Genomic DNA, 576,716 nt, shown 5'->3' with positions numbered 1-576,716 from the left:
CCCTGAATTCTCCTGCAAAGATGCCTCCCCGCAGAAGGATGTCTTGGCCATCAGATGCCAATCTTGCCCACTGTGTCCACAAGACATCTAGTTGTTCCACACCCTTCCCTAGACATGAGAATCCGTGATGTACAGAAACCAGCACTTTAAAAGACTTGAGAGGAGGATTTATTTTGTTTTGTTTTGTTTTGAAGAGACCTGATTCACTGGTTTGGAAAGCTGAGGATATCAGGTTTGAACTTCAAAATCTCAAAAAGGGAAATTACTTTGAATGACAGTAATAGACAAGAATTCAAGACATACAGTATAACAATAAATGGCACAAGAAGAGCAAGACAGAGCAGAAGTAGAATTTTAAAACCTCTTTCTTTTTTATTTTATTTTAATTGGAGGCTAATTATTTTACAATATTATATTTGTTGGTTTTGCCATACATTGACATGAATCCGCCCTGGGTGTACATGTGTTCCCCTTCTTGAACCCACATCCCACCTCCCTCCTCCCCTTATCCTCCCTCTGGGTCATCCCCGCATACCAGCCCTGAGCATCCTATAACATGCATCGACCCTGAACTGGCGATTCATTTCACATATGATAATATACATGTTTCAATGCCATTCTCCCAAACCATCCCACCCTCACCCTCTCCCACAGAGTCCCAAAGACTGTTCTATACATCTGTGTCTCTTTTGCTGTCTCGTATACAGGGTTATCATTTGCATCTTTCTAAATTCCATATATATGCGTTAGTATATTGTATTGGCGTTTTTCTTTCTGGCTTACTTCACTCTGTATAATAGGCTCTAGTTTCATCCACCTCATTAGAACTGGTTCAAATGCATTCTTTTTAATGGCTGAGTAATATTCCATTGTGTATATGTACCAAAGCTTTCTTATCCATTCGTCTGCGGATGGACACCTAGGTTGCTTCCATGTTCTGGCTATTATAAACAGTGCAGCGATGAACACTGGGGTACACGTGCTCTCTTGGTTTGCTCTCGCCCGTTCGCCGGGCCCGTCCTCTTCAGCTGGACCTTTCTGGCTCACTGTTTAGGATACTTTTAGTTGCTTTTAAACAGCATAAAATTGGATTGTGCTTCTTGATGTAATTCCATTTATATGAGTTAATCCCATTTGTTTGTTGACGTGATAGAAGAGTTTTATATCTGTCATATTATTCTGTTCCCTGAATATATGATTTCAAAACATTTCCCTGTGAAGTCTACTTGTTTCCCTGGGGGAGGGGGAGGGGTGAGGAAAACAGAGGAGAAGAGGCGGTGGGGAGGGGAGGGAAAGAGCAGAGGCCTCAGGAGCAGCTCTGGTCTTTAGCAAGGTTTGTAAAAGCAAAGATTGCTCTTGGCCCATCTTTTTACAATTGTTTGTTTACAGTCTTCGTCGCTGCGTGTGGGCTTTCTCTAGTTGTGGCGGCCGGGCGCTGTGGCGCACACGCTTCTCACTGCGGCGGCTTCTCTCGTTGACGAGCGCGTGCTCAAGACACTCAAGCTCAAGCGCGGGCTTCAGGAGTTGCAGCCCGTGGGCTTCGCGGTTGTGGCGCGTGGGCTTAGTTGCCCCGAGGCGTGTGGGAGCTTCCAGCGCCAGCAGACGGATTCTTAGCCCTCTACTGACTTTCTTTGCATCGTCATATAACCCCCTTGATTGTCTGCTTTTTAAATAGTACTGAGCAATCATAAAATTAGCATGTCTTTTCTTTCCTTCCTTCTCCATTTCCTCTACTCCTGGCTTAACTCAATCAGTTCAGTTCAGTCACTCAGTCGTGTCCGACTCTCCGCGACCCCATGAATCACAGCACGCCAGGCCTCCCTGTCCATCACCAACTCCCGGAGTTCACTCAAACTCATGTCCACAGAGTCGGTGATGCCATCCAGCCATCTCATTCTCTGCCGTCCCCTTCTCCTCCGGCCCCCAGTCCCTCCCAGCATCAGACTCTTTTCCAGTGAACATTATCTATTAGTTTATATTTGGACTCTTAAAAATATTTATGTGTCTACTCTTTGATTCTTTAGCTTTAAATTCTTTCCTTTGTAGATGCAGCAATTGTGAAGTTCCTGCCATCTTTACCTCTTTTCCATCCAAATTTTTGTTAGTTGTGCTTTTTTTAAATTGCACATGACCTTTATTTAGATTCCGTGTTGTTACTCTAATCCCCTCATTATTAACATCTTCACTCTTAGATCTAAACTCAATATAATCAATGTTTACGGTGAGACTTCAGGCCAAAATTACCATACTTGACTCTCAGTTGGTCCAAATTCATTTTCTGTGTTTTCTCCCCAAGAAGGGCTCATGGGAACAATAATTTCTGGGTTCTTGCATGTTCAAACACTTGGCTATAAAGTTTATAATTGTTGAGCTGCTTCGATAATAGAAACTTTTTGGTTTACACTTCCCTTAAATACCTTCTAAACGTTGTTCTTTTGTCTACTAATGGGAAATGCTGCTTTGGTGAAATCTGAGTTCAGTCTCTTTTTTCTCTTTCTCTTTGTAAGTGACTTGATTTCTTTATACTTCACTGCCCAAAGGATACTTTCTTTAAGTCCAGTAACTTGAGTAAATGTGTCTCATGGGGTGACTGTCCTGAATCAGGTTGCTCTAGTAACTAGCGTGAACATTCAATAAGTACATTTAAGTCTTTTTAAAAAAATATGTATTTATTTGATTGTGCTGGATCTTAGCTGTGGCGTGCAGGATCTTTGATCTTCATTGTGGCATTTGGGAACCTTAGTTGCTCCGAGGCATGTGGGATCTATTTCTCTGACCAGGGATTGAACCTGGGCCCCCTGCATTGGGAGCCCGGAGTCTTTGCCACTGGACCACCATGGAAGTCCCAAGTCTTGTTTTATTTTAGGAAATGATTTGAATTGTATTTTAAAATACTTGCTGCACTGCATTGTTCTGACTGCTTCAGGGAACGCCAGTTGGGTGTATGCTGGTTTTCCTCCGAATCCCTGCCATTCCTGTCATTCCCTCTCAGTCCTTTCGGTTAGTTTGCATCTCACGCTTCTGTCCTTTGCTTCTGTCCTTACGGTGTTTCTGACTCTGATCCCCTTTCCTCCTTCAGTTTTGTCTTCATTTGTGCGATGGCTTCATTTTTTTCCTGCTTCTTTCCTGAGTCTTCTAACTTATCCCCTCCCGTTGTCTTGTCACTTTTTATTTGAGTTCCTGCTTTTGTGCTTTGTGGTTTTCCTTCAGAGAGAAAATTGTTCTGCTGAGGTTTTTTGGTTCTGTTTTGCTTCTGATTCATGGTGAAATGTTTGATCATGATTTGATGGCTTCCGGGCTGCGTTTTTCTGGTGCATGTTTTTCTGTTGACATGATTTGTTGCTCTCTATGTCTCATGTTTTATCAAAACTATTCTGTTTCCTTTTTTGTTATACGTAGAGCATATGGGTTGAACTTTCCTAGATACAGCTCTTTTGTGAGAGGTTCTAACCAAGGGTGGGGCAAGAACAGCCTTCTAGATTTCTTAATCCCAAAGGATCCCCCTTTTTCTATTCACAGAGATGCATTGCTTCCTGAAAACATTGTGTGACTAGAGGGTTCTGCTTCCTCAGCTTCTCTGAATGAAACCTGGTCCATGAGCTGCTACCCATCCTAGGACCTCCAGTCCTTCACCAGCCGTGCAGACGGGCAGGTGAGCACCTCACCTCAGGGAGTGTAATTCTGCTTGCACTTTCTAAGCCGCACTGTCACGGGCCCCTCGGTCCTCCTGCACCTCTTCCTGTGAGGTTTCTGCTCTTGGCAGTCCCTACGTATGCTTTAGAGTCTACAGTTTGTTTATCTACCTCTAAGCTTCAGGGCAAATGAAGCTCCTTGAAGTTGTGTTTGATTTCCATAAGGAGAAGGAAGCACCACCACTATGCTTGTTTCCAAATCTGATAATTTGCGGCCGTCAATGCTAAGTTTCCATACTCTCCAAGGCATTTAGCCAGGTAAGCTTGAGGTGTGATGAGGGTCGGGTCTTAGTCCATCACTTCACTTTCCATCTCTGGCTCCTGCACCCCTGTTCTGGCAGGTAATGTGGTGATGTACATTAGTGGGGAGGAGGGTCAGTGGGGACAACCAGGAGTGCCAGGAGCTGTAGCAAAGTATGGAACACACGTGTAATCTAAAAGCCTTCAATATCAACTGGGGATACACACACACACAGAACATGCAGGCAGGCTTTGGTGTACCACATTGTCTGGACCATCTCAAGGATCCTGCTGTGCTCTCCGGCATTAAGAATCCCCACCATGACTGCACACTGCCTTAGTGGCTTCTCTAACCCCCACCAAACTCAAGGTCATCCTTCCTGCTGACTTCATATGGTCACGATGAGTTTGTAGAGAGAATTTGTTCGCACCCACCCTGACACCTCACGTTTGGCTCTGCTCCAGTCCCATCTTTTTGCCTGCAGCAGGCACCTTCCTATCATGTAAGGCCTTAACCCAGATGCTCTATGCAGGCTGGTGCTGTCCTGGGTGCACACACCACCCTAGTGGCTCTGATTGATTCCAGCATCAGAGTGTGACCACCTGACCTCCCAGTCCCCAGGGCCACATGCAAAGGATGGGCCAGCCCCGCGCTGGGTGAGAAGGCTGGATGAGCTGCCGGAAGGGAACAGGGATGCTGACATTACAGCAGGCTGGGCCCAAAGGGGAGCTGAGGACAGGCCTGGGAGGGGAGGCCATACCCCCACATGTCACCTGGGGCCCTGCGTGGGGATTTCCGGGCTGTATGCAGCTCCAGCAGCCCTGGAACAAAGTTGGAATGTTTGGAGAGCTGCCTCGGCAGGACTAGGGGCCAAGTTTTTGCTCTGGACACTGACCAGCCATAAACAGGCTGCCATGAAACAGATCAAGAATCTTTTCCAATTAGGACAGTTGTGTGGCTTTGAAAAAAAATTTTTTTCCTCCTGAAGTAAGAAAGAGAACAAAATGCAAAAATCTGTTCTTTTCTTCCCAAAGTCTTTAAGTAGCAAATAAGCAAGGTGTCAGGACTGGGAAAGCCTTCTGTCTAGGCTCTGAGTAAATGAACTTGCCTTTTGGTAAAGAGCTTGAGTTAAAATTAAACAGATACATATGCACCACTTGCAATAGAATGATCCTGTGTGCAACGCCTTAAAAAGAAATCTGAGCATTTTTCCGAGCAGGGCAAGCACAGAGAAGCAGACAACAGCCCCTCCTCCAGAAATCTGTAAACAGCCCTCTCCTTCCACAATGGAGAAAGTTTCTCCAAGCGCCCACCAAATGTCCTTCTGGTCTGACAGCAGATGGCACAGGCCTATCTCTGGGTGCTTCTGGACAAAGCCACTTGGGTGTTCCTAGTGACAAAGTCAGTTTGTTGTTCAGTCACTAAGTCGTGTCCGACTCTTTGAGACCGTATGGACTGCAGCACGCCAGGTTTCCCTGTCCTTCACCATCTCCTGGAGTTCACTCAAACTCATGTCCTTTGAGTCGGTGAGGCCATCCAACCATCTCATCCTCTGTTGCCCCCTTCTCCTCCTGCCTTCAATCTTCCCCGGCCTCTGGGTCTTTTCCAATGAGTCGGCTCTAGGACTCAGTCAGGTATCTAGGACTGCTGCACCTACCCCAGGTCCCATCCCCAGTGGAGTCTTCAAGATGTGCAGAAACATATGAATCATCTGTGTTGGCCCATTTTAATGTAGATTTGAATCCAGTTTCAAATTCCAAGACCTGGAATGGTGCCTGGCTCATGGTTCACACTTGACTGACATCTGTGCACAGATGAATCTCATGCCTTGCTGCTGCGTCCATTCTTCTAACTTCTTTTACTTTCCTCTTTCCAGCTGTAATTGACTCTGAAAACCTGATCCTAGGAAGGTCATCTTTTTCCATATGGTCACAGCAGAAAACCATCCAGCAACCTCAGGGAGGGCTCATGGGAGCTCTTGGAGAACACTCCAGCGCTTCTCGCTATAGAAGGCGCCGTGTCAGGCCAACTCTAGGGACACTGGCAGATACTAGAAACCGCCTGAGCCATGCAGACTCGGGAAGATAAATCACGTTGGGGGTGAACTCCTCACTGAGGGCAAGCTGTCTAGAAGTTCGGTGGCAGGAAATTGTCTGTCCCTGACCCTGGCTGAGGCACAGAGAGTGGACACCCTGTGGAGTGTGCTTTTGCTTTCACACACTCACCAGTGTATGACCCCCACATTCTTACCCATTGCTTCTCTGAGTAGACAGACCGCTTGAACTTCCCTGTAGGGTTTGGACTGACCGGGCCCAGGGACGGGAGGGGCCTGCACCGTCACGCCAGCGCCACTGGCACAGAGCACAGCCTCCTTGTCCCCAGGCCGTGCCGCGGAACTGGATTTCCCCTGAAACAGCAACACAGGCCCAGAGAAGCCGACCACTCCAAGACCATCTTCTTGACACACAGACCCCAGTTCTGGGTGCATTCTGCTTGTCTCTCCTCCCCCAGCCTGGAAGCTTCGCCCTCTGGGTGTCTGGCATTTTCACTGGTAGAAACGCCTATCAGGAGTCATAAGGGCTGGCTATCTGCCCTCCCTGCTCCTGCCTCCCAGAAGCAGCGTGTGTGTGTGTGTGTGTGTGTGTGTATGTGTGTGCTCAGTTGTATCTGACTCTTTCTGACCCTATGGGGCTATAGCCCATCGGGCTCCTCTGTCCATGGGATTCTCCAGGCAAGAATACTGGAGTGGGTTGCCATGCCCTCCTCCTCCAGGGGATTTTCTAGACCCCAGGATCAAACCGTAATCTCCTGCATTGCAGGCAGATTCTTTACCACTGAGCCACTGGGGAAGCCCTCGTTGGAAGCCCTGTTTAGCTCATTTATGCTTTTCCTTCTGTTTGCTCAGCAGTTATTCCTCCCTCCCCAGGCACCACCCCCATCATTCCGTGCTACTCCTGCAGATGTGACCCACAGGCTGGATCTCAGCTAACACCTTGGGTCAACAATGTGAAGCCCGCAAGCCTGGGGAAGTGATTCCCAGCTGGTGGTGGGAAAGCCAGAGGTGCCTTGCCACTGCCTGAGCCTCTCTAGAATCTGTGCGGCTCCCTGGGAAGCAGTGTTAACTCTTGTTCCTGGAGTGCTGCGTGGGAGCTGGGTGAGATGCTGGGAGGTGATAGAAAATATATATTTGTCTCTGCCCCCGGCTCCTGGCACGGAGCACCTAAAATTCTTGTTATTTCCTAAGTGGTAAGAACACTAAGAGCATCTTTTGTTCTAACGAGGCAACTCTGAGTGGGCTCCTGGAAGGGGGCTGGAGAGACCAAGCCATGATTAGAAACTTGGAATTTTCAGCCCCGCTTCATCCTCCAGAGAGAGGAAGGGGTGGACATGGAGTTTATGATCCATCATGCCCACGTGAGGAAGCTTCCATAAAGTCCCAAGAGAAGGGGGTTCAGAAAGCTTCCAGGAGGGTGAAAGCATCCCCACTAGGAGGGTGACCCACTGTCCCCCAAACCTGGCCCCAGGTGTCTCTTCATCTGGCTCTTCACCCGTGACCTTTATCATACTCCAGCTGGCAGAGAATCCGCCTGCAGTGCAGGAGGCCCCGGTTAGATTCCTGGGTCGGGAAGATCCCCTGGAGAAGGGATAGGCTACCCTCTCCAGTATTCTGGGCCTTTCCTAGTGGCTCAGCTGGAATCTGCCTGCAATGCGGGAAACCTGAGTTTGATCACTGGGACAGGAGAATTCCATGGACTGCATAGTCTATGGGGTCGCAAAGAGTCAGACACGACAGAACGACTTTCACTTTCCCCTCTATCTATCAGGCAAGAATACCGAAGTGGGTTGCCATTTCCACCTCCGATCTTCCCGACCCAGAGATCGAACTGCGTTTCCCACATCTCCTGCATTGCAGGTGGATTCTTTACCACCGAGCCACTGGAGAAGCCCCCTTTAATAGATGGGTAAACATAAATAGGGGCTTCCACGGTGGCTTATCCACCTGCCAATGCAGAAGACCCAGATTTGATCCTTGGGTCAGGAAGATCCCCTGGAGAAGGGAATGGCAACCCAGTCCAGTCTTCTTGCCTGGGGAATCCCGTGCACAGAGAAGCCTGGCGGGGCTACGGTCCCTGGGGTCACAAAGACTCCGATGCAACTAAGTGACTGAACAATAACAACAAAGCATAAATAGGCATTTCCCTGAATTCAGTGAGTGGCTCCAGCAAATTAATTGACCCTGAGCAGGAGATCATGGGGATTTCTGGTTTGTAGCCAAACTGGGCAGAAATTGTGGGGAACCTGGGGACCTTCAACTTGTAACTGGCATCTGAAGTGGGTGGGAGCAGTCTCTGGGGTGCTGAGCCCATACCTGTGGGATCTGACACTGTCTCTGGGTAGACAGTGTCAGGATTAAGTTAAATAGTACGACCCCCAGCTGCTGTCACAGAGAACCAACGTCTCCAGTGCAGGGAAGCCCCCCAACTCAGAAGTGTCGTGGATGTCTTGTGTGAGCAGTAAAGACTTGCAGAAAGAGAAACACAGAAACGTGGGAAACTGGGGTTTTCCCTGCAAAGGAGATTGAGATTTTTCCCATCTAGACACAGGTGCGATTTGCCTGATACATCCATTTCAGAGATCTGCTAGGAATGTCCAGGGGACCTGATTAATTTTGACCAGGTTTGCTATTTCAGTTCCATTAAATATACTACCTTGAAATATAGTTTTCTTAATGAGGAATCCACAGAAGTGATTTTTAATGGATTTTAGTGCAATTCAAGCATGTTATCAAGGCAGGAGCTGCGAGTCACAGAAACTGAGGGCTATTTCTGACGCAGTTATTTCTCTTGTTAAAACCTTCCTCTGTCCCCATAGGGAGACCATTCAAACATTGCTATGACAGGGACACGGGTATCCAGGATGGCTCTTTTAGACTCTTATAACCCAGGCCCCTTCTGCTGAGTGTGTGAATCTCACCCTGTTCCCCTCCCACCCTCAAATCCTGAAAGGTACCCAGCTACAAATCACTATACGTTTGCCTATTCCCTTTGTTCAAAAACCCCACTGTTGAACTCTACTTTGGGTAGTTTACACTGCAAGGACTAATCTCTTTTAGAAGTGACTTTATAATACTGTTTCTGGAATGTTGAATATGCTTTTCTCACATCACCCTACATGGCTCCTTCTGTGTCCCTGACTGGGGTGAAATCTGTGGGTAGACCCCCCCCACACACACACCGCCACCTCCCCTGAGGTCCCCAGCCTTTTTGGCACTTGGGATTGGTTTTGTGGAAGACAAGTTTTCCATGGACCAAGCTGGGGTGATGGTTTTGAGACAATTCAAGCACATTACATTTATCATGCACTTTATTTCTGATCTAATGCTGTGGCTGATCTGACAGGAGGTACCAGTCCACAACCCGGCGGTTGGGAAACCCCTGGCAAAGCGTCATTGATTAACTGTTGCTCACAGCTAAACTATCCATGCCTTTTACTGACTGATGCTGTGATGTCTAGGGCCTCTCGCTGACCCTGGATGGACTGCCCCTCTGAGGATGGCTAATTCCTAGAGACAGTACAATGACTTACCTGCATGCACACATTTCCGATGCAAATCAACCAATGCAGAGCGCACATCCTCACCACTGTCTTTATGGGGCTCCTACATTTTGGCCACTGCCCTCAGCACCCCAGGGCTAGGTGCCAGGGGTGTAGGGAACACCCCTGATGCCCCAGAGCCCTCTGAAATTATTCAGATGAGCAAATCCTAATTTGCTTCTTCAGGTGTTCCTTCCATGAAAACTGCCATAAAGGCTTTTGCCCACATGCCCCCTCTCCTGACTGATCCTGATGTTTCCTTGTGCGCTCCCACCGTGGTGTGGTGTGCCTCCTTCCCTTGGGATCTGTGAGTATAAAATATTGTCTTTTCTGTGGCAGTCATCTCCCCATCTGATGGCCTCACCATACCTGAATCACAGTAAATATTTTAAATCAACAGTTTTCAGATCAGTAAGGCAGTTCTTTTGACTCAGTAGGCATTTGCAGGGACTTCCCAGGTAGCGCTACTGCTGCTGCTGCTGCTAAGTCACTTCAGTCGTGTCCGACTCTGTGTGACCCCATAGACGGAAGCCCACCAGGCTCCCCCGTCCCTGGGATTCTCCAGGCAAGAACACTGGAGTGGGTTGCCATTTCCTTCTCCAATGTGTGAAAGTGAAAAGTGAAAGTGAAGTCACTCAGTCGTGTCCGACCCTTAGCGACCCCACGGACTGCAGCCTACCAGGCTCCTCCATCCATGGGATTTTCTAGGCAATAGTACTGGAGTGGCTTGCCATTGCCTTCTCCGGGTAGCGCTAGTGGTGAAAAATCTGCCTGCAATGCAGGAGACATGGGAGATGTGGGTTCGATCCCTGGGTCAGAAGGAGCCCTGTAGGAGGGCATGGCAACCCACTGCAGTATTCTTGCCTGGAGAATCCTATGGACAGAAGAGCCTGGCGGGCCATAGTCCCTGGGGTCACAAAGGGTCAGACAGGACAGCACACACAGCACAGTGCAGGCATCTGCGGCGAGTCATAGGTCCAGTAGGCAGCTCTGCTGATCTTGATGGCACTGCCCTGTTTGTTGGGGGATTAGCTGCCTTCTGGCTGTAAACATCCTTCTAGAACAAACATGGCTGAGTCAGCTGGCCTCTCCATCCTGTGGTCTGCTTCCCTCCAGTGGGCCAGCTTGGGCCAGGTCACAGGGCTGGGGCGGGGAACCCAGGGAATAGAAGTGGGCATGACCTCTTCAGGCCTTAGCTGGGAACTGGGGGTGGGCGGAACACAGCATTTTCCCTGCATCCTCTTGGCCAAAGCAAGTCATGAAGTAGCCTAGATTCCAGGGGGTCAGAAATAAACTCAGCCTTCTGATGAAGGGGCCAGAATATCACCTTGAAAATGGTGTGGACACAGGGAACTGTGGAGATGTTTCCCAGTCAATCCTCATTCTTCTACTCAAAAGAGCAAATTGTGTAAAACACAATTTTCCCCACAGACTTAAATGAAAGTATTTACATTTTGAATTTCAAAAGAAAAAAAGAAGAGGTGGCCTGCGTGTAAACACTGCTTCACTGGTCCAGTAGAATCAGAATTAAGATGGTATTTCATCATCTCGGTGGAATCACATAAACATGAATGCTCGGGACAAAATATGGGAATCACTTGGAACACTTGTTAAAATACAGAACATCTAAATGAAGCTCAAGATGAGGCTGAGAAGTCTGTATGCTAATGAGTCCCCGTATGCTAATGAGGGGACTCCAGGCAGGTTATCCTAAATACATGGGTAAAATGCTGGTGTCAGAAAAAATGTGTGTGTGTGTGTATGTGTGTGTGTAGCATCTCCAGCTTACCTAAAGGGAAGTAAGGTTTTAAGGCCTAGACTTGTTTAGTGACCTGTCCAAGTTCACTTAGAAGATTAGGTATAGAGGCAGGATTAGTACCCAAGGCTCTCGGTCCTTGACTTACAAGGTGTGGTTAGAGGGGCACAGAGCACCCCCATTTCCCTTAAAAACATTTCCCCTTGAGTCTTGCCCCAGCCGTCCATGGTTTCCTTTTTCAACATGAACAGGATTATTCCCACCCACTTCCAAACCTTGCAGGGAGTCTAGAATGACTCGGGTACTGACAAGGTAGGGGAACAGGGAAGGAGAACATATTAAACCCTAACCCTAAAAGTCCTGCACCTTAGCTTGAATTGATGCATTGTATTAGTTGCTAGCCACCAGCTTAGTCCTGGGGGAGTCTTGTTCACCCCTTGAAAGCACGCAGTGAAAAGAGAACAGTTGGACTTCCCTGGCAGTCCAGTAGTTAAGGCAAGGGGCAGCAGTCCAGTAGTTAAGGCAAGGAGTGTGGGTTTGATCCCTGGCTGGGGACCTAAGCTCTCATGTGCCCCGTGGCCAAAAATTACCAAAAAACGTAAAACAGAAGCAATGTAACAAATTCGGTCAAGACTTTAAAAGTGGTTCACATCAAAAACATCTCAAAGAAGAGAGAGAGAGCAGGTGGGAGGAAGTAGGACATCCTGTGATCGCCTGTGTGTCTTCGCAGCTGATCCTCGTGCTCCCCTGACGACAGGGCCAGCATGTGCCCGTTTAACAGGTGGAGAAATGAGGATGCACAGAGGCCTAACCACACTTCCGATGGAGACTGGATCCTGCCTCTACTGCCCTTCTCCTGGACAATGATGATTCGACAAAGAGAACTCTGCAGAGGGCTTTGACTTGGTAGGGATCCACAGGACACTAGAACAGGTACTGATGGTTTCCCCTGGAAGGAAAGTGAACAATCAGCAGACTTTTAAGATAAATGAAGTCTTTAAGCTTGGTGTGGAAAATGATATGCGAGACGTACCCCCACCTGGGAATTTGTGATAACACAGTCCTGACCTCACTGCCCTTAGATGCAGCACGATGTTGTCAGGAAGACAAAAATGCAGCCCTGGGCCCCGCCTGCTCGGAACCTTAAGTGACTATGTCTAATCACTCTTCAAACTGATGAAGAAAACAGTCCCCATCAGTTTGGCATTGGCCTCATCTTTGGGTTGTTCCCCTGGGGCTCTGTGGACATTTCAGATGGTTCAGGTTCTCGAAGAGGATATGTGTGCATGCTAAATTATTACCTCCTGATAGATGATGGATAGATAGATGATCAATAGAGACAATAGATGGTAGATGGATAGATAGAAATAATAGATGATAGATCAATAGATGATAGGTAAGTAGGAAGAAAGATAGATGGTTATAGAGAGATTAATCTTAAGAAATTGGCTCATGCCGTTGTGGGGCTGACAAATCCAAAATCTGCAGGGCAGCCTGGCTGGAGACCAAGGAGGAGCTGATGTTGCAGTTCGAGTCTGAAGGCCATCAGCTGGCAGAGTTCCCTATTCCCCTGGGTACTTCCATATTTTTTCTATTAAGACCTTGAACTGATTGGATGATGTCCACCCCCTTAGAGGGTAACCTGCTGTACTCATACTCTCCTAGTGAAAGTCGTTCAACTGTGTCCAACTCTTTATGACCCCATGGACTATACAGTCCATGGAATTCTCCAGGCCAGAATACTGGAGTGGATTGCCTTTCCCTTCTCCAGGGCATCTTCTTGACCCAGGAACTGAACCCGGGTCTCCTACATTGCTGGTGGATTCTTTACCAGCTGAGCCACCAGGGAAGCCCATACTCTCCTAATATTAATCCCCTCTAGAAATACCTTCACAGCAACATCTAAACAGGTGTTTGCCCCAGATCTGGGACACATGAGATGAACTCTCACAGCTGGACAAGGAGTATCCAGAGATGAGGGCAAGGCTCTGTGTTCAGAAACTGGCTAGGCGCTGAACTGGATGTAGTGGGAGGAAAACAGGACCGAGGTGCAGCCCCGGCAGCTCCTGCTTCTGAGACTCAGCAGGTTCAGGGTCAAGAGCTGGTGTGACCTGCCTGGGAGCAAGCTGGCTCCTTCCGTCTGTGTTTGAGCAGGCTGGGCTCTTGCTGAAGGTCTGAGATGGCAGGACTCTGACAGCAGACATGTTATTCCCTTACCCCGACCCCTGCTTATGCACACTGCACACCCCAGCCTCCTAAAGATACAGGCGGGAGTGAACACACACCAACTCCCAAAGAGACCTATGGAGGGCCCCAGAGTGACAGGGGCCCTGGATTGCTCTGGAAGGCCTCTCCCTGATGGCTGTGCATCTGGCCAACCTGACCCCTTGGAGCCACAGTCCTAGGAGAGCGATAGAAGGACCAGGCAAGTCCAACGGGGATGATGTCCAGCAGTGTGAAACCAGGGAGATGTTAGAGCATCAGATACAGCAGGAAAGCCCCTCTGTGTACTTTCTAATGAACTTTTGCTTCAGTGACCAGAACGGGAGGGGAAACCCTGGAGGAGGGTAGGGGTGAGGTGGTGCTGCCAGCAAGTCAGGGGAGATGGAGGGAGGGGACGAGGGAGAGCTGCAGAGGAGGCTGGGAGAGAGGGTGGTGACCCTCGGCAACAGAGTTCTGGTTCTGGCCTCTAGACAAACGAGGGAGAACGAGCTGGGGGCACGACCAGACCCTGGGGCCAACACGGCAACTCTGGACATCATTATTCCGATCTTCCTGGTGAAAGCTGGATATTTTTAGCCTTGGTTATCTGAATAACTGACTTGAATAGCTCTGACTGGAGGCAGAATTTGATTGGAAAAGGAGAGCAATGTTAAGACCCGGAGAAGGAATTCTGGAAACAGGGCTGGCCTGAGGCAAAACCAGAACTTGGCACCTTGTCCGTGCCCTTCCCTAGACCCTCGTCTGCAGGCGACCTTCCCGTGCTGCATCCCACCCTCCCCTCTCAAGGACCTCTGTGGGCAGGGCTTGCTCACCTGCCATTCTGCCTGACCTGCACCAGGATCACCTGCAAGGTGATAATGATGCCATCAGGCACTGTGTTCCAGCCATGTGCTCCTAACACACAGCACATCATTGAGGAAGAAGTCCCATCTAAGTCACACCTCCAGGCCTCAAGCAGGGCTGATAGAAACCCAGCCTGCAGGGTGGCCTTCCTAGTCCCAAGAATTGATGGCCAGGAATCTGTTTTGATGGGTTGGCTTATTTGGAGAGGAAGGGGAGTGGGGGAGGGGAGCAGGAGAAAAATAGAGCCCGAAGAAACAAAGGCACCCTTGGCTGTTTGAGGATCTTGCCTTTAGCCTGATCCTATACCAACATCTCCCACACCTCCCAGATCTTCAAGAGATCATCACTGGGTCTCCTGGCTCTAACCCAGCATCACTATTGAGAAATAGAGTATCCATCAGATTGCAGTCACTCCCTCTGGTGAGCCCAAGGGAATTCAGGATGTGAAAAAACACAAGATACTGGCCCCAGATAGCTGAGATACATATAAAAGGAATGATTTCAGTGAGCCCAGACTCTTGCATCTTCCCACACAAAGAAAAGCACTAAATTCCTTAACTTGATGTATCTGTTTTCCTTTAATTAACAATAATCTCTCGATATTCAGACCACCTGCCCTTTGTTGTAAAACTTCTATATAACTTGGCTCCTCGGAGCAGTTATTTTAGGGTCACTTGAGATGCTGTTCCCTGGGCTTGAAGTCCTAAAAATTCCCACCAAATAAAACATAACTCTTAACTTTGAGGTTGTAGTTATTTTTTAATAATCGACACTACCATCCCACGAGGGTAAATTCCCCCTAACATTTTTCTCTTTCCAGTAGTCATGTACGGATGTGAGAACTGGACCATAAAGAAGGCTGAGGGCCGAAGAATTGATGCTTTCAAACTATGGTGCTGGAGACGACTCTTGAGAGTCCCTTGAACAGCAAGGAGATCAAACCAGTCCATCCTAAAGGAAATCAGTCCTGAATATTCATTGGAAGGACTGATGCTGAAGCTGAAGCTCCAATACTTTGGCCACCTGATGATGCAAAGAATCAATTCAATTCAGTGGAAAAGATCCTGATGCCGGGAAAGATTGAGGGCAGGAGGAGAAGGGGGCGACAGAGGATGAGATAGTTGGATGGCATCACGGATTCAGTGGACACAAGTTTGAGCAAACTCTGGGAGATAGTGAAGGACAGGGAAGCCTGGCATGCTACTGTCCATGGGGTCGCAAAGTGTCGGACACGACCGAGCAACTCAACAACAAAAAATGTTTTGGTAGAATAAACCTGCTGGCCAGCTGCGGATCAGTGTTACAGAAGGACACTTCACCCTACACAGGAGTTAGATTCTTAAAAACCAATATCTGTATGTGTTCTTGTACTCTTGTTGAATTAATATTATAATTTATTGAAAGATCAGAAGAAAAAAAATGAGAATGGGAAGCCCAAACGCATGCTGGCAAGGGTGTCTCCCAAGGCACCTGTTAAACTCAAAGCATTTAACAAATAAATAAGCCAATCAGAATGGATTCCTGGCCATAAGTTCTTGGGACTGGAAAGGCCACCCTGTAGGCTGGGTTTCTATCAGCCCTGCTGAGGGCCCTGCGGTGTGACTTACATGCTAGCTCCTTTCCTTTTTCAAAAATATGTACATATATGTTTACTTGGCTGCATCTGCTCTTAGTTGTGGGGTGCAGACTCTCCAGTTGTGCCTCATGGGCTTAGTTGCTCTCTGGAATGTGGGATCTTAGTCCCCTGACCAGGGGTCAAACCCATGTCCCCTTCATTGCAAGGTGGATTCTTAACTGCTGGACCACCAAGGAAGTCCTTACATGCTAGATTTTTGACCACTGTCAAAACAGCGGCCTGTCTTCCTCTGCCCAAGTCTGTTGATTAAAAGTAGAAAAACCAGGATTTTCAGAATCCATGAAAGTAGAATGAGCAAGAATTTTAAGTGGCAGAAGATGTGTGTGATTGCAGGGGAGACAAAGATCTATCTCCAGGACCATATCCTGTCCCCTGCAGTCCAGGGAGTGGGCTGTTCCCATGGTAACTGGATGGTTCATTGAGATATTAACTCAGTATTGTTACTAGCAGTGCCAGTGGAGTTTCTTTCTCCCCTTTGCCAGGGCTCTGAGTTTTAGAGATCAGTGACACCTGATCTCAGTGTCAAAGGAGAGAAGGATCCAGCCTTTGATTTCTAAGTCCTACGGGATCCTTTATCTGAAAGGGGAAAGTTTCCGATAAAGGTACAGCTCAATCTTGGGGGGTTGGGATTAGGTAAGCAGTTTGTTGAAGGGAGTGGTCCACGTGTGTTTGAGACCTGAGCCCGAAATAGTCAGAGTGGGATGAATGGGAAGGATGGCTTCTTGGAGGGCTGGGGAGGCTGAACTGTAGGGTCTTTTACCAAAGTGTGGTCCATGATCAGCAATGAGCATCACCTGAAACTCATTAGAAATGCACTATCAGGGGCCTCCCCAGCCCCACTGAATCACGACTTATTTAACACAATGGCCACATGTCTCGGTACACATTAGAGTGTAAGAACTGCTCTAGTTACACTGCCTGGGGCTTCAGCAGCAATGCCAAGACAGACTCAGTGCCAAGGAAGAGAGTGGGACTGCATGAGCCGAATGCTCCCCTCTGTCCTTGAACTGGATACAGGACAGCAGCAGTCAGAAGCCTTCCTCCGGTCTTCTGGACTGTGCAAGCACCAGTCTCCTCACCACCCTAGGGTGGACATTCTCCAAAACATGACTGAGATGGAATTTCCCACCAACTCTGAAGTGAGTTAGTGAATTTACAAAGTAACATCTGATGCATCTTCCACCTGAGTGCTGTGGAGTCAGTGTATACCCTTCATGTGGTTAAATCGATTTCCTGGCAAGGCATGTGTGAAACACCTACTCTGTACTATCAACACATTCAATAGATTTTAATTCTTTTTGTTGAAAATTCACTGGAGTGAAAAAGTGTTAGTTGCTCAGTTATGTCCAACTCTTCGAGACCCAATGAACTGTAGCCCACAGGCTCCTCTGTCCATGAAATTCTCCAGGCAGGAATACTGAAGTGGGTAGCCATTCCCTCTTCTCCAGAGGATCTTCCTAATGCAGGGATCAAACCCAGGTCTCCTGCATTGCAGGCAGATTCTTGACCATTTCAGCCACCAGGGATCTTTGAAAATTCACTAAACATATACATAATTCATTTTGCTGCATAACAATCTCAAGATCTTGGTGGTTTGTAACAGAGATTCCTTTCCTTACTCAGGGGCCTCAGGCTCACTGACTCTGCTGGGATCCGCTGGGCTTGACTCCGAGGCACATGTAGAGTTCAAGTCCACTCTGAGTGTTACCATGTAGCAGAACCAACAGCCACAGACACACAAGGCGCATTCTTCTTATTGCCGATGGCATAAGTCAAACATCCAGGCAAAACCATAGTGCATCTCATAGTGTCTCCAAAAACCTAATGCAGCTTACATGTTATTGGATAAATCAAGTCAGATGGCCATGCCCAGGTGGGTGAGAAAGCCTGTTTCACGCACTCTGCTGAGAAGCAGTGCAATCCTGTAGCAAAAGAAGAGAGGAGAGAAATGGGAACAGAAATCCCATCTCACAAAATACATGGGCCCATTTCCAGCCTTGGCCAACCTACTGCACCCAAGCAAGACTGTCTGGAATGCTGAAGGCTCTGTTGGCCAAGGACCAAGAATGTGGGCAGGAAAAGAGAGAAGCCTGCTTTCTTTGTAGAACGCTGAAGCTGTCATTTTAAATATGCCCTGCTCATTTCTTATTAACCTGATCTGAAGGCAAAAAAAAGCCAGTTAACTTCAGGATTAATTGGTGCAGTTTTGGTTAGTCAAGGTTTCCCTAGCTTTGTTTTTAATATTCAATAATCGTGAGTTTTAAAGAAAATTTAGTATTAATATATGTTGAGAACATGCTTTCTTCTAGAAAGTATCAACTCAACAATATAATAATAACAGCAAGAATGATGCCAGAATTTAATGAATGTTTACTATGTGCTAGACCTATTAAATCCTCAACCAACCCTATCACTTATTATCCTCACTTTACAAGTGAGGAAACTGAGTCTTAATTACTAATTAAGTCATTTTCTCAGGGTCAGACAACCAGCCAGAAGCATAAAAAAACTTTGAAATGAAAATCTCTTAGCCTCACTGTTCTTTTCTGTGAAAATAGAACCTCCGCCTTGATATTATTAGCTATAAAGATAAAACCTATAACAGCCAGGAATATTGTAGGCTTTCTAGAAATGATGTTACTTTGAAAGAACACAGCTTCTTGATCTGAAACAGGGAGGAAATTCCTGCACCATTCCTCGTTGTAGGAAACAAGCTTAACTATTCTGATCATCAAGTCCCTAGAAGGAATGACAACAGATAATCAAATTATTAATTTCTTCCAGACTTCTCTCCAAAATGCTAAATGAGGACTTGAAAGCAGTATTAAGGCAGGGTGGAAGGGTTCCCAAGAGAGAAGAACTGAGCTTTTATCTCTATTCTGGTAGGAGGAGGAGGTTCAAGATGAGGGAGGAAGAACCAAAAGAAGTGGTTTAACTTACATCAGTCTTTTCCCAAAAGCCAGCTAGTGGGAGCTCTCCCAGGCTGGAGACTGGGGACCTGGCAGCAGCAAAAAGCCCACATGCCAGAGAAATCAGCCATCACCCTATATTTGGTATCTAGCTAAAGATGCCATTCCTGCTGCAAATCTATTTATAGTTCCGTAAGACATTTGAAGCGACTGAACTGAACTGAACTGAAGACATTTGAATCCAAAGACCATAAGAGAATGTTATTAGCAAGTTGAGAAGTCATAAGAAGGAACTTAACATGCCTCTTTGTGAAGTGTGTTTAAAGAAGAATCGAACATAGACTCCACAAACATTGAAGGGATAATAAAGAAATATTTTCAACAAGTTCACATACAGAAGTTCAACAACTTGGATGAAATGCACCAACTCCTTGAAAACCAGGAATTATCTAAACTCAACCAAGATGAAATAGACAACCCAAATGGTTCTATAACTATCAAATCAATTAAATGTATAGTTAAAAACCTCCCACAACAAAATCTCCAGGCCAAATCGCTGGCAAATTCTACCAAACATATAAGAAATAGCATTAAATATGCACAATCTATTCCAGGGCATAGAAGAGGAAGGAAATGTTTTAACTAGTTTTATGAAGCTGGTTTTATCAAAACCAAAGACAATACAAAAATTGAAAGTATAGACCGATATATCTCATAAATTTAGGTACAGAAATATTCAACAGAAGATTAGCAAATTGAATTCAGGACTTTATTAAAGGGGCCAAATTAGGAAGAGGGCATGGCTTGGGCACGGCAGAACAAGAGGGTCTTTTGGGTGATGGAATTATTCTATATCCAGATTGTGGTGAAGGTCATATAGACCCAAAGATTTGTTTAAATTTGTGGACCTGAACAGACAGAAAAAAGTCTATTTTGATGTATCTTAACTTTTAAACACAGTTTAAAAGTCATATTTCTTGGGGGGATAGATTTTTTAGGAAAAAATACCCATTGTGATAGACATGGTTATCATCCCCTGGTGTCCATTCTCCCTGTCTTCTTTATAATAACGGGTTGTCTCTGTGAGTGTTTGAAGGGCAGACGGCTGCCCAGCCAGAGCCTGGTTTCCGCTTCCCTTGCAGCTGGCTGCAGCCCTGGGTTTTGGCTAGTGAGGTATGAGAGTACCTCCTTGAGAAAAGGTGAGCGCAGCCTCCGTATCTTCCCTGTCTTCTCCTGGAGGTGGTGCTGGTGAGTTCCTCGCAACCACAGGATGAGGCCAAGAGGAACCCGCGCCTTAGGTCAAAGGACAGCCGCCTGTTGACGAGGCAGCCATCCTGGGCCAGCTGGAAGCCCGAATGACCTCACTGAGTGGAGTCCAACCTTCTGCGCTGAACTGGTCACATGCAATAAAATGAAACTTTGAACTTGTGTAGACTAATGCGTTTTACAGTCTGTCAGAGCAGCTTCATCCTTCCCATAATTAATTCATATGTTCACTGTTGGAAAATTTCAAGGGTAAAGCAGAAATCATGCAGAGTCCTGGGCATGGGAGACAGGATATGTGGAGAGAATTCCTTGTCAGCCCTTAGACTGAAGTAACCCTCCCAGGAAACCCCTCTGTCTAGAGACGCCACCCCTGAGACACTGCTCTTCAATGCCAGAGTGAAACAAAATTTGCAGCCAAACCCTGCTGAGGATTGTTCCTGCGGAGCCCCCAGTAAGAGGAATCTGTATGACAGAATAGTTTAGAGCTTGGTCTTTGGAACTGGAAAGCAGTGGGTTCAAGTCCTAGCCCCACTTCTCACTGTCTGGGTGAGGCTTGGGCAGGCATCTTAACTTCTCAGAGTTTCAGTTTCCTCTGCCCTGAAACAGGACTAAACAACAGCACCTTCACCGGGCGTTGTTATGAGAATTAAATGTGATGATAGACAGGAAGGGCCTGGCACATCATCAGTGCCTACTGTGTGCAAGACAGATTTCTATGTGCTGGGGTGCAGAATGACACAGAAAAGATCCTTGCAACCCTGGAGCTTATTTTCCAGTGGGGGCAACAGACACTAACCAAAATTTTAAAATAACGATAGATCTGATGACATTAAGATGGATGAAGAGAGACGCTGTTAGTAATAAACAGCTCTGACATGCATGGGGCTGTTCAAATTCAATTTCCTCCCTTGGTTCTGCAGGTCATGCAGAAAGCTGGGCAGGCCGGGGGGGCAGTGAGGACACTCGGGGACTCGTGCAGGAGAGCCTGTGCAGTGCGCAAGCCTGTGAGCTGTGCCAGGCGCCCTGCTTCAGGTGGCGTATCCGCCATCACCCAGTGTGGACGAAGCCTGCACCCACCAGAGCCCGGCACTGCCAGGGCAGGTGGATAAACCTGGAATTCTGAGGACAGGGCAGGAGACAGAAGTCTCTCGGGAGCACAAGTGGTCCCCTTTGGGGAGCTCTGCAAACAGTTACCTTTTCCAACCTAATGGAGGGCAGGCTGTTTTCACTGAGATGGATTTCTCTATTCATAAGAACTGAAAAGTAGTTTTCAACCCTATGGTTCATCAGAATCATGTCTAGATCTTTAAAAAGCAACAGCACTCAAGCCCTCACATTTTCAGAAAGTCTGCTCTGGTGCAGCTCCAGGATGAAGACTGGGTGCTCTTGCAATGTCCCTAAGTGATTAGATGTGACCTCAAGTTTGGGAGCCACCTACTCTAGACCCAGTTTTCATCCTTAGACCAATCACAGACCACCTCTTGCCCAGAGAGGGATGGTCCAGTTGCTGTGCTGTCCTGTCTCTCTCCTTGCTGCCGTTTAGACAAGAGTGGTCACAATAGAGAAAGAACTAGGAGCATTTCCAAGGGAGAAGCGAACTTCTTCCCAGCAGTGGGGACCCTTCAGTCCTTCTACCCCTGTAGCCTGGAAGGCTCTCTCCATCTGTCCATGGTCTCTCCAAGGTCCAACCAAACAGCAGACTGTCTGCTTCCAAACCTCCCCTCTGGTGACACACAGAGCCTCTGCCTCATTGAAATCTGGCCCCTTTCTGTAGTAACTGGGTTTTTTTACAGTTTATAAAGAATCATTGCGTATGTTGCATTATTCAATTCTCTCAACCACCTATGAGACAAATGTAGCCACTCTACAAAGGGAAAAGCCACAAATTTAGGATATTAAATGATTTGCAAAGACCCTTAACCTGTAACTGGCAGGTCTGGAGCCCAGGTCTCCTTGCTCCAGAGTGCTCTCAATTTCTACCCTACCTGGAAAATCCCTTTAAGCAGCATCCTACCACTTAACGCCTTAATTTCTATGGCTGTCAAGGCTGTTAGCTTAACCTTCCCAAGTACTTGATCATAAAATTTACATTTTGTTTCCTCCTATGTTATCCATTGTGATAGAATGGTTCATTCATGATAGTACCAGTTCAAATGAATTTATTAAACCTACATTGTTCACCTAATGCCTAACTGAAAATGGTTGTTACTTACCAAAAGAAAGAGAAAAATTCATTTTCTTGGAAAGGTTGACTGCACAAAGTAAGACACACTTGTCTAGCTTTAGTTCTAAGTTCTAGATTTTGAGGGGACTTCCTTGGTGGCTCAGTAGTAAAGAACCCACCTGCAAAGCAGGAAACATATGCCAAAGACAGCAGGTTCAATCCCTGGGTTGGGAAGATCTCTTGGAGAAGGAAATGGCAACCCATTCCAGAATTCTTGCCTGGGAAACCCCATGGACAGAGGAGCTTGGCGGGTTCAGTCCGTGGGGTTGCAAAAGAGTGGGACGTGACTTAGTGAGTCAACGACAACAATAACAACTAGATTTGAGAACTAACAGAAACATGGGCCACGCTGAACTGTCTTCCCGACTAGTTTACTGTGAGCATAGGAGGCTCAGGGTTATGAGGATTTGGGTACTGTTGTATCTTTAACAAGGCCCTTCATAGAGTCATACATTTCCTTACATAAGATTTATTTAGTATAGGTGCCGAAAGGTCTCAAGATAGCAGTAATTCACTTTTTCTGGAAGGTCATTGGCCTCATCACTTTCATATTACCTTTTTTTAATGAAAATTATGAATGGTTAATTGAAGGTAGAGTCATCTGGAAGCAACATTCAAGTGATTTGCACATTGAGTAAAAATCATTACCTTCGCCTCATCCTCAAGATGAATTTTTTTTTAATTCGTCACTTAAAAGTACATTGATAGAAATGATCAGAACACACATTTTTAAGCAATTGCTAATTTCATCCAAATCCCAAGGATACCAGCACAAAAGGCTTGATGAAGGGCATTTCCTGTTGTCCTCTCATGTAGGTTGGATTTCTTCTTTCACAGCTGCTGCTGCTGCTGCTAAGTCGCTTCAGTCGTGTCCGACTCTGTGTGACCCCATAGACGGCAGCCCACCACGCTCCGCCATCCCTGGGATTCTCCAGGCAAGAACACTGGAGTGGATTGCCATTTCCTTTTCCAATGCATGAAAGTGAAAAGTGAAAGTGAAGTCGCGCAGTTGTGTCCGACTCTTTGCGACCCCATGGACTGCAGCCCATCAGGCTCCTCCATCCATGGGATTTCCCAGGCAAGAGTACAGGAGTGGGTTGCCATTGCCTTCTCCACAGTCAGGTTAAACAGCTCTGTTGTGTGGTGGGAGCTGGTTGGCTGCCAGCTGTAGCACTGTATAGCCCGGAGATGTTTCTAATAAGATGAGAGTCGGGGGTGGGGTGGGGGCTGTCTCTGGGAGAGATGGGAAGATGTACTACAAAAAGGAGGAGGATTTGACCCTCCAGGGAGAAAGTTCACGATTGAGAAATAGCTACATTCCCAGTTAAATTTCCCACAGGGGATCCATGCAGCCAAGCAGAATACAGACCTTCCCTCTCCATGGACGGAGCTGAAGCTGAGTGTGATGACACCACATTGGACCCTGTAGTTCCCAGAGTCCTCCAGGCTCTTTCCGTCTCTGTAGGCTCACACAGTACCTCCTCCTCGCCCCGATGGGAATAGTAGTGGATTAGACACTGAAGAAGAAAAGATACATGAACCTGAAGATGAATGCATAGCAACATAAACTATCCAAAATGTCTAAAAGTGAACAAAAAATCAGTGACTTCTGGGACAAATCACGAAGTCTAGCATACATGCAATTATAATCCCCAAAAAGAAGGAAAGAGGAAAGAGGGAAAATTTTATGAAGAAATAATATTTTCAAATTTTATTAAAACTATAAATCCAGAAATCCATGAATAGCTACAAACTTGAAGGAGGATAAACGCTAAGAAAACCATACCAAATCACACCACAATCAAATTCCTGAATCCTTGTCATAAAGAGGTCATTTTAAAAGAATTCAGACAAAGAAGACATCTTAAATACACACGAAAAGTAAGAGTGACTAGATTTTTAGGAAGAAATTGAAAAAAACAGAAGAGAATGGAGCAAAACATTTAACATAATAAAATGAAATGATCACCCTAGAATTATATGCCCAGTAAACATTTTTTAAATGAGGAAAAAAGACTTTTCAGATGAAAGCTCTCCTTTATCAGCAGACTTGTATCATGAGAAATGGTAAATATAGTTCTTCAAGTGAAGGAAAATGATATTTAATGGAAACTTGTATCTATGCAAGGAAGTAAGCAACATAAATTTTAAATATTTAAAATATGGGTAAAAAATATTTTTCTGGGTAAGTAAAAAAATTTATTTTTCATTTAAAAAAAAAAACTCCTTAAAAGATAACTGGCTGTTTGAAGTAAAAATAATAAGAATATATTGTGGGGTTTATAATATAGAAGTAAAATACATAACAATAGCCCAAGAGATGGGAGGGGAAAATGGAAGTATATTTGTAATGTTCTCATATGTAAGAAATATCCTTTAAAAGTAGGCCTTTATTGTTAAAGATGCATATGATAAACTCTAAAACACATATACACACACACCCAGAACAAAAGATATTGCTAATAAATGAATGGTAGAGAGAAAAAAAAAGAATAATAAAGAATATTCTATATAAAATAAGGAGGAAGAGAGAAAAAAAGAAAGAGGTGGAAAATATTATTTAAAATAGAAAGCAGAGGCTTCCCTGGTGGTCCAGTGGTTAAGAATCCAGCTTGCAATGCAAGGGACCCGATGCAATCCCAGGTCTGGGAAGATCCCGCATGGCACAGGACAACTAAGTCCATGTACCACAACTAGGAGCCTGCGTGCTTGGAGCCTGTGCTCTGCAGCAGGAGAAGCCCTGCCGTGACAGGCCTACGTGCCATAACTAGAGAGCAGCCCACACACGGCAAGGAGATCAGTAATTTTTTTAAAAGAGCCCAAAATAGAAAGCAATATGATAAACCCAACCATATCAGTAATTACATTAGCTATAAATGGCCTAAACCTACGCTGTCTGATATATTAAACACTAGCTTCGTGGGGCTCTTTAATTAAAATTTTGATAAAATCAACAACTTATTTCTTCAGTCACACTATCAATATTTTAAGTGCTTAATAGCCACTGAGCTAGCATAGCATATTGGACATACCATTTATAACATATGCATGATCACAAAACTCTATTAGAAAAGACTGGTCTAAATACTCCAATTAGAAGCAAAGATAAGAGATTGAATTAAAAAACCCAGCCATCTTCCAGAAGAAAACACACACACACACACACACACACACACACAAACATGTATATAGGAGGAAGAGGTGGGTCAGAAATTAAAGGATAGAAAAATTTTTACCATGTAGACACTGGCCATAAGAAAGCTGGAGTGGTTCTGTTAATGTCAGACAGAGCAGTTTCCTGAACCAGGCACATTAACCAAGGATAAGGAGGAATGTTTCAAAATGATGGATCATTTTACTTTTATAATACTAGAGAGGACTTAACCATGCTAAAGATGTTTGTACCCCATAACAGAGATTCAAAACCCAGGAAACACTGTAGTGGACGTGCCCTCCTACATGAAAAAACATGAAAAATGAAACAAAATACGTGAAACAATGGCTTTCAAGCATTAGACATCAGGCAACAGAGGATAGGGGTCCCTGGAGGACAGGAAATGAGTGAAGTGTTCCCCGAATGGAGGAGGCCAGTCCAGACAGATGGACGTGGCTGGAGACCACGGACAGGCGCTAGAGGAAAGAGCACAGGACGCAGAGAGGCTCTGATCCCCACAGTTAGTAAGCAGCGCACTGACCTGTGACAATGTTTAAGCTTGGAGAAGGAACCGCCTGAAAGGAGGAGCGGGAACATTACCTGGAGCTGATACAAGATCAGGAACAGCATCTGTTCCCCAGACAGGAAAACTCATAACAGAGAGGGCTTTGGACACAATACTCAAAGGGTCTTGCCCGCACAGTGGGCAAAAACCAACCCTACCTGGATTTCACAGGGCTATAGGTGTATTGAAACATCAGATTTTACACTTGACATATGCACAATTTACTTCATGTAATTATAGTTCAAAAAAGTTATTTTCAAAAAAGGATTCATATGAGTGATCTTATGCCAGTCAACCCAACAATATGAATAAAATGAGAAAATTCCTTGAAAAACATCAAATACTAAAACTGTATCAAAAAAGAAACAACTGAAGAATTAAATATGTATCTATGAAATTGAATTCATAATGAAAACATTCTCACAAAGAAAATTGTTGTCATAGATGCCTTGCCTGGCAAATTTTCTGTAACATTTAAGGAAGAAATATACCAATCCTATTCAAATTCTTTCAGAAATTAGAGAAGGGAACACTTTCCAACTTATTTCATGGAGGCAGCATTATCTTACAGGAAAAGAAAATTACAGGCAAACATCATTCATGAACATCAATTTAAAAAATCCTTAAACAATTTTAGAAAATCAATTCCAACTATATAAAAATAACACATCATGACCCACTGGGTTTTATCCCAGGAATGCAAGTTTCACTTAACATTAGAAAATTCATCAGTGTAACTCACCATAAGAGCAAACTTAAAAATAAGGAAAAACCTATAGGTTCAGGAAAATCATTTGACAAAATTTAAAACCCAGTTATGAAAGAACTCTCAGAAAGCTAGGGATAGGAGAGAATGTTTTAAACATAATAAAAGGCATCTATGAGAAGCTTATAACTAACATAAGAGCAGTGATGAATAAACCTATGCTGCCCTCCAAAGTCCAGGAACAAGGCAGTGCGTCCAAGTTCAATGCGTTCATCCAACATCATACTGGAGGTCAAAGCCAGTGTAGTAAGGCAAAGAAAAAAAGATATAAATGGCCCACAGATTGGAAAGGAAGTTTAACTGTCATTATTTGGAGACACTGTACTTGTATACGAAGAATATCTTTAGAATCTTCAAAAAAGACATTAGAACTGAATGAGCTTAGCAAAATCACTGGATAAAATTCACAATTAGTAAACAAAATTAATTGTATTTCCATATACTAGCAACAATGAGAAATTGAAGTTTAAAAATAATGCTATTTATCAGTTCAGTTCAGTTCAGTTCAGTCGCTCAGTCGTGTCTGACTCTTTGCGACCCCATGAATCACAGCACACCAGGCCTCCCTGTCCGTCACCAACTCCCAGAGTTCACTCAAACTCATGTCCATCGAGCTGGTGATGCCATCCAGCCATCTCATTCTCGGTCGTCCCCTTCTCCTCCCGCCCCCGATCCCTCCCAGCATCAGAGTCTTTTCCAGTGAGTCAGTACCACCAAAAATCAGAAGTAGTTAGGAATATATTTACATGAAATATTTTAAAGAAATATCCACTGTACACCATAAAGCACTGCTAAAACAAATTAAAGAACACCTAAATAGATGGATTGGAGAAAGAAATGGCAACTCACTCTTAATATTCTTGGCTGGACACACCCCATGGAGCCTGGCATGCTGCAGTCCATGGGGTCGCAGAGTTTGACATGACTTAGCGACTGAACAACAACAAATAAATGTATAGTTACAGCACTTTCATGGGAAGAAAGACTCATTAAGGTGGCGATTCTCTTCAAATCGATCTTACAGACGTAATACAATCCCTAATTCTCAACAGACTTCTTTTTGTAAAATTATGTAATTCTGAAACTTATATAGAAATGCAAAGAATCTAAATTATCCTGAGAATTTTGAGAAGCCAATAACAAGGTTAGAGTACTTAAAGTACCTGATTTAAAGACTTATTATAAAATTTACAATTATCAAAATTTACATTGTGGCATCAATGTAAGAACAGATACATTGACCAATAGGGCCAGAAAAGCATAATAAAGGGGCCAAGGTTATTTAATAGGAAAAAGTCTTTTAATGTGTGGTCTAGAACAACCGGATTTTCATAATGAGGGAAAAAATGAAGTTCAACCTCTTCCTCCCAGCACAAACAAACAAGATCATAATAAAACTCAAAATGGATCACAGACCTAAATGTAAAATCTGTGATTATAAATCTTTTGGAAGAAAAGACTGGAGAATATCTTACTGACTTGAGAGTAGAAAATAGTTTCTTAGAAAAGACACTGAAAGCAATAACCATAAAAAGGAAAATTGAGACCCTACATCAAAAATTGAGACATTTACATCAAAATGTAAAATTTCACCTCAAAAGTTAACTCTAAGAAAATGAATAGGCAAACTGAAGATTGTGATAAAAATGTGAACAGAAACTCTGTCAAAGGACTTATCTCCTGAGTAGATAAACTCCCATAACGCAGAAAAAGAATTCAATTTTAAAGAGTGGGAAGAGTGGGAACAAAAGATTTGGAACACACATTTTTTTAAAAGATGTACAAGTGGCAGATAAGCTCATGAAAAGATGGTCACCATATTAGAAATCAGGGAAATATAAATTAAAAACACAATGATATAGCAGTTCATACCCATTCAAAAAGCTAAAATTAAAAAGATTGATTTTGGCAAGCATTGGCAAGGATTTAGAATGTGGCAGACAGATTAACAGAAGTCCTGTTATCATAACAGGGTCCTGGTGCACACAAGAAGAAATCAGTCCTGAATATTCTTTGGAAGGACTGATGCTGAAGCTGAAACTCCAATAATTTGGCCACCTGATGCGAAGAACTGACTCATTGGAAAAGACCCTGATGCTGGGAAAGATTGAGGGCAGGAATAGAAGGGGACGACAGAGGATGAGATGGTTGGATGACATCACTGACTCGATGGACATGAGTTTGAGTAGGCTCTGAGGGTTGATGATGGACAGGGAAGCCTGGTATGCTGCAGTCCATGGGGTCACAAAGAGTCGGACATGACTGAGCAACTGAACTGAACTGGACTGCAGCATGCCAGGCTTCCCTGTTCATCACCAACTCCTGGAGCTTACTCAAACTCATGTCCATCGAGTCAGTGATGCCATCCAACCATTTCATCCTCTGTCGTCCACTTCTCTTGCCTTCAGTCTTTCAAATGAGCATCAGGGGCTTTTCAAATGAGTCAGGTCTTCGTATCAGGTGGCCAAAGTGTTGGAGTTTCAGCTTCAGCATCAGTCCTTCCAATGAATATTCAGGACTGAGCTTTAGGATGGACTGGTTGGATCTCCTTGCAGTCCAAGGGACTCTCAAGAGTCTTCTCCAACACCACAGTTCAAAAGAATCCATTCTTTGGTGCTCAGCTTTCTTTATAGTCCAACTCTCACATCCATACATGACTACTGGAAAAACTATAGCTTTGACTAGATGGGCCTTTGTTTGCAAAGTAATGTCTCTGTTTTTTAATATGCTGTCTAGGCTGGTAATAGCTTTTCTTCCAAGGAGCAAGTGTCTTTTAATTTCATGGCTACAGTCACCATCTGCAGGGATTTTGGAGCCCCCAAAATAAAGTCTCTCACTATTTCCATTGTTTCTCCATCTATTTGCCATGAAGTGATGGGACCGGATGCCATGATTTTAGTTTTCTGAATGTTGAGTTTTAAGCCAACTTTTTCACTCTCTTCTTTCACTTTCATCCAGAGGCTTTTTTGTTCTTCTTCGCTTTCTGTCATAAGGGTGGTGTCATCTGCATATCTGAGATATTTCTCCCAGCAATCTTGATTCCAGCTTGTACTTCTCATGATTTACTCTGCATATAAGTTAAATAAGCAGGGTGACAATATATAGCCTTGACATACTCCTTTTCCAATTGGAACCAGTCTGTTGTTCCATGTCCAGTTCTAACTTGCTTCCTGACCTACATACAGATTTCTCAGGAGGCAGGTAAGGTGGTCTGGTATTTCCATCTCTTTCAGAATTTTCCACAGTTTATTGTGATTCATGCAGTCAAAGGCTTTGGCATAGTCATTAAAGCAGAAGTAGATGTTTTTCTGGAACTCTCTTGCTTTTTCAATGATCCAGAAGATGTTGGTAATTTGATCTCTGGTTTCTCTGCCTTCTCTAAATATAGCTTGAACATCTGAAAATTCATGGTTCATGTACTGATGAAGCCTGGTTTCATCAATTTTGAGCATTACTTTGCTAGCATGTGAGATGAGTGCAATTGTGTGGTGGTTGGAACATTCTTTAGCATTGCCTTTCTTTGGGATTGGAATGAAAACTGACCTTTTCCAGTCCTGAGGCCACTGCTGAGTTTTCCAAATTTGCTGGCATATTGAATGCAGCACTTTCACAGCATCATCTTTAGGATCAACTGGAATTCCATCACCTCCACTAGCTTTGTTCATAGTGATACTCCCTAAAGCCCACTTGACTTCACATTGCAAGATGTCTGGCTCTAGGTGAGTGATCACACCATCATGGTTATCTGGGTCATGAAGATCTTTTTTGTACAGTTCTTCTGTATATTCTTGCCACCTCTTCTTAATATCTTCTGCTTCTGTTAGGTCCATACCACTTCTGTCCTTTATTGAGCCCATCTTTGCATGAAATGTTCCCTTGGTATCTCTGATTTTCTTGAAGAGATCTCTAATCTTTCGCATTCTATTGTTTTCTTCTATTTCTTTGCATTGATCACTGAGAAAGTCTTCCTTATCTCTCCTTGCTATTCTTCGGAACTCTGCATTCAGATGGGTACATCTTTCCTTTTCTCCTTTGCCTTTCCCATCTTTTCTTTTCTCAGCTATTTGTAAAATCTCCTTGAACAACCATTTTGCCTTTTTGCATTTCTTTTTCTCGGGGATGGTCTTGATCACTGCCTCTTATACAGTGTCACAAACCTCTGTCCATAGTTCTTCAAGTACCCAGTCCATCAGATCTAATCCCTTGAATCTATGTGTCGCTTCCACTGTATAATCGTAAGGGATTTGATTTAGGTCATATCTCAATAGTCTAGTGGTTTTCCCTACTTTCTTCAACTTAAGTCTCAATTTGGCAATAAGGAGTTTATGAGTCACAGTCAGCTTCCGGTCTTGTTTTTGCTGACTGTATAGAGCTACTCCATCTTTGGCTGCAAAGAATATAATCAATCTGATTTTGATATTGGCCATCTCATGATGTCCATGTGTAGAGTCTTCTCTTGTGTTGTTGGAAGAGGGCATTTGCTATGACCAGTGCATTCTCTTGGCAAAACTCTGTTAGCCTTTGACCTGCTTCATTTTGTACTCCAAGGCCAAATTTGCCTGTTACTCCAGGTATCTGTTGACTTCCTGCTTTGGCATTCCAGTCCCCTATATGAAAAGGACATCTTGTTTGGGTGTTAGTTTAGAAGATCTTGTAGGACTTCATAGAACTTCAGCTTCTTCAGCATTACTGGTCCGGGCATAGGCTTGGATTACCATGATATTGAATGGTTTACCTTGGAAATGAACAGAGATCATTCTGTCATTTTTGAGATTGCATCTAAGTACTGCATTTCAGACTTTTGTTGACCATGATGGCTACTCCATCTCTTCTAAGGGATTCCTGCCCACAGTAGTAGATATAGTGGTCATCTGAGTTACATTCACCCATTCCAGTCCATTTTAGTTCACTGTTCCTAGAATGTCGACGTTCACTCTTGCCATCTCCTGTTTGACCACTGCTGCAGTCCGTGGGGTCACAAAAGAGTTGAATACAACTGAGTGACTGAACTGAACTGGGACAGACTTAAAGATGGTCCCCAATGACCCCTGTTTCCTGGTGTTTAGGCCCTTAGGTATTCCCCTCACTTTAAGTATAGGTGAAATCTAATGAAATGGAGCAGGACCCTATGGGCCTTGCCAGCCCCCTTGTCCTCAGCCTGTGTTTTGTCTGTGGAAAAACTTTAGCCAGAGAATAAGTTTAATCAGAGAAGTGAGAAAGAAAATAGAGAAAAACAGTTAAAGGAGACCAAATAATAATAATGTAGTCATTAAGCACAGTCAAGGACCTTTAGTTCCTTCTCAAGGGCTATAGATAATATTCTCAGCCATATCCTGAGAGCTGTCTCATAAATACTGAAACCCCCACCAGGTGGAAGAAGTTAACTACAGGATGACCACAGTAATCATGGCACAAGCTGCCACAGTTCTGACAATTGGCCTCAAGGAAATGGAAACAAACCGATCTGGAACTGAAGATTAACTGTACCTAAAACAATCAAGATGCTGCCCAGACCACTGGAGACCAACTTCAAGATGACTGTCAGAGCTGACTGTGCTGTTTCTCCATGTAGCCACCTCCCTCTGTCTTTAAAAGCTCTTGCCCACTGTCAGTAGGTGCAGTTTTCCTTTGGACAGGTGTCTGCCTTCCCCTCATCTCCCAGTTGCCAGCATCCAAAATAAAGCAAAATTTCCTTTCCACCAAACTGGTGAAACAGCATAGCTGATGGGGGTTAACTCTTGTGCTTATGTTACATAAAATTGTACTTCCATCTTGGTGACCACCACTTTTGCTGGATTTGATAAAGGAAGCCTACATGGGAAGATGCCCGTGGGGCAAAGGTCTTGAGCTTAGACACTAGCCACCATCCAACAGAAAGCTAAAGTCTCACCTCTGCCCTCCACCAACCCAACCCCACAAGGGAAATGAATCCTGCCAACAACCACATAAGCTCGAAAGTAGACCCTTCCCCAGTCAAGCCTCAGATGAGCCCCAGCCCCTGGTTTCACCTTAACCATGAAAAACCCTGAAACAAAGCACGCAGCTCAACAGTGTTGAAAGTCTCGACCTGCACTGTGTGATAATAAATGTTTTGTTTTAAGCCTTTGAGGTTATAGTAACTTCTGAGGCAGCAATGGATGGAACAAATGGATCCACCCTACATTCTGCTGGGAATGTAAAATGGCATCACCAAGGGTGGAAAACAGTTCGGCAGTTTCTTGTATACCTGCACTTACTTGAAGACCCAGCAATTGCACTCTAGGTATCAAGAAAAATTTTTGATGAACAGCCCACACAGGCAGGCTTATTAAGAGGGTACAGAAAATAAACCCATTCACGTTTCCCTATCAGCCCATGCTTTGCTGGGAAATCCACATGAGGCAAAATAAAGCAAATCTAACTGCTTTTCCACCCCCAGAACCCCTATCACTCCCCTTGGCCAAGTCAGTGAGTGGAGTTTTCCAGGCATTCCGGCAGGTATTTAAGCAGGTATGGCAGATTCACCCAAAGACCCTAACGTTATAGATGCATGGAGAGGCAAGAACTGACAGTCTAATACTTTGTTTCCAATACGATGTGAACATTCAAAATTAGCTTAGATATCAATCCCTCCTGTGTTTACTAATGAAACACTTCAATAAGATTCGCATCTCTGTTCTTTTCTTCTGATCCCTGAGCAGTGACTCCACATGGCTGGTCTGACCCCTTTCCCATTCCAGGGTGGATGGTTATTCATCTTTCTCTCAGAGACACTGCCACATTTTATTCTTTGATGTTTCTAGAGCATAGCAAGGAATAGAAAGCTGCTTTGGGGTGCTGCAGGTCAGTGCGGCCCAGCCTGGGAGCAAAGGACAGTTCAGTGAGGTTGTGCAGACTGGGGTGGGGTGGGGTGGGAAACAAACACTCAGGGCCCAGGAGAGGGTCCCTTGAGGTGCACCTTAGCCACTGGAAACTGAAAAGCCCCTCCTGGGACTCCCGGAGACCCAACAGGCAGATGGCAAAGCAGTTGTCAAGATCAAAGTCGTGTGGAACTCGGCAATCTCTTTCTCATCTGGCCCTCGTGTTTGCCGGGCACCCTTCTGGCCCAGGCGGGGTGCCCATGCTGCGGAGATGGTGCAGGACACACAGCAGGCCAGCCCTCCAGAAGCCTAACACTGGGGCTTCAGTTCAGGCCTGGCCTGCCCCATCCGGTCCAATCTGACTGTACCGACACCAGCCACTTTCTTCTTGGTCACGACCGCCCTGACCCAGACCCACGGGCCTCTGAAGCTGGCTGTTCTGTTTCCTGAGCCCCAACGTGGCTGTTCCACAGATAGCCCAGAACTAAGAGGTGTCCCAGGACGCAGGACGTTCAGTGCTAACAGCAGAGCATCCCCCTCCAGCCAGGCTGGAGACAGTCACCCTACTTCAGGACGAAAGCTGACCTCGCAGGGAAGGAAAGGAGAAGTGGAGAGGCTCAGAGCAGCTCCTCACCTGCACCACATGGGAGACCCATGTGCCCCACACAGCCACACTTCCCTGTACTGCCTGTGTTCACGCACAGATGTGTGGTGTGGGATTTCCCAGATGAAACAGGCCTCGGTGATGCCTGTAGCCTGACCACACAGTGAACAGTGAAACAAAGCACGCAGCTCAACAGGACCCAGCACACAATGGGGCCTGTGGCCTGACCCCTCCCCCCCTACCAGTTCTACCCTCATCAATACCCGAACCCCCCCCTCCACCTACAATTCTGCTCCAGAGTCTGCCAGGTCATTCCGGACCTCTAGATTTTGTTTAGATGGCTTCCTCCAGCTTCCCTGCCAGCTCCTCACAGACACCCACCCCTTCGTTCCTGTCCCCACCGTGACCTTCACCCCTGCATCTGTTACGGTGCCCCCTGCCCCAGGATGCACTAGGGGCAGTGGCTAAGAGCACGGAGTGTGGGACTCAGACCCATTTGGGAAACTCTGAGTTTCCCATAGTGCTTCTTTCCAGAGGGCAAGTGGGCAAAGTAGGCTCTTCAAGCCTCAGTTTACTCATTTGGAAAAGGGGAACAACAGTGTCTATCTAACAAAGTAAGACCGTATGTCTTTTTAGGAAGTGACACAGGTAAAGACTCAACTGACATCGGCATGCTAGTCTGATACACGCATTTGTTTATGGGCCTTTATCCGCTGGTCCTTATATCCTGAGGGCCTGGCAGTGAGATGCTTATTGAATGAACAGGCTGAAAAGACGAGTGTGTGACTTCTTCAGGGCTTTCCCTGTGGCTCAGCAGTAAAGAATCCACCTGCAATGCAGGAGTCACAGGAGATACAGGTTTGATCCCTGGGCTGGGAAGACCCCCTGGAGGAGGGCATGGCAACCCACTCCAGTACTCTTGCCTGGGAAATCCCATGAACAGAGGAGCCTGGGGTGCTACAGTCCATGGGGTCACCGAGTCAGACACGACTGTGCGACTTGGCACACGAGACTTAGACACACACACACACGACTTCTTCTAGAACTGGCTCCCGAGAGCACACGCTTGATGACCTTAGGAGGCTGCAGGAGTGACCAGTTTTGCCTTCTCAGCGCAGAGGGTGAGTGACCAGGACACGCTCAGGCTGTCTGCACTGAGGAGTGGAAGGCAATTCGGCACATGCAGAACAAAAAGTTTTCCAAAGTTCAGCAGTTGCATTTCCAGGAATTTTTGCTCAGGGAATCATCAGAGTTAGACAAACGTGTCCACACAGGTTGTTAAAATCGCTGTTAATGAGAGCGAGGATTATAAATAGCCTAACTAGTCACAGTGACTAGTGGTTAAATCAATTAAACATGATGCATGGCCCTGCAGCTGAGGGACTGGAACCTCAGGTCCTGAAGCCAGACTGACTAGGCTCTATCCTGCTCCTGCCACCAACCGGCTGTGCAACCCGTGTAAGTACTTAACGTCTCTGCGCCTCTAAGCCTCAGGGGAAAGTGGAATGCATTATGCTTTTGTTGTGGGTTAGCTACTTTCATTGTTTTCCTACCATTGAAAGTCATATTGTAGGAGGTTAAGGACATGAGACATTTTTCACAAGTATACTAGCAATTTTTCTGCAACAGGATACAACTGTGAATATTTAGCACAAGCCTCATTTAAATTCTAAAATGTTGCTTTTAGCACTAGAGGAATAGGTGTGATCACCTACGAGGGTTATCTTTGAACAGTAGAGTTACAAGGGACTTTTCTTTAGGTGTTTTTCTGTGTTTTTCATTTTCTGTGATGAACAGCATCTGGCCACACTCCTGCTGGAATGGTAAGGTGGGCAGCACCGTCACGGCGGGGGATTCTGAACGGGGTCCAGGTGAGCCCTACTCACGTGTGGAGTGAAACAAGGGGTAGAGGCAGGCCCCCAAAGCCCCTCTGGCCCCCAGCTCCTCTGAAGGACTTGGTTCCTACACAGAGACATGCCAGCTGCTTGAAGAGAGGCATCGTAGAGAGAAAACTCGGGGGGAAAGAAAGTTATCTTTAATTAAATGACATGAAAGTCAGTGTCCACATGAAGGCCCTTTCTGACTGCTGTTAGCCCAACCTGGATGCCGGGGACCAGCCTCCCGTCCTCAACTGAGGAAGTTTATGGTTGAAACGTTTCAGGAAGCATTCTCGTCAGATGACACCGACCCCTGGTTTATCTCAAGGTTGCATGTGTGTGTGCCCAGTTGCTAAGTTATGTCTAACTCTTTGTGACCCCATGAGCTCCTCTGTCCATGGGATTTCCCAGGCAGGAATACTGGAGTAGGTTGCCCTTCCCTTCTCCAGGGATTCTCAATCCTGACCAGGGATTGAACCCACACGTCCTGCACTGGCAGGCAGATTCTTTTACCTCCAGTGCCACCTGGCAAGTCCCATCTCAAGGTGAGTTCATGGTCTTTTTTTCTTACTCAAGAGGCAATTCTTCTGCTTCTGGGTTGATTCACAGTGAGTGGTGTTTGATTGTGCTCTGGGAATGTTGTGTGTTTTGTTTGGAGACTTGTTCATAGTTACATCTTGTATTTCAGTAGGCAGACACCCGTTTGCATTTAGCAAGGGCTCCTGGACTACTTGTAAGGGCTGTGCTTCCAATGATGGATTTTTCTGAGGTGTTATTTTGATGTTTGATTTAGCAGGTGCGTGCTGGGGCTGCCCAGGGGGTGAAGTACCTCTGGGTAAAGGATGGAGTCTTAGGCCTGTGGGGACAAAGAGGCTTCCTGGGCCAGGCTGCTTGTTGTGGTGGGATCCCCCTTGCCTGGGATCCCCAGAGGTCCCTTCATTTCTCCATGGGCAAGGGGAGTGCCAGGCCTGGTGGGGGCAAATACCAAGGAGAGGAACTGGAGATGAAGGAGTGATTCCCAGGAGGATGCTGCAGGCAGACATGTGGGCAGCCTGCAGGTGTGAGGTTTGCTGCTGCTTCCTGCTGAGGACCACTTGCCTAGAAGTGTAGGGAATGGACCTCGGAGATGGCAGCTTCTGAAGATGCTGTCAGTGGAGAGAGTTGGCAGGAGCTCCCTGGGGTCACTTGGGACTCTGGAGGCCAAGTCTCAGATGGGCCCTGAGCCAAGGGTGCTTGAGTATATGTCAGATGATCACTCCCCAGTGGGAGGAGCAGTCCTGAGTCTGAGAGTGGAGGGAGACACCTCTAGCTACTGGGGAGGCAGGAGTAAGGGAGCCTGGGATACCAGGCACATCACACGGCCCACTCCTGAGAAAGTCCAAGGGCACCTTTTCTGTGCTGTGCCTCCCAGTGTCCCAGGCAGTCGGGGTAGGGGGGCAGTTATCATCATTTTGTAGCCAAGGAAAGCTCACCTCAACCAGTTAAGTGGCCTGCCCTCATCCAAACCAGTGAGTTCATCCCTCCCCCCACAGATGACCTCTCAGACATCAACCAGGGACCTGACGTTTCCATGAAGGTTCAGAAGAAGATGGGAGCGTCCTGCGCTGGGCTCTCAGCTCTCCTGGGTCCTTCAGATATTATCCACTAACACTTAGCTAAAGAATCAAAAATGGGTATCGCTTTCCCCAGTGAGAGAGCTACAAGACCCACAGCATCCCAGTTTTCAAGTCCTTGGGATCAACTAATGAGGTGCAATGCCCTGTTTTGCATTCATGGCCCAAACTCCAGGTCTCATTAAGGGCCAAAGAGGGAACTTTGATTTTGGGGAAGAACTACGTACACCTAGCTTGTAAGCAACTTTGACGGTCCTTTGCAATGTCAAGTCAGCCTTGCAGATACTTGTGGGATGATTACATTATTCCAATGTGGGTAGACTTGCTTAGCAATCTCATCGTATTTGCTTTTATTTTTTATTTATCCAGAAGCTGCCCAGGGGGGAGAAATTTTCTCTACTGACCCTAGGGGTTTCTCTAGAGAGCATTCAAGAGTCTCTTTTATTCAAAGGTTGTCCATTGATTTTTAAAACAAAACAAAATAAAAAACAAAACTGAGCTTGTTAACATTCCATAAGCCCCAGTCACCAATCTAAGAGTAAAGAGTAACCTCCCTTTAGCCTTCTTCTGATTTTATGAATTTTTCTATTTTTGCTATGTCCTGTGAAACATGCTGGAGTTTTAACAAGACACAATTTCCAGTGGATAATATTGGTGTGAAGTTAAGCTTCATGTTTATTTGTATTTTCTCTTTGTTTTTCAAATATTTCTCATAGCACCATATGGGCTACCTTTATCACCTATTCTATCCATTGTCTCTGACTGATTTCTAATTCACAATCAACAAGCTCTGCAAAAAAAAAGCATTGTCAAGTTATAAAGGTTGATCTTTTCAAGTCTAATTTAGTTAAGTATCATCCTTTCCAATTTTCTCAGATGTTCTCATCTAGGAATTATAAGAAAGGACTAAATGGAGTACAGTTTTATATTTTTAGAGTATAAACATGTGCTTCATAATCAAACAATAAAGATGCTTTTGACTGCAGTAATAAACTGTAAATGATGTAAGCAATAAACAACATTTACACTCTCATATCATAGGAGCCCCAAGGTAGGGTAGCTCCACATTGGCTAATCCAGCCACTCAACAACATCAGAGCCATCCCCACTCTTTGCCCTCCTCAGGCTCCCCATTGCCGTCATAACAGAACTGACTTGTTCTCAAGATGACTACACCCAGTAGAAGAAAATATTAACTCTTCCTATGAATGAGGAACCCCCCCCCAAATATCCCAAGCATATGTTCTTTGATATCACATCAGCCAAAATTCGTCTCCAAGCTTAAATCCACCCGTGGCAAGAGGAGTGGGACAAGCCAATGAGCTTGAGGATGACCCTGGTCTCCTAAAGCTGAAACATTATCTGGGCTAAACCAGAAGGAAAAAGAATGGATGTGAGTGAACATTCAGAAGGGACTGCTACTCACAACTTGTTTCATTTCATCCCCACAACAATCTTCAGTCCAGTTCAGTTCAGTTCAGTCGCTCAGTCGTGTCCGACTCTCCGCGACCCCATGAATCACAGCACGCCACAACAATCTTATGGGGTAACAATTGTTATCCTTAATTTTAGAGATGGGAAACAGAAGCCTAGGAATATCAAATCATTTACCTGATTAGCCATGCATAGAATATAATGGAGCAGGAATTAACAAAGCACGTCCCCAATGAATTCAAACTCAGCTGAAACCATTTCACAACTTAGAGGTTGTAATGATTCTCTTTTCTTGACCATTAAGAAAAAGGCACTCAACAGATAAAAAGCTGATGGCATAAAACCAAGAGAATTTTAGAACTGAGAAGGGTCTTTCACATTCCACTTCCTACTGTATTCATCTGGGTGGTTTTGAGCTTCCACTCGGTATGAAACATCATGCTGGGAGCAGCTAGATAGACTGAGATGAGCAGTAAGACATGGCCTCTGCCCCCAGGGCTCACAGACTACTAGCAAGACTGAGAAAGGTACACAAATAACTGTACCATATGACAGAATAGGGTAAGTGCCAAGACAAAGTTCAGTTCAGTTCAGTCGCTCAGTAGTGTCCGACTCTCCGCGACCCCATGAATCACAGCACGCCAGGCCTCCCTGTCCATCACCAACTCCCGGAGTTCACTCAAACTCATGTCCACAGAGTCGGTGATGCCATCCAGCCATCTCATTCTTGGTCGTCCCCTTCTCCTCCCACCCCCAACCTTTCCCAGCATCAGAGTCTTTTCCAGTGAGTCAACTTGTCGCATGAGGTGGCCAAAGTATTGCAGTTTCAGCTTTAGCATCAGTCCTTCCAATGAACACCCAGGATCGATCTCCCTTAGAATGGACTGGTTGGATCTCCTTGTGGTACAAGGGACTCTCAAGAGTCTTCTCCAACACCACAGTTCAAAAGCATCAATTCTTCGGCGATCAGCTTTCTTCACAGTCCAACTCTCACATCCATACATGACCACGGGAAAAACCATAGCCTTGACTAGACTGACCTTTGTTGGCAAAGTAATGTCTCTGCTTTTTAATATATTACCCAAAGGCAATAGGGGACTATTTAAAAATATATATATTACCATAAAATGTGTCATGGGAAAGAGAGGATCTGGCAAGGTTCCTTGGAGACAACATTTCAACAAGCAAAAATAAATGGAAGGGAAGCAGCTGGATCCCAGGATGGGAGCCCCATGCAGGAGCAGTAAACTCCAGGTCATGTGGACAAAACATCAGGAAGTGAAATTTCACTGGAGGACAGGAAACAAATGATCTTGGAAAGTAAAGCTTGATCTTGAAGAGCTTATTTTTAGTGTATGGACTTGGGGTGGGGCATGAAGGTTTTTGATCAGATGTGGGAAGATCAAAATTGCCTTCTATAAAGATTAACCTGGAAATATATGGAAAAATTAACCTGATATATGGAATATATGGAAATATAGTAAGATGTCCTGTATATCTGTTGGGATACTTGGTCTGCAAGCAATGGGAAACCCAACTCAACAGAGTTTGATCAACAAGGAAATTTATTATCTTGTTTAAAAGATGCCTGGAAAGTTGGTTGGTTATTTCAGCATCAGCTTTCTGTCCCACTGCTCCCCTACTCTCAGGATGTGAGGGTTGTACTCAGCATAGCTCATATGAAAAAGAGGCTGCTGCGGTTTCCAAGTCACTCAGTCATAATCAAGAGCATCCAGAGGGAGAAGAGACAATCCCTTCCTGCCATCCTTCTCAGGAAGGAGGGAATCACGCCCAGAAATCTTCCCCTTTCATCTTATTGGCCAGAGTTGAGTCACATGTCCTGGTCTAAACCAATCACTGATAAGGAAAATGGCCATGTTAGGATTCAGCCAATCACTGAACATCCTGAAGAATTGGGGAGATGAGGCTCCCAAGTCAAATAAGAAATCTGCAAATATGAAGAGAGGAATGGATGCTGGGGAGACAATGACTAGGGCCTACCACGTGTTCCATAAGGAAGGAATACTGAAGCGAAAAGGCCAGCTGGAATCTGAAGCAAAAAGACCATTCCAGCTAAGAAATAATCACCACTTCAACAGGTTGCGTGGGGAACGGCTCTCTTTCTTGTGTAACATAGGATCCCTCGTTTCATCATATTTTCTGCTAGATTATCTTTAGTGATGGAGAACTCTCAGCCCCCTGGAACTACCACATTCCATTGGTTAAAAGTCACTGGTGTAGGGCAGAAACCCTCATTCTTTATTCACAGAAATCGTTTCCAAACCAAGATTTCCCCATATTGTATTTATGCAGTTGAGATGTTTTTAAAAAATCTTTAATATTCTTTAATTTTGTTACGATAAAATGGTTGGTTCCAGTGCAATAATCCAGCCTGACCTTCCAACAATTGTTGGTTAACTCTCTGTGGTATGCAAGTATTGTTCTAAGCGTTAAGAGTAGACAGGTAATAAGGAGCTCACAGCCTTTTGGAAAGTGGACACACAGGCGAGGAATTATAAACCTAGTGTGACAACGCTGTACCATGAAGTGGGTTGTGCAAAGTGTGATTGTGATGATGACCAATAATTTATGGAGAATGCTGTGGTAGACTTAAGAGTGATGAAAGAGCATCATGGCCCCCTGACCCCACCTCCCAGTCCTTAAATTCCCTTTGGAATTGGATTGCATCAGTGACTGTGACCACAGTGTCCCAAGTTAAAGCAGACATAACTGCCAGTGGCTGATTTGATCACGAGTTGACTCACTGGAAAAGACTCTGATGCTGGGAAAGGTTGGGGGCAGGAGGAGAAGGGGACGACAGAGAATGAGATGGCTGGATGGCATCACCGACTCTGTGGACATGAGTTTGAGTGAACTCCGGGAGTTGGTGATGGACAGGGAGGCCTGGCGTGCTGTGATTCATGGGGTCGCGGAGAGTTGGACACGACTGAGCTACTGAACTGAACTGAGACGTGGGCTGGGCTAGAGTCAGGCCCAGACTGATGAAATGACACTGAGCAACTTAATTGTCACTTTACTCGGTGTGGAGCAGACACCACTCAGCACAAGTGGCTATTTCAACCTGGAGAAGAAACCGGTGGGTTGGGGGGGGTGCGCGGTGCTAAGATGCGGATAAGATCAGGGGTTTCTGGAGGGCCAGGTGAACCTGGAAGAGTGGTTTTCAAAAGCTTGTTTTTCAAAGAAATAGTATTTCAAGTGGTCAACCTCAAAACCTGTCCCAAGTCTCTGCTTTCTGGCTAAGTGTTTGTGTTTTATTGAGTGTGTGTATGGGTGCAAACCTGTGCATTTTCCGAGCAACAAGGAGACTCATCGCTGTGCAGCATCCCATTCAGTGTGTTATTGTTGATGTGGGTTTAATCATCTGACCTCTCCATTCATTCCCAGGAGGAATGAGTGGCTGGGTGAGCATCTTGTCAAACAAGTGTCAGAAAAATGGTAACACAGACCCAGCAAACCAGGTTTTGTTGTCATTGGTGTTTGTTTGTTTGCATGGCTGAAATAATTGGCCGCTTCCTGAGTAAATGACTCATTGTCTTGGCAATAGACTCAACCTCAGAAGGCTCCAAGGGGCTGTGGGAGCTTGGTTCCTCTCTCATTTTTAGGACAGAATGATGGCAATGTGCAGCCAACGGGTTAAAAGAAAGTTAAGGAGTCAGGACGGGGTGGAAACATATGATGCTCAGAGTAAGTGGTCAAAGGAGCCCTCCTGACAGAGATCAAAGATTGATATTTTTTTGTCAAAATGTTTATAGTTTTTTATCAGTTTTAGGAGTACCACAAAGTTATTTGGCTATACATATATGTGTGTGTGTACATTCTTTTTTTATTCTTTTCCATTATGGTTTATTATACTCATATTGTGATTAGTATTAATCATATTGAATATGATTTTCTGTAGTGGCGATGGTTTAGTCACTAATTCATGTCTAACTTTTGTGACCCCATGGACTATAGCCTGCCAGGTTCCTTTCTCCATGGGATTTCCCAGGCAAGAATACTGGAGTGAGTTGCCATTTCCTTCTCCAGGGGTTCTTCTCAACCCAGGGATCAAACCCAGGTGTCCCACTCCTCTGTTGCAGGTGGATTCTTTTACTGACTGAGCACCCAGGCAAGCACGATTTCTTGTGCTGGACAGTACATCCTTGTTTATTTTATATATGGTAGTGTGCATCTAAAAGGAAATGGCAACCCACTCCAGTGTTCTTGCCTAGAGAATTCCAGGGACAGGGGAGCCTGGTGGGCTGCCATCTATGGGGCCACACATAGTCAGACACGACTGAAGCAACTTAGCAGCAGCAGCAGCAGCAGTGCATCTGTAATCACATATTCCCAATTTACCCCTCTCCCTCTACCTTTCCTCTTTGGTAACCATAAGTTTGTTTTCCATATCTGTGAGTCTATTTCTGTTTTGTAAATAAGTTCATTTGAGCTGTTTTTTAGACTCCACATGTAAGTGATCAGAAAGATTTTTTTAAACAGTGACTTTCATTTCTTTTCCCCCCAAAACTTACATGAAACACATTTTATATAATAATCCAGAGCCACATACAGAGAAAGAAATAGGAAAGTTCCATAAAACAGTACCGACTTTACTGTGAGCCCTAGTGACTTCCGTTCTATTTCACTCAGAGACATGAGGTAATGGCTCACTCACAGATTGGTACTCATGACTTGAAGAATACAGATTTTAAATCTCAAAATTAGAGTTCCCTGATACCAAGCCCTGCGCCGTGAGTTGTAGAAAATGTGGCCCACACGTTGCTGTCCTAGGTCAGCACCCTAGAACAGCAGGCTTTTACCCGTGTCTGTGTTCATCAGAAGACACAGGTAGAAATGGCCACATAGGAATGCCTCCCTTGTGGGGAGACACGAATAGATGTGATATTTCTCTGAAGGAGACCGGAGTTAGATTTGCAATGCTCAAGATTTAAATATTTCTAAAATAAGAAACAAAGTTCAAAATCCATATATAGCTTGAGTAAAACTATTTTCTCAAATCTTTTAAAAAACTCTATTCTTCCTTGTATATGTCAAGAAAAGTGGCTGATTGCATATGAAAGGTCAGGTGGAATTATATAGTAATGCAAACTGGATTCTAGTCATTGGAAAAAATACACGCTGTGTCTTTATTTTCTTCTATACAAACAAGGGGCTTCCCAGGTGGCACTAGTGGTAAAGAGGAGACTCAAGAGACATGGGTTCAATCCCTGGGTGGGGAAGATCCCCTGGAGGCGTGCCTGGCAGCTCAACTCCAGTATTCTTACCTGGAGAATTCCATGGACAGAGAAGCCTGGCGGGCTACAGTGCGTAGGCTCACCAAGAATCAGACATGACCGAAGTGACTTAGCACACATACAACCAAGAGATTTATTTTACGACTAGGCAAGGGGGCTTCATGGAACAAGGCAGAGTCTCAAAATGTTGGCTTTGAATTGATAAAGCCTTTTATTGATGCTGTACAAGGTTAGTTCCTGTGCTCTAAAGAGCATGGAACTTGATGCCTAAAGATTGGTTGAAGGTTGGGGTTCATATCCTAACTCTACCATTTATTAACTTTGTTAGAGGTTAGCTTTCCCGCCAAGCAGGAACTGAAACCGGCTTTAAGCACAACAATTTCTGTGAAAAGTGAGACAGGTCATGGAAGGAAACCAATGTAAGGTGGGTTTTTTTTTTTCTTTCCTATTCTTTTTAATGGGCTTCCCTGGTGGCTCAGAGGTTAAAGCTTCTGCCTCCAATGCAGGAGACCCAGGTTCTATCCCTGGGTCGGGAAGCTCCCCTGGAGAAGGAAACGGTAACCCACTCCAGTATTCTTGCCTGGAGAATCCCATGGATGGAGAAGCCTGGTAGGCTACAGTCCACGGGGTCGCATAGAGTCGGACACGACTGAGCGACGGAACAGAACAGAACATTCTTTTTAATAATTAAATTTATTTGTTTTTAGTTGAAGGATAATTGCTTTACAATACTGTGTTGGTTTCTGCCATACATCAACATGAATCAGCCACAGGTATACCTCTGTGCCCTCCTCCTGAACCGCCTCCCACCTCTCACCCCATCCCACGCCCCAGGTTGTCTCAGAGCCCCCGTCTGCCTTCCCTGAGCCACGCAGCACATTGCCGTTGGCTGTCTCTTCTGCATACGGTCGTGTATATGCTTCGATGCTACTCTCCATCCATCTCACCCTCTCCTTCCTCCCCCGTCACCGTGTCCATACGTCTGTTCTTCAGTCTTATTTTTTTATTGTAGTAAAATATACATGACATAAAATTGACCCTTTCTGAGCGTACAGTCGGTGGTCATGAGTACATTCACATTGTCGCGCAAACGTTACCTCTACTCATTTCCACATGCTTCTTTGTTCCAAACGGAAACTCTACGTCCATAAACAATCGCCTCCCACCCCCTCCGTCCTCGTCCCCATAGCAACCACTATTCTACGTTTGGTCTCTATAATGTTTAAAGTTGCATTTATTTGTCTGGCTGCACCGAGTCTTCCCTGCGGTGCTGGGATCTCTGTTGTGTCATTCAGGATCTCTTGATGCCGCACGTGGACTCTGTGGTTGCAGCACGCAAGCTGGTAGTTGTGGCGCACGGACGTAGTTGCTCCGAAGCACTTTAGTTCCTGGATGGTCAGAGACTTTAGTTCCCTGACCACGGATTGCACTCAAGTCCTCTGCATTGCAAGGCAGATTCTTTCCCACTGGACTGCCAGGAAAGTCGCTTGTCTCTATAATTTTAACTAAACTAGGTTCCTCATGTAAGTGGAATCATAAGGTATTCATCATTTTTTGTGTGATTTATTTCACCTTTAGCGTGACGTCTGCAGGGTTCTTCCTGGTTGTAACAGGGGTCAGAATTTCCTTCCTTTTAAAGGCTGGACTCTTGAGAGTTCCTTGGACTGCAAGAAGATCCAACCAGTCCATTCTAAAGGAGATCAATCCTGGGTGTTCATTGGAAGGACTGATGCTAAAGCTGAAACTGCAATACTTTGGCCACCTCATGCGACGAGTTGACTCACTGGAAAAGACTCTGATGCTGGGAGGGATTGGGGGCAGGAGGAGAAGGGGACGACCGAGAATGAGATGGCTGGATGGCATCACCGACTCGATGGACATGAGTTTGAGTGAACTCTGGGAGTTGGTGATGGACAGGGAGGCCTGGCGTGCTGTGATTCATGGGGTCGCGGAGAGTCGGACACGACTGAGCGACTGAACTGAACTGAATTGAATATTCCATTGTATGAATAGGCAACATTTTGTCCTCCATTCATCCATCAAAGGATGTTTGTGTTGCTTCCCTGTTTTAGCTGGAACAACGCTGTTGTGAATAGAGGTATGCAGTGTCTGTGCGAGTCTCTGCTTTCACTCCTTTCGGGAAACTTCCCATACCGGGCATTGCTGGACCGTGTGGTTAGTTTTGTGTTTAGCTGTTTGAGGCACTGCCATATTGTTGTCAGTGGCCTCTGCACCATCTTATCCCCACCAACAGAACACAAGTAATCGTTCCCCTACATCCTTGCCAACACTTATTATTTTATGGGTTTTTGGATCAATACGAGGTATTTTAATAAGCAGTTACCACCGTGGCCACCAGGGGCACAGTCCTTCTGGGGTTTCTGGGAGGTACCTTGGAACTGTCCCCACCAGGGGACAAGGAAACTGGCATATTTCTCTACCAAATCCTATCTTTTGGTTGAGGCTGATCTGCCATGGCCCTCAGGTGGAGAGCTGTAGTTTCCTGCAGGAGAAACACAAGTGATGCTGGGAATATGAGAGGGCACAGACAGACGATGTTTCTTGCAGCCTCATTTCAGGTCACTGACTTCCTTAGACCCTGCTGCTAAGTCGCATCAGTTGTGTCCGACTCTGTGCGACCCCATAGACGGCAGCCGACCAGGCTCCCCTGTCCCTGGGATTCTCCAGGCAAGAACACTAGAGTGGGTTGCCATTTCCTTCTCCAATGTGTGAAAGTGAAAGTGAAGTCGCTCAGTCGTGTCCGACTAGTAGCGACCCCATGGACTGCAGCCCACCAGGCTTCTCTGTCCATGGGATTTTCTAGGCAAGAGTACTGGAGTGGCTTGCCATTGCCTTAGACCCTAGGCTCACTCATTTGTAGACCAGGAGTGAAATCACCACTTTAGTATCATGTATCATGAGATAGTCATAAGAACGTGTGTGGGAGCTTTGTAAACTGGAGAGTTCTTTCCACGTGGGAAGCGATCTACTTCCTAGGAGGCCTGCTGTGGGGGTTGATAAATTTCTGAGACTTGCCAGTAACTACAGGGAAACCACAGATGGTCCCCTTGAATTTGCAAGGGAACTGCAAGCACCGTGGCTTTCCCTGGGCCAACTATTCAGTGCAGTGTCCCTGTGCTGGCTTGTGGCCTGAGTAGTTAAAGCTAGTTTTTCTGTTAAGAAAGGGTGGCAAATACAACATATTATAATTCAAGTCCCATCCTGGGACTTGGCATAATTATAAAGAGATCTTCCTTTTAGTCTTGAGTATCTAGGTTGGAACAGCAGAGTCTGTGGTCCTCCTACTCATACATCATCAGCAGGTCATCTTATTAACAAACTCCGAGTTGCTACGTGTCTCTAAAACACACACATCAGTGCTTATATAGCAATTTATTCATGCATTCATTCATTCAAATTACATTTTGAGTGTCTGCTATGAGGCAGGCATTTGGCACATGGGGTATATGGGAAGGCCATTGGGGGAGGTGAGAGCTAGGCTGAGCCATGAGTGAGGAGGAGGAGGAGGAAGCCACGCAAAGAGCTGGGGGGAGGGACATCCTGGGCAAAGGGAATTGTGAGTGCAAAGGCCCTGAAATGAAAGTGCAGAGAGGTCACTGTGGCCAGAACACAGTGACTGAGGGAACAGTGGCCAGAAATGAGGTCAGAGAGTGACCAGGGGCCAGATGAACCCTGAAGCCCATATCAAAAGGTTTAGCTTTGTTTTCTTTTTTTTATATAGTAGATTTACTATGCTGTATTAATTTCTGTACAGCAGAGTGATTCAGTTATACATATACATACCTTCTTTTTCTAAATACTCTTTTCCATTCTGGTTTATTACAGGATATTGAAGATATCCTGTGCTATACAGTAGGACCTTATTGTCTATCCATCCTGTATATAATAGTTTGCATCTGCTGATCCCAGTAGTTTGAACCCATCCCTCCTCCACCCCCCCCCCCTTGGCAACCACCAGTCTGTTCTCTGTATCTGTGATTCTGTTTCACACATATGTTCATCTGTGACATATTTTAGATTCCGTATGTACGTGACATCATACGGCATTAGTCTTTCTCTGACTTACTTCACTTAGTATGATCATCTCTAGCTGCGAAGGAGAATTGCTGGAGAGCTGCACACAGGGTCTCTGTCTGCTGAATGGAGCGTTGACCCACAGGGTTGAGAAGGGCCGCTGAGAGACCGCCATGGCAGTCCCAGCGCCAGGACATGCACCAGGACGGTAGTGCTGCTCCTTCTCTTTAGTTCAGATGCTCAAGATTTTATGAGCTCAAAAAAAAAAAAGATTTTATGAGCTCAAATACTTGCTTTTCATCTTTCCAGCCCCACCTCCAAAGTAAAGGCCACAGAAGTTAGATTCAGATGTTAGTCTGAGTCTCTATGTAACTCAGAAGTGTCAGGGAGGGTCAGGGAAAAATCTAATAGAAGTTGCTCTTACAGGGCATCAAAAAGCAGAGTGTCTGCGTCCCCAAGAGCTGTGGAATATCCTGGATGTCATCAATCTTGGCTTCAGACATCTGACACTGATTCCCATGGGCCCTTTTTCTAATAAAAGATGAAACGTTGTCTGAATAACAGTACAGTGAGGTGGACTCCTTGTTAGTTGGACTTCTGTACTGGAGAGTGTTGATTTATGCCTCTGGGAAGTCTTGGTGGGGGGGGCGGGGGATTGCTGCTGGTTCATCCTGGTCAATGTTCTCTGCGAGGACTTGAAAAGTTTGGATGGTGTGGATGTTTGTTTAACCTTTCTGTAGGCATCTTGGGCCAGGAAAGCTGAGTTATGGTTGGAAGACAGACTCCCCATTCAGAGAGTCCCCCATTCAGGAAGTTCACATCCTTCGTGCCACTCTGTCCCTCCATCTTTTAGTGCATATCCAACAAAACATGCCTAAGAATCAACCAGTGCATGTGTGCTGAGTCACTCAGTCATGTGCAGCTCTTTGGGACCCCGTGGACTGCAGCCCATGAGGTTCCTCTGTCCTTGGAATTTTCCAGGCCAGAGCACTGGAGTGGGTTAAGAGTATAGTTTTAAATGAGGGCATCTAGATTCCACTCCTATCATGTCTAGGGAGGACAGAGATGAGTGATTTTCACAAGCGCCAATAGGATTCTAAGGTATGGTCTGGGGTCCACAGTCTCCTCACTACCTTTGAGTTGCTTGGGGGCAGAGATGATCTTTTCCTTCGGCACATAATCCACACAGTAGGTGAGCATTCTGCTTGGCAATGAATATCCTAATGTTCCCTTCATCCTGAGAAGACTGAGGCCCTCTGCCTAGCTTCTCCCAGCTTCCTTTCCTTCTGCCTCCAAAGGCATCATAACCTCACAGAAGACACCCATGTCATTCCCTCTTATTTCAGACGAGTGTGGACTTTAGAAGCACACAGGCCTGGGATCAAATCTAAACTCTATTATTGATTGTCCAGGTCAACATTTCTTAAATCACAGCATACACCAATCAGCGGGAGAGCTTGTTGGAACAGATTCTGATACAGTAGGACTGGAGTGAAGCCCTGAGCTCTGTGTGTCTAACCAGCTCCAGGGTGATACTGATGCTTCTGGTCCAGGGCCACACTCCCAAAGTCTCAGGACTGTGATTGACCTTGCTCAAGTACCTTCAGCTCTCAGAGCCCACTCCTTCCATTGGAGAAAAACAGAAAATCATGTTGGTCAAGATTGCATTGACTCCGAGTAACAGGAAGAAAACAGAGGAAACAATACATGGGTTTATTTTTCTCACTTAAAAAGCAGTCCAGGGATAAAGAGGCTGGACCAGGGCTACTGCTAGGATAACCAGATTCCTTCCCACTTCCTGCTTCACCAGTGCATGAAATTTGAGCCTCCAGACTCTGAGACGGTGGGCAAAGGGCAAAGGCCATGTGCCAGCTGTGACTCTTTTTAAAAAATCAGAATAAGTAATAACTTACCCTGAGCCCTTCACCAGATGGCACACTGCTGAGCTGTGGGCCAGGGTCACTCCGTGTGTGGCACGATGAGTATCCTGCCGGGTGCATTGCAGAGCTGAGCACGGTTGGAGGTTTTTAGTAGGGAAGCAGGGAGGAGTAATGTCGGGTGGCCTATAGCTGAGTTCGAAGCAAGTTTATATTTTGTGCCATTGTAATGGGGTTTGTTGTTGTTCAGTCACTAAGTCCTGTCCAACTCTTTGAGACCCCATGGACTGCAGCACACCAGGTTTCCCTGTCCTTCAACATCTGGAGTTTGCTCAAACTCATGTCCATTGAGTCAGTGATGCCATCTAACCGTCTCATCCTCTATTGTCCCCTTCTCCTCCCACCCTCAACCTTTCCCAGCATCAGGGTCTTTTCAAATGAGTCAGCTCTTGGCATCAGGTGGCCAAAGTATTGGAGCTTTAGCTTCAGTCCTTCCAATGAATATTCAGGGTTGATTTCCTTTAGGATTGACTGGTTTGATCTCCTTATGGTGGGGATTAATAGGCCCAGCCTAGCACCTACTTCCCTTCCTTTCTCTCCTGTGGTCTCCAGTGCATCTCCTCCAGGAATTGCTGAACCAGGATTGCTTCTCTTTGATGTCCTGAAAAAGCTAACATGTTGGCTTTTTCCCTTCGGCTTTCCCAATTTAGCCATCTCTCCTAGACTGAAAAACCCTCTCTCCCTGGCTTCCCCTTCTCTCTCCCCACTGTCTTACACATTTTCCCATCCATTACCTTGACAACCATCTGCACTTAATGGGCTTAATTGCCCATCCCTCCCCTAAAACTGCATTCTCAAAAATCAGAACTATCAACCTACCAATGGATTCCAACAGTCTCTGCTCACTGTTCATCCCGTGAGCTTCCTGGCAGTATTGTGACATCACAGCACACACCTCCTCCCTGATATACCAGCCTCTTGTCTCTGAGGCACTCTGCTCTCTGGTTCCCTGCCTTCTTCTGGAGATGCTTCTTTTTCCTTCTCTTGTTCTTTCTCTCCTTTTCCTTGGAAATAGGCATTTCCCAGCATCTCTTCTAGACGCTGTTACCCTACATGCTCGCTCATTTCATTTCATTCATTCCCCAGAGTCTAGAGCAGAGGTCAGCAAGCTGCAGCCCACTGGACAGATTTCACCCTCCTCTCCTTTCCCCCCAACTCCCACTCAACTGAAGCTTTTTAAAATAAAGCTTTATTGGGACATGGCCATGCCCACATTATTTGCACAATCTGCCTTTGCACAACAATGGCAGAGCTGCTACAGCTATGCTATGGTCCGTAAGCCTGAAATATTCACTATTGCCCTTTAAAGAACCTTGCCAACCTGTGCTCTAGACTCTTAAGAATGTCCAGACACACTTTGCTCCCTAGTGTTCACTCATGCACTCGTGCTGGGCATCAACAGGATCTCCTCCAGCATCATTAATCCAAGTCCAAACTGTCTTTCTCCTCAGACCTGTTTCTGCTCTGGTTTTCATCAATTTCCATCAGTTACCTCACCCATGATCAGTCTGTCATGAAACTGAACCTTTGTGGCCAATTTGTGGCATCAGGACCACAGGGCTGTGAAGGGCCTCCAAGTTCAGACTTTCAGTAGTATCCATCCATCATGGACGCTGAACATTAAATGGTTTTGCATTTCTTTTTTTTTTCTTTTTTTTTTTTATTGGAGGCTAATTACTTACAATATTATATTGGTTGGTTTTGCCATACATTGACATGAATCCACCCCGGGTGTACATGTGTTCCCCTTCTTGAACCCCCATCCCACCTCCCTTCCCTTATCCTCCCTCTGGGTCATCCCCGTGCACCAGCCCCGAGCATCCTGTATCATGCGTCGAACCTGGTGATTCATTTCACATATGATAATATACATGTTTCAATGCCATTCTCCCAAATCATCCCACCCTCACCCTCTCCCACAGAGTCCCAAAGACTGTTCTATATACCTGTGTCTCTTTTGCTGTCTCATATACAGGGTTATTAAAAATTAGTCCTTCTTCCCTTAAAATCTGTTTCTAAATTACAGTGCTGACATACTCATCTTCATAACAATAGAGGAGGCAAAATTCCATAAATGTGATACTTATTTCTCTCCATTGACCTAGAGAGCAGTCATTCCTAACTTCTAATTATTTGATTAACTGTAAGACTGAATTATCTGTTACTGAAGAAAATATAAGGACCAACATTCAACAATACCACAGTCAAGTTCATTCTATAATTTACTTTTCTATTTCCCCCAAACAATAACCTTCTTCATGTATTACTTCTCAAGTTATTGGAACCAAATATTAATTATTTGGCCTATTAAGTTCTGCTAAAGTATCCAGTGAACACACCAAGATCACTGGCAATGGTGGGCTTCCCTTGTAAAAGTTCTTTGAACTTTGCTGGCTTTTTAGCCAAAAGGATTAGGAAGACTTTAAAAGCATCAATGAAGACAAAGAGTGACAGTTGCTGGCCCTTTGATTTGTCCTTTCATCTGTCAGATCCAGGATCTGTTATTTGTCAGGCACAGGCATGCATGTGCTGGGTGCTGGAGATGCCCTCCCGAGCAGACTTACAAGGGCTTGATGAGTGCTGCTCTCTTTGTAAAATCAAATCCATGGGGCCACAGAGCAAGCGATTCATCATATTTATAGAATAAACGAATGTAGGAATGACAGTCCCTGGATATGACTTGCCATCAATTACACAAAGAAGGAAGTGACCATTTGGTGCCTGTTACATGAAAAGTGTGGTGAAATTTCCGCAGTCTGCAGTACAGACTGCATAAAATCCTGAGCCCTGTCGGAGACTGATGGCAAGTTGAGAAATGGGTTGCAATGATTGGATTTCCACATACAGGGACTGTGTCATCCTCTGTTATATGTTGGAAACAGTCTGCAGCTCCAATGAGCTTTTGTTTGTATTTGAATGATTGTAGTTTCAAAGCATTTTAAAATGTGCCACATTTGTATATGCTCCTTGTTGCTGTTGTGTGTGCCTGCTTACTCATATCCAACTCTCTGCAACCCCATGGACTGTAGCTCACCAGGCGCCTCTGTCCATGGAATTTTCCAAGCAAGAAATACTGGAGTGGGTTTTCATTTCCTTTTCCAGATCTTCCTGACCCAGGGATCTAACTCATGTCTCCTGTACTGGCAGATAGATTCTTTACCACTTGTGCCACCAGGGAAGCTAGTAGGTATAAAATAAATGGTTAATGAAAACATTAATTATATTATTATATTTTGTTCCAGTCACTCTGTATAGAACAGAGAACTCAATGCTCTGTGGTGACCTACATGAGAAGGAAGTTCAAGGGAAAAGGGATGCATGGATATGTATGGCTAATTCACTTTGCTGTACAGCAGAAACTAACATAAGATTGTAAAGCAACTATACTCAAATCAAAACAATTTAGAAGTAAATAAAAAATCATTTAAATAATATATACCATATCTGTATTCCACTCCATAAAGCTGTGGGATATGTGTTTTCAGGGACTTCCCAGGTAGCACTAGTGGTAAAGAACCTACCTGCCAATGCAGGAGTCATAAAAGATGCAAGTTCGATCCCTGGGTTGGGAAGATCCCCTTGAAGAGGGACTGGCCACCCACTCCAGTATTCTTGCCTGGAGAACCCCTGGAGAGAGGAACCTGGTAGGCTACGGTCCATGGGGTCGCTAAGAGTCAGTTACGACTGAAGCAACTTGACATGTGTTTTCATCCCTGTTTGGCAGCTAAAGAAAGTAAGTGTCTGACAGTTTCAATGGGTGGCCCAGGCACAAACAGTGAGTATTGGGTCAGGTACTGGGGCCTAAGCTGCCTGCCTCTGTGTCTATAAACCTTGTCACCTGAATTTTCCAAAGAGTCACAGAGCTCCTGAGTGAGCAGGGAGCCACTACCTCATCTTGTGCCCAAGCTACTTGCCAGACGCATTGGCACTTTCTCTCTCACTTTATTTTTTTGAAGTGTGCATTTTTGTTGTTGTTGTTGCTGTTTGGTTGGTTTTAAATATTTATTTTTATTTGTATGACTGCATCAGGCCTTAGTTGCCTCACGTGGGATATTTAATTGCAGCATGTAAACTTTTAGTTTCCTCATGTGGGATCTTAGTTCCCTGACCAGGGATTGACCCTGGGCCCCCTGTATTAGGAGCATGGAGTCTTAGCCACTGGACCACCAAGGAAGTCCCTCTTTCTTACTTTTAAAGTTGGAAGTAAAGTTTGAAAAGGAGACCTGTGGTGCCATAGCAAAGCACTTCCTCATGGCTAGTTGGTAAGAGTGAAACGGAAATAATATAACAGTTAAGTAGTGAACAAAGCTCCCACACTGGGTCCCTTTTGGAGGAAGAGCATCCAAAGGGGCTGGCGTTTGGGCCCCAGGACATCCCTAGCCACAGAGCAATGGGCAGGGGTCTTTCAGCTCCAGTGTCAGGCCACAGACCCTTGGGACAACGCAGGCAGCTCCTGCAGCAAGCCAGCCCCAGGCAAGGCGGGAGGCCAGCAATCTCACACCTGGCTTCCACTCCGTCACCTCTGAGGTGGTCCATTCTTGGCCAAATTCACTCTATACTGTCCTAGAGTCCAGTCTCTGGGTTCCCTGCAAGGAAAATCAGAGGACCCTTCCCCACAAAGCTCAGCGAGGACCCTGGGGCCCTGCCCAACTGACTCAGCCATAACCACCCAAGGTTGGACATTCTTGAGTCAGCTGCCCAGCCAGCCTTTTAAACTAAAAGTGACTGACCCTCACATACGCTGAGAAGATTTCCTTAAAATGGAAAACAACTTCATCAAAGAGAAATACCCAGACAGGACTTCTCTGGTGGTCCAGCAGTTAAAACGCTACGCTTCCAATATAGGGGGTGTGGGTTCAATCCCTGATGAGGGAACTAAGATCCCACAGGCCACAAGGCATGGTACAAAAAAAAAAAAATTAAACAAAAAAATAGAAATGGTTAAACAAATTGACATGGTTAAGATGATAGATTCTACACTGTGAAAAAAGCTTTATTTATTTTTAATATAAATTTATTTATTTTAATTGCAGGCCAATTACAATATTGTGGTGGTTTTTGCCATACATTGACATGAATCCACCATAGGTATACATGTGTTCCCCATCCTGAACCCCCCTCCCACCTTCCTCCCCATCCCATCCATCAGGGTCATCCCAGTGCACCAGCCCCGAGCATCCTGTATCATGCATTGAACCTGGACTGGCAATCTGTTTCACAAATGATAATATACATGGTTCAATGCCATTCTTCCAAATCATCCCACCCTCGCCCTGTCCCACAGAGTCCAAAAGACTGTTCTATACATCTGTGTCTCTTTTGCTGTCTTGTGTACAGGGTCATTGTTACCATCTTTCTACGTTCCATATATATGCGTTAGTGTACCATATTGGTGTTTTTCTTTCTGGCTTACTCCACTCTGTATAATAGGCTCCAGTTTCATCCACCTCATTAGAACTGATTCAAATGTATTCTTTTTAATGGCTGAGTAATACTCCATTGTGTATATGTACCACAGCTTTCTTATCCATTCGTCTGCAGATGGACATCTAGGTTGCTTCCATGTCCTGGCTATTGTAAACAGTGCTGCGATGAACATTGGGGTACATATATCTCTTTCAATTCTGGTTTCCTCGGTGTGTATGCCCAGCAGTGGGATTCTGGGTCGTATGGCAGTTCTATTTCCAGTTTTTTAAGGAATCTCCACACTGTTCTCCATAGTGGCTGTACTAGTTTGCATTCCCACCAACAGTGTGAGAGGGTTCCCTTTTCTCCACACCCTCTCCAGCACTTATTGCTTTGGATAGCAGCCATTCTGACTGGCGTGAGATGGTAACTCATTGTGGTTTTGATTTGTATTTCTCTGATAATGAGTGATGTTGAGCATCTTTTCATGTGTTTGTTAGCCATCTTTATGTCTTCTCTGGAGAAATGTCTGTTTAGTTCTTTGGCCCATTTTTTGATTGGGTCATTTATTTTTCTGGAATTGAGCTGCAGGAGTTGCTTGTATATTTTTGAGATTAATTCTTTGTCAGTTGCTTCTTTACATTGTGAAAAAATTTTTAAAAAGATAAATAACAAGGAACTGGGTCTTTACGTCTCAGCCTCCCCTGGAAGAGACTGAGCAAGTAGTAAGGATCTTCTCCTTGTGGCCAGGCTCTTAGCAGCCACGTGGACCTGGCTCTTGGGTCTTCCACACATACAAATAAGAAGTCTGCTCGATGAGCTGGTCACTTAGATGAGCCTTTTCCTCTGTGTGGTTTCAATTTAAAACACAGATCAAGCCATCTTTGCAAAGTGTTCTCTGGTATTTACCTCTTCCCATTCACTTAATTAATTTGCAGTTGTCCTCAAAGTTGATGATGGGGAGAGTTTCTAAGAACTGCGATTCTTCTAAGAAAATGAGCTCACTGGCTTATTTGATTTGCCAAAATCAGCAAGGGAGCATTTTCTCTATGCTTTCTCAAGATTTATTTGGGGCTGCTAATTTATTCTCTGTTAAATTGGGCATCTCTAACCTGAGAAAGTTGTTAGAAATGAATAGAAGAGAGGGGCGTGTGACCATCCTGTGTGAACAAAGTTCACTTGAATTGATGGAAACTTTTCACAAGGTTTCCCCAGGATTTTAGGATTAACAGTGAACAAGGAATGGAGACGGAGCGTGAGATGGAACTTCTCCCAGCAGAGTGGTTTTCTCATCTTCTTGGACAGGCAATCAGCAAGCTCATTCCACCTTAGTGCACCCCGCCAGGTAGACACATGGTCAAGCCCACTAATTCACACTTAGGCAGAAAAGGAGGAGGAGGAAAGTTCTGGTTGAATCAATGCCACCCATCCTGTCAATAGTTCATAAGAAGAGCAACACTGTTGGATCAGGTCCCCTCCATGGTGGGAAGGGGTTAAGAACAGGAGCTTGGGAGCCAGACTTTCAGGGTTCAAATCCCAGCCCCAGTTTCTCAAAAAACTAAAAATATAACTACCGTATGACCCAGCAATTCCTCTCCTGGGTATATATCAGAAAAGAAAGAAAGAAAAAAAAAAGAAACACTAATTTGAAAAGACCCATGTGCCCCAATGTGCATAGCTGCATTATTTATAATTGCCAAGATATGGAAGCAACCTAAGTGTCCATTGACAGGTGAACGGATAAAGAAGATGTGGTGCATTCACACACACACACACATACACACAATGGAATACTACTTAGCTGTGGATGGGTTTGGAGGATATGCTAAGTGAGATAAGTCAGATAGACAAAGAAAAATGCTGTATGAAATCCCCTATATGTGGAATCCAAACAAATGCAACAAATGAGTGAAAAGCATGGGGAATATAGCCAATATTTTGTAATCATCATAAATGGAAATTAACCTTTAGAAAGGGCTTCCCAGGTGGTGCAGTAAATAATCCACCTGTCGATGCAAGAGATGATATGTTTGATCCCTGGGTCAGGAGAAATCCCATGGACAGAGGAGCCTGGCGGGCTACAGTCCACAGGGTCGCAAAAGAGTTGGACGTAACTTAGCAACTAAAACAACAGCAACAAGAAATTACCTAAAAAGAAAGAATAGCAAACTCTGTGATAGGAAAGGAATGGTTAGAAGTAGTTAGAGATGCTCTTGGCTTTCTTTACAGTGTTGGTGTGGCTGCTCTGCCCAGAGTTCTAGGTCAACTGTCTGTCTGCCCCATGTCTACAGCCTAGCCTGAAGAGTGCTTCAGGGAGAGGAGAGAATGACACCCCCCAGAGGAAGGGGAAGGAAGAAGTCGTGCTTGAGTAGGGATGTGAGGCATGCCTGGACCTAAGAGGTGGAGAACAGGAGGGAGTGTGCTCCTGGTCCAGAAAGGAGCCGTACTGAGGATGGGAGGAGGCTGGGAGAGAAAGTGTCTCCAGTGGGCAGGAGATGGACACATGGCCGAGAGCTAAAGAAGGAAGGTCTCTGGAGACCCCCAAGGCATGCTGAGGAGGTCAGATTTTATCCTGGTGTGAAAGAAGCCAACAACAGTTCTTATAAGAGCATCAGCTCTGCTTTTTGAAAGCTCATCTTGGCTTCCGAGTAGATGACACATCGGAAGGGCAGAGGAGTGGAGAGACAGAAATGAGTGAAACTTGCTGGAAGGCAGACGCAACAGCCTGGGAGAGAGAACGTGGCTCCTCCATCATGATCAGGAGACATTAGAAAAATTCATTCTTCTTATTCAGGCATCCATCTGTCATCTGAAAGATGATAGTTTGGGCTGTCAAAGGGTGGTACTCAATTCTATTACTCAAAGGGAACATCGCTCCTGTGATAAAAAGGTTTGAGGGCGGAAGCTGTAATGAGAGTTTAACAAGCTGAAAGAGATGCCCTTTGACAAATCTCTGCATCCTATTTCACCGAATACATTTTAAAATTCTGCTGTTAAAATAAGTTTCAATTCTGTGATGAAAGAAATGTTTTCATCACCGCTTTGATGGAAAGACTCATCTTAGAGGCAGGGAGATACTAGAAAAATGGATGAAGGGGTCTTGGTGTCTCTAATGAGGGGAGGCTGGCATGAATTTTTGTAGTGAATTTCCAGTGATTCTGGAAGACTATAGCCTGGACTGTTCCTAGTGAGTGGCTTCTTTTCTTTTCTGTTTAATTATTATTTACTTTTGGCTGCGCTGGGTCTTCGTGGCTGCTCAGGCCTTTTCTAGCTGCGGTGCATGGTGTGCATTGTGGCGGCATCTCTTACTGCGGAGCGCAAGCTCTAGAGCACGTGCAGTAGCTGTGGCATGCGGGCTTAGCCGCTGTGCAGCATGAACGATCTTCCCAGACCAGGGATCAAACCTTGAATTGGCAGGCGGATTCTTTTTTTATGTTGAATTATTTTTAACTGGACGATAATGGCTTTACAGTGCTGTGTTGGTTTCTGCCAAACATCAACGTGAACCACCATGGGTAGACATGTGCCTCCCTCGTGAGTCCCCCTCCCCTTCCCACCCCTCTAGGCTGTCACAGAGCACCTGATCTGAGCGCCCTGATTCATAAAGCAGGTTCCCACTGGCTGTCTATTTTGCATACGGTAGTGTGCATGTTTCCATGCTGCTCTTCCAACTCGTCCCTCCCTGCCCTTCCTGGCTGTGTCCACGGGTCTCTTCCCTGTGTCTGTGTCTCTGTTGCCCGTGGGTAGATTCTTAACCACTGGACCACCAGGTAAGTCCTGCTTCATTTCTTAAGGCCTCTGTTTTTCTAAATGCTACCTAGATCATGGACTCTACCACAAATATTAAGCATTGTAAGAGTTAATAAAATTCCACTGGTCAAAAACGGAGTGTTGGGGCCAATAAATAAAAGACCTTGGCAGACATGACCATCTTTTAGGAAAGTCTGGCTTCCACAGACACTGTCAATTCACTGAAGGGCCCATATGGAAATTAATGGAATCACTCTAACTGCAGTTAAACACAAAAATAGAATTCCAAGTGCTTTGAGAGGGAGGAAGTCAACTGTCAGAAAAATACTGCTGAATAACTAGACTCATTCTTTCCAGGAGAAGTGGTGGACATTGGGAACCAAGCATTAAGAACTATGATTTTCTTTTAAGAATCCCTCTAAGGGAAAGGATTGTCCATCATATCCACGTTTTGCTTTGTTCTGGTCAGACACCAAGAACCATCTGAATGGCCTCAAGATATGGTGAAGGTATAAAAAATATTTTAATACTGTCTAACATTTTAAAGCCCTTACCCTGTTCTGGAAACTGTGATAAGCCCCTCCGGCATCATTTAAGTCTCACAATAACCCTGTGAAGTTGACAATAGTATTCTCCCCACAAGGCAGAGATTGAAGTCCTGAGAAGTTAAGGGGCTTGCCTGAGGCTACACAGCTCCCATGAGCTCAGTAGTTGTAGCACGTAGGATCTTTGTTCCCTGACTGTGAATCGAACCCACACCCCCTGCATTGGAAGTCGAATTCTTAACCCCTGGACCACCAGGGAAGTCCCCTGCCTAAGTTTTTACTCCAGTTTCCTCCTGCGTCTGACCCGGGTTCTGGCCTCACGATGAAGTGAAAGTGAGCGAAAGTGTTAGTTGTTCGGTTGTGTCTGACTCTTTGAGACCCCAAGGACTGTAGCCCACCAGGCTTCTCAGCCCATGGGATTTCCCAGGCAAGAATACTGGAGTCAGTTGCCATTTCCTTCTCCACGGGATCGTCCCAACCCAGGGGCTGAACCTGGCTTTCCTGCATGGCAGTAGATGCTGGAGGCTGTCTGTTGAATCACAAATTCAGCCGTTCTGGTCCTTGAGATAAAATAACCACAGTAACAAGCTATGGTGGCTGATCTCTAACTTCTCGGGTATGATGTGGTGAGCAGCCCAAGCCAGGCCTTGGGAGCATCACTGAAGAAGGTTCTCACTGGGTGTCTGCTCTGGGTGGGGCTCTCGCCCTGCAAACCTAACGCCCCGCGTCCTGTGGCTGGTGGTGCTCAAGGCCGTCACTCATGCTGTCCCAGGCTGTACTGGCCCAGGCTGGCTCTTCCCTGAGCTGGGGTGTGCCAGTGAAGTTCGTCTAAGCCTCAGCTGCTTTCCCCACAGACTAGGCTGAGGGTCTTCACCCGCCCTCGCCGTCATATGGGGCTACTGAAAGATGACATGAGGCATCAGGGGTGGCAGCCTGGAGAGCAGAAAGCAGACAACAAGCCTGAAATGCTGTTGTGATTCATGGCTGCAAGACTGCCTTTGGACTTCCCTGGTGGTCCGGTGGTTAAGAATCCACCTGCCAGTGCAGGAGACACAGGTTCAGCCCCTGGTACGGGAAGATATCACATGCCGTGGGGCAGCTAAGCCCGTGTGCCACAACTATCGAGCCCGTGCTCTGGAGCCCGGGAACCACAGCTACTGGGCCTACGTGCTGTAACTGCTGAAGCCCGAGCGCCCTAGAATCTGGGCTCCACAGCAAGAGAAGCCACTGCAGTGAGAAGCCCATGCACTGCAACTAGAGAGTAACCCCAGCTTACCACCGCTAGACAAAGCCCACGCACAGCAAAGAGCACCCAGCCCAGCCAAAAGTTTTATATAATTTAAAAAAAAGACTTGGCCTTCCGCTTAATGGCCAGTCTTGCTCAGTTCCGGTTTGAACTGCGTATTATGGTGACTACAGAACAGACTCCTGTGTGTGGAACCCCTCCTGTGTACCAGGCACCTTGATGATCTCATTTCACCAGCACAACAGCTCTACAGCCTGGGGGTTCCTATGCTGGTCTCCATTTATCTAAGGAGGAGACTCAGATGCAGAGACTTTGTGTCATTTGCTGCTGGTCCCAGAGCTGTAAAAGCGCTGTGGGGCAGTGACTTCAGAGCCCACACTGAGCCACTGGGATCTGGACTCTGAGAAGCAGCAGCTGCCTTAGGACTGGGAGCAGAGGGGCATGTTTAACCCACTGGACACATCAGTGCTCAGACAAGCCCGAGGCATTCTGCCCTGGGTGTGTGCTTGAGAGGAAACCTCCCTGGCAGGAGTGGTTCTCCAAATACCACACAGACGAGCAAGGACCCCTGGATTTGGAAAAGCAGATTTCTCTTTGTTTATATTAATAAGTGAAGTGTTAGTCGCTTAGTCATGTCCGACTTTTGCGACCACATGGACTATAGCCTGCCAGGCTCCTCTGTCCATGTGATTCTCCAGGTGACAATATTGGAGTGGGTTGCCATTTCCTCCTCCATGGGATCTTCCTGATCCAGGGATTGAACTTGGGTCTCCCCCATTGCAGGCAGTTTCTTTACCATCTGAGCCACCACAGAACCCCAGGGTTGGGTGTGAACAGTGACCCCCCCACTTAGAAGCACATATACCAAGCCTGCTTGGCTGGCACAATCTTGTCCAAATTGTCTAAAAAACAATTTTGTTTGTGATACCTTAGATGTTTGGTTTTGCTTTCAAGCTGGGTACAGTTGATGGCACAAGTTACTTTATAGCTCTCACAGGTAAATGCCATGTTCTCAGTAATGAAAGGTAATCTGTTGTCATAGCCATCCTGCAAGGCTTCTCCCTAGGTGCTGGGTCCCTTCTTCCTGCCTGAATCTGTTAATTTCTAGAATGTTCCTCCTTGGCTTCAAAGAAGAAAGGAAGAAAAAAACAAGTTGATATTTTGCCGAATTTGAATAGCAACCAGTAAAGAAGGTCAAGTTTTAAAAGAAGCAGCATGGGAGGGGACTGTAATTAAATTCGCTCTGGGCTGGGTACGGATGATTCATCCCACACAACATACTGGAAAGCACGTGACCGAAGGTATTTTTCTAAATAACCTCAAGTGCTAGTCAAGTTATTCTTTAAATTGCACGCCAGCAACATCTCCAAACTGGTATTTCGCTTGGCAGGCGCTGAGCCTCTGCCATAGCCCAGATTTTCCTGCAGTCAGAACCCAGCCTTGTTTTGACAGTTGTTTCTGCTGCCTTCCACTTCTGCCTGGAAGGATGGCACAGCTCACAGGTCTGGGTAGGGAGGTGTGCGGTGGACTCCACACGGGCAGAGCACCTCTGCTGGTCCAAGGAGCTGCCCAGTGCCCTCAGATGGGCAGGATGAGGCTTAGGTCTTTTCTGAATGATGGCACTGCTGAAATTCCTCTCTGGGGAAGATTCTATGGAGCACAGACAGCCCACTTGGTAAAGACTCCACCTGCCATTGCAGAAGAACTGGGCTCACACAAGAGACCTGGGCTCAATCCCTGGGTTGGAAAGAGCCCCTGGAGTAGGAAATGGTCAACATGTTCCGGTATTCTTGCCTAGGAAATCCCATGGAGAGAGGAGCCTGGAGGGCTATAGTCCATGTGGTCGCAGAGAGTCAGACACGACTGAGCACACATAGGCACACAGGAAGGTTCCACTGAAACAGGAGCCCCCAGGCAAGAGTGCGCCCAAAACCTCCTCCACTAGAGGTGTCCCCCCCCACCACACCACTCCTACCATTCTGAGCTCACTCGGGTTAGTACACAGCGAGACAGTTCCAGGTGGGTCCTGGCCCTAGAGCCTGACCCGAGCCGAGCCCACCAGAATCCTTTCTTTTTTCCAAAAATTGAAGTGTAGTTGATTTACAACATCGTGTCAGTTTCTGGTATACAATAAAATGATTCAGTTATACATCTATATAACTATTCCTTTTCATGTTCTTTTCCATTACGGTTTATTAATAGGATATTGAATGTAGTGCCCCGTGCTATACAGTAGGACCTTGTTGTTTGTCTGTTTTATATAGAGTAGTTTGTATCTGCTAATTCCAAACCCCTGATCTATCCTTCCCCATCCTTTTCCCTTTGGTAACCATAAGTTTGTTTTTTATGTCTGGGAGTCTGTTTCTGTTTTGTAAGTAAGTTCACTTGTGTCATATTTTAGAATCCACGTGTAAGTGATACCATCTGGTATTTGTCTTTTTTTGTCTGGCTTCACTTGGTATGATAGTCTCTGGGTCTGGTCCATGTTCTGTAAATGGCCTTATTTCCTTCTTTTTTATGGCTGAGTGAAGAAGCACAAGGTGGAATCAAGATTGCTGGGAGAAATATCAATAGCCTCAGATATGCAGATGACACCACCCTTATGGCAGAAAGGGAAGAGGAACTAAAAAAACCTCTTGATGAAAGTGAAAGAGGAGAGTGAAAAGGTTGGCTTGAAGCTCAACTTTCAGAAAACAAAAATCATGGCATCTGGTCCCATCACTTCATGGGAAATAGATGGGGAAACAGTGGAAACAGTGTCAGACTTTATTTTCTGGGGCTCCAAAATCACTGATTGCAGCCATGAAATTAAAAGACGCTTACTCCTTGGAAGGAAAGTTATGACCAACCTAGATAGTATATTAAAAAGCAGAGAATTACTTTGCCAACAAAGGTCCGTCTAGTCAAGGCTATGGTTTTTCCCGTGGTCATGTATGGATGTGAGAGTTGGACTGTGAAGAAAGCTGAGTGCCAAAGAATTGATGCTTTTGAATTGTGGTGCTGGAGAAGACTTGAGAGTCCCTTGGACTGCAAGGAGATCCAACCAGTCCATTCTAAAGGAGATGGATCCTGGGTGTTCATTGGAAGGACCGATGCTAAAGCTGAAACTCCAATACTCTGGCCACCTCATGCGACGAGTTGACTCACTGGAAAAGACTCTGATGCTGGGAGGGATTGGGGGCAGGAGGAGAAGGGGATGACAGAGAATGAGATGGCTGGATGGCATCACCGACTCGATGGACATGAGTTTGAGTGAACTCCGGGAGTTGGTGATGGATGGGGAGGCCTGGCGCGCTGTGATTCATGGGGTCGCAAAGAGTCGGACATGACTGAGCGACTGAACTGAACTGAACTGAACATTCCATTGTATATACATATCGCATCTTGTTTATCCATTCATCTGTCAGTAGACATTTAGGTTGCTTCCATGTCTTGACTATTTTAAGTAGTGCTGCAATGAACATTGGGGTTAAAGTATCTTTTTGAAGTTCTTCCAGATATTACCGAGGAGTGGAATTGCTGGATCATATGACAGCTCTGTTTTTAGATTTTGGAGGAAAGTCCATACTGTTCTCCATAGTGGCTGCACCAATCTGCTTTCTCACCAACAGTGTGGGAGGGTTCCCTTTTCTCTACACCCTCTCCAACTTTTGTTATTTATACTTTTTAATATTGGCTATCTTCAGAGTCCTTTCACAATCAGACTTTATCTCGGCCACAAAAGTAGGGAAAGCTGATCTCAAAAAGAGAGGGAGAATTGATGGAATATGCAGAGAGGAGCAAGACTAAAGCAGGAGTTTGGACGGTGTCTTGGGTACCAATCCCTATTTCCCCCGAGACTCAACTCTCCTGAAATCTTCCAGGGCAGCAGAATATCCTTAACATTAATTTCCCTTTCCCTTAGGCTAGTCCAGGGGGAGCTTCTGTCACTTGCAACAGAATGACCCCTCATCACGTCTGGAGACTTTCCTGTACTCATGGCCTCGCTGCGAGGTAGAAACTCTATAGCTACATCTGGTCTGCCTGGACGGTCACCTTGTTGACAGGTGCACTCACTTTAAGCAAACTTGGTGTGTTAAAATGTGCATGCATGCACGCATGCTAAGTCATTGAGTTGTGTCCAACTCTTTGAGACCCTATGGACTGTAGCCCACCAGTCTCCTGTGTCCATTGGATTCTTCAGGCAAGAATACTGGAGTGGGTTACCATGGCCTCCTCCAGGGGATCTTCCCGACCCAGGGATTGAACCTGTGTCTCTTATGTCTCTTGAATTGGCAGGCAGATTCTTTACCACTAGCACCACCTGGGAAGCCCTCAAATGTACATAATCAAATCCAAAAATTTAATGGTTAAGTATTCCTACCCACAAAAGAATTGTACATTCTTCAAAAAGGAATTTACTGGAAGGGATTGTTTCAATTACCTACTGCATTAAAAACATTCTTTTGGAACCAAACTATCTTTTAAAGAAATTAGTAAAACAAATTTTGATGTACCACCTAGGGCTGTATTATGAAATACCATAGACTTTTCAGATTTCCCTGGTGGCTCAGGCAGTAAAGAATCTGCCTGCAGTTCAGGAGACCCAGGTTCAATCCCTGGGTCAGGAAGATCCCCTGAAGAAGGGAATGGCAAGCCACTCCAGTATTCTTGCCTGGGAAATCCCATGGACAGAGGAGCCTGGTGGGCTACAGTCCATAGGGTCACAAAGAGTCGGACAAAAGTGAGTGACTTTCACTTCATTATAGACTAGGTTTTCTTTTTTTTTTTTCTTGCATTTTATTTATTTATTTTAATTTAATTTTATTTTTTTGGAGGCTAATTACTTTACAATATTATATTGGTTTTGCCATACATTGACATGAATCCGCCCTGGGTGTACATGTGTTCAGCTTCTTGAACCCCCCTCCCACCTCCCTCCTGCTGCTGCTGCTAAGTCACTTCAGTCGTGTCCAACTCTGTGAGACCCCATAGATGGCAGCCCACCAGGCTCTCCCGTCCCTGGGATTCTCCAGGCAAGAATACTGGAGTGGGTTGCCATTTCCTTCTCCCTCCTAGGTTTTCTTAAATGATAGAAATTTATTGTCTCACAGTTCTGGAGGCTAGAAATCCAAGGTGAAGGTATTGGCAGAGCTGGTTCTTTCCAAGGGCCAAGAGGGAAGTGTCTCATCCAGGCCTCTTGTTAATGGGGGTCTTTGTGACTGTCTCTGTTCCCTTTCTTTAAGGACATCAGTCATTTTGGATTAGGACCCACCCTCATGACCTCACTTTAACTTGATGGTCAATGTGAAGACCATGTTTCACAGTCTGAGTTACTAGGAGGTAGGACGCCAGTGTATCTTTTAGGGAGAGATGCAGTTCACCCCATTACCCCACACAATGGAATATTATGCAGTCAGGACAAAGAAGGGGGTGTGTCTGCATGTGCTGCGACAACACATACTATGTGAAAAAGCCAATCTTTATGTATTTGTTTTATCGAAGTATAGTTGATTTACAATGCTGTATTAATTTCTGCTATATAGCACAGTAATTCAGTTATATATATATATATATATACACATACATACACTATATAAATATATATATTTTCATATTCTTTTCCATTACGTGATACTGAATATAGTTCCCTGTGCTATAGAGCAGGACCTTTTTTTAATCTGAGAGGTCATTAGGCTTAGAAGAAGAAGTAGGACCTTCTTGTTTATCCATTCTATATATAATAGTTTGCATCTGCTAATTCCAGACTCCCATTGCATCCCTTCCCCACTCCCCTCCCCCCTGGCAACCACAGATCTGTTCTTTATGCCTTTGACTCTCTTTGGGTCTCACAGATAAGTTTGCCTGTGCCATGTTTTAGATTCCACATATTAGCAGTATCATATAATACTTGTCTTTCTTTGACTGACTGACCTTACTCAGTATGACAATATCTAGTTCCATCCAGGTTGCTGCAAATGGTATTATTTTCTTCTATTTATGGCTGAATAATATCCCATTGTCTATATGTGCCACATCTTCTTTATCCATTTTCATCTATTGATGGACATTTGGGTTGTTTCCATGTCCTGGGTATTGTAAATAGTGCTGCAATGAAAACTGGGGTGCATGTATCTTTCTGAATTAAAAGTTTGTCTGGGTATATGCGCAGGAGTTGGACTGCTGGGTCATATGGTAACTCTCTTTTTAGTATTTTGAGGAACCTCTATACTGTTTTCCATAGTGGGTGCACCAACTTAACATTCCCACCAACAGCATAGGCAGGTTCCCTTTCCTCCACACCTTCTCCAGTGTTTGTTATTTGTAGTATGTTGCACACTTTGACCCCTCTGTAAAATATGTACATGTGAGTGTGCACACTGATACTGACACATGTAAGTGTAGTTCTTTAATTTCCAGAAGGAATCGAGACAAGTTCACAATAGTTATCTTGTTCGAGAGAGACCTGAGAAAGAAAGGGAAGACTGACTTTTGTATTTTATTGACTTTCCATTTGTACACTGTCTGAATTGCATGTATAGATACACATACATATCTGCTTGTATAAACGTATATATATATATATATATATATATATATATATATATATATGGGCTTCTCTGGTGGTTCAGAGTGTAAAGAATCTGCCTGAAATGCAAGATAGCCAGGTTCAATCCTTGGGTTGGGAAGATCCCCTCGAGAAGGGAATGGCTACCCACTCTAGGATTCTTGCCTGGAGAATTCGGTGGACAGAGAAGCCTGACCAGCTACAGTTCATGGGGTTGCAAAGAGTCGGACATGACTGAGTGACTAAGGCTGACATACATGTGTATATAAAGAGACTTCTTTTCTTTCTTACGCGTTTCTGTATTAACAATGTAAGCTATGTATTGTCATTTTTAAAAAAATTAATTTATTTTAATTGGAGGCTACTTTACAATATTGTAGTGGTTTTTGCTGTACATTGACATGAATCAGCCATGGGTGTACATGTGTTCCCCATCCTGAACCCCCCTCCCACCTCCCTCCCCTTAAATACGTGAGTTGATTTTTCCTCAGAAATAGGTTTTATATGTCAAGCATAACCTACACTCTGTGTATGTGTCTGTAGTGGTAAGCTCTTAAAAGCTTATATTTGTTCTTGTCCTCATACGTGGAACTTAGCAAGAGTGGCCAGGAAATTAGGTCCTTTCTGGTGTTCTGGAGACAGTAATAGGGAGGATGATGGCAAAGGAAATCAAGCTTGATCCTGATTGGAGGCTGGATAGAACTGCTTCTTTGGACAATGAAATAAAGGCTTTTTTGTTAAATACCAGAGATTCATCAGGCAAAGCCTTGGAATTGCCACAGGCTCTTACTCTATTCTGATGCCTGTGGTGTTTTTGAAGCTCCAAGAGAAATTTCCTTGGAAGGAATGAGAAGGCTGGGATGCAGTGCATCATTTTTTTTTTTTTTTTAAAGACCTCTTTTTAGGCCGGTTCTTTCTCAATCCTAGTTCCAAGGGGAAAGTAGACCGGGTATTAAAAAGCAGAGACATCACTTTGCCGACAAAGGTCCATATAATCAAAGCTATGGTTTTTCCACTAGTCATGTATGGATGTGAGAGTTGGACCAGAAAGAAGGCTGAGTGCCAGAAAATTGATGCTTTTGAACTCTAGTGCTAGAGAAGACTCTTGAGAGTCCTGTGGACAGCAAGGGGATCAAACCATTCAATCCTAAAGAAAATCAACCCTGATTATTCATTGGAAGGACTGATGCTGAAAGTAAAGCTCCAATATTTGGCTACCTGATGCAGAGAGCCAACTCATTAGAAAAGACCCTGATGCTGGGATAGATGGAGGGCCAGAGGAAAAGAGGGCATCAGAGGATGAGATGGTTAGATGGCATCATCAATTCAATGGGCATGAGTCTGAGCAAACTTCAGGAGATAGTGAAGGACAGGAAAGTCTGGTGTGCTGCAGTCCATGGAGCTGCAAAGACCAAGATACCACTGAGCACCTGCAGCAGCAGCAGCAGCAAAGTTCACAAAAGCACAGCCCCTTGCAGAGGATGCATAGTCGTGAGACACGTGAACTAACTCACATGATTAGACAAGTGAATGCACTTTGCATCTTTGAAAGTTCACAGTTTGAAGCCATATGTAGGAGACTTACAGTAAATAGACCCAAGATTTCAAAAAAGCATCGTTTGCTTCAGCCTGCAAGTTGAAAATAGTTTAATTCACAGAAGCAAGTGGGAAAGAAAGAGGTCACAGAAATGAAGGGTTGCACAAAATAGCATCTGAAAAGGGCTGGCTTTCATTTACCTTTTACTTGAGGTGGTCATTCTGGTGGCAATGTGCCTTTTATAAATGAAAGTTCACAGTTCTAATGGGTGAGAGTTGTAAATCACATAGGCTCTCGTCAGACATCCAAATCTGTGTTATTTCCATAGCTAATGCCATTTTTACAATCGTCCACCTCATTTCTGTTAAGTAGGTGCATGTACTTTCTTCTGCTGTCAGTACCAGCCACAGGAGGAAAGGCTAGAGACACTAAATAAGTTTTGAAAGCGTCTTGGACATTTTTAGGGGACAGGCAGTTTTAATTTTTTAAGTTGTGTGAGACAGCCTGCAGGGCTGGGTGCCTGGCTTGCGTTGAGATCACTCTCTGCATGGAAAAGAGTTCTGTCCTCAGCCTGGCAGTGTCTGCCCGGACAACGCTGACGGACAATGTGTTATTGCAAAAGGTAACCCGAGTAAACTTAGTGCCCATGTCTCTGAACGTGAGAACAACATGCCAGTCAGGGAGGGAGCCTTAGTCTGTAACCTTCTATCTGTCATGACCCTGAAGCCACGTATGAAAAGACGAGATGACTCTGGGTTTGGGGACAAAGATGTCTATTCACTCGGAATAGAGAAGAAATAATGACTTCCTCTAGGAAAACTTAATGGGTCTTCCCAGTTGAAAACTGGACAAAATTCTGCTGACCGTTAGGAATTTAGTATTAAAAATGGTCTTGCCACTAACCATCAGAACAGAAAATTACCATATGGAAAAGTTATCAACGTGTCCTTTTTGGAAGCAGGAAATCACTGCAGTATGTTCAAGCATCAAAAAAAAAAAAAATCCATTAAACATGTTTCTGGGCATTTTTCCTCACACTGGCGGTGGAAATAGCATTCCCATTAATGGCAGAGTGAATATTCATGTTCTCAGAAGGGCCAGCACGCTGACTGCTTGCAACGGAAGGGTATAAATTCAGCTCAAGATCCGGGGCCCGGCTCTCACACCCATGCAGGCCCCGTCCTATGGGTTCAGGCGCTCAGATGGAAGCTTTCTTTCTTTATTCCAGAAGCCCTAGTGGGTAGCCCAGGCCCCACGCATGAAGGGGCTGGATAACTATAATTTCCCAGCAGTGTCTGTAACCTTCTCCCAGATCTGACTGTCAGGGAGTGGGAGGAGCAGGCAGCAAGCGGTGGGGGTGCAAGTCAGGATTTAAATCAGGCTTCATGTCTTGGAATCGGTCTTATTTTCTTTCTATGGTTCCAGGGCTTGACAGGTCTTTTCCCTTTATCTTGTTAACAATTGTAGGGAAAGGATCAAGGTGTGATACTTAATAACTGCTTCCTGGGGCATCTGTCAGGAGAGAGAGGCTCACTGGGATGAGAGGCTGGGGTGGCGGGTAGTGAAGGTACACGCCAGCCTGCGCAGACGGTGTCGGCTCCCGGTCCCCTTGGGCGACACAGACAGTGTCGCGGTGGCCGTGGTCGGCGCAGAAGGTGCGGGATGGGCCGAGTGGGCCCGCGTCCCTCCACCCAGGGGTCCTGCATGAGCCCGGATCCTGGCTTTCAGATCACCCACCCATCGTCAGGAGGGCCCAGCGGTAAGTGGCTGGCAGGTGGGTGTCCTGGGGTTTCCGGGTGAATGTAACCTTGACGGTCAGTGGTTGCCAGGGGACTGGCGCTCTGCTCCTCCTGGGTCTTGCGTTGTTCCCCTTTTAGGTTCTATTCTAGTGAAAACATGCAGAATTCTTTCCCTCCACAGGGTGATAAACGCAGCTGGGAGAGAGGACTGCTGGGAAAAATCTGGGGAACAGAGACAGAAGGGGGCCAGAGAGGGATTCTGGAAAAGTCCTCCAGCCAGTGGCTCAGAACAGACCGCAGAAAATTGACATCTGACGTCAAAGTCCTGCCCCAAGAGCCAGCATCCCAATTCTGGGTACCAGCTGGGCATGCTCTGCTCAGAGCTGAGAACAAGGCCTGGGCTGCAATTCAGCCCCAAACACCTAGGACGTCGAGGGTGTGTTTGGGTCGCATGCAAGCCTGGGATGCTTGGCCCCAGGCAAGGGGCAGAATGCAAAATGATGCTTTCCAGCGGCTTGAGGGACAATAATAGCTCTTGTTTAATGAGGACAGAGTTTCAGTTTGAGAAGATGAAAAAAGTTCTGGAGATGAATGGTGGTGCTGGTGGCAGCTGTACATCTTGAATGTAGTTAATGCCATTTAAAGATGACTAAAATGGTATATTTTATGTTATGCATATTTTGCCATGATAATAACATATATAGGGCTTCCCTGGTAGCTCAGTGGTAAAGAACCCGCCTGCCAATGCAGGAGACGTGGGTTCGATCCCTGGGTCAAGAAGATCCTCTGGAGGAGGAAATGGCGACCCACTCCAGTATTCTTGCCTGGGAAATCCCATGGAGAAAGGAGCCTGGCGGGCTATAGTCCGTGGGGTCACAAAGAGTCCAATGCAACTTAGCAACTGAACAGCAACAATAACAATGCATATCTATATATAATATATTTATATGTATGAACTGCCTGAAACGCTTTGCATTTGCATTAGGGTGACCAGCGATAGTCTTTAGAGAATTTGTTACAATATTGCTTCTGTTTTGTGTTTTGTTTTTTTGGCTGGGGAGGCATGTGGGATCTTACTTAGTTCCCTGATAGGGATCGAACTTGCATCCGCTGCATTGGAAGGTGATGTCTTAACTACTGAGCCTCCAGGGAAGTCCTGGGAAGAGGTCTTTCAGCTGGGTCACTGACCCCCAATTTGTCCTCCTTCCCAGCTAAGGAGGAGTCGAAGGATGTAGAAAGCCTTTGGCCTGACAACCAGCCAATGGACCTCTCTTGCCCACCCTGTCCCTTTTACAGACTGGGAGAAGTTAAGTAACTGGCCCACTGATCCTGATACTAAATGGTGACATGGTAATAATGGGACCTAAAGCCATGCTGGTTTGCTTCTACAGCACTTGATCTTGCCACAGGCTCTATTTGGCCCCTCTGGCAAAATATATCACCTCTCCTGAATTCTCTTGCAAGAGAACTCTCTTGCCATCATCTCCCCAAGAGCATCCTGAGTTCAAGTGCATTTAGACTGAATCAGTATCCCGTGTGACTACAGGCCTGAGTCATGCAGTGCCTGACCTGCACAGCTGAATGCTGGAGTCCTTGTTAACACTTTTAAGTTACTTCAGAAAGATAATTCAGGGACTTACCTAATGGTCCAGTGGTTAAGACTCTGCATTTCCACTGCAGGGGGCACAGGTTTAATCCCTGGTCAAGGAACTAAGATCCCACAGGACACATAGCCAAAAAAAAAAAAAAAAACCCAAAAGAAAGGAAATCTAGTAGTTAACCAATATGTTACCAGGATTCCTTTACAGCGGAAAACAGGGCCTGCCTTCAATGGGACACTGCAAGACCCCAGTGCCTGCTGTTAGATCTGACATGAAACCCCCAAGTGACCTCCCCTGCCCCTTTGCTCTACCCCACCTCCACTCGCTTCTCTTTCGCTCAATAACAAATGCAGGACTTAAGCGGTGCCTCGGGGATTCCTCAGTTCATTCATTTGATTTCAATACCATTTCCAAAAAGTGCTCCATCTGCCCCGCCCCAAATCCTAGCTTTAGAGAATCTGAACCAGCACAGCCCTGATCACACCTGGTGAACTGCTGGTGACCTGGGAGGAACCAGATATGGAGGGGCCATCGTCAACCCCAGCTCCTCTAAAAAGGAAAATGAACCTCCCTCGAGACAAGTCAGGGGAGAGATACCCTGTGGAGGTTCTCAGCCTGGGGAGGGGTCGTGTGGGCTGATGCCACCAAGCCTCCCAGTCCCCCGGGCTTCAGAAGAAGAGAGAAAGACGGTGGATGAGCCGCTGACAGGTGGAGGAGTGGTGGTGGTGGTGGTGGTGCTGTCCCCCAGGGAGTCAGGGACCAGAACTCCGGGGGGCTGGGTGCCTGAGTCACACCCAGCTCCTGATGCCTCCAGATCTACTGCACAAACGGGGGGTAAACCGGGCAGTCACTGCTCCATTCCCAGTCTCATTTTCTTGCCAACAAAAGGAGAAATGCCCATTGCAGGAAGAATATTCAGTGAGAATGTCATCACACCTGGCATGTAGCGAGAATTCAGGGATTCTTTTTAATTAAAAAAAAAGTATTTATTTATTGCTCCGCTGGGTCTTTGTTGCTGCCACGGGGCTTTTTCTAGTGGCAAGCAGACTTCTCTTGTTGCGGAGCTGAGGCTCTAGCATTCCAGCTCAGGAGTTGTGGCCCACGGGCTTAGTTGTTCCGTGGCATCTTCCCTGACCAGGGACTGAACCCATGTCCTCTGCATTGGCAGGTAGACGCTTAACCAATGGACCACCAGAGAAATCCATCAGGGATTCTTAAAAGGGTCTCTAGGTCTCCTCCACACGACCAATAACCACATGTATAGTGTTCAAGGCCCTGCACTAACCCCTGGGACCCCTAGGAGAGAAAGTCACCCATGACTCCTCTGACCCTGAGATGCTGCAACAGGTCATTGAACCTAAACAAACTCTAAGATCCTCAGCTCGGTGTCTAGGATTTAAAATATGAACTCTGATCCACTCGGAAACCCCTGAGAGTGTGCTGGGATTTTTTTTTCCCCTCTTCTTCCAACAGGGTATTAATTTTTACATGAAACATCCTTTCTGTCAGTTCGGGAAAGATACAACAGTCCCTACTTTAAAATATATGTATATATATATAGAAGAAGTTGTTGAAATAAAATGTTTCACTCTCAGACACAGTACAGCTTACATCCCAAAACACATAAGGTTTAATTTAAGATGAGACATTTAAGTACGAGGTGCGGCAGGAAAGTCTGTGAATTCTGCATCTTTGGGATGCCATCCTTTCCCTGCCAAAGCTAAGACCCAGAACATTTTTTTGCCAAAGGCAAACAGGGGTGTGTAAGGCTAGAGTCACCCACCTGGGAGCCATCGGCGGACAGTGGATGAGGAGCCAGGAGAGAGCCGTGAGGCTGTGTGGTTGGCTACAGGGTAGACTGGAGGCTCGGGAAGCAGAGCTGTTTTGGTTCGTTCATCCAAAATAACCTTATAACAACTGGAAGATACTAGGTTATAAAAACTGAATATAGGCATTACCTGGTGGGCCAGTGGTTAAGACTCTGTGCTGCCAATGCAGGCAATGTGGGTTCAATCCCTGGTCAGGGAACTAAGATCCCATATGTTGTACAGTGCAGCCAAATAAATAAAAATTAAAAAATAAAATATGCTGTATGCAGTTTTTTAAAAAATGATTGTAATAGTACATTCAGTTAGGGGCTTCCCTGGTGACTCAGTGGAGGGAGGAGATGCAATTCAGGAGATGCAAGAGACACAGGTTTGATCCCTGGTCCGGGAAGATCCCATGTGCTGTGGAGTAACTAAGCCGGTGTGCCACAGCTATTTGGCCTGTGAGCTGCAACTACTGAGCCCATGTGTCACAACTGCTAAAGCCCGCACATCGAGAGCAGCCACTGCAATGAGAAGCCCACACACTGCAACAAGAGCAGCCCCAGCTTGCCTCAGCTAGTGAAAAGCCTGCACAGCAACAAAGAGCCAGCACAGCCAATAAATAAATAAATTACAAATTAAACATTAAAGAATAATACATTCAGTTATATATAGTACTATATATAATAAATACATCAAATATATAAAATATAAATATATAATAAAAATATATACATATATAAAATGCATATATACCATATGTAAGAAATATTTATCAGTTCAGTCACTCAGTCATGTCTGACTCTTTGCGATCCCATGAACTGCAGCACGCCAGCCCTCCCTGTCCATCACCAACTCCCGGAGTCCACCCAAACCCATGTCCATCGAGTCGGTGACGCCATCTAACCATCTCATCCTCTGTCACCCCCTTCTCCTCCCGCCCCCAATCTTTCCCAGCATCAGGGTGTTTTCCAATGAGTCAGCTCTTCGCATCAGGTGGCCAAAGTATTGGAGTTTCAGCTTTAATATCAGTCCTTCCAATGAACACCCAGGACTGATCTCCCTTAGGATGGACTGGTTGTATCTCCTTGCAGTCCAACGGACTCTCAAGAGTCTTCTCCAGCACCACAGTTTAAAAGCATCAATTCTTCAGCACTCAGCTTTCTTCACAGTCCAAATCTCACAACTCTCACATCCATACATGACCACTGGAAAAACCATAGCCTTGACTGAATGGACCTTTGTTGACAAAGTACTGTCTCTGCTTTTTAATATGCTGTCTAGGTTGGTCATAACTTTCCTTCCAAGGAGTAAGCGTCTTTTAGTTTCATGGCTGCAATCACCATCTTCAGTGATTTTGGAGCCCAGAAAAATAAAGTCAGCCACTCTTTCCACTGTTTCCCCATCTATTTCCTATGAAGTGATGGGACCGGATGCCATGATCTTAGTTTTCTGAATGCTGAGCTTTAATCCAACTTTTTCACTCTCCTCTTTCACTTTCATCAAGAGGCTCTTTAGTTCTTCACTTTCTACCATAGGGGTGGTGTCATCTGCATATCTGAGGCTATTGATATTTCTCCCGGCAATCTTGATTCCAGCTTCTGCTTCCTCCAGCCCAGCATTTCTCATGATATACTCTGCATATAAGTTAAATAAGCAGGGTGACAATATGCAGCCTTGACGTACTCCTTTTCCTATTTGGAACCAGTCTGTTGTTCCATGTCCAGTTCTAATTGTTGCTTCCTGACTGCTTGTAAATGTCACTATAATTTTTCTACGTACTTGATGATACCAGTGACGAAGAAGGCCTCTGGGGTGACTTTTTGGTAGCATCTGAACAAGACTTTGGTTGGAGAGAAGGAATTTCAGCAGAGCAGGGAGAGAAAGGCAAAAACAGAATTTGATGCGGGAATAGCACAAGTCATAAACAGGGTGGAGTGCAGTGTAGGGAGTGACGGAAAATAGACCAGGGAGCTAGGCTGTGATCAGGTTAATGTGGGTGGGTTCTGAGCATGCCAAGGAGTGTGGATTGGGTTTGGCAGCCATGGGAAAGCACTGAAATTGAAGCCAGGTGGTTGTAGAGTCAGAACCACCCGACTCGACTCTACATGATAGCACCTGCAGGGCTTCTCAGGATCTCTGTGTGGCGGGAAGTCTCGGGCAGTCCTGAGCCACAGGGCCCTTGTGGGGGCAGTCAGGGGGCTCAGCCCAGTGGCTGATTACCAAGGCGCACAGACATATTTTAGTACGTCCACCCTGGTCTGGGCTTCCCTGGTGGCTCAGTGATAAAGAATCTGCCTGCCAAAATGATGTGGATTCCACCCCTGGGTCGGAAAGACCCCCTGAAGAAAGAAATGGCAACCCACTCTAGTATTCTTGCCTGGGAAGTCTCATGGACAGAGGAGTCTGTCGGGCCACAGTCCATGGGATTGCACAGAGTCAGACACGACTTAGTGACTGCATACAGAGGCACCACTGGTCTAGATGTCCCCGTGTCCACTGGCCTAAGACCAGAAGGCTCTCTAAACCCTCACCCTGGGCCATATGTGTCAATTTCCCCAAGATGAACTGCTTTATTAATTAACGGGTTTCTCTCCAGGCCATTGGGTTTCAAGTTCTTTCGTCCACGTCTCTTGCAAAATCTCCTGCATGAAGTTCAGGGCAGAGTTTTGAAGCCCTTCCTTAGGTCATGACTAGGTTCCTTTTCTTCCACGACTCATGTTCTGTAGTTACTTGTGGCCGTCAGAATAGTTAGAACGCAGGTGAGCCCTCCTACATAGGGCTGATCCACAGAAGAGGGACAGCAGGCACGGGAAGATGAGAAGAGAGAAGGAGACACTGGGAACGCGCATCGTAAGGCTCAGTCACGGAAGGTCACGAGCGGGTGAGAGAGGAAGCGTCTCAAGACAGACTGCAACTTTCACCTCAGGTGAGCGGAAGAAGAGTCCTGTCACTTATAGGACTAGGGCAGCTGGGAGGATGATCTGGGGTGGGGAGAAAGGGGAAAAGGAAGAATCAGGTGGGTTCGAGGCAAGTTAAGTGGGAGACGTCCACATGGAAATATCGGCGGGCAGTTGGCAATGTGGGTGGAGGGTTGTCAGAACCTGAGAGAAAGATTTGAAAGGCTTTGAAATAAGAACCACAGAACTGGATTCTCCCGAGAAAGAAGGAAAAGAGCATGAGAGGACCTTGGAGGCCTTGCTCACTTCTGGGGTCACAGGAAGACGTGTAGGAAGAGGGAATGGGGAGGGGTGTGGTGGGGAGAAGGCAAGATGCTGAATGGATGGATGAGGCTCGAAGAAGGAAGAACTAGGCATAGATACTTAATGGGTTCTTTTTCTTTTAGTAATTTTACCCAGACATAGCTCACATACGGTACAATTAACCCACTTATTGTGTACAATTCAGTGGGTTTTAGTGTATTCACAGAATTATATAGTCATCACCACCATCAATTTTAGAACATTTCATCACCCTGAAAAGCCTGTACTCTTTATCCATGATATCTTAAACTCAAATGCCTGCTACAGAAGGCAAGTATATCTGCTTTCCATTTCTAGAGATTTGCCAGTTTTGGAGTTTCATATACATGGAATTCGGTTATTAGTCATTAGTGACTGCCTTCTTTCACTAAGCATAATGTTTTCAAAGTTCAACCAAGTCATAGCATGCGTCGGTACATCATTTATTCTTCAGTTCAGTCGCTCAGTCGTGTCTGACTCTTTGCGATCCCATGAATCACAGCACGCCAGGCCTCCCTGTCCATCACCAACTCCCGGAGTTCACTCAAACGCATGTCCATAGAGTTGGTGATTCTTATTCCTTGCCAAATAATATTCCGTTGCATAGACAGAACACGTTTTGTGTAGCCATTCATTAGTTCATGGACATTTGGGTTGCTTCCTGTTTTGAGCCATGGGGTATAATCCTCATATGAACATCCATGTACAAGGTTTTGTGTACACATCTGTTTTCATTTTCCTTGTGTATATACTTAGGAGTGGGATTGCTGGATCAAATGGTAACTCTATGTTTAACTTTGTAAGGAAATGCCAATCTGTTTTCTTAAGAGACTGCAGCATTTTACATTCCCACTAGCTGTCCAATTTCTCCACATTCTCACCAGCACCTGTTCTCTTCATTTTTTGTTTTACTGTAAAAATCACAGGCTTATAAAATGAACTTATGGTTGCCAGGGGGATGGGAAAGTTAGGGATTTTGGAATGGTCATATACACACTGCTATATTTAGAATGGATAACCAACAAGGACCTGCTGTATAGCACATGGACCTGTGCTCAATGTTATGTGGCAGCCTGGATGGGAGGGGAGTTTGGGGGAGAATGGATGCATTTATATGTGTGGCTGAGTCCTATCATATCACAACATTGTTAATTGGCTATACTGCAATATAAAATTAAAAGTTCAAAAGCAAAAATAATAATAATAGCCAGCCTGGTGAGTATGAAATAGTATTTCCTGTGGCTTTAATTTACATTTCTCAAATGACTCAGGATGTGGATCATCTTTTCATTGCTTACCGGCCATGTGTGTATCTTCTTTGAAGAAAAATCTATTCAGATTCTTTGACTGGTTTTTACAATTGAGTTATTTGCCTTCTAAGAGTTTTTTTTTGTTGTTTTAACAATGTATTCCAGATATAAGTCCCTTATCAGATGTATGACTAGCAAATATTTTCTCCCATTCTTCGGATTGTCCTTTTACTTTCTTGATAACATCATCACACGTTTTTACTTTTGATGAAGTCCAACTTGTCTGTTTCCCCTGCCTTTAGTTGCTGGTACTTTTGGTGTCATAGCTAAGAATCCTTGGATAAATCCAAGGTCATGAAGATTTACCCCTATGTTTTCTTCTGAGAGTTTTATAATTTTAACTCTTACGTTTATATATTTGATTCATTTCAAGCTAATGTTTTATATATAGTGTGAGGTAGGGGTCCAGCTTCATTCTTTAGTGTATTGATTCCATTGTCCCAGAATGATTTGTTACAAAAGACTATTCTTTCCCCACTGATCTGTCTTGGCGTCTTTGTTGAAATCAACCAAACTTGATTATGAGGGTTTATCTCTAAGCTCTCAGTTCTTTTTCCTTAATGTTTTATACTTGCTATTCATGCACTGTCTTCATCAGTTCAGTTCAGTTCAGTTCAGTCACTCAGTCGTGTCTGACTCCTTGCGACCCCATGAATCACAGCACGCCAGGCCTCCCTGTCCATCACCAACTCCTGGAGTTCACTCAAACTCTTGTCCATCGAGTCGGTGATGCCATCCAGCCATCTCATTCTCTGTCGTCACCGTCTCCTCCCGCCCCCAATCCCTCCCAGCATCAGAGTCTTTTCCAGTGAGTCAACTCGTTGCATGAGGTGGCCAAAGTATTGGAGTTTCAGCTTTAGCATCAAATTTAGAGTACAAATGTCTATTTCTTGACTGGCTGGCTCAGGTTAGTATCTTAGACCTTAGACCTCCAGCTCCCTTTGAGTTCAAACAATGCCTACAGATGCCACCTTGCACAGCATAAGCACAGCTTACTGTGTTAATAGCCATCCCCCTCTTGGGTAAAAGGCATATTAACTTAATGGTCCTCCCTGCCAGTTTTTCTTTCTCTAAAGACCACAATCAAGCCAACTGGCTCTCAACACAACCTGAAGTCACCAGGTATTGGCTCAGCTCTATGCTTCAGATTTGGCCAGGCTGGACTCTGATGAAGCGCCAAATGAGAACAAAGTTAAAGATGAGATGTAATGTTTTAAAGCAGTTCATTTCCATGGAGCAGGGGGAGGGGGAGGTAGAGAGTGAGAAAGAAGAGATGACCAGAAGACACTGAGAGAAAACGACGGAATGAACAAACAGGAAAATGGGGAGAAATCTTGAGGAAGGGGCTTATTCTCATCAGTCACCTGCGTGAATGTGCCCAAGGCCAGCAGAAGTGCAGGGTAGTCAAAGCGTCGGCATGGGCAGCGGAGGCCCCCATTGCATTCCTGCCCTGCTCCCTGCCAGCAGCAGTACCCGTGCAATAATGTAACCCCTCCCGGCCCTGTTCTATCATCTGTCAAAGGGGATAATAAGAAAACCACCCTCAAAGGGTATCTTTGCTCAGTCGCTCAGTCGTGTCCGACTCTTTGCAACCCCATGGACTGTAGCATGCCAGGCTCCTCTGTGCATGGCATTTCCCAGGCAAGAATGCTGGAGTGGGTTGCCATTTCCTCCCCCAGGGGATCTTCCTGACCCAGGGATTGAACCTGGGTCTCCTGCACTGCAGGCAGATGCTTTACCTGCTGAGTCATCAGGAAAGCCTCAAAGAGTGGCTATAAAGATTAAACAAATGAATGCCTGCCTGCTCTTAACCCAGGGACTGGCACAAGAAGAACAATAAAATGAGCTCATGTCATATGACAGTGGAACAGTCTCCTACCTGTGGCATCACTAACTGTCTAAATCGGTAGTTTTTAGATACATTAAAATCTCCTGAAAGGCTTTTTAAGCCATGTTGCTGGAGCCCATGACCAGGGTTTCTGATTCAGCAGATCTGGGTGGAGAATTTGTATTTCTAACAAGTTTGGAGAAGGCAATGGCAAGCCACTCCAGTACTCTTGCCTAGAAAATCCCATGGATGGAGGAGCCTGGTAGGTTGAAGTCCATGGGGTCGCTAAGGTCGGACACAACTGAGCGACTTCACTTTCACTTTTCACTTTCACACATTGAAGGAAATGGCAACCCACTCCAGTGTTCTTGCCTGGAGAATCCCAGGGACGGGGGAGCCTGGTGGGCTGCCGTCTATCGGGGTCACACAGAGTCGGACATGACTAAAGTGACTTAGCAGCAACAAGTTCCCGGATGAAGCTGATGCGGTTGGCCCAAGGAACACATTTTGAGAACCAGTGGTCTGAATTTCAGGGCCCAGAAAACAAGATGCTACCCACTGGCCTCTTAAATTTGCAAGTGAAAAGTCTTTAAAGAAAAGCCCTAGTACTCAGTCAATCCCAGACATAAGGCACTTTTCCCCATCAGAACCTCCATAATAATCATAAAAAGGAAAAGTATCTTTAATGATGTGTGTGTGTTTGCATGTGTATGTATGTGTGCTCAGTTGTGTCCAACTTTCGGTGACCCCATGAACTGTCACCCGCCAGGCTCCTTTGTCCATCGGATTTCCGAGGCAAGAATATGGGAGTGGGTTGCCATTTCCTATTCCAGGGAATCTTTCTGACCCAGGGATCAAACCTGTGTATGTTTCATTTCCCGCACTGGCAGGTGGATTTTTACCACTAGTGCCACCTGGGAAGATCTTGATGCTGGGAAAGATTGAGGGCAGGAGAAGAAGGGGGCGACAGAGGAAGAGATGGTTGGATGGCATCACCAACTCAACTGACATGAATTTGAGCAAACTCCTGGAGATAGCAGAGGACAGGGGAGCCTGGCATGTTGCAGTCTATGGGGTCACAAAGAGTTGGACACGACTTAGTGACTAAACAACGGCAACAACAATAGCTTTAGTTAGAAATTTCTGGAATGCAAAAATACAGTCAAGCCCCATTGCCACGATAAAAGCATCTATAATTTCAGGGCAAACCCTCCTTTGCCTTGAAAGGAAGAAATCCAGAGAGACAAGCGATAGCACATTTCAAAAACATCAGATGAGGTTATCTTTATTCAAGAATCATGTTCACTGTCAATGCAAGTGTTAGACCAAAGCCATTGAGAAAAGCTTCTTTCTCACCAAAACCTTGTAACAAAGCATACTGAGAAAATAATGCTTGTCCATACAGGAAATGCATCTCTTCTGCCTACTTGGGAGGGATTATAAATAGATCCTTGGAGAACATTTTTCTATCATTAGCTTTTCACTTCAAGTGAACTCTGTGTAATGAATTTCGGATCACTAAATGTTCTTCCTGGGCAAAGTACGTGGTAGATTATGATTATACATCTGTTAGTAGAAACTTAACTATTCGAACAGCATTGCGCCCAAGTCAGAGAATCTTAAAAAGAGACAGAAATGGAAATCGGTCTGAGAAATGAGCTGAAAATGCCCATTTTGAACAGACACATGTAAATACATTAAGGGGGCTTCCCTCATGGCTCAGCGGTAAAGAGTCTGCCTGTCAATGCAGGAGACGCAGGTTTGATCACTGGATTGGGAAGATTCCCTGGGGAAAGAAATGGCAACCCACTCCAGTTTTCTTGCCTGGGAGATCCCATCAACAGAGGAGCCTGGTGGGCTACAGTCCATGGGGTCGCAAAAGTGTTGAATACGACTTAGCAACTAAACAATAAATACATTAAATGACCCCTTCTTGTTTGTTGTTGTTCAGTAGCTAAGTCCTGTCCAGCTCTTTGTGACCCCGTAGACAGCAGCACACCAGGCTCCCCTGTCCTTCACTGTCTCCTGGAGCCCGCTTAAACTCATATCCATTGAGTCAGTGATGCCATCCTACCATCTTGTCCTCTGTCTCCCACTTCTTCTCCTGCCCTCAATCTTTCCCAGCATCAAGGTCTTTTCCAATGAGTCGGCTCTTTGCATCAGGTGGCCAAAAAAAGGATAGTTGCTTCAGCTCTAGCATCAGTCCTTCCAATGAATATTCAGGGTTGATTTCCTTTAGGATTGACTGGTTTGATCTCTTAGTGGAGTTCAACGGGACATGAGCTGAGAACAGAGAAAGACAGTGCCCGCTTGTGTATCAACACAGCTGTCTTTCTGCCCTGTCTAAAGGGTGTTTCCCACACAGGTTGGAGAAGTGCATGTCTCAACAGTGGGCCAGTCCCTTCAGAAGTGATTCCTTCTACCCTGTATGTGCTTTAGCTCTGACTCTACTGTTGCTTCTGAAATCCACTCGGCTAATTGCAGGAGCTGAGAAACACCCCCCATTCCTTCTGGCTCATTTACAGCCCACCCACATTTGCATCCCTGGCGCCTGCCTTCCTGCAGCTCCTGACACCCTGTACACAAAAGACTTTCCCCCCATTCACTCTTCTGTGTGCTTTGAAGCCATGTTCCTTTCCCCGTCTTCCACAGGCTAACTGCTTTGTACAGACCATGAAAGGTGTGTACTATGTGTGTGGTGCTCAGTCGTGTCCAGCTCTTTGCAACCCCATGGACTGTAGCCCACCAGGCCCCTCTTGTCCATGAAGTTTTTCAGGCAAAAAGACTGGAACGGGTTGTCATTTTTCTCCTCGAGGGGATCTTCCCAACCCAGGTCTCCTGCATTGGCAGGTGCATTCTTTACCACTCGCACCACCTGGGTTGTTTAAAAACTTCCTGGGAGCAAATCTGAGCTGAGCATCTCCCCTAACCCCACCCTCCCCCCCAAAAAAAATCGAGTTCCAACGAGAAAGGCTACATCCCCGGCCACTGACGTAACCAGAAGAATGACCAGATGTAACAGTTGAGCAAGGCCTCCACCTTGGGCTGGCCCACCCTGGTCCCCCTCTCGTGGGCCAAGTGAGGGAACCTTGACTGTCAGTCAAACTCACTTTCACAGGACGAATCTGCTTTCATTCCCAAGCTGCATCACCTAGAGCTGCTTCAAAAACCACATATGTTGACCAAAGGACACTCCCATCCAGGCCGCCACCAAACAGTGCCTGCCCTCGGTGAGACCCCGAGGCGCCAATAACACTACATATCGGCCCAGTGAGCTTCTTTCTGTCTGTGACTTATCAGGACCAAGTGTCGCTCTTTTGCCAACCCCAAGCCTCCACCCTGGATTTCTATTTCAAGTGCTTGGAAGAGAGCTGATTCAAGAGTGGAGTAAAGATATATTAATAGCTGATGTATTAGAGGAGTAAAAGGGAAAATGGAGACAAGAAATGCGCCTCCACTAAGCAGTACATGCCTGCTCTGGCACCAGTTCATCACCCAGCAAGATCTCACGGGGAGTGAATGAGGCCACAGATAGCCCTGTGTTGGCATCTCACACAGCTAGGTCTGGTGGGAGGCAGGACCGCGGGAGCAGCAGTCTTCAAGCAAGGATCAAACCCTGCTCTGCCGTGTGTCTGCCAACACCCTGAAGGTACCTTGAGCGGAAGTCAGATTTCTTCTCTGTTGCTAGGAAATCCTAAATCACTTTTTTATAGGGCCTTCTGAAATGAGGTCACGTAAATACCTGGCATATGTTAGATAAATGTTACCTGTTATTACGGCAAGCACTGTTGACTAAAATGTCAGCTTATTTTTTCAAGTCTCTTATTGAATTTATTACAATATGGCTTCTGTTTCTTGGTGTTTTGGTTTTTTGTTGGCCCTGACCGGGGATCAAGCCCACACATCCTACATTGGAAGGTGAAGTCTTAACCACTGGACTGCCAGGAAAGTCCCTAAAATACCAGTTTAAAAACTTCTTATCCAGACAACGTAATATTATTCTGTGCTGAAAAGAAAAGAGCTTTATGAAAAGACATGGAGAAAACTTGAATTCATTTTAAGAAGAAGCCAATAGGAAAAGCTAGGTACTGTGTGATTCCAATGATATGACATTCTGGAAAAGGCAAAGTTATGGAGGCAGTAAAAAGATTAGTGGTTACCAGGGTTTAGTGAGGATAGAGGGATAAGCAGGTGGAACACAGGATCTTCAGGGCAGTGAAAATACTCTGTTTGATGCTACAGTGGCAAAGGCCCGTCATTATACATTTATCGAAAGCCACCGAAGTATAACCCCAATAGTCCACCCTAACGTGAACTCTAAGTATCAGTTGCTCAGTCGTGTCCGACTCTGTGTGACGTCACGGACTGTAGCCCACTAGGCTCCTCTGTGCATGGGATTTCCCAGGCAAGAATATTGGCGTGGCTTGCCATTTCCTCCTCCAGGGGATCTGCTCAACCCAGGGATCAAAAACCTGGGTCTTTCTCATTGCAGGCAGATTCTTAACCATCTGAGCCACCAGAGACACCCTGTAAACTATAAATCTGGTGTTAACAATGTGTCAGTGGAGGTTCCTGGATTGGAACAGATGTACCACTCTGGTGGGCATTGTTGATTGGGGGCTGGGGGAGGGGACTGGAGACTATAAGAGAACTTAGTACTTTCAGATCAATTTTGCTGATAATCTAAAACTTCTCTAAAATGAATTTGAGCAAACTCCAGGAGATAGTGAAGGACAGGAGAGCCTGGTATGCCGCAGTCCATGGGGTTGCAAAGAGTTGGACACGACTTAGTGACTGAACAACAATAAAACTGCTCTAAAATTAAAGACTATTAAAAAAAAAAAAAGATCCTCTTAGAAGAGAAATTGGACCTAAAATCAAACTTTTGGGCTTCCCAGGTGGCATTAGTGGTAAAGAACCCGCCTGCCAGTGCAGGAGACAGAAGAGACTCGGGTTTCATCCTAGGTTGGGAAGATCCCCAGGAGGAAGGCATGGCAACCCACTCTAGTATTCTTGCCTAGAGAATCCAACGGACAGAAGAGTCTAGCAGGCTACAGTCCATAGGGCCACAAAGAGTCAGACATGACTGAAACGACTTAGCACACATGCAAAATCAAAATTTGAGACTATGTATGTGAAGGGACTTCTTGGAGTGCTTAACTATAAGGAAAGATTATTTTCAAGTGCCCATATTATCAACAGTCTTCCCATCTCTTTTTCCGGAGGATGTGTGTGTGTGGTGTTTGCATGCACTCACACACACCATTTCCTCCTGTGGTCCTTGGAAGCACTGCAGTCAGCTAACAGGGATTAGCTGAGGCTTTGAGGCTTTGTCACCTCCAGACTCCACCAGCCCAGATCTCTCCCTGGGCCCTCCATGCCAGCTGTGTAAGGAAATCTTACTTCATTCTTTGGTTTGCCAACCACATGATCTAACAGGCAGCAATGCCAAGTCCAGTCCTCACTCTCCCAGGCAAGTTGTACAAGGCCTGGATTCTTTCCTGGGAGCATCCTCAGGTTGAGCCTACTGCAGTGACTGAATCCCACCCAGCACTTTGCTCTCACTATGAAGCTTCTGCAGAAATAAGGCGTTCACCGTGGCATTTCAAATGCAGGTGGTCATTCTTGAATCCTTCTTCTCTGGGTGCTCATCAGCCCTGGCCTTTGAGTATTTGATTTCCAGTTATGGACTCTGAGGTCTCTTCTTCATCCTCATTCTGACCCAACTTCCCCTTCTGCCTCACTTGCACTTCTTCCCTAGCATATTATTCTACTCAGTGATGCATAGAATTGTGTTTTCTTTTTTTTAATTTTAAGTGAAAACTGCTACTCAGAGATGAAAATCCATAAAGCAGCTTCTGGGCATTCATTAAAAGAATTTTTTAAGGCCCCTCTATCTTATAATTAGTCCCCCAAAATGTAATGATATCATCTAGCATGGAACACTGTACTTGGTGTTTCTCCTGAAGTGTGAGTTTAATTTACTGACTTTACCTGTCTAGGGGGTGGTGCTTCTGGTAAAGAACCCCCCTGCCAATGTGGGAGACACTGGAGACATGGATTCAAGCCCTGGGTTGGGAAGATCCCCTGCAGAAGGGAATGGCAACCCACTCCAATATTCTTGCCTGAAGAATCCCAAGGACATAGGAGCCTGGCATAGGGTCGCAAAGAGTCAGACACGACTGAACACACATGCACAGCTGCATACATGTCTACTATCCGTCCCAGATTGGAGCTAGTACTGTAACCCTTGTAATCATAAACATGTCCTCACCCATGTGTAGCACCATATACAGATACTTCTACTGTATATATTTTGAGAATTTAATCAGCTAAATATTCTTAATCAGGATATGTCACAACTTCTGTGAGAGAAAAGAATATGATTAGACTGCAAAAACTTCAGCTAGTTTCTCTGCTACCTTTAAAGACAGATATAACCAACTAGAATGAATCATTTCCTCTCCCTCCCACCCATAAATGACCATTCTTTAAAAACTAGCTGGGGTTCCTGGATCTATCACTGCAACATTCATTCATTTAATAAAGCCACTTTAAAGTTCTTTTAAAGGACGAACCATCTGAGACTTGAGAATGTCCCCAAATTGGCAATGTAGTTTTGCAATAGTTTCTTTTGCTCCAGGCTGTACATTTTGAATAATGCGCAGATTATGATCCAACGTGACTTTGTTATCTGGTTGATGAAAAATCCGAGCAGCAATGTTACTTCTTCCAGGAAGCCCATCCTTATTCCCTCTCTTGAACGCACGTCACTAGGTCTTTTGGCCTCCTCTCTATCCCTGACTCCACATTGTAAACCCTTCTTGTACAGACATAAACAGCTGTCAAGTTTCCTTCCATTGCTCACAGGACAGGCCCAGCCTGATTCATGACAAGCCTTCAACAAATGCCAGTTAAAGGAACTGAACTGCCAAGTGCAGAGAATGAACAGGAGGAAAACTTCCCTCTTCGACTCTGCTCGGGTCCTGACTGCGTTCTCTGCTGCAGATCCACTCCCCTTTATGCTCAGACAGGTAGAATTAACACTAGCAGACAGGATGGCATCTGGAGTAAGTACAGTGACACACACAACATCTCCATGATCAGAAGGCAGGAGTCACACATTTAATGGGATATCCTACCAGGCAACAGGTGAAAACAGACCCTAGCAAAAATACCTGCTGCACTGTGGGGCAGTTGCACCTGCTGTATTATTTCTGTAGACCATTTGTTTTCTAAAAGATCATTTAAAGATTGTTCAGCTGGTTCCCAAAAGGGAGAAGGAGGAGCGAGCTGAAATCTCTTTCAAAGCAAGAAAGGAAGGGAGGTGACTTTAAATTCTGCATTAAATCCGGTTAAGAGCACATAACTTTATCCTTTAGTAGGTATTAGTCATAGCCTCACTCTAAGGGCAGGGTGAAACCTACTTGCCCGAAGGAAAGGGAGGGGGTTGAAAAACAAAGCAACATAAAGTTTTCAAGTGTTCTCCTTTTGGAAAGGGAGGGACTTCAAAACCACACTGTGCCAAATGCCTCCTCCTCCTTCTTGAAAAGCCCTTCAAGCCTAAGAATAACAGCTTCTCAGGATGCGCAAAGCTCCTGAGGGCTGATTATTTTTCAGGAGGAGAATTAGACAAAAATAATGCAAGTGGGAAATAAAGAGAATGACCTACTTTACAGGGGGGAAAAGGGAGGTCTGTGTGAACGTTTTGATCTAATTGACAGTGCCGAGTTGCATGCCCAAATAAGGCGCTGTGGGTCGGGTCTGCGCTGGAGAGGGTTTGTCTTGAGCTCGGAGAAAATAAAGCCAGGGACCTGGAACCGAGTTGGGGGCCCGTCTGGTGTTTTGAGAGGCCTGAGAAGATAGTGTGATGGGACAGGACTGGTGGGGGCACTTTCCTCTAATTGTACAAAGGACTCAGGGACATCCGAAAAAGGCAGCTGGGCGCCGAGCGCTGCGCCAGGCAACATGCTTCTGTGATGTCCCGGGGGTGACCTCGCGGGGATGGGAAACCTATCGCCTTTCTGGGGCTTCTTCCCTGGCGCCTAGGATGGACAGGGGTTTGTTAGTCTAGAGGAGCCGGGACACCGTTCCGGGCCCCAGCAGGGCGCGTGCTCTCTCTTTCCCACCCGACTCTGTCTCGGAGCCCCGCAGAGTGAAACAGCAGCTTCGGGCTCCCGGGGCTGTTTAAGCGCACGTGTCTGTGTTCGCTGTTTGCGGGAGCCTTGCTGAATGCCTCCTTGTTTTCTCGCGCGCCGCTCCAGCTTCTTCTTCTTTTTTCTTTTGGATTCTCGCCTGTCTCCTCCCACAGAAGGAAAAAAAAAAGGTCACGTATGTTTGGAAAAATATGTAGGTCAGTGGAACATTTCCTGCACTGGTGCAAAGGAGAGGAGGGCAGCGGGGGAGGGGAGGGAGCCGCAGCTTGGAGCTCCGGGTGCGCGCTCCTGGCCGCGGCCCCCAAGTCCTTATAGGAGGGGCTCCTATCCATCCTTGACCCATTTTCCGGACCGGCTACGTTCGCCTCGGAAGAAACAGTGATCGTTCCTCCCCAGCAGACGCCGCGGTCCTCTGCGCTCGCCGGCGTCTCCCCGATCCCGGCCCGCAGCTCTCCGGGAAAGCGCAGTGGTCGGCGCGCCGGGCTGCCCCACGAGGACGGCGTGCTGGGGGCCGCGGTGGCGCGCAGCCCCCCAACGCACCGGACAGAGGGGTGGCAGCGCGCAGGGGAGGGCGATTCCCCGCCACCCCCACTGAAGCTTGAACGGGACCTCCACTGGCCTCTCCTTCGGACAGTTCCCCTCTAAGCACACCCCGTCCCCGCCCCGCACCCTCGGCCGGACCGTGCCGCGCGTCCCCGGCGGCAGCCCTGCGACGGAGGCCTTGGGGCGCGGGTGTCTCCGCCGCTCAGGGAAGCTGGGGGTGGGTGGGAGGGGGGTCCAAGGGTCCATCTGCTCGTAGGGAACGCGGGGTGCGGGTCCCGGGCTGGGTCGCGGCCAGGAGAGACCCGGCCGGCGGCGGCCGCGGGAGCGCAGGGAAGGAGGAGGAGGACCGCGAGGAGGCGGGAGGAGGGCGGGGGAGGAGGAAGAGGCGGCGGCGGCGGCGGCTCCTCTCCCCGCCGGCTCTGCGTGCGGAAGAGTTTGCCGCGCGAGCAGCCGGCCTCCCGCAGGAGCCTAGGGACGCGCGGCGGCGGCGTAGCTCTGAGACCCGCAGCCGCGGCGGCGGCGGCAGCAGCGAGAGCAGCGCCTCCCGCCGCCGCCCGGGAGGAGCTCGCCGCGCCCGCTCGCCGCCTCGGCTCCCAGCGGCGGCGGGAGGCGCGTCTCCCGGGCCCAGCCCGCGCCCGGCCCCGCGGGGCCGCCCCGGCCCGCTCCGAGGTAAGGGCCGAGCCCCGGGACGCGGGGCCCCGGGCTGGGAGGGCGCGCGCGCAGGTTCGTGGGACTTGATCACCTGCCTGCCGGCGCGGTGGACGCACGGAGCGGGGACAGACGCCCCGGCCCGGGACTGCGCCGCGCGGGGGGCCTGGGGCGCAGGGCGGTTGGGTCCCCACCCCCAGCCCCTGGTCCTGCGGCAGGGACATCGCGTCCTGCGGGATCGCAGCGGCGGCCGGGCGGGTAGTCTCCGTGTGAGTCTCGCCAGTAGGAGGCAGAGGATGAGACACCCCGATTCGGGGTGCCCAGAGAGTACCGTCGGGGTGGGTGGAGGCCGTGCTCGGGTAGCAGCCTCGAAGGTCGCCTAGAGGTTTCCCTGAGCCCCATCGCGCGCTCTCCAGAGCGTGGGGCGCCGGGGACCCCCGGAAAGGGTGGCATGCGCGCCCCGGGCCCACGATCTCAACGGGTCCCTAGATCGGAATTGGTTCCGGGCCGTAATGGGTGCCGAGCCTGCCCCGTGGACACGCGTAGCCCGGCCCTGGTCGCCGCCTTGCTCCCCAGGTTGGATGCCAGCGCGTTGTTTTGTTGGGAGGTTGCTCCCTCCCCTAGGAGGAAGGAGGCTTACCTTTGACCTTTCCAGAGATCCGCGCGGGGCGGGTAACCTGGGGGTAGGGCCGTGTACCAAGAGGCCAAATTAAAAACCAGCCCCTCTTCTCTATCTGCCACTCCTTAACTGCTTAAGGTAAGAAAGTTTGTTTTCAGCCCCGTGATTCATAAATAATTAGTAACCAGCTCTGTTGAGTAAGCAACATGGAAACCTTAAAAATACACACGCACTTCCCAGAAAGTCTAAAAGCTTCCAAGGTTGTATCCGGGAGGCTTTAGTTCGCAAAGTTGAAAGCCCCTGGGTTCAACAGGTGTTCAGAAGGGGTCTGGAAAGAGAGAGCTCGGTGAGTTTGGTCTATAGTGCCTACTCCTTTGATTCATTATATTGATTGGCCTTTTTCTTTACGGCAAAATATGGAGTAGTTATTAACTTAATTAGCAGAGACGAACTGGTCATAATTGATCATTTAGAACCGGAACCATTTTTTTCCATAATAGGAGGGTTTTCCCCGTTTGGACTTTGCAGTTAATTAGTTCTAAGGCAGTTCCTGGCAGGGTTCAGCTCTGTCCATCCCTCTGTCTAGGAGACACAAACTAACTCAGTCCCTGATGAGTGAATTGACCAACTCATTATGAGGTGCATTAAAAACACAGCAAATTTTAATTGTTCTTCCTTGGGAGGTGCAAGTTCAAAATTCAAGGGCAAGTTGTAACTCTGGCTTTCTGTCCAGAAGATTTCTTAAAGTAGAAGTTTGCCAAAAAATAACCCCCAAATGTATTTTTAAATAACTCTGCAATAAATATGATGTTTAAAATAGCTATTCAGGCTTGGATCACTATTTTGCAAAAGCAAAAGATCTGATTGCACAGCTAAAGCAGGACCGGTAGAAGTATTGGCATTTCTCAGCAGTCTACTTAAAGATTTAGTTAAAAATAAAGGCTTTCAATAATCGTCTTCGAGCTCACAGAGAGATGTGAGGTGTGGCTTAGAGGGATTGTAAGTATGCTGCCTTTAGCCATTTTCTCCTTGGAAATCGATGCATATATTTATTTGCTGATCTGTCCCACTGCAGCAGGTGTAAAATCAGTTTGATTCTCACTGCTCCCCATAGTGACTCCCATGGAGGCCAGAGAAGGGAATATATTCTAGAGGAAATATGTTACTAATAAAATGTTACCTCCCAAAGAGTTAAATATGCCCAGAAAAGAACCAAGTGAGGCTTCACAAATTAGCATGTTGAAAAAAAAAAAATTCCCTGATTGGAGAAGTGAGTGTTCAGATGGGGGCTCAAGAATTCATCTTTCTGTAGAAAATCACAATTGTTTTTAAGCTCATTTGATTCTTGTTAAGAGTTTGGGCCCGTTTTACTGTTTCTGGCTATGTAATAATGAAAATGATAAATAAAATAATAAAAATAGTTTAAAATGACACATATCGTCTGTTATATGTCATGATGAAGTTGAATTCACCTTATTTTTTGGAACAGTCTTTCTTAACTCTTGCTAATCTTTATAGCTGGCTGTTAGTACTGCTACTAGTTTTTAGGTTACACATTCAAAATTAGTGATTTCTTTCAGATTAAAATAACAGTGCATGCATATGCTCTTTATATCTTTATATGGTCCTCCATATGCCTATATATGGTCATTTTTCAGAAGTTTGGCTTTTGAACCTTAAGCTTCTAGAGGGCTAAGTCCTTTTTCTTTATTTTTAAAACAAACATATATTTTATCCTTTCCATGAAAAGTCAGTTTTTCCATGGTGATCCAAGCACTGACTGTCCCATGCTGATCTTAGGCACAGAGTGGCATTTCTTTCCCAAGAGAGGTCAGATTGTGAGGTGTTGAAAATAGCCCAGTAACACCGTATTCTTGGCTTTCTTATGGCCATGGTCTAACTGGCTGCATCAAAGAAGCATCTGATGGAATTTTGCATCTACGTAGTGGCAATGATACACATTACTTGCTTACAGAAATGTTTGACTAGCACGTTCCTGATCTTTACTCTATGTGTAGCAAAGATAGACCACATTCATATTCCATCCAGCATCTCATCCCTAGGAGGCCTTGTTCATCACTGATGCTCAGTAATAAGTAGGTGTAGGAAACACGCTGACTTGTGGATGACAGTTATCCAAAGGGTAGAAATTGCTGAATGCTAATGGGGTACTTAACTCTGAGTAATTCTAGTTTAAATCTGAAGATGATTAATAGCACCTTAGAGCACTAAATAAACACTTATTAAATGTGAACATATGTTTAAAGGGGGAATGTTTTTAATGCAGTCTTTAAGGCACTCTTGTTTCTCGCTGAATTCTTTGAGATTGGGGACCACTTGGCATTGTAAGCAATCTCTTAGGGGAAGTTCCCCCAGAGATCACCTGAATTTCTGTGGGTCTTAAGACAATGTGTGGTTTTCCATAAGATGATTCAGAATAGAAACGAGAGTTTAATCTTCTATGTTGATATGAAACAAAGCAAAACAAAAATGTATTAAAAAAGAGAAGGCTGCAGAAGATGGTATGTCAAACTTTATAGTGTAGAATAGCACTGATTGTCTGGGGACCTTTTGAAGGGCAGGTGCTGACTCAGCAGGTCTAGGTTGGAACCTGAGAGCCTGCATTTCTTAAAAGCTCCCATGTGCTCCCGAGACTATGACACTCTAGAAGGTTCTGGAATGTTCTCAATCCAATTCATCCTGTGTAGCGTCTACTGCATTGGAAGACCAGGTGATAGAAAAAGAAAGAACATGGGTCCTCCCTGCCCTCAAGGAACCAACACAGTGAGGAACAGAGAGTCTTTCTAGACTGCACTGAGGCTCTGGGACACTCCTCTTCAGTGTGGTGGCAGCCTGAGAGGGGCCCAGGAAAGAGGTTTTTTTCTGGTAGGGCTCCTACACTGGCCACCCTTGACCTCTAGTTTTCTTTGAATGAGAAGGTCTGGGACTCGCCAGGAAATAAAATGCAGATACTGAAATCAGACAGATCTGGGGTAGCCTTCCTGCTCAGCTACCGTGTGACTTGGGGCAACTTTTTTTTTTACCCTTCCTGAGCCTCAGGGTCCTGGTTAGAAGAATAGTGGATTAATGCTCACCTCATCAAGGTAGGTAGGGTGACCAATGAAGGAGACACATCAGAGATAACAGAAAAGTGTATGTTAGTCACTCAGTCATGTCTGACTCTCTGTGACCCCCTGGACTGCAGCCTGCCAGATCCTCCGTCCGTGGGATTCTCCAGGCAAGGATACTGCAGTGGGTTGCGGGGTTGCTTTTATTACTGCTGATGGGAGAGGAGAGGCTTGCTAGGCATCGAGGAAGAAGAGGTTCCTAAAAATATTTTTGCACGTAGTTCACCAATTAGAGATTCCATTTGGTTAATCAGCAAACCCAGGGCTGGCAGGAGAGAACCCAGCCTGGGGCTGGAGGGCAGGCAGCCGTGCAAGGTAATGGATGCAAAATGGGGTGATGAGGAGCACCCACTTCTTCAGTCCTCTGCAGGACCCTGGCTTCTGGTGAGCCCTGATGGTACCCTTCTAGCAATGTATTTACCCGAGGCTATTCCTGGTACTCACCCTGTAGGTTCTGTTGATCAAGACCGACTGGTGTTGGTGGTAACCAGGCACACCTTAACAATATGTTTCGGAGGGAAGGGCGTTGGTGTGTCCCTTGCTGGGCCCTTTTAAGGGTCAGAGCCGTCCATCAGTTTAGTGGGAGTTCCCTGAAGGCAGTGCAGGGTAAGTGGGAATTCAGCACCCAGCACTTTATACTTCATGCTCTGAGGTGATTACTTCCTCCAGACTTTTGGGGAAGGCAGATGTTCCAAGGTAGAAGTCTCCTTCACTCTGATTTTAGGGGAAGTCATCTGGATTTCCCAGTTGTCACGAATAGTAAAGAACCTGCCTGCCAGTACAAGAGATGTAAGAGGCGCAGGTTCAATCCCTGGGTCAGGAAGATCCCCTGGAGGAGGAAATGGCAACCCATTCCAGTATTCTTAGAGCCTGGAGAATCCCATGGACAGAGGAGCCTGGAGAGCTACAGTCCGTGGGGTTGTGAAGAGTTGGACGTGACCGAAGTGACTTAGCATGCAAAAATGGGTGGCCCTCAAAATACCTCCACCGCTGTTGCTCTCATGCCTATGTTTGTGAGTTCTGCTTATTATTTACAAAGGAGCCTTCTCTGCTCCCATTCCCACTCCATGCTCCACCAAAATAAACCTTGAAAACCAAGTGCAAGGGAACGGCAACGGGCTTGTGACCCTGTGATGTATGTGAGGGAAGGACTAGTGATGGAACCCGAGGCCATGAAGGCGGTATGATGAAGGGGAAGTGTCAGGGAATACTTCAGATGGAAACCAGAGCGGAGGCGGGACCAGAGAGTAGGAGGACGGACCCAGGGTTCCATCTCTGTGGGTGTTGATGCTTTGCTGAAACCATGGAGGATTATGTCCCAGGTCACTGAAAATCGTCTGGGCTTCCCTAAAGGAAAGCAGGTGACTGAACCCAGCTGAGTGATCCTTCCAACCTCTTCTGAACCAAAACCCACACCAGGCACTCTCATGAGGAATCTCTGTACCCTGTGAAAGTCATAATATTGAGAACTGGAGAACACCATAAATGTTATTCTTTTTCTGTTTTAAAAGTATACTTACTTTTTGGCAAATATAGAAAAGATTGAAGAAAATGGAGATTACCCACAATCTCAAGGTGTATTACCCTTCAGTCTTTTTTCTATGCTTTAAAATGTTTTTTTTTAATGTTAAAAAAAATAATATAATCTTATAAAATTTTCACACAATCCAGAACCACTTCTAATAAAAAGATCCTCTTCATCCTCTGGCCCTACTAATGGTGTTCAGTCACCAAGTTATGTCCAACTCTTCTTGACCCCATGGACTGCAGCACGCAGGGCTTCCTTGTCCCTCACTATCTCCTGGAGTTTGCCCAAGTTCCTGTCCATTGAGTCAGTGATGCCATCCAATCATCTCACCCTCTGTCACCCTCTTCTCCTTCTGCCTTCAATCTTTCCCAGAATCAGGGTCTTTTCCAGTGAGTCAGCTGTTTGTATCAGGTGGCCGAAGTATTGGAGCTTCAGTTTCAGCATCAGTCTTTCATGAGTATTGAGGGTTGATTTCCTTTAAGACTAACTGGTTTGATCTCCTTGCTTTTCAAGGGACTCTCAGGAGTCCTTTCTCCAGCACCACAGGTCCAAAGCATCAGTTCTTCCACACTCTGCCTTCTTTATTGTCCAGCATTTTTTCTGCCTGGTAGAAACTTGATTTAGCTCAGGGGTCCACTCTCCTCCATGTGTCTCAGGGGTAAATCCTGATTGGCTGAGAAACTGCTGGTGGGCCTGCAGTCTCACCAGTGATTGGCTTAGGGTGAGCAGGTGGCCCTCCTGATCAATCAAACATGAGGGTAACTTAGTGGGCAGCTTTCCTGACTCTTAAAAAGAGATGTAGGAGGAACCAGCCACTTTTTTTTCTTTTGGACACAATGCCTGTAAGTGGGGCAGCTGTCAGCCAACAGAACGGGCTGGGCCAGGTCCCAGCTGACCTGCCAAAGAATGCAAAGGTGAAGAATGGGGCCTCCACAGTGCCCCTGACCTTCTGAATTACCTAAGAGGAAGCTCTGATTTGGGACCTTCCTAACCTCTTAAAGGAGGTCAAGTTGGATTCTTTTTGTTAGTTGTAACCAAAAGCATCCTAACTGACCCATCCCTCAGCTCTCCACCCTATTGGAGAGTTGATTGTTGTTAACCATGCGGGTGTAATCTGCTTGTCATTTTCACTGCATTGAGACATTACTTTGCCAACCAAGGTCCGTCTAGTCAAGGCTATGGTTTTTCCCGTGGTCATGTATGGATGTGAGAGTTGGACTGTGAAGAAAGCTGATCGCCGAAGAATTGATGCTTTTGAACTGTGGTGCTGGAGAAGACTCTTGAGAGTCCCTTGGACTGCAAGGAGATCCAACCAGTCCATTCTAAAGGAGATCAATCCTGGGTGTTCATTGGAAGGACTTATGCTAAAGCTGAAACTCCAATACTTTGGCCACGTCATGCGACGAGTTGACTCACTGGAAAAGAGTCTGATGCTGGGGGGGTGGGTTGGGGGTAGGAGGAGAAGGGGACAACAGAGAATGAGATGGCTGGATGGCATCACCAACTCGATGGAAATGAGTCTGGGTGAACTCCGGGAGTTGGTGATGGACAGGGAGGCCTGGCATGCTGTGTTTCATGGTGTTGCAGAGAGTCGGACACGACTGAGTGACTGAACTGAACTGAACTGAACATGTAGGTACATTTTCTTTTTAAACCAACAGAATTCATTTTGCACATTTTATTTAGTGATTTGTATGTGTGTGTGGCATGAAATTTGGGGGTGTCATTTTTTTATATCTACTTTATTCTTTTTAAAGGTTACATAATAACGCTCAGAGGTATGGCTGACACATAATTGATTTAACCCATTCCCTATTGTTAAACATTTATCGTTCTTTATTTCTTATTGTTCAGTTGCTCAGTCATTTCTGACTCTTCTTGATCCCAAGGACTTCAGCATGCCAGGCTTCCCTGTCCTTCACTAGCTCCCAGTTTGCTCAAACTCATATCCATTGAGTCAGTGATGCCATCCAACCATCTTGTCCTCTGTCGTCCCCTTCTTCTCCTGCCCTCAATCTTTCCCAGCATCAGGGTTTTTTCCAATGAGTCAGCTCTTTGCATCAGGTGGCCAAAGTATTGGAGCTTCAGCTCAACATCAGTCCTTCCAATAAATATTCAGGGTTGATTTCTTTAGGATTGACTGGTTGGATCTCCTTGCAGTCCAAGGGACTCTCAAGAGTCTTCTCCAGCACCATAGTTTGAAAGCATCAATTCTTCAGTGTTCAACCTTCATTATTGTTCAACTCTCACATCCGTGCATGAATACTGGAAAAACCATAGCTTTGACTGTACAGACCTTTGTCCGCAAAGTAATATCTCTGCTTTTTAATATGCTGTCTATGTTTGTCATAGCTTCTTTTCCAAGGAACAGGCATCTTGTTTTAATTTCATGGCCACAGTCACTATCTGCAGTGATTTTTGAGCCCAAGAAAATAAAGTTTCTCACTGTTTCCATTGTTTCTCCATCTTTTTGCCATGAAGTGATGGGACCAGATGCCATGATCTTCGTTTTTTGAGTGTTGGGTTTTAAGCCAGCTTTTCACTCTCCTTTTTCACCTTCATTGAGAGGCTCTTTAGTTCTTCTTCACTTTCTGCCATAAGGGTGGTGTCCTCTGCATATCTGAGGTTATTGATATTTCTCCCAGCAATCCTGATTCCAGCTGTCAATATAGAGCCTTGTTGTACTTTCAAAATTTTGAACCAGTCTGTTGTTCCATCTCCAGTTCTAACTGTTGCTTCTTGACATGCATACAGGTTTCTCAGGAGGCAGGTAAGATGGTCTGATATTCCCATCTCTCTAAGAATTTTCCACAGTTTGTTGTGATCCACACAGCCAAAAGCTTTAGTGTAGTCAATGAAGCAGAAGTAGATGTTTTCATGGAATTCTCTTGCTTTTTCTATGATCCAACGGATGTTGGCAATTTGATCTTTGGTTCCTCTGCCTTTTCTAAATCCAGTTTGTACATCTGGAGGTTCACGGTTCATGTATTGCTGAAGCCTGGCTTGAAGAATTTTGAGCATTGTTTTGCTAGCTTGTAAAATGAGTGCAATTGTGCAGTAGTTTGAGCATTCTTTGGCATTACCTTTCTTTGGGATTGGAATGAAAACTGACCTTTTCCAGTCCTGTGGCCACTGCTGAGTTTTCCAAATTTGCTGGTATACTGAGTGCAGCACTTTCTCAGCATCATCTTTCAGGATTTGAAATAGCTCAGCTGGAATTCCATCTCCTCCACTAACTTTGTTTGTAGTGATGGTTTCTAAGGCCCACTTGACTTCACATTCCAGGATGTCTGGCTCTAGGAGGGTGATCACACTATCACGGTTATCTGGGTCATTAAGATCTTTTTTAAGAAGCTTTGTTGTTTCTAGGACCCACAGAGTTTTTAACTCTGATAGGCATTTGTTCACTGAATAAACAGTAGTCATTTAAACAAAGGTTTCATGCATTGCATGAAGCATAGCTGACATATGAGTTTTCTGTATGAAATTTTCCAGTTCTGTAAGAGAAGAGAGGAAAGCAAATGGGATGGATGAAACTCATAAGACCTGCTAGTCCCATTTTTTCACCTAATGCAGAGAAGAAAATCTGATGTTTCAAGGAAGTTCCCAGGGACAGGGTGATTCCATTTCAAGTCTGGTGCCTAATCATCAGTCCTCCAGTGGGCCTACAGGTCTTTGGAGGTAGTGTCACTAATAGCCCATTTCAGTGAAATTCAGATCTGTCTTTAACTAGAAAATCCCGTTACTTTTTCAATTTCAGACGTGGTAGCTTCGGTTTTCCTCTTATTTCATTCTGCAAGGTTAAGGCCTACTTAGAAATAAGCAACATGATCAGTGTGTTCATGTCACAGTGTGAGCAGTCAGCCTGCCTGTTGTCAGTGCAGGGGGAGGGTCAGACATTGCTGAGCCACCCGAGAAATTTCTGTGAGGAGGTGTGTTGGAGTGAGACAGGGAAGAATCCATCAGGCTCCTGTGTTGATCCAACAAATCGTGTATCTGTCGCATCAACATCTCCATTTGTGTGTGTGTGTGTGTGCGTCTGACTCTTTGCAACCCCATGGACTGCAGCCCATCAGGCTCCTCTGTCCATGGAGTTTTTCGGGCAAGAATACTGAAATGTTTTACCATTTCTTATTCCAGGGGATCTTCCAAACCCAGGGATCAAACCTGAGTCTCTCTGTCTCCTGCTTTGGCAGGCAGGTTCCTTACCACTAGTGCCACCTGGGAAGCCCGCCGTCTACAAAAGGCATGACCTCTGAGGGAAGGGTTGGAGTGGGGAATAGATTGGGAGTTTGGGATTGATATATACACACTGCTGTATTTAAAATAGGTAATCAACCAGGACCTATATTGCACAGGAAACTCTGCTTCAGTTCAGTTCAGTTGCTCAATCATGTCCAACTCTTGTGACCCCATGGACTGCAGCACGCCAGGCTTCCCTGTCCATCACCAACTCCCAGAGCCTACTCAAACTCATGTCCATCGTGTTGGTGATACCACCCAACCATTTCATCCTCTGTCGTCCCCTTCTCCTCCCGCCTTCAATCTTTCCCAGCATCAGGATCTTTTCTATGAGTCGGTTCTTTGCATCATTTGGCTGAAGTATTGGAATTTCAGCTTCAGCATCAGTCCTTCCAATGAATATTCAGTATTGATTTCCTTTAGGATTGACTGGTTGGATCTCCTTGCAGTCCAAGGGACTCTCAAGAGTCTTCTCCAACACCACAGTTCGAAAGCATCAATTCTTTGGCGCTCAGCTTTCTTTATAGTCCAACTCTCACATCCATACATGACCACTGGAAAAACCATAGCTTTGACTAGACAGACCTTTGTTGCTAAAGTAATGTCTCTGCTTTTTAATATGCTGTCAAGGTTGGTCATAGCTTTTCTTCCAAGGAGCAAGCATCTTTTAATTTCATGGCTGAAGTACTCTGCTTAATGCTCTGTAATAACTGAAATGGGAAAAGAAAAAGAATAGATCCATGTATACGGATAACTGAATCACTGTTGTTGTATGCCTGAAACTAACACAGTTGTTAATCAACTGTGCCCCAATATGAAATTTTTTAAAAAGGAAGCTGTGAAAAATAAAAGAGAATTCCTCAAAAAAAAAAAAAAAAAAGGATGGAATTAACAAATTAAAAGACATGGCCCCTGGTGTCATCATCATTAACTACATAAGATACCTGTTTCCCTGGAGATCATGTTTGAATAAAACTATAAAGAGAATGTAAAACCCCCAGTGTTGGTGTGTGTTTGTGGCGAGGCTGGAGTGTTGCCGAGAATGAGTTGTTGGGTAACTCTGGACTGTCAGTTCCTCCAAAGCAGAGATTACTCTTGACCTTGCCAATGTTTTCTTCATGGTCAGGCAGGATTTTATTTCTGTGGTCTCTCCTTGCTTCCCTTTTGCAGGGATTGTCAGAGAGACAAACCCATTCACAGCAAATTTGCATGGCAGTTTTGTAGAGGTTTTACGATCTCTATGCTAGAGAAATTTCTCCTAGTTCCAAACTTGTGGAGCCCTTGGCTGATAAAAATCTCTGGGATTTATGGCTCAAGACAAACTGATGTCACATGGAGTGAGAGAGCTTCCAATTTTTCAGCCACTTCTAGGTCTTCCCCGTGGCGTGTCCACTCTGGCCTGTGGCTCTTAGCTCTCAACGCTGAGAGGGCGAGGTGGCTCTGCTGTGTGGTCCCAGGATCCTGGAAGCACTTGTCAGCCCTCCACTCCCTCTTGGAGAATTTCTTGCTCACTCCCAAACACCAGGCTTACCAACAGAGGGTGGCAGCTTGGGAAAAAACCTCCACCCTCTGACTGTCGCTTGCCTTCACTTTGATTGGATCTGGGGAGGCTCCACTTCTGGAGATAGTGCCCAGGGGAATCACGAGACCCCTCAACTTTAGAGTTAAATGAAGGTGGTGGCCTTGATGAGCACAGACCCCTCCCCTGCACCCCACGGCCTGGTCCTGCCTTCTCCACTAGCTCAGGTCCACTGTTTCACCTTCGTGGCCGTCATTCACCCCTCGGCATGCTGACTCTTGGTTCCCAGAGCCCCGAGCCCTTCACTTGCTCTCGGGTGACTAACAGGATTCTTCCAGGCAGAGCTGCAGCCTTCACTCTCTAACAGTTTGGTTAGCACCCAGTGGTCAAATCCCCGCCCTGGTCCACATGCGTGAGTGTTATTTTCATGACTGAGCCTGAGCTCTGACTGGTGTGTGAGCCCCCTCCTCGCCACACCACCCGCAGGGCCAGCAGATAGGCAATCAGGAGGCTCAGTGGGAGAAACAAGAGAAGACTGTTGACGTGGGTCCCTGGCTGCTAAATACAGCAGATGTGGTCGGCTCAGTGGTGCTCAAGGAAATGCAGCAGCGCCCGGCCTCCTGCACAGGGGCCCCTGGCAGCTTGGGTCCTCTTCCCACCTGTGGGCAGCAACTCATTCATCTTCATCCCAGGTGTCAAGGTGCCTCCCTGGGAGGTGTTTGAGGCTGGATCTGCCCTGGAAGGTCCTCCTCCTCCTTGGCCAGGGACTCCATCCCTCGTGCTCTGAGAGCAGATACCCACGTCTGGACAGCAAGATGTCCACCCCATTTGTGCCCATGTAGGAGGACCTGTGGCCGCTGGTTCATGTGGAGTTACGGGGTGGGGGTGGTCTGTTTGGTCCACTCATCTCCCTGGGCCTCAACTGCAAAGGCCTGGGGATTTGTGGGGGCTTCCCTGGTAGCTCAGCTGGTAAAGAATCCACCTGCAATGCAGGAGACCCCAATTCCTGGGTTGGGAAGATCTCTTGGAGAAGGGACGGGCTACCCACTCCAGTATTCTTGGACTTCTCCAGCGGCTCAGATGATAAAGAATCCGCCTGCAATGCAGAAGACCGGGTTTCAGTCTCTAGGTTGGGAAGATCCCCTGGAGGAGGGCATGGGAGCCCACCCCAGTATTCTTGCCTGGAGAATCCTCATGGACAGAGGAGCCTGGTGGGCTACAGTCTGTGGGGTCGCGAAGAGTCCAACATGGCTGAGCAACTAAGCACACTACATTTTACAAAGAAAAATAGTTCTTTTTGTGATCCTAGTTTCTCTGAAGCTGTGCTGAGTTTGCACCAGTCAGCTGTTCAGAGTGGTCCGCCACCTAACCTCTGCTTTTGTGGACCAAACCCCTGGTTTCCATGGGTACCATGTGTCTGTGTTCTTGTCTTTTTGTTACGCAGCAGAGTCTGACCTACCGGGTCGTGGGGCATCTGCGTTAGGATGAACGCACTTGAGGCTGTGTTTGTGTTTTCTAACAGCTCAGGTTGGCAGCTCTTATCTATGTGTTGTGGTCTGTTTATATGAGACACCTGTGAAAGCTGGAAACCTTTTCCTCCCACGTGGCAGCGCTGACCTATGACCCAATTTTAGATCACAGCGTGGGAGTGGTCATCGCTGTGTGGGCCAGCAGCATTTCTTTTTCTTCTTTATTCATGTATTAGTCAGTTCAGTTGCTCAGTCGTGTCTGACTCTTTGCGACCCCATGAACTGAAGCACGCCAGGCCTCCCTGTCCATCACCAACTCCCGGAGTTCACCCAAACCCATGTCCATCGAGTCGGTGATACCATCCAACCAGCTCATCCTCTGTCGTCCCCTTCTCCTCCTGCCCTCAATCTTCCCCAGCATCAGGGTCCTTTCAAATGAGTCAGCTCTCTGCATCAGGTGGCCAAAGTATTGGAGTTTCAGCCTCAGCATCAGTCCTTCCAATGAACACCCAGGACTGTTCTCCTTTAGGATGGACCAGCTGGATCTCCTTGCAGTCCAAGGGACTCTCAAGAGTCTTCTCCAGCACCACAGTTCAAAAGCATCAATTCTTCGGCAATCAGCTTTCTTCACAGTCCAACTCTCACATCCATACATGACCATGGGAAAAACCATAGCCTTGACTAGACGGACCTTGGTTGGCAAAGTAATGTCTTTGGTTTTTAATATGCTGTCTAGGTTGGTCATAACTTTCCTTCCAAGGAGTAAGCATCTTTTAATTTCATGGCTTTTTATTTTATGTAGTCACCATGTGCAGTGATTTTGGAGCCCAGAAAAATAAAGTCAGCCACTGTTTCCCCATCTATTTCCCATGAAATAATGGGACCAGATGTCATGATCTTCGTTTTCTGAATGTTGAGCTTTAAGCCAACTTCTTCACTCTCCTCTTTCACTTTCATCAAGAGGCTCTTTAGTTCTTCTTCACTTTCTGCCATAAGGGTGGTGTCATCTGCATATCTCAGGTTATTGATATTTCTCCCAGCAATCTTGATTCCAGCTTGTGCTTCTTCCAGCCTAGCGTTCCTCATGATGTACTCTGCATATAAGTTAAATAAGCAGGGTGACAATATACAGCCCTGACGTACTCCTTTTCCTATTTGGAACCAGTCTGTTGTTCCATGTCCAGTTCTAACTGTTGCTTCCTGACCTGCATATAGGTTTCTCAGGAGGCAGGTCAGGTGGTCTGGTATTCCCATCTCTTTCAGAATGTTCCACAGTTTATTGTGAACCACACAGTCAAAGGCTTTGGCATAGTCAATGAAGCAGAAATATATGTTTTTCTGGAACTCTCTTGCTTTTTCCATAATCCAGCGGATGTTGGCAATTTGATCTCTGATGCCTCTGCCTTTTCTAAAACCAGCTTGAACATCTGGAAGTTCATGGTTCACATATTGCTGAAGCCTGGCTTGGAGAATTTTAAGCATCACTTTACTAGCGTGTGAGATGAGTGCAATTGTATAGTTGATGTATAATGTCATGTGAGTTTCTGGTGTATAACAGAGTGATTGGGATATACGTTGTACAAATTCTTGCTCTCATTCTTTTCCTTTATGGTATATCACAGGATACTGAATAGAGTTCCGTGTGCTAGATCTTAGGATTCGGTTGTTTATCTGCTATGTACAGTAGTTTGTATCTGCTAATCCCAAACTTCCACTCCACCCCTCCCTACCCGCCATGATGGGTCGAGGAGTGTGTTCTGTCTGTGAGTCTGTTTCAGTTTCATCGATAAGTTGATCTGTGTCCTATTTTAGATCCCATATGTGAGTGATATCATGTGATGTTTGTCTTTCTCTGTGTGACTTACTTTGCTTGATATGATCATTTCTAGGCCCATCCATGTTGCTGCCAGTGACATTTTTCATTCTTTTTTATGGTGAGTCAGCGTCATTTGACACTGACTTCGTGAGGACAGTTTGTGGCCAGTAGCAGAACGTCTTGACACCCTGACACAGTCACGGTGGCCAGCTGACCCAGCCAAGCCACATATACTCCAGAGCCCCATCTTTTCATCTTAACAGGGAGGCATTGGTACTGAAGGCTCAGGGAAGAGAAAGGATCTGCCTGCCAAACAGGAGACGCAGGTTCGATCCCTGGGTCGAGAAGACCCCCTGGAGGAGGAAATGGCAACCCACTCCAGCATTCTTGCCTGGAGAATCCATGGACAGAGGAGCCAGGTGGGCTACAGTCCATGGAATTGCAAAGAGTTGGGCATGACTTAGCAACTAAACAACAACATTGATACTGAACGGGGAGAACCAGGAGAAGAGAATGTTTATGAACGAGTTCCATCACAATGAAAAGTTTTAGTGCTGTTCTTATTCCTCTGCTGTGACCAGCTTGTCATTCAAGCTTCCCCACTTCCAGCTGGGTACATGCCAGCCTCAAGGTGATTGCCTTTTGAATGAAGTACTTAGTTTGTTGTTTCCACCCCCACCCCCCCCACCCCCACACACAAAAGGTACATGCTAGCAATTAAAAACACAATATAGGCCAGTGTTCTCTTGAAAGCTAACATCATGGGGAAAAGTGAAATCCTTCAACTATAGACGCCAGACAGTTAGGATGTCTTGGCAGTTGCTTGGCATTGCAGTTTGCTTTGGAAAGCTTTTGCCATTTATAAGAACAAAGTAGCCTAATAACCTTTGGTGTTCGAAAATTCAAACTAAATCAAATAGGCTCTGTGTATTCCCATGAAATCTAAGATTTTATGGGATGTGTGGGACATTTCACCATGATAAATGTGATGTGCTTTTTCTTGTGACCTTTAGTTTTCTTTTTTTTAAATGTAATTTCATGCAATTTTATTTATGTTTTAAATTGGCATGTAATTGCTTTACAATGTTGTGTTAATTTCTGCTGTACTACATTGACCATCAGCTACACATACATACATATATATATCCCTCCCTAAAGAGGGTTGACCAGGGGAATTGGGGCTCAGTTCTGATCACCCTGGAAGGATCCTGTTACTTTCTTCCCATGGCAGAATTTGTTATAGACGAAGGAGTGGTAGTGGGTTTAGCCACCAAGTCATGTCTGACTCTTTGAGATCCCATGGACTATAACCCACCAGAGTTCTTTGTTTATGGGACTCCCCAGGCAAGAATACCAGAGTGGGTTGCCATTCCCTTCTCCAGAGGATCTTTCCGAACCAGAGATCGAAGCCATGTGTCCTGTGGCTCTTGCACTGCAGGCAGGTTATTTACCGCTGAACCACCAGGGAAGCCCTAACAGACTGAGATGAGCCTCAAAGCTTATCGTCCAGCACAAGGTAGCTCACCTTTTTCCATAGGAAATTAGAGGTTCTGAAAGCAAATGGGCCTCTCCCTGCTCCCAGAGCCCGGGTCCCGCAGCCTGGCAGACCTGCTGACCCTTCCAGAAGTTTCCATACTTCCCTTTCTCCCTGAGACCTGAGGCTGTTGCTTCTCAGCTGAAATCCAGGCAGTCGCAAGGATGAGGCTTTCCCTAGCCTTGGCTGGCAGACGCTGCCCAGAAGTCCTGGGAGCGGGGAGGCCTGCAGCCCGCACGGCCACCCACATCCCAGATCCGCCTTATCTCTCTGGGCGCCACGCAATCTGCTCGTGACAGTCAATAAGGGTGTCAGAGTCCCAGGCTGCCGGGAACAGGGAGGGGCAGGCAGCGGCAGGGCACAGACCGTCACTTTCACTTCTGGAACCTACGCTGTCTGGTAGCTGCTGACATCCGACTTCCTTCCAGATAAAAGCACAGGGCTCACTCAGGATGCAGGACGAAATGCCTCTTTATTTGAACGACTTCCCAAAGGGGTTCTCGTGGCTGGGTGGCGGGGGGCCATGGGTGTTGACCGTAGTACCTTCTCACCTGAGAGTCTTTTCCCCTTTAACTTTGGCACCTGCGCCACCTGGGCCTTTGTTTATCATGCGTGCTCAGTCACTTAGTCATGCCCAACTGTTCGCGGCTCCATTGACTGTACCTGCCAGGCTCCTCTGTCCGTGGGATTTTCCAGCAAGAATACTGGAGTGGGTTGCCATTTCTTCCTGACCCAGGGATGGAACCCATGTCTCCTGCGTCTCCTGCAGTGACAGATGGATTCTTCACTGCCAAGCCATCTGAGAAGTGCCCTCCTCATCTAAGGGCTAATCCCCTCTGTTCACAGACCTTGGCTTCTCAAAACACAGTCCTCTATCTTCTCACTTCGTACCCCAACCTTTCCTCTACAGACTTTCTTCTTGTCGTAGCCCTCTCCAGCTCGATGGTCCCGAGACTTTATGGGTTAGAACCTCGAATCCCAGATCTGATATCTCAGAGAACATCGGGTGCCTCTGAAGTCACGTGTACCGTCACGGTGGGAAAAGGAACACTGTGAACCACATCCATCAGAGAAGGTCGCACAGGCTGGGTGGAAAAAGCACGTGACAAAAGGCAGTCTGATTCCATGTTAGTTAAAACACGGGAGAATGAAAGGAATGAACTTTCTGTCAAATAGATGCACGGCGTGTGGGTGATGGTGGTGGGTGAACACAGTGCTTACAAGTCAGGGGGTTAGTGTGTGGGCTGTGCTTAGTTGCTCAGTCACGTCCAGCTCTTTGTGACCCTGTGGACTGTAGCCCGCCAGGCTTCTCTGTCCATGGGGATTCTCCAGGAAAGAATACTGGAGTGGGTTGCCATGCCCTCCTCCATGGGATCTTCCCAACCCAGGGATTGAACCCAGGTCTCCTGCATTGCAGGCAGATTCTTCACTGCCTGAGCCACCAGGGAAGCCCAAGAATACCGGAATGGGTAGCCTATCCTTTCTCCAGGGGATTTTCCCAACCCAGGGATAGATCCAGGCTGATTCTTTATCAGCTGAGCTACCCGAGAAGCCCAGTGTGTGGGCTGCCTGCGTTTAAATCCAGCTCTTCTGACCAGCTAAGAGCAACTTAGGAAAGTGGCTGAAACCCAGACCCTCCCTTTCTTCCTGTGACCCATAGGGATATGGTCGTGCCTACTTCTTGCTGTTATCCTGACGCTTAGCTGAGAGGCTGAAGTGGTACCTACTCCTTGCTGTTGTTCTGAGGCTTAGCTGAGATGCTATAAGCAGAGGCCCTTGAGTTGTGCTGGCTCACAGGAAGCAAGCCATGCCATTTATTGTCATTTTTCCATTCTCTGCAGTGACGTGTGTACTGGGGCCAATTAGACCCATGAAAATGTTAGGAAAAGTTTCAAAAGTTTGGAGAAAGCAAGAAAGCATCATCTCCACCTGCATGGCTGGGATTGGCATAGGGCTGTGTAGGGGACAGGCTCAATCAGTGACTGGTGACTAGGTCAATAGTCAGACTGACCCTGCAGAACACCACCTAAACGCATGCACATGTACACACACACACACACACACACACACACTAGGTCAATAGTCAGACTGACCCTGCAGAACACCACCTAAACGCATGCACATGTACATACAAACACACACACACACACACACACACACACACACACACAGGATTAAGCCCGCAGGTGCCAGGAAAACTTGTGTGTGGTCTCCCTGGGTATTTACATGCCCAAAGAGATGGGAAATATCTCAGGGTCATAAAAGCCCAGACACAGGAGACTCTCAGACTCCTGGAGATATTTACATTCCTGTAGGTCAAGGTAAGAACCCAAAGTCCTTTCCCTCCCATCTCAAGGGAACAAAGATTTCTTTGCCTCCTTCCTAGAGGCAGAGGGACGCTCACATAAGTAGACAGAATCCTTGTTTCCCCTCCCACATCTCTGGGGTATCATCTGCATGTGCAGGAAGTTCCCACTGGCTCTCATCACCGTGCCCTGGAATTTGGGTCTGGGGGTGGACGCTGCAGGATGGACACTCTGGTTGTCGGTCTGTGTCTATCAGGAGAGTGCCTCTTCCTGGCCCTGGCTGCCTCGTGTTCATGTATATAAAGCACAGAACTGGGAGTGGGCAACATCTTAGACCTTGTACAGTTTGACAGGCAGGCCCGTATAAATGGGTGCTTTGCAGGCCCAGAGAACCCCGAGTCCCTGTCTGTAGGATGTGACTGAGGACCGAGGGAGCTGGCTCAGCACACAGGGTACAGGTGGCTCCGGGTGGCCTCACCGGTGTTCTTTCTTTTACCAGAGAGACCCAGACAGCAGTAAATAGCCAAGTTTTACCAATCATAGCTGAATTCTTTAACAGTGAATTACAGGCCTAATGAAATGACTCTGCCCCAAGCTGTTCATGAAAGGAGTGAAAAAATGCTGGCATGTCCTCAGGTTTCCATTTTTGATCCGCCTCATCTGGGAATTTAATACGTTTTCTGATCAAAGTCCAAAGTCTCTGCTTTGCTTCAGCTTTAATCTTTGGTTATAAAGACACACATGCACACACACACACGCACACACCCCAGGTTACAGCCAAGCTGATTTCATTTGGAGGGTTGGAGTGGTGGATAGGGAATGCATATCTAGATAAAGAAGTAATCACTGACTTCACGATGGGAAGGTGTTTGGACAGTGCAGGTAAATGCTAACAATGTTTTCAATGTGAAGTATCTGGTAGGTTTGAGATTGTTTTATTCTATATACTGCATTTTATTCATTGTTGATATGGCCCGGAGCCATGTTTTCTGTTAATGCTTATGTCAAGAAAAAGAAGGAAAATAATTCAAAAGGTTTTCAAACTCCGGTATTAACTTCTTTTAATTAAAGAAAAAAAAATGTTTGTTTCCCTTGAGGAAGACGGTGACATTTATAAAAAGGAGTCTAAAGGATCCCTTTACAAAGGAAAATGGATGGACTTATGAAGGACTCCTGTGTGGCTGACCTTGGCTCTCAGAACTTCCTTTATCATCAGTGAGTTGTTTGGACCAGTGGGAAGACAGAGCCTTGAGAAGCTTCTCCAGAACTAAACAGGTCCAACTTCAGTGTCCTACCTTTCCCAGAGGGAGACAGAAGTGGATGGTTCAGGAGGTTAGATACCCGCCAGAAGAAGAAAGAGAAAGTGGCCTGCCTGACCTGGCACGGCCAGGGACGGCCTTGACATTCAGATAGAAGGTCACGTCAGCTTCCCCATCTGCAACCACAGAGCCTTGCCAGCTAATCTTTCCTTTTGTTGTTGTTTACTCCCTAAGGCATTTCCCACTCTTTTGCCACCCCATGGACTGTCGCCCGCCAGGCTCCTCTGTCCTTGGAATTCTCCAGGCAAGAACACTGGAGTGGGTTGCTGTTTCCTTCTCCAGGGGATCTTCCCGACCCTGGAACTGAACCCACGTCTTCTGCGTTGACAGACGTATTCTTTACCACTGAACCACAGGGGAAGCCCCAATTTTTCCTTTAGTTCTGACCTGATTACTGTATGGTTTGTGTCCTTAGGTCCACAGTCGATAAGGTAGTTTAACTACTCAGCTCACCCAGCATTTACAGGTTACCACTCTGCCAGGTTAGGGGGTGCCCTGGGGGTGGGCCCCCACAGGGCTGGGTGGAGAGGCTTGGTACTCAGAGGAGCCGAGGGTGCTTGGAGACTCAGAGCAGCAGGCATTTTTGTTGTTGTTGTGGTTTGGTTTTTAATGTTTCTCATGTTGTGTTGGCTTCTGCCATACAGCAAGGCAAATCAGCCCTCGCAAGCCTCCCTCCCCCAACCCCAGGGCGTCATGGAGCCCCCGGACTGGACTCCCTGTGTTACAGAGTTCCGCAGCAACTTCTCTCCAGCATCCACTTTACACATGGTAGCGCCTATATGTTGATGCTACTCTCTCCACGTGTCCCACCTGTCCCTCCCCGACAGGTCCACGAGTCCCTTCGCTACGTCTGCGTCTCCATTCCTTCCCTGAAGATAGGTTCATCAGCACCATTTTTCTAGATTCCACAGATATGTGTTAATATACAGTATTTGCCTTTCTCCCTCTGACTGACTTCAGTCTGTGTAACAGGCTCTAGGTTTGTCTGCCTCAGTTCAAGCGACTCAGATCCATTCCTTTTATGGCTGAGAAAGATTCCATTGTGTATGTGGACCACAGCCTCTTTATCCGTTCACCTCTGGATGAAGGTCTAGGTTGCTCCCATGTCTTGGCTGTTGTAAACAGTGCTGCAGTGAACATTGGGGTACTGGTGTCTTTTTCAGTTATGGTTTTCGCAGAGTGTATGCCTTGTGATGGGGTTTCTGGGTCATATGGTAGATTTATTCCTGGTTTTTAAAGGAACCTCCATACTGTTCTCCATAATGATCAATTTGCATTCCCACCATCAATGCAAGAGGGTTCCCTTTTCTCCACTCCCTCTCTAGCATTTACTGTTTGTAAACATTTTGATGAGGGCCATCCTGACTGGTGTTAGGTGATACCTCATTGTAGCTTTGATTTGCATTTCTCTAATAATAGTGACTTTGTGCATCTTTTCATGTGTTTATTGGACAACATGTCTTCTTTGGAGAAATGTCTGTTTCAGTCTTCTGCCCCTTTTTTGATTGGGCTGTTTGTTTTCCTGATATTGAGCTGAATGAGGAGCAGCAAGTAGTTTGATCTTCTCCTTAAACATATTTCATACTTGGAACACCAGTTTTCTGAGAATTAGAAGCAATAGGTGTGCACAAACCCTCCTGAAAAGCTCACCTTTCCTTGCTCGCTTGGTTCCAGTGGGGCGGAGGAGCTGATGCTTCTGCGTCCTGTTCTGCATGATTCCTGTTGGTTTTATAGGTAAAAGATGTTGGGTATCATGCGGATGCACTCAGGCCCCAAGGCCCATTTTGAAACAGATCTGTAATATCTTTCCTTTTCATTTGGCTCTCATGCCTGATGAGTACAGAGGAACTTCGAGTTGCTCCAATTCTGGATGAATGAGGACTCACCACTGCTGCATCGCAGGAAAGTTACATGCACGATTGGAAAGTAAGGAACGACTGTCTTGTGACTGTGTATGGTTCTCTAGTTGCACTGTTTTCCAGGGCAGTGGCTCACCCTTTCATGGAAATGTGTTCATCGACCTTATGCCACTTTGATTGGAGAGGCAAGGATGGGCTTGCTGTTCATTGGGCAGGGCCAGCCCCATTCTGGCTTTTGTTGGTAGTGACTGGCTGTCTTCATCATCCAAGGATGCCTCTGAGAATAAAAGATTCACTTATGTGTCATTTCAGCCTTGCTCTCGGTCCTGACATGGCAGAGGTTTCTTTGAGCAGGAATGGAGTATTTTAGATAGCTCTGGAATTTCTTTAGCAATTTCCTCCTTCTTTAGTCAATTTCTTGCCACTCCTGGAATGCCATGCAATTTGATGCCATGACCTCCCTGCTCTGGGTGCTTTATCTGGATTAAAAAAGATGGATTTACCCCAAGTGGCTTAGCAGAGTCCATGCCAGGCTTCAGTGCCACTGCTCCATGCTGGCAGGCTGTGTGGGGTCCTCTAAGGGGGCTCCCCCGTGCAAGGTTTTTTGTTTATATATTTGATGTAATTTTGCTCTGGCATTTATGGAAAACTCCTAGGTGGTGACATCGTGGATAGCCAAAGACAATCCTGGGATCTTTGACTTTTCTAGAATTTAAGAAAAACGGTTTTCAGGCTATTATAACATCGTTTTATATCAAATGTGCCTAAAGTATGCAAGTTTATAAAGAAACTCTAAAAATATTATGTAAGGTTTTGAAAGACATCTGCAGGTTTTGAAGAGGGGATGGTTTTAAAAGGCATCTGTTCCCTTGCCTTTGTGTGTGTTTGCACTTTTAATTAAATGACATCCTTTGAGTGTAGGAGTTAAGTCAAAGCTGTCAAGATTTTTTTCTTTCCTAATAACAACTCTTGTGCCATTGACTACCAAGAATAACAATAAGCCTTTTATTAAGTTGAAAAAGAGTATTTATTTTTATCACAAAAGAACAACAATTGTTCATGTCTTTAAGTTATTTAAAGTATTTTTGTGACTTCTGAGAATAAGTATTTGGAAGTTCAGCCACACAAAAAGAAAATGCTTTAAATAAACAGGTTCTCTACCTGAAATATTTTGGTTGGTGGATCATGGCTTTTCAATAATAATAGTTAGCTATTTAGGGAGGACTAGTCAATGACGTTCATTGTTGGATATGCTTTAAAAATATTAACTCCTTTATTTCTTATTTTGCCCTCACTTTATAGTTTGTACACTTAGGACCAGAAAGCTTCAGCAAGGTGTCTGAGGTCATGCCTGAGGTCACACAGCCATGATTTTGACCTCAGCCATCCCAGATGGTGCTAGTGATAAACAATCCTCCTGCCAATGCAGGAGATGCAAGAGACATGGGTTCGATCCCAGGGGCAGGAAGATCCCCTGGAATGGCAAATCGCTCTAGTATTCCTGCCTAAAAAGTTCCATGGACAGGGGAGCCTAACGGCCTGCAGTCGGTGGGGTCACAGAGTTGGACATGAGTGAGTGACGGAGTCAGACGTCTGTCGTCACCCTGTGTTGACCCTAGAAGGTTCCACCTGCACTCTATAAAGGCATTTAGTTTCTCTCTGTTTTTTCCCCAAAACATAAATTTGGAGAGGTAAAGAAACATTTACCATTCATGTGTTTAGCTCAGAAACCTTCAAGCTTTTGAAGTCTAAGAAATAATGATCATTAGATCTTTATTTGAAATTTGGCCGAACTGTCACAGATATAGTTGCTGCTGCTTTTTGCTATTTCTAGACCTAAATCTGAGAAAAGACAAATGAAAAAAAAGGGAGGGTGACAGTAATAAAAATAATTGAGGATCATCTTATCTTGGAATTCTTTTTTAAAATGAATTTCTGGCACACTTAATATTTTTTTATTGTGGCAAAATACTTAATACTACTGAACTGTGCACTTAAAAAAGGTTACACTGCCACAAAGACCTGCCCTATAGCACAGGGTACTCTCCTCAATGTTATGTGGCAGCCTGGATGGGAGAGGAGTTTGGGGGAAAATGGATACATGTGTACATATGGCTGAGTCCCTTTGCCATCCCCCTGAAACTGTTATATTGTTAATTGGCAATAACAATACAAAATAAAAAGGGTTTTTAAAAAAGAAAGGAACACAATTTATAAATGTGAATACAGTGACCAGAATTAATTCTGCACTATTACTTGCATTAAGTAAACAGACATTAATTTTCTCCATCTTTTAAACATTCAAATGTCTCACAAAAAATGGTTGAGATGGTCAACTTTATGTTATATGTTTTTATCGCAATAAATAAATATGTTTAAAGATTTATTTTAATCCAGCAAGCTCATGGATGACTCCTCAGTAAGGTGTGATGTCTGTAGGTCTCACAGGTTAAGTTGGCTGGTGTGAGTTTCCTCAGTGTGATACTGTTCTGCCTTGACCACACAAGGAATGAGAAAGCCTTAGTAGGATATGAAGACCTTTAGAAAAAAGCCAACAATAGTGTAGAAATGCCTTCTTTTGGAGCAAGAAGTGGCTGATTTAGTAGCTTCAAGAACCACTTCATTTCCTGCTGTGTTTGGGGAGTTACAAGTGCAGATAAAGACATTGGGAAGAAGCGTCCTCCTGTGCCCAGAGAAGGAAAACAAAGCCTTACTGGAGAAGGGGACCCCAGGCCCGAGTTTTAAATTTTGATGATCTAGCCTCTTTCAGCAGTGGATGTCTTTGAGGACTTTCCTCCCCCAAGAAGGAGGCACAAGCTCAGGGAGGAAGACTGTCTAGCCATGATGCCTCCAGTGGGCCCAGGAGATTCAGCTGGGCTTGCGTTCTTGCAAGGATTGTTGTCAATTTTGTAAGAGTCTAGTTAGTAAGTCCCATGGGTCCTCAGTGGTCAGTGCCCACCCTATTTTTTCATAAGCCCTGGTTTTTCGTAGGGTGTAGTTTTTCAGGGTCACAGAGATCATATTGTAGAAGAAACATCTGCATCTTACTTGGGAGGGAACTGCCATGAAAAGTTCTTAAAGGAAAAGGTCAAGATCTGAATCAGAGCTTGAGTCATTGCCATTCTGGGCTCCAAGGAAACTCAACAGATGGTGAAAAGAGAATTTCCAGAGCCTTAAATTCCCCCCTCCCCAGCTTGGCAAAGGGCTAAAGCAGGTCACCTTAACATGGCCATCTCCATATCTACAGCGTATGCTATTTTTAAAAACATCCTGGAGAATGATCGGCATACACATGTGCCATCAGGGGTTGAAAAGTGATCTTTTGCTTAAATTCATGGGTGAGAGAGTTACTTGTCTAATCGGAGGTCACAGAACTGGAGACACCTAAGGAGAGTTTATTCTACTCAGTGAGCATGTAGATTAGAGCTGGGAATTACTTTAGTTTAACATTCATGCTGTCAAGAAAGGTGCTCCTTTGTCCAATAAGACTTTCTCTAGTTGATTTTTTAAAACATTTCAAAAATATTTATTTATGTATTTATTTGGCTATATTGGGTCTTAAAGTTGCAGCACTGGGGATCCTTGTTACATCATTCTGGATCTTTGTGGGTTTAGTTGCCCTGAGGCATGTGGGATCTTAGTTCCTGGATCAGGAATCAAACCTGTGTCCCCTGCACGGGAAGGCGGATCCTAAACCACTCGACTACCAGAGAAGTCCCTCTGCTTAACTTTAGGCTGGCTATTAGGAAAAGAAAAAAAATTCCGTTGGGGAAAAGCTCATTGTTGTTTGTCCCAAATCGCCGGGCTGGGCACATGGCCAGCATACAGGGCCAGCCTTTCCCAAGGTTGTCAGGAATATGAGTTTCCTGTACATTTTAATCTAAGTGTAACCTGAGTCTTGAGACCTATTGGGAGAGGAACATAGGCAGCTTCCTTCCCCATCAGCTGTTACATGATACATCTTTTCTAGGTGGATTCTTCTCGAAGCATTTCTTCTAGACCAATGGGGTGTATCAGCTGAACATTAGGTCTCCTTTCTCTGGTTTGGAGGGTAGTTGGGTATTTTGGTTTTATGTAGCTGAGCATGTCGACAAAAGTAATTAAGAGACCATAAATAGCGTCTTTAGATAAACTGTCACCTCCTGCTTAACTGTAACCACCAATAAGTTCTGGAAAGGACGGGGTGATGGCAGCAAGTCAGTGGGGGTAACACAGCTGTAAGCAGAGACCAGCTGTGAATTCCAGCCCCATCCCCTATTGTGTTGTGCTTAGTCGCTCAGTCGTGTCCGACGCTTTGTGTCCCCATGGACTGTGGCCCGCCAGGCTCCTCTGTCCATGGGGTTCTCTAGGCAAGAATACTGGAGTGGGTTGCCATTCCCTTCTCCAGGGGATCTTCTCCACCAGGGATCAAAGCAGGATCTCCCCCATTCCAGGTAGATTCTTTACCATCTCAGCCATATGCTGCAGGAATTTGAGCAGCACATTTTATGTCTCTGGGCATCAGTTTCCTCATAGGGACTGAACTACAGGTAGATGATCCTGAGGGTCTCTTCAGCTTTAAAAATCTCTGTCATTCAAACCACAAGATTCTTAGAAAGTGATAAGCATGACTTTGTAATATGTAATATAACAGACTATCTTTAAGAAACAGGATTAGGTATCAGAATGCATTTTCAAGTCACATGTAGAAAGAAATCAAAATAGTTAAATGGTTAACTTTGCTTTCAAGCAAGGTTGCAGAAGTCTTTGGGTACCGGGAGTTTTCTCAAGGCTAAAAAGAAAAGTGAAAGTGCAAGTCACTCAGTCATGTGCAACTCTTTTGGAATTCTCCAGGCCAGAATACTGGAGTGGGTAGCCTTTCCCTTATCCAGGGGATCTTCCCAACCCAGGGATTGAACCCAGGCCTCCCACACTGCAGGCAGATTCTTTACCAGCTGAGCCACAAGGGAAGCCCAGGAATACTACCCCTTCTCCAGCAGATCTTCCCGACCCAGGAATCGAACTGGGGTCTCCTGTATTGCAGGCAGATTCTTTACCAGCTGAGCTATCAGGGAAGTCCAAGTTCAGGACAAAAAGGTTTTGAAAACCAGGAGAGAGGTGGCGAGATGGAGAGCACACAGGGTTCCGCCTGCTTCGGAGGCCCCACTGCTTAGGGTACAAGGAGGATGTCAGCTTTAAATTCTGTCTTTCAAAATCTGTGACCACGCTCTCCCTCACCTCCACAGAATGATCTGCCCCTCCCTCAGTGTCTCTTGATGCCTCTCTTAGCTTCCATCGGATGTTTAAAGTTTCCTTCTTTCTTTTTGGCTGTGCTGGGTCTTTGTCGTTGCACAGGCTTTTTCTAGTCGCAGTGCATGGGGTTCTAATTGTGGTGGCTTCTCGTGCTGCGGCCCCCGGGCTCTAGAGTGCAGGCTCAGTAGTTTTGGCACATGGACTTAGCTGTTCCTTGGCATGTGGAATCTTCCTGGGCCAGGGATCAAACCCATGTCTCCTGCACTGGCAGGCAGATTCTTATCCACTGTGCCACTAGGGAAGTCTTTAGCCTCCATCTAACTTTTACTAACAGTCATTAGACATTTTGGAAAACAAAATTCAACATGATCTCCTCCCTTTACCCTAAATAGCCAACTTCAATTCCAAGTAAACAGTGACACTTTTTAGAAAAGCAGGTGAAAAATAGAAAAAGGAACCCTTACAAAGCTCTGAGGGTAAAGAATTTCTAAGCTGAGAAGAGCAAAAAGAAATCGTAAAAGAAAATATTGACAGATTTGACTTGAACTCCTGTGCTTCATTAAAAAGTAATAAAAATGTGAAGATGGATACATCTGGAAAAGATATTTGCAGTAAAGAATGAAATCTTCAGTATAAGGAAAACCTGAGGAAGAGATTTTAAAGCTAACCTTCTAATCCAAAATTTTTCCAATTCTGGCCCAAGAAATACTTGCATCAGCACTAATTAAAAATGTAGATTCCCATCGTCTGCCAAATGCTTCCATCAATTTCCAGTGCACTAAGGGGGTTCATTGCCCTGCAAAAATGGAGGCACAGAAGAGGAATGGTTAACAGGAAAATGGTCCCTTGAGAACTGAGGAAGTGCAAAGTGACATGATAAGACCATTTTCCTCAATCAAGTTATGAGAAAGTGCTAAAAGATAATCCCCAGGGAGGTGAGAAGGGTGTCACTTATGAGGTGGATGCAAGGAAGGCCACCTGTAGGAGGAGTCGAGAGAAACGGACATCTTCACACCTTGAGCCCTTCTAGAACTTCTCCTAAGGGAGTAAGCTCAACTGAAGAAAAGCCGCGCTCACCACAGTGTGGTCGTGGTAGCAAGAAGTTGGAAACCGAAGTGTCTGGAAAGTTGGGTGTGGTTCAGTCAACCCTGAGAAACCACTGGGTGGAATAAGACGCAGCTAATACCAGGATTATCTCCGGGGATGACGGAGTAACATGGGAAACCGCAGATCATGTTACGTGAGAAGAGAACTCTACCAAGTGATGGCCACGGTGTGATCTCAAGTCTGTAAAATGTGCCCAGGCTTAGGGAAAGAAATGCCTGATGTTCATAGTGGTTATCATGGGTCGTGAATCCATGGAAGAGTTGATTTTTATTTTCTACTTTCCTGGGGCCTCCGGGTTTTTGAATGGGTATTCTTATTCATAGGGGAGGAGGTGGGAACACCCTCAAAACTGACCCTCAGTGAAGAAGAGTGAAGAAGTGATGGCCTGCTGCTTGCAAGTCAGTGGAGGAGGCAGTTTAGGGGTCTTGCATTATCTTGGCGGGGCGGGGAGGGGGGTGGTCCCTGTGTTATGGACCAGGGTTCTTCCCCAGTCAATAGAAACTGACAAGTGGGCAGACAAGAAATTCAGGCAAGACTTACTATCTGGGGCCTCTGCTGCAACAAGGAGAGCAAGAATAAAACAACAGGTTCCCTTGCTTGCTCTCTCCCTGGGGGTGGGGGGCGAACTGTTTCTTATATGGGGTGAGACTGGGGGTGTGTCCAGAGGTCAGGCCGGAGGACTGGCTTAGGTGGTTTGCCCACCCCTTAGGTGTTATTGTGTGCAGGGGGCATGCCCAGTACCCTGCTTTTGCTCCAGGCTCTTCAAAATTGGCAGTTGGGTTTTTGGTCTCTGTATCTTTTGCCCAGAGTTTGTCCCAACTGCAGTTACTTTTAGTCCCATACAGTTTTTTGGTCTTTTGTTGCCCATGGATAGGTGTGTCCAGGTGCAAGCATTGCAGCTCTGCAGCCCTTCTGGTTTTTGAGTGAGTAATCTTATTTATGTTGGGGTTTCCCTGGTGGCTCAGATGGTAAAGAATCTGCCTGCAATGCGGGAGACCTGGGTTTGCTCCCTGGGTCGGGAAGATCCCCTAGAGAAGGGAATGGCAACCTACTCTAGTATTCTTGTCTGGAGAATCCCATGGACAGAGGAGCGATGTCCATGAGGTCGCAAAGAGTCGGACACAACTCTTTGAGCAACTAACACTTCACTTCTTCACAATCTTATTTATAGGGGAAGAGGTGGGAACACCCTCAAAAATTACCCTAGGTGAAGAAAAATAAGGATGTGATGAGCTGCTGCCAGCAGGCCAGTGGAGACACCAGTTCTCTGGAATGATCTCAGGTGTCCCTTCACAGCAGCTGAACCAGGGAGACACAGTTGTGCTCCCACTTTGAAGATGAGAAAGTGGGACTAAGGCAGGGTAGTTAACTTGCCTTGGGCTCCTTAGCAAAAAAGAGTTTTGTGGACCCCCTCCCCTCCATCCCCGACCCCAACCAATGGGAAGGGATCCTCTGGCCGTTTGGAGGCAAGAATTTTTCCCATGGGTCTCTACCCGCCAGTGTCAGAACAGAACCTAACTGGACAGATCTTTGCAACTTCAGAGATCTCAGGGCAGCACATGGTAGCCCATCAGACCCACAACCCTGTCATTAAGTTGTGGAGTAGGTAAGTGGAAACCTGTGAGGGAACATAGCGAGGAGGACATTCAGACCCGCAAATTACAGATGCCATGGGGAGACCGGGGGCCTACTCTTCACTTCTGAAGGAGGATGATGTGCAGAACAGCAAGAGCATCCATTTATGTTCTGTTCTCTTCAGAAGCCTCCTGGTTAGTTAGCGCTAGTTCCTGGCATAGGAGTTCAGTGATGCAGAAACAGTAATGGCTCATAGGAATTTCACTCGTGACTTTTGCATATCCCTTAAAACATTAAGCACATTGAAGCATTCATTAGCTCATGGAACTTCCTACAAGGAACAGGAGTAATCTGAACTGTGAATTTTAATTACCTGTCTTAAAAACATCTTCTGCCGTGTCGGGCAGAGAGAAGAGACCCCCATCTATACCTCCCGTGGGATTTGAATGATCCAGTACCTGAAGGCAAGGCCCTCAGCTTTCTCTGAAACTTGCTCGGGAAAAGATAAAAACTAATCTGGAGGGAACGTGAATAACTACTTAGCTTAATGATGGTTTCTACCAGAATTCATTGTAGCAAAACTCGCATAGGGTGTCAGCTTCAATTTACATTTAATAGAATTCTCTCAGTAAATCATCCTTTACCATGGGGTCAAGGCCAGGCTGGGCTTCATACCCACAGTCCCCCAAGAGGCTGTTCACCAGGGACCTACATGGCAGGTCATCACTTCCTGGTGACCGGACTTGCTGTTATGCTGGGCATATCTGTGCAGATCCCATGCACACGTGGAGGAAAGGTTGTCATCTTTGTGTTTATAACCTTTGGCCTGGAGCAGTCTCCTTTTGTGCTTGGCTGATTCGAAAAGGCCAGTGCTTCAGAATAGGCTATTCACACTGTTCATGAGCAGGCCAGTGGAGTGCTGTAGTGGAAAGGAAACCAGGATACCCTGCTGCTTCTCGGGGTGGGAGGCGCGAAAAGGGAAAGGAAGGGAGACGCAGACACTGGAGTCTGGCCGCTGGGCCCTCTTTGGCCTGGGATGCGGTCTTGGAGCTCGCCGTGGCCCGTGGCGCGAGAATGTGGCACTGGGCCAGAGCTGTGGCTTGGCCTGGATCATGACTGCCTATTGAGAGTGGCTGAAACACCACTCAGATTATGTGGAGCAACTGAGAGCAAGTACTGGAAGGATGTGAGATAGATGCAGAATTCACATAAGAAGGATCCCCAAATCAGGGCTGCACGGCTTGCTTGCACCCCCATCCTAGACAGGCTCTCCCTGGGATGCGGAGAACCCTCAGGTCACACCCGGGCAGCCCCAGGGGAGAGAGAAAGCCCTTCTCTCTGGGTCCTGGGTACCAGTCCCAGAGAAGGATTCTGATTGGCCTGGCCTGGTCACGTGCCCGTCTCTTGGCCCACGGCAGTGGCATGAATTTTGATTGGAAAGCCAGGGCCAGGGGCTCAGCCTGGGGGTCAGGGGTTAGGCACTATGAACTAAGCCTCATCAGGACCACGTGGCCTGGGACTTCCTTGGTGGTCCAGTGGTAAAGAATTTACCTTCAAACGCAGGGAACATGGGTTTGAACCCTGGGAAGCTAAGATCCCACATGCTGCTGGGCAGCTAAGCCCATGTGCTACCGCTTAAGAAGCCCCCAAACCCCAGTGAAGACCCAGCACAGCCAATAAATAAATAAAATTGTTAAAAAAAAAAAACTCACATGTTGGATTGGCAGAGGCTTGAACAGACCTAGAGACTGTCATACAGAATGAAAAAGTCAGGAAGAGAAAACTACCTATTAATGCTTACATGTTGAATCTAGAAAAGTGGTACATGAGCTTAGGCGCTCAGGTGTCCACCTCTTTGCAACCCCATGGACTGTAGCCCACCAGGCTCCTCTGTCATGGGGATTCTCCAAGCAAGGATACTGGAGTGGGTTCCCATTCCCTACCCCAGGGGTACAGATGAACCTATTTGCAAAGCAGAAATAGAAACACAGATGTAGAGAATAAACTTATGGATGCCGAGGGGAAAAGGTGAGACGGGAGGAATTGGGAGATTGGGGTTGACACATACACACTGCTGTGTGTAAAACAGATGACTAATGAGAACTTCCTGTAAAGGACAGGGACCTCTAGTCAATGCTCTATGGTGACCTAAATGGAAAGGTAATCCAAAAAAGTGTGGATCTATGTATACATACAGCTGATGCACTTTGTTGTACAATGGAAACTAACACAACATTTTAAGGTAATTATACACCAATAAAAATTAATTTAAAAAAAACCCACATGGCAGGAACCCCAAGGAAGTAAGAAGCCAGAGTGACTGAACCCCCATAAAGGGGCAGACCCCAACCTCACGCCCTCAAGCGATGCTCAGTTTGTCCGTCTGTCCTCCTGGACCTGTGCTGACAGTATGTGGCCATCAGCTGCCTTCGTCTCTTGAGCCCCTAGAACGTGGTGAGTCCGGACTATGTGCTGAGACTGTAAATTGCATCCTGGCTGACAAGGATTCAACAGGACGAAAAGTGTATAGCTTTAAAAAAAATTATTAAAAAACTGGAAATAGAACTGCCATACAACCCAGCAATCCCAATGCTGGGCATACACAGCAAGGAAACCAGAATTGAAAAAGACACGTGTACCCCAATGTTCATCGCAGCACTGTTTACAATAGCCAGGACATGGAAGCAACCTAGATGTCCATCTGCAGACGAATGGATAAGAAAGCCTTGGTACATATACACAATGGAGTATTACTCAGCCATTAAAAAGAATGCATTTGAATCAGTTCTAATGAGGTGGATGAAACTGGAGCCTATTATACAGAGTGAAGTAAGCCAGAAAGAAAAACACCAATACAGTATATTAATGCATATATATAGACTTTAGAAAGATGGTAACGATGACCCTGTATACGAGACAGCAAAAGAAACACAGATGTATAGAACAGTCTTTTGGACTCTGGGGGACAGGGCGAGGGTGGGATGATTTGGGAGAATGGCATTGAAACGTGTATTATTATATGTGAAATGAATCGCCAGTCCAGGTTCGATGCATGAGACAGGGTGCTCGGGGCTGGTGCGCTGGGATGACCAAGAGGGATGGGATGGGGAGGGAGGTGGGAGGGGGGTTCAGGATGGGAACACATGTACACCCATGGTGGATTCATGTCAATGTATGGCAAAACCACTACAATAGTGTAAAGTAATTAGCCTCCAATTAAAAGTAATAAACAAAATAAAATGAAAACCCCCCAAAATAAAAGAAAATTTAAAAATATAAATTAATAAATTAAAAAAAATTTTACATTTTGAAATGATAATATTTTATATGTTGGCTTAAACAGTGAATATGATCAAAATGACCTCTCTCATTTTCCTTTTCCCGAAGTGAAGCATAGGTGATGTACAGTGTTATATAAGCTGCAGGTGTGCAGCACAGAGGTTCAGAATGTTGAAGGTTCATACTCCATTTGTGGTTCTTATGGAATACTGGCTCTGGTCCCCGAGTTGTACAGTAGATCCTTGTAGCTTGTTTTGCACGTGAGTAACAGGAGATCAATCCTGGGTGTTCATTGGAGGGACTGATGCTGAAGCTGAAACTCCAATACTGTGGCCACCTCATGCGAGTTGACTCACTGGAAAAGAGTCTGATGCTGGGAGGGATTGGGGGCAGGAGGAGACGGGGACGACAGAGAATGAGATGGCTGGATGGCATCACCGACTCGAGGGACATGAGTTTGAGTGAACTCCGGGAGTTGGTGATGGACAGGGAGGCCTGGCGTGCTGTGATTCATGGGGTCGCAAAGAGTCGGACACGACTGAGCGACTGAACTGAGCTGAACTGAACTTGTGCCTCTTATCCCCCAGCCCTTTATTGCCCCGCCGCTCCCCGCTCCCCGCTGGCGACCGCTGGTTTGCTCTCCGTATCTGCGAGCCTGCTTCTTCTTTGTTATACTCACTACTGTGCTGTCCTTGTTTGACTTTTCAAATGTGGCGACTGGCGATGGTAAATGATGTAGGTGGCTCATGCCATATTCCTCTTGATGGCACTGTTGCAGACTGTTGTTCTTATGTGTCTTGAAGGGGGGTTCACGTGACAGAATAGCAGTTAATCCTTAAACTCACCACCCACTGGTACTTTTATTTTCCTTGAAAGTATCTCTTGAAACTTCAGTGTGTGCTGCCTGTTTGAATGTTTGGGGGTTTTAGTGAGTAAGTCACTGTTTACCCTTCATGATTTGCGGACAGCAGTCTCCCAAATTGTTGAGTCTGTCTCCCCAAGGTCCAGATTATGGAGGGAGCTGGGGCCTCATTGGATTCAAGCGAGCAACTGTGACTGACAGATGTCACTTGTGTACAGAATCTCATTCTTGGATCCCGTCAGCGAAGGCGCGCGTCTCCATTTAGACCACCAGTATTCTGGGGGTTCCCTGGCAGTCCAGTAGTTAAGACTCTGAGCTTCCACTGCAGGGACACAGGTTTAATCCCCGGATGGGGAACTGAGATCCCACCAAAAAATAGACAGACAAACAACAACAACAACAGCGAAACACCAGCATTCTGAGTCGCTTTCTTTTTGCTGATAGGATTCTTTTAGCCTCCTTTGTTGAGTCACCTCTGTAATTTAGTCTGTAATCTCTGCATTTAGCCTATAATCCAGACGTAAGAAGATGTTTCAGAGTTTAATCACAGTGGAAGCTCTCTGTCTGCTTGTAGGTCTCACTCTTACCTTCCTCTGTCCATGCGTCCTTCCATCCTTCCACCCATCCACTTCATTCACAAGTGGTCACACCCCAGCTGCTGCTCAGGCACTGGGCGGCCTTCTGGGAATACGATAGTGAGCCAGCCAGGACATTCCCCGCCTCTGTTTTCCTTTACATCTGGTGAATCAGTGACTTGAAGCTGATTTTCCCCAAACCCTTTGCAGAAAAAATGCAGTGTCTCTGATAACTCAACTGGAACAGAGAAGGTGAGGATAAGGAGAGGGCTCTGGGCTGTGTGCAGGCTCCATCGATAAGTTGTGTCCGACTCTTTTGCAACCCCATGGACTGTAGCCCGCCAGGCTCCTCTGTCCATGGGATTTCCCAGGCAAGAATAGTGGAGTGGGTTGTCATTTCCCCCTCCAGGGGAGCTTCCTGCCCTAGGGATGGAATTTGAGTCTCTTGCATCTCCTGCATTGGCAGCCAGGTTCTTTAACACTGTTCCTACCTGGGAAGCCCTCTCCAAGCATATTTTACTTATTATACCTTCCTGTGATACATTTTGATTAGATGGATTAGAGTTAAGATCCCTACTTAATTAAGCAAGATTAAGGAGCTTTCCTGAAATTGACATACTGAGAGAAATAGATCCTCAAACAAAACAAAACAAACAAAAAGTGGGTCCAGGTCTGTCTGGGCTCTTTGGAATGTTTTCTCAAGACAGGCAGTAGAGTTCAGATAATTCTCCCTCTGATATGTGACTAACAAATAAAAATCAGGCAAGACGTAAGTTAGGATATCTTTTAAGTGACACACATTTATTTGGCTTGCTATTACTCATCCTTCTACTCCTGGATTAAGCACATAGTTAATTTGCTCAGGTGATGAGAAGTGATTCATTAAGCTGGTACCCACTTTGGGAGCAAAAGTTCCGGGTGCTGTGTTCTCTGTCTGCCTTTCCCACGAACCCAGGTCAGCTATACAGACCCAATCACAGGGCACCCTTTCACCTACTGGTGGAGGAACATCCTTTGATAAGCATGTCAATATATCCCATTTAGACTCATTTAGACATCACTTTGCTGACAAAGGTCCGTCTAGTCAAAGCTATGGTTTTTCCAGTAGCTATTATACAGATATGAGAGTTGGACCATAAAGAAGGCTGAGTGCAGAAGAATTGATGCTTTTGAAAGGTGGTGCTGGAGAAGACTCCTGAGAGTCCCTTGGACAGCAAGGAGATCAAACCAATCAATCCTAAAGGAAATCAACCCTGAATACTTTTTGGAAGGACTAATGCTGAAGCTGAAGCTCCAGCACTTTGGCCACGTGATGTGAAGAGCCAACTCATTGGAAAAGACCCTGATGCTGGGAAAGAGTGAAGGCAGGAGGAGAAGGGGGTGACAGAGGATGAGATGGTTGGATGGCATCACCGACTCAATGGACATGGGTGTAAGCACACTCTGGGAGATGGTAATGGACAGGGAAGCCTGGTGTGCTGCAGTCCATAGGTTAGAGAGTCGGACATGACTTAGCAACTGAACAACAACAACCCATGTTTGCAGTTTTGGACAAGAGGTGGGGATTAAGTTATGGGGAGGTGGCTTATTTGCTCTCTTTTGCTACCTCTCAAAGCTTTGGCTGCAACTGACAGTACTTCTCACCATCAAAGCTGCAGGTCACTGGCCTCAACTTCTGTCTTCCAGGGTCCAGGGTGCTGTCCACATTCAAAACCTTCAACCTAGAGAAAGTGAGATATGGAGAAAGAACGTGATCTTCCGGGCTACCAAGTGGTGGTGGTCTTTGAACTTGAACTTGGATCTCTTGCCTTTCTGTTTATTAAATACTGCCTGTCTCCATTTTGTTCTCCTCTTTAGACTTCTTTTAAATACAGAGAAAAGCCTCCTATTTCCAAAATATGCTTTTGCATGTATTAATTAATTTCCTCTCTGAGCAAAGAAACTGTGGTCACACTAAGGTTTAACTGTGTAGGTAGCTGTTTCTGGTTCTCTCTGTTCTCCCTTCGTTTGCGGGGAAGGCTGATCTGATGGGGTAGCTGAATGGAAGAGAGAGGCTCCAGAATCAAGGAGTCATTCTAGAGAAGGTGGTGGGAACCCCGGGATGCACATAAAAATTAATTACAGAAAATACATCATTAACATCAGCTCTCACAGGAGGCCCCGGGGGACTCTTATGTAAAATTAATTAGTCTTTACTTATTTTTAAGCCATCTTCTCTGTACTATGAAGAGTCCTAATTACTGATATCGTGAATGCGTGCTGAGTCACTTCAGTCGTGTCTGACTCTCTGCGATCCCATGGACGGTAACCTGCCAGGCTCCTCTGTCTATGGATTTCCCAGGCTAGAATACTGGAGTGGCTTGCCCTGCCCTCCTCCAGGGGCATCTTCCAGACTCAGGGATCAAACCTGCGTCTCTTATGTCTCCTGCATTGTCGGGTGGATTCTTTACCGCTGAGCAGCCTGGGAGTGGTAGGAGTTGGCGGTCTTCTCGGATGAGGAACTTTTCTTCTCCCTTTTCACTCATTCATTCATTCCTTTGAATCAGTAAGATTTCAGGGATTCCTGTTTTACTCAGTAAATCAGGTTTTTTTTTTTTAATGTAGCATTGACTTTTATATGTGCTGTTTATACATTTTTTAAATTTATTTTTTATTGGAGGATAATAGCTTTACAATGTTGCATTGGTTTCTGCTGTTCAACAAAATGAATCAACCATAAGTATATATATATATCCCCTCCCTCCTGACCTTCCCTCCCACCCACCCCCCATCCTAGCCCTCTAGGTTGTCACAGAGCACTGGGTCACAGTTATTTTTATAAAAATTTATTTATGTATCTGGCCGCACTGGGTGTTAGCCCTGGCACTTGAGATCTTCACTGCAGCACTCAGATTTCTGGTTACAGCTTGTGGACGCTTAGTTGTGGCATGTGGGATCTAGCTTCCTGACCAGGGATTGAACTTGGGCCCCCTCTGCCTTGGGCGTGCAGAGTCTTAGTCACTGGACCACCAAGGAAGTTCCAATAAATTACAATTTGGCTGTTCAGATTGCCCCAGGTTTGATCCAGAACCTCTGGAATGGTTTTGCACGTGTCCCCATCGACCTTGAGTGCGTCTTACCTTTTGGCAGGGTAAGCTGTTGCAGGCCCACCTCGTCCTTTCTCTGCTGCCTTTAAGCCAAGAGCATCCCACTGAAGGGCCCTGAGCTGCAGATTGGCCTAATCCGATGGGCGTTTTAAAAATATTACTGTGAGGACATGGAAGCAACCTAGATGTCCATCTGCAGACGAATGGATAAGAAAGCTTTGGTACATATACACAATGGAGTATTACTCAGGCATTAAAAAGAATACTTTTGAATCAGTTCTAATGAGGTGGATGAAACTGGAGCCTATTATACAGAGTGAAGTAAGCCAGAAAGAAAAACACCAATACAGTATACTAACGCATATATATGGAATTTAGAAAGATGATAACGATAACCCTGTATACGAGACAGCAAAAGAGACACAGGTGTATAGAACAGTCTTTTGGACTCTGTGGGAGAGGGCGAGGGTGGGATGATTTGGGAGAATGGCATTGAAACCTGTATATTATCATATGTGAAACGAATCACCAGTCCAGGTTCAATGCATTAGACAGGATGCTCTGGGCTGGTGCACTGGGATGATCCAGAGGGATGGGATGGGGAGGGAGGTGGGAGAGGGATTCAAGATGAGGAACACATGTACAACCGGGGCGGATTCATGTCAATGTATGGCAAAACCAACTAATATAATATTGTAAAGTAATTAGCCTCCAATAAAAAAAAACTGAATTGGTTAAATAAATCCTGTTATAGATTTTTCCCTAATAATTACAAAAATACCTATGAAGAGAAATAAAGAAACCCTTACCGGTACTATAAAAAAAAAATAAATAAAAGTAAAAATATTACTGTGGCGGCCTTTGAGGGCTGCTGTGAAGGGACAGAAAAGAGAATCGGGGCGGCCCTGGGGAAGACTGACTGTCGCTCAGTCCGGGGGCTCCGGCAAGATCATGACAGTACAGGTGGAAAATGCAGACGGGTGGAAGGAAGATTATAAAGCTAGAACTGACAGCTGATGGTGGGGCATGGGGAGTGACCCAGGGGGAGGATCGAGGTACCCTTTCCTGGAGTAGGAAAGATGGGGGAGTTCCCTGGCAGTTCAGGGGTTAAGATTTTGCCTTCCAATGCAGTGGGTGCGGGTTCCATCCTTGCTTAGGGAGCCAAGATCCCAGGTTGCCTTGGGGCCAAAAATACCCAAAACATAAAACAGAAGCAATGTTGTAACAAGTTCAACAGAGAAAGAAAGGAAGGGAGGAAGAAAGAAGTAAGGAGGGCAGGGAGGGAAGGAAGCAGGGGAGGAGCCGCCTTGAGCCAGGAAAATCACGCACAAGTTCCTGTTTGGGTCTGGGAACCAGGGGAGGAGGTAACTGCGCAAGGGAGCCTGGGACTCAGAGGCTTGGGCTGGAACTGTGGACCCAAGACTCAGGAATTTTGGCCACATGTCTGAGGGCCTCATGGGTAGGCTTTGAATCTGGGCTTTCTGGTTGCCTCGGCGTCTCCCTCAGGCTTCAATCTGCCTCTTTCTCTCTGCAGCTCTGGGCAAGCGCTTGGCATTTTCACAACATGGTTCAAAGCCCAGATGCCTGTTTTCTGAACTGGCCTTTGATCCATTTATCAAAAAAGAGGAGTATAAACAGATTTCCTCCCCTGAAGTTACTGGTGACAACCTGACCTCAAGAGACCAGGGAAGGCATGCACAGTAGTTGTCACATTTTGTGTGTTAAGGGTTCTATACTGAACTATATATGTATTATGGGGGAAAAAAAGAATGATGTTTGTCTATACACATATGCATACATATAGAAAGGGAAAAAAGTGGACAGGTTTTATTTTCTTGGGCTCCAAAATCGCTGTGGATGGTGACTGCAGCCACAAAATTAAAAGACGCTTGCTCCTTGGAAGAAAAGCTACGACAATCCTATACAGTGTATTAAAAAGTAGAAACATTACTTTGTTGACAAAGGTCCATATAGTCAAAGCTATGGTTTTTTCCGGTGGTCGTGTATGGATGTGAGAGTTGAACCGTAAAGAAAGCCGAGTACCAAAGAATTGATGCTTTCAAATTGTGGTGCTGGAGAAGACTCTTGAGAGTCCCCTGGACAGCATGGAGATCAAACCAGTCAATCCTAAAGGCAATCAACCCTGAATATTCATTGGAAGGACTGATGCTAAAGCCGAAGCTCCAGTACTTCAGCCACCTGATGCAAAGAGCTGACTCATTGAAAAAGACCCTGATGCTGGGAAGGATTGAAGGCAAAAGAACAGGAAATAAATTTAAAAACTAAAAAGAAGAACGGGGTGGCAGAGGATGAGATGATTAGATAACATCCCTGACTCAATGGACATGAATTTGAGCAAACTTCAGGAGATAGTAGAGGACAGAAGAGCCAGGCATGCTGCCGTCCATGGGGTTGCAGAGTTGGACACAACTTAGTGGCTGAACAGCAACAACAAATGTGAATATATGCAGCACCTAAAATGACTGCTGTCAAAAAACACGTTTTCTTAAAATTAAGCTTGACGAGGGATTACTGAAAAGCAGAATGTAGATAAAGAATCCCTAAGAAGAAGACTGTAATCATGACTTTACTACCACCCATCAGCTGGAAGCAGGCTGCCTGCCAACCACGGGAGGCCAGTGTCAGAACTGCCACTTCATAGATGCTTAACTCACACACACATGGTGGTTTTGTCACCCAAGACTTGCTTTTCAGACCACAAGACAGGGAGCTGGCTTTTCATGCACTAAGTTCAGTCATCCCAGTGGAGACAGATGCTGTTTGTTTTGGCATTTTTGCTAATGTTTATGGAGTCATTTTTGTCTCTAAATCAGAAACAGCTTGTTTGACTGATGTTTGTGGGGCTGCTTTTAAGCTTGACTTTTGTCTGAAAAGTGAAATTGAGAACGTTCAGCTCCTCTTAAGTTAAATTTTACTTTAAAAATCAAGGACTGGCATTAACTGCAGCCTAGCAAGCTGACAGCCTGGCTGGAAGGCTATGGCCGGTGCTGTGGCCAGACAGTGGTCCGTGGAGAATGCATAGTGGTGGAGGGCGTCCTGGGGATGCAACCCATGGCCCAGTGATCAACTGTTCCAACATTGCCTTATCGTGGCCCTCCTGGATCCTTGGGAGACTAGGATGGAGGGCTTCCTATTTTGCTCAGATATTTCACATTTTCCACAGGCATCCTTTTTTCCCTAGTGGCTCAATCAGTAACAAATCTGCCTGCATTGCAGGAGACCCGGCTTCAATCCCTGGGCTGGGAAGATCTGCTGGAGGAGGGCATGGCAAACCACTCCAGTATTCTTGCCTGGAGAATCCCCATGGACAGGGGAACCTGGCAGGCTACAGTCCATGGAGTCACAAAGAGTCAAACACAGCTGAGCAACTAATACTTTCTTTCACGTCGTTCTTTTTTCAGCAAGTCGCAGAGTCACTGCTTCTGTGCATGACACTTCAACAGTGTGTAGGGTCTGGTTTCTAAGTACATCAGTTTGACTGGAAGATCTGTGGGGAAAGCTGCAGGCAGTGCCTCATTTACCCTTCTTGACAGCCTCCCTTTACAGGAGTCACTGTGTACAGATCCAATTTTGTCCCTGCACCACCCAAGAAAAGGCTGCTGTCTGGGCCCCACATGACTTTCTCCTAATGCTGCCTGCTAGCAGCATTCAGTTCAGTTCAGTTCAGTCGCTCAGTCGTGTCCGACTCTTTGCGACCCCATGAATCACAGCACGCCAGGCCTCCCTGTCCATCACCAACTCCCGGAGTTCACTCAAACGCATGTCCATCGAGTCGGTGATGCCATCCAGCCATCTCATTCTCTGTCGTCCCCGTCTCCTCCCGCCCCCAATCCTTCCCAGCATCAGAGTCTTTTCCAGTGAGTCAACTCGTCGCACGAGGTGGCCAAAGTACTGGAGTTTCAGCTTTAGCATCAGTCCTTCCAGTGAACACCCTGGATTGATCTCCTTTAGAATGGACTGGTTGGATCTCCTTGCAGTCCAAGGGACTCTCAAGAGTATTCTCCAACACCACAGTTCAAAAGCATCAATTCTTCGGCGATCAGCTTTCCTCACAGCCCAACTCTCACATCCATACATGACCACGGGAAAAACCATAGCCTTGACTAGATGAACCTTTGTTGGCAAAGTAATGTCTCTGCTTTGTAATATGCTGTCTAGGTTGGTCATAACTTTCCTTCCAAGGAGTAAGCGTCTTTTCTTTTGCTGGCTGCAATCAGCATCTGCAGTGATTTTGGAGCCCCCAAAAATAAAGTCTGACACTGTTTCCACTGTTTTCCCATCTATTTCCCATGAAGTGATGGGACCAGATGCCATGATCTTCGTTTTCTGAATGTTGAGCTTCAAGCCGACCTTTTCACTCTCCTCTTTCACTTTCATCAGGAGGCTTTTGAGTTCCTCTTCCCTTTCTGCCATAAGGGTGGTGTCATCTGCATATCTGAGGTTATTGATATTTCTCCCAGCAATCTTGATTCCAGCTTGTGCTTCTTCCAGCCCAGCGTTCCTCATGATGTACTCTGCATATAAGTTAAATAAGCCGGGTGACAATATACAACCTTGACTTACTCCTTTTCCTATTTGAAACTAGTCTGTTGTTCCATGTCCAGTTCTGACTGTTGCTTCCTGACCTGCATACAGGTTTCTCAAGAGGCAGGTCAGGTGGTCTGGTATTTCCATCTCTTTCAGAATTTTCCACAGTTTATTGTGATCCACACAGTCAAAGGCTTTGGCATAGTCAATGAAGCAGAAATAGATGTTTTTCTGGAACTCTCTTGCTTTCTCCATGATCCAGCGGATGTTGGCAATTTGATCTCTGGTGCCTCTGCCTTTTCTAAAACCAGCTTGAACATCTGGGAGTTCACGGTTCACATATTGCTGAAGCCTGGCTTGGAGAATTTTGAGCATGGCTTTACTAGCGTGTGAGATGAGTGCAATTGTGCAGTAGTTTGAGCATTCTTTGGCATTGCCTTTCTTTGGGATTGGAATGAAGACTGACCTTTTCCAGTCCTGTGGCCACTGCTGAGTTCTCCAAATTTGCTGGCATATTGAGTGCAGCACTTTCACAGCATCATCTTTCAGGATTTGAAATAGCTCAACTGGAATTCCATCACCTCCACTAGCTTTGTTCATAGTGATGCTTTCTTAGGCCCACTTGACTTCACATTCCAAGATGTCTGGCTCTAGGTCAGTGATCACATTATCATGATTATCTTGGTCATGAATATCTTTTTTGTACAGTTCTTCTGTGTATTCTTGCCACCTCTTCTTAATATCTTCTGCTTCTGTTAGGTCTATACCATTTCTGTCCTTTATCGAGCCCATCTTTGCAGGAAATGTTCCCTTGGAATCTCTAATTTTCTTGAAGAGATCTCTTGTTTTTCCTATTGTGTTGTTTTCCTCTATTTCTTTGCATTGATCACTGAGGAAGGCTTTCTTATCTCTCCTTGCTCTTCTTTGGAACTCTGCATTCAGATGCTTATATCTTTCCTTTTCTCCTTTGCTTTTCACTTCTCTTCTTTTCACAGCTATATGTAAGGCCTCCTCAGACAGCCATTTTGCTTTTTGCATTTCTTTTCCGTGGGGATGGTCTTGGTCCCTGTCTCCTGTACAATGTCACGAACCTCCGTCCAGAGTTCATCAGGCACTCTATCTATCAGATCTAGTCCCTGAAATCTATTCCTCACTTCCACTGTATTAGTAACTAGTAACAGCTGCTTGTCGAGTTGTCAGTGAGATGGTATTATCAGATCATGGTGGGGGTGGGGATAAGCTGGGCCTTGGGATGGGGTGGCGTCCTGTCTATCAAGGAAGAAGCTGTATAACACTCACTTCTCTAGCTGGGACATTGGCTCATTCAGAGCACGTCTGGTTGTCCTGATGCCTCTGAAAGCATACTCTGAAATAGGACACACACACACCCCCAAAACAAGAGTGGGGAGCAGGAGGGACTCGTTTGTAGCTCATAGACACTTAGCACAAAGAACACAGTCATGTGACTTTGCTAGTCAGCCACACTGGTCTTATTCACGCAGGAAGCAACCACCACTGACTGGTTGGTTGATAGGTTGGTTGGTGGGTGAGTTGGTTGATTGCTGGGTGGGTTAGTTGGTGGGTGGGTTGGTTGATAACTGGGTGGGTTGGTTGATGGCTGAGTGGCTTGATGGCTGGGTTGGTTGGTGGGTGGGTTGGTTGATGGCTAGGTTGGTGGGTTTGTAGGTTTGTTGGTGGGTTGGTTTGATGAAAACCCCATGTGTTTACCCACAAGCCCCTTCCTGGGTTTCTCATTGTGTCTCAGAGGGAGAGACTCTGGCATGTAGAAAGAGTTCACATAGCTGTGAGCTCTAATAGCTTTTGCTAATACCGGGAGGGTGGTAACAGCTCACCCTCCTGGTTTTGGTGCTTCCCGGGTGGCACAGTTGGTAAAGAACCCGCCTCCCAATGCAGGAGACTCAGGAGATATAGGTTTAATCCCTGGGTTAGGAAGATCCCCAGAGGAGGAAATAGCAACCCACTCCAGTATTCTTGCCTGAAAAATTCCAAGGACAGAGGAGCCTGGTGGGCTACAGTTCACAGGGTTGCAAAGAGTCAGACACAACTGAAGCAACAGCATGTACGCAAGTATCTAATTCTTACAGAGCTCCCTAGATTTCGCTTTGTAGTGTCATCATTGCTGGCGTCTCTCTCTCAGACTTCACCCTTCCTGAAGGCACACCCTGGACCTAAAGCACATCTTAGTTTGTCGCACTCCCTGATCTAAACTGAACACAACACAGCAGTGAGGAACTGCCTGAAATGAATGACTGAAAATGTTTCTGCTACATTGACTAGTCTTGTTGTGAAAATGCTTTGCTGAGATGTTGTCAAGAAGGGATGTGTATTGCATTTGAAATATCAGAAGCTAGATGCTTTTAGTGGGAATTTGGTTCTTATATTATTATGACTTAGCATCATATTTCTTTGGAAGTTATAAATAATTCAGGGTACATATGGAATACCTTTTATCTTTTCTGGCTTGTTGATTTGTGGGTAGTTATTATGCCTAATAAAATATGGAAAGAGGAACAAGAGCTTATCTGAATGTCAACTCAACGTTTTGTGGTTGTTGTTTGAGTGATTATCAAGTTACCTTAAATCCTAGAGCCAGTAGCCCATCAAGATAACTTATCAGGGGTATATCTGAATTGCTCATAAATCTCCTTGATATTTCCCAAAATATCATGATATAGTAAGATTCTCTGCTTCCTAGGAAGATATAAATAAAGCCTGTACAGCATCTGATGGTGATGAGTTGAGAATTATGTTTCCATATGACCAGCCAACAACTTCCTGGAATAAATAATTCCATGAGAACCCTGCTTTAGAACACAGGTGTGAAGTGTCTGGCTTTAAAATTACGGAGCCATGTCTGAGACAGAAGGAAAATGACATTGAAAAATGGTTGCTGAGCCGTTTATATTGCTCGTTCATCTGCATAGTCAAAAACGGTAGCACAGCACGGCCTTACGTTGTAAAGAGATGGCTATTTCAGGTAACTGTCAGGGCTTGTAACCAGGATTTAGTGAAAATATAGAGTAGCAGTTCTCAGATTTATGGATCTTGGGTTCCCGTTACATTCTTAAAACCTAGTGAGCATCCCAGAGTTTTTGTTTATGTGACTTGTATCCATGAATATTTACCATCTTGGAAATTAAAACTGAGAAAAATTTTAAATAATTTTTAATTCAGTTAAAAATAGCAGTGATAAATGTATTGCATTATAACATAAGAATAAGGTAATTACGTTTCACAAAATGATATAATTGAGTAAGAAGAGTGATAGTGTTTGAGCTTTTGCAAATCTTTTTATTGTCCAACTTACTGGAAGGAGGTATCAGCTGTTAATATTGTTTGAGAGAGTCCATGGCACACTCTTAAGAAGATGATATTGAAAAAGACAATTAATGTCTTTGTATTATTATAAAATAGCTTTGACTCTGTTGTTCAGTAGTCGGTAAGTTGTGTCTGAATCTTTGCAACCCCATGGCCTGCAGCTCACCAGGCTCCCCTGTCCTTCACTATCTCCTGGAATTTGCTCAGACTCTTGTTCATTGAGTCAGTGATACCATCCAACCATCTCATCCTTTGTTATCCTCTTCTCCTTCTGCCCTCTATCTTTCCCAGCATTAGGGTCTTTTCCAATGAGTTGACTCTTGGCATCAGATGGCCAGAGGATTGGAGCTTCAACTTCAGCATCAGTCCTTCCAGGGAATATTCAGGGTTGATTTCCTTTAGGATTGACTGCTTTGATCTTCTTGCTGTCCAAGGGACTCTCAAGAGTCTTCTCCAGTGCCACAATTCAAAAGCATCAATTCTTTGGTGCTCAGCCTTCTGTATGATCCAACTCTCACATCGTCACAACGTCATCCATACATGACAACTGGAAAAACTGTAGCTTTGACTATAATGACCTTTGTCAGCAAAGTAATGTCTCTGCTTTTTAATATGCTGTTTAGGTTTGTCATGAAAGGGTTTGACTCTGTGGACCCCTTGAAAAGATCATGAGCACCCAAGGGGTCATTGGTCTCCTCTTCGAAAACTGCTAATAGAGAGTAATTAGTTGAACCAGGATACACACACACACGAACCCTGAACTCACTATAAAGTCTGTTCTTTTTGCTAAGGTGTTGGCAGTCCCTGAGAGGAGCTGTGCTGTGCTGTCTGCCCAAGCTGGTGGGATCTTTTGGATGCTTTCAAACTCCCCTCTGTCCTGGGGACAGTCTGGTCCCTTGTCTTCTTGGGGTGGTGTGAAGTTTCTACTGACCTGCTCTTGTCCTCTGGGCAGCTCACATGATTCACCTGGTTCCCCAACCAGGGGTCACTGACCTGTTCTACTTTGTATGACATTTCTGCTTGGCTCGGGTAACCTGGTCACACATCACCACTGTGACACCAGTTACAGTCAGAAGGGGAACTCTCAAACGGATGAACCTTAGTCAAAACTCCAACTCGTAGACCCTATCTCAGAGAAGAATTTAGAAAGGAGGCCATTCCAGGGTCTTGGTGCTGTTGACTGATACTTCAACCAGTGTGCTCAAAGTCGTGCTTCTGCTTGACTCAGCCGACCAAGGGCTGTCTGTCCAGGAAGGGCCACTGGCATTTGGGGGAATAAAGAATCTCCTGTTTGGACCAAGACTTTGTTAGTTTTGAAATGCCAGACGTGGAGCTGGAGAGGAGGACCTTGAGCTGCCTCCAGCTAGAATTGTTGGCCTTCCCAAGTGCTTGCTTAGACTCTGGGCCTGATAACTGCTTATTCCTGCTTCTTCACTGACTTTGACTCCAGCTCCAGCCCCAGCCTTACTCCCCAGTGTTCCGCCTACACCCCCATCCACGGTCACACTCAGTTCCTTACCTCATGAATGGACCATTTCTTTCCTCATTTCCTGCTGTCTAAACATACACTTAGCTGGAAGCAAGCTCTGCCATCATTTGAGGCTAGAATTTTGGACCTGGAGTGAGCAGCATAACAAAGGAGTTGAGGCCAGAAAGGATGCAAGAGAACAGTTGGTCAGAGCAAAGTATTCTTGTCCATCATCTGCTTTTCTCCTTGGATGCTCCAGTTTGTCAAGAGTAGGCCACTCATGAGTCACTTGTTTACTGTGTGATTTCATTCCCCTCCCTGGGAGAAAAACACTAGGCAAGTAGAGCTGAGTTCATTTTCCCTGTACCCAGCCTATTTTCTGCTTTGCCCAGCAAAACTTACCCCCATTCACAGGTCCCAGATTTTTCCATCAAGGAATCTCTTTGTCCAGCAGTCTCAGACTTAACTTGGCACACTGAGATGAACACAGATGCTGTGTGCTTTCTTTTTGAAAATCACGTCTGAACCTACAGGCAGAATGACTAGGCTACTCTCTTGCCAAATAGAACATACACCACAAAATGTTCAGGATTATCACAGTGCCCCGAGGAAAGGCAAGAGGACACCTGGTAGTACGCTATCATTTTTGTTCACATCTGTCCCCGTCGTTTGGGCTTCTCAGGAGGCTCAGTGGTAAAAGAATCTGACTGCCAGTGCAGGAGCCATAGGAGGCTTGGGTTCAATCCTTGGGTTGGGAAGATCCCCTGGAGGAGGAAATGGCAACCCACTCCAGTATTCTTGCCTGAGAAATCCCATGGACAGAGGAGCCTGGCGGGCTATAGGCCATGGGGTCACAAAGAGTCAGACCCCACTGAGCAACTAAGCACAAGCATCCCATCATTCAAACATATGAACAGAGTGCCATAATGTGCCAGATATTGATACACTGGTAAAGAAAACAAAGATTCTTGCTCCCATGCTATTTACATTCTAGACAGCAACAAGTCATCATCCCTCCAGAATTCTGGATGAAATATATCTTTCCTCTAGGTTCTCAGTCATCATTTTGGTTCTTGTAGCTTGATACTGTTTCTTGTTTGCTTTGAGGGAACTGAGTATGAGTGATGAAAACAGTGCTTGTTCTCTTGGTAACATCAGATTTACAGATTTAGTCATTTTTTAACTAGTGTGGTATCGAGTCACCCTACAATGAGTTGTATTTGAAATGGTTGCTCCAAATCTTCTGTTGAAAGTAAAAGTGTTAGTCGTTCAGTCATGTCCAAGTCTTTGCCACCCCATGGACTGTAGCCTGCAAGGCTCCTCTGTCCATGGGATTCTCCAGGCAAGAATACTGACAGGAGTGGGTTGCCATTCCCTTCTCCAGGGGATCTTCCTGACCCAGGGATCGAACCCAGGTCTCCTGCATTGTAGCAGATTCTTTATCATCTGAGCCACCAGCGAAGCCCAGAATCTTCTGCTGGGAACACTGCAATGCTCCTATATCTGAAATCATTTTGATATAAAACATCTGACTTTGCTGGTTATAGTTTCTACAAGTGGCCTTTTTCCTTGCACACTTTGTGAGTTTCGACTGTGAAATGTTTTTGAAGCTTGAGTTAAAGTTACTTTCCTCGGAAGAGGATTTGTGTTTGTTGTACTCAGCACATGAGTCCTGTCAACCCAAAACTACTTGAAATTCTCTCCTAGGGCTTTTCAAACCACACAGGGCCTGAAATCTGTTTGAAGGCCATCTTCTGGTTATGACTGTTCGGGGGAGATTATTTTTCTCCTTGGCGCTGAAAAAGGAAGCCTTCTTGTCCATTCGGTGTAATCCCTCTTGTTCCCATCCACGCTAATGAGAGCCCTCCTTTGAGATCAAGCTTCACGTAAGGGTCTCCAAGTGGGTCCCAACACGGACAGGGTGTGTGGCTGTCCTTCTGTCTCGACCTGCACAGCATCGTATCAGCGCTCCACGTCACCGGGTTCGCCTCCTGGGAGGACCTAGCTTCAGCCTCATTTACTCCCAGGACCCCTGCCTCCACTGTGTGTTTGGTCTGCACAGACTCCTGTTGTCTTATCGGTTCAGTGATAATTCTGGTATTTTCTTTAATCCTTCTTTTATCCTTCATTGTAGTTGACTTTAGCGGAGGGTAGCCCAAGGTGTCTGGGCGTGGAACGTATACAGTTAATCAGCGCTCCGTGAAGGCCGAGGGTTGCCGTCTGGTCTGTCGCAGACGCTGCATCCACTGTCCAGCTGCTCGACCCAAGGGTGATGTGGACAGGCCCCATCGTTTCCCACTTCGCCTCACCCGGGCTGGAGACATGCTCTCTGCTTCACCAGGGAAACTGCCAATTCTTATGCAGCAATCACAACCTTCAAAGATAAAAAGAAAGTAAGACATCAGTTTTCTGCAAGCTTTCTCGCAGTCCTGTGGTGTGGTCAAAGCAGAGAATGCCCAGAACCACAGGCTGGCTCCTAACCTAGAATTTTAGTTGCTCTAATACCAGGTTCCAGGCCATGGCCCCAGGGAGCGGGGGGTGGAGTGGATGTGCCCTTGTGACTGTGTGGGGTGCCTTCTGCTGGATAATTTGTCTATTAAAATTGTTGCTATTGAAACTGAGTATGGAATCCTGGACATGTTGGCAGGTTGAAAAGAATTATTTTCATCATTTGTAGAATCCAAAACTTAAGCATCTGTGTCAGATACATGGAATATTTTTTAAATTTATTTATTTTAATTGGAGGATAATTGCAATATTGTGATGGTTTTTGCCATCCATCAACATGAATCGGCCATGGATATACATGTGTCCCCTCCACCTGAACCCCTCCCCACCGTATTCCTCCAGCTTGTCACAGGGCACTGGCTTTGGTGCCCTGTGTCATACATCAAACTCACTGGCTCTCTGTTTCACATGTGGTAATGTATATGTTTCAGTGCTCTTCTCTCAAGTCATCCCACCCACTCCTTCTCCCTGAGTCCAAAAGTCTCTTCTTTATGTCTGCCTGCATGGGAATATTATGCAACCATGAAAAGGAGAGAAATTCTGACAGATGAACCATGAAGACATTGTGCTGAGTGAGAGAAGCCAGACACAGCAGGACAGTATTGCACAATCCCACTTCTGTGAGGTTCCTAAGTTTCTCAGATTCACAGAGACAGAAGATGCAATGGTGACTGCCCGTGGCTGATGGGGGGAAGGGTGGAGAATTCGCCTTTAATGGCTACAGAGTTTCAGCCACTGAAGTATGCACTTGAAGGTTAAGATGGTAAGTTTTATGCTATGTATGCGTGCATGCGTCCTCAGTCACTTCAGCTGTATCTGACCTGACTCGTTGCAACCCTGCGGACTGTAGCCTACCAGACTCCTCTGTCCATGGGGATTCTCCAGGCAACAATGCTGGAGTGGGCTGCCATGCCCTCCTCCAGGGGTTCTTCTCAACCCAAGGATCAAACCCACATCTCCTGTGCCTCCTATACTGCAGGCAGATTCTTTATCTGCTGAGCCACCAGGGAAGCCCCATGTTATGTACATTTTACCACAATTGGAAAGAAAGCTTGAGATCACACACCCTCGACATTGGGGGGATCATGCAGGTGTGGTTGCAAAACCTCATTATATGGGTTCTCAGAAGGGTGACCAGGGGTAGCCCCTTTCTCGAGGCTGGACAGACTCGGACCTGTGGGACCCCTCGAAGTGTCTACACTTGTTGAGACTTGGAAGTGTGGGCAGGGCTGTGTTCTGCTGGCTTTGTAGACCGGGGGTCACTTGGTTTGGCATTTTTAACAAAGATTTAAAGCTTAGGGAATTTGCCAGTTGGCTTGGTCTTAAGGCCCCACTGAAGCAGCGTGTACTTTTTTTTTTACTTAAATACAGAACAATAGCAGACGGCACAAAAGCTCTCCCAGGGCTGTTTTTCCCTTGAAGTAACACAAAGGAAGACGGATGCAGGAAAAAACACCCACATGGAATCAAATACCGCAGAAAACACATTTCACACCGCATGATGTTACCACAGAAGGAAATGGAGACGGGTTAAAACCATGTGAAGTGCAGAAAGTTCAGGAGTGAGGGCGCTCGAGCTATTTTTAGCATCAATGATGCTATAAATCCTGTTTTCCAGTGACACTCTGGTGAATCGAATTATTTGCCTTTCTCTGCATTTGCTTTACTGATTGTTGTGTGTGACAGAATCAGAGTGGGCCTGGCTGAGGGATGCTGACCCCTGGGGGAGAGGCCTCCTTTGGGGTCAGCTGGGTGTCACCAGTCCACTGATGTCATCTGGGTATCTGGAGCCACAGGTGTGCTTTTCAGCATTTCACCAGGGCAACTGGGTCAATGGAAGTTTTTGAAGCAAAAGATCCCCTGGAGGAAGGAATGGCAACCCACTCCAGTATTCTTGCCTGGAGAATCCCATGGACAGAGGAGCCTGGCGGGCTACAGTCACGGACTTGCAAAGAGTCAGACATGACTGACAGGACTGAGCATGCACGCACATGGCTGGCACCATTTTTGCCAGACCAGAATGTGCTGCCTAGAGAAGTGTGTGGTCCCAGGCTGGCCACTAGGGGTATGTCTGCTGCTCTGGACTCTTGGTCAGTGGGGGTCTCTGCTTCCCTCCCTTCTGCTGAGTCCTCGGGGCACATGGAATCAGGTATTGGCCTGGCCTCTTCCTTCCAAACCTGGCTCCCTAACGAGGCTCAGAATCTCTCTAGCTAGGTCCACTGCCAAGGGAGATCTTGGAATCACAGCTTTCATCAGTGATAATGAATGAAGAGCTTAACTGGGAAGACGATGGGTGGTGGCTGGGGCAGGAGTGGTTGGGAGTGGAGGGTGGTTACGAGCGCCCTCGTGCTCCTGGCACAGCTCAGGTCTCAGCCCTGACACCCATCTCCTTGGCCGCCTCACCTGCTTGGAAGTGTGTTAGTCACTTCAGTTGTGTCCAACTCTTGGCAACACCATGGGATGTAGCCTGCCAGGCTCTGTTCGTGGGATTCTCCAGGCAAGAATACTGGAGTGGGTTGCCATTTCCTTCTCCAGGAGATCTTCCAGACCCAGGGCTCAAACCCAGGTCTCCTGCATTGCAGGCAGATTCTTTACCACCTGGAACACACGGCCAAACAGGTCCCAGGGCCACTTGCTGAACTCCGGCAGGCAGAGATCTCAGCATCGGAAGAGGCGGTCACCTGCTCAGGGAACAAGTGCTGCAAAGGTGGGCAGGGGGGTCCAGTGACCAGAGAAGCTGATAGCGGAATAAAGAGGCTTGGTGTTCCAGGGACGCTTGACTTTGTACTCAGTCACCAGCCAGGAGCCTGCTCCCAGAATATCCCTTGTTGCGATCACCTTGACGACCCTGGGCCACCAGGTAGAGGTCACAGGTATGTTCACCTCGTTCCTCGGAGGTCCACGGGAAGGTGTGCAATCACTGTGGAAATTGGCTCCATACAAAATGGATAAAACAAGAGAACTTTCTGGACCAGTTTGGCTCTGAGGGTTGTTCTACACAGCTGAGCTTCGTAAGGGCTGGCCTGCAAAAACCTACAGCCTCCCTGGCCCTGGGGGGGCCCTGCAGCCCCGAGCCTTCCCAGCTTCTCACCATTTCACACGAAGCCACGTCTCCTGACGCTTCTACACCCTGTGACCCTTGCCCCAGCCTTCAGTGGTGACTATGTCATGAGGCTTGGTTCAGCATCTTCCTAACATGTCTTAGGGAGTACCTTCAATTTACTTAAATTCAACTTTATCTTCAGTAGATAGACCCTCCTGATTTTGCTCCATGAACCACCATGGAAGAACCTTAGGATAATACCAGGGACCAAAGAAAACGGATTTATTAAATGTGGCTGAAAGCCAGAGAAATGTGAAAATTCTTACAGCCAGGAGACTTCAGAATTTGTCAGTTAACTGGTGGTAGACCTAAGCCCAGAAACGCTGTGCATTGAGGGCCCTCTGGACTCCTACACAGATTGCAAAATGTGGTGATGATTCAGAGTTACCTGGCGTCCATGGAAGGTTCTCTGGCAGCAGCTGAGATGGGCAGCCCCAGAGGACCGTCTCCAGGAATGAGTTGAGTTCAAGTGGCTGTGCAGGGGTCAGTGGCCAATGGACTTCAGACGCTAAGGAAGGCTGAGCAGGAGGAAGACAGACTCTAGAGGACTGTCCCAGGAGCTCAGCTAGGAGATGGGAGCAAGAGAGGCAGTTTTCCTGATATTTATGCCTGCTCAAGTGTTCTGCAGGCCGAGAGGAGGTGAGGTCACCTATGACAAAATGGGCATGCTTTGAAAACAGCTGAGAACCCAGAAAACTAGTAGCTCATCTTTCCAACTTTGGGTGAAAACAAGAGAAATATCCACAGCCACCAGCTACTAAAAAAAAAGCTACCTGTAAAAGTGTAAAAAGAAGAAAGGAACAGATTTGGCTGCTTTGTTTCTTCTTTAACAATCACGTGGCTTTAACCATCATCTGAAATGTGCATTAGGTTCCTTCAGTGATCCACCAACAGTGTTAAGGTAACTGCCTTGCTTTGTTTGCCAGAAGTCTTTGCTAATATCGTTGGTGTTGATTTTTGTTGATCCTCGTAAGTGATCCTCTGTAAGTGTTTACTTGTTTGAAATTTTTCTGAGTTCAAATGATGTAACCTGGGTTTTAAATGCTCACCACTGATTTTATTTTTTTTTTAAAGGAAGGGATTGTGAATTATTTAGAGGAAAAATGCCCTCTAAACCTTTTTGTGGAAGTCAATAGGAAATATCTCTGGGGCACATATGGGTAGAGAGGAATAATTTGCTTCTTTGATGATATTGAAATGTTCACAATGTTGTGGATCATGTTTAAATGAAGTTAAGTGAATCTCAGCTCAATTTAAAACATAATAGTCTGATCTGAGGGCTGTCATTCTATGTAACTCTTGAACACATAGAATTAATGAGTAGAAGCCCCGGGGCTTGGAGGGGGTAGGTATTTGTGGCTTAACAGGAAAAATTTTCTAGAGGCTGCCAAAGAGAGTAGTGCGTCCTGTTTCCATGGAGACGGACAGCACTGGCTGGGATACTGTGGGTGGCATTCAGGCTCCAGAGCAGAGGTTCTCCCCAGTAGTGGTTCTGGGTGCATGGGAATCACCCATTGAGAGGAGGGAGTGGTAGAGTCAGGCAGGGCCCACCCTGAGGGGGCAATTAATGTTAATACCATCGGTCTGAGGCACTGCCTGGGGTTCCAGACCAAGGAGCCCCAGTGTCTGCCTGCTTTTGGTAGAAGCGGGTAACACTTAGCATCCCTCCTACCACTCGTGCCCAGCAATCTTCATACACCTGCAGCTTCATACCATGGGGCGCTGCTTAGAAATATGGAACCTCAACCTCACCCAGACCCACCTGCTCAGAATTGCACTTTAACAAGATTTCAGGTGATGTGGGTGTCCATGGGCATCTGAGAAGCACTGCCATAGACCTTGATTTATAAAGCATTTTGGACTGCTTTTTCTTGTTTTTGATTTATTTTAATTAATTTATTTTTGAGCCAAGCTGTGGGTCATGTGAGATCTTGGTTCCCTGACCAGGGATCGAACCTGTGCCCCCTGCAGTAGAAGCTTGGAGTCTTAACCACTGAACCACCAGGGAAGTCCCTGCTTTTTTATCATTTTATCTTGTGAAGGTGGCACTCATGGTAAAGAACCTACCTGCCAGTGCAACAGACATAAGAGACGTGGGTTCAATCCCCTGGAGGAGGGCATAGCAACCCACTCCAGTATTCTTGCCTGAAGAATCCTTTGCGACCCCATGAACTGTAGCTCCCGAGGCTCCTCTGCCCGTGGGATTTCCCAGGTAAGAAGACTGGAGTATTCTAGGGTTAGGAGAGGGTTGCCATTTCCTCCTCCAGGGGATCTTTGGAACTCGGGGATCAAACCCACTCCTCCTGCTTGGCAGGCAGATTACTTACCATTGAGCCCGCAGGGAAGCCCCTTGCTATTTTACCTCTTCAATATTATTAATACATTTCAGACAGACCGGTTAATTTTGTTCAATCCTAGTCCAGACCGAGGCCCACTGGGTCCAGATACAGTCCTCAGTGACGGGGTTGATGCCACACCAGTGGCACACTCGGTCACAGGTGGCACAAATGGGCTCCCAGGGTCAGACTGGGTTCTTGGCCTAGTCCTTGCCGCTGACAGCATCGGCATCTGACAGACCAGAAGGCAGATCTCTGAACTACGTCTGACTCACCAGCAGAGAGCCACAGACCTGAACTTCAGGCACCCCGCTGTCCCAGAGTCTTAAGGATTTGTATGCACAGTTAAAAGCAGAGCAGACTAATGTTTTTGGCATTGTGCTTTGTACCATTTATTAAATAAAAATTATTTAGAAGAAAAATTTTAAAAAGAAAAAAAAAAGCAGAGCAGACTAGCACGGATTGCCCTGATGATCACCATAGCACAGGCATGGGCAGAGAATGCTCTGTTGTAGCCAGGCTCTCCCCATCCCATCTCCTTGTCACCTGTCTGGACACCTGGGCAGGTAATTCACATGCAGAAGGGCACATGGGCAAAATTACTATCCTCAAGTAATCAGAAGACCACATTTTTTCCCTGTGTTTTTTATTTTTTCTATTGCAGTATAACTGATTAACAGTATTATGATAGTTTCAGGTAAACGGTGAAGGGACCCAGCCATACATAGACATGTATCCGTTCTCCCACAAACTCCCCTCCCATGCTGGCTGCCGCACAACATTGACCAGAGTTCCACGTGCTCTCCAGGAGGACCTTATGAAGACCACATTTTTAAAAGTTGAGCTATAATTGACTTTAAATGTTGATCACTTCAGTTTGTTGTTGTTTGGTCCCTAAGTCATATCTGACTCTTTGCGACCCCATGGACTGCAGCACGCCAGGCTTCACTGTCCTTCACCGTATCCCAGAGCGTGCTCAGACTCCTGTCCATTGAGTCAATGATGCCAGCCAACCATCTCATCCTCTGTCACCCCCTTCTCCTTTTACCCTCACTCTTTCCCAGCATCAGAGTCTTTTCCAGTGAGTCAGCTCTTCGCATCAGGTGGCCAAAGTATTGGAGCTTCAGCTTCAGCATGAGTCCTTCCAATGAATATTCAGGGTTGATTTCCTTTAGGATTGACTGGTTTGATCTCCTTGTAGTCCAGTTTTATTTACACCCATACACACTTTTTTATATTTTCCATTATGGTTTATCACAGAGTATTGAATAGAGTCCCCTGTGCTGTACAGCAGGACCTTGTTGTTCATCCATGTTATACATAACAGTTGGCATCTGCTCATCTTGAGCTCCCAATCTGTCCCTCCCCTATCCCCACTGCCCCCTTGGCAGCCACAAGTCTGTTCTGTGTCTGTGAGTCTCTTTCTGTTTCATAGATAAGTTTGTCTGTGTCATCTTTCAGATTACACATAGCAGTGGTTATTTGTCTTTGACTTAGCGTGACCTCTGGGGCCATCTGTGTTGCTGCATATGGCATTATTTCACTCTCTTTATGGCTGAATAATATTCCACTTTGTGTGTGTGTGTAGGGGCGTGGAAGGGTGGCCAAAAAGTTCATTCAAGAAAACCCGCGTCATCTGTAGACACCACATCTCCTTTATTCATCTCTCAGTGGATATTTAGGTTGTTTCCATGGAGAAGACCACATTTTGTACAGTAGTTTATTACAAAGTTATTTCTTATTCCGCCAAAGGAAGAAACCACAGTTGGAAAGAACAGCAGGAGATTGCCTGAGGTCATCCAGCCTGTCAGTGACAGAGCTGACCCCAGAGTCCACAGAATCCTCTTGGTTCCACGTCCCCACTGATTGAGGCCCTCCCACACAGAGCAGTCTTCCTGTGTGGGCCTGGAGGGTGGCACGCAGCCCTCAGCATTTTGTGGTTTGTGGGAGGCGGAGGGGCAGCCCCTGGTTCCATGGGAATACTCCCCCGACTCCAGACTCCTCTCTGCTCATCCTCCCCCCTCTCCAGGTCCCCCTAAAACAGGCAGGCACTTGAGAGAGCTTGACCCTGGTTCTGGATTCCAAACCAGCTCTGGCTACAGTCCCACAGGGCATCTTTCAGGATGCTTGCTTTTGAGTAAAGAGAAGTCGCTCAGTTGTGTCCAACTCTTTGTGACCCCCCCAGGGCTGTAGCCCATCATGTTCCTCCGTCCATGGGATTTTCCAGGCAAGAGTACTGGAGTGGGTTGCCATTTCTTTCTCCAGGGGATCTTCCTGACCCAGGGATCGAACCCAGGTCTCCCACATTGCAAGCAGACACTTTACCATCTGAGCCACCAGGGAAGCTTTTGAGTAAAACCATATTTTTCAGGTTTCCTTGGTGGCTCAGTGGTAAAGAATCCACCTTCCAATGCAGGAGACTCAAGAGACACAAGTTCGATCCCTGGGTCAGGAAGATTCCCTGGAGTAGGAAATGGAAACCTGCTCCAATATTCTTGCCTGGAGAATGCCACGGACAGAGGAGCCCGGCAGGCTACAGTCCATGTGTTACCAAACGGTGTGTGTGGGTCAGCTGCTCGCTGCCTAAAAGCCAGTTAACAGGCCAGGTTGGTGGAAAGGAAGTTTGCTTTATTTTCAGATGCTGACAACTGGAGGGGAGGGGTAGCAGACGTCTGTCCAAAGGCCAACTTCTCCCCACTGCTGGCAACCAGTCAGGCAGAAGATTTTATAGACAGAGGGTTGGGGTGGGGGACTACATGCAGAAACAGCACAGTCGGCTCTGACAGTCATCTCCAAATTGGTCATCAGTGGTTTGACCAGTGTCATCTTGGTTGTTTTAAGGACAGTTAATCTTCAGTTCCAGTCCATTTGTTCCCATTTCTTTGAGGTCATTTCTCCGAATTGTGGCAGCTTGTGTCATGGGTACAGTTTGGTCATCATGTAGTTAACTTCTCCCGCCTGGGGTTTCAATCTCTGAAAGATAGCTCACAGCATATGGCTGAGAATATTATCTATAGCCCTTGAGAAGGAACTGAAGCCCTTGAGAAGTCAAGGAATTCCTTGATTGTCTTAATGACTACATTATGATGATTTGGTCTCCTTTTACTGTTTTTCTTGATATATTCTCATTTCTCTGATTAAACTTATTATTCGACTAAAGTTTTCCACAGACAAAAAGCAGGCTGGGAACATGGGGGTGGGGGCATGGTGGATTCCACCCTAGGTGGATTCCCTAGGGTCCTGCTCCATTTCACACGGGGTTGCAAAGAGTTGGGCTCAACTGAGCACGCTCGCGCACACACGACATTTTTCAGTATTTTAAAGTTTCCATGAGTCTCTTCTTCCCGGATTCAGTTCCTTTCTCTCTAAATCCTTGTCATGCTCTCGCTTTCTCCCTGTGGGCATATGAGGGCACTTAGGAGCTTATCAGAAAGCAGACAGTACCTCGGGAAGACAGAACATTCCTTCATTGTCTTGGTTGCATCTGTTCTCTGCAGCCAAGATAAGAGACGACAGAAAGAGGAAAGCAGGTGCTTTGTACAGCTCATCAGAATCCTACCTCTGATATGGACGTGTTCTCCCTGCCCCTGGGATTCTTGGTCTCACCGCGCTGCCGATCCTACAGTGGTGCCGCCTTACCGTGTTGCCGTGCAACAGTTACGAGCACGTGGATGCATGCACACACACACACACACTCAGCCACACATTGTTAAAATCATGCACACACACACACTCAGCCACACATTGTTAAAATCATGCACACACACACACACAACCACAAATTGTTAAAAATCATGCACACACACACACACAACCACAAATTGTTAAAATCATGCACACACACACACAATCACACGTTGTTAAACACACACACAGTCACACGTTGTTAAAATCATAGATGAGAAGGGCTTTGTTGTTGTTGATTTAATTTTTCATGGCCTCAAAATGTTAGCATGTGCAGGGCTAGGAACAGACTACTCAGAGTGAGCTGCCCTGTCATTCTGACATAGACATGAGCTTGACTTCTACTCTGGAACACGACAGAGTAAACAGTTGAAATCACGTGAAAGAAGAAAAAATTTTGAATTTGAGTAATTCAGTGAGTATAGGTAAAAAAAAAAAAAAGAGACAGTATTTCTAGAAGAAACAGTTAAGAAAGATTTTTTTTATAGTTGTATATATTAATACTTATATTTGTTGTTCAGTCACTCAGTCGTGCCTGACTCTTTGGGACCATGGACTGCAGTTCACCAGGCTCCTCTGTCCTCCTCTATCTCCTGGAAAGAAAAACTGTTGGTCACTCAGTCCTGTCCAACACTGCAATCCCATGGACTGTAGCCTGCCAGGCTTCTCTGTCCATGGAATTCTTCCAGCAAGAATACTGGAGTGGGTAGCCATTCCTTTCTCCGGGGGATCTTCCCAACCCAGAAACTGAACCCAGGTCTTCCTCGGAGTTTGCTCAAATTCATGTCCATTGAGTCATGTGATGCTCATGACTGAAAGAAAGAAAGCAGGAAGAGATTACTATAAATATGCACTGCTTCTCCCTCTGAGAACAATGAGATAGCTTTTTAATATTGTCATGTAAACTAGACCGTCTCCTTTTGTTTCATTTGTTGGTTGGTTTCCTTTTCTCTCAAACAAGCTTGTGAAAATGAAACGTATTTCTGTTTGTGTTTATAACATTCCCAAATCGGACTATGGCCTTGGAATAATGATTTTGTTCTGTTCTAAAGAATCTGATAGCTTTCTTTTCATGGACTCAAGAATTTAGCATATTCTAAGGACTGAAGACTGCATGACCCGGGTAAAGATAAGAATGTAACGCCAGCATGGAAAAAGAATTTGAAAACGTTTGTACATATATATGTGTATGCATAACTGAATCACTTGGCCACACACCTGAAACTAATGCAACACTGCAAATCAACCGTACTTCAATACAAAATAAAAATTTTAAAAAAACAGTGCCTCTACAAAAAAAAAGAACATAATACCAGTAAATATACTAAATTGCTTAGTTAAGTAATCAAGTAATTGGAACATGCTTTGCGATAAAGCTGCATTGATTAATAAATGCATGGACTAACAGGTCAACTGATTCAAAGAGCATTTCACTCTCCCCTTTGCTAAATCTGGCTGAACATATAAAATAAATTATTTAAAAATTTTTAAAAGTATCCAAGCTTTCTCCCATTTTACCCAGGATTTCAAAGTTTAGAAGTCGTTAGTTGTGGCCTCATGGAAACCAGGTGTGTGATAGTCTGTTAAGGAGACTAAGGGGTGGTGATGAGCTTTGCTTTGCAGAAGGGTCCGGAAGAAAGGGTGGGACTCGTGCTCCTCAAGCAAGTGGGCCTCAAGCCACTCACACACGTAAAGTATGATTCAGTTCACAGAAATGTTGTTTATCACCTGCTCTTTGGGGAAAATACTGTTATGTAAGCTGATATCCCTGTATGGGAACCTTTCAGATTGCAAGGGATGTTTGAAAGGGCTTGCCTTGCAGGTTCCCTGGGAGCTGGTAAATATGTTTGGAATTTGAAAATGAAGCTAATTGACGTCCGTAGTTAGCATCTGTTACTGAGGTGAGGGCCAGCACCTTTTGAAGGCTTCCTGGATTGCTCTAACAGTCCCAACCATCGGAGCTAACCTGCCTTGCCTTTTTACTCCAAAGCTCCCCATCAAGGTGTTTGACAGGTATTATGTCCTTAAATCTCGGCTGCCCTGCGAAGGTGAGAGATGGAGCAGAGAGAGCCTCAGTAACTTGCCTGAGGTCACTCGGCGAGTTAAACCATAGTCACATTTTGAATGCGTCGGATCTTCACTGTCGGTTGGGGGACGGGGAAGGGGGGCCAGGGCACAGCATATGTGCTGACCAAGCATGTGAGCAAAGACTTGAGGGTCAGGCGGAGGAGGAGGGACTGTGTCGAGGCCCACTGACGCTCTGACCTCTGCCTCCCCGTTCTCGAGAAAGCTTTTCAGAGAAGGCCATGGCTGAAAGAGTCTGGGCGAGCATTCCCGAAGTCGTGGGTTTTTAGATATGAACGTATCTCCAGATATTCTTGACAAAACCTTCTGATGCCCCTGTTACAGAAATGAAACATGGGGGAAACAGCGCCCAGCATCTTACACATCTGCGTTTACAGACCTGGTCACCACGGGCCACAAGGCCACTGCTCTGCTGGGAGACTGCCCAGGCTGACTTGGGCCTGCTCCTGCTCCAGGGGCACCAGTGAGCTTTTTCCGGGGGTGAGCTAGGTGCCCTGTCCTTCCTGGGAACCTGGGGAGCAGGATCTGACCCCCTGCCCGGGGACCCCAGCATCAGCCTCCAGGACCTGGGAGTAGGTTAGATCACCCAGGCCTCGGGGGAGCCTCCCTCCCACTGTCAGATGCTTCATCCAACTTCTGAGCCCGAGAGGCCGAAGGGTGGCCTTTCCGTCGGTGCAGCTGCAGCCTCACTGAACACAGGCGTCGTAGGGACACTGCGGGGCCTGCCCTCCGGCCTGGGATTCGGGGCCCGCTGATCTTGGCACCACTGACTCAAGTCCATCCTTACCCCTGGTGAGTGCCCAGTAATTACCAGTAGTGAAGGGTGGAGGGAGCCTGCTCCATGGATGGCTTGCAGCATTCGTGTGCATTGTCAAGAGGGCATGCTTTGTCAGAGTGCAGGGTGGTGTCTGTTAGGGCTGTCCAGGGGAAAAGCATAGGATGAGACAGTCATGATCGATTAAGCTGATGTGGAAAATGAGAAATGGAGCTTTTGTTGTCGTTCAGTCGCTCAGTTGTGTCTGACTCTTTGTGACCCTGTGGACTGCAGCACACCAGGCTCCCCTATCCTTCACCACCTCCTAGAGTTTGCTCAGACTCATGACCATGGAGTTAATGATGCCATCCAACCATCTCATCCTCTGTCGTCCCCTTCTCCTCCTGCCCTCGATCTTCCCCAGCATCAGGGTCTTTTCCAACGAGTCAGCTCTTCGCATCAGATGGCCAAAGTATTGGAGCTTCAGCATCAGTCCTTCCAGTGAATATTCAGGGTTGATTTCCTTTAGAAGTGAATAGTTTGTGCATCCCCTGAACTTTCCATCACTAACTCATGTACCAGGTACCCAGCACGATGCCTCCCAAAAGATGTTCTGGGACGGCTATCTCTCACCCCTGAGACCCAGCTGAGCGTCCTGAGGAGAGGTCGTGTCTTGCCTTCTCCCTGACCCCCTGAAACCTCCACCCGGGCTTCAGAGATGTGACAGAAGCAGCTTATTCCACCATGGTTTTGTCTTTGAAGGCAGGGAAGTCAGGGTATACACTGTTCTCTTCCTGCAGTTTTTTTTTTTTTCAAGAACCATTTTCTCTACACTTTCTTTGAGTTTTCCTCACTCCCTGGGTCTCTGTCTGTCCCTAAAGGCTGTCTGAGCCCCCTGGCAGTGCCCAGAGCCTCCAAGGGAGGGGACTGCCTGGACGGAGGAGTGCTGGGGAGGCACTGCCCCCTCTCGCTGCGGCCCTGCCTTCGTGTCACTGGTTCGTCACTGGGGAAGAACCGTGTTGCTGAGCTGACCTACTTTTCCTGTTTGCCTACAGCAGGCTAAGCCTGTTTAGCACTGTCCAGAGGGGCCAGGCGGAGCAAGGAGCTTTCTGAGTCGTACAGATGGCAATCTTCGAAGGAACGTGATTTAATCTGGTTGTCCCGTTTTCCGTTAGTCTAAAGAGTTAGGACCCGAGGCCTGAGGTGACCTAGGGCCGGAACCCGAACACAGGGCCGCCCAGCTCTGGAGAATCCCACGGACAGAGGAGCTGGGCAGGCTGCAGTCCGTGGGGTCGCAAAGAGTTTGACATGACTGAGCAACTAAAACTTTCACTTTCAAATTTTATTGTATTGCAGTAGAGTTATTTTAATGTGTTTGATGTGTTTAACTTCTGCTGCACAGTGAAGATATTCAGTTATACATATATAGACATTCTTGTTCATATTTTCCATTATGGTTTATCACAGGACATTGAATAGAGTTCTCCGTGCTGTACAGAGGGACCTTGTTCTGTGTGTCATAGTTCACGTCTGCTAATCCCAACCTCCTGGTCCACCCCTCCCTCATCCCTCTCCCCAGCAACCACAAGTCTCTTCTCTATGTCTGAATTTACCTGTGCTGTATTTTAGATTGTGCATGTAGGTGATATCATGTGATATTTGTCTTTCTCTTTCTGACTTCACTTAGCATGTTAATCTCTAGGTCCATCCATGTTGCTGCAGATGGCATTATTTCATTCTTCTTGATGACTGAGTCATTCCGTTGTGTGTTTATATATATATATATATATGTCTATATCACATCTTCTTTATCCATTCATCTGTTAATGGACATTTAGGTGGTTTCCATGCTTCGGCTACTATAAATATGTGAACATACGGAGTCATGTATCTTTTCAAATTATAATTTTCTCTGGATATATACCTAGGAGTAGGATTGCTGGATCATATGGTAGCTCTATTTTTAGTGTTTTCAGGAACCTCCATACGGTTTTCCATAGTGACTGCATGAATTTACATTCCCACCAACAGTGTAGGAGGGTTCCCTTTTCTCAGCGCCCTCTCCAGCATTTGTTACTTGTAGACTTTTTAATGATGGCCTGTCACAATTTTATTCTTAGCTGCATGTCACTGCATTACTGCTTGTGGGCACAGGATGGTATCTCTTAGGGTCATCCAGGGAGGAAACGTAGAATGAGATAGTCACAATCGAATAAGCAGACATGGGAAAACCAGAAGCTTAGCTTTACCTGTGTTTATGTCACTAACTCGTGTGTCAGGTACCCAGCACTTGTTGTTCAGTCATGTCCAACTCTTTGCAATCCCATGAACTGTAGCACTTCAGGCTTCCCTGCCCTTTGCTCCTGGAGTTTGCTCAAATTCATGTCCCTTGTGTTGACGATGCCATCCAACCATCTCATCCTCTGTCACCCCCTTTTCCTTTTGCCTTCAACCTTTCCCAGCACCAGGGTCTACTCCAGTGAGTCAGCTCTTCACATTAGCTGGCCAAAGTATTGGAGCTTCAGCTTCAGCATCAGTCCTTCCAGTGAATATTCAGGATTGACTGGTTTGACTTTAGGATTGACTGGTTTGATCTCCTTGCTGTCCAAGAGACTCTCAAGAGTCTTCTCTGGCACCACACTTTGAAAGCATCAGTTCTTTGGTGCTCAGTCTTCTTTATGGTCCAACTCTCACATCTGTACATGATTACTGGAGAAACTATAACTTTGACTAGATGGACCTTTGTCAGCAAAGTGATGTCTCTGCTTTTTAATATGCTATCCAGGTTTGTTATAGCTTTTCTTCCAAGGAGCAAGTATCTTTTAATATGCCTCCCAAAAGATGTTCTGGGCCTGTGCTTTCTCATCCCAGAGCCCTGGCTGAGTGTCCTGAGGAGGGGTCATGTCTTGCCTTCACCCTGACACCCTGAAGCTTCCATGTGGGGCTTCAGAGCTCAGGCAGGAGGGGTGTTGGGCCGGTGGGTGAATTGTGCATCGCTTGGTGTCACGTCCGGAGATTGCTGTCCAGGGATGGATGTGAGTAAGGATGGAGGTCCTCTAACTTAGCATTAACTTAAACCGTGAATAGCCAAAAGTATAAAACTGGACCTTTCCAATCCTGCCCAGTTGACAGTTAAACGTGTGAAAACCAGACATTTCTGGTGCTCTGCTTGCTTGGTGAATAGGACTGAGTCATGGCCCGTAGCTGTCCTTCTGCCCACGGCAGGGTCTTCTCAGCAGAGATTCTTCAAGTCCCCCCTCTGGGGTAAGGGAGGAGAGGTGGTTTGCTGGGGTTTCCTGCCTGGTGTACTGTTTGCGTCTGTTCTGGACCTCATCTTCCCTTCATATCCAGAGGGCAGGCCTTTCTTTAGACTTTGTGCAAAGGATCTGCGAGTGTTAAGGAGAAATGCCAGCTTCTGGGACATTCAGGGGCTACCTGCGACCCACCCGTCCCACAAACCCTGGCGTACATTTCACGGCAGTGGCCAGGGTTGGAGAGACAGGGTACATAGTCTTGCTGGGGAGCCCCAGGGAGACTCAGGCCATCGCTGTGCTTTACCGTGGGGACATTTGGAGGGCAGCATCCAGCACAAGAGGGGACAACACGGTTCCTGTTGTCCTCTAACCAAAGCTTGTGGCGCATTAAAACATGACCGTGGCCACAGGGCCTTCCTGTGATGTAGCCTTCACCTCACGAGCCCAGCTGTTCACTAGAGGGTGGTACCGCCTCCCTCATCAGAGGCTGCTCCCTGCTGAGTGGGACCAGGGCCCTGGGGACAACATGTCAAGAGCAACATGACCCACAGCAGACACACCGTCAAGCTCAAGGTATCCACCTGTTTTTTGTTTTTTTTTCAGCACAGACAGGTCTGGGCATCAGTCACCATGACCAGTTTCCCAACCATGAGCTTCAGATCAACCCAGACTCTCACATCAGGTGGGGAGGGGAGTCCAGGTGGTGTGGATGGACCTTCCTGCCCCCATCCTAGGGGAAAACCCCGCCCCAGGCAGCACCTGCTTCCCCCGGGGAACCGGGCTCAGCTGAGTTGTCCATCGGGAACCGACAGAGGAAGCGTGGGATGACCTAACTTCACAGGGTACCTGTGAAATGAACACAGAAAGTCACGGTGGAGTTGGGAGCGGCAGCGGAGTGTTCTGTGGGGCCCCTGGGCTCGGAGCAGAGGTGGTGGGCTGGAGCACCCTGCCTTTGCTGGGAAGGCAGTGCTCTCTGTTTAAACCATAAAGAAAAGAAGTGATTGCAATGATGGGAGAAAAGGGAAGACGATGCACAATAAGGCTACTTGGTGCCAACCAGGTGTGCGGCAGCCGGTAAGTTTCCTGCAGCTCTAAAGATGCTGGCCTCATCCCAAGGTCGCATGGCTCACTGTGCCTTAGAAAGGGGGCAGTTCACCTTTGTCACCCAGCCCGCTCTCTGCTAAGTGCAGGTGAGCCGCCCTGGTGTGTTCTTAGGAGAACAGTGAGGGCTCATCCCCCATTGACAGATGAGGTCATCACTCCCAGGTTCCATCTGGACCACTGTGCTGAGTGAAGGAAAGAGGCCAGAGGACACACAAACCTAGATCTCATTAGCTCCAAACTAATTTTTCCTGCCTCATTGGAAGGACTGATGCTGAGACTCCAGTCCTTTGGCCACCTGATGCAGAGCTGACTCATTGGAAAAGCCCCTGATGCTGGGAAAGATTGAGGGCAGGAGAAGGGGACGACAGAGGATGAGATGGCTGGATGGCATCACCGACTCAATGGACATGAGTTTGAACAGGCTCCAGGAGATGGTGAAGGACAGGGAAGCCTGGCGAGCTGCAGTCCACAGGGTCGCAGAGTCATACAGGACTGAGCAACTGAACAGCAGCAACAGCTACAGAAGCATCCTATCCCTTTTTAAACATTACTTATTTGAAGCCCTGATATCAAATCACAAACTCTGCAGCCTGGGTGTTCAAAGCAAATTTGACTTCTCATTTCAGGACATATTTTTCTTGTGCTCTCTTGGCAAACTTGAGCCTGTTAGGATGAGTGCTTCCAGGCGCAAAGGAGCGTGAGGACCAACTGTTTGGTGGACAGGGGTGCCGGGCTGTAGCAGCGTTTTGTGGATTCATTTCCGTTTGTCTGTGGCAGCTCCTGACAGAGGCTTTCACTGACTCAGTTCCGAGCATGACTTACAAATCTCCTTTCCCTCTTGGTGACTTTTATAGGCATCTGTTGTCCACATCCTGACCCCACGCCGTCACCCATCAGATACTCTCGTGAAGTCTGATTTACACTGTGCAGTCTGAACTCTTTAGAAAGGAGCTCCTGAAAGGAATCGTCAGTGATGAGAACATAAATCCCAAAGGTTGCAAGAGTCACATGTCATGTTAGGATGACCCTTTGATCCAGGTTTAGCAGTGCTTTCTCTTTCGGAAAGTCTTTGCTAACTGAACGACGTCATTGCACATTTGCTTAATGACAAAGTTTCTAACTTTCTCCTTCCATTCCTTCATTGTTTATGTCACTGTTGCCCTGAATAATGAATCATCAGACCCTTGGAGAAAGGAAAACGTGAAGGGAGCATCGTGATCTTAATAGGCAGATAAATCCTCAGCCTTGATCTTAGAGAGGCTTGGGAGTTCATCCTCATAGGGTCATGGGACCTCACTGAATGGGGGCTCTCCTTCATTTTTCCTAGGAGTCCAGCTCTGTGAGGCCCTGGCCAGCTGACCAGGAAGGGTGGGGAGAGCTTTGGTGAAGGGTAGACCCATCCACCTCAACTTTCCCAAGTTGCAGAATGTGAGGAATGGTGCCAAGAATGGCCCCACTTGACAAGAGTTGGGGTTGCAAGAGTGGGTGGCTCTAGGTTGGCACCATCCATTTCCTTTAAAAGAACTATTTTTTCCCCCAGTGAATGAATCATTGCAACCAAAACAACATGGCCTGGAGAGGAAGAATTAAAATGTAGAAATTATTTCCTAGCCTCCGCCAAAGGACAAAGGAAGACAAGTCCGCACCGCAGTTCATCAGCGACTGTTTTTCAGAGCCTTTTTATTTCTTAAATATAATGAGGAAAAATCATTGCTGAGCTCCCACATGGAAGATGCAGATGTTAATCCAAGACGACACAAGGTCCTCTTTCCAGGCACTGGCTGGGAGGGCAGAAGGCGCGCATGCTCTTGACAATAAATAATCCCCAGCCAACCGGGGAGATGTCTTTGGGCTTCCACTTGCTGTTGTTTGCAGTAGTTTTTCTTTTTTAATAAATTTTATTTTATTATTGGAGTATAATTGCTTTCTAGTACTGTGTTAGTTTCTGTTGTATAACAAAGTAAATTTGCAGTATTTTTTATTTTTAATAACCAAAAGCCACCATGTTTGGTTGGTACAGTGAGGAGGAATATTCAGATTTTCCAGCTACCTCGGGCCTGTAATTCAAACCATTTGTCCAACAATTTAAAAACATCATGATTTTAGTTTTAGAAAAAACATGGGCCTTGCAATGCAGTAGGCTTAGGGTAGCCATTTCAGGGAGGAAAAGGCAATGGCAAGCCACTCCAATACTCTTGCCTAGAAAATCCCATGGATGGAGGAGCCTGGTAGGCTGCAGTCCCTGGGGTCGCTAAGGGTCGGACACGACTGAGCGACTTCACTTTCACTTTTCACTTTCACACATTGGAGAAGGAAATGGCAGCCCGCTCCGGTGTTCTTGCCTGGAGAATCCCAGGGACAGGGGAGCCTGGTGGGCTTCCGTCTATGGGGTCACACAGAGTCGGACACGACTAAAGTGACTTAGCAGCTTAGCAGCAGCAGCCATTTCAGGGGGAATTCACCATGATGCAGAATGACCCACTGGGCCTCTCCAGGCTGGCTGTACAAAGAGTTCAAATTTAAAAGATACGGAAGAGAAAGTCTGAGCACTGATTCTAGGAATTCTGTCTCATCCCCAGCTTGTTACAAATAGTTTCATTGGGACACAGCTGCACCTGCTCACTGACACAGCTTTGCACTTTCACACTATGATACAGCAGAGATTAGATGAAAAGTGAAAGTGTTAGTCACTCAGTCGTGTCCGACTCTTTGTGACTCCATGGACTATAGCCCGCCAGCCTCCTCTGTCCATGGAATTCTCCAGGCAAGAGTGCTGGAGTGGGTCGCCATTCCCTTCTCCAGGGGATCTTCCTGACCCAGGGACTGAACCCAGGTCCCCCACATGTAGCAGGCAGATTCTTTACCGTTTGAGCCATCAGGGAAGCCTGGCATCTAAAATACTCAGCAGGTAGCTCTTTTACAGAAAACCCTTGCATCAGGGGAATGACATACCTTACCATGTTGGATGTTCACAGCCTTCTCTGGAGCCCCAGGAGTGAGCTGCCAGTCCCCAGGGGGCCCTGTCCCCTGTGTGATGCATTAATCCCATCTCCCCGCTGACACACTGTGGGACTCAGGGCAGGTAGGGCTTGAGAAAACAGCAGCACAGCCGCTTGCTGGTCCCTGTTCAAAGGCCAGAGTTGTGATCCACAGTGTAGTAGCTGTCTGTGAGAATGAACCCTTGGGAGGCGGAGATTTCACCAAGGTAATGGCCATGTCATCTGCAGACCTCATTTGTGTTGTTCTGTTCAGTTAAAGTCACTAGATAGTCATCGAGGGCATCCTTGGTCACATCCCCCTGTTTCTTTCACTCTCTCTTCCCTCTGCCTCTCCTCCTCAGAGGACCTAAGGTTCTATTGAATTGCCACTGGATGCTTCAGGCAGCACCGCTGTGTATGTGTCTGTCTGTCTTCCATGAGTGCACACAGAGAGGTTTTGACACTGACGAGTAGGCAGGCACAGTAACCCCACTCTGCCCAAAGACCCATGACAGGCTTAAGCACCAGTTTCTACGGCTGGCCTTCTAACTCATGGTCATGGATGATACTGTGTTTAACTGTAGCTGGAATCTGTGCTGTTCTGTTTGTGCCAGGGACAAATGAGTCAGGGACTCCACAGCCCTGCTTGCTGGCAGCCAGGTGGTCTCTGGAGGGGGGTGGGGTAGGAGCGCGTATCTGGTTCTCTGGCTGGAAAAGCTTCCTTCCCCCCATACGACACTTCCTTCCCTGATCAGGAGCGCCCCGCTCTGAAACCTGAGGTCGGTGTGACCCCCTTCACTCTATGGTGGTCTTCTCATTGTGCAGAGTGTGTCATTAAGGCAGACAAGGAGAAAGATGAGCTGGAGGGGCTCAGGAATGTAGAGGTCAGGGTGCTCGCCTGGGGCAGATGTGGGTGGACAGGACTCGCCTGATGCTTCTGTGCTGTGGGGACACACTGGCCCTCCTTGTTCACGGGCATCTCTCCTTTACGTCTCACACATTTTCTACCTGGTGGCCTCCCGTTAGAATGAGGGAAACAGACTCATGAAGTTGCAGGGATTTGCTTAAGGTCATGGAACAAGTGAGTCTGAACTAAAATTGAAGTCGGTCTGACTCTGTGGTCAGAGGCCCACACGTTCTTAGCAGGCGATGGGTCAACTCAAGGATACACAACCCAGGGCAGGCTCTGTCCCCAGAGCCGGGGTCCCTGGGCGGTTTGGCCTTCCTGATTCCTTTAGGAGTGGAGACTGTGACTCATTCCACCCACAGAGCTGCGTGGAGATGAGACGAGGGCTTTCCAGAAGCTGGTGGTCGAGGGTTGGTAGGGGAGCCATTGGCTTCTCTTGAAGGTGCTGGTTAAAGCAAATTTTCTCTTTTGTCAACAGCTTGTACCTTCAGACGTACCTTGTAAGCGCTGGTACCCTGGGTTGACCGTGATCACTGAGGGGCTTATGGGAGTTAGTATTAGTCGGGATTGAGAATTCAGACAGGGTCTGGTCCCGGCGGTGTCCCTCCTCTCCTCCCCTGTGCCTGACTCCCTCTCTCCTCTTCTTCATTCCTCAGGGAGGTCTTGAGCACCTGATGTGGTAAGGAGCTGGGCTGGGCGTCATGGCCTGGGTAATGGGTGAAGGCGCTTTGTACCGAGTCCTTGCCATCCAAGTGGGGAACCAGGTGTTGAGTGCCTGCTGTGGACCAGGCTTGTGCTGGCGCCTTCATACCTGCCAACATAATTAAGCTCTTTAAGAGTCACAGCCGGGGACTTCCATGGTGGTCCAGTGATTAAGACTTTGGCTTCCAGTGTAAGCGGGGTGAGTTTGATACCTGGTTGGGGAGCAAGATCTCACATGCCTTCCAGACAGAACATACAACAGAAGCAGTGGTGTAACAAATTCAGTGAAGACTTTAAAGATGATCCTCATCACAGCCTGGATTGGAGGGGAGTTTGGGGGAGAATGTTATTGTTCAGACGCTCAGTCATGTCTGACTCTTGGTGACCTCATGGCCTGCAGCATGCCAGGCTTCCCTGTCCTTCACTATCTCCTGGATTTGCTCAAACTCTTATCCATTGAGTCAGTGATGCCATCCCATCATCTCGTCCTCTGCACCTCCTTCTCCTCCAGGCCTCAATCTTTTCCAGTATCAGGGTCTTTTCCAGTGAGTCAGCTCTTCACATGGGGGAAAATGGATACATACGGCTGAGTACCTTCGCTATTCATCTGAAACTATCACAACATTGTTAATCAGCTATCAGTTCAGTACAGTTCAGTAGCTCAGTCATGTCCGATTCTTTGCGACCCCATGAATCACAGCACGCCAGGCCTCCCTGTCCATCACCAACTCCCGGAGTTCACTCAAACTCATGTCCATCGAGTCAGTGATGCCATCCAGCCATCTCATCCTCTGTCGTCCCCGTCTCCTCCCACCCCCAATCCCTTCTAGCATCAGACTCTTTTCCAGTGAGTCAACTCGTCGCATGAGGTGGCCAAAGTATTGGAGTTTCAGCTTTAGCATCAGTCCTTCCAATGAACACCCAGGGTAGATCTCCTTTAGAATGGACTGGTTGCATCTCCTTGCAGTCCAAGGGACTCTCAAGAGTCTTCTCCAGCACCACAGTTCAAAAGCATCAATTCTTTGGCAATCAGCTTTCTTCACAGTCCAACTCTCACATCCATACATGACCATGGGAAAAACCATAGTCTTGACTAGACGGACCTTTGTTGGCAAAGTAATGTCTCTGCTTTTTAATATGTCATCCAGGTTGGTCATAACTTTCCTTCCAAGGTGTAAGCATCTTTTAATCTCATGGCTGCAGTCAGCATTTTGGAGCCCCCCAAAATAAAGTCTGACACTTTTTCCACTGTTTCCCCATCTATTTGCCATGAAGTGATGGGACCAGATGACATGAGCTTCGTTTTCTGAATGTTGAGCTTCAAGCCAACCTTTTCACTCTCCTCTTTCACTTTCATCAAGAGGACTTTGAGTTCCTCTTCACTTTCTGCCATAAGGGTGGTGTCATCTGCATATCTGAGGTTATTGCTATTTCTCCCGGCAATCTTGATTCCAGTTGTGCTTCTTCCAGCCCAGCGTTCCTCATGATGTACTCTGCATTTAAGTTAAATAAGCACCTCAATACAAAAAAAATTTTTTTAATATTTGTCCTCATCAAAAAAAAAAAAATCTAAAAAAAATGTCACAGCTGTAGGTAGACAAGCCAGTCGTCTGATCCAAACCCCCAGTGCCTTCCTGTGTCACTCAGAGGAGAGGCCAGCTCCAGCCAGTCTCCCTGGGTGTCTCTCCATTCTAACCCCACCCATCACACTGCCCTCTTGGCTTAAACGAGCAGCAACAGGCCTTCTGTTTACTCACTTGATGTGCTTGTGGCTTGCCCCCTCCGTCCTGTCTGCCCACCCCCCCCACCTAAGTGCCAGGGAGCCAGGACTCCCAGGGAGTATCTATTGAATCGTAGAACGTCGCAGTGGGTGTCATCTGCCTGCTTCGGTAAAGACACTTCAGTGCGTCTGCACAGAGAGATGCTCCGCTCATGAACCTCAGCATGTTATGGATCAGTTTTCCAAAAATTGATCTTTAGAGTCAACACAGTCCCAATAAGCATCACATCAGCCATTTTTTATAGAAATTGACAGTGTTGATTCTGAAACTTCCATGGAAACGCAAAGAACTAAAATAATGAGGAATCTTGAAGAAGAAGAACAAAGTTGGAAACTCTTCATACAGTTGAGAACGTTGTTCTTCTTTTCAAGATTCCTCATTATTTTAGTTAAGCAGCTGTCACCCCTTTAACGTCTCTGTTGTTCCTTTAACCTGATCTCATGGGTTCCCATTCTTCCCCTTGCCCTCTTCCCTGTGCGCTTTAGGCTTCTCTAGCTCCTCCACGTTATAAAGTGAAAGAGTGACTCAAATACAAGAGGGGAGGGGTCCACATGTTTCCCACAACAGTCGACAGGGGAAGCAACCCAGTATCCATGGACAGAGGATGGGCAAATAGAAGGTGGTCTATGCATACAGTGGAGTATGAGTCAGTCTCAGAAAGGAAGGGGCTTCTGCCACACGCCAAGACACGATGGGCCTGGAGAGTGTTATGATAAGTGCAATCAACCCATTGCCAAAGGACAAATCCTGTATAATTCTACCTATACAAAGGCCTCAAGGAAGTGTGTGTGATTAGTTGCTCAGTCATGTCTGACTCTTTGTGACTCCATAGACTGTAGCCCACCAGGCTCCTCTGTCCATGGAATTCTCCAGGCAAGAATACTGGAGTGGGTTGCCACTTCCTCCTCCAGGGAATCTTCCCAACTCAGGGATCAAACTCATGTCTCTTGCATCTCCCGTTTCGGTAGGTAGATTCTTTACCACTGAGCCACCTGGGAATGAAGGCCCTAGAGTTGTCAAAATTGAAGACAGAAAGTAGCATGGTGGTTATCAGGGGCTGAAGGAGGGGAAATGGGGATTCAGTATTTAATGGGAATAGATTTTCAGTTTTACAAGATAAAAAGCTCCAGAGGTGGATGGTGGTGGTAGCTGTATGACAGGATGAATGTATTTACGGCCTATGAATTGCACACTTTGAAACGATCGTTTTACGTTATGTGTACTTTACCCCAATGGGGCTTCTTACTGTGCACTTTGCTTTTCAGGTTATTTTATATTGCAGCGTGGTTGCTTTAATTTTATATTGCAGTGTGGCTGCTTTACAGTGTTGTCCTAGTTTTAGTTGTGCAGCAAAGTGAATCAGTTACACTTACACGAACATCCAGTTATTTTCAGATTCTTTCCCCATGTTGGTTGTTACAGAATGTTGAGTAGAGTTCCCTGTGATGTACATAAAGTCCTTATTGATTATCTATTTTATATATAGTTGTGTGTATGTTAATCCCAGCCTCCTAATTTCATCCCTCTCCTCCCCCACCTTTCCCCTTTCAGTTCAGTTCAGTCGCTCAGTCGTGTCCGACTCTCCGCGACCCCATGAATCACAGCACGCCAGACCTCCCTGTCCATCACCAAATCCCGGAGTTCATGCAAACTCATGTCCATCGAGTCGGTGATGCCATCCAGCCATCTCATTCTCTGTCGTCCCCATCTCCTCCCACCCCCAATCCCTCCCAGCATCAGAGTCTTTTCCAGTGAGTCAACTCGTTGCATGAGGTGGCCAAAGTATTGGAGTTTCAGCTTTAGCATCAGTCCTTCCAAAGAACACCCAGGACTGATTTCCTTTAGAATGGACTGGTTGGATCTCCTTGCAGTCCAAGGGACTTATGTGTTTTCAAAATGTGTGAGTCTGTTTTATAAATAAGTTAATTTGTATCATTATTTGAGATTCCACATATAAGTGATACCATGTGATATTTGTCTTTGACTTATTTTGCTTAGTATGATAATCTTAGGTCCATCCATGTCATTGCAAATGGTATTGTTTCATTCTTTTTTGTGACCGAGTAATATTCCATTTTATTTATGTACAACATCTTCTTTATCCATTCCTCTGTTGACGGACATGAGGAAGGCATAGAAGACAGCACAAAACAGGATGTCAGCACGGAGTTTATTGGGCAGGTTCTTCCAGGGAACTTGGCTCAGGTGTGTACTGTTCCCCCAGGTGCAGCGGAGCCCCTTGACTTAAGGGTCAAGTGCCAGGTATCAGGCAAGGAAATGGGAGGGGCAGGAAAGAAGAGGAAGTGGGTGTAGAGCATCAGGGCTTTGTGGATTCAGGAAGTGTTTAAGGACACACAGAGAGAAATCAGAGCTGCCAAGGTTGGTACAGAATACCTATTAATCATTTGTAGAAGCTTCGTGTATGACGAAGCAACCTCAGTACTCCAGGCAGGATTTCAGATCCTCAGCAAAGCAGACTGAAGCCCACACCCTCCTGTGAATGTGCTCTGTCCAGGGGCACCTGGGAAAGGGCAAGACTTTTACCCTTTCCCTGTGGCTGGAGCCTAACTCACGCCCCCGGCACACAGACAGCCACCCCTTTCCTTGAAGCACAGACCTGGGTAGCACATCATTAAATGAATGGACTGCATTTTCCATGTCTCAAAGCTTTGAACAGTTTCCATGTGGGAAACATTAAGCAGATGCCTGTTTGCAGATGTGCTAAGCCCACTTTAATTATGATACAAGCCTCGACTGCCAAATGGCGTGTCTCACAAATCTATCACTGAAATATGCTTGCCGAACGGGGCTTGTGTGTGAACAGGGATGTGGCTGCACAATTCCTTTTCCTCTTTGGCTCAGATTGGTGTCTGGGCTCACAGCAGATGAACACCACACAACGAAATTATCTCAGAGCAAAGATTGATCTGTTCCCATGAAGAATTGTTACCTGAGGTTATCATTTTTATATATGGTCCTATTGGATTTGCTCGTGTTTGGTTTAGAATTTTTATAGCCATGTTCATGAATGAGCTTGGCCTCTAATCATTCTTTCTTTTAATGTTCTTGTCACCGCCAGTGGGAAGCTACTGTTTAACACAGGGAGCCCAGCTCAGTGCTCTGGCAATGTGGAGGGGCAGGATCGGGGCTGGGGCAGGGGAAGTGGGGGCGGGGCAGGGGAAGTGGGGTCGGAGCAGAGGGAAGGTCAAGAAGGAGGGCACATGTGCATACGTATAGCTGATATAGACCCGGGTTTGATCCCTGTGTTGGGAAGATCCCCTGGAGAGGGGAATGGCAACCCACTCCAGTATTCTTGTCTGGAGAATCCCATGGAGAGAGGAACCTGGCAGGCTACGGTCCATGGGGTCAAAAAGAGTCAGACACGACTGAGCAACTAACAGGTTTTTTTTGTACATGTTGTTATCCAGCAGAAACCAACACAACACTGTAAAGCAAGTATCTCCCAATTAAAAATAAAGGGATCTGAGCTTACAGACATGATGTTGGATTGGAGGAAGTAGCGTGTAGATAACTTTATTGTTAAAAAAAATTTCACACTGTCTTTTTCATGAAATGAGTTATTTTCATTTAAAAAATTATGATCTAGAACTTGGAATTTCAAGAGTAAACATTAGTGCATTCTCAAAGTGTCGATTCTGGAGTCCTGACGTCAGACCTTCTGCTTGGAGACCAGAAGCACATGGACCATGGTGACTCAGTTTCCATGTGGTCCCCGCCCGTGTCTCCATCACACTCTGCCTCATGTTCCTGCCTCCAGTTCACCTAACTGGCCTCGGGACATCCTGAGAGTCTTTCTGCATGGAGGGCTGGCTAGAGGGGGAGCCCCTGAGATAGAAGGGACACTGGGGGGCGTGTGAAGGAAAGGGAACCAGGAGTGTGGCTCCAAGGCTCACAGGCTTGCGTGGAAGAGAGGACGCCCGGTCAGTGAGCCTGAGAAGCTTCTAGTGAGCGCCCTGGGAGAGGGAAGGCCCAGGTGGTGAGGCAGCCTCTGATGCTCTGGGGCTGCCAGCATGCTCCTGGATTGTTACTGTTCACATCTGTGTGCCTTAAAAAAAAAAAAAAAGCATCAATATCTTACAGTTTTCTGAGTACAGGTCTTTTGCCTCCTTAGATTTATTCCTAACTATTTTATTCTTTTTATTGCAGTGGTAAATGGAATTATTTCCTTAATTTCTCTTTCTGATCTTTCATTGTTAGTGTATAGGAATGCAAGAGATTTCTGTGTATTAATTTTATATCCTGCAACTTTACCAAATTCATTGATTAGTACCAGAAGTTTTCTGGTGGCATCTTGAGGATTTTCTATGTATAGTATCATGTCATCTGCAGACATTGACAGTTTTATTTCTTCTTTTTCAATCTGGATTCCTTTTATTTCTTTTTCTTCCCTGCCGAGGCTGGGACTTCCACCATTATGTTGAATAACCATGGCAAGAATGGACATCCTTGTCTTGTTCCTGACCTTAAAGGAAACGCTTTCACCACACTGGCATACCGATTGAATTAAGTCAGAAAGAACAAAACAAATGTCATATATTAACGTATATGGTATGGAATTTAGAAAAATGGTGCAGATGAACCTATTTGCACAGCAGAAATAGAGACACAGATATAGGGGTCAAACATGTGGACACCAAGGGGGACGGGTGTCTTGGATGAATTGGGAGATTGGAATTGACACATATACACTATTGATGCTGTGTATAAAATGAGACCTACTGTACAGCACAGAGAACTCTACTTGATGCTCTGTAGTGACGTACTTGGGAAGTAAATCCCCAAAAGGAGGGGATATATGTGTATGTATATGATTCACTTTGCCATACAGCAGGAACTAAGAAAACATTATAAAACAATTATACTCCAATAAAATTTTTTTTGAAAGGACAGCAATTATACTTATTTGGGGCCCCAATTCCTCCAGGCTGCCTAAGAGGAGTTTGTATATTTGACGGAATAGATAAATAAATGCTCTCCTTTAGAATGTCATGGGCAGCTTTCAGGTTTAAGTCTTGAAATAAACAGATGCTGCTTTGAGCTGGGTCCAGAAAACAGTTCCCAAAGTGTGATCTAGGGAACTAGGGGGTTCCAGGAGGTCAGGACGATTTTTGTAATGTTGGCATATCATCTGCCTATTCACTCACTTTTCTTTTTATTATTTTTGTTTGTTTTGATGTGGACCATTTTTAAAGTCTTTATAGAATTTGTTACAATGTTGCTTCTGTTTTATGTTTTGGCTTTTTGGCTGCAAGGCATGTGGGATCTAGTTCCTTGAAAAGGGATGGAACCTGTGCCCCCCGCATGGAAGGCGAAGCCTTAATCACTGGACCACCAGGGAAGTCCCTATGGTGGACTTTTCCAGCAACTCCTTAACATCTGTCAGATACATCTCTCTGATGCCTAATAGACAGCATTCTTGCATCTTTAAGATTTCTCAGTTTTCACCCACATAGACAAGAGCTCTTCAGAGTCCTCAGTCATTTTTAAGCATGCAAATGGTTGCTGGAACCAGAAAGTTTGAGAAGCTATGGATTAAAGCATGTGGTTTCAGTTCAGTTCAGTTGCTCAGTCATGTCCAACTCTCCGCGACCCCATGAATCACAGCACGCCAGGCCTCCCTGTCCATCACCAACTCCCGGAGTTCTCTCAAACTCATGTCCACAGAGTCAGTGATGCCATCCAGCCATCTCATTCTATGTCATCCCCTTCTCCTCCCACCCCCAACCTTTCCCAGAATCAGAGTCTTTTCTGGACTGTGAAGAAAGCTGATCACCGAAGAATTGATGCTTTTGAACTGTGGTGTTAGAGAAGACTCTTGAGAGTCCCTTGTATTGCAAGGAGATCCAACCAGTCCATTCTAAAGGAGATCAATCCTGGGTGTTCATTGGAAGGACTGATGCTAAAGCATGTGGTTTAGATCAGCCCAAAATGATGCTTAGTAGTAAAGAATCTGCCTGCCAGTGCAGGAGACCCAGGATGGATCCCTGGGTGGGAAAGAGCCCCTGGAGAAGGAAATGGCAACCCACTGCAGCATTCTTGCCTGGAGAATCCCATGGACAAAGGAGCCTGGCAGGCTACATTCCATGGGGTAGCAGAGTCAGACATGACTTAGGGACCAAACAAAAATAACAATAATGATGGCAACCAGAAAGACCTGTGAGAAAGGTTGAGAATCAGACAGGCATCATCTGTTCTTTTTTTTTTATTTTGCAGGAAAAACTGCAGAGACAATCTAATGGATGAAGATGAGAAAGACAGAGCAAAGAGGTAAGAGACATTTAAACCTTGCTTGTTCTCACTCTGCAGAGAAAGGCACAGTCAGAGATGGAAGACACACGCTCCATGAAATACTGCATGCTCTGCCCCCAGAATTCATACCAGTTACCCCAGTTCTGTTCCTTACCCTGAAGTTACTCATTGTCTAGGACTTGCCAAATTGTTTGTAGTTTTCACATGTTCATGTACTGACCCTGTTAACCCAGCCCTCTTTTAAAAGGCTTCTGGTTACTGCGTTTCCAGGATGAACACTTCTTGGCCAGGCAGTGTGACTGGAGCCAGGCCAGCCTGGGTTCAAATCCTACTTCTGCTGTTGGGAAGCGGTTGGCCCTGGACAATAATGGGCATAATCAGCAGTTCACACTGGACATGGAATGACCATCCCCACTGGGATGTGCTCTTCCATGTATGTTGTCTCAGCTTCCTCGTTAGCCAGGATCATGGCCACTTGACACTGGTTTTGGGTTGACCAGAAACCCCGGCTTGGTTGCTGGCATGTCAGTGCTGTTATAACTGTGTCCATGCTTGTCCCTTCAGTGGACATTCATTGAATCCCTCCTGTATATGAGGAGTCATAAAGTGGATATTTTGAAGGTACAGCCCAGTCGGATGTTATCAATTTCGTAAAATCAGCCCAAGTTGACAGTTACTGCACCAGGCTCTGGGGAAAGAGAGATGAACAATAGGTGTCTTGCCCATGAAGGGTCCCAGGTGATGGTAGCGATGGGTAGGTGACCACAAATCATTAGCCTGCACAGACATGAAATGTCCTGTCTCAGGATGGTCTTTGCTCATGCCCAGTGGACAAGCCTCCCTCCTCCAGGCTCTTTCCTCTTTGTTCCTCCTGCCACTGCCCGGCTGGCAGGTCCCTCCCCAAGCCCCTGAAGCCCTCTCCTCTTTTTTAAATATTTATTTATTTTTGGCTGCACTGGGTCTCTGTTGCTGTGTGGGATTTTCTCTGGTTGCGGTGGGAGGGCTTCTCACTGTGGCCACTTCTCTTGTGTGGCGTGGGCTTTAGGGCACTCAGACTTCAGCAGTTGTGGTTCCCAGGCTCCAGAACACAGGCTCAGTGGTTGTGACCCACGAGCTTAGTTGCTCCCTGGCATGAGGAATCTTTCCAGATTAGGGATCCAACTCGTGTCTTTTGCATTGTCAGGCAGATTCTTTATCACTGAGCCACCAGGGAAGCCCCCCAACAACCTCTAACAAACCCGCAGAGCTGAAGGGTCTGTCCGCCTCCCCTCACAGAGCCCGCCACCCAACTGTCACCTACAAAATCCTCCACTTGTAAATGACAGAGCTCTCAGAGGTCACTCAGTTCAGCAGCCCCAGGGGAGTCTATCCTTCCATCTTGCCTGGTGGCGGGGCGGCCTTGAGAACCACAAACCCCCAGGCACTCAGCCCTCTGAGACCCAAATCACAGGGAATGTTTGTACTGTTTGTTCATTTCCCAAAGATTTCCTTAAAAAAAATCAGGGAGCAGGGAAATGGCCTGAAGTGTAGACAAACTCAGATTGGTGTGCAGTGAGGGTTGTTGGAGTTGAAGGAACAGCACTGGGGGCTCAGCATATTCTAAATCTCTGCTTTTCCATTCGTTTGAAAGTTGTTCTATAATAACTATTTATTTTTTAAATTATTTTCCTGTGTATTTTTTTAAATTATAGTTGCTTTACAGTGCTGTCCTAGTTTCCAGTATACAGCAAAGTGATTCAGCCATAGGTATACATATATCCCCTCTTCCTTGGATTTCCTTCCCATTTAGTCACCACAGAGCAGAGTTCCCTATGTTATACAGCAGGTTCTCATTAGTCATCCATTTCGTACATAGTATCAATACTGTCTGTATGCCAATTTCAATCTCCCAATTCATCCCACCCTGCCTTCTTCCCTTGGTATCTATATGTTTGTTCTCTCTGTGTGTAATAACAATTTAAACATTGGAACTCCATTTAGGAGGGAGGTGGGAGGGAGGTTCAGGAGGGGGAACTCATGTACACCCGGGGCGGATTCATGTCAATGTATGGCAAAACCAACCAATATAATATTGTAAAATAATTAGCCTCCAATAAAAAATTAAAAATAAATAAATAAACCTAAGGAACTCCTCGGATTAGTCTAACAGGCCCTTCACTTGGCACTGGGCACCATGGCTATCTTAGGCCACCACCTACATGGGTTGTAAAATCCATATGGGTCCCAAACAACATGTAAATAAATAGAGCAGACCAGTCTAGAGTAGAGTCCTGGCACCCTGTCTCATGGGCAGGCTTCCAGCTCTCCACTCTGGGGCATCTTGCCTCTTGGTGGACTCCCAGGATGCTGTGAACAGAGAGCAGAGACCCAAGCCACATGCCTGGCTGACCCTGACCCGTCTGCTGGATTCCAACAAGCCCCTTCACCCAATAAGCTTCCACTTTCTCTGACGCAACATTTCTCAGATGCGGGTTATCATTTCTGTCCTGCCCTCCTCTCACGTTATTTTAGGATCAGCCGCAAAATACACCAAGAAGCTCTTCTTATTTTTTTTAGAAGTATTACTTGCTATGTGTGCTAACTTGCTTCAGTCGTGTCCGACTCTTTGCAACCCTATGGACTGGAGCCCACCAGTCTCCTCTGTCCATGGGGATTCTCCAGGCAAGAACACTGGAGCAGGTGGCCATGCCTTCCCCCAGGGGATCTTCCTGACCAGGGATCAAACCCACGTCTCATGTCTCCTGTATCGTCAGATGGGTTCTTTACCACTAGCGCCATGTGGGAAGCCTCACCTGTATGTGAAGAGGAAGAAGATTTCACAATAGCACATTTACAAGCTATTCCCATCCGCAATAATGACAAGGTCAGCAGTGCTGGCCAGCGTTCACTGGGCGTGTCCTGTGTGCCCTGTTCACTTCCGGGTGCTCAGCACCAGGCTAAGAACGTTCCTATGCATTATCTCATATCACCTCCTCCACATCCCTTTGAGGTGTGCATCCCTATTATTACCATTTTACAGATGAGGAAACGAAGGCCCAATAAGGTTAAGCAACTTTTTAGATACCCTAAAGCTGTAATAAGTAGCAGAAGTTAAATACAGCCTTCCTAAATGCCAGATTCTGTTCTTTTGTTTGTTTGTTTTTGTTTTTTATTTATTTTTTTTTAATTTATTTTATTGGAGGCAAATTACCTTACATTAATATATTGGTTGGTTTTGCCATACATTGACATGAATCTGCCCCGGGTGTACATGTGTTCCCTTTCTTGAACCCCCCTCCCACCTCCCTCTTCCCCATATCCTCCCTCCATGTCATCCCCGTGCACCAGCCCCAAGCATCCTGTATCATGCGTCAAACCTGGACTGGTCACTTATGATAATATACATGCTACAATGCCGTTCTCCCCAATCATCCCACCTTCACCCTCTCCCACAGAGTCCCAAAGACTGTTCTATATGCCTATGTCTCTTTTGCAGTCTCGTATACAGGGTTCAGGTTACCATCTTTCTAAATTTCATATATATGCATTAGTATACTGCATTGATGTTTTTCTTTCTGGCTTACTTCACTCTGTATAATTGGCTCCAATTTCATCCACCTCATTAAAACTGATTCAAATGCATTCTTTTTGATGGCTGAAAAATACTCCATTGTGTGGAGAGGGTGTGGAGAAAAGGGAACCCTCTTACACTGTTGGTGGGAATGCAAACTAGTACAGCCACGATGGAGAACAGTGTGGAGATTCCTCAAAAAACTGGAAATAGAACTGCCATATGATCCAGCGATCGCACTCCTGGGCATAGACACCGAGGAAACCAGAATTGAAAGAGACACATGTACTCCAATGTTCATTGCAGCACTGTTTATAATAGCCAGGACATGGAAGCAACCTAGATGTCCATCTGCAGACGAGTGGATAAGAAAGCTGTGGTACATAGACTCTGTTCTTACTCCCCAGACCACACACACATCTCATCACACGGTAACAAATTCACTCTCTCTGGCAGGTCCAGTCTGTGTCCTAATGTGACTTGCAGTCCACAGGAGTTTGGCTTTGGCCAGCATTCTTTCTTGGCTGCCACGGATCTTAGCTGTGGCTCTCAGGATCTCTGGCTGTGGCATGTGAACTCTTAGTTACGGCATGTGGGACCTTGTTCCCCGACCAGGGACTGAACCTGGGCCCCCTGCATTGGGAGCACAGTCTTAGCCACTGGACCACCAGCAAAGTCCCACCATTATCATCTTTCATGTCACCCCCGGACCCCCAGTTTCTGCCCTGTCTCTCTACCACATGGCTTACCTCGCAATCCGGAAGAGGTATACGTGCAGGATGGCATCACCGACTCGATGGACATGAGCTTGAGCAAGCTCTGGGAGCTGGTGATGGACAGGGAGGCCTGGTGTGCTGCAGTACGTGGGGTCAAAAAGAGTTGGACACAACTGAGCAGCTCAACTGAACATGTCTTTGTATGGCTGAGTCCCTTCGCTGTTCACCTGAAACTGTCACAGCATTGTTAATCGGATATACCCCAAGACAAAATAAAAAGTTTACAAAAAGAAAATAATGCATATTTAGGGTGTGCCATCCTCAGAGATCATCTGACGTAATCAGAGACATTTCAATAAAATTGTGGCTAAAACTCTTAGAAATAAACCCAATCGTATGCAGTTTCCATTTGTTCCCATCCCCATTTGCTTTGAGCCATGGTCACCCACTTCCCTAAATTGCCTATTCAGAAACCTCCCAGCACAGACACTGGGAAGCAAAGCTGCTGGTCCTCACCCTGCTCTCATCCTCAGGTTGGGAAATGGGTTTAGACTGTTTGGGAATACCCCGTTCTCTTTGCCAGAATAGCAGCAATAATACAGTATTCTGCATAATACCTGGGGGCGGGGAGAGGACAATATAAACACAATCCTAAAACTGTGTCACTTCCAAAACCTCTAGCTGTGGGGTTTTTTAGCTGCAACATGGGAAGCCCTTCTCTAATCCCACCTGGAGGTCTGATAGGAATTGTTTGCACTCCTGATATTTTTGATGAGATTAGTAGAAGTGTTGAGCTTCAGATCAGAACTCTCGTTGTCTCCAGAAAACATGAGCTATATTTGGCATGGTTTTCAAAGCTTTCAAATGAATTAATGGTTCATTTGGATTGTTTGATCGAGTATTCTAAACCAGGACACGGATCCACTTTTTTCTTTAAATTGCCATGTAAATCCAGTGAGGACTAATTGCATGCCCTATTGTGTATACAGAACGATGTGCTATTTTCTTTAGTGGAAGATGTAAAAACATGGTCCTTGTGCTCAAAACAGAAACAGTTTGGTTGAGAGACATTTGGATCCCTGGATAATGAGACACGGTTTACCATTTTGTGTTCCAGTCTTAAACACATCTTTTTAAGTCTGATGTGACACAATTTTGTGTGTGCAGTGTGGCAGGAAGTACACAGGCTTAGAATCAGACAATCCCAGCTTTGATTCTTACCACCTTTACTTTCTGCCTTTAGATGAGCTATTATACTAAGCCTGTCTTAGCCTCAATTTCCTACTCTGAAAAATGGGGGTGTAAATGGCAGTATAGTCAAAACAAAGGTTTTTCCAGTAGTCATGAACGGTTGTGAGAGTTGGACTATAAAGAAAGGTGAGCACCAAAGAATTGATGCTTTTGAGCTGGGGTGCTGGAGAAGACTCTTGAGAGTCCCTTCAACTGCAAGGAGATCAAATCAGTCAATCCTAAAGGAAATCAACCCTGAATATTCATTGGTAGGACTGATGCTGAAGCTCCAATACTTTGGCCACCTGACTTGAAGAGGTGACTCATAGGAAAAGACCCTGATACTGGGAAAGACTGAAGGCAAAAGGAGAAGGGGGCGGCAGAGGATGAGATGGTTGGATGGCATCACCAACTCAATGGACGTGAATTTGGGCAAACTCCTGAAGATAGTGAAGGACAGGAAAGCCTGTTGTGCTGCAGTCCATGGAGTTGCACGGAGTGGGACACGACTTAGTGACTGAACAATAATAGCCATACCCTCCTCCTAGGGTTTTTGGAGGAACTATTAGTATATGGAGCTCAGTGGAAGCCCCTAGCACAGTGCAGCGTACACAGTGCTGATAAGAAAAGTTGACACAGGACACACACTATGTGTCTGCAGTATTTTACTTCAGTTCAGTTCAGTCGCTCAGCCGTGTCTGACTCTTTGCGACCCCATGAATCAGCACAGCAGGTCTCACCAACTCCCAGAGTTCACTCAAACTCATGTCCATCGAGTTGGTGATGCCATCCAGCCATCTCATTCTCTGTCGTCCCCTTCCCCTCCCGCCCCAATCCCTCCAGCATCAGAGTCTTTTCCAGTGAGTCAGCTCTTTGCATGAGGTGGCCAAAGTATTGGAGTTTCAGCTTTAGCATCAGTCCTTCCAATGAACACCTAGGACTGATATCCTTTAGAATGGACTGGTTGGATCTCCTTGCAGTCCAAGGGACTCTCAAGAGTCTTCTCCAGCACCACAGTTCAAAAGCATCAATTCTTCGGCACTCAGCTTTCTTCACAGTCCAACTCTCATTTTACTTGATTAACTCTAAACCTTGACAGGTTATTTTTAGCTCCATGGTGGCTCAGATGGTGAAGAATCAGCCTGCAATGCAGGAGACCTGGGCTCAATCCCTGGGTAGGGAAGATCTCCTGGAGGAGGGCATGGCAACCCACTCTAGTGTTCTTGCCTGGAGGATCCCATGGACAGAGGAGCATGGCGGGCTACAGTCCATGGAATCATCAAGATTCAGGCACGATTGAGTGACTAACATACACATTACATTGGAGAAGCCCAAGACTGAGCGGGCAGACAGGGGCGGGCAGGGATTCACATTTAGGCATCAGTTTCTAAAGTCTGGACTCCTGGCAACTTCTTATCACATGACTTGCCCACGTGCCCAAGGCATAGGGACAGAAAGAGCGGGTAGGAACCATCACTTTCCAAAGAAAACAAGTTTCTATCACTTGGCAGTATCATAAAATACAGCCCGCTGCATTTCTTTTTATTTTATTTGCTTATTTTTGGCTATGCCAGGTATTTGTTGCTGTATGTGGGCTTTCTCCAGTTGTGGCGAATGGGGGCAGCTCTCTGACTGCGGTGCAGTCTCCTCGTGGCAGTGACTTCTCTAGTTGTGGAGCAGGGCTGTAGAGTGCAGGTTCGCAGTGGCAGTGCACAGGCCCACCTGCCCCACGGCATGTGGGATCTTCCAGGAGAAGGGAGCGAACCAGTGTCCCCTGCACTGGCAGGGGGACTCCCAACCACTGGACTACCAGGGAGGCCCTCACTCCATTTCTTGATGGAACTGAATGCTAAGAAGAAAGGTTTTAATGTGAGCCTCTTCCTTTAAGCCAATATTAAATGGTCAATTCATTGGCGTTAATTAAGATTACATTATTGCCCATCAGTGAAGGCCCAGTTCCATAGCCTCATGCATTCTTAGGCAGGGAGGGATGAGGGGTGATGAGGTTAGAATTGTGCTGCCCCTTGCAGGACATTTGGTCCTGTCCAGAATGTTCAAGAGATGCTTGGTCTAGAAGATGCTTGGTCCTCAGATGGCCAATAAACACATGAAAAGATGCTCAACATCGCTAATTATTAGAGAAATGTAAATCAGAACTACAATGAGGTACCACCTCACACCAGTCAGAATGGCAAGCAGCTCCTGCAGCTCAATTCCAGAAAAATAAACGACCCAATCAAAAAATGGGCCAAAGAACTAAACAGACATTTCTCCAAAGAAGACATACAGATGGCTAACAAACACATGAAAAAATGCTCAACATCCCTCATAATCAGAGAAATGCAAATCAAAACCGCAATGAGATACCATTTCACACCAGTCAGAATGGCTGCTATCCAAAAGTCTACATGCAATAAATGCTGGAGAGGGTGTGGAGAGAAGAGAACCCTCTTACACTGTTGGTGGGAATGCAAGCTAGTACAGCCACTATGGAGAACAGTGTGGAGATTCCTCAAAAAACTGGAAATAGAACTGCCATATGATCTAGCAATCGCACTCCTGGGCATACACACCGAGGAAACCAGAATTGAAAGAGACACATGTACTCCAATGTTCGTTGCAGCACTGTTTATAATAGTGAGGACATGGAAGCAACCTAGATGTTCATCTGCAGACGAGTGGATAAGAAAGCTTTGGTACATATACACAATGGAGTATTACTCAGCCATTAAAAAGAATGCATTTGAACCAGTTCTAATGAGGTGGATGAAACTAGAGCCTATTATACAGAGTGAAGTAAGCCAGAAAGAAAAAGACCAATACAATATACTAACGCATATATATGGAATTTAGAAAGATGCAAATGATAACCCTGTATACGAGACAGCAAAAGAGACACAGATGTATAGAACAGTCTTTGGGACTCTGTGGGAGAGGGTGAGGGTGGGATGGTTTGGGAGAATGGCATTGAAACATGTATGTTGTCATATGTGAAACGAATCGCCAGTTCAGGGTCGATGCATGTTACAGGATGCTCGGGACTGGTATGCGGGGATGACCCAGAGGGAGGATAAGGGGAGGAGAGAGGTGGGAGGGGGGTTCGGGAGGGGGAACTCATGTACACCCAGGGCGGATTCATGTCAATGTATGGCAAAACCAACCAATATAATATTGTAAAATAATTAGCCTCCAATAAAAATAAAAATTAAAAAGCAAATAAATAAAAATAAAAAATCTGCAAACAATAAAAATTTTTAAAACTACAAACAATAGATTCTGGAGAGGATGTGGAGAAAAGGGAACCCTCTTGTCCTGTTGTTGGGAATGTAATTGATACAGGCACTGTGGAGACGAGTATGGAGATTCCTTAAAAAGCTAGAAATAAAACTACCATATGACCCAGCAATCTCACTACTGGGCATATACCCTGGGGAAATCATAACTGAAAAATACACATGTACCACAGTGTTCATAGCAGCACTATTTGCAGTAGCTAGAACGTGAAAGCAACTTAGATTGTCCATCGACAGAGGAATGGATAAAGAAGATGTGGTACATACACACAATGGAATATTACTCAGCCATAAAGAAGAACAGGTTTGAGTCAGTTTTAGTGAGGTGGATGAACCTAGAGCCTGTTATACAGAGTGAAGTAAGCCAGAGAAAAACAAATATAGTATCTTAACACATATCTAAAGTTCTATGAAGACCTACGAGACCTTCTAGAAATAACACCCAAAAAAGATGTCCTTTTCATTATAGGGGACTGGAATGCAAAAGTAGGACGTCAAGAAACACCTGGAGTAACAGGCAAATTTGGCCTTGGAGCACGCAATGAAGCAGGGCAAAGGCTAATAGAGTTCTGCCAAGAGAACACACTGGTCGTAGCAAACACCCTCTTCCAACAGCACAAGAGAAGACTCTACACATGGACATCACCAGATGGTCAACACTGAAATCAGACTGAGTATATGCTTTGCAGTCAAAGATGGAGAAGCTCTATACATTCAGCAAAAACAAGACCAGGAGCTGACTGTGGCTCAGATCATGAACTCCTTATTGCCAAATTCAGACTTAAATTGAAGAAAGTGGGGAAAACCACTAGACCATTCAGGTATGACCTAAATAAAATCCTTTATGATTATACAGTAGAAGTGAGAAATATATTTAAGGGACTAGATCTGATAGAGTGCCTAATGAACTATGGACGGAGGTTCATGACGTTGTACAGGAGACAGGGATCAAGACCATCCCCTTGGAAAAGAAATGCAAAAAAGCAAACTGGCTGTCTAAGGAGGCCTTACAAATAGCTATGAAAAGAAGAGAAGGGAAAAGCAAAGGAGGAAAAGAAACATGTAATGTTTCAGAGTTCCAAAGAATAGCAAGGAGAGATAAGAAAGCCTTCCTCAGTGATCAATGCAAAGAAATAGAGGAAAACAATAGAATGGGAAAGACTAGAAATTTCTTCACGAAAATTAGAAATACCAAGGGAACATTTCATGCAAAGATGGGCTCAATAAAGGACAGAAATGGTATGGACCTAACAGAAGCAGAAGATATTAGGAAGAGGTGGCAAGAATACACAGAAGAGCTATACAAAAAAGATCTTCATGACCCAGATAATCATGATGGTGTGATCACTCACCTAGAGTTTGACATCCTGGGATGTGAAGTCAGTGGGCCTTAGGAAGCCTCACTACGAACAAAGCTAGTGGAGGTGATGGAATTCCAGTTGAGCTATTTCAAATCCTAAAAGATGATGCTGTGAAAGTGCTGCACTCAATACGCCAGCAAATTTGGAAACTCAGCAGTGGCCATGGGACTGGAAAAGGTCAGTTTTCATTCCAACCCCAAAGAAAGGCAATGCCAAAGAATGCTCAAACTACCACACAATTGCACTCATCTTACATGCTAGTAAAGTAATGCTCAAAATTCCCCAAGCCAGGCTCCAACAGTATGTGAACTGTGAACTTCCAGATGTTCAAACTTGTTTTAGAAAAGGCAGAAGAACCAAAGATCAAATTACCAACATCCTCTGGATCATCGAAAAGCAAGAGAGTTCCAGAAAAACATCTATTTCTGCTTTATTGACTATGCCAAAGCTTTTGACTGTGTGGATCACAATAAACTATGGAAAATTCTTCAAGAGATGGGAATACCAGACCACCTGACCTGCCTCTTGAGAAATCTGTATGCAGGTCAAGAAGCACCAGTTAGAAGTGGACATGGAATAACAGACTGGCTCCAAATAGGAAAAGGAGTACCTCAAGGCTGTATATTGTCACCCTGCTTATTTAACTTATATGCAGAGTACATCATGAGAAATGCTGGGCTGGAGGAAACACAAGCTGGAATCAAGATTGCTGGGAGAAATATCAATAGCCTCAGATATGTAGATGACATCACCCTTATGGCAGAAAGTGAAGAACTAAAGAGCCTCTTGATGAAAGTGAAAGAGAAGAGGGAAAAAGTTGGCTTAAAGCTCAACATTCAGAAAACTAAGATCATGACATCTGGTCCCATCACTTCATGGCAAATAAATGGGGACACAATGGAAACAGTGACAGACTTTATTTTTTTAGGCTCCAAAATCCCTGCAGATGGTGACTGCAGCCATGAAATTAAAAGATGCTTACTCCTTGGAAGGATAGTTATGACCAACCTAGACGGCATATTAAAAAGCAGGGACATTAATTTACCAACCAAGGTCCGTCTAGTCAAGGCTATGGTTTTTCCAGTAGTCATGTATGGATGTGAGAGTTGGACTGTGAAGAAAGCTGAGCGCCAAAGAATTGATACTTTTGAACTGTGGTGTTGGAGAAGACTCTTGATAGTCCCTTGGACTGCAAGGAGATCCAACCAGTCCATTCTAAAGGAGATCAGTCCTGGGTGTTCATTGGAAGGACTGATGCTAAAGCTGAAACTCCAATACTTTGGCCACATGATGCGAAGAACTGATTCATTTGAAAAGTCCTTGATGCTGGAAAAGATTGAAGGCAGGAGCAGAAGGGGACGACAGAGGATGAGATGGTTGGATGGCATCACCGACTCAATGGACATGAGTTTGGGTAAATTCCAGGAGTTGGTGACGGACATGGAGGCCTGGCATGCTGTAGTCCATGGTGTCGCAAAGAGTCGGACACGACTGAGCGACTGAACTGAACTGGTGGAATCTTTGAAAATGATATTGATGAACCTGTTTGCAGGGAAGGATTGGAGATGCAAAAACAGAGGGGAAGCTTGTGAACACAATGAGGGAAGGAGGGCAAACTGAGAAAGTAGCACTGATATGTGTCTACTCCCATGTGTAAACAGACAGCTGGTGAGAAGTTGCTGCATCGCACAGGGAGCCCAGCCTGGCGCTCTGTGATGACCCAGGGGGATGGGGGAGGGGAGGCGTGTGAGGGAGGGGTGTGTGTGTAATTACAGCTGATTTGCATCGTTGTACAGCAGAAACCATCCTGACGTTGTAAAGCAGTTTTCCTCCAATTAAAAAAGATTTTTGGTTCTATCCAAAACACCCATGAACACATTTAACCCATGCCAAATGGTTTTGGACAGGACTAAGACATCAAGGATATGCTGGCATGACCAGACGTCTCCCTGGACATTTTGAACAGACCAAATGTCTGCTAACTATGTTAGTTGTTGTTTTTTTTTTTTAATTGAAGTATAGTTGATTTACAATGTTATGTTTGTTGCAGGTATACAGCTAAGTGATTCAGTTATGTGTATATGTTTTTTTCAGTTATAAATCTGTCTTTTTCAGATGCTTGACTTATAAGTTATTGCGAGATATTAAGTATAGTTCTCTGTGCTATGCAGTAGGTCCGTGTTGTTTATCTATTTTATATTTAGTGTGTATATATATCAATCCCCAAATCCTCCTTTATCCCTCTCTCCCTTTCCCCTTTGGTAACTGTAGGTTTGTTTTTGAGAGTCTGTTTCTGTCTTGTAAATAAATCCATTTGTCTCATGTTTTGAGATTCCACATGTAAGGGATATCGTATGATATTTGTTGTTCTCTGGCTTACTTCACTTAGTATCATAACTTCTAGGTCCATCCATGGTGCTGCAAGGGGCATTCTTTCATTCTTTCTGTGGCCTTTTGTTAATAAGGATTAAGAGTGTCAGGCTAGAGTAGCTAGTTCTCACTACAGAGTGAGTGCTGGTTCTGAAACACAGGCTAGACCATTTTATTATTCTTTGGCTCTAATCCATAGTCTCAACACCAATGAAATGGTACAGGCAAGAGAGAGGAGTTAAAAACAGTAAATAAGAGGCCTTTCTGGGCAGTTTTGCAGTAGCAGTCTTCTCAGAAGGAAAAGCTTCAGTCTTGGGAAGCTGATTGTTACTTTCTGTCCCCCTGGGGGCGTTGGTTGATGTGGACCAATGGCATAACCATTCCATCACCATCGAATCATGATTGGCTAACTAAGTTCCTGAGCAAGTGGAGGGTACAGAAAGGGATACAGAGCCTAACCCTGCCCTCTACCAGCTTTTCAGCAGGTTGGGAGCATCCTTGAAACACATGCACAGGGGGGAAAGAAAACATCCCCAAGAGGTCTGTGTTGGGCAGAGCTGGGATGATGATCAGAATTTGTGAGCTCTGCTTTCTCAGCCAAGTGCCCGTTCGTGGAGAGATAGCTTGGTTACTAGGAAAGACTGACCTTGTTGTTTCACTTCTCTGGATGTAAGTTCTGTGCATCTTACAGGAAGGGCAGGCCATCACCATAAAGGCTGTAGTGAACTCAGATGTTCTGCTCTCTGCACACTTGCTAGTGCCCCTGGGTGCAGGCTTGGTGCGGAGTGGAAAAGCCTGGCCCCAGGCAGTGTACACTGCCATTCCCAATTGGAGCCTGTCCATCATGCTTTCCTTTCATAGGCTCTTGACTGCATGTTCTGTACACCATCGTAAGCCCACACACGGGGAAATGGCAGTAGAAAACATAGTGAGCCTTCCTTTCTGTCTGTTTCATTTGGTGATGAAGGCAGCAGCAGGCATTGTAAGAACACTGCAGCATCAGGACACACAATTCATTTCTATTAGCCTGGAGTTTCCAGATGAGTGACTCTGTGTTCAAAACAAAGGGGAGAGTAGCAGTGTGCTTGTGGGCAGAATGCTAATTCTTACTGTGGCCCAGTAAACAGAGACGGGAAAGGTGCCTCCCTCCATTTGGGGCTCTTGGCTTTCACCCTATTGGGGTCCCTTGGTTGGCCAAGAAGAATTGTCAGAAGGAGAAATGTGTTCGCGGTAGACCTAGAAACTTGGGACCATCAAAGCTCAGAGATCCAGAACCTTTCTGGGGGCATTGGAGACAAAGGGCAATTTCCTAAACTCCTTTTCAATCATTTGAATACATTTTTTAAAGTTTTTATGTTATGTTGGAGCAAAAGAGTCAGACATAACTTAGTGACTAAACATAACAAAAAATAGTTGATTAAAAATGTTGTGTTAGTTTCAGGTGTATTCCAAATTTGCTGGCATATTGAGTGCAGCACTTTCACAGCATCATCTTTTAGGATTTGAAATAGCTCAGCTGAAATTCCACCATCTCCACTAACTTTGTTTATTGTAATGTTTCCTAAATCCCACTTGACTTCACACTCCAGGATAGCTGGCTCTCGATGAGTGAGCCCACGATTGTGGTTATTTGGATCATTTAAGACCTTTTTTTTGTATAGTTCTTCTGTGTATCCTTGCCACCTCTTCTTAATCTCCTCTGCTTCTGTTAGGTCCTTGCCATTTCTGTCTTTTATTGTGCCCATCTTTGCATGAAATTTTCTCTTGGTATCCCTAATTTTCTTGAAAAGTTCTAGTCTTTCCCATTCTATTGTTTTCTCTGTTTCTTTGCATTGTTCACTTAAGAAAGCTTTCTTATCTCTCCTTGCTGTTCTTTGGAATTCTGCATTCAGATGCGTATATGTTTCCTTTTCTTCTTTGCCTTTTGCTTTTCTTCTTTTCTCAGCCATTTGTAAGGCCTCCCCAGACAACCACTTTGCCTTGTTGCATTTCTTTTTCTTTGGGATGGTTTTAGTCACCACCTCCTGTGCAGTGTTATGAACCTCTGTCCGTAGTTCTTTAGGCACTCTGTCTACCAGACCTAATCCCTTGAAGGGATTAGATGAGGTGACAAATAGTTGTCACCTCCACTGTATAATCATAAGGGATTTGATTTAGGTCATACCTGAATGTTCTAGTGGTTTTCCCTACTTTCTTCAATTTAAGCCTGAATTTTGCAATAAGGAGTTTGTGATAAGAAACACGGTCAGCTTCAGGTCTTGTTTTTGCTGACTCTATAGAGCTTTTCCATCTTTAGCTACAAAGAATATAATCAATCTGATTTCGCTATTGACCATCTGGTGATATCCATGTGTAGAGTCATCTCTTGTGTTGTTGGAAGAGAGTGTTTGCTAATGACTAGGATAGTGAAGTGATTATATATGTGTGTATCTATTCTTTTGCAAGTTCTTTCCCATTTAGGTTATTACAGAATATTTAGCAGAGTTTCCTGTGCTAAAAAATAAGTCTTTGTTTGTTATCTCTTTTTTAATGAATTTTTATTGAAATATAGTTGATTTACAATAGTCTGTTAGTTTCTACTGTACAGTAAAGTGAATCAGTTATACATATACACATATCCACTCTTTTTTAGATTCTTTTTCCATACAGGTCATTACAGAGTTCTGAGTGGACTTCCCTGTGCTATGCAGTAGGTTCTTATTAATTATCTACTTTATATATAGTAGTGTGTATGTGTCAACCCCAATCTCCCAATGTATCGCTCCCCAGCTTTTCCCCTGGTAAACATAAAGGTTATCTATTTTGAATATAGCGGTGTGCACATTGCAGCCCCACACACCCAGTCTGTTTTTTTCATTTTTATTTTTGGTTGTGCTTGGCCTCTGTTATGCTGTCGGGCTTTCCACTGTGGCGCCTTTTCTTATTGTGGAGCACAGGCTCCAGAGTGCGGGCTTCAGCAGTTGAGGTACGCGGGCTTCATTGCTCCAAGACATGTGGAATCTTCCCGGAACAGTGGTCGAATCCATGTCCCCTGCATTGGCGGGCAGATTCCTATTGAGTGGACCACCAGGGAAGTCCCCTCAATCTATTTTAAATTGAAAAGCATGCTCAGAAGTTCACTATCTTGAAAATGCAGCCCTTTTCTCAGACAAACATTCTTGTTAGAGTTTCGGTGACAAGTCCCTAAGGATTGTGCTCCTGTGAAATCCTCCCCTCAGGAAACCGTTAAGTCAGAATCACTAGGAAATGAAGCCAGCTTCCGCTTTAAGCCCCAACATTTCCTGATAACTCTGGTTAACAGTCAACATGTCCCTGATACATCTCGAGAGGAGAGAACAGGCTCAGTGGGGGCTGCACCGTAGGCAGCAGACGGAGTGCAGAGATTTCTCTAAGAGATGAGGGTGACACCAGCCTGACCCGTCTTGATCCCTGTGGGGTGACTTCTCTGCTACATTTGCTGTCTCTTTTTGTTGCTGTGCCCTGCTCTTTGCAACCCCGTGAACTGCAGCATGCCAGGCTTCCCTGTCCTTCACTGTTGCCCACAGTTTGCTCAAGCTCATGTCCATTGAGTCGCTGATGTCGTCCAACCATCTCAGAAAATACAATCTGTCACTGTTTCCACTTTAAAAAGAAAAATAATGTTTAGCAACACCCCACAGCATGTGGGACCATATTTCCCCAACCAGGGATCAAACCCACACCCCCTGCATTGAAAGGCAGAGTTTTAACCACTGGACCACTGGGAAAAGTCCCTTGATGTTCTGTTCTTAGACAGAATTGCTGAAGGCTCCTGGACCTGGCAGTGCTCCCAAACCCTGCTGTCTTGGTGTACAGGGATGCTGGTGGTTATGGAGATGAGGAGACATGACCCAGGCCTTACATGAATCTTGCTTTAACGCCAGAGTTTCCCAAAACTTGTTCTAGGAAACACTAGTCCCAGGAAGTGCCTTTGAAAACACATTGGAGCTGCACTATTTACTGCTTCTCCCTTTTGAAAAGTTTCAGAGCTTCTTAGCACATGGAAGGTGCTACGGTTGCAATTAGCACATGAGCAAACAAAAATCTGTTTCATTTTATGTCAGGCTGCATTGGAAAAAAAAGTTATCTGGAAAAAACAAACAAAAAATAATAACAACAAAACAAACTTCGCTGGCTACTCTTGCCTCTTTCTCCAAATAATTCTTTATAATTTTCCATGGAAGACCCTTAGCCCAATACTGTCTTATGCAGTAGGTATGTCCATTTTATCCTCGTAATTTGGGGTATGTTTTCTTGTGCATAAACAACACCAAAACAACAATTGAAAAATACTGAAATGTTTAAAGAAATAATCAAAGATAATTTATAATCATACCACTTAGCGGTATAGATACTGTTAATATTTTGACCTATTTCCCATCACGTTTTTTCTATATTTCCATCAATTTTTAAAAAATTTTATTGAAGCATAGTTGATTTATGTTGTGTTAATTTCTGCTGTAGAGCAAAGTATCTCAGTTATACATATTTTTTTTTTCATATTCTTCTCCTTTATGGTTTATCACACGATTTTGAGTAGAGTTCCCTGTGCTATAGAGTAGAACCTAGTTATTTATCCATCCTATTGATAATAGTTTGCATCTGTTAACCCCAGACTCCCAAGCCCTTCCTCATTCCCTCTTGGTGGCCACAAGTCTGTTCTCTATGTTTGTGAATCATTTCTGTATCATAGATATGTTCCTTTGAGTCATATTTTAGATTCCACATGTAAGTGATATATGGTATTTATCTCTCTCCTTACGACTTTACTTCGCTTAGTATAATGATCTCTAGGCCCATCTATGTTGCTCCAAATGGCATTACTTCATTTTTTATGACTGAGTAGTATTTCATCTGTGTGTGTGTGTGTGTGTGTGTGTGTGTGTGTGTGTGTATTTATGTATATGCACACCACATCTTCTTTATCCGTTTGTCTGTGGATGAACATTTAGGTAGTTTCCATGTTTCGGCTATTGTAAAGAGTGCTGCTATGAACATTGGGATGCATGCCTCATTTCAGATTATGCTGTTTTCCATAATGGCTGAACCAATTTACATGACAGGAATATTCTTATAAGAATATAAGAATGTGGCTGATCAGACTCTGATTTATTTCGTGGAAGTTCACATGCATGGACAGGACTCTTCTTCGTGTGGAGGACACTTCAGATCGACGCTACTTCTGGACGTTGCACATCACAGTGGCCTCTCTGGACATTGACAGTGAGCCCATATTTGGCATATTTCAGTTCTACGTGAAATTTGAGTTCCTTCCACAACCATGCTCTCTGCTTCAAGGGCTACAAAGGAAGTCGAAGACCTAATCTGGAAACCTTCTCAGACAAGTTTCTTCTGCTTGCTTTATAACACTTAGTTTTGGGAGTCCTCGTCTAAACTCTGCATCAGTTTCTCTTTTCAGCCTCATCCTATAATGTGGAACCAGTTAGCCCAGATGAGAAATGCCAGAATTCCCACCTGGAAGGAACTAGAGCATCAGTGAGCCCATATTTTAAGCGTTAACTATCTGGATATCCCCAGAATTTACAAGATTAACACAAAGGCATAATTTGCTTATAGCTATCCAGGCTGGGTGGGGCTTGGCAGGAAATGCTTGTCCCTGTTCCTTGTGATCTCAGCTAGAGTCATTCAAAGATGATGGTCAGAGACTTTCCTGATGGTCCAGTGGCTAAGATTCTGTGCCCCCGATGCAGGGAGCCTAGGTTCGATCCCTGGCCTGGGAACTAGATCCCCAACTAAGAGTTGCCATATTGCAACTAAAGATCGCACGTGCTGCAGCTAAGACTGAGAATAGCTACGTGGACAGGTGGACAAGCAGATAGACAGAGAGAGAGATGGATGATGGACAGAACCATCTGAAGATGTACTTGCTCATGGCTGGTGTGGATGTTAGCTGTCAGCTGGGACAGTGGTTTTCTACGTGGAGGTGGAGGTGTGGCCTTCTCGTGACATGTGATTGGGTTTGAGGATGAGCATTATAAGAAAAAGCTGGGGGAGAAGAGGGAGCCATGTGTCCCCTTAGTACCTGGTCATGGAAGTCAGGTAGAGTTACTTTTGCCACCTTCAGCCCACTAGATACAAGTTGCTGAAGTCGGCCAGCCGTTCTCAAGGGAGGGGAATTAGAACTCATCTTTTCATGGGGTAAGTTATAAAGAATTTTGAATTATCTGGTTTATAATGACTATCAATTCTATTTGATATTCTTTAATAACCTATATGGGAAAAGAATCAGAAAAAGAATGGATATATGTATATGTATAATTGGTTCACTTTACTGTACACCTGAAACTAATACAATATTGTAAATCAAATATGTGTTGTTTGGTCGCTAAGTCATGTCTGACTATGACTCCATGGACTGCAGCACACCAGTCTCCCCTGTCCTTCAGTGTCTCCCGGAGTTTGCTCAAACCCATGTCCATCGAGTTGGTGATGCCATCCAACCATCTCATCCTCTGTCGTCCCCTTCTCCTCTTGCCCTCAATCTTTCCCAGCACCAGGGTCTTTTCCATTCAGTCAGCTCTTTCCATCGGGTGGCCAAAGTATTGGAGCTTCAGCTTTAGCATCAGCCCTTCCAATGTTTATTTGGAGTTTATTTCCTTTAGGAGTGACTGGTTTGATTTCCCTGCAGGCCAAGGAACACTCTAGAGTCTTTTCCAGCACTACAACTCAAAAACATCAATTCTTTGATGCTCAGCCTTCTTTATGGTCCAGCTCTCACATCCATACATGACTTCTGAAAAAACAATAGCTTTGACTATACAGACCTTCATCTGCAAAGTGATGTCTCTGCTTTTTAATATGCTGTCTAAGTTTGTCATAGCTTTTCTTCCAAGGAGCAAACATCTTTTCATTTCATGGCTGCAGTCATCATCTGCAGTGATATTGGAGCCCAAGAAAATAAAGTCTGTTACCATTTCCATTTTTCTGCATCTATTTGCCTTGAACTATAGGAACTGGATGCCATGATCTTAGTTTTTTCAATGTTGAGTTTTAAGTAGCTTTTTCACTCTCCTTTTTCAACATCATCAAGAGGCTTTTTAGTTCCTCTTCACTTTCTGCCTCTAGGGTGGTGTCATCTGCATCTCTGAGGTTATTGATATTTCTCTGAGTAATCTTAATTCCAGCTTGTGATTCATCTAGTTCAGCATTTTGCATGATGTACTCTGCATAGAAGTTAAATAAGCATGGTGACAATATACAGCCTTGATGTACTCCTTTCCCAGTTTTGGACCAGTTCATTCAATATTGTTGAACCAGTCCATTGTTCCATGTCTGGTTCCAGCTGTTGCTTCTTGACATGCATACAGGTTTCACAGGAGGCAGGTAAGGTGGTCTGGTATTCCCATCTCTTTAAAAATTTTCCATAGTTTGTTGTGATCCATACCGTCAGAGGCTTTAGCATAGCCAATGAAGCAGAAGTAGATTTTTTTTTAAATTCTCTTGCTTTTTATATGATCCAACAGATGTTGGCAAATTGATCTCTGATTCTTCTGCCTTTTCTAAATCTAGCTTGTATATCTGGAAGTTTTCAGTTCATATACTGTTAAAGACTAGCTTAAAGAATTTTGAGCATGACCTTGCCAGCTTGCATGTGAAATGAGTGTAGTTGTGCAGTAGTTTGAGCATTCTTTGGCACTGCCCTTCTTTGAGATTGGAATGAAAACTGATCTTCTCCAGTTCTGTGGCCACTGCTGAGTTTTCCAAATTTGCTGGCATACTGAATGCAGCACTTTCACAGCATCGTCTTCTAGGAATTGAAATAGCTCAGCTGGAATTCCATCACCTCCATTGACTTTGTTGGCCCAGTTGACTTCACACTCCAGGATTTCTGGCTCTAGGTGAGTGATCACACCATCGTGGTTATCTGGGTCTTTAAGATATTTTTTGTATAGCTCTTCTGTGTATTCTTGCCACCTCTTCTTAATATCTTCTGCTTCTGTTAGATCCATACCATTTCTGTCCTTTATTGAACCCATCTTTGCATGAAATGTTCCCTTGGTATCTCTAATTTTCTTGAAGAAATCTCTAGTCTTGCCCTTTCTATTGTTTTCCTCTATTTCTCTTATCTCTCCTTGCTAGTGTTTGGAACTCTCCATTCAGATGGGTGTGTCTTTCCCCTTTGTCATAAACCTTTAATTTTTTATTGGAATATGATTGCTTTATAATATTGTGTTGGTCTCTGCTGTACAACAGAGAGGGTCAGCTATAAATATATATGTATCCCCTCTCTCTTGACTTTCCTCCCACCCTACCCCTACCAGCTCTTCCATCTAGGTCATCACAAAACACTGAGTTCAGTTCCCTGTGCTAATGGCAGCTTCGCACTAGCTATATATTTTATGCATGGTAGTATGTATATGTTGGTGCTGATCTCCCAATTTGTCCCATTCTCCCCTCACCCTGCTGTGTTCACGTGTCCATTCTCTGTACGTTTTTAATGTTTGGTCTTCCTAGAGTGATATCTTCATGCCCAGGGAAGGAGGGCCTGCCTAATTTACCTGCCATCCTCCTTATCCCCCCAAGAACTACCCGGAAATACGTTTGCTTAAGAGTCTATTTTGGCTATTGTCCAGCTTGACCCTATGTACTTTCCTGCAAAAGGGCCTGTTTTATTTACAGACCCTGCCCTCAGGCTTTCAGAATCTGTATCCCCACCTTTGGGTTCCTATGGGTCTCTTAAATACTCATTTAAAAAGTGTGGGAAAATAATGAAATACTGCCATTGCAGCAACATAGACGCACCTAGAGATTGTCAAACCGAGGGAAGTAAGTCAGACAGAGAAAGAGTAAATCACAGCGCACACCTCATATATGAAATCCAAAGCAGGGACACAAGTGAACTTATTTTCAAAACAGGGACAGATTCACAGGCGTGGAAAGCAAACTTACGGTCACTAAAGAAGACAGGCAGGGAGGGATAAATTAGGAGGTTGGGGTTAACACACACACACTACTGTTTATAATGTGGGTTCGCTTGTTGGTTTGGGAAGATCCCCTGGAGGAGGAAATGGCAACCCACTCCAGTATGCTCGCCTGGAGAATCCCATGGACAGAGGCGCCTGGCGGGGTACAGTCCATGGATCCTACAGAGTCAGACGCCACTGAAGCAACTTAGCGCACACGCACATGCAAAGGTTAACCTAAACCTTACTTGTTATAAAAATAACTCAAAATGGATCATAAGTCTAAATGTAAAATGTGTAAAACTCTAAGAAGAAAACACAGGAGAAAATCTTCTTGGCCTGACACTAGGCAAAGGGTTCTTAGATCTGCCACCAAAACACAATCCATAAAACAACTGCCACAATATTGTAAAGTAATTAATCCCCAATTAAAATAAATAATTTAAAAAATAAAAATAAACCAAAAAGAAAATGGATAACTTGGGTTTCATCAAAATTAAAAAAATTTTGCTCTGTGAAGACACTATTAAGAGACCCAAAAGGCGAGCTGGCAAAATATTGACAAACCATGTGTCTGACAAAGGACTTGTATCCAAATACACAAATACACTGCCTTACATCAACAGTAAGGAAACAAACAACTCATTTTAAAAATGGTGAAAGACACGAATGGATGCTTCACCAAAGAGGATACACAGATGGTGGAAAAGTACATGAAAAGATGTTCAACATCATTGGCCATTAGAAAAATGCGAATGAAAGCCCAATGAGGATTCTCTACTGCTGAGTCACCTGGGAAGCCCTGCACATCTCTTTGACGAGCTAAAATAAAATGTACCGACAATACCTACTCCCCTTGAGGATGTTGGAACATCTGAATCACTCCTACATCACTTGCAAGAGGTAAAATGGTGCTGCTGCCCTGGAAAACAGTCTGGTGGTATCTTAGAAAGTTAAACATCTGCGTGATCCAGCCATCCTTCTCCCAAGTTACGTACTACAGAGAGCTGACATCTTACATTCACACAAAAACCTGCACACAAATGGGCACAGCTGCTGTGTTTATCATGAAGGAAAATGGGAAACAATCCAAATTGCCTTAAGCAGGTGAATGGATAAGCCAGCTGTGTTATTGATACACCCATGCAATAGAAAGCTACTCAGCAGTGAGAAGGAGAAGGTATTGGTAGGTGCAGCAACTTGGATGAACTGGGTAGAAGCCAGCTCAAGAGGTTACCTGCTGTCTAATTATGTTTATACGACATTCCTGAAAAGAGAATGCAGTGATGGAGAACAGAACAGGGGCTTCCAGGGGTTACAGACATGGAGAGGGTGAAGGAATTTTGGAGGGAATGGTTGAAGGGGGTGGGAGAGGGCAAGTGCTCCACAGCATCAGCGCCCGAGCAGACCTTCTCCCCCACTTCCTAGTCATGAGCTTCGGCAGTTACTCATCCTCTGGGTACCTCAACTTCACCTGTGAAAGGGGAATGATAGCAGATCATTGTGAGGATTAAAGGCATTAACACATGTAAAGCCCTTAAAATAGTGCTAATACATATAGTAAGTGCCCAGACAGTATTAGCAATGTCAACTGGGGCTCACTGAGCACTGCATTCAAAATCAAAGGTGGAGGCTTGTATCAAGGTGTGTTTATTTATTTATTTTTTTTCAGTAAACCATTTTATCAATTAATCTTTTATTTTTTATTTCACATGAAAAGTACATGAAAAAAAGAGCCTCTTAATGTTGAACTCTAATTACAATGTTTTATTGTGATTCTTTCCAAAGTAGAGACCTCAATTTTTACACAATCATTAAATACAATAACTTAACACTTTCGAGGCTCATTTAAACATTTCCCATACAGTTTTACATATATCAATACTATTAATACTATATAACAGTCTATGAAAGCAATAGCAATACATGAAAATTTACTTATCCAGTTCCCAATTACTGAGCTCTTTTAAAAATTCAAATGAATGCACTCACTAGAAATATCTTTATACAAATAGCCTTTTTTTCCTTTAAAATATTTTCCTGGGCATATGCTACTCAGAGTGAATTAGATCTATCAAAAGACAGACTGGTTATAGGGTTCTTATTATATTTTTCTAAATAGTTCTTCAAAAGACTAATATAATAATGCTACTGGAATGAGGATACATGCAATTAAAATTTCTTTGCATGAACTACGTCAAAGTTGCTTAGTTTGCATCTTTAATATTAGGAAATCTGAATACCATTCTAAGAATTGACTTCTATTTGTTATCTTCTTGTTTGAACTTAATTCTTTCATAAATTTGCCTAGTAATCCTTATGGATTTGCATTTACCTTTTAAAAATAGAGTATTTTATCCTCTTATAATGCAGGTAGGTTTTACCCCATCTCTTGGGATGCAAGAATCCCTTTTTCCTCCTAAGTTAAAAAGGCATATCTTTGCTTGCTTATTAGCCTAAATTATCATAATTTTGTCAAATTATATAAATCATCCATCCATCCATGTTAAGTGGAAGTGCAGCACATTTACATACTAACTTCACCCTATTGCCAGTTCTTTGGACATAATTTCATTTACATTAAACCTCACAATAATTTTGAAAACATTATTTCTACTTTATAGATGATGAAATGAAAAGTAGGCATGATTTTCCCGTGATTCTACAATTATAAGTAGTAAAGTGAGGACTACAATTTTGGTTTTCAGATTTCCTATTTACTTTCCTTCCATTATACTAGGATGTAGTTCCTTCAATCTGCTTCTATATAAGCATCTTTCTTAATTTATCCCAACATAGTTGTGTAACTTTCTTCAGATGGCTTGCATATACTAATACCCAAACACTTTAAATGGTAGCTTATCATTGTTGGAATCTAGAAATAAGATTAATTTTTAAACGTTATATATCCTGCAATTTTCTGAATTAGTCTTTTATGTTTATGATACTACAGGTTTCACTAGTTTAAAAGCCATATTAATAAAAAATATTTGTGCTTTCCTTATCTTTCTCATTTACATATGCTTATTAAGGATTTATTACAATGATGAGTTTTCTTCAACTATATATAAAAAATAGTGCCAAGATTATTTAATCTCTTTGTTGAATTGTTTCTTATTTTTCCCTAACAGCAATGATATAAGTTCTTGGTTTTAGTAATTACTTATCACAATGAGAAACCAACAAAGTCATTAACAGAGATAAATAAATATTTTATTAATATTTTTAAAGTTACCTGTAATTAATACTTTGAATTTTTACTACTTTGTTCTGTTGATATTGATTTAATGGTTATTTTGTTGAACACTAACTGCATAATTCTGAGTGAAAGTAAATAACTATTTTTCATTTGCTAATATTTTGCATTTGTTCAGATGAGGCCCTTTTCAAAATGTTTTCCTCCTAGTACTGAGGCGATGTTAACTTCAAAATGCAAGTGTTAGTATATCATCTTTCTGGTACATAGATACTATTTACTCTTTGAACATTTGAAAAAGTTCACCAATAAGCCCATAAGAGTAAAATGGGTTTGTCAGAAAATTAAACTATGTTGGGACTTCCCTAGTGATCCAAGTGAAGATTTTCCTTCCAATGCAGGGGGTGTGAGTTCAATTTCTGGTTGGGGAGCTAAGATCCCATTCATATGCCTCACAGCCAAAAAACCAAAAAATAAAAAGGAAGCAATATTGTAACAAGATCTGTAAAGCTTTCAGAAAATCGTCCACATCAAAAAATAAATCTTAAAAAAAAATAAATCTAATATTTTCCTGTTTCTATTACTGTGGTTCTAACATCTTTTGCAACATCTCACTGATATTCTCAAATTCTTATGAATAAAAATATTCCTCATAATGAAATTAAAATATTTTCAATAGGTCTGGATTACCTTCACTTCCATTTAATTTAACATCTCAAATTCTTTTACATTTTAATAACTAATTTTTAGGTCTTTTTCAGACATTTCAGTTGTTTTGATAAGTATAAGCATAGAAGCCAACCAATAACAGATTTGCTAGATTCAAAATATATATATTAATATCAATTCATGACTTCTCTACTTCAGTAAGTTGAAATTTACTTAAATTGTTCTTGTTTCATTTTCCTCACATACAGAAAAGCAAGGTGTGTTTAACATATACACACATACCCCTTCCCGTCCTCCCAAACCACCTCCCTGTCTTTTCTCTCTCTTAAATTCAATAAAAAGAAGACAAACAACTCAACTGAAAAGTGGGTGGAAGATTTGAACAGACACTTCGAAAAGAAGATATATGAAAGAGCATTAAACACATGAAAATACGTTGAACATCACTCATCATCAGACAACTGCCAGTCAACACCACAGTGAGCAGCGGTGCCTAGATACAGAGAACAGGCTTACGGACAGGGAGGAAGAGAGCGTGTGACAAACGGAGGAGGACGCAAGCACACACTGCCGTGTATGAACAGGGCCGATGGGAATCTGCTGTGTGACTCAGGGAGCTCAACGCAGGACTCTGTAACAGCCTCGAGGAAGGTGGAGCGCTGGGAAAGGGAGGGGGGTTCCAGAGGGAGGGGACATATGTGTACCTATGGCTAATTCATGTTGATGTATGGCAGAAACCAAACCAATATTGTAAATCAATTATCCTTCAACTAAAAATAAATAAAAGAACAACCACAATGAGATAATGCTACATGGTTAAAGTGAAGAAGGATTGGCAATGCTAAGTGCTGGCATGGATGTGGAGCAATAGAACTCTCATACATTGTAGGTAGAGATGCAGAAATAGGAGAGCCACTTTGTATAACTGTATAGTAGTGTCTTACAATGTTACACATACACTCAGCATGTGAAAGTAGCTCAGTCATGTCTGACTCTTTGCAACCCATTGACTGTAGCCTACTAGGCTCCTCTGTCCATGGAATTCTCCAAGCAAGAATACTGGAGTGGGTAGCTGTTCCCTTCTCCAGGGAATCTTCCCGACCCAGGAATTGAATCAGGGTCTCCTGCATTGCAGGCAGATCCCTTACCAGCTGAGCTACCAGAGAAGCCCTACACTTACCATCAGTTCAGTTCAGTTCAGTCGCTCAGTCGTGACCGACTCTTTGCAACTCCATGAATCGCAGCACACCAGGCCTCCCTGTCCATCACCAACTCCCAGAGTTCACTCAAACTCATGTGCATCAAGTCGGTGATGCCATCCAGCCAACTCATTCTCTGTCGTCCCCGTCTCCTCCTGCCCCCAATCCCTCCCAGCATCAGAGTCTTTTCCAGTGAGTCAACTCTTCGCATGAGGTGGCCAAAGTATTGGAGTTTCAGCTTAGCATCAGTCCTTCCAATGAACATCCAGGACTGATCTCCTTTAGGATGGACTGGTTGGATCTCCTTGCAGTCCAAGGGACTCTCAAGAGTCTTCTCTAACACCACAGTTCAAAAGCATCAATTCTTCGGCGATCAGCTTTCTTCACAGTCCAACTCTCACATCCATACATGACCACGGGAAAAACCATAGCCTTGACTAGATAGACCTTTGTTGACAAAGTAATGTCTCTGCTTTTTGATATGCTATCTAGCTTGGTCATAACTTTCCTTCCAAGGAGCAAGCATCTTTCAATTTCATGCTGCAGTCACCATCTGCAGTGATTTTGGAGCCCCGGAAAATAAAGTCTGTCACTGTTCTCCTATCTATTTGCCATGAAGTGATGGGACCGGATGCCATGATCTTAGTTTTCTGAATGTTGAGCTTTAAGCCAACTTTTTCACTGTCCTCTTTCACTTTCATCAAGAGGCTTTTTAATTCCTCTTCACTTTCTGCCATTTCCGTTTCCGTTCAGTCACTCAGTCGTGTCCGACTCTTTGCGACCCCATGGACTGTAGCCTACCAGGCTTCTCCATCCATGGGATTCTCCAGGCAAGAATACTGGAGTGGGTTACCATTTCCTTCTCCAGGGGATCTTCCCGACCCAGGGATCGAACCCAGGTCTCCTACATTGGAGGCAGACGCTTTAATCTCTGAGCCACCAGGGAAGCTGCCATAGGACTCAGCAATTTCATACCTGGGTATTTACCCAAGAGAAATGTATGCCTATGTCTACACAGAGACAGGGAGATGGATGTTCAGAGCAGTATTATCTTTTTGTTTAATTTTTATGTGATTTTTAAAGATTACTTTCCACTTAGAGTTATTTCAAAGTATTGGCTATATTTCCCATGTTGTACAATCAGAGCTGCATTATTTTATTAATTAATTAATGGCTGTGCTCAGTCTTCATTGCTTCACGCGGGCCTTCTCTAGTTGTGGTGAGTGGGAGCTAGTCTTCATTGTGGCGTGCAGGCTTCTCATTGCAGTGTCTTCTCTTGTGGAACAGGGCTCAGAACTCAGGCTCAGCAGCTGTGGTGCATGGGCTTAGTTGTCCTGAGGCATTTGGGATCTAATGAAATCAGGGATTGAACAGGTGTTCCCTGCATTGATGGGTGGATTTTTAACCAGTGGACTGCCAGGGAAGCCCCCAGCATTATTCTTAGTACCCCCAAACTGAAAGCAATCCAACGAACTACAAATCAGCAGTCAAAAGGAATGAAGTATTAATATATACAATAACATGGATGAATCGCCAAAACTTTATGCTGAAGTCAACTACATTGTTCTGATTGCATTTGTATGAAATCCTAGAAAAAGGCAAAACTACAGTGACAGCAGACCAGTGGTTTCCCAGGGCTGTGATCCGGGGAGATGAACAACAAAGATGCAGGAGAAGACTTTTTAGGATGGAGGAACTATTTTACAGCTGAATTTTTGTGGTGGTTATGGTGGCTCAGATGGTAAAGAATCTGCCTGCAATGCAGGAGACTTGGGTTCAATCCCTGGTTTGGGAAGATCCCCTGGAGAAGGGAATGGCAACCCACTGCAGTATTCTTGTCTGGAAAATTCCATGGGCACAGGAGCCTGGCGGGCTACAGTCAATGGAGTCACAAAGTCAGACACGAGTAATACTTTTACTTCTCACTTTCAGGCAATTACTAAGATTCATCAAACCACACACATAATATGGATGAGTTTCACTGAACATAAATAATGCCTCAAAGGACAAAACAAACCCTAAGCCTGCTTGGTTAAGCGTCTTTCAACCTGTTTTCCTGATGCCTTATGCCTGGTGGTCTCAGGGCTTGCCGAAACAGGCCTCCTTTATCAGAAATAAGGTCATTTAAGGCTTTTTTTTCCTTCTTGGCTCAGTGCTACAGATCCAACTGACACTGACCGATTTCCAGTGGGCACCATCGTGTGTCCCAGGCGGAGGCTGACGGAAACAAGCTTGTGTTCCTGTCACTAATGATATAAGCCTTCATCATGGGCTCTGCCAGGCTGTGTTCATTGTCATTACACCCATTGAAGAAGAGAACAGAGTTATAATGAGCCGGGTGTTATCTGCTCACCAATAATTTATAATGGGCAAACTAGGACAGGAATAGAGCTTTTTCTGGCTAAGGAGGTTGCATGTCGCTCTTCAAATCTAGGCTGAAAATTTATTTGTAATGCATAGACAGTCCCTCAGAAAGTTAAAGGGCTCCTTTGTTCCCTCTCCTGTGTTTGAACACTATGCGTTTCAGCCTGGGCTAGCACGAAGGCCCCTCGGCATCTTACTGCACCTGCAGTCAGCCTGTGATTGGGAAAGAGCGTTCCTGGGGATGGTGACTCGGCTAGAAATGAGGCCTTTGTAGAAACGCCTAGAGGATTTCAGGCCCTCCCAAAACTCTAAGGAGAGACAGGAAGGAGGAAAAGGTCAGGAACAGGAAGAGACCCTTAGGTAAGTGTAGCAACCTGCGCTTTAGGTGAACTTTGAAGAACTGCCTTAGGTGCTATCAGGAAACATCCCAAACTGAGATGAAATCAGCAAAAGGTGATGTATAAATGGGTGTGTTGAAATCAAGACAGGTCGAGGGACTTCCCTGGTGGCCCAGTGGTTAAGAGCCAGTGCAGGGTGCAGGGGACATGGGTTTGATCCCTGGTCTGGGGATATCTCACGTGCCAGGGAGCGACTAAGCTCGTGCACCACAGGTGCTGAGCCCATAGGCCACAGCTACTGAAGCCCGAATGCCTAAAGCCTGTACTCTGAAACAAGAGAAGCCTTGGCGGTGAGAAGCCTGTGCACACAGCTGAAGAGTAGTCCCAACTCGCCACAACTAGAGAAAGCCCACACGCAGCAGCAAAGACCCAGAACAGCCAAAACCTTTAAGAGTAAAAAGGCCAGGTCGTGTCTAATTGGGTAGCAAGAAGCAGAATGTTTATGACCATCACAGTGTCCCGGGAAAGGGTATTTGGGGTGTGTGTCTAGGTTTCCAAGCTCTCTTGGGGGATCCCGAATCTGTGTGGATGCTGACACCTGTGAATATTGGTACCTACCCCAAGGCAGGTGAATCCCTCTTAAGGGGAACCCACTGAGTTGTCACAAGCCACCAGCACCCTCTAAATCACTGCAGGTGGTGACTGTAGCCACAGAATTAAAAGATGCTATCTCCTTAAAAGAAAAGCTATGACAAACCTAAACAGCATATCGAAAAGCAGAGACATCATTTTGCTTGACAAAGGTCGGTATAGTCAAAGCTATGATTTTTCCAGTAGTCATGTATGGATGTGACAGTTGGACCATAAAGAAGTCTGAGAGCCGAAGAACTGATGCTTTTGAACTGTGGTGTTGGAGAGGACTCTTGAGAGTCCCTTGGGCTGCAAGGAGATCAAACCAGCCAATCCTAAAGGAAATCAACCCTGAATATTCATTGGAAGGACTGATGCTGAAGCTCCAATATTTTGGCCACCTGATGCGAAGAGCTGACTCATTGGAAGAGACCCTGATGGTGGGAAAGAGTGAGGGTAAGAGGAGAAGGGGGCAGCAGAGGATGAGATGGCTGGATGGCATCACTGACTCAACAGATATGAGTTTGAGCAAACTCTGGGAGATAGTGATGAACAGGGAAGTCTGGCATGCTGCAGTCCATGGGGTCACAAAGAGTCGGGCACGACTGAGCAACTGAACAACAACAGCCAGCATCCTGTCCTGACCACACATTGGCCAGTGACCTCCTGGTCGGTGACTAGCTGCCCCAGCACCTTGATCCTGGGCCCCAGGGTGCCTGGACCAGAAAGTAGACTGAGTTTGATGGGCCCTGCAGCTGTGGTCCCTGTTCTCTCACTAAACTGACTTTCTGGAACAAATCCATCTGGGCTGGATGTGGGAGGGGTGAGTCTGCCTTCCCAGTCCTGGATCAACTTTAAGTAAGCTGGCCGTGGAGGAGGGGCTTGACCTGCGGAGCTGAGAACTGGCCCCCGGCCTGTGATATGCTAAGGATCAAGGCCTCTGGGACAGCCCTGCTTCCCAGGCTGGTACAGGTGGTTAGGGCGGGGGTGGTGGCGGGGGGTCTTTATTTAATAGAGCAGCCCCTGCAGCCATGGTTTCCTCTCCAAGTTCCTGGGACCCTTTGGTCCTCAGAGCCTCAGTGGGAAGACCCCTCAAACTGAGTGACTCCGCACTGAATACTTCTGTAGTTGTGTGGTGTAGTATGTCATTTTTTTTTAATATACTCTATTTTTAGAACAGTTTTAAGTTCCCAGAAGGATGGGTGGAAGGACACATGCCCTCTTTTGCCATATGCCCTCTGACTGTGTATATGCGTAGCCTCCCCTATTATCAACAGCCCCCAACAAGGGTGGTCCATTTGCTGCAACTGATGATGCTGCATTGACAGGTCATTATCCCCCCAAAGACTATAGTCTACTGTCGGGTTCACTCTTGGGATCATACCGTCTATGGGTTTGGGCAAATGCATGCCCCATCATGATGTCATACAGAGCAGTTTCCCATTCCTAAAATTCTCTGGACTCCATGTTTTCATCCCTCCCCCCTCAACCCCTGGCCTACTGATCTTTTCACTATTGCCATAGTTTTGCCTTTTGCAGAATGTCATAGCATTGGACTCTTGAGTATGGAGACTTTTTAGATTGGCTCTTTCACTTTGTAATGTGCATTGAAGTTCCCACCATGTCATTTTTTAAATTAATTAATGTATTTATCACTTTTGGCTGTGTTGGGTCTTTGTTGCTGTGCACGGGCTTTCTCTAGTTGCAGCACGCAGGAGCTGTTCTTCCCAGGTTTCTCCTTGCAGTGGTTTCTCTTGCTGCAGAGCACAGGCTCTAGAGCATATGGGCTTCGGGAGTTGTGGCTGCCGGGCTCTAGAGCACGGGCTCAACAGCTGTGGCTCGCAGGCTTAGTTGCTCTGCAGCACTTGGGATCTTCCTGGATCAGGGACCAAATCCACGTCCCCTGCGTTGACAAGTGGACTCTCGTCTACTGTGCCACCAGGGGAGTCCCACTGTGTCATTTTAAAAAGGGTTCAGATACATTTAGTGTGGCTTGGCAGTCATGTGCAATCCCTGTCACGTTGGCTCTGGACCGTGTGTGGCTTGTGGATGGTTTTGCGGGGGTGTGCCTGGACTCCCCAGCAGGATGATGAGCTCTGGGGCAGGGGACAGGGTTTGTGCTCTGTTGGTACTGGCTCTCTACTGAATGCTTGGGGTGCCTGCCTATCCTTTGTGATCTTGGTACCAGAAGCTGGGTGCTCTGGGTTAGAAGGAACCTGGTTTGGGCTTGAGAATGGGCTGTTAAAGCAAACGCTTCAGGGCTATTTATATTGATGAAGAGTATGTCGTTCATTTCTGGAGTCAGAGCAGCTGAGCTCTGACTGTGGAGTCCATCTGTAAGATTTTGCATCTGAGCTTCCCAGGTGGCTCAGTGGGAAAGAATCCACCTGCCAATGCAGAAGACAGTTTGATCCTGAGTCAGGAAGATCCCCTGGAGGAGGAAATGGCAACCCACTCCAGTATTCTTGCCAGGAGAATCCCATGGACAAAGGAGCTTGGCAGGCTACAGCCCATGGGATCACAAAGAGTCGGACACAACTGAGCAGCTGACTGACTGACTGACAGGCCTCACTAACGCTGTCTGTGTCCAGGAGTCTAGCATAACGTTTTCTCCGTCCCCATCACCCAGCTCGGAAATGTGACAAATATTCCTTTCCCTGAAAAATTTCTACCTTTGTTTTTGTTTTTTTAATTAGAACCATGATTTGAATATTTGTTTTCACTTATGTGGCAGCACCAGCTCTTAGTTGTGGCTCTTTGATCTTGCTTGCAGCATTCAAACTCTTGGTTGCATCATGTGGGATCTAGTTCCCTGACCAGGGACGGATCCTGGGCCCCTGCATTAAGAGCACAGTCTTAGCCACTGGACCACCAGGGAAGTCCCTCCTTGAAAAGTTTTGATCAGATAATCTCAGCAGAATACCCTCTGACCTAAAGTACCTCCATCCTATAAGAAAACCTTCTGAAAGTGGACTGTTCCAGTAACCTGTGCCTTTCATGCAATGTTGAAGACCTGAGTTCCATCCTTGGCTCGGGAAGATCCCCTGGAGTAGAAGATGGCAACTCACTCCAGCTTTCTTGACTGGGAAATCTCATGGACAGAGGAGCTTGGGGGGCTACAGTTCATGGGGTCACAAAGAGTCAGACACGAGTGAGAGACTAACACTTTCACTTTTTGTGTTGACAGAGCTTCCCGAAACAAGTCTGAGAAGAAGCGTCGGGACCAGTTCAATGTCCTTATCAAAGAGCTCAGCTCCATGCTGCCTGGCAACACACGGAAGATGGACAAGACCACCGTGCTGGAGAAGGTCATTGGGTTCTTGCAGAAACACAATGGTAACCATTACCCTCTTTCCGTCTTTATTTCTCTTCCTGCCATTTCCACTTGACGACTTTATCAAGTTGGCTTCCCTGGTGATTCAGACAGTAAAGAATCTGCCTGCAGTGCAAGGGGCCAGGGTTCAATCCCTGGGTTGGGAAGATCCGATGGAGAAGAGAATGGCTACCCACTCCAGTATTCTAGCCTGGAGAATTCCTTGGATAGAGGAGCCTGGTGGGCTACAGTCCATGAGGTCGTAAAGAGTCAGACAGGACCAAGCGACTAATGCTTTCACTTTTCTCTCACTTTCATCAAGTTTGTCCTCCTGCTTGGGTCTCCCCAGCAAACCTGACCTCCTTGGCCATAGGTTTCCTCTTTCCAACACACTCCATCCTCCAGAAAATCCCCATCTCCAGCAGATTTGGGGCAGGACACGCCCCTCCCAAATTGCTTTCTCAGCCAGAGGGGCAGACTCACAGGTAGCACCCAGTCCAAGCAGGGCAGCACCAACTATGGGAGCATCTTGATTAAAAATGTCTAGAGCAGTCCTTCTTATTCAGCCCTGCAGGCATCATGCCCAGGTATTAATTTCCCATTGACTTCAACTGTACTGATGTCTCCATTCATTTCCACCACCACCCCTAAAGTCTTTGGCCTTCTCAGCAACACCATGGGAAAAAGTAATCAAAAATAATTAACTGACCTAAAGATGTCACAGTTGCACTCATCTCACACGCTAGTAAAGTCATGCTCAAAATTCTCCAAGCCAGGCTTTAGCAATATGTGAACCATGAACTTCCAGATGTTCAAGCAGGTTTTAAAAAAGGCAGAGGCACCAGAGATCAAATTGCCAACATCTGCTGGATCATGGAGAAAGCAAGAGAGTTCCAGAAAAACATCTATTTCTGCTTCATTGACTATGCCAAAGCCTTTGACTGTGTGGATCACAATAAACTGTGGAACATTCTGAAAGAGATGGGAATACCAGACCACCTGACCTGCCTCTTGAGAAACCTGTATACAGGTCAGGAAGCAACAGTCAGAACTGGACATGGAACAACAGACTGGTTCCAAATAGGAAAAGGAGTACGTCAAGGTTGTATATTGTCACCCAGCTTATTTAACTTATATGCAGAGTACATCATGAGGAACGCTGGGCTGGAAGAATCACAAGCTGGAATCAAGATTGCCAGGAGAAATATCAATAACCTCAGATATGCAGATGACACAACCCTTATGGCAGAAAGTGAAGAGGAACTCAAAAGCCTCTTGATGAAAGTGAAAGAGGAGAGTGAAAAAGTTGGCTTGAAGCTCAACATTCAGAAAACAAAGATCATGGCATCTGGTCCCATCACTTCATGGGAAATAGATGGGGAAACAGTGGAAGCAGTGTCAGACTTTATTTTTTTGGGCTCCAAAATCACTGCAGATGCTAATTGCAGCCATGAAATTAAAAGACACTTACTCCTTGGAAGGAAAGTTATGACCAACCTAGATAGCATATTAAAAAGCAGAGACATTACTTTGCCAACAAAGGTCCATCTAGTCAGTCAGTTCAGTTCAGTTCAGTCGCTCAGTCATGTCCAACTCTTTGCGACCCCATGAATCACAGCACGCCAGGCCTCCCTGTCCATCACCAACTCCCGGAGTTCACTCAAACTCATGTCCATCGAGCTGGTGATGCCATCCAGCCATCTCATTCTCTGTCATCCCTGTCTCCTCCCGCCCCCAATCCCTCCCAGCATCAGAGTCTTTTCCAGTGAGTCAGCTCTTCACATGAGATGGCCAAAGTATTGGAGTTTCAGCTTTAGCATCAGTCCCTCCAATGAACACCCAGGATTGATCTCCTCTAGAATGGACTGGTTGGATCTCCTTGCAGTCCAAGGGACTCTCAAGAGTCTTCTCCAGCACATCTAGTCAAGACTATGCTTTTTCCAGTGGTCACGTATGGATTTGAGAGTTGGACTGTGAAGAAAGCTGAGCGCCGAAGAATTGATGCTTTTGAACTGTGGTGCTGGAGAAGACTCTTGAGAGTCCCTTGGACTGCAAGGAGATCCAACCAGTCCATTCTAAAGGAGATCAGTCCTGGGTGCTCATTGGAAGGACTGATGCTAAAGCTGAAACTGCAATACTTTGGCCACCTCATGCGACAAGTTGACTCACTGGAAAAGAGTCTGATGCTGGGAGGGATTGGGGGCGGGAGGAGAAGGGGACGACCGAGAATGAGATGGCTGGATGGCATCACCAACTTGATGGACATGAGTTTGAGTGAACTCCGGGAGTTGGTGATGGACAGGGAGGCCTGGCGTGCTGTGATTCATGGGGTCACAAAGAGTCGGACAAGACTGAGCAACTGAACTGAACTGAAAGATGTCAAATCTGTTTTTTCAATGAGATGTAACTCACATAGCATAAACTTTGCTACTTTAAAGTTTATAGCTCTGTGGGTTTTAGTACAATCTTTTCATGAGGTTGTGCAAGCATCAACACTATCTCAAGGTATTGTCCCCCAAAGAAACCCTGTGGGGATTCCCAGGTGGTGCTAGTGGTAAAGAATCTGCCTGCCAATGCAGGAGATGCATGCAGGTTTGATCCCTAAATCGGGAAGATTCCCTGGAGAAGGAAATGACAACCTACTCTAGTACTCTTGCCTGGAAAGTCTCATGGATAGAGGAGCCTGGCAGGCTCCATGATGTTGCAAGGGTGAGACATGACTTAGCAACTAAACCCACCCCATACACATGGAATCATACAATATGTTGATTCTTTTGTTTCTAGTTTTTTTCACTTAACATACATATGTTAACAACTACCTGTGTTTCAATGATTTCATTTTATGGCCAAATAATATTCTATTGTATGGATATACCATTTCATTTATCTGTTTATCTTTTGACAGACATTTGGGCACTTTCATTTTGGGGCTGTTAAATAATGCTGCTGTGTACATTCCTGTACTTTTTTTGAGTGGATATATATTTTCAGTTCTCTCGGTATGTATGTAGGAGTGGAACTGCTGGGTCGAATGGTAACTCGGCATTTACATTTTAGGGAAACTGCCAAGATTTCCATAGCAGTTGCACCACTTTACATTCCCAACAGCAATGTATGAAGGTTCCAGTTCCTCCACATCCTCACCAGTACTTGTTGACAGTTGTGTGTGTGTGTTTGTGTGTATATGTTTATTGTAGCCTTCCTAGTTGGTAACAAGTGATATCTCATTGTGGTTTTGGTTTGCATTTCCCTAATACCTAATGATGTTGAGCTTTTCATGGACTTAGTGGCAGTTTGTATCATCGTCCTTTGAGGATGTCTGTTCAAATCCTTTGCCCATTTTTAATCAGGTTATTTATGTTTTTGCTGTTGAGTTGTAAGAGTTCTTCATGCATTCTGGATACTAGACCCTTATCAAATACGTAATTTGCAAATATAATCCTCATTCTGTGAGTTGTCTTTTCACTTTCTTTTTTAAATATTTATTTATTGCTGTTTTTTGCTGCACCGGGTCTCTGTTGCTGTGTGTGGACTTTCTCCAGCAGTGGAGCGTGGGGGCTGCTCGAGTTGTGGTGTGTGGGCTTCTCACTGTGGTGACTTCTCTCGTTGTCTCTCCTGGAGCACAGCGCTCCAGGGTGCACAGCTTCAGTAGTTGCTGTGCGTGAGCTCAGTAGTTGGCGACCTGCAGGCTTCAGAGCAGAGGCTCAATAGCTGTGGCCCCTGGGCTTAGTTGTTCCATGGCTTTTGGGGTCTTCTTGGACCAGGGATCAAACCTATGTCCCCTGCATCAGCAGGCAGATTCTTAAGCACTGGACCACCAGGGGAGCCAGACTTTTATAATTTTAAGCTACAATTTAAGCATTTAGATATAAGCCATAAATTAAACATTTAGATAGTTGGCCCATTTTGAGTTACTCTTGTATATAGAAAAAGGGAGGGAGTCAGAATTTATCCTTTGACCTAAGATTATCTAGTTAGCAGTCCACTTAAAAAAAAAAAGCTTTGATACTTTATAAAGGGATAACACACATACAGAAAATACACAGTCATGACTGTGTGGTTGAATCAGTCATCACAGGGTGAATGCAGCCAGGAAACCAACCCCCAGGCCACGAAATGAAAGCTTCCCCAGTAGACGCCCCTCCTGTTTAACTCTGCTTTCCCCACAGATAATCTCTGACTGCTTTCTTTCTATCTTCCTTCCTTCCTGTCTTCCTGTTTCTTTCTTTCTTCACTGGTTTGATGCTGCAGATGGGCTTTCTCTGCTTGCAGTGAGTGGGGGTTACTCTTCGTTGCTGTGTGCAGGCTTCTCATTGCAGTGGATTCTCTCGGCTCTAGGCACACAGGCTTCAGTAGGTGCGGTTCTTGGGCTCAGTACTGTGGTGCACCGGCGTAGTTGCCCCGCCGCATGTAGGATCTTAGTTCCTGGAGCAGGGATTGAACCCATGTCCACTGCATTGGCAAGGCAGATCCTTAACCAGTGGACCACCAGGGAAGTCCCCTCTGACTGACTTCTAATACCAGAGATGGGTTTTTTCCTGTTGGAGCCTTATTCAGATGAAATCGTATATTATGAACATCCTGTTTGTGTGATGAAGCCGTGCGCTTCCAGCTTGATGGCTAGTTCTTCTTCCTTGGTACCTAGTATCCCATTCTATGAATTTACAGTTTGAATCCATCCTTGAACTTACATCTTTCTCAAACTACCCTCTCTTCATTTTACCCTTTTACCTCTTCGTCCTCCCAGGTGGTGCTAGTGGTAAAGAGCCCACCTGCCGACGCAGGAGATTTAAGAGACGTGAGTTTGATCCCTGGGTCGAGAAGATCCCCTGGAGGAGGTCAGCATAGCCCACTCCAGTATTCTCGCCTGGAGAATCCCATGGACAGACTTTCAGAGTTGGACATGACTAGAGCAGCTGAGCACACACGCAAACCCTTTTAACTCCTAGCATTGCCCACCGTGCACTAGCACTTGCCTATGGGTGGTACCGAAAATTTAGGAACAGTTGGGAGGATTCAGGAACTACTAACAAGCAGGAAGAGCTGGATTCTTTTTTTTTTCTTAATCATGACACCAAGCAACCAAGCATATTAAAGTCAGAAATGTCAGATTATTGAGGAGATAATTACAGTTCTTCTGTGCTTGCCATGAGGCTTCTCCTTCACTGAACATTTTCCTAGACAAGATGATTTCATGGGAGAGGGCACAGCTGGAACACTAGAAAGTTTCATTATACTTGCTATTCTTTTATTATTTCTGTCATAATTGTGTATACCTATTACAAATGTGACAGTAATGATATAGCCTCCTTTTTCATCCCCCCCCCAAAGCTGCCCAGGGGAGAGTAAAGAACATGTTAATTGCTTTTGTTAAAAGTTGGGGGAGAACAATCAAGCCGGGATTGGAATAAAGTATTGCAGCAGCATTTGATTTCCGCTAATAGTTTAAGCAGAATGGTTATGTGTCCTAAATGATGATTTAGTTAAATGAAAGAGCAGGTTGGTTTGATTACCAAGATATTTTGTGCAAATTACTCAAACCAGGTCAGTGTCACTGAGAAATAGGACAGCCGGGATCAAGTTCATCCGTGTGACATTTATGCTGGGCTCTGCCCACTGTGGAATTACAGAACTGTCAAATCTGGAAGCTGGAGAGGATGGGTCAGCAGAAATTCAGCCTGCTACCACCTGGAGCTCCTGTGTCCACCTCACCTTTTTCATAAAACTGAGCCCTACCCTACACGACCCACTGAAATGCAACCAGAATCATCCCAAGATCTCCCTCATCCTTATTCCTTACACAAAAGAAAATAGAAAATCCATGATAGATTTTATGAAGAGGTATAGTGCCTGGACCAAAATTTGGATTAAAGCAAAAAACAAAAAACAAGTAATAACTTTACTTATAATCCAAATGGTTGTGAACTCTGCAGGCATCTTCAAAGGAGAGTAATCTGCATTCATTTGGGGCTCACCCGGAGCCAGGCAGTTGTTTAAGGCCTCCACAGAGTAACTCGTGAAAGTGTCAGTCACTCAGTCGTGTCCAACTCTTTGCAACCCTACGGACTGTAGTCCGCCAGGCTCCTCTGTCCATAGAGTTCTCCAGACAAGAGTACTGGAGTAGGTAGCCATCCCCTTCTCCAGGGCGTCTTCCTGATTCAGGAATTGAGCCCTGGTCTCCTGCATTGCAGGCAGATTCTTTACCTAATCTGAGCCACCAGGAAAGCCCCATAGAGTAATTCACCAGGGTATAACTCACACGAGCCTCATAATGGCCCTTTGAGTTTGTACCATTTCACAGATGAGGCAACTGAAGCATAAAGACATTAGGTCATTAACATTAGACGCCAAGAATGCACAGAATCTAAACCAGGCTGTTCTGTCTCCAGAGCCTAAGCTTTTAACATTAAACCATACTGCTTCTCTACGACAGGTAATGTATGGGACTCTTTTAGATACAGACATCATAGCCACATTATAGCGGTTCATTAGTGTGGCCATTTATGTTTTTAATTTGCTTATTCATTCATGTTTTGGTCACACTGGGTCTTTGTTGCCCTGCGTGGCCCTTCTCCAGTGGCAGTGTGTGGGGCTGTGCTCTGCTGTGGTGTGTGTGGGCTTCTCACACCAGTGGCTTCTCTTGTTGCAGGACACAGGCCAGGGCACTTGAGCTTCACAGGCTTAGTTGCTCCATGTGGGATTTTCCCAGACCAGGGGGGATTGAAGCTCTGTCCCCTGCATTGGCAGAAGGATTCTTAACCACTAGACCCCCAGGGAAGCCCCAGTGTGGCCATTAAGACTGTTAGTTCTCACCCCTGGTGGTCCCTTAGAATCACCCAAGAAGCTTTTAAATATATATGTAACTGGGTCACACCTCACAGACTAACACATCAGAATGTCTAGGGATGGAGCCCAGGTTGTGAGCTGGGGCCAGTTTGTACCTGCTTGCAAAAGATGATTGTTAAATTTTTAAGAGTTTTGCAAGCCAGCTGACATCATGTTGGCAGCATGAAACCAGCGAGGGTCTGAGTATTTATACCCTAGAAATAGGCCAACACAACTGATTTGGGGATGGAGAGCCTTCTACCAGATCACCCCTGGGTCAGGCCTAAACATCCATGTTTTTAAAGATGCCCGGGTGAAGTCAGCATGCAGTCTAGGTTAAGACCTGTGGATTTATACATTTTTTAAATTTATTTTTGACTCTGCTGCGTCTTCGTTGCTGCACAAGGGTTTCCTCTAGTTGGGAGTGGGGGCTACTCTTCATTGCAGTGTGTGGGCCTCTCATTGCAGTGGCTTCTCTTGTTGCAGGCACAGGCTCTAGGGCACGTGGGCTCAGTAGTTGATATGGTGGTGGTGGTTTAGTCGCTAAGTCGTGTCCAACTCTTGCGACCCCATGGACAGTAGCCCGCCAGGCTCCTCTGTCCATGAGATTCTCCAGGCAAGAATACTGGAGTGGATTGCCATTTCCTTCTCCAGTAGTTGATATGCATAGGCTTAATTGCTCCATGGCATGTGAGATCTTCCTGGATCAGGGATTGAACCCGTGTCTCCTGCATTGTCAGGCAGACTTGTAACCCCTGGGCCACCAGGGAGGCCCAGAACTGTGGATTTTGGTGTGCTTTCTGCCTTCATCCTGAAGGGAGACCACGTGATACTTTAGCTATGCAGGTAGTCATTAAAATAACTTAGCTCTTTCATCAATAATCTGCCGAGCATCCCTGTTTTCTCAGTTTGGGAGATAAACCTTGATCCTGGAATGCATACTTCTGGAAGTAATTCCAAATCAAAATGAGAATCTGACCGTGTTTCTCCATAGGGAAATGTGTCATCAGTATCTGTTACAGGGGCATACTTAGTCACTAAGTCATGTCCAACTCTTTGTGACCTCATGGACTTTAGCCCACCAGACTCCTCTGTCCATGGGATTTCCAGGCAAGAAGACTGGAGTGGGTTGCCAGAGGTATTACAGAAGAGAAGCCTCTAAATTATGTCAGTTGTAGGGCATAGTGAGTAGCCTTATTCATGGCCATCTAACTGTCACTTCCACAGGATCAGGCTGACTTGTGTGCTTTCCTCTTCCTGTGTGAGTCTCAGCTGGTTCGACATCATCTTCTCCCAGTATCAAATCCCAGTCCTCACCCTTGCCCTTCCAGATGTCTGCCTTAGAAGGTGGGGGTGGGGTAGAGAGGACAACAGAGCAAGGAGACATGTCCCTCTTGGGTAGGGTAATAATTACCCCACCAGCCTACTTTCTGCCCCATGTTCTAGATTCTTCCTTGACCATATATAGCCCAATATTGTCCTGCTGGTTCCTGTGGAGCACGAGCTATTGGGAGGCAGGTGTTCTAGGGCATAAGTACAACCTTAACTATGGTAGGCTTTGGGGGGTTCCACTGTTAATTGCAACACTTCCCTAAAAAATTGCTCCTATATGGCTGTATTTCCCTTGCTATTTAGAAGCCACTTGGACCATATTGCTCTGCTCATCCTGCCAAGTCACCTACAGCTTGTGATGTTGGTCCCATGAAATGCCAGTGGAGATTCGATTCAGTTCAGTCAGTTCAGTCATTCAGTCATATCCAACTCTTTGTAACCCAATGGACTGCAGCACACCAGGCTTCCTTGTCCATCACCAACTCTCAGAGCTTACTCACACTCATGTCCATCGCATTGGTGATGCCATCCGACCATCTCATCCTCTGTCGTCCCTGTTCTCCTTTTTATTTTTTAAATTTATTTCCTCTTCTCCACTTGCCTTCAATCTTTCCCAGCATCAAGGTCTTTTTAAATGAATCAGTTCTTTGCATCAGGTGGTCAAAGTATTGGAGTTTCAGCTTCAGCATCAGTCCTTCCAATGAATATTTGGGAACGATTTCCTTTAGGATGGACTGGTTGGATCTCCTTGCAGTCCAGGGGACTCTCAAGAGTCTTCTCCAGCACCACAATTCAAAAGCATCAATTCTGTGGTGCTCAGCTTTCTTTATGTTCCAACTCTCACATCCAAACCTAGCTTTGACTAATCAGATCTTTGTTGGCAATGTCTCTGCTTTTTATTTATTTTATTTTATTTTTTTATTTTAGGAACTCATATTTTTTTTTAAGGAATTTTTTCTTTTTTTTTATTTTACAATATTATATTGGTTGGTTTTGCCATACATTGACATGAATCTGCCCCGGGTGTACATGTGTTCCCCTTCCTATACCCTCCTCCCACCTCCCTCCTCCCCTTATCCTCCCTCTGGGTCATCCCCGTGCACCAGCCCTGAGCATCCTGTATCATGCATCGAACCTGGACTGGTGATTCGTTTCACATATGATAATATACATGTTTCAATGCCATTCTCCCAAATCATCCCACCCTCATCCTCTCCCACAGAGTCCCAAAGACTGTTCTATACACCTGTGTCTCTTATGCTGTCTCGTATACAGGGTTATCATTTCCATCTTTCTAAATTCCATATATATGCGTTAGTGTATTGTATTGCTGTTTTTCTTTCTGGTTTACTTCACTCTGTATAATAGGCTCCAGTTTCATCCACCTCATTAGAACTGATTCAAATGCAAACTGATTCTTTTTAATGGCTGAGTAGTACTCCATTGTGTATATGTACCAAAGCTTTCTTATCCATTCGTCTGCAGATGGACATCTAGGTTGCTTCCATGTCCTCGCTATTATAAACAGTGCTGCAATGAACATTGGAGTACATGTGTCTCTTTCAATTCTGGTTTCCTCGGTGTGTATGCCTGGAAGTGTGATTGCTGAATCATATGACAGTTCTATTTCCAATTTTTTGAGGAATCTCCACACTGTTCTCCATTGTGGCTGTACTAGTTTGCATTCCCACCAACAGTGTAAGAGGGTTCCCTTCTCTCCACACCCTCTCCAGCATTTATTGCATGTAGACTTTTGGACAGCAGCCATTCTGACTGGTGTGAAACGGTACCTCATTGTGCTTTTAATTTGCATTTCTCTGATTATGAGGGATGTTGAGCATCTTTTCATGTGTTTGTTAGCCATCTGTATGTCTTCTTTGGAGAAATGTCTGTTTAGTTCTTTGGCCCACTTTTTGATTGGGTCGTTTATTTTTCTGGAATTGAGCTGCAGGAGTTGCTTGTATGTTTTGGAGATTAATCCTTTATCAGTTGCTTCATTTGCTATTATTTTCCCCCATTCTGAAGGCTGTCTTTTCACCTTGCTTATAGTTTCCTTTGCTGTGCAGAAGCTTTTGATTTTAATTAGGTCCCATTTGTTTATTTTTGCTTTTATTTCCAATATTCTGGGAGGTGGTTCTTGGAGGATCCTGCTGTGATTTATGTCGGAGAGTGTTTTGCCTACGTTCTCTAGGAGTTTTATAGTTTCCGGTCTTACATTTAGCTCTCTAATCCATTTTGAGTTTATTTTGATGTATGGTGTTAGGAAGTGTTCTAGTTTCATTCTTTTACAAGTGGCTGACCAGTTTTCCCAGCACCACTTGTTAAAGAGACTGTCTTTTCTCCATTTTATATTCTTGCCTCCTTTGTCAAAGATAAGGTGTCAATAGGTGTGTGGATTTATCTCTGGGCTTTCTATTTTGTTCCATTGATCTATATTTCTGTCTTTATGCCAGTACTATACTGTCTTGATGACTGTGGCTTTGTAGTAGAGCCTGAAGTCCGGCAGGTTGATTCCCCCAGTTCCATTCTTCCTCAAGATTACTTTGGCTATTCGAGGTTTTTTGTATTTCCATACAAATGTGAGATTATTTGTTCTAGCTCTGTGAAAAATGTCGTTGGTAGCTTGATAGGGATTGCATTGAATGTATAAATTACTTTGGGTAGTATACTCATTTTCACAATATTTATTCTTCCAATCCATGAACACGGTATATTTCTCCATCTATTAGTGTCCTCTTTGATTACTTTCACCAGTGTTTTATAGTTTTCTATGTACAGGTCTTTTGTTTCTTTAGGTAGATATATTCCTAAGTATTTAATTCTTTTCGTTGCAACAGTGAATGGAATGGTTTCCTTAATTTCTCTTTCTATTTTCTCATTATTAGTGTATAGGAATGCAAGGGATTTCTGTGTGTTGATTTTATATCCTGCAACTTTACTGTATTCATTGATTAGCTCTAGTAGTTTTCTGGTAGAGTCTTTAGGGTTTTCTGTGTAGAGGATCATGTCATCAACGAACAGTGAAAGTTTTACTTCTTCTTTTCCAATTTGTATTCCTTTTATGTCTTTTTCTGCTCTGATTGCTGTGGCCAAAACTTCCAGAACTATGTTGAATAGTAGTGGTGAGAGTGGGCACCCTTGTCTTGTTCCTGACTTTAGGGGAAATGCTTTCAGTTTTTCACCGTTGAGGATAATGCTTACTGTGGGTTTGTCATATATAGCTTTTATTATGTTGAGGTATGTCCCTTCTATTCCCACTTTCTGGAGGGTTTTTATCATAAATGGATGTTGAATTTTGTCGAAGGCTTTCTCTGCATCTATTGAGATAATCATATGATTTTTATTTTTCAGTTTGTTAATGTGGTGTATTACGTTGATTGATTTGTGGATATTGAAGAATCCTTGCATTCCTGGGATAAAGCCCACTTGGTCATGATGTATGATCTTCTTAATATGTTGTTGGATTCTGATTGCTAGAATTTTGTTAAGGATTTTTGCATCTATGTTCATCAGTGATATTGGCCTATAGTTTTCTTTTTTTGTGGGGTCTTTACCAGGTTTTGGGATTAGGGTGATGGTGGCCTCATAGAATGAGTTTGGAAGTTTCCCTTCTTCAGCAATTTTCTGGAAGAGTTTGAGTAGAATAGGTGTTAGCTCTTCTCCAAATTTTTGGTAGAATTCGGCTGTGAAGCCGTCTGGACCTGGGCTTTTGTTTGCTGGAAGATTCTTGATTACAGCCTCTAGTTCCATGCTTGTGATGGGTCTGTTCAGATTTTCTATTTCTTCCTGGTTCAGTTTTGGAAAGTTGTACTTTTCTAGGAATTTGTCCATTTCTTCCAGGTTATTCATTTTATTGCCATATAATTGCTGATAGTATTCTCTAATAATCCTTTGTATTCGGTTATGATCTCTCCATTTTCATTTCTAATTTTATTGATTTGGTTCTTCTCCCTTTGTTTCTTGATGAGTCTGGCTAGTGGTTTGTCAATTTTATTTACCTTCTCAAAGAACCAGCTTTTGGCTTTGTTGATTTTTGCTATGGTCTCTTTTGTTTCTTTTGCATTTATTTCTGCCCTAATTTTTAAGATTTCTTCATTTCTTCCTTTTCTAGTTTCTTTAGGTGTAGAGTTAGGTTATTTAGTTGGCTTTTTTCTTGTTTCTTGAGGTGTGCCTGTACTGCTATTAACCTTCCCCTTAGCACTGCTTTTCGGAGAAGGCAATGGCAAGCCACTCCAGTACTATTGCCTAGAAAATCCCATGGATGGAGGAGCCTGGTAGGCTGCAGTCCGTGGGGTCGCTAAGGGTCGGACACGACTGAGCGACTTCACTTTCACTTTTCACTTTCCACTTCCACACATTGGAGAAGGAAATGGCAACCCACTCCAGTGTTCTTGCCTGGAGAATCCCAGGGACGGGGGAGCCTGGTGGGCTTCCGTCTATGGGGTCACACAGAGTCGGACACGACTGAAGTGACTTAGCAGCAGCTAGCACTGCTTTTACAGTGTCCCAGAAGTTTTGGGTTGTTGTGTTTTCATTTTCATTCATTTCTATGCGTATTTTGATTTTCTTTTTATTTCTTCTATGATTTGTTCGTTATTCAGCAGCGTGTTGTTCAGCCTCCATATGTTGGCATTTTTAATAGTTTTTCTCCTGTAATTGAGATATAATCTTACTGCATTGTGGTCAGAAAAGATGCTTGGAATGATTTCAGTTTTTTTGAATTTACCAAGGCTAGATTTATAGCCCAGGATGTGATCTATCCTGGAAAATGTTCCATGTGTGCTTGAGAAAAAGGTGAAATTCATTGTTTTGGGGTGAAATGTCTTATAGAGATCTATTAGGTCTAACTGTTCTATTGTATCATTTAAAGTTTGTGTTTCCTTGTTAATTTTCTGTTTAGTTGATCTATCCATAGGTGTGAGTGGGGTATTAAAGTCTCCCACTATTATTGCATTATTGTTAATTTCCCCTTTCATACTTGTTAGTAATTGTCTTACATATTGCAGTGCTCCTATGTTGGGTGCATAAATATTTATAATTGTTATATCTTCATCTTGGATTGATCCTTTGATCATTATGTAGTTTCCTTCTTTGTCTCTTTTCACAGCCTTTGTTTTAAAGTCTATTTTATCTGATATGAGTATTGCTACTCCTGCTTTCTTTTGGTCTCTATTTGCATGGAATATCTTTTTCCAGCCCTTCACTTTCAGTCTGTATGTGTTCCTCATTTTGAGGTGGGTCTCTTGTAGACAACATATATGGGGGTCTTGTTTTTGTATCCATTCAGCCAGTCTTTGTCTTTTGGTTGGGGCATTCAACCCATTTATGTTTAAGATAATTATTAATAAGTATGATCCCGTTGCCATTTACTTTGTCGTTTTGGGTTTGAGTTTATACACCCTTTCTGTGTTTCCTGTCTAGAGAAGATCCTTTAGCATTTGTTGGAGAGCTGGTTTGGTGATGCTGAATTCTCTCAGCTTTTGCTTGTCTGTAAAGCTTTTGATTTCTCCTTCATATTTAAATGAGATCCTTGCTGGGTACAGTAATCTGGGCTGTAGGGTATTTTCTTTCATCACTTTAAGTATGTCTTGCCATTCCCTCCTGGCCTGAAGAGTTTCTGTTGAAAGATCAGCTGTTATCCTTATGGGAATCCCCTTGTGTGTTATTTGTTGCTTTTCCCTTGCTGCTTTTAATATTTGTTCTTTGTGTTTGATCTTTGTTAATTTCTAAAGGAGATCAATCCTGGGTGTTCATTGGAAGGACTGATGCTAAAGCTGAAACTCCAATACTTTGGCCACCTCATGCAACGAGTTGACTCACTGGAAAAGACTCTGATGCTGGGAGGGATTGGGGGCGGGAGGAGAAGGGGACGACAGAGAATGAGATGGCTGGATGGCATCACCGACTCAATGGACATGAGTTTGAGTGAACTCTGGGAGTTGGTGATGGACAGGGAGGCCTGGCATGCTGTGATTCATGGGGTCGCAAAGAGTCGGACATGACTGAGCGACTGAACTGAACTGAACTGAATTTGATTAATATGTGTCTTGGATTATTTCGCCTTGGGTTTATCCTGTGAGGGACTCTCTGGGTTTCTTGGACTTGGGTGATTATTTCCTCCCCCATTTTAGGGAATTTTTCAACTATTATCTCAAGTATTCTCTCATGGTCTTTCTTTTTGCCTTCTTCTTCTGGAACTCCTATGATTCGAATGTTGTGGCATTTAACATTGTCCCAGAGGTCTCTAATACTGTCCTCATTTCTTTTCATTCGTTTTTCTTTTTTCCCCTCTGTTTCTTTTTTTTTTTTTTCAAAAACAATTTTAGGAATCTTTACTTAAAAACAACCTTATCTTAAAATGGAGTAACTTTGGTTTTATGAGCAGTAAGCAAAGTACAGAAGCAAAAATGCATTACAGGAACATTAAGTTCTACATTAGGTCACAGCGTCTAATCTGAAATCACACCCATAATATCACTTTTCAGGATATCTGGGAAATAGTTATTTCCCAGGATGTCTGAACCATATCTACTCTATTTTGGCTTTTAATTGTAAAAAAAAAAATTTTTTTTTAATATCCAAAGCAGATGTCACCATTAATGACGTCAGTGTTTTTCTAGGTATGAGAAGATGCAAGAATTGGAACTCATAAAACCTTTTTCTGAAAAGATCTAACTATCTGAAGGCCTGTTCTGCCAGTTTTTGTTTTTTTTTTCAGAGCACAGAGTGCCTCACTCCTGATTTTCACCCTGAACTTCTTTCAGGGGGTGTTGAAGGTCAGCAGCTTGCAATGGTCATGATGTAATCTTTGTAGAGGCAGCTGGCAAGTACCAACTTCCAGTCAGCAGGGTCCCTTCATAGCCACATATCTGACCATGTGACACCATTTCATGGCCATTGTGTCCCGCGGTGCTGGGAAGGCTCATTCCCAGGTCTAGGGAAGTGATGGGCCACTCAGTGTGCTAAAATTGGACCAGGCCTTGCAAGTAGCAAAAGTCTCTGGACCACTGTCTTACTAGCCTCCTGGTCCAGGAAAATATTTCCTCTTGTTGCTTTTTCCCATACCCAGAGTCACATTATTACAATTATTGATCTCATATGGAACTGTCAGTTCAGCATTATATCACAGGCTCAGTGAAACAAGTGACGTAGAAAATAATATAGCCATAGCTAGCAGTTATTTCTTCTAGCTCGCTTATCCTGTCTTCTGCCTCCATTATTCTACTGTTTGTTCCCTCCAGAGTGTTTCTGATCTCATCTATTGCATTATTCATTTTATATTGACTCTTTTTTATTTCCTCGAAATCCTTATTAAACCTTTCTTGCATCTTCTCAATCATTTTCTCCAGGTTATTTATCTGTAACTCCATTTTGCTTTCAAGATTTTGAATCATTTTCATCATCAAAATTCGAAATTCTTTATCAGGTAGATTCCCTATATCTTCCTCTTTTGTTTGTGTTGGTGGGCATTTATCCTGTTCCTTGCTGGGTATTTCTCTGCCTCTTCATCTTGCTTATATTGCTGTGCTTGGGGTGACCTTTCCCTTTTCTGGCCGTTTGTGGAGTTCTCTTTATTATGTAGTTTCCTCGTTGTGTGTGGGGTTGGACGTGTGACTTGTCAAGGTTCCCTGGTTAGGGAAGCTTGTGTCGGTGTTCTGGTGGGTGGAGCTGGATTTCTTCTCTCTGGAGTGCAATGAAGTGTCCAGTAATGAGTTATGAGATGTCAGTGGGTTTGGAGTGGCTTTGGGAAGCCTGTATATTGAAGCTCAGGGCTATTCTCCTGTGTTGCTGGAGAATTTGCGTGGTATGTCTTGCTCTGGAACTTGTTGACCCTTGGGTGGTGCTTGGTTTTAGTGTAGGTATGGAGGCGTTTGATGAGCTCCTATCGATTAATGTTCCCTGGAGTCAGGAGTTCTCTGGTGTTCTCAGGATTTGGGCTTAAACCTCTTGCCTCTGGTTTTTGGTCTGATTCTTGGAGTAGTCTCTAGACTTCTCTGTCACTTCCAAGGTGGTTCCCTCTGTTTTAGCTTCTGTTTGTTGGTCTCTTCAGTGTCTAATTTCCTCCCTGACACTAGGGGGCGATGGTGGACACTTTTTAAGGCTCACTTGTTCTGTCCTGTTCTGGGCAGGGAGGAACGCTGCAGACAAATATCTCTGGCGTGTGTGCGGAGTGCTCGCAGCGTCTCGGCCACACTGGGTTTGCCCCCGCTCATAGCATGTGTGCTGCCCCAGTCTACACTGCACAGGCTCTAGGTTGCTCTGCTGGGAACTGTCTGAGGCCGGCACTGGGTTGTATGCACTTCCCAGGTCTGAGTGGCTCAGGTTCAGGTACTCAGGTACTCCTCAAAGGCGCAGACGTGGTTGGGCCTGCGTTTTGTGCCTTCCCCGGTCTGAGCAGCTCAGGTGACCAGGTGTTTGGTGAGCGCGGTCGCTGAGACTTATCGCCTCTCCGGTCCCTCCCACTCGGTTTTCTGTGTGTACAGCTGGCACACCTTCTTAGGCGGATGTTGACCGGTCAGAAACCCATGAAGTCTTGGTTGGCAACGAAGCCTGCCTGCAGTTTGGTATCGGATGCCTCTCTGGGGCCGCGGTTGCCCCCTGCCGGCTTGGCTGCCCTCCCCTGCCGGTCTCGGCGGGGGATGGGCCGTCCGCAGTCAGCTAGCTCTGCTCAGTCCTTTGTTCTGTGAGCAGGGCTGGCGGAGTCTTAGGTTAAGGCTTTTTGCCTTTTAGCGGGGTAGCTACCCCACAGTCTGCTCTGCTATCTCCAGTCAGCTCCCCCAGACTGCCCTCTCTCTAAGCAGTTCAGCCGGCTCCTCCTTACCCAGCCCCCACTTGCTGATGGCGGATGTGGGTGTCTACACTGTTTCTCCGCTGGGAGTTACCGTTTGGCAGGTAATCTGTGGGTTTTAATTATTTCTTTCTTTTTCCTCCCGGTTATGTGGCCCTCTGAGGTTCCAAGGCTCACCACAGACTCGCCAGTGAGAGTGTTTCCTGGTATTTGGAAACCTCTCTTTTTTAAGCCTTCCTTCCCGGGATGGAGCTCTGTCCCTACCTCTTTTGTCTCTCTTTTTATCTTTTATGTTTTTTCCTACCTCCTTTCAAAGACAATGGGCTGCTTTTCTGGGTGCCTGATGTCCTCTGATTGCATTCAGAAGTTGTTTTTTGGAATTTACTCAGTGTTCAAATGTTCTTTTGATGAATTTGTGGGGGAGATAGTGGTCTCACTGTCCTATTCCTCTGCCATCTTGCTCCCTCCTCTCTCTGCTTTTTAATATGTCATCTAGGTTGATCATAGCTTTTCTTCCAAGCAGCAAGCATCTTTTAATTTCATGGTTGCAGTCACCATCTGCACTGATTTTGCACTAAATTCTGCCACTGTTTCCCCACCTATTTGCCATGAAGTGATGGGACCAAATGCCATCATCTTAGTTTTCTGAATGTTGGTTGAGCTTTAAGCCAACTTTTTCACTCTCCTCTTTCAGTTTCATCAAGAGGCTGTTTAGTTCCTCTTCACTTTCTGCCATAAGGGTGGTGTCATCTGCATATCTGAGGTTATTGATATTTCTCCCGGCAATCTTGATTCCTGCTTCATCCAGCCTGGCATTTCTCATCATGTTCTCTGCATATAAGTTAAATAAGCAAGGTGACAATATACAGCCTTGACGTACTCCTTTCCCTATTTGGAACAAGTCTGTTGTTCCACGTCCAGTTCTAACTGTAGCTTCTTGACCTGCATACAGATTTCTCAGGAGGCAGGTCAGGTGGTCTGGTGCTCCCATCTCTTTAAGGATTTTCTGCAGTTTATTGTGATCCACACAATCAAAGGCTTTGGTGTAGTCAATAAATCTGAGATAGATGTTTTTCTGGAACTCTCTTGCTTTTTCAATGATCCATCAGATGTTGGCAATTTGATCTCTGGTTCCTCCGCCTTTTCTAAATCTAGCTTGAACATCTGGAAGTTCATGGTTCACATACTGTTGAAGCCTGGCTTGGAGAATTTTGAATATGACTTTGCTAGAGTGTGAGATGAGTGCAATTTGCGGTAGTTTGAGCATTCTTTGGCATTGCCTTTCTTTGGGACTGGGATGAAAACTGACCTTTTCCAGTCCTGTGGCCACTGCTGAGTTTTCCAAATTTGCTGGCATATTGAGTGCAGTACCTTCACAGCAGCATCTTTTAGGACTTGAAATAGCTCAACTGGAATTCCATCCCCTCTACTAGCTTTGTTCATAGTGATGCTTCCTAAGGCCCACTTGACTTCGCATTCTAGGATGTCTGGGTCTAAGTGAGTGATCACACCATCATGATTATCTGGGCCATGAAGATCTTTTTTGTACAGTTCTTCTGTGTATTCTTGCCACCTCTTCTTAATATCTTCTGCTTCTGTTAGGTCCATACCATTTCTGTCCTTTATCGAGCCCATCTTTGCATGAAATGTTCCCTTGGTATCTCTAATTTTCTTGAAGAGATCTCTAGTCTTTCCCATTCTATTGTGAAATTGGTCCCCCCGTCCCATTCCTCCACCATCTCAGAGAAAAATCAGTGATTTGATTATAACACTGAATTCTTGGGATTTCCCTGGCAGCCCAGTGGTTAAGACTTTGCCTTCTAATGCAGGAGGTACAGGTTTAATCCCTGGTCAGGGAGCTAGAATCCCTGGAAACTACCTAAGTGTTCATCGACAGATGAATGAATAAAGATTATGTGGTACATATACACAGCAGATGATTACATAGGCGTAAAAAAGAATGAACTAATGCCATTTGTAGCAATATGAGGGCTTCCCAGGTGGTGCTAGTGGTAAAGAACCCACCTGCCAATGCAGGAAATGTAGGAGATGTGGGTTCGAGCCCTGGGTCGGGAAGATCCCTTGGAGGAGGGCATGGCAGCCCACTCTAGTATTCTTGCCTGGAGAATACCATAGACAGAGGAGCCTGGCAGGTACAGTCCATAAGGCTGCAAAGAGTCGGACAGTATTGAAGCGAGTTAGCACACAGCGATATGTATAGACTTGGAGGGCATTATGCAAAGTGAAATAATTCAGATGGAGAAAGACAAATACTGTATGATATCACTTACATAGAGAGTCTAAAAAAGTACAACCAACTGGTGAATATAACCAGAAAGAAGCAGGCTCACAGGTATAGAGAACTAACTCGTGGTTACCAGTGATGGGGGCAGACAGTCAAGGGGTGGAGGCGTGAGAGGGACAAACTGTCGGGCGTGGGATAAGCTCAAGGATGTGCTATATGATGTGTGGAATATAACCAAGGTTTTACATTAACTGCAAGTGGAAAGTAACTTTTAAAAACTGTATAAAAATTAGGGACTTCCCTGGTGGTCCAGTGGTTAAGACGTTAGCTTCCAATGCAGTGGGTGTGGGGCCATCCCTGGTCGGGGAGCTAAGATCCTACACGCCTTGTAGTAAAAAAAACAAAACATAAAACAGAAGTAGTAACATAACAAATTCAGTAAAGACTTTAAAAATGGTCCACATTAAAGGAAAAACTTTAAAAATTATATAAAAATTAAAAAATAAAGCATGAGCATTGCAGGTTAGTCAGTGAACCAAAAAGAAAAAAAAGGTGAAATGCTCTGAAATTTTACAGTTCTTCTAGGAAAGAAACTTGATTGGTGTTTTCCCAAACTTGACAAAAATGCTAAGAATTTACACAAAATTGCCAAGTTGTGAAGCAGAAAGAAATTCTTCTAAAACATGAATAGGAAAAAAAACAATTTCAATCAACTATTTTAAAGGGAAAAAAAGCACAAAAGGGCAAGAAAACTAGAGTGTTTACAGAGTCCTGTGTAGACCAGTGACTATTAGATTTACAAATACGAATAACGTCTTGCGAACAAGGTAGTTACTTGAAACGGGCAAAGTACAGTTTAACCCCAGAAAGTTTTAGGAAAAGTAAATTCTGGCCTTCAAAACAACTAAGCAGCATGTTTTTGAATAACAAATTTTACTTCAGTAACTGGAAATGCTGAAACATACATTGCAATCTGCACAAACGCAGTAGGTTAGGAACTTCGTGCCCTAAGATGTTTCTGGGATTTTTAAAATCCCAGCTCACTGAAGTATTTTGTTTTGCCTTGACCATGAAGAAACAGCTTAAGGACATGCCCCTCCACCCCTGTCCTTGTTCCTGTTGCCTTGATAACCAGAGTGGGTTGCCCTTTCCTTCTCTAGGGGATCTTCTCCAGTCAGGGATGGAACCCCCGTCTCCTGCACTGCAGGTGGATTCTTTACCAACTGAGCCACCAGGAAAACCCAGGTGGCAACTACCTGACTCCAGCCGCTGATGATGGGCTTTGTCATGTAGAAATTCAAGGGCAAGGTGCCATGTGCTAATCGCAGGCACTACACCCAGTGCAGAGGGTGGGGTTCTCTCTTCCCAGAGACCTCATTAAAGGTCAAAAGGAGAAAACATCAAGAGTCCATTATCTCCACTGTACCCCATCTTTGGAGATCAGAGTAGCATATGTCCTTATTTTATTAAACTTTTATTTAAGCTTCTTTTATTAAACTACACATTTATACGAAATTGCATAGAAATAACATGTGTGTCATTTCTTAATTCCAGTTTCTAGGTGTCTTTTCATCTAAAAGTTTGAGGTTTTTTTGTTTGTTTGTTTGTTTTTAGAAGTCTCAACGCAAACGGAAGTCTGTGACATTCAGCCGGACTGGAAGCCTTCGTTCCTCAGTAATGAAGAGTTCACCCAGCTGATGTTAGAGGTGAGATGCATGTTTCAATTAGCTTGATGGGTTGCGGATTAAAATGTAGCTGCTTGTTCCAGATAAGACCCTGTGCCCGAAGTAAACAACTGTTCTTGACCCTGAAAGGAAGGCTAGGAACAGACAGACTCTTGAAAAAAATCTGCCTGCTGTGGTGTGTGTTTTGGCTACCAAGTTGGGCAGGAAAAGCCAGAATCCCCAAACTCAGTGCGAATGTGTCCTGTTGCCATGGTGACTACAGGGCAGACCCGCTCCAGCCTCCCACCCAGAGGACACAGCGGGAGAGCCAGGCAGGGAAGGAGCCAGCAGTAGGGACAGCGAGGGTATTTATGTAGAATATATATATGCATATGCCTGTATGCTATTGTGTCTGACCCTTTGCGACCCCATGGACTGTAGCCCACCAAGCTCCTCTGTTCATGGAATTCTCCAGGCAAGAATACTGGAGTGGGTAGCCCTTCTCTTTTCCAGGAGGTCTTCCCGACCCAGGGATCGAACCCTGGTCTGCCTCATTGCAGGCAGATTCTTTGCCCTCTGAGCCACCAGGGAAGCCCAATGCAACAATTATATATTCTTGGTAGGACACATTTTTAAAGCAAAAGTCTTCTTTTAAAATTATGCCTTTAACTTGAGGTCCTGTTTCATCAACATGGTGTATGGTATCAACCATGCATGGCCATGTCCCACCCCCCGAGTCCCCAGAGTGTGCTCTCTCTGTGCGGAGAAGCTCACATTTCTTCCTCTGAAAAGTTATGTGCCTGCGCCCATCTGCTGGGCTGGATTGGAGGAAGTCTGGCTGATCTGAGTGCCTGGCCTGCCTCATGTGTTTCTAGGGGTGAGACTTCTCAGGGCAGATGAGGATGTGCTGTGTGCTAAGTCATTTCAGTCGTGTCCGACTCTTGCGACCCCATGGACTGTAGCCCAACAGGCTCCTCTGTCCATGGGGATTCTCCAGGCAAGAATACTGGAGTGGGTTGCCCAGCCCTCCTCTAGGGGATCTTCCTGACCCAGGGATCAAACCCACGTATCTTGTGTCTCCTGCATTAGCAGGCGAGTTCTTTACCACTGAGTCACTGGGGAAGCCCAGATAAGGATAAGTCACTGCAAAACCATCCAGCTGGTTCTGACTTCTAAACTAGGGATAAGACTGGGAGTGTTCAGATACCGTGGTGGACATAGAGAAAGCCCAAGAGGTGGTGTGTCTGAGCCCTTGAAGTAGAAGCAGAAGCCTGGGGTGGATGGATTCAGTCAAAAGAAGTCAGATGCTGGCTGTGTCACTGGTTCCAGGCAGGGTATTAGAAGGTGACTCTTTGGGCTCCAGCTTTCTAGATCTCGTCTTATGTGCCTATATAAGACTGATATAAACTTTAATTTACATAGATTAACTGCAGAAAACAGAAAGTTACTCGAGTAAGAAAATGCCAGAATGAAGCTGTCTAAATATTATGAAATATAAACGCATTAATGAACATTTGCATGAAATGAAAGATACTTAAATCTGCATGTGAACTATATTTAAAGAAAATACAGAACTTTCTCCAGAAGCAATGCATTTTAAGTATGTTAAATTTGGAGCAGCTTGTGATATACAAGGTTGAATTATTGTATCATTATGCTATTTCACAGAAATCGCTTTATCTCCTAATTCTTAGGGAAAAGTAATTAAAACATATAACCCTATAGCACATAACACTCTTTAGAAGCCTGTGGCACATTCTACCCTCCCCGCCCCCAAGAGAGTTTCAAGGTATCAAAGGTGTTTGAGGAAATAAGATTTTTATAACGTTAAAAATGTAGTTTCTTGTAGTAGTCTCATGGTGGCCTGTATTTCAGTGGAGCCTGTATTTCAGTTGTAACTTCTTTTGCATTTCTGATTTTATTGCCTTGGACCCTGTCCCTTTTTCACTTGATGTATCTGGCTGAAGGTTTATAGGTTTTGTTTATCTGTTCAAAGAACCGGCTTTTAGTTTCATTGATCTTTTCTATTGTTTCCTTAGTCTCTATTTTGTTTATTTCTGCTCTGGCCTTTATGATTGCTTTCCTTCTATCAGCTTTGGGGCTATTTTGTTCTGTCTCTAGTTGCTTTAGGTGTAAGATGGTTGTTCAGTCGCTCAGTCATGTCCGACTCTTTGTGACCCCATGAACTGCAGGGAAGCAGGACGCTTCCCTGTACTTCACCGTATCCTGGAGTTTGCTTAAACTCCTGTCCAGTGAGATGTAAGGTTAAGTTGTTTATTTGAGATTTTTATTGTTTCTGGAGGTAACCTCATATCTCTATGAACTTCCCTCTTCAAACTGCTTTTGATGAGTCCCATAGGTTTTTAGATTGTTAGGTCTTCATTTTCATTTGTCTTTAGGTATTTTTTATTGCCTGTTTGATTTCTTCAATGATCCACTGGCTGTTTAGTAGCAAATTGTTTAGTTTCCCTGTATTTGTGTTTTTTGCAGGGTTGTTTTTTGTTTTTGTTTTTTTTTGTAGTTGATTTCTGATCTCATAGCGTTGTGGTTAGAAAAGATGTTTGATAGGATTTCAGTTTTCTTAAATTTGCCGAAGTTCACTTTGTAGCCCAGCGTGTGGTCAGTCCTGGAGAATGTTCCATGTGGCCCTGAAACAAAATTGTACTCTGCTGCTTTTGGATGGAGTACTCTATAATCACCAGTTATGTCCCCTAGTCTAATGTGTCATTTAAGGCTCATACTTCCTTATTGCTTTTCCACGTGGGTGATCTGCCTGTTGATGTCAGTGAAGTGTTAAGGTCCCCCACTATTGTTGTATTACTGTCAATTTCTCCTTTTCTGTCTGTTAACGTTTGCCTTATATATTGAGGTGCTCCTGTATTGGGTGCATATATGTTTACAATTGTGGTATCTTCTTGGACTGATCCCTTGGTTATTATATAGTGTCCTTCCTTTTCTCTTATAACAGTCTTTATTTTGAAGTTGAAAATTGGGGCTGAACTGAGATTTAGAAGGCTGAAATTTCTGGAAAAAGAAGAGTTTAGATTTGTATGGATATGCATTATGCACTTTCCTCTGCTCCTAGTGTAGACTCTTTGAAGCCGGTCTAAAGGAAACCATGCTGCAAAAGTGAATTGGACCCCAAATTAAGCCTGTACAACAAGCAGGCGTTCTGGGTAAATTGCATCTTTGAGGCATCTGGAAGACCCTCCAACCAGAACTTTAGATTTGTCTCTGACTGTGTTAGGCTCCTCCTCCACCCTTTTGCTCCTCAGGAGACGCGGACCGGGTGATGGGTGACAGGAACCTCCTGTGCCTTCCCTGCAATGGTCCCCATGGGGTGAGGCTCTCATTTTCCAGAGAGCAGCTTCTCCATGGTGTGCGTCCCATCCCAGCTGCACATCCCCCTCCTTTGTTCACAGCCACTCCAGGGAGCACGAGGAATCCAGATGCCATGTCTTCATAACTAGGCGTTTCCCTTTTCAAATGAAGATGAAACCCAGGACAGAGCCCATCAGACCCCAGGGAATGGCACTGCTGGTGTCATCTGAGTGTGAATCCCCGCTTCCTTCCTCTTCTCCCAAAAGGCCCCAAAGCAGACTCCAGGAGGACTCATCCCGTTGTGGGATTAGAAAGAACGAAAGCGACTTGGTTGCAGCTAGCCAAGCTGGTTGAGTGAACGCTGCCCAAGATGGTGGCCCCAAGCGTTAGAACAAGTAAATTCAAAGGAAGGGACACTCTCGTTGACAGACAGTTATGAAATATATGATGTTTCTGAATTTTGTTCAGAAAAGCTACAGCCATCTTTTCTCTTAGCCCGGAGGTTGTCCCAGAGAAGACAAGAAGCACTGTGTCAGAACCAGAGGTTGGCAGAGAGGGGTCGTCTCGTTTCCCTCTGGTGTGTGGCTGGTGTGAAACCCGGGCCATTATGGAATCTCGGGTGTCCACTGAGGCTCCTGCCAGAGTCCCCGTTTCAACAAGAGGGGCACGCCGCTTTTTAATCACATCCTGTTGAGTCACTCTCAAATGCTGCCAGTGGGACTTCTGAAACCATCACCAGTGTTCTTAACGCAGTGACCCAGCGTTCTTAACGCAGTGACTCAGCGTAATCCTCATGCGTTTGATGGAAAATGCCAATGGGCTGATGAGCGTTATCTTCCATCCATAAATACCTCCTGCTTTTTAACACCCACTTGCTTTATAAATTCAAGAGGGCATGGGCTCACTGTGCAAGAAGAGAATTTAGACTGCTCCTGCTTTTCCCAGTATTTCAATCTGCTGTTTCCAAAACGGTCCACTGACGTCATCCACAATGCCTCTACCTCTTAGAAAAATTCAACTCCAGGAGTGCTGCTAATATGATTTCTTTTAATTTAGAAAAAGTACTTACATGGAAAAGAAATAAAGGTCACCAGAATATTGTGGCTTCCCAGGTGGCTCAGCAGGTAAATAATCCTCCTGCCGATGCTGGAGTCGCAGGTGATTCAACTTCAATTCTGAGTCAGGAAGATCCTCTGGAGGAGGGCATGGCAGCCCACTCCAGTATTCTTGCCTGGAGAATCCCATGGACAGAGGAGCCTGGCAGGCCACAGTCCATGGGGTCGCAAAAGAGGCAGACACGACTGAGCGACTGAACAAAGGCAGGATGTGCTTTGGTGTTCACCATGACTGGTAAATCTGGTCCCAGATTTCTCCATCTCAGCACAATTAGCGTTTTGGACCTGATCACTCCTTGTGGTAGGGACATAGTGTGGGTTGTAGATGTGATATTTCAAAGCATCCTTGGCCTCTACCCACTAGATGCCAACAGTGCCCACCCCAGAAGCGACAGCGAGAAAGACCTCTAGACATTGCCAGATGTCCCCAGTGGGGCAGAGTCGCCCCCAGTTGAAAACCACAGATATAATCGAGGAAAATGGAGTCCACTTAAGAAATGTGCTTTAATAGATGTTTCAGTCTTAAACCCTGCAGTGTGTGCTGTGTGCTGAGTCACTTCAGTCATGTTTGACTCTGTGAAACCCTATGGACTATAGGCCACCGGGCTCCTCTGTCCATGGGATTCTCCAGGAAAGAATACTGGAGTGGGTTGCCATTTCCTCCTCCAGAGGATTCTTCCCAACCCTGCAGAACCTAAGTGTTAAATAGCCAGTGACCCTAGTAGTCATTTTCCAGTGAAAAGAACTCTCTCCCACGTGGTATGTGCTGATGGTGGTACCCTTCTCCGCACACTTCTGGACTGCTTCTGGTTCCCGCTGCCAGGCACTTAGCTGCACCCTCCTACCCTGAAAGAATCCATGCCCTCTTGGCTGCACAGAAGATCAGTAACCCCCTGGGAAGATCGAGCTGAGGGTGTACAAAATGTTTCCAGGACTTTCTAAACACATACTTCACTTTGGGAATTTTTTTCCCCCAAAGTAGCAAAATCCACACATTTGTGCTTGGTGCTATTTCAACAGTACAGTCAGTGAGGCAGCAGTGAGAGTTTACAGCGACCGCCTGCCTGAGCGCCTTACGTCCTCGAATACTTGTTTTGGGGGAGGAAGCTTTTGTTTTTCATCTCTTCCCTTTCCGTGGCAGGCCAGTATTGTGAGTTGCCCGGATGACCCCATTCTCTGCTGGACAGAGTCTGAATTTTAGAAATCACCTTTCTGTGTGACTTGTAAAAGCATTGTGAGCACCTGATTCAGTTCAGTTCAGTTCAGTCGCTCAGTCGTGTCCGACTCTTTGTGACCCCATGAATCACAGCACACCAGGCCTCCCTGTCCATCACCAACTCCCAGAGTTCACTCAAACTCATGTCCATCGAGTCGGTGATGCCATCCAGCCATCTCATTCTCTGTCGTCCCCGTCTCCTCCCACCTCCAATCCTTCCCAGCATCAGTCTTTTCCAGTGAGTCAACTCATCGCATGAGGTGGCCAAAGTATTGGAGTTTCAGCTTTAGCATCAGTCCTTCCAATGAACACCCAAGATTGATCTCCTTTAGAATGGACTGGTTGGATCTCCTTGTAGTCCAAGGGACTCTCAAGAGTCTTCTCTGATTAGGAACACGAAAACCAAACAGCCGGTGGATCTGTAAGAAAACGCAGAGGGCCTCTGTCTGTTCTCTGACAGGCTCTGAGGGCAGTGCACCTAACCCATAGCAGGCACTCGGTCAAAACTTCTAAACAAATGAATTTTCCAGACACGCTAAGAGACAGTTGGCCTTCCGTGTCTGTGGGTTTTACACCCACCGTTGGCTGAATCCCAGAATGCAGGGCCCGTGGATACAGGGGCGACCCTGGGGGACTTGAGCATCTGTGGGACTTGGTGTCTGCAGGAGTCCTGGGGCCAGTCCCCCATAGACACTGAGGGATGGCTGTTCTCGTGGACCTAGTCAAGTAACCCATCCTTTCCCCATCAGCCCTTACTTTTCACTTTGGTGGATCAATGTGAATGTTCTTTATAAAGGGTTCCTTCAGAAGGTCTTTCTATCGCAATGGACCAGCAGGCACACTTTCTGTTTTTAATGCCTCTGTGAGCTTGTGTGTGTGTGAGTCGCTCAGTCATTCTGACTGCTTTTCAACTCCATGGACTATAGCCCACTTGGCTCCTCTGTCCATGGAATTCTCCAAGCAAGAATACTGGAGCCGATTGCCATTCTCTTCTCTAGGGGATCTTCCCTATCCAAGGATCGAACCCATGTCTCTGTGTCTCCTGAGATGGCAGGCAGATTCTTTGCCACTGGCACCACCATGGGAGAAGCCTATGAGCTCCTGTATCTTTTAGTAAATATTTACCACTGAATTCAAAGTGGTATTGGGGATGGAGAACAGGGATCGTGAACTCTTCACTGACAGCTTTTAATGGCAATTGCGATATTTCTGATTCAAGCCAAATGCACACTTATCAGTAAATGTACTCAGGTAATTTCCACCGCTGAATTTATTTCATGATGCCGTAGGTCCCATTTTCCACTAAGCCCTTTCGTGCTTTGCAACCATTTCGCCTGGGTTAGACAAGTTCTATGTAAGAAACCGACTTGTGTGCAAGACAAAAAAAAAGTGCCGTGAGGTTAGTTGTGGAGATATTCAGAGTTATGAAACGGAGTCATTGTTGTAACCCGGGGTCCTTGGCTTCAGTGATCCCCTCCTGCATAAAAGCATGACGGGAGAGTGTTCACCTGTTGCGTTTTTCACAGGCCCTGGATGGCTTCATCATTGCCGTGACGACAGATGGCAGCATCCTCTATGTCTCTGACAGCATCACGCCTCTCCTCGGGCACTTACCGGTGAGTTTCTGCCCAGACGGCCTTTGCCAGTATGTGTGATCCTCTTTCCCATTCGGGTCTCAGAGTTGGGGCGCTGCGGGTCTGCAGGGTCTGCGTGTGAGGAGGGTCTAGGAGTCCCGACCGGGCCAAGGCCTAGCTCCAGGTGCTTCCAGACAGAGGGCAGGGGCAGGACTCTGTTGTCCCGGGATGCATAAGACCTGAAACAGGGGCCATGGTGCGTCGCCACCCTCCACTGTCCCGGAAGCCGCCCGGAAGCCACGCACCCACGGCACAGCTGTCAGAGCTCAGCGCCTCTGTGGAGGCTGACGGACACCTGCAGAGGAAGACAGGGTGCCCCGGGAGCAGGTGCAGGCGTGTGCACCTGGTGGCTGGAGACAGGACGGGGTTCGGGGATCCCTGGAGATGTGCCTGGGATGCAGTAGGTATAACGCTTGCTGGTGGCGAGGGTTCAGTGACAGGGATGACCGTGGGGGTGGTGTGACTGCAATACTCTTCGAAGATGTTGGACCAGGAGGACCTTGGAGGCAAGGAGGATCTGGGCGGAAGGGCAAGCTCTGCAGTCCAGGGAGCCACCTGGAGCATGGAGTGGGGCGGTGCCAAGGGCACTCCCTTCCCTCTCCCTCCTCTCTCTCCCCCTCCCTCCTTCACTCCCTCCCGTCTTCCTCCCTTCTTCCCTCATACTCCCCGCCTATCCTCCTGAGCCTCTCTGGCTCTCTGGGACCCACATCGGGATGCTGTGACTCACAGAGCAGCACTCGACTGCTGGAGGGCCCCTGGGGGGAAGGTGTCTGGCCAGCCTTCCGCCTCCCACCACGCCAGCGTTTATTCCCACAGAGTCTGACCTGGAAGCATGCTGTACCAGGAGCATCCTTTGTGACTAACAGGGATAAAATATCCTCTCTTCTGTCTCCTCCCAACAAGCCCCACCAAGCCGCTCAGCCCCCATCACCCCTGTTCACACACACAGCGGTTATATGACTAGGGCACTGATGGGGAGGGTAGCAGCCTGCCCTGGGTTCCTGGCCATGGGAAATCATAGGCTGGGATGATACTGGAGGACCATGGTGGCTGCTCCTTAGCTGTGCCTGCCTGGGAGCACCATGGCCTTGCTCTGTGGGCAGCTCGCTCCCCTGGGTGTTGAGCCCAGCTTCGCTAACGGCCAGGACCCCACATCTTCCTGGGTCATACTTTTACTCAGAAGCCACTCCCGCCTCTGCTGATGACACTGGGTGGAGACCAAAACCACTGTCCATGATTTTCCTTTGCAGGTCATCGCGTGTGGTGGCCCAGCATTTTTCACTTTGCAAGGCAGATGCCTTTGCATTACTCCAAATCCGTCTGACATTGTGGTTCAGCCCATGTCCAGAGTGTGTGAGGCTGGGGGTTGTCTCCCTCGAGAGCCCTTGGAAGAGGCTGGTTCTCACTCAGCCCTCAGGAGTCGGGAATGCATTTTCATCTTGGTTTTTGGGTCAGGCTGGAGTAGTGATGTGTGTGTGTGTGTGTGTGTGTGTGCACGCATGCCCACGTGTCAGGCTGGAGTAGTGATGTGTGTGTGTGTGTGTGTGTGTGTGTGTCTGTGTGCACGCATGCCCACGTGTGCATGCTCAGTCATTTCTGATTCTTTGCAACCCAGAACTGTAGCCCACCAGGCTTCTCTGTCCGTGGGAGGCTTCTCTGTCCGTGGGATTCTCCAGGCGAGAATATTGGAGTGGGTTTCCATTCCCTTCCCCAGGGGATCTTCTCAAACCCACGTTTCCTTATTGCAGGTGGATTCTTTACTGTCTGAGCCACCAGGGAAGGAGTGATGAGACCCGATGAAATCTGCATGGTTTCTTTGGGCGGATCTGAGGAGATGGGGTGCTTCTTCGGAGGGAGTTGGGCTTTGTCTTGAGTGGACAGGATTGAGCAGCGAGAGGCACTGATAGAAAGTAAGGCACGTCGCCTCCAGAGTGGCCTGGGGTTGTGCCCAGAGCCGTTTGGTGAAACAGGGTTTGCACTGTTCTGCTTTCTGCTCTTGGTAATATCTGATGCCTGAGTTGCCATGTGTGTCAGAGGGGACTTAGTTAATTGGGAATTCTTCTGATTTGACATTATGCAGCAATTTAGAGTCATCTTTATGAATTATTTTCTTTTTTAAAAAAGGGTAGAGTTAATATTTTATTGTCACTTATCAGATGGCAGTTAGGTATATAATCTTCATGCTTGATCTTTCCTTTATGTAAAAAAAAATTGCAAGTTTTAAACAGTCAATGGCTAGTCATATCTTCAGAAAATATGATTAGATTAATTCATGAATGGTGGCTTCAAGTTTTCCCTTGTAACTCCAGAAAATTCACCCACCTTCTGTCCCTTTTTAAATAACTGGAAGGTTGGCGTGCATTTGGCTTCACACTGTGAAGTAGTGTCCTGATGGCCATTCACATCTGCTTTGAGGAACAGCACATTGGAACACTTTTCAGCGAGAGGATGAGAGAAAGGCTTGATCATTTTGCAAGTCCCACTGTGGTGTTGGAAAAGACTGTTGAGAGTCCCTTGGACTGCAAGGATATCAAACCAGTCAATCCTAAAGGAGATCAGTCCTAACTATTCATTGGAAGGACTGATGATATAGCTGAAACTCCAATACTTTGGCCATCTGATGCAAAGAGCTGACTCACTGGAAAAGACCCTGATGCTGGGAAGGATTGAAGACAGGAGGAGAAGGGGACGACAGAGGATGAGATGGATGGATGGCATCACTGACTCAATGGACTTGAGTTTGAGCAAACTCCAGGAGACAGTGAAGGAAAGGGAAACCTGGCGTGCTGCAGTCCGTGGGGTCGCAAAGAGTTGGACACGACTGAGCGACTGAACAGCAACAATAATGCTGGTTTGTATGTGAAAGCCCTGGCCAGAAGTGCAAGGTCAAAGTGGACTATGGGGTCAAGTTTCTGGGGCAGGGGTCACAGCAGGGTGAAGAGGTCACAGAGAAGGAAGGCAGAGCGCCTGACTCATGATACCTTGAGATGCAGTGCTTTCAAAGAAGCATCCCTTGGCTCTCCTTCTCCACCACCTTCCAGGAGAGTCCACCTGGTTCAAGTCACCTTATCTAGGTGGCTGCAGGTCAGGGTGGACCTGGGAGGGTGCCCTGACTAGGAGAGGGCCCAGCAAGGAGGTGTGGCTGCACATCAGACTTGATCCCAGGTGAAAAGGGTCCAGGTCACTGTTAGACTTGTTTGACTTTTCTGAGCCTTTTGATCTGTATTTATCATGCATGCAGAAGAATGTGTAAGACATATATTATGGTTTTAAACTAATGATGAGGCGAGCGTCAGCACACATGTAGCAGTCACCAGGGGTGAGACAGACAGCACAGCCAGGCCCGCAGAAGTTCGTCTCTGCTCCTTTCCTGACACATCGTCCGCCACGTCGAGGTGGCCATTTCCAGACCATCCTGTCCCTGTTCCTCTCTGCAGTTCTGCCAACTTGTTTTTTAACCATTTATTTTTGGGTCTTTATTGGGGCACATGGGCTTATTGTCGTGGCTTCTCTTGCTGCAGAGCACAGGCGATAGGTGCACAGGCAATAGGTACACTGGCTCAGCAGTTGCGGCACTCGGACTAGAGCATGTGCTCAGTAGTTGCAGCATGCAGGCTTAGTTCCTTCACGGCATGGGAGACCTTCCCAGTCAGGGATGAAACCCATGTCCCCTGCACTGGCAGGCAAGCTCTTAGTTACTAGACCACCAGGGAAGACTGTTGGACCAACTTTTCTGTTAGCCCATCATTAACCACTGTAATTGAGTATGGCCTTTGGTTTATCTCTATGGAGACAGAGCCGTGGAAAGTGCTCTCTGGTGACCTCTCCTCACGCTCAGCTCTGCTGTGACATTTGTCCATCTCACACCGTCCAGAGTGGCCAGCATTGGTTTGTCGTCCTTGCTGTAGGCACCTGCAACAATCCCTGCCTCCAGGCCAATGTGGAACTCTGAGAGACAGCGTCTGTGGATGTCTGTCTGTGTTTCCTAATGGACATTTGTGAGCATCCCTCAAAGAGCTGACCATGTGTACGATCGCTGGATCGTGGGGTAGCAACCGGTCACCATTACTGGGTGACGCCCAGTTGTCTCCATGGTGACGGCACCACTTCACCCTCCATCAGCAGGGGGTAGAGAATTCCTGCTGCTCCTTGACACCATAACTTGATATTGACAGAATTGTCAGTTTCTGTCGGTCTAGCATGTGAAGAAATCTTGAAATTTTGCTTTTCTCCCAATGGCTGGTGTGACTGTCTTCACGTACTTTGTCAGCCGTTGACTTTCCTTTCTTGTGACAACCTCGTTCAAGTCTTTGCTCTTTTCCTACTAGATGGTCTGGGTCTTCTGTGCAGTAATTTGTAAGCACTCTCTCTGTGTTCTGCTTGCTAGTCCTCGGTCGGGTGCTGTTTTATTAATAATTGCCTCCTGGTCACTCTGCCCTAAGGTGACAGTGATGGCCAGACACACAGCACCCAACGCTGGACATGTGAGATTGACAGTGGATCAACCACGCGCTCACAGTCCCAGGGAGGAGTGTGCTCCGTGCCACGCAGGCGCGCGTCGGGGCTGCACGGGGGAGCAGAGCAGGTGTGGTTTGGTAGTCACAAGAGGGTGAGATGCCCCTCAGGTCCCACAACGGATGTGACTGACTGGCAGGGCACTGAAGCCCACTTCCAGGATGAGCAGTAACCGGCCCGGGGGCCCCCAGTAAGGAGGTTTGTTTAGTTCAGGGGACCTGATTAGTGGCAAGAAGGATCTGTCAGTTGGGGTGGTGAGACAGGTTCAGGAGCCCAGTCAAGGCCCTCTCGTTAGATGACAAGGCCACATGTCACTCTGAACCTGCATCCCAGGCGCACACCACAGGTCTGTGCGTTGCAAATACTGCTCTCACTTGAGGCTTGCCTTGCCCTCTCTTTGCAGTCTTTTCATGAAGAGGGAGTGTCTTTAGAGTTGGTCCTTTTTATACCTGAATTCATCCTTCACTTCTCCTGGGTGGAAGCTGTTTTCTGTACTGTCTTCGGAGAGTTTTCCTGTTTGGCAGTTGTCAGTTGGATTCTGAATCTTGTTGTTCAATCGCTCTGTCGTGTCCAACTCTTTGTGACCCCATGGACTGTAGCACACCAGGCTTCCCTGTCCATCACCATCTCCCAGAGTTTGCTCAAATTCTTGTACATTGAGTCGGTGATGCCATCCAACCATCTCATCCTCTGCTGTCCCCTTCTCCTGCCTTCAATCTTTCCCAGCATCAGGGTCTTTTCCAATGAGTCAGCCCTTCGCATCAGGTGGCCAGAGTACTGGAGCTTCAGCTTCAGCATCAGTCCTTCCAATGAATATTCAGGCATGACTTCCTTTAGGATGGACTGGTTTGATCTTCTTGCAGTCCAAGGGACTCTAAAGAGTCTTCTCCAACACCACAGTTCAGAAGCATCAATTCTTTGGTGATTCTGAATCTAAACTGAATCAAATAAGATCACACATGCATCCCATCTGGAGAAGGAAATGGCAACCCACTTCAGTATTCTTGCCTGGGAAATCCCTCGGACAAAGGAGCCTGGCAGACTACAGGCCATGGGGTCACAAAGAGTCAGACATGATGAGCGACTGAGCACGCATGCCTCCCACGCCATGGTCCTCCTGGAGACCGAGCCCCTGGCTGCTTTCTGAGGCCAGTCCTGCCTCTGCTCAACATGAGGCTTCTTTTTCACCAAAACCTCCTTATCACTATGGCTGACACAGACCTCCAGTCAGAACCGCTGGGGCCCCTTGGGCACATCCTGAGCGGGGTGTCCACACAGCCCGCTTCCAGCCCAGCTGGCCGATCTGTGCACTTCATGCTCAGTTAACTTTGCTGGTGCAACTGTTGACTCAGAGACAGAGGACTGTGCTTTCTGTCTGGTCAGATCCTCCGCAGGCTCTCATGGGGTCTAGGAGACAACGTAGGGGAAATGCTGTTGGGAATTAGTGGCAGGCAGTTTAAGTGAAGCCCAGAAAAGGGCAGGATTCTTTTCTTATTGTTGTGTTTTGTTTTTCAATTTGTTTTAATTGGGGTATAATTGCTTTCCCTGGTGGCCCATGGGTAAAGAATCCACCTGCCAATGCAGGAGAAAGGCAGGTTCAATCCCTGGGTGGGGAAGATCCCCTGGAGAAGGAAATGGCAACCCACTCCAGTATTCTTGCCTGGAGAATCCCATGGACAGAGGAGCCTGGCGGGCTATAGTCCATGGGATTGCAAGGAGGTGGACATGACTTGACAACTAAACAACAACAGCAGTTCTTTCTCTACAATGTGTGATAGTTTCTTCTGTATAATGAAATGAATCAGCTATGTGTATACACACATCCCTCCCTCTGGAGCCTCCCCACACCCCATCCCCCATCCACCCCTCCAGGCCATCACAGAGCACCAGGCTGGGCAGCTTCCCATTAGCTATCTATTTTACACATTTCTGTTTTGTCGCTCAGTCGTGTCCAGCTCTTTGCAACCCCACAGACTGTAGCACACCAGTCTTCTTGTCCTTCATGATCCCCCAGGAGTTTGCTCACACTCGTGTCCGTTGAGTCGATGATGCCATCCCACCATCTCGTCCTCTGCTTCCCCTTCTCCTCCTACACTCAGTCTTTCCCAGCAGCAGGGTCTCTTCCGGTGAGTCGGCTCTTCGCTTCAGGTGGCCCCAGGCCTGGCGCTTCAGCGTCAGCCCTTGCAGTGAATGTGCAGGGTGGGTTTCACACGCGGTAGGGTGCATACGTCAGTGCTGCTCGCTCAGTTGTCCCCCTCCCTTCCCCCACTGTGTCCGCATGTCCACTCTCTACATCTGTATTTCCGTTCCTGAAGGGCAGATGGTTGATAAGGGAGCCAAGGGCACAGCAGCATGTTGGCATCAAGAACCTTCCATCGGTAACACGTAAATGACGTTCCAGATAATGTGATTCAGCTGTGGGATGGCACCGCCCCTCCCTCATCTCTGGAATGGACACAGTTTTAATAAACAGAGCTCACTCCACGCATTCAAGGGACGGTACAATTGCAGGAATTAATTTACTCTCCTGTGAGCACTGGTGTTTAAATTCTCAAATTATCATTGTTTGTGTTGGTTTCCAGCACACGGAAATTGCATAATAGGAATAGAACAGCAAAGACCCAGAAAGAGCTCGCTCTGTGCTGAGTGTGTTCTGAGTCCTCCTCGTCTGTCCACTCTTCATCATCACAACCCCTCCTCCCACAGCTTACCTCTCCCTCCTGCCTCCAGCTTTCATCTTTGTCCTGTGCACAGCCTGCATCCTGAGGCGCCCCCACAGCCCTCTGACCTGCCAGTCACCCCCACAGGAGCCACACGGCCAGGCAGCCCCCCGCCTGGCACCCTGCCACCCCACCATCAGGGGTGTGGGCTTCCTACCGGCCCTCCAAGAAGAGACCATGTGGGGACGTAGTCATTGTTTTCAAGGATCCAGGATGTCTTTCAGAAGAAAGAGTACTGTCATCTGTGAGCGTGAGTCATGTTCCAAAAAACTAAAGGGAGTGGGCTGAAAATAGAATCCAGAACATCAGAAGGGACTTGGAGAAAGCCAGACTGAGATGGGGATGGCACAGTGAGTACTGTGGTTGCAGAGAGATGAAAACAGGAGCCTCCATGTGGGGAGCCCGGGAGACCCCAGAGTCCCTCCCTCCACCCCTGCCCTTCAGTGGCTACCAGGCGTGTCCTCCAGCCCTGGAGCCCTGGCTGCAGGAAGGGAGGGACTTGCCTGCTTTGCTGTGCTGCTGGAATAAAGGAGCAGAACTCGGCATCCTGAGTCGGTGGTGGGCGGGTGGACAATGACGTTGTCAACTGAGGGACTCAGCCCCTTCCTCAGAGTCTCCCCTTCCCTGGACCTGTTACAACCACCTGGCTTCTGTGTCCCCTCCCTCCTCCAGCAACTGGAGGGTCTGAAATAAAAGCAAAGTCCTACCCACCTTTGTCCATGTCCCCCAGTGGATGCCCTGGCACACGGGCTCAGCCCTGACTCCCCCAGCGATGCTAAGGCCAGACCCCACTGCCCTTTCCCTTCCCTCTCCCTACTCTCCTCTCCCTTACTGGGCCATCAAGGCCCCCATCCCCACTTCTCTTTAGGCCTGGACCCCTGCCTGGGGCACCCAGACAGCCTGGTGGACACCATCTTGTCCCCAGACACCCCCTCTACCATGAAGATCACTCCCTCTGGGAACTGTCCTGGTAGATCCCCTACCCATCCTTATGGACTCTGCAGCCCGTGCTCAGCATCCTCTGGCACCTTGTTTTTATTTCTGTCACAGTGCTAGCCACATGGTTCTTTCAGTTCATCACCTTGCCTTTCTTGAAGGCCAAGCACCATCCAATGTCAGGGGTGCAGGTGAGGCAGGCAGAGAACCCAGGTCGTCACTTGAAAGAAGGAGAAAACTTAGGGTTGTATCCTGCGTGATTAACAAACCACCATCCTGCCTGGTACCTGCCGTGTGCCCTTGTACCAGCAGCGGACTCGAATCCGCTCCTCTCACCTCACAAGCCTCTTCATTTTTCAGTGGAGCAAACTGCAGCTTGGAGGGCAGAGCTGTGCTCACATCCCATCTCAGGGGCTCCCATCTGCCTCTCCCTCCGCCCCCTAGGCCTTACCACCTGGTCAAAGGTGTGCCAACAAAGGTTGTTATAGTCAAAACTATGGTTTTTCCAGTAGTCGTGTACAGATGTGAGAGTTGGACCATAAAGAAAACTGAATGCCAAAGAATTGATGTTTTTGAACTGTGCTGCTGGAGAAGACTCTTGAGAGTTACTTGGACAGCAAGGAGATCCAACCAGTCAGTCCTAAAGGAGATCAACCCTGAATATTCATTGCTGGGATTGATGCTGAAGCCAAAGCTCCAATACCACCTGATGTGAAGAGCCGACTCATTGGAAAAGAGCCTGATGCTGGGAAAGACTGAGGGCAGGAGGAGAAGGGGACAACAGAGGATGAGATGGTTGGATGGCATCACTGACCCAGTGGACATGAGTTTGAGCAAGCTCTGGGAATTGGCAATGGACAGGGAGTCTTGGCGTGCTGCAGTCCGTGGGTTCGCAGAGTCGGACATGACTGACCGACTGAAAAACAAAGACGTGCCTTCCCCGGCAGGTGCAGATGACACAGAAACAGTGACCAGAGCACCAAGGGTGAGCCGCGGGTCCTGTTGAGAGTGCGGGGCTGTCGCGGGCGCTTTCTCAGGGGAGATGACGTCAAAGCCGGAACCGAAGGATGCGCGCGAGTTCCTGAGCACCAGGACAGTGTGTGGAATGTTCCAGCCTGAGGGAGCAGCCTACGGGGAGTCCCAGAGGACGAGCACAGCTGGCAACCTGGAGAAGGGACAGTTTGCGGGGCTGGAGAAGGTCTAGGGACGGAGGGTGTGCTGAGTGGAGCCTGACGAGTGAATCAAGGTATTTGGGCTTGTCCCAGGAGCGGTCGGACGGTCAGCAGCTTACGAAAGGATTTAAGTGAGTTGGTGACTTGATCTGATACAAGGCTGCTGGCAGAGTACAAATTGGGCAGAAGACAAAAGTTGATGTGGGAAGGCCAGTCTGGCCATTCACCAGAGATGATGGTCTGGATGAGGGTGGAGGCCATAGAGAAAGAAAGGCATGGATCTGACAGAAACTTTATTAACTTTTTATTTTGTATTGGTATAGCCAATTAACAATGTTGTGATAGTTTCAGGTGGAAAGCCAAGGGGCTCAGGCATACATATACATGGATCCATTCTCCCCCAAACTGCCCTCCCATCCAGGCTGCCACATGACGTTGAGCAGAGTTCCCTGTGCTGTACAGAGTAGGTCCTTGCTGATTATCCATTTAAAATATAGCCGTGTGTATCTGTTCTTCCCAAACTCCCTAACTATCCCTTCCCCACCTCCTCTGGCAACTGTAAGTTCATCCTCTAAACCTGTGAGCCTCTCTCTGTTTTGTAGGTAACTTCATTGTGTCATTTCATTTAAGATCCCTCCTATAAGGGATATCAGACGGTATTTCTCCTCTGTCTGACTTACTTCACTCACTATGACACTCTCTTGGATCTGAGAGCATTTGAGGGAGGAAAACCTCACAGCATTTGGACATTGGATGTGAAAATGATTGGGAGAGGTCAAAGATGCCAGCTGGGTGTCGGGTGTGGGCCGGTGACTGCCTAGCAACACCGCACGTGGGGAGAGAAAACACGGGGAGGAGGAGGATATGGCACGGGGGACGTGTGTGGGTCTGGGGTCCCCACGGGTGTCTGGGAGGCAGTTGGAAGGTTAAGCCAGGACTTCCAAGAGCGAGTTGCCTGCCTGTGCACAGTCCGTGCTTGACGCTGTGGGCGGGGATGAGTTTAGGGAGGGATGGAGGCGCATCTGTCTCCTCTCTCCCGCCGTGGTCTCCCACCTGTACTGGACACACGCTGTGCTGTGCTCAGTCACCTCAGTCGTGTCCGACTCTGCGACCCCATGGATTGTAGCCCGCCAGGCTTCTCTGTCCGTGAGATTCTCCAGGCAAGAATACTGGAGTGGACTGCCAGGCCCTCCTCCAGGGGATCTTCCCAACCCAGGGATCGAAACTGAGCCTCTTAAATCCCTGCATTGATTGGCAGGCAGAGTCTTTACCACTAGCCACTATAAATTTAAATCACCCCCTGTGCTCTGACCACATGGCGTTATTTTAATTTCAATTAGAATAATTAAATACAATTAAAAATTCTGTCTTCGGGGGAATTCCTTGGTGGTCCAGTAGTTAGGACTTAGTACTTTCATTGCCAGAGCCCCAGTTCAATCCCTGATTGGGAAACTAAGCTCCCAAGGGGTGGCTACAAAATATATATATATGTACATATGTATATATGTCTTCAGTCACACTAGCCCCATTTCAAGTGCTCAGAAGCCATGTGGCTCGTGGCTTCCCTGGTGGCCAGGGCAGGTTGCAGACCACTTCTATCACCTTAGACCACTCTAGTGGGCAGCACTGGGTCCAGGCTCTATTGGATTTGTGTCCACGGGTGCGCAGGTCCTCAGAAGAAAAAGTACAATTCCTTAGATTAGCTACCTTTGAGAAGTCAACAGGCAGCTGTTTGCTGGCCTGAAGGTCAGAGGAGGAACGCTGCACTCTTCAAGGTGCGTCACAGGAGTGGTTGGCCTCATGCTGGGGCTCCACGTCAGCCACATGGCCCCAGCGAGAACTTGGGAGTCTCGGCACACGAGGCTCCTCTTCATGTTTGTCTGGCCAAAGTCTGAATTCTTTCTTGGGCCCATGGGCAATAGCGTATTTGCATCTGAATGACTAAACCCTTCTCGATGACAATTCACTACCACAGAGTCTCCCCAGAGAGTCAGATCTGGAGCTTCTCATTTCAGAAGTCAGTTATGAGTTGTCAAGAAGGTTCAGTTTCTGCTCTTGTTTTTGTTTTCCATCTTCGTGGAGTGTGTACCTTTGTTCTTTTCTTTTCCAGTCGGATGTCATGGATCAGAATTTGTTAAATTTCCTTCCAGAGCAAGAACACTCGGAAGTCTATAAAATGCTCTCTTCCCACATGCCTGTGACGGACGGCCCTTCCCCAGAATACTTAAAATGTAAGTTTAACTTCACTGGTTTTATGAGAGAGAAAAATAAGGATCTTATATTAGAAAAGAAGGTTAAGAGTCTACAGCCATACCACCCTTAAGGCACCCGATCTAGTCTGATCTCAGAAGCTAAGCCGGGTTGGACCTGGTTAGCACTTGGATGGGAGAAAGGAAGTCAGAATGAATTAAGAAGGGAGGACTAATTTTAAAAATAATTTTCCTTGTGACTCAGAACATATCCAAGATCCTTAGAGGTATATTTTAAGTTTACAGCTAAAACCGGAGTTTGGAATATGTAAAATGTTGAACTTTTATGTGGAAATTTTGAAAAGCACAGAGCTTTAGAATAACAACTTTGTTTTGCATGTGATAACAAGAGATTACCTTTTTTTCATTTGAGAGTCTTTTAGTAATAAAGGATACAAAAATCACTGAATAATCTGTTTATTTTGGAGGACGCTAGAAAACTAGATTTGTATGATACTAAGTAACCAACTAAAACCTGAATAATTAGGTCAAAACTCTCTTCAGAGGCCGTCATCTGATTATTTTTATACATTTGCAGATTTTGCGGAATTTTAAAGCTTTTATCAAAATCAGCAACTCGGATAGAAAGCTGGCCTGGTCACTTAATGAAGCGCGTTCTTTGATGATGATAGCAACAATGCCTTATACTTATTCAAGCCTTAGTTCCTTTTCCATGAATAATTTGTCCTGTTGTACATCTGATTTTCCTTCAAAGCAAAGTGGAAAGATTAAATTAAAGAGAGCAGCTCTATATGAGCAGCTTTATTTTAACATACCATACGAAAACGACCAGAACTAATCAATGCCGACAGAACCAACCGCAGACATCTGTGCTTAAATTAAGACTAATTGGCTCCGAGTACGGGATGCAAACTATCTATAAACTATGGAGCGGAAAAAACTATGTTGCCAAGGTTATGAAACCATGTCCAAAAGTCAGCTATAAGGAGACAACTAGCCCGGCCATGTGTTGACCAAACCCTGTGAGTTTCCCAAGATGCCGCTTGTTTAGTCTAGAATCATTGGCTAATGCTTTTATTCCCTTTCTCTCCTTTTTTCCCTTTAACGGCCCAGCTGACAACGATTTAGAGTTTTATTGCCATCTTCTCAGAGGCAGCTTGAACCCAAAGGAATTTCCAACTTATGAATACATAAAATTTGTAGGAAATTTTCGCTCTTACAACAATGGTAAGCATTCATTGTCATATAGTTGTGTGGCTGTGTTGGCTTTTCTCATGCGCCGTGGGGAGAAGCAGGGAGATGTGCCTTCCACATTTGCATGTGGATTTCTGTGTTCCAAAGATGTGCTTTTGTTGCTCGTAAACGGGTATCGCCCATTCGGGAAGAACACACCCCCACACCTGTTTATGCCAGCGCACTAAGTGCCGCCAAAAGGCACATTATTCATTTATTTATTTTCAGGCTAATGGAATAGTTCTGTGCTGCGAGAAACAAACAGCAGTTAATAAAGAACAGGCTCAGCCTACACACAGCCAAACAGGGCTTCACTGGGACACGAGGATGTGTAACCTTGGCGTCTGCATTTTTATCCTCCTTTATACGGAAGTGCCTAGAGCCTGTTTTCATAGCTTCAGTCCCTGGGCCTTCAGGGCTTCCCTGGTGGCTCAGAGTGTAAAGAATCTGCCTGCAAAGTGGGAGACCATGTTCGATCTCTGGGTTGGAAACATCCCCTGGAAAAGGGAATGGCTATACACCCTAGTGTTCTTGCCTGGGAAATCCTATGGACAGAGGAGCCCTGGCGGGCTACAGTCTGTGGGGTCACAAAGAGTCAGACATGACTGAGTGACTAACTTTTCATAGGGGCCTCGTGTTCAATCTGGACATGGTCCTTTTATAAGGAGCCGCCCACCTCCATTAGATGAATTATCAAACCACATAAGCCAAGCAGTAAAATGATGCTTTCTGGAATTACCCAGATAACTCATTGTGTCCAAACTCTCAATTAGACTTAAACCCTCTGTTTTACTTTTGACCCCAAAATGAGAACACAGGCCTGATGCCAGAGATTCAGAAACACAAGCCCCAGCACACAGCCCCCATTGAGGAGACCGGCTCAGGGTGGCCAGTCCTCAAAACCCGACACAAAACACCTAAATCTGAAAGCTCTAGCATTTCATAAAACAGCAAAGATGGGGGGAAGAAACAGAAAGCAGTGTTGATAGAAAGTGGTGAAAAGTGAAGAGGGAAGGAGAAAGCACATGGAAACAAATACAGAAAGACGAGGGGCAATGGGAAAGAGGGGTGGGCAGGTGGGTGACAGGGGGCTGATGGAGACGAGGGGCGATGGGAAGGAGGGGTGGGCAGCTGGGTGACAGGAGACTGATGGAGACCCCCTGACTTGTGCCACTTCGCTTGCTGTTGGCTCTGACCCATGGTCAAGTCCATCACCCCCATCGAATTAGTCCCAGAGTTTCCAATAGAAGCAGCCAGAGTTATGACCCTGAGTCTTAATGCTGGGCTCACCAGGATGTCTCCTCCAGCCTCAGAAGATCCCTGTTATATGTTATTTGCATAAACATACAGGATTTGCTTAAAAGGCTGCAACAATTTGCTGAACAGCATAATCCTTCAGGCCCAGCATTCAGGGCTGATTCCTGGATGATGGGCTCCGTTGCCAATTTGGGGCCCTTCTGAGAAGCTCCCCCATTCCTAGGGCTCGGGGTGTTTGAGCAGTTGGAAGTGATAGCAGGTCGGCCTTCCCCAGTGTGTGTGTGTGTGTGTGTGTGTGTGTTAATTGCTCAGTCGTGTCTGGCTCTTTGCGGTACTATGGAGGGTAGCTGTCCAGCCTCCTTTGTCCATGGGATTCTCCAGGCAAGAATACTGCAGTGGGTTGCCATTCCCTTCTCCGGGGGATCTTCCTGACCCAGGGATCGAACCCAGGTCTCCTTAATTGCAGATGAGTTCTTTACCATCTGAACCACCAGGGAAACTCCAGGGAACCCTTAAATCTGGGCAAATCAGGGTGATGCCAAGGCTTGCCCACTCATCTGACTCATCTGAGAGGCTTTCCTGAATCACATGGGATACAAGTGTAATGAACCACACAACTAAGTAAAGAAACTGACCCAAGAGGTGCCCCATGACAAAGTCAATTTGGTGCCAGCCTGGTGCCAGTGGTTCCCTGCTTGTTACCATGCAGATTCCCTGGGTGTCGCTGGAAGATTCTAGTTCAGGAGACCTGAGGGTGGGGCTGGGACTGAGCAGAAGGAAAAGAGCCTTGGGGTTCTGATACAAAGGGACTTTGACTTTGAGAAATTGTCCCATTGTGATCCTAAAGTCCATTGTTTGCGTGGGAATTTTTAAAATTTATTTATTTTTATTGAAGGATAGTTGCTTTACAATATTGATTTGATTTCTACCATACATCAGCATGAATTAGCCATAGGTGTACATGTGTCCCCTCCCTCTTGAACCTCCCTCCCACCTGCCACCTTTTGCCACCCCTCTAGGTTGTTACACAGCCCTAGTTTCACTTTCCTGAGTCACACAATAAATTTCCATTGGCTCTCTCTTTTACATTGGATAGTGTATACGCTTCTATGCTGCTTTCTCCAGAGGAACCTGTCTGGCTACAGTTCGTGGGGTCTTAAAGGGTTGGACACGACTGAAGCAACTTAACACGTGCTTCCATGCTGCTTTCTCCATTCATCTCACCCTCTCCTTCCTCCCCTAACCCTTGTCCATAAGTCTATTCTCTATGTGTACATCTCCATTGCTTCCCTGCAGAGGAATTTTAATGACACTCCTCTTGCTTACGGAACTCTTCCAGGCAACTCTGTCCTTGAATTAATATAAGTGTTGGCTTGGATGTTGCTTAAAATGTGTGCAGTGGCCATAATGCCACCTGCTGGAGTAGCAGCTTATCCCCATTGGCTACGTGCAAGGAAGGGCCCCCAGAGTGCCAAAACTATGGAAATTATGGGATGCTGCTCCCATGTGTCTCCATGACAACAGCGGACATGCTGAATGAAAGGTACCAGGTTGTGATTGGCTGGTGAGCAGTGTTATCCTGTGAATTTACATTTCCACGACTCTCATTAAGATGCTGCTGAACACTGCATTGAAGCTTCCTGTCATTTATCACATTTTAGAGGGTTTCAGGGAAGTAGCCTGGCTTCATTGAGAATACCTGGACTTTTCATTTTTTTAACCAACAAGGTTTTATTTTCAAGTTGGGACAATGTTTTTTGCCTGAAACAATGTGTGGAAATCATGTGTGATTTTTTTTTAAACTGTTACTGCTAAAAACACACAGCATGAAAAGTGGAAAATTTTAAACCAAGAATCTAAAACCAGCGTGTCTTTCCAGAGCCTGCTAAACAAACCAAAGTTAGGGGGTCTTTCTTGAAAAAAGAGTCTCCAAATGTAATTGTGGAAAAGCTGAAGTCTAATTCTCACTCAGATTAAAATAGCAAAATATGTCAGATGAGTGAATTTCTGAGATGGAACCCTATGCGATCACCAGCATCCAGCCATTTTTTATCTCTCAAGTAAGGCTTAATGTAAGAAATCACTCAAATTTGGTTCTGTGGGTTTACTTCTCAATAAACATGAAATAATGGAATAATAAAAACAGCTCCCCTTAGAAAGGTTTCCGTAGCACCAGGTCCTCGGCTCAGCCCTGACACTGATCATCTCGTTGAATCCTGGCAGCAGTCTCTTGAGATTGTCCTAATGGCATTATCCTATCTTTTTTTTAATTGAAGAATAGTTGATTCACAGTGTTATATTAGTTTCAGATGTACAGCACAGTGATTCAGTGATACATATATTATGTATGTAGACATCCCAGGTGGTGCTAGTGGCAAAAAAAATCCTCCTGCCAATGCAGGAGGTACAAGAGATGCAGATTGGGTCACTGGATCAGAAAGGTCCCCTGGAGGAGGAAATGGCAACCCACTCCAGTATTCTTGCCTGGGAAATCCCATGGACAGAAAAGCCCGGTGGGCCATGGGGTTGCACAGAGTCAAACACAGCTGAGGGACTGAGCACATATATATATGTACATACATGTATGAAATATGTATGTGTATATATATATGGATGTTAAAAGTGAAAGTGTTAGTCGCTCAGTTGTGTCCAACTCTTTGGAATCCCATGGACTGGAGCTCACCAGGCTCCTCTGTCCATGGAATTCTCCAGGCAAGAATACCAGAATGGGTAGCTATTCCCTTCTGCAGGGTATCTTCCCAACCCAGGGGTTGAACCCAGGTCTCTTAACATTTCAGGAAGATTCTTTACCATCTGAGTCACCAGGGAATCCCTATATATGAATATATACATATATATATATATTCTTTTTCATATTCTTTTCCATTATGGATTATTACAAAATACTGAGTATTATTTTTTGTCCTATACAGTAGGTCCTCGTTGGTTATCTCTTTTATATGCAATACTGTGTATATGTTAATCTCAAACTCCTGATTTAGTCCTCCCCACCACCAGGTTTCCCCTTTGGTAACTGTAAGTTTGTTTTCTAAGTCAGTGAGTCTGTTTCTGTTTTGTAAATAAATTCATTTGTATCTTTTTCTTTTTGGATTCCACAGATGAGTGATTTCATTTGATATTTGTCTTTGACTTAGTTCACTTAGTATGATAATCTCTAGGTCCATCAATGTTGCTGCAAATGGCATTATTTCATTCTTTTTACGGCTGAGCAGTTTTTTTTTTTTTTTTTTGGCTGTGCTGGGTTTACATTGCTCCACAGGTTTTTTTCTAGTTGCAGCAAGTGGGGGCCACTCTCTAGTTGGGATACACAGGCTTCTCATTGCAGTGGCTTCTCTTTGTTGCGAAGCATGGGCTCTAGGGCAGACAGGCTTCAGTAAATGTGGCATGTAGGCTCAGTAATTGCAGCTCCCAGGCTCTAGAGTGCAGGCTCAATTGTTGTGGCACACGGGCTTAGTTGCTTCATGTCGTGTGGGATCTTCTCGGATCAGGGATTGAACCTTTGTTTCCTGCATTGGCAGGCAGATTCTTCACCACTTAGCCACCAGGGAAGCCTGGAGTGTATGTACCTTTTCAAATTATAGTTTTCTCCAGATATATGGCATCATTCCGTCTTAACAGAGGAGGAAATTGATACATAAAAGAGTTACGTCTCAAGCGCACAGCTGGGACATGCGGGATCCACATTCAGAGCAAATCTAACCCGGAACTCATATTCTTACCCTCAGTGCTTTGCTGCTCCCTACAAATCCAGCTGGAAATGGCACATTTAAATGCAAACACAGGCCTCTCCCTGGCATCTAGCATCCTGGAGGTCCACAGTGTTTGCTCCTGTGCACAGCAGGTGTCCTGGATGTTTAGGTACCAGGATGTTTAAGAGTGCCTTAGACTTAAGTCAAAAACAGACTCACAGATGTGGAAAGGACTGTGAAGATGGAATAGGTTTATACTCACAGATGCCTAGACCAGCTCCAGGGCAGGCCAGGAGGAGAGCGGGTTGATGAAATGTGGGTGAGGGCCTCTATCGTGGTTTCTGTGGAAAAGAGCAGGCGAGGCAGAGCTTGGGCTTGGCTGGTTTGAATAATTTCAGCAGGCTTTGGGGTGTAAGGGCTTCCCTGGTGGCTCAGCAGTGAAGAGTCTGCCAGCCAGTTCAGGAGATTAGGGTTCGATCCCCGGGTTGGGAATCTCCCCTGCAGAAGGAAATGACAACCCACTCTAGTATTCTTGCCTGGGAAATTCTATGGACAGAGGAGCCTGGTGGGCTATAGTCCTTGGGCGTCACAGAAGAGCTGGACACGACTGAGCAACTGAACAACAACTTGGGGTTAAGGGCTGTCCCCATTGCCTGGTCCCGGTGTGGTCTGGGCAGGTGGAGAGCGGCTCAGAATGTGAGTGTGAGATGGAGGTGTCTGGGGTGTGTGAGCACTAGACGGGTTGGTTTGCATCTGAAAAGTACTCCAGAAGCAAGTGGCTTACTATCTCTAGGAGTGTCTGACCCTGACAGGAGCAGTCCCTCTAGCTCAGCCAGGCCCCAAAATTCAAAACATCAAATACAGAAACATAATTATTACACAGGCCACCCCACACAACTTCCCCAAGGTCCCAGGCAGGCACTGGCTAAGAGCAATATGTAAAGGGTAGAAGAGATGACATCAGTTAATATCAGTTTTATTTTAATCGGATACCTGCTCATACTTTGAGGAACTATTAATATATAGGAAACCCGACTTGGGTCCATTACCATGGAAAGTCCTATTATTTCTGTAGGGCTGACTAATTTGAGGAGCATTGTCTGATTCTTATATACATATTTAATTTTGGCTGCACTGGGTCTTCACTGATGTGGGCGGGTTTTCTCTGTTTGCGATGAGCAGGGGTTACTTTTCGCTGCAGTGCCTGGGTTTCTCGTTGCAGTGGCTTCTCTTATTGCAGAGCACAGGTTCTAGAGCCCTGGCCCAGTAGTTGTGGCCCAAAGGCTCAGCTGTCCCAAGGGATGTGAGATCTTCCTGGACCAGGGATTGAACCTGTATCCCCTGCATTGACAGGCAGATCACCAACCTCTGAACCAGCAGGAAGTCCCTGGTGAATTATTTTTTGATGCCTGGAAAGAGGAAATACTGAATTTACTCACCTGTGGACTCATCACCACCCTTCCTGGGCCCACACAGTCCATACCTCGCACATATATATGAGGCACACATATAGAGGCAAGTTGACACGGACTGAGGCTCCAAGTCCTCGGCCCTGGACACACAGGTGGTGGGGGAAGAGCCAGGATTTAGGCCAAAGACTTCTGACTCCAGGGGAGCTGAGGACAGAGTCCTCCTTGACGGAGCCCAGAGTTCCCTCCAGAGATGGAGGGAGGCTTCCTGGAAGTCTCTTGCCACTTCTTTGGCCTTAAACCCAAAGTGAAGTTGAAATCCGCTTTCCTGTGTGCTGGGTGAAGTAGAGTGTGTACCTTGCGGTGCCCTGTGAGCTGTCTATACGGGCAGGCCTCCTGGGTAGTGCTCCATTCACTCCCCATTGAGCCCCCTTCCCACCTGGGCTCTCCAGGTGTTGGGAGGCCAGTGGCCCCCTTCCTGACATCCTTCTCAGGTCCCTCACTTGCCCCCCCACCCCACTCTGAGGACTGTCCCTGACACCCTCTCCCAGCCTAGAGCTTGTCTCACCAACCGTCTGATGGAACCTAGGCTGACAGGTGCTGACTGCTTCCCCAGGCTTGTATCCACAGGAAGCCTCGGGCCTTAAGCAAAAGGCCCCCAGTGACATGTGTGGAGTGCAGGGCAGGGGAGAGAGGCTGGCACCGAGCCAGAGAGGACACCTGCACGTCATGCTGATGACAACGCCGTCTGCTTACCCGCTCAGGTCCTCTGGCTCTGTGACCCTGGGGGGCTGGAAGAGGGGCAGATGGAACACCTTGGCCCTCGTTGACAAGCTTGAACCCTCTGGCTGGACGTTTCCAGGTTCACCCATCCATTATGCTGCATTTCCCCCACCCCCACCCATGGACACACATGTACCAACTGTTGCCTAAATGTGCTGTGTGCTAAGTCACTCGTGTCCAGCTCTTTTGCGACCCCATGGACTGTAGCCAGTCAGGCTTCTCTGTCCATGGGATTTCCCAGGCAAGTATACTGGAGTGGGTTGCCATTCCCTTCTCCAGGGGATCTTCCCAACCCAGGGATGGAACCCACATCTCTAACGTCTCTTTCATTGGCAGGCAGGTGTGTTTTTTTTTTTTTTCTTTTTACCACTAGAGCCACCTGAGAAGCCCTGATACTTGAGCAAAATGGCATGTCTTTGGTCACTCCTTGGAACTCCATCATTTGCCACAGATGTTCTAGGGGACAGAGGGCAGACAGGACTTCCCCTCTTTAACCTAGATTTTTAATCACTGTGAAGACCGCTATGTCAGGAAATGAGACGAGAAAGTATCAGTCACTTTCTTTGAATTATTTCACTTTGGGCCAGTTTCTATCCTACTCCGTGAAAAGCTTCCAGAAGGAATCTGAGCTGGGCAGTAGAACCGCTTGTCTCATCCTGTCCCTGTGAAAAGTCCACTCTGTGACCCTGGTCGTGTGGCTTGGAGCCCCAGGGTGAACTGTTGGTCAGAGCAGCCTCCGGGCCACCTCTGCTCTGCCCACTGTTTCCAGATAGAGTTGAAACAAAATCACTTCATCTGGGGCTATGTTTGTCCGGTCACAGATTTTTTTTTTAATGCTTTCAAATAAATACCTGCCTCACCCCTAACCAAGTCCTGCTGCCCAGGCCTACACACTGATTGGGGAGGAACTGCCTGGGTGAGTTTCAAAGGTGCAGGAACAGTCTTTGCTGGAAGGGGTCCTAAGAGGCAGGTCCCAGTTCCTGAAAGAACTTGATGCCAGGAAGTAGGCTGTCTTCCCTGGGAGCCCAGCCTCCACCCCCAGATTTGGATCTCACTGTGCTTCAGACTGAAATCCAGAAAGCAGTGTTTCAGAAGTGGCTGGTGCAGCTCCAAATAGGTCATCCTCAGCAAACATTCCACTCTGGGTTTTCCACAAACCACATGGCAGAGGGTGCAAGTTTCCCTGCCCTCATTTCACCTACTCCCCTCTAACCATGGGGCTTCCCGGGTGGCGCTAATGATAAAAAACTTGCCTGCCAAAACAGAAAACAGATGCAGGTTCGATCCGTGGGTTGGGAAGATCCCCTGGAAAAGGGCATGGCAACCTACTCCAGTGTTCTTTGCCTGGAGAATCCCATTGACAGAGGAGCCTGGTGAGCTACAGTCCATGGAGTTGCAAAGAATTGGACATGATTGAAGCAACTTGTCAGGCACTCTCACCGCACAAACAGATTTGAAACGCTGGCAGCAGTGAATGCTTTCCAGCTTTCGACACTTGATGCAAGTCAGTGATGTGGGGTTTCTGTAGGCTGCCTCCTTTTCTGCCTTTGGGGTTTGGGGATTTTTGTTTATTTGTTTTTTGGTTTTTCTCCTGCTGCTGCTGTCGCTTCAGTCGTGTCTGACTCTGTGCGACCCCATAGACGGCAGCCCACCAGACTCCCCCGTCCCTGGGATTCTCCAGGAAAGAACACTGGAGTGGGTTGCCATTTCCTTCTCCTGAGCTGAACTAATTGAGACATCTCAGTGAAGGCAACCAGCCACCTGCCCGCCAGTCCTCACTGGTAGTGGGGACGTGCATTTCACACTAAAGCACAGCTTCCTGGAGGGAAGTCTGATCTCCCTGTCCAAGGCCCCCAAGAGTAAGAAACAGTATCCCTTCCACCCGCACAGGGATGTACAGCATCCTTCTCTGGAAAGATCAGCGCTGCCAGATTAGATTGCAAAGGAATCAAGTTCACAATCAAGAACAAATTGTTACCCAAGGGCATCGTCCTGTGTGAGCATATAATAAAATGCAGTGGTAAGGAATGGTCAGAACCATTATCAGCCCCATCTCTCCGCTTATTTCAGCCCTGGCAGCAGGGAACTTTGTACGGTTGTGCAATAATTGTGATTAAAACACACACAAGATATGCACTTGGAGGATGAGACGAGGGCCTGTTCACTTCCCCAAGCACCCAATGATCAGGCCAACCATCTGGGGGAGATCTTGTTTGTACCCTCACAAGTTTCTGACCCTGAAAAATATTCATTTTAATTGATGAATACCAGAAGAGAGGAGAAACTCAATTAAGACTTGTATTTGCCCATTAGGGTGATTTTTTTTTTTTTTTTCAGTCCAGCACATTGCAGACCCCTGGCTCCCTCATGTGGCTCTCAGTCTTTCTCTGGTATCATTTTTCCACATGCCAGACAGAACTGGCAGAAGAAAAAGAAGAAACCACGCATTACCCCCAGCAAGTTGGATGGTGGTCCAGGCTAAAAACCACACAGCATTCTTTTGCTGCTGCTCTGAGAGCCCAGTTAACTTTTCACAACACATCATGGGAAGGATGCTGTGAAGAGAGAAAGAGAGTCTGGAAAGAGCAAGTAATTAACAGAAGATGATTTCTCATGAAAGTGCAGAAAAGAATTTTCCCTCCACATTTTAACACTCCAGCCCAAATGTTGTGGATGTTCATCACAAATGAAACTTAGGGACCTCATTGTTCCTTTAACAAACCTCCTCATTGACTGTTTCACGTCTTCCCAGACACCTACCAGCTTTTTTCTTCGTTTGTTCCAAGAAGTGCAGGGGAAAATATTTGTCACTCTGCTTGTGTACTTGTGGGCTTCTCTGGTGGGACAGTGGTAAAGAATCCACCTGCTGATGCAGGAGACACACGTTCGATCCCTGGGTTGGGAAGATCTCCTGGAGAAGGAAATGGAAACCCACTCCAGTATTCTTGCCTGGAAAATTCCATGAACAGAGGAGCCTGGTGGGCTATATTCCATGGGGCTGCAAAGAGTCGGACACGACTGAGCAACTACGCACACATGTTTATGTGCTATTGGGCTTCCCAGATGGCTCAGACGGTAAAGAATCCACCTGCAGTGTGGAAGACCCAGGTTCATTCGCTGGGTTGGGAAGATCCTCTGGAGAAGGCAATGGCAACCCACTCCAGTATTCTGGCCTGGAGAAACCCATGGGCAGAGGAGCCTAGAGGGCTACAGTCCATGGGGTTGCTAAGAGTCAGACACGAGTGAGCAGCTAACACTTGTGGACTATTACTGTGTTTTCCTACAGCTGCTGCAACCAAGTTATCATCGGCAGGCCATCTCTGCTCCAAATTCTCCACCGTGTGGTCCTGATGGCCGAACCGATGCTGAGGAGACAAGTTCCTCTTCCTCTCTTTCTTAGTTGGCTGACCACCCCTGTCACCCACTTCCTCCATCCTGCCCTTCGGAAGCAAGTTCTTGTCCCCCCCTGAGGTCTCCCTGCCCCCACAGCATGCTTATCTCCTTGTCACGACTGATTTGGGGGGCTCACCTCTGTCACCAGGCAGACTGGGAAGACAACCCCAGATGCCACGACATCATCATTTTTTTTAATTTTTTTATTATTAACTGGAGGATAATTGCTTTACAGAATTGTGTTGGTTTCTGTCATGCATCAACATGAATCACCATAGGTACACATATGTCCCCTCCCTCTTGAACCTCCCTCCCATTTCCCTTCCCATCCCGCCACTCTAGGTTGACAGAGCACCGGGCTTGAGCTCCCTGCGTCATTCAGCAAATCCCCACCGGCTGTCTGTTTTACGTATGGTAGTGTGTGTGTTTGAATGCTCCTCTCTCAGTTTGTCCCTTCCTCTCCTTCCCCGCTGTGTCCACAAGTCTGCTCTCTAGTCTGCATCTCCACTGCTGCCCTGCGGATAGGCTCCTCTTTCTAGACTCCATGTATATGCACTGATATTGTCCTCCATTGAGCCTTGGCGTTCTCTTGGTTTTGGAATACTGAGAATTTGAGCCCAAGGAAAAATTATTTCAGGATCTCTGAAATCAGAGACTTCAGTGCTGAACGATCCGTGAGCAAAGAAGGGACTTGATAACCCCTCGATCCTTTCAACATCCTGCATCTGCCCAAGCATGAGGCCTATGACAGGTGCTTGGCTGTTTTCCACAGAGCCGTGATGTCTGTGTGTGCTGGTTTGCAGCTGTTTCTCACCCAGGCATCCTTCTGACCAGTGTTAATGCCTCAGAGGTCAGTGAGCCAGCCTGAACACCCTGGAACCAGAACAGTGTCCGTGGGCCAGCCTCCCACAGCCCACGGGCCACCGCCAGCATCAGGCTGGGCTGCGGAAGGGATGCCAACCAGGAGTCTCAAGGTCTGCTCATCGGTTGCTGGTTAGGATATCTTCCCAGCCTGGACTTTAAGCTGTGGTGCAGTGTGAGGTAGAAGATCATCTCGAGAGAGTCATTGAGTAAACACGTGTGGGCAAGACTCCTGCTCAGAGCTGGAGACAGAACCAGCACCACCCAACCCCCACCACTGCCCCAGTTCCCACTGTGGGGAAAGCTAACTCTTCAGCTTTGGGTTTTTGATTAAGATCACTTTTTTTTTTTAATACTCTAAGAGTTATTTATTCACTATACACAGAACATGTTGTTGTTTTGTTGCTAAGTTGTATCCGATTCTCTGTGACCCCATGAGCTGTAGCCCGCCAGGCTCCTCTGTCCATGGGATTCTCCAGGCAAGAATACTGGAGTGGGTTGCCATTTCCTCCTCCAGGGGATCTTCCCAACCCAGGAATCAAACCCACATCTCCTGACTGGCAGATGGATTCTTTACCACAGAGCCAGCAAGGAAGCCCATACACAGAACATGTCCCCTATAAAATGTACAGAAAATCACTAAAAAATATAATTTGGTGAACATGTTCTCAATTAGAGAATATACTGACAATCAGTTGGGAATAATTGTTTGCCTCAAAATAATCTAGTTGTAGCACCCAGAGTCTCATTTACATTTGATGCAGAGTTCAGAGGGGCTTTCCTCCTCGCTCAGTTGGTAAAGAATCTGTCTGAAATGCAGGAGACCTGGGTTCGATTCCTGGGTGGGGAAGATCCCCTGGAGAAGGAAATGGCCACCGACTCCAGTATTCTTGCCTAAAGAATCCCATGGACAGGGGAGTCTGGCAGGCTACAATCCATGGGGTCGCAAGAATCAGACATGACTTGGTGACTAAACCACCAAACCACCACCACCAAAGTTCAGTACTGATTTTGGGGAGTATTTCCTAATCTATCATATGAGGAGGCAGAGTTCACAGTTAAATATGACTCTAGTATATTATGCAGGAGACCCGGGTTCAATCCCTGGGTCAGGAAGATCTTCTGCGGAAGGGAATGGCAATCCATCCCAGTACTCTTGCCTGGAGCATTCCATGGACAGAGCAGCCTGGTGGGCTACAGTTCGTGGGATCACAGAGAGTCAGACACGACTGACCAACTAACACTACTACCTCTAGTATGTTACAGTCTGTTACACAGTGATTACAATAAATCAGTTTGTTACAGATGAAAACAAATCATTCTTTGATTATTTGTGTTAATGGGATGCAAAGAAATACTGAATAATTTTAAATGGCAAATAACCACAAAATGACTTATCTTTGGTAGTGTGTTGGGTTTTATTATTACACAGTATATAAATGGGGTAAGATATTTTTGTGAATAATACATCTCAAACAAAACAATGAGAATGAGGCCACCTTGTAATGATTCACAGGATTGTACTCAGACCACTTTTGAGTAACTCTGGGATGTGGAGCAGGAATTCATCACTTTTGTGTCTCGTCGGTTAGTGCTGTGTGTCTGTTGGTGGCAGGGAAAGGAGAAGTCTGGAAAGGGTCAGAAATCTGCTAAGATAGGACTGCATTCCTTGAGTGGTTAATCCTTCTGAGAGGCTCTCGAAGCCAATTTTAATTAGATCTATTTTCTCCTATGACTGAAGTTGAAACAACTAATTAAGTCCTTAATTAATGTTTTTCAACCACCTTGGGAAGTGCCAGAGAAGTTACTCTAAGTGTTCCCTGTTACTCAGAGGTCCCTGGGCACAGCCTCCTCTTGTTGACTCTAGAATATGCGAGAAAGCTCATGCTGGGAGTGCAAGTCATTTCAGAGGCAACCGACAGAAGCTGACAGTATCTTCTTGCCCCTGGTTTCTCCCAAGGTTTTCTCCTGCCCTCTGTTACAACTTTCAGTCTTCGTTTATTTTCACTTTTGCTCACGACTTCATCTGCTTAAGGCTCCTGGGGGTGGAAACTTGTTTAGAAAAGGAGTTTGTTCAGTTTCAAGCCCCTCTGTAAAATATCCAACTTATCAAGTGCAGACTCTGAGCAATCATGAGATGTCCCTCCTGGGGTGCATTTTCTTCTTTAAAACCTTCAAAGTGATAAAAGGACTGATAAAAACCAGGCAGTCAGGCCAATGGCAAGGGCTGCAAAACATGCACTTATTTTCCACGATCCGAGGCTTATCCCTTGAAGAAGTTATCGGGGGCTGGTGTTCACTACCCCATCCTCCTCACAGTAAACCACTCAGGGAGGTGTTTACTGGCATGAATTTAGCAATCGAAAAGGTCACTCAAACTAGTTTGTGGTTTGTGTGTGTGCGGGCTGTTGTCTGACTCTGCCACCCCATGGACTGTAGCCCGCCAGGCTCCTCTGTCCATGGAATTCTCCAGGCGAGAATACTGGAGTGGGTTGCCATTTCCTACTCCAGGGGATCTTCCCCACCCAGGGATCAAGCTATGTCTCCTGGCCCAGGTAGGCAGATTCTTATCACTGTGCCACTGGGAAGACCAGGTCATGGTATAGTGACAGATTCAAGAGGTTTTCTCTTAAATTCTTGGGATGTCCTCGGATGTTCGTTTGGAAAGTCTTGCTATTCTGAAAGAGAAGGGAGGATTTTATTAGGTTTTTATCTTACAGGCAATGTCTGTAGATTCAGGCAGAGTGGATCTTTCACATCTGGGAAATTTTTAAATGTCTTTTTTTAATGACGCAGATGCTCACATCTGCAGACCCTTCCCTTGTGTGGACTTGTTTTCCTTTCCCTTGGTGACTTCCTTGGCCCACCCGACAAATTAATCTGCAGTGATCTAAGCCAGAGACCGACAGATGTAAATTCTCTCGGGCCCACTCTGTTTTGTTTTCCTCACTTTATATTCATGTTTGGAAACATTTATTAGTATTTATGTGAAGGCATTCAGAGACTGTGTTTGGTAAAATGAGTGTGTTCCTGTTGGTGGGTAGCAGACCACTATAGATAGAAGACCCAGTATAGATGGATTCACTTAGAAACCTGTAAACATAGAAAACAAAAAATTACTGGAAAGCCAAAGAGAGTCTTACAGATTTCATTTCAGAAAACAGTTTTCTGATGCTTTTTATGTTCTCAAATTGGAAAACCTAGCTATGTCTTAATCTAAAAGCTCAGAAATATGCAGGATGTAATCAACTACATTTTAAAAAGAAAGAGGTAATGTAGATTATCTAGAATAGTAATCCTCAACCCTGGCTGCATGTTAGTAAATTGGGAGAGATTTTTTTGTTTTTTTAAAGAAACAATTTAGGGACTTTCCCTGTCCATGGTTAAGATTTGACCTTCCAGTGCAGAGGTGCAGGTTTGGGGAATTAATCCCTGGTTGGGGAACTAATATTCCACGTGCCTCTTGACCCCCCCCCCAAAAAAAAATCAAAACATAAAACTGAATCAATATTGTAACAAATTCAATAAAGACTTTAAGAAAATAAAGAAAAAATTTTATTTTTTTACTGACGTTTTAAGACCCAATTTTATTTTATTTTTAAAAAAATTTTGGCTGCATGGCATGTGGGATCTTATGCGTGGCATGTGGGATCTTATGCGTGGCATGCGGGATCTTAGTTCCTGATCAAACCCATGACCCCTGCATTGAAAGTGTGGGATCCTAACCACTGGACCCCCAGGAAAGTCTCTGGGGAGGCTTTATAAAGTGTTGCTGCCTAGGCTTCACCCTGAATTTCTGAAGTAGCTGATCTGGGCTGGGGGCAATAACGTATCTGGTTCTGGGGAATCTGGAGAGAATTCCGTGTACCTGATAGGTTGACATTTCTCCTATTGAACTCTTTTTCCCACCCAGCAAATGCCACTGAAAATAGCAAGAAGTTTTCTCTGGAAGGTAAAGCCATTTTTCACAGTCACCCTGAAGAGAGGTGTACCACTCCTAGGGAAACGGCTACTGATGCCAAGTGGTGCCTCCCCCGGGCCACTGGGGGTCTGCCCTCAGCAGCGTGGTGGGCGGGAGTCCAGAACAGCCCCCTCTCGGCCCTGCTTGAACCTGGACTTTAAGTCCTAAGACCTTGTTGGAGGCCCTGCTGCACCATTTCAACTCTGAGTGAGCTCAGTTAATATACACAAGCCTCCTAGACCTTCGGTTCCTCATTTATAGGATAAGGAAAGCCAGCCTTCCCGGCCTGTGAGAACACACAAGACACAGTGAATGGGTTTTGTCACCTGGACAGTGAGTTCTGTTGTGGATACTGTGTAAATGGCAGGGTCACTGTGAATCCTGAGCTATCTCCTCAGTCAAATCCTGCATCAGCCTGGGCTCTGAGGCAGTTCAGGGCACAATCTCTTGAATCCCAGGTAGGCCAATCCAGGGTCAAGACCCACTAGTTCCCCTGTGGTAGTAGTAGTATTAGTTACTTAGTCATGTCCAGCTCTTTGTGACTGTATGGATTATAGCTCATGCTCAACCAGGCTCCTCTGTCCATGGGATTCTCCAGGCAAGAATACTGGAGTGGGTAGCCATTCCCTTCTCCAGGGGATCTTCTCAACCCAGGGATCGAACCTGGGTGTCCTGCACTGCAGGCAGATTCTTTACCATCTGAGACACAATACTTCCCCTGAGCCTGTCAGTATCATAACACCATCTAACCATGCAGCTCACCCTTAAGACTTGAGCTGATGTGCGCGTCCAGACCCTCCTACATTGTGGGGCTGTCTGCACGTCTGGCAGAGGATTTTTTCCCAGCACAGTAACCTCCATGGCTGCAGGATTAATGGCAGTGGGAGGCAGAATTGTGTGTTGTTGTTTAGTCACTATGTCATGTCTGACTCTCTGTGACTCCATGGACAGTAGCCCTCCAGGCTCCTCTGTCCATGGGATTCTCCAGGCAAGAATACTGGAGTGGGTTGCCATTTCCTCCTCCAGGGGATCTTCCTGATCCAAGGATCAAACCCACATCTCCTGCACTGGCAGGTGGATTCTTTACCACTGAGCCACCCGGGAAGCCCTAGTTGTGCGTTGCTGACTCAAATTCCAGCTCTGTCTGGCCTTGTGCCCACTGCTTCCCAGTCTGAGCCTCAGGTTCCCATACAGTGGGGATAAGAATAGCACTTGATATCCCCAAGTTGCTGTGAGAACGAAACAGCTGATGGGCCTGAGGCCGCTTGGTGGTGCCCGGCGGGGCTGACCCCACACCAGCTAGGGCTGACCTGTGTCTCCTCCCCTCCACCAGTGCCCAGCCCCTCTTGTAATGGCTTTGATGGCGCCCTTTCAAGGCCCTGCCGAGTGCCCTTGGGGAAGGAGGTCTACTTCATCGCCACCGTTCGCCTGGCCACACCACAGTTCTTAAAGGCAAGTACCCAGAGAGAATTTATCTTGCGGAACACGCACCCCCAAGTCACCCTGTGTGGCAGGCTATTCCTTGTCTTTCTGGGAAAGAAGATTTCAATGAGCTCATCAGCGACTCTGAAAATATTCAGTGTCTGATTTCTGTACAGCAACAGCCCCACAAACTCTTTCCCCAAGTTTTGGTCTCCTAAAAATACCAGAGTGGGTAGCCATTCCTTTCTCCAGGGGATCTTCCTGACCCTGAGCTCAAATCCGGGTCTCCTGCATTGCAGGCACAGTCTTTACCTGGAAAGCCCCTCTTTAGGACTTCATGGACTGTACCCAGCCAGGCTCCTTTGTTTATGGGATTCTCCAGGAAAGAATACTGGAGTGGGTAGCCATGCCCTCCCCGAGGGGATTTTGTCTGAAGGCACTGAATCACTGGGGCAGAGATGGGTCTTCCAGAACTCTATGAACCTTCCCACTCTTCACATCTACGTTGACACCAGTCAGCGCAGGCAGAGGTAAAACCTGTCAGACAGAGCTCCGGACTCCCATCTGTAATTTCTTTCCCTTGGATGGGGTGAATGTTGAGTTAAGTTACTCATCCAAATTCAGATGAAAAGCCATTTTCCATGTGTTTACCACATGTCTAGATGATAGGAAGGGAGGGGTATGACATTTTGGCTCTCAGAACTTTTTCCCCAGCTCGTGAAATAAATTTAGCAGCTGCTAATACCGAAATTAGCTGCTGATGAGTTTTGGTCCAACACAACCTGGAAACTTGCTCTAAGTGCTTTTAACTTCTGTTGCCGACCATGCGTTCTTGACACAACCAGGGGTGAGGGGTGAGAATCTGGCACCCCAAGTCATATTTTTCCTCCCTTTCAATACAGGAAATGTGCATCGTTGACGAACCTTTAGAGGAATTCACTTCAAGGCATAGCTTGGAATGGAAATTTTTATTTCTGGATCACAGGTTTGTGAAAAGAAAAACACATTTGGGTTGGGTGCTTTTTCAAGCACTTATTTCCAGGAGCCAGGCTCTCCTTGGGGGACAGAATTCAGACCTGGTCCTCCCTTGTGGTGGAGAAAGTGCTTGCTGGCCAAAGGGCTGGGATCTCCCTCCACTGCATTTGTCCCATCTGTGGATATGTCCTGGGTTTGGTTCAGAGCGTCTCAGGAGAGCCACACACCCCTGCTGGAGACGTCTTTGGGACACCCCTGCCTGCCCCACCCCCACCCCACTTGGGACCCTTGCCAGCTCCCATTAGGCAAGGCAAGATGTGAAGGAAACTCTCATTTTATTTCCTTCAACACCCTTTCGTCCCGTTAGACCAATCTTCTTTCTTTCTTGTGTTACATTTTTTCACAGTTGAAGAACTAACAATCTCCCCTTCCCACCCTTTGATTTTTTTTTATGACATTTTAGAATTGGGCTGACTCCATGCAGAGCTGTTTTTAATTATTCAGCAGTAATAACATTTATGATCACTGGGGCCAGTTTAGGTCGAAGGAACCAAGTGTCTAATGCCAAAAAATGTGAACACTCTGGAAAACACCGCTTCTCCGGTTTTGACCATTGCCGCAGGGTTTTTTCTGTGCCTGTTCTTGAGAAATGAGGCCCCTGGGTTGATCATGAAACACGCAAACTGCCCCTGCCCGTTGGCCACTACAGGAAGCCCGCAGGGCTGATGAAGACCCCCCTACCAACTGTCCTTGCAGAGCTCCTCCTATCATAGGATACCTGCCTTTTGAAGTCCTGGGAACCTCGGGCTATGACTACTACCACGTGGACGATCTGGAGCTCCTAGCTCGGTGCCACCAGCACTGTAAGTGTGTCCCTGCCAGCCACCAGCCCCCTCCCACAGACCTGCATTGTCCCCGCAGCCGCGGCAGCGAGCTTCGGAGGCTCCGCAATTCGGCTTATCACTTGGTTTCTTCTGAGGCCAAGAGTTTTAACTTCTCTGAGATGATCAAGTTGTGGTCCTTATTGGAAGTCCTTGTCGAGATTCCCCTGTGTTTCGTTTGCACCTGGAATTGACTTTGATCTGTGTGCTTCCTCCCCCAGCCCCTTGCCAGCTCCCCTCAGCTATGCAAACTATTTGATCTTCTTTTTTTTTTTTTTGCTTTTTAAGTAGTCGGATAGCTATTATTTTATTCATTTATTTTGGGGCTTTCTCTAGTTATGGCAAGCGGGGGCTACTCTCTAGTTGTGGTACTTGGACTTCTCATTTCGGTGGCTTCTCTGGATGCAGAACACAGCCTCTTGGGCACACGGGCTTCAGTAGTTGCAGCACAGGCTTCAGTAGTTGCAGCTCATGGAGCTTAATTGCCCCGTGGCCTGTGGAATCTTCCCAGACTAGGGATCAAACCCATGTCCCCTGCATTGGCAGGTAGATTCTTAACCACTGGACCACCAGGGAAGACCCACAAATATTATTTTATTGGCAGATTCAGTGCCTCCTTTTGTCACTTTGGTCTCCTGGTTAGGCTTTCTCTTGACCGCTAGCATGTAAAGAGGAGCTAAAGTCCAGGCACTGAGACAGTGCACCCCAGCTGCTCCTCTTTCCTGGACCTGTGGCCCAGCTTTCTGCCCTGCCCAGGCCTAACCCAGCAGCATCTGTGTGTACCGGGTACCCCCAAGGAAGCCACAACTTAACCATAGGAGCCCTGAGCGGTGGTCTACAGTGGAAGCCCCTGTGGCTGATCCTCTGTATAGAGCCATGTAGACCAAGGATGCTCAGCTGACTGGCAGCCAGAACATCCGTCCAGAGGCTGCTGGCTGTCAGGTCTGTTTTCGGTCCAGTTCTCCCAGCATCTGGATGGTCTCTCCCACAACTCCAAAGACAGCTCCAGCTGCACCAGGATGTTGAGCCCCAGAAAAACCAGGGCTTTTTTTTTTTTTTTAATGCACACTTCTCCAACAGATTTATTTCTTTAAAGGAATATATTTTGAAGAGAAAAAACATGGGACAGAGAGGTATGGAATAGAAAATAAATACAAATGTAAGATGTTTTGCTAATTGCTTAATAACCACAAACTAGTACAGAGAACGCCCTGTGCAAAACACAATGAAGGTTCAAAGATGGAGGTGTTCCCTGAGGCAAGGCTGAAGACCGCAGTCTCTGGTATTTGGGATTTAGGCTGCAGTCCTTGTTTTTGGATGGATCACTGGCTGTGTGGCACAGTCCATGCTTTTAACCAGATTTGAACAGGAGAATGGCCACTTGGCCCAGGTAGGAGTAGATGAAGTGTTAGGTTTCATGTGTCACGTAACTACCTCAGTCCCTCCCCACGATGCAGTGCCAGGTGGGGTTGTGCTTCTTGCCAGGCTCCTTCCTGATATGGGTTGCAAGGTCCTTCTCTATATTATATTTCTCCAATGCCTGAGTAGCACACTCCACCAAGTCCTGTTGCATCTCCTCCGACATATCGGCATTCTTGATCATAGACTTTTGGTCACACGTGGTTACCAAGGAGCAGGGGCTGACCAACTGCAATGGTCTCCTAGGGGAGGGGCTCTCAATGCTCATGCCCACATAGAGAGGTGGTCACTACCAAAGCCATGGCACATCTCGGAAACCAGGGCTGCTTCTTTTTTTTTTTAATTTATTTTTTTACTTTACAATATTGTATTGGTTTTGCCATACATTGACATGAATCTGCCATTGGTGTACATGTGTTCCCCATCCTGAACCTCCCTCCCACCTCCCTCCCCATCCCATCCCTCTGGGTCATCCCAGTGCACCAGCCTGGAGCACCCTGTCTCATACATCGAATCTGGACTGGCGATTCATTTCACATGTGATAATTTAATTTACATGTTTCAATGCCATTCCCCCATATCATCCCGCCCTTGCCCTCTCCCAGAGTCCAAAAAACTGTTCTTTTTTTTTTTTTTGAGCAACTGAACAACAAATTTTAGTATGCATAAATTACCCAGGAACCTTGTTAAAATTCAGACTAATTTAGCTGAAGTTCAGAAATCCAAGCACTGTGTTTCTAACCAGCCCCCCAGTGATAAGCTGCCAGTTAGGGGTTACACTTTGAGTAGCAAACTATTAGAGAATAAACATTTTCTCATGTCTTTGCAATGTTCCTTACTAAATTTTTTAAAAGCCAAAAACTCCACAGCACTTTTGTACCATTTCATTGCTAAACCAGACCTTAGTTAGCCATTTAGGACTTCTATCATGGAAAACTTTTTGCGTCTGTTGATAAATTCTGGGGTGGCATTACTGAATCAAAGCTAAACTAGCTGTCTTTTTCTTGCCCTATATATTTTTTTACATCTTTTTTTTATTGGAGGCTAATTACTTTACAATATTATATTGGTTGGTTTTGACAAAAGACTGTTCTATACCTCTGAGTCTCTTTTGCTGTCTCTCATACAGGGTTATCGTTACTATCTTTCTAAATTCCATATATATGCATTAGTATACTGTATTGGTATTTTTCTTTCTGGCTTACTTCACTCTGTATAATAGGCTCCAGTTTCATCCACCTCATTAGAACTGATTCAAATGTATTCTTTTTAATTGCTGAGTAATATTCCATTGTGTATATGTACCACAGTTTTCTTATGCATTCGTCTGCTGATGGACATCTAGGTTGCTTCCATGTCCTGGCTATTATAAACAGCGTTGCAATGAACATTGGGGTACACGTGTCTCTTTCAATTCTGGTTTCCTCAGTATGTATGCCCAGTAGTGGGATTGCTGGGTCGTATGGCAATTTTATTTCCAGTTTTTTAAGGAATCTCCAAAGTGTTCTCCATAGTGGCTGTACTAGTTTGCATTTCCACCAACAGTTTAAGAGGATTCCCTTTTCTCCACACCTTCTCCAGCATTTATTGCTTGTAGACTTTTGGATAGCAGCCATTCTGACTGGCGTGAAATGGTACCTCATTGTGGTTTTGATTTGCATTTCTTTGATAATGAGTGATGTTGAGCATCTTTTCATGTGTTTGTTAGCCATCTGTATGTCTTCTTTGGAGAAATGTCTGTTTAGTTCTTTGGCCCACTTTTTGATTGGGTCGTTTATTTTTCTGGAATTGAGCTGCAGGAGTTGCTTGTATATTTTGGAGATTAATTCTTTGTCGGTTTCTTTGTTTGCTATTATTTTCTCCCGTTCTGAAGGCTGTCTTTTCACCTTGCTTATAGTTTCCTTTGTTGTGCAGAAGCTTTTAATTTTAATTAGGTCCCATTTGTTTATTTTTGCTTTTATTTCCAATGTTCTGGAGGTGGGTCATAGAGGATCCTGCTGTGATTTATGTTGGAGAGTGTTTTGCCTATGTTTTCTTCTACAAGTTTTATAGTTTCTGGTCTTAGATTTAGACCTTTAATCCATTTTGAGTTTATTTTTGTGTATTATTGTTAGAAAGTGATCTAGTTTCGTTCTTTTACAAGTGGTTGACCAGTTTTCCCAGCACCACTTGTTAAAGAGATTGTCTTTTCTCCATTGTGTATTCTTGCCTCCTTTGTCAGAGATAAGGTGTCCATAGGTGCATAGATTTATCTCTGGGCTTTCTATTTTGCTCCATTGATCTATATTTCTGTCTTTGTGGCAGTACCATACTGTCTTGATGACTGTGGCTCTGTTGTAGAGACTAAAGTCCGGCAGGTTGATTCCTCCAGTTTCATTCTTCTTTCTTAAGATTGCTCTGGCTATTCGAGGTTTCTTGTATTTCCATACAAATTGTGAAATTATTTGTTCTGCTGCTGCTACTGCTAAGTCACTTCAGTCGTGTCCGACTCTGTGTGATCCCATAGACGGAAGCCCACCAGGCTCCCCCGTCCCTGGGATTCTCCAGGCAAGAACACTGGAGTGGGTTGCCATTTCCTTCTCCTCTCTGAAAAATACCATTGGTAGCTTGATAGGGAGTGCATTGAATCTATTGATTGCTTTGGGTAGTATACTCATTTTCACTATATCGATGCTTCTGATCCATGAACATGGTATGTTTCTCCATCTATTTGTGTCCTCTTTGATTTCTTTCACCAGTGTTTTATCATTTTCTATATACAGGTCTTTTGTTTCTTTAGGTAGATATATTCCTAAGCATTTTATTCTTTTCATTGCAATGGTGAATGGAATTGTTTCCTTAATTAAACTCCCAGTTGAAGAATCTGCCCAGATTTAAGGCTCTCTTAAGCTTTTGAGCATTTGAGGGTGCAGGAGGATCATCCCTCCATTGTTTCAGAATTCATGACCATTTCCTGTGATCTTCTTTTTAAATTTGTTTCTCAGTTGGAGGGAGATTGCTTTACAATGTTGTTGTGTTGATTTCTGCTGTACAGCAACTCGAGTCAGCCATAATTATACACATGTCTACTCCTTCTCAAGCCTCCCTCCCCACCCCCATCCCTCTCCTCTGGGTCATCACAGAGCACTGAGCTGGACTCCATGTGCTACGTAGCAACTTCCCATCTGCTATCTACGTTATACATGGTGGCTGATGGTCACTTAAGAGCCATCACTACTGGGGAAATGACCACAGTGTGGCACTGTCATTTTGAAAGCTGGTGTTGTTAAAAGTGACTGTGGGAGGAAAGGGTCCTTGTGTCTTAACGCTGGTTATACGCCGACTCCGTCTTCCACTCACAGTGATGCAGTTTGGCAAAGGGAAGTCGTGCTGCTACAGGTTTCTGACCAAAGGCCAGCAGTGGATTTGGCTCCAGACCCACTACTACATCACCTACCACCAGTGGAACTCCAAGCCCGAGTTCATCGTGTGCACACACTCGGTGGTCAGGTGCGGGCCAGGGGCTAGGAGGGTGGGTGGGCAAGGGGATGGGAGGGTGGGCATCCTCAGGGGTCTCCAGCAGGTGGCTTGAAGCCCCAGCATCCTCCAGGGGTCCCCAGTTCTGAGGAGTGAGCCCGGGCCTGAGTTCTGCAGCAGGACTCTGCTTGCAGTGAGCAGACTAATCCCCAGAAGCCAGCTCCTTCCTAGTCCATACCCAGCCCTGGCCTCCCAGGGCTGAGACTTCCTCCCAGGGCCCCGCCCGGCCCCTCTGACAGCCTCACTGAACTCTTCCAGGCAGCCAGGATGTTTCTCCGTAAATTACTGCTTCAGTGACCTACTTACATATTTTCCCTCATCTCCATCCGGCCCCCAGCCTTCCCTTGTCGCTGGTAGGAAAAGAAAATTAAAATTTTGCCTCTGAATAACTCAGAGACATAATCCCTCCCCCAACCCCAACCCCCATTTTTGAATGCTTCAAAAACTACCGGTGGCAACCAAGGCAGGGTGGTACAAGAGCCAGGCTGCTGATAGAGGGTTCCTGGTAGTTCCCTGACCTCCAGGAGAGGTCACCTGCCCCATCTCCATGTGGGTGGCAGGGCTTCCAAGGGAGGAAGCAGATCCTGTGTTTCCTAGACACTGCCTGTGTAGGGTCACAGTTCCCAAAGGTAAAGGGGAAATGCCATTTGGGTTTTTTTCCCCAAGTACAAAAATTTTAAGAGTGTAAATTAGTTTTAAGCTGGTCTAGAGGACAGCTTTTGAGGACAGCAATGGAAAGGTTAGAAGGATCACATTATATATAGATATCAATACAGAACAGACAGATGATAGATAACAGATAGATGCTAGATCGAGAGATACATATACATACCTATTGTTATGTGCATGTACATAAGAAACGGGTGATTGCCAGCAGATAATGGGCAGTTAGGTAAATGGATAGATGATAGATAGATGGATAGATAGATAGTTGATTGATAGACAATAGATGGTTGGTTGATAGATAGATAATAGATGGATGGATAGATACTATCCATATACACATACTTATCTATTGGATCAGGCAAAACATTCAATTTGTTTTTTCCTTAAGATCTCTAGAAAACCTGAACGAGCTTTTTGGCCAAGCCAGTACACGCGCACACTCACACACACACTCACACACACATAAATCCCTCCTCTTTAGTAAGTGAGTAAAGAGGAAGGATAAGAAATGCAGGTATTTCTTGGCCAGTGACCCTGATCATCATGTACATGCCCACCGCCAGGGACCTGACCCTGACTTCCCAGCCCACCCCTGGTCACGTCAGCAGCCAGTGTTTTCTGATTCCATGTCCAGCCTCCACCCCTCCCACCCCACTGCCTGGAGCTTGGCCAGGGTGTCCTTTTGTCCCCAGGTAAGACTGAACATCGTCAACACCTTGCTCCTCAGAGTTTGATTGCTGGTTCATCTTCTCAGATCCCAGAATGAGGTTCTCAGAGAAAGTAGGGAGCAACCAAGAGAGAAATGAGGTCACAGGTGTCCCTGAGGCCCAGGAGCCACCACTGCTCCCCCAAGCCCCATACCCACCCCACAGCTCTATAGTCGGTGCAAAAGCCACAGCTGGGTCACTCAGCCATCACCACTCTGAGTTGATTTCCCCATGCCATTCAAAAAATGGGTCCATAGACTAATTGGCCAACTCGGTCTGGCTCGTTCTAGGTTTGGTCGAAAGAAAACTTCTGGAAGTTTCATAGTCTGTAATTGTAGTCTGTAATTACTAAAAAAAAAAAAAAAACGTTTATGTATCACTTCCTCCTGTGCATAGTCCAAACTGAGTAGGTCTCCAGAAAGTCTTCTAATTATTTGAAGGCTGAGGCTCATCCTATTAATGAAAATAGGTTTCTAAAGACAATTGCGTGTGGGGGTTTCTTGGTGGGATGGGTCAAGATCAGTGAAAAGAGAAAGGAGCAACAACAGCAAAAGAAAGTGTAGGCAACAACAACATCCTGGAGAGGAAAATGTTCTTTTTTATGTGTTTAAAAATTTTTATGATTGTTTTTTTCTTTGGCTGTGCCCCACAGCTTGTGGGGTCCATTCCCTTCTCCAGGGGATCATCCCAACCCAAGGGTCGAACTCATGTCTCCCACATTGCAGGCAGATTCTCTACCATCGGAGCCACCAGGGAAGCTCCTTAGTTCCCTAAAGTGAAATCGCTTAGTTGTGTCTGACTCTTTGTGACCCCATGGACTGTAGCCTATCAGGCTTATCCATCCATGGGATTTTCCAGGCAAGAGTATGGAGTGGGTTGCCACTGCCTTCTCCAGGAGATCCTCCCTCCCAACCTGGGTCTCCCGCATTGTAGACAGATGCTTTACCATCTGAGCCACCAGGGAAGTTCCCTGACCAGGGATCAAACCTGGGCCCCCTGAAGTGGAATCACGGAGTCCCAGCCCCTGGATCACCAGGGAAGTCCCAGAAAGGAACTCACTCTGAACGTCACAGTAGAAGTGACTCCTGTGGAATGTAGGCCCAGAAAGAAACCCCATCCCCAAACAAGTAACTGGGCCAGCCTTGCTAGTGGCTGCCCTGGGAGAGGGTGTCACACAGCCCTCTTTGCTGGTGTCATCCTGGGACGTCCCCCCTCCAGCTGTGGTCTCTTGATTTCCTGAGCAGTTACGCCGAGGTCCGGGTGGAGAGGAGGCAGGAATTGGCGGTGGAGGACCCGCTGCTGGAGACCGTCCACCCTTTGGCACTGAAGGTAATCTGATCCCCAGCAAAGGAGGAAGGCAAAGTTTGGCTGAGTAGATTCTTTCATGAGTTGTGATCATAAAAATAGTAATACCTGAAGCAGCAGATCATGTTTTTTGAGCTCTTGCTGTGTTCCCAGTACTGTTCAATGTGATTTGGGGGGTATTTGCTTACTTGCCCCTCACTGAGGTTCCTGCGAGGTGGGCACTGTCACTGTCCTTCGGGTGAGACTGAGCACACTGTGGATGCAGGTAACGTATCTGAGGTCACAGAGACTGGGACTCACAGAGCTGCGCGAGAAAACAGCCTCTCGACTCAAAGCGGGCTTTGCTGGATGACCGTCCAGCCTTGAAAGAATGACTGTGTAGGCAACCCTCGGAGATACTGCAGGTTCCAGACCACCACAGTAAAGTGAATATCGCCACAAAGCAAATCACATTACCTTTTTTTGGTTTCCTAGTGTTCTGCCTGGAGAATCCCAGGGACGGGGGAGCCTGGTGGGCTGCCGTCTATGGGGTCGCACAGAGTCGGACGCGACTGAAGCCACTTAGCAGCAGCAGTGGATAGAAAAGATATGTTGACCCTGTTCTGTGGTCTGTTAAGTGTGCAAGTGAAAGTGTTAGTTCCTCAGTCGTGTCTGACTCTTTGCGACCCCATGGGCTATAGCCCACCAGGCTCCTCTGTCCATGGAATTTTCCAGGCAAGAATACTGCAGTGGGTGGCCATTCCCTCCTCCGGGGGATCATCCCAACCCAGGGATCAAACCCAGGTCTCCCACATTGCAGGCAGATTCTTTATTGTCTGAGCCACCAGGGAAGCCCAGGTTTTTGTTTTTTTTTTTTATGGCATACCTTAATTTTAAAAAACTTTATTGCCAAAAAATGGTAAGCAGCATCTAACAAGACAGGATTGCCATAAATCTTCAATTTGTAAAAAATCACACTCTCCAAGAAGTGTGATAAAATGAAACACACTAAAAAAAGGTCTGCCTGTAGGTAAGTCCACTTTGCATCTCCCCCACAGATGAAAAGCGGGGGGTTATTCCATCATCCCATCGAGGTGGGACACGGTCTGTGCATCCTGTCCTCCCCTTAGCCTTAGTGCTGTGCCTGCCCTCTAAAAGAGCACCCCACAAGCTCATTGCCCCTCACACAGCCTCTATGGTATCGCTGGCAGGGTGTGCTTGCCGCTTCTGTGTCTAGGGGTCTGAGCTGACATCCTTGTTGGAGCCACCTTGGCATCAGGGAGCCCTGAGAGGAATGGGGAGGTGTTTCTCTTCACAAAGCCCAGACCTCTTTCCTCTCCAGCCTGAGTCCCTGGCACTCTCTGGCCAGGCAGCCCTCATCGCTGACAACTCGACAGAAACTCACAAGCAGACCAGAATCCTGTTTCTTAAAGGTCATTCTTCAAGCAGACACATGTTGGGAGGAAAAAAGAGAGAAAGCAAGAAAGGGAATGATGTATTTCATCAAAGCTAAGAAGCCATCGTTTATAAGATCTATCTCTATCTCCACTAGGAAAGAGAGAAAACTGCCAATCTGTGAAGTCAGGATTTCTTATTGTGAGTTGAAGGACATATCCCAATTTCATTTTATGTCAAAACGTGGGAGGGAAGTTCATCTTAGAATTGATGAAACACAGTTCAAGTTCCAGCCTGCCCATGACCTAGAATCTAGAGTCTCTGGCTAGAAATTGACACAACAGCAGTGGTCAGTTTTTCTTTTCTATGCACTGGGAAACAAACAAAAAAATTAATGTGATTTGCTTTATTGTAATACTCGTTTTACTGCAGTCAGTGGACCATAGACACATCTCTGGTCCATTAAGAACTGAGTTAGGAAGAGGAAGTGGATAATGTTTTCCATATCCCATAGGATTTAAGACTTTGTATTTTTGTTATCTTTCTGTAATGATGTTGTTTTTAAATGCCATGTACTCACTGAGTGATATAAACGCATTGTAAATTTCAGTTTTCTAATAAAAAAAATTTTTTAAAAAAAAGGAAGAGGAAGAGATCCCCTTTGGAGACCAGAATGCATTTGCATCTTTGCTGAGCCGCTCCCACTGGCAGGCTAAGTGCTGCTGCGTTGTGCGGTGATTCCTCACCTGCCCTGTGGTACGACACCTCTGTCATTGTTCATGGACGTGTTTATTACCCAGCTCTGTCACATGAATGCATCATATGTCATGTCCAAGGCTGGAATTAAGCTGTTCATAGACAGGTGTTCGACACACCATACATCACAGCTGAAGATCAGGCACACACTGTGTCATCCAGTCGGAAATTCATTATTGAGGTTTCAGATCTTTGGGGAATATTAGAGTCCAGTGAAACTTCTCATCAACAGGCACTTATGTATAAACACACAGAAGACTCTTGAGAGTCCCTTGGACATCAAGGAAATCAAACCAGTCAATCCTAAAGGAAATGAACCCTGAATATTCATTGGAAGGACTGATGCTGAAGCTCCAATACTTTGGCCACCTGATGCGAAGAGCTGATTCATTGGAAAAGACCCTGATGCTGGGGAAGATTGAAGGCAGGAGGAGAAGGGATCGGGAGAGGATGAGATGGTTGGATGGCATCATCAACTCAATGGACCTGAGTTGGAGAAAACTCCAAAAGATGGTGCAGGACAGGGAGGCCTGGCATACTGCTGTCTGCGGGGTCACAAAGAGTTGGACATCACTGAGCAACTGAACAACACACACACAAATACAGTCTCAGGCTGTCAGATTCAGAAGTCCCTTTCAAGTCACAGCTCCAGGACCGTGCTTTTCAAACTCTCAGCGGTAATGGACCGTTTGGATTTTTAATTTCAAATCTGTCACTGACGGATGCTCTATAAAGTGCAGATTCCCCTGCTTGTGTGTGATGTACGGCAAATGGCTAGAAAGGTTTCTCAGCTCTTCCTCTCACTCCCTGCACTTGCTTGTCTGCTGACCAGGCACACACAGTTCGCCTGGGACCCCACTCTAAAAGGTGTGATTTGGGGAGCACTCTTCTTGTCTGGTCACGTAAGACCCAGTTACACAGGTCGTAAGAGCTGGACTGTAAAGAAGGCAGAGCACCAAAGAATTGATGTCTTCGAACTGTGGGGCTGGAGAGGACTCTTGAGAGTCCCTTTGACAGCAAGGAGATCAAATCAGTCAATCTTAAGGAAATCAGCCCTGAATAATCATTGGAAGACCTGATGCTGAAGCTAAACTCCAGGATTTTGGTCACCCAATGCAAAGAACCGACTCATTGGAAAAGACCATGATGCTAGGAAAGACTGAGGGCAGAAGGAGAAGAGGGTGTCAGAGGATGCAATGGCTGGATGGCATCACTGATGCAATGGACATGAACTTGGGAAAACCCCAGGAGATGGTGAGGGTCAGGGAAGCCTGGTGTGTACAGTCCATGGGGTCACAAAGAGTTGGACATGACTAGGCGACTGAACAACAACTTCTTGCCTAGAGAATCCCATGGACAGAGGAGCCTGGTGGGCTACAGTCTATTGGGTCACAAAGAGTCAGACACAGCTGAAGCAACTTAGCTGGCACGCATGCTGTGACCAAGCAGTAGGGTCTGAAAACATACACTGAGCCCAGCAAACCCAGACACACCCTGCGATTCTGTTTTGCACAAAGGCCTTTATGGCTGGTAGCAATCATTTCAGGCCTGTTTGGGCACACTCAGGGTCCACCCTCACTGGGGGCCCAACACAGAGGACAGAACTGTCATGTAGACTCAGACACAGGGATTTAAGATCTGAGACCAGGGACACCAGCCTGTCCAGGCAGCCCAGGAATCCCACCATCCTTCTGAGAATAGGAAGGAGCCCGGCTCAGGAGAGTAATCATTACGTTCCTTCTTTAGCTTAAAAATCACTAGAGTCATCTTCTTAGGCTTATGACCCAGGTGGCTCAGTAGTAAAGAACCCACCTGCCAGTGCAGGAGATGTGGGTTCGATCCCTGGGTCGGGAAGATCCCCTGGAGAAGGGTAGGGCAACCCATTCCAGTATTCTTGCCTGGAGAATCCCATGGACAGAGGCACCTGGCGGGCTCCAATCCATGGGGTTGCAAAGAGTCGAACACGACTGGGTGACTGAGCACACATGCGTGTGTGACACCTGAGCCAATGCAGGACGGAAAAGTGGTTCCTCAGGGTTGGAAAGTCGCAGCTGCTTTCTCTTCATGCCATGCTTTTGAGGCAGAGGCACCCTGAGGACCCAGCAACAGTTAGGATCCAGGGGTCAAGAATTGGAGACCTTTGCCCCTTGGCCTCAGGTGCCTTGAGGCTGCAGAGGAAGAGTAGTGGGGAGACGGTGTCCAACAGTCCAAAGGCCTTTGTCTGATTGGAGTATTTTTTTTAATATTTGTTTATTTGGCTGCATCAGGTCTTGGTTGTAGTACCTTCGTTGTGGAATCTTTATTGCATACTTCTCTAGTTGCAGAGCTCAGGCTTCTCACTCTAGTTAGGGTGCACAGGCTTAGCTGCCCCAAAGTATGTGGGACCTTAATTCTCCAAGCAGAGATGGAACCCACATCCCCTGCATTGGAAGGCAGATTCTCAACCACTGGACCACCAGGAAAGTCCCAGAGTATTTTTCTTTTTTTAGATTTTTTTTTAATGTGGACCATTTTTGAAGTCTTTATTGAATTTGTTACAGTATTGTTTCTATTTTATGTTTTCGTTTTTTGACTGGGAGGCATGTGGTATTCTAGCTGGTGAGGCGTGTGAGCAGGGATTGAACCTGCGCCCCTGCATTGCATTGGAGGGTGAAGTCCTAACTGGATCTGCAGGGAAGTCCCTCATTGGAGTATGAATAACCCAGTCCCACCAGTAATTTCTAGAATCTGCCTCTCCACCCCTCTTCTGGGCAAGCCAAGATTCTGGGCATGAGGTGACAATTTTAAGGAAAAACAAAATGCCAAGTCAATTATGAAAATCTAAAATATCAAAATAGAAGGCAAGAAAATGTAATAAATACTGCTTACAGGCTGAAAAAAAACCTGAAACTCAGTTGCTCAGTCATGTCCTACTCTTCACAGCCCCATGGACTGTAGCCCACCAGGCTCCTCTGTCCATGGGATTCTCCAGGCAAGAGTACTGGAGTGGGTTGCCATGCCCTCTTCCAGGGGATCTTCCCAACCCAGGGTTTAAACCCATGTCTTCTGCATTGCAGGCAGATTCTTTGCCGTCTGAGCCACCAGGGAAGCTACCAGGCCCTCAGAGATGCTAGATTATATATTTGTATAAATAGTCCACCTGAATGTGTTTGGAATTCTCTCCAAGCAGTTATATTATTTCTCTCAGTACCCTTCAAGCTTTCCTGTGTATTTAGAGGACAACTAAAGTAAAATAGTTCATGGCCATGGTCTTGATGCTGAAACATGGACTGTGTGTGAGTGTGTGTGTGTTTCAGGACAAGGGCTCCAGCCTGGAACCTCAGCAGCACTTTAATGCTCTTGACATGGGCACCTCAGGCCTTAACACCAGTCACTCACCATCGGCCTCCTCAAGAAGTTCCCACAAATCCTCACGCACAGCCATGTCAGAGCCCACCTGTAAGTATGACTCTGCAGAGGGCAGGGCAGTTGGGAGTATACACAGAGTCCCACGAGGGACCCCACACTCACGGAGAAGCAGGGCAGTCCGTGGCATGAAGCTAATGTTGCCATCTGGGCCCCACTCCTTGCTTTCTTTCCCTCTCGCTTCCTCCCCTACCCCGCTCCATGCTCTGGTTCCTCCGCTGCCCCATGAAGCCGACATTCAGCAGGCGTCATGCAGACCTGGTGAGCTGTGTGATCAGGCAAGCGGCTGAACCACGTGGTGCACCTAAAGCTTGTGGGTGCTCTGCTGTCATCCCCCGGTACCCCAGGCGAGGCTGGAAGCTGGCAGAACTTCTGGGCCTCTCGGAACCACCCCCACTCCTGCTAGGTTTCCTTCATCAGATTCCAAACAGGCCCATGTTCCGTGAACACTGTGGTCACCCTCCCCCTCTTTTTAAAATGTTTATCTATTTATTTGTTTCTGGCTGCGCTGGGTCTTCATTGCTGTGTGCAGGCTTTCTCTAGTTGCGGCCAGCGGAAACTCCTCTCCAGTTGCGCTGTGCGGGCTTCTCATTGTGGTGGCTTCTCTTGTTGCAGAACACGGGCTCTAGGGCTCGTGGGCTTCAGTAGCTGCAGCACGTGAGCCCAGTGGTTGTGGCGCATGGGCATAGTGAAATCATCCCAGACCAGGGATGGAACTCGTGTCCCCTGCCTTGGCAAGTGGATTCTTAACCACTGGACCACCAGGGAAGTTCTCTCTCCCTCTTTTGATAAGAGAGATGTTAAGTGTGTGCAAGTCTGTGAGGTGCCATGTTTTCTTGCAGCCACTCCAAGCAAGCTGAGGACAGAGGCCAGCACCCCGGCTTTGCCCAGATCGGCCCAAGAGCTCCCAGTGCCAGGACTCAGCCAGGCAGCTACGATGCTGGTATGTGTGTCACCCCAAACTTTCCCCCTAGACTGCGCTACAGCACTGCAGGGGCCTGCCAGGCCATGGGACTGCGGGCGGCATCTTCCTAGAGAACGCGCTGTACTTAGAGATTGTGGGTGGCGGGCGGGGGTGGGAAGCTAAGTAGCTTAATTGGCAACTAATTTGAAACACTCTAATCCCAAAATTAACATGGATGTATATCTACAGCATGCAAAATCCAAAGGAGTTTTAAAGCTTGAAACTTCAAACCTGGGGGGTCCAATCCGCAGAGCCTCTGGGGGTACATGATCAGGACCCTCACGTTTTGGACCCCCATTCCCAGTGAAAATGTCTGAGAAGCTTGATGTCAACAAAATTGTCCCTTGGCATATATTGGGTTGGCCAAAAGTTTGTTTGGGTTTTTCTATTCCATCTTATGCAAAAGCCAAATGAACTTATTGGTCAACCCAGAATCAGGAAGCATCCTTCAGATATACCAGACCTCTCCAGGACTCATTGGAAAAGACCCTGATGCTGGGAAAGATTGAGGGCAAGAGGAGAAGTGGATGACAGAGGATGAGATGGTTGGATGGCATCACCGACTCAATGGGCATGAGTTTGAGCAAACTCCCAGAGATGGTGAAGGACAGGGAAGCCAGGTGTGCTGCAGTCCAGGAGTCCTAAAGAGTCAGACATGACTGAGTGACTGACTAACAGCAACAGCTCCAGGATGTCAGGGAACGTGGCCTCTTAGAAAGCACACTGGCTGGATGCAGAGTCACTGGTGTACCTGCCATGCTCCGGTGATCCAGCACAAGCTGCCACCCACACCAAACTCAGTGGCGTAAAGCTACCAGGATTTTCCATGTTCATGGATTCTGAGTCAGGAATTCAGAAAGGGCACAGTGGGGGTGACTCCTCTCTGCTGCCTGGTGCTGAAGGTCTCCCCATTCAGGGCTTGGAAGTGCTTCCCCGGCTGAAGGTGGGCTCAGCCAAGAGCATCTTCTGTTGACCTGCATGGCCATCTCCATGTCATCCTCCCAGCAAGGCTCCTGGTTCCAAGAGGAAGACTCTGGGGAGGGACCTCCCATGAGAGGCAGACACAAGCCACATGGCTTTCCGTGCCCTCCCCTTCAAGTCCCAATACATTACCTCCACCATCCCTCTCAGTCAGAGCAGTCACAAGCTCACCCATGGAGTGGGACACAGACCTTGCTCTTTAGGGGGAAAGTGTCCCCAAATTTAGGGGCCACATTCAGATAGTTGCCAAGTACCTTCTTCCCATCCCTGACTGAAATTTTGGAGATGGGAGTGAAGTCACTGGGCTTTCCCGGTGGCTTAGCAGTAAAGTATCCCCCTTCAATGCAGGAGTCAGGAGACCCAAGTTCGATCCCTGGGTCAGGAAGATCCCCTGGAAGAGGGCATAGCAAGCCACTCCAGTATTTTTGCCTGGGAAATCCCATGGACAGAGGAGCCTGGTCGGCTACAGCCCGTGGGGTCACAGAGAGTCAGACACAGTTGAGCAACTGAGCATGCATAAGGAGCCAAAAAACATGAGACTTTACCCTCTGAGCTCCTAGTCCTTGGAAACCTCCTCTTTTCTTGAATACCTCTAAACCTTTCTTCATGGGCTTCCCAGGTGGTCAGTGGTAAAGAACCCACCTGCCAATGCAGGAGACACAGGTTCAGTCCCTGGACTGGGAAGATCCCCTGGAAGAGGGAATGGCTACCCACCCAAGGGTTCTTGCCTGTTAAATCCCATGGACAGAGGAGCCTGACTGACTACAGTCCATGGAATCACAGAAAAGAAACAACTTAGCAACTGAACAACAAATCCTTCTTCTGAAGTGCTCCTCAAATTTTCCACTTGTTCAGGAATACTGAAAATATAGTATGCATAGTGAAGCAAAAAGACTGGGACTCATGCCACCTGCTTCAAATATCACTCAGTTCATCCATTTACTAGCTGTGTGACCCAGTGCTCTTGCCTGGAAAATCCCATGGACGGAGGAGCCTGGTAGGCTGCAGTCCATGGGGTCGCTAAGGGTCGGACACGGCTGAGCGACTTCACTTTCACTTTTCACTTTCACACATTGGAGAAGGAAATGGCAGCCCACTCCAGTGTTCTTGCCTGGAGAATCCCAGTGACAGGGGACCCTGGTGGGCTTCTGTCTATGGGGTCACACAGAGTCGGACACGACTGAAGTGACGCAGCAGCAGCAGCAGCTGTGTGACTCTCAGTAAGTTAACTAACCTGTGTCTAGGTTTGGGAATAATCATAATACCTTCTAGCTTGAGAATTGAATGAACTAACACATCAAAGGCACCTGGCAAGAGTACCAGGTGGTGGCTGCTGCTGCTGCTGCTAAGTCACTTTAGTCGTGTCCGACTCTGTGTGACCCCATAGACGGAAGCCCACCAGGCTCCCCCGTCCAGGTGGTGGCAGAGACTCTATAAATGGGCCACAGCTAGAAATAGTAATAGATAAGGAAGCTGAAACTCAGAGAGGTGGACAGAAGAGCTTTTGAACTCAGGTCATCCAGTTCCAAGCCTGGCTTTCTAGCCACTGTACCAAACTGCTCTTCTGACAGCTTGGGGTGGCAGGGTTCCTCCACCCACTTGAGCAACGGAACAAAATTGGGAGAATCGGAACCAGCCCCTAGGACTCTCATTCAAAACAAGGTCTCCTGCTGCTCTGCCGCCAGTGCTGTCCTGGGGACAACTTGCCATTGGAGCTGCTTTTCATAGCCCCCAGGGCCTGGGCCAGTGATGGAATAGCTTCAGAAGAATCTTTGTACTTTTAAAAATTCTCGAGAGCTTCATAAAGCTGAGGGTTGCGTTTCTCATTTCTACACATTGTTTCCCACCAATTCTAGTCCCCCCACAACCCCCTGCCCACAAGGTCTGGGATTCAGCTAACCTCGCAGGACTCTCTCCACCAGATTCCAGCAGTGTCAGTTGAAAATGCAGCCACAAACACTGCCTGGGCAAGGCAGTGATAGAAAGCGTGCCGGTGCATCTGTCCATGTTAGTGTGAGTGTTGAGTGGAAAGGCCACGCAGAGCCAGCACTGGTTATGAGTTCATGATCTTTCTGCTGGACAACACTGCTGAGAAAGTATCAATTTAGGGAAAGACCAACCAAATCCACCAAGAATGGAGCCTAGAACAGGAGGGGAGGGAGGGCGGGGTGGCAATGCCCAGCTCTGGCTGGTGGTAATGATTCTGCAGAGTGCACCATGGTGGGAATGTTGGGCCTGAGTGGTCCCAGGACCCCCCCACCCATCACCAGCTGTGTGTCAGCTCTGACTCCATTCCCTGCAAGGGTAATAGCCTGTGACCCCAGCTTTTCAGGGGAACATATACCTTCCAGAAGTGAGCAATCCACTCCAGGGCAGAAGGGCCTCCTTGAAGCCAGAGAGCCCAGCTGGCTGAGAGACAGCTCCCCATCCCTTCTGTAATAGCCCAGAAGCTTATATGTATCAAAGTAACCCTCCCTCTCTCCCCCAGGCCCCCCTGCCAGCTCCGACGTCCTGTGACCTCACACAGCAGCTCCTGCCTCAGACCATCTTGCAGAGCCTACCTGCCCCCGTGTCACAGGTGAGTCTGGGACTCAGGGCAGGGGAGACCCAGGGAGGCACTTCCTTGAGAGAGGATGCTGAAATCCACTGGAGGGTGTGGGTACACTGGTGCCAACGTACAGGCTCCAAACCAAGGCCCCCAGAATGAGACTCTCTCTCCCCACGTGCAGGCGGGGCGTGTTGAGTTGTGGACCCTCCCTGCTCCCCCTGCCCTCTCCCTGCTGTCCCCATCTCCATCCATCCTCCCATTGATCTTCCCCAGCATCTCTCTCTCTCAATCCTGTCAACAGTCTTACTTCATCCCTCAGCCACTTTTCTGTGTTCCTCTCATTTTTCATGACTCCTGATTGGCCACAATATTTCAGAGAAGGTCTGAGTTAGGACAAATGTCAGAGGAAGACTCTACAAGGATTTAAAAGCTCTGAGTCCAGTACTATAAATACCACATTAAAAAAAAAAATAAAGGACCAGGGCTTTTCAGAGTAATTCCTGCTTTGGTTCAACAACATTTAGTGAGTTACTATTTGGGTCAGTCAGGGAGCGAGTGTGAAGGAGGCAAGGATGCTTGTAACAGGGCCCTCGCTTTTGGACTCAGAGTTGAAGGAAGAGATGCTCATATGAACAGAGAAGCCACCACACAGTGTGTGTTTTTATATAACCAGTTTTATACATATATATATATTCTGCCTGTGGAACTCCAAGAACAGTTGAGCTGACTGGTCAGACCTCAGATTTCAATTATTTTATGGGATATTGAATTTTTCCCCGTCCCTGGCCACAAGGGGGTCCTAGGGGCAGTCTATCAACATTTGCCCCTGGCCATACTCTTGCCAAAATGTAGAGTCTGTCTTGCTGCCAGTCTGGCACCACTGATGAAAATCTTTTCAGAACATATGCCTGTCCCATTAACAGCGACCTCATCTGTTTTCCTGGAATAAGAAAGACACATGCTAGCATGGGCCCCTTGCTAGAGTTAGACTTAAGTAAGGATATAAAACCAACCCATCCAGAATTGACTAACATGATCTCTATTCATCCTCATTAGGAAAAAAAGAATTATTTTTTTATCTTCAAATTCCCAAGGCACATTTGCTGGGAAGTAACCTCATGCGACAAGTTGACTCACTGGAAAAGACTCTTATGCTGGGAAAGGTTGGGGGCGGGAGGAGAAGGGGACGACAGAGAATGAGATGGCTGGATGGCATCACCGCCTCGATGGACATGAGTTTGAGTGTACTCCGGGAGTTGGTGATGGACAGGGAGGCCTGGCGTGCTGTGATTCATGGGGTCGCAGAGAGTCAGACACGACTGAGCGACTGAACTGAACTGAACTTCTTTTATCCAGAGGCCCTTGAAATGAGAATTCCTTCAACTTGCAGGTCTTCCATAGGAAAGAATGTCTTTGTTTTATAATAAGTCATGGTGTGATGAAGGCCCTTTTGGAATTCTAATTTTTCATATATTGGACCTCATTTTAATTAACACTAACAGTTCTTAGTCTCTTAGGCATATTATACTTAATAGCTGTATTCTTTAGGAGGTTCTTGCATAATGTTGTCCTTTCATGTCAGACAGTTTTTCTCATGCCTACTCATGTGAAAAATGAGATTCTGCAGTTTTCTTTTTCCCCTCACTGATGTTATCACTGAGGGAATCCCATCAGGGAAAGGGGAAATATAAAATAAAATCCAAACTCTGGGAAATTGGCTATCTGGGTAAATGATGGTTTTGCTTCATGGTGTGTTGCTAACGTGTCTCTAAGTTGGGATAAAAATGCCATGATCTAGAATATAACAAGACTAGAGACCGTTATACAGAGTGAAGTAATTCAGAAAGAGAAAAGCAAATATTGGATATTAACCTATATATATGGAATCTAGAAAAATGGTACAGATGAGCCTATTTGCAAGGCAGCAGTGGAAACACAGACATAGAGAATGGAGTTGTGGACACAGCAGGAGGGGAGAGCGGGACAAGCTGAAAGCGTAGGGTGGGAATACATACATTACCATATGTAAACTAGACAGCCAGTGGGAATTTGCTGTATGACGCAGGGAGTCAACCTGGTGCCTGTGACAAACTAGAGAGGTGGGATGGGGTAGCAAGTGGAAGGGAGGTTCAGGACGGGAGGGGACATGTGTACACCTATGGTGATTCATGATGTAGGCAGAAACCAACACAGCATTGTAAAGCAACTATCCTCCAGTTAAAAGTAAATTTTACAGAGAGAGTATGACAAGAGATTCATGGTTGGGGGTTCCTGGAATGCCTTAGGAAAATAAGAATAATATTGGAATTAATTAACACATGAAATTTGGTGCTGGGCCCTCACCAATGACTGCCTCCAGCCCCCTCACTGTTTCCCTTGGGAGCCAAACGGCAGTCCAGAGCATCCTCTCTGGACATGGGTGTCATAGCCTGGACAGTCTCCAGACTTTAGGGAACCCAGCACAGGAGCTTTTGTCTTTTGTTATCTTAACTGAATACCGATAGAACTTTTCTTTCTCAATTGAATTCTCTTTCAAAATCCTAGCTTGGTATTTTGATCAGTGAGATTTCTGAGTGAGATTTTTGTGATACGGTTGGTATAGAGTAGATATTTTTAAACAAATGTTTAGCAGCAGATTTTTTTACCAATATTTTTTATTGAAGTGCAGTTGATTTACAATGTGTTAATTTCTGATATGCAACAAAGCAATTCACTTATATGTGTGTTCGTGCTAAGTCGCTTCAGTTGTGTCCAACTCTTTGCAGTCCTATGGACTGTAGCCTGCCAGGCTCCTCTGTCCAGGGAATTCTCCAGGCAAGAATACTGGAACAGGTTGCCATTTCCTACTCCAGGGGATCTTCACAACCCAGGGATCTTCATAACCTGCGTCTCTTCTCTTATGTCTCCTGCATTGGCAGGCAGGTTCTTTACCACTAGTGCCACCTGGGAAGCCAGGTATATATGTATGTATATATTCACATTCCATATGAATGTATGTATATATTCACATTCCATATGAATCCCGATGCTGGCCCTCCCAGACTAACAGTGCATTAGTTCCTCTGTCCGTGGAATTCTACAAGCAAGAATACTGAGGTGGACCGCCATTTCCATCTTTCATGGATCTTCCCAACCCAGGGATTGAACCCAGGTCTCCTGCATTGCAGGTGGGCTCTTTACTGTCTGAGCCACCTGGGAAGCCCATATATATATATGTACAGTCTATATGAATCCCAAAGCTGGCCCTCCCAGACTAGAGTGCAATGAATTAGACCTGCAGGTCCCCATGGGCCTGAGAAAAGCTCCCAGGGGAGTCCCTGGGCCACCCTGACCCTTATCCAGAACCCATGGTCATCGGCAAGCTCCCCAGCAGTGGGTCACTCATTGCAGCAGTGGGTCAGGAGTGCTGCAAAGGGAGGGTAAGGCTCTGAAAGTGAAGGTGCTCAGGGCCACTCAGCACAACAGCAATATCCGTCTGCATGGCTGAAATAGCGTCTTACTGGGTTCTGTGTCTTGACCCCACCTTCAAGTTTTCAGCACAGCTCAGCATGTTCCAGACCATCAAAGACCAGCTGGAGCAGCGGACACGCATCCTGCAAGCCAACATCCGGTGGCAGCAGGAAGAACTCCACAAGATCCAGGAGCAGCTCTGCCTGGTTCAGGACTCCAACGTCCAGGTGATGCCCCTTACTGGGCCAGCGGTCCCCTGGGCTCTGTGCTCCCCACCGCTGTGTGATGTGTCCTAATCCACCCTTTCAGGGCAGCCAGGACTCCCTCCAAGGTTCACTAGGCTGTCTTACTGTGCCCTGCCTCCTGAACAAACTGAAACCTTTACCAGTGAACTGCAAGTAATGAACCCCACCTCCACCATCCCCGGCTCCAAGCCAAACGTAAAATTCACATGAAAGCCTTTTCACTCACTTCTCACTCTGTTGGACACACATTTCCTGTGTCACCTGCACTTTTTTTCATGTGTTTAGTGGTTAGTCACCCTGCACAGACACCAGCCTCCCTCCCATGGAGTTTTAAACTCCCCAGCACCTGTGTAACTGCTTTACGAGCACCCAACCCAGGCTGCTGACAAAGAGATGGTCTGCTCTTTGCTCTCATCCAAAACATGAATGCAGGGAGACAGGAATCTGTGCCCATTGCCCCCTACGGGGGGCAGCCCAGGAGCCAGAGACTGGAGGTCAGCACCCTGGCATTGGGGTGCCCTCTGACAGATGCTTTTAATTGGACCCCACCCCCAGATATCACTTCTTTGAATCTTATCGAGAGATTCTTTTATGGAGGGAAAAAACTTTATATATTGGATCCCTTTCAAGGTTAAATTTTTACCAAGTTTCATTTAAATCAGTCCAGGACTGTTTTTCTTCCAAAGCGCATTCTTTGGGCCCAGCCTTTGATTGTAAATGTAGCCAACCTTGGAGTCTGCCCTGAGTGAGGTAAGCCTTGGCACCCACCTAGCGGGGAACAGATAGAAGATGACCCTGCCATCCACTCCACCCCCACACGCCCACCATCTATGCAACCTCTCCTGTGGACATAAGAACAGCTTGAACTGAGGTGAACACAGGATGGTTCAAAGCCCAGTTGAGCAGCCTGGCGACGCCTAGAGCCAGCCATCCTGCCTCCCTGGGGCCCCACAGATGTTCCTGGTGGGCTTCACATATGCTCTAAACCTGGGGCTGCCCCCTCTGCCCAGCCTGGCCCCTCTGGTCCCTTAAGGCAGAGGAGCCCAGTCAGGTGCACCTGCTCCGTGCCTCTGGACCGGCCAGCCACGCCCACAACCCTTCACCCCGCCCACAGCCCCGTGCTCCGCCTATAACCCTTAGCCCCGCCCACAGCCCCATGCTCCGCCTATAACCCTTCGCCCCGCCCACAGCCCTGTGCTCCGCCCACAACCCTATGCTCCCTCAGCCTCCTGAGTGACATCCCCGAGTTGCCAAGGGACAGTCCTGCAGCATTTATGTGAAGACACAAGGGGTCATCAAAGTGCCTTGATCTTGATCCTCACCAATCCAGGGTCAGGTGACTAGAATTCCTGACTCTAATGACTTGAATGGAATTTTTACATTACCAGGAAGGGGGCACTGAGCCAGAAACTGCTAAAAGCAAGGTGGGCGGATGAACATCCGCCTCAGAGCCCAGACTTCTCTATTTTCAAAGCTGAACTATGAAGTGACAGGGACACAAGGCTATCTCTTTTGCTTGCTGGTATGAAGAGTTATTTTTCTTCCTCCTGACAGTGCATTTTGTTGACCCCCAAGGTCTAGCACCTGAGCTTTGTGAGCGATGACGTGAGCACCAGGGCTCCACGTGTTATTCCGCTGGTTTCTTCCCTTGACCTTATCTTTGCAGTGGAATTTTCCAGTGAGCTTGGAAATCCACAGTCAACCAGAGAACGAGTCCTCAAAGAGTCTTTTTTCATGTATTTTTGCACGTTTAAAGATTTAAAGAGATACGTTCCGAAATGTTCAACCAAATGTGTTTTAAAAATAATTATGTGAGTCAAGCATAAAAGATAAGCAAGTAAAAATTACTCCAATCCTCCCCAAAAAAGTGGGAGGATAGACTAAATAAGAGCAAAAGGTGGATAATTGCTGAAGCTTAGCATTGATATATGGGGTTTCATTATACAGTATCTATTTTCTGTACTTCTGAAATGTTCTGTAATAATAAGTCTTTGTAAAGCTAAGCATATAAGAACAATAAAAACCACATGTGAGCAGTAGGATTAGTTTGGCGGAAAATTGAAGTGTTTTTTTTTTTTCTCAGATGACTTTGCCCACTTGAATTAGGGAAATTTTTCCTCAGGCTTTCTATAAAACTGACTGTTAAGAAGTCATCTTCTTAAGCCATACTATTCTCCTTTACTGTCACTAAAGCAGGGGCGTGGACATGCACAGTAGCAAATCCTACCCCTTCCCCACTCCCCCCAGGTCCATTATTCCCAACTTCAGTGGATTTTTTCCTACCTATTCTGTTGGCTTGGAGCTTCATTGAGACTATGTGGGCCTGAGTTGCGTGCTGAGTACTTTTTTTTCCAGAAAAGACTGGGTTGAGGGAGACGTTCTCAGGGTGTGGTGTTTGCACCCAGATGGGATCATGGAGGGAGCTACATAGAGCGCGATTCAGCTGAAAAGCTGTCACCCCTGCGTCCTTGGGAGATCACTTCTTAATTTATTTCTGAGAGCACTCATGCCCTCTACTGGCAACGCCAAGAAATATAGGGAAGGACACCTGTGGCAATGGCAGGTGTGTTCTCTGATTGGTTCTTTCATCCATCTTTCTATCCGTCCAGCCTTCCACCCTTCCTTCCATCCCTCTATCCACACATCTATCCATTCATCCACCATCCATCCACACACCACCCACCCACCCCTCCACGCTTCCACCCATCCATCTATCTCGCAGTCACCCAGTATGTTCCAGCCAATTGGTTAGGTACTGCGGGGACACAGGAATAAACAGAATAAGGTTTCTGCCCTCAGAGAACATACATCAATGGGACAGAGTAGCAGACCCAGCAGTCTCTGCCTTAATACAAGCATAAACAGTCTCCCTTCTTTGAGCAAAACTTGATCTATTTGTTTGTTCATTTATTCTATTCATTCACTCCTAAGGTTTTTTTTTTCTTTTCTTTTCTTTTTTTTTTTTTTGAGCTGTCTTCGTTGCTGTGCTCAGGCCACTCTCTAGTTGCAATACACAGGCTTCTCATTGCAGTGGCTTCTCTTGCTGCAGAGCATGGGCTCTAGGGTGCTTGGCCTCAGTAGTTGTGGTGCATGGGCTTAGTTGCTCCATGGCATGTGGGATCTTCCCTGACCAAGGATCAAACCCGTGTTCCCTGCGTTGGCAGGCAGATTCTTACTCACTGCACCACCAAGGAGGTCCTCAGATAATTTTTATATGCCTGAAGAGGCAAAGGAGCAAAAGGAACTCCTTTCTTATTTTAAATATTGTTATTCCCTAACATTTATTGAGCACCTAGGATTATGCCTCAGCATAAGTCCCATTAAATCTTTTATGAGGTATATGGTGTTAATGTTACTGTTTTATTAATGAGGAAATTAACAGTCAATTTGAATTTTTTGAAAATTGCCCAAGTTCGTACCTCTAGTATGTGGTGGGGTTGGAATTTGAACTAAAGTCTGTTGGATTTAAGCTAGATGATACTGCCTATCATAAATAAAGGTTTCATTTGTCTGAACTATAATCAGAAGGTAAATTGTATTCCACCAGAAAAATGGTTTTTGCTGAAATGTAAATTAGTTCATGCGCTATGAATAAGCCTGCTCGCTGAGGTTGTATACAGTACTAATTCTGAACATTCGGGTTTTGGGTCTGAGAGGATGGAGACCCAGAAAATTCTTAACTTCTAAAGTGACAAAGAGCCTTCAGTCAAAATTGCAGGTTTTTCTGGTGGGTTGGAGACCCACTTGGTGGTGTGGCTGGAAGGGCATGAGATGGTCATCTTGCTCAGGGCTTGACACACCCTATGGAGCAGATGCTGGAACTAACTGATTAAGCATCTGCCTGGCGTGATTCCACAGCTGTCATTCCAAAACCACTCTGTCCTTCAGCACATATCAGCATGTCAGTTCCATACTAGGTGTGAGGTTATGCCGCCCTGAATGCAGGAATTTGGGGTAAAGTTCCAGATAATCACGGGAGAGTCTTTCAGCCCTCAGAGCTAAGGATCTAAAATGGAGTGGGATACTGCTTGTCAAGAATCTGATACAGATAATGGAAGTGAAAGTGTTAGTTGCTCAGTCATGTCTGACTCTTTGCAACCCCATGGACCGTAGCCCTCCAGGCTCCTCTGTCCATGGAATTCTCCAGGCCAGAATACTGGAGTGGGTTGCCATTCCCTCCTCCAGGGGATCTTCCCAAGCCAGGGACTGAACCCAGGTCTCCTGCATTCCAGGCAGATTATTTACTGTCTGGGCCACCAGGGAAGCCCACGATACAGACAATACCAGTTTTTAATGCCCAAGAGGAACTTTTGTTAAAAAGAGCTAGTCACAGGTCTTAAGTTTAAAGTATGATCGAAATTACTAAAGTTCTCTTTCTTAAACCTTTACAGTCAATCCACAGATTACATTTTATTTAGAAATCTACTGATGTGGCCAAAAATACCAGTGCTTTTACTTGTGTTCACATTCAATTAATTTATAAATTTAACAAATGGTAAATAACATTCATTATGAAAACCATTAATTTACAAATTTAATGTAACTTAACCTTTCAGACATTTCATGCTCCTGGCTAGGCAGACTTACAAACCTAAGAAGTAAAATCTTTCTGGGCCCTTAAGGAATTCTCTTTTAAAATTTTTTATTTCTGAATTACTTCTGGCTTTTCTGGGATTTTGTTGCTTCAAGCAGTCTTTCTCTAGTTGTGGTAAATGGGGGCTTCTCTTTGTTGGGGTGTGCAGGCTCCTCATTGCGGGGGCTTCTCTTATGGAACACAGGCTGCATGGGTTTCAGTAGCTGTGGCTTGTAGCCTCAGTATTTGAGGCTCGTGAGCTTAGTTACTCGATGAGGCAAGTGGCATCTTCCCAAACCAGGGATCGAATCTGTGTCCTCTGCATTGGCAGGCAGATTCTTTACCACTGGGCCAACAGGGAAGTCCTTAAGGAATTGTTTTAAATTGGATACACCAAATTTATAAACAGAGTAGACCAAGGTTCTCATAACCTTTTAAACACTCTTTACGAACTGGATCAAATTCTCTTAAACCTTTGCCATTAAAACTACCAGGCTGATATAACTGTGCTTATTGAATGTCTGAGACATACTAAATAACAGATAGAGATTAGTGTGGTGATTGTAAAACTTTTTCTTAAACATCTTTTTAAAGTTCATGGACTTGATCTTATGTCATCCTTTGGACTTACCTGCCTTCCTGGGAATGCAGAGGCACCTAGTTAACCACGGCGGAACTGCCCTCTCAGCTGGGAGCTGGATGGATGATACAGACCATAGGATGGGCATAGATGGTGGTCACTGGTCAGAGATTCAAGCCCCGGCATAGGTCCTACTGTCAGGACGATGCGTCCCCCACCACTAGTCAGCCAACCCTATGCCACCATGATTGTGTTATTCCTTCCATTCACAAGAGGTTTCTCCTTCTAATAAGAAAGTGACAGACCAGTACAGACTAAATGCGCATGTCAAGTGGCATACCTGGGTCTCAGCATCTTTCACCCTGTTAGACCCCCGGCACTAGACCGGAGCCTTCTTGCAGGCCAAGTCAGCACCCCTGCCACCGGCTGCCCCTCTCTGGTTCATGCACTCAGCTGGTGGCCTTCCAGGCACTCCGTGTCTCCACGTCTAGTGGGTGGACCTTCCTAGGCAGGTCAGCATAAGAAAGTTGCCATTATGCCAGGGATAGGCAGGCCGTACAAAGAAGGGGCGGGCCTGTGAGGGCGGTGATCACGGCCTTACGGCGTTTCTGTTGTGCTTCCAGATGTTTCTGCAGCAGCCAGATGGATCCCTGAGCTTCAGCAGTGCCCAGCGGCCGGAGACTCAGCAGCAGCTCCAGCAGAGGTCCGGCCCAGGTCCCCAGCTTGTGGCCAGCCCGCAGCTTCCGGGGCAGATAGCCTCTGCCCAGGTCACGAACCAGCACCTGCTAAGGGAATCGAGTGTGATACCGACCCAGGTAAAGGTGCTCATCTCCAGACTCAGTCCCTGTCACCAGCAGACGGTCTTCACGAACTAGAAATCTGCTTCTCCTATGACCAGAGCTGGATAATCATGATGTGGTTTTTCTTGTCTTTGTCACTTCAAAGCCCAAGTTCTATTGGTTCCCTTCTGTGTTTTATCAATGTATTAAAATGCTTTAAAGGTATCATGCAGCTGGAATGTTCAGCTCTGATTCTGAGCTTGGCTAGAGGTGGAAATGGCCATCTCTGACATGCATGCTGAAAGCCACACATCCCCACATATGGGGACACACACGTGTCCTTGGTGCCCATCATCACCCTGGCTTTAGGCTTCCCAGATGGTGCTAGTGGTAAGGAACCCACCTGCCAGTGCAGGAGACATGAGACACAGGTTTGATCCCTGAGTCAGGAAGACCCCCTGGAGGAGGAAATGGCAACCTACTCCAGTATTCTTGCCTGGGAAATCCCATGGACAGAGGAACCCGGCAGGCTACAGTCCATAGGGTCACACAGAGTCAGACATGACTGAAGTAACTTAGCATGCACGCACATGTGTGAGAACAGTTATCCACTTCTGTTTACCATCCCTTTCTGCAGAGTCACCATGCTCCTGCTGGTCCCCCAGATTCCCTCAAGCCCTGCCCTCACAGTCATTACCACTTACTGCAAGCCACCAGTGACCTTGCAGTCTAACAGGGTCACCCATCAGTCAGTGGCACTTGAACCCAATGGATTCGAGAAGTTCTGAGCCCCTGTTTCCAGACCATCACAGCTTGGAAGGCTGGATACAGCTTTTCCTGAAGCCTCTTTTATTTATACACAGAATCATGGATTTGGGCTTCCCTGGTGGCTCGGCTGTAAAGAACCCACCTGCCAATATAGGAGACATGGGTTTGATCCCTGGGTCAGGAAGATCCCCTGGAGAAGGCAGTGGCAACCCACTGCAGCATTCTTTCCTAGGAAATCCCAGGCAAGAGGAGGAGGATCCTGGAGAACTACAGTCCATGGGGTTGCAAAGAGTCGCACAGGACTTAGGAACTAAATAACAAACAATCATGAATTCAGTGGCAGCTTGTCTGCCCCGAGCCTGGCACTGTCCTTTAAATCCCAAGGGGTTTAAAGAATCCTTGAGATGTTTACAGTCCAACAGGAAAGCCAGTCATAACACCAAAACATCATAATGATGGTCAGTACAGTTCAGTTCAGTTCAGTCGCTCAGTCGTGTCCGACTCTTTGCGACCCCATGAATCACAGCACGCCAGGCCTCCCTGTCCATCACCAACTCCTGGAGTTCACTCAGACTCATGTCCATCGAGTCGGTGATGCCATCCAGCCATCTCATTCTCGGTCGTCCCCATCTCCTCCCGCCCCCAATCCCTCCCAGCATCAGAGTCTTTTCCAGTGAGTCAACTCATCGCATGAGGTGGCCAAAGTATTGGAGTTTCAGCTTTAGCATCAGTCCTTCCAATGAACACCCAGGGTTGATCTCCTTTAGGATGGACTGGTTGGATCTCCTTGCAGTCCAAGGGACTCTCAAGAGTATTCTCCAGCACCACAGTTCAAAAGCATCAATTCTTCGGCGATCAGCTTTCTTCACAGTCCAACTCTCACATCCATACATGACCACGGAAAAAACCATAGCCTTGACTAGATGGACCTTTGTTGGCAAAGTAATGTCTCTGCTTTTTAATATGCTATCTAGGTTGGTCAGTGGGTCCTAAATGTTCAGAAAGGCCTAAGCGGGTAAAAGAAAGAGGTTCTGGGGAGGTAACACCTGAGTTGAGCTGAAGGTTTACCTTTCTTGTTTCGATGGTTGCTCCAGGGTCCAAAGCCATTGAGAAGCTCACAGATGATTCAGGGGAGCAGCCTGACACCCCAGTTTAGCAGCACCACCACTGTGCTCCCGTCAGCTCTGAGCCTGACCACGCCAGCTTCCACCTCCCAGGAGGCCCCCCAGGGCCAACCCAGCCCGGACTTCAGCCATGACCGGCAGCTCAGGTATAGACTCTGTCCTTGTTGGAAAGATACCTGAGACATAGTTTTACACTGTTCATCTCGGCTCTCTGCTGAAGACGGAGGCAGAGTTTAGACAAATAGACTCTTAAATCCTCTGCAGTTTTTTTAATTGAACTTTTTATTTTGTATTGGTGTCCCTGGTCGCTCAGCTGGTGAAGAATCTGCCTGCCAATGCAGGAGACCCAGTTTTGATCCCTGGAGAAGGCAATGGCAACTCACTCCAGTATTCTTGCCTGGAGAATTCCATAGTCAGAGGAGCCTGACAGGCTATAGCCCATGGGTTCACAAAGTATCAGACATGACTGAACAGCCAGCACTTTTACTTTTTTCATAAAGCAGATTAACAACATTGTGATAGTTTCAGGTGGACAGCAAAGGGACTCAGCCATACATATAAATGTGTCCATTCTCCCCCAAACTCCCCTCCCATCCAGGCTGCCACATAACATTGAGCAGAGTTCCCTGTGCTGAACATTAAGTCCTTGTTAGTTATCTATCCTAAATATAGCTGTGCGTACATGTCTATCCCCAACTCCCCAACTATCCCCTCATCCTTCCCCCTGGCAACGTTAAATTTGTTCTCTAAGTCTGTGAGTCTGTTTCTGTTTTGTAAATAACTCATTTGTTAATCAACTCTGCAACTGATCTCAGCTCATGAAGTGACAGGTCAGGGCTGGGGTCTCGATGGGCAGAGGAAGAGACCTACTGCATCAAGGACCCTCCGGAACAGAGCAGCAGGGATTCTGTGGGGCCAGCCAGAAAGGGTCCAATGAGGCTGAGCAGGCGTGGATTGGCCGGCGGGTCCACAGCTTGGGTACTGAGCACAGTTTCCCATTTCTCTCCTCCTCGGCTCTAAGGCTACTGCTGAGCCAGCCCATCCAGCCCATGATGCCTGGATCCTGTGATGCGAGGCAGCCCTCAGAGGTCGGGAGGACCGGACGGCAAGTCAAGTAGGTGGCCCAGGTTGGGGAGGGGTGGGGCAGAGAGCCACACTGAGTGGTCTCAGGCTGCAGGGTTTTGTCTGCCTGGACCAGCCGCACCTGTGCGAGTCGGGCACGGCAGGGAGGATCCACATGTGCCCACACCTTTCTAAAGGACTCCTCCCCTTAGCTGTTCTTCCTCCATTTCCTGTGTCGAGAGAAAACTTCATGTCAGCATTCCAAGCTGAGAACAAGACCTGAAGGAAACAATTCTTTACATGCCAAGTTCACCACTGTCTTCCCATCTGTGCAGGTCTAAGGGGTAACATCCCGGGTCAACGGAGTCTTACAGAGCCTTGTCCCCCTTCCGTTATGCAGCTCCGTCTGACCGCCCGATGTTGGCAGATTCCCCCACATGAGCTTGTTGCTCTGTCGTTCTGGGGATGTGCCCTGAAATGTGATTGATCCTCTGCAGACATGGGGCCCTCCTGCCCTCCCAGACATGGAGTCTTCTCTCTCTCCTCACACTGGGCTCTTTGCTTGCCACCCCCAGTACCCAGGGCAGCTGTGCTGAGCCGATTTCATTATGAGGGACAGAGGTTTACTGGAGCCAGAGGAGTAAATCCTTGAAAAGCCACTGGAAAATAGTTCCAAGCCCTTTGAAATAAAGCGGACACCGTGGTCATATAAACAATGGTTTCATTTGCGTCAGAAGTTCACTGGGACAGGGCTAGCTAATGAGGCCTGCTGTGCCCAGACACAGGGGCCTTCCATTCATGTCCTGGGGGCTACCTGCTTGGAGTCCTTCTTCCTGTGTCCTCCTCCAGTAGTAATAGTAACACTGATGATTACTGACCTTTTCTGAAGATTGGGGCCCATACCTACATCCATGAAAACCCTGTGATGGTGGGCATGGTGGCATTGGGGGTGGCAGGAGCTGTACACTGCAAGGAAACTGCCTTTAAACTCTTGATGATTCTCTCCGTTGCCTGGAGGGGGTGCGCAGGATGTTGGTTTTGGGTTTGGACTGTTCTTTCTAAATGATCCAGATAAGTGGAAACATAGAATCTTGTGACATCACTTTCTAGAGATGTTTCAAATGCAGGAAACTAGGCAAAAACGTAAATTCTTTCCTCTGAAACATCTAAACTGTCATTTTTGGTCAACCCAGTAATTTACACCATCCACGTCTCCCTGTCCATCTCCTCCAGACATGACCTAACACTCCATCTTCTAGGGCAGGTCAGAGTCTGCCTCCCACACACACAGGCCCCTGAAATTTTATAATCCCCAATGCCTGTTACCATAAAATGACCCATGTAGAGATAGAACACTTCTAAAAATATAAATGGACTTCTCCATAGTATCTTTTTTAAAAAAGATTTTTTATATGTAGACTGTTTTTAATATCTGTATTGAATTTGTTAGAGTATTGTTTCTGTCTTGTGTTTTGGTTTTCTGACTAGGAGGCATGTGGGGTCTTAGCCCCCCAACCAGCAATGAAACCCTCACCTCCTGCCTTGGAAGGTGAAGTCTTAACCACTGGACCACCAGGGAAGTCCCTGTATAGTATCTTTAAATATCTATTTCTGGGCTTCTGTGGTGGCTCAGATGGTAAAGAATCTGCCTGCAATGCAGGAGACCTGGGTTTGATCCCTGGGTCGGGAAGATCCCCTGGAGAAGGAATGGCTTATCCACTCCAATTTTCTTGCCTGGAGAATCCCTTGGACAGAGGAGCCTGGTGGGTTATGGTCCATGGGGTCGCAAAGAGTCTGACACGACTGAGTGGCTAACACTTTCGATTTCTTTCCTGGTCTGGACTCCTCCAGAGTTCTCTCAAATGGCATTCCCCTTGTTCTTTGGCCATTATCATCATGTACTCTTTCTTTAAAAAAAAAAAAATGTATATTCTATATAACATAAAATTTCCCATTTTAGGTATGGCTCCTCCATCCTTGGAATTTTCCAGAGTACTGGAGTGGGTTGCCATTTTTTTTATCTGAAAATCCCACTAATCACAGTATGATCAGATGCCTGAAAGTGGCATGATTGGTGTAGTCTCAGCAGTCATCTCTGGAGAGCAACTGGGTTGGAGGTCACGGAGTTTATAGTGAGAAGTCCGTGAACATTGCAGCTCTTGAATGAGGAAAAGCGATTGTGTTTCAGACACTGTGTACTCGTGGCCAGTCACCATCTCGGAAGGTCTTCAAAGGCACGAGCAGCGTCTGAGCTGGCGGGGCTCAGTGGGGCACAGGTCCTCTTAGGAAGACTTTCCAAAGGCATTAGAACCATAGAGGTATACTTGTCAGCTTTTAAGTAGCATAAATTAGCGTTTTTTGGTTTTGTTTTTCTGAAACCTCAGTGTTTATTCGGAGAAGGCAATGGCAACCCACTCCAGTACTCTTGCCTGGGAAATCCCATGGACAGAGGAGCCTGGTGGGCTGCAGTCCATGGGGTCGCAAAGAGTTGGACACGACTGAACTGGACTTCACTTTCACTTTTCACTTTCATACACTGGAGAAGGCAATGGCAACCCACTCCAGTACTCTGGCCTGGAGAATCCCAGGGACGGGGGAGCCTGGTGGGCTGCCGTCTATGGGGTCACACAGAGTCGGACACGACTGATGTGACTTAGCAGCAGCAGCAACAAGTGTACAATCAGAGAAGGCAATGGCACCACATTCCAGTACTCTTGTCTGGAAAATCCCATGGACGGAGGAGCCTGGTAGGCTGCAGTCCATGCGGTCGCTAAGGGTCGGACACGACTGAGCGACTTCACTTTCACTTTTCACTTTCATGCATTGGAGAAGGAAATGGCAACCCACTCCAGTGTTCCTGCCTGGAGAATCCCAGGGACGGAGGAGCGTGGTGGGCTTCCGTCTGTGGGGTCACACAGAGTCGGACATGACTGAAGTGACTTAGCAGCAGTAGCAGCAGCAAGTGTACAATGCAGTGGCTTAAGTACATCCATGTTTTTGTGCAACCATCACCATTGTCCATCTCCAGAACTTTTGCATCATCTCAAATTGAAGCTGTGTCCCCATTAAACCCTGATTTCCTATTTGCTCTGCCCCCAGCCTTCTGCTTTTTGTCTCTTATCGACTTGTCTTCTCTAGGTATCTCATCTAAGTGGACTCATCCAGTATTTGTATTTTATGATGGGCTTATCTCACTCGGTGTAATGTCTTTGAGGCTCGCCCATAGTGTAACCTGTGTCAGAATCTCCTTGCTTTCTAAAGCTGAATGACACTCCACTGTCTGTATACACTGCACCTTGTTCATCCATCATCTATCAATGAACATGGGGTTGTTTCCAGTGTTTCGCCATTGTAAATAATGCTGCTACGACCATGGATGTACAAATAACTGTTTCCGTCCCCTGCTTTCCCTTCTCTGGGGCATATACCCAAACGTAGCATTGCTGGATCACATGGGAACGCTCAGTTTAACTTTTTGAGGAACCTTCAGACTGTTCTGCACAGCAGTTACACCATTCTCCCCTCCCACCAACAGGGCACAGGAGTTCCAACTTCTCCGCGTCCTCAACAATGCTTGTCATGTACGGTTTTTTTCGTTAATAGTATTGCAGTGAAATGAGAGCCTCATTTTGATTTTTTTCTTTGACCGTGCTGGGTGTTTCTCGCTGAATGAGGGCTCTTTGGTCTTGGTGAGCAGTGGGGACTTCTCGCCGTGGTGGCTGCTCTTGTGGCGGCACACAGGCACTAGGCTCAGGCTCAGGGCAGTACGCGGGCTCACGGGCATGAGGGCTCAGTGTCGGCAGCAGACAGGCTCCGGCGCTGTGCTGCACTGGGGTGCTTTCCGTTCAGTTCAGTCGCTCAGTCATGTCACACACCGTGAGACCCTGTGGACTGCAGCACGCCAGGCCTCCCTGTCCATCACCAGCTCCTGGAGATTGTTCAAGCTCATGTCCATTGAGTCGGTGATGCCACCCAACCATCTCGTCCTCTGACATTCTCTTCTCCTCCTGCCCTCAACCTTTCCCAGCAGCAGGGTCTTTTCCAGTGAGTCAGCCCTTCACATCAGGTGGCCAAAATATTGGAGCTTCAGCTTCAGCATCAGTCCTTACAATGAATAATCAGGGTTGATTTCCTTTAGGATGGACTGGTTGGATCTCCTTGCAGTCCAAGGGACTCTGAAGGGTCTTCTCCAGCACCACAGTTCAAAAGCATCAATTCTTTGGTGCTCAGCTTTCTTTATAGTCCAACACTCACATCCATACATGACTACTGGAAAAAACCATAGCCTTGACTAGACGGACCTTTGTTGGCAAAGTCGTGTCTCTACTGTTTAATATGCTGTCTAGGTTGGTCATAACTTTCCTTCCAAGGAGTAAGCGTCTTTTAATTTCATGCCTGCAGTGACCATCTGCAGTGATTCTGGAACCCAAGAAAATAAAGTCTGTCACATTTCCACTCTTTCCCCATCTATTTGCCATGAAGTGATGTGACCAGATGCCATGATCTTAGTTTTCTGAATGTTAATTTTTCGAGACAGCTTTTTCACTCTCCTCTTTCACCTTCATCAAGACGCTCTTTAGTTCCTCTTTGCTTTCTTCCATAAGGATGGTGTCATCTGCATATCTGAGGTTATTGATAACTCTCCTGGCAATCTTGATTCCAGCTTGTGCTTCATCCAGCCCAGCATTTCTCATGATGTACTCTGCATATAAATTAAATAAGCAGGGTGACAATACTTGACATATTGCCTTGACGTACTCCTTTCCCAATTTGGAACCAGTCCACCATTTCTTATCTACTTCTAACTGTTGCTTCTTGACCTGCATACAGATTTCTCAGGAGGCAGGTCAGCTGGTCTGGTATTCCCATCTCTTTAAGAATGGGAATACTCTTCCACAGTTTGCTGTGATGCACACAGTCAAAGGCTTTAGCATAGTAAATGAAGAAGAAAGTGAAAGTGAAACTCACTCAGTCCTGTCTGACTCTTTGTGACCCCATGGACTATACAGTCCAAGGAATTCTCTAGGCCAGAATATTGGAATGGGTAGCCTTTCCCTTCTCCAGAGGATCTTCCCAACCCAGGGATTGAAGCCAGGTCTCCCGCACTGCAGGTGGATTCTTTACCAGCTGAAATAGATGTTTTTCTGAAATTCTCTTGCTTTTTCTATGATCCAGCGGATGTTGGCAATTTGATCTCTGGTTCCTCTGCCTTTTCTAAATCCAGCTTGAACATCTGGAAGTGCTTGGTTCATGTACTGTTGAAACCAAACTTGGAGGACTTTGAGTACTACTTTGCTAGCATGTGATTTGAGTGCAATTGTGCAGTAGTTTGAACATTCTTTGGCATTGCCTTTCTTTGGGATTGGAATGAAAGCTTACCTTTTCCAGTCCTGTGGACACTGCTAAGTTTTCCAAATTTGCTGGCATATTGAGAGCAGCACTTTCACAGCATCATCTTTGAGGATTTGAAATAGCTCAACTGGAATTCCATCACCTCCACTAGCTTTGTTCGTAGTGAAGCTTTCTAAGGCCCACTTGACTTCACATTCCAGGATGTCTGGCTCTAGGTGAGTGATCACACCATCATGATTATCTGGGTCATGGAGATCTTTTTTGTATAGTTCTTCTGTGTATTCTTGCCACCTCTTTTTATTATCTGCTGGTTCTGTTAGGCCCATACCATTTCTGTCCTTTATTGTGCCCATCTTTGCATGAAATGTTCCCTTGGTGTATCTAATTTTCTTGAAGAGATGTATAGACTTTGCCATTTTATTGTTTTCTTCTATTTCTTTGCATTGATCACTTAAGAAGGATTTCTTATCTCTCCTTGCTATTCTTTGGAACTCTGCATTCATATGGATCTAACTTTCCTTTTCTCCTATGCCTTTAGCTTCTCTTCTTTTCTCATCTATTTGTAAGGTCTCCTGAGACCACTATTTTGCCTTTTTGCATTTCTTTTTCTTGGAGATGATCTTGATCACTGCCTCCTGTACAAAGTCACAAACCTCCATTCATTGTTCTTCAGGCACCCTGTGAATCAGATCTAATCCTTTGAATCTGTTTGTCACTTCCACTGTATAATCATAAAGGATTTGATTTAGGTCATACCTGAATGGCCTATTGGTTTTCCCTACTTTTTTCAATTTAATTCTGAACTTTGCAATAAGCAGTTCATGGTCTGATCCAGTCAGCTCCTGGTCTTGGTTTTACTTCTTTGCTTTTTTACTTCTTTTCCTCTTTGCTTTCTTCCATAAGGATGGTGTCACTGTACAGAGCTTCTCCATCTTCGGCTGCAGAGAATATAATCAGTCTGATTTCAGTATTGGCCATCTGGTTACGTCCATGTGTAGAGTCATCTCTTCTGTTGTTGGAAGAGAGTATTTGCTGTGACCAGTGCATTCTCTTGGCAAAACTCTGTTAGCCTTTGCCCTGCTTCATTCTGTACTCTAAGGCCAAACTTGCCTGTTACTCCAGATATCTCTTGACTTCCTACTTTTGCATTCCAGGCTTTTTGATGAAAAAGACTTTTGGTTTTTTTGGTTTAGTTCCTAGAAGTTCTTCTATGCCCTCATAGAACTGGTCAACTTCAGTTTTTCCGCAGTAGTGATTGGAGCATTCAGTTCAGTACAGTCATTGAGTCTTGTCCAACTCTTTGTGATCCCATGGACTGCACCACGCCAGGCCTCCCTGTCCATCACCAACTCCCGGAGTTTACCCAAACTTATGTCCATTGAGTCGGTGATGCCATCCAACCATCTCATCCTCTGTCATCCCCTTCTCCTCCTGCCCTCAATCTTTTCCAGCATCAGGGTCTTTTCCAATGAGTCAGCTCTTCGCATCAGGTGGCCAAAGTATTGGAGTTTTAGCTTCAACATCAGTCCGTCCAATGAACACCCAGGACTGATTTCCTTTAGGATGGACTGGTTGGATCTCCTTACAGTCCAAGGGACTCAAGAGTCTTCTCCAATACCGCAGCTCAAAAGCATCAATTCTTCGGCACTCAGCTTTCTTTATAGTCCGGTTCTCACATCCATACATGACTACTGAAAAAACCATAGCCTTGACTAAACCATAGCCTTTGTTGACAAAGTAGTGTCTCTGCTTTTTAATATGCTATCTAGGTTGGTCATAACTTTCCTTCCAAGGAGTAAGCCTCTTTTAATTTTATGGCTGCAGTCACCATCCATAGTGATTTTGGAGCCTAACAAAATAAAGTCAGCCACTGTTTCTACTGTTTCCCCATCTATTTGCCATGAAGTGATGGGACCAGATGCCATGATCTTAGTTTTCTGAATGTTGAACTTTAAGCCAACTTTTTCACTCTCTTTCACTTTCATCAAGAGACTCTTTAGTTCTTCCTCACTTTCTGCCATAAGGGTGGTGTCATCTGCATATCTGAGGTTATTGATATGTCTCCTGGCAATCTTGATTCCAGCTTGTGTTTCATCCAGCCCAGCATTTCTCATGATGTACTCTGCATATAAGTTAAATAAGCAGGGTGACAATATACAGCCTTGAGGTACTCCTTTTCCTATTTGGAACCAGTCTGTTGTTTCATGTCCAGTTCTAACTGTTGCTTCCTGACCTGCATACAGATTTCTCAAGAGGCAGGTCAGGTGGTCTGGTATTCCCATCTCTTTCAGAATTTTCCATAGTTTATTGTGATCCACACAGTCAAAGGCTTTGGCATAGTCAATGAAGCAGAAATAGATGTTGTTCTGGAACTCTCTTGCTTTTTCGATGATCCATCGGATGTTGGCAATTTTATCTCTGGTTCCTCTGCCTTTTCTAAATCCAGCTTGAACATCTGGAAGTTCATGGTTCACGTATTGCTGAAGCCTGGCTTGGAGAATTTAGAGCATGACTTTACTAGCATGTGAGATGAGTGCAATTGTGCGGTAGTGTGAGCATTCTTTTGTATTGCCTTTCTTTGGGATTGGAATGAAAACTGACCTTTTCCAGTCCTGTGGCCACTGCTGAGTTTTCCAAATTTGCTGGCATGTGGAGTGCAGCACTTTCACAGCAGCATCTTTCAGGATTTGAAATAGCTCAACTGGAATTCCATCATCTCCACTAGCTTTGTTTGTAGTGATGCTTCCTAAGGCCCACTTGACTTCACATTTCAGGATGTCTGGCTCTAGCTGAGTTATCACACCATCATGATTATCTGGGTCGTGAAGATCTTTTTTGTACAGTTCTTCTGTGTATTCTTGCCACCTCTTCTTAATATCCTCTGCTTCTGTTAGGTCTATAGCATTTCTGTCCTTTATTGTGCCCATCTTTGCATGAAATGTTCCCTTGCTATTTTCTTGAAGGGATCTCTAGTCTTTCCCATTCTATTGTTTACCTCTATTTCTTTGCATTGATCACTGAGGAAGGCTTTCTTATCTCTCCTTGAATTCTTTGGAACTCTGCATTCAAATGGGTATATCTTCCCTTTTCTCCTTTGCTTTTCACTATCTTCTTTTCACAGCTATTTGTAAGGCCTCCTCAGACAGCCAGTTTCCTTTTTTTAATTTCTTTTTCTTGGGGATGGTCTTTCTCCCTGTCTCCTGTACAGTGTCACGAACCTCCATCCATAGTTCTTCAGGCACTCTGTCTATCAGATCTAGTCCCTTAAATCTATTTCTCACTTACACTGTATAATCATAAGGGATTTGATTTAGGTCATACCTGAATGGTCTAGAGGTTTTCTCTACTTTCCTCAATTGGGGCATAGGCTTGGGATTATTGTGATATTAAATGGTTTGCCTTGGAAACAAACAGAGATTATTCTGTCATTTTTGAGATTATACCCAAGTACTGCATTTCAGACTCTCTTGTTGACTATGAGGGCTACTCCATTTCTTCTAAGGGATTCTTGCCCACAGTAGTAGATATAATGGTCATCTGAATTAAATTCGCTCATTCCATTTTCGTTCACTGATTCCTAAAATGTCGATGTTCACTCTTGCCATCTCCTGTTTGACCACTTCCAATTTACCTTGATTCATGGACCTAACATTCCAGGTTCCTATGCAATATTGCTCTTTACAGAACTGAACTTTACTTCCATCACCAGTCACATCCATAATGGGGCATTGTTTTTGCTTTGGCTTCGTCTCTTCATTCTTTCTGGAGTTATTTCTCTACTCTTCTCCAGCAGCATACTGGGCATCTACCAACCTGGAGAGTTCACCTTTCAGTGTCAGGTCTTTTTGCCTTTTCATCCTGGGTTCATGGGGTTCTCAAGGCAAGAATACTGAAGCGGTTTGCCATTCCCTTCTCCAGTGGACCACTTTTTGTCAGAAATCTCCACCATGACCCGTCTGTCTTGGGTGGCCCTACATGGCATGGCTCAAAGTTTCATTGAGTTAGACAGGGCTGTGGTCCATGTGATCAGTTTGTTTAGTTTTCTGTGATTGTGGGTTTCATTCTGTCTGCCCTCTGATGGATGAGACTAAGAGGCTTGTCAAAGCTTCCTGATGGGAGGGCCTGGTTGTGGGGGAATCAGGGTCTTCCTCTGATGGGTGAGGCCATGCTCAGTAAATCTTTAATCCAATTTTCTGTTGATGGGCAAGGCTGGCGCTTCAACTGAACCCAAGTCCCTTTCTATTTGGCTTCCTTCTTTTTCTGATCATTTTCTTTCACACATTTCAGGAAGCTATCTTGACTCTTAGAGTGCTTGATATGCTCAGTACACACATTAATTCTCTTGGCAAGAATCTTCCCTTAACTAGTTTGTTTACAATGATGCCAACAGCATGCTGGGTAACACTGTTGACTCTCCCAGTTTTGCCATGGCAACATTTGTGGGGATTAGTTTGCCCCATGGCATGTGGTACAAGCAGGGACCGAACCCTTGTTTCCTGCATTGGCAGGCAGATTCTTATCCACTGTGCCATCAGGGCAGTCCTCATTTGGTTTTGATTTGCATTTCCCTAATGACTCTTACTCCTTGGAAGGAAAGTTATGACCAACCTAGATAGCATATTAAAAAACAGAGACATTACTTTGCCAACAAAGGTCCGTCTAGTCAAGGCTATGGTTTTTTCAGTAGTCATGTATGGATGTGAGAGTTGGACTATGAAGAAGGCTGATCGCCGAAGAATTGATGCTTTTGAACTGTGGTGTTGGAGAAGACTCTTGAGAGTCCCTTGGACTGCAAGGAGATCCAACCAGTCCATTCTAAAGGAGATCGATCCTGGGTGTTCATTGGAGGGACTGATGCTAAAGCTGAAACTACAATACTTTGGCCACCTCATGCAAAGAGTTGACTCACTGGAAATGACTCTGATGCTGGGAAGGATTGGGGGCGGTAGGAGAAGGGGACGACAGAGAATGAGATGGCTAGATGGCATCACTGACTCGATGGACATGAGTTTGAGTGAACTCCGGGAGTTGGTGATGGACAGGGAGGCCTGTCATGCTGTGATTCATGGGGTCGTAAAGAGTCGGTCACGACTGAGCAACTGAACTGAACTGAATGACTCTTTTCACGTGCTTATTGGCCATTTGTACCTTTTCTTTCCAGGATGTCTACTCAAGCCTTTTACCCATTTTTTAACCAGGTTATTTGCATTTGTTGTGGTGGTGAGTTGTAGAAATTGTATTTATATACAGCTGGATATTGACCTCTTATTAGATACAGGACTTGCAAAGATTTTTCTGGCAGCTTTTTTTTTTCCCGGCAGTGTTTTCATTGCACGGATAGAGTGATGCTCACAAGGTTTTAGCTGTGATGAAGTTCTGTCTGTTTGTTTTTCCTCTTCTCGCCCATGTCCTTGTATCATGTCAATAGTTTTTGTAAAGGTCTTTCTTCTGTGTGTCACCAAACAGGTATCCACAGAGCCAGGCCGTGTTTCAGAACCCGGACGTGCACACCACCAGCAGCAGTGCCGCCACCCCTGTCCTGCTGATGGGGCTGCAGCCCAGCTTCCCCACCTCCCAGCCATCACCCCTGAAGCCTGCACAGGTCCAGCCGCAGCCTCCACACTTTCTTCAGGTGGGGCTGGGCTGCGCCTGGGGAGGGGGAGACAGGGCTGAGCGCCCAGCCCAGGCCTGATGGGTCCTTCCTTCCGTTCCGGGCTTTCATTGGGGTTCTAGGCATCAGTATCAAAATAAGCCTCAGACAGGTTCATATTTGAAACTTTATCATTTCTAAAGTTTATCATGCTCCATGTTGATAAAGTCTATGTATATACAGTGTGAGAAACTTAGAAGCAGCTATTTGGCCTCTTGTCATTATGCTCTAAGAAGGTCCATTTTTTAAAAAGTAATTTTTATTATGGTGTCTACACTTTCTTAGAGCAAAAACCAGACACTGATTGCCATGTTGTTGGGCTTGTTAGTGTGTTTATATGCAGTATCTCATACAAGTAGAAAATTAATCATGTTTAAGGGTTCATCAAACTTCCTTTAAATGAATGAAATAACATTGCATGAATTTGAGGCTTTCCAGGAAAATGTGGGGCATGTTTCCTTGTGGTCACTTCTTTTTTTTTTTAACATTTTATTTTATATTGGAGTATAGCTGATTAACAATGTTGTGATAGTTTCAGGTGGGCAGCAAAGGGATTCAGTCATACATATACATATATCCATTCTTCCCCAAACTCCTATGCCATCCAGGCTGCCACTTAACAATGAGCAGTTTCCTGTGCTATACAGTAGGACCTTGTTGGATATCCATTTTAAATGCAGCAGTGTGTACATGTCCATCCTTAACTCCCTAACTATCCCTTCTCTCCCTTTGACCCCCTGAGAACCATAAGTTCCTTCTCTTTTAAGTCTATGAGTCTGTTTCTGTTTTTTAAATAAGTTAATTTGTATAATTTCTTTTTAGATTCCACATATAACAGATGTCATACAATATTTCTCTGACTTACTTCACTCAGTATAACAATCTCTAGGTCCATCCATGTTGCTGCAAATGGCATTATTTCATTCTCTTTAATGGCTGAGTAATATTCCATTGTATATAGGTAATCTTGTGGTCACTTCTTACTTTAAGCAAGTGCCACATGCACTGGAAGGAAGGGGTGTGAGCCAGTGGCTGGGGGTTCAGATGGGACAGAAGTGTCTGCTCAGGGTCTGGCCTTCCCTCTCACACATGCCCATGTACCCCTTCCTGTCCAATGGGGCCTTCTCCACAGCCTCAAGCCCCTACCACAAGGCACAGTGTAGCTTTTGCTCCCCCACCCCCACCTGCCCTGCTTAGGCATCCTCAAATCCATAGGTGAATGTGCGGGGTAACCAAGATGCAGAGTCATCCTTGAGTTCTAGATTTTAATTGAATTTCAAGGCAGCTAAACCAGCTATGGCATAGTTTTCAGATCTCCCTGACACCACATCTTTGTGGGAGTTAACTCTGGACTTCAGTTTTGCTTCCTGGTCAGCTTGCAGGACCCTGGAGTGATCTGGGATGTGAATCAATGAAGGCAGAAGGCAGGGAGAAGGCAGGGGGAGAGCTAGAGGCTGCCCATCTGTTCCTTTATCGGGGGCCACCAGCATGCTTGCAGGTGCCTGTTCCACCCAGATGCAGAGCTAAGGATGCAAGGAGCATTCAGGGACCTTGAGCACAGGGGGACAGGGGACATCACTCAGAGAGAGCTGCCAGGCCTGGGTCAGTGTCAATGGAGCACTGGGGCTGGGGGTCCAAGGTCACAAAAGGACAAGGCATGGGGACGGAAATACTCCGAGTGCGAGGTGTAGGGGGACAGCATTTCAACAACAGAGGCAGCCTGAGCCGAGGTGGAGGGGCAGATGTGCCTTGCGCAGCTTTGGAAACAGGGTGGACTGGGTTCCTTGGAGGGAAGATGTCATGGCTGGGAATAGTGCGGGCGAGGCTGAAGATTCCAGAGTTAACGTCTGACCAGTTGAAGCTGCTGTGTCAGTTGTTCAGTCATGTCTGTGGACTGGAGCCCCCACCCCAGGCACCTCTGTCCATGGGATTTTCCAGGCTTTGAGGATACTGGACTGGGTTACCATGCCCTTCTCCAGGGGATCTTCCCAACCCAGGGATTGAACCCAGGTCTCCTGCACTGCAGGTGGATTCTTTACCAGCTGCGGCACCAGGAAAACCCAGTGAGTTTCTGAGCTTCAGATTAGGATGCTTTCTGGCAGATGGCAGTATCTGGAAGTGATCCTGGAAATAGGGACCACCAGTGAAAAGTATGTGGACTGCAGGCCTGTTTGGATGCTGAGCCGGCAGTGATGTACATGCGGTGTCAGGTTCCAACATCCAATACCACACAGGCTATGTGGGGGCTACTGTGCCTGTGTTCAAGAAATCATTTCCTGCAGCCTAGGCCCCTGGCCACCGGGTGAGGAGGAACCCTTAGTGCTGGCCTGAGAGCTGGGCTTCCTTTCCCCTAGGTCTTCAGGCAGGGGAGGAGGACCCTTTAATCTCAGGAGGACCCTTTAATCTCAGGAGGACCGCATCACTGCCCCAGCATTTAGGGAAGGCTTCCCTGAATCCCAGAACCTTCCTTGGAGCTGGTTCCTTTCTTTCCAGGTGCAGGTGCCAACCTCTCTGCACAGTGAGCAGCAGGACTTCCTCCTTCTCTCCACCTCCTCGCAACAGCCAGGGACCCTCGGCTACCCAACGCCGGGGCCCGCACGTCCAGCCCGAAGGGTCAGCAGCCTGTCTGAGTCCTCAGGCCTCCAGCAGCCACCCCGGTAGTGGCCGGGCACCTCGGTTGGGTCATATCAGCTTTAACCAATGGACGGATGAGGGGGTGGGTGGGAGTTGGGGAGAAGAGTTTAAAAGACCACCCCAACTTCCGTGCGCGCCGCATCCTTTTCAGAGCTCCTGGGTGGTGACCATGTCCGAGGGCAGCGGCCAGCATGGACATGAGTGAGCAGGGAAGCTGGCCCTGTTTCCCTTTTACCTGTGCTTCACAGCCACGCTCTACAACCATAGTTGGACCGATCGCGGTCCCCAGCTGAGCGCATCAGTGCATCGCTCCGTCTAGCTTAGAGACGAAGCATCCCTGCTGGATCGCCTCGCCCCGCCCCCAGCGTGGACCAGCCTCTGCGCCACGTGCGACGTGCTCATTGGCCTTCAGTCTCCTGACCCTCTTTCCTTGGAGAAACACCCGGTCAGCGATGTCTTGAAAGGAGAGAAGAGATGGGTTTTTTTTTTCTCATTAGTTTTAGATGATCGTTTCTGTCTTAATTTGCACAGCTGCACAAGGAGATAACTTAGGCACTTTCCTTTTTTTTTTTTTTTTTTAATCAGGTCTCCTGACTTCACGCGGAGACCCCAGTAACAAAAACAGCCCACCAATCAGAAGGCAAAGCTGGGCATTATTAACCAGACTGCAGCCCCCCACCTCCCACCCTCCCGCCTAAACCCTAGTGGAATGAGATTCTTCCCACACCATTCTGGTAATTGGCTTTTTTTTTTTTCTTCTTATCCTGAATGTAACACTGGACTGTTTCCTGTTGACTTCCCGGTGATTGCAACTACAAAGGTGGACTCAACGCAAAGTACAATCCTTCAGGTGAGGTCTGGGATTCTGACAGGACTCAAGGACTGTTAAGGGGAAGGTTTTACAGGCCAGGCAGGACCCCAGGAAACCCCCCTCCCCCACATGCTGGCCCTCGGAGTGAGGATGCCGCATCTTTCTACATATCTTTCCTGACCGAGACCCAGGAGTGGATTTTCCTTTTCAAAAATGCACTTTGCTTTTTTTGTATGTTTTGTTGAGATGTTTCTAAAGAGAAGATTTTATGTAATTATAAGACGAAGTGTAGTGAATTGTACAGCCGTTGTAATAAGGACCTATTTCTATATAAAATAAAATTGTATGGATTCTGTGTAAATTATTTTGTATCTGAGACACCAGTTCCTTTCCCAAAATATAAAAGGATAAAAGTTTTCTTGTGTATTTCTGTGAGTGGACATTTTGTAATAAATTAACAAATTTGTACAATTTCCTTTTGACGCAGTTTCTTGTTCTTGATGCATTCATACCTCTCTTCGTCAGTAAACTTTTTTTTTTATTTCAACACGTTTCTAAGGATAATCAAAAATGCAGAAAAGGAGGGAGCGAGCAACCAATAATCTGGGTAATGGCCTTAGGTTTTTTGAGCTCACGTGCATCTCAACCTATTGGGATCCTGATCTTTAAAGATTGTGCCAGAAGAAATCAATGGTTCTTTTAGAAATGATAGCAAAACAAAGTGACAAAACCAGAAAAAGTTCCTGGAAACATCTCTAACTTAAGAGACATGGGTAACCCATAGCGATGACCAAGCCATTATCCATAGAAGCAGGAATAGCCCATAATTAAACTCACCTGGGCTGGGGTTCCATGCCTCTTGCTTGCCAGCACTTACATTTGTGTGTCTGTGGGAGACCTGTGCACACTTCATGTGGATAGGGGAGATACAGCAGATGGCACCCCCTTTTCCGTGAGGCTTCAGCACGCTGGCGTGAGGGCACACTGGCACACTGAGGCTGAGCATCACCGAGATGGCAACGCTCAGCAGAATGCTGGCCTAAGAGAACAGAGTTCCTCTCCTTGTTCCATCACTGGAGCTCTGTGTTTCTACCTGCTTCCCTGTAAAAGATAGAAACTCCTCTTCATCCTCTGGCCAGGATCAGTTTTCAATGGCCTAAGAGGCTGCCATGTAAACACATCAAAAGGAGTTTTAATTATTCACACAATTGCGATATGAATTACCTGAAAAAAGGTAAGTCTAAATATTTTGCATATCTTAGGGTCATTTACTCTCAGGAATCCAAAATGGACCCTCTTTTTAACACAAAAATTCTGTGTGACATAGATTACCTATTTTGTAATTTAACTGTTTGGTAAATTCAAAGGTTTCCAGATCTGATATTTCTGTAAAAGAATTTGTATTTTAACTGGCTGTCAGAATCTGCACTTCTAAGAACAGATGTTTAATGGAAACACCATATTTGTTGTGGTAGGATTTTCCAGCCAGAACCCATTAGAAGAGGGTGGACTATGTCATGCTGCTAAATTAATTTAGTATTGCTTAAACTTTACACATGTTCACAGTCTGGGTAAACTCAGAAAACTCTTATGAGTAAACTTCTTTAAACCCACATAACGTCAGGGGAAGTTTAATCCTTAAACTTTAATTGTGCTGATTAAAAGACTGCAAACTTGTCATGACCTTTCTATTTAGAAACTATAAAATCTTGGTTCATGAGAAGTGACTGAAATATGAACTCTGAAATACACCAAGCTTTAGAATATTTTAAACTAACTCCACTAAAATGTAGTATCTTGTCTCTAATGGCAACTAATGCCCATTAAATTAGGCTTTTATTTGTTTATACCATTGTTTATACAATGGTATATTGCAATATGGTGAACTGGCCAACTGTGAGATGGTGCTAAGCCATGGTATGTTGGACTCTGGCTGAAATTATCTGGTAAAATGTGGGTGTTTGGTAAAAAAACTGCCTAAGTTTCTCCCTTCACTTTATGTGAAGCCTGGAGGTTTTAAAGTGAAAGTCAGCCATTAGTAACTGGGACAAACACATAATCTGAGTCTTCCAGAGTAATGGCATGTGTGGCTTCTTGGATACATACATATGAACTTCATACAATGCCTATGTGCAATAGTACAAACAACAGCATACTTCTGTAAGCATGACATGGTTGACTGAATGGCTGAAATACACATCCTTGTGGTATCTGTGAAGCACCTTTATTTTTCCAGGGAAAAAAACTCATTAGAAAGAAAAAAGGAAAATCTTCTTTAGGATTTTTGTCTATCCAGCCAATGTCTGGCTATGGGAGAAGCAGGGTAACCCATCAGTGCATTCAGTAAAATAATACGTGCCTTAAAATATATACTCCAACTTGGGTAACCACTTTATACACACTTAAAAGGTCCTGAATTTAATGTAGTTTAATCCTTTAAAATCATCTGCCCCTCCCAATGTCCCCATCTCTTTCAATGCAGCCATGACCCCCACCAGACAAACTGAAAAGCTATATCCTCCATTGCTGGTAAGTCCATTTCTGTCAGAGGGTATTTAGGACATTGAAAGATACAGTCACCACTAACTGTATGCCATTTAATGTCCAATTTACTAATTTATGGGGCTTCCCTGGTGGCTAAGACGGTAAAGAATCTGCCTGTCAGATCCCCCGGAGAAGGGAATGGCTACCCACTTCAGTATTCTTGCCTGGAGAATCCCATGGACAGAGGAGCCTGGCAGGCTACAGGCCATGGGGTTGCAGAGTCGGACTAAAGGGACTAATACTTCCACTTCAACATTTCCCTTATTAATCATATACCACTTAAACAACAAATAAATCAATATTTAGGAATTTACAAAAAAAAATTTACCCAGTGATGAAAAGAGATTAGATATCAACACTTGTTATTACAGTAAAATCTTATCTGATACAGATTTCTTAAAAGTTGTACAGGACCCACAAAATATAACAAAACTGAGTATCTTTACATCAAAACTAGTTGCAAAAAAAGACTATCATAGAGCTAACTTGTGTTTTACTCCAGGCTCATCCTAACACCTTCTCAGTGCTCCAGTTTTTGTTTTTTTCTTTCCTGATTGGAGAAAAATTCTCATTATTTTTATTTTTTTAAACTTTTAATTTTATATTGGAGTAGAGCCGATTAAAAGTATTGTGATAGTTTCAGGCAGACAACAAAGGGACTCAGCCATACATGTAAGTGCTCCAGTTTTAACGTACTATTCTAGGGTTTCAATAACTCAACCCTCAAAATGTTTACATCCTTCCTAGGTTGAATGATTTTTACCATGCCCTTGCCCCTACAGAAGAGAATGCAGTTTCTGATCAGCAGACGGAAGGTCCAGAGTTCTCAACCCGTGGGTTTGGCATGGGGACCTGGGACTTGGCCATGAAGTCTGTCAACTCACTCCTGACCTCCTGGTATCAGGTTCCTCCCTTTTCATTTTCAAGGTACCAGTGTTGGATAAAAGAGCTGTTTCCATTGCTGTTATTGGGTCATTTTGTTGTGATAGAGCTAAAAACATATTTAAGGTCACGAAATCATATTGATTTCTCCAATATAACAGACTCCACATAGCATTTTAGTCTCCCTTCCTAAGGTGATTTTTATCAACTGCTGTCTCCTAAATTGACATTTCATATAGTCAGTTACAAACTGGCGCTTTTAATTTCGAAACGCTTCTTGTGCAAACCCACCTCTGCTCTGCCTCCCTCGTCGCCCCTAGCCTGGGCCCCTCTGCATCTCTGCAGCTAGCAGATCGCTGCCGCCGGAGGAGGCTCCCGGCTCCCTCCAGGTCGGCAGCCGCGTAGGTCATCTCCGGGTTGCCAACCAGGCTCACAGGTTCAGGCAATGCTGGCCCAATCACTGAGCGAGTGGGGAAAACAGAAGAGCATCTTCTCTGCCTACTCTGTCCCCCTCCACCTGGAGACCAGGATCCAGTTTTCTCTGAAGACCTAAACGCGAACCGCAAGCCCTCCCACCCTCCTTCGCGCGCAGGAGGTGGAGACCGGCGATAAGAAGCTGCGAGAGAAAGCGCGACACCCGAGGCCCCGCCCCAGAGGCCTTCACGTCTTTTCCCCCCGGCGCGCGCTGCTTGCGTCACAGCAGCGCCTCTTCATTCCCCCGCCTCCAGGTAACCCGGAAGTTGTACTTGCGAGGCTGCTTTCCTTCTCCCGAAATCCTTCGCGCTCTTCCTTTCCAACCCCAGCCCCGCAGGGTGAGTATGGCTGCTCAGTCTCGTCTGCAGTAATCCGGCGCCATCCTTTACCTGGATTGTGCTGACCAGGCCTGCAGGCTCTTTGCTGAGCTGGCCTGGGACCCCGCGTCCTCGGCGCACGGGAATCTACGCTGCTTTAAAGGGCTCCCGGAGCCTGAGAGGGAGAGAGGCTAGGCTTGGGGGAACCCGAGCTGTAGGGGTTTCCGGGGCGGGGGCACCTAAGGGATACGGATACTTGGGCTCCGGGGTAGCCGGCTTGTTTCTACCCAGACTTGGGGCTTCAGGGACCTGGCCGGACTTTCTTTCCCCGGAAACCGTACCGAGGGCGGCTGCGTGAGGCCAGGCCGGGAGGGAGGCCTTGACTTAGGTTTGACGCACTCGCCCTGAGTTGCTTTGTCGCCTGGGTTTGTTTAGATGGCTCCCGCAAAGAAGGGCGGCGAGAAGAAGAAGGGCCGGTCCGCCATCAACGAGGTGGTGACAAGAGAATACACCATCAACATTCACAAGCGCATCCATGGAGTGTGAGTACCCCTGCGGCCTGCCACTGGCTCTGCTGTTGGGGGCTCCCGAAATCACGGTCTGGTGGTCCCTGAGTCTGTCTAGCCTGAAGGCCGGGTGGGCCAGAAATTACGCATTAATGCTGCGAAAGCTCAAGTCTATTTCCATGGACCCTGTTTAAGGTTTATAAGGTTTAAAGGGTAATGCCTCAGAAGTTGATACCTAGAAACGGGAGATAAAACGGTAAGGTTTACTTGGGGAGATAATGGTAGTGATTAAACCATTCCACTCGTTGCTTTGTCTTGAATAAAACCCTGGCAGAAGGGTTTTGCAGAAGGGAACGCTGTCTGGGTCTTTGTAGTCAAGTTCAGTAGTTAATTGAAGCCGGACCGGCCAAGAACATGAACACTGCGATGCGGTTTTAGTTCCCTGACCCACACAGACGAGTACTGACACTGGGAAAGTCTTAATACCGGGAGTGAAACCGTTGTAGAGACCAGGAAAGGATGTGTCCGTGGAGTTATTTGCTGGGAGGACTCCTGGAGGTTGTGCACTGGCGATACACAGGAATTTTGGGGGTGATTTCCAACGTCCTTGTTCTTGGTGTCTCTGGAGGTTTGCTTGTAGTGCCTTTCTTCCCTTTTCTGCATATGGTGGTGACTAGTGATACTGGAGACCGCATCTTTTCTAGAATGCTGCTGTTTGGAGTTTTTTTTAACAGCAGACATTGCCTTGCAAAAATTTCTTGACTGGCTTGGTCGGTCTCTGCTGTATCTGGACAGCTGATTTTGTGAGGGACCTACATGTGGCAGCGACGCCACTGGGCCTGGCACTTCCGTCCAGGTGTTGGTGTGTATGTGGAGTCTTTTCATGTGGGGAGCACATAAGTGCATCTTGGGGTCTGCAGGTTCAACAGGAAACCGAAAGATCCTGCCCTCCTAGCGGAGGAGGAGGCGGCACAAGCATCCAGGGAGAAAAGGGTGAAGAGTAAGTCGTAGGGTGATGTTTTACAGGCCACACAGTTAACCAGGCCTTAGAAGAGTGGGTGTGAGCCTTCTGGTGGATGAGTTTTTCAGGCATTTTTGTAAGTGAAGACCTTCACAGGACTAAATGAATGGGTCAGTTTTAGTTCTTGGTGGGCAACAATTGGTGGTTCTTTGTTCATTCATTTTACTTCCTAGGATTTCACATTTTTGTGTTTTTCTTGCCTCTGCAGCTGCTCCTCCTTGATCTGTTTCTCCTCACATCCCATCCTCTTAATATTGAGTCCAGGACTCAGCCCTTCTCTTAACTATGCTAGGTAATAGCAACTAGTTGTAGGGCCTCATATGTCCAGCTGCTGTTAAGATGTATACATGTTTTTTAATAGGCATTTCAAATTTTATGTAATCGGGAACCAAACGCCTTGTGTCCATGCTGCCCCCACACACACTTGCCAGTTTCCCTGCAGCCTTCCCTTTTTGTTGGCAAGTAAGCATGTCCTCTTGGGTTTGCCTTCCTCAGCCAGAGTACACTGGTCCAACTGTTTCCTTGATGGGCTCCTGGTTCCCTCCTCCACTCCAAATACCTGGGCTGCTCCCAGACCCTCCATTGGTTTCCCATCTTAAGAGGCCAGAGTTCTATGATTCTACATGGGTTGGCCACTTACTTAATCATAGCTGGTAAGTACCTGATTCAGGGCAGCAGTTTGAGCTTAGTCTCACCCACCTCCATAATGCTTTTTCTCACAGGTAGCTAAACAGGCACCCTCATCTCTGGATCTTGACTTCAGTATCTGTGGCCATCTTAACTTAAACATGCACATCCCTTCCCTATTCTTCTCCTTCCTCTGGTTTTTTCTTTGTCGCATTTTTTTTCTGGATGGTTAGATATTTACGTGAATGAAGCGAGCTTGTTTGATGGGTTCAAGGAGACTGGTGAGGGGTAGAGTGGGGAGGGAGCGGCTCTTTCTGACATTCACAGTCTATTTAACTTACGGTCTCTGCCCTACTTGGAATAGCCTTCACATAACCAACTGCTTGATCATTTCAGCCAGTAATAGTGTTCTGCTTTCTCACATTTTGTGTTTAACTGAAAGCATGAAATTCAAGGAATTTATGTATCCATATCTAAACAACAGGCTAATAGTGCCTGACACATGCTGAGAAATCCGTAGCATTAACTGTTGGCTTCGTTTTTTGAGAGGAAATCAGTCCATTTCAGGCCGTTGTCTTTAATCATAGACCAAGTTAATAAGGGACCTTTAAGTTAGTATTGAATGATTGCCGAAACCTGATGACATAGTATTTACTTCAGTGTTGTGTGGTTTGTGTTCAAGCATATTCTAACATTCTTTCATTATATATTCTCTGTGGCAGATGGTATCAGAGCTTGAGGGTATTTTTGCTTTATCAGAAAAAAAGAGGAAGTGTTGACCAGTGTATATATTAGCATCTTTTAAGGATCATTGGGGACAGGAGGAGACGGGGACGGCTGAGAATGAGATGGCTGGATGGCATCACCGACTCGATGGACATGAGTTTGACTGAACTCCGGGAGTTGGTGATGGACAGGGAGGCGTGGCATGCTGTGATTCATGGGGTTGCAAAGAGTTGGACACGACTGATTTACTGAACTGAACTGAAGGATCATAGACAGAGTCCTTGTTATACATTATTGAAAGTAGATTGTGCATAGAAGATTACCATTGTGTAATTGGCAGGCATGATATAGTGGTGAAGAATTGTTCCTGCGTTGTTAGAGGTTTAGATTTGTTTTATGAAAACATGCTGTATTATGTGTTTCATTTAATTTTGTACTCACTTCATTGACTTACTTTTGAATCTCAGGGGTTTCAAGAAGCGTGCCCCTAGGGCACTCAAAGAAATCCGAAAGTTTGCCATGAAGGAGATGGGAACTCCGGACGTGCGCATCGACACCAGGCTCAACAAAGCCGTCTGGGCCAAAGGGATCAGGTACTGAGTGTCTGGGTGCGAGACAGATTTCACCATTCCACTGAGCTAATGCACACGGAGGTGTCAGAAAAAAACCATGCAGCCGTGGCTCAGGGAGGAGGGTAGCATCTGTGGGGAGGCCCTGTAACCTGGTGGTGAACTGAGACCTGAAGGAGTCAGCAGTGTGCGGGTCAGGTAAGCGCATCACACAGAACAAACGTGACCTGGGAACAGCGGTTGGTTAAAGTGGAGTAGACGGTGTGATTTGAGAACAGTGAGTGAGGATGGAGTTGGCAGCAGACAGACCTTGTAGGTCATAGTGTGGAGTCTGGCTTTCTCTAGACTGAAGAGCAGTGTCCACGGTGGGGGTGGCTACAGGCCAGAGACTCCTAGCAGTTACACAGTGCACAGAGCAGCCAACCACACACAACACATACAAGAAATGGTGCGGCCAGCTCTCAGCGGTGCTCAGGCTGAGAAGTCCTGCTTGTAGGCAGATTTCATTTGTTACTGTAAAGGACAGTTAAGGGGCCAGGGTAGAAGTGGGACTGGAGGGTTTGAGACGAGCGGGGTGGGGGCGCTGTCTGCGTCTGGGTGGTCTTTTAACATTTGGGTTGGATGCATGACAGGGACTTGAGCTTTAGCCCTGCATGGGGCTGTCATGGTGGGGAGTGTCTAATGAAGGAGCTGTTTGTGGGCTCCCTTGAGGTGGGGAGAGGGGTGTCCCATGAACTGAGAAGTTTCGGGTCAACAGTAGAGCAGGTGCAGTCAGCTGTGATGCTGCTGAGAAGGTTGGTGAGCCAGGAGGAGGATTGCATGCGTGAGGCCGGGAAACTGAACATTTAACAGTCTCACGTGTTCACCTAGTGCTGCTTGGGATTTAACATAGCTCCCGTAGCCAGCATTTACACATGGGGCTGACATTTCTGCTGAGGTCACTGCTGTGGCAGTGGTGGCTGCCAGCTCAGACAGGTACATGCCAAGCATGCTCTGTCATGTCAAACTTTGAGACCCCATGGACCCTGCCAGGTTCCTGTGTCCATGGGATTCTCCAAGCAAGAATACTGGAGTATTCTTGTATTGGGTTGCCATTTCCACATCCACACCCCAAGACACCTGTGTTTTGTGTGTCTCAGGAATGTCCCGTACCGGATCCGCGTGCGGCTATCCAGAAAACGCAACGAAGACGAAGACTCGCCGAACAAGCTCTACACTTTGGTCACCTACGTCCCCGTCACCACCTTCAGAAGTAAGTCTCCCTCACTTGTGAAGCCTTTGGCCCTGCTATAACCTGAGTTCATTTGTTTGGCAAACACTGTTTACTTGTATCTCTGGATCCTTCCAGTAGGGATATAAGTAAGAGGCATAATTAAACCTTTTTGAAGTTGTGTTATGGTGTGGGAAAATGCAAAAGGATACAGAACATGTCTGTATCTGGGTTGGGAAAGGTCATTCAGAATAATACATACATAAGCCCGTGCAGAAAAGGTTCTTGTGTGAGCATGGGATAAGCTGTGTGTGTGTGGAAGGTGACCGGCTGTCACTTCTTTTGCAGATCTACAGACAGTCAATGTGGATGAGAACTAATTGCTGATGGTCCAATAAAGTTATTGAACTGCCTTCGCATCTTGATTTTCCTTTTCTAGTTGGAGGTAAAGTTGGCTTGTGTATCTTAAAGCATTTCCCAGCTGCCATGCCTGGGCCCCTTTTCCCAGGAGTTTTAAAAGACTAAACTTTTTGAGAGTCTTCGATTTAATGAAAGAGGTAGTTTGTTGTTTTTAGCTCAATTATTTGATAATCCGATGAGGTATTTTTACTTCTGATTTGTGCTCAGTTAAGTCCTGTCTGACTCCTTGCGACCCCACTGGGCTCTTCTGTCCATGGAATTTTTCAGGCAAGAGCACTGGAGTGGGTTGCCATTTCCACGTGCAGCTAAAGGTCACAGGTAACCCTTCTTAAAAGGATAAACGTTATGTTAAATTTAGCCCATAACCAAGGTGTTGCAGGGATTATGTTTCATCACTGATGTGGATTAAATGGCATAAAGAGGTGCCCTTTGAAACCCTATTGATGATGGCAGTGGGGTTGGAGGTTACCTGGAGTGTATTCTATGAACATCATTGCGGGTGGGGCGGGGGGGGGTGTCTCCAGGTATCCATTCCAAACAGGCACAGTCCAAACCTTAGACACTGAATAATACAGACACAAGCCAAGTCAGTACAAAACTTTGTTTTTAAAAAAACTTGGAGGCCAACATTGAAAGCGTGGTTTGTACACATTTTCTGGAAGGACACAAAGTGAATACAACCAAATACATTAACATGGTTTCAATTACCAGCATTGAAACAAAATTAGTGCAAAAAAAAAAGCCAAATACAATTGCACAGATAGTGGCTCTCAAATCTTGAAAGTGAACTCTGTCCCTCCCGTTCAAGTGAAGGATGAGTGCTTGGGCTTCTCTCAACTTGGTTAGTATCACACCTCTCTCTCACTTTTTTAGCTTCCAACTGAGAACAGAACATTAGCTCTAGCACTGACAGTGTCTAAACAAATGCTGGGTGTTGCATCAGTGCCCCCCCCAGCCACAGTGTGTACCCAACTTGTAAAGTACTCACGGTGAGCTAGACAAACCTGGCTGCCTGGGCTCACCACACCCGGGGACCTGGTCTGTGCTTTGGTATGGAGATAGGTCTCAGCCAACCACTGTCCTACGGGCTGCTCAGCTTGAGCTCAAGCTGTGACTGGCGGCTCATTTCATAAGTCTTGAGGCTGTACTGATTGAGCTTGGCGTTTTCAAGTTTGGATTTAATGTCCAGTGGCTTTTCAAAAAAGTTGACTAGTGATTGTTCAGTCAGAAGTGAGGCTAAAATATGTTCAAAGGAGACAGTCCAGTCCCCTTGTGCCTCCTCAGGAAATGCCTGGGACCCCTGAGGACTCTGCCCTGCGTCCGTGTCCGCAAACACCACGTCCTGCTCAGAAGATGGGGAAGGAGCCGGGGCCTGCAGCTCCTCCCCACCTTCCTGGGAGCCGCTCCCAGAGCTGCTGCCACGCTGCCCCACCTCCCCGATCTGCAGCAGCAGTGTGGTCACTGTGGCGATGGCTTGGTACAGGTCATTCTCTTCCGGGTCTTCGTGGAACATACTGTACAAAGTCTTACAGAACTGGATAAACTCTCTCTGGAAATGTGAGGGGGGAAAAATCTGAATATAACAAGAATATGTTTTCTGTTTTAAAAATTTACACTTAGTTCTCTGATCAAAACCACACAGTACTTCTTGAAGCAGAAAATAAGAGGTATTCTTGGCCGTTGAAGACTCACCAAGTCCAGGAGATCTCCACACACTGTGTAGACTTAAGCTATCTTTACAGCAGCTATTAAAATGTTATACCCTTCAACCCAGGAAAACAACTTGTGAGAATATATTCAGAAGCTGTGCATAGAGATGTGTTTTATGAGGGTGTGAAGGCTAGGGTTTTTAGTAGAAAAAGGTTGGAAACAGCCTAAATATTAGGACTGAAATAATCTTATACTTGTTAATCTGGTGGAAATACCAACAGTGATGCCTTGTGCGTGCTCAGGCTACACAGACTCCTGCCCAAATCGAGAATCTTTATGTCACAGTAGAGGGACTCAGCTTCACCGTCGGTCTAGGAACAGGAAAACGGTTTGAGCTAATTTAGCATTTAAGGTTCAGGAGGAATGTCCATGGTAACTGCGGTACAGCCGACACTGAAATTTAGCATTATATCCAGAGACTAGAATGAATGTCTGGAAGCCACTCAGCAGAGGGGAGCAACACTGCTTCATGATAAGAAAGAAAACTGCTAAATGCCACTCCTGGGGTCTCAGTACGAGGGGGATTTAAGTCCTGTAATAAAGGAGGCTTTCAACTTGAAGCCACATCAGCACACTAATATGTAGTCAGCAATTTTCAAGAAACTACTCTTCTTATGTGAAGAATTCTGTGTCCACAGTCTCCCAAATAGCTTCTAGTGCTCCAGGGAATGAATCTGCATTACAACCTGGTAAATGAGTTTGATACAGAAACTTTGAGGATGTGAAATGTGTGCTAGCATCCTGTTCTGAAGAGTGCTGAACATTTTAATAGCTGAATGGATCACTATTTAAATGTCACAATGTTTAAAATGTCTTAAAGATCCTTTGATTATAGCTTAGGAGGTAAGGTGGGGGTCCGGCTTAATTAAAAAGTTTACCACTGAACACATCACTTGGTAAAATAGTAAATTCTCTGCACAGAGTAAAGTCCATACCTGGCTCATTTTGGGCAACTCTTTCTCTGTTTTGTCTTTCTCTTTGGCCAAATCTTTAATCATCTGCTTCAGCTGTTTCTGATAATCAATTGTATCACCTTGAGACAAAGGAAAGAATATAGATTTCAGTCTAAGTAAAAAATTAAGAGATACCAAGGGAACATTTGATGCAAAGATGAGCACAATAAAGGTCAAATGGTAGGGACCTAAGAGAAGCAGAAAATACTAAGAAGAGGTGGCAAGAATACACAGAAGAACTGTACAAAAAAGATCATGACCCAGGTAATCACGATGGTTTGATTGCTCACCTAGAGCCAGACATCCTGGAATGTGAAGTCAAGTGGGCCTTAGGAAGCATCACTATGAACAAAGCTAGTGGAGGGGATGGAATTCCAGTTGAGCTATTTCAGATCCTAAAAGATGATGCTGTGAAAGTGCTGCACTCAATATGCCAGCAAATTTGGAAAACTCAGTAGTGGCCACAGGACTAGAAAAGGTCAGTTTTCATCCCAATCCCAAAGAAAGGCAATGCCAAAGAATGCTCAAACTATTGCACAATTGCACCCATCTCACGTGCTTAGCTAAGTAATGCTCAAAATTCTCCAAGCCAGGCTTCAACAGGACATGAACTGTGAACTTCGAGATGTTCAAGCTGGATTTAGAAAAGGCAGAAGAACCAGAGATCAAATTGCCAACATCTGTTGAATCATTGAAAATGCGAGAGAGTTCCGGAAAAACGTCTACTTTTGCTTTATTGACTACACCAAAGCCTTTGCCTGGATCACAACAAACTGGAAAATTCTTAGAGATGGGAATATCAGACCACCTGACTTGCTTCCTGAGAAGTCAGTATACAGGTCAAGAAGCAACAGTTAGAACTGGACATGAAACAAACTAGTTCCAAATTCGGAAAGGAGTACATCAAGGCTGTATGTTGTCACCCTGCTTATTTAATTTATATGCAGAGTACATCATGCGAAAGGCCAGGCTGGATGAAGCACAAGCTGGAATGAAGATTGCTGGGAGAAATATCAATAACCTCAGATATGTAGATGACACCACCCTAATGGCAGAAAGCAAAGAACTAAAGTGCATCTTGACAAAAGTGAAAGAGGAGAGTGAAAAAGTTGGCTTAAAACTGAACATTCAAAAAATTAAGATCATGGCATCCGGTCCCATCACTTCATGGCAAATAGATGGGGAAACAATGGAAACAGAGACTATTTTCTTGGGTCTCCAAAATCACTGCAGATGGTGACTGCAGCTATGAAATTAAAAGACACTTGCTCCTTGGAAGACAAGCTATGACCAACCTAGACAGCATATTAGAAAGCAGAGACATTACTTTGCCAACAAAGGTCCATCTAGTCGAAGATATGGTTTCTCCAGTAGTCGTGTATGGATGTGAGAGTTGGACTGTGAAGAAAGCTGATCGCCGAAGAATTGATGCTTTTGAACTGTGGTGTTGGAGAAGACTTGAGAGTCCCTTGGACTGCAAGGAGATCCAACCAGTCAATCCTAAAGTCAGTTCTGAATATTCACTGGAAGGACTGATGCTGAAACTCCCAATACTTTAGCCACCTGATGCGAAGAGCTGACTCACTGGAAAAGACCCTGATGCTGGGAAAGATTGAAGGTGGGAGGAGAAAGGAACAAAAGGATGAGATGGTTGGATGGCATCACCAACACAATGGACAGGAGTTTGAGTGAGCTCCGGGAGTTGGTGATGGACAGGGAGGCCTGGCGTGCTGCAGTCCATGGATGGCAGAGAGTCGGACACGACTGAGCGACTGAACTGAACTGAAGTAAATTCCATGAAAACAAAAGGAAAATGGAAAGGAGTGGTGAGGGGATGAGGGACTCCACTAAGCAAATACCACATACAAACTGAAAAGCAGAGATCAATCTTGTACAAAACATGGCCACAAACAGACGATGACAGCTGACTGACCTCTTGTTATAGGACAACCCCTGCAATATTAAAGGAATAAAGATGGGAGGGTTGAGAGCAGTCACCCAGTACATGGCACCTTGGAAGGTTTTGGCCTCTGAAGCAGTGGTCTCAGTATTTGCTCCTAGGAGGGAGAGGAAGAGACGCTCTGCTTCTAAGAATAGCTGTGAAATCTATTCTTAAAGACTGCAGTGGTGTGCCTGATCAGAAGGTAACGAAAAGAGGTACATACCGTTGGACTTGCCGAAAACCAGGGGTCTTGACGTCGACAACAGAGGATTCTTCAGTGGTGACTGGCTGTCTCGGTCATTTTCAGTGAGTGCTTTTTAAAAAAAAAAATTTTTTTTAATTAATTGGAAAAATTATTGTGTCTTAACCAAAACTAACAGTAATTTAGCTCTTTAGGTAAGAAAACTAAAGGCTAAGCTAGAAGCCCCCAGTCAGGGCTTCAGGGTCCCCCTGGCCTGAGCCCTGTGTACACCGAGGGGTCAGAAGCATCTGACACTCTCGGTGTCTCTCCCTGGTGTCTAGGCACTGCAGTGACAGAGCCATAAGCCTCTGCTGACACTGACCCAGAAAAATGTCCACGTGGTTAAAGTCGGCTTTTTCAAATGCTAAGTATGTATACACAAACACATAAACTCTAGAAAGAAATAAGACCTCTGGATGATGCAATACTGGGTAATTGCTTTAAACTTTTAATTTTTCTTTCAGTAATGAGCATGGTATGCTTAAGTAACTTATAACAAAAACAAAAGCTTTCCTGAATTCAAAGCCTGTTACGAGTTTTCTGGAGATATAAAAAACTCCAATATACTGCTGGTGTGAATATGAAATGGCACAGCCATTTTGGGAAACAGTTTGGCAGTTACCAAAAATTAAGTCATTAAGTTGCCATTTTTACCCAGTTTCACTCCTAGGTATATATCAAAAGGAAATGACAACATTCCCATTCAGAACCTGTACACAAATGTTCACGTCAGTATTTGTTCCAAAGAGCCCAGAAGTATAGATTGTTCACCAACTGAGCTATCAGGGAAGCCCCAAACAAACCCAACCAAGTATTCATCAATTGAACAATTTATGGCAAACCCAGCAGAGGATCAATTCAGCTGCTGACAAGGAGTAAGCACTGATGTCATGACACGGAAGAACCCTGAAGACATACTAACTGAAAGCAGGCAGACACAGGAGGATGCATACAGCGTGACTCCATTTACAGGAAAAGCCCAGAACAGACACATCTGAAAGCAGGGCGGAAATGTGTGGACTAGGGACAGTAAATGAGGGTGCAGGCTTTTAGGGGGGATAAAAGTATTCTAAAATTGTGATGATGGTTTGTAATGGATATACTAAAAATCAGACACTATACACATCCAGTGAGTCAGTTCTATGGTATGTGGATTATAAACCAATAAAGCTATTACCAAACAAATTCTAAAAGGGACTGCAAATGAAGGATCCTCATTTTTTAAATGTTGGAACTTCAAAATAGTAAGCCACTCAACTGAGAATAAATAAAAGGCGAAATTCTGTTGTGATCCAACAAATAGCCACAAGATGGCACCACAGCCTTGATAAGCTACCCTCCTTCCTGCTTGCGAAGTAGGTTTCTGGGGTTTGAAAGGTGGAGGATGCTTGGGGTTGTTGTCTTTTCCATTGGTCTTTATTCACGACCACCCCCCCCCCAAAGTTAGAGTCACTTCTTTTTTCTAACTATGCATAAAACAAATTCTACGCAGTGGCACATGTGAGAATCCATTCACACTGAAAGCTGCTCAGTTGTGTCCGACTCTTTGTGACCCCACGGACTATACAGTCCCTGGAATTCTCCAGCCCAGAATACTGGAGTGGGGAGTCTTTCCCTTCTCCACGGGATCTTCCCAACCCAGGGATGGAACCCAGCTCTCCCGCACTTCAGGTGGATTCTTTACCAGCTGAGCCACAAGGGAGGCCCAAGAATACTGGAGTGGGTAGCCTATCCCTTCTCCAGCGGATCTTCCCAACCCAGGAATCGAACTGGGGTCTCCTGCACTGCAAGCAGATTCTTGACCAACTAGCTATCAAGGAAGCCCACTCACACTGAATAGGAGGAAAATTACAAACACTGGATAGTACTTGAGGCAGTCACCATAGAAATTGCTTCCTAGGTAACAGCCACTGGGATGTCAAGCATATACAAGATCCCTACCCTCAAAAGAGCTCAGCATATCAGACAGGAGAAACGTGTACAAAAGTTGCTCTAGGAGGATGCTCTCATGAAAGAACTAATACACAAACATGGGAGCACAGAGGAGTGATTAATTTACAGGGTGGGTGAGTATCCAGAGAGGAGGTAGGTCAAGCATCAACAGTGACAGGGAGCCAGAAAAGGCCAGCCAACCTCAGAGCAGTGCTCAACAACTTCTCTCCCCTCCATCTCGGCATTAAGCACCTGGACCCGGACTGGACACCAGGGGACAGTGGTGGAAGCTGGGAGCTCACTGGAAAACACTCACCCTGTTACCCACTCTTTCAGAAATGTAAGCTACAGTGCATTAGGAAAAACAGTCCACAGAGTCTATACAATCCTTAAATGCTCTTTCAACCTTTTAAAATGAAATTATGAACTATCAATGTAATCTTGTTTTGACATTCCACTATACTTGTAAATCACAGTTGAGCACTATACATGGATTAAGAGACAATCCTATTAATGCTTTCACTGTGTCTCACTTCACATTCTGCACAAATTAAAAGTTGGATGAAAGATTTGCATTTGGTTATCTGAAACTCCTGATCTCAGATGTCTGTGTGACGGGTGGATAAGCGCATGGCTTCAACAGACAGACCCCCGCACAGACGTCTCCCTGTGGCTGCAGGGACTATCACTAGCCGGCACACACGTCCATTCCCTGTTAACACTGTCATCACCACTGCTGTCTCATCCCTTTCTGAATGGGATGCTTGTGAGGGGAACACCAGTCCCACTGAAAGCTGCTTATCTCTGGCAGAAGAGGACACAGGCTGCTTTCAACACTGTTTGGCCTTGAGATGGACTTGACACTACAGTCATCAAAGTTATTACTTTTCCAAATGAACTTATGGTTGCTGTGGGGAAGGGATAATGAGTTTGGGATGGACATGTACACACTGCTACATTTAAAATTGATAGCCAACAGGAGCCTACTGTATAGCACAGCAGGAACTCTGCTGAATGTCATGTGGCAGCCTGGATGGGAAAGGAGTTTGGGGGAGAGTGGATACATGTATATGTATGGCTGAGCCCCTTTGCTGTCCACCTGAAACCATCACAACATTGTGACTTGGCCACACTGCAGTACAAAGGAGAAAGGGAAAGATATACCCGTCTGAGTGCAGAGTTCCAAAGAATAGCATGGAGAGATAAGAAAGCCTAAGTGAACAATGCAAAGAAATAGAGAAAAAAATAGAATGGGAAAGACTAGAGATCTCTTCAAGAAAATTAGAGATACCAAGGGAACATTTCATGCAAAAATGGGCATAATAAAGACAGAAAAGGCAAGGACTTAAAAGAAGAAGAAGAAAAGATTAAGAAGAGGTGGCAAGAATACACAGAAGAACTGTCAGAAAAGGTCTTAATGACCCAGATAACCACGATGGTGTGGTCACTCACCTAGAGCCAGACATCCTGGAGTGGGAAGTCAAGTGGGCCTTAGGAAGCATCACTATGAACAAAGCTAGTGGAGGGGATGGAATTCCAGTTGAACTATTTCAAATCCTAAAAGATGATGCTGTGAAAGTGCTGCACTCAATATGCCAGCAAATTTGGAAAACTTAGTAGTGGCCACAGGACTAGAAAAGGTAAGTTTTCATTCCAATCCCAAAGAAGGGCACTGCCAAACAATGTTCGAACTACTGCATAATTGTACTCATCTCACACATAAGCAAAGTCATGCTCAAAATTCTTCAAGCGAGCCTTCAACTATACATGAACTGAGAACTTCCATATGTAAAAGCTGGATTTAGAAAAGGCAGAGGAACCAGAGGTCAAATTGCCAATATCCATTGCATCATAGAAAAAGTAAGAGAATTCCAGGAAAACATCTATTTCTGCTTCACTGACTACACTAAAGTCTTTGACTGTGTAGATGACAACAAACTGTGGGAAATTCTTAGAGAGATGGGAATACCAGACCACGTTACCTGCCTCCTGAGACACCTGCATGCAGGCAAGAAGCAACAGTTAGACCCAGACAGGAACAATTTTGATTCAAAACTGGAGAAGGAGTACGTCAAGGCTGTCTATTATCACCTTGTTTATTTAACTTATATGCAGAGTACATCATGTGAAATGCTGGGCTCGATGAAGCACAAGCTGGAATCAAGATTGCTGTGGGAGAAATATCAATAACCACAGATATGCAGATGACCCTAATGGCAAAAAGAAAAGAGGAGCTAAAGAGTCTCTTGATGAAGGTGAAAGAAAGTGTGAAAAAGCTGGCTTAAAACTCAACATTCAAAAAACCAGTCCCATCACTTCATGGCAAATAGATGGGGAAACAATGGAAACAGTGAGAAACTTTATTTTCTTAGGCTCCAAAATCATTGCGGAGGGTGACTGCAGCCATGAAATTAAATGACACTTACTCCTTGGAAGGAAAGTTATGACAAACCTAGACAGTGTATTAAAAGGCAGAGACATCATTTGCTGACAAAGGTCCGTATAGTCAAAGCTAGTTTTTCCATTAGTCATGTATGGATGTGAGAGTTGGACCATAAAGAAGGCTGAGTGCCAGAGAATTAATGTTTTGAACTGTGGTGCTGGAGGAGATTCTTGAGAGTCCCTTAGATAGCAAGGAGATCAACCGTGTCAACCCTAAAGGAAATCAACCCTGAATATTCACTGACTGATGCTGAAGCTCCAATACTGTGACCATCGGATGCAAAGAGCTGACTCTGAAAAGACGCTGATGGTGGGAAAGACTGAGGGCAGGAGGAAAAGGGGGCAACAGAGGATGAGATGCTTGGATGGCATCACCGACTCAATGGACGTGAGTTTGAGGAAACTGCAGGAGACAGTGAAGGACAGGGTAGCCTGGCATGCTGCAGTCCATGGAGTCGTAAAGAGCTGGACACAACCAAGCAACTGAACAACAACCACCAATACAAAAAAAAAGTTAATAATACCGTTCTCCATCATAGTTTCTTCTTGAAAAAGCCAAACAAGCCCCCCTCTACCTCTCCATGGTGGCTAGAAACAGCAATCAACTTCTAACAGCACAGACTTGCATTTGGATCAATTGGGAATTCCAGTATACCCAAGTGATCAGTAGGACAGAAAGATCAACCAAACTCTCCAACTTGTGTCCCAGATACATAATCCAGAAAACCTCCTGAGCTGTGACACATACTGAACACTCACTGGGGCCACAAATCCAATCTTAGTGGCTCCTTGACAGTTTGCACAATATCAGGGGTCTTAAGCAACCAGCTTTTCTCTTCTAAAAAGTTCAATGGAGGAGCTTCCCTGGTGGCTCAGTGGTAAAGATTCTGCCTGCTGATACAGGAGGCACGAGCTCGATCCCTGATCTGGGAAGATCCCACAGGCTGAGGAGCAGCTAAGCCCATGAGCCACAACTACTGAGCCTGTGCTTTAGAGCCTGAGAGCTGGAACTAGCGAAGCCCGAGTGCCCCACACCCTGTGCTCTGCAACAGGAGAAGCCACTGAAATGGAAGCCGGTACACTGCAATACAGGGTAGCCCCTGCTTGCCCCAACCAGAGAGAGCCCAAGCCAAAACAATGAAGACTCAGCACAGCCAACAATAAATAAAAATAAAATTATAACGAGTTCAGTGCAATCTTTTAACTTCACAAAAGGTTCCTTAGGAGGTTTATATTCTACACTATTCATATTTTTCAAAACCCTCCAGTGATATTTTCAACTCAGGATCCCAATCCAAAGACCAGACTTGGATCCAGCCTCAGCTGTCTGTCACCAAGCTGAGTGAGCCTGGTACTGTTTCTGATGCAGCTCGCATCAGTACTGCCCAGGTTATCAGATGTGAGCCATCGCTTCTGGACCCTGTGAGAAGTTGACCTCTGCAAGTTTCCATAGTACAGCATCCATTTTCAGAATCTGAGTCTTCAGACTGACCGTCTCCAGTCTCCAGGGGAAGTTCTTGATCTTTCATGACTGGAGTCATCATTTAGTTCACATATTTCCACGTTAACTAATAAGCCTTCTTCATGGATGCCAATTGGGTCATGCCCATTAATAATCTGGTCTTTAGAGTGGTGTAACGATCCTTCAGTCCCTTGGGTTCCAACAGGTATTCTGACGTATCAGCACACTCTCAAGGGCAGGAGATTATAGATTTTATCTTCAGTATTGTTTCTTATAACCAGAAGAAAAGGCTGACCAAAAAGTGAAGAACCAATATGGTAGACGTGACCTGGGTGCCACAACTTTTTTCTTAGACAAAGAGTGGTTGTCACATGCCGTGTGTCTTGATAGTAATTTCAAACACATGATTTCCCATTCCATAATACTACTAAGGCTGTCATCCTCAGTGAATAGTCCATGAAATCTATGGCTTTATATCAGTAGTCACTGTTGTTGTTCAGGCACTAAAGCCATGTCCAGCTCTTTGTGACCCAGTGGACAGCAGCCCCCAGGCTTCTCTGTCCATGGGATTCTGCAGGCAAGAATACTGGAGTAGGTTGCCATTTCCTTCTCCAGGGAATCATCCCGACCCAGAGATCAAACCCAGGTCTCCTGTATCTCCTGCACTGGCAGGTGGATTCTTTACCACTGAGCTACCCATTAATATATATGGGAAGCCCATATATATTAATATCAGTACTTAGGGGTCTTATCTGCAGGTACTCTGGACAAAGCAGACAATGTCATGCAAAGATTTAGTGTATTTCAGTGTTGGTGGTAGAGCAGTGAGCATAGCCGTCTTGCAAAGATCTAGTATATTTTCAATTGTACTGCACAGACTTCGAAAGTGGAGCCATTCTGTCAATGAACTTGAACTTCCAAGGTGCATTCTTTAATCAAGGGCAATGGAACAAAATACATTTTGCCAAGTAACAAAATGGGTCAGATGGTACTGAAATCTTAGCATGCTCAGGACTTTTTAATATTAGTTTTCATACTAATATTATATTGAAATGTCTCCATGCAATTCCTGATTAGGATTTTTAAATAATAACCTCTTCAAATGGACTATCACCATCACTGAGAAACTGTTCGGACAAGAAGGTAGAAGCAAATGGCATTTTGCTGTACTTGATGGGAACAAACTGCTTTCTTGCCAGTACTGAGAATTTGAATAGTTCAAATGTTTTTGTTTTACTTCAAGTGTATGATGATTCTCCCTTACTAACAAATCTGAGTTTTTTTGATAGTATCACTGAATTTGGTTTCCTGTTTTTAGTATTTATTTATTTGGCTGCACTGGGTCTTAGGTGCAACATGCAGGATCTTTGCTCTTAGTTGCAACACACAGAATCTAGTTCCTTGATCAGGGAAGTCCCATAATATGAGTGAATTTTTAATCCAGCCAACATTTTTTCATATCAAGTATTTTAAAAATTTATACAGATATTGATATAAACTTCTCATTTATATAGATATTGCTGTTTTAGTCTATAATTAGCTTCAGGATTCAAATTATAATACTGACAAAACATCATTAATGAAGCATTTATAACCTATTTTTCTAAGATGAATTTCTGCTTTGAATCCATACTTTGTCAGTGCACATTCATGTTTTCATGTGATCTTCCAATTCTCAATGAAGTTCACCCAGGTGTTCAACATTTTAAGTCCTTTTTAAAATAACTACCTTTGAGACTTCCCTGGCAGTCCAGTGGTTAGGACTCTGTGCTTCCACTGCAGAGGGGTACAGGTTGACAAGATTTGGCACGATGTGCAGTGCAGCAAAATAAAACTCTCTTTAATAAACAGTAAATTGGAATCATAACATTTTTCAACTCAACTTTTTAAAGACATTTATTTTTGGCTGTGCTGGGTCCTTGCTGCTGCACAGGGTTTCCTCTACTTGTGGCAAGTTACTCTGCCGTTCATGGGCTTCTCATTGTGGTAGCTTCTCTTGTTGCAGAGCACAGACTCCAGGTGCATGGGCTTCAGTAGCTGTTGTGTGTGGGATCAGTATTCACAGTTCCCGGGCTCTAGAGCATAGGCTAAGCAGTTGTGGCACAGGGGCTTAGTTGCTCTGAGGCATGTAGTATCTTCCTGGATCAGGGATCGAACCCGTGTCTCCTGCATTGGCAGAAGGATTCTTCACCACTGAGCCACCTAACTCAACTCCTGAAAAAACTTTTTTTGAACAGCAAATGCACTCTAGGATGTAAACAACCTCAGGAAGAAATCTCTACTTCTTCACCTAAAGCTGAACACAAAGACTGAAGCAGCTCCAAGTTTACTTGAGTCAGCATTTTGAAAACATCGCTTCACATGGATCCAGAGCAGCAGGGACGCCTCTGGGAGTCTGACAGTGTATTCCCTGCATCCCGGAGTCCCGCGGTCAGCCCCACTCTCGGCAGGCTCGCTTACAGGAAGCCTCCAGTGCCTCAGTCATCTGTCCTCATTTACCGACCCCAATACATCGCTCTCAGGAGCTGGTTTTGATGCTTCTTCCTAATAGATCTAATGTTCTTCCAGGAAGTTGTCTTTGGAAGTCCAATTAGTGCAACTAGCTGAGTAAAACGACCAGTACCTACATATTGATCAATTTTTTGCAATGAAAACTCCAGTTTAGTAATCTTCTAGAATACTGTTCATCCCTGTATCACCTGATGTGGTATCAGATCATCTGGAATATTTCTCTTCCATTTGTTAAACAATGTTGTTATGTAGAGTGGAACCCCCATAAGACTATGAGCTGATTTTTCAGTAGAAACTGCAGGCCAGAGGGAATGGCACAATACTTTCCAAGTACTAAAAGGAAAAAAAATTTCCAATCAAGAATATTCCACCAAGCAAGGTTATTATTCAGAATTGAAGGAGAGATAAACCATTTGCAAACAACAGATAAAGGCCTTTACCACCATTGAACCAGCCTTATAAGAAAGATTAAATGGAGTTCTTTAAGCTAAAAAGAAAAAGCCCTAACTAGCAACATAGCAGAGTCAAAATCTGACTGATAAAGGCAATATAAAGATGGCTCAAACACCTACAAAGTTACTACAATGGTTAAAAGACAAAAGTAGTACAATTAAGTAAAGCATAATAGGCCAAAGGATATAAAAAAATAAAATATATAAAACTTCACATCTAAAGTAAAATGCAGGAAGAGGGAGTAAAAATACATAATTCTTAGAATACGTGTAAACTTAAGTTGCTATCAACTTAAAACTGATTGGTATAGATCTGTATAGATCTATGTAAAGATATCTCTGTAGATCTATATATATACAGGCTGTCATACAGTGAAACTTGTGATAACCACACAGCAAAAACCTACACAGCAGATGAGAAAGACATCTAAATGTAATACCACAGGCCATCAAGCCACAAGGGAAGAGAGAAGAAAGGAAAAGAGAGGAGCTACAACAAGCAAGTAACAAGACAGCGATAAGTGCGTGTCTACCAGGGACTGCTTTAAATGTAGACAGACTAAATTCTCCAATAAAAAACAGTGACTGAATGGATGAGAAGCCAAGACTCATCCATATGCTGCCTACAAAAGACTCACTTAGACAGTAGGACACAAACTCAAAGTGATGGGATGCAAAAGACAGTCCCTGCAAATGAAAACAGAAAGAAAGCTGGGGTGGCTATACTTATATTACGCTAAACACACTAAAACAAAAACTGGAATAAAAGACAAAGAAGGGCATTACATAATGATAAAGGGGTCAATCTGACAAGAAGATAGAACAGGTGTAAGCACTTACACCCAGGAGAGGCACACCTAAATAAATGAGGCAAGTAGTAACAGACCTAAAGGGAGAAACTGGCAGCAGTGCAGCACTAGCTGGGGACTGGAAGGCCTCACTGACAGTAACGCATGGAACATCGGGACAGAAAATCAACATTGAAGCATCAGCCTGAAACCACACATATATACAACACATTCCCTCCCAAAGTAGCAGAATACATATTCTCAAATGCACAAGGAACATTCTCCAAGGAAACAAGTTTCAATAAATTTAAGAAGACTGAAATCACATCAAGCATTTTTTCCAGCCCCATTAGTATGAAACTAGAAATGAATTACCAAACAAACAAACTGGAAAAAACACAAATTATGTGGATGTTAAACAACCAGTAGGTCAAGAAAGAAATCAAGGAGAAAATTTTAAAAATACCTTGAGACAAATGGAAATATAACATTTCAAATGCTACAGGATACAGCAAAAGCAGTTCTAACGGAAATTAATAGCAATAAATGAAATAGAGATTTAAAAAACACTAGAAAAAGTCAATAAAACTAAGACCTGTTTCTTTGAAAAGATCAACAAAACTGACAAACCTTTACCTAGTCCTACCAAGAAAAAGAGAGCTCAAAGTCAGAAATGAAAGAGAAGTTACAACTGATATCACAGACAAAAGATCGTGAGAAACTCATATGAACAATTATACAACAAAATGAATAACCTAGAGGAAAAGGGTAAATTCCTAGAAACATACAGTCTTCCAAGACTGAATCATGAACAAACAGAAAATCTCAACAGATCAACAGTACATGATGTATGGCAAAAACCATCACAATACTGTAAAGAAATTATCCTCCATTAAAATAAATTAATTTAAAAAGAAAAGAATATTGAGTCAGAAATTAAAAGACGCTTACTCCTTGGAAGGAAAGTTATGACCAGCCTTGATAGTATATTAAAAAGCAGAGACATTACTTTGCCAACAAAGGTCCGTCTAGTCAAGGCTATGGTTTTTCCCGTGGTCATGTATGGATGTGAGAGTTGGACTGTAAAGAAAGCTGATCACCGAAGAATTGATGCTTTTAAACTGTGGTGTTGGAGAAGACTCTTGAGAGTCCCTTGGACTGCAAGGAGATCCAACCAGTCCATTCTAAAGGAGATCAATCCTGGGTGTTCATTGGAAGGACTGATGTTAAAGTTGAAACTGCAATACTTTGGCCACCTCATGTGACGAGTTGACTCACTGGAAAAGACTCTGATGCTGGGAAAGGCTGGGGGCGGGAGGAGAAGGGGACGACGGAGAATGAGATGGCTGGATGGCATCACCGACTCTGTGGACATGAGTTTGAGTGAACTCCGGGAGTTGGTGATGAACAGGGAGGCCTGGCGTGCTGTGATTCATGGGGTCGCGGAGAGTCGGACACGACTGAGCGACTGAACTGAACTGAATTGATGCTGAAGCTGAAGCTCCAATACTTTGGCCACCTGCTGGGAAGAGCCAACTCACTGGAAAAGATCCTGATGCTGGGAAAGACTGAGTGCAGGAGAAGGGGGCGACAGAGGATGAAATGGTTGGATGGCATCACTGACTCAATGGACATGGGTTTGAGTAAGCTCCGGGAATTGGTGATGGACAGGGAAGCCTGGTGTGCTGCAGTCCATGGAGTCACAAAGAACTGGACATGACTGAGTGACTCAACAACAACAAACAAAACCCCAGGACCAGATGGTTTCACTAGTGAATTCTACCAACATTCAAGATTTAATACCTAAATTTCTCAAGCTCGAAAAAAACTGAAGAGAGAATGCTTCAAAAGTCGTTTTAAAAGGCCTGAATTACCCCCATATCAAAACCAAACAAGGATACCATAAAAAAATATAGGCCCATATCCCTGATGAAAATAGATGTAAAAACCCCAAAGTATGAGCATATCTAATTCAAACATATATTAAAAGGATTATATACCATGATCAAGTGGGATTTATTACAGGAATGTAAAGGATGTAGCAACATCCATAAATCAACATGATCCAATCCACCACATTAACAAAATCAAGGATAAAAATTGTATAATTGTCTCAACAGATGCAGAAAAAACATTTGGCAAAATTCAGTATACATTTATGATAAAAATTCTTAAAGTGGTTATTTAGGAAATGTTCAGTTCAATTGCTCAGCCGTGTCCGACTCTTTGCAACCCCATGGACTGTAGCACGCCAGGCTTCCCTGTCCATTACCAATTCCCGGAGCTTGCTCAAACTCATGTCCATTGAGTTGGTGATGCCATCCAACCATCTCATCCTCTGTCATCCCCTTCTCCTCCCGCCTTCAGTCTTTCCCAGCATCAGGGTCTTTTCCAATGAGTCAGCTCTTCGCATCAGGTGGCCAAAGTATTGGAGTTTCAGCTTCAGCATAAGTCGTTCCAGGGAATATTCAGGACTGATTTCCTTGAGGATTGACTGGTTGGATCTCCATGCTGTCCAAGGGACTCTCAGATGTCTTCTCCAACACCACAGTTTAAAAGCATCAATTCTTCGGTGCTCAGCTTTCTTTATAGTCCAACTCTCACATCCATACACGACTACTGGAAAAACCAAAGCTTTGACTAGACGGACCTTTGTTGGCAAAGTAATGCCTCTGCTTTTTAATATGCTGTCTAGGTTGGTCATAACTTTTCTTCCAAGGAGCAAGCGTCTTTTAATTTCATGGCTGCAGTCACCATCTACAGTGATTTTGGAAATGTACCTCAATGTAATAAAGGCCATATGACAAACACAGCTAACATCATACTCAACAGTGAAAAGCTAAAAGCCATTTCCTCTAAGATCAGGAACAAAACAAGGATGCCTACTTTTGCCCACTTTTATTCAAGATAGTACTGGAAGTGTTTGCCAGACAACTAGGCAGGAACAAGAAATGAAAGGCATCCATGCTGGGAAGGAAGAAGTAAAACTGTCACTATCTGCAGATGACATGACACCATATGACAGTGAAAGCCGCTCAGTCGTGTCCGACTCTTTGCAACCCCGTAGACTGTACAGTCCATGGAATTCTCTGGGCCAGAACACTGGAGTGGGTAGCCTTTCCCTTCTCCAGGAGATCTTCCCAACCCAGGGATCAAACCCAGGTCTCCCGCATTGCAGGCGGCTTCTTCACCAGATGAGCCACAAGGGAAGCAGATGATATGTAGAAAACCTTAAAGTTTCCACCAAAAACTCCTGGTATATATGAATTCATTAAAGTTGCACACATGCATACATGCAACAATAGAATACTACTCAGCCAGAAAAAGGAAGAAAATCTTATCATTTGCAATAATATAGATGAACCTTGAGGGCATTATGGTTAGCAAAATAAGTCAGAGAAAGACAAATATTATACAATTTCAGTCATATGTGCAATCTAAAAAATGAAACAAATAAGACTCATTGATACAGAGGTCAGATGGTTATCAGAGGAGAAACTGGTTGAGAGGTGGGCAAAACAGGTGAAGGAGGTCAATCTTATGGTGACAAATGGCAACGAGATTTACTGTGGTGATCACTCTGTAGTGTATACAAAGACTGAACTATTATGTTTTACACCTGAAACTAAATACAATATTATATACCAGTTTTACCTCAATGGAAAAAAAAAAGAAAACAAAACAGTAAGCTACAATAACCATCTATTGAGGCAACCAGGGTTTGCTTCCCCCACATCCCACAGGCTGTGGTTCTTGAAGTGTGGTCCTCAGACCCAGTGAATCAGAATGGGTAGGCCAGGCATCCTGTGTTACAACAGATTGCACAAATGATTCTGATGCACCCTCGGGTCTGGGAACCCCTGCCACAGGCCATGTAATACGGTACGTCAAACCTGTCATCAGCCCCTCCAAACTAGAAATGTCTATTGCCTCAAGTTTAAATACATTTAAAAAGAGAAGAACCTCAAGGTCGTGCTCAAACCAGGTCAAGGCACAACAAAGCCTAATTTTCTAGTTAGAATTTCTTACCTGGAGGGATATGAAGCCGATATAACAGCTTAATTTTCTCATTCATTTCTCCATTATACATGATATCTGCAAAATTAAAGGAGAGAGAGAGACTGAGCAGAGGCAAATGGTTCAAATACAGGTGTCAGGACACAAAGTCAGCGTAGAGAGAATGTAGTGAGGCCAGTGTCTGTTGACCTGACACTTCATCTCCCACCTCTCCAGACACAGTGTGTGTGAAAAGAAAATGTGAGAAGAGCTGCAAGATAACCTTGGGAATCTTGTCTGGCCTCATAGCTTCGGACAGATTTTAATCTTAGCTGCAACAGTTAGGAACGTGGGTAGTGAGAGGGACAAATGAGGAGGCTAGGATTAACATACACACCACTATGTGTAAAATAAACAACCAGCAAGGACCTACTGTATATCACAAGGAACTATAATTAATATTGGGTAATAATCAATAAGAGGAAAGAATCTAAAAATATATATATATACACACACACATACATATATGACTTGTACAACTGAATCTCTGTGCTGTATATCTGAAACTTATATAATATTATAAATCAACTACACTCAATTAAAAATTGTGTTTTTTTTTAATGAGTTAGGAAGGTGTCTCCTAACAACCCATCACCACACCCTGGGTGCCCGGAAGCACATGGTCAATGATCTTAATGTTGAGCGCCTGGGCTCCCCTCCCCACCGTGCTCCTTAGGAATCCGCATAAAAGGGGTCATGAAAGGAGCCTGCAGAGGGCTTTTTAAAGTCCCAAAATCACTTTGGGTGAGTCACAGATCTATTTCATTGAGTGGATGTGCCTGCTTCACGATCCCTTTGTCCTGTGTTCACAGACTCACATCCCGTATGAACTCACTGCAGAAGAGACCAGAGTCATACCGAGGCAGCTCACAAACGCTTTGAATTCGATAAGGTGGTCCATGTTTTCGTCCAGAAGCCTGAAAGTCCTTTCCGCGAGGATTTCCGTGTGGGCCCCGCAGGTCCATGGCGAGACAAGCTGGAACAGGCGTGCAAACTGCTGGGCGTCTATGCGGTACTGCTCTGCGTAGGGCCTGCTGGGGTCGTGGCGTGGGGCCATGGGCCGGGGCTGCTCCCAGTAGCAGCTCATCATGTGTTCTCTCTACCAGAAAGGAGAGGGGCCTGTAAGGGGCAGTGGCTCCCCAGGGAGGCCACACACGTAAAGGCCAAAGCCAACCCGGTCCTCTCTCCTGGCTTGCTTTGCAAAATTATTAAGCAGCAAATAAGCACCATTATAACTCAAAAAATGAAAAAACTAACAGTGTCATCGCTCCAACCAGACCTGTAAAAGTTTTCGCTTATTACCCTATAGTCCTTGCCTACCTGAATAGGTAATTTTGACATTTTTAAAATTAAGGTTTCTTTTTTTCACTGTAGTTAAATATACTTAATCAAATTTTTTAATTATAATAATAATAATTAAATTTTAATAATTAATTTTTTTTCTATTTTTTGGGGTAATGTGGCATGCAAGATCTTAGTTCCCTGACCAAGGATTTAACCCATGACCCCTGCAGTGGGAAGCACGGTGTCTTAACCACTGGGAAATCCCCATTTTAGCAATTTTGAGATGTATAGCTCAGCTATCATTGTTTTAATTAAAGAAGTTGTACAATTTTTATTCTGATATTTTCGCTTAAAATCATATTATTTGAAAGTAAAAAACCACTAGATAAATCTACAGGCTACAGAAGAAACTAGCAACGCTGGTTACCTGTGGGGGTGGAAGACAGGGGCAGGCACCCAGATCAAGAAGCAAGCCTTTTTACTACATGCTGTTTTTTATACAGTCTGAATTTTGAACCACATGACCATATTAACAAGTCAAAAATTTAAAGAAAAAAAATACCATTTGAAGTCTTGGGAAAAGATTGAAAACTAAAGCTATCAACACGGGCCCCACCACTGATCACTGAGGACCAGTTAGGCCCTTTAGAATGTATCTTTTACACCTGTACTAAATCATCTCTTGGGACATTTCAGCTCACTGACTCAGAATCCTTTCACAACTTCAGTGCCCTCTGCCCAAAAGGATGGCACAGAAATAGGTACAGATGCTCTAATATCCCAGTGCCTGTGCTCAGATGGAAACCAAAATGCCATTTATAATTTTACTGCATATTACCAGCATCCATGTTCTTCAAAAAGCCTTTGCAGAATGATGAGAAGTACTGTAAGAACTTTTAAGTGTAAAATGAAGGTCTCATAAATTCCCATTTCTCAAAACCCAAGACATACTGTTAATTTGCGTGTATATTTTTGTCATCCTGTCATGCTAGCTAGAGGCCCTCAGAATCCTATCCAGAAGAACACAGTTATAAAAGCTAAAGACCAGTGCAGCCAATTTACATAGAATCCTAGAAGCAAATGCAAAAATCAGCAAAGGATATGAAGAGATGATACAAGAAAGTAGACAATACAAAAGGGTATGCAACCTCACTAATGAGTACACAAATGTGAGTTAAAATGAAATGCAATTTTCTGGGACTTCCCTAGTGGTACAGTGGCTAAGATGCCGGTACTTCCAACACAGGAGGTTCAGGTTCAATCCCTGGTCAGGGAACCAGACCCCACACATTGCAGCAAGAGTTCACATGCCTCAATGAACGCTGAAGATTCCACGTGCCACAACTGAGACCCAGTGCAACCAAATATTTTTTAAGAAACGAAATGCAATTTTCTACAAGGCTAGCAAAATTTTTAAAGATCCATAACCAGTCCATTCTAAAGGAGATCAGTCCTGGGTGTTCATTGGAAGGACTGATGCTAAAACTGAAGCTCCAATACTTTGGCCAACTCATGCGACGAGTTGACTCACTGGAAAAGACTCTGATGCTGGGAAGGGTTGGGGGTGGGAGGAGAAGGGGACGACAGAGAATGAGATGGCTGGATGGCATCACTGACTCGATGGGGGTGAGTTTGAGTGAACTCCGGGAGTTGGTGATGGACAGGGAGGCCTGGCGTGCTGTAATTCATGGGGTCGCAAAGGGTTTGACACGACTGAGCGACTGAACTGAACTGAATATTAAATGATAGCTGAGTGTGAAACATTAGGAAATGAACACTTTTAGACATCATCAGTGGAACTGAAATTTGAAAGATCTAGAACACTTTAGCAACAATGACTGAAATTTGGTTTTTGCATCCCTAAGGAACCCATGCTACAGAAACAGCAGCGCAGGTGTCTGGAGAAAGGCTCAAGGATGCTCTGCATGGCACTGTTTATAAAGCAGAAAAAACTGGAAACGAGATAGATGTCCTTCAGCAGGTGAAAGGTGAATAAAGTGTGGCTTAGCCCTACAATCAAATTCTGCTGTCACTAAGAAAGAATGAGAAAAGATCTGCAGATACTGGCTCTAGAAGAATGTCCATGGTGAGAACTGCAGGGACTTCTCTGGCGGTGCAGTGTTTAAGACTCCACGCTTCCAATGCAGGCAGCACAGGGTTGATCCCTGGTCAGGGGAATGAGATTCCACTGCTACATGGCGTGGCCATAAACGTTTAGAAACTGCAGACCGCTGTGTGTAGCCCAATCTCATTTCCATGTGGAAAAAAAATTAAGAGTGCATTGCTTGTGTGTGTGTCTACAGAGGGATACAGTAAAAAAAAGAAAAATCAGGAACGAGATTTACCATATACTGTTAACAGTAATTACTGTACAAAGTGGGGCTATAGGCGCAGACAGGATAAGATCCTTTGAATTTTGCTTATTTTTCTTTTTAAATAGTGAGTGTAGGTATTACTCTATATATATAAATATATTTATATATATATATTTTGTATATTTTTGTTTCAGTTTATGTTTTTAAGTTTCAAAAATAAAAGTATTAACCAGAACACAGAAGCAGGCAAAATAATATTAAACAAACCAAATGCTCTCCGGGGCCTGATAATCCAGAAGTGAATAAATTTAACTGAACATTAACAACAGCCAGTGTATGCAAGTGTGAAACAGACAGCTAGCGGGAAGCTGCTGCACAGCACAGGGAGCTCAGCTCAGTGCTCTGTGATGACCAAGGGGTGGGAGGGAGGTTCCAGAGGGAGGGGCACATGTGAATCACATACAGCTGATTCACACTGTTATACAGCTGAAACTAACAACATAAAATAGTTATACTCCAATTTTTTTAAAAAGCACATAACACAAGGCACTGTTTAGGGTCCTGGGTGTTTCCCAGAGCAGCCCCTGACACCAAGTATATGTTACATTGTTCCCATCTCACTTGGAGAGAGAAGACTAGTAAAATTGTTCTCAGTTTCAGAGAATAAGGGACAGATGTCACAAACATGGATTTATATCATTTAAAACACTGCTTTATTATCTGGATGGACCTTGAGGGCATTATGGTAAGTGAAATAAGTCTGAGAAAGACAAATATTATATGATCTTGTAAGTGGAATCTAGAACAATATAACAAATCATTCTAGTCATAGAGAAGGATCAGATTCGTGATTTTACCAGAGGCAGGAGCTGGGGGTGGGTTGTAGAATAAGATGGTGGTGGTGGTCAAAAGGTACCAATTTCCAGTTAGAAGACAAATGAGTCCTGGGGATGTGTGTACCATGACGACTATGCTTAGCACTGCTGTATGGCATATTCCAAAGCTGCTGAGAGAGTAGGTCCTAAAATTTCTCATCACAAGAAAAAAAAATTTTTGTTGTTTTGGGTTTTTCTTTTTGTGTGTGTGTATCTATATGATTATACAGTGGAAGTGACAAATAGATTCAAGGAATCAGATCTGATAGAGTGCCTGAAGAAATATGGACAGAGGTATTTTAACACTGTATAGGAGATAGTGATCAAAACCATTCCTAAGAAAAAGAATGCAAAAAGGCAAAATGGTTGTCTGAAGAGGCTTTACAAATACCTGTGAAAAGAAGAGAAGTGAAAAGTAAAGGAGAAAAGGAAAGCTATACCCATCTGAATGCAGAGTTCCAAAGAATAATAAGCAGAGATAAGAAAGGCTTCCTAAGTGAACAATGCAAAGAAATAGAAGAAAACAATAGAATGGAAAAGACTAGAGATCTCTTCAAGAAAATTAGAAGTACCAAGGGAACATTTCATGCAAAGATGGGCACAATAAAGGACAGAAATGGTATGGACCTAACAGAAGCAGAACATATTAAGAATAGGCGGTAAGATTACACAGAAGAACTGTACAAAAAAGATCTTCATGACCCAGATAACCACGATGGTGTGATCACTCAAATAGAGCCAGACATCCAGGAAAGTGAAGTAAAGTAGGCCATAGGAAGCATCACTATGAACAAAGCTAGTAGAGAAGATGGAATTCCAGCTGAGCTATTTCAAATCCTAAAAGATGATGCTGTGAAAGTGCTGCACTCAATAGGCCAGCAAATTTGGAAAACTCAGCAGTGGCCACAGGACTGGGAAAGGTCTGTTTTCATTCCAATCCCAAAGAAGGGCAGTGCCAAAGAATGTTCAAACTACCGTACAACTGCATTCATCTCACACGCTAGCTAAGTAATGCTCAAAATTCTCCAAGGAAGGCTTCAACAATATGTGAATTGAGAACTTCCAGAAGTTCAAGCTGGATTTAGAAAAGGCAGAGGAACCAGAGATCAAACTGCCAATATCCACTGGATCATAGAAAAAGCAAGAGAATTCCAGGAAAGCATTTACTTCTGCTTCATTGACTATGCTTTCTTTGACTGTGTGGATCACAACAAACTGGGAAATTCTTAAGGAGATGGTAATATCAGACCACCTTACCTACCTCCTGAGAAACCTGTATGCAGGTCGAAAAGCAACAGTTAGAACTGGACATAGAATAACAGACTGGTTCAAAATTGGGAAAGGAGTATGACAAGGCTGTATATTTTCACCCTGCTTATTTAACTTATAGGCAGAGTAGTACATCATGAGAAATGCTGGGCTTGGATGAAGCACAAGCTGGAATCAAGATACCTGGGAGAAATATCAATAACTTCAGATACGCAGATGACACCACCCTTATGGCAGAAAGTGAAGGGGAACTCTTGATGAAGGTGAAAGAAGAGAGTGAAAAAGTTGGCTTAAAACTCAATATTCAAAAAACTAAGATCAGGGCATCCAGCCCCATCACTTCATAACAAATACACAGGCAAACAATGGAAACAGAGACTTTATTCTCCTGGGCTCCGAAATCATTGCAGATGGTGACTGCAGCCATGAAATTAAAAGACGCTTGCTCCTTGGAAGAAAAGCTATGACAAACTTAGACAGCATATTTAAAAGTAAAGACATTACTTTGCCAACAAAGATCTGTATAGTCAAAGCTATGGTTTTTCTAGTAGTTATGTATACATGTGAGAATCGGACCATAAAGAAGGTTGATTGACGAAGAATTAATGCTTTTGAACTGTGGTGTTGGAGAAGACTCTTCAGTGTCCTGTAGACTGCAAAGGAGATCAAACCAGTCAATCCTAAAGGAAATCAATCCTGAATATTCATTGGAAGGACTGATGTTGAAGCTGAAGCTCCAATACTTTGGCCATCTGATGCGAAGAGCTAACTCATTAGAAAAGATCCTGATGCTGGGAAAGATTGAGGGCAGGAGGAGAAGGGAATGACAGAGGATGAGATGGTTCGATGGCATCACCGACTCAACGGACATGAGTTTGAGCAAGATTTGGCAGGTGGTAAAGGACAGGGAAGTTTGGCGTGCTGCAGTCCATGGGGCTGCAAAGAGTTGGACACGACTGAGCAACTGAATAACATATGACATGATGGATGTGAACCTGCTGTGAATCATTTTGCAATATATGTAATTCACTATGCTGCACAGCTTATACTCAGTGCTGGAGGTCAATTATATCTCGGTGAAACAAAGAAAAAAAAAGAATTGCATTCAGGAAAAAAGAAAGATGACTTTAAGTTCAGAATAAAAATGGATTTCACGAAGTACATACGGTTCATCTTTAATAGGAAAGAGTCTGTAAAAAAGACAGTCAGAGAAGACTGTTGTTAACACAGAGAACAGTCACACCTGTACATCCAAGGCTTAGGAAAGGACGCAGTGAAGTTAAGGCATAGACTCTTTAATCCTTAATGAGAACGTATCACATATTTATTCAATGATGTAAGGGTATATCTTTGTGCCCCTTTCCCTGGGAAAATGAACCTCTGGTTCAAAAGGCAAGAGACACATGCAAAATCCAACTAGGGAACCTTATACCTTGCAATGACCCTGAGGGATGGGATGGGGAGGGAGGTGGGAGGGGGGCTTCAGGATGGGGAACACATGTACACCCAGGGCGGATTCATGTTAATGTATGGCAAAACCAATACAATATTGTAAAGTAATCAGCCTCCAATTAAAACAAAAACAACAACAACAACAACAAAACAACAACATTAAGGTATGCAGTATATGTATGGTTGAGTCACTCTGCTGTCCACCTGAAACTACAAATATTGTTAATCAGCTATAAAATAAAAGTTAAAGGAAAAGAGTACTCCCTAATAAACATCCTGAACACCAAAAACAAAAAAAGAATGAATTAATTAAATATATGAGGTCAGACTACAAAAGCCAAGGAAATTCAGACAAGGTCAGCAGCAAGAGCTGAGCTGGTGGGACAGTCTGAGGGTTGCTCTGCGGGGCGTGAGGGTGACCCTGGGTGCACACAGGAGGTGCCTCAAGTTGTACCACAGAACTAGACACCATGCTCATGATGCTGTTTCACTGAAATCTCTTTTGGAAGTGTTATCTTGAAATTAGCATTGTATTCACAGTTAAGTTAACATTTGCAGTTAGCCCTACACAAATGAAGGGCCTGCAGAGCTAACAACAAATACAAAAATAAATTTCACCCACATCGTTCACAGAAAAGATAGAAATAGGAAACAGGAAATAGCTGTCTGTCTTCTTTAAATACTCCTTGTATGAAAGTTTAATGATATGGTTAGTACTTAATGCAGTTTATTTTCATGGTGAACTTAAAGCAATCTTTTAAGTTATATAAATTCAGAAGTCTGATGTGTGTTATTCTCCCAAATTGAGAACAGTCAGCCCTAAAGAAATTAGACTTCATGCTAAATATCACCTTGGTTTACCTGCTTTTGTGTTTCTAGTATCCCCTGTTTTAAGTCCTTGACAAACAGAGGTAGGGGCATGGGACACCAAGTCACCTTTGACTCTTGTATTTTCTCTTCATGCAACAGAGAAAACTATAAAACTTGAAAACCAATGATGTTTACAGGAGTCCTCATCACACATCCTGCTGACGGGGGGTGAGGAGTGCCAGCAATTGACTGAGCCAGACACGTGTGTCAGTGACCGCAGCAGGCAGTGACACAACGGCTACATGAGGGTCAGACCAGCTCTGTGGCTCCACTCAGAACCTACACGCTGCTTGGGACTATTTCAAGTACACGGCAATTCAACTTCAGAAGAACCAAGGGCTCAGAGTCCCCACCAGAAGAGCTCCAGTGGCCAGACTCCTCTGGGTCGGCCGCTGCTCTGCTGGCCTGTGCTCTGCTCCTCTCCCCTTCACTGCCGAAGCTGTCAGGAGGGGGTCCACTGTTTGCCTCTCTTCCCCATTGCTATTGACTGTTTCAAGCAAGAAAATTTCTAGGAAGACACTTGAAAATGGTCTTTGCAGGATGATATAAGTAGCATCACCGACGCTATGGACATGTGTTTGAGTGAACTCCAGGAGTTGGTGATGGACAGGAAGGCCTGGCGTGCTGTGATTCATGGGGTCACAAAGAGTCGGACACGACTGAGCGACTGAACTGAACTGATAAGTAGCAAGAGCTGGGAATCCACCTAAATACCCAAATATTCAAAATAGAGTTTACTTGTATTAAGTATTGGGGCTTCCCTAGTGGCTCAGACTTTATTTTTTGGGGCTCCAAAATCACTGCAGATGCAGACTGCAGCCATGAAATTAAAAGGCACTTACTCCTTGAAAGGAAAGTTATGACCAACCTAGATAGCATATACTTCAACTTAAAAAAATAATAACAGGGAAAAAAAAGGATACCAGGAGATAGTTTAGTAAGAATCACTGTTGTGTCCACGGCTGACTGGGAACTGCTGTTGGGCAGTGCAGGGTGCGTCCTCGTCACTGAGGGCCTCTCGGCCGAGCGCAGCAGCGTTCATGCACGGGCTCAGCAGGCACCGTCAAGCCAGAGCCGGCTGGCAGGGGCCGCCCCAGCCTCACTGCCACTCAGCAGGCTGGACCCTTCCCCACCGCAGGTGGACAGCCTTGGCTGCGGCCTGAGTCAGGGTCTGTCACTTCCTCACCCCGCAGAGTCTCCTACCTTGAATAAATCGTAGAGTTCCTCCAGGTCTTCAGGAAGCACTGAGACTTCTGGGATGACGACCCGGAGCTTGCGGAAAGAACAAACAGGCATGGAGTGAATTCTCTGCCTGCCTTGGAGGATCAGGGGTCAAGAGGGCGCATCCCACTGGAGTGGACGCTGGATGCCCAGATCATCCAGAGATGGCTTTATGGCGACTTTCTCAGGGCTTCATCCTCAACCTTTCTCATTCACACATCCAAGACGCAGAACAAGCATTTAAATATTGACAAAGGATCAAAGGCTAGCAAGGCTAGAGCTCGGGTGGCAAGTTCCTGCAGCATAGCCACCAGCACTACAGGCCTAGGCTTCCTGGCGGTCCAGCGGTAAAGAGTCAGCCTGCCAAAGCTGGGGACAAAGGTTCGATCCCTGGTCTGGGAAGAGTCCCACAAGCCACAGAGCAGCTAAGCCTGCATGCCGCGACTATTAAAGCCCATGCACCCTAGAGCCTACGCTCCACAGCGAGAGAAGTCACAGTAGTGAGAAGTCCCTGAACCACAACTACAGAGGAGCCCCCACTCACCACAGCTAGAGAAAAGCCCACGCAGCAATGCAGACCCAGCACAACCAAAAATAAACGAATAATACATAAATAATTTTTTTTTTAAATTATGTGTGCTTAGTCCTGTCCAACTCTTTGCGACCTCACAGACTGTAGCCTGCCAGGCTCCTCTGTCCATGGGGTTTCCCTGGCAAGAATAAATATTGGAGTGGTTTGCATTTCCTACGCCAGTAGTAGTGGCCCCTAAAAAAAAAAAAAAAAAAAGACTGCAGGCCCTTGGCGCTGGGCAACTTCTATATTGTCCTTTATTTAACCCCACATGATAAGTGTTGTTATCCTCATTTTACAACCAGGGACACAGAGGCTCACAGTAGTTAATTTGCTCACAATCTGTCTGACTCTAACACTAAATCCACGCTGTTTCTCCACTAGCTCACCGCTGTCAAGCTGCCGTTAGTTGCTCAGTTGTGTCTGACTCTTTGTGACCCCATGGACTGTAGCCCCCCAGACTCCCCTGTCCATGGGATTTCCCAGGCAAGAGTACTGGAGTGGGTTGCCTTTGCCTTTTCAAGGGCATCTTCCTGACCCAGGTATCGAACTCAGGTCCCCTGCATTGCAAGCAGAATCTTTATGATCTGAGCCACATAGTTGTTAATTTAATGCAAAAAAAAAAAAAAAAAAGCTGTGACTCTCCTGTCAGGAGGCAGCGAGGGACCCAGCGCAGGTCAGCGCCTGGCCGCCGGGAGCCGCAGTGCAGAGGCGGCCTCTACTCACCACGTTCTGCTTCGTGGTGCCCTCGTGGCCCTGGAGGACTCGGACCCGGTGCCTGCAGCGCATGTGCTCGATCTGAGCCACAGACTGGTCCCCGAATTTCTGCAGGGGGGGAGGGGTCGGTCACGCGCTCACAGATCCGCTCTGCATCCAGACAGCAGACAGGCAGCAGCCCCGAACACCTCCCTGGAAGTCCACCTCCCGGGAGACCGGGCAGTGGGGGCAGGCAGGGATGGGGCTCAGGTACCTCGTAGGAGTCCCGGATCAGGTCTGCGATGTCAGTCACGGGACACGGCTCCTGGTCATCAGAGAAGAAGGCGTGGTGGCTGCCAATCGGGGGTCCCGGGCTGTCCTCGTTCTTGATGTTGTCCAGAAACCTGGGCACATCAGACACCAGGAAAGCACAGGGTTACCATCCCCTCCCCCACGCTGGGCACCTCGCAGCCCGCACCACCTTCACAGGGGCCCCCAGACGTGGGCAGCAACTGTCAAACCGGCTCCTCTGTCTTCAGTCACTGTGAGGAAGGCCAGGCTGCTACAGCCACACTCATTCTGGAGAAAAGGAGGAACGAGCGTGAAGACACACATGGCGACCCTGGAGCCACAGGGAGGCTTCCAAGGTCTCTGACACCCTCTGGCTTCCCTGGTGGCTCAGGCGGTGAAGAATCCACCTGCAATGTGACAGACCTGGGTTTCAGTCCCTGGGTCGGGAAGATCCTCTGGAGATGGGAATGGCAACCCGCTCCAGGATTCTTGCTCGGGAAATCCCATGGACAGAGTCTGGCGGGCTACAGTCCATGGGGTCGCAAAGAGTAGGACATGACTAAGTGACTAACACTTTCACTTTTCTGACTCTCCAGTGATGAAAATACTGTGACGTAAATCCAGTGATATAAACACTGTGTTTCCACAGTATTCGGAACAGGAACTTGTCAATTCTCAGCCAGCTCGCCCTCAGCTCCACATGTCCTCGGGCTAGCGGGCTTTGCCTTCACTGCAGCACACCAGCCCCTGTGCGCAAAACGTCCATGTCCCCCAGCTGGCTTCCTGAGGCCCATGTTTCCCCGTGCCCGCCTGCCTCCCTCCGGTCAAGGTCACTGGAGGTCCACCTAGACCTAGGACGCCTGAACCTGTTCGGAGAAAGACAGCAGTACCCTCGCCTTCCTGCCTCTTGGTGGACAGCAGCGAGGGAAGGTGGAGGGAATGACAAGGTCGCCGGATGGCTTGGCCCCGGGGGACCACGAGGTGGCAGAGTGGAGGGCAGCCCCACAGTGCCCACCCAGTCCGGCCGCCTGGCTCCCCGCCTCACCTGCTGAGCACCATCAAGGCCTGGCTGTCGTCCTTGCTGCAGCACAGGTCCTCGGCGGTGGCCTCCAGCACAGCCAGTCCCAGCTGGAAGATGGCCTTGATACCGTCGTAGAAGAAGCAGTCAACTACGTTGACGGCGCTCTCCAGGGGCATGATGCTGAGGAACAGCGTGAGGAACCAGGAGAGGGAGATGGACGCCAGGGCCGAGAGGTCGCGCATGTGCTCCGCCAGCGCAGGGAGCTGCTCCTTGATGAGCTCCTCGAAGACGGACTGGTCCACCTGGGCCCCTGGGGAAGGAGCCACGGAGACCGGCTGGGGAGGGAGTCACTCCCTCTCGGATTAGAGCTGCTCTGAGATACACAGAACCATGACACAGGACGGGAGTCCAGGAAAGGGTTCACACTTGGTTCACTGACTTCTGATGTTTGGACCAAGGTGATTCAATGGGGGAAGGATAGTATTTTCATCTGGCATTTTCAAAAACAGTGCTCCTATCCACAACAGCTAGGACACGGAAGCAACCGAGATGTCCATCGAAGTATTAATGGATAAAGAAGCTGTGGTACATGTATACAATGGAATATTACTCAGCCATAAAAAGGAACACATTTGAGTCACTCCTAATGAGGTGGCTGAGCCTAGAGTCTATTATACAAAGTCAGAAAGAGAAAAACAAATACGGTATATTAATGCATATATATAGAATCTAGAAAGATGGTACCGATGAGCCTATCTGCAGGGCAGCAGTGGAGACCCAGACATACAGAACAGACTTATGGACAGAGTGCGGGAAGGAGAGGGAGGGAAGAAAGGAGAGTAGCCCTGAAACATACACAGTACCACATATAAAACAGACAGCAAGTGGGAATTCGCTGTGTGACTCAGGGAGCCCAACTGGTGCTCTGTGACACCCTAGAGGGGTAGGACTGGGTGGGAGGCAGGAGGGAGGTTCACGAGGGAAGGGACATATGTATACCTATGGCTGATTCATGCTGATGTATGGCAGAAACCGACACAATATTGTAAATCAATTACCCTTCAATTATAAATAAATAAAACAGGGTTGAACCAAGTGCCCACCTAGGTGGGCGGGGGGGGGAGGGGTAAGGGACCCCTCTCTTACCTCAAACCATTCAGAAAAATACATATGAAATGTGTCATGGTCTTAGGTATAAAAGCTAATGCTAAAAAAACATCTAAAAGAAAATACAGACAAAAGGCTAAACTTTCTTAGGACACAAAAGCATTAATTATAGAAAAATTATGAATTGGATTTCATCAAAATTAAAGACTGGAACTCTTCAAAAGAGACCATTCATAAAATGCAAATGCAAACTTCAAACTCAGAAAGAATATTTGCGGCAACTGTATCTGACAAGGGTTTTGTAATCAAAATAAAAATAAAGAACTGATGCAACTTGATAAAAAGAAATCAATAAACAATTTTAAAAAAAAAAAAAAGGCAAAAGATTTAAGAATTGATGCTTTTGAACTGTGGTGCTGGAGAAGACTCTTGAGAGTCCCTTGTATTGCAAGGAGATCCAACCAGTCCATTCTAAAGGATATCAATCCTGGGTGTTCATTGGAAGGACTGATGCTAAAGCTGAAACTCCAACACTTTGGCCACCTCATGTGATGAGTTGACTCACTGGAAAAGACTCTGATGCTGGGAGGGATTGGGAGCAGGAGAAGAAGGGGACAACAGAGAATGACATGGCTGGATGGCATCACCGACTTGAGGGACATGAGTTTGAGTGAACTCTGGGAGTTGGTGATGGACAGGGAGGCCTGGCGTGCTGTAATTCATGGGGTCACTAAGAGTCGGACACGACTGAGCAACTGAACTGAACTGCAAGTGACAAATGGCCAATAAGCACAGAAAAATAGGTTCAACATCATTAACAATGATTAGTGAAATGGAAATTAAAATCACCATGATATACCACTCTCACCCACCAGAATGGCTAAAACTAAAAAGACAGAAAATTCCAAGTATAAACAGGGATATGGAGCAACTGGAACTCCCATGCATTGCTGGTATGAGATAATGTGAATACATTTTGTCCATTTTGGAATAAAGAGTTTCTTATAAAGTTAAGCATACATTTAACTGTGACCCAGGAATTCTACTCCTGGGTAAATCCTAAGAAAAGTGTCAATATATATTCCAAAAAGACTTATACACGGATGTTACACTGGGACTTATAAGGAGAAACTGGAAACTCCAATGACTGGGATGAAAGAATCATGGTATGAACGTACCATGAAATAGCACGCAGCAATGAAAAGGAACTGCTGATGCACCAACAGTATCTTGAGTGAAGGAAGTCAGAACGTTCTCTACTATTACATTTATTCCAAGTTCAAGAACAAGCCAAGTAAACCTGTGGTGACAGAAATCAGTACCAGGTGTTGTGTGTGGCAGGGAAGCGGAGGCAGGGAACTTTGTGGGTTGTAGAAATGTTCCCTGTATTGGGGTGGTGGTCACATTATCATGGAGGGTCTACTGGTCACGGCTGACTGCCATCTGTTCCATCAGCCAGTGATGGAACAGCATGCCCCCAACAACCTCGACGTTCTGGTTACTCCTTGCTGCTCTGTACAAAATTAAGCACCTCCCTTGACATGAAGGGAAGAGGGAAGCAAACCAATTAGCCACTCAAATACAGGAAGGGGGCCCAGGGAGACAGTCAAAGGCCACCTCCTCCCTGCCGGCCGTCCCTCCCTCCCGGTGGCCATAATACTCCCTCAGTTCTTAGTCCTCAGTCCCCAAGCCTCTTCTTCCTGCCTTGTCCCAACATCCAGTCCTTTGCCAAATTCCATCTCAAATCGGTTCTTCTGTTTCTGATCTCACGGCTGCCACCCTAAGTTTAGGCCATTTCCACCTCTCATTCTGGATTACAATAAGGTGTCCCTAAGAATATCGCCCGGCCAGAGCAATTTCCGTGTCATTTTCTCCACGAAGAGGTAGCTGGATCACAGAGAGGGTGCAAATTCAAATCTCAACCACACGAAGGTCAGCGGCGCACGTGCCTGGGCACTGAGGGGTCACACACAGGCTTGCCCAGAGCCCGGGCAGTCACAAATGCCCTTTCTTACCATCAGCCTGGATGAGTGAGGAGTTCTCCTCCTCTGCCCTTTACGTTGGGCCCAAGAGTCTCCATTATTGCTTTACTCCCTGCATCTCCTATCTGCACAAACTCCCTGGGCACCAAGAAGGAGAACTCCTCTCTCTCCAGGCCTCAGCATCAGTGAAAAACTTCTTTGGTTTGCACTTTTCGACTTGCTTTTTGAACCTAGGAATTTTTCTTTCCTTAAGTTCAGCTATCCACATAAAATAATTTGTTCAAGAGTCTGTAAGAGGGGACTTCCCGGGGGTCCAGTGGTTAAGACTCTGTGCTGGCACTGCAGGAGGCATGGATTTGATTCCTGGTCAGAGAACTAAGATACCGCACGCCACACAGCGCAGCCAAAAATGCTAATAAAAAAAAAAATCTGTAAAGTTTGTGGCAAAAAAGCAGTTGGGTTACCACATTCCACCCTTTTGCCAAAACTGTGCAGAGAGTTACATCAGTTAGTTTCGAAGACTCAAGAGTCAGACAGTGCTGGTGCAGAGACTAGCCGACTCTCTCTATAACCACCCCGAGGGACAGAGGGGAAGGGAGGAGACAGTTACCAATGACTCGGTGGTTGAAGTAGTCGGGCAGCATCCGCTCACACACAGCCACCAGCAGCCAGAAGGCTTCCTCCTCCTTAGCATACAGCAGCAGAACAGAGGTCAGGATGTTCATGGACTGCTCAGGGGATTCACAGGGAGTGGACAGTTACTGACCAGGTCATGTGTACCACAAGCCCAAGTGATCCACAGAAGTCCAGACTACACAGATGAGAGATGCAGTATGCCGAGCCAATCAAGACTGAGCTGGAATGACCACAGTTATCAACGTGGGCCTCACAAGACCCGCTGGGCTGAATCATCAGCCACTGCTTTGTCCCTGGCCCCCAGGGAGTGATGCTGGGCTGGGCTGTGGAGCACGCCTTAGGCTCAGAACCCACCCCCACTAATCTCTGTGTCTATGTTCAGATTTAAAAATAATCCTGATGACTTCTGTACGGTTTAGAGGTAGGACGCTCCAGAGCGGCCTCATCAATACCATCCTGCAGTGGAGGCTGGGAGGCCATGAAGGCTGAATGGCCTCCTGAGGACAGGGGCCAGCTCATGCCATGCTCTCCTGGGCACTGGGTAACACTCCTCCCACATCATCAGCCTGTCTGACTCCACGAGGCTGACTCCCTCCACAGGACAGTTCTTGGTACAGATGGCTAAGAACACGGCACCCAAGGCCTGGGTGGTTGGCCTGGGATGGCCCTGCAGCACACAGCTCACCTGGCAGTACCCGATTTTGGGGTTCCTGTGGGCATAGGCCGTCAGGACTCTCCTCAATGCCGCGATGCCTGTTTCGTTTTGGAAGGCGGGGTGCTCTGGCAAGGAGCGGTGCAGGTCCCGCTCTATCTCCTCCGTCACCAGGCAACACTTTCCCATGGACTCCTCCACCAGGTTGCCATAGTAACCAGGATGTGCGGCAAGGTCCGTGACGGCATCTGGTGATTACAAGTAACATTTCAATGTTAGGTGGCGCCTGGATGGGAGGGCAGTTTGGGAGAGAATGGATACACGCATACGTATGGCTTAGTCCCTTTGCTGTTCCCCTGAAACTGTTAATCGGCTCTTCTCCAATATAAAATAAAAAGTTTTTTTAAAAAATAACATTTCAAGGGGGGCTGATTTCTGGGAGAGAGTCCACATGGGGAGGGGCCTGTCCTGCTAGAGGACCTCAGTGGGGTCTCACTATCTAAGCAACACAAAACAGTTAAGATCACACACAACCAAAAGGAACTTCACTTCTACTAAAAACAAAAAAGGAAAAATGAAGTAATACGGCTTTTCTAAGAATAACCTTACAGAGAGAGGGGGAGAAGAGCTCATACTACAAATAGCTTTCTTCTAATATACTTATAATCAGCTGTATTCCTAACAGATGTATGCATGTGGCCTACCTGCCACAATGAGAGAAAGCCTGTGTGCACCAACGCAGACCCAGTGCAACCAAAAAGAAAGTACAAACTAATTAAAAACAAAAAGCTATGGAGCACACGTTCTGTGGAGCACACGAGGAGGCCCAGCCTCCGGAAGGCTCCCGGAAGGGTCTCCGAGGAAGGTGGAGCCCTGGCCGCCATCCCCCAGCACCTGGAAAGGAGCAGCAGTCACACCCTGGACCACAGGGCCCCTCCCTTCCTGCTGGTGGGGCCCCTGTTCCTGCACCGAGTGGTGCCACACGGCTCACAGAAGATGCCTCTGGAGACCGTGGCCCCAGGCTCAGTCCATCCACCGGTGAGCGTCAGATGACAGACGCCCCAAAGCAGCAGAGGGAGAGTCCCAGATCCGGTGAGCAGGAGGAGGATGCGGGCAGGAGAGACAACCCCTCGACTCTGTGTGCATTCCCCGCAGGGGGAGACCAGGAGGAAGTGTCCCCAGAGGGAGTTATTGTAAAGCACACAAGTGAACAACTTCTGAAGACGTTTTCAGGTCTCTAGACATCTAGACACTGCATGTCCAGGGGGTTCTGAACAGAATTCTGAGGATGATGAAGAGACTCATAAAATCACTGCTGAAGGGGAGGCAATCCCTCTGCCAGACCTCACGCTTACTGGGGACCCCACAAGCCCAGAGGTTGCAGCAGCCTGGCTCACAGTCCACACAGGAAGGTCCCAGCTGGGCATGTCACAGGCTGAGAGGACCCGTCTGCATGCGTGCACACACATGCAGAAGCGCGCACACTCCCTAACCCCCCACGCAGGTCAGGGCCTCTGTCCTGTGTCTGCTCCAGAAATGAAAGCTGGGCCTGGAAACCCCAGAAACCCTCACCTGAGAAAAGAAGCCAGAGTCTGCCGCGCAGGGACTCGGGGATCCCCATGGCCACCAGCTTCCGGATCTTCTCTGTGCGGAACATGCACACTGTCCTGCCGTACTCCGCGAAGTGGTCGTTCCAGAGGCTCACCTTGATCTGTTCCCTGGACTAGAAGTGGAAACACACTCAGCGGACGAAGAGGCACTGTCCACAGCCCGTCACAGAGGTGCTCCCTCGGCTGAGAGAGGACCCACCTGTGCCAGGCAATTCACTTCTGAACGTCCACCAGCATGGGGGATGTAAAGGTCACTAGCCCTTCAGGAATTCAGAGCCCCATGGGCGACCTGATGTGAATAAGATGCCACTTCCTTGGCAAAGTTGACAGTAAGAGTGTGCTCATTCAAACTACTAAGGGAACGCAAAGCCGATGGAGGGCAGGGCAGGGCGGGGTCGGGGGGTGGGGAAACCTCTCAGGATGTTGAAGCCAAATCAGTTTCTGAAACAGGTCAGCTCAGAGGGCAGAGGGGAGCCAGGGGCTCTCATGATTTGCCTGGAGCTTCCTGACAGTCAGAGGAATAATTGCCAACTGGAAAAAAAATGACATCGTTCTCAGAAGCAGAGATGAGAAAGAAACGATGTCTCTAGGCAACTGGAAATCCTTTCAAACTATGAATTTTGAAAATCCTTTAGAATTCCTAGCTGGCAGGAATGTTTCCATGCCTTTTAAACAAGAAGTTTATGTGCGCTCTTAATTATCTGTATTCCCCAGTCATGGGAGAGGTGTACGCATATAGTCAAAATTCTTATTTGTTGAAACAGTGAGCATTCAGTGAGCATCTCTGAACAGCACAGCAGAAGGCCTCACCCTGAATAAATAAAGCTAACAATCCATGACACACGAGCCATTAAGCGGCCAAGGGGCAGGTATCCTGTTCACAGCCACCCTGGTACTGGCGGAGCCCACACAGCGTGCCTCCTGCCAGGGCAGCATCTCATAGCTTGGCTTCTAGTCTATTTACCACACAAACACGGCCCACAGAGTCTCCCTGCAGAAGAGAAAGCAACCGCCAAGTGTTACCAAGGTATTTTTAGTTTACTAAAACTAGAAAACAGAAAGGGGCCAAAAAAGAAGCGCTGTACCTAGGAGTCCCGCTGACACCACTGGATAAAAGGACAGACTTGCTCTGCACCTGGAAACCCCACAGGGAGAGCACGGATAGATGCTCCCTGAAGGGCAGGTAGAAAGTCACTGCCTCCCCAACGTCCCACCACATCCTCCACCCACCAGGAAGCGTTCAGGCCACTGGCATCTCTGCCCCCTTCCACTTTGTGCCAGTGAGGCAAAGAGGGCACATCACTGGTGCCCAGGGTTGCCTAGTAACCTGTGTCAGGTCCACCCTGGGAGGGGCCTGGAGGCCACGCCCCACCACCTCCACGTGCGAGGGCAGAACCACGTCACTCACCAATCTCGAATCGGGGCTCTGGCTGCCCGACTGCCGGAAGGCCTCGGGGTGCATCCGTGGGCTCGTTTCTTTCTCCCTTTCCTCGCTATTTTGCGAAGACACCATCTCAAGACCCCCAAACCTGTGGTTGCCACTGCACAAGCTTGTTGAATGAAACACGGGTGAGGTCTGCATGGGAAGGAAAAAAAAGAATGACAAAAAGAGAAAGTCACGGCTTTAGTTACGGGGCAGTCTTTGTGTTTGGATGTGTAAGCATAATAAACTTAAACATGCCTATCTGCTTGGGACTTACGGGAAAGGCAGTCTAACACTAGACCCAGTGGAGCTGATTCTCAGGCAGGAGCATGATCCACACGGGGCTTTCCCAGCGCTGCTGCTCCCTGGCTCACAGAGCATGGCCCCACGCGGGGCCAGAAAGGAAACGTCACACCCTCAGCATCTAGAACTGAGGAAGGGCATCTAGAGAAAGCAGCTCTAGGGAACTGAGAGACCTCCCCTCCTTTCCTCCTGTCACTACTCAGATGAAAAGAGGTCCAGAAACAAGAAGGACGGGTGTGAAAGAATTAGGGACTAGGTCCAGCAGATCTGGATCTACTGTGGCAGCTGTCCAATCTTAAAGACAGTGAATCATCTCTTTGGGCAACTTACATCTGCCCCAAATACTATAACATCATCCCCTTCAACCTCAGGGGATGAGGGCACTGACCTCTCTAATAAAGAGGGTGTCCACTCACCTGTGTGTTGACTCCCCATCAAACCCTCTGACCTCTGAGAAGATGGCCTATTGACTCCATCAACCCCTCTAACCTGTGAGCCCCATTAGCCCCTCCAACCTGCGGGTGAGGCCCCTTCAACCCCCTCTAACCCTGCCATACCCACTCAGGACACCCAGTGCATTAAAGATGATATCAGATTGTCTGCTACCCAGGTCCAGCATCACTGACATTTTCCTGGTACCCAAGTGGGTCATCGTTACATGCACTCCCCTTTGAAGACACCTGCCCTAGAGGTGCTGGGGGAAAAAGGGGTTTTCTGTTTAGACTCCCGCCGTCTCCAAGGACCGTACCAGGTCCTCATCCAGGGTGGCGTCATAGTGCACAGGGTGGCCGGCATGCACCAGCTTCAGTCTCGCCAGCAGACCCTCCACCAGGCTGTCACGACCCCTGAGCTCAATGAACTGGAAGGCCATCTTGCTCCGGATGCTGACGATGATGGGGTTTGGCAGCAGACTAGTGTCCTCCATTTTCTCGATGCTCACAACCTGTTGCGGACAGTCACGCACACAGAGGCGCAGCAGGAGAGGAGAGGGGCAGGAGTTCAATCGCAGATTCAGAAAACAGAGCGAGAAGGACAAACCCAATAACTGCAATAAGGAACCAATACAAAGTTACAAAGTAAGGAATGGGGTGTATTCACAACAGCCCAAAGTGGGAGCAATTCAAGTGCCCCGGCTGGATTAACACATGAGAACATAACCAAAACATGGGTCTACACACAGTGGAATATCATTCAGTCTTAAAAGGATGGATATACCTTTTTTTTTTTTTTTTTTGCCAAACCATGTTGCATACAAGATCTTAGTTTCCTGACCAGGGATTGAACCTATGTCCCCTGCATTGAAAGGCAGATTCTTAACCACCAGACCCAGGAAGTCCCAGAAAGGATGGATATTCTGACAAGTGCTACAGTATGGATTCACCTTGAGGGCGTTCTGCTAAGTGATACAGCCAGTCACAAAATGACAAATTTTGTAGGATTTCACTGATACAAGAGACCTACAGAGGTCAGGGCTTCCCAGGTACCTCTGTGGTAAGGAATCCACCTGCCAATGCAGGAGACATAAGAGATGCAGATTTGATCCCTGGGTCAGGAAGATTCCCTGGAGAAGGAAGTGGCAACCTACTCCAGTATTCTTGCTTAGAGAATTCCATGGTCACAGGAACCTGGCAGGCTACAGTCCATGGGGTCGCAAAGAGTTGGACATGACTGAGCACAGGGGAGTTAGGATTCATAGAAGCAGAAAGGAGGGTGATGGATGCCTGGGGCTGGAGGAGGGGGATTTGGGGCACTACTGTTTAATGGGGACAGGGTGTCAGTTTGGAAAGATAAAAAAATCATGGTGATGGTTGCACAAAATGTGAATATACTTAATACCACTGAACCATAACACTTAAAAATGGTTAAAATGGTATGTATGTATATGTTCTGTTCAGTCCAGTCACTCAGTCGTGTCCGACTCTTTGCGACCCCATGGACTGCAGCACGCCAGGCCTCCCTGCCTATCACCAACTCCTGGAGTTTACTCAAACTCATGTCCATTGAGTCAGTGATGCCATCCAACCATCTCATCCTCTGTCGTCCCCTTCTCCTCCCACCTTCAACCTTTCCCAGCATCAGGGTCTTTTCAAATGAGTCAGTTCTTCACATCAGGTGGCCAAAGTATTGGAGCTTCAACTTCAGCATTAGTCCTTCCAATGAATATTCAGGACTGATTTCCTATAGGATGGATTGGTTGGATCTCCTTGCAGTACAAGGGACTCTCAAGAGTCTTCTCCAACACCACAGTTCAAAAGCATCAATTCTTCAGAGCTAAGCTTTCTTTATAGTTCAACTCTCACATCCATACATGACCACTGGAAAAACCATAGCCTTGACTAGACGGACTTTTGTTAGCAAACTAATGTCTCTGCTTTTTAATATGTTATCTAGGTTGGTCATTACTTTCCTTCCAAGGAGTAAGCGTCTTTTAATTTCATGGCTGCAGTCACCATCTGCAGGGATTTTGGAGCCCAGAAAAATAAAGTCTGACACTGTTTCCCCATCTATCTGCCATGAAGTGATGGGCCGGATGCCACGATCTTAGTTTTCTGAATGTTGAGCTTTAAGCCAACGTTTTCACTCTCCTCTTTCACTTTCATCAAGAGGCTCTTTAGTTCTTCACTTTCAGCCATAAGGATGGTGTCATCTGCATATCTGAGGTTTTTGATATTTCTCCCGGCAATCTTGATTCCAGCTTATGCTTCTTCCAGCCCAGTGTTTCTCATGATGTACTCCGCATATAAGTGAAATAAGCAGGGTGACAATATACAGCCTTGACGTAATCCTTTTCCTATTTGGAACCAGTCTGTTGTTCCATGTCCAGTTCTAACTACTGCTTCCTGACCTGCATACAGATCTCAAGAGGCAAGTCAGGTGGTCCCATCTCTTTCAGAATTTTCCACAGTTTATTGTGATCCACACAGTCAAAGGCTTTGGCATAGTCAATAAAGCAGAAATAGATGTTTTGCTGGAACACTTTAGCTTTTTCAATGACCCAGCGGATGTTGGCAATTTGATCTCTGATTCCTCTGCCTTTTCTAAGAACCAGCTTGAATATCTGGAAGTTCAGGGTTCACATACTGTTGAAGCCTGGCTTGGAGAATTTTGAGCATTACTTTACAATTGTGCAGTAGTTTGAGCATTCTTTGGCCTTGCCTTTCTTTGGGATTAGAATGAAAACAGACCTTTTCCAGTCCTGTGGCCACTGCTGAGTTTTCCAAATTTGCTGGCATACTGAGTGCAGCACTTTCACAGCATCATCTTTCAGGATTTGAAATAGCTCAGCTGGAATTCCATCACCTCCACTAGCTTTGTTCATAGTGATGCTTCCTAAGGCCCAGTTGACTTCACATTATATGTATATAATTTTAAAAAAATAACTATATAAGGAATTCTTGCTCTGCTGTAAGGGCATTTGTAAAATGAAGTCATCTGCAAAAAAATGGGGGTCAATCACATGAATGAAAAAATTGGGTTTTTCTGAATACTGCTTAGACCATACTTTATAACAGCAAGAGTTTGGAAGTCTTGACATTTGACAGAGCTGTGGGTCCTGTCACAACAGACATGCCCCGAAACCGCAGGACTGAGCTCAGCAGATCTCGAAGCAGACTCCACCTCCAAGACAAGACTCCAGAATTTTATAGCTGGAGAGTGACAGTGTTAGTTGCTCAGCCATGTCCGACTCTTTGCAACCCCACGGACTGTAGCTCATCCGGCCCCTCTGTCCATGGGATTCTTCAGGCAAAAATACTGGAGTAGGTAGCCATTCCCTTCTCCAGGGACGGTTCTCACTCAGGGATTGAACCTCTGTTTCTTGCATTGCAGGCAGATTCTTTACCATCTGAGCCACCAGGAAGAGAAGCATTTTTCTAAATTTTTATGCAAAATTCTAGAAGGATATACAAACGAAGCAACTTGACATTTCTTTTCAAAAGGTGATTTTTTAATAGGTCACTTTTTTCTCTTCCCTCTTGGTGGGTGAAAGGGGAGGACTCCTTCCTAAGGACTGTTGGAAAAGCTTTCATTGCTAGGCATGAACATTTTAATAAGAGCTTTATCAATATGTGGAGGCCAGGGTGCCTGTTCTCACCATTCACATCTATGCAAATTTCAGGTTGCCAGGCAACAACAGAAAAAAGCAGGGGCCCCTGGTCCACTCTGGCCAAGCATCCCTCCAGACTCGCCCATCCTCAGAGGCAGAGCCTTGCCCTGTGAGCATCCATCCCCTCCGTCTCCCAGCAACCACGAGCCCCCGCCCCCTGCCCCACGGGAGGAGAGCAGGTCTACCTCTCGGAGTGGCAGGATGACTTTGCAGCAGCCGGCCTCCTTGCTGGCAAAGCAGATGTAACTGTCAGAGGTGAACATCTGCCCGGCAGTGTGACAGCGGCTGAACGGGGTCCAGAGGGAACAGTCCAGGACAGCATGCAGCTTCTCCCGCCTTGGCAGCCTGAAGAAGGCCCGGAAGAACTCATTCTGTGCCCTAGCTTCCAGGTCCCTAGCAAAGGAGGGAGAAGGGAGAGAGGCAGACATGGTGACTGAACTCACTAGATTATAAATAAAAACATTTTTAAACCCCTGGCACAACCTGATATAGAAGGGGATGCAGAAAGGTGCTAGGCCCCCAGTTCCTGCCCCTCTCCAGCCCCCACCCCACGGCCAACCTTTGGAGTGAGAAGCAAAGGCCGAACAAGTCACCTCTGCACAGCGGTGATGCAGCGAACACAGACCAGGGCAAGTCTGCCTTCCTGGTTTCAGTAACACCACGGACTGTCACAAAGCAAATGTGTAAGAATCTGTATCTATGCACTGTCCTACTCTGTTGGTGGACATGTAAACTGCTGCAGCCACTGTGGAGAACAGAGTGCAGGTTCCTTAAAAACTAAAAATACGCTGATGTTTGGTGCAAGCAACACAATACTGTAAAGCAATTATCCTTCAAGTAAAAATAACTAAATTTTTTAAAAAACTAAAAATAGAGCTTCCATATGACCCTGAAATCCCACTTCTAGGCATATAGTGGGAGAAAATGGTAACTCAAAAAGATACACATACACAGTTCACTGCGGCACTGTTTATAAGAGCCAGGACATGGAAGCAACCTGAACATCCATCCACAGTTGAACGCATAAAGAAGGTGTGGCATATATAATATGTACAGCAGAATATTACTCATACATTTAAAAAAAGAATGAAATAATGCCATTTGCAGCAACTGGGATGGACATAGAGAGATTATCATATTAAATGAAGTAAGACGGAGAAAGACAAATACCATATCTATCACTTATTTGTGGGATCTAAAAAATTATACAAACGAACTTATTTATAAAACAGACTCACAGGCTTAGAAAACACTCTTATGGTTGCCAAAGGGGAAAGGCAGGGTAGGGGTAAATTAGAAGTTGAAGATTAACACACACACGCTATATAGAAAACAGGTAATCACAAGGACCAGCATAAGGAACGCCACTCAATACTCTGACAATCCATATGGAAAAAGAATCTTAAACAGAATGGATACATGTGTATGGGTGACTGAGTCACGCTGCTGTACACCCGAACCTAGCACAGCACTGTAAACCAACTACTGTGCTTGTGCTAAGTCACTTCAGTCGTGTCTTACTCTCTGCGACCCCATGGACTGTAGCCCGCCAGGCTCCTTTGTCCATGGGATTCTCCAGGCAAGAATACTGGAGTGGGTTGCCATGCCCTTCTCCAGAGGATCTTCCCCACCCAGGGATCGAACCCACGTTTCTTGTCTCCTGAACTGGCAGGCTTGTTCTTTACCGCTGAGCCATCAGGGAAGTATCTAATATAAAATCAAAATTAAATTTTTAAAAAAGATCTAGAGAGAGCAGCTTACAGTGCCAGTGAAAAGCAGAAGCTGCCACCCAAGGAGCCTGCACACATTTACTGGCTTCAGGGGCCCCAAGACTCTCTCCTGAGATGAACCGTGTGAGGTCCCCCTAAAACAGTGGGCTATCCTCATCTCACCCCATCCTTGACATCTTCAGAATTGATATTTCCTGGTTGAAGTGTCAGGGCCAATCAATCTGTTCCTCGTTCCCACCCTCTGGGAAGCCCGCTCCCAGGCCTTGCCCCGCTGCCCGCTGGATCCCGCACCTGCATTGGTCAGGCCGTGCTCTGGAGAGTCCTGTCAGCCCTAACGTGTCTCAGGAACCCGGGTACGGCGCCCCATCCCCTCCTCCCTGCTCCCCGGGGAGGTCCGAGCTTGCTCTGCTCTGTGCCCCAAAGTCCCAGGGGCGCACCCGAGCAGCAATCATGACTAACCTGTAATCAGACCCTGAGGACACCTTTCAAAGCCAGTATCTGGGAACGGAAGTAAAGCTACACCAACAAAAAGGGAGGAGCATCCCAGCCCCACACTGTGCCCTGAGCAAGAAGAGCCTGTTTTCCCCAAGTTCAACCTGGGCTGTCCTGGCAGGATGTCAAGTTGACTGAGTCATTACCTGTTTACGTCCACAGGCTGACGTTCTCCAGGACAGAGAGCTGCAAGTGAGAACCTGCCAGGAGCTGGCGGGAGCGACGTGCCTTTCACTTTTGGAGGAAGTCACTCAAGTGCATTGACCAGCAAAATATGCCACGGACCAAGACCCTGACGTCCACCTTGGGGCCCCAGAAACCCAAGGGCCAGGCAAACCCACCACTGGCCATCGCTGGGGTCCTCTGTGCCCTTTCTCTCCTCTCGTATCTACAAGTTTCCAGAACTTGGGGGTGGGGCCGACAGTCTTGTAGAATTCACCCGTTTCTGGAAGATTCTCAACACAGAAGAGTTTTGTTCCAAAGTGGATGACGTTTCCCAAAGGGTCCTAAGTGCAACAGACCTTCCATTTTCCTTTCCTTTGTTCATTCCTACCCCAAGTTAAAAATGCCACCCCTGGAAGTACAGTCATGATAGAACATCAGGAGCTGTGTGAAGAATCACCTGTGATCCCAAGCCCGCGGACAGACCAGAGCACTTCTGAGTGAAGAATCACCTGTGATCCCAAGCCCGCGGACAGACCAGAGCACTTCAGCTGTGAGCTGGCCTCCCGTCTGTGCAAACGTGAAAGACGTCAAAGCTCTCCTCAGTGGTTCCCATGAATGCTTTTCTTTTTGTTCACATTTATTTATTTGGCTGCATCACGTGGGATCTTCAATCTTCATTGCAGCATGCAGGATCTTTGCTTGAGGTGTGGGACTCTAGTTGCGGTATGTGGGATCTAGTTCCCTGATCAGGGATCGAACCCAGGCCCCTTGCATTGGGAACACAGTCTTAGCCAGTGGACCACCAGGGAAATCCCTCCTTGAGCTTTTGAACAATGCATACAACAGGGATGGCTTTCTTCATTTTTAACAGATCTTTGTAAGCTGGACAAAAACACTCAGGTATCAAATTATATAGAGACGGCTAAAGAAATACGGGAGAGAGACGACCCTCTGTACTGGGTTATCTTCTGGGCCCTGAGCCGGAGCAGGACACAGTGATGGGAAGCCTGAGGCCAGAGGTACACAGAGGACCTAGGGGCTGGAAGTCGGAAGACCAAAGGGTCCCCTTTCATAAGAGGGGTGAGCAGCAGCCACCTTCCACAAAGGAACTCTCAGATTATCAGAAATGACACAACACCGAGAAATTCAGTGGGACTTTACCCAAAACTCCACTTTTGTTTTCAAAAGCGATCAATTTACAATATACACATGGCAGGAAGTGTCTCTGAATCCTTTCTGAACACGTGGAAACTCTGAGACACTGCCTGCCATTCAGACACCACTAATTAAAAAGACACACACTCTCCTAAATCCCCTCAATGTTCAGAGAAGACAGTAGACATTATAGCCTGCCAGGCTCCTCTGTCCATGAATTCTCCAGGCAGAATACTGAAGTGGATAGCCATTCCCTTATCCAGGGGATCTTCCTGACCCAGGGATCAAACTTGCGTCTCCTGAATTAGCAGGCAGAATCTTTACCACTGAGGCATCAGGGAGGCCCTTAAGGAATAATAGCAGTGTTAAAAATAGATGAATGTTTTAAAAAAAGTTTTAATGAGGAGTGGCTCCTAAAAAAATTAAACTAGAATTACAATAGGATCCAATGATTCTTCTGGTGGGCGTATGTCCAAAAGAACTGAAAGCAGAGTCTTGAAGAGGTATTTGCATACCCATATTCACAGCAACGTTATTCAGCCAAAGGGAGAAGGAACTCAGCATCCACTGAGTAAGCAAAAAGCAGTATATACGTACAACGGAGTGTTGTTATTCAGTCTTAAAAAGGAAGGAGATTCTGACAATCTACAGGGTGGATGAACCTTGAGGACATTAGGCAAAGTAAAGTAAGACAGTGTCACACACACATACCACACAAATAAATTCTTTAGGATTTCACTAGAGGAGGCAGATTACAGAGACAGAAAGTAGAAGGGTGGTGGTACCAGGGACGTGGGGATGGGTGGGGAGTTAGTGTTTAATGTGGACAGAGTTCAATTTTGAAAGATGAGATCTCTAGAGATGAATGGAGGTGATAATTACACAGCAACAGGAATGTACTTATTAATAATATCACTGAACCATAGGCTTAAAAATGATTAAGATGATCACTGATGGTTAGGAAAATGCAAATCAAAACCACAATGAGATATCACCGGGCACAGGTCAGAAGAGTCGTCATCAAAAAGAACACAAAAAATAATAAATATTGGTGAGGATGTGAAAAAAAGGGAAACCTTTTCACTGTTCGTGGGAATGGAAATTGGTGCAGACACTGTGGGGAAGAGTATGGAAGTTCCTCAGAGAACTAAAAGATCATATGAGCAAGTAATTCTACTAAGATCACGGCATCACTTCATGGCAAATAGAAGGGGAAAAAATAGAAAAGTGACAGACTTTATTTTCTTGGGCTCCAAAATCACTGTGGATAATGATTACAGCCATGAAATTAAGACATTTGCTTCTTGGAAGAAAAGTTATGACAAACCTAGACAGCATATTAAAAAGCAGAGACAGCACTTTGCAGCAAAGGTCAAAGCTGTGGTTTTTCCAGAAGTCATGTATGGGTGTGAGAGCTGGATCATAAAGAAGGCTGAGCGTCAAAGAACTGATGGTTTCGAATTGTGGTGCCAGAGAAGACCCCTGAGAGTCCTTTGTACAGCAAGGAGATCCAACCGGTCAATCCTAAAGGAAATGAACCTTGAATATTCATCGGAAGGATTGAAGCTGAAGCTCCAGTGCTTTAGCCACTTGATGTGAAGAGCCAACTCACCAGAAAAGACCCTGATGCTGGGGAAGATTGAGGGCAGGAGGAGAAGGGGACGACAGAGGACGAGATGGTTGGATGGCATCACTGACTCAATGGACATGAATTTGAGCAAACTCCGGGAGACAGTGAGGGACAGTGAAGCCTGGCATGGGGTCACAAAGAGTTGGAAATCACCTAGAGACTGAACAACAATTCCACTCCTGGGTATGTATCCCCTCAAAAACAGAAATAGTAATTTGAAAAGATACATGCACGCCAATGTTCACAACAGTGCTATTTACAATTTCCAAGATATGGAAACAACCTAGGTGTCCATCAGCAGATGAGCAGATAAAGATATGGTATGTATATACAATGGAATATTACTCAGCCATCTAAAAAGAGTGAAATTTTACCATTTAGCAACATGGATGGGATGGACTTAGAGGGCATTATGCTAAGGGAAGTAAGTCAGACAGAGAAAGGCAAATACCATATGATACCATTTATATACAGAATCTAAAATACAGCAAACTGGTGAATGAAACAGACAAAACAGTCTCACAGAGAACAAACTGGTGGTTACTCGTGGAGAGAGGAGAGAGGGAGACACAATACAGGAGTGAGGGGTTTAAAATCGGTGACTGTGGGATGATGTAACATCACACTGGGGACTTCTCTGGTTTCCACTATTTAAGACTCCAGGTTTCCCTGCCTAGATGTCCATGGACAGATCAAGGTATAAAGAAGTTGGGGTACATGGATACAATGGAATATTGCTCAGCCATGAAAAGGAACACATTTGAGTCAATTCTTGTGAAGTAGATGAACCTAGAGCTTGTTAGACAGAGTGAAGTGAGTTAGAAAGATAAAAACGAATATCATATATTAACACATATATATGGAATCTAGAAAATAGGCACTGATGGACCTATTTGCAGGGCAGGAATAGAAACGCAGATGTAGAGAACAGATCTGTAAACACACAGGGGAGGGGCGGGTGGGAGGAGCTGAGAGAGTAGCCTGACACACACACACACACAGCCTCGGGTAAGCAGGCAGCCAGTGGGAGCCACTGCACAGCACCGGGAGCCCAACCGGTGCTACGTGACGCCAAGAGGGGCGTGAGGGAGGCGCAAGGGGGAGCGGACATACGGATTCTTACGGCTGAGTCACGTTATTGGACGGCAGAAACCAACAACACTGTAAAGCAATTATCCTCCAATTAACAATTAAAAAATTGTTAAAAAGACTCCAGATTTCCAGTGCAGGGGGCGTGGGTTTGATCCCTGGTTGGGGGGCTAAGATGCTTACAGTGTGGCCAAAACATAAAAATAAAATTAAAAAATCATGTGTGGTTCCCAGTTTGAGGGAGGCAGAGGGATCGAACCCACATCTCCTGCATTGGCAGGTGGATTCTTTACCACTGAGCCAACTGGGAAGCTCAATAAAGCCAGGAAGGAGGGATAAACCCTCTTGGGTATGGCCCTGGAAAAAGAAAGCAACACAGGAAAAGAGCCCTGAGCTTCAATATACAGGCTGCCCAAAGTCATTCCAAACCCACTGACATCTCATAACTCATTACTGGACACTTCATTGCACTCCAGAGAGAAGAAATCCAGCTCCACCCACCAGAACACCGACACAAGCTTCCCTAAACAGGGAACCTTGACAAGTCACCCATCCAACCCCACACACAGCGAAGAAACTACATAATAAAGAGAACTCCACAAACTGCCAGAAAAGGGAAAGGCCATCCCAAGCAAAGCAATATAAGCAAGATGAAGAGGCAAAGAAATACCCAGCAAGTAAAGGAACAAGATAAATGCCCACCAACACAAACAAAAGAGGAAGATACAGGGAATCTACCTGATAAAGAATTTCGAATTTTGGTGGCAAAAATGATTCAAAATCTTGAAAGCAAAATGGAGTTACAGATAAATAACCTGGAGAAAAGGATTGAGAAAATGGAAGAAAGGTTTAAGGACTTAGAGGAAATAAAAAAGAGTCAATATACAATGAATAATGCAATAGATGAGATCAGAAACACTCTGGAGGGAACAAACAGTAGAATAACAGAGGCAGAAGACAGGATAAGCGAGCTAGAAGATAGAATTGTAGAAATAAATGAAACAGAGAGGAAAAAAGAAAAACGAATTAAAAGAAATGAGGACAATCTTAGAGACCTCTGGGACAATGTGAAACGCTCCAACATTCGAATCATAGGAGTCCCAGAAGAAGAAGACAAAAAGAAAGACTATGAGAGAATACTTGAGGAGATAATAGTTGAAAATTTCCCTAAAATGGGGAAAGAAATAATCACCCAAGTCCAAGAAACCCAGAGAGTCCCCAACAGGATAAACCCAAGGCGAAATACTCCAAGACACATATTAATCAAATTAACAAAGATCAAACACAAAGAACAAATATTAAAAGCAGCAAATAACACACAAGGGAATTCCCATAAGGATAACAGCTGATCTTTCAACAGAAACTCTTCAGGCCAGGAGGGAATGGCAAGACATACTTAAAGTGATGAAAGAAAATAACCGACAGCCTACTGTACCCAGCAAGGATCTCATTCAAATATGAAGGAGAAATCAAAAGCTTTACAGACAAGCAAAAGCTGAGAGAATTCACCATCATGAAACCAGCTCTCCAACAAGTGCTAAAGGATCTTCTCTAGGAAACACAGAAAGGGTGTATAAACTCGAACCCAAAGCAATAAAGAAAATGGCTACGGGATCGTACTTATCAATAATTACCTTAAAAGTAAATGGGTTGAATGCCCCAACCAAAACACAAAGGCTGGCTGAATGGATACAAAAACAAGACCCCCAAATATGTTGTCTACAAGAGACCCACCTCAAAATGAGGGACACATACAGATTGAAAGTGAAGGGCTGCAAAAAGGTATTCCATGCAAATAGAAACCAAAGGAAAGCAGGAGTAGCAATACTCATATCAGATAAAATAGACTTTAAAACAAAGGCTGTGAAAAGAGACAAAGAAGGAAACTACACAATGATCAAAGGATCAATCCAAGAAGAAGATATAACAATTATAAATATTTATGCACCCAACATAGGAGCACCGCAATATGTAAGACAATTACTAACAAGTATGAAAGGAGAAATTAACAACAATGCAATAATAGTAGGAGAATTTAATACCCCACTTACATCTATGGATAGATCAACTAAACAGAAAATTAACAAGGAAACACAAACTTTAAATGATACAATAGACCAGTTAGACCTAATAGATATCTATAGGACATTTCACCCCAAAGCAATGAATTTCACCTTTTTCTCAAGCGCACATGGAACCTTTTCAGGAGAGATCACATCCTGGGCCATAAATCTAGCCTTGGTAAATTCAAAAAAACTGAAATCATTCCAAGCATCTTTTCTGACCACAATGCAGTAAGATTAGATCTCAATTACAGGAGAAAGACTATTAAAAATGCCAACATATGGAGGCTGAACAACACACTACTGAAAAATGAACAAATCATAGAAGAAATCCAAAGAGAAATCAAAATATGCATAGAAATGAATGAAAATGAAAACACAACAACCCAAAACCTCTGGGACACTGTAAAAGCAGTGCTAAGGGGGAAGTTCATAGCAATACAGGCACACCTCAAGAAACAAGAAAAAAGTCAACTACGTCACCTAACTCTACATCTAAAGAAACTAGAAAAGGAAGAAATGAAGAACCCCAGGGTTAGTAGAAGGAAAGAGATTGTAAAAATTAGGGCAGAGATAAATGCAAAAGAAACAAAAGAGACCATAGCAAAAATCAACAAAGCCAAAAGCTGGTTCTTTGAGAAGGTAAATAAAATTGACAAACCACTAGCCAGACTCATCAAGAAACAAAGGGAGAAGAACCAAATCAGTAAAATTAGAAATGAAAATGGAGAGATCACAACCGACAACACAGAAATACAAAGGATTATTAGAGAATACTATCAGCAATTATATGGCAATAAAATGTATAACCTGGAAGAAATGGACAAATTCCTAGGAAAGTACAACTTTCCAAAACTGAACCAGGAAGAAATAGAAAATCTGAACAGACCCATCACAAGCACGGAACTAGAGGCTGTAATCAGAAATCTTCCAGCAAACAAAAGCCCAGGTCCAGACGGCTTCACAGCTGAATTCTACCAAAAATTTAGAGAAGAGCTAACACCTGTTCTACTCAAACTCTTCCAGAAAATTGCTGAAGAAGGGAAACTTCCAAACTCATTCTATGAGGCCACCATCACCCTAATCCCAAAACCTGATAAAGACCCCACAAAAAAAAGAAACCTACAGGCCAATATCACTGATGAACATAGATGCAAAAATCCTTAACAAAATTCTAGCAATCAGAATCCAACAACACATTAAGAAGATCATACATCATGACCAAGTGGGCTTTATCCCAGGAATGCAAGGATTCTTCAATATCCACAAATCAATCAACGTAATACACCACATTAACAAACAGAAAAATAAAAATCATATGATTATCTCAACAGATGCAGAGAAAGCCTTCGACAAAATTCAACATCCATTTATGATAAAAACCCTCCAGAAAGTGGGAATAGAAGGGACATACCTCAACATAATAAAAGCTATATATGACAAACCCACAGCAAGCATTATCCTCAATGGTGAAAAACTGAAAGCATTTCCCCTAAAGTCAGGAACAAGACAAGGGTGCCCACTCTCACCACTACTATTCAACATAGTTCTGGAAGTTTTGGCTACAGCAATCAGAGCAGAAAAAGACATAAAAGGAATACAAATTGGAAAAGAAGAAGTAAAACTTTCACTGTTCGCTGATGACATGATCCTCTACACAGAAAACCCTAAAGACTCTACCAGAAAACTTCTAGAGCTAATCAATGATTACAGTAAAGTTGCAGTATATAAAATCAACACACAGAAATCCCTTGCATTCCTATACACTAATAATGAGAAAATAGAAAGGGAAATTAAGGAAACCATTCCATTCACTGTTGCAACAAAAAGAATTAAATACTTAGGTATATATCTACCTAAGGAAACAAAAGACTTGTACGTAGAAAACTATAAAACACTAGTGAAAGTAATCAAGAGGACACTAATAGATGGAGAAATATACCATGTTCGTGGATTGGAAGAATAAATATTGTAAAAATGAGTATACTACCCAAAGTAATTTATACATTCAATGCAATCCCTATCAAGCTACCAACGATATTTTTCACAGAACTAGAACAAATAATCTCACAATTTGTATGGAAATACAAAAAACCTCGAATAGCCAAGGCAATCTTGAGGAAGAAGAATGGAACTGGGGGAATTAACCTGCCGGACTTCAGGCTCTACTACAAAGCCACAGTCATCAAGATAGTATGGTACTGGCATAAAGACAGAAATATAGATCAATGGAACAAAATAGAAAGCCCAGAGATAAATCCACGCACCCATGGACACCTTACCTTTGACAAAGGAGGCAAGAATATAAAAGGGAGAAAAGACAGTCTCTTTAACAAGTGGTGCTGGGAAAACTGGTCAGCCACTTGTAAAAGAATGAAACTAGAACACTTCCTAACACCATACACCAAAATAAACTCAAAATGGATTAGAGAGCTAAATGTAAGACCAAAAACTATAAAACTCCTAGAGGAGAACGTAGGCAAAACACTCTCCGACATAAATCACAGCAGGATCCTCCAAGACCCACCTCCCAGAATATTGGAAATAAAAGCAAAAATAAACAAATGGGACCTAATTAAAATCAAAAGCTTCTGCACAGCAAAGGAAACTATAAGCAAGGTGAAAAGACAGCCTTCAGAATGGGAGAAAATAATAGCAAATGAAGCAACTGATAAAGGATTAACCTCCAAAATATACAAGCAGCTGTGCAGCTCAATTCCAGAAAAATAAATGATCCAATCAAAAAATGGGCCAAAGAACTAAACAGACTTTTCTCCAAAGAAGACATAAAGATGGCTAACAAACACATGAAAAAATGCTCAACATCCCTCCTAATCAGAGAAATGCAAATCAAAACCACAATGAGGTACCATTTCACACCAGTCAGAATGGCTGCTATCCAAAAGTCTACATGCAATAAATGCTGGAGAGGGTGTGGAGAGAAGGGAACCCTCTTACACTGTTGGTGGGAATGCAAACTAGTACAGCCACTATGGAGAACAGTGTGGAGATTCCTCAAAAAACTGGAAATAGAACTGCCATATAATCCAGCAATCGCACTCCTGGGCATACACACCGAGGAAACCAGAATTGAAAGAGACACATGTACTCCAATGTTCATTGCAGCACCGTTTACAATAGCCAGGACATGGAAGCAACCTAGATGTCCATCTGCAGACGAATGGATAAGAAAGCTTTGGTACATATACACAATGGAGTATTACTCAGCCATTAAAAAGAATGCATTTGAATCAGTTCTAATGAGGTGGATGAAACTGGAGCCTATTATACAGAGTGAAGTAAGCCAGAAAGAAAAACACCAGTACAGTGTACTAACGCATATATATGGAATTTAGAAAGATGCAAATGATAACCCTGTATACGAGACAGCAAAAGAGACACAGATGTATAGAACAGTCTTTGGGACTCTGAGGGAGAGGGTGAGGGTGGGATGGTTTTGGAGAATGGCATTGAAACATGTATGTTGTCATATGTGAAATGAATCGCCAGTTCAGGGTCGATGCATGATACAGGATGCTCGGGGCTGGTGCACGGGGATGACCCAGAGGGAGGATAAAGGGAGGAAGGAGGCAGGAGGGGGGTTCAGGAAGGGGAACTCATGTACCCCCGGGGCGGATTCATGTCAATGTATGGCAAAACTAACCAATATAATACTGTAAAATAATTAGCTTCCAATAAAAAATTTTAAAAAAAATCATGTGTGTGAAGCTTTTAAAAACTGAAAAGCACAGTAGAATTTAAAGACTTTTATTCAGTTTCTAAAAATAAAAATGGTTAAGATGACAAAATTTGTATTATGTGTCAAGAACTAAAATGGTGTGTGTGTTCAGTCATGTCTGACTCTTTGTGACCTCATGGACTGTAGCCCGCCAGGCTCCTCCATCCATGGAATTCTCCAGGCAAGAATATTAGAGTGGGCTGCCATTTCCTCCTCCAGGAGATCTTCCCAACCGAGGGATCAAACTCATATCTCTTGGGTTTTCTGCATTACTACTAGCATCAGCTGGGAAGCTATGTTATGTGTATTTTACCGAAATTAAAAAAAAAATTTTAATGACGAGTAGTATTCAGAAAGCAGTGGTGATTCTGTAACTACATCAAAAACATCCAGCCAGGGCAGCACTTTCTGGGAAACTTGCTTTTCAAAGGATCACAAACGTGAACTCTTACAAAGGCATCACCTCTACGGTTACCCCATTGTAACCATGAAGGTAGAAATCAGAATCAAGCTCAAACATCACAGTTTGAATCTTGAATGATAAAGTCAAACTTCTTTAAAGTGACAACTAAAGTGGCAACTACCTCAGAAGTCCTCATGTCCAGTATCAATTGGGAGCCAACAAATAACAAAGAATGTCAATTATACTCTTAGTAAGGCACCTTTCTTTTCATGCTATTCATGGGGTTCTCACAGCAAGAATACTGGAGTGGTTTGCCATTCCCTCCATTGGTGGACCACGTTTTGTCAGAACTCTCCACAACGACCTGCCCTACACATCAAGGCTCCATAGCTTCACCAAGTTATGCAAGTGCCTTCAACATGACAAGATTGTGATCCATGAAGGGGATCAACTTTCTTAAGACAAATTGGTACCAAAAACATCCAGCGGTACCAAAAACATGTAATAGGAAAAAAAAAACAAAATATTTTTTAATGTAATTAAAAGACGCTTACTCCTTGGAAGGAAAGTTATGACCAACCTTGATAGTATATTAAAAAGCAGAGACATTACTTTGCCAAGAAAGGTCCGTCTAGTCAAGGCTATGGTTTTTCCCGTGGTCATGTATGGATGTGAGAGTTGGACTGTGAAGAAGGCTGATCGCCGAAGAATTGATGCTTTTGAACTGTGGTATTGGAGAAGACTCTTGAGAGTCCCTTGGACTGCAAGGAGATCCAACCAGTCCATTCTAAAGGAGATCAATCCTGGGTGTTCATTGGAAGGACTGATGCTAAAACTGAAACTGCAATACTTTGGCCACCTCATGCGACGAGTTGACTCACTGGAAAAGACTCTGATGCTGGGAAAGGTTGGGGGCAGGAGGAGAAGGGGACGACAGAGAATGAGATGGCTGGATGGCATCACCGACTCTGTGGACATGAGTTTGAGTGAACTCCAGGAGTTGGTGATGGACAGGGAGGCCTGGCGTGCTATGATTCATGGGGTCGCGGAGAGTCGGACATGACTGAGCGACTGAACTGAACTGAATAAAGTCCCAGGCTGAATAGAATTCTATCATGAGGTTACCCGTATTGCATTTCCTGGAATTTTTTTTTTTTTTTTTTGCTGTGCTACACAGCCTGCAGCTTAGTTCCCCAATCAGAGCTCAAACCCAGGTTCGTGGCAGTGAAAGCTAGGAGTCTTAGCTATGGTACCGCCAGGGAATTTCCTGGAAGTATATTTTTATGAAAATAAATTCTAAAATAATGTCTGAAAAGGAGAAATTGGATCCAGGCATCAAAGCCTACTGCATAAAGGAAATGAAAAACCATCACTGCCAACTATTATCTCTCTGTCCTGATGAACCACACTGGAAAAACGTGGATCATGTCACGAGGGAAATTTCAATCTAACGCAATGAAGCTAACAAAGCACATGTCCAGGGAGGTGGTGCATGGGCCGTAAGCCCCTGAGGGGAGAGGGGCACCCTGGGACGCAGGCTCCTACCTCTTGGTGATCTGGCTGGGCTCCTGCAGACCCGGGTCCAGGTCAAAGCCTTCATTGTCCAGCAGCCTCCGGAGCGTCACGTCAGCCAGCTGCTCCATGATCTTGAACACCTCGTCTAGGTTCAGAAACATGGAGAAGTCCCGCTCTTTGTTCTGGGTGGTGATGCGGATGGTATCCGTCAGAAAGACGTTGGATGTCCTCTCCAACCTCTGGACGTCAACCCAAGGGATGACAAGTTTAACTAGAAGAGAAAAAGAGCAAATACAGATTTACCCTCAAATGTCACCCAAATTTGAATGCATCGGTGCAAAGCTTTTCCTGCAGTGGAAATACAAATACTTTTTAAGCCACAGAAGGAAAGAGGAGAGCAGAACTGCTTGGCAGCTGCTTTGTTAGAACCCAATTCATGCTCTCATCATTTTCTTCAAGATTTAGGCCAAGCTGCTGGCTACTGCACACGTACAGGGAGCATCATTCTGACATACCGAGTTAATAACAGGGAAACCTTCCCCCAAATAGTTAAACTGAAATATGTGCAAAATATGCAGACGTTTCTTGATCCACATAAATTCTGGTTTCAATAGCTGCATTCATGACATAAGCTATGAAAAAAATGGGAGGGCAGATGAGGATTTGTGATCTGGTTTGGAGGAACCGGCCCAACATTTAGACTGGGTCAAGTGACAGCTGTCCAAATCTTAGAAAACAGAGTACAGGTGCTTTTCACAGAACTCTTTTTAAAGCAATACAGTGCTAACAGTACAGTTCACAAGCATCCTGTTCTCAGAAATGTCTCCAGTGCCGTGGTTGTCAGGCTTGGTGGCGGATGTGCAACAAAGTGGGAGGGACATACATAACAACTTAAAATGACCAATGTTATCGAATATTAGGAACCATTTCTTTTTTCCAAGTTTCATTGACTTAACAAAATCAGGTTTAGTGATGATAATTGATAACTGTTGGAGAATAATTCATTTTCTTTTTCAAATTAAAAAAAGGGACAATGAACTGTTTTCATTTCTCTCCATTTATCTTGCAATAAATGGTCAAAGAAGCTGAAGCTGATCAGTTTGATGAAGACCTAGAAAACCTCCTAGAACTAACATCAAAAAAAGATGCTCTATTCATCACTGGGGATTGGAATGCAAAAGTCAAGAGATATCTGGTGTAACAGGCAAGTGACAAGCCTTGGAGAACAAAATGAAGCGGGGCAAAGGCTAACTGAATTCTGCCAAGAGATTGCACTGGTCACAGCAAATATCCTTTCTCAACAACACAAAAGAAAACTTTATACATGGATGTCACCAAATGGCCAATACTGAAATCAAACTGATTACATTCTTTGTAGCCGAAGATGGAGAAGCTGTATACAGTCAGCAAAAATAAGACCTGGAGCTAACTGTGGCTCAGATCATCAACGTCTCATAGCAAAATTCAGTCTTAAGCTAAAGAAAGTGGGGAAAATCATTAGGCCAGCCAGGTACATCTTAAATCAAATCTCCTATGAATATGCAGTGGAGGTAACGAATAGATTCAAGAGATTAGAACTCGTAAACAGTGCGCCTGAAGAACTATGGATGGAGCTCCATTATTGTACAGGAGGCAGTGAACAAAACCATCCCAAAGTAAAAGAAAAGCAAGATGGGAAAGTGGTTATCTGAGGAGGCCTTACAAATAGCTAAAGAAAGAAGAGAAGTGAAAAGCAAGGGAGAAAGGGAAAGGTATATCCAACTAAAGGCAGATTTCCAAAGAACAGCACAGAGAGACAAGACAAGCCTTCTTCAATAAACAGTGCATAAAACTAGAAGAAAACAACAGTAGGGTAAAGACTAGAGATCTCTTCAGGGAAACTGGAGATATGAAGGGAACATTTTGCCCAAAGATGGGCACAAAAAAGGACAGAAATGGTAGAGACTTAGTAGATGCTGAAGAGTTCAAGAAAACATGGAAAGAATCCACAGAAGAACATATAACAAAGCTCCAGATGACCAAGATGGTGTGGTCAGCCACCCAGACCAAGACATTCTGGAAAGGGAAGTTAAGTGGGCCTTAGGAAGCAAAGCTGTTACTAAAGCTAGTGGATGTGACAGAATTCCAGTAGAACTATCCAAAACCCTAAAGGATGACGCCATCAAGGTGCTGCATTCAATATGTCAGCATATCTGGAAGACCCCGTGGCAGTCACAGGACTGGAAAAGGTCAATCCTCATTCCAGTTCCAAAGAAGGGTAGTACTAAAGAATGTGCTAACCATCAGACAACTGCACTCATCTCCCATGCCAGTAAGGTCATGCTTGAAATCTTGCATGCTAGGCTTCAGCATTATGTGAACCAAGATCTTCCAGATGTTCAAGCTGAATTTAGAAAAGGAAGAGGAAACAGAAATCAAATTGCCAACATTCAATGGATCATAGAGAAAGCTAGGGAATTCCAAAAACCATCTACCTCTGTTCATCGACTACGCCAAAGCCTTTGACTGTGTGGATGATAATAAACTGTGGAAAGCTCTTAAAGAGATGGGAATACCAGACCATCCTACCTGTCTCCTAAGAAACCTGTATGTGGGTCAAGAAGCAACAGCTAGAACCCTGTATGGAACAAGTGACTGGTTCAAGATTGAGAAAAGAGTACGACAGGACTGTCTGCTGTCACCCTGTTTGTTTAACCTATACGCTGAGCCTATCATGAGAAATGTCAGGCTGGATAAGTTACAAGCCAGAATCATGACAGGTGGGAGAAGCATCAACAACCTCAGATATGAAGGTGACACCACTCTAATGGCAGAAAGTGAAGAGGAACTAAAGAGCCTCTTGATGAGGGTGAAGGAAGAGAGTGAAGGAGCCGGCTTAAAACTAAATATTAAAAAACTAAGATCATGGCATCTGGCCCCATCACTTCATGGAAAATAGAGAAGGAAAGGCAGAAGTAATGACAGATTTCCTCTTCTTGGGCTCTAAAATCACTGCAGATGGTGACTACAGCCATGAAATCAGAAGACACTTGCTTCTTGGCAGGAAAGCTATCACCAACCTAGACAGTGTGTTGAAAAGCAGAGCTATTACTCGGCCAACAAAGGTCCAGACAGTCAAGTTACGCTCTTCCCAGTCGTCACGTTTTGTTGTGAGAGCTGGACCATAAAGAAGGCAGAGCACCAAAGAATTGATGCCTTCAAACTATGGTGCTGGAGAAGACTCCTGAGAGTCCCTTGGACAGCAAGGAGATCAAACCAGTCTCAGGGAGATCAAACCAGCCCACCACTGGAAGGACTGATGCTGAAGTTGAAACTCCAGTGTTTTGGTCATCTGATGCAAACAGCCAAGCTTTTCACTGGAAAAGTCCCTCATGCTGGGAAAGACTGAAGACAGAAAAGGGCATCAGAGGATGAGATGGCTGGATGGCACCACCGATGCAATGGACATGAACTCTGGCAAACGCTGGAGATGGTGAGGGTCAGAGAGACCTGGTGTGCTGCAGTCCATGCGGTCTCAAAGGTCAGACAATCTTGCAATACTGTTTTCAGTGCTTTGATCATTTAAAAGCCCACATTCCTACATCAGGCCTGAGAATAAGCTTCTTAAAACTCTTACATTTGCTTTTATAGTGTCTTTTTTTCACACACACACACTCCATCTACACTTGCAGCTTTCTCTCATTAAGCAACCACCTTGGGAAGAGCCCTGCACTTAATAAGCTCATTCAAGTAGGAAAAAACAGACCGCTGACTCGACAGGACCCAAAACGGAGACACGCGTGCCGGACAAGTTACAAGGGGAGCAGCGAAGGCTTCCGAGAGATGAGAAAACCTGAACGGAATTTTGAAAGATGGACAAGAGTTCCCAAATAGGCCTAAGAACGGGGAAGGCAAGGCGAGAGAGGGTGTTTAGTTTTGAGAAGAATTTCAGAAACCAGGGAACCCAGAATGGCAAGGGTTAGGTGGGAGCTGATTCCCAGGGTGGGGAAGGCTGTGCACACAGGGGGCGTGTACTGGGTGTCAGAGCCCAGGGGGCAGCACAGGAAGGGCCAGGGGTGACCACGTGCAGGACGCCGGCCACAGTAGAGTGCAAGAGGAGCCCTGCCTACTGGCTCCACGCGAAATTAAAACAAACACAGGAAGGAAAAACATATGCACACGTATAAATATAAACACAGCATATACACCACCCTGCGTGGGCACTGGAGACAACACTTGTTCCGGAAGAAGTTTCAATGATCATGACTTTGAACATTTCAATATACCACTGACCCTGTGGCTTCCCTTTCTTACCTTGGAATCCTGTTGCCCAGGACGATGATTGTGGGTAGAAAAATGTGTAAGAAGTAAACTCTTGCCTGGATCTCAGGGGGTCCAGGGTGAGGAACCCCCTTCTACGAATACCTGCTACGCTCACACCTCAGAATTCTTTAAATGGCCCCCTGGATTCAGAAGTACAGCTTGTTCTATTCCTTTAGAACTCCTAGGCCCTCAGGTGCAACACTGTTTTCAAAGTAGCAAAAACTCTTCGGAAGGTGCATTAAGGGAGCTACAAAGAAAGGTTCCTTAAGGCAGGAGAAGAAATGAATTCTCATAAAATCAAACCTCTGTAGATTGCAACTGACGTATACAAGATGGTAAAGTGTCTGCCTACAAGGCGGGAGACCTGGGTTCAGTCCCTGGGTTGGGAAGATCTCCTGGAGAAGGAAATTGCAACCCACTCCAGTATTCTTGCCTGGAAAATCCCATGGACGATAGAGCCTGGTGGGCTACAGTCCATGGGGTCGCAAAGAGTTGGACACGACTGAGCGACTTCACTTTCATGTATAAAATAGATAACTAATATGGAGTTACTGTACAGCACAGGGGAACTCAATTCTCTGAAATGGACTATACAGGAAAGGATCTAAAAAAGGAGTGGACAGGGACTTCCTGGTGGTCCAGCAGCTAAGGCTCTGTGATCCCAATGCAGGGGGCTGGCAGTTCAATCCCTGGTCAGGGAACTAGATCCCACGTGCCACAACTAAGAGTTTGCACGTCACAACTAAAATATCTCAGAGCAGCCAAATACATAAACATTTACAAAATAAAAAAGAGTGGATATATGCATATGTATTTCAGAAATTTCCTCAGACAACCTTACATATATAGATGATACCATCCTAATAGCAGAAAGTGAAGAGGAACTAAACATCCTCTTGAGGAAGGTAAAAGAGGAAACTGAAAATGCTGGCTTAAAACTCAACATTCAAAAAACGAAGATCATGGCATCTAGTCCCATTGCTGCTGCTAAGTCACTTCAGTCGTGTCCGACTCTGTGTGACCCCATAGACGGAAGCCCACCAGGCTCCCCCATCCCTGGGATTCTCCAGGCAAGAACACTGGAGTGGGTTGCCATTTCCTTCTCCAATGTGTGAAAGTGAAAAGTGAAAGTGAAGTCACTCAGTCGTGTCCGACCCTTAGCGAACCCATGGACTACAGCCCACCAGGCTCCTCCATCCATGGGATTTTCTAGGCAAGAGTACTGGAGTGGCTTGCCATTGCCTTCTCCGATCTAGTCCCATTACTTCATGGCAAATAGATGGGGAAACAATGAAAAAAGTGGCAGATTTTCTTTTCTTGGGCTCTAAAATCACTGCAGATGTTAACTGCAGTCATGAAATTAAAAGATGCTTGCTCCTTTAGAAGAAAAGCTATGACAAACCTAGACAGTGTATTAAAAAGCAGAGACATCACTTCGCTGACAAAGGTCCATATAGTCAAAGCTGTGGTTTTTCCAGTAGTCATGTATGGATGTGAGAGTTGAACCATAAAGAAGGCTGAGAGCCTAAGAATTGATGCTTTCGAATTGTGGTGCTGGAGAAGACTCTTGAGAGTCCCTTCGGCAGCAAGGAGATCAAACCAGTAAATCCTAAAGGAAATCAACCCAGAATATTCATTGGAAGCACTGATGCTAAAGCTCCAATACTTTAGCCACCTGATGCAAAGAGTTGACTCACTGGAAAAGACCCTGATGGTGGGAAGGACTGAAGGCAGGAGGAGAAGGGGGCGACAGAGGATGAGATGGTTGGATGGCTTCATCTCCACAATGGACATGGGTTTGAGCAAACTCTGGGAGATAGTGAAGGACAGGGAAGCCTGACGTGCTACAGTCCATGGGGTCGCAAAGAGTTGGACACAACATCAACTAAATAACAAAGTGTATAACTGATTCACTTTGCTGTAGAATAAAAACTAACACAACATGGTAAATTAACTATACTCCAATAAGAGCTTAAAAAGTAAAATCAAACCTCCTTCAGTTCAGTTCAGTCGCTCAGTCGTGTCCGACTCTTTGCGACCCCATGAATCACAGCATGCCAGCCTCCCTGTCCATCACCAACTCCCGGAGTTCACTCAAACTCACCCCCATCGAGTCGGTGATGCCATCCAGCCATCTCATTCTCTGTTGTCCCCATCTCCTCCTACCCCCAATCCCTCCCAGCATCAGACTCTTTTCCAGTGAGTCAACTTGTCATATGAGGTGGCCAAAGTATCGGAGTTTCAGCTTTAGCGTAAGTCCTTCCAATGAACTCATATATATAATACAATATGATTGTCTGCACAGGGCATTTGGAAATTAACCACAAGCCACCTGTTACATCTCGACCACTTATTTAAATCTTTTGCTGTCTAAATCTTCACACAATGACTTGTCTTGGGACCAGCACTGAGCATCCCCAAAACCAGCTCCATCCAGGAGGGACCCACTTGCCCCTCACTTACGCTCCTTGCCCAGGAAGAAGGAATAGAAGCAGAGGTGGTTAATGCTCAGGTACAGCCAGCCTTGGCGGGGCACCCGGCCCTTCCAGCAGCAGCACGAGTAATATGTGATCAGCTTCTCGGCCTCTGGGAAGTTGAACCTGGCCTCAAACTTCACCAAGGCCTCACGGAACTTCTCAGGCTCCTCCTCCTGCTCGGCCAGCCTGCTGCTCGTCTCCTCGGCAATCAGAGCCTGACACAGAGAAAGAGAAGGGTCCCCAGGTCAGGAAAAGGGCAAGGACAGTTGAGCAAGGGCACATGGGGAGCCAGTCCCACTCAAACAGACCCTTAGGATAGATGAGGATCCGGTCCACCCTCCAGAAACATGCCCAGAGGGGAGGAAGCAAGCTGGGGGAATCCTCAGACCAGTCTCTCTCTTGGCCGCTCAACAGCTGAGGCTTTGGGTGACTCTCCAACTTCTAAGCCCCAGTTCTCAAATGGGTTACTACCTTATAATCCCCCCTGCTCCTCCCTCCAGAGATAGGAGGTCAAATGATGGTCTCGGGGGGTATGGACTCAATGCATCAACTCTGAAGCATCATCCACACCGGGGTTTATAAGTTAGTCTTTTTATACAAAAGAACATCTCTATGAAACAGACTCATGGACACAGAGAACAGACCTGCAGTTACCAAGGGGAATGGGGGGAGAAATGGATTGGGAGTTTGGGATTCGCAGATGCAAACTATTATATATACGATGGAAAAACAACAAGGTCCTACCGTAGAGCACAGGGAATTGTATTCAACGTCCTGTGATCAAACATAAATGAAAAGGGTATTTTTTTAAAAAGAATGTGTCCATATAATTGAATCGCTTTGCAGTATAGCAGAAATTAATACATTATAAATCCACTACGCGTGTGTGCTAAGTCCCTTCAGTCGTGTCTGACTCTTTGCGACCCCATGGATTGTAGCCTGCCAGGCTCCCCTGTCCACAGGGTTCTCCAGGCAAGAATACTGGAGTGGGTTGCCACGGCCTCCTCCAGGGGGCCTTCCCGACCCAAGGACCAAACCCGAATCTCCTGCATATGTCTCCTGCATTTCAGGTGGAGTTTTTCACCTTCTGAGCCACCAGGGGATCGCTACCCACATCTATACTGCACAAGCAATTTTAGAAAATATCCTGCACATTACCATGAAAATAAAAATATAAGTTAAAGTTTCTTAAAAAATAAATCTGAAGGCTGGTAAAAAACTTCAAGAGATTTTCATTTCTCTCATGATGTTTTTCTTTCTTTTCCAAATTTTATTTCACAAGACACTATAAAAGTTATAACTAAGAAGGGTATTTTATGTTTTAAAGATCTTTTTGGTAAGGGTCATTTTTAAAGTCTTTACTGAATTTGTTACAATACTGCTTCAGTTTTATGTTCTGTTTTTTTTGGGCGGAGAGACACATGGGATCTTAGCCCCCAACTCGGTATCAAACCCGCCCCCACTGCATTGGAAGGCAGAATCTTAACCACTGGACCACCAGGGAAGTCCCGAGAGGCATTTTTTCAAAGTTCAGTTCAGTTCAGTTCAGTTCAGTCGCTCAGTCGTGTCCGACTCTCCGCGACCCCATGAATCACAGCACGCCAGGCCTCCCTGTCCATCACCAACTCCCGGAGTTCACTCAAACTCATGTCCACAGAGTCGGTGATGCCATCCAGCCATCTCATTCTCTGTCGTCCCCTTCTCCTCCAGCCCCCAACCTTTCCCAGCATCAGAGTCTTTTCCAGTGAGTCAACTCGTCGCATGAGGTGGCCAAAGTATTGCAGCTTCAGCTTTAGCATCAGTCCCTCCAATGAACATCCAGGATTGATCTCCTCTAGAATGGACTGGTTGGATTTCCTTGCAGTATAAGGGACTTTCAAGAGTCTTCTCCAACACCACAGTTCAAAAGCATTGATTCTTCGGCGATCAGCTTTCTTCACAGTCCAACTCTCACATCCATACATGACCACGGGAAAAACCATAGCCTTGACTAGACGGACCTTGGTTGGCAAAGTAATGTCTCTGCTTTTTAATATACTATCAAGGTTGGCCATAACTTTCCTTCCAAGGAGCAAGCATCTTTTAATTTCATGGCTGCAATCACCATCTGCAGTGATTTTGGAGCCCAAAAAAATAAAGTCTGTTACCTAATATGTAATAAATGCTGTGCACCATGAGACGTGAAGGGGATTTCTAAGAGGCCTCTCCAGCAGGCAGACACGGTCACAAGGGCAGCCACACAGCCCCTGGCCTCCTTGAGGGCTGAGTCAGCTCAACGCAGACGCTTCCTTTAAAGTTCCATAGAGCAAGTCGAATGGTCAGGATACAGGTAGGAAAGCCCCCATTCCAAGATCCTTTCAATCTCCCAGGACAAACAAAGAATCAACACAACATGGTGGCCCCAAAGACACAACCAACCTCTGACCAGCCGGTCCCCTCAGCCCCTGGCACCCGATCCAGGCCAGCAGCCTCCGTGGGACTGAAAAGGCACGTCTGCTGTGAAGTATAAGGGATCAGAGTGTGTGTGTCTGTGTGTGTGTCTGCGTGTGTGCGCGCATGTATGTGTGTGTATGTGTGTACATGTATGTATGTGTGTCTCTCTGTATATCTGTGTGTGTACATGCATGTACGCACATGTGTGTCTCTTTATATCTATGTGTGTATGCATGTATGTGTGTGTGTCTCTCTGTATATCTGTGTGTGTGTCTGTGTATCTTTCTGTGTATCTGTGCATGTGTCTGTGAATGCATGTGCGCTCAATCATGTCTGACTCTTTGTGACCCTATGGTCTGTAGCCCACCGGGCTCCTCTGTCCATGGGACTTCCCAAGGAAGAATACTAGAAAGGGTAGCCATTTCCTTCTCCAGGAGATCTTCACAACCCAGGGATCAAACCCACATCCTCCTGCATTGTAGGAGGATTCTTTACCACTAAGCCACCTGGGAAGCCCCAAGGGATCAGTATATGCCCCCTCCCCAAATATGCCACTTGGGCTTAAGAATTATTTTGAGCTAAAGACACTTGAGAAACAGCAGATGTCAAAAAAAAGAGAAAAGTCCTCTGCCCTTCCCCACTATTTACCTAAAAACAGGATACAAATCTCCGTTTGTAATGGTGTCTCCCCATCCTGTGCCAGAAAGAGGAAGACAGCTCTTGGGCTCTGACTCATCAGAGACAACGCTGGACTCTGACCAGCACGAGAGGCACCAGACAGAAGGAGCCTACACGGCAAACCCGACTGCAGCGGCTGGTCTCGCTCAAGGCTCCGGCATCCAGCGGCTCGCCACCCAAAGAGCTCACTCTCTTTGTTCCTTGACGCGCTGCTTCTCTGAAGCGTGCTGGTCTGCATTATGATGCTGCCCAAGCCCCGGGCCCCAACCAGCCCACTGAGCCATCCATTGTGGAGTTTCCCCACCTTTTGCGCACTGCCCAAGCTGATAAACTCTGGTTTTCTCATTAAGCTGTCTTCTGTTGGTTTCATCTCCAGGCCCCCAGTACAGAACATAAGAGGTTAGAGCAAAAGTTTTTCCCTCCCCTACTTCTGACTTTGCAAAAGTCACTGCAGCAGAAATGCATTTCCTTCCTCCCGATTAAGAGGAGAAACACCTAAATCAAAGAACCACCAGAACTAAGGTGAGACCGAGAACAGAAGGTAAATGTGAAAATAACTGAAACAGGCATCTCGGCCAGTGCAGCCTGACCTGCGGAACCAAGCATGAGCTGAAAAAGACCACCGGGGCCTGCACCCATCTGCTAACCCCCCAGGGCAGAGGTAACCGCAGAGGACACCAGCCAACACTGTCACTCCTCCTGGACTCAGAAGGCTGGTCTTCCACCTGACCCCATAATTATCGCCAGTCCCCAAAGGAAAACAATGCTCCTCTTGGCCCTTTCAAAATTAAGAATTTAGGGCTTCCCCAGTGAGAAGGCAATGGCAAGCCACTCCAGTACTCTTGCCTAGAAAATCCCATGGATGGAGGAGCCTGGTAGGCTGCAGTCTGTGGGGTCGCTATGGGTCGGACACGACTGAGCGACTTCACTTTCACTTTTCACTTTCACACATTGGAGAAGGAAATGGCAACCCACTCCAGTGTTCTTGCCTGGAGAATCCCAGGGACGGGGGAGCCTGGTGGGCTTCCGTTTAAGGGGTCACACAGAGTCGGACACGACTGAAGTGACTCAGCAGCAGCAGCAGCAGCAGTGGTCCAGTGGTTAAAACTCCACCTGACAGTGCAGAGGACACAGGTTCCACCCCTGGTCCCCAGAAGATCCTACATGCCTCGGAGCAACTGAGTCCAGGCATCATAACTACTGAGCCTGTGCTCTCGTGCCCTGCCCCCAGGAGCTACTACAGAGCCCACGTGGCCGCAGCTACTGAAACCGGTGCGCTCAAGAGCCCGTGCTCTGCAACAAGCCCTCAAAACACAATGAGAGCGCAGCCCCTGCTCACCGCAACTAGAGAAGGGCTGAAAGCAGCAACGAAGACCCAGCACAGCCAAAAATAAACAAATAAATCTTTTCAAAAAATAAAATTAAGAACTTACTCTAAGACCCTTCACTAAAAGCCAAAACACTTAGGATACTGGAAAGGCAAACTTGTTAGAGAGAGAGAAAAAAAAAAAATCAATGGTCTGGGATGTTTTACCCTAAGGGATAAAAACTACATTACAGGCTAATGTGTGAAACTATTTAGTAAGGGAGTTAAAATTAGAATGAGAAACATTCTCTCCCTGCCTGTGAGGGTTTTCAAAGCACCAGTTACCAAGCATCTTATTGCAATGAGACCTGTTACATAAGACATAGCTCACAGCAGGTAAGAGAGACCTCCCCAAACATTCCTCTCCCTTCTCAAAACTTATTTGGTTTTCATTTCATTCAATTAACATGTCTTAAGAATAAATATCCACTTGCAGAAAGAGAAAAGTGCTAGCTGCAACTAAATAAGAGGGACAAGGTGTCAGAGCTGCAAAGAAGTTGCTAGTAACTCATTTCAGGAGACAAATACTATTGATACTGTGCAAAAACATGAATCTTAACATTTTTTTCCCCGTGAGATAAAAAAGGACCTTCACTTCTATAAAGGATAAGGAAACCTTGGGGGTTGTGCAGAGTCGGACACGACTGAAGTGACTTAGCAGCAGAAGCAGCAGCAGGCCCGAGAACAAGGATTTGGTTTTGTCTCCTTTTTGGGTGGGCTCTGTCAGACTGATTCTTTAAAACCTGACTGATGACGAGTCAAACTCATTTGGTTTTACTGCTTCCCTGGTGGCTCGGTGGTTTAAAAAAAAAAAAAATCTGCTAGCCAGTGCAGGAGACTTGGGTTCAATCCCAGGGTCAGGAAGATCCCCTGGAGGAGGAAATGGCAACCCACTCTGATATTCTTGCCTGGGAAATCCCATGACAGAAGAGCCATGTGGGCTACGGTCCATGGGGTTGCAAGAGTCAGACATGACTTAGTGACTAAACAACAACAATAATTAAGCCCAGAAGTTCAATTACAGTAAAGACAGTATTAAAGGAAAAGAATATGATAAAAAATGCTGCAGTGTCCTGAATGCTATGCAGCCGTGATAGGAGAGATGTGAAACCAGGAGAAACATCAAGATCAATAGACTTAGCTTCAGGATTTTGGTGGTCCAGTGGCTCAGAATCCACGCTCCTAGTGCAAGGGACCAGGTTCAATCCCTGGTCAAGGAACTAGATCCTGCATGCTGTAGCTAAGAGTCCACAGGCTACAACTGAGACCCAGTGAAGTCAAATTTTTAAGAAAGCTGGAGGGTGGGGTGGGGGGAACCTACCTTCACCTTCCCTTTGACAAAACTGGCAATGTCATCTTTATTATCAAAGACAGACAAGGTGTGGAGGAGATTTTGCTCCAGCCAGTCCCAATGCTGGTTTATTTCCTCCAACGTGGCACCTGGGTAAGAACAGAAAAGGACACAGAGATTAAGAGACAGAACCCGTGTCTAGGACGTGAACGTGCTTTCCAAACAGGAGTCCTGCACTTACGTGAGTAAAACGTTCCGGTTGCTCATGCCACAGTTAGCCAGCTGACATGGAAGGCACCCTGCACCGGGGCCACGGTCCACCTGCCACACGGACGGGCCAGCCGACCCACCGAGCTGATCTGGGACCTCTCTGCAGGGGCCCTGCCAGCCCAGCTAACGTGTGGAACTCTGACGACCTCCACTCAAGGGACCAAAACGTCTATAACTACACAGCCACTCCAGAGCAAACAAGTCCCAGGGTGACCTGATTCTGATGGTCTCACAGAATTTCCCTTCCCTCAAAAGGGATGAGAATTTGCCTTGAGATGCTGTGGCCCCAGGGCACTCACTGCCGCTGGGACATTTCCAGGTTTACCCATTTGCCCTCTGTATGTTTCATAACAAAATCCCTCAGAACACATATAAAAAGAGGTTTTATCATACATGTTAAAACAAAACCACAGAAACATTCAGTGGTTATCCAGTAAGTTAATTTCTTTCAAAGGGAAGTAAAAACACAATCAGCCCATTAGTGAAGCATTCTACAACACGGTCACCAAAATGCTTAGCTGTCTGAGTTGGGGTTAGTTCTCTGAAAGGAGCTCCTAGTCCTCCCCACTGGATAACGGACATCTCGGCCCAGGAACTGCGCCAGCCCTACTGATAAAGTCCAGGACTTGAAGCGAGCTCGGTCCTGGACTAGAAGAGGCACCTGTGCCTCTGGTACATCTAGCGTGGAAACAGGTGATGGCCCAGCTAGGAGGGCGGGTTTGTTCAGATGGGAAACAGGAGACACCTCAGCCTCAGAGAGGTGAGGGCTAGAGGACCAGAGCGCAGACTGACCCAGCCCCGGTGGGAGGCAAGGACCCACAGAGCCAGGACCGGACACTCACTGTGCTAAGCCGACCGTCCTCGCTCCTTTTTACACTCGTGAAGACCTTACAAACACCCATGTGTAAAACTGCCAGAGCTCACCCTGGACCTGTGGGTTTGGGGTGCCTGTGGCGAGTTCTGATGCGCACTTTGGGAAGGAGTGAGAAGAACCTAAGAGAATACCTCGTACAGAAAAGGGAGACTTGAAACAGTGGTATTTAGGGACTTTCCTGGCGGCCCAGAGGTTGAGATTCTGTGCTTCCAATGCAGGGGATGTGGGTCCAACTCCTGGTTGGAGAACTAAGATCCCACCTGCTACTCGGTGAGCCTCCCCCTGCCCCCTCAAAAAAACACCCAAAACACAATGATATTTTTTCCCCCTGTATTCTCCAAATGTTAGGCATGGCATCACCAAAGCAATATCCTCTGGTCATCACTAAAGCAGACTCTCATCCTTCTGCTAAGGACTCTAACCACAACAGGGGGCCCCACCCTCATGACTTCATCTGAACTGAATCCCCTCCCAAAGGGCCCACCTCCAAACACTATCACATTGGTTGGGGGAGGGCTTGCACACATCTGAACATGGGGGGAGGGGAAAGACACCATTCACCACCAGTGACCCCAACCAGCTCTCAGTGAGTCCACCTCCCATCTTGCTCTTTCTGGATCATAAACCCAAGAAGCAGCCCACTTGCGGTGAGTGGTCATATCTCCACTTCCTACCAAACCAGGAAGCCCCTGGCCCTGCAGGCTCCCCACTCCTCTAAGAGAGAGCTCCCTACTCCTTGTTGCAGCTGAGAAGCAACATGGACCGCCAGCACCTCTACAGGAGCCACCAGAGAGAATCTGGCCAGGGGTCTCACTCTGGCCAGCTCTGCTCAAACTGGCATGGCATGACCCAGAAATACCGTCTCAGTATCTGCTGGTACTCAAAGGACATTGGCTTAAGTTGGATTAAGTGAACTTCCTTGACTAGGTCATCAAGGATGTCTACTTTAGGCAGATGCAATGCTACTTCTTTGTATGTGCATGCTAAATTGCTTCAGTCGTGTCCATCTCTTTGCGACCCTATGGACGATAGCCCAACAGGCTCCTCTTTCCAAGGGATTCTCCAGGCCAGAATACTAGAACGGGTTGCCATTTCCTCCTCCAGGGAATCTTCCTGACCCAAGGATCGAACCCATGTCTCTTTATGTCTCTTGCATTGGCAGGCGGGTTCTTTACCACTAGCCAGCAACTGCCAACCCCCAGCTCTTCATATACAAAAGTTTAAAAACTTGAACCTCCAAAAAAAAAAACAAAAAAGCCCACATATTTCCAGGCTGTGCAACAGGACTCTCTTGAAGCCTCTAAACAATGTCCCCCTAAACTGAAGACCCACAGCGTCTGCCTGGCCCCTCACATTCAACGTTGAGATACACGTCTCATTTCCTAGAGCGGCTGCACTCCCCTTGTCCGTTCACTGTCTTCAGCTGGCAGCTAGGCAGCTATCACTCACCAGGACTCCCCCTAAATCCCGTGGGCTGGCAGACGGGGTCTTTGTCGGGAGGGGACTGTGCCTAAGTCCATCCGTGATGAACAGTTCAACTGTGGGGACAGTTCATCACAGGAGACAGTCCCAGGGCCACTGCAGCCGATAAACTTATGTTCATAGGCTCCTTGGGTGGCCGGCTCGCCTCCCTTCTCTAGAACTTTAAGGTTTTCTCTCTCTAGATCCTTTTTTATTTAATCTTTATTTCATATCAGAATATATTTGATGTATAATATTCTGTTAGTTTCAGGTGTGCAGCTAAGTGAATCAGTTATACATATACATATATATCTATTCTTTTTCAGATTATCTTCCCATCTAGGTTATTACACAGTATTGAGTTCCCTGTGCTACACAGTACATCCTTGTTGCTTATTCATTTTAGATATAGTAGTATGTAAATGCTAACCCCAAACTCCTAATTTATACTTCCCCTTATAGATCTTTACTTAGCCTTTATTATTCATCATAGTAAAATCAACCGGTCAGAATATTTAAAAAAAAAAAAAAAAAACAAGCAAAACAGGAGAGATGAGGGGAAGGGATAGTCAGGATGTTTGGGATGGACATGCACACACTGCTTATCTAAAACGAGTAACCAGCAAGGACCTCCTGCACAGCACAGGGAGCCTTGCTCAGTGGCAGCAGACGGGCGGGGAGCTTGGGGGAGGATGGTTACATGTATTATGTATGGCTGAGTCCCTTTGCTGTCCACCTGAAACTGTCACAACATACCCCAATACAAAATAAAAAGGTCAAAGACAAACAAACAAAGGGTGAGGAACACATGGGAAAAAGAGTGTCTGTGCTGGTCCTCAATCTCCTGCCCTATGTTTCCATATACTTCCTAATTTACCCCCCAACACCCTCCCCAGAAAAAGAAAAGAAAAGCAACTTGGAGGACTGAGGAGGAACAGAGGCGGCCAGGACTGGCTCTGTGGTTTTCTGCTCCGGGCACAGCCTCACTGATGCGAAACGAAGGCTGTGCAAGGGACGGGGGTCAGCTCTATCTCCAAGGTCACAGTTCCAATGAGGTGGATGAAACTGGAGCCGATTATACAGAGTGAAGTAAGCCAGAAAGAAAAACACCAATACAGCATACTAACGCATATATATGGAATTTAGAAAGATGCAAATGATAACCCCGTATACGAGACAGCAAAAGAGACACAGATGTATAGAACAGTCTTTGGGACTCTGTGGGAGAGGGTGAGGGTGGGATGGTTTGGGAGAATGGCATTGAAACATGTATGTTGTCATATGTGAAACGAATCGCCAGTTCAGGGTCGATGCATGTTACAGGATGCTTGGGGCTGGTATGCGGGGATGACCCAGAGGGAGGATAAGGGGAGGAAGGAGGTGGGAGGGGGGTTCAGGAAGGGGAACTCATGTACACCCGGGGCAGATTTATGTCAATGTATGGCAAAACCAACCAATATAATATTGTAAAATAATTAGCCTCCAAAAAAAATTAAAATAAAAAAAAAAAAAGTCTTTGAAGACACATAGGAAAAAAAAAAAAGAAAGGCCAGCCAGGGTGTGAGCTCACTCTGAGAACCTGAAGTGCCCGGGGTCCCTCCAGTAAGAAGCTGCATTTTCATTTTCAAGTATCACCTACATCATCCTTTCTCTGGTCCAGTACTCCCTAGCTCTTGACACTAAAAAGGTTACTTTGCGCAGGGACAGCAAACACTCTGCCCACCACGCCATCTTCCTGAGTCCGTCTTCAGGGATGCCATGAGACAGCTTTTCACTGATGCTGTTCCTGAGCTCACAGGGCCAACCGTTAGCTGAGAAACCATGCATGTCTCCCACCTGCTAACCACAGACAGCATGGATAATATTCCAACAGAGCCCCAACATGGCATATCACGTGGAGTTAAGATCGGAGGCCACATCCTCCCCAAACGAGACTCCCATCCCTTGAAAAGCTTCTGCTGCCTCTCCAGGAGAAGCCTTATGACAACAGAAAACCACTCTGGAGCAAAACTAAGCTCACACCTTGAGACAGAAAGTAAACCCGAATGTAACATCTATCTCTGAGCGGAGGTGGTAGTAAAGTCCGTCAGCCTGTCCTAATCTGACTCGGCTGTGTGTCCCTCCAGCAAAAACAAACACCATGCTGGAACTTTCCCACCCATCTTCTACTTCCTACAAAAGGTGCCAAATGGCAGAGAAATTTTCCGAACTCTAATTTCCTCTGCAGGAAAGTCTTATGATGAGGGTCAAAAATACCGTAAACCACGGCAAGCCGACTGCACACCAGCAACCTCAAAGGGCCAGAAAGGAAAGTCACTTAACGTATATCACACGGCAAAGCCTGGACCATATGTGGCAGGCGTGTTTTTCAGCTTACAAAGTGGCCCATCAGAAAACAGCTATTTTTATAAACATGCCATTTTTTTTTAACTTTTTGGAGGCATGTGGGATCTTATTAATAGTTCCCCAACCCAGAATCAAACCTGCATTGGAAGTGTGAAGTCTTAAGTACTGGACTTCCAAGGAAGTCCCCATACCACTTTATAAGGGCAGCGACTGACTTAGAAAATATTTGCTAGAATTATGCACAAACACATATATTCCTGTCTGTGGGTCAAGGTCAAAGAAAAGTTTGAAAACCACCCCATTACAGACACATGAGTGATGAAAAATAAAGAGAGGAGCAAATAAGAAATGTGGGTTTCCTGGTGGCTCGCTGGTAAAGAATCTGCCTGCCAATGCAGGAGATGTGGGTTCAATCCCTGGGTCAGGATGATTCCCTGGAGAAGGAAGTGGCAACCCACTCCAGTACTCTTGCCTGGGAAATTCCAAGGACATAGAAGCCTGGGGGACTGCAGTCCAGGGGTTCACAAAAGAGTCAGACACAACTTAGCGACTAAACAACAATAACCAAAGGTTAAATTAGGTCTACCTGTTAATTAGACAGGACTGGGGTCCACCTAAGAAGAGGAAGAAACACTTGGGGGGCATCTACTGAGGACCCACAAGGAGGTAGCCATCTGCACGCCAAGGAGAGAAGCCTCAGGAGAAACTAACCCTGCTGGACACTTGATCTTGGACTTCCAACCTCCAGAAGAAGTCCCCAACCTTTTCAGCACCAAAAACCGATTTTGTGGAAGACATTTTTTCCATAGACCTGTGAGGTGGCGGGTGGGGAGATGGCTTGGGGATGATTCTCATAAGGAACAAGCAACCTAGGTCCCTCATATGTGCCATTCACAGTAGGGTTTACATTCTCATCTGACAGGAGGCAGAGCTAAGGCAGTAATGCGATCGATGGCCAGCGGCTGTAAATATAGATGAAGCTTTGCTTGCTTACCCACCACTCACCTGCCCTGCAGTCTGGTTCCTGACAGGCCATGGATGGATACCAGTCCATAACCCAGAGGTTGGGGACCCCTGCTTTAAGCCGTCCAGTCTGTGATACTTTGTTAAGGTAGGCCTAGCAGGTTAATGGCTTCCCTAGTGGCTCAGTCGTAAAGAATCTGTTTGCAATACAGGAGCCTCAGGAGACTCGAGCTGAAACCCTGCGTTGGGAAGACACCCTGGAGAAGGGAATGGCAACCCACTCCAGTATTCTTGCCTGGAATATCCTATGGACAGAGAGGCCTGGCAGGTTACAGTCCATGGGGTCACAGAGAGTCAGACACACTGAAGCAACCTGGCACACAAGCACAGCGGGTTAATATGGTTTTCTAAAACCCAAAGGTATAGAAACACTGTGGATTGCAACAGAAGTTCAATTAGCAAAAGTATACTATGTTTCATCGAGGCCCCTAATGTTACAGAAAAAGCCTTTTCTCTTTTCCAGGAAAATTCAAGTTCAGTGGATCTTAAACATTACCCACACAAGAAGTCAAAAATCAGATCTGTAAATGCCTATGGCAACCCACTTCAGTATTCTGCCTGCAGAATCCCATGGACAGAGGAGCCTGGTGGACTACAGTCCATGGAGTTGCAAAGAGTCGGACATGGCTGAGTGACTTAGCATAGCACTGCACATGCAAAACTATAGTCAAAAACTCTGGTTTTTCCAGTAGTCATGTATGGATGGGAGAGTTGGACCATAAAGAAGGCTGAGCACCTAAGAATTAATGCTTTCAAACTGTGGTGCTGGAGAAGACTCTTGAGAGTCCCTTCGACAGCAAGAAGATCAAACCAGTCAATCCTAAAGGAAATCAGCCCTGAATAATCATTGGAAGGACTGATGCTAAAGCTGAAGCTACTAGGGCCACCTGATGCAAAGAGCCAACTCACTGGGAAAGACCCTGATGGTAGGAAAGATTGAGGGCAGGAGGAGAAGCGGGTGACAGAAGATGAGATGGTTGGATGCCATCATCTCCACAATGGACATGAGTTTGAGCAAACTCCAGGAGATGGTGAAGGACAGGGAAGCCTGGTGTGCTCCAGTCCATGGGGTTGCAAAGAGTCAGAGACAACTTAGCAACTGACCAACAAATGCAAAACTAAAATACAGTGTTAGAAACATCAGTTATGACCACAAAACAAATCACATCAACCGGTTTATAAATAACCAACTTGATGGTCTAAGAAAGAACAGCTATAGCTGCAGACACAGGACATTTTCTGAAGGCCTAGCATGAGTCAGGCACTTTGTTAGGTATCCTGTACACTTAACCTTGTTTATCTTCATAAAAAAAAAAGATCTCAAGAAAGGTATTGCTGTTTCCATCTTCTAGGTGAACCTAAAGTGCAGACAAGAGCAACCTGGAGGCCTGTTCTTCTAGCTCTTTCTGTGACACACAGAAGAGACGGGAGCCTGGGGCTCAAACTGAGTCACTTTGAAATTCACACACTGTATTTATTTTCTTAGGTTTTCCCCAGAGGGGTTTTCAGGAAATCAAACAAGCATTTCATTGTCTATACTTACAGCTTCTGCAGGAACACAGTCATAAACAACTGGAGCCCAGCTTCAGGTTAAAAAGTAACTGTATCTATCTGCAGAGTAAATCTCCAACTGAGTTAACTATCTTCTTCAGCTCCCCGGATCCTAATTTACAATGACATGGGCATTGCAATGTACATCCTTCAGATTTGTTCTTTTGCAATAGTTGAGGCTCAAGAGGGAGAGGATATATGTATACATAGAGCTGATTCACAGCAGAAACACAACCTTGTAACATTGTATATTCCAATAAAAAATTTTTTTAATAATTAACATTTCTCTCCTGTCCAAACACTAAGTCTTCTCTCTAAATGCCTGGACTAAAAGCCACACAGACCACAAAAGGACTAATTGAAAGTGCAACAGTCCACAGGTCCACTCTCTGTGGAGACACTGAATGAACAGAGAAAGCCACACCGACATGTGCCCACTACCACAGTGAAACAGACAGCTCCTGGGAAGCTCTGTGCGACACAGGGGGCCCGGCCCGGGGCTCTGTGATGACCCAGAGGGCCGGGGAGGGAGGGGAGGGGAGGGAGACCCAGCAGGGAGGGGATGTGTGTTAATTGTGGCTGATTTGCGTTGCTGTACAGCAGAAACCAACACAACACTGTAAAGCAATTTTCCCCCAGTTAAAAATAAATTTTAAAAAATTAAAAGGTGTAACAGTCAACGCAGTGTCATTCCCAAATTCCACTTGACACTCATCCTACATAGAGAAACTCGGAGGCAAAGATTCTACTAAAAATCGCAAATGACAGTGGGGAGGTTTGGACCAAAGCTTTATCTTTCAGAAATCTCACGTTCTTAAAGTGGATCCTCTAATAATACCTAATCTACATTGTCTGAAGGAGTATCTTTATAGGAACAAACAAGAATGTCACATCATGATTTTTTTTAAACCTGTGTATATTTTTCACTATATAATTTAAGAAAATAAGCTCTAAACCTTTCTTTTTACATAATTTCTTCACCTCTTTTTGCCTTTAAATTAGAATAAGTCCCTAAAATTACTTGCAGTAAATGCAAAACAACTTCCTTGACAATGAAAATAGATGTTTAATTTACAATTGAAACAGTCACTAAAATGTCCTTGTACGAGTGTGTTTAGAAACACTTCTCAGAGACAGAAGCAGGGGGACTTCCCTGGTTGTCCAGTGGCTAAGACTCTGTGCTTGCAATGCAGGGGTGTGGGATCAATTCCTGGTTGGGGAACTAAAATCGCCTGTGGTGCACGGTGTGGCAAAAATAAACATAAATTAATTTTAAAACTCGAAGCAGGGATAGTAGCAAAGATGCAGGAAATTCTGACCTACACAAACAGAAGAAGAATAATCAGAGGCAGAACCAGAAATGACAACAGATTTAAAAACTCGGAACAAAGACATGAGGCTGTTAGGCTTCACGAGCTCACGAAGTAGAGGGGAGCATGAGGTGGTGAGGACTCAACGGAAGGAACAGAAAACCCAAGTCAGACATCTCAGGATGGAAAACAGAGGCTGAAATCAGAAACATGCTAATGAGAACAAAAGTAAACTGGACACTGCAGGGAAAAAAGGACAGTTGATAGCAAACAAAAACTCTGAAATGAGAAACAGAAGAAAAAGGATGACCAAAACCGAAAGGATGGAGCGTCAGTGAGCTGCGGAGCGTCAGTGAGCCACGGGGCAGCAACAACAGCCTGAAATGCCTTTAGCTGAGGCCCCAGGAAGGTGGGGGAGAATAGAAAAACAATTTAAGTACATGTGCTGCTGAAGCAAGCACAGAAAAAATCTGAAGAAATAATGGCTAAAATGTTTTTCAAGTTTGATAAACAGATTCAAGATTCTCAATAAGCCCCAAGTAGTAAAATCCTTAAAGAAAATTGCAGAAAAGCTCCCCATAAATAAACTGGTGAAAACCAGTGATAAAGAAGGAAAAAAAAATTTACAGAGGAAAAAAGATAAGAACGATAGTAGACATCCTATCAGAAATGTTGTAAGAAAGAGGACACAGTGGAAGCTTTAAAACACAGAGAGAAAGAAGGTAGCTTGCAAGTAACCGAAGAAAACACCAGTAGATTCCTGAGTAACTTGAGAATGAGGAGATCTTCCAACTGTGATTCAAAATCAGAAAGTATAAAACAAAGGCGTTCTAAACCCCACTACACGACAAACTGAGGGCAGATGCTGTGATTTCACACCTCCAGTAAACGGCTTAAATTCCAACACAGAGACAGCACCTAAAAACCGAAGAGGAAAAAAGAACAATGCAATGAAAAACTAAGAAAATGAGATTAGGAACAAACAGTTTCTAAAAACAGTCCTTAAAACGAAAGATGTTCAACTTTTTCATACCAAGAAGAACGCAAATTAAAATTACGGAACAACACCATGTCTGTCAGGTTGGCAGAAACCTGTAAGTTTGATATGAAGACAAGTCTGGGAAAACAGAAACTTTCATCCATTGCTGACTGGACTTTTAAAATCTAATAATGCAACCCCAATGGAGAGAAGGGAATTTAATAATATCTAATTAAACCATTGATGCAACGATCCCATTTCTAGGAATCTGTCAGTTTATTCATTCGGACGTTATTTATCCGGCTGAAGTTTGAAAACAACAAACACCCACCAGAAGAGGACGGGTTAAATAAACGATGGCAGCTCCAGGCAGTGAGAGACTGAGGAGACAGAGAAAGAAAACCGGAGGAGGAGTGGAGGAGGGAGGAGGTCTCCACTCTCTGACAGGGAAGGGTTCCTAGGATATGCTGACACGTGAAAACGGCAAAGCACAGAACAGAATAATGTGACCTTCACAAAAAAGAAAGGCTGGGGAACATGGCTTCTCTAAATACAAATACTTTGTTTTCAGAGATTTATAGATTTGATTAATCACGAATGCGTATTGCATTTTTTAGTTGAGGTAGGTCATAAAGGGAAAAACTACAATCCTTAACAATGAAAAGTGAATTTCTGTTTCTCGGTAATTAAAATAATCACCAATATGACTGCACAGAGAAAATAATTGTTTGAAACACGATTTTGACTATACATGCATGCATGTTAAGTTGCTTCAATCATGTCCAACTCTGCACTCCTACTGCAGCCCTTCAGGCTCCTTTGTCCATGGGATTTCCCAGGCAAGAACACTGGAGGGGGTTGCCATGCCCTCCTCCAGGAGATCTTCTTGCCTCAGGGATCAAAATCGAACCCCAATCTCTTCCATTTCCTGCACTGGGGCGAGGGTTCTTTTACCACTAGCGCCACCTGGGAAGCCCATTTTGACTATACATCCATAGTTAAATATATTCTAAGGCCAAATAGAGCTGCAAAAAATTTACTTTCTCTCACTACTCTTATTCTTAATAGCAGTATTCATATTACTTAAAGATATGTGTGGGCATGTACAATACATACAAAATAATTCTGTGAATATTGCTAGAAAGCAAGATTTTCAGTGAATAGGAAGGGAAAAGCAAATATAAAATCAAAGCTACAACTTTTACAGCTGTACAAGTTTTACAGTTGAATTAGAAAGCTAAATATGAACTCACGATTTATTTTCCTTTTTCATACCTCTTTTTTCTTCTCTTTCACATACTTCTTGGCTCATCCTATTTGAAGACCCTTAGAGGCAATAACAACCCAGTGACAATAAGCAAGCCCACAGCCCAGACTGTAGTGCCTCAACACCATCCCCCATGCTAAGGAACCAGGGCCGCCTGGAGGAAGGGCTGATTCCAGACAGGAGGCAGGAAACGTACTGTTCAGTTCAGTCGTTCAGTCGTATCTGACTCTCTGCAACACCATGGACTGCAGCACACCAGGCCTCCCTGTCCATCACCAACTCCCAGAGTCCACTCAAACTCATGTCCATCGAGTCGGTGATGCCATCCAACCGTCTCATCCTCTGTCATCCCCTTCTCCCGCCTTCAATCTTTCCCAGCATCAGGGTCTTTTCAAATGAGTCAGCTCTTCGCAACAGGTGGCCAAAGAATTGGAGTTTCAGCTTCAGCATCAGTCCTTTCAATGAATATTCAGGACTGATTTCCTTTAGGATGGACTGATTGGATCTTCTTGCAGTCCAAGGGACTCTCAAGAGTCTTCAACACCACAGTTCAAGAGCATCGATTCTTCGGCACTCAGCTTTCTTTATAGTCCAACTCTCACATCCGTACATGACTACTGGAAAAACCATAGCTTTGCCTAGACGGACTTTTGTTGGCAAAATGCACTAGATGAGCATTGAACATCTTGCTGGCAGAGAGCAAGGAATCACTCAAAGATGAATGAGGGGCTTCCCTGGTGGTCCAGTGATAAGAAATCTATTTCCCAATGCAGGGGGTACAGGTTTGACCCTGGTCTGAGAAGACCCCACATGCCCATGCACAACTACTGAGTTCTACAGCCTGTGCTCCGCAACAGAGAAGCCACCACAACAAGAAAAAGCCATCACTCGCCACAGGTCGAGAAAGCCCTCAAGCTGCAAGAGACAACTGTACTCTGTACAGCCAAAAATACTAATAAATAAAAGGAGCAAGGCAAGTCACAGAAGACACAGGAAGGGGTTCTCACAGGCAGAAGGTGGCACCATCCGAGCACCAAAAAAGACAGCAACTAGCCAAACCCACAGAATGCCTAAGGGGCTTCCCTGGCGGCTCAGAGGGTAAAGAACCTACCTCTAGTGCAGAAGACCTGGGTTTGATCCCTGGGCTCGGAAAATCCCCTGGAGAAGAGAATGGCAACCCACTCCAATATTCTTGCCTGGAGAATTCCTCATTGTGTAATCCTTTCAACATTTCAGCAAGTCTGGAAATTTGCATGATAAAGAGTTGGAAACCGGGAACATGAACTTTAAAATGACACTAAAAAGGGCAGGAGGAAGCAAAAGAGAAAACCGAACCAAGACCAAAAATACCCCACTCACTTGTCACCACTGCAGACAGCCGGGCGCTTACACTAATGACAAGCAACTAAAGGGTGAAAGCAAGCATCCTTCCCCTCCTTTTCCTAAATGTTCTCAGGGCGAGCATATAGCCCTTCACAGACAAGCTCAAACTGAAAGCTGTAGAAGTACTGATCAAATTAGAAAAGCATCATTTTGTGGTGTGTAGAGGAAAATTATTTAGGCAATGATTTTTATGGTTAAAACCACTAGATGAAAGGCTGACGGGGAAGAAAGCAATAGAAGCTGTCACCTGATGTTATCAACTCATCTTAGCATCCCTGAGAATCAGACACCAGCGGACATGTGCTCCCAGGCAGGATGAAGGACAGCCACCTGTTCAGTATTCTTCTTTTTGAACCTGGATTCAACTGAACCTTTGTAACCACCATCCATTTTGCAGGAAATATGAAGGACCAAGAAATGGATGGGGCGATACCTTGAGGAAGCAAACAGATCAGAGGGACACTGTGCATAAAAACTGACCCAAATCTTCACCAAGTCAACGACATGGGGGGAGACAGTGGAGTGGGGATGGAGGGATGGAGACCTTCTCAACTGAAAAAAACAGAAGAGGGACTTCGCTGGTGGTCCAACAGTTAAGAATCTGCCTTGCAACGTAGGGGATGCAGGTTCGAGCCCTGGACAGGGAACTAAGATGCCACACGCCGCGGGGCAACTAAGCATGCGTGTTGCAACTACTGAGCCCGCACATTTTGGGTCCTGAGCACCAGGAGAAAGAAGCCTGCGTGCATGCAACTAGGACCTGACGCAGCCAAAGAACAAAACAAATACTTCTTTAAAAAGATAAAAGACACAGCGATCAAATGAGCAGTGTGTTTCTGCTTGAACACACAAGAACAACCAGATCCACGGAGGATCCTGGAGCAGCCAGAAGCCCGTGTCTGTGCAGAGTGTAGCTGACAGCAAGGAGCTCAGTTTCCTCTATCAGTTTAATGATGCTACTGCAGTGACAAGGAATGGCCCTAGATTCAGAGATGTTCACTAAAATATATAGGGGTGAAATATTATTTCAGGATTTGCTTTAAAATACATCAGCAGGGGAAAAAAGATTCAGAGAGTAAGAGATAAAGCAAGGCAGGCAAACCCTGATCATCACACACCTGCATGAAGGGCCTGGAGGCTGTCACTACACCACTATAAACATACTACTTCGGGGTATGTTTGAAAGCCTTTGGAGTAAAGATTTAAAACCATTTTAACAGAAAAGCTAAGACAGAATACCTAAGAAGACATTTCTCCAAAGAAGACATACAGATAGCCAACAGGCACATGAAAAATGGATCGTCACTAATTGTAAGAGAAATGCAAATAAAACCACAATGAGGCACCACCTCATGCCAGTCAGAATGGCCATCATTCAAAAGTCTACAATTAACAAATGCTGGAGAAGAGGGACTATTAAAAAAGCTGAATGCTGAAGAATTGATGCTTTTGAACTGTGGTGTTGGAGAAGACTCTTGAGAGTCCCTTGGACTGCAAGGAGATCCAACCAGTCCATCCTAAAGGAGATCAGTCCTGAATATTCATTGGAAGGACTGATGCTGAAGCTGAAACTCCAATACTTTGGCCACCTGATGTGAAGATCTGACTCACTGGAAAAGACCCTGATCCTGGGAAAGATTGAAGGTGGGAGGAGAAGGGAACGACAGAGGATGAGAAGGTTGGATGGCATCACCGACTCAATGGACATGAGTTTGAGTTAAACTCCAGGAGTTGGTGATGGACAGGAAGGCCTGGCGTGCTGTAGTCTATGGGGTCGCAAAGAGTCGAACATGACTGAGTAACTGAACTGAACTGAACTGGAGAAGATGCAGAGAAAAGGGAAGCCTCCTACACAGTTGATGGGAATCTAAATTGGTGCAGCTACTATGGAAAACAGTGCAGAGGTTCCTTAAAAACCTAAAAATAGGGCTACCATATGATCCAGCAATTCCACTCCCAGGCATATATCCAGAAAAGACTAAAACTCTAATTTGAAAAGATGCATGCATATAGTGTTCATAGCAGCACTATTCACAATAGCCAAGACATGGAAACAGCCTAATTGTTCATCAATAGATGGACAGACAGAGAACATGTGGTCCGTATATACAATGGAATATTACTAGGCCATAAAAAAGAATGAACTAATGCCATTTGCAGAAACATGAATGGACCTAGAGATTATCATACTAAGTGGAGTAAGTCAAAGAGAGAAAGATAAACATCATCATTTATATGTGGAATCTAAAAAAAAAATGACACAAATTAACTTATTTACAAAACAGAAACAGACTCACATAGAAAACAAACTTACAGTTAGTGAAAGGAAAAAGGAGGGATAAACTAGGAATTTGGGATTAGTAGATACACCCTACAATATATAAAATAAACAATAAGGACCTATTTTACAGCACAGGGAGCTATATTCAATATCCTGTAATAACCTATAATGGAAAAGAATCTGAAAAAGAATATATACATGCATTAACGGAATTAATACTGAATTAATCCCTGATTCTGGGAAAGACTGAGGACAGGAATAGAAGGGGGCAACAGTGGATAAGATTGTTGGGTGGCATCACTGACTCAATGGACACAAGTTTGAGCAAACTCCAGGAGATAGTGAAGGACAGCGAAGCCCGGCGTGCTGCAGTCCACAGGGTCGCAAGGAATCGGACACAACTTAGCAACTGAACAACAACAAAATTAACCGAATTATTTTGCTATACACATGAATCACTGTACATCAACTATACTTCAATTTTCTCCAAAAGGCATGTCTGGATAATTAACCTCCACCTATGCATATATTTTAATTTCATGGCTGCAATCAGCATCTGCAGTGATTCTGGAGCCCAAAAAAATAAAGTCTGACACTGTTTCCCCATCTATTTCCCATGAAGTGATGGGACCAGATGCCATGATCTTCGTTTTCTGAATGTTGAGCTTCAAGCCAACCTTTTCACTCTCCTCTTTCACTTTCCTCAAGAGGCTTTTGAGTTCCTCTTCACTTTCTGCCATAAGGGTGGTGTCATCTGCATATCTGAGGTTATTGATATTTCTCCCAGCAATCTTGATTCCAGCTTGTGCTTCTTCCAGCCCAGCGTTCCTCATGATGTACTCTGCATATAAGTTAAATAAGCAGGGTGACAATACACAACCTTGACGTACTCCTTTTCCTATTTGGAACCAGTCTGTTGTTCCATGTGAAGAAAGCTGATCGCTGAAGAATTGATGCTTTTGAACTGTGGTGCTGGAGAAGACTCTTGAGAGTCCCTTGGACTGCAAGGAAATCCAGACAGTCCGTTCTAAAGGAGATCAATCCTGGGTGTTCATTGGAAGGACCGATGCTAAAGCTGAAACTCCAATACTTTGGCCATCTCATGCAACAAGTTGACTCACTGGAAAAGAGTCTGATGCTGGGAGGGATTGGGGGTAGGAGGAGACGGGGACGACAGAGAATGAGATGGCTGGATGGCATCACCGACTCGATGGACATGAGTTTTAGTGAACTCCAGGAGTTGGTGATGGACAGGGAGGCCTGGTGTGCTGTGATTCATGGGGTCGCAAAGAGTCAGACACAACTAAGCGACTGAACTGAACTGAACTGATGCATATATTTTGTAAAATCAGAAGTGAAAGCAGGATAAGAAAATGGGGCAGAAAATTATACAGTCTCTGAATTTCCTTCGTATATTTTAAATGCAGATCACTCCCCAGTCCCAGACCACTCAGACATGCAAGGTTCTAGCAAATGTCAGAGAAGTGAGCCCTCAGGGACAGTGACAGCTTCTGTTGTGGAAGTCAGCATGACCTCAGGACGAGGACATAGCAGACAGACCCCTAAGTCCCACAGGGAAGGAGCACACTGGACTCCATGTGCGTGAGGAAGCTTCTGCTCTCTTGTTCTGCCATCTCCATTGACCATCTAGGAGTCAGGGAATAAAAATCATTCACCAAAGTCACCATACTTGGAAACTGAGCTGCCTCAGCCAGTCTCTGCTGCTGCTGCTGCTAAGTCACTTCAGTCGTGTCCGACTCTGTGTGACCCCATAGACGGAAGCCCACCATGCTCCCCCGTCCCTGGGATTCTCCAGGCAAGAACACTGGAGTGGGTTGCCATTTCCTTCTCCAATGTGTGTAAGTGAAAAGGGAAAGTGAAGTCGCTCAGTCGTGTCTGACCCTTAGCGACCCCACGGACTGCAGCCCACCAGGCTCCTCCGTCCATGGGATTTTCTAGGCAACAGTACTGGAGTGGGGTGCCATTGCCTTCTCCGCAGCCAGTCTCTACTCATCTACTAAAATGGAATGGACGGATCTGAATGTTTGCTAAGATCCCCTCCAGATGGTTTCTTTTTCGTTTCTTTGGCGTACAGCTGCTTTACACTGTTGTGTTCTATTCTGCTGTACAGCGAAGCGAATCAGCCGTACATATACATACAGCCCCTCTCTTTGGGATTTCCCTCCCGTTTAGGTCCCCACAGAGCACTGAGTCGAGGTCCCTGCGCTGCACAGCAGGCTCTCACTGTGTGTGTGTGTGTTACTAGCTCAGCCGTGTCCCACTCTTGCGACCCCATAGACTGCAGCCCACCAGGCTCCTCTGTTCATGGAATTCTCCAAGCAAGAACACTGCAGTGGGTAGCCGTTTCCTTCTCCAGGGGATCTTCCCAACCCAGGGATCAAACCCAGGTCTCCCACATTGCAAACAGATTCTTTACCTTCTGAGCCACTGGGGAAGCCCTATTTGTCTATTTTATATATAGAATCAATAGTGGTCAATCCCAACCTCCCTATTCTCTGTGCAGAAGTTAGGCAATGTGTAAAATCCTAGAGAAAAGTTTGATTTCCAGCTTAAAAACTTTGGTTTTTGTTTAGGCAACATCTATTCTGAAGTATGTTAAATTTAAAAATCAGAATTTTTAAGTAAGAATAACCTTTATGAAAAAGGACTATCACAAGAGGGAGAAAAGGGGCTATTTTTTCTCCCAGTTTTACTGAGAAATAACTGACATAAAGCTCTGGATAAATGTAAGGTGCACAGCAAAATTATCTGTGCTACATCTGGTTACATACATCATGAAATGGTTATCACAAGTTTAGTGCTCCTTAATCTCATATAGACACAAAATAAAAGAAACACAAAACGTTTTCCTTGTAATGAGAATTCCTAATGAGAATTACTGTCTTTAGAACTTCCATCCATATATTTTCTATATATTTCATATGTTATCATTATGCACAGTGACATAGATCATGTCGCACATCACATCCCTAGTATGTATTTATCTTATAACCAGAAGTTCATGCCTTTGGAGCAGCTTCAAGGCCCCCTTCCCCAACACACGCCACTTCTGGTAACCACAAATTTGATTTCTTTTTCCATGAGTTTGTTTTTGAAGCATAATGACTCCAACACTATGTTAGTTCTTGCCGTACAACAGTGATCTACTCTTTCTATATATTTCAGAAAAGGAACTAACCCAAAAGGGAAAACTCAGAAAACCGTGAGATCTCCAACAACCTCCCCAGAATACAAAAATGACTTCTGACATCCAAATTCACTAAGTCGGAAAGTCAGACTCAGCACTTGCCGGCTTTTTTAAGTAACGATAAACACATCCCTAATGGAAGAACATCTTCAGGGAGTTTCATTATTTGAGCATAAGCAAAATTATTTTATTGGAAATTGTAAGAGCCTAGTGATGGATGCTTCCTCAGTTCAGTTCAGTTCAGTTCAGTCACTCAGTCGTGTCCGACTCTCTGCGACCCCATGAATCACAGCACGCCAGGCCTCCCTGTCCATCACCAACTCCCGGAGTTCACTCAAACTCTGTCCACAGAGTCGGTGATGCCATCCAGCCATCTCATTCTCCGTCGTCCCCTTCTCCTCCCGTACCCAACCTTTCCCAGCATTAGAGTTCCAGTGAGTCAACTCGTCGCATGAGGTGGCCAAAGTATTGCAGTTTCAGCTTTAGCATCAGTCCCTCCAATGAACATCCAGGATCAGAAGACAAATGTCAGCCAGGGCCTCCGTCAGTCACTTCCAAGTGTAAATCCATGTGGACAAGGCCAGCCAGTGCTGTTCTCAGAAATCGCAGGCAACCAAACCCAAGCATGACCACTCATCCTGCGTGACCAGAGGAGGTGCACGCAAACACAGTTCTGAAGCTTTCCTCCTGCAAGGCTGCCTCCTGGGCTTGCCTTGAAGTGCACAGCAAGTTCTGTTCTTGAAAAACGACCTGGCTGGCGGCACTTTCTCGGCTGCCCTGGCACAAAGGTCACCCAGACACGAATCTGATCCGCCCTGGAACATTTCCTCCCATAATAAAACTCTCTCTCCAAAGACAAAGCAAACAGTGATGCAGAAGACATGAAACTAAAACAGCAGCCATGGTCAAGGGCAGAGATAAGCGTCGACACAGCAGAAAGAACACGCACAGAGTGTTCCGTGAAGAGCCTGCACCTGGGCCACTGGGCGGGGTGGGGGTCAGGGCAGAGGGTGCGGTGTCCCCCTGACACGAGACATGGCCCCGGCAAGTCACGAGGAGACTGTACGCTGCATTTTCCCTCCCCAGGGCCAGTAATTAATTATTCGTGGCTCAAATAAGGAACATACAGGAAAGGGATTTTGTTTAAACCAGAAAGCATCACACTTGTCATTCTCACTTTTTATAAAACACATCCCACAATTTGTTAACAAAAAATGTCACAGCTTCCTTGTTTTAAAATTTATTTTTGATTGAAGGATGATTGCTTCACAATACTAGTTTGATTTTTGCCATACATCAACATGAATCAGCCATCGGTGTACATATGTCCCCTCCCTCTTGAGCCTCCCTCCCATCTCCCACCCTTTCCCACCCCTCTAGATTGTTACAGAGCCCTGGTTTGAGTTTCCTGAGTCACACAGCAAATTTCCATTGGCTATCTCTTTTACCTATGGTAGTATATATGCCTCCATGCTATACAGCTTCTTTTAATGATCCTTAAAATTTCAAAAATCAGCTTGTTTTTAAAATTTCAAAACCTAAAATATTAACCAAGTTTTCGTCAAACTACACACACACATCTGCTCCCATGATGCAGGTGTGCCTCTGCCTACCTAGATGGGGCCCCATCCCCCCAACCCCCATCTGCTGGGAAATCTACACTCCGATGGGGGGCGGGGCTGTCCCAGCATCTCCTCTCTCACCTGCTACCACTTGGCCCCGCTTTCTTCCGTTTTCCTGCTCTCCTTCATTTCCAGACCTTGCTAGGAACACGGAACATGAAAACATTGCATGACTCTGTCATAAACAGTCACAACACTAGCCAGGCACTCTGCGGTCCAAATGCAGACCACAAGGACATGAGCATGATTAAAAGGTCACCTGAAATGTCCGTCGACTGATGAATAGATAAAGAAGAAGTGGTACATATATACACTGGAATATTACTCAGCCATAAAAAGGAATGAAATTGGGTCATTTGTAGACTCATGGATGGACCTAGAGTCTGTTATACAGACTGAACTAAGTCAGAGAAAAACAGATATATATTACTGCATATATGTGGAATCTAGAAAAACAGTACAGATGAACCTATTTGTAGGGCAGGAATAGAGATGCAGATGTAGAGAACGAACTTGTGGGCACGATGGTGGGATGAACTGGGAGTTCATGTGTAAAACAGGTAACTAACAGGAAGCAGCTGTATAGCACAGGGAGCTCAGCTCAGAGATCTGCGGTGACCAGGAAGGGTGGGAGGGGGTGGAGGGAGGTCCAAGAGGGAGGGGATCTATGTACACACATGGCCGATTCACTTCGTGGTACAGCAGAAAATAACATAGCATTGCAACATGACTACACGTCAATTAAAAAAAAAAGAAAAAAAGGCCACCTGGACAAAGGTTTCATGAGCTTCTCCTGAATGCTCCTGGCAGTATACCATCCTAGGTGCCTCTAAGTACAGCAAGTCCTCTGTCAGTCACCAGAAAAGACAGCCCAGACCCAATCTCAATGAACTGACATCAAAAGGAGTCAAATTATTGTCCCATCCATTCAACTCCTGCAATAGTCCAGGCACATCACCCAGAGTCTTCTGTTTCCTAAAAACAGGCAAAAAACCACTAACTCTATGTTTAGGGCCACAGTCAAAAATAAAATGTGTGTGTGGGTAACGCAGCCATAGCTTGAGAAACCCCTACCCACAGGAACATGGAATAATACATTGGTACCTCACAGCCTGGCGTGGCCTGGACTCATCACAGGACAAAGCATGGCTCAGACCATCAGACACAGAGAAACAGCAACACTGCCCTGTTCCTCCAGGGTCCTGAAAAGCTCTTCACAGCCTAGGCGTCAACTCAGAGGCTGACCCCTACCTGCAGGCTGGACCCTGCCCCCCAGTCTCCTCTACCTGCAGTTTCCCTCCCCTCCCGTCTCTGCCTAGGACCTGGCTCCTGGCAGTCACCTCTCCTGGTTCTACACACCATGTGCTTGGTTTCAAGTCACGCGCTGATCACTATGTATCTGATTTCAAAAAGAAAGCAGACACAAAGTATTCAGCTTCAAAAGGAAGGAAACTCTGACATGACATGAATGAACCTTTGTTTCCATTTTGCACTTTTAAATCATTTGCAGATTATTTCCTAATTTGTCTCCTGGTTCTGACATGGATGAACCTTGAGGACATTATGCTCATGAAGTCAGCCAGACACAAGAGGGCACAAGCTCCTAAGGCCATCACAGTCCTAGAGACAGGAAGCAGATGGTTGTTTCCAGGGCCAGGGGGATGAAGGGATGGGCAGTGAGTGTTCAGTGGGCACAGAATTCCCATCTGTGCATCCTCGAGAAGAACAGTGGCAATGGTAGCAGAGCAATATGAGTGAGCACAACGCTCTGAACTGTGCACTTAAAAATGGTTAAGCTGGGACTCCCCTGGGGGTACAGGGGCTAAGACTCCACGCTCCCAATGCAGTGGTCCCAGGTTTGATCCCCGGTCAGGGACCTAGATGCCCCATGCCACAACTAAGACCCAGCACAGTCAAATAAGTAATTATTTTTTTAATGGCTAAGCTGGACTATTCACAACAGCCAAGATACGGAAGCAAACGAAGTGTCCATCAACACATGAATGATAAAGAAAATGTGGTGTGTGTATATATATATATGTATACAATGGAATACTATTCAGCCACCAAAAAAAAAGAGAGAATGAAATAATGCCATTTTTGACAATATGGATGAATCTACAAATTATTGCACTAAGAGTCTGGGGTTAGCAGAAGCAAACTATTATATACAGGATGGATAAACTACAAGGTCCTACTATATATAGCACAGGGAACTACATTCCATATCCTGTGATAAACCACAGTGGAAAAGAAAAAAAGCGTTGAAGCTAATCAATTTTATATTTAACCACAATAAAAAAAATTCTTTTTAAAGATAGGAAGCAAGACCCTTTGCTCCAAGTTCTACTATGCAGTGGTCCTGGTGGCTGGCTACAGAGCTCAGACTCAGGCCCCAACACAGCCCTGGACTATCCCTGGCCTTGGCTTCTCAGAAAGGACCCAGACACTTTATCAGTGGCAACACGTACCACCTCCCTTCCCCTCCTTATGGACAGGGGTCTTGACTCCTGAGCCCTTGACCTTCTCTTATGTACCTGACCCCTCATTCACCCACAGGCCAGAGTCTGCCCTGGGCCCTGAGGGTCAGGAGTGAAAACCACTCTGTGAAAACTATTGTCATTAGGGACCAAGTGCTTCAAGAAAAGGGAAACATAGTAAAGCCAAGCGCTGGAGGGACAAGGGAGCCATGACTGAGAAGGCAGTGGGCAGGGGGTCCTGGGGAGGACTCTCTGGGCAGGAGGGGGACATCTGAGTTCTGATTCAAATGACAGGGCACACACCTCTGCCAGCACCCTCGAAAAAGCTCATAATGACCCTCACAATGTACCTTCTGTTCTGTCCGTTGAAACCAGTAGTGATTATAGAGCCTTGTGATCCAAAACAACAATGCCTTGGGAATCTTCAATCCATGTAAGTTAACAAACTAATAATAACAGGAACTTCTCTGTCTTCTCACACCATCCACAGATCTCTGCTGCCAAGTAATAATCACGTTCACCCACAAAATTACCTACCCAGCTCTTCCACCTGTGCTTTAAAAAAAAGAGATTCTTATCCTCAAGAATCACCCCCCACCCCCTGCACTTCCCTAGGAGCAGCCAGAGACAAGTGAAGATATAAATCACCCCCTCGGGCCACACTTCCTGTTCTGACCACGGCCCAGTGCCGCTCAGGTCCTTCCTACAGCTCTTGTTTGTGCTTCATCTGAGACAAGAGACCCTGGGCAGGGAGCCTTTCTCAGGGCTCAAGACACAATAAAATATTAAACATGGTGAATCAATATCACAGCACAAGATGCTCAAGGGGCTCCCGGAAAGAGGCCTGATTACCTAAATCAATACTACAGGCCCAAGACAAATCTCCATCCCAGTGTCTCCTCCCTTACCCGAGAAAAGGGCACCCGAACAAACTGCTCACTCAGACCTTCAGTGGGCAAGAGGAGAGACGAAGGTGGCGCCTCTCTAACTTGCCAGAGGTCAGGTCCAAGGTGAGCACCCAGTCAAGTGGAAACCAAAGGAAGCAGACCTTTTTAAATTCATTTTTTAATTGGAGTACAGCTGATTGATGCTGATGCTAGGAAAGATTGAAGGCAAAAAGAGAAGGGGGTGGCAGGGGATGAGATGGTTAGAGAGCATCATTGACTCAAAGGACATGAATTTGAGCAAAGTCTGGAAGATAGTGAAGGACAGCGGAGCCAGGCAGCCTACAGTCTGTGGTGTTGCAAAGAGTTGGACACAGCTTAGTGACTGAACAAGGGCAACAACATATAAGTGATATCACACGATATTTGACTTTCTCTGACTTCACTTAGTTTGATAATCTCTAGGCCCATCCATGTTGTTGCAAATGACATTGTTTCATTCTTTTTATAAGTCAAGGAAGCAGATCTTGGTTCAAGAGAAAGAATGTTCCAGGAATTAAATGTGCCCAGGACAACTACACTGCTAGTGGGGAGGAAGCCAGTGTAAACTGCTGCAATCTTTATAGCAGGTAATTTGGGAATACACATATAAACGGCCTTATAAATGTATATCCATTGGACGCAATAACTCCTTACTACAGGCACACCCCAGAGATACTGTGGGCCGGGTTCAGACCACTGCAATAAAGCAAACATCACAATAAAGGGAGTCTCATGAATTTTTTTATTTTATGGTACCTATAAAAGTTATGTTTCTACTACACTGTAGTCTATTAAGTGTGCAATAGCATTATATCTAAATAAACAATGTACATGCCTTAGTTTAAAAACTACTTTATTGCTACAAAAAAGCTATCCAAGTCTTCAGCAAGTCAGCAGTCTTATATCACAGTCACATCAGAGATCACTGATGACAGATCACTGCAACAAAATACAATAAGGAAAAATCTGAAATACTGACAGAGTTACCCAAAGGTAACACAGAGACACAGTGAACAAACGCTCTTGGAAAACGGCACAGACTGATTTGTCCTGCACAACAGTCGTCGTTCAGTAGCTCAGCTGCGTCCAACTCTGCAATCCCATCGACTGCAGCACGCAAGGCTTCCCTGTTCTTCACTACCTCCCAGAGCCTGCCCAAACTCAGGCCTTCCCAGGTGGCACTACGGGTGAAGACTGTGCCTACCAACGCAGGAGACATAAGAGACGTGAGTTTCATCCCTGGTTTGGGAAGATCCCCTGGAGGAGGAAATGGCAACTCACTCCAGTATTCTTGCCTGGAGGATCCCACGGACAGGGAAGCCTGGCGGGCTACAGTCAACAGTGTCACAGTCAGACACGACTGAAGCGACTTAGCACACATGTCCATTGAGTTAGTGACGCCATCCAACCATCTCATCCTCTGTCGTCCCCTTCTCCTCCTGCCCTCAGTCTTTCCCAGCATCAGGGTCTTTTCCAGTGAGTCGGCTCTTCTCATCAAAGTATTGGAGCTTCAGCACCAGTCCTTCCAAGGAATATTCAGGGTTGATTTCCTTTAGGATTGATTCGTTCGATCTCCTTGCTGGTCAAGGGACTCTCAAGAGTCTTCTCCAGCACCACAACAAAACCACGTGACCAGCCTTGTGAATTGGTAAAAAATGCAACATTTACAGAGTACAGTAAAGTACAATAAAAGGAGGTGTGCCTGTACGTGTGTTTCCCCGGACTCCTGGCCTCTCTTGCTTTCCTTGCCCTGTTCCACCAGTACCTGCCATTTCCAGGTTGGCTCTCTGATTCCCCATGACCCAAGAAGGTCAGGGAAAGGAAATAGCCTCTCACACCCTCACCCAGGAATCCCGGCACCCAGCACAGGTCTGGTATGAGACAAGCATCAAACATTTCAAATGAGAGGACTTCGGGGATGGCCTGAAAGATTTAAGTGTCTGGATGCTCATTTACGTTTATAAAATACATAAAAATCAGAGCCAATTAAGTAATAAAGGTCTGGATGAGTAAATCTAGCTACAGGCAAAGGCTGAACACTGTCACCATCAAGCATGACTCTGCGTCACCATGGAGCCCAGACTGGCCCCTGTGGGCCTGCAGGGCTATGTGGTCTCAGGACCCAAGCAGGCTTGTGCACCAAGTCCCCCCACTGGTGACTCCCCAGAGGTCCATCCAGCAGGAGATGAAACTCCAAACGTTCTCATCAAAAATCTCAAATCCTGGGGCAGAGGAGAGGAGTCCAGGGGGAATCGGGAGCAGAGGACAGGGTCTGGCCCCTCCCACCCCTCGTCCTGGCCAACAGCACACCAGCCCCCCCTGCTCTGTCCCCAAAATACACAGAATGCCACGGTCACTGTATTAACGCTTACACAGCGAAGGAGGAACATTTCCAAGCGTGAGCAGGAAAGGGGAGAAACAGCACAGCAACGAAGCAAAACCGCTGACCGCAGGGGACGGAGAGAGACGGACGAGGCGCTCAACGTCCCGGAGGAGGAGATGCGCACGAAGCCTTCACGCCCCAACACGACGTAACAGAAACGTGAGTTCAACGGAGCAAGAGCTCAAAGATGAGATGGCGAGACTACAGATAAAACGGGAGACTGGAGACCTAAGAAAATGAACTGGGAACCAAAGCCACGGACAACATGGGGACTTCCCTGGTAGTCCAGGGGTTATGAATCCACCGTGCAAAGCGGGGGATGCGGGTTTGACCGCTGGTGAAGAACTAAGATCCTGCCTCCCGCAACTACCGAGCCTGTGTGCCGCAGTACCACACGGAAGACCGCGCTGATGCAGTGAAGATCCCGAGTGCCACAGCGAAGACCCCACACGGCCAAACTACTCACTTAAGTTATTATTTTTTTAAAAACCACATGTCAACAAAATTAGTAGGTCAGTTAAAGGCAGCAGAGTCTGGGAAACACTGCTGAGAACAGAATTGCCTTAGAGGAAAGGGCTATAGGACCAGCATGCAGAGTGCAGCTGAAAAGGACAGATCAGGAAAAACACAGCATTCCTAAAACACTACTATGCTGTGTGTGCTCAGGTGCTGAGTCCAACTCTGCGGCCCCATGGACTGCAGCCACCAGGCTTCTCTGTCCACAGGACATTTCAGACAAGAAAACTGGAGTGGGTTGCCATGCTCTCCTCCAGAGCACCTTCCCAACCCAGGGATCGAACCCACATCTCCTGTGTCTCCTGCATCGGAAGGCAGATTCTTTACCACTGAGTCATTGGGGAAGCCCACGCTTACTGCACCTGAAAGAAATACTGCCTTATATTACATTCCTTTTTCTGCCCTTTAGTGCTGTAACCAAGAAATCTAACAGCATAACCAATAACGCACATAAGAAGTAAAAAGGAATACTGTGAAAGGGGAGTGCTCCTGAACGGTCAATTATTTTATCAAAGATCTCTTTTCACCAAAAAAAGGAAAAGCAGAAATGAAAAACAGACCTGTCCAACATAAAGTGTCCTTGAAGTGGGAAATCCAATCAACGGAATATAAAATGCATTTTTTATATATAAAACACATACACAGAATGATACTAAGAAAGTTTCCTGAAATGGTTAAAGAAAGCAATCTTAAGTCCTGGAAGAGCACATGGAGTTTCAGAAAAATGTAACACAAAGTGCTCCAGGGAGTAACAGATTATAAGGGAGTACTAAAGTGACTAATGTTGCGAAAACTCAGAGATAAAAAAAGCAGTTATACCCATGAAAAGCACATCACTCACACGCGCGGGGTGGGGGTAGGGTGCATCAGACCAGCCTGAGGTTTCTCCCGTCGCCACTGAAATACTGCAAGACCCCAGAGTGATGGCCACCACGCCCCCGAGACTGGTCAGAACCCATCATACCCAGCCAGGGCGCTGCAACCACGGGAGACATCATCAGGGACAGAAGACAGGAACTCCGCCAACTAAGGAAGCAGCCGAAACAAAAGATGCCACGCTGGGAAAGGCGCACCTGAGGGAGGCACTGAACCGATGCACACAGAGAACTGAGCCAAATAATGCTGAGGGACAGTTACCGAACAGAAGGAGCGCCACGGCGCACAACTAACAGTAAAACTTTTTAACATGAGCGCCTGGGGCAGCAGGGGACGGGTGGGAAGGCTGACAGCCTCCTTGTCCTTCAGGAGGTGAGTCCATGAACACTGTCCGAGTAGAAACACTGTCTTCAAAAGCCACCGTTCTGACCTTGTCACACATTCAAACATCTATCCCCTTGACCTTCAATGAACTTTTTAGAAAGCCGGCACTCAGTGTTGGAGGGATATTTCTTTGAAGTTTAACAGTTTTTTCATTTCACTTCAGCATCTTCCCTTTTATTGAAATCCACTAAAAACAATATTTTTATTGTCAACTGGCACTGTCAGACAAGCTGCACCATCTACTGTTCTTCCCAACTCTCCCTGGACTTGTGTAGATGCATTAGAAAGTGGTGCTGGGAATTCCCGGTGGGCCAGTGGTTAGGACTCGGAGATTTCACTGCCGCGGTCCTGGGATCAGTCCCTGATTGGGGCACCAAGCTCAGCATGGCCAAAAAAGACAAAAGGAAGGAAGGAAAAAAGTTGTCAATCCATGTCGCTGGGGGTTGGTTGGCTAGGATGTTGGTGGGGGACGCGGGGCAGGGAAGAAGATATACTTTTTTCTTTGTACTTTCCAGGGCATTATATTGAGCATGCATCATTTTATCACTTTATGCAAATACAGAATGATTTGTCCAAACAAACAAAACAAGCTGGGAAAAAAATGTTCCAAGATGTTAACAGTCACTAGTAATAAATGGTGGGCATAAGACAATAATTTTCTTCTTTACCCTTTCCTGTATTTTTTCCAGGAAAAAAAGTAATCCAATGTCATTAGAGAATGTAAGGTGACACTGAAATTTGACAGTAGTTACTAAAATGTGGGCTTCCCTGGTGGCTTACACGGTCAAGGGTTCAATCCCTCTGTCAGGAAAATCCCCTAGAGACGGGATGGCAACCCACTTCAGTATTCTTGCCTGAAGAATCCCACAGACAGAGGAGTCTGGCGGGCTATAGTCCATGGTGTTGCAAAGAGTAGGACGTGACCAAGTGACTAACACTTTCACTTTTTTAAGAGGAAAAAAAAAACACACACACAACTGAAAACCTCTGTGTAGAAGCACATGTAGTCAGAGAGTGACTACCCTGGATAAGATGTTATGGATGACTTCTTTTTCCTTCTTTTCTACCCATTTTCTAATTTCTGAAGTGTGAAGATTACTTGCGTAATTAAAAAGACACGTCTCACCGACAGCCCTTTGACCACCCCTGTGATGGTAATACTAAAATAGGGACTAGGAGTTATCTGTCAACCGTGTGTAAGTTTGACCTGCATTTGTGCTAATTTACATGTCAGTAACAAGCCTGAGAAAAAAGGGCTTGTCGTGCCTCATTAGCACAGGTTCAGACATCTCACAAAGATTGTGTGAATAAAGTTTCTGTGGTGCGTGAAAAATAAAAAGACACATCTCAGGTTTGGTTTTTAACAGAAGGGGCTTCTCACAATGCCATGATTCCCAGAGGATCCAAGTGTCCTGGCAGAGCCCTGAAGAGTGCGTGTGGGAGGAGCTGAAACTCAGAGAGGATGGGAAGGTGACTTCTAACTCCCGCAGAGCCCAGATGTCCAGGGATTCGTGCACACGTGGAACAAGGGCCAAGACGGGCCTGAGACAGACCCAGCCCGGGACACTTCCCCGGCACCACCACGGTGTGCACTCGCACCCGGGACTCCTGTGTTATGGCAGACACAAGACGGAAAAGAAAACGGCTGGGTTCCTCCGGGAACCACACACCACTTGGACCATCTGTCCGACCTGGCTGTCCAGCCTTAAGAACCACTTCGTGCTTCTGATGGTTGAGAGAAAGAACAGAGCGCTCACAGCAGCGGATGAGGTTCGACGAGCTACCTTCAAGCAGCACCACCATGCAGATGCCCATGCTCAGACCTCAAGGTGGGGAACGCTCCACCTGGGATGAAACTCACCCGTGGCCACGGCCCAGTAAACGTCCGATCCGCTCAGTAACTCACCACATGCTATGGGAGAATACACCTGGGAGCCGGGCACCTGGAGCAGAATTCGAAATGGAGCAACCCGGGCGTTGGAATCCAGCACCGCGTCCAGGGCACCCACCAGGCGACCTTCAAGAGACAAGAGGACAACGCACGTGTGAGCACAGGGACGGACAGCCAGCAGCCTGCTGGGAAGGCGGGGCGGTAACTCAGAGCGCCAGAAGCCTTTTTTTTTGTTAAATTTATAGAAGTATGCTGCTGCTATAGTTGGTTTATAATGTGTTGATTTATTCTGTACAGCAAAGTGATTCAGGTATACATATATACACTTTTTTCTTCATATTCTTTTCCATTATGGTTTATCACAAGATACTGAATACAGTTTCCTGTGCTATTCAGCAAGATTTTTTCCATTTTGTAATTTATTTACTTTTAATTGGAGAATAATTACTTTACAATGTTGTGCTGGTCTCTGCCGTACCACATGAATCAGCCATAAGTATACGTATGTCCCCTCCCTCCGGAGCCTCCCTCCTCCAACCCAGCCACCTCCCCAGCCCTCTAGGCTGTCACAGAGCCCAGGCTGAGACCCCCGTGTTTCACAGCACCTTCCCACCAGCCCTCTGTTACGGATGGTGGCGTATGTTGTGTGTCAAGCCTACTGGCTCAGTCGGTCCCGCCCTCCCTTCCCCTCACTGTGTCCACCCTACACCTACGTCTCTACTCCTGCTAAATCCATTCTACACACAGTTTCCATCCAGCTCCGAACTCCTAATCCACCCCCCACTCCCCTCGGTGACCACAAGTCTGCTCTCTCCGTCTGTGAGTTTGTTTTGAAGATTTGTTCAGTTGTATCCCATTTTAGATTCCACAAATAAGTGCTACCATATGATATTTCTCTTTCTGACTTACTTCATTTAGTATGGTAATCTCTAGGTCATCCATGATGCTGCAAATGACATTATTTCATTTTTTTGGTGACTGAGGAATACGCCATTGTATATGTGTACCGTGTCTCCTTTAACCATCCAACTACTGATGAACACTTAGGTTGCTTTCATGTTTTGGCTATTGTAAATAGTCCAGATTAACCATGTATAGTAGGACCTTGTTGTTTATCCATCCTCTATATCACAGCTAGCTTCTGCTAGCCTCCAGCTCCCAGTTCATCCCTCCCTAATCCACCCTCCCCACTGGCAACCACAAGTCTGTTCTCTATGTCCGGGAGTCTGTTTCTATTTCATAGAAATGCTCGCTCATGTAGTAGTTTAGCTTCTACATATAAGTGCTATAGTATTTGTCTTTCTCTGATTCACTTAGTATGATAATCTCTAGGTCCATCCATGTTACTGAAAATGGCATCACTGCATTCTTTTTTATGACTGAGTACTATTCCACTGTATATCTATACCACACAGAAGAAATCTTTCTGTTTGGAAAGACTCAAGGCTCAGGAGCTTTGGCAATGGGCAGCAAGTTTTATGCCAACACAATCAACCTGGCCCCTTCACCTGGAAGAAGGTGGGAAGAGCAGCAGTTAAACAGTGCTGAGGGGACTTCTGGGTTCAGCTCTAACATTAGAATACTCTAAGCTTCTCCTTTAGGAAACTATAGAAAGAAGAACAACATAACCCTAAAGAAAGCAGATGAAAATAATAAAAGTTGAGCCAAAAAACCCAACATAATTCAAAATAGAAAAACAATAGAAAAAAAATCAATAAAACCAAAATCTGATTCTTTGAAAAGATCAATAAAAGTGACAAGCCTCGAGTTAGGCTAAGGAAGGAAAAAGGAGGGAAGATACAAATTCCAATATCAGAAATGTTCCCTGAGATATTTAAAGGATAATAAAGGAATGTATGAACAATTCTATACTCACAAATTTGATAATTTACATGAGATGTACCAATTCCTTGAAAGACACAAATTACCAAAACTCACACAAAGAGAGCTAAATCATTTGAATTCTCTTGGCAAAGCAGAGACATTACTTTGCCAACAAAGGTCCGTCTAGTCAAGGCTATGGTTTTTCCAGTGGTCATGTATGATGTGAGAGTTGGACTGTGAAGAAAGTTGACTGCCGAAGAATTGATGCTTTTGAACTGTGGTGCTGGAGAAGACTCTTGAGAGTCCTTTGGACTGCAAGGAGATCCAACCAGTCCATTCTAAAGGAGATCAGTCCTGGGTGTTCATTGGAAGGACTGATGCTAAAGCTGAAACTCCAATACTTTGGCCACCTCATGTAACGAGTTGACTCACTGGAAAAGACTGATGCTGGGAGAGATTGGAGGTGGGAGGAGAAGGGGACGACAGAGAATGAGATGGCTGGATGGCCTCATCAACTCGATGGACATGAGTTTGAGTGAACTCTGGGAGTTGGTGATGGACAGGGAGGCCTGGCGTGCTATGATTCATGGGGATGCAAAAAGTCGGACACGACTGAACTGAACTGATATCTATTAAAGAAATTGATGAATCAACAGGAAGGCAGAAAAAAAACTGCCTTTGTTCACAGATGACATGCTTGTTTTTACAGAAAATTCACAAAGAATCAATAACCAAAAAATAACAAACTTGAACTAATAAGCAAACATAGAAAGGCTGTCAGACAGAAGGGTAAATGACAAGTGCTTTCCCAAGTACCAGTAAGTTTGACAAGAATGTAAATACCACTCACAATAGCAAAAGATGTTTTTATCAGGCAGAAATCTAAATATGCACAGGATCTATTTGCAAAAAACTACAAAACTCTGATGAAAGGACTCAAAGAAGACCTAAACAAATGGAAACACAATCCATGTTCTTGGGCTGAAAGATTCCGTACAGTTAAGATGTCAAGTCATCCGAACTTGATCTACAGATTCAAGGCAATACTTGGCAAGCCATTTTGTAGATATTGATAAAATTGATTAGAAAGTCTACTTGAAAAGACAAAGACCTGGAGGAGTCAATAATACTACTACTGAGGAAGAACAAAGTTGGAGGACTCATGCTATACAATTTCAAGACTTTACTGCTGTACCAAGCTATGGCAATTAAGACAATGTGGTATGGGCAATAAAATACACACGTCAATGGAACAGAATCAGACCTCACAAATACATCCTACGAGTACAGTTAACTGATCTTTGACAAAGGAGCAAAAGTAATTCAATGAAGGATAGTCTTTTCAACAAATGGTTCTGGAATAATTGGACATCCATATGAAAGAATACAAACCTAAGACACAGATCATATACCTTTCAGAAATTAACTCAAAATGTATCACATACCAATTGCTGACAAGGATGCCAGCAACAGGAACTTATTCATTGCTGATGGGAGTGCTTAGGAAAATCACTTTGGAAGACAGTCTGGTTGTTCTTGATGAGTTTAACATAGTCTTACACCACAGAGCAATCACATTCTTAAGTATTCATCCAACTGTTTTGAAAATTCACACCCACACAAAAACCTGCACACAAATATTTATAGAAGTTGTATTCATAACTGCCCCAAATTGGAAACAACCAAGATGTCCTTCAACAGGTGAACAGATAATCAAACTGTGGTACATAATTCAATGCAGCATTTTTCAGTGATGAAAAGAAGCAAATTACCAAGCCATGAACAGAGAGACCTTAAATCCATATTGCTAAGTGAATGAAGCCCTCCTAAAAAGGCTACATTCTGCACGATTCTAATTATTCTGGAAAAAAAAAAAGGGAAATACAACAAGGGTAGAACACTCAGTGATTACCAAGAAGGGGCTGAATTAGTCAAATGTGGGGGAATTTTAGGGCGGTGAAACTATTCTGTATGACACTCTAATTGTATAAACATGACACTGTGCCTTTGTCAAAATCCACAGATGTTTTCAGCATAAAGAGTGAACTTTCATGTTTGCAAATTTTGAAAAAAAAAATCATTTAGGAGGTCCAGGGGTTCCCAAGTGAATGCAGAATATGACCAAAAAAAAAATCTAATTGTATTACAAATGTATGAAATGAGAGTGAAGGTTATACAGGAAAAGGGCTTGACTTCAGTAACTGGAAATGAACAGAATCTTTAGGAAGAAAGGTCAAAGAAACGTGCTTAAGTACTGTACTCCATAGAGTCCACTGCTAACAATTCTGATACATTTCTGGAATACTAGAAACCAACAATTAAGAAAAAGGATGATGGAAGGTGACAGCCAGGTTCCTAACTGTAGTGGGAGTTTACAGGTAAGCAAGGCAAAAAGGCAAGAAATACAGTAGTCAGGACTTCCTTGGTGGCCCAGTGGTTAAGAATCCACATGCCAGTGCAGGGGACATGGGTTTGATCCTTGGTCTGGGAAGATCCCATCCGCTACGAGCCAACCAAGTCTGTGTGCCACAACTACGGAAGCCCGTGCGCCTAGAGACTGAGCTCCTAAACAAGAGAAGCCACCACAATCAGAAGCTCACGCACTTCAACGAAGAGAAAGCCCATGTGCAGCGATGAAGATCCACTGCAGCCAAATTAAAAATACAGTACTTAGAGTCAAAGACATAGGTATGGATGACGTCTAGTTTACCACAGATACAAATGGCTGCATACAGAAACACTTAGTGATGTGTGGATACACAAAGGTAGTACACAGATTTCCTTGTTCTGTTAGCAGAGAGGACACAGAAGCCAGGGGCACACCCAGCACCCAGGTCTTGATTTCTACCAACCTCCAATAAAAGGAACTGGGACTCTTTGGGAAAATGGCTGATTCTAGATTTGGAGCAGGAAATATATAAGATGATCCTGGAGCACCTTGTAGTGGTCAAAAAGTAAGAAAGTGCTCAAAAAAAGAAAGAAAGAAAAAATTCCACAGTATGGGAAGTGGAGACAGTAACTATTCAGGAGGAGAAACTTGGCAAGCAATACCTTGGCCAGGTGATAAAGGTCAGTATCAGTCATAATCCTCTGACAGGATGCAATAGGAATAGCACTTCACCCCATTTCTCCTCCCAAACACCCTTAACTGAACCCCATTTTAGTCATGAGAAAAACTTCAGACAAATTCCAATTAAGGAACAGTCTACAAAATGTCTGACCAATATACTCCTCAAAACTGTCAAGGTCAAAACAAGGGCAAGTCTGAGAAGCTGTTACAACCCAAAGGACAACTAAATGTGTCCACAGGCAGAAAAGAGACCAAACAAAACTAAAGAAAAGACGGACTTTGGTAACAATCGTCACGTCACTTTGGTAACAAGCGCCAAGTTACCACATAGTAGCTTAAAACAAAACTTATTGGGACTTCCCTGGTGGTCCTGTGGCGAAGACTTCACCTCCCAATGCAGGGGGTCGGGGTTTGATCCCTGGTCGGGAGCTACAATCCCACACGGCCAAAAAACCAAAACAGAAGCAATATTGTAACAAATTCAGTAAAGACTTTAAACATGATCCACATCCAGACAAAAAAAGCTTCCTCTCTTACAGTTCTGTACATCAGAGGTCTCATGCTGATCTGAGCGGAAATCAAGGTGTCAATAGATGTCTTCTTTCTAGGGGCTCCAGGTGAGAATTCATTTGCCTGCCTTGTCCAGCTTTAGGAGGCCACTCACTTTACTTGGCTCATGGCCCCTCCTCTATATTCAAAGCCAGAAACACCAGGACAAGTTCCCCACGCTGCCATCTCTCTGGGTCTCTTTTCAGAGACCCGCTTCTGGCTTTAAGAACCCTTGTGATAACACTGCGCCTACCTGGACAATCTGTCTAGGTTAAGGTCCACTGATGAGCAACCTAAATCCTACCCGTGCTCTAATCCCTCTTTTGCCATGTGACCTAAAGCCAGGTTCCAGTCATTATTCTGCCGATCACAGTAACTGATCAGTATCGGTTGGTTAACGACAACTAAACACACCATACTAACATGTCAATAACAGCAGACATTGCATGGGGGGTGTATGAGAACTCGATCTACTATCTTCTCAATTTTTCTCTAAACCTAAAACTAGTCTAAAAATAAAGTTTATTAAAAAGAAAAGGACATAGAGAGGTGGGAGGGAGGTTCAAAAGGGAGGGGACATATGTATACCTAGAAAAGGAAATGGCAATCCACTCCAGTATTCTTGCCTGGAGAATTCTACGTACAGAGGAGCCTGGCAGGCTACATACAGTCCATGGGGTCGCAAGAGCTGGACATGACTTAGTGACTAAACCACCATAGCTGATTCATCTTGATGTACGGCAGAAACCAACACAATATTGTAAAGCAATTATCCCCCAATTAAAAATTGCTTTTTAATTTTTAAAAAAGAAAAGGACAAGGGGAGCCAACCCAGTGTCCACCTGCAGACAAGTACAGGGGTGACCTCTCTGTCTGTGCAAATGCAAACTCTCCTGCAAGAACCTCTGAAGGCAGCAGGAGCAATGGATGGGGAAGGGGAGTAAACCAGAGCACAGGGGGTGGAGCCCACAAAACAGGAGACAAGAGGCCAAGACCACAGAGAGGAAGCCAAGCCAGGAGGCAGGGCAGCGAGAGAGGGAAACCAAAGTGAGAAACGAACTCAGGAAGAGACAGTCATCCTACAATTTCTGTTGTTTACAGAGGTGAATTAGAAGCAGCCAGCATGGCAAAGTAACCCCTCAAGGTTATTTTTTAAGATGGTAATATGCCTGCAAATTTCAACTGCACCCAAGACAAAAACATGTACACCTACACACACAAATAAAGCAAACATCTGGAAAAACGCTCAGGCACGGCTCCTAATGGCAGGGTACACTGTCCTACCCACTCCGCCCTTTCACAAAGAAGCTGAAGATAATCCCACGGATGTCTTTCAGGACCGTGGTCTCCGACCTTTCTGGCACCAGGGACTGGTTCTGGGGAAGAGCTTTCCGCGGGAGGGTGCTGGGGATGGTTTGGGGATGGTTTGGGGATGGTTTGGGGATGGTTTGGGGATGGTTTGGGATGGTTTGGGGATGGTTTGGGGATGGTTTGGGATGGTCTGGGGATGGTCTGGGGATGGTCTGGGGATGGTCTGGGGATGGTTTGGGGATGGTTTGGGGATGGTTTGGGGATGGTTTGGGATGGTTCAAGCGTGCCACACCCCTTGTGCACTTTCTTTCTGTTGTTACTGCGTCAGCTGCACCTCAGAGCACCAGGCATCAGATCCCGGGGGCTGGGGAGCCCTGCTTCAAAGGGCTGGATGGACATGCTCAGTCATGTGCGGCTCTTTGCGACCCCATGGACTGTAGCCCACCAGGCTCCTCGGTCCATGGGATTCTCCAGGCAAGAATAGTGAAGAGGGTTGTCATTTCTTTCTCCAGGGGATCCCCCTGATCTAGGGATCGAATCCACATCCCCTGGATCTCCCTGGGAGGTAGACTCTTTGCCACTGAGCCACCTGGAAGCCCATGAGCAATATTTATTAGCTCGGCTTAGGCTCTTTAAGAGGAGAGCATGGCAGCCCACTCCCGTATTCTAGCCTGGAGAATTCCCATGGAGAGAAGCAAGTTCCCCTCAACAAAAGCAGGGCAGTGCTTGGGGGTTTTCTGGGTTCCCTGTTTCCTAGGCAGTTCCATATGCTCATCTGGAGCTCCAGGGAAACCCTCCTGGTGTCCCGTGAGTGCAACACTCCTATTTTTAACCAATCAGAATAACAACTCAGGCTGAGATAGCTGTTGAGTGACAAGTTTTATAATTAGGGCCCAAAGAGGGACGGAGGGAAATTTTGCCGCTAAGCAAGAAAGCTGCTATTCTTTCCTCCTGGCTGGATTCCACGCACGTGGATGGAACCAAGTTTAAGATAAAATCATAGCCTCTGACCTGGGGAAAAAAAAGGATGCTTGGAGAAGACTTCCCATGGCCTCCTGGCTCTATAACCTCTATGCTGGGCCTGGAGACTTACCGCTGGCAGCCGTGACAAAGTTCTGTGCTCTTAGCAGCAAGATCACGAGAGTGCAATAAACCCATTTTGAAAAACAGCGACACCCATCCCCCACGAGAAGCATTTAAATGAAAGTCAGAAAGCCTAAAGTCCTTTTTTCTCCTCCTAGTGGCTTAGAAACAGTATACCTGAGGGACTTACCTAGTAGTCCAGTGATTAAAAGTCCACCTTCCAATGCAAAGGACTCGGGTCCAATCCCTGGTCAGAGAACTAAGATCCCACAAGCCCCAGGGCAACGAAGCCTGCCCACCGCAACTACTGAGCCCGCATGCCACAACTAGAGGAACTGTCCACTGCAACTAAAGGTCCCGCACAAGACAACAACGATCTGATGCAGTCAAATTAATTAATTAATTAAAAGTGTGTGGGGGGACTTCCCTGGTAGTCCAGTGGCTAAGACTCCGAGCTCCTAATGCAGGGGGCCGGGGTTCAATCCCTGGTGGAGGAACTAGACCCCACATGTCACAACTAAGGCCCTGCATGCCACAACTAAGGCCCTAAGCAACCTCATGACAAACACTTCCACCTCTCCAGTAAAGTGCCTCTGACCACACACACAAGCTCCAAGGTCACAGCACATTCACGGGGTACCAGCTCAGCACCCTAACCCCCCATCAGGAAACCAATCTGGGCTACATCTCTGTCTTCATGTCAGGGCTGTGTAGTTTGGCTGTTGTCCCTGTTTTGGAGAATAGGGTGGGGAAAGCAAATGAAGAACCAGAATAAAGGGGAAAACTCTTAGTTTTGAAAAGAGACAAATAACCATAAAGGATTACATGAAGTTCTTCTGGGCTGTGCTATGTTTAATCACTCAGTCACATCCAACTCTTTGCTACCCCATGGATGGTAGCCCACCAGGCTTCTCTGTCCATGGGGATTCTCCAGGCAAAAATACTAGAGTGGGTTACCATGCCCTCCTGCAGGGAACCTTCCCAACTCAGGGATCAAACCCAGGTCTCTTGCATGGCAGGTGGATTCTTTTATCGTCTGAGCCACCAGGGAAGCCCAAGAATACTGGAGTGGTAGCCTATCTCTTCTCCAGGGGATCTTCCTAACCCAGGAATCAAACTGGGGTCTCCTTCACTGCAGGCGGATTCTTTACCAGCTGAGCTACCGAGGAAGTCTGAAGTTCTCTCTCCTGACTGTCAAAAAGGGAAGATGAAGGTTGGGGTATTTGCATTCTCAACATGAGGATGTTGACAGTTCCCCTCTTTGAAGTAAAATTCATAACCCAAATTACTCAATTTCAATTTTTTTTTACAAAGCATTTTATAGAAGTTGATATCTATTTTCGTGTGGTTCCCTTAGGAATCCACACATTTCCACTAAACCCAGGAGCTGCCGGTGCTATTTTCAGAGAATGCAGCAGCTCGATGGGCAAGGCCACAGGGTAACCATGATGGTCCAGAGAGGAGGGCTTCAAGGCCATCACAAGGGAGGGATTCCAGAGTCAGCTGTCAAAAACAGGGCAGGCAGCCACCAGGCCCTCACCTGCACACTGTGTCCCCAGTTCACGGGAGCAAGGCAGGCCACACGAGGACTCTTGGCATCTCAGGAAGCCAAGAAACAACAGTGTACAGACAGTGGCTCTGTTCAGCTGCGGGAGTCACAGTGCCAAACTGGCTGCCCTGCTCATGTTCATGCTGGAAATTAAAAGGCGAATTTTTTTTTTTAGTCTTCACTCCAAATTGGGTACAGGCTTTCAGCTTTCCAAGATGCAAAGAACTCTGGCATTGGGCAGTAGTAATGACTGTCTAACGTGAATATATTTAATACCTACTGAACTGGACACTTAAAAACAGTTAAGATGGCCAATTTTATGTTACGTGTTTTTTACCACAACTGTCTTAAACTATGAAAATGTTAATGGTCAGAAATTTCTGCAGCTGGCTTCCTAAAGTAAGTATAGAAACTTTTCCTAACCCTACCCCCCAACTGACAAATCCTAAACACATTTGAACATAAATGTCCACCCTGCTGAACCCTGACATGTTCTTCTAGCCACTCCATAAATAATCTTTGGATGGGAACCAAGCCTTCTGCTTTGGCTCAAACTTAATGTACGGATCCTGCCATCATGAACCTCCAAGCAGGGTGACGTAATGCTCAAAATACGTGACAGCAAGAATCCTGCTCTGAAACGCCAGCATGACAGCCAGTTCCAGCGCAGGGACTGCCCTGCCTTACAGACATGTGTTGCTATGGGTACAATGAAACGCTCTTCTGAAAACTTGCCAGCATTTCCATCTACCTGGCCGTCCGTTTACCTGGTCTTTCGGCATGGCAGTTATGCACAACGGTTAGAATTAAGCTCTTTTAGAAAAGGGATGATTCAAGGGTCTGAAATGAAAGGGCAAAGACACGAGGAAAGAAGGGAAACCAAGACTCAACAAAGGTGGGGCTTCCCTGGTGGTCCGGAGGCTAATACCCCATGCTTCCAATGCAGGGGGCCCGGATTCGATCCCAGGTCAGGAAACTAGACCCCACACACTACAACGAAAGAGCCTGCATGCTGCAGCTAAGACCCAGTACAGCCAAATGGATAAATTAATAATAAATAAAAGACCCAACAAAGAGCTTGGCTTTAAGATTTGAAACAGTTGTCAAGCGAAACACCAGCCATGAGGGTATCTGGTAGACAGGAAAGGGCTGTTGCCCGCCTCCACGGCTAAGACCAACACAGTCCAGGGGCACCCAGAACTCTTCCCTGGACACTGACTGAAATGAAAGTCTATGAAATGGGACCCAACCACTCCAGGACTGCCCACTCACCCACCTGATGGGTCCATCCGTTTGCTAATCTGCCCTTCCCATGAGGCTTGGCTCTTTCTAGAAACCTGTCACCCTTTTTTTAACATACAGAAAGCTGTACATAATTAACATATGCAACAATGTTTTGAAGATAAGTGTACACCCATGAAACCATCACCATAATCTATGCCACAAACATATCCAACACTTCCACAAGTTTCCTCTCTGCCTTTTACTGGGTCAGCCAAAAGGTTCCATTGGGTTTTTTTCCATAAGATGTTATGGGAAAACATCTTTTGGCCAACCCAATATTAATACATATATACACATAATGGGGTAAGAACATTTAACATAAGATCTACCCTCTTGACAAATGTTTAAGTATACAGATTGTTAACTATAGGCATTTGATGCTGTATGGTAGGCCTCTAGGACCTGTTCACGTTGTATAACTGAAACTTTGTGCCCTCTGACTAATATCTGCTCATTTTCCCCTCCCCCAGGACCTGGCAACCACCATCCCACTCTCTCCTCCTTGGAGTGTGATGATTTTAGATTCATCACATACGTGGTGTGTGGCTCGAGTCCTTCTGCAACTGGCTGTTATCACTTGGCGTAACGTCCTCAAGATTTACTCATGCTGTTGCAAATGGCAGAATTCCCTCTTTTAAGGCACTGTCACCCATTTTAATCCCGAACCTTCCCTCCTAATATTTCCTAATCCATGAAGATTCCCTAACCCATGAAGACTGGACCATCCCTTGTCCACTGAAGCCTAGAAAAACAAATCACACAATTACAGCATACGACTGTGTTGCAATCAAATGTAACAGCAGCAGCTGTATTCCCTTGCCAGTTTCTGCTACTTCAAAACAACCAAATCCTCTGGCAAAACGTTTCTGATCTCTCTAATCTGTGGAGAAACTATCTGCCTTGGGTCAAGTATTTTAATAGCGTGATACAAGGGGTACCTGTAGACCGTGACAGACTTTCCATTCGAGACAGAATAATTTATCACTTTTGATGACCCATGTTTAACAAGCCCAGCATGACCCCCAAAATCACATGAAGGGGACCAGTTACAAAGAACAGCTTTTCCAAAAAACCCTTCCCTCCAGAATAAGACCCAGCCTCAGTTGGTCCTCCTAAAGCCAGCCCATGTTTTTTGGTTTGGATCTTCTTGATTACAAAATGAACATTTTTTTTTGTTGTAGAAATTTTGGGAAATTCATAAAAGCACACAGAAAAAAATTAAACTCATCTCACATCTCGCCACATGACAATAACCCCTGGTCTGTGCTCCTGGCGTTTTTTCTTAACTAATCACGAATTTAGACTATTAAGCTCCCACACTGGGGATGGTGAGGCTTGGAAGTTAAACAAGACTGAACATGAAACACAAAGAATTCTCCTTTTGTGCTCAGAGACAGTTGCAGAAAGGCTGGTAAACCTGCTCGACAAGCCTCCTCGGTGCTGCGCAAACCAGGCTACCAGCCAAATCTAGTCACAAATGCAGCCCACTGCCCGCCAGCTCCTTGGAGCTGCTACAGTCACAGTCCGACCTGCAAACCACACTTCTGCTTAATGGTCTTGTACATCCCTGAAGGCAGGAAGTGGAGCTTGGAGGCAGTCAAGGAGCACAGAGAAATAAATAATAAGACAAAGCAGTAGTGCCTCCTTGGCAAAATGGAAATCAATAGAAGAGTCAAAAGGGTCAGCCGGGCAAGACAGTTCCATCGGCTCAAGTTCAAAGCGAAAGACAGTACCTAGTGGATTCCAGTTCCTCACGTGGAAAGTCAGCCCCCAGCCCCACCCGGGGAGCCTGTAAAACTCGTTTAAAAGGGATGAGCCCACCTGTTTCATCAGGCTTATCAATACAGCCGCTCCTGTGCAATTTTGAAAACACACTTTCACTGAACACCTACTGCATGCCAGTATCGTCTGTGCTTACAAACTGCAGCCAGTAAGGCCACAGTGGGTTCCATCCAGCTTGGAAGTGAAGGTGGCAGATGTATGGACCCAAAGACGTCAAGCTTTGCATGTCGGTGTTCGGCACAAATGTTTTACAAAAACCCTTACAACCTCCGTAAAAAAGCCCTTACTTACTTCTCACTTTCATTCAGACACTTTCTGTCCTGGATCATAACACAGTCTTTTCAGGCATCAAATTATACCTAATTTGCTACAACTAAGTATTGAATGTTTACAACCCACAGAATCCCTCTTACTGTTAAGTGCCTCTTTACAGGGAGACAAAGAGGCGGGCCAGAGAGCTTGCATCAGCTCCCAACACCTGGCGCACCTGCCTCCTGGCCTCCCCTTAATCAACATCTGCTTGATGAATCCTCGGAACAAGATGAAATCAGAGGCATGGTTCCTTAAGCTTGTTTAGGGGACATTGTCCCCCATATGCCACAAGGAGCTGGAGTTTTGTTCACTGTGGACTCTGATCTCACAATGCGATTACTCAAAGCCGGCCATCTGTCACTCCCTTTCAGAGCCTCATAAGGCTATCAACAGTTGCTGGATTCTCTTACAGAACTCCACTAATCTTATCTGGGGCTAAGGCAGAACATAAGTGTTTCAGTAACTAAATTTATCCCAGAGACTAAGCCGGCTTTCTTGTTTTCTGTTTTGTTTTGTGGTTAGAGGAAAACCACATGCAAGCCTTCCACTCTACAGAGTCACACAGATTGAGACTGTTGCCGCTGTTCAGTTGCTAACTCACGTCCAACTCTTAGCTACCCCATGACTGTAGCCCACCAGGGTACTGTCCATAGGATTCTCCAGGCAAGAACAATGGAGTGGGTTGCCATTTTCTTCCAGGGGATCTTCCCAACCCAAGAATCGAACGTGCATCTCCCGTATCTCCTGCACTGTGGGTGGATTCTTTACCACTGAGATTCAGATTAATGCACCATTAGTTCAAGAAGGCAGAAAACAGGCGGAGAGAGCAGGGCAAACTGGAGGGTGAGGAGAGCACACTCCCTCCCCAAGGAAGTGAGTGGATTTAGTCCACTGCCCATCATCAGCCTCCCCCTGTTGTTCAGTCACTCAGTTGTATCCGACTCTTTCTGACCCCATGGGCTGCAGCGTCCCAGGCTTCCCTGTCCTTCACTATCTCCTGGAGTTTGCTCAAACTCATGTCCATTGAGTCAATGATGCCATCCAAAAATCTTTCCCAACATTAAGGTCTTTTTCAATGAGTAGGCTCTTTGCAACAGGTGACCAAAGTACTGAAGCTTCAGCATCAGTCCTTCCAGTGAATATTCAGGGTTGATCTCCTTTAGGATTGACTGGCTTGATCTCCTTGCTGGCCAAGGGACTCTCAAGAGTCTTCTCCAACGCCACAGTTCGAAAGCATCAATTCTTAGGTGCTCAGCCTTCTTTATGGTCCAACTCTCACATCTGCACATGACTACTGGAAAAAACATAGCTAATCTATGACAAACCTAGACAGTATATTAAAAAACAAATATCACTTTGCCAACAAAGTTCCGTATAGTCAAAGCTATGGTTTTTCCAGCCTTCCCCAAGAGTGACATTATTGCGGAACTGGTCTGTAGCCAACGTCTTTGGGTCCTCAGAAAGTCATGGGTCGGTCAGCCATGTGCGGATCATGAGAAGGTCCATGGCAGAAAACAGGAAGAAAGGAGGCGATGGTAAAATAGTGGCCTGCCCCTGCCTTTAAGGCCATCACACGTCCTAGGAACACAGGTCTCCTCACCCATCTTTAGAAAATCTTTCTCTCTGGACTCACGCTGCACATCTGCCCACATACATTGGCAGAAAACCTGTGGGAAATGCAAACATGGATCCAGGAATCAGAAAAATCCAATTAAAATTTAACAAGATGAAATGGGGGAGCCCTAGCAGCAGCAGCAATTTACTTCCTCAGACTCATGGACGCCTCTTTATTTCAGGGAGTTTTCCGCTGGGAATTCTGATCTTGAAATCTTCCTGTTGAAAGCCTGCCATTTGCCAAAGTCGCTGCAGCCTGCAAGACGCTGGGTCCCTGCAACAAGCTAGTACAGGACAATTGCTGGCAAAACGCAGTGACATTCACTCTGCAGACACACGCCTGGTAGTCACCGTGGAGCCAGGCCACCTCATAACCTGACCCTTCCACCATGGGCCCTCTGGTGCTGTAGGAACGGCTCCCCGATAGGAACCAGGTTGAGTCCTCACCATACAAGGCTGATGACACAGGAGGATCCCAAGGGACAAGCAACTTTCAGCAGGGTGTTGGTTAGCCAAGCTCTAAAAAGCTCTCTTTGTACCATTTAAGAGAATGTTAAGCTGTTCATGAGGATGGGAATGGAAATAAAAATAAACATAAGAAAAATCCCCATGCAACCCCACCACCACGTCAACAAATCAAGCTAACTTCTTGTTCCTGAGTTTCCTTCTGGTAAATGGCTGGTATCTTCTTTCATCTAGAAAGGGAAGGAGGGCAGGAAAGTGGTAGCTTAGTACTCAGAGCTGGGTAACGTGCCCAGCTGTTGTTCAGTTGTTAGTTACGTCCGACTCTTTGCAGCCTCATGGACTATAGCCCACCAGGCTCCTCTGTCCGTGGGATTTTCCAGGCAAGAATTCTAGATAGGGTTGTCATTTCTTTCTCCAGGCTATCTTCCCAACCCAGGGATCAAACCTATGTCTCCTGCACTGGCATGCAAATTCTTTACCACTGAGCCATCTGGGAAGCCCAATGTCTCCAATGCCCTGAGAAAGCCCAGAAGACTAATGAACTTCATTCCACAGGAAGCCCCAGAGAACCCTCAGTCAGTCCAAATCAGGGAAGTCATATGTTGTTCTGGATTTGCAAAGTCCTGGGTTCAAATCCCATCACTTCATGGCAAATAGATGGGGAAACAGTACAAACTGTGTCAGACTTTATTTTGGGGGGCTCCAAAATCACTGCAGATGGTGATTGCAGCCATGAAATTAAAGGACACCTACTCCTTGGAAGGAAAGTTATGACCAACCTAGATAGCATATTAAAAAGCAGAGACATTACTTTGCCAACAAAGGTCCATCTAGTCAAGGCAATGGTTTTTCCATTAGTCATGTATGGATATGAGAGTTGGACTGTGAAGAAAGCTGAGTGCCTAAGAATTGATGCATTTGAACTGTGATGTTGGAGAAGACTCTTGAGAGTCCCTTGGACTGCAAGGAGATCAAACCAGTCAATCCTAAAGGAGACCAGTCCTGGGTGTTCACTGGAAGGACTGATGCTGAAGCTGAAACTCCCAATACTTTGGCCACCTCATGCAAAGAGTTGACTCACTGGAAAAGACCCTGATGCTGGGAAAGATTGAGGGCAGGAGGAGAAGGGGACGACAGAGGATGAGATGGCATCACTGACTCAATGGACATGAGTTTGGGTAACCTCCGGGAGTTGGTGATGGACAGGGAAGCCTGGCGTGCTGTGATTCATGGAGTCGCAAAGAGTCAGACATGACTGAGCGACTGAACTGGGTTCAAATCCTGACTCTGTCCTCGAATAGCCGTGTGACTTAGTTCCCTGTCCACTGAGGTCTGCATGGACCTCATACAGAGCACCTAAACAACACACCTGTCACAGGCTGAACTGTGTATGCCCCCCAAAGATGCTTAAGTCCTACTCCCCAGTACCCTAGGGTGTGACCTTATTAAAATAGGGTCACTGCATGTGCAATTATTAGTTATGATGAGGTCATCCTGGTATAGAGTGGGTTCCCCAACCTAGCCTGACGGGTGTCCGTGAGACGATGGCCACATGAAGGCAGACTAACAAGGAGAACACCGCAGGACAATGAAGGCAGAGACTGGAGCAATACAGCTGCAAGGGAGCCCCAGAGGTTTCCAGCCACCACGGGAAGCAAGGAAGAGGCAAGAAAGGGTTCCCCGCAGGTGTCGGGAAGCTGGCCCGCTCACTTCTTCATCTTGGACTTTCAGATCCCAGAACTATTGTTCTTTTAAGCAACTTGGTTTGCGGGTCTCTGTTACAACAGCCCTAGGAAACATACACACTGCCAACTCGGGGGGCTTCCTGGCAGCCCCTGCCCACCTGCATGGAGAATGAGGGAGCCCCAAATAAGCCAAGACAGGGCCTCTGCCACCCCCCACGACACACTGACCATCACATCCAGCCATCTCTCTGAGACCAAAACGGGTTTCACAGCAACATTTACTGACTAGTGGTTAACATTTATTTCAACCACCACCCTGACTTATCAATAATCTAAGTCCAGCTAAACGCAAACTCATGGGAGGGACGCCCATGCATTTCAAAGTGCACAGCAGTTGTTAGAGGGCAAAATGTTCCTTTCTAGCCTTTAGAAGAGTGAACTCCAGGCTTCCCTGGTGGTTCAGTGGTAAAGAATCCACCTGCCAATGCAGGAGACACAGGTGTGGTCCCTGATCCAGGAAGATCCCGCAAGCCCTGGAGCAGCTAAACCTGTGTGCCACAGTTACTGAGCCTGCGCTCTAGGGCCTGGGAGCCCCAACAAGAGATGTTACTGCAATGAGAAACCCACACACTGCAAGGAAGAGTAGCCTACACTTCCAGCAAACAGAGAAAAGCCCATGCAGCAACAAAGACCCAGCACAGCCGTAAATAAATAAATAAAATCACATTTTTTTTTAAAAAAGTGAGCTCCTTGGAATGTATCTGGAAGGAGGAGGGGGTTGAGGACCAGGCTCATTTGCTGAAGTTCCTGAAACAGCCAACATCACACTTAACGATTCTCACGGGTCACACACAGTGAGGACTGGGCAGACTTCAGTGGGGGAACTTCAGCCAGGGACTTGAGCTCTCCTGGGCCAGGGTGGGGCCCGGCCTCAGAATTCCCAAGTCTCCCCAGGGGCCTCCCACGTGCAGGGAGTGGAGAACTGCTGGTGCTGTGTGTTTTCCAGCCTCTGGTCCAAACGCCGCCCCTCGGCAGAACCCGCAGGTCCCCGTGGGGCTTCACATGGTCCCAGGTGACAGAGGAGCTGGGAAGGGGGCAAGCAGAGCACTCGAGTGGCAGGTTACTGCCCATCGGTCACCTGGTGGTGCCCGCTTCCCTGCCAGCCTCAGAAGGCACACGATCCCCTCCCTCCATGTTCCCAAGCCCTCTCCTCCCGAACCTGGCTGCAGTAAGGACCCCCTTTCATCTCCTGTCGCTTCCAATCTTTGGTTTCAACGCAGAGTCATGAGGCTGGGGGCCTCCAGCAATGCCTACTCCCTTGCCCACAAGTCTGGGGTGACTGGTCCAGGGGGCTGCCTGGGCCCCCACACTGTGACAAGCTCCCCCGAGAGCCTGCTGTGCAGGGGAGACTGAGACCTGCTCTTCCAGGACCTTCTCTTTCTCCCTGAGGCTCCTGACCCTGTCTGCCTGGAGCTGTTACCTCCCTCCTAGGGTTACTTTCCTCTCCAAAGTTGCCAAAAGGCAGGACACGCCTGCCGCCCCTTTCTTCTCTGTCCATCCCACCCTGCCTCCACCCCAGCGATTCTGCTACAGGTGCCCTGAAAAGACACTGGCTGTCTCCTTGGACTCATCACTCATTCCATTCAAGCCTTAGTTTTCTCATCTATAAACTAAGGGCAAGAGTCCCTCCCTCTCGTCACGGGAAGGACGAGATGCAGCGAGGTGACACACAGAAGACACCCCTCCTCCAGGAAACAGGCCGAAGAACCCACCTGAGCTGGTGCGGAATCTGGGCCCCCAGCGGCCCTCAGCCGCCCCTGTGTCTTCATGCAGGAGTCTGTCCTCACCGCGCAGGAGGGCATCTGTCTCCTGCCAGAGCCAACGCCACGGTCAGGGGCCGGGGTAGGGAAGGAGCAGGGCGGCCAGCAGCAGGGAAGCTCCGTCACCTCAGAGTTCACTCCTCAGACCAGGACAGGGGTAACAGGACAACCCACCTGCACAGGCCAAGGAACACCCTGGCCAGCTGTCCTGCATGTCTCAGAAGGAGCCGGGGGTTACTCCACTGGGGCTCCACCCTGCCTGAGCCCTGGGGTCACCTGTGCTCCGTCTTGAATCGCATCTGACTCAGTGACCCTGTGGACTGAGCCCACCAGGCTCCTCTGTCCATGGGATTTTCTAGGCAGTAATACTGCAGTGGGTTGCCATGCCCTCCGCCGGGGCATCTTCCTGATGCAGGGATGAACCTGAGTGTCCTGCACTGGCAGGTGGATTCTCTACCACTGAGCCACCAAGGAAGCCCAGGGTCACCTGGGGAGCTTTCAAAACCCTAAGCCAGAGACGCAAGGAATCAGTGGCACGGCCTGGGATGGGGGCCACTGGAAGTGCTCCAGGATTCCGAATCACTGCTTCTGTCCTGTTCTTTGAATAACTAGGCAGCAGCCTTCATTATATGATGGAGTCGCCCACTAAAGTCTCCCTAAGAGGACATGGAAACAACCTAAGCATCTATCAACAGATGATGGATAAAGACAGATGGGGGAGGGGGGGACACAGACACAGACACACATACACACACTGGAATACGATCCAAAGAAGGAAATCCTGTCATTTGCAACATGGATGGACCTTGAGGGCATTATGCTGAGATAAGTCAGAGGAAGATAAGTATGGCATGATCTCACTTACATCTGCAATAGTCAAACTCATAAAAACAGAGAGGAGAACGCACGTTACCCGGGGCTGGGGGTGTGGGGAATTGGGGAGATGCTGTTTAAGGGTACAGACTTGCCACCAGTAGACGAAAAAGTCCTGGAGATCTACCTCACAGCATAGCAATTATAGTCAACAGTCCTGGGTTACAGACTTCAAAGCTTCTAAAAGACTAGATATTCATTGTTCTCACCACAAAAAAAGAAATGATCACTGTGTGAAGTGACAGAGGTGTGAGTCCAGACTAGGTGGTAATCACATTGCAACATATAAATGTGTCAAATCAACTTAAGTTGTAAACCTTAAACTTACAGCATGTTATATGTCGATTATATCCCAATAAAAAAAGACAAAGAATAAACCAAGCCGCACACAGGGGGAAACCACCTGTCAGTCTCCTTTGCTAAAACAACTAAACACAAAATCACAGGAGACCCAGGCAAGATGCAAACAAACTTCAGGGTCAGGCTGGATAAGAAACAAAATCCCAGGAAGCAGTGGGTGGACCCAAGGACGTGATGGGCAGCTGGTTCACACGTGACTCTAGTAAGAGTTTGCTCACAGCCACCCACCAGGGAGTGGGCTCAGGGCACACAGCCTTGGAAAGAAGGCACTCAGAGGGCATGTGCACACACATACACACTCACGGGCCTGGAGAACTTGTAACAGGCAGTGAGGCCTTCAAACTTAGAAAGTGAAAGTGTTAGTCGCTCAGTCACGTCTGACTCTTCGCAACCCCACAGACTACAGCCTCCAGGTTCCCTCTGTCCATGGGATTCTCCAGGCAAGAATCCTGGAATGGGTTACCATTTTCTCCTCCAGGGATCTTCCTGACCCAGGGATCAAACCCAGGCCTCCTGCATTGCAGGCAGATTCTTTACCATCTGAGCCACCAGGGAAGCCCTATAGCTTAGAAGCTAAATCCCTATTATTAGAGTTAAACGTCAGCAAGCCAAAGGATTTTGTTTTGTTTAAACTTCTTGGCCCTTTTGAAATTCAGCAGCCCAGAAATATTGAACCGTATTCTGGCCTTTAAACCATCGTTATCCGCCTTGCGTATTTGAACACAAGTTACTTCAGTCTTATCCCCAACACCGCCCGACTGAGGACACAGTCACAACGTCATCAGCTAGCACACATCACACAAAGAGCATACGATGGGGACTGCGAGGAGCTGGTCCCTCTCATCACTCTGTTTACGGCTCTCTGCACTAAAGGTTAGATGGCATCACCAACTCAATGGACATGAATTTGAGCAAACTCCGGGGGACGGAATGGAGGACAGGGGAGGCCTGGCATGCTGCAGTCCTGGGGACCACAAAGAGTCAGAGACAACTCAGCAACTGAACCACCACCACCCTAACGGTAGGTGTGGTTTATCCCCAAGGCGCCGAGCAGTTATGCAGTTGGTGCAAGGTCACACAGCTGGGATGTGCCACCAGGTAGGTCATCCCCCGACCAGCCTCACCCACGGTGTGCAGACAGGCAGCCTGGGCTTCTCTGTGGACCCACTTGTGTTCCAGCCCGGAGTGCAGAGCAGCAACACGGGCCCTGGCACCAGCAGTCTACAAGCTGGAAGAGAGACCCTTGGCAGGAGGACTAGCAGGAGGGAGGCATCTGCCCTGGCACAGCCCCGGCCAGTCACTTCACCAGAGGAGGGAAGGTGTCCGCAGGAAACTTCTGCGTGCAGAGCCTGGGCCATCACAGAGGTCCTGAACCCAGGGAGAGCCCCAGGGGAGCGTGGCCTGCCCTCCCAGATCGAGGGCAGCCCATGCACAGCACCTACCACTGACAGGTCTGCCGGGCTGGGAGGACTCAGGCTGAACTTCTGCAGCCGACCAGGAACTTGACTCTTAATCAACCAAGCAAACCTGCCAATTTCAAGTTCTCTCTGCACTAGTGAATTTCACATCCCACCAAAAATAACAGAAAATAGGAACAGTGTCCCGATAAGGTGTAACGTTACTGACAGGACCACAAGCAAAACTGAGCTCCCTGATGCCTGGGGAATTCTTGACATTGCCCAGGAATGTCATAGCCAAGGAGATGACTGACAGGACTGCACCACGTGCACTTTACAAAGCTACACTCAGCATCGCTCCCGTCCTAAAAGAAGGAGACGCGCATTCTAGCAGACAGGTGGTATGTACACTGAGGACCACCCAACAGGAACTGGGGCCCACATTCATCAACATGAACATGTTTCCTGAGCACTGGACCTTAGTCAGACTAAACAGGCTTTGCAAACACCCTCTGCTGGAGTGCTGATGGTGAGAGAGAAGAATAGGCTAGGGTTTGCTTTCTAACTGGAGGACCATCCGAGTCATTGTTTTAACAGGTCGGTACAATCTAATACTGGACTACAAAGAAGGCTGCATGCTGAAGAACTGATGCTTTTGAACTGCGCTGTTGGAGAAGAGTCTTGAGAGTCCCCTGGACTGCAAGGAGATCAAACCAGTCCATCCTAAAGGAAATCAACCCTGAATATTCATTGGAAGGACTGGTGCTGAAGCTGAAGCTCCAATACTTTGACCACCTGATGTGAAGATCCAACTCATTGGAAAAGATTCTGATGCTGGGAAAGATTGAGGGCAGGAGGAGAAAGGGACGACAGAGAATGAGATGGTTGGATGGCATCACTGACTCAATGGACATGAATCTGAGCAAACTCCAGGAGATGGTGGAGGACAGAGGAGCCAGGCATGCTGCAGTCCATGGGGTTGCAAAGAGTTGGACACGACTGAGCGACAACAACCATCTAATACTAAGTGTCAAGGAAAGCTGAGATGCAAGCAGGGATACAGGCTGCCTCTCCAGACCCAAGTTCCTCAGACAGGCTTGAGCTAGGGCTCAAGAATGTTCTTAACGCTGATGCTGACCTGAGGCCACTATGTCGGGGTTCCCAGGAAGCCTGGGTGGGGGAACCACTATGTCAGGGTCCCCAGGGAGCCTGGGAAAGGACAGAGGGGGGCATGGCGGGGCATACACAGGAGGTAGGTGCCAATGCAGGACCCAGTTGAGAGGCTGTGAATCAAACACAAACACACAAAATAAATGTGTGGCACATTTTCCAATGCTGTTATTCCATTAAGTGAGAAATAAGATCATAAAATTTCAAAAACAGTGTGAAAAGTGAGAATGAAAGTCGCTCAATTGTGTCCAACTCTTTGTGACCCCATGGTTTATACAGTCAATTGAATTCTCCAGGCCAGAATACTGGAGTGGGTGACCTTTCCCTTCTCCAAGGGATCTTTCCAACCCAGGAATTGAACCAGGGTCTCCTGAATTACAGGTGGATTCTTTACCAACTGAGCTACCAGGGAAGCCCTAAACAGTATGAACTTGACCACAGAAACAAAATTCACAGATAAAGCTTCAAAATCAATACAGAAAGGTTAACTATGGTTTTCAGGGCTTTTTCTTCTTTTTCCAATTTTCCACCATCAGTACTGACTTATAAGATCATGGGAGAAACCACCACTACAAAAAAGTGTTTCTAATGATTTTGGTTTCCTAACTTAAAGGTGGGAAATAGTCTTTTTAACACTTTTCTATTGGGACTTCCCTGGCTGTCCAGTGCTTAAGATTTTGCCTTCCAATGCAAAGTGTGAGGATTCGATCTCTGGTTGGGAACTAAGATCCTACCTGCCTCAGTGGCCAAAAATCAAAACATAAACAGATGCAACATTGTAACAAATTCAGTAAAGACAAAAAAAAAAAAAAAACTACTCTATTGAGGAAGTTTTCATTCCATGGAGAGCCAGAACTTGTAATAGCATATGACACAATCACTGTTGGAACCAAGATGAACTTCCAGACCAGCCAAGATGCTAATTGCTCAAGGCTTTAAAATCAGTATTTAAAATAATATCCCAAAATTTCGAAGATGGGTCCTCCTGTGTTTTCTGCCCATGTGTTGTCACACCAGCCTGCCACAAGTCCTTCCCAGCGGGGCCAAACACTGCTCAATGTGTAACCAGTGCTTTGCTACAGTCAGGAATGTATACATACCAGTATGGTGGCATTTGTCAGGAAAAAACACTGGGCCAAGCAGGTCATGTGGAGAAGGAAATGGCACCCTACTCCAGTACTCTTGCCTAGAAAATCCCATGGACGGAGGAGCATGATAGGCTGCAGTCCGTGGGGTCACTAAGAGTCGGACACGACTGAGCAACTTAGCAGCAGCAAGCAGGTCATGCAGCAATATGACTTCGGTGAGTGACCTACAGCTGCAAATGAAAGGTGATGGGAGGTTTGGGGGAGAATGGATACATGTACATGTATGGCTGAGTCCCTCTGCTGTTCACCTGAAACTATCACATTGTTCATTGGCTATGCTGTGCTGTGCTTAGTCACTCAGTCGTGTCCAACTCTTTGCGACCCCATGGACCTGCCAGGTTCCTCTGTCCATGGGATTCTCCAGGCAAGAATACTGGAGTAGGTTGCCATTCTCTCCTCCAGGGGATCTTCATGACCCAGGAATTGAACCCAGGTCTCCCACATCGCAGGTGGCTTCTTTACTGTCTGAGTCACCAGGGAAGCACAAGAATACTGGAGTGGGTAGACTATCTCTTCTCCAGGGGATCGTCCTGACCCAGGAATCAAACCGGGTTGTCCTTCACTGCAGCCAGATTTTTTACCAGCTTAACTACCAGGGAAGCCTGTTAATCAGCTACACCCCAATACAAAATAAAAAGTTTAAAGTTTGGAAAAAAATAGATATAAGGTGATCGGGGGATCTCCCTGCAGGTCCAATGGTTAGGACTCCTCGCTTCCGCGGGTTCAATCCCTGGTCAAAGAGCTAAGAGCTCACAAGCGACCCCCCAAAAAGTGAGGGGCACAGTAGAATGTCAGGGCAGCACCTGTGTCCACCAAAATACACATGCTCAAGGCCTTGAGAAGCCATAAAACAGGGCAGGAGAGTCAGAGACTGACGGAAGGTAAGAGGGCACACAAGCCAATGGTATGTGACCCCAGAGCAGGGATCGGCCGTCCCCGAGGCTGACGAGGTCAGCTACATTCCAGGTGAATCCAAAGTCCCCAGCATCCCAAAGATGCTGGGGAGCTGCTGCTCGAGACGCGGCCTGGCCAGTGAGCTCTGAAGCAGTGCACAAGCCTGCTGTGTTATGCACCTCAGTCTCAACCTGTCCTATAACTATCTGTGAAAGCTCTGTGGTTTGGGGCTGGTTGTAGAACAGGTTTCCATGCTGTGATTCTTTTTTATTTTTTTAGCTTTTTTTTTAATTGATGTGGACCATTTTTAAAGTCTTTATTGAATTTGTTACAGTATTGCTTCTGTTGTTTTTTTTATATTCTGGCATTTTGGTCATGAGGCATGTGGGATCTTAGTTCCCGACCTGGGATCAAACCCACAGCTCCTGCATTGGAAGGGGAAGTCTTAAGCACTGGACCACCAGGGAAGTCCCTCATGCTGTATTTCTAAGCGCTATTCCTAAAAGAGAGCAGGATGCCCTTCCCTGGGACTCACACTGTCCCCGCTATTGCTCTACCTTATAAAAGAGAGAACCATTCATTGGCTTAACAGACAGGTGGTTGTTTAGATTTAGCCAGGTGTGCACGGAGTAAGCCCTGAAGCATTAAGCCCTCCACAAGCCAGAGAACACCCGCTTTCCACAGCCTCCCTCCTTCTAGAACCTGACAAGTGCACCTTCAGAAGCTGCCAGGAACAGCAGGAGGAAGGCAGGGAAGCATTCACTGTAAAGCAATCTCCAACAAGGAAGAACAATTCAAACCCCTTCCTTTCTTTTTATTTTTGGCTGCACTGGGTCTTTGATGCTGTGCACAGGTGTTCTCCAGTTGCAGCTGCTGCTGCTAAGTCACTTCAGTCGTGTCTGACTCTGTGACCCCATAGACGGCAGCCCACCAGGCTCCCCCGTCCCTGGGATTCTCCAGGCAAGAACACTGGAGTGGGTTGCCATTTCCTTCTCCAATGCATGAAAGTGAAAAGTGAAAGTGAAGCTCAGTCATGTCCGACCCTCAGCAACCCCACGGACCGCAGCTAGTGGAGGCTAACTTCTAGTTGCGGTGCGCTGGCTTCTCATTGCAGTGGCGTCTCTGGTTGTAGAACAGGGGCTCTAGGGCACATGGGCTCAGCAGTTGGGGCGCACGGGCTTAGTTGCCCCATGGCATGTGGGATCTTTCCAGACTAGGGATCAAACCCATGTTCCCTGCATTGGCAGGCAGATTCTTAACCACTGAACCACTGGGGAAGTCCACCCTTTCCCTTTCTTTACACACATTTTTTAAAGTATTTGCATCATTACCTAAACACAGCATTTATTTTTTTATGAGTTTATTTTTTAAATTACAAAAGTATGATAACACATTTACAGGAGACTTGGAAAATACAGAACAAAGTTACATATGTAAATAACAGCATTAAAGTGCTGTATATCTAGGGCTCAGTGGTAAAAATCCACCTGCCAAGCAATAGATGCGGGTTGGGTTCCTGGGTCGGGAAGATCCCTGGAGAAGGAAATGGATACCCACTCCAGTATTTTTGCCTGGGAAATCCCATGGACAGAGCAGCCTGGGAGGTCCATGGGGTTGCAGAGTCGGACAATGACTTAGCAACTAAACAAAATCTAAGGAAAGTTCATTTGCTGTTTCAAGCCTCTATGAGAAATACTTTCCAATTTCCCAAGAATAATTTCAAGAGAGTTCTATAAGGGTTGTTTACAGGCTGACTGAGGTAAAAACAACCACATTTCTACTCCTCAAATCCAAAAATACAGTAGAAAACACAACATATATTCAGTTGGCGCAAGCAAATGAATAGGTTCGGCAAGGGTTTTATATAACCGGTGGAGCAGAGGTAAGTTCAGGTTATTCCCCAAGAGAACTCACCAAACGCAAGACTGAATTTGAGGCCCAGCCTCAAAGCTTTTGCCCAAACTTCTTGAGCACAAACTTGTACCTTTTTTGGTACACAGCCCAGACCTACCAGCTGCCAGAAGTACTCGCAGATTATTACTTAGGAATATGGTGGGAAGTGGGGGAAAATCCTACAATCAGAGCATCATGAAGGGCTGGGTAGGCAAGAATCTTCTTCCAAGCCCTTGAAGAAGGGACTTCCCTGTTGGTCCAGTGACTAAGGCTCCGAGCGCCCAATATAGGGGGCCCGGGTTGGATCCCTGGTCAGGGAACTAGATTCCATATGCTGTGACTGAGAGTTTGCATGTCACAATGGAAAAAAAAAAAAGGCCCTGGAGACGTGCTAGGACTTTCCTACAGAGGAAGACAAATATGCCTCACCAACAGGCTCTCAAGCACAGATTCAGAGCCCCTGCCTCAAATGACTTAGAACTAAGCTCCTCAATCTGCAAACCATCTCACAGACAAACAACACAAGATCACCGAGTAACAGGTTCATGACATTTGTGTGCGAATTCACTTCCTCTGAGCAAATGATATTTTTATGCCTGTTTAAAAACAAGCAGTCTCCCATGACAGATGCATTCATCATCCAAACAATTCAGAGGTCTTCCGGCCACTCCTCAGACCAGCATCTCTTCCCCGCCAACAAGTGCAGTTGGCAGCCCAGAGCCTCCGGAGCCCCCAGGCGCCCAGGGCCCAGAGTTCATATTCTGAAAACACAGTCCCACATTCCTAAACCTGCTATTCACAGCCACTCCCTGCCAGCAGTAGTCAGGACAGCTGGTCAAGAAAAACTGCAGAAATCACCCCATTTCCCATGTCTTGTGCTTCCAGACCTGAACACCGCTGTTTTGACAGGTTTATGAAACATACAAAGTCAGGAACTTCAGGAAATACACACACAGACATTCAGAAAAGAAGGAAAAAGAACAACAAATCCTCCTTGCAGAAGTTTTATTTCCATGCAGTGTCAGTCGCTCAGTCGTGTCCTACTCTTTGCGACCCCACAGACTGTAGCCCACCAGGCTCTTCTGTCCATGGGACTCTCCAGGCAAGATTACTGGAATGGGTTGCCATTTCCTTCTCCAGATCTTCCTGACCCAGGGATCGAACCCACATCTCCTGCAGTACAAGTGGATTCTTTACCATCTGAGCCAGGGTAGATTCTAATCTACAGCAATTTCATTTATTTTAAACATCTTATTTCTGTTCCAAAGAAGGTCCTGGGCCAGCCCATACCTTTCCTTCCGGAGGTCAACACCCAAACCACTGGTCCTCAAGATGAGAAATGAGTCTAGAAAAACAAGCTCCTACTGTATAGTATAGGGAACTATATTCAATATCCTGTAATAACCTATCAAGAAAAAGAATCTGGAAAAGAATATAATGGAGTCACTTTGCTAAACACCTGAAGCACTGAAAATCAACTATAAGTCAGTTAAAAAATAGGAGGAAAAGATTAGAAATAAGTCATGTTAGGCAATGTTTCCTGTCTTTACACCTAATAATAGTGTGAAATGGCTTGCAGAGATAAGCTATAGAAGCTTTTATGACAGACAGCCCAGAGGTTTAAGGTTATCTGAATCCATTGTTTAAAAACTCTCCCCTTTCCTGGGACTTCCCCTGGTAGTCCAGTGGCTAAGACCATGTGCGGGGCCTGGGTTAGACCCCTGGTCCAGGAACTAGAACCCAATGTCATAACGAAAGATCCCACATGCCACAATGAATCCAAGTTTCCGTGTACTGCAACAAGACCTGGCACAGCCAAATAATTTTTTTTTAAAAACTGACATAATTTTAAAAAGAAAAACACTATCCCCTTTCCCTGGGCCTCCCAAGCAACTATCTGGGAGCTGAGTTTTTTGCCTGCAGTGCAGGAGACCCAGGTTCAATCCTGGGGTCGGGAAGATCCTCTGGAGAAGTGAATGGCAACCCACTCCAGTGTTCTTGTCTGGAGAATCCCATGGAGGAGCCTGGCAGGCTGCAGCCCACGGGATCTGAGTAACTAAGCACACACACACAGGCATCTCCTTTTCCTAAAGCCAGCATCAGGCAGAACTAGTATTACAGTATTAAATTCAGACATCCCCAAACTATGAATTTATAGCGCTTCCTTCATGCATCAGACATTTTAATTACTGGCCTTAATTACATTAATTAAATAACTACATTAATTACAGGGAACAGACTTGGATTCCATCCTCTTCCCCTCAAGACCCTATCCGGTCATAATGCCTTGAAGGTAAGAATTCTCCACCACAAGCATCTCTGCTGGGCATATGCAGACTTCCCATAAATATACACTTCTTGAGTGTTGTTGACTGATTCCCTTCATAAAAAGAGACACGGTGCCAGGGCGCTGCTCTTGGGCCACCAAGAGTAATCAGGTGGCTTCACCCGCTTCAGTTCGCAACAGGAGGATGCCAAGTGGCCCAGACTAATCTCTGTGTACACATTCAGTGAGGGAGAGTTGATGAAAAAGTGCAATGCAATACACAAAAACACTGTAGTGATGTTGTTGTTATTTAGTCCCTGACTCTCTGCGGCCCCATGGACTGGAGCCCACCAGGCTCCTCTGTCCATGGGAATTCTCCAGGCAAGAACACTGCAGTGGGTTGCATGCCCTTCTCCAGGGGATCTTCCCGACCCAGGAATCGAACCCATGTCTCCTGCATTACAGGCAGATTGTTCCATCTGAGCCACCTGGGAAGTCTTGCACTAAGAAGCAATCTTTTTTTAAAATAGGAAGATGAGAAGAAAAAGGCATCACAAATTACATGCTGGTTGTTCTTTCTTGGAGAAAATGAAGACCAATCGCTGCAGTACAGAAGACAAGGGTAACTGGAGACAACAGCCAAGTCTTGAAGCGGGCAGAGCACGAGAGCCTCTGCCCGACTCTTGAAGATGGTTTCACTCTATTTCTGAGCAAGTGAAAATGATATCCACAGCCCCAGTGACCTTCTCCTCACCCTTTTCTCCTCTCCTCTCCCTGGGAAGGACTCTCCGATTCCCTTGGTAGATTTGGCCAGCCCCGGGGACACAGGAGCCTGAGGGTTTACTCTTCATGGGTATTTGGAATTTGTGGTGAGAGCCAGAAATCTGGCATCCAGCCTGGTAACAGGAAACTCTGGATCCCACCTGGCCCCAAAGCAACAGATCTTGAAATGCCAGAAATTCTCAGCTCACTTCATACCCCTCCCAAGGGGATATGTCTACCACCTACAGAGAATGGACTTGATTTCACAGAAAAGAGAAAAAACTCCGCAGTCAAGCTGGTGGTGGGGCTATGAAATGGGTCAAAAGGTGTACCCTTTCTATTATAAAATAAGTAAACCCTGAGGATGTAACGTACACCAAGGGTGACATGGCCATAGTTATTAAGACTGTATTACCTGTTTGAAAGTTGCAGACAGTTGATCCTTTTTAAGACTTTTTTTTTGGGCCATTTTTAAAGTATTTTTATTGAATTTGCTATAATGTTGCTTGTTTTATGTTTTCATTTTTTGGCTGTGAGGCATGTAGGATCTCAGCCTCCCTCACTCCCTGCACTAGAAGGCAAAGTCTTAAACTACTGGACCCAAAGAGAATAGATCTTAAAAGTTCTCATCACAAGAAAAAAAAAAATTGTTAACTCTGTGAGACAATGGATGCTCACTAACTTACTGTGACCATCATTTCACAATATACAGATACCAAATCATTATGCTGTACACCTGAAACTAGCATCATGCTATGTGTCAATTACGTGTTTTTATATATATACGTACATATGCATATAAAGATTAGGCATAAACAGAATCCTTTGGAATCCCTGAGCCACAGGGAAGCACAGGGAGGAGAGGGAGCAGCAGCTTCATTTGACAGGTGAGGATCTGATGCTGCAGGGAGCTGGGCAGGGGCCTCGGGTCACACAGCGCAGGGAGTTAACTGCCTGTGTGAGACTGGAACCCCCTCCCGGCCCTGCTCCCGGCACATCCCACTGCTGCTGTCTTACTGTTCAAACACCGAGGACCACTATGGAGAACAGGATGGAGGGTCCTTAAAAAACTGAAAACAGAGCTACCGTATGGTCCTGCAAGCCCACTCCTGGGCATGCATCTGGAGAAAACCATAATTTGAAAAGATGAGTGCACGGTTACACCAGCCAAGGTACAGCAGCACTGTTTACAACATTGCTTTTTAAGAGAGCCAAGACATGGAAGCAACATCCATGTCCAGTGATGGAGGAGTGGATAAAGAGGATGTGGTATATACAAACCCAATGGGATACGACTCAGCCATAAAAAGTGGAACAGTGCCGTTTGCAGCAACACGCTGGACCTATCATACTAAACAAAGTAAGTCAGAGAAAGACAAATACCAGGTGATACTACTCATATGTGGAATCTTAAAAAGATACAAATGAACTTGTTTACAAAACAGAAACTGAATTATAGACAGAGAAAACAAATATGCTTACGAAAGGGGAAAAGTGAGGGGAGGGATAAATTAGGAGGCTGGGATTAACAGACACAAAATAAAAGACAGCTAGGACCTACCAGCTCGCACAGGAAACTGCACTCAATATTCTGTAATAACCTATAAGGGAAAAGACTCTTTAAAAGAAAATCACTTTGCTATATACCTGAAAAAAATACTGTAAACCAACTTTACTTCAATTAAAAAAAAAAAGTTGAGGACCACTGTATACCCCCACATACAATTTCCAATTACTGCACAGCAACAAGCAGAGTGAGGGGACTTCTCTGGGGGTCCAGTGGTTAGGACTTGCAGGGGGCACAAGTTCAATCCCTGGTTGGGGAACTAAGATTCCACAAGCCATGGAGCACAGCCAAAAAAAATTTAAGTTTTTTAATTAAAAAAAAAAAAGACAAGCTGAGACTAATACTAAGTCCAGTGGCTGTCAAGCACAGTCCTAGTATCAAAACTTCAGATTCAAGTTTTTTCCCAATTACTGTTATAATTACAATGATCTGTGTTAGGCGAATAGTACTAGCTCATTTTACAAGAGGAAACTTTAAGGCCCAAGGAATAATACATGGAATAAGAACAAGATCTTTTCAACCAACAACAATTAAGGAAATTAAATTCAGATGGAATTGAGGACATACCAGAACAATCCACCAAAACCAAATTAATGTTCATTATTCCACTCCACAGCTTAGCTGTAAAACACAAAACTCCATGAAACCCAAACAACCCAACAATAAACATGAAGACACTCCCAAAGTCAAATTCTAACTCCTCTCCATCTGCTTTGATGGACTGCCATGCCCCCCTGAACTAGCGTCAGTTCTCTCCAATTCCCTCCTCAATCTTCCTGGGAAGAGAAGGGAGGGTCACTAGAGCCAGGCGGAAGGTGCTTGGGAAGCTGGGGATCGCAGAAAACTGAGTACTGTCCCAGCCAGATGGTCAAGTCGACAGAGGCCCAGAGAGATAGAGAATCAGATGCAAAAATCAAGTGTCTCCTCAAAAAATTAAATTTGGGATTACTGTATGATCCAGCAATCCCACTTCTGGGTACACACCCAGAAGAACTGAAAGCAGGAACTTGACAAATATTTGCACACTTATGTTCCTAACGGCATTATTCATGACAGTCCAAAGGCAGAAGCAGTTCGGTGTCTTTCAATGGATGAACAGGTAATCCAAGTGTGGTCTCTACATGCAATGGGTATTATTCAGTCTCAAAGGGAAAGATGGCTTCCCAGGTTGCACTAGTGGTAAAGAACCCACCTGCCAATACAGGAGACTAAGAGACACAGGTTCAGTGGCAACCCACTCCAGTATTCTTGCCTGGAGAGTCCCATGGACAGAGGAGCCTGGTGGGCTACAGTCCATAGGGCTGCAGAGAGTCGGACACGACTAACATGACTCAGCACACATGCATGCAAAGGGGAAAGAAACTGTGGCTACAGCGCGGATGAACCTTGAGGACATTATGCTCAGTGAAACAAGCCAGTCGTGAAAAGACAAATGCCAGGATTTCCCTGGTAGTCCAGTCACTAAGACTCTGTGCTCCCAAGGCAGGGGCCTGGGTTTGATCCCTGGACAGGGATCTAGATTCCACATGCCACAACTAAGTTTGCATGCCACAGCTAAAGATCCCACAGGCTGCAGCCAAATAAATACAATAAACATATTTAAGAAAAGACAAATGTTGTACGAGTTCACTTACACAAGGGACCTAGAGGTAGATTCGTATGAGACAGAAAGCTGAGTGCTGGGTGCCAGGGGCTGGGGCGGGAGGGTTGGGGAGGCAGGGTTTAATGGGAACAGTTTCCTTCTGGGAAGAAAAAGAAAGCTCTGGAACCTTGCAGCCATGCTAGCTGCACAACAATGTGAATGTCCTTAATGCCACTCAGTGTTAGCCACTCAGTCATGTCTAACTCTTAGCAACTCCACAGACTGTAGGCCACCAGGTTCCTCTGGCCATGGAATTCTCCAGGCAACAATACTGGAGTGGGTTGCCATTCCCTTCTCAGGAGATCTTCCAGACCCAGGGATTGAACCCAGGTCTCCTGCATTGCAGGCAGATTCTTCATCATCTGAGCCACCAGGAAAGCCCAGGGAAGTCTCTGTAGGTTATTTTTAAATAAGAAAACAAACCCACTTCATTCTGATTCACAAAAGACAGAAGGACAAGGGAAACCAAAGGTGCCAACACTTCACGGAGCCCTGGAGGGCAGGGCCCCCAGCCACTCCTACACCCGAGGCCCAGGGCAGAGGACCATGCGCCCAGGCCAGCTGCACTCACCATAGTGCACCAGGTCCCCCAAAACGAGGAGGAGGCAGAAAGACTCCAAGGGGGCAGGAGCTACTGCAAGCCTCTGGGCCCCAACAGAGTTTATAAATAACGGGGATGCTGTAGCTCCAACAGTTTGGCCACCTGATACAAAGAGACAACTCATTGGAAAAGACCCTGATGCTGGGAAAGATTGAGGACAGGAGGAGAAGGGGGCGGCAGAGGATGAGATGGCTGTAAGGCATCACTGACTCGATGGAAATAAGTCTGAGCAAACCCTGGGAGACAGTGAAGGACAGGGAAGTCTGGCGTGCTACAGTTCATGGAGTGGCAAAGAGCTGGACGTGACTTAGCAACTGAACAACAACAAGAAAAAGCAGGAAAGAACCTCAAAGATGTGGCTTAGAGGCCCTAACTTCCTAGATGAAATATTTCAGTTTTTAAGAGTGAAAACTACAAAAGCCAACCCCTTACAGTGCAGTAGAAACATCATAAAATGTTTTGATGACAGATTTATAATGATGCCACAGTTAAGGGGATTTGCATGCACACTTGAGAATTCTAGCCCTAGGTTCATTACTAGATTAAGTAACTACAAGGCTATGGTTTTTCCCGTGGTCATGTATGGATGTGAGAGTTGGACTGTGAAGAAAGCTGATCGCCGAAGAATTGATGTTTTTGAACTGTGGTGTTGGAGAAGACTCTTGAGAGTCCCTTGGACTGCAAGGAGATCCAACCAGTCCATTCTAAAGGAGATCAGTCCTGGGTGTTCATTGGAAGGACTGATGCTAAAGCTGAAACTCCAGTACTCTGGCCACCTCATGCGAAGAGTTGACTCACTGGAAAAGACCCTGATGCTGGGAGGGATTGGGGGCGGGAGGAGAAGGGGAGGACAGAGAATGAGATGGCTGGATGGCATCACTGACTCGATGGACATGAGTGTGAGTGAACTCCGGGAGTTAGTGATGGACAGGGAGGCCTGGCATGCTGTGATTCATGGGGTCGCAAAGAGTCGGACACGACTGAGCGACTAAACTGAACTGAATAGCAGAGCTGTTCTAAATTACTAATTACTAGAGCAGACTTGTTCTAGATTAATTGCTAGAGCAAGTAATCACTTTAGGGGGCGACAGAGGCTGAGACGGTTGGGATGGCATCATCAACTCAGTGGACGTTAAGTCTGAGCAAACTCTGGGAGACGGTGAAGGACAGGAAGCCTGGTGTGCTGCAGTCCATGGGGCTGCAAAAAGTCAGACACGACTGAGCGACGACAAACAACAGGAGAGGTGCTCCGGACTCTTCAGGAGAGCTGAGCACACCAGGAGGCAGGGCTCTGCCGTGTTCGCTGCCTGGAAGACAGCCGGGTGCCCAGAGGTATACAGTGAATACCTATTCAGTGAGCTTCTATGCCAGAAGCTTTATTCTCTCAAAATTCAACTGTTTACTGACCACAACCAAGGCCTAAGGTAACACAGAAACACACATGTTCACGATATTAAGAAGGCCTACGTCAAAGCCACTTCAAGCCTAGGGTGGTGGGGATACTACTACGGCCAACACCTGTCCAGCTGCACACGGCAACAGGGACCCCAAGAAACCGTAACTTTTCAGAAACCAGGTTATACAAATGGTGGTTTCAATGAGAAAAGCAGAGGATGATTAATTCCTACTCACAATAAAGTTATTTCTCCTGCAGAAACTTCCTAGAGGTGGTTTTTTTTTTTTTTAGTTCTATTTTATATTTTGTTATTACAGGCTAAAAATACCTCTATCAAAGTGGATAAGTGCTTCCAGGTTGCAACTTAAACCTATCTATTTAACGTTTTATTTGGAAATAACTTCAAGCTTAAAGAAAAGCCTCAGGAATTAAAACAGGACCATTGATACCCATAAACCCTTTGCCAAGAAACAGGTTCACTATTAACAGTTCACCCCATCTGCTCTAACACAGCTCTTTCATCTTCTCTTTCTCATGAGATATGACATGATGTCATGTGCTATGATATGATAAGGTATGACATGATATGGGCTTCCCAGTGGAGCTAGGGTAAAGAATCTGCCTGCCAATGAAGGAGACAAAGGTTCGATCCCTGCATCAGGAAGATCCCCTGGAGGAGGAAATGGCAATCTACTCCAGTATTCTGGGAAATCCCAGGGACAGAGAGGAGCCTGGCGGGCTACAGTCCACTGCGTCTCAGAGAGTCAGACACAAATGGGCACACACATGGCATAACACAGTATGTTACGGCATTAAATGATGCCATGTGCTGTATGATATAACGTGATGTGAGATGGTATGCTATGATATGATGCAGTGTGCTTTGATATGACATGATAGTGAATAACGATATTTTAAAACAATAACCTAGTTACCAGAGTCACACAAATTAACACGCGCTGTGCTTTCACTGGCTATCTGTATCCCAGCTGTGTTATGTGACCCAATAACATCCATTAAGCATTTTCCTCTCCAGTGTGGGACCCACCCTCGCGTCAGGTCAGGCATCACACTTGGTGATCAGGTCTGCACGGCTGCCTTGAATCCATAGCCTTTAAGTGTGGCATTTTGAAGATAGAAGCCCCCATTGCCCTTTTTTTGTTTTTGACAGTTTTGATCCCAAAAGTTGTTTTTAGTTTGTAATAAAAATATTCTTATACCTGAAATATTATGATCTGATTCAAATTTACAGATTTTTCTACAAATTTTCAGTAACTTACTCTGTTCTTAAAATGTAGATCTCTCTAAGGCTATAAGTAATGGGAAACTGTCTAATTTACACGATTCTGACTCTAACTAAGACTCTGCAGGAATGCATGCTGCAATATTGTAATGTAGCACATTAGAGTCCATCTTCCCAAAGCTTCTGCAATTAGGATCTCCTATCTTCCCTCCTTCCTCCCCCTACACACAGACTTTCTAACAATCTTTCTGCTATAAAGCAACGCTCACCTGTAGAGACTCTGATCTTGAATCTTAGATTTCAGGCACCATCAACACAATTAAATCTCTGACCTTGCCTACAGTTTGGGTTCCTGTATATTTTAATCCAAAGAAAGTAAATATGCTTATGATTACATGACTCTAACTTAACTTTTGCCTTTCAATATACAATGCTCTGTATTAAAAAGCAGAGACATCACTTTGCCAACGAAGGCCCGTATAGTCAAAGCTATGGTTTTTCCAGTAGTCACGTACACATGTGAGAACTGGACCATAAAGAAGGTTGAGCACTGAAGAATTGATGCTTTGGAACTGTTGGAGAAGACTCTTGAGAGTTCCTTGGACAGCAAGGACATCAAACCAGTCAATCCTAAAGAAAATCAACCCTGAATATTCATTGGAAGGACTGATGCTAAAGCTCCGATACGTTGGTTACCTGATGTGAAGAGTTGACTCACTGGAAAGGACCCGGTTGCTGGGAAAGATTGAAGGTGGGAGGAGAAGGGGACGGCGGAGGATGAGAGGATTGGATGGCATCACTAACTCAATGGACACAAGTTTGAGCAAGCTCTGGGAGACAGCGAAGGAGAGGGAAGCCTGGTGTGCTGCAGTCCATGGGGTCGCAGAGAGTCGGACATGACTGAGCGAAACAGTTCAATGCTCAACCCCAGCCTTCCAGGTCATACAGGAAGTTAAAATCAAGCAAAGAAAGCAGCTCTTCCAGAGGGACACACAAGCCATCAGAGAGAACCCTCCAGTTCCACAAGAGGCCTTCCAATCTTTCTTATCCTCCAATCTCAATGTTTTATTTGGATAAATGAAGACACAACAACCTCTGCTTATTGCTGACTTTTTCATGGCAAACCATCTCACCAGTGGACAGGAGGACTGTATCTACAGGACACTCACTATCAACCTCACCTAACAGCAGTTCCCAAATTAACGTGCCAGGTGCCTAGTCACTCAGTCGTGTCTGACACTTTGTAACCCCATGGACTGTAGCCCACCGGGTTCCTCTGTCCATGGAATTCTCCAGGCAAGAATACTGGAGTGGGTTGCCATTCCTTTCTCTAAGGGATCTTCCCGACCCAGGGATCGAACCCGGGTCTCCTGCATTGCAGGCAGACCCCGTGTCTATTGGCCTCACCTGCCTGCAGAGCTGACTCAGGGGCTCTACTTCAACCAGTGGATGGTGGTACACAGACACCTATCTCATGGGTAACTTACCAGATTCAACCAGCTGGGCTTCCCCAGTGGTCCAGTGGCTAAGACTCTGAGCTTCCAAAGCAGGGGGTCTAGCTCAACCCCTGGTCAGGGAACAAGATCACACATTCTGCAACTAAGAGTTCACATGCTGCAAATGAAGATCCTGCATGCCTAAAGGAAGACCCAGCATAGCCAAAAAAAAAAAAAAAAACCCAACCACCTGCACTGGCCAATTTGAGCTCCCTGGGCAGCTGGAATCGCCCAGCTCCACTGAGAACCCCCCTTCCCCTCCCCGCCCCCGCAGGAACTCTTTGTACCAGGAGCAGATTACCAAGACAGGTGACCTTGCTGATTTCAAGGGTAAGTTTTACCACAAGCAATTTCTGTCTTCCGTGTTGATTTTGGAACCTAATCCAAACACTGAAATCTCTACTGTACTGGGATGAAACAATGTCCACTTAAAAAAACACACAGGCATCAGACATCTACAAAGCACATGGTTTTGCCACATTGGATTTATCCAAATCTAGTCTCTCCAGCCAAATCCTTCCTGTGACTGAATCCTTGATAGATGAGAGATCATAAGCTATATATTCTGAAAGCAATCTTATATTTTATGTTTATTTTTAATTATAACAGCAATTCTTTGTGACCCCTTGGACTGCAGCCTGCCAGGCTCCTCTGTCCATGGCATTTCCCAGGCAAGAATACTGGAGTGGGTTGCCATTTTCTCTCTCCAGGCGATCTTCCCAACCCAGGAATCGAACCCGGGTCTTCCGCGTTGCAGGTAGATTCTTAACCATCTAAGCCACCCAGGGAAGCACATCTGAGGTATAGTGGATGTAATAATAATAGAAATAAAATGCACAATAAATGTAATGGGCTTGAATCATCCCAAAACCATCACCCCCTGGTCTGATCTGAGGAAAAACTGTCTTCCAACAAAACTGGTCCCTGGTGCCCAAACAGTTGCTCCACAGGCCTTACTGGACAGCGCACAGCCTGTCAAACCTAACCTGTCCACAGCAGGCTCTCGGGAGCCACAGGACTCTTGCACATGCTGTTTCCTTCCCTCAGAAGGCTCTTTTTCTCACCCTGTAGTAGGTTAATACCATCCTATTCACCTGCACGTCTCAGCGAAGTTTACACGTCGTCAGAGAAATGCTCCCTGACACCCCAACCTAAATGAGCTTCCCTGCTGTTATTCCTCCTCACTCCCCCTGCATTGACCACCCTTGATAATTCTGTATTTCACGGTTTAATACTGCCCCCTTCCCCTAGTACCTCCACCCCTCGACCACATGTGTCATGAGAACATAGGGCCTGGCAGTGTTGCAGTATTCTCTTGGTTTTTCCTTCGTCTTGATATACAAATAATTAAATGGACTTTGCACACATGACTGTAAAATATGAGAGTTCAAAGTATAAACACTTCTACCAGGCAATAACTATTTTTGTTGTTACAATTATTATCACTACTTTGCAGGCAGAGAATCTGAGACCCCAGGAGGGATGGGATCCAGTTATAGCACCCTAGGTCTGAGGCTAGGGAAGGGGCAAAAATGATACATGGATTCAGTCACTCAGTCGTGTCTGACTCTCTGTGACCCCATGGACTGCAGCATGCCAGGCCTCCCTGTCCATCACCAACTCCCGGAGTCCACCCAAACCCATGTCCATTGTGTTGGTGATACCATCCAACCATCTCATCCTCTGTCGTCCCCTTCTCCTCCTGCCCTCAATCTTTCCCAGCATCAGGGTCTTTTCCAATGAGTCAGCTCTCCACATCAAGTGGCCAAATTACTGGAGTTTCAGCTTCAACATCAGTCCCTCCAATGAACACTCAATGACTGATCTCCTTTAGGATGGACTGGCTGGATCTCCTTGCAGTCCAAGGGACTCTCAAGAGTCTTCTCCAGCACCGCAGTTCAAAAGCATCAATTCTTCGGCGATCAGCTTTCTTCACAGTCCAACTCTCACATCCATACATGGCTACTGGAAAAACCATAGCCTTGACTAGACAGACCTTGGTTGGCAAAGTAATGTCTCTGCTTTTTAATATACTATCTAGGTTGGTCATAACTTTCCTTCCAAGGAGCAAGAGTCTTTTAATTTCATGGCTGCAATCACCATCTGCAGTGATTTTGGAGCCCAAGAAAAATAAAGTCAGCCACTGTTTCCACTGTTTCCCCATCTATCTGCCATGAAGTGATGGGACTGAATGCCATGATCTTAGTTTTCTCAATGTTGAGCTTCAAGCCAACTTTTTCACTCTCCTCTTTCACTTTCATCAAGAGGCTTTTTAGTTCCTCTTCACTTTCTGCCATAAGGGTGGTGTCATCTGCATATCTGAGGTTATTGATATTTCTCCCGGCAATCTTGATTCCAGCTTGTGCTTCCTCCAGCCCAGCGTTTCTCATGATGTACTCTGCATATAAGTTACATAAGCAGGATGACAATATAGAGCCCTAACGTACTCCTTTTCCCATTTGGAACTAGTCTGTTGTTCCATGTCCAGTTCTAACTGCTGCTTCCTGACCTGCATACAGGTTTCTCAAGAGGCAGGTCAGGTGGTCTGGAATTCCCATCTCTTTCAGAATTTTCCACAGTTTATTGTGGTCCACACACTCAAAGGCTTTGGCATAGTCAATAAAGCAGAAATAGATTGTTTTTTGGAACTCTCTTGCTTTTTCAATACATGTATTATAAGTGTAAAATTCTAAACTGATTTCTTCTCTAGAGGAAAACAAATCCAGAATAGATATATTTTAATTTCAAATGAAAGATCTGCCTGCCAATGCAGGATACACAGGTTCAATTCCTGGTCTGAGAAGATCTCATATGCTGCAGAGCAACTAAGCCTGTGCACCACAGCTCCTGAGCCCGTGCTCTAGAGCCCAGAAGCCACAAACACTGAGGCCCTGAGCCCCTCGAGCCTGTGCTCTGCAATAAGCTTAGGCACCGCAATGAGGAGCAGCCCCAGCTCACCGCAACTAGAGAAAGCCTGCAAGTATCAGCAAAGACACAGCACAGCCAAAAATAAATTTTAAATTTTTATTTAAAATTTTTAAAATAGGGAAAATTAGAAAGAAAAAAAAAGTACCTGGTTAGATTAGATGCATTTCTGAAAACAAATTTTAAGCCTCTATGAAACTGACATACCCCACATATCCAAGACACTTTGCAAGCTAAATATAGTTTACTGAGAGCAGAAATGTCTGAAGCACCGGTAGTCCAGGAATCATGGCCTATGAGGCGCTCATGCAACACTGATTCAATGCCTCTCCTGATCCTCCTAGCCAGAAAAAAATGCCAGGCTCTCCCAAAGCTTCCATTCTGTCTTTTATCCAGTTTACACATGCATGGATAGAGACATCTAGTTGCACAAGGCTCATGAGAAGCCTAGCAGCCCCCTCAATCCCTCCATGCTCCCACTTCCCAGCTCCCAGAGAGCAACTACTCCCAACTCTTTATTGGCTCTTTTCCCATTTACTTCCACTTCTCTAAGGAACAGGCGGGTACCTCTACTATCATTTTCCCTGTGGGCATCGGCTGGCAACTATGTATTAGTAGCTCCCGTTCACTCAGCACCCCCACCTGCCATTCACTCAGTTAGGCAACAGCCTGGGTTAGATCACCACTGGATATTTACATTATTGTAAAGACAACTGAAACATTTACATTATTGAAATGTTACCAAGAGCTGAGTTTTGCAGTAAAGGAACAAACCTTTCCTACCCAACCCAGATGTATATTTTCCCTGGAATTGACAACAGTCCCGGGATTCTTGGCTGATTCCATTTTCTGTGTGTCAAGAATTCACCCACAAGCTCACCTGGTGAGCAGATCTTCCTTCAATAGCAATGCTCTACTGGGGCTTCCCTGGTGGCTCAGTGGTAAAGAATCCACCTGCCAATGCAGGAGATGCAGATTCATACCCTGGGTTGTAAAGATCCCCTGGAGAAGGGAATGGCAACCCGCTCCAGTATTCTTGCCTAAGAAATCCCATGGACAGAGGAGCCTCGTGGGCTACAGTCCATGGGGCCACAGAGAGTCGGTCACATGACTGAGCCACTGAGCACACAGACATGCCCTGCTCTATCAGTTTCTCTTCTAGGAGTTGTCCTGGAGCCTCTGCCCTGCTCCAAACTGGACCAAGGACTGGACTCTCATCTCAGGGTTTCTCTTCACTGTCATCCTGGACAGTTCTTTCCAAGGATTTCTTCTTAAACAAGTAACAAAAAGCACAAACTATTACAGGGAAAGAATGATACTGTCTGCGTGAAGATTAAGAATGTGAAAAGCTAGTGGGAAGCTGCTGTATGGCAGAGGGAGTTCAGCTCGGTGCTCTGTGATGACCTAGAGGGGCAGGGGTGGGTGGGAGGGAGGTCCAAGAGGGAGGGGATATATGTATCCATAGAGCTGATTCACCTCGTTGTACAGCAGAAACTAACACACAACACTGTAAAGCAATTATGCTCCAATGAAAAAATAAAATAATAAATTAAAGAATAAAAAAAAATTTTAAAGAACATTGGTTCTTCAAAAGACCCATAATGAAAAAAGCCTAGGCACAGAGAGGTTTTTCTTTTTTTTAATTTTATCCCCTCAAACTTTATTTTTTTTAATTGGGGGCTAATTATTTTACAATATTATATTGGTTGGTTTTGCCATACATTGACATGAATCTGTCCCGGGTGTTAGAAACGAATACAATACACACATAGATACGTGCATGCACACACACAGCTCCTGAGACACAAACCTTTCTCAAAAGGCAAGACAAGTAATTAATAAACACACAACAAGATTCTTATTCCTATGAAGGAAATACCACCTCCGTGGTTCTCAGACACTATTTTAATACCTACCAGATTGGCAAAAAATCACATCTCTGCCAGTGTTCACAGCAGCCCTATTTGTAATACCAAAACAACAACTAGAAACCCAAATATCAACAGACAGGAGAATGAATGAATCAATCAATCAATAATGGCATATTTATTCAATGGGTTACTACTCATCAGGGAAAATGAATGAATACAGCTACTGAAGCAGACATCAGTGTGGTTCAGTGTTAGAGAAACATAACTATACATGTAAAACTGTAACAATAACATGGGGGGGGGCAGAAAAACAAGCTTCAGAAAAATAAAGCATGATTCCCCTTTAAAGCACTTTTAAAAAATACATACAGGGACTTCCCTGGTGGTCTAGTCGTTAGGACTCTGCACTCCCACTGCAAGGTCAGAGGTTCGATCCCTGTTAAGGGAACTAAAGTCCCCCGTGCCAAGGCAGAGCCATAAATAAATATTAAAAAAAAAAAAATACAAAACTAAACAATGCATAGATGATTTTTTTAAGTGACTAATTACCATGCTTCAGCTAAGTGGAAAAATGTAGCAACAATGTATAGATGAGGGATACATATAAAAGTGTCCAAACTATAAAAGCAGGCGCGATACCAGCACATAATTCAGTATATTAGTGCCCACTAGGGAGAGAGGGCAATACAATCAGAAAAACACACAAGGGATCTCTCAAGCGCAGGAAATACTCTATTTTTTAGCGATAGCTGGTAGCTACTGTGTTACAGTTCACATCTGCATTACATACTCTTCTGCACCCAAAAGATTTCTATTTTAAAACTTCAGGCAAACTATCATCCCATTATATTTGAATGACCATTCTCTACTAGTAACTATTCACTTACTGAGAATATAACCAATCACAAAATATGGTACCTTTTCCTTCAGAGATCTTATTTTTGTTATTTAATCGCTAAGTCATGTACGACTCTTAAGCAACCCCTTGGCCTGTAGCCCACCAGGCTCCTCTGTCTGTGGGATTTCCCAGGCAAGAAAACCAGAATGGGTTGCTCTTTCCTTCTCCAGGGTATCTTCCTGACTAAGGGATTGAACCCATGTCTTTTGCATTGGCAGGAGGGCTCTTTACCACTGAGCCACCAGGGAAGCCCAAGGAGATCCTACTGGGGACTGTTTATTTTGCTGCTGATTTCTCTCCCCCGCCCCAGTTTTTTTTTTTTTTTTAAGTTGGAAAAAAAAGGAAGCAGAGAAATAATAAATCTAGTGGTTACAACACACCTATCAAATGTTCAAGAATATTAACGACTCAGACTCGCAGAGCTGTGTGAGTTGGCTGGTGACATGCCGGGAAAATCCTTCTGGGTCTTCATTTCTATAGAGGTTACCACTGGGGAGTTCTCACAGCTGGGTTGGCACGGCTGACAAGCCACCACCAATCCTTACAAGCATGAAGGCAGGCATGAGAAATAGCAGGAACAACCCTCTCTATTATCTATTCCTGTTTTCTGCATAATTTCCATATTCAGGATGACGAAAAACATGTCTCAACCTCAAAGGCTCACAGCTATCGATTCGACCTGGGCATCCGTGGATTCACCAAATATGCATCAAGAGTGCTCCCCTGACAAGGATTCCAGGGCTGGGACCTTCCTTCAGGAGCTCGAGGTCTGCTTTGCTCAAAACAGATAAAAGCCACAAAGAGCTACATCGTAACAAACAGCAGCCAGTGTTATAAAGTAAAAGTGAATAGGGACCTCCCTGATGGTCCACTGGTTAAGAATCTGACTGCCAGTGCATGGGGGCATAGGTTCAATCCCTGGTCCAAGAACATTCCACATGCCTCGCGACAATTAAGCCCAGGCACTGCAACGACTGAAGCACCTAGCGCCCGTGCTCTGCAACAAGAGAAGCCACCACAATGAGAAGCTCGCACACCACACCTAGAGAGTAGCCCCCAAGACTGCTGCAATCAGAGAAAGCCCACGCACAGCAACAAAGACCCAGCACAGCCAAAAACAAAACAAACGTTTTCTTTAGAAAAGAAAAAAGGTAGAGGGCAGGGCAGGACAAGATGGGGGTGGGGGCCCCACCTCTAGAGGATGGCGCTCAAGCTGAGACGGCGAGGGGAGGTGGGAGCGCCCAGGCCGAGGGCACAGCCTGTGAAGACCCAAGGAGAGGACAGTGACCCGCGTGCCGGAGGGCCTTTTGCTCAAGAGCAGAAGGCGGAGGAGGGCAGCTCCTCACACGCCGGAGCCGTGAAAACATGCTAGGGCTGCTCTTTAATTTCGCTGTTGCTGATGCTTTTCAGTCGCTCAGTCGTGTCTGAATCTTTGCGACCCCACGGACTGTAGCCCGCCAGGCTCCTCTGTCCTTGGGATTTCCCAGGCAAGAATGCTGGAGTGTCTGCCATTTCCTTCTCCAGCGGACCTTCCCGACCCAGGTCTCCTGCACTGGCAGGCGGATTCTTCACCACTGAGCCACCTGGGAAGCCTGCCCTTTGATAGATTAAAGGTTTACAGAATGAAAGGGGGGACATCTGTGCAGGAAATATGATCAGATTTACTACTTTCATTATAAATAAATCCCTCCCTTATCCAGTGCTGCCAGAATGTGGAGTCGAGATCATGAAACCCTAACCCTTCACAGGGAGCAAATGAATTCTTCAAACGCTCCAAGCCTCTCAGTCATTTTCAACTCTTCCTGAAGAACCCCGATTAGGCTGAAAGAGCGTCCACAACTCTGGCATCCACACATTTGTACCTCATATTATTTCCTAGAGTGACACAACGCGGGCCTTGTTTGCTTATCCAATTACAAACTCATGGTCCTTCTTATGTTCTCATTAAGCGCATCTGCTGGGGACCCCAGAGCTTTTGTTAATGGCTTATCAGTGCTGAGAGATACGCCCGTTATTTTACTTATATGAACCTTCCGATTTACACTCCTGGAATCAAAGTACTTCCTTTGTTTGTGATTTCTTCCTTGTCCTGCTTTGGAAAAACAAAACCAAAGCATGTAAGACTCTAGGGCCAGTATCTAGGGAGCACGTACCACAAAACAGCAGCCCTGTGGAGCCGAAAGGCTCTTCTGTTGGTGGCGGGGAAGTAATCTACCACCAACTTCGGCAGCTTGAGCAGGGCCCCAGCTGATGTCAGACAGACTAGTCAAGAAAGGCCCCACAGGTGCTGGGCTTCACCATTCCAGACATGGAACAGAGTCATGTGAGCAAGCCTCGGGACCTTCCATGTGAGTCCCAAGATGACACTCTCCCCATCGTGGGCACTGTCCTGAAGGCAGAAGACAATTCACCCTGGCCACAGCCGGCCACTCACAGTCAGTTCCCTTTATTAACTAGGATTTGCGACTGAAGTGACTTAGCAGCAGCAGCAGTAGCAGAGGTGGTCCAAGACCCCCCTGTACCCAAATCCTGCTGGCACAAATTGCTATTAAATAGTTCAACTTCTGGACTTCCCTCGTGGCGCAGTGGATAAGAATCTGCCTGCTGATGCAAGGGACTCTAGTTCGATTCCTGGTCCAGGAAGATTCCATGTGCCACAGGGCAATGAAGCCCCAACGCTGCAGCTACTGAGCCTGTGCTCTAGAGCCCAAGAGCCACAACAATTGAAGATCTAACCCTAACCCTGGAGCCCTTGCTCCCCAACAAGAGAAGCCACTGCAGCCAGGAATAGCCCCGTCTCTCTGTAACTAGAGAAAGCCCGCGCACAGCAACAAAGATCCAGCGCAGCCAAAAACAAAACTAAAAGAAAAAATGTGAAGATTTTTTTAAATATAAATAAAAAATAAAAATATTTCCTCTTCTGATTACACTCAGTAAATCCTTCAGTAATGGATAAGTGACTGTTTCTTACATCCTTCCCCACAATGCAACTAACTTCTTTGGCAACACTTTTGTTCTAAAAAGCCCTCTTATTACTCAACTTTTTACACTTTTCTTTTTTTCCTTAAAACTACTAGGTGATGAGCACAACTAAGCCCTTGCTGTATAATGTTTATTTTCATTCTAACCCTTATTATAATCAAATGCCTTTCACATTGCTGATGGGGATGTAAGATGGGATAGTCAAGGTGGAAAACAGTTCTAAAGTCTGTTTCTGTCCCTGGCTTAAGGCAGAGTTATAACAAAGGCTCAAAGAAACCAAATAAACTAGCCCAGATTCATACCCAGCAGACTTATCTTGACTCCAAACCCTGTGTTTTCCACTCCCAGCCCATACTTCCTCCCGTGTCCCTAACTGTTAGGAAATTGGTTAGCCCATAACTGCTCCAAGTACTGTGACAGGAACAAGGGCCGGAGGGAAACACCCTGAAAAGCAGAAAACATCAGCATGGGATTCAAATGATAACTTTTAAAGTGCCAGCCTCTGTGGGGAAAGGACTGCAAGATCATACAGGAATGCACATAATAAAACACAGAAAAATAAATGTGCCCTTCAGAGAGGCACATATGGGTGGTGACACTTGGTCTTTAAAGGTCCGCTTATGTGGCTCATTGTAAGTGCATCAGAGAACCTAGAGGGGAGGGGAGTGATGCTGGTGTCCTTCTGCCCACCACTCCCAAAGGCTAAGTGCCCCCAATTCTGTTCTCCCAGGGCTGACTGCACTTTTATAAGAAATATTCCCCCTGGCTGGAGATTGTATCCAAGGGAACACTGTAGAACTTCCTCCTTTTCAGGGCAGCAAGAATCACTGTCAGGGGAGTTTTGGAAACATCTTAAAATACTGTGTTCAGCCACCAAGTTGACCTGGAGGTGAAGGTCACTGCCTTCCGCTGCCACACCTACCCCTCCTCCCCAGCCTGGGATCTTCTCAAGGCAGGTGCCTAAGGCTGGCAATAGAAGCCACCTAAGAGGCTGATGCCCTGCTCCTCGGCCCTCGAAGGAGGGAGCCACAAAAATAGGCTTCAATTCCCACCCACTCCCCTCCGGCTTCCTGGTGTCCAGCCCGCAGGTACACAGAAAGCAAAGGACACAGAGGGTATGCGTCCTGTCCCTTGTGGCCAGCTCAGGCTCAGTCTGAAAGCTGGGCCTTCACACCCACCCAACTTTGGAGAAAAATGTGGGCTCAATCATTCACGCGTGGACCCATCCATCTATTCATCCTACAGACGTTAACTGACCCTATTCTATGTTCTAGGCACCACCATGGGTAAAATGCCTGCCCTCACAGAACAGACAATTTAGCAGGGGAAACCATGAACAAAACACATAAGTGCGATGGATATCAGAAAGTAAAGGACTTCCCCGGTGGTCCAGTGGTTAAGACTCTGAGCTTTCAACGCAGGGAGCACAAGTTCGATCCCTGGTTGGGGAATCAAGATCTCACATGCCACGCGGTGTGACCAAAAAATAATAAAAAACTATTTTAAAAAAGAAAGAAAGAAAAAGTGAGAAAGGGCTATGGAGAAAATAAAACGAGATGTGCATCGGGAACGTATTTGTGTAAGTCAGAGGATGAATTACAATCCTCAATGAAACAAAACCTCTTTCTGACAGTGGGCAAGCTTTCAACATGTCAGATTACTTTAAAACGCCAATGGGAACCTCACATGTTTAAGACCCTGCTACCGAAACTCATGGCATCACTGATGCAATGGACATGAATTTGGGGAAACTTAGAAGTGGGGAGGGACAGAGAGGTCAGGCAAGCTGCAGTCCGTGGGATTGCAAAAAGTCACACGCAACTGGGTGACTGAACAACTACAGCCTAATCTCAAATTCTGCACCACGCTTCCTTTTACTGCTCCTCCACCTTTCATTTTTGGAAATAAAAATAACCACCTTTTAACCACCTGCTACTTGCTTCTCTCCAAAGAAGAGCCTAAAAACGAGTCAGAATGTGCACCCATTAATTTCTTGGATCAACTCAGCTTAAAGCTTTAAATATTTGAAATAAACTGCTAAAAAAATTGCCATATGAGAAGTGTGCCGGTTCTGAAAACCATACCGACATGGAGCTGCCCCAGTGTCACATCAGTTTTGATTTCACAACATTTGTAAGGCCCCAGTTAGACCAGCTCACCGGTGGATGGGGCAACTGAGTTGCCTAATCGACACAGCCATTGGCTCCCGGCTGAATGCCCGAAGGTGGGGTGTCCATTGCTGAGGGGATGCTGCCCTTTCACAATTAGAAGGAGGTTCTGTGTGTGCTCAGTTGTATCCGACTCTTTGCAACCCTGTGGTCTGTAGCCTGCCAGGCTCCTCTGTCTATGGGATTCTCCAGGCAAGAATGCTGGAGTGGGTTGCCGTTTCCTCCTCCAGGGGGTCTTCCCGATCGAACCCCACCTCTCCTGCATTGGCACGAGGATTATTTACCACTGAGCCAGCTGGGAAGCCCCAGAAAGAGGTTCTGAGTCTCCAAGAAATAAAGCAAAATGTCAGGGGTCTTTTTCTGGGGATTTTTCTTCCCTTTTTTCAGCTGATTTACTTCCTTTAAGAATAAGAAAACTGGGGACTTCCCTGGGGGTCCAGCTGCTGAGACTCGGCACTCCCAATGCAGTAGGCCCAGTTTCAATCCCTGCTCAGGGAACTATCTCCCACAGGCCCCAACTAAAGATCCTGCAGGTCACCACTAAGACCCGGCACAGCCAGACAAATAAAAATATTTTAAGAGTAAGAAAATTGTGCATATTCACAACAAACCAAAACCACAGTCAAGCCCAAGTAAGACCAAAGGCACAGGCACTCTTTGATGCTGGAATGCAGAGCAAGAAGGAGCATCATTTTGAGTTCAGAACCTGGCGGGGGTCCATGGAGTCACAAAGAGTCGGAAACGACCGAGCAACTGAGCAGCAAGACCGACTGGACCACAAAGCAGGCACTCCAGAAGAGAAGCTGTCCTGAACCTCTCTTAGTCACAGGACCGCAAGCTTTGCCCTCTGGGCCTGGACCATCTCCCCCGCCCGATGCTGAATAACCCGAAGTCTTTCCCAACACAGCCACCTGCGGGAGGAGCATCCCAGAGACAGCATGCACGGAACCAAGTCAACAAACGCTTGCTGAACCAATGTTCCTCATGCTTCCTGTTTCAGCTCTGTCCTCACCCTCTACTAAAGGAGGCCCTTTGTAGGCCAGGTTCTGTGCCGAACACACCAAAGATTAAAGCTCCGCTGCGCTCAAAGATCAAGGAGGGGACAGACCCCTCTTCCAGACTTTTCTCCTCAGATCAGCACCTCACCCCACCGGGATGCCACTCACCTCCATTCCCCAAGAGCCCAGGCACTAAGAACCAGTGTGCTGCTCAGGGGCCCACCAATGACCCCTTTGACCTCTGATCTTCCATGCTAATTCCCTTACACAGAGCCTCAAACAGTTCCCAGAGCAGGCCCACCTGCCATCCACCTGTTCCCACCGACCACCAGCCCACTGCCCCTTCCAACCAGAAATCCCACCAACTCCTATTGACTCTTTGAGGCTCAGTGAAGTCTGCCCTCCCTAAGGAATCTGTCTGCCAGCTTCCAGGCCTCCTCAGTATAAAGTATGGGCAGGGTAAAGCAAGCCCTGGGACTTGGTTCGGCCCTTTCAGTATGTACTAATCGCATTTCCCCCATCAGGACTGGAAGGCCTCCCTCAAAATAAGCAGACAGCAGAGTCACCAACAGGGAGCCCAGGGACCCAGGCTGGGCCCCTTGACCGCTCCCTCCCTGGCCTTGGTCTCCTCCTGGGTATAAGGAGGGACAAGATGGGAAGCTCTTAAGGTTCCTTTTACTTCCGATTCCAAAATCTGAAATTCCATGTGGGTTCCCTACATACAACTGAAAAAAGGTTCCTAATATTCCTCCACTGACCTTTCAAACAGGTGTCCCCGCTGACGCAAACTGTCCAAATGCTTGATTTTCAAAGAGTTTTGGACCTTAAATTTGGCGGGCGTGGGGGGGGGGCGGTAAATAAATTTTACAAGCCTGAGGTTTTTTTTTTCCTCCTTTCATTCCTAGAAATAAAGTGAAAGGGTGGGGGTGGGGAGCTGACCCGCTCGGTTTTGCTACTAGGATCACGAGTTCGGGATTCGCTCCACCTGGGTTTCTCCTCCGGGCGTGTAGACGGTGCGCGGCCCGCCCCGCCCGCCCCGCTCATCCCCCTGACAGTCTCAGGCTGCCAGGGCCTCCCGAGCCTCGTCTCGCCGGGGGCTGGTCAAGTGTCCCTACCGCGGCGCCACTTGGAGCCTCGGGCGCGTCCAGATGGCCGGGCGGCCCCGCTGTCACCTGGCCCCGCTCCGCCCGGCGCGGCCCTCGCTCCAGCGCAGGTCTCTCCTTGGCTTCCCGAGTCAAGCCTGGCCTCCAGGCGGCCCCCGGGCCGGGCGGCCAAGGCACCTGCCCCGCCCGGGGAAATGCACGAGCCCGAGTGCCTCCGGCCGCCACCTCGACGGGAGCGTACAGGAGAAACGCAGGAGAAAGGAAAACATGCCCGAGGCAGGGCCGACCCAGCCCGGCGTCTCCCCAGAAACCGCCACCTGCGCCGCACGCAGCCCGGGACTGGGGCCGCGGGCCCGGCGAGGAGCGAGGTCCGGGCCCGGCGGCCCGCCCGCCGCGGCGCCCCTTACCCGTGAGCCGGCCGCCCCCCTCGCCGTGCCCGCGGCGCCGCTGCAGGATGAAGTAGCAGTTGCTCTTCTGAGTCACCCAGAGCTTCAGAGCGTTCTTCAGCAGCACCTCCTCGGGCTTGAGCCACATCGCAGCGGTCCGGCCGCGCCCGCGGGCCCCGGCTCACATCGCCCCGGCCGCCGGGCCGAGCCCGCTCGGGAGGAGGCGGCGGGGAGCGCAGCCTGCGGGCGCCCTGCGCTCCGAAGTCCAGGGAGCGCGGCCGGCGCAGCTCGCCCCGGCAGCCCGCGCAGCCCTCGTGCCGGCCCCGCCCCGGGCCCGCCCCAGACACGCCCACCGCCTGCGCCCCGCCCACCCCGCCGGCTCCCGTGGGGACGCCCTGATTTCCGAGTCCTGGCGGCTCCAGGCAGTTCCGGAGTGGAGGGAGGAAGTCCGATCCCGGCTGCTCCCCGCCTCTTCTCCAGCGCTCGCGGGGGGCGCCGGGGCCCCTCTCCTCTCCTCCGTCCCTGCGGGGAGGCAGTCCGGAGAGCAGCAGCACGAAGAGGAGGAGGAGATGGGGAAAAGGCATCTTCTTGTCACAGCTGCAGGTTGCCGACCTAGGGCCTTTATATTTGGGGGGACAGCATGCACGCCATGAAACACAAGTGTGGCATTTAAAATAATAAGCGGGGCTTTCTTGGTGTCTAGGTGGTAAAGAATTCACTTGCCATTGCAGGAGACAGGGGTTTAATCCCTAGGCTGGAAAGATCCCACATGCCTTGGAACTAAGCCCTTGCACAACTACTGAGCCCGTGTGCCTCAGCTACTGAAGCCAGCAGGCCCTAGAGCCCATGCTCTGCAACAAGAGAAGCCTCCACAATGAGAAGGCCACACAGCGCAAGTAAAGAGGAGCCCGGCTCTCCACAAACAGAGAAAAACCCGAGCAGCAAGGAGTCCCAGCACAGCCAAAGCTAAATAAATAGAATTTATTTTAAAATAACAAGAAACAGAGACTTCCCTGGTGGTCCATTGGCTAAGACTCCAAGCTCCCAATGCAAGGGGCTGGGCTTCGATCCCTGGTTGGAGAATTAGAACCCACATGGAGAAGGCAATGGCAACTCACTCCAGTACTCTTGCCCAGTAACCCCCATGGATGGAGGAGCCTGGTAGGCTGCAGTTCATGGGGTCGCTAAGAGTCGGACATGACTGAGCGACTTCCCTTTCACTTTTCATTTTCATGCATTGGAGAAGGAAATGGCAACCCACTCCAGTGTTCTTGCCTGGAGAATCCCAGAGACGGGGGAGCCTGGTGGGCTACCGTCTATGGGGTCGCACAGAGTAGGACATGACTGAAGCGACTTAGCAGCAGCTGCTGCAACTAAGACTCCTCGAAGCCAAATATATAAAAAGATAAAAATAAGAAACATTTTCACAAGTAACCAAAAAATAACATTAAAAAACTAAAATTTTTCTTCTGCTTTTTAAAAATGCTGAGTGTACGCTTTCAATGCACTCAGGAGTGATCCCACGGATCTGCTGAAGAGGGGCGATGCTGTAGGAATCTGAAGGGAGTGTCAGACCAAACTCAACACTGCACAACCCTCATGGGCACGGGAGATGCCTATGTGAGGACTGCCGTGCAGGTCCCCTATCCATGAACGAAACCAGGCATGTTGGTTCTCAGAGAATTGAAAAGCTGGGAAATATGGAGTAGGTGACAGTAAAGAAAAGCTATAGGGAAAGTGGAGGTTGGGCTTTAAAAATGAGTATTTCCTCAAAGCCTGGTGGAAATAGACACAGGGCAGCAGTCGGGAAAATCCCCTGGAGATGGAAATGGCTACCCACTCCAGTATTCTTGCCTGGAGAATCCCATGGGCAAGAGAGCCTGGTGGTCTACAGTCTGTGGAGTGGCAGAGTCGACAGAACTGAGTGATTAACACTTTTACTTTTCAGCGGCCCTTGAACAGTTGGGGATGGGGGAGGCGGGGCTCAGAGCAGTCTCCTGGAGGAGGCAGTTAAATCCAACATCCTAGAAAGAGAGGAAAAGAAACTGTCAACAGGACCCTTAGGTTTTGACAAAGGGACTCCTGACAAAATGTGACTGTTAATTAGGACACAACTGAAAAGCAAAAGTAAAGCCCCCACCAGACTACTGGGGGCTGAGTAGAGCTCCTTCAGGGGAGAATCTGTTCACAGAGGATCAAAGAGATCAGCCTGGGGCTGGACGGCGGGTGCGGGAGTGGGGTCAGAATCCGGTAGGAACCTGAAACGTCTTGAAGTTATTCTTCAATCACTATGTCAAACAACACAGATATTTCTCTTTCTTCATATGATGAAGATCAGGGATCTAAACTTATCTGAAAAGCTAGAGAGGCACCATTTGTCCCCATTGGAATGGCAGGTTTTGCAGCAATTGTTGCCTATGGGTTATATAGATTGAAGAGCAGGGGAGATACTAAAATGTCTGTTCACCTGATCCACATGTGTGTGGCAGCCCAAGGCTTTGTTGTGGGAGCAATGACTCTTGGTATGGGCTATTCCCTGTATCAAGAATTCTGGGGAAAACCTAAACCTTAGAAGAGGAGATGCTGCCTTGGTCGTGTTGGTGGTGCTTGCTTTAGTTAGACATCTCATATTGAGGTTATATGTTTATGGTGAAAATAAATTGATTGGGACAGACAAGAACATGGTAATTTGAATACTGGCTTCCTTTCTTGCAGGCTTGATTTGCTTGGTGACCAGGTTACTGGTGACTAGTTCACTAGCTAGGTCATTCAGGGGAGTCAGATCAGCACAAAAGAAACATGTCACTTTTAATTACACTTGATAGTGGTACCTGTCCACCTTCTTAAACTCTTCTGTTAGTTCTAAAGGAGACAACATGCCAATCCTGAAAATGCTCCCAGTTGCTGCAGAATATCATATGCTTTTGATGTAATGTAGGAATTCTGTTTACCCCAGTTAATTTAACTTTCTGACTGCCTTGTGGACTGAGTACTGTTTTAAGGGCTGGTTGGCTCTTGAGGAACCCTTTCAGAACAGTGCATGGAATACAACATTATAAACCTCCCTGCAAGTCTGTGTGTTTTTAAACCAAACCTAAAAGCTGGTAGCAGAGCCACTTTGAAGTAGTATTCATTTTAGAATCATAGTTGTAAACATGAGAGTGACACAAACTGTAGCTCCCTTTAGCTCTTTTGTAATTGCAAAATTATATTTTGCTGCTGTTATATTAGAATAATTTTAAATTATTTTGAAACATATATTTTGGAGAAGGAAATGGTAACCCACTCCAGTATTCTTGCCTGGAGAATCCCATGGACGGAGAAGCCTGGTAGGCTACAGTCCACAGGGTCGCAAAGAGTCGGACACTACTGAGCGACTTCACTCTCTCTCTCAATGCAAAGGTAAATGAAAAACACTTTTTAATGTGTGTAGTATGTTTATTTTCTCCAAAAGAATCAACTAAATGAAATGCCTATAATGGAAGTCATTGATGAGCAAGCTGGTTTGGACTGACATTATACAAACTTTGGTATATCACAGAATGCTTTGTTGTACTTGTGAAATTCTCTTATCTAACCTGAACTTACATTCCATGGTGATAACATGGTAAATGTAGTGTTATTAAAGTAAATGAACACATCAAAAAAAAAAAAAGAGAGATCAGCCTGGAAACCCGGACCTGACCCAGCAGGTGAGATGCCAGCTGAGAGGCCGTGCCGAGGACAGACAGGACCACCCACCCAGGGGGCCAGTTCTGTTGGCCGGGACCGCACGCCGTGGACAGACATCCTCCGAGCCCAACTGAGGAAGGAAGTCAGCTGTGCTGCAGGGGAACTTGGGGACCCCAGGGCATATAGAATGGGCAAGCACAACTGAAAATAGCCCTTCCAGAAGCAGTCGTTGACACTCCCACAGTTGGGTTCCTGGTGGCTCAGCGATAAGAATCTGCTTGCAGCGCAGGAGAGCCGCGTTCAATCCCTGAGTCCAGAAGATCCCCCAAAAAGGGAATGGCTACCCACTCCAGTATTCTTTCCTGGAGAAACCCATGGACAGAAGAGCCTGGCGGGCTCCACAGTCCCTGGGGTCGCAAAGAATCAGACACAACTGGGCGACTAACACACACACACACACCCACAATCAGACGCAGGGCCAGGCCGTGGAATTGCAGGATGAGTGGAACAGGGCCCCCGCCCTGAAGGTAGGAAAGAGGCACAAGGTGTTGTGGGAGTCATGCTGGGGACAGTAGGGGTGCACAGAATGAAGGGGCGGCTCCTCAGGGAGAGGATGAGAAAGCCCCACGCAACAGCTGTGGTTTGACCAGGACTTGGGAAATGAATGTGTTTGGCACAAGTCAGGAGGGCGGGTCTGCTGAGCGGATCAGCAGGGGTGCTCGTGTGGCTTAGGGCACACTTCTAGGGACAGACTGCCCTAGAGACAGATCAAATCCCAATCCGGCTACTATTTCACCATGCAACCTTGATCTGGGCCGTAACTGCAATCTCAGGAAGCCTCAGTCTACTCAGCTGTAAAGTTGGGATAATCATAGCATCTCCCTTATAGGTTCTATCCAGTGTATAACATATTCAAGTCCTTAGAACACACATAAGCACTCAGTAAATGTCAGCTGTTAGCACTAAATGTACAGATGTTCTTGTAAGTGAAACCATCCACACACACACACTCACCCATATTTTAAACATTATTAAGCTCTTATTGGGCTTCCCTGGTGGCCCAGTAGTAAAGAATCCACCTGCCAATGCAGGAGACATAGTTTTGATCCCTGGGTCAGGAAGATCCCCTGGAGAAAGAAATGGCAGCCCACTCCAGTATTCTTGCCCTGGAAATCCCATGAACAGAGGAGCCTAGTGGGTTACAGTCCATGGAGTTGCAAAGAGTAGCAAACGACTGAGCAACTAAACCCATAGCACCAAGTTCTCATTATCTGCCAAGTGGTAAATATAAACTATACGATATTAGATCATGGAAAGTAACATAGGAAAGCAGCTGGGAGGGAATGGGAAGGGTCCTTAGGGGTACGGTGCCCTGACCTCTCTCTCCTCCCACCCCCAAGGCTCCTGCCTGTGCCTCCCATTGGTGAAGTCCAACAGAAGTGAAAAGGCAGGGAAGCCCAGGATATGCTGTCTGCAGAGATCAGGCTCCTAGACACAGGGCAAGGTGGAGGTGGTCAGAGAGGGGATCCGGAGGGGCCAGTGGAGAATATCCAGCCCAAGTGGATATTGTGATGAATGGATACCTTTATCTCACTGTCGCTCATCACTGGGCACTTCAGTTCAGTTCAGTCGCTCAGTCGTGTCCGACTCCTTGCAACCCCATGAATCACAGCACGCCAGGCCTCCCTGTCCATCACCAACTCCCGGAGTTCACTCAAACTCATGTCCATCAAGTCGGTGATGCCATTCAGCCATCTCATTCTCTGTCGTCCCCGTCTCCTCCCGCCCTCAATCCCTCCCAGCATCAGACTCTTTTCCAGTGAGTCAACTAGTCACATGAGGTGGCCAAAGTATTGGAGTTTCAGCTTCAGTATCGGTCCTTCCAATGAATACCCAGGATTGATCTCCTTTAGAATGGACTGGTTGGATCTCCTTGCAGTCCAAGGAACTCTCAAGAGTCTTCTCCAGCACCACAGTTCAAAAGCATCAATTCTTCGGCGATTCTTCTTTCTTCACAGTCCAACTCTCACATCCATACATGACCACGGGAAAAACCATAGCCTTGACTAGACGGACCTTGGTTATGGTTGGTATTAGAAGTGTCCCCAAAATTCACAGATCGAAGCCTTGATCCCCAGTACCTTAGAATGTGACCTTATTGGGAAATAGAGTTGTTGCAGATGAAATTAAGTTATATTGAGGTCTTTAGGGTGAGCTCTAATGCAGTATGACTGGTGTCCTTACAAAATGGGATATCTGGACACAGGGAGATGTGAACACTGGAGTCAAGCTGTCACAAGTCAAAGAATGACTAGAAGCCAGGAGAGAGGCCTGAACACATCCTCCGCTCAGAAGGAACCAACCCTGAGGCTTCCTTGGTGGTTCAGTGGCTTAGACTCTGTGCTCCCAGTGCTGGGGGCCCGGGTTCAATCCCTGGTCAGGGAACTAAGATCCCACATGGCACAGCTAAGAGTTTGCACGCGTGCATGCATGTCTACTCAGTCTCTAAGTCACGTCCCACTCTCTGCAACCCCATGGACTGTAGCCCACCAGGCTCCTCTGTCCAGAGGATTATCCTGGCAAGAATACTGGCATAGGTTGCCATTTCCTCCTCCAGAGGATTTTCCTGACTCAGGAATCAAACCCATGTCTCTTGTGTCTCCTGCATTGGCAAGCAAATTTTTTACCACTGAGTCACCTGGGAAGCCCAAGAGTTCTCATGCAGCAACTAAAGTCCTGCATGCCGCAACACAGAATGAAGATCCCACAGGCCTCAACTGAGACCCGCTGCAGCCAAATGAATAAAAATAAATATTAAAAACAAAATTATGGTTGCCAGGGGGAAGGGATGTTAGGGACTTTGGGAAAGTCATGTACACACTGCTGCTGCTGCTGCTAAGTCGCTCCAGTTGTGTCCGACTCTGTGCGACCCCATAGACGGCAGCCCACCAGGCTCCCCCGTCCCTGGGATTCTCCAGGCAAGAGTACTGGAGTGGGTTGCCATTTCCTTCTCCAATGCATGCATGCATGCTAAGTCGCTTCAGTCGTGTCTGACTCTGCTATCCTATGGACAACAGCCCTTCAGGCTCCTCTGTCCACAGGATTCTCCAGGCAAGAGTACTGGAGTGGGTCGCCATTTCCTTCTCCCCATGCACACACTGCTATATTTAAAATGGATAACCAACAAAGACCTACTGTACAGCACAGGGAACTCTCCTCAGTGTCATGTGGCAGCCTGGATGGGAGGGGAGCTTGGGGGAGAGTGGATGCATGTGTGTGTATGACTGAGTCCCCCCACTGTCCACCTGAAACCATCACAACATTGTTAACCAGCTATACCCCAATACAAAGTTTAAAGTTACAAGTAAATAAATAGAAACAACAAAGAGGAACCAATCTCACTAACCCTCCATGTCAGATTCCCAGAGGTGTGTGACGGGTATGTTGTTAACCCACATTGTTTATGGATGGTACTCTGTTAAGGGAGTCCTAGAAAACTCATACAGTTGGCGCCCTAATCTTGCCCACGGCTGTTCAGCTGCAGGTCTCTTGACCTGGGTTCCTGCAGGGACTGTGACCGATGCCAGGAGTGGCCCCAGCACACACAGTATGGAACTATGGCTGGACTGCTTGCATAGCTGTGCCTACACTGGGGGCAAGAGAACTGCAATCATGTGTGGCACGCAGTGGCCACAGGATTATTCAAATGAGCACGGTGGTCGTGTGATGGGCGGAGGGAGGACAAGGCTTGGGGGGGGGCTCTTGCCTCATGCACTGGTTGCCATGGCAACAATGATAATTACAAGAAATAGATGGCTATTTCTGTCTGCCCTGAAGAGTTGATTTTTTTTTTTAATAAGCATGAAGTTTTAAATTTAATTTCAAGATACAGGTATAGTGAAATTCAAGGAAGCCTTAATCCGGTACAGTTGCAGGACAGACAAGGGTCATCCTCAGATCCTAAATATAATTGTTCAGAGAGGGAGGGATAAATTGGGAAGTTGGAATTGACATATACAGACTACTATATATAAAATATATATATAGTATAAGGACCTACTGTATTACACAGGGACCTCTACTCAATACTCTAATGGCCTACGTGGGAAAAGAATCTAAAAAAGAGTGGATATATGCATACGTATAACTGAGTTACTCTGCGGTATACCTGAAACTATCACAACATTGTAAATCAGTTACACTCCAATAAATTTTTTTTTAACTTTTAATGTTGTTCAGGTCATAAAGTTCTTGCAAAGCTGTTTTTTTCTCATTTTTATTTATTAAGCTATAATTGATTTACAATATCATGTTAGTTTCAGATGTATAACACAGTGATTCAGCTATATATATGTATGTGTATATATATATATCTCCTTTTTTTTTTTTTTCAGATTCTTTTCCCTTTGTTGCAAAGGTTAAGTGTTCAACCTCAGCAACTCTCTTGCTGAGATTAGGACATTGACAGGAGAGAAGCAGGACCATAGACTGTGAAGGGAATATTTGGGTGAGGCAGAGATAAAGTGATAATTATGTGAGGCCATAGAGACGTTAGCTAATGCCGCAGTGGCTTTCATGTTGCAATATAGTGTGTAACAGAGACAGTGAGTGTTACTTGCTCAGTCATGTCTGGCTCTTTGCAACCCCATGGACTGTAGCTCACCTGGCTCCTCTGTCAATGGAATTCTCCAGGCAAGAATACTGGGGTGGATTGCCATTTTCTCTCCATATTGCCATATAAATGTATCAAATCAATATATTTTATATGTTGAGCTTACACAGCATTTTCTGTCAATTATATCTCAATTTAAAAAACAGAAAGTGGAATGCAGAAACTCAAAGAAATAAATAGGAAGCAGAGAGCAACAGAATTAGAACATAAATTGACAAAATTATTCATAAAGTTACCAAAAAAGTTATTAAAACAGAAATGCAATAGAGAAAATAGATAAACCCAAAAGTTGGATATTGAAAAATAAATACAGTCTCTAGAAAGACTGATCAATAGAAAGGTGAGGGGGAGTAGATTCAAAATAAAGCTTCATAAATACAAATGAAAACAAAATTGTAGATTCCAGAGATGCTGAACAAACTAAGATACTATTAATCTTTTTAAAAGTTGACTTCCCAATCCCCAGCCTCCCTTGCCTACAAAAGCACCCGCTCTTCCCCTGTTTGGGGAAATCAGCCATATTCACAAGAAGGTCTCTCATCTGGGGCTTTTGCCTCCCATATAGATGCCTGTTGTCAAATCCTGACCGCTTGCCACCTCACTGGCTCTGGGACCATGACAAGAATAAACTCCTAGCTGAGCCCAGAAGAAAACTGTGAGATCTGCTAGGGACGGGGTGGAGGTAAATTTCACACCAAGGAAATCGGAACATCCTGTCAACATGAATCGAGAGGAAGCTGAGGTCATGGATGGGAATGGAATCTACAGTGTTAAACCAAGAAGGATGCAATGTAAGGTTGGATTCTGCAAAATTTATAAACACATGTTACACTCACCCAGGATTTGTCATTAATTTTTAGGAATTAATTGGAGGAAATTTGATTTACAATGTTGCGTTGGTTTCTGCTGTACACCAACTCAAATCAGCCATAACTACATATATATATATATATATATCCCCTCCTTCTTGAGCCTCCCTCCTAGCCCACCCCCATCCCACAGCCCTAGGTCAGCACAGAGCACCACGCCGGGCTCCCTGTGTTGCAGGTTCCCACTAGTGACCTATTTCACACATGGCAGCGTATACGTTTCAGTGCGGCTTTCTCAGTTCGCGCCACCCTTGCCCTCCCTTGCTGTGTCCACAAGTCTGTTCTCTACATCTGTGTCTCTATCCCTGCCTGCAAATAGGTTCATCAGTACCAATTTTCTAGATTCCCTGCAGATGTATTAATATGCAATATTGGTTTTTCTCTTTCTGACTTACTTCACTCTGCATAACAGGCTCTATTCAGCACATCTGAGTGGCTCTAAGGTTTGATCCCTTGGTTTATTGAAGCCTGGATTTAACAATGGCCCATAATCAGTGGGGCTTCCCTGATGTCCCAGCAGTAAAGAATCTGCCTGCAGTGCAGGAGGCGCCAGGAGATGTGGGTTCAATCCCTGGGTTGGGAAAATCCCCTGGAAGAGGAAGTGGCAACCCACTCCACTATTCTTGCCTGGGAAATTCCACGGACAGAGGACCCTGGCCGGCTACACTCTGTGGGGTCACAAAAGGTCCAGTATCATAAATCAATGAGGTTGAGATGCCAAAACTTCCCTGGCATATTGTAGACTAAGAGGTTAAAGGCTGATGAGATGAGAATATTTGAGTGAGTATTTTATTTGTAACCTACAACCTGCACGACCACCACCCCACAACCATACCATACCCCTGGTCATTGGGATCACCACCCTGCAACGACACTGTACATTGTCATCAAGACCTTAAGAAATGTGGGGAATTTCTTCTTCTAGGAATGGCAGTTAAGGATCATTCCTCCTGCTGCAAACAACCAGAAATCTGGACACACATTTTTTAAAAATCTGTTTAAAGTCATGCGGGGACAATCATGGCAGCAGGGACTTGAAGGGACAAGGATTTGAGGAGATGAGCCGAACTTATCAAGTTCATCCCGTCTAAGCATCTATGGGTTCGTGAGTTAATGAGTTGAATAAAATTGTTGGCCCAATGTTCATTTTATGTTTGCAGTAAGAATTATGTTTTTAACCTTTTGAAAATTATATTTTAGCAATAAGAATAAGGGTGACATCATTGGCCAGATGCTGAAATTATTTCATTATAGTAGAAAGATGGAAAATGCAGAGAGAAGTTAAGGGAGAAGGAACTTCAAAGATACTTGTTCTCCTCTACACAGGATACGAATCGCCACTAAATATACTCCCTGGCCCCCAAGAAAAAATGCAAGTCCCTTAGGCTAACACTCTAGCAAAGCACACTGAGGGAAGCAGGCCTGGTCTCTGGGTCGTGTCTCTGCTCTGGAGTATCCAAACCCCAGTGGCCACCCGCTCTGCTCTGACTGCCTGGCCTTCTGATAAAGCGTAGGAACACAGCTCAGAAGTGTGCCCTGAAGTGTGACGATGGACATTTGGAGATGAAAGCACACCCCTTTTTCAGAACTTCATCACCAGGACTTCCCTGGCGCTCCAGTGGCTAAGGGTTCCATCCCTGATCCAGGAACTAAGATCCCACATACCAGGGAGCTAGCAAGCCCAGGCGCCACATCTACTGAGCCCATACACCACAGATACAGAGCCCGAGCTCCGCAGGGGAAGATCACACTTGCCGCAACAAAGACCCGATGCAGCCAAGTAAATAAATGAACCATTCACTGAGAGTGTTCAAAAGCCTAGCACAGTGCACAATTTCTGGGATGCAAAGGTGAATAAATTTAGTATCTGCCTTCGTACCTTACAAAGGGGACATTCCCCCAAGAGAGAAAGAATTGAAGGAGGGCCACTCTGTATTAAGCATGTATCTCCCAAAAGAATATCACTCGTTTTTCACACACACACACAAAAACGGAAAAGGAAAGTAAAATTAGTCCCATTTTATAGATGAGGAGACTCAGGCCCACAGAAGGGCTTGGCACTTGCCAACATCAAGCATCTGATAGGGGGCGGAACCAGCATTTATTCTTAGGCTTTTCTGAATCACAGACCAACGCTTTCTCCATTAAAGTGCACGTACTTGGCTGTGATTCAGTCTGATTCACAGAAGCAGAGTGACACCACTTGTTTTCCTTAACGTTATTTTCAATAAAGATTAGAGCCATCACCTGAATGCCAGGGGCTCCAAAGAAGCCAGGCCTGGATTCCCAAATTCTGCTTCCCCACTTTCCAGTCCTGAGACCACAGGCAAAGTCCTTAACCTCTTACAATTTCCATTTCTCAGTTGGAATATCCGCATCTCACGGAGATGTTACAAGACCTAAATGAAGTAAGCGAGGTCTTGTGCCTACCACAGGGCTTGCCCCGTGGGCATCTTCCAAATGGCAACTGGATCAGGGAGCATCACCTTGGGCTTCCTGCCTGACAATGCAGGAGACACAAGAGACTTGGGTTTGATCCCTATATTGGGAAGATCCCCTGGAGGAAAGCCTGGCAAACCACTCCAGTACTCTTGCCTGGAGAATCCCATGGACAGAGGAGCCTGGTGGGCTGCAGTCCATAGGGTCACACAGAGTCAGACACGACTGAAGGGACTTAGCACGCACGCGCGGCATCACCTCTGGGTCTGGGCACACCCGTGACATCTCTTCTCTGCCTGCAGTTCTGAAGCTGCTTTCAGGGGGCGAAGACTGGGGACTTGCCCCTGGCATTCTCTTAAGCACAGGGGAGCATACAAAGCAGAGACGACTTGGCTCATGTTTTAAATCCAGGAAAGGGGGCTCTCCCGGTGGTCCAGTAGTTAAGAATCCACCTGCCAATGCAGGGGACATGGATTTGATCCCTCGTCCAGGAATATTCTACATGTCATGGGGCAACTAAGCCCCTGTGCTGTAACTCCTGAGCCTGGGCGCCCTAGAGCCCGCACGCTACAGCCACTGAAGCCCACGCCTGGAGCCTGTGCTCTGCAGCAAGAGAAGCCACTGCCATGAGAAGCCTACACGCCGCAACAAAGGGCAACCCCGGCTCATTGAAACTAGAGAAAAGCCAACTCACAGCACAAAGACCCAGAGCAGGGGGAGGAAGGAGAGGGTGGAGGTATGGAGAGAGAAACAAGGACACATACGTGACCATGCGTAAGCTAGAGAGCCAAGGGGCATTTACTGCGTGACTCAGGGAACTCGAACCTGCTCAGTGACAACCTGGAGGCGTGCGACGGGGAGGAGCCGGGAGGGAAGCTCAAGTGGGAGCGGACATGGGTGAGCCTGTGGCGATTCACGGTGATGTCTGGTAGAAACCAACGCAATGCTGTGATTATCCCTCAATTAAAAGCAAGTTTAGAAAAACACAAAGGCCCGGCACAGCCAAAAATAAACTTAAAATAGTAATACTAGTAAATTCAGGAAAGGAGGCTAGTAAGTCACAAATGATGACCTAACCACACGAACCGCTATTGAAAGACCTCAGTCAGTGCGGTCATGTATAACCACTGCTAGAGTTAGTCACTCACTGGTGTCAGGCTCCAGGTCCCCTGGAGGAGGAAATGGCACCCCACTCCAGTACTCTTGCCTGGAGAATCCTGTGGACAGAGGAGCCTGGTGGGCTGCAGTCCACGGGGCTGCAAAGAGCACACGCATACACATTGCTCGTCAGGGTCATGGCTGACCCTCTTCGGCCTCTCCCCTTCTGCCCTGTGCGGGCCCCATCCTCTCGTCAGGACTTTCACAGCGGCCTCCTCACTAGAAGATAACGGGCGCACCAGGACTCGCAGCCCTGCACACAGGGGTCCCGCCGGTCCCCACCCTGCTGGCTCCTCAACCAGAAACGCCACCTCTCCCCATCTGCCGCCAGAGCTGCTTTGGATCTTTGCCCAGAACCCTCCGACCTCCACCTTTAGCAGGAATCAGCACACATCTTCAAGTTAAAGTGTTCAAGGACTTCCCCAGCAGTCCAGAGGTTAAGACCCTGCCATCCAGTGCAGGGGGTGCAGGTTTGATCCCTGGTCGGGAAACTAGGATTCTGCCTGCTGCTCGGTGTGGCCGAACAATAAATAAATAAATAAAAGGTCCAGAGATTAAAAAAAGGAAGCTACAAACAAAAATCCCAGAGGGAACCAGCTAGGGCCAAGCTGGTGATGAATCTGACCTCCAACAGACCTTGAGTCTCATTATATGCTAATTTTACCACGTTAGCATTCTTCATCAATTTGGCTGCGCTGGGTCTTGGTTGCAGAATGCGGATTCCTTTTAGTTGCGGCATGTGAGCACTGTTGCAACATGTGGAATCTAGTTCCCTGGCCAGAGATTGAACCCGGGGACCCCGTGCATTGGGTCTGAGCTCAGAGTCTCAGCCACTGGACCACCCAGGAACCGACACACCTGCCAGCCGCCAGAATCAGACTCGAAGGACCAAAAAAGGGTGAAAAAAGAGTGACAACCCGGCCCCTCAGGAAAAGCCCCACTCCTTCCCTGGCAGACCATTGCAAACACCTCACCAGCATCAGCCTCACCCCTCCTCCCTTTGTATTTAAAGTTAAATCCCCCTTGCCACTACACGTGGACAAGAAGTTGGTTCTGTGAACTTGGTTCCCACTTCCCCAGTCTTCGGCCACTGAATACGGCTTGTGCTGTGTGGATCTCAGCTCTGGTTTCGTTATTGGCCGTTGAACCCAAACGGAACAAGAACCAGACTGCTGGCTGGGCTAGGGCCCAAGCCTCATCCGTAGGACTTAATCTGGCAGCACCACCTTCATCTCTGTATCTGGCAAACTCCTGCTCATCCTCAGCTTTATGTGACCTCTTCCAGGGATCCCGTAACTCCACAAGGTGCCGTCACCGTCCTGTCAGCTCCTGGAGGCAGGGCTGACCGCTGGACACTTATCTCCCTAGTGCCTCACCCACTGGCTAGCCGATGTGGGTGTTTCACTTATTTGTTTCACTGTGACTGTGCTGGGTCTTCCCTGCAGAACACAGTAGTCGCAGCGGGCAGACTTAGTTGCCTCAAAGCATGTGGAATCCTCACTCCCTGAGCAGGGCTCAAACCTGAGTCCCCCGAATTGGAAGGAGGATTCTTAACCACTGGACCACCAGGGAAGTCCCCTACCCACTGCAGTGTTTGACAGATGAACGGGTGACTGAGTGACAGTTTCCAAGTCCCTGGGGACCCTCTCTCTCCCCCTGTGTGATGCTGTCTTCTGAAAAGCCAGGGCTCTTTTCTCCAAGCCAGCCCTCTGGCCCTGGCCCCTGCCCCTCTGTTCTGTCATTTCAAGTGCCCAGACACTAAGGCACAAGCAATGGCATTAGGAGAGTTTCAAGGGCAGGGCCCTCAAGCCACTGAAGTTCCCCCAGCATCCTCCCTTCCTCCTCCGGTCTCAGTTCCCTCGGCTGCTCGTGCCGTTGGAGAAACACGAGGGAGAGACTGGACAGCCTGACTTCACAGAAGGTCTGAAACACGGGGTACTTTCCAGTCTGTCGGGGGTGGTGGTCTCTCTCTGCAGGAAGTCATCAACGGTCCGGATGTCCCTTCCCGTCCAAGGGAAACAGGAGGGAAGGGGCAGGGGACACCTTTAAAAGAATGGCATAGTCCTTGTGGACACAAAAGAAGCTGGTTACAGGAGGACGTCCCTCGGGGTCCAGTGGTTAAGAATCCACCTGCCAATGCAGGGCACAAGGGTTCGATCCCTGGTCCAGGAAGATTCCACATGCCTCGGGGCAACTAACCCCATGCGCCACAACTCCTGAGCCTGTGTCCTGTAGCTGGTAAGCCCAAGCACGCTAGAGGCCATGCTCCACAGCAGAGAAGCCACTGCAGTGAGCAGTCTGCACACCGCAGCCAGAGACTAGTCCCCACGCACCGAAACTGGAGAAAGCCTGAGCACAGCGAGAAAGACCCAGGGCAGCCAAAATATAAATAAATTAAAAAAAATAAAACTGGTTAGAACCAACTAGGCACAGATGGTTCACGACTCGACTGCCAGTGGACCTTGAGTCTTATTGAAAATGAAAGTGAAGTCACTCAGTCATGTCTGACTCTTTGCGACCCCATGTACTGTAGCCTACCAGGCTTCTCCATCCATCAGATTTTCCAGGCAAGGGTACTTGAGTGGGCTGCCATTTCCTTCTCCAGAAGATCTTCCCAACCCAGGGATTGAACCCAGGTCTCCCGCATTGTAGGCAGACGCCTTACCATCTGAAGTCCACCAGGGAGCCTCATTACACACCAGCTGTAATACATTCGCTAAACGACACACCCACAGGCAGGTATGGCTCAGTGGTAAAGAATCCACATGCCAGTGCAGGAGATGTGGGTTCAATCCCTGGGTTGGGAAGATTCCCTGGAGGAGGAAATGGCAACCCACTCCAGTATTCTTGCCTGGGAAATCCCATGGACAGAGGAACCTGGGAGGCACTGGGGTCACAAAAGAGTCAGACGCAACTGAGCAACTAAACAACAACACACCCACAGGTGCTGTGACAGTTCTGAGGTTGACCAAAAAAGGCCAAAAAGTAGGTGGTAGCCCAATTCCTGGAAATCCCCGCCCCTTCCTCCAAAATGGTTGGAATAATCCTCTCACTCATTAGCCTATGAAGTTACCCAGCCCATAAAAGGTAACCAACCCATATTTCAGAGCCTCGCACCTTTTGAGATGGCTCACACTCTGCTTACAGGGTATTTCTCCCAGGACCATGCTCAGTTTCCAAGAGGACCCATGCCCACGGCCACTCTCACCTTTTCAGACATCTGCATTCTGTCCATGGAATGTGTATCTCTCTAAATAAATCCACTTCTGGTCTATCACTTTGGAAGAAAAGCTATGACAAACCTAGACAGCATATTAAGAAGTAGAGACATCACTTTACTAACAAAGGTCCGTATAGTCGAAGCTATGGTGTTTCTGATAGTCATGTATGGATGTGAGAGCTGGACGTAAAGAAGGTTGAGCACTAAAGAACTGAAGCTTTTGAACTGTGGTGTTGGAGAAGACTCTTGAGAGTCCCTTGGACTGCAAGAAGATGAAACCAGTCAAGCTTAAAGGAAATCAATCCTAAATAGTCATTGGAAGGAGTGATGCTAAAGCTGAAGCTCCAATACTTGGGCCACCTCATGCAAAGAGCTGACTCACTGGAAAAGCCCCTGATGCTGGGAAAGATTGAGGGCAGGAGGAGGACAGCAGAGGATGAGATGGTTGCATGGCATCCCCAACTTAACAGACATGAGTTTGAGCAAACAGCAGGAGATGGTGAAGGACAGAAGGAGAGGGAAGCCTAGTGTGTTGTAGTTTATGGGGTTGCAAAGAGTTTGATGTGACTTAGCAACTGAACAATGAACAACAAAACCTATCACTTGCCTCTCACTAAATTCTTTCTGCACTGAGACATCAAGAACCTGAGCTTCACTCAGTCCTGAGACCAGGTGTGTGATCTCAATTAAAAGACAGTTGGCTCAAGTCAGTCTGAGTCATTCGGTCTTACAACCCCTCTGCCCAGTGGGCACAGGTAGAATAGGTTGGTAGATCCCCAGCACCGCCTGCAGCCTCTGTGAAGTTTACAGTGCTGTGAGCTGAGGGGCTTCCATGGTGACCAGGAGTCTGAGATGAACACAGTGGTCCTGAAGCCTCTGACTTCCTGGGGGGCCACAGCAGCCCTAAGGAAGCCACAGTGAAGGCTGCTGGGGCCAAGCAAGAACTAGAACCACCTTATTCCAGCAGCATCCCCCATGCCGTGCTGAGAAACTCCTGACCCTTTGAACCTCCACTCCTTGGAGGACACTCAATGAAGGTTTACCTGGGAGAGGAGATGACACAGAATGGCCTCCTCGGGAAGTAGTGGAGAGAAGCAGGGAAGACAGACAGTTCACACGGCTCTGACCTACTGACCTGCCCGCTAGAAACGCCCCATCCAGCGTCACTAAGGCCGTTCCCTCTTCTTTGACCTCGGTTTTTTGTTTCTTTTTTCTGTTCTATAATAGCAAGAAGTTTTTATGATGTGAAACTGCCCATAAGCCATTTTTCCCAGGTCCTGTGGTTCTGCCGGTCATCTATGGGCTTGAAGCCAGTGACCAAGAAAGAAGTAGCTCAACAAAAAAAACCTCACTGAACGTAAGTGCTTTTTCCATGGCAAAGAAATACAGCAAAATCTAAGTGCTAGCTTTCTGAACAATCCACGGGAGCAGGTCAGTTACAAATATTATTCAGAATATAGAAATGGCCTATAGTTGAGCCCAATGAGTCAGCTTATGTTTATGCGAAGGGTGGGCGTGGGCTTCCCAGGTGGCTCATGGTAAAGCATCCACCTGCCAATGCAGGAAACGTGAGTTTGATCCCTGGATTGAGAAGACCTCTTGGAGAAGGAAATGGCAACCCATTCCAATATTCTTGCCTGGGAAATCCATGGACAGAGGAGCCTGGTGGGCTATATTCCACGGGGTCGAAAAAGAACTGGACATGATTTAGAGCCTAAACAACAACAAAGATTGGGAACGTCAGACGTGGGGCTGAGAATCCGGAAACACAGGCTCCAGCTCAGCCCAGCTGTGCCACCTGTTCTGATGACAAGCAGCCTGTCTCCCCTACTGGATTGTTCCCTTCTCTGTTTACAGGGCCCTTTGCATTCTGAGGCCAGAGTTGACCCCCCTAGGGAGATGTGGGACCCCAGCCCCATCGGGTACAGAAGGATGCATCCTGTGACGCCATCCAGTGTCTCAAATTTACTGTCAAAACCCAAACACTGATCTGTTTAAGTTCCTCAGGGGAAAAATATCTCTAAGACCAGCTCTTGCGCTCTGATTTCTTCTGAAGGTACTCCTGGGCCTCCTTACCCTTTATCCTGACCTTTCAGTATTTCAGTAGTTTCCCCAGCTTCTCCTTTCCTCCCGAATCTTTCTGAAGTCTTAAACATTGAATCCCATGGTCAGTTTAAGGTTATGTGCGGGATTATGTTACAGCCATTCTTCAGCTAGTGCTTAATTCCGTTTTGGAGAAAAACACCCTTCCTCACTCCCCCCACCACATACAACGTAGCCATAGCCAACAAAAGACATTTGCAGAATCATCAAGTTTTAATGATTCTGCTGAAATTGGCCTCCTCGGCGGCAGCTAACGGGGAACGTGTGTCTACTTTGAGATTCCCAGCCCGTCCCCAAGGTGGCTTGGGTTCTTACCTGGCCCCTGTATCAGATCTGGCCATCGGACTCCTTGGATTGATTTCACTTGGGGCCCTGAGCGGAGGAAGCAATCAGAACAGCTTGGCTGAGGGTTTAAGATGAGCTGAGAGCCCAGAGCCTTTCTCCTGTGTTTCCAGGGTCCTTGAAAAGTTTTGAGTCCTAGAAAGAAATGGCATCAGCTCCAATATATGAAGAGAAAATGGCAGAATCAAATTAATGTTTATTTCTAACATCAAGTTGTAAAATCTTTAACACTTTTTTGTAGAAACATGCACTTATACTTCCCTCATGGTTCAGTGGTTAAAAATCTGCCTTGCAACGCAGGGGACATGGGTTCGATCCCTGGTCAGGGAACTAAGATCCCACATGGCTTGGGGCACCTAAGCATGTGACAGAGAAGGCTGAAAACCTTCATGAAGAGCCTGCCCCTGCAACTAAGACCCGATACAGCCAAAAATAAAAATAAATATTTTAAAAAGAAAGAAACATGCATGTAACATGAAATATTGGGAATCTTTAGACCTGATGTGGTGTGGCAAGGAGAGCCCAGACCTGGGCAGCGAGAGGGCCCCCAGGTCCCAGAAGGCGTCCGGGGCCCCTTTCAGTCCCCGGAGGAGGCCCAGCCGGCCGGCTGGGGCCTGAACACCTGACCAAGGTGTCCCTCAGGTGTGGCCCTGCCCTTGTGTGGACCCGGATGCCTCCTGCAGGTGTGCGCCCCAGGCAGCCCAGAATCAGTCCTGGGTCACTTTGGGGTTCCATGACACATCCCTGGATCCTTGGCATAAAGTCTCCCTTTAAGTTTTTTTTTAATTTGGAAGATAATTGTTTTACAATACTGTGTTGGTTTTGCCATACTTCAACTTGAATCAGCCGTGGTATACTTACGTCCCTCCCTCTTGAGCCTCCCTCCCACCTCCCACCCCACCCCACCCCTCTAGGTTGTCACAGAGCACTGGGCTTGAGCTTGCTGAATCACACAGGAAGTTCCCCTGGCTGTCTATTTTACACATGGTAGAGTACATGTTTCCACGTTACCCTCTCAATTCGTCCCACCCTCTCCTTCCCCGACTGTGTCTGCAAGTCTGTTCTCTATGACTGTGCCCCTATTACTGCCCTGCAAACAGGTTCATCAGTATCATCTTGATTCCATATACATGTGTTAATAGACGATATTTGTTTCTGTCTTTCTGTAAAGTTCCCCTTTTTGCTTCATCTAGCTTCAGTTGGTTTTGTTACTTGTAAACAAAACTCTAAACACAAGAATCCTGGGCTCCTTGGCCACCCTCACCTTTCCACAACAGGGCAATCTGGTTAGTTGGTTAAAGAGAACAATAAAATATCAAAGCCTTCAAACTGACCTCCACAGGTTTGGGGCATCTACTTGAATAATGCTTTTGCTGTAATTATCAAAATAATTTGCTGCCTATCATATACGTTTGCATTTATTATGTTTGTCATTTAGGGTGTGTCACTTTCTGCTGGGTTCCAGGCACAGGAGGAATCTTTCCTTTCATCGCTGTTTTACCAAGTGTCTAGTGGGGGCTCCATAAATTTGTTTCAGAGGAATGATAAGCACAGTCTTGGGGCTTCCCTGGTGGCCCAGTGGCTAGGATTTCACGCTTCCATTGCAGGTGGCATGGTTCAGCCCCTGGTCAAGGAATTAAGATATTGCATGCTACATGGCACAGCCAAAAAAAAAAAAGCACAGTCTTGTTAGTCGCTAAGTCACGTCTGACTCTTTGCATCCCCATGGACTGCAGCACACCAGGCTTCCCTGTCCTTCATTAGCTCCCGGAGTTTGCTCAAACTTATGTCTGGGAAAGAGTGAGGGCAGGAAGAGAAGCGGGCGGCAGAGGGTGAGATGGTTAGACAGCATCCCTGACTCAATGGACATGAATATGAGCAAACTCTGGGAGACAGGGAAAGACAGGAGAGCCTGGCGGGCTGCTGTCCACAGAATCACAAAGGGTTAGACGTGGCTGAAGCAATTGAGCACGCACGCACACACACATATGCATGTATGTATATTTTTAAATTAAAAACAAAAACAGGGGGCTTCCCTGGTGGCTCAGTGATAAGGAATCTGCCTGCCAATCAGTCCCTGGCCTGGGAAGATCCCTCATGCCTTGGAGGAACTAAACCCATGTACCACAACTACTAAACCTGTGTTCCAGAGCCCAGGAACCGCAGCCACTGAGCCTGCAAGCTCTAGAGCCTATGCTCCGTGACGGGTCACCACCGTGAGACGCCACATACCACAACTGAAGGAGCCCCAATCCCCCAGCCAGAGAAAAGCCCGTGCAGCAACGAAGACCCAACACAGCCAAAAAGACGTAGATAAATACAATTATTTTAAAAAAACAAAACTCCCTTGATTGATCACTACCAGGGGGTGAATTTTCTTTCACGCAATTCTGTTATACAGTCCTGGTTATCTGAGATATCTGGTCAAGACAGACTTTAGTCGTAGGTACCTCCGGCTGGCGAATAATTTGGCATCCCTTCAAACTGACATTCTTTGCATATTTTTCCAACATTTTCTTAGTGGGGGGCAGAAAGAACAGACTGTCTGCTAAGAAAAACTGTATACCTCTTTCTTCATGTTCAGAAGAAAGGATTTATTATATGCCTGTGGAAGACAGAAGTGCACTGGATAACTAAGTAGATGGTTTTATTTTGGCTATTACAAGACAGAGAACATAATTAATGAGGAATGTTTTGATGTGAAGGAAGGGGGCCTGGTTTTATGGAGGCGGGAGGACCAGGAGGCCCCGGATTCTATGCTTGTGGAATCCAGAGAGTGGACAGTGGGTGCTATCTAAGTCAAATGGAGGAGACAGTTGCGATTAGGGTCAGTTGCTTCTCAGAGACCAAGCAAGTGGGGTGGGGCGGAGGTGGAATTTCGGGATGCAAAGGGAGGAGGGTACTTCCTAAGAGTTCCTTTTTCACCCAGGAGCACAGGGTTCAGGTCAAGCCCAGTATCGCCATGCTGTAAATGACAACATCCGAATGGCATTCGTGGCACCATTTCCCTGTTATTTGTAACCGGGAGGCCTAAGTCACTCCCATTCACACAGGCGTCCAGATCGTCTTCCATGCTCTTTCTTCAGGCTTGTTTGTGGCCAACCCTGCCCTACTTGTCAGTATTTCTTGTTCTCCTGTTTTCTTTTGCTGTTTTCTGAATCTGGCAATTGTGTGGCAAAACTATTGAAGACTTTACAATGTAGATAATAAAAAGAATCATTAACTTCCAGTTATCAGCTCTGGAGAGTGGACATTATCTTGGGTGACCCTCATCTGATTGGTCTGAGGTTCAGGGCTGAGCCTGTGCAGACCTGTTCGGGACTGTTGGATATAACACAGAGCAAAAGTGCTCTGCGGAAATACGTTTGGGATTAATATGTACACACTGCTGTTGTTGCTTAGTCCCTAAGTCCTGTCTGACTCTTCGTGACTGTAACCCACCAGGCTCCTCTGTCCATGGAGTTTTCCAGCCAACCATACTGGAGTGGGTTGCCATTTCTTTCTCCAGGGATCTTCCCGACCCAGGGACCCAACCCTCATCTCCTGCGTTGCAGACAGAGTCTTCATCACTGAGCCACCAGGGAAGCGCATGCACACACGGCTGTGTTTTAAATGGATAACCAGCAAGGACCTGCTGTACAGCACAGGGAACTCTGCTCAATGTTATGTGGCAACCTGGATGGGAGGGGAGCTTGGGGGAGAATGGACGCATGTATATATAAGGCTGAGTCCTTTTGCTGTCCACCTGAAACTATCCCAACATCACAAATCTGCCATACTCTAATACAAAATAAAAAGTTAAAATATCTGAGGAAAAAAAGGAAATACATTGGCACTGCTGAGGAATGGCAACCGGTTGCTTGTTTTATGTTTTGCCTGTTTGTTTGCTTTTCCCCGCAGTGAGGACATCTTACATTTTGCCAGTTATGTGAAGGGTCCTGTGTGCAAGCTAGCATTGATGGGCACCCTACTTCCCATTTATTCTAACGATTTCTTAAATCATTATTGAGATAGAATTCACCGATCATAAAATTCACCCTTTTAAAGTATATAATTGAATGATTCTTAGTATATTCACAAGGTTGTACAACCACCACGCCATCTAATTCCAGAACATTTAAAATCACCTCAAAAAGAGATGCATCCTCACAGCCATTCCCCAGTGTCCCCTCTCCTCAGCTCTTAGCAACCTTTAATTTCTGTTTCTATAGATTTGCCTATTCTGGACATTTCACATACATGGAACCATAGAATACATGGCTTTGGGGTGTGTTTTTAAGTTATTTATTTATTTTACTATCGACTGTGCTGGGTCTCCGTTGCTGCGCACAGGCGATCCTTAGTTGCGGCCAGCAGGGGCTACTCTCTAGCTGTGGTGCGCGGGCCTCTCATTTCAGTGGCTTTCCTGCTGCAGAGCACAGGCTCTAGAGGGCACAGGCGTCAGTGGTTGCTGCAGGAAGGCTCAGTAGGTGTGGTGCCAGGCTTAGCTGCTCCACAGCATGTGGGATCTTCCTGGACCAGGAACGGCACCCACAGCCCCTGCATTGGCAGGCAGATTCTTCACCACTGGACCACCAGGGAAGCCCGAGTGTGTGTTTCTGACTCTTTCATTTAGTGTAACGCTTTATGGCTCATCCCTGTCGTGGCGTGTATCAGTTCTTCACGTCTTTTTATTGCCAAGTGATATTTCACTGTACGGCTATACCACGTTTTATTTATCCATTCATTGGTTAATGGACATCTGGATACCTTCCCAACTTTTGGTTATTATGAATAACACTGTTATAAACATTTCAGTACAAGTGTCTACATAGATATATGTTTTCATTTCTCTTGGGTATATACCTAGGAGTAGCATTTCTGAGTCATATGGAAATTCTATGGTTAGCTTTTTGAGGAACTGCTGAACTGTTTCCAAAAGCAGCTGTACTGTTTTACAGTCCCGCCAGCAACATATCTTGTTCCAACTTCTGTACCACCTGGCTGACACTTATCACTGAACATCCTCTTCAGCACAGCCACCCTGGTGGGTGTGAAGAGGCATCTCACTGTGGTCTTGATTTGCATTTCCCTCGTGACTCACAGGGCTTCCATGGTGGCTCAGTAAAGATTCTGCCTGCAATGCAGGAGACACAGGAGACACAGGTTCGATCCCTGGGTTGGGAAGAACCCTGGAGGAGGGCATGGGGTACCATTATCCTTGCCCGGAGAATCCCATGGACAGAGGAGCCTGGCAGGATGTAGTCTATAGGGTCACAAAGAGTTGGACCCGACTGAAGTGACTGAGCAGGCATGCATGCATGACTCATGACTCAAGCATCTTTTCCTGTGCTTCCTGGCCACTTGTATATCTTCTTTTAAAGAAGGAGGTTTCTCATTTCTTAAATGAGCTATTTGTCTTTAGATTACTGTTCTAAGTTGTAAGAGTTCTTTATGTATTTTAGATATTAATCCCTTATTAGATATGAGTTGAAGTGAAGTGTTAGTCACTCAATTGTGTCTGACTCTTTGCAATCCCATGAACTGCGGCCTACCAGGCTTCTCTGTCCACAGAATTCTATAGGCAAGAATACTGGAGTGGGTTGCCATGCCCTTCTCCAGGGGATCTCCCCAACCCATATAATTTGTGAATCATTTCTCTTATGCTGTCTTTTTACTTATTTATTTGGCTGTGCCAGGTCTTAATTGCAGTACACAGGATCTTGAATCTTTGCAGCATGTGGGATCTAGTTCCCGGCCAAGGATGGAACCTGAGACCCCTGCATTGCAAGAACAGACTCTTAACTGCTGGGCCACCAGGGAAGCCCCTGTCTTTACACCTTTTTGATGGTGTTCTTTAATGCACAGTAGTTTTTTAATTTGGATGAATTTCAGTTTATCTATTTTTTGCTTTTATTGCTTGTGTTTCAAATGATATTTTAGTACCACTTGGAGCTTCTTGCCCCAGGCAGCTGGTTGGATTAATCTGCTCCAGGTCAAGTCCTTGAAAACTTTTGAAAACACCATTATGTAATGTGGACTGCTGCAATTACAGTCTTTATCCTCAAAGATGACATGGATGACAGCACCCAAATCCTTGAGCATCAGCTCAGAAACCCCAAAGATACATGGTGCGTGTGTGCATGTTCAGTTGCTAAGTCATTTCCAACTCTTGTGACCCCACAGACTGCAGCACGCCAGGCTCCTCTGTCCATGGGATTTCCCAGGTAAGAATACTGGAGTGGGTTGCCATGGAAATGTGTGTGTCTCCACAAAGACACATACCATGGGACGAAGTGATGCCACCTCTTCCTGACATTTCAAAAGACCTTTACTGTTTCCAATACCCTGATGCAGTATCTTCCCAACTGAATATTTCAGAAAGTTCTTCCCAAGAGACACCAGCAAAAAAAGGGCCCCAGGGGTCAAGAGGGCTTGCCATGCCTCTCTAGAAGATTGGCAATACATGTTAGGATAATAAAGTCTCTGAGAAATTTGGCAATGAATAAACAAGTGCAAAGCAAAGTTCCTCAAATTATTTGAGCAAGAAACTATTACAAACAAGGAACTTACCATGTTTTTTTTTTTTAACGTGTACACATTTGTTTTACTTCTTAAAAGAATGTTTTTAATTTAATTGTTTATTTTGGGTGTGCTGGGCCTTATTGCTGCTCAAGGTTTTTCCTAGTTGTGGTGAGCAGGAACTACTCTCTACTTGTAGCCTGCGAGCTTCTCATTGAGGTGGCTTCTCTTGCGGTGCGCCGGGCTCTAGAGCACGCAGGCTTCAGTAGTTGCGGCTCCCAGGCTCTAGAACACAGGCTCAGTCGTTGTGGTGCATGGGCTTAGTTGCTCTGTGGCATGTAGAATCTTCCCAGATCGGGGATTGAATACCTGTCCCCTGCATTAGCAGGCAGATTCTTTACCACTGAGCCACCAGGGAAGCCCTGTGTTGTTGTTTTTTTTTCTACCACCCCACATAGCATGTAGGATCTTGGATTCCCTGTCCAGGATTAGAGCCCATGCCCTCTGCACTGGAAGCGTGCAGTCTTTAACAGCTGGACTGCGAGGGAAGTCCCTGAGTGAGCACACATCTGGATGGTCAGGAAAGGATAGGCTGTACGGGGGAACCCTAGTCAAGCGACAGAATGCAAGTCTAAGAGCATCAACGTCGGAGTGCCATGGGGGTGCCAGGGCCCTCCTCCCTCCTGTAGCCACACCTCCTGGGACATGTCGTCTCCAAAAGAGCCAAGGAAGAGAGAGTGTAGGAGCGTGGGTGGGAGATGCCTATGGGCATCTAAACATCCCCCACACCCTTTTGTCCAGAAGAATTTCATTTCTCAAGATGTGCTGTGGTCTCTCTGTGCACTTAGGAGGAAAGGTGTGGTACTGGCCGCACACTGTCTTGGAAACTCTGCTTGACTGGCCCTCCTGATCTCAGCATGATCATCCGTGTTGGTTGGGGGCACCAATCTGAAGAAGCCCCAAGCGCACCTTGACCTTCACTCCTGATCTAGCTCCATCCTGCCTCTGAGCCCAGCCCTCTTTGTGGCGCCAGGAAGAGCATTACCCAACCCCTGCCCTGCACTTCTAGCACCATCAGTCATGTGTACTTCTGGGAAAAAAAAATGAGGAATGTTTGGAAGATCACATACCAAAAACATTTTACATTTTTATTTCATCAGAAACCACATCTGACAGGTGCCATGGAGCTGATGACTCTAGAAGGCTCCAGTGAAAACCAGGTCAGCACAAGGACTTCCCTGGTAGTCCAGTGGTTAGGACTCCACACTTCTAATGTAGGGGGTGTGGGTTCCATCCCTGGTTAGGGAACTGAGATCCCACATGCTGTGTAGCCCAGCCAAAAAAACCCAAAAAAACCAAAAGCAGGTCAGCATCCAGCTCAGAAACAGACCAGACCAGGTCCTGAAAGCCTGATACATCTGCTGTATAAACATCTGCACCTACAGCCGTTATGACTTAGAGCCTGGACGTACAATAAAAATGAGGGAAGGGAACGGAGGTGATGCTACTGGTAAATATTTGATGTTTTCCCAGAAAGAAAACCAGGCCTTGGTGTGGCATCAGACATCCTGAGCTCTGTGGTCCAAGGACAAAAATAGCCTGAAAGACATGTTAATATTTTACACCAGAAAAATCAATAACTCCTTCCTGAGCCCATACAAGGCTATTATGCTTCATTAAAGTGTGATCAATGCAAAGAAATAGAGGAAAACAACAGAATAGGAAAAATAAGAGATCTCTTCAAGAAAATTAGAGACTCCAAGGGAACATTTCATGCAAAGATGGGCTCGATAAAGGACAGAAATGTTATGGACCTAACAGAAGCAGAAGATATTAAGAAGAGGTGGCAAGAATACACGGAAGAACTGTACAAAAAAGATCTTCACGACCAAGATAGTCACGATAACATGATCACTGACCTAGAGCCAGACATCTTGGAATGTGAAGTCAAGTGGGCCTTAGAAAGCATCACTACGAACAAAGCTAGTGGAGGTGATGGAATTCCAGTTGAGCTATTTCAAATCTTGAAAGATGATGCTGTGAAAGTGCTGCACTCAATATGCCAGCAAATTGGGAAAACTCAGCAGTGGCCACAGGACTGGAAGGTCAGTCTTCATTCCAATCCCAAAGAAAGGCAATGCCAAAGAATGCTCAAACTACCGCTCAATTTCACTCATCTCACACGCTAGTAAAGTCACGCTCAAAATTCTCCAAGCCAGGCTTCAGCAATATGTGAACCGTGAACTCCCAGATGTTCAAGCAGGTTTTAGAAAAGGCAGAGGCACCAGAGATCAAATTGCCAACATCCACTGGATCATGGAGAAAGCAAGAGAGTTCCAGAAAAACATCTATTTCTGCTTCATTGACTATGCCAAAGCCTTTGACTGTGTGGATCACAATAAACTGTGGAAAATCCTGAAGGAGATGGGAATACCAGACCACCTGACCTGCCTCTTGAGAAACCTGTATGGAGGTCAGGAAGCAACAGTCAGAACTGGACATGGAACAACAGACTGGTTCCAAATAGGAAAAGGAGTAAGTCAAGGCTGTATATTGTCATCTTGCTTATTTAACTTATATGCAGAGTACATCATAAGGAACGCTGGGCTGGAAGAAGCACAAGCTGGAATCAAGATTGCTGGGAGAAATATCAATAATCTCAGATATGCAGATGACACTACCCTTATAGCAGAAAGTGAAGAGGAACTCAAAAGCCTCTTGATGAAAGTGAAAGAGGAGAGTGAAAAGGTTGGCTTGAAGCTCAACATTCAGAAAACAAAGATCATGGCATCTGCTCCCATCACTTCATGGGAAATAGATGGAAAAACAGTGGAAACAGTGTCAGACTTTATTTTTTTGGGCTCCAAAATCACTGCAGATGCTGATTGCAGCCATGAAATTAAAAGACACTTACTCCTTGGAAGGAAAGTTATGACCAACCTTGATAATATATTAAAAAGCAGAGACATTACTTTGCCAACAAAGGTCCGTCTAGTCAAGGCTATGGTTTTTCCCGTGGTCATGTATGGATGTGAGAGTTGGACTGTGAAGAAAGCTGATCGCCAAAGAATCGATGCTTTTGAACTGTGGTGTTGGAGAAGACTCTTGAGAGTCCCTTGTACCGCAAGGAGATCCAACCAGTCCATTTTAAGGGAGATCGATCCTGGGTGTTCATTGGAAGGACTGATGCTAAAGCTGAAATTGCAATACTTTGGCCACCTCATGTGATGAGTTGACTCACTGGAAAAGACTCTGATGCTGGGAAGGGTTGGGGGCGGGAATAGAAGGGGACAACGGAGAATGAGATGGCTGGATGGCATCACCGACTCTGTGGACATGAGTTTGAGTGAACTCCGGGAGTTGGTGATGGACGGGGAGTCCTGGTATGCTGTGATTCATGGGGTTGCGGAGAGTCGGACACGACTGAGCGACTGAACTGAAAGCTTTTCCAGCATCAAGTGGTGTTGCAAAGGCAAGTAACGATTGCTGGATAGGAGGCCATGAAAAAGGAAGCCAGGGATAAATGATGAACTGACTCAGAAAGATGCTGTGCGCGCGGAGCACCTGAAGTGCCTGGGAGGCCTCCTGATGCCTGTCCATCTACCGATCCGAGCGCATTCAGCCTGCCCAGTGCTCCCCACTGCGGCCAAGATAGCCCGGGTCCTGCCCGGCAGTGGGGACTGTTGAGGGAAACCTCAATGGTCCTCAGCACCCAGACAGGAGGCAAAGCTTGCTTTCACGCTGTGTGGTAACCGGTGAAGGGGGCGCTTCCCAGGTGGCTCAATGGTAAAGAATCCACCTGCCAATGCAGGAGATGTGGGTTCGAACGCTGGGTGCGGAAGATCTCCTGGAGAAGGGTATGGCAACCTACTCCAGTATTCTCGTCTGGAGACTTTCATGGACAGAGAGGAGACTGGCGGCTTACAGTCCATGGGGTCACAAAGAGTCAGACACGACTGAGCGACTAAACAACGACCACCAGCGAAGGGCACCCGCTCGGGAGCCCAAACCTGGTTTTCCTGTGTGACCCTGTGCAAGTCACCTATCTCCCCCAGCCCCATTTCCCCATCTCTCCGCCGACAGCCTACCCCTACCCCCACCAAGGCTGCTTCCTCCGCTGGGCCCTGGAAGGCGGGCCCGCCAAGCCCAGTGCAAGGTGGGGGCTCCGCGTGGTTGCCGCCCTGTCTGCCGGCCCCTCTCTTTCTCACCGAGGATCCCCACCCCCTCTGCCCGGCTTCGCAGCGCTGCGCTCCAGCCCGGGCGCCAGAAGCCGGCGCTGTTTCTCTGCAGCCTCCACCTCCGAGCATCCCAGCGGCGGCTTCCTCTTCCGTCCCCAGGGCTCCGCCCACTTACCTGAGCGCGAGAAGCATCTCGTTTGCCAGCCACCTGAGCGGCTGGCGGGATGAAGCACAGGCATACGTGTGGGTGTGACCAGTTTCTGGCCACAAGCTCACAAAGTACCGAGGGCTGTTGCTCATTACTCAGGTAACAGGGGGTCCCAGGGCTAACAGAGAGCTGGTGATGGGTATTGTGTTCAGGATTATGAGAAAGCAGAGAAAACACGTACACCACGGCACTGGTTAGCGCCAGAGGCGGTCTGTCTACAGCAGAGAGCAGCCCCAGGGACCTTCCACAGCTTCCTTTTTCATCCTACAAGTATTTCCCAAACAGCCCCTCAATTGGTGCAGATAATCACAGTTTCTTTGCCAGAGGCTAAGCAGTCTTCCAGAGTATCTGCTCAAGGGATCTGGTATTTCCCTATCACTGCACAGATAAACCAGGAGGATACTTTCGGGGTTCAAAACGTAACATTGCAACCCAATCTGGTTCGGCTGCTACCCTACACCCTGAGGCCAAGGTTGTAGAGCTGTACCTTGTAAAAACCCCAAACCCACTGGAAAGCATCTGCAAATAATGTGGATAAAGTTTCAAGGAAAAGAGAAGGCAAAGGTTCCACTCACACTGGAAAACATCAGAAAAATTCGCTGTACCATCTCTCACCCAAAGTTCCACTTCCTAAGGAGAGGTGTATCTCTTCTGGCCCAGACCGGCCTCCTCTGCTCCGCCCCCCACCCGCTTCAGCCTCCCTATGCCTCTCTGCACACTCCTTGCTCCCTGCCAGCCCAGCCCCATTCCGGATCTCTCTACCCTCTCTGCTCATTCGTATCCAACCCACAACTCTGCCCAGAAAAACACATACACACCACCATGTGTAGAGCAGACAGCTAGTTGAAAGCTGCTTTATAGCACAGGGAGCTCAGCTCAGCTCTCTGCGATGACCCGGAGGATGGAATGGGAGGGCAGAGAGGTCCCAGAGCGGGGTTCTATGTACACATACAGCTGATTCACTTTGTTGTACAGCAGAAACTAATACCGTAATGAAAGTATATTCCAATTTTTTAAGAAATTAAAATAAATTTTAAAAAAGCAAAAATCAAAGCTTCTACCTTGGGCTACACCCACAGGAAAGCAGAAAAGGAAAAATTAGTCAAGGGGTGACATTTTCTAGTCATAAGGTAAAGGTAAATTCCAGTTTTTTGTTTTTAATAGGCTAAGATGTATTTTTCTCCTTTCTGGTAGCAAAGCAGCAAGACATGAAACTCTCCTGTCTGGTTAGGAAAATGTAATTTACTTATTATTTCTCTCCTGTAAGTTCCTTGTCTGGAGAAAATATTTCCAGAATGTCTAAAGTGAAATTTAGTTTCTAACTTTGCTTTGAGCTAAGTAGCCTAGTAAAGAAAAACAGGGGAGTTGAATTTTATGGACGATAGGCTCAGCTGGTAAAGAATCCGCCTGCAATGTTGGACACCTGGGTTTGATCCCTGGGTAGGAAGATCCCCTGGAGAAGGGAAAGGCTACCCACTCCAGTATTCTGGCCTAGAGAATGCCATGGACTGTATAGTGCATGGGGTCACAAAGAGTCGGACACGACTGAGTGACTTTCACTCACATTTTCCTAAGGCTCCAATTTATTTATGTTTTTAAATTTATTTAATTGCAGGCTAATTATTTTACAGTATTGTAGTGGGTTTTGCCACACATTGACACGAATCAGCCATGGGTGTATTTAAAATGCACATAGGGACTTCCCTGGTGGTCCAATGGTTAAAACTCTGTGCTGCTAAGGCAGGGGACATGCTTTCCATCCCTGGTCAGGAACTAAGATCCACATGACAGCTGATCAAAAGACTAAAAAAAAAAAACCTATACAAATGTACAGAATTCAGAACTATAATGATTATAGAGGGTATTTCTGTTTAGCAGCTAAACTATGACAGTTCTCCCTGGATCTTGGTAAGCAAGGCTCTGACTACCTTTGTTTTGGATCATCTTTCCAAGAATCTGAGTTTGATGAACAGCGAGGGGACAGGGTAGGTGTGACTAAAGCTGCCCTCTCTATCATAAAGGTCAGATAGGCTTGTTGTCTGTTAAAAAAGTGCTGGTTCCATGAGCTCAGGGATCTCCTGAAGTGTCATTACTGAAGTACAGGGCTCACCTGGCCATCTCTGCGTGGCCCTGGGAGCTGGGGCCCTGGGAACCGGCAGGGATGCTGCAGCTATTTCTGTGAGTAATGATCCATCCTCCAGCTCTGACCCAGGAGTCCCCTTTTCTACCAGAGCTATGAAACAGTGGTCGCTTCCTTGTAAGGCAAAATCTCAGACACTTCACAGCTCTTGATCGGGTGATGCTCTCCCAGGGGACCTTGAGTAAACACAGTTCGGGTCCCCCAGACTCACTAGCTTGGATATGCTGTATCTGAGGTCCCCTCCCACCTGGACTCAGGGCCAGGGTCTCTGCCAGACACACTATCAGGGATGGGCCAGCTCCAGGCTGCACTCAGAGCTGCTGTCAGGAAATTTGATGGACATTAACACTGCTTTCATTTACTGTGTTTTTAAGGCTAGCGGACTTGTCTCTATGGCATTTGGCAACTTTATCTGTTAAAAGGAATTCTGTGACTTAAACTTTCTCTACCTGGAGGCAGTCATGCCCATCATTGTCTGCAGATGAGTTAGAGTGCGGAGGACCTTCATCCTTGGAATGATGGAAGGAAGGAGAACAAGAGAGATGGAGTTCACCCTCTTATGATGGGAAATTGACACAGAGCTTGCTCTCTGGGAAGGAAGGGGATGGTCTGCCTTCCACTGGATGCTCTTGGCATTTTCCACGTAGGAAGATGCGTGCATGCATGTGTGCTAAGTCACTTCAATTATGTCCAATAATCCTATAGATGGAAGCCCACCAGGCTCCTCCAAGGGATTCTCCAGGCAAGAATACTAGAGTGGGTTGCCACGCCCTCCTCCAGGGGATCTTCCAACCCAGGGATCAAACACGAACCTCTTAAAATTCCTGCAATGGCAGGTGGGTTCTTTACCACTAGTGCCTCCAAAGATGATAACTAGGCAAATGCCAGGGAGAGATAAGACTTTAAAAATTGCTTTAAAATTAAAATAATAGACATAACATTTGTGAAACTGTCAAATGATACAGAAGCTTATTAAACACACCATCTAAGTTCTGCCCAGCGCCCACGGCTTGCTGGCTGTTTCATCAGGCCTTCTTCTATGCCCATGTGGGGATGGGAGAAGTGGGTCTGTGAGGGAGGAGATTGATGGCTCCCCAGGAACACCATGGAAGCAGATGGGAACTTCACACATGACCAGTTTGGATGGAGCCTGAGAATATCTCTGAAGAGCCCAGAGCTGCATATAGAAAGCAGACTCTAGGGCTTTCCTGGAGGCTCAGTGGTAAAGAATCCACCTGCCAATGCAGGAGACATGGGTTCGATCCCTGATCTGGGAAGATCCCACATGCTGCGGAGCAACTAAACCCATGTGCCACGACTATCGAGCCTGTGCTCGAGAGCCCGGGAACCGCAACTCCTAGGCCCGTGTGCCACAACTATTACAGCCAGCGCTCCTCAACAGGAGAGGCCACTGCGGTGAGCAGTGCATGCACTGCCACATGGACTGGCACTGTAGCCCCGGACTGTCATGACTAGAGAAAAGCCCATGCAGCAGCAAAGCAGCCAAAAATAAAGTGACGTCGCTCAGTCGTGTCTGACTCTTTGTGACCCCATGGACTGCAGCCCACCAGGCTCCTCCGTCCATGGGATTTTCCAGGCAAGAGGACTGGAGTGGGTTGCCGTTCCCTTCTCCAGGGGATCTTCCCAACCCAGGGATTGAACCCAGATCTCCCACATTGCAGGCAGATTCTTTACCGTCTGAACCACAAAACAGACCCAAAACAAGAAGGATTCCATTGACTTGTTCACTTGAAATGGGTGAATTGTATGGCATGTGAATTATATCTCAATAAAACTGTTATAAAAAGAGGATTTCAGATGAGGTCAGATTACTTGTACACTGTTTGTGGTGTCACCAAACCAAACCTGGGTCCACTCACCTGAGTTCAGTAAAGCCAGTTCACTGACATGGGATTGAGTGAAGGAGAGTCAGCGTTTACTGCAACGTTTGTTATTTAGTCCAGGCAGCTAGTGCTTAAAAGACCTGAACCCCATGAAAGCTTTCATGGGGGGGATTTTAAAGACAAGGTGGGAGGGGGAGGTTGGTTCATGGGGTGTCTGATCAGCTTGTAGACATTCTTCTGATTGGCTGATGGTGAGGTAATCAGGAGTCAACATCATCAACCTGGTTCCAACCTGTCCGGGGTCTGTGTGCTTGTGGGCAGCATACCTGCTTCCACCTGGCAGGGGTTTCAGTTTCTGCAAAAAGGCTGAAAGGACATGGCTCAGAATATTATCTAAAGTCCTTGAGGAGGAACTTAATGGCTAAACTATTATTATTTTGTTGTTTGACTGTTTTCCTTTCTTTCTGCATTTTCTCACTTCTCCCATTAAAGCTATTATTTTAAATAATTTTTTTGAGGTAGACCATTTTAAAAGTCTTTATTGAATTTGTTACAATATTGCTCCTGTTTTCTGTTTGGGTTTTTTGGAAATGAGGCATGTGCGATTTTAGCTTCCCCACTATAATCAGTCCAGCACTCCCTGCACTGGAAGGTGAAGTCCGAACCACGGGGCCTCCAGGGAAGTCCCTAAATTTATCCTTAAAGTTTCTCTACAGACACAGGCAGCTGGAGGATGTTTGGAGGCGGGGAAGGGGGTGGCAGGTGTCCCATAGGGTCCCGCTTGGTTACAGTGGGAATGTAAACTGGAAAACAGTATGGAGGTTTCTCAAAAAACCAAAATTAGAACCACCACATGATCCAGAAGTCACATTTCTGGATATTTATCTGAAAAATACAAGAACAGCAATTCGAAAAGATATATGCACCCCAGTGTTCACAGCAGCATTGCTTACAGTTGCCAAGGTATAGAAGTGGTGTGAGTGTCCAGCAATAGATGAATGGAAAGACATGTGGCACACATGCACACAATGAAAGACTACTCAGCCATTAAGAAAATGAAATTGTGCCATTTGTAGCAACATGGATGGACGCTGTGCGCAGTGACATACATCAGACAGAGCAAGATAAATACTGCGTGATGTCACTTATATGTGGAATAGAAACAATACGACAAACCAGTGAGTATAATGAAACAGAAGCAGACTCACAGATGCAGAGAATGGTTACCGGTGGGGAGAGGGGAGGGGGAAGGGATAAGATAAGAATAGGGATATAAGTGGTACAAACTGTTGTGTATGAGATAATCTACAAGATATATTATACAACACAGGGAATGTAGCCAGTAGTTTATTATAACTGTAAATGGAATATAAGCTTGATAAATTGTGAATCACTATACTGTACACTTGTGACTTACATAATACTGTACATCAACTATACTTCAAGTCCAAAGGTATTTTTTAATCAAGTCAGGTTAGTAAAAAAGAAAAAAGAGATTCTTTTAAATCCTGGATATAGGCTTACATTTTTTTTGTTGTTGTTGTGTCTATGGCATTGAGAGATTCTGTGCATATATGAGCTGACTCATAAATTTAGCCTTTTCACAATAGGAGACGGCCACCCTGGAGGTTCAGTCAGTGAAAAACCTGCCTGCAAAGCAGGAGATGCAGGTTCAATCCCTGGGTCAGAAACTGGTTTCATTATTCTTGCTTGGGATCCCATGGATAGAGGAGTCTGATGGGCTACAATCCATGGAGTCTCAAGCCAGACATGACTCAGTGACTAAACCACCACCACTGCCACCACAATGGAGAGGTGGAGTGGGGAAAAAAGAAACAGTCCCTAGGGGTTACAACTGTATTTATTTCTGATTTCTTAGCCTGGGTTAAAGGCATACAGATACTTATTATGGTGATGTTGTATAATTCTTTGTATGCTTAAAGTGTTTCATTTTTTTTTAAGCGAAAGTGATTAGAAATAGCTAGTTCATTCAGAAAAAAAAATCTCACACACCACAGATGTATGGTATGTATGTATGTCTTGTTTTATCATTATTTCACTTCCTTTTATTTTAAAATGAAGCAAAACCAGAAGATATGCTGTAATTAAGAGTTATGGAATTACTCCCAATATAAACACCAACCCCAGTCTCATGAAACAAATGGTATGTGGCATTATTTTTTTGAGTGAATTTTAGCTCTTGGGCTTCCCAGGTGGCTCAGTGGTAAAGAACCTGCTTGCCAATGCAGGAGATGTGGGTTCCATCCCTGGGTCGGAAAGATCCCCTGGAGAAGAAAATGACAACACATTCCCAGAATTCTTGCCTGGGAAACCCCACAGACAGAGGAGCCTGATGGGCTACAGACCATGGGGTGGCCAAGAGTGGGACATGACTTGGCGACACACACACAAAGGGCATGGGTTTTAGGGCTTGGCTGGTAACATCCAGATGGTTTCTGATGCCATCTAGTGGAAGTGACAGGTACTGCTTCAAAAAGGACTGCTTTGCGAGCAATGGACTCAGACTTGAAAACACCCCAGGAACTTAAAAAAAATACCGATACCTGGCACCAGCCCCAGAGATTCTGCCTTGACTGGTCTTGGGTGTGGCATGGGCAGCAGGACTTTTTAAAAGCTCCTCAGGTGATAGCTGGAAAACCAAGACTGAGAGCCACCATCCTAAAATGAAAAAGAGAAACATTCAACGCCAGCGCTATACTGACAAGCCCTTCCTTCCCTCCTTCAGCAAATATTTATTGAGTATGTATTATATTCCAGGCACTCTTCTAGGTCCTAGGAAAGTAAAGTAATTAAGACAGTTAAAATCTCTGGTCTTGGACATCCTTGGTGGTGCAGTGGATAAGAATCTGCCTGCCGAAGCAAGGGACACAGGTTCACTCCCTGTTCTGGGAAGATATGCCATGGAGCAGCTAAGCCCCTGCACCACAACTACTGAGCCTGTGTGTCGAAATACTGGAGGCCGTGTGCCTAGAGCCTGTGCTCAACAAGAGAAGCCACTGCAATGAGAAACCTGCTCACCAAACGAACAGTAAGCAGCCCCCGCGTGCTGCAACTAGAGAAGGCCTGGGCGCCGCAACGAAGACCCAGTGAAGCAAAACTTAAGAGAGAAAGAAGTACAAGTCAAAGCATTAAAAAAAGATTGCCGGTCTTATGGAGCTTACACCCTCTAGAGAGGAGGAAGGCCTGCATGCGTGCTGAGTCACTTCAGTGGTATCTGACTCCTTGTGACCCCATGGAGTGAAGCCTGCCAGGCTCCTCTGTCCATGAGATTCTCCAGGCAAGAATACTGGAGTGGGTTGCCATGCCCTCCACCAGGGCATCTTCCTGACCCATGGATCGAACCCTCATCTCCTATGGCTCCTGCGTTGCAGGCAGATTCTTTACCACTGAGCCGTCAGGGAAGCCCCTCTTTGTTCATAGGTTTGGTCTTTTTCATCAGAAAGATTTAGAAATGCTTGAAGTTAATTTCATGTCAGATGTCTTGAAATTATCTAAAGGCTGAAATAAAAGTGTTATTGAATGAGGTGAACAGTAAAAGCTAATTTTGGGGGAGGGGGTTGTTTGTCTTTGGCCACACTCCATGGCACATGGAATCTTAGTTCCCAGACCAGGGAGCAAACCCACTTCCCCTGCAATGGAAGCACAGATTCTTAACCACTGGACCACTTCTTAACCAGAAGTCCCAGTAAAGATAGTCTTATGCCTAAAAATCCACAATCCTAATAAGATTAACTTTTAAAAAAAAGCACACACACAACTCTTTCTTCTTTTTCTCAAGAGAGGTATTTGAGGCAAGGGGAGCCCAAAAGAACAGCTCCCTTGCTGTGGGTCTTCTGTCGCCCGGCTGTGCTGTGCTGTGCTGTGCTTTGTCACTCAGTATGTCTAACTCTCATAGACTGCAGCCCACCAGGCTCCTCTGTCCATGGGGATTCTCCAGGCAAGAATAGTGGAGTGGGTTGCCATGCCCTCCTCCAGGCAGCTTCCTGATGCAGGGATTGAACCCAGGTCTCCCAAATTGCAGATGGATTCTTTACTGTCTGAGCCACCAGGGAAGCCCCTGTTGCCCAGAAGAGGAACCTGAGGCCCAGAGAGCCCCACTCGAGGCCAGTGTTACAAAGCAGGGGATGCTAAGCGCCTCTCACCCAGCCTGAAGGCTCCTCAGCAGGGACTAGGTCTCCTCCACGTTGTCCCCCCACCACTCCAGCTCATGCTCGGGGCTCACAAATTGTGCTAGGGAGGGGTTTACTGAGCTGCACCCCGGTGGCACTAGTGGTAAAGAACCCACATGCCAATGTCAAAGACAAGAGACGCAGGTTCGATCCCTGGGCCGGGAAGATCCCCAGGAGGAGGATATGGCAACCCACTCCAGTATTTTTGCCTGGAGAATTCCATGGACAGAAGAGCCTGGCAGGTTACAGTCCATAGGGTTGCAAAGAGTCAGACACGACTGAAGCGACTTAGCAGGCACGCATAGGCAGACCAGGTGAGCCTGCTTCTGTAGCTCTGCCAACCTCCCTGGCTTATGCCTATTCCAGCTGAGTTGGTCAAGTCATTTGAAAGTCCTGAATTGACAAGATACTCCTATTGGCTGGTGACTATGTGCAGCATATAGAAGGGCTTTGGGGACAGTCAAAGATGGAAAGAACTTTATGATGCTAGCACACTCACAGGAGGTGACCATTCATCTGATGGGCAGAAAACACAAAGGTTTCCACTGAAGCTTCCTTCCTCTCTTTTGCCTTTCCTGGTTTTTCTGGAAGAGCCGCTCAGGAGGGATAAGAAATAAACCAACTGCAAGCTCTCTTCGATGGCACCACGGGGACACTCACACTGCTTTGCCTTCAGTTTCACAGTGACCCACGTGGAACATGGATGGAAGCTGCTGGCACCCCAAAAAGAAGAGCAGGTGACAAAGAAGAAACACCTACCATTCCTTTCAGCTGGGGAGCGGAGGAGACTTCAGAAAGGTCTCATGGGCAGACGTCTGAGTAAATGCGAACAGATTCCAATCATACACCCACAGTGGATGTTTCCTGTGTTTCAATACATTTCTTTTCCATCCTAAAAGTAGTACATTGTATTCAGAAGTCACATCAATGTAAGAAGAAACAAAGGACCTAGAGATTATGATATTAAGTGAAGTAAATCAGACAAAGACAGCTATGGGATCATCATTTGTGGCATCTCATAAAAACAATATAGACAAACTTATTCCCAAGATAGAAACAGGTTCACAGAAATAGGAGACAAACTTATGGTTACCAAAGGGAAGAGGGTGGGGAGGGATAGTCTGTGATTAACATATAGACTCCTATATATACAATAGATAAATAACAAGGACCTACTCTAAAGCACAAGGAGCCACCAGGCTCCTCTGTCCATACAATTTTCCAGGCAAGAATACTGGAGTGGGTTACCATTTCCTTCTCCAGGGGATCTTCCCCACCCAGGGGTTGAACCCACGTCCCCTGCATTTCAGGCAGATTCTTTATCACTGAGCCACCAGGGAAGCCAAATATATTCAATATCTTATAATTTAGAATGGAAAACTATCTGAAAAAGAATATATAACAATCATTTTACTGCACAGCTGAAACTAACACAACTCTGTAAACTGTACTTCAATAAAAAGCTGCTTTTAAAAAGGTAAATATTTAAGGGCAACCACTGTTTGCAGTTTTAAGCGTACATGCATGTACGCACACAGAGAAACACATTTATTTTGCTTTCTGCATTTAGCATTATGCCATAGGAATGTTGCTGCATTAAAAAAAAAAAAAAACCTTTTTATTTTGAAATAACTGCAGGGACTTCCTTGGTGGTCCAGTAGTTAAGACCTAGCCTTCCAGTGCAGGGAGTATGGGCTCGATCCCTGGTTGGGGCGCTAAGATCCCATATGCCTTGCAGCCAAAAAAATCAAAATATAAAGAGAAGCAATACTGTAACAAAATCAATAGTTTTTTTTAAGCAAGTTTTTCTAAAACAAGAAATCACTGCAGATTCATAGGCAATTGCCGAGCATGCAGGGAGAGTGCTGCCTGCTCTCCACCGGATCTCCCTCAATGCGGCAGCCTTTCGCATGACCCCAGGGCACGGTCAGGACTGGGGCACACGCAATGTCACGACACACGCGCTCGGCTCCATGCAGCTTTATCACATGTGCACATCGGTGTAGCCAGCATCACAACTAAGGTAGGGAACCCTCCCATCACCACAGAGTGCCCCACCTTACCTCTCAGAGGCAGACCTGCTTCTGTGACGCCCACCCCCAGTCTCTGGAAACCATTAATCTGTTCTTAATCTCCAAAATGTAGTCTTTTCAAAAGTGTTTATCAGGTCTTCCCTCGTGCTCCAGGGAAGCAGGGGGCCTGGGTTCGATCCCCGGCCAGGGCACCGGATTCTCCACTGCAACTAGAGATCCCGCACGCGCACTGACGAGGGGAGACGCCTCGTGTTCTGACTACAACCAGGCGCAGCCAAACTGATCAATAAAAATTAAAAAATGATCTAAACAATCAAGTCTCCAGCAACCATATGCCCTCTCACTACAGCACTTTTGCGTGGACTGCAGCTGCAAGGCTAACTCTTATGCGAGAGTAACAACCACCCAACAGGGCAGAAAGAAACAGAAAACCTGTAAAAGGCACAAGAGTTGAAAGGTACAGCAACTGGAGGACCCTCCGTGCAGGGCAACCAGCTCTCTGTGGGTCACTGGGCCTGGTGGTTACTGTCTGAGAGCATACTAGTTATGACGACAGCAACGTGAGATCCTGTCTGTACTTCAGTCTAAAGAGAAAGGGAAACGTGTGATCCATTTCAGAAAGAATTCAAACGTTTCAGCAGGATGTTTCAATTATATGGTCAAGTCAATGATCAGGATGAGGTGGGTCTCCTGTGGGTTCCAGGCTGTGTTGAGAGGCTGCCCAACTCCTCTGAGGCAAGGCTTTATCATCTCTGCTTGCTGCCTCCAGCCCTGGCTGGCACATAGTAGGGGCTCAAAACACTGTTTGCTGGGGACTTCCCTGGTGGTCCAGTGGCTAAGACTCCAAACTCCCAATGCAAGGGGTCCAGGTTTGATCCCTGGTCTCTGAACTTAAGATCTCTCATGCCACAACTAAAAGTTTGCATGGCTCAACCAAAGATCCCATGTGCTGCAAAATACATAAGTACATATAAAAATAAACTGCAGTGCTTTTTAACTGTATAAATGCTAGGGGAGAGTCTAAGGGCAGAGATGAGGTGGGTGTGAAGGAGAACCACCAAGACACGTGCCCAGGAGAACTTTGGGTCTCTACTGATTGGAGAATGAGTTTTGTCTTCTCAAAACTCACGTCCACCCAGAACCTCAGGATGTGACCTTATTTGGAAATGGGGTCTTTACAGGTGTAATTAGTTAAGATGAGGTCATATGAGATTAGGGTGGGCCCTAAACTCAATGACTGGTGGCCCCATAAGAAAGCCACGTGAAGCACAGATACACAGGAAAGAAGGCCACATGTTGATACTCTGCGTAAAATAGACAACTACTGAGAACCCACTATACAGCTCAGAGAGTTCTACGCCATGTGCTGTGGTGCCCTGAATGTGCAGGAGCAGTTTGAGATGCAAAGTAAAACAAAACTGCCAAGAAGGAAAGGTCTATACAAGAGAAGGATTTATGTGAAGGGGGGCAAAATGTACAAACTTCCAGTTACACAAGAGAAATAAGTTCTGGGGGTTTAGTATACAGCCTGATAACTACAGTTAACAATACTGTACTGTATATTTGAAAGTTGCTAAGAGAGTAGATCTTAAAAAGTTTTCATCACAAGGAAAAATTATAAGTGCGTGAGGTAAATGATGTTAATTGAACTCATTGTGCTAATCATTTTGTAATGCATGTTGTTTGTTGTCGTTCAGTTGCTCGGTCATGCCCGACTCTTTGCTACCCCATGGACTACAACATGCCAGGATTCCCTGTCCTTCACTATCTCCTGGAGTTTGCTCAAACTCATGTCCATTGAGTCAGTGATCTCGTCCAACCATCTCATTCTCTTTCACTCTCTACTCCTTTTGCCTTCAATCTTTCCCAGCATCAGGGTCTTTTCCAATGAGTCAGTGCTTCGCATCAGGTGGCCAAAGTATTGGAGCTTCAGCTTTGGCATCAGTCTTTCCAATGAATATTCAGGGTTTATTTCCTTTAGGATTGACTGACTTGATCTCCTTGCTGTCCAAGGGACTCTCAAGCATATTCTCCAGCACCATATATCAAAACATTATATGCTATACACCTGAAACTTATACAATGTTATATATCAATACATCTCAATAAAACTGAGTCTAAAAAATGAACAGGAAGGAATCCAAAAAAAAGAAGATATATATATATATATACTGATTCACTTTGTGGTTTAGCAGAAGGCAATGCAACATTGTAAAGCAACTATACTCCAATGAACATTAATATAAAAAAAGAAGGTCACATGACTGCAGAGGCAGAGATCGGAATGCAGAAACAGAAGAGAAGGGAAGCCAGACACCACTGGACATCAGTGGGAGCCAGGAGGAGACAAGGAAGTATTCTTCCCTACAGCCTTCAGGGGTAGAGAGCTTGGCTCTGCTCACACCCCCATTTTGGACCTTTAGCTTCCAGAACTATGAGAGGACAGATTTATGTTTGTGGTTATTTGTTTCCAGGACCTGAGAGTCATTTTCAGGGAACATGCAGGAAACCCTGGATACTGCTATTAAATAACAAAAATACAACCGGGTACATTTTAAAGATCTAACTGGTTTTGCTGAACCATTCACAAGTCAGGCAGCATCCCATTCAGGAAGTAGAGAGGAGCTCCCAATGGCTTTAGGAAGGGAAAGGTTTTCAAAGGCAAGACAAGGAAGTCATTAGCAAAAAAACATTATCTCAGGCATAGGTAACTCGCTTATGGGGCTTCTTAGGTGGCTCAGTGGGTAAAGAACCCGCCTGCAACGCAAGTGACGCAGATTCACTCCCTGGGTCAGGAAAATCCCCTGGAGGAGGGCATGGCAACCCACTCCAGTATTCTTGCCTGGAGAATTTCACAGACAGAGGAGCCTGGCAAGTAAAAGAGTCGGACATGACTGAAGCAACTGAGCACAGCAAACAACTTGCTTATGGGGAACGGAAGGGGTCTTTGTGGCAGGCTACCTCATCTTCCTTTGGTGGACAGAGAGGGTCCACATGACCAATTACCTCATTGATGCCGACTAGAAAATTCCTGGTTAAGCCTACATTTTGGCTTCCCTGGTGGCTCAGACAGTAAAGAATCTGCCTTCTATACGGGAGACTGGGGTTCAATCCATGGATCAGGAAGATCCCCCTGGAGGAGGGAATGACAACCCACTCCAGCACTCTTGCCTGGAGAATTCCATGGACGGAAGAGTCTGGTTGGCTGCAGTCCCTGAGGTCGTAAAGAGTTGGCTACAACTGAGTGACTAACATTCACACTTTCTGGGGAAGGATGAAGTTTTAGTTAGGTTAGTGGTGTGACCTAGGAGAAGTGACTCCATCTGGGGTCTCTGGGGTTCTTTATAACATGAACCTAATTTTGAAAGTGCTCCTACAGAAAAAAAAAAATAGTTTATTGGGTCTTGGGGGGCACATAATGTTCAAATATTTTGAAACAACTTAAAAACAAAACAGTAAAACTGGAGTCTTCTGGTGGTGTGGTGGCTAAGACTCTGTGCTCCCAATGAAGTGACTTGGGTTTGATCCCCGGTTAGGGAAGTAGATCCCACATGCCACTACTAAAGATCCAGCATGCCACAACTGGCCAGACCTGGCACAGCCTAAATAAATAATTTTTTTTTTTTAATTTGCAGTACAAAAATAAAAAGACCAAACCCCAGTAACAAACAGACCTCCCACACACAATAAAGTTTATTTACTGTAGTAAATAAGAATACCTTCAAGACAATTTAAATCAGTTTCCCAAGTTAGCAAGTTATGTCTGCTGCTCTTAATTGGCAGGACCTTTCTAGAGGGATATCTAACAATTTTGTAAACTTAAAAAATTTATTTAGCTGTGCCAGGCCTTTGTTGTGGCACATGGAATCTTTGCTCTTCATTGCATCATTCATGATCTTAGCTCCCTGACCTGGGGGATCCAACCCAGGACCCCTGTATGGGGAGAACAGTTTTAGCCACTGGACCACCAGGGAAGTCCCTCTAATAGTCAATTTAAGAAGTCTTCAGAATAGGCATCCTCAATGACCAACCAATTTCTCTTCTTTCAATTTTACTTTAGAAATAAGGAGGCACTAGAGAATTCTCCAGTTGCCAGCATTAGTTAGCTCACACGGGATTTCCCAAACTTGCGATTCCCAAATTCCCTGGCAGGAATCCCTGCAGGGTTTTGCAGATCTAAGGGAGGAACCGAGCAAGTCTGGGTCACACCACTCAGTGGTTCCCAGCCTGGAGCGAGCCCTAGTCACCTGGGCAGGTGTTTCTGCTTTCTAAAAACATTTTCCGGAAATTTTGTTAAAACAACTGCGTACAATAGCTCGTGTGCTGTATGACTCCATGTCTTCAAATAGTGTAGGACTGAAAATTAATTTTGGTTATGAGAAACGCGTGGTCTATAGTTATTTGCATTTAAAAATCTCCTACCATGAATAGTCATGTGTGTTAATTAAGACAGCTTTTCAGTTTCTAACATGCATTTTTCCAGACGCTTATCCGGACGACGGTTTCTCCCGGGCACAGTGCCCGGGGCCGTCCCTCTCGCTCGCGCACGCGCAGATGACAACTCAGCGCCGCGCAGTAGCTCCGCGAGACTTCCGTAGGGCGAGATCCGGGCCCTGCCAGCGGCTCGGCCCCTCCTGCAAGCCCCGCCTCAATTTCCGCCTTTTTGCTCCGCCCCTCGGCGTCTCGGGATCTTCTCCCTGGCCTGGCTCCAGCAGCCTCGCTCTGGCTCCGCGCTGCCCTCTCTCCTACTGCCGGCTGGGTTCCAGGCTTGTTTTGTTTGCGACGCTGTCGTGCCACAGCGCGCTTTACGGCCGCAGGGACGGAGCGAGCCGGCGCCAGGGCCCCTCCGGCCGGGAAGCAGGACGGGCGAAAGAGGTTGATGCCCGGCGGCGGGGTAAGCGCGGCATCTGGCCGGCTTCTCACCGCCGCGGAGCAAAGGGGAGCCCGGGAAGCGGCGGGGTCGGCGTCCAGGAGCGGCCCGGGAGGCTCGGGCTCCGGCGGCAGAGGCGGAGCGGGCGTCCCCGGGCCGGGGAGCGGAGGCCCGGGGGTCCCCGCGGGCAGGATGAGCCTGACCCCGAAGGAGCTCTCGAGCCTGCTGAGCATCATCTCTGAGGAGGCGGGCGGTGGCAGCACCTTCGAGGGTCTGTCCACCGCCTTCCACCACTACTTCAGCAAAGCCGACCATTTCCGCCTGGGCTCGGTGCTCGTGATGCTGCTGCAGCAGCCGGACTTGCTGCCCAGCGCGGCGCAGCGCCTCACGGCGCTCTACCTGCTCTGGGAGATGTACCGCACCGAGCCGCTCGCCGCCAACCCCTTCGCCGCCAGCTTCGCGCACCTGCTCAACCCCGCGCCGCCCGCCCGCGGCGGCCAGGAACCCGACCGGCCGCCCCTCTCAGGTACGGCTGGGACCGCCCTCCTGGAGCTGCTGGGCCTTCACCGGCCTGGGAAATCCGTCGTCTCGTTTTGAAATTCCCTCCCCACCCCCTCCACCAAGTACGGACGAGTGGCAGCCTCCTGACACTGAAAATTAACCGCTCCCCCCGCAACAGTAGGAGCCGTCAAACCGTGCAGCTTAGTGTGGGGCTTGACGCTTTTGTGCCTCGCGTGCGGTTCGTTCTCGTCTAGCCCGTCAGAGGTGTGTTAAGTTGTAAGTAACGACACACTTTATCTGCCTGCCCCCGGCTTTAAGTCTCAGGGGAGTCGATGAGAAGTCATTCAGAACCGGAAGACGTGGTTGAGGCGGAGATACACATTACGCAGGGCTTCCCTGGTGGCTCAGTGGTAAAGAACCGGCCTGCCAATGCAGGAGACTCGGGTTGGACCCCTGGGTCACGAAGATCTCCTGGAGAAGGAAATGGCAACCCACTCCAGTATTCTTGCTTGGAGAATCCCATGGACAGAAGAGTCTGGCAGGCTACAGCTCATGGGGTCACAGAGTGGGACACGACTTACCAGCTAAACAACAAAGGGTTATACTAGCCACCTTCTTGCTGTTAGGTGTCCTTGGTTAACGCGATGGGGTCACAGGATAGAAAGCAGCCTCGAATTCACCGCCTAGATTCAGTTCAGTTCAGTTCAGTCGCTCAGTCGTCTCCCACTCTCTGTGACTCCATGAATCACAGCACGCCAGGCCTCCCTGTCCATCACCAACTCCCGGAGTTCACTCAAACTCATGTCCACAGAGTCGGTGATGCCATCTTTTGCTCCATCCCTTCATTCCTTCTATAGTTATTTCTCCACTGATCCCCAGTAGCATACTGGGCACCTACCGACCTGGGGAATTCCTCATTCAGTAGCCTATCATTTTGCCCTTTGTTACTGTTCATGGGGTTCTCAAGGCAAGTATACTGAAGTGGTTTGCCATTCCCTTCTTCAGTGGACCACATTCGGCTGTGGTCCATGTGATCAGATCGACTAGTTTCCTGTGATTATGATTTCAGTGTGTCTGCCCTCTGATGCCCCCTTGCAATATCTACCGTCTTATTTGGGTTTCTAAAAATATGGAATGCTTCACAAATTTGTGTGTCATCCTTGCCCAAACTACTATTGGACATTATGTAAAAGGTGTGTTTTCTGCAACTTTGGTGAGACCGGTGGCTTTGATGTGAGACTGCTTTTTTTTTTTTTTGGGAACTCAAGAGATGGTTTATGAGACTTGATTTTAGGAGAAGACCTGAAGCCAGGAGAGGAGAAAGGGACAGAAGAGATAGATGGTGATGAGTGTCTGGGAGATTTAGACAGGGCCCAGTGGAGTGGGAAGAATAGGTTGTCAGAGGTGGGAAGCAGCTTGATCTCATAGTCCTTAGGCAGTGAGGAAACAGGTAAGTCACTCCTTAGGAAGGGACTCCTATTCTGGGAGCCAGAAGGTAAAGGCAGAGGATTAATGCAATATTAGAGAATTTTTTCTTGCAGGAGAGGGCTTCTACGGTTAAGCTAGTCAGTGTTGCTGCTGGCAATTCTTCTGGCTCTAAAGCATCTTCTGATTGGTTTCCCGCACAGCTCTTAGGTAAAAGGGGCAACTTTTGTATTCCATGAGATGTCTGTAAGGTGCAGGTTCTGAACCTGACTTTCAGGAAGTTTGAGAAAGCCCAGAAAAATGATTGCAAGGTGTGTTGTGTGTGTGTACATGTGTGGTCTGGTCAAACCCACCATCCAAGATGGACAGAGACAGTGTGGGATTTGGGTCTGAGAGCCTTCTGAATTCTGTAGGATGGGTTAGGTAAAGGAACTGTGGTTTACGTAATGTTATTCTCAAATGCGATGAGTCTGAAACTAGATCTAGGCTATTAACTGTATTGTAAACAGATTTCCCAGGAAAGAAATCCATAGATTGGTTATTTTGCCTGTCTTTGCCTCAGTTTACTTGTCTGTAAGCTGCAGATAATAATTCCGAGCTGGCAGAGTTATTATCTACCTGCAAAGCAGGATACCAGAGTTTGATCCCTGGGTCAGGAAGTTCCCCTGGAGAAGGGAATGGCAACCCATCCAGTATTCTTGCCTGGAGAATCCCATGGACAGAGGAGCCTGGCAGGCTAGTCCATGACGTGGCAAAGAGTTGCACGTGACTTAGGGACTAACAAACAGAGTTGTTATGAGGAATAGAAGTGATCCACAATTACTGTTGGTAGGAATGGTGCTTAAATTCACAACAGAGGGACTGTCAATGCCAAGGCTTATTACATTGTACATCAAGGGGAGAGTATGCTACTGCTGCTGCTAAGTCACTTCAGTCGTGTCCGACTCTGTGTGACCCCATAGACGGAAGCCCACCAGGCTCCCCCGTCCCTGGGATTCTCCAGGCAAGAACACTGGAGTGGGTTGCCATTTCCTTCTCCAGGGGAGAGTACAGTGGGTATATATATAGTTTTAATTTAAAAAAGGTTAAAACTGGAGTGTAATTGCACTGCAGTGTTATTAGTTTCTGTTGTGCAACAGTGTGAATCAGCTGTATGTTTACAAACATCCTCTCTCTCGTGAGCCTCCCTCCTCCTCCCCCATCCCTCCCCTTTAGGTCATCACCCCTTTAGGTCATCACAGAGCACGGAGCTGAGCCCCCAGTGCGGTATATACAGCAGCTTCCCATCTAGTGGGTGTGTGTATTTTGAGCGTTTCAGGTGACTGCTGCAGAGCCAAGGTTGAAAACGTACCTGGATGTGAGTAGGAAGGCTTCTTCACACTCAGGAAACTTCAGTCTGGCTGAAGAAACAGAAACGTGATTGTGACCCGACACCCAGGGCTGTGCTGGGTGGCACATGCACAGCACCTCGTGGCGTGGGGAACTACACCCGTGCAGCTGGAGGGGCCTCGAGAGGGAGTGATGTTTCTGCTGGATGTTGATTAGAGGTGATGGGAAGAGAAGGGTGCGGCCCTCTTTGGTATTCTAAAGAGCTGCGTGTATTGTATGTTTTGAAATCAGGAATCGGAGAAGCCAAGAGGTTCTGTGCAACCGGAATGTGGAACACACGCGTTGGAGGGGGAGATGGGATGAGGAGAGTGCCTCAGGACCAGATGAGGGAAGTCTTGTAATGGTGCAGGGCTGGTGGTTGCTTCCTTGCCTCTTTACCTTTTACACAGTTGCTGGTCGCAGCAGAGAAGAAAAACATTTCTGAGCACTGTAGTTTTTGATTTGTTTTGGTCTGTATACATAAGCTTATCTTTGCAGGAACTGGAGCATGTTAGAAAACAAAGTTCTTAACAGCTCCAGAAACTTTTTAAGTTTCATTGACATCACCACAGATCATAGTCAATCAGCTAACATACAGTCGACCCTGTACATCTTTGGGTTCTCCATCTAAGGATTCAACCAGCCCCTTGGGGATGGGGTGGGGGGGAGTTCCAGGAAGCTCCCCAAAGCAACACTTGAATTCTGGCAGCTATTTACATAGCGTTTCCATTGTACTTACATAGCATTTGCACTGTCTTAGGTACTGTAAGTAACCTGGAGATTAAGGAGGACGTGTGGAGGTTACTTTCAAATACTACAGCTTTTATGTACAGGACCCAGGCGTCCCTGGATTTTAGTATTTGCAGGAGGTCCTGGAACCAGTCCTTGGGATGATTCCTTAATTACATTTTCATAAATGTATGTATTTGGTTAAATGAATCTTTGATTATAACTGTCTTTAAAGATATGTGAGATGCATTTTATCAGGCTCAAGATAATTTCTGAAAATAACCATTAGCGAAATCATCATACAGTTTTTGCTTGTGTGTTTACAGGGTTTTTACCTCCTATAACTCCACCAGAGAAGTTTTTTCTTTCCCAGCTCATGCTGGCACCCCCACGGGAACTCTTCAAAAAGACACCCCGGCAGATTGCCCTCATGGACGTTGGGAACATGGGCCAGTCTGTGGACATTAGTGGGCTTCAGCTCGCCCTGGCTGGTAAGGCGGAGCCACAGTTCAGGTACTCTTGTGCAGAGGCCGGTCTGCAATTCGGATGTCCTTACAGTGAGATCCAGGGATCACAGATATATTTATGGATGATGCAATTGTGTTTTCCAAGCTTTAAGAAAACAAGGAAATAAGCATCAATGACTAACTACAAGGGACAGTTATCACTACAGTGTGTGCAATAGTATCTTGTGTTTTAACAGATTTTCCCCTGGTTCCTACTGAGGTCGAATATCTTTTGAGGTGGTTTATTGGCCATTCAAGCTTTTAAAAATAAAATACTCATTGAAATCATTAGCCCATTTCCCCACCCCCCTCTATTTTTAAAGACTGGTTTGTAGGAGTTTTGGAGAAAAAACAAGAGAGCTTGACCCTGGCCCTTTCCTTGTGTGTTGTAGACAAGTTTCTCTAGTTACAGGCTTGTCTTTTCACTCCCCTTGTGCCGCATTTTAAAGTGTTTTTTGTTTTAATCTTTTTCAGAACGCCAGTCTGAATTGCCAACTCAAAGTAAGGCCAGCTTCCCTAGCATTCTCAGTGACCCGGACCCAGATTCGTCTAACTCTGGATTCGACAGCTCCGTTGCCTCTCAGATCACAGAAGCTTTAGTCAGTGGACCAAAGCCACCTATTGAAAGTGAGTAAATCTGATTTTATATTCTTAGTTTTATTTTAGCCGTGTTCCCCTGAGACTCTGGTGTTCTGAAACATGTTGTTTTCGTTCATGCTGAAACATGAATCTTTTAAAACTTTTATTTTATTGAAATTAGGCCATCTTAGGCCCTGTGTGAAAACCAAAGTGAGGGGTGAGGTTTGCTCAGGAGTCCCAGCCAGTGTTTGTTTTCATTTACTTAAGAGCATTTATATCTTAGGGATCAATCTTTATAAAACAGTTGAGATACTGAGTCACTCCCCTGTCCTGTTTTTTTTTTTTCCCACTGTTTTATGAAAATGATATGGCATTTGTGAATTTATGGGTTTATGAAACTCTCCAGATTTGTTTGAGAATGTCCAGTCAACCATAGTTCTCACCTGCCCATTTTATCTATACATAATTTGCTAATGCAAGGTTTTAAGATGCAGAAATAAATAAGAGACATTATATGGTCTCTGAATGAAATAGTGCTGAGGATAGGATGACTGAGATAAGATAGTGTTTTATTTTTCCCATCAAAAGACTTACCAGTGAAGTAAGTGGTGTCCTTTTGCTGCTGATCATGATTGAACCAGGACTTGGCAGGGGGTGGTAATGCTTTCCTCTGCTCTCCAAAGATAGATAGATTTGGTCTCTGGTATAATAATTCTATGTCAGCATTTCATTCTTTCATTTGTGTTCTGGAAAAAACTGACTTTATGTCATTTCTGCTTCCAAGTTTTGAATCAGTGTGACCGTGTTGTCCTTATTAAGAGAGTGTTAACTGCACTGCACTAAGTGGCATCTGAGGTTTTGGCAACCCACTCCAGTATTCTGGCCTGTGAAAGCCCGTGGACAGAAGCTGCCTGGAGAGCTACAGTCCACGGGGTCGCAGAGTCAGACGTTACCGGGCATGCCCGCATGCAGACATGGGGTTTACACAGAAGTGCGTGTCAGCCGACCCACAGCAGCAGTCACACAGGCTCCTCTGATTGCAGGCCATTTTCGGCCGGAGTTCATTCGTCCCCCGCCTCCGCTGCACGTGTGTGAGGACGAGCTGGCCTGGCTCAACCCCACCGAGCCTGACCACACGATCCAGTGGGACAAGTCAATGTGCGTGAAGAACAGCACTGGCGTGGAGATCAAGCGAGTAATGGCTAAAGCCTTCAAGAGCCCCCTGTCCTCCCCGCAGCAGACACAGGTATGTGTTTACCACCAGCATTCTCCTGTGTTGGATTCACCAAGCGGTTTTGTTTCTCACAAAGTGATAAAATGATCAGTAATACGATGTCGTCAACTTGATCCACTAGTAGGAAGTGTCTTGGTCCCTGAAGCTTCGTTTGGCCTCCCACTTGTCTCACTGCACTGTGGTGGGGCAACGAGTCTGGTGCCCAAACACCTTGCAGCTTCTGTCTGGGGTCAGTTTGATTCTGGGCGAGGGGTCTGAGGTGGTGCTCCCCTTGGGGCACTCGGCTCTGGCTCTGCTGCTGGGTGCTTCATGTACGTTGTTGCTGAGCTGTAACAGGACTGACTGACCCCGGAGGGTAAGTCTGCAGTTACTAACATTTCACCAGGGAGGTAAACCAGCGCCCATCACACAGTTGGTTGGTCGTGGATTCCAAAGTCCCTGGGCCCAACGATGAGACTTCCTTCAGGAAAGACAGGACGCTGTGGTAGTTCCTATTGGTGAATTTTACCCAGTTTGCACACTTTCCCATTAGAACTTGTCAGGAGGCACATCTCCAATCTGGTTTACCACCTAACATCGTCTTCAGAGTCAAGTAACAGCCTTGTTCGTAGTTCACTTTGCTAACCAGTCAGTCCTGAAAGAGTATGTGTGTGCATGCAAGCAGATGGGGAAATAGCATAGAAAATGTATGTAAAGGAATGTACAAATTTGACAAAAAACAGTATTTTTGAGGACACATATTTGAATAACAGTGTGTGTGTCACTTGCACTGTAGTGTACGCAGTCTGACCCCCAACCCCCCCACCCCCAGGTGCTGGGCAGGGCTTCAGTCTCTGAGTTTCCTGATGACCTCTGTGTTCTGTGCTTTTCAGTAGTACTAGTTGGTAAGATTATTTTTGATTATAACCAAAAACAAAAAAGAAAAAAAACCTACCTACAAGGGACTTAAGGATATTATTGTTAAAATCCAGACAGTATTGACTGTGGTTTCATGCCCAGGAGGCATCAGTATTATTTATAAACTCTTGTGATGGTGCCTGATTGTAATACCTGACAATTCAAATGTAAGTGTCAAAATATCAAAGCATGATGATCATGGGTTTGAGGGAAGATACTGATGAAGTTGGCTCAATGCAGGTAAATTTTATAACATTTTAAAAATAAAATACTTGGGTATTTTTATATGCAGGAAAGAGAATTTCTAACTTCTTTTTCTCTCTTTAAAAAAACTTGAATTTAGCTCCTTGGAGAGTTGGAAAAGGACCCCAAACTTGTTTATCATATTGGCCTCACTCCAGCCAAACTTCCTGACCTAGTGGAAAACAATCCTCTAGTCGCTATAGAAATGTTGCTGAAGTTAATGCAGTCAAGTCAGATCACTGAGTATTTTTCAGTTCTGGTCAATATGGATATGTCATTACATTCGATGGAAGTTGTGAATCGGTAAGTTTCTGTACTCGATCAAATGCTGGGTGGGGGTGGGGGCGTGTGGGGCAGGTATATAGATCTTGATTAAATGATTAGAAAGGGAAAAACTCGCAACAGTTTTTTTCCCCCTGACATTGTTAGTCTGAGAAAACCCATTAAATAGTCTGAGTTTTGGTGTTAACTGCATATGGAGGGTATTCTGAGCATTTAACACTATCTTAACCACTGGACCATCTGGGAAGTCACCATCTGTGAAACCTAATTGCTAAAATTTATTTCCCTATATATGGTTATATATTCTTAATGCTCTGTGCTTAAGTCACTCAGTCATGTCTGACTCTTCGTGCTCCCATGGACTGTAGCCCAGCAGGCTCCTCTGTTCATGGGATTTTCTAGCCAAGAACACTGGAATGGGTTGCCATTTCCTATTCTGGGGATCTCCCTGACCCAGGGATCGAACCCAAGTCTCCTGCATCGGCAGATGAATTCTTTACCACTGTACCACCTGGGAAGCTGTATATTCTTTATCTCTACATAAATTACAGGTGTTACATTATTTCTGTTAGTGACTAAAGCTATATCGTGGGAAGGTAGGGGCCAAGGAGCTGAGGCAGTTCCGAGAATGCCTTCCTAGAATTCCTGGCACTGGTCTCTGAACTGTTCTTTGATTTGGTCTCCTGGCTCTGCTGTCATCGACTGTCAGGGAAGCAACAAGTGGCTTCTCACTTTATTTTGCTTACAAGTAAGTTTTAAGTACATCACGAATTTCACAGACTTGGAGGTTAGCTTGGGAACCTACTATTAAGCTGTTTATATGTAGTGTAGGTCAGGAAGATCCCCTGAAGGAGGAAATGGCAACCCACTCCAATATTCTTGCCTGGGAAATCCCATGGACAGAGGAGTCTGGTGGAGTACAACAAATGGGGTCACAGGAGAGTCAAACACGACTTAGCAACTAAGCAACAACAAATAGTGTAGTCATATAGGCAGGCTTGCCTGGTGTGGTCCCAGTTTAGGCTTCTCATCCTCAACCCCCCTCCACGTGGTGTCCTGTTTTGGGGGCTAAATCATACGGCCTTTCTGCTTATGGGGAGATCCATTCTGAGCGCCAGACAACTACACTTAGAGCATGACCTTTGTGGAACGCTCGTTTGTAAGTTGGGGATTATTGTTTTTTAACATACTTATAGCTGTACTCGGAGAAGGCAATGGCAACCCACTCCAGTGTTCTTGCCTGGAGGATCCCAGGGATGGGGGAGCCTGACGGGCTGCCGTCTGTGGTGTCGCAGAGAGTCGGACACGACTGAAGCGACTTAGCAGCAGTATAGCTGTACTAAGCTGGGAATTCCCTGCCAATCCAGTGTTTAGGACTCAGCACTTCCAGTGCCGAGGGCCAACATTCACTCCCTAAGATCCCAAAATCTGCATGGTGACGCGCTCCCCAAAAGAAGTCCTTTTCAGTTAATCAGCTGGTGGGAAAAGCCTAACTGGAAGCCCAGGGCAGGTGTGTCCGAGGGCAGCACAGATCTGGGGAGAGAGGGAGAGGAAGCGTGAGGTTTTCACCCTTCACCTTCTGTCGCGCGAGACCTGTGGACCTGCTGCTTCCGCCGCCGCCTCGTTGGAGCCTTTCTTCCATCCGGGTCCTTCAGGCTGACCATGCTGAGTGCTCACTACTGTCTAAACCAGACCATAGGCACTTTGTCCAAGGAAAACTACATCCTTTTATCATAGAGTGGACGTGATTTCAAGGGTGGGGTCTGCTGTGGGAGCCCTGCCCACCCACCTCACTGTGCATCACCCCATCCCACATGTCAGCAGCAGTCTCTGGCTGCGTTTCCTCGGGGCCTTGTAGGAAAAAGTTCTGTAGTCAAGTAAGTTTAGAAACGTGCCACACCCACTCCCAATTCTACACTTTACTCAGGTCATTCACTGATTTGAAGGAACACGTCTCTTCTTGGGTTTCAGTTTAAGTCATATGCCCTGTGAAGCCTTCCCACGTACACTGCTCCTTGTGCAAACATTTGCCTCACTTAAGTACTTAGTCACGCATTGTGCTGTTCTACACCTTCCTTCACAAGTGCTCCCTGCATAGCACTCATGTGTAATCAGATCGGTATTACTTACGTAGACGGAGTAACTGCCCACAGTGTCAGAGCCTGGATGGTAACTAGGAACTACGATTCAGCCAAGACCACACAGGGACATGGTGCTCGGCGCTTATTACACATGATGTGCAGACCTGAGAAATGGGAGTGTCACTTATTAACGGGGGTGAGTGGGGTGGGTGGCTCCGATGTTTACTTGCATAAACCATTAACATCAGAACTTTTACTAAGTGACCGAAATTAACAGGCCTGCCTTTATTTTTATGAAACAGACTAACCACAGCTGTTGATCTACCTCCTGAATTTATTCACCTCTATATATCCAATTGCATTTCTACCTGTGAACAAATTAAGGATAAATATATGCAGGTGAGTAACAGTTTTTGTGACCTTTATAAATACCTGCCCTGAAAGCAGACGCTAACACAGGCTCCTTTCTCAGAATCGTCTGGTGCGTCTCGTGTGTGTCTTTCTCCAGTCCCTGATCCGCAACAAGATCATCAACGTGCAGGACTTGTTTATAGAAGTGCAGGCCTTCTGCATCGAGTTCAGCAGGATCCGCGAGGCCGCGGGCCTCTTCCGGTTGCTGAAGACCCTGGACACTGGGGAGACACCTGCCGAGACCAAGATGTCCAAGTGATGCCTCTTGGGGACCTCCCGTTCGTTGTTCAGCTGTGCTGTGCTTTCATTTTTAAAACTGTCCAGACCCGTGATTGCTTGGTTTAATGCACATAAACATCACTCTCTCCACTTGGAGTCTTGCCTCCCTGGGTGACTTTTCCCTTTAGATGAATTTTTGGTAGGAACCTGGAAGAATGCGTCCTGTAGGTGTCTTGCTGAGGGCTATCCACAGGGAAAGGTCATCCCAAAGTCACTGCACTCAGGAGATGAGGCCGTCAGCACTGAAGAGCAACAGGCTTGTTTTTGCTTAAGATGTAAGTCATAGGCTTCTGATAAGGCTTTAGGGAGAGTAAATGAAGACCCTCTTTAAGAACATGGATTCCTGCCCCTGGGGCCTGGAGTTACCACAGGATGGCAGTCTGACCCTTGAACTTCTCACTGGGCCCAGTGTGCACCACGGACACACGTGTAACCTCACACTTTCTTTTCACGGGGACCCAAGAGACAACAGAGTAAACGCTTTTCCTGGGCCACCTACCAACATGGGGATTCCTAGGAGCCGCTTTGGGGGCTGTGACAGCTGGTAGTTTTCTGGGCTTTCTCTCTTGATGTTCGGTGCTCTGGGAGGAGGACAGTCCTGGGGAGCTGTCCTCACCGAGTGGGCTGTGTGCCCTGTCTGTGGGCTCCTATGGGCTGTTACCCCTCTTTTAACTCTGGACAACAGTGCCTTACATTAAAGTTTTCTATGAACTCTATTATCTGATGTTTTTACTTGAAGAAATCATGAAAAATCCCCCATCTACTGAGGTACTTTCAAAGCATACTCTTTACAGAAACCTGAGTCACTCACCTTCCAGTCCAACTCTTAGCAAGAGTTAAAGGATATACCATGCAGGGCAGGTTTTAAGATTAGTATAAATTCCTGCCTGGGGTTCCCTGGTGGCTCAGAGGTTAAAGCGTCTGCCTCCAATGCGGGAGACCCGGGTTCGATCCCTGGGTCAGGAAGATCCCCTGGAGAAGGAAACGGTAACCCACTCCAGTATTCTTGCCTGGAGAATCCCATGGACGGAGAAGCCTGGTAGGCTACAGTCCACGGGGTCGCAAAGAGTCGGACACGACTGAGCGACTGAACGGAATGGAACGGAATACTGGCAAAACACTATGCCGAGATGATGAGAAATTTAAGCTTAGATATTCTCATAAAGGGAAGGGATTTATAAATATATTAGCTTCAAAAGGACCCAAGCTGGTGTAACAGGTATGCCTTCAGAAGTCTAAAAATGATGGCAGTAATGGACTTCTTTCCACACTTAACTTTTCTTTGCCCAGGGCTGACACACGGGCATCACCATTTTGCACATTAGCACTGGGCAAAGAAAGTTTATTAGCCAGTACTGTCTGTGATGGTGAAGTTTTGACCATATCACTGCTGGAAGCCGCCCAACCTCGGGTTCAGGCCCTGCCAATCCTTGGTAAGCGAGAGCTCCTGGCCGGCAGTCTGGACGCACACATGAAACTCACCTCACACATTTTCTCCATGAAGCACCTCAGTCATGCTGCAGCCTTGTGCCTGGGCACTGTCCCAAGCTACGGAATCACCGACTTAAGCGGCACAAAGTGTCAGAAATGTGGCACCACACAGACCACGAAAGGACACCTGCTGTCAGTCTGACACGAGAAGACCACGTCCTCCTGTCCAGCCTCACCTGGGGACGTGTGAGCCGGCAGCTAGGCACTTCTCTGCCCCTGGGGCATCCACAAGTCGCCACCCATGCAAACACTGATTTGGGGCACAAATGGGCTTTTGTGGGCAGATCTGCAAACGTGGCCTGTGACTAAAGACAGACCACTGCTCATCATTTCCAGGTTAGTCCTGGTGTTTACCTGACAGCAAAGGGTTTCAGATGTATTTCAAATAAATAGCTTACAAAGAATAGTAGTTATATTTAGAGAACATTTTATGGGAGGAAAAAATAACCCAGATACATTTACAACACCAGCAAAAAGTTCTTCGTTAAACATGTTTAAAAGTAGACGAAAGTTTACCTGAAATAAAAGGAACTATAATCCTGGGATTTGATAACTGCATCAACTTTTAAGTTTAATTAGATGAGCTCATGTTTTTTAAAAATCACGTCTTGAATTCTCTGGACTTTCAGTTCCAATTTCTAGCTTTAATATCTTCAAATCACCTGCTTAAAAGAAGACAGCAAGAAGACCTGTTAAAATGCCATCTTAGGGTAGAAAGATGTTTGAAAAAGTATTTGTGAGCCTAAAATATAACTATTTCAAATACCTTTCTTTAGCGTATTGTTTATGCAACTCTAAGAAAATGGTATTTTTCAACTTTTATTCTTACAGAATAGACAAACTTTCATAAATTTTAATGGACTCAAGGGACATGAGTTTGTGCAAATGCTTATGTGGAAAATCCTTAAGAAAAGGACTTCCAAAATCCTGAGATTCACTAACTGTAATCAGCCTAACAGAAAATAGGTGTTTTCCTAGGTTTCTTTTTATCCGTTGATACATAAGCCTCTGACGCATCAAAAAGAATGGACTGACTTTTTTTGTACTATTCTTAAACTAATGTAATGCAAATACTTTTTTGATTTACAACTTATTTATACTTTCCTGTTAGAATGAGGGCACACTTCTAGCTGCATGGCTGATGATGACACTGTTTTACCTCTATAACTAGTAACAGATGTGCCAGTACTTTTGAAAATGAAATGCTTTTAAGTGTTTTAAAACTTCAAAAATGAAAATTAACTGGGAAAAGTATCAGTGGCTTTTCTAATTGGTTATCTTGTGACAAAAGCACAGCGAGGAGAAAAGTAAGATGAACTCTGGTTCAGGCCAAAGTTCTGTGCTCTGTAAGCAAATGAGAGTTTACACCAAGCCTGGAGAAATGCTTTTGACTAAAACATGTAATTCCTCAGGTTCTAGTTAGCCGTGTGTATGTGCTGACTTAAGCTCAGTCCTCACTGATCATATGAGTGTGCTCAGAAGCAAAGACTGCAGCTAAGCTAGGCCGTCTTCCTGGGCACCTGGTTATGTTGGGTATTTTGTCCCAGTGAAAACCACCTGGTTCCTGAATGTCTGTGCTTGTGTGCTCAGTGATGTCTGACTCTCTGCGACCACTATGGACTGCAGTCCGCAAGGTTCCTCTGTCCATGGAATTTTCCAGGCAAGAATACTGGAGCTGGTAGCCATTTCTTCCTCCAGGGGACCTTCCCGACCCAGGCAAGGATCGAAGCCATCCTCTTGTGTCCCCTGCATCGGCACGCGAATTCTTTACCATTGTGGTCTATTACTATTATTGTTTTCATGGTTCCAGTGGTCTTTCGTGTAGCAAGTATATCACAGACCATGTAGAAAGGTACTGATTGCATGCTGAAGCCTCAAAGTTGCCCAGGGTTCACCAATCATCTCTTCTTAAAAATGTCTGAGCTTGCTGGAAAGGCCCATCTTGGAAACCGTGCCCCGACATTACTGAGGTCAGACCAGAGGTTCGCTTCAGGAGGTTTTGTCATCGTGCACCCACAGAGAGCCAACTGCCAAGGGACACACTGCAATTCGGCCTTTTAGTGTCATCATTCCTCAGTAACTATGGGGCAGTCCTCCAGGAAGAGTCTGGGTACCCAACATTCCCAGCAGGACAGCAGGTGAGGGGCTGTTACCTGCTACAGCTGCTGTGTGTACATCCCTCCTTCAAGTGGCGTGGCTTTCTGACGGGAAGCCCCGAAGCTGCACAGCAGGGGTGTTGGCGTCCACGGGTACATGCTGTCCACACACCACCGCGGCCCTCACAGTTAGAAAGAAAGAACAGTCTCTACATTATTTGTGAACAAAGCTTTCAAGACAATTGTCAGAAGGAAAGTAATTACTGCCATTAAGTAACACAGTATAAACTAAATCTCTCTGCTTCACTAACCTTTCTTCATTTATATTCCCCAGATTCCCAGCATTTTATCAATGTTGTGTTTCAGCAAAAATTCTAGTAACTGACCCTTTATCACGCCCACCTAAGAAAATCCTTTTGAAAGGAAACATTTTCCTTACCAAGTACAAAAGGGTTTTCTGTCTGCTCTTGCAGATTTCCTTATTTGCTGTTAAAGACTTGTGTTTCTAGAGATGACAGCACTATGATTTTTCCAGTCTCTTATGTTTATAACTTAGGGTCAAAGTCTCTTTTTTCTGACTGCCTCACAGCACAGGGGATCGCAGTCCCCTGACAAGGGGTGGAGCTCATGCCCCCTGCAGCGGAAGCACAGAGTCCCGAACACTGAGCCCAGAGGAGCCCTCAGACTCCTGAGTCAGGTGAAGCTCTGGCTGACGGCCGTTGATAAGAACTCACTTGCCCATAATCGTCAAAAACAATTCACCCTGATCTGTGAAAGCGTTCTTTAAAGTCAGCTTCACTGGCTAATGGGAAGAATTAAAGCACTTTCCACTAGTATGTGTCTTAAAATACAAAGAGCAACCTACTTGGTATAGAATCAGGGACATATTTTCCTATTTGCAGTGAACAACACAGAAGGCAAATCTCACAGTTAATGGCTATTATGGAAACCCACTGCAGTGTTTGCTGAAATGAGAACTCAAGAGTAAGGCAATTTCTGTCCCAATCGCTCTTCCAATGGAGTCTGGCCTCCGTTGATAGCAGTACCACTGTGTAATCGCCTAGACTTTCACTGAGTGGCTGGAATCAGAGTGTCCTAAGTCACTATAAAAAAAATAAACTATATAAACTTGACGTCTTAGATACAGCTATAAGAATAAGATACAGAAAAAAATATATATAAACTCGACGTCTTAGATACAGCTATAAGAATAAATTGTTTACACTTTAAAAATTATAAACTTTAGCAAACATTTATTTTTACCATGAAATAAAGATGTACACAGTAAACAGTTTGGAAGCTACAAAGGACTACAAGCTGTAAAAAACTAACTCTTCCTCACTCTGGACCTCCAAGAAGTGACAGCAGAGCAGAATGTGTGTATGTGTTTTTTTTTGGCCACCCCTGTGGCATGCAGAACTTCCCCAATCAGGGATTGAACCTGCAGCCCTTGCAGTGGAAGTACAGAGTCTTAACCACTGTGTGTTTAATCGCTTTTTCAACTTAGAGACCGGCCCCCAAAGCTTCAGAGCAGCCTACTCCCCCTACCTTCATGGAGAACAGCAAATGAGAGTAAAGGGGAGGGATGATGAAACAAGCTCACTGCTTTTTTCATTGCTTTAAAATTAATCAGAAAACTGGTTACTTGTTTAACAGCCACTGAAAGTCTCCATCTATCACCCTTTTAATTGTAAAGATTAAACTGTAGTTGGAATCAGTACATTCATCATTGACCTCAAAAAACAAACAAAAAAAACAAAACCCCACATCAGAGTCTGTTTACTGCATTTCCTCAACAAGCAATGAAGAACTTCATGCTCGTGTGCGATAGCTTTTTTTATTTGTAGAAAAAAAGGGACAAAACTTCCCTCCCCATCAAGGTTATTAGAAGAAATCAGGTAATAAAAGGGAGAAATGAAATTACTCAAGCCCACCAGTACTTTTCTCATAATTCCAAATTTAAAAAACAACGATGAAAGTGTTCTCGGGTTTGGAAATCTCTCTAAAGTACAGAGGTGCAAGAAAGCAACAGATTTCTCTCATCACATTGACAAGTTTAATGTTCGAAAAAAGTCTTTCCTCCAGGGAAACTCGCATGACCAACTATTGAATATAATCACGCAACTCCACTTCAACTAGTCTAAAGTCAACGTGCTTAGGCTAGAACCATCCTTGAGAAGACAGAATCATCTTATACATTTCAATAGATAAATACATCAAGACTAATCAAAAAGTCTCTTGAAAGAATAAAATATCTCAGCTCTTTGTATACCAAATTAGAACCTGAAAGGTAAAAGAATGTACATTATTTTCACATATACAAACTATGCACTAAAGTAACAAAAATAAAATGTCCTTTAATTCAAGCCCAGGCTCTGTCTGTGACACGGTCCGCAGGTGGCGCGCTAGCAGGCGGGTCCGTCACGCTGAGCATCGCTCCTGCCTGTCTCTACAACAAAGCAATGGGAGCTAGTGTTAGTCGCTGGGCATATCCTGGGCTTTGGTTACATAAACATTTACATTTGGAGATCGTAGCTCATGAAACAAATTATAGAAAATTTTAAATAAAACTTACATGGAGAAACAGCAACCTATTCCAGACAGAGAGTTAAGAAAATATAAAAAACACCTTCTTCATATAGAGCATGAGAGGTTTGCTAGTCTAATCAACAAGCATGTGGTCAGCACCGTGCAACAGAAAAGATGCAGGCTGAGCTGGTGGGATTAACTAGAGTGTGTTTTCAAACACGCAGTGATGGCATCACCACCCATGAAGACAGCAGCTTGCGTTTACTGGGCAATGTACATTGACCCTACGAACTAGAGACGGCTACATTATTATCCCCAATCTAGAGACTGGAAATTGAGACCCGGAGAGGTTCAAACTGGTATTCGAGTCCAGTCAGATGTTACTAGGAAAGGAGAACAGAATAATCTTGGTGCAGAAGGCTTCTTTCAGGAATACAGTACCTCCTCAAAACTAGGAGAGCCAAGTACTGTGAGCTCACCTACAACCAGACTTGAGGTCAAGTGGGCCAGAGAGGAGCCCACTGCTGCAGACACCTTCTCCAGGGAGTGGGCTGCCCTAATAACCCCCACCTTCATCTCCAGATGCTCCTGGGGGTCGAGAGTGTTAGCTTAACTACTGGTGAAGTTACATTATACTCTGGAAGTCCTAAGGTCGGCTGGAAACAATTAACTTTTTTCCAATGTAATACTTCTCAAATGATGCTGTCATGATGGTAGGCTAGAAATAATATTAACACATAAATTACCCATCAAAATTTACTGGTGAACAAATACTTAGAAATTCAGCTTAAGAATTTTACCTGTCCTGAAATATCTCAAGGGTGGTCAAGTAGTAGAGGAAACAAATTTCATTTCCCTTCTGGAGACTGAAGGAAACAGCAAAAATTACAATGGCATGCATCTGGGCTCAATGCAATGGAATTGCTAAAAACAAGGTGGTTCATTCCCAGCAGGAGACCCAGCTAGGAGAACTCCTACATGATCCAACTTTCCACTTCCTAATTCTCTGAAATTCATCCTCCCTTTTTCTTACACAATGCATTCTTTCTTCCTCTGGTTCTGCTTTAAAACTTCAGTTCTCACGTTTCTATCTTTGCCTCCCAGATTCTAAAAATGTACAAAAAAAAAAAGACAAACTGATTCATTTTGAATATTACCGATTTGGAAAAATATGCTTCTTTTTCCAGGTTGGCAAATTCAAAATTAGAAACATCAATTCTTCTCAGTTAATCTATAAATTAATTCAACTATAATAAAATTTTTCATGGGATTTTCTTATACATGGTAAATTGATTTTAAGATTAATCTTAAAAAATGAAAAACAGCTCAGAAATTTTTTAAAATAAGAATAAAGATGAGGAAATTTGCCTTGCCTTGTGAATATCAAAACATATTCACAGGTAATGATCACTGAACAACTGACAAGTGGTTAAACATTTGGGAAAAATAGTTGAGTTAAATCTTTTCTGAAGCTATGTGCATTAAAGATTTAAGCATAAAATACAAAACCACAACTGTTAGTAAAACATAAGTTAGTAACCCCGAGAAAGACTTTCCTAAGTTACCATTCTATCAAAGGCAGAATCACGCAAAGTATGAGAAGGCTGGACTAGATAAAAAACAAAGCAAAGACCAAAGAGCTCTTAGAATCAACATGAAAAAGTTAGTTTTTCTATAGAAAAATAAATCAAGGATGAAATGGGCAACTCAGAAAAGAAATATAAATGACCAACAAATATGAAAAGAAGGTCGTTGCACCAGTAACTTTAAAAATGCAATTCATTCCATTTTACCTAAGGGAGGACACAGACAGGTGGTAAACATATGCACTAAAAGTTATTTCAGTGTTGCTGATGATAAAAGTCCACCAGTAGGACGTGGTTGACAGAAACTATCCTGAACCCAGAATGTACTAGTACATAGCTGCACAAAATCACATGTCTTGTCTACGGATACAGACAGAGTTTCGTACACTAAGAGGAAGAAACGGGTTACCTAAGGGCACATAAATCAAATTCTCCTCCTCTTCACACACAGAAAAATAATCTGAGATATATTTATCGAAATGTTGAAACGGTATTGTATCTGTAGGGGTAAGATTATGGTTTTCATTTTTCCTTTATGTTTTTTCTGCACATTATGTGCTTTTTCACTTTCACTTAAGCACTGGTAACACCACTGTGTTTGCTAACCGGCGAGTGACTCACCCAGCAAGGCTGTGTTTTCACCTGCATCCTCTTTAAAACTGGCGTCACAGGGCGGCACAGGGTCACTGGTGGAGGGCGACTCGGAGCTGCCAGCGTCACTTCTCTCACCGTCTGGTACCGTGAGACTCAGATCTGCAGCCGAGACACCCCCAGGGGAAGATTCTGGGGCAGTCACCTCCTGCATGTCCTCAAGCTCGCCCTTGAGAGCAAAGAAAACACCTTTTCTCAGTAACACCATCAAGCTTATCTATCATCATCTGCTCATGATTCAAACAAACTATTTAAACACCAATACTGCAAAAAGCACATCAGTGTCTTCTTAGCATCACCAGAAAGTGAGTTACTTCTCAGTAAGTAGCTTTTCATGGCCTAAATGCTTTTCCTCCAAAAAACCATTTTTCCCCTTGACACAAGCGATGCCACCTTTTAAACTACATATTGACAGAAAGTGAAGCTCTGTCACAAATGTCATTTTCCTGACTTCCTGAGCAGCCTGGCTGACTGCTGACCACTGAGACCAGGGCCCTGAGCTTGAAAGGCCGCCCTAACCACTGCCAGCGGCCAGAGCTCAGGAGACAAGCAGGCTCCTGATCATCATGGGGTGCAGACTGCCCCTGGTTCACGCAGCACCGATTCTGCACAGGGTTTGTCTGCTGCCAGTGTGCCTCCACTTCCCCATGTGCAGATTTAAAAAAGAAAATGAGATCATGAAAATGGGTACAGGAGACCCTACAAGCACCCCTGCACTGAGTCTCAAAACCTGGGGGCCATCCAGAAACCTTTTTTGATTAACGCCACAGTCAAAGTTGTGACGGACAAATCTGCTGGTTAAAGGCCGACTGGGGGCGGATGGGTGTTCCTGTGAATCTGGGCTGAGACTGAACACCGCACAGCCAAGCTGCCCGCTCCACTCCTGGGGTCCTCAGGGCAAAGGCACTGCTGCTCCCGCTGCCGGCTCCGCCTGTGTTCTAGAACCTTCTCCCCATTCCTGGACACCGCGTGGCTCACTGACTTCCCACAGGCACCCCCAGAGAAGATGCCTGCCACACCAACCAACAAGTCCCGCTGGGCTGCCGTCGCACCCGCGCTCCCGCTCAGCCCGCCCTGATCTGTTTTTCCAGGTACCTGTCTGAATACCCACCAGGCTGAACTAGCTGCCCATCTCAGACCCCACGTGGTCACTTGCCATTGACCTGTGATACGCAGATCCATTAACACGCAGCCCAAATGTCCCCAGAAAGCCCTCCCTGAACTCTCCCATTGCTGCTGGCAGGGTCAAGGCCTCCCCTCTCTGTGCCCCACACTCTCCAAACGCTTGGCCAGCGGGGTGGGGTGCACGCCTGCCCCCTTGTCAGTCCAGATGGTGGAATTCCTAGGAGCCAGTGAGCAGAAGGGTGGAGTCTTGTCCAGCTCTGCCTCTCCAGAGCCACGTCCAGACCCAGCACTGCACACCCCTGATAAAGGCCAGCCCCGGAGCAAACACGACAGGGACAAGAGGCCTGGGGTCAAAGCAGCCACAGCTGCAAAGTTGGGTGCCACTCTGGAGTCTGTGAGGGCCAATGCCTGCTCGCACTGTGGCCATTTTCTCCCTGTGGAAATTAGAACTAGTTGCCACACGAGAGAAGAGTGTAAAACTCTCTACAACTCAATGCAGGAGGGTCAACGGGTCTAAAGAAAAAGGCAGATCTGTCAAAGAATTAAACAATAAATGCAAGACAAGTTAATTTCTTAAGTGTGATTTCAAATCACTGTAAGTTTCTTCCAAACAGGAAACAAGTTTTCTGGGAACACATATTCTAGTCTTTTGAAACTAACGTTCTGAAAGCAAGACAACCTGATGTAAAATGAGTCTTGATTTTTAATGCGTGAAATATACGTAGATGCATTTCCAAAAACAGTCTCAATGCTAAGGTCAGTGGAACGCCTTTTCCACAAATGTTTAGAAATGAAAAGCAGGTTTAAAGTTACCAACTAATGAAGACAGCAACTCAAAAGGAGTTTCAGAGTGCATCTACAGAAGGACAAGGAGGAGGAAAACTGCCAGGAAAGCACCTGTTTAATCCCGGGCTTCCACTGTTTAAGACATGGTCCCAGGAGGGCTGGGCGAGAGAGGAATGAGCCACAGTCACTAAGAAAGCCCAGGACACCTGCCAAGCTGAGGAGAGCTGTCAGTTATCAAAAGCAACGAATCAATGAACATTAGAGATTCTAGAGCAAAGACACCTTTTCTAGACATCCAGGTGGGTAAGGTTCCAGTAACACAGTTCTGCCTCCCTCTCTGTGTATCCACAGTGAGGCCTCTGCAACTCACACTTGAACACTGTAATTCACAGAAAATCACACTGGTTATTAAGACAGTGCATGGTCTCTTAGCTCTCTTTTGAAGATATGCTGAACTGGAAAACAAAACATATTTTGAAAGGGGCCTGCAGCCTTGAGGGCTGATACAGTCACATAAATTCATTATCATAAAAAAAAAATCTCTCTTTAGTAAATGCTGCAAAAGCCTCTTTATGTTTAGCAACAAGAAAAATATTATCTGATATTTAATTATTTCTCTCAAAGATCTCTGTTTCAAAACAATTTATATTTAACCAAGAGTATCTTGGGACAGTAACAGATTATATTTAGACTCTAAAACTATAACCATCTAGGAAAACCTGTTTTCCCTCTTTTGGGTAGAAGGGTAGTTTTAGAGCTTGGACTCTGGAATTAAGCAAAGTTACACCTGAAAGCTGATACCCCATCACATCACCCGTGACTTTAGGTGAGCGACTTTTGCCTAAGCTCATGTTTCTGGTTACTAAAACAGCGCTCCCCTCCCAGCGGGGCCAGGAGTCAATATTTTGATGCGCATAAGTCATTCAGTGCACGGCTGCAATAACCTGCTCTCTTTCACTCCGCCCTACCGGCTCTGTTCTCCGAGCACGGTCCTGTGACCAGCTCAGTATGGCAAAGTGATGGAGCACGCTCGCTGCAGGAGGAATTTCCCCTGCGGTATCTGACTCTGAAACCCAGGTATCGGGAGAGCTCGTGTCCAGAGGTGCTGGCTTTCGCTTCCCTGTATGTAAAATGTGCGCCTGGCTCCTTGCAGCTCAGATGTTTTACAATAATTATTTCTATGAACTGACCAGCATCTACAAGACCCTGCGGAGTGTTACAACATATAGCAAAAACGCCACTCTAAGTACGAACTTTAAGCATACACCTAGTGCATTATTCGATAACCCTGTAAGGTCAATGATGTTGGGGGAATGTCTTAAGAATTCACTTTTAATATAGAGGAAAATTTCTTTAGGAACCAGCAGAACCCTAGAAGGAGCATCTGGTTCACTCCTCCTGCCTCTGGTCAGGAACAGAATCAAATCACTCAGGGAGAATGGGGGGCAGTGGGGTGGGGGGAGCAGAGATTGAATATAAACAAAAACGTAACAAACCCAATATCCCAGGGCTTTGATGACATCAAGTTTACACATTGGACACGTGCGGTGATCCAAAAGCCATGGGTCAATGCATATTCTATGAAAAATATGCCTAAAAAAATTAAGTACGTGTTAATGTCTTAAAATAATTGCTTATATCTTATAAAGGAAATAACACATCCTACCAACTCATCTTCTTGTTTACAAGTTAAATGCCGTCATACCAAAATTCCAGTGTATCCACTTACCCTGGGTGGTTATCTGTTCTACTTTCCAAATTAAATGGAATTTGGCATTTGGAGGGAAACTGCCCCTTCACTGGACAAAAACAGCATGGTTTATTTCTGTATCATGCTGGAATGTATTTTTATGTGCCTCTGTTAGCCTTCTGGGAATGAACGTGACCTAACTGAAACTGAAGAGTAAACTAACAGCAACAAACCAATAAAAACCTGACAGTATCTTATATAAAGTGGCTCCAGTAGGAACACAACAAAATAGCAATTAAAATATTAAAATTATCTTTGGGTTGCAAGTTAAAAAAAACACTTATTTTTTTGTCTTAATGTATTTTTGTAACATCTACATTTTTCTAGAATGAACACATTAGTTTCAGAATCAAAAAAAGAAATCACATATGAATTTTCTTCTTTTACTGATTTTTCATTGGCTCACTTCCCCTCTCGGGTGATGAGTCTACAGTTTATCTGTGCTGCAGGTAAGCGGGTGTGGGGATCAGAACCACACCGATCAGGCTCAGACGCCAGCTGTGTGATCAGATGCTGTGACTGTGAACGAGATCCTGAGGCCCCTCGTGCCTACCCCAAAGGCTGTTCTGAGGAGCAAACATGCCACGTGGCTACTAGGGTAGTGGGCACTATAAACCCTCAGCAATTTTTAATTATTATTACTGTTCATTGTCTGAAGACCTTTTCTTCAAAGGGAAACCTGTCAGGGCAGTTAAAAACAACAGCAGGTAAGGACGTAAGGTGGTCCAACCCAGCTTGTCTTGTGACCTGTCCGTCCTTAAACTGAAACTGACCCACAGGAATAGTTTTGAGAAAAATAAATATGTTGGTTCCATTGGGACATTAGTTGAAATAAATCACAGGAGAAAACTGGGGTGGGGTGGGGGCAGGGAATGAAAACCTCACTAAGGAGACCAGGATACATGCACATTCAGGATACACTCAGCTGTTTATGATATGAGTGCAAGTCCCAGCTCGGCTGTCAGGAGCATCTCCATTTCCTGTAAAAGGAAACCTGGTTGCTCACTGTGTGGCATTCAAGTCAGAAAGACTTGCCCTCAACCGGCTTAGAATAATAACTCTTTTCTATTTTAATAATGTTCTACAGGACACCGTCAACTGACACTGGCCCCAATCCATTAAGTACCCAGCACACCAACCCACATGAACTCCTGTAGATTTAAGTTCACTATCGTGATGCAGGGAAACTAATTTTGTTATCCTGATCCTCATTACTTCATGTCCTCTGCGGAACTCCTGAGAATTTCATCTCCTATGAAGTACTGGTATACACACTGAACACTCGCAATCATAAAGCGAGCCACAATTACATACTAACTTGTGATCTGCTTCTAATCGGTGCAAAGCAGAATTTAAAATGACCAGCTTTAAAACATAGTCTCTGTACACCTTTCTGCTGACAAAGCAATTTTTAAAGAAAAGTTATCAAAGCATCTCATGATTAAAAAGGAAACATAAGTTCCTGTTGCTAAAAAAAAAACAACAACAAAAAAAAACCTAGTTAAATAAGGAAGGAATATTTATTTCACACAACCCCAAAAAGAATCCAAACTCAGGGTGCAAATAACACCAGAGCCTAATAGAAAAAAGGCATCTCCATAGAAAAATAACAGATAAAAATACATAACCAGGAAATGTCTTTAAGGATAATGTTTCTAATAAATGTCTGCGAAAATGCTCACTAGTTTAAAACGTAAGAATTAAAATATTTAAAACCTAAAAAAAAAAAAAAGTAATGATAATAATAGCAGAGCCTGAGCCAGGTCTGTTGACTGTCCCTGGCCCTCTCCCCCAGGGCCTTCACCTGGCCAGCTTCAGTTTCCTTTCTCCCAACATGGCAGGCTTTCTCCATTGATAAATGTACAGTATAGACCCCCAGGACCCTACTGAAGCCTCCTTGCCTATAAGATTAAAAGCCAATCTGCAACAAAATGAGACAGTGGGTCTTAATGGTCACCTAAAGTCTTCAAGCAAAACAGTCTTAAAACAGTACAAGAGGACCTTGAAGACTTTGAGCTTCTTTTCTAAGAGGTGAGATGATCGCAAGATATCACCTGATAGTAAGATCTTCATATCCTGAAACATATGTTAACTATTTGGTCAGAAACCTGAAACTTGTGATTTTTAACATCTCAGGAAGTAAGAGAACGTACTTGCATGGCAGAATTCTGATAACGTCCCTTCCTTTAAAATTTTCAATACACACTGCACAACTTTCAGCATCGACATCAATCCCCTGTAAAAAAAGAAGAGCAAAGAATTTGCTGTATCCTTAGCAAATAGTATGTGCTTCCCTGGTGGCTCAGACTGTAAAGAATCCCCCTGCCAATGCAGGAGACTTGGGTTCAACCCCTGGGGTCAGGAAGATCCCCTGGAGGGGGAAATGGCAATCCACTCCAGTATTCTTGCCTGGGAAATCCCATGGACAGAGGAGCCTGGCAGGCTACAGTCCATGGTGTTGCAGGGTTGGACAGGACTGAGCGACTAACACTGGTAAATAATATACTCTGATAAAACTCACTACAACAACAAAATCTAAACAAAAACAAAACTCACTACAACTCAACTAAAACAATGATGAATTCTAGTCTGCATTGGTACATCCTGAAATTATATACAGATAATTTCTACTTGGTATTTATTTTTACCACTATCAAGAGATTTTATTTTTAAAAGAATTTGTCTGAAAAGGAAAAAATTTCGTTGTGTACGAAATTATTCAGACACGAATAATGTTTAAATAAGAAAGAAAGAAAAGTGAAGTTGCTCAGTCGTGTCCTACTCTTGGCGACCCCGTAGACTGTAGCCTACCAGGCTCCTCCATCCATGTGATCTTTCCAGGCAAGAGTACTGGAGAGGGTTGCCATTTCCTTCTCTCTTTAAATAAGAGGCTGTTTAAATAAGAGGTCACTTTTTTAAGTGACCATATTTTTAAGGGCTGTAGAAATGCAAATGCCTGCTTTATTATAAATTTTTTTCAAATATAAAACTTATAAAGAGAATGAATATCTAATAAGATAATACGTTTTCTGGAATCATTGGAAATATAATACAAAAGAGGTTTCATTAGAACATGCTAAAGAACAAAGTTATAACTTGCAGATGAGAAAATGCAAAGTTATAATCCACAGATGAGAAAATACAAATGAGATACTTTCAGACTAAGTATCTGAAAATATTCACCTCACTAGTGGTAATAGAACCACAAAAGTAAGTTACCTTTTTGTTTAAAGTCATTAGGTCATGTCCAACTTTGCAATCCCATGGACTGTAGCCCATCAGGCTTCTCTGTCCATGGGATTTCCCAGGCAAGAATACTGGAGTGGGTTGCCATTTCCTCCTTAAGGGCATCTTCCCGATCTAGGGATCAAACTCACATCTCCTGCATTGGCAGGTGGATTCTTTACCACTGGGAAGCTCGAGTTACTTTTTCATACATCAAGTCAACAAAGGTAAAAAGAAACAAAAATTTCTGGGGAAGCAGTCTTGTGACACAATTTCAGCTTCTGAGAGTCTGTGGGTAATGACCTTTCTGGGGGTGTCAGCTCATCCCACTTCCCTGGTACCACCTAGATCTGTCCACCTGGTTTCAGCCCATTAACCAAAGTAATAAGTATGGCCGACTTGGTCACCTGATCCAAATTTGGCCAATGAGTTTCTTTCCTCCATGACTCTGGGATAGGGACTCAGCTACCAGTGTCTGTAGCTTTAGCAAGTTAATTTTATGGAACACAGCTTCACAGTCATCATGTAATTATTTAAAACTATCTTTAAGCACATGGGTCACTTCTTAACAAGCAAGCAGTAAAAACTGATTTTATACTGCTATCAAAGATTGCATTAAATTAACTTTGTCACTGAACTTAAAATTAGATGTTGCAACTAGACATTCACCTTTTTTCACATGCCAAGAAAGAATGATGAAATCATTTTTACTTCCCTAATGGTCAGCAAGCTTATACGTTATTGAGTCCATAAGAAAAACTAGGAAACAATCAGTCTCCGAAACTCGACAAGATGTAGATTTAAGAAAACACAGTCTTTATTTGTACAAATTAAACATGAAAGATTGCCAGAAAATCCACCTATATACCTCATGGATCATTTATGGAGACTTCTTTAAATTACACATATGAATCTCTGTCTTCTCATACTTAAGGACAGATTTCCAGCCAGAGAGTAGAAGATACATTTCAAGAAGAACATAAAACTGCGCTTATCATGGAACCAGTAGCTGAATGCACAGCCTATCTCAAGACACTTTCTGGGGACTCTCTCCCCCAGGGGGTGTTTCCCTGATGGCTCAGCTGGTAAAGAATCTGCCTGTGAATGCAGGAGACTTAGGTTAGATCCCTGGGTTGGGAAGATCCCCTGGAAAAGGAAATGGCAACCCACTCCAGTATTCTTGCCTAGGAAATTCCATGGACAGATGTCTGGCAGGCTATAGTCCACAGGGTTGCAAAGAGTTGGACATGACTGAGCATGCATGCATGCACCCCACACGCACGCACGCACACACACACACACTCTCTCTCTCCCCCCGCCTCCTCCGCCAGGGACCCTCGTAATTTGTAAATCATATGTTAATCAGCTACATGGAAAGAAATCTGGACTCTGCACCAAGCCTGCAAATTCACTGTTACTACAATGTAAGGCATCTGGGAAAGAATGCAGCCAACAATATAATTCCTGGAGTATCCTAATGGTAAATATTCCACAGGAACCATCAATATCTGATCCCAAAGCTTTAAAATCAAAGGTCTATAAATGTAATGAGTGTTATCCTGAAGCTTTAATCCTTTAAGTAGGTCATAGGAGGAGATGTGAACCCAAGGGCACTTGGGGATCAGAGGCTGCAGTGTCGGCGTGGACCAGGTCTCAATAACTCATGGAGGAAAAGAAGAAAACCGAAATGATGGGACCCACCCGTAGCTATGTCGCCTCAACATTTCACAGCACAGAAAACAGACCATTAAAAAAGTATTCCTGCATTAGCAACTGTTTTCCTTGTAAGGAACCTACCCTCTAAGAACATGAGGTTCTGAAACTTAGGATTTACTGCAAAAATGCTTCTGAACTCTGCTATGAGTTTGGCCTTTTAGAGACTTCCCTAGTGGTCCAGTGATGAGGACTCAACATCTTTTCTCCTCTACTCCATAAATCCCAGTCTTTTCTCCCTGTAATTAAGGGAGTTAGAGAGAATGGACAGAGTATAAGATTTAACAGAGGTGGATTTAAGCCTCAGTGTCTCTGGTAGAGAGACTGGAGCTTCTTTCTTTGGAGTCACCTGTGTCTGACTGACTGCACCATCCAGTCTGGCAGCAAGTAACCAGTATGGCCACCTGAGCATCTGACATGCAGCCAGGGTGAGTGAGGAGCTGAGTTTTCAGTTTAATTTAGTTCATTTAAATTCAGACAGCTGTATGTGGCTAGGGGTACCTTCCTGGGCAGCACAGGTAGAGAAGGCTCTTCACATACACTGGAGTGTTTCAGTCAGCTCTTCTTTAAAAGAAATTAACAAACCTATGTCAAAATTAACAAACCAGCCAAAACTCCATGGTCAACACTGTTAGCTGAGGCAAACAAACGGATTGGTATTTTATATATATATACATATATCTATTTTTTTAAGATTTTTTTAAAAAATGTAGACCATTTTTAAAGTCTTTATTGAATTTGTTACAATTTGCTCTGTTCTATGTTTTGGTCTTCTGGCTGAGAAGTATGTGAGATCTTAGCTACCTGACCAAGGGGATCTAACCCGCGCCCTCTGCATTGGAAGGCAAAGTCTTAGGGAAGTCCCCAGATTTATATTATAAACAAACAAAAAAAAATCATGAAAATATTACCTTTTCTCCATGCTTTACAGTATGAAGAGGAAGCTGCCCAATAACTTTCTTTGTTTCTTTTCTATGGCTCTTAGGGAAAAAAAAATTATTATTATTATTATTGAAATGTTTAAGTCACTATTTTAAAAATTCATATAGTGTAAGCAAGCTATGGAAAAAAAGTCATAAAAAGCAAAAATTTGGTGACTACAATGAAATAACTTAAAAAACAACAACAACAAAAAACTACCTTTTAAGTCCTAAGGTACAGAACAGTCATGTGAAACCTAGGAGCTGTTTGATCAAGAATACTTATTTTCAATTCCATGCCTGAAGAAGAAACCAATCTTATGTTTGATTATTGGTAAGAAAGTAGTCAGCTGAGGACGGGGCTCCATACACTCATCTGTGAAGGTCCCTAAAAGAACAGAGGCTTCCTGGTCAGAGGCAGAAGGTGACCCAGCAATGACCATCTGCTGCCTGAGCAGCCAGGAAGGGTGGTTTTCAAGACAACAGGTGAGTGTGGGCCCCACAGGGCCCTGCTCTGCTGACGCTGAGGCAGCACCCCACAGGTAAACGGCTCTGAGTGCAGCTGCACTGTGGAGGCAGGCAGGCCCAGTTCTCCTCCAAAACACAGCCACGTCCCCCCAACTTCACGCCTTTTTGTCATCCCTTTATGTCTGGAAACGAGAGAGGATCTTTGCAAGAGTGAGACATGACCTGATTTCCTACAGCACATAAAGCTGAATATATTCTAATTTAAAACTTAATAAAAAACAAAACCTCCCACATATCAATAACTTAAATATTATAAATGATAATGAAATTATCATGAAATTAAATATAATGAAACTATTAAATATAATATTCAAATTAAATATAATGAAACTATTGTGTAATAGTTTCAACAAATATACACAGGAAATATTTACAAACAATCTTTTAAAAAGCAAAGTTAAAGAGAGACAGTTACCTGACTTCCGAACTGTGAGCCAGTGTATAGGAAGCGCTGTATATAGTAAAATATTAGCCAGGCCAACGAGATAATCATCATGGTGATGAAGGCAATGGCCACAAAGACCACAGACTGACCGCTGATGAACTCCTGGACGTGCCGGGTGCCCACCCCGATGGTAACAGTGACCGGAATGTCCTTCTGCACAAGTTCCACAATTTCTCTTCCTTTTGGGTAGCTAACCATAATGACCACTATATTTCCTGTTCCTTAGTAAAGAACAAAGCAATCAACAACAAGAGAACACAAAATAAGATGTGAAGAAAGTATGGTTCCATGCACACGTGACTGAAAACTGTGATAAACTGGACATAAACCCAAGTTACCAACATGGGTGACCAAGGAGAACACAGACTGATTATATAAGAAGCAGAATAAATCATTAAGAAATATCCCCTCAAAAACAAGAGCCACCCACTTCCCCCATTCAGTTTCACAAAAGAATTCTACTCTCAAATCTTTAAAGAGCAACATATATAAGTGTTCCACAGCAGATTTTATAAAAACAGAAGTCTTAAAATTATTTCTAGCATAATTAAACCCAACCTGGTAAAAAAAACAAAACAAAACACAAATACCAATTTCACTTATAAATATTAACATAAACGCTTGAACGTGCCCATTAACTCAGGGAAGCAATCTGAGAATTCCTACTCTGTTCAACATTATTTCATGCTGTTCTGAATGCATGAGCAGACAGGACAAAAAAGAGAAATAAAAAGGGATATAAAGGCCAATTTTACATGAATCTATCTAGCTATAAACTGGGCTTCCCTGGTGGCTCGGATGGTAAAAAATCTGCCTGCGATTTGGGAGACCCAGGTTCAATCCCTGGGTAGGGAATATTCCCTGGAGAAGGAATGGCAACCCACTCTAGTATTCTTGCCTGGGAAATCCCAGGGACAGGGGAGCCTGGAGGGTTACAGTCGATGAGGGTCATAAAGAGTTGGATATGACTGAGCAACTAACACTTTCACTTTTCATCTATAAGTTAATCTTTAGAAGTATCACTGGGATTTTAAAAACCCTAAAAATTCTGCTTCTGATGTTCACTTAGGGGAAAAATAATCAAGATTAGGAAAACTTTGTAAACAATAAAACTTGAACTAGCCTTTATAGTCAAAATAATTAAAATAGTATGGTGGTAGCATATGACAGCCCAGAAATCAGACCCCAAAACATAAAAGAATTCAGTAAATGATAGAAGTGGATTCGAAATCAAAGGGGTAAAATGGACTATGGTAAAAAAAAAAAAAAAATAGTATGGGTGCAACTGAGTACCACCTAAGGATAAAAAAGATTAATCCTTTCTTCACAACTTAAAGCCAAAATTAAATTCTGAAAAAATGCAAGATGCAAATATATAAAAAAGAAAAAAACAAGAAGAGCCAGAAGAAATACAGACATAAAAAATAAATGATATTGAAGAAAAACCTTTCCAAGTGTGAAAAATGCCCTCAGAACTTCTTTTTAAAAAAAGATTTGAGCAACTAACCAACTATATAAAAACAAAAATTGTCTGTACTGCCTAAAAGAAAGCAAAATCAAGGACTCAAGATCAAAAGAGCAAATGGCCAGCAGGGGGAAAATACATGTAACATAACAAAGATAAAAACTAACTTCCTATAAGAAAAAGAGCAACAGAAAGACAAAGAAAATGAAGTGAGCTTGCAGAAAACACAAATGGGTTTTGTTTTTGAAATGGCAATTTTAGTGAGATATAATTCACATGCTATAAAATTCACTCTTTTAAATAAGTGTACAATTCAATGTTTTTGTAGTTCAGTTGCGAAGTCATATCTGACTCTGCAACCCCTTGGACTGCAGCACGCCAGGCCTCCCTGTCCATCACCATCTCCCGGAATTTGCTCAAACTCATGTCCACTGAGTCAGTGATGCCATCCAACCATCTCATCCTCTGTCGCCCCCTTCTCTTCTTGCCTTTCCCAGCACCAGGGTCTTTTCCAATGAGTTGGCTCTTTGCATCAGTGGCCAAAGTTTTGCAGCTTCAGCATCAGTCCTCCCAATGAATACTCTGGGTTGATTTCTTTTAGGATTGATTGGTTTGACCTCTTTGCAGTCCAAAGGACTCTCAAGGGTCTTTTCCAGCACAATTCAAAAGCATCAATTCTTCAGTGCTCAGCGTTCTTTACAGTCCAATTCTCACATCATATATGACCACTGAAAAAACCACAGCTTTGCTGAGACAAACCTTTGCTGGCAAAGTGATGTCTCTGCTTTTTAATACTCTGTCTAGGTTTGTCATAGCTTTCCTTCCAAGGAGCAGATGTCTTTTAATTTCACAGCTGTAGTTACCATCTGCGGTGACTTTGGAACCCAAGAAAAGAAAATCTGCCATTGTTTCCACTTTATCCCCTTCTATTTGCCACAAAGGGATGGGACCAGATGCCATGATATTAGTTTTTTGAATGTTGAGTTTTAAGCCAGTTTTTCTCTTTCCTTTTTGACCTTCATCAAGAGGCTCTTTGGTTCCTCTTCTCTTTCTGCCATTAGAGTATCATCTGCATACCTGAGGTTATTGATATTTCTTCTGGCAATCCTAAATCCAGCTTGTGATTCATATGGCCTGACATTTTGCATGATGTACTCTGCATACAAGTTAAATAAGCAGAGTGACAATATACAGCCTTGATGTATTCTTTTTCCAGTCCATTCTTCCGTTTCTGGTTCTAACTGTTGCTGCTTGACCTGCATACATGTTTCTCAGGAGACAGGTATGGTGGTCTGGTACTCCCATCTCTTTCAGAATTTTCAAGTTTGTTGTGATCCACACAGTCAAAGGCTTTAGTGTAGTCAATGAAGCAGAAGCAGATGTTTTTCTGAAACTCCCTATCCCCTGCATTGGAAGGTGAACTCTTAACCACTAGACCACCAGGGAAGTCCCTTTTCTAAGTTTTTGCTATCACAATTTAAATGTCCATCAAGAAGAAAACCATTATACAAATTATAGTTGTGTACAGACTGAGGCAGCGGCTCTATTAATACTGATGGCAGTCAAGACAGAGGAGGGGAAAAAAGCATCATGTAAAAAAAACTGTGTGGACAAGACGTCTACGTGGTCTTATCAATACAGAACCCCCCTGAAGGTCACACAAATACAGAGCACCCCCTACGGTGCTGGAGGTGGTGGGGAAGAGAGTTGGACACAGTAAAAACTCTCTACCCTGTGTTCAGTTCAGTTCAGTTCAGTTCAGTCGCTCAGTCATGTCCGACTCTCCGCGACCCCATGAATCACAGCACGCCAGGCCTCCCTGTCCATCACCAACTCCCGGAGTACACTCAAACTCATGTCCACAGAGTCGGTGATGCCATCCAGCCATCTCATTCTCCGTCGTCCCCTTCTCCTCCCGACTCACCTAAACAATACGTTTAAAGACTGTTCTCCAGCATTACACTGAAACCACATTCTAACATTATTTTATTGTGGGGAGAAATTTAATCCGAAGCAAATCCGCTGTGGCCCTCGGCCGTGGGGATTTAGTTACTGAAACCTCAGAAGAGCAACCTTCTAAGGTGGCTCCTGTCTAGAGGCCGATGCTGTGACCCAGCCCTAAAAGTGTCACTTGGCAAGTGCCATGGCTGCCTGAGTGCGCACACAATTCTCTGCGCCATCCCTGGGGAGGCTCAACAAGGAGCAAGGCGTTTCCTGCCTTCAGGGAAATAAACAGCTAGCAGCTGAGAAAGACAAATACAGAAACAATTAGGACAACTACACCACGTATGATTACGGGGTGCCTTGTAAGCTGAAGACCTTTTCATAAATTAAAAAAGTTTCCTTTAATGGAAAATGTCAAGCACATACTAAAGTAGAAAGGACAGTACAGGGAGCTCCACAGACCTGTCTCCATGTTTATACAGAAAACAAAACGTTTCTATGCCACGGTTACAGGTACAATTTCTGTACTCATAGAACAATCTTTGGTTGTTAATGCAGAAACCAACTCTCAAGCCTTTTCACGTTTGTGCCTTCACTTCAGGCAGAAAGAGGCGAGTGATCATTTTACAGACCAAGGCTGAGACATCTTAAAGAGAATTGCTCAATGTGACGCAGCACCTGGAAGAGCCAGTTCCAGGGCCTGAAGACCCAGCTCCTTCGCGCACCTCTGCCTTTCCCCATTGTGAGTGGGTGGTGGGGGAGGGGTGGGGGAACATAGGCTTCGGGACCACTAGACAGGGCTCCAGCCTGCCCCTGACAATTCATGTCTGGGTCCTCTGAGACTATTTCTTCAGCTGAACAATGGTAATGATAATTTTTCTATTTTGGACTGTTGATTATTGAATGTGGAATAAGGAAAAGCTGCAGAAATGAGGTGATCACATTTTCTGGGGTGGGAAGGAACTTTCCCCTGGGTAGAGAGTGCATCTTGATGGACAGGAAGAGTTTATCAAGCAAAAAGAAGGGAGGTTTTCTAGGCGGTGTACCATCATAAAAGCATATTTGCATTGGTGACTGGTCCGGTTTGCTTAGTGACTCAATATACACAAAGGGATCCTGTTTATCTCACCGCCTCCAGTGCCTCATGCACCCTGGCACATAGTAAGTGTTTAATAAATGTTTGTTGCCTAAATGAGTGAGAGATGGCGGATGAGCTGAGAACACCTGAAACTTCAAGGGAGGGGCTGCAGAAACGCTCTGGTTATCAGAAGCACACCTGGAATGGAAGACATCTCCAGTATCAATCTCAAGTTTTTCCCCGAAAAAATTCTTAGTTCACTGCTGCTGCTGCTGCTAAGTCACTTCAGTCGTGTCCGACTCTGTGTGACCCCATAGACGGCAGCCCACCAGGCTCCCCCGTCCCTGGGATTCTCCAGGCAAGAACACTGGAGTAGGTTGCCATTTCCTTCTCCAATGTGTGAAAGTGAAAAGTGAAAGTGAAGTCGCTCAGTCATGTCTGACTTGTAGCGACCCCATGGACTTCAGCACAAGAAATCATTAAAAAGTAATAATACTGTGCCTGGGGTGAGGGCTAAAATTTGCTACACTCTAAGTACAGAGAGTCCCTTGGACAGCAAGGAGATCAAACCAGTCAAACCTAAAGGAAGTCAACTCTGAATATTCACTGGAAGGACTGATGCTGAAGCTAAAGCTCCAATACTGTGGCCACCTGATGGGAAGAGCCAACTCACTGGAAAAAGACCCTGATGTTGGGAAAGACCCTCTGACAAGAGGGTGATAGCAAATGAGACGGCTGGATGGCATCACCAACTCAATGGACATGAATCTGCGAAAACTCCGGGAGATAGCGGAGGACAGAGAAGCTCGGCATGTTGCAGTCCATGGGGTGGCAGAGTCGGACATGATTTAGCCACTGAACTACTATAGCAGCAAGACTGCCTCTGTGAACTACTCTATTTTTAAAATATTTACTTAACATTGATTTATTTGGCGGCACCGAGTCTTCATTGCAGCACATGGGATCTAGTTCCCTGACCAGGGATGGAACCTGGGCCCCCTGCATTGGGAGTGTTGAGTCTTAGCCACTGGACCATCAGGGAAGTCCCTTCTGGAACTACTTTAAATCATGAAACTCAGAACAAAGCCTTCTTCTATCCCATGACTGGCTTTTCTGGGATGTGGGGGTGATGAATGGAGGCAGGGCAGTTGGGCTTAGGGTCGCTGGGTGCACGGCCCCCAGGGGTACCGAGCACAGGCCCCTGTCTGGCTCTGCCCTGTCCTCCCATCACTGCCTCCCTGGGCCAGTCTTAGAGCCCTGGTGGCCTGAGAGAGCAAGTCATAGCTGATTTCCAAACCAAACAGCGGAATTTCCTCACAGAAGGCAAAGACGCTCAGAGTCTTGGGACAGGGGAAGAAAAAACCCTTTGAATGTTTTTCTTCCCTAAGCCTCGCGTTGCTGCTGCTGCTGCTGCTAAGTCACTTCAGTCGTGTCCGACTCTGTGCAACCGCACAGACGGCAGCCGACCAGGCTCCATCATCCCTGGGATTCTCCAGGCAAGAACACTGGAGTGGGATGCCATTTCCTATCACTAAAAAAGGTCGTTATGTGCAATGCCCGCCCTCCCCGCAAACAACCGCCAGTCACTAACTCCTGGAAGGCAGTTTGTTGTGTTCTTAACTTAGATGTAACTTAAGGTCTTGTATAGAGTACATGACCATAAACATTCTTGAAAAATAATAGTTCCTCTTACCATCCTGTCAAAAACAAACAGAAAATGTAAAAAAAAAAAAAAAACAAACTTGTCTTGGTCTACAGCTTCAAAATTCTGCAGGGTCATATGAGTCTAGTGTACCACTTCTCCTCCCTAGGAAACTATTTAAAGTAGATTTCAACATTCTCTTGAAGGAGACAGGAACTACTGAAATATTTAAAGTGGCGGATTAGATTTCTGGTCTAGAAAACTGATGCAGGCAGCAAGAAATGCGTCTTATCCCTTTGCTGTTCACCTGAAACCATCACAACATTGTTAGAGGTCTTTGTACACCCCAATACAAAATAAAAAGTTTAATGACATAAAAATAAATAGCTTCCTTTGAAAGAAAAAATATATCAAAGATACCCAATGGTGAGAGGTTACTATTATAATTTTAGTTTAATATGCCTAAACATAAAAACTGGTATGCTTTCATAACTATAAATGTAACAATTTGTAATATACGTAAATATGACTATAAAACTATTAAAAGTAAGAAATTTAAAAAAAAATGCACTTTAAAGATCCAGCATGAGAATCCCATGACCTTTTAGGTTTTCTTTTTTCCAATAACATCCAGAGTCTCTCCATCCTGCACCCAACATGGAAAAATTACGATTCAGCACAGGTTCAACCTTGGTTTCCAGCATCCCCACACCTCTGTGTATACAATACAGCAATACCGCTTAAGTACATTTGTTTTTATTCACCTGCTGTAGAACATTTTGGGTTTCCCAGCTGGCGCTAGAGGTAAAGAACCTGCCTGCCAATGCAGGAGACATAAAAGATGTGTGTTCAATCCCTGGGTCGGGAAGATCCCCAGAAGGAGGCCACGGCAACCCACTCCAGTCTTCTTGCCTGGAGAACCCCACGGACAGAGAAGCCTGTCGGGCTACAGTCCACGGGGTCACAAAGAGTCAGATACGACTGAAGCAACTTAGCACGCACACACACATATAAGGTCTCTGTGAGTCCCTCCTCCTCACTAGACAAGGACTACTGTTCTTATTAGTTTTTGTAGCTCCAGCATCATATGCGATGACCCAATAGAATGGTTTCTGTATGAATGAGTCAACCTGAAAAACCGGTTTCTCTTCTGGTATATCCTTGAACTGACCCAAGGTGCAAAACACAAATGTCTTTATGGTTGGCTGGGATAAGTGATGAGGATTCAAAAGTACATGCAGTTCTCGTCTCGGAATTTCACATTTTGTTTTGGAGGAATCTGGCTTGCTCAAGAGTATTCTGTATTCATCGAGTATAGCACTCTAACAATCTGCAGTTTCGCTAAACATCTTACTTCATCTCAGTCCTTCAGTCTTGGCCACTCTTGTCACCCAAAAGGTCCTACAGCTCCTCACACAGTTCCCACACCACATTCACCCAGAAACCTTCAGCTTAAGATGTCCTTCAAGATTCCGTCTGCCTGCTCTCTGGGAACAGTCTGAGTTAATCCCACCTGCTATGAGGCTGCAGGGCACCATCTCTTCCTAGGGCACCAAAATACAAGCTAAACTCAAATCTAAATGTTTAGCTCATTCATGAGAGCAAAGCATTCAAGATCACTGAGCACCACTCACTCATAAAAGACCATTTCCCACACTCTGCAAACATAGAGTGTACATCTCTCTTAAGCCAAGGGACTTCTTATCATGTGTCATCTCCCGCCACCCCCACACCGGCCCCCTCCCCAAACACACCTTTCAGCCCTGCCAACACCTGGCCTCAGTAAACTGTTGACACAAGGAAAGCGCCAGTCTAAACAGCCACTCAAGACGTCAGCTGCAGGATTGGCCTGTAATTAACCAGCAGTCACCACATCAAGGCCAATCCTCTCTAAAAGCTTTCGTTTCAACGGCTTGACTTATATCAATTTTTACTCTTCTTAGTCAAAATATTTTGCCTCTCATCACCTTTGCAAGACCTACTGGATGTCCCTCCGTTATGCTTTCTAAGCACTTGGGCATGTAATTCTGTTGAGGGCCCAACCATATGGCCTGGGAAGGTCTGTTTATCACTCCACTAAGCCGTGAACTCCTCAAAGGCTGGTACGTGTCTCAGGCATTTCTACCCACAAGCAGGTGCCATATGTGGCCCAGACTGGCCACTCTCTATTCATCTGTCAAAGGAAAGGGAACCAACTTTGGGCATTACAATAACAGTCCTTACAGTTAGGACTGTTACAGTCCTGATAAAATATTATCTTAAAGTCACAACTTATTTTGGAGCCACAGTAAAATACTGACTTAAGTCCACAACATCTTGTACTGGATTTTGGCAGTCAAGCAACAGGGTTTAAGAAAAACTGCTGACGGGCTTCCCTAGTAGCTCAGTGGTACAGAATCTGCCTGATAATGCAGGAGACACGGGTTCAGTCCCTGATCTAGGAAGATCCCATGTGCCAAGAAGCAACTAATGTAAGCCCTTGCTCCACAACTACCGAGCCTGTGTTCTAGAGGCCAAGCCCAAGAGCAGCAACTACGTAAGTCCGAGCCCTAAAGCCTGTGCTCCACAAGAGTATGTGCGCATGGAAAGTCACTAAGTCTGTCCAACTCTTAGTGACCCCATGGACTGTAGCCTACCAGGCTCCTCTGTCTGTGGGATTCTCCAGGCAAGAACACTGCAGTGGGTTGTCATTTCCTCCTCCAGGGCATCTTCCTGACCCAGGGACCAAACCTGTGTCTCTTAAATCTCCCGCATTGGCAGGTAAGTTCTTTACCACTAGGGTCACCTAGGAAGCCCCCACAACAACAGGAGCCACCACAATGAGAAACCTGCAACTAGAGAGTAGTCCCCATTTGACACAACTAGAGGAAAGCCCATGTAGCAGCAAAGAACCGGCACAGCCAAATAAAATAAAAAAACTGTTGAAATTCTGAGACCTGGTAGGAGATCATGACAATCGGAGTTCAGTAGCAGCCACTTGACCTATGTACACAGACCCCTAGTATCACACAGGAACACTGAGAACCACGGATCAGTGGTTTTTACTGGCTCCAGTCACATTCTGACAAAATAGGAAAAACTAAAGCCTGAGCTGCTGTCAAGGTTCTGTGTAACCTTTAAAATTCAAGTCTGTCAAAGCCAGCTCCTCTTCTGACTTAATTCCATTCACTCCTTTCTTAATTCCAATCCATTCTCAAAAAGACATGACACAGCTGTACCCTTGTCCCTGGCAGGACCGAGTTCTCAGAATGAAATGGACCTTCTTTTCCATTTCTAGTCACCAACACAGCACAGGCCCTTATATTTCTGCTTGGACCAGTCAACAGACCAAGTGGATTTCAGCTTTTCCTCTGTGTAACCCAATGGTCTCACTGTTACCAAATTCATCTCTTTTTAAGTCAGCAGTTCAAATCTGGGATGTTACTGTCATCCTCTCTGCCCCTGGACATTTGGCAATATCTGGAGACATTTTTGGCTGTTACAACTGGAATCCTGTAGATACAGGCCAAGACAGGCACCTGCAATAAAGAATAATCTGGCCACAGACTGCCTTGCTCCTGGGGGCCAGTCATTTCAATTCTTTGAACATCAGTCTCCTCATCCGTAAAATGGGGTTAAAGCACCTACCTCAAAGGGCTGTAAGCAGAGAACTGACTCTGCACTGGGAACTTTCACACATTTCTTAAAAAACTGCTAATGCTGTTACTTTTGTCTCTTTCCTCAAACAGAATTAATCTTACACTGAAACAGACTAAAACGGACACCGAGAATGATAACAGAAGCTTGCACGAATGAGCATCAATGAGGGGCTTTCTGAGCCTGGATAAGTTATATGTCCGTAAGATAAGCAAGCAAGACTGCTGAACCATGGTTAGAAAAGTGCGATTAGCCTGGTAGGATGTTAGTGTCATTACCAAAAAATGCAGTAAACACATTTAGAAAATTGTGGGATGGAAAAGAACTGCCATGGAAAAGAGAAAGCCCACAGGAAGCTGCAGACTCAGAAGTGAACGCAAGGACCCAGCATCGGAGAATCCTGGCACACTGCCCTCTCTTCTCCAACAGAACCCTGTCCACAGGACGCGTCTGGAATGCTGTGTAAACTCCGACAGCACTTCTCATGCGAGTTTTGCAGAAACAGGGACCTGGGTTGCAACAACAACTGTAATAACGGCACCAAAGGCGCTGCCCTGCCCAATGCCACCGCGTGGACATCTGCTCCCATTTCCTCCCCAAAACCCACTTCCTCTCTGCTGCATTTGAGGAATTCCCCCCTGTTCTATCGGCGGCCAACAGCTCCGAGGATCCTGACACAGCCGCCATCCTTCCCAAAGACCTGACTCCTTCAGTTAGCTCTTCGCCGCCATCCAACGTCAACACGCCTCACTCACTATGCTGTTCACCCCACCTCTCCCCAGTTTCTGCCCATTTCTCAGCACCTCCCCAGCCCTCGCCATCAACCGTCTTGAAAGCATCATTCTAACAGTCTCACTTCCCCACCTCTGAACTGACTTCCATTCCATCACTCTGCTAAAACAGGCCAAGTCCAAAGTCACCTTCTGTCCTCATTTTACAGGTATTCTGAACTTGCATTCAAGAAACCAAAACAGAACAAAAGTCAAAAAGCACAGGGGAAAAAAGATGTCTGACTTGCAGCAGCAGAACCTTTAAAAGATTTTGATCCCAGGAAGTTCAGAATGAGTCTGATCTTAGAAGGCCGTCAGACTCTGTGTCAGTCGAACAGTATCTGGAATTTCAGTTCTGAGAACGATGCATGCCTGTGTGCTAAGTTGCTTCAGTCGTGTCCAGCTCTTTGTGACCTTATGCACTGTAGTCCATCAGGCTTGTCCATGGGATTCTGCAGGCAAGAATACTGGAGTGGCTTGCCCGGGCCCTCCTGCAGGGGATCTTCCTGACCTAGGGATCGAACCGGAGTCTCCTGTATTGCAGGCAGATTCTTTACTGCTGAGCCACCCAGGAAGCCTTTTCTGAGAATGAGAACCCTTGCAAAATAAACCTTTCACACTCTTTTAAGTGCTTGACGATGTAACCTGTTGCCTCGGAAAACTGCCTGTGGGAAGAGTTGCCTAGCTAAGAACAAAATCTTTCCCTGCATGATCACTTCAAAAATTTTCATCTAAACTCCACTCAAGGAATCTGACAATGGAGCCAGTATTACAACCTTCTATCTAGCAAGTGAGAAAACATACTCAACTTAAGGCCGGGTTTTAGGACTCCGTTAAATACAGACTGCCTCACTTTAAAGTTTAGAATACTGACGTGCATTATTAAAGTGAAGAAACCAGAGTGTCACCGAGCCACCGCCTTACATGGTGAAGAGACTGCCAAACCGTCCAAAGCCCTGGAAAAGAGGTTCCACTCCAGCCCCATCTGACTTTGGGAAACACTGAATGGCAAGGGGCCCCTGATTAAAGAGACTTTCCGCCGGTGAGAACCACAATCCTCCTCATGCGGGTTTAAAGTCCACCGTTCTCCCCACCGCCCTCCTTCCTGCACAGGGAACCTTTCACCTGAACGACCCGGGGAGATGTAATCCTGTCCGGAGGCTCGCCTCCCTCCTTAGAGCACCGGGGGTCACAGCGAGCCAAGCTGCGCTACCCTCGCAGGTCCCGACGTTCGGGGCCCATTACCGCCGCCCCTCGGGGTCCCGGCAGAGGACCTCGCGGTCGGCTGGGACCCCGGCGCACGGCCGCCCCGCCCCGCCCGGCCCCGCGCGCCGGCGGCTCACCCGCGTGGGACATGGGCGCGGTGAGGTTGCCGTGGCGCTCCTCGTTGTACAGGACCACCGCCGAGGCGTTCCTCCGCGCCGCCGACAGCACCTTCTCCTTGAAGGTGCAGCCCCCGCGCGCCACCAGCGCGACCCAGGGCGCGGCTCCCCGGCCGCCGGGCACGAGGAAGCGCGTGCCGGCCTCGCAGCCCTCGGGGTCGCGGTCCTCCACGCGGGGGACGCCCACCAGGCCCCGCGCGCCCTCCTTGGGCGAGCTGTCGCCGAAGCGGCCGCTCTCCGAGACGCTCCTCACGCTCCGGTTGGTCTGCGGGTCCACGTACTCCGTGCTCACCACAGCCGAGAACCACTCGAGAGCCCGGCCCCGGGCCCCGGGGGCGCACAGCGCCAGCGCCAGCAGCGCCAGCGCGCCGCGGGCCTCGGGCCGCCGCCGCCACGCCATGGACGCGCCGCCGCGCTGACCACAAGCGGACCGGCCGCGCGCCGGGCGACTCCCGGCAGGGACCGCAGGGCGCGCGCCGACGGGGCCGCAGAAGCGAGCGGAGAAGCAGAGCCTCGCCGCCCAGCCCGGGAACAGTGAGCCGGGTCTGCAAGCGCCGCCGCGGCGCACGCGCACCTGGAGGAGCGGCGACAGGGGGCGGGGCAAGGGCGGGGCGGCGGCGCACGCGCACCCGACGGAGCGGCGGCAGGGGGCGTGTTGCTGCTGTGGGGGCGTGGCCTGCTCTGGCACTTCCCCTGCGCAGACTGTGGCGCCAGAATCGCGGGCCCAGGGTCCACGAGGGTCCTAGAGCATCTCGCTTTACCTACCGTCCAGCGGATCTCGAGGAGCGGGTGTGGGCATATCACGTCACGGCTTGCGCCACGCCGGGCCCCAGTGGCCAGGAGCCGAGCTTATGCAACAGGAGCTTCAGTGCCCAGAAACCTGGGGAAGTCCTCTCCCCTCCACCCGCACCCCGCCCGGAGAAACGGGGAACTTCGCCAGCCGGCCGAGAAGCGTGGGAGCGTGATTGTGTAAAATCACTGAACGGATGTTTCAGTTCAGTTCAGTTCAGTTCAGTCGCTCAGTCGTGTCCGACTCTCCGCGACCCCATGAATCACAGCACGCCAGGCCTCCCTGTCCATCACCAACTCCCGGAGTTCACTCAAACTCATGTCCACAGAATCGGTGACGCCATCCAGCCATCTCATTCTCTGTCGTCCCCTTCTCCTCCCGCCCCCAACCTTTCCCAGCATTAGAGTCTTTTCCAGTGAGTCAACTCGTCGCATGAGGTGGCCAAAGTATTGCAGTTTCAGCTTTAGCATCAGTCCTTCCAGTGAACACCCAGGATTGATCTCCTTTAGAATGGACTGGTTGGATCTCCTTGCAGTATAAGGGACTCTCAAGAGTCTTCTCCAACACCACAGTTCAAAAGCATCGATGGATGTTTATGAAGAATTTACTGTGTAAGGCACGTGGCAAAGGCCTTGCTTGTCTAAAACACTGGAAAACAGCTTAAAAACTCCAAAGCTGCACAAATTTTCCAGATCACTTTTGTTGCCGATTTTCTAAGGCTAATTGATTTCGATATTTCATGTATAGTCTGTAGTTTTGAAATTAAGTGCATCAAACTACTTGTTTAGATGAGCACTTAAATGGTACAGCAGTAAATAAAAAGAGAAAATTACTGTTTGGAAATAAAAACTGGGTGACAGACCATATGAAATTGCCCTGGAAAGGAAGCCTTACTGTTACAGGAAAAGAAGTTTAGAACACTGATTTCTGACTCATCTTCCTTCTTTGCACAAGAATCTATAATTGCAGGAAGTAGGTTGCTGTCACACAAAGTGTTTTGTTGGGCTTGACATACTCTTCTGTGTCCTCTTTGTTGAAAGACTTTCTTGGACTGCATTTTAAAACTCTGCTCCAAAATTCAGTCCACAACACAAGTTTTCCTTGAAGTTGGATCTCCTTTCCCTTAATGAACTAGGAAACTAGCCTTCAAAGCCTGAAAGGGGACTTCCTTGGTGGTCCAGGGGCTAAGACTTTGTGCTCGCAATGCAGGAGGTGCAGGTTCAATCCCTGGTATGGGAATTAGATCTTGCATGCCATAAGTAAGACCGGGAGCAGCCAAATGAATAAATAAATAAAAATAAATATTAAAAAAACAAAAGACTTGAGGCCTTCCCCTTGTTCCAAGCCTAAAATAAAGGAGATAAGGTATGGTGGTCATGGTGGTAATGGCAGTGTAGGACCCCCACCATAAGCTCTACAAGCAAAAAATACTTGTAATTCCCAGAAAAAGTGTTTATTGTTGCATGCTATGTCTTGCCACTTCATTTCCTTCTTCCTGAAGTCCTCCTGCTCCTGGCTCTTGTCCTGGAAAACACCAACTTCATCTTCAAAGTTTAACTCCCTAATCAGGGATCAGAACCCAGGTCCCTGGGTTGGGAGCACGGCGTCTTAGCCACTGGACCACCAGGGAACTCCTCAAAAGCTATTTCTTCTGTGAAACCTTTCCTGGTTCCTAAAAGCAAAACTTGAGGGCTCCAAAGTTCCATGTTGCTAGTGTATGTTTTGCTTTCGCATCAATGTTATAGTAACCAGCAGTACTACTTTTCAAACATAGTGTTTTGTCTTCTTAATAATACTGTGAGTTTCCTGAGGACCAGGGGTGTGTCTTTGCTATTTTCACCAGCCTGCAGGATCATGTGTGTAATACATGTTTGTTAAATATGCAAAATAGCTCTTTTGTACTATTTGAGTTAAAACTCTTATGATTACTTACAGGCTTGTTGCTCAGAGAAGTTTGCAGGCTAATAGGCACTTGCACTGCATCACCAGGGAAGTCCCTCTAGTACCTACATTTTGACTTTGCCCCTTGAGAAATGATACACTGCAGTGTTATTCTAGAGGACTTCCTTTGTGAGATCCCCACCGTGTTAGCTATAATATTCTTTTTTATTTTTTAATTTTTTGGCCATGCCCCATGGCATATGGGATCTTAGTACCCTGACCAGGGATCGAACCTGTGCCCCGTGTGTCAGAAGAATGGAGTCTTAACAGCTGGACCGCCAGAGAAGTCCCAATATAATATTATTCTTAATGGAATTCCAATTCAAAGTTGTAATTAAGAGACACTTATTTAAATGTGTAATCTACCAACCTCCTCAGACAGCCATTTCGCTCTTTTGCATTTCTTTTCCATGGGGATGGTCTTGGTCCCTGTCTCCTGTACAATGTCACGAACCTCCGTCCAGAGTTCATCAGGCACTCTATCAATCAGATCTAGTCCCTTAAATCTATTTCTCACTTCCACTGTATAATCATACGGGATTTGATTGAGGTCATATCTGAATGGTCTAGTGGTTTTCCCTACTTTCTTCAATTTAAGTCTGAACTTCGCAATAAGGAGTTTGTGATCTGAGCCACAGTCAGCTCCTGGTCTTGTTTTCGCTAACTGTATACAGCTTCTCCATCTTTGGCTGCAAAGAATATAATCAATCTGATTTCGGTGTTGACCATCTGGTGATGTCCATGTGTAGAGTCTTCTCTTCTGTTGTTGGAAGAGGGTGTTTGCTATGACCAGTGCGTTCTCTTGACAAAACTCTATTAGCCTTTGCCCTGCTTCATTCCGTGCTCCAAGGCCAAATTTGCCTGTTACTCCAGGTGTTTCTTGACTTCCTACTTTTGCATTCCAGTCCCCTATAATGAAAACGACATCTTTTTTGGGTGTTAGTTCTAAAAGGTCTTGTAGGTCTTCATAGAACCGATTAACTTCAGCTTCTTCAGCACTACTCGTTGGGGCATAGGCCTGGATTACAGTAATATTGAATGGTTTGCCTTGGAAACGAACAGAAATCATCCTGTCATTTTTAAGATTGCATCCAAGTACTGCATTTCGGACTCTTTTGTTGACCATGATGGCTACTCCATTTCTTCTAAGGGATTCCTGCCCACAGTAGTAGATATAATGGTCGTCTGAGTTAAATTCACCCATTCCAGTCCATTTTAATTCACTGATTCCTAGAATGTCAACGTTCACTCTTGCCATCTCCTGTTTGACCACTTCCAATTTGCCTTGATTCATGGACCTAACATTCCAGGTTCCTATGCAATACTGCTCTTTACAGCACCGGACCTTGCTTCTATCACTGGTCACATCCACAACTGGGTACTGGTTTTGCTTTTGCTCCATCCCTTTATTCCTTCTAGAGTTATTTCTCCACTGAGCTCCAGTAGCATACTGGGCACCTACTGACCTGGGGAATTCCTCATTCAGTATCCTATCATTTTGCCCTTTGTTACTGTTCATGGGGTTCTCAAGGCAAGTATACTGAAGTGGTTTGCCATTCCCTTCTCCAGTGGACCACATTCGGCTGTGGTCCATGTGATCAGATTGGCTAGTTTCCTATGATTATGATTTCAGTCTGTCCGCCCTCTGGTGCCCCCTAGCAATACCTACCGTCTTATTTGGGTTTCTCTTACCTTGGTCGTGGAAAATCTCTTCACAGCCGCTCCAGCAAAGTGCAGCCGCTGTACCTTACCTTGGACGAGGGGTATCTCCTCGAGGCCGCCCCTCCTGACCTTGAACGCAGAGTAGCTCCTCTCGGCCCTCCTGCGCCCGCGCAGCCACCGCCTGTTGGACGTGGGGTAGCTCCTCTCGGCCCCCGGCCCTGGCTCAGGCGTGGGGTAGCTCCTCACGGCCGCACCTCTTTGCGTGGTTCGTTGCGCCGGGGCCGGCGTCTCTCGCGTCGCGTCTAGCGAAATGGCTGTCTGAGGAGGCCTTACAAATAGCTGTGAAAAGAAGAGAGGCGAAAAGCAAAGGAGAAAAGGAAAGATACAAGCATCTAAATGCAGAGTTCCAAAGAATAGCAAGGAGAGATAAGAAAGCCTTCCTCAGTGATCAATGCAAAGAAATAGAGGAAAACAACAGAATAGGAAAAACAAGAGAGCTCTTCAAGAAAATTAGAGATTCCAAGGGAACATTTCATGCAAAGATGGGCTCGATAAAGGACAGAAATGGTATGGACCTAACAGAAGCAGAAGATATTAAAAAGAGGTGGCAGGAATACACAGAAGAACTGTACAAAAAAGATCTTCATGACCAAGATAGTCACGATAACGTGATCACTGACCTAGAGCCAGACATCTTGGAATGTGAAGTCAAGTGGGTCTTAGAAAGCATCACTATGAACAAAGCTAGTGGAGGTGATGGAATTCCAGTTGAGCTATTTCAAGTCTTGAAAGATGATGCTGTGAAAGTGCTGCACTCAATATGCCAGCAGATTTGGAAAACTCAGCAGTGGCCACAGGACTGGAAGAGGTCAGTCTTCATTCCAATCCCAAAGAAAGGCAATGCCAAAGAATTCTCAAACTACTGCACAATTGCACTCATCTCACACGCTAGTAAAGTCATGCTCAAAATTCTCCAAGCCAGGCTTCAGCAGTATATAAACCGTGAACTCCCAGATGTTCAAGCAGGTTTTAGAAAAGGCAGAGGCACCAGAGATCAAATTGCCAACATCCGCTGGATCATGGAGAAAGCAAGAGAGTTTCAGAAAAACATCTATTTCTGCCTTATTGACTATGCCAAAGCCTTTGACTGTGTCGATCACAATAAACTGTGGAACATTCTGAAAGAGATGGGAATCCCAGACCACCTGACCTGCCTCTTGAGAAACCTGTATGCAGGTCAGGAAGCAACTGTTAGAACTGGACATGGAACAACAGACTGGTTCCAAATAGGAAAAGGTGTACGTCAAGGTTGTATATTGTCACCTTGCTTATTTAACTTATATGCAGAGTACATCATGAGGAACGCTGGGCTGGAAGAAGCACAAGCTGGAATCAAGATTGCCGGGAGAAATATCAATAACCTCAGATATGCAGATGACACTACCCTTATGGCACAAAGTGAAGAGGAACTCAAAAGCCTCTTGATGAAAGTGAAAGAGGAGAGTGAAAAGGTTGGCTTGAAGCTCAACATTCAGAAAACAAAGATCATGGCATCTGGTCCCATCACTTCATGGGAAATAGATGGAAAAACAGTGGAAACAGTGTCAGACTTCGTTTTTTTGGGCTCCAAAATCACTGCAGATGCTGATTGCAGCCATGAAATTAAAAGACGCTTGCTCCTTGGAAGGAAAGTTATGACCAACCTTGATAGTATATTAAAAAGCAGAGACATTACTTTGCCAACCAAGGTCCTTCTAGTCAAGGCAATGGTTTTTCCCGTGGTCATGTATGGATGTGAGAGTTGGACTGTGAAGAAGGCTGATCGCCGAAGAAACGATGCTTTTGAACTGTGGTGTTGGAGAAGACTCTTGAGAGTCCCTTATACTGCAAGGAGATCCAACCAGTCCATTCTAGAGGAGATCAATCCTGGATGTTCATTGGAGGGACTGATGCTAAAGCTGAAACTGCAATACTTTGGCCACCTCATGCGACGAGTTGACTCACTGGAAAAGACTCTGATGCTGGGAAAGGTTGGGGGCGGGAGGAGAAGGGGACGACGGAGAATGAGATGGCTGGATGGCATCACCGACTCGATGGACATGAGTTTGAGTGAATTCCGGGAGTTGGTGATGGACAGGGAGGCCTGGCGTGCTGTGATTCATGGGGTCGCGGAGAGTCGGACACGACTGAGCGACTGAACTGAACTGAACTGAACTGAACTGAATCTACCAACCGATTGTATTCATACCTGAGACTTTAGTTGTGTTACCAAGATAGCCTTTTTTTGGGGGGTTGGGGGGGGGCCTGTATCTGAATAAAGATATTTTTTTCACATCTTCAGCTATTTTAACTTTTTCAGAATAGTATCAATCAGGAAAGACCTGAGTCTGCTGCACTGCAGGCAGACTCTTTACCGTCTGAGCCACCAGGGAAGCCCCAAACTCTGCCTCAGTTCAGTTCAGTCACTCAGTCATGTCCGATCCTTTGCGACCTCATGGACTGCAGCATGCCAGGTCTCCCTGTTCATCACCAACTCCCAGCTCTTTTAATTTTTTTCTTATTCAGAGTTTGTAAAGAAAATCCCTAATAAATACCTTAAAGGGTGAGGTTGATAAAAAATAGAAAGTATTATTCATTACCCCATTAAAGAATTTTGTATTCATTGAAACGTTTCTTTTTCTCATTTTTTGACTTTATAATATATGTAGTGGGGAGGAATCTCAGTTTATTTATACAATTTTACAACCTCAAAGAATTCTTCACTTCTTTGTTCTTTTTAATTGTTTAATTTGTCCACCTAATTGCTTGTCTAATTGCTCAAGCTAGGACTTCCAAATACTGTATCAAGTAAAACTGGCAAGAGTGGGCATCCTGATTTTAAAAGTAAAGCTTACAGCTTTTCACCTTTGAGTATAGTGTTAGCTAGGGCTCAGCATGAAAGAAAAAGTTAGTCCCACAGTCGTGTCTGACTCTGCAGTCCCACAGACTGCAGCCTGCCCCACTCCTCTGTCCATGGAATTCGCCAGGCAACAGTACTGGAGTGGGCTGCCATTTCCCTCTCCAGGGGATCTTCCTGACTGGGGGATCAAACCCGGGTCTCCTGTATTGCAGGCAGATTCTTTACCAACTGAGCCACTAGGGAAGGGGCTCATCATATATGGCCTTTAATACACTGAGGTATGTTCCCTCTATGCCTATTTTGTTGAGATTTTTTTACATAAATGTTAAGTTTTATCAAGAGATTTTTCTGCATCTATTTAGATAATTATATGATTTTTACCCTTCGTTTTGTTAGTGTGGTGTATCATACTGACTGCTTTGTGGATATTAAACCAGCCTTGCATCCCCAGAAAAAATACCACTTGATCATTGTGTATGCTCCTTTAATGCATTGTTGAACTTTGTTTGCAAATATTTGTTGAGGAGTTTTGCATCTATGTTCATCAGTGATATTGGCCTTTAATTTTCTTTTCTTGTGAATCCTGTGTGGTTTTAATATCAGGGTGATTCTGGCCTTGTAAAATGAGGTTGAAAGAGTTCCCTCTTCTATTTTTTTGGAAGAGTTTGAGAATGATTGGTATTAATTCTTCTTGGATAGAATTCACCGGTGAAATTTTCTGACCCTGAACTTTTGTTTGTTGGAAGAGTTTTCAATCTCCTTAGTAGTAATCAGTTTATTCAGATTTTTTATTTCTTCATGATTGGGTCTTGTTTTTAGGAATGCATCCATTTCATCTAGGTTGTCCAATTTGTTGGTATATAACTATTCACAGTAGACTCTTATTATCCTTTGTATTTCTGTGGTATCTTTTGTAATATTTCCTCTTTTATAGAAAACACTAAAGACTCCATAAAAAGCTGTTAGAACTAATAAATGAATCCAATACTGTTGTAGGATGCAAAATCAATGCATAAAAATTAGTGCATTTCTATGCATTAATAATGTAATTTCAGAGAAATAAGAAAACAATTCAATTTACAACTGCATCAAAAGAAATAGGAGAAGGAAATGGCAATCCACTCCAGTGTTCTTGCCTGGAGAATCCCAGGGACGGGGGAGCCTGGTGGGCTTCCGTCTACGGGGTCGCACAGAGTCGGACACGACTGAAGCGACTTAGCAGCAGCAGCAAAAGAAATAAAGTACCCAGGAATAAATTTAACCAAGGAGGTAAAAGACTTGCACACTGAAAAGTACAAGACATTAAGGAAAGAAATTGAAAAAGACACACAAAAAAGAACCATATCCCAGGCTCAAGGATTGTTGCTTGTTGTTCAGGGGCTAAGTTGTGTGTGTCTCTTTGCAATCCTATGGACTGGGATTTCCCAGGCAAGAATACTGGAGCTGGGCCATTTCCTTCTCCAGGGGATCTTCCAGACCCAGGGATCAAACCCATGTCTCCTGCATTGGCAGCTGATTATTTACTGCTGAGCCACTGGGGAAGCCCAAGGACTGGAAATATTAATATTGCTAAAATATCCATACTACCCAAAGCAGTCTACAGAGTCAATGCAATCTCTATTAAAATACTAATGACAATTTTCACAGAACTACAATGAATAATTCTAAAATTTGTATGGAACGACAGAAGACAAGACTGCCAAAGCAATCTTAAGAAAGAAGAAAAAGTTGGAAGTATCATGCTTCCCAACTTCAGGCTATATCATAAAGATACACTAATGGTATGGTATTGGCAAAAACATGTAGATCAGTAGAATAGAATAGAGAGACCAGAAATAAACCCACACACTTATGGTCAATTAATCTACAACAAAGAAGGCAAGAATATACAATGGAGAAAGGACAGTCTCTTCAAAAAATGGTGTTGGGGAAACTGGACCGTCACACTGCAAAAGAGTAAAACTGGACCACTGCCTTATACCATACACAAAAATGAATTCAAGATAAAGACTTACATAATGTGAGACCTGAAACTATAAACATCCCAGAAGAATACATAAGTAGTCAGCTCCTTTACATAGGTCTTGGTGATTTTTTTTTAATCTGATACCAAAAATAAAAGCAACAAAAGCAAAAATAAACAGTGGGATTACATCAAACTAAAAAACTTCCACACAGCAAAGGAAACCATCCACAAAACTAAAAGGTAACCTATGAAATGGGAGAAAATATTTGTGAATCATATATCTGTTAAAAGGTTAATATCTAAAACAAATGAAGAACTCATATAACTCAACAGGAAAAACAAAACTCCAAAACAGGACTTCCTTGGTGGTCCAGTGGTTAAGAATATGCCTTCCAATGCAGGGGACATGGCTTCGATCCCTGATCCAGGAAGATTTCACATGCCCTGGAGCAATTAAGCCTGTGCCCCGCAACTACTGAGCCTGTGCTCTAGAGCCCATGCTCCCCAACAAGAGAAGCCACTGCGGTGAGAAGCCTGAGCATGGCGACGAAGGGTAACCCCTGCTCCTGGCAGCTAGAGAAAGCTTCGCAGCCATGAAGACCCAGCTCAGCCAAAAATAAATAAACAAACATTAAAAAGAAAAAAATCTGATTATGAAAAAATCCTGAAGTTCTGAACAGACATTTTCCCAAAGAAGACTTATGGGTGGTCAACGTGTACATGAAAAACATGCTCAGCATCACTAATCATCAGGGAAATACAAATCAAAACCACAGTGAGATATCACCTCAAACCTGCTAGGGTGGCTATTACCAAAAAGACAACAAATACGTTTTGGAGAGGATGTGGCGAAAAAGGAGCTCTGTGTGCTATTGGTGGGTGTGTCAATTGGTGTAGCTACATTTGTGTGGCGGTTCCTCAAAAAATCAAAAACAGAACTACCATATGATCCAGCAGTTTCACTTCTGGAAATTTATCTAAAGAAAACAAACACCCTAATTTGAAAACATATAGCACTCCCATGTTCATTGCAGTACTATTCACAGTAGCCAACCTAAATGTCCACTGATGGATGAAGAGATCAAAGTTGTGGTGTATACACACAATGGAATATTATTTACTCATAAAAAACATTTGCAGCAACATGGACCTTGTCTCATGAGATAAAGCAGACAGAGAAAAGAGCTTACCTTGTGTGACCTCTCCTATGTGTGGAATCTAAAAAGAAATTAAAAAAACCAAGCTCATAGGTACAGAGAACAGATAGAGTGTGATTGCTGGGGTGGGGGAGAGGTGGCAGTCAGGGGTGGAAAAAATGGATGAAAGGGTCAAAAGTTTTTAAAAAAAATTATAAATGTACCTACCCAGAATTTTCATGTCTAAGTATCCTGCAGATAAACCTCCATATAACTGAAGGGATAAAAAAAAAAAAAAAAGTTTATCTCAAGACTTCAGTTTCAGGATGAACAACTTAAGACAATGCATTTTCTTTGCACTCCCAAGTTGTCATATAACTTAACATTTTCAACCTCACCACACCTGTTCCTTGGCTAACCATGAAACTATTTGAGTCTGTGACCCCTATTTTGGGGATTCTGTCTTGTTAGTGGGAAGCCCTGAGGCAGTTCTGTGGTTGGGAAATTTTGAGCCAGGTCAGAGGGACCTATGGTTTTTCCAGTAGTCATGTATAGATGTGAGAGTTGGACAAAGGAAATCAATCCTTCCAGGAAATATTTCCTGGAAGGACTGTTGCTGAAGTTGAAGCTCCGATAGTTTGGCCACCTGATGTGAAGACTCATCAGAAAAGACCCTGATCCTGGGAAAGACTGAGGGCAGGAAGAGAAGCGGGTGACAGAGGATGAGATGGTTGGATGGCAGCACTGACTCAATGGACATGAGTCTAAGCAAACGTCTTGAGATAGTGACGGACGGTCCAGCACTGGCGTGCTGCAGTTGCCCGACTTAGCGATGAACAACGACAGAGGGACGAGTTAACGAGCAGGATCACCGGTGGCCTTGCGCCTTCCTCCGTCCTCACTGTCTCCACGCCCTCTCCTAACCCTGAGTCTACAGGTTGGACTCCAGGCAGGAGCCCTGGCTCCAGGAGCCCGAGTGCAATTTCTCAAAGTGAGTTACAGCCATCAGTCCACCAGGCTGTGGACTCTGTCCCTGGTGGCTGTTTCACCACGCAGCCCTGCGGAAAGCTGTGGGCTCCAAAGGGGTCCAGAATACAGGGCTGGGGGACCAGGCAGGGCTCTGATGAGGGGCCCGTTGGGGACACACTGACCTTCACTGTCAAGGCCTCTGGTGGTTCCTTGAAGTTCATTCACACCCTGCTTCCCTGCCTATCGTGGGGGGCAGGAGGAGGTTTGGCCGGGCCGGGAGCCCCAGGCCACCTCACCTGAGGCCTCAGCATCTCCCTGGACCCCACCCTGGAGCCTGGCTTCTTTCTTTCCTCCTTCCTCCACTTTGTCTGTTACCTTTCCTCTAACACAGTGGCTCCCTCACCTTGATATGTGTGCTCCTCGTCTGAGGAAGTTCTTACAAGATTTCCCTGGGCCTCACCCACAAAGATTCTGATTCCAGGGACCTGATGGGACCCCTGGGCTCACATTTATAACAAGCCCACAGCTCCTCAGAGGACCACTCTTTCTGTAACACTGGCGAAGACCCCTTCAAAAGATGGAAGAGCTTTAGGACAGCTTCTGTTGTCTGCTCTGCAAACTTCCCACGGCCACGAAAAGCCAAGCCCTGGACCTGCTTGTGTCGGGGAGGGGTGTGAGATAATGTGGTCACTGATGGGAGAGCAAACTAGGATTTCACAACGTGTTTGCCTGCTGAGTCGCTGCCGCTGTGTTGGACTCTGTATGACCCTATGGACTGTGTAGCCCACCAGGCTTCTCTCTCCATGGGATTCTCCAGGCAAGAATACTGGAGTGGGTTGCTATGCCTTTCTCCAGGACATCTTGCCCATCCAGGGATCAAACCTGCAACTCTTGTGTCTCCTGCATTGTCACGTGGGCTCTTTACCAGTAGTGCCACCTGGGAAGCCACAAGTATTTCAGAACAGATATTACCAATTTGAAATGATAAAATTAGGCTCCATGGTGAAAGCATCACTTGTCTGATTTCTATGTGGACTATATGCATATTAGAATTCCATTGAGATTTTAAAAAGTTTCTGAAGAAGCTTAAAAGCCCCTTTCCTAGACAAGGGACCTTCCTGATGGTAGGGGCTGTGACTTTTAGATTTGTGTACTCACAGTGAACAGTGAATGAAAGAGTGAGTGAATAAATCATAACTTGCGAAAATTCTATGAGACACACATTCACCTTGACCCAACTTGAGTATGTCTGAGAAAGGGCCTTAGTGGAAATCACGTAGTTGTTAATAGCAGTTGTTTTCATGGTTGGTACTACTCTGAGTAAATTTTCTTTTTTTTTTGGCCATGCTGTGTGGTATGTGGGACCTTAGGTCCCCAACCAGAAATCAAACCCACGCTCCCTGCATTGAAAGCTTGGAGTCTTAACCACTGGATTGTCAGGGAAGGCCCTCTCTGAGTAAATTTTCTGGATTTAGCTTTATTTCACTATGAATTTTTAAATTTTTATGGGCTTCCCTGGTGGCTCAGAAGAAACTGAGCCTGCAGTGCAAGAGACCCGGGTTCCACCCCTGGGTTGGGAAGATCCTCTGGAAGAACAAATGGCAACCCACTCCAGTATTCTTGCCTGGAGAATCCCAAGGACAGAGGAGCCTGGTGGCCTACAGTCTATGGGGATTGCAAAGAATTGGACATGACTCAGCAAATAACAAACAATAAAATAGTAAAAAAAAAAAAAAAAAAAAACTCCTCTATTTTAGAACTTCTCTTTAATGCACTTGTCTGACTTCACTGGTAGAAAAATAAATCTTAGAAGCTTAAGTGAAACCTAGGTTTCCAGGTCTGCAAAGACTTCCTGGTTTGGTTTGGGGTGTTAGGGGTACATCAAGAGAGCACAGAGCTCGACACCTGGTGGAACAGGCAGGGCTTTGCTGGGCTCCCTGGGGCGTGTGGCAACAGCTTTGCCTGACTGACCCCAGGTGGGTGGTAGAGAACCCGGAGGCACACACCCCAGGGTGAGCTTCAACTTGACTTTATTCAATCTGAAAACCCTTGGTGGCTTCTAGAGAGAAGAGATCTCTCTAGGTTCTTACGTGCATAAGTCGCCTCAGTCATGTCCAACTCTTGCAACCCTATGGACCGTAGCCTGCCAGGCTCCTCTGTCCATGTGATTCTCCAGGCAAGAATACTGGAGTGGGTTGCCATTTCCTCCTCCAGGGGATCTTCCCAACCCAAGGATCAAATCCATATCTCTTGTGTCTTCTTCACTGGCAGGAGGATTCTTTACTGCTGAGCCACCTGGGCAGCCCGTGATTCTCTAATAAATATTTCTAAATGGATCAATGGAAACTTTGCCTTACAACCATTTGAAAATTTAGCACCAGTATATGAAACAGGTTACTGGATGGTGAAAAATTGTAAGGTTGGATATTTACCAAAACACTTATAAACCTTTTTCTCTCCTACTGAAATGAGTGGCTGACATCCTACCAACTTCATAGATACATAGATTTGTAAATGGTTGCTAAATGCCCACAAACAGGGGTGTGTATAAGGCTTTGCTGCTGGTGCAGCCTGCAATTTATAAGTTCTTAAGTGCATTCCTAATACGAGGTCGTCCAATATACCTTGTGTTAGCAGAGCTTGTAATGCGATGTCATAGTTCACTCTGGTAAAAAGTCTCCCATTTCCTCAAGCGTGTGTGTTGCACTTCTTTTCTGGAAGCAACTACATTAATTCATTTATATATTGAGGGGCTTTTCTGAGGACATTTAAAAGAAGGCACAAGGTTCTTCAACTGTCCTTCATTAATTCTATTTAGATAATCACTTGTACCTTTAAGGGGTTCCCTAGTGGCTCAGATGGTAAAGAATCTGCCTGCAATGCAGGAGACCCAGGTTCAATCCCTGGGCCAGGAAGATCCTTTGGAGAAGGGACTCACAAGCCACTCCAGTATTCTTGCCTGGAGAATTCCACGGACAGAGGAGCCTGGCAGGTGACAGTCCGTGGGGATGCAAAGAGTCAGACACAACTGAATGACTAACACTTATACCTTTAGAGGGGAACCTAAGAACAAAATGAAATAAAGGATGACATCTAGGGACTTCCCTGGTGGCTCAGTGGATAAGAATCAGCCTGGCAGTGTAGGGGACACAGGTTCGATTCCTGGTCTGGGAAGATTCCACATGCTGTGGAGCACCTGGGCCTGTGCACCACAACTGCTGAGGCTGCGTGCGGCGGCTACTGAGGCCTGCGCGCCTAGAGCCTGTGCTCCACCACAGGAGAAGCCGTGCAACGAGAAGCCAGTGCGCTGCAGCTAGAGCAAGCTGGAGCAAAGCGATGAAGACCCAGCAAGGTAAAAAAAAAATCATAAAAAAACGGAGGCGTATGACAGGCTCATTTACCAATATTCAAAATGTTCTATCTCCTTCCTCAATTTTCAGTTCGTCTTTGAACATGTGTGCTTATGGACAGGCAAATAAATATAGCAGCATTTTGTAGATCACTGTTATATTTGTCTTTCTGAGAATTTTTCTGTTTTATTAGTTATCTATGTTGACAAACGATTGTTCATAATATTCTCTTAGAACTCTTTTTATTTCTGAAAGGTCAGAAATAATGTCACCTCTTGTTCCTGATTTAGTAATTTGAGTTCATTTTCTCTGGTTAGTCTAACTGAAAGTCTGTCAGTTTTTTCTGTCTTTTCAAAGAGCCTATTTGCATTGATTTTCTCTATCATTTTCCCTATTCTCTCTCTCATTTAATTCTGTTTTAAGCTCCATTACAAATGACTTTCTGCTTGCTTTGGGTTTAGTTTGCTCATCTCTTCCGAGTAAAAGTTTAGGTTATTGATTTGAGATTATTCTTTTTTAATGAAGGCATTTACTGGTATAAATTTTGCTCTAGGCACAGCTCTACCTGCATCCTGTTTGATATGTTTTGGGTATGTTTATTTTTTATTTTCATTTCAAATTATTTTCTAATTTTTCCTTTTTTTAAAAATTTTTGACCCATAGGTTATTTTGAAGTGAGTTGCCTAATTTCCACATACTTGTGAATTTCCCAAATTTATTTCTGTTACAACTTCTAATTTAATTCCACTGTGTTTTGGGGACACACTTCTCATGATTTCAATTATCTTAAACTTATTGAGAACTTTAAAAGTGTTCTTTCATTTCAATCTAATGGACCCTCTTTAAATTTCTTGTAGAGCAGGTTTGCTGACAAATGCATTCTCCTAATTTTATGTTTGTTTATCCTGCAATGTCTTAATTGCTTCTACATTTTTTCCTGAAGTACAGTTTTCCTAAATACAGAATCCTTGGGCTATATTTTCTGAATATTGGTTAATGAATGGTCTGAGATTTTCTTTGCCTGGAGAATCCCAGGGACGGGGGAGCCGGATGGGCTGCCGTCTATGGGGTCGCACAGAGTCAGACACGACTGCAGCGACTTAGCAGCAGCAGCAGCAGAGATTTTCTTAAGTGCTTTGAACCATTACATCTCCTAGCCTTTATTTAAGGGCTCTGTGTACACAATGGGGCATGTTTGTTTTCAATGTTACGGAAGACAGTTTACAATTCTGCCTTAATTTTCCTTTCTGAGTTGTGCAAAGCCTCAAGGTTACTGTAGGTGAGAGATCAGGGCCTTTTCAGTTCTGTGCAGGCATGTACCTTTAGATTCCCAAGAATATGCTGGAGCTGGATAGGAGGGGAGTATGAGGGAGAATGGATACCAATATGTGTATGACCAAGTCCCTTTGATGTTCACCTGAAACTATCACAGCATTGTTTGTTAATCAGCTGTACTCCAATACAAAATAAAAAGTTAGGGGAAAGAAAGAATATGCTGGAGGTTTTCAAAGTCCCTATACTTTAATTCATCAGCTTTTCAAGTTTTTTGATCAGCTTCTTATTTGCTGCAACTATTAATACTACTACAGTACAGTACAGTTCAATCACTCAGTCATGTCCAACTCTTTGTGACCCCATGGACTTCAGCACGCCAGGCCTCCCTGTTCATCACCAACTCCCAGAGCTTACTCAAACTCATGTCTATCCAGTTGGTGATGCCATCCAAACATATCATCCTCTGTTGTCCCCTTCTCCTCCTACCTTCAATCTTTCCCAGCATCAGGGTCTTTTCCAAAGAGTCAGTTCTTCCCATCAGGTGGCCAAAGTATTGGAGCTTAGCTTCAGTATCAGTCCTTCCAATGAATATTCAGGGTTCATTTCCTTTAGGATTGACTGGTTGGATTCGCTTTCAGTCCAAGGGATTCTCAAGAGTCTTCTCCAACATCACAGTTCAAAAGCGTCAATTCTTTGGTGCTCAATTTGCTTTATAGTCCAACTCTCATATCCATACATGACTACTGGAAAAACCATAGCTTTGACTAGATGGACCTTCGTTGGCAAAGTAATGTCTTTGCTTTTTAATATGCTGTCTAGGTTGGTCATAGCTTTTCTTCCAAGGAGCAAGCATCTTTTAATTTCATGGCTGCAGTTAACATCTGCAGTGATTTTCAGTTCAGTTCAGTCGCTCAGTCGTGTCCAACTCTTTGCGACCCTATGAATCACAGCACGCCAGGCCTCCCTGTCCATCACCAACTCCTGGAGTTCACTCAAACTCATGTCCATCGAGCTGGTGATGCCATCCAGCCATCTCATTCTCTGTCGTCCCCTTCTCCTCCTACCCCCAGTCCCTCCCAGCATCAGAGTCTTTTTCAGTGAGTCAACTCGTCACATGAGGTGGCCAAAGTATTGGAGTTTCAGCTTTAGCATCAGTCCTTCCAATGAATACCCAGGACTAATCTCCTTTAGAATGGACTCGTTGGATCTCCTTGCAGTCCAAGAGACTCTCAAGAATCTTCTCCAACACCACAGTTCAAAAGCATCAATTCTTCGGCTCTTGGCTTTCTCCACAGTCCAACTCTCACATCCATCCATGACCACTGGAAAAACCATAGCCTTGGAGCCCAAGAAAAGAAAGTCTGTCACTGTTTCTATTGTTTCCCCATCTATTTGCCATGAAGTGATGGTACTGGATGCCATGATCTTCGTCTTTTGAATGTTGAATTTTAGGCCAACTTTTTCACTCTCCTCTTTCACTTTAATCAAGAGGCTCTTTAGTTCTTCTTTGCTTTCTGCCATGAGGGTTGTGTTATCTGCATATATGAGGTTATTGATATTTCTCCTGGCAATCTTGATTCCAGCTTGTGCTTCATCCAGCCTGGCATTTCGCATAATGTATTCTGCATAGAAGTTAAATAAGCAGGGTGACAGTATACAGGCGTGACGTACTTATTTCCAAATTTTGAACCAGTCCATTGTTCCATGTCTGCCTCTAACTGTTGCATCTTAATCTGCATACAGGTTTCTCAGGAGGCAGGTAAGGTGGTCTGCCTTTCCATCTCTTGAAGAATTTGCCACAGTTTGTTGTGATCCACACAGTCAAAGTCTTTGGTGTAGTCAAAGAAGCAGAAGTAAATGTTTTTCTGGAATTCTTTTGCTTTTTCTATGATTGAATGTATGTTGTCAATTTGATCTCTTGTTCCTATTCCTTTTCTTGAACATCTGGAAGTTCTTGGTTCACGTATTGTTGAAGCCTAGATTCATGCAATACTTATGTACATACAATACTACTTCAGGCAGCTGACAAATATAAAAATTGCTGGTTATTTTAAACAAATATCCCTAGGGAAAGGCTTGTCCCACTAAACAAGCTCTGAATGAGGTCAAACAAAGATAAACTCTATTGTGTTTCCAGGGAATTTCCAGACAGCTCAAATAATGCAGTTCTCTGGGAATGGGGCATTATTGGGCCCTCTGAGCCCATCATGCTAGACTGAGCTAGTTGCTAGATTACTGGTTTTCATGAGTATTACTGTGAGGCACAGTAGCAAATAAATTTTAAAAATCTGCTATTGAACATTTACAAAAGGTTAAAAAAAAAAAATGGAACAACAGACTGGTCCAAATAGGAAAAGGAGTATGTCAAGGCTGTATATTGTCACCCTGCTTATTTAACTTATATGCAGAGTACATCCGGAGAAGGCAATGGCAAGCCACTCCAGTACTCTTGCCTAGAAAATCCCATGGACGGAGGAGCCTGGTAGGCTGCAGTCCATGGGGTCGCTACGAGTCAGACATGACTGAGCGACTTCACTTTCCCTTTTCACTTTCACACATTGGAGAAGGAAATGGCAACCCACTCTAGTGTTCTTGCCTGGAGAATCCCAGGGACGGGAAAGCCTGATGGGCTGCCGTCTATGGGATCACACAGAGTTGGACACGACTGAAGTGACTTAGCAGCAGCAGCAGCAGCAGCAGCAGCAGAGTACATCATGAGGAATGCTGGGCTGGAAGAAGCACAAGCTGGAATCAAGATTGCCAGGAGAAATATCAATAACCTCAGATATGCAGGTGACACCACCCTTATGGCAGAAAGTGAAGAGGAACTAAAAAGCCTCTTGATGAAAGTGAAAGAGGAGAGTGAAAAAGTTGGCTTAAAGCTCAACATTCAGAAAACGAAGATCATGGCATCTGGTCCCATCACTTCATGGGGAATAGATGGGGAAACAGTGGAAACAGTGTCAGACTTTATTTTTTGGGCTCCAAAATCACTGTGGATGCTGATTGCAGCCATGAAATTAAAAGACGCTTACTCCTTGGAAGGAAAGTTATGACCAACCTAGATAGCATATTAAAAAGCAGAGACATTACTTTGCCAACAAAGGTCCGTCTAGTCAAGGCTATGGTTTTTCCCATGGTCATGTATGGATGTGAGAGTTGGACTGTGAAGAAAGCTGATCACCAAAGAATTGATGCTTTTGAACTGTGGTGCTGGAGAAGACTCTTGAGAGTCCCTTGGACTGCAAGGAGATCCAACCAGTCCATTCTAAAGGAGATCAGTCCTGGGTGTTCATTGGAAGGACTGATGCTAAAGCTGAAACTGCAATACTTTGGCCACCTCATGCGATGAGTTGACTCACTGGAAAAGACTCTGATGCTGGGAGGGATTGAGGTCAGGAGGAGACGGGGACGACGGAGAATGAGATGGCTGGATGGCATCACCAACTCGATGGAGGTGAGTTTGTGTGAACTCCGGGAGTTGGTGATGGACAGGGAGGCCTGTCATGCTGTGATTCATGGGGTTGCAAAGAGTCGGACACGACTGAGCGACTGAACTGAACTGAACTGAAACTGTGCTGTGAGGCATGCGGGATCTTAGTTCTTCAATCCGGGATGGAACCCTTGCCCCTGCAGTGAGAGCTCAGAGTCTTAACCACTGGATGCCAGGGCAGTCCCAGGCTGGCTTTTTTGTTTGAATAATTTATTTATTTATTGTTGGTGGCGCTGGGTCTTCATCGCCGTGCTGGAGTTTCCTCTTGTGTGCAGGGCAGGCCATCTCTTTGCTGCAGTACACACGCTTCGCTTGTGGAGCGCAGGGTCTAGGCGCCCGGACGTCAGTAGTTACAGAACATGGCCTCAGTAGTTGTGGTGCACGGGCTTAGTTGCTCTGATACATGTGGAATCTTTTAGGACCAAGGATTGAACCCATGTTCCCTGCATTGGCAGGCAGGTTCTTAGCCACTGCACCACCAGGGAAGTTCCCAAGGTTGGTTTTAAAGGTTACTGTGGAGCTGGGGAGACGTGGATGGAGGCAGGGTGTGTAAAAAAACCCCACAAAGCTTGCTGCTCTCATGGAGATTAGGCCATTTTTCTTGAATTAATGGCTTTCAGATTGTTGCAAAACTTTGGCTAACTTCCACAGATCTGAAAATTTGATTTGGACTGTTTCCTGGGAGTGTTTTTATTGCTTTTGTGGAGATTTGGCTTTCAGAGGTCCTTAATTGGCTAATCCAGAAGTTTTCTTTCTCTGTGTATTACATTTGATAAACTTATCCTTATGTTAACTTGCCAAGATGAAAGATTCTATATCAAGAAGCAACGAAAAAAAAAATTACAGGAAACTAATACAGATGGGGAACTAGCATGTGACACTAAGTGAAAACTAGTCAATAAGATTATCGATGATGACTTTTAATGGAGAGAAGTAAGACTGCCCATTGACCAGAGTACTTATTCATTTAAAATATGTATTGGAAGATACTGTGTCCCAGGGCAGTCCTACCTGTATGTGGTCTGGTGCCAGGCAGTAAGCTGTTTGTCAATGGTCTGCCAAGGGACAAGGGGCTTGTGCCAGAGGGTAAATCAATCTACTGTTTCCCTTATCAAAAAAAAAAGTTGTGATATAAAAAGGAAAAACTCCAGCTGAACTGAGTAGTGTGCTTAGTGATAGGGACCACACTTTGCATGAGGCACTCTATTGCTGTTGTTTAGTTGTTAAATGGTGTCCCACTCTTTTCAACCCCATGGACTGCAGCCCACCAGTCTCCTCTGTCCATGGGGATTCTCCAGGCAAGAACACTGGAGTGGGTTGCCATTTCCTCCTCCAGAGGATCTTCCCGACCCAGGGACTGAACCCATGTCTCCTTCATTGGCAGGCGGATTCTTAACCACTGAGTCACCAGCAAAGCCCTTGAGGCACTGTATGGGAAGAGGCAAAGATAGATCAGTTACAAGATTATTTACAATTGAGCAGCAGGGATAAGATGCACACTTTTCTATGTCTCGTTACTGGGTAAGTCGTAGTAGGCATCAGAGAAGCTCCAAATAATAAGAGAACTTTCTAGTGGAAAACTGTGGTGATGCTTAAAGGAAGCCGTGAATATGAACTAAAATTTGAATGATGTTGAAAAAAAACTTTCAGGGAGAAAAAATTTTTTTCAGCTTTACTGAGGCATAAATGACAAATGAAAATTGATGTATATGGTGTTTGATACATATGGTACTGATGTATATTGTACAATATGGTGATTCAATATATATGTGAAATAATTACCAGTCAAGTTAATGTAATAATCTCATGTAACTACCCACGCTTCCCAGGTGGTGCTAGTGGTGAAGAACCTGCTTGCCAATGCAGGAGACATAAGAGACATGGGTTTGATCCCTGGATTGGGAAGATTCCCTTGGAGGAGGGCATGGCAACCCACTCCAGTATTCTTGTCTGGAGAATCCCATGGACAGATGAGGCTGGTGGGCTACAGCCCCTGGGGTTGAAAAGAGTTGGACATGACTGAAGCAACTTAGCACTCACCCACATAACTACCATTTTTAAAGCAATTTTCAAGTATTAAATATTGTATTACTCTTTTCACCCTCTTGTACATTACATCCCCAGAGCTTATTCACCTTATAACTGAGAGTTTGTGCTTTTTGACCAACATTTCCCTATTTCCCCCACCACTCAGCCCCTAGCAACCACCAGTCTACTCTCTATTTGAACAAGTTTAATTTTTTTTTCTTCTTTTTTTACTGGAGAATAATTGCTTTACAATATTGTGTTAGTTTCTGCTGTACACCAGTGTGAATCATCTATATGTGAGCTCAGTTTCTTTAGGTTTTAAATATGTCATACCATATAGTTTGTCTTTCAGTGCCTGGGTTATTTTACTTATCATAATGTCCTCTAGCTTCATTTACATTGTCACAAATGGCAAAATTTTCCTCTTTTTTATGGATGAGCTATGTATATTCTTTATCCATTCATCCATTGACAGACACTTGTACCATATCTTAGCTATCAGTGTTGAATGGATGAAGATATCTCTTCAAGATGTGGATTTCATTTCCTTTGGTTATACAAGCAGAAATGAGATTGCTAGATTGTATGGTGTGTATGTGTGTTAGTCGCTCAGTTGTGTCCAACTCTTTGTGACCCCATGAACTGCAGCCCACCGAGATCCTCTGTCTATGGAATTCTCCAGGCAAGAATACTGGAGTGGGTTGCCATTCCCTTCTCCAGAGGATCTTCCTGACTCAGGGATTGAACTCAAGTCTCCCACAGGAGAATCTCCCGCAGGCAGATTCTTTACCATCTGAGCCAACAGGGAAGTCCAGACTGTATAGTAGTTCTATTTTTAATTCTTTGAGGAAACTACAAAACATTTTCCATAGTGGCTGTACCAGGTTACATTCTCACTAACAGGATTTTCTTTCTCCACATGCTTGCCAACACTTATCTCTTATCTTTTTGATAATAGTAGTTCTAACAGCTTTGAGGCAATATCTCACTGTGATTTTGATTTGCATTTCCCTGATAATTAACCTTTTCATACACCTTTTGACTGTTTGTATGTCTTCTTGGAAAAACTGTCTATTTGGATCCTCTCCCACTGTTTAATTGGGTTATGAGTGATGTTTAAGATTTTGATGGGGTTGATCAGGTGAAAAGACGAGGCATTTGATGTAGGATGTAGTATAAGAAAAGATTTGGAAGTGGGAAAACGAGGGTTGTGTTTGGAGCCCAGCAACTAGCCGATTTTGAATGGTAAATAGGTATAGAAGTCAGAGTGAGGTAAGGTGAGAACGTATTTGAGGCCAAGTTACACAGGACTTGTATTCCATACCATGAAGTTTACCCTTGACTTGGTAGACAAGAGGGATCCACTGACATTTTTTGAACCAGGAAGTGACATGATTCTATTTTGATTTAGAAGATTAACCTCATATCTTTGAGGAACAGACATCTAAAGAGGACGAGACTGGAGTGAAAGAGACTAAGGGACTGTTTAAACAATAAGAGACCAACAGGATGGCCTGAACAAGGGTATTGGCAGCAGGATCTGAGAGGAATGACAGTGTATAAAGAGCCGATTGAAGCAGTGTTTAGAGGTCTTAAAACTGCTCTAATATGAACACCAAGGGAAAGAAAGGGTGCTTAGAAGGATGACAGTGCCAAGCAAAGGTAGAGAAAGCAGCAGGAAGAACTGGTTTGGTGGGACAATGATGAGTTGACTTGCATTGAGTTTGAGGTGCTTGGCAAGTCCTAATTTGAGAGGTGACGGCATAGAGATGATGAGGGAGCCATAAGGACTGAAATGCCCAGCAAAGGAAACTATCTGATGAGAGAAGGTAGAAAACCTTGAGGGGAAGGAGTAGTGGTTGGGAAGGGCAAGAGAATGAAGAAGAGGCATTGGAAGGAAGAAGACCGCAAGGACATTATTGACTGCAATATCGGGGGCTGTAAGTATATACCCTTTTAAGTCACTTGAGGAGAAGCAAGACTGGTAATGCCGGTTCCATCCCTGGGTCAGCAAGTTCCCCTGGAGAAGGAAATGGCAACCCACTCCAGTATTCTTGCCTGGGAAATCCCATGGACAGAGGAGCTGTGGGCTACCGTCCAAGGAGTTGAAAAGAGTCGGACATGACTGAGCGACTAAACAACACAGTAGGATTGAGGGAAACATTTCCTTTCTTGGAGTCGGGGGCTGGGAATGTGCAAAGGCTGAGGAGACAGAACCAGGGATAAGTGGAGACAGAGGGTGGAGGTTAGAGTGAGTGACTGATTGGTCAGGTCTGCAAAAGCTGCACAAAGGGTGGGATCGACAAGCGTAGAAGAAAAGGGGTAAACATCTTCTTGCATCACTGGAGAGGATGGAACGGCAAGTTTGGATCCGAAGACAGATCAGGAAGCCGAAGGCATGCTCAGTGGGCAACTCATGTTTCTCAAGAGGACAGAAAGTGAGGACACCAGAGGCTGGGATGGGGCCGGTGTTGGGTTTTGAGAATAAGGGAAAGAACTGAAACAGCTGCTAGGGAACGAGACTCTGAGTCGACTGAATATGGGCAAACAGATTTCTGAAGACCGCTGGGAGCCCAACTGCAACTAAATCCAGGAACATGTGGTGAAACCAGTTGGCAAGGCTCATCCATGTGAGGCCCCTGGAGGATGAAAAAAGAAAGCAGAGAGTGGAATCTTCTAGAGATACAGTCTAGCCATTTATCTATATATTTTACATTATCACTGCAAGTGAAGAGCAAGCTCGTGCCTTACTCAGCACTGTAGTCCCAATACCCAGTACAATTGCCATGTTTATTGGACAAATAAAGGAAAAGCGCAACAAGATCAAAATTCTTCTTAACTGGCTACCATACAGTAGAAAGACAGAAGCAGAGATATTACTAAGGCTAAGTCAGTGTTCTGATGGCAGCCTCCCTATCTCCACTTGCCAGAAAGAAGATGCCAGAATCTTGGCTCCCTCTCCCCTACAGAAGCTTCCCACACCTGCTCATGGCATCACAGAGATCCAGAAAGGTCTCCCCACCGCCTCCGTCTTCCTTTGTCATCAAGCTTACCTTGCAGTATTGCTCTCTAATTTGGCTTCTTCAAACCTAATTGTTCTAATATCAAAGCCAACGATTATGGTTTACTACAAATAATTTATTCTTTTAATATTAATAAGTTTGACCATTCTTTGGCATTGCCTTTCTTTGGGATTGGAATGAAAACTGACCTTTTCCAGTCCCATGGCCACTGCTGAGTTTTCCAAATTTGCTGACATATTGAGTGCAGTGCTTTCACAGATCATCTTTTAGGATTTGAAATAGCTCAAATGGAATTCCATCACCTCCATTAGCTTTGTTTGTAGTGATGCTTCCTAAGGCCCACTTGACTTCACATTCCAGGATATCTGGCTCTAGGTGAGTGATCACACCATCGTGATTATCTGGGTCGTGAAGATCTTTTTTGTACAGTTCTGTATATTCTTGCCACCTCTTCGTAATATTTTCTGCTTCTGACAGATCCATACCATTGCTGTCCTTTATTGTGCCCATCTTTGCATGAAATGTTCCCTTGGTATCTCTAATTTTCTTGAAGAGATCTCTAGTCTTTCCCATTCTATTGTTTTCCTCTATTTCTTTGCATTGATCACTGAGGAAAGCTTTCTTATCTCTCCTTGCTATTCTTTGGAACTCTGCATTCAAATGTGTATATTTTTCCTTTTCTCCCTTGCTTTTTGCTTCCCTTCTTTTCACAGCTATTTGTAAGGCTTCCTCAGAAAGCCATTTTGCTTTTTTGCATTTCTTTTTCTTGGGGATGGTCTTGATTCCTGTTTCCTGTACAATGTCATGAACCTCCATCCATAGCTCATCAGGCACTCTGTCTGTCAGATCTAGTCCCTTAAATCTATTTCTCACTTCCACTGTATAATCATAAAGGATTTGATTTAGGTCATACCTGAATGGTCTAGTGGGCTCCAAAATCACTGTAGATGGTGATTGCAGCCATGAAATTAAAAGACGCTTACTCCTTGGAAGGAAAGTTATGACCAACCTAGATAGCATATTAAAAAGCAGAGACATTACTTTGCCAACAAAGGTCCGTCTAGTCAAGGCTATAGTTTTTCCAGTGGTCATGTATGGATGTGAGAGTTGGACTATGAAGAAAGCTGATTGCTGAAGAATTGATGCTTTTGAACTGTGGTGCTGGAGAAGACTTGAGAGTCCCTTGGACTGCAAGGAGATCCAACCAGTCCATCCTAAAGGAGATCAGTCCTGGGTGTTCATTGGAAGGACTGATGCTAAAGTTGAAACTCCAATACTTTGGCCACCTGATGTGAAGAGTTGACTCATTTGAAAAGACCTTGATGCTGGCAAAGATTGAGGGCAGGAGGAGAAGGGGACAACAGAGGATGAGATGGTTGGATGGCATCACTGACTCAATGGACATGGGTTTGGGTGAACTCCGGGAGTTGGTGATGGACAGGGAGGCCTGGTGTGCTGTGATTCATGGGGTCGCAAAGAGTCGGACACGACTGAGCGACTGAACTGAACTGAACTGATTAATAAGTTAGCATGATGGCTTATAAATCAGTTGTGTGTGGATTCAATTCATGGTGTTGTTGTTGTTTAGTAAATAAGTCATGTCCAGCTCTTTGTCACCCCATGGACTGCAGCATGCCAGGCTCCGCTGTCCTTCACTACCTCTTGGAGTTTGCTCAAACTCATGTCCATGGAGTCGATGATGCCATCCAACCACCTGATATGAAGAGATGACTCATTAGAAAAGAAGGATCCTGATGCTGGGGAAGATTGAGGGCAAGAGGAGCGGGGGACAACAGAGGATGAGATGGTTGGATGGCATCACCAAGTTCCCTCAGCCAGTGTCCTGAGGACAAACCCCAAGGTTGGCAGGTTTACTGGCTCCTGGGAAGGAAGACTGCATTCCAGCAGAGCCTAAGGCATTTCATCAGTGAAAGAAAGAGATCAGGTTATTATGTGATATAGGGGGAAAGGAGTAAAATTTAAATGAAGCAATGTTTGGGTAGCCTCAATGAGGCAAACAGGGGTCAGCTTTGGGTCTAAACTGCAACGTGGACTTAGGACCCTTTTTCTTGGGAATGACAAGTCAAGATACCAACACAAGGTCTTTCCTATAAAGACTTATGTTTGGAGCCTGCATTGGGGTTGGAAATAGAGGCTACTTTCTATATTAAAGACATAGATCTTCCAGGCAAAGTGGAATAGTTCCTTCCTGCTATAAGCAGATAAGATAGTGGGTTCCTGGAGAAAAAGAACCAGAGGTAGCTTTTTTTGGCTGCACCATTCAGCATGTGAGATCCTAGTTCCCCAACCAGGGACTGAACCTGTGCTCCCTGCACTGGAAATGCCAGGGAAGTCCCCTAGGTGTCGCCATTTGAAGAGAAGCCATTTTAGGTCTTAAGTGTTTTTCACTCAGTCGTGTCCAACTCTTCATGACCCCAAGGGCTGTAGCCCCCCAGGCTCCTCTGTCCATGGGCTTCTCCAGGCAAGAATACTGGAGTGGGTTGTCATTCCCTTCTCCAGGGGATCTTCTCAACGCAGAGATTGAACCTGGGTCTCCTGTGTTGCAGGTATATTCTTTACCATCTGAGCCACCAGAGAAGCCCCATTTTAGGTCTAAGCCATTTAAAAATATATTTAAAAATACATGTATATTTGGTCTTCTACTTTTTTTACTTTTTGCTTGCACAGTGTGGCATGGAGGGTCTTAGTTCTTTTTTGTTTTGCTTTTTCAATTTTTTTTCTCTTTTTACTTATTTATTTTAGGATCCTAGTTTCTTGACCAGGGAGTGAACTATGTGCCTTCCATTGGGAGCTTGGGGTTTTAACCACTGGGCCACCAGGCAAGTCCCAGGTCTAAGCCATTTTGTGATCTAAGCCTGGTCACAATGCTTGCCCTTGAACAGGTCTCAGTAATGCTGATCGTACGGGAACAAAGAACAAGCAACTGTTATCAGGCAACAGAAATAACAATAGCGAAGATAATAAATCAGTTGTAAAGACTCCAAGTTCTGTTTCAATGGTAAAGATTAACCTGAAGCTGTCTTGAGCTGTTTTGCAGAATTTAAAGCCCTCCCTCCTTGAGCGCTCAACCACTGGATCACCTGGAACCTCTCCAGTTTGTGGGTTGTCTGCTCGGTGCTCTTTGGCGGGGCTGATGGCGACCTTCTCCAAGAGGATTTACGCCACACGCTGCCCTTCCCAGGTCTGCTGCAGCCAGAGCCCCTGTCCCTGCGGCAGGCCGCTGCTGCCCTGCCTCTGCAGGAGACCCTCACTCACTCACAGGCAGGTCTGCCTCAGTCTCGGTGGGGTCTCCAGGTCCTGGTGCAAACAAGGTTCTGGCAGGATTGGGCTTTGATTCTAAACGCAATTT

General features: G+C 45.8%; 5 protein-coding genes, 1 long non-coding RNA gene, 1 other non-coding gene and 3 pseudogenes across 23 annotated transcripts; 4 read left to right on the top strand and 6 right to left on the bottom strand.

Annotated features, from left to right (window-relative positions):
• Positions 1–90,101: 90,101 nt before the first annotated feature.
• Positions 90,102–306,111, top strand: NPAS2 (neuronal PAS domain protein 2). 6 transcript variants are annotated; one of them, XM_055401010.2, is made up of 22 exons: positions 90,108–90,391; positions 168,211–168,264; positions 201,292–201,440; positions 222,222–222,313; positions 229,450–229,539; positions 241,011–241,131; positions 242,224–242,337; positions 259,051–259,169; positions 260,042–260,124; positions 260,871–260,977; positions 265,756–265,903; positions 268,548–268,632; positions 274,035–274,176; positions 274,986–275,086; positions 278,577–278,666; positions 282,167–282,313; positions 288,108–288,299; positions 290,126–290,301; positions 291,177–291,269; positions 302,036–302,201; positions 304,713–304,876; positions 305,674–306,111. In XM_055401010.2, the coding sequence occupies exons 2-22, from the start codon at positions 168,233–168,235 to the stop codon at positions 305,705–305,707; spliced, it is 2,445 nt and encodes an 814-aa protein (XP_055256985.2). In that variant the 5' UTR covers positions 90,108–90,391; positions 168,211–168,232; the 3' UTR covers positions 305,708–306,111. The 6 variants fall into 6 exon arrangements, with proteins under 6 accessions (XP_055256990.2, XP_055256988.2, XP_055256987.2 ...); XM_055401013.2 differs by lacking the exon at positions 282,167–282,313 and having other exon boundaries at positions 90,104–90,391; XM_055401012.2 differs by lacking the exon at positions 291,177–291,269 and having other exon boundaries at positions 90,104–90,391.
• LOC148776249 (dynein light chain 1, cytoplasmic pseudogene) lies at positions 262,347–262,682 on the bottom strand (annotated as a pseudogene).
• Positions 303,767–309,721, bottom strand: LOC129539933 (uncharacterized). Its single transcript, XR_008682551.2, has 3 exons — positions 309,382–309,721; positions 306,502–306,765; positions 303,767–305,309 (listed from the first exon to the last, which is right to left on the bottom strand). It is a non-coding gene; the product is annotated as an uncharacterized LOC129539933 (long non-coding RNA).
• Positions 309,722–309,862: 141 nt separating this feature from the next.
• RPL31 (ribosomal protein L31) lies at positions 309,863–314,952 on the top strand. The gene is made up of 5 exons (XM_055400996.2): positions 309,863–309,902; positions 310,317–310,423; positions 313,229–313,354; positions 314,470–314,582; positions 314,889–314,952. The coding sequence occupies exons 2-5, from the start codon at positions 310,317–310,319 to the stop codon at positions 314,918–314,920; spliced, it is 378 nt and encodes a 125-aa protein (XP_055256971.1). The 5' UTR covers positions 309,863–309,902; the 3' UTR covers positions 314,921–314,952.
• A 594-nt stretch (positions 314,953–315,546) lies between these two features.
• On the bottom strand, positions 315,547–463,383 carry TBC1D8 (TBC1 domain family member 8). 6 transcript variants are annotated; one of them, XM_088841632.1, is made up of 21 exons: positions 463,100–463,383; positions 412,662–412,817; positions 383,691–383,809; positions 377,879–378,107; positions 371,144–371,384; positions 357,318–357,525; positions 353,776–353,970; positions 352,710–352,877; positions 351,264–351,414; positions 349,725–349,939; positions 349,014–349,131; positions 345,339–345,624; positions 344,277–344,406; positions 344,033–344,131; positions 342,718–342,786; positions 334,308–334,548; positions 333,423–333,488; positions 319,789–319,878; positions 317,606–317,703; positions 316,886–316,981; positions 315,547–316,509 (listed from the first exon to the last, which is right to left on the bottom strand). In XM_088841632.1, the coding sequence occupies exons 1-21, from the start codon at positions 463,224–463,226 to the stop codon at positions 316,042–316,044; spliced, it is 3,570 nt and encodes a 1,189-aa protein (XP_088697758.1). In that variant the 5' UTR covers positions 463,227–463,383; the 3' UTR covers positions 315,547–316,041. The 6 variants fall into 6 exon arrangements, with proteins under 6 accessions (XP_088697758.1, XP_088697759.1, XP_055256966.1 ...); XM_088841633.1 differs by having other exon boundaries at positions 412,707–412,817; XM_055400991.2 differs by lacking the exon at positions 316,886–316,981.
• Positions 319,989–333,293, bottom strand: LOC148776248 (ubiquitin carboxyl-terminal hydrolase 15 pseudogene; annotated as a pseudogene).
• A 1,970-nt stretch (positions 463,384–465,353) lies between the features above and the next one.
• Positions 465,354–465,882, top strand: LOC148776247 (HIG1 domain family member 1A, mitochondrial pseudogene; annotated as a pseudogene).
• A 41,451-nt stretch (positions 465,883–507,333) lies between these two features.
• Positions 507,334–518,768, top strand: CNOT11 (CCR4-NOT transcription complex subunit 11). The gene is made up of 7 exons (XM_055401035.2): positions 507,334–508,043; positions 511,867–512,031; positions 512,521–512,673; positions 513,669–513,871; positions 515,100–515,302; positions 517,665–517,761; positions 517,835–518,768. Exons 1-7 carry the CDS (start codon positions 507,527–507,529, stop codon positions 518,030–518,032), a joined length of 1,536 nt encoding a protein of 511 aa, XP_055257010.2. The 5' UTR covers positions 507,334–507,526; the 3' UTR covers positions 518,033–518,768.
• On the bottom strand, positions 512,017–549,395 carry RNF149 (ring finger protein 149). 7 transcript variants are annotated; one of them, XR_016038651.1, is made up of 10 exons: positions 548,776–549,394; positions 536,868–537,118; positions 535,916–535,984; positions 532,220–532,302; positions 529,813–529,909; positions 526,376–526,574; positions 521,697–521,821; positions 520,060–520,208; positions 518,864–519,024; positions 518,306–518,351 (listed from the first exon to the last, which is right to left on the bottom strand). XR_016038651.1 is itself a non-coding variant. In XM_055401045.2 (8 exons), exons 1-7 carry the CDS (start codon positions 549,212–549,214, stop codon positions 524,994–524,996), a joined length of 1,179 nt encoding a protein of 392 aa, XP_055257020.2. In that variant the 5' UTR covers positions 549,215–549,394; the 3' UTR covers positions 522,865–524,088; positions 524,969–524,993. The 7 variants fall into 7 exon arrangements, 2 of the variants coding, with proteins under 2 accessions (XP_055257020.2, XP_055257018.2); XR_016038652.1 differs by lacking the exons at positions 518,306–518,351; positions 518,864–519,024 and adding an exon at positions 512,017–512,152; XR_016038653.1 differs by lacking the exon at positions 518,864–519,024 and having other exon boundaries at positions 536,868–537,112; positions 548,776–549,395.
• LOC129540140 (small nucleolar RNA SNORD89) lies at positions 521,508–521,621 on the bottom strand. Its single transcript, XR_008682598.1, has one exon. It is a non-coding gene; the product is annotated as a small nucleolar RNA SNORD89 (small nucleolar RNA).
• Positions 549,396–576,716: the final 27,321 nt, after the last annotated feature.

The sequence above is a fragment of the Moschus berezovskii genome, chromosome 11 (assembly GCF_049115385.1).
Source record: "Moschus berezovskii isolate FMDL1 chromosome 11, NW_MosBer_1.0, whole genome shotgun sequence".
NCBI classification, from domain to species: Eukaryota; Metazoa; Chordata; class Mammalia; order Artiodactyla; family Moschidae; genus Moschus; species Moschus berezovskii.
The sequence above is the reverse complement of the archived record's forward strand: the minus strand, read 5'-3'. Positions and strand labels throughout refer to the sequence as shown.

Excerpts from the sequence above, each read along its gene's own strand:
- RPL31 (XM_055400996.2), top strand. The coding sequence starts at position 310,317 with ATGGCTCCCGCAAAGAAGGGCGGCGAGAAGAAGAAGGGCCGGTCCGCC. Across the intron at positions 310,424-313,228 it reads CACAAGCGCATCCATGGAGT|GGGTTTCAAGAAGCGTGCCC; the intron begins GTGAGTACCCCT and ends TTTGAATCTCAG. Across the intron at positions 313,355-314,469 it reads GTCTGGGCCAAAGGGATCAG|GAATGTCCCGTACCGGATCC; the intron begins GTACTGAGTGTC and ends TGTGTGTCTCAG.
- RNF149 (XM_055401043.2), bottom strand. The coding sequence starts at position 549,214 with ATGGCGTGGCGGCGGCGGCCCGAGGCCCGCGGCGCGCTGGCGCTGCTG. Across the intron at positions 537,119-548,775 it reads CGCGCCCATGTCCCACGCGG|GAACAGGAAATATAGTGGTC; the intron begins GTGAGCCGCCGG and ends TTCTTTACTAAG. Across the intron at positions 535,985-536,867 it reads GCTCACAGTTCGGAAGTCAG|AGCCATAGAAAAGAAACAAA; the intron begins GTAACTGTCTCT and ends TTTTTCCCTAAG.
- NPAS2 (XM_055401010.2), top strand. The coding sequence starts at position 168,233 with ATGGATGAAGATGAGAAAGACAGAGCAAAGAG. Across the intron at positions 241,132-242,223 it reads TTCCCCAGAATACTTAAAAT|CTGACAACGATTTAGAGTTT; the intron begins GTAAGTTTAACT and ends TTAACGGCCCAG. Across the intron at positions 274,177-274,985 it reads AGCCATGTCAGAGCCCACCT|CCACTCCAAGCAAGCTGAGG; the intron begins GTAAGTATGACT and ends GTTTTCTTGCAG.
- TBC1D8 (XM_088841632.1), bottom strand. The coding sequence starts at position 463,226 with ATGTGGCTCAAGCCCGAGGAGGTGCTGCTGAAGAACGCTCTGAAGCTC. Across the intron at positions 383,810-412,661 it reads TTACTGGGCCGTGGCCACGG|GTGCCACGTTGGAGGAAATA; the intron begins GTGAGTTTCATC and ends GTTCTTACCCAG. Across the intron at positions 371,385-377,878 it reads CTTCTTCCTGGGCAAGGAGC|TTAAACTTGTCATCCCTTGG; the intron begins GTAAGTGAGGGG and ends TTTCTCTTCTAG.
- CNOT11 (XM_055401035.2), top strand. The coding sequence starts at position 507,527 with ATGCCCGGCGGCGGGGTAAGCGCGGCATCTGGCCGGCTTCTCACCGCC. Across the intron at positions 513,872-515,099 it reads CCTCCCCGCAGCAGACACAG|CTCCTTGGAGAGTTGGAAAA; the intron begins GTATGTGTTTAC and ends ACTTGAATTTAG. Across the intron at positions 515,303-517,664 it reads TCGATGGAAGTTGTGAATCG|ACTAACCACAGCTGTTGATC; the intron begins GTAAGTTTCTGT and ends TTTATGAAACAG.